At 40.9% G+C, this 506,748-nt stretch overlaps 1 protein-coding gene and 2 long non-coding RNA genes across 11 annotated transcripts; 2 read left to right on the top strand and 1 right to left on the bottom strand.

Annotated features, from left to right (window-relative positions):
* The first annotated feature begins 121,856 nt into the window (after positions 1-121,856).
* LOC129659159 (uncharacterized) lies at positions 121,857-162,821 on the top strand. Of its 2 annotated transcripts, none has more exons than XR_008717820.1 (3): positions 121,857-122,003; positions 161,192-161,362; positions 162,684-162,821. It is a non-coding gene; the product is annotated as an uncharacterized LOC129659159 (long non-coding RNA). The 2 variants fall into 2 exon arrangements; XR_008717818.1 differs by having other exon boundaries at positions 121,860-122,096.
* Positions 157,637-350,448, bottom strand: ARID5B (AT-rich interaction domain 5B). Of its 5 annotated transcripts, XM_055590242.1 has the most exons (10): positions 349,466-349,765; positions 348,779-349,033; positions 316,746-316,971; positions 256,864-257,094; positions 202,349-202,461; positions 195,948-196,152; positions 193,959-194,011; positions 184,600-184,697; positions 166,935-167,133; positions 157,637-163,682 (listed from the first exon to the last, which is right to left on the bottom strand). In XM_055590242.1, exons 1-10 carry the CDS (start codon positions 349,484-349,486, stop codon positions 161,520-161,522), a joined length of 3,564 nt encoding a protein of 1,187 aa, XP_055446217.1. In that variant the 5' UTR covers positions 349,487-349,765; the 3' UTR covers positions 157,637-161,519. The 5 variants fall into 5 exon arrangements, with proteins under 5 accessions (XP_055446217.1, XP_055446230.1, XP_055446223.1 ...); XM_055590255.1 differs by lacking the exon at positions 256,864-257,094 and having other exon boundaries at positions 349,466-350,448; XM_055590248.1 differs by lacking the exons at positions 348,779-349,033; positions 349,466-349,765 and adding an exon at positions 347,726-347,926.
* A 3,076-nt stretch (positions 350,449-353,524) lies between these two features.
* Positions 353,525-421,233, top strand: LOC129641815 (uncharacterized). Of its 4 annotated transcripts, none has more exons than XR_008709464.1 (6): positions 353,525-353,652; positions 356,398-356,519; positions 418,428-418,475; positions 419,385-419,441; positions 420,061-420,363; positions 420,777-421,233. It is a non-coding gene; the product is annotated as an uncharacterized LOC129641815 (long non-coding RNA). The 4 variants fall into 4 exon arrangements; XR_008709465.1 differs by lacking the exon at positions 353,525-353,652 and adding an exon at positions 353,999-354,123; XR_008709466.1 differs by lacking the exons at positions 353,525-353,652; positions 356,398-356,519 and adding an exon at positions 411,017-411,115.
* The last annotated feature ends 85,515 nt before the right edge of the window (positions 421,234-506,748 follow it).

The raw sequence follows: 506,748 nt of genomic DNA, 5'->3' as shown, positions 1-506,748 counted from the left end.
TTTCAATGAGTCGACTCTTCGCATGAGGTGGGCAAAGCACTGGAGTTTCACCTTTAGCATCATTCCTTCCAAAGAATACCCAGGGCTGATCTCCTTCAGAATGGACTGGTTGGATCTCCTTTCAGTCCAAGGGACTCTCAAGAGTCTTCTCCAACAACACAGTTCAAAAGCATCAATTCTTCGGCACTCAGCTTTCTTCACAGCCCAACTCTCACATCCATACATGACCACTGGAAAAACCATAGCCTTGACTAGACGGACCTTTGTTGGCAAAGTAATGTCTCTGCTTTTTAATATGCTATTTTCCTTCCAATATGCTAACTTTGCTTCCAAGGAGTAAGCATCTTTTAATTTCATGGCTGCAGTCACCATCTGCAGTGATTTTGGAGCCCAAAATATAAAGTCTGACACTTTTTCCACTATTTCCCCATCTATTTGCCATAAAGTGATGGGATCAGATGCCATGATCTTAGTTTTCTGAATGTTGAGCTTTAAGCCAACCTTTTCACTCTCCACTTTGACTTTCATCAAGAGGCTTTTTAGTTCCTCTTCACTTTCTGCCATAAGGGTGGTAACATCTGCATATCTGAGGTTATTGATATTTCTCCCGGCAATCTTGATTCCAGCTTCTGCTTCTTCCAGCCAGCGTTTCTCATGATGTACTCTGCGTAGAAGTTAAATAAGCAGGGTGACAATATACAGCCTTGACGTACTCCTTTTCCTATTCGGAACCAGTCTGTCATTCCATGTCCAGTTCTAACTGTTGCTTCCTGACCTGCATATAGGTTTCTCAAGAGGCAGGTCAGGTGGTCTGGTATTCCCATCTCTTTCAGAATTTTCCACAGTTTATTGTGATCCACACAGTCAAAGGCTTTGGCATAGTCAATAAAGCAGAAATAGATGTTTTTCTGGAACTCTCTTGCTTTTTCGATGATCCAGTGGATGTTGGCAATTTGATCTCTGGTTCCTCTGCCTTTTCTAAAAGTGAATAATATTTGTATAATCACAATAGTAAAAGATGTTTATTAGTTTTTACATCAATAGCCAGACAAAAATAAAAGATAATTACAATTACAAGCCATAATGGAAACATGATTAACTTAATATAAAATAATTACATACAATTTAGGTGATTAGATAGAGTGATGTGGTAAATGGAAGTGCATGCATGGATGCATGTTTTCATCTGCCCAGCCTGTCTATAGATCTTTTGGTTGATGCATTGAATCCATTTATACTTAAGGAATTGTTTATATGTATGATTCTCTTATCATTTTCTTAATTGTTTTTGGTTTATTCTGTGTGGGTCTTTCCCTTCTTTTGTGGTTCCTGCCTGAAGAAGTTCCTTTGGCATTTGTTGAAAAGCTGGTTTGGTGGTACTGAATTCTCTTAACTTTTGCTTGTCTGGAAGGCTTTTAATTTGTCCATCAAATCTAAACAAGAGTCTTGCTGGGTAAAGTATTCTTGGTTGTAGGTTCTTCGCTTTCATCACTTTAAATGTATTGTAATTCACCTTTCTTTAAATTAGAAATCTGTATGGGTTTCAATGGGTTCTCTGCTTAGGATACCACAAAACCCATATCAGGGTGTCAGCCAGGCTGGACTGTAATCTAGATGCTCTGGGAAAAATCTGCTTCCAGTCTTTTTCAGATTGTCATCAGAATTCCATTCCTCATGCTTGTTATTTGGCCAGGGGTCACTCTCCAGTCCCTATATGTGGACCCTCAGTCTTCAAAGTCAGCAATAGCTCATTAAACCTGACACATCCAAATTCTCCTTCAGGAGGATTTGAATCTCTCTGTCCAATCAGCTAGAGAAAGTTGCTTTTTAAGGGCTCATGTAATTAGATACAGCACATTAGGATAATCTTTCTTTTGATTAATTCAAGGTCTACTGATTAGTAAGCTTAATCACATTTGGAAAAATCTCTTTTGACTATGATATAGTTATGGGCATGATGTCATATTAATAGGGCAGGAAATCTTGGAGGCCATTTTAAAAGTCTACCTACCCCAAGCTAGATTTTTCAAGGGCAGGGAGCATGTCTTATTTGACTTTTAACCCTGTCATGATAATAATGAGGGAGAATGATTATGTATTTATTATGTGTAAAGTATTATGCTAAGCATGTGACTTAACTCATTTAGTCCTTAAATAGTCCTCGTAGTGACCCCACTAAACAAATGTAATGTAGAAGACTTGCCCTAGGATAATTGTGATTATTAAATAAGATAATGCATGTAACGCATAGCCCAGGGCCTGGCATATGTTTTTCCATTGTTTTTATAACTTGACACATAGCATTAACAAATATAGAAAGAGGAATGAGAAGAAAGAGCTGGTACTTGTGTGTGTGATAAGTGTACATACATACAGATGTATCATTTTAAAAGAAAGGATAACTCCTGCCTCATTTTCACTTTATGCTTGATGAGAGCATACTGGAATTACAATGCATAACAATTTATTTGTCGTGTTGTTTAGTTGCTAAGTCATGTCCAACTCTTTTGACCCCAGGGACTGTAGCCCACCAGGCTCCTCTGTCCATGGGATTTCCCAGGCAAGAATACTAAAATGGGTTGCCAATTGAACCTCTGACTCCTGCATTCCAGGCAGATTCTTTACTGCTGAGCCACCAGGGAAACCCATGAACAAAAATTTAAAAGATACTTAACATATGTCCATATTCTTATTGTCCTTCTAATAAAACTCGGAGTTTATAAGATTAAAAAAATACGTATTCTTGAGAAGTTCACAGTTTAGTTGGTGGGATCAACTATATTAGAGACTATTGGTATGGCTTACTGCTTAAATTTGCCTGCCTCATATATATACATAACCAGTCTTCCCAGGTGGCTCAGTGGTAAAGAATCCACTTACCAATGTAGGACACGCAGATTTGATCCTTGGTTCGGGAAGATCCCCTGGAGAAGGAAATGGCAACCTATTCCTGTATTCTTGCCTTAAAAATTCCATTGACAGGATCCTGGCAGGCTATGGTCCATGGGTTCGCAAAGAGTCAGGCATGACTGAGTGACTGAGCACAAGCATATATAACAAATATATCTGTATACAGACACTTATAACAGTCTCTACCTACCATCAATGAACTTAACAAATCAGTTTAAAAGATTAAAACATAAAACAATGATGGGTACTATAAAAGAACAATCACAATAATAAGATTATGCATCTGATTTTAAGTGCTGAGAGAGATCCACAAGGGGTATGACAACTTATACATAGCAATTTTTCAACAAGTGCAGAAGGCCTTTGTATCTTTTTACTACTAAAATGATGAATTAAGCAGTGTACAGTTACATACTATGAATATCTTTGATATCAGAATATATCACAAAAAGATTTTTCAAATCTAGGAGAAATAAGTAGAAGTCAATTTATTCAACAGGCTATAGGAATTTAATTTTATACCATTCAAATTTAAAGGAGATGAGTTGTCATGGAAGTTTGTAGAAAGGAATTATTGGATAGGGCGGTTAACCTACTGTTAAGGCAAGAATCAATAAGCAGATTGGTATGGCTGAAGGAAAAATGGAAGTAGGGAAAGGTTACCATCTGCTGGACCATGAGCAGGGCTTTAATGCCAGCTCAAGAAAATAAGTCAAACTAAGTAGGACTTTTGGACACTCATGGGCAAGTCTGGGTCAGTCTCTTGTGGGGTCACTGCTCCCTTCTTCTGCGTCCTGGTGCTCACAGGGTTTTGTTTGTACCCTCCATGAGTCTGTTTCCCCAGTCCTGTGTAAGTTCTAGTGGCTCTATGATGGGGTTAATGTCGACTTCCTCCAAGAGGGCTTATGCCATATGCCATACCCAGGCTGCTCCAGAGCACCTGTCCCTTCCGCAAGCCACTGCTGACCCGTACCTCCACAGGAAACAAACACTCAAAGGCAGGTCTGGCTCAGTCTCGAGGTTCTCCTGGTGTGCACCTGGAATGTTAGGTCCATGAATGAAGGCAAATTGGAAGTGGTCAAACAGGAGGTGGCAAGAGTGAACATCGACATTTTAGGAATCTGAACTAAAATGGAAGGGAATGGGTGAATTTCATTCAGATGACCATTATATCTACTACTCTGGGCAAGAATCCCTTAGAAGAAATGGAATAACCATCATAGTCAACAAAAGAGTCCATAATGCAGTACTTTGGTGCAATCTCAAAAATGACAGGATGATCTATGTTCGTTTCCAAGGCAAACCATTCAGTATCACAGTAATAAAAGTCTGTGCCCCAACCAGTAATGCTGAAGAAGCTGAAGTTGAACAGTTCTGTGAAGACCTACAACCTTCTAGAACTAACACCCTCAAAAGACATCCTTTTCATTATAGAGGACTGGAATGCAAAAGTAGGACATCAAGAGATACCTGGAGTAAAATAGGCAAATTTGGCCTTGGAGTACAAAATGAAGCAGGGCAAAGGCTAATGGAGTTTTGCCAAGAGAACACACTGGTCATAGCAAACACCTTCTTCCAACAACACTAGAGAATACTCTACACATGGACATCACCAGATGGTCAATACTGTAATCAGATTGAATATGTACTTTGCAGCCAAAGATGGAGAAGCTCTATACAGTCAGCAAAAACAAGACCAGGAGCTGACTGTGGCTCAGATCATGAATTCCTTGTTGCCAAATTCAGACTTAAATTGAAGGAAGTAGGGAAAACCACTAGACCATTCAGGTATGACCTAAATCAAATCCCTTACGATTATACAGTGGAAGTGACAAATAGGTTCAAGGGATTAGATCTAACAGAGTGCCTGAAGACCTATGGATGGAGGTTCATGACTTTGTACAGGCAGTGAACAAAACCATCGCCAAGAAAAAGAAATGCAAAAAAGGCAAAATGGCTGTCTGAGGAGACCTTACAACTAGCTGTGAAAAGAGAAGTGAAAGGCAAAGGAGAAAAGGAAAGATATACTCATTAGAATGCAGAATTCCAAAGAATAGCAAGGAGAGATAAGAAAGCCTTCCTCAGCGACCAGTACAAAGAAATAGAGGAAAACAATAGAAAGGGAAAGACTAGAGATCTCTTCAAGAAAATTAGAGATACCAAGGGAACATTTCATGCAAAGATAGGTTCAATAAAGGACAGAAATGGTATAGACCTAACAGAAGCAGAAGATATTAAGAAGAGGTGGCAAGAATACACAGAAGAGCTGTACAATAAACATCTTCACTACCCAGATAACCACAATGGTGTAATCACTCACCTGGAGCCAGACATCCTGGAATGTGAAGTCAAGTGGGGCTTAGGAAGCATCACTACAAGCAAAGCTAGTGGAGGTGATGGAATTCCAGTTGAGCTATTTCAAACCCTAAAAGATGATGCTGTGAAAGTGCTGCACTCAATATGCCAGCAAATTTGGAAAACTCAGCAGTGGCCACAGGACTGGAAAAGGTTAGTTTTCATTCCAATCCCAAAGAAAGGCAATGCCAAAGAATGTTTAAACTACCGCACAATTGAACTCATCTCACATGCTAGCAAAGTAATGCTCAAAATCCTTCAAGTTAGGCTTCAACAGTACATGAATTGAGAATTTCCAGATGTTCCAGCTGGATTTAGTAAACGCAGAGGAACCAGAGATCAAATTGCCAACATCCCTTGGGTCATAGAAAAATCAAGAGAGTTCCAGAAAGCCTTTGACTGTGGATTACAGAAAACTGTGGAAAATTCTTAGAAATGGGAATGCCATACCACCTTACCTACCTTCTGAGAAATCTGTATGCAGGTCAGGAAGCAACAGTTAGAACTGGACATGGAACAACAGACTGGTTTCTTATTGGGAAAGGAGTACATCAAGACTGTATATTGTCACCCTGCTTGTTTAACTTACATGCAGAGTACATCATGAGAAATACTGGGCTGGAAGAAGCACAAGCTGGAATCAAGATTGCCAGGAGAAATACCAATAACCTCAGATATGCAGATGACACCACCCTTATGGCAGAAAGCAAAGATGAAGTAAAGAGCCTTTTGATGAAAGTGAAAGGTGAAAGTGAAAAAGTTGGCTTAAAACTCAACATTCAGATAACTAAGATCATGGCATCTGTCCCATCAATTCACAGCAAATAGATGGAGAAACAATGGAAACTCGGAGAGACTTTATTTTGGGGGGCTCCAAAATCACTGCAGATGGTGATTGCAACCATGAAATTAAAAAACTTGCTCCTTGGAAGAAAAGCTATGATCAACCTAGACAGCATATTGAAAAGCAGAGACATTACTTTGCCAACAAAGGTCTGTCTGGTCAAAGCTATGGTTTTTCCAGTAGTCATATATGGATGTGAGAGTTGAACTATAAAGAATTCTGAGCACCGGAGAGCTGATGCTTTTGAACTGTGGTGTTGGAGAAGACTCAAGAGTTGCTTGGACTGCAAGGAGATCCAACTAGTCCATCCTAAAGGAAATCAATCCTGAATATTCACTGGAAGGACTGATGCTGAAGCTGAAACTCCAATGCTTTGGCCACCTGATGGGAAGAACTGACTCATTGGAAAAGACCCCGATGCTGGGAAAGTACCACAGTTGGCAGATTTAGTGGAAAGACCACTTAGTTTGTGAATTGGGGCGCTGGATTCTAGTCCTTGGAAAAAATCACTAGCCATGTTGTCTTGAGCTATTATTTACCTTTTCAATATGTTTATCAGTAGAACTGCTAAAATGGTGTTTGTCTCAAACAAATCTAGAGAGCAGTAGGTTCCTGAGTTCATGCCTTTAGAGACTGCACTCTGTAGGGGTGATGCCAAGTGTTTCTCCTCCTAATTCAGCTGGAACAGCTCTAAGTTAATCTGTTTTGTGATTAAACCCCAAAAGCCATCATTTTACAGATGAGATTTGAGGGACAACAATTCAGTAACTTGCCCACGATCTCATGGTTTATGAGACAGGATTTGAAAGGAATCAGTAATGATCCAAAGTGAGTGATCAACCTCATTGTACTATAGCCTCTAATAAAGGTGAAATAGCAAAAAAAAAAAAAAAAAAAAAAGGCATTGAGAGGAAGTTTTGCCATACTAACCTCTAAACTCTTTTTCCCTAGTGATGTGATCACTTGAAGTATCTGTTCATATTAAAGACCCTAATGAAAATCAATGTCATTCACAGTTAGATCCAGCCTATACTATTTGGGTATCATGTCTGGTCCTGGGGGGCATTTGGGAGGGAACGTCTGGGTTTTCATAAACCTGACTCTACTAGCAGGCTATGGAGAGCACTACAATAGAAATATGAAAGGGAGGAAAAGATTTCCATCTAAGGACTTCTGGGAGAATGAGTATTTGAGCCAGGCTTAAAATACGAGTTGGTTTTCATTAATTGCATTTCTTTTTGGTAAAAAAGCAAGAGACAATAATTGTTTAAAAAAAAAAAAAAACAAGCAGAAGATAAGAAAAATAAGTTGGCTGAATAATCCAGAGGAGTGAAGGGATACTAAGAAAGTTTGGACAGGAAAAGTTGGGGTCCTCAGCAGGATACTGATTGAAAGAATAAAGTTTTGTTTTCCTAGAGTGTTGACTACATCAACATATTTTAATATTGAGGTGAAAAAATGAATACAGAACTTAAGATCTTAAGAACTGTGGTTCTAAGCCAGGAGTAATGTGTGTTCCATGGAAAATTTGGCAATGTCTGGAGGCATTTTCGATTGCTCTGATGTGGATTCAGAATACTGCTTGAATCTGGTGGCAAGAGACCAGGAATGCTGCTAAATGTATATAGAAAGTCTTGTAGGATTGGGCTCTGCAGATAAGGGAGAGAGTTTTCTGAGCAAGGGAACAGAAAGAATAATGGGGCAGGAGCATTGAGGTGGTTTAACATATGTCCACAGATGCTTTTGTGCAGGAAGGGGGCTCTTGTCTAAAAACTGGGCTCTTGTCTAACACTTGGAAATGAATTGTCCGAGGAGACACATGTGCTGACAAAGCAAGAGATTTTATTGGGAAAGGGCACCCGGGTGAGAGCAGTAGGGTAAGGGAACCCAGGAGAACAGCTCTGTCACATGGCTTGCAGTCTTGGGTTTTATGGTGATGGGACTAATTTCCAGGTTGTCCTTAGCCAATCATTCTGACTTGTTCAGCCAAGATGGATGCCAGAGAGAAGGATTCTGGGAGGTGGTTGGACAGGTGGTGTCTCCTTTTGACCTTTCCCAAGCTCTTCTGGTTGGTGGAGGCTTATTAGTTCCCTGTTCCTTACCAGGACCTCCTGTCGTGAAACAGCTCATGCAAATGGTTACTATGGTGCCTAGCCAGGGTGGGCGGATTCAACCAGTGTGCTTCCCCTAACACTTTGAGGGCTTCCCTGATAGCTCAGCTGGTAAAGAATCTGCATGCATTGCAGGAGACCCTGGTTTGATTCCAGGTCGGGACGATCCCCTGGAGAAGGGGATCCATACGCTACCCATTCCAGTATTCTGGACTAGAGAATACCATGGATTGTATAGGGACTTTCATTTTCAGTTTCACAGATGCTTTGACACATCTTCAAAGGTAGAGACTGATTCTCCTCCCCTTGAATTTGGATTCCAGGATTCACTTGTAATAAATAGAGTATGGTGGAAGTGGTGCTATGTGACTTGTGAAGCTAGTTCAGTTCAGTTCAGTCACTCAGTTATGTCTGACTCTTTGTGACCCCATGGACTGCAGCATGCCAGGCCTCCCTGTCCATCACCTACTCCCGGAGTTTACTCAAACTCATGTCCATTGAGTCGGTGATGCCATCCAACCATCTCGTCCTCTGTTGCCCCCTTCTCCCGCCTTCAATCTTTCCCAGCATCAGGGTCTTTTCAAATGAGTCGGTTCTTCACATCAAGTGGCCAAAGTATTGGAGCTTCAGCTTCAGCATCAGTCCTTCCAATAAACACTCGGGACTTATTTCCTTTAGGATGGGCTGGTTGGATCTCCTTGCAGTCCAAGTGACTCTCAAGAGTCTTCTCCAACACACAGTTCAAAAGCATCAGTTCTTCAGTGCTCAGCTTTCTTTATAGTCCCAACCTCACATCCCATACATGACCACTGGAAAAACCATAGCCTTGACTATACAGACCTTTGTTGGCAGAGTAATGTCTCTGCTTTTTAATATGCTGTCTAGGTTGGTCATAACTTTCCTTCCAAGGAGTAAGCGTCTTTTAATTTCATGGCTGCAATCATCATCTGCAGTGATTTTGGAGCCCCCAAAAATAGTCTGTCATTGTTTCCACTGTTTCTCCATCTATTTGCCATGAATTGATGGGACCCAGATGCCATGATCTTAGTTTTCTGAATGTTGAGTTTTAAGCCAAACTTTTCACTTTTCTCTTTCACTTTCATCAAGAGACTCTTTAGTTCTTCTTCGCTTTCTGCCTTAAGGGTGGTGTCATCTGCATATCTGAGGTTATTGATATTTCTCCCGGCAATCTTGATTCCAGCTTGTGCTTCATCCAGCCCAGCGTTTCTCATGATTTACTCTGCATATAAGTTAAATAAGCAGAGTGACAGTATACAGCCTTGACATACTCCTTTCAATTTGGAACCAGTCTATTGTTCCATGACCAGTTCTGTTTCTTCCTGACCTGCATACAGATTTCTCAAGAGGCAGGTCAGGGGGTCTGGTGTTCCCATGTCTTTAAGAATTTTCCACAGTTTGCTGTAATCCACACAGTCAAAGGCTTTGGCATAGTAAATAAAGCAGATGTTTTTCTGGAACTCTCTTGCTTTTTCGATGATCCAACAGATGTTGGCAATTAGCTCTCTGGTTCCTCTGCCGTTTATAAAACCAGCTTCAGCGTCTGGAAGTTCACTGTTCACATACTGTTGAAGCCTGGCTTGGGGAATTTTGAGCATTACTTCACTAGTGTGTGAGATGAGTGCAATTGTGCAGTAGTTTGAACATTCTTTGGCATTGCCTTTCTTAGGGACTGGAATTAAAACTGACCTTTTCCAAATTTGCTGGCATATTGAGTGCAGCACTTTCACAGCATCATCTTTTAGGATTTGAAATAGCTCAACTGGAATCCCATCACCTCCACTAGCTTTGTTTATAGTGATGCTTCCTAAGCCCCACTTGACTTCACATTCCAGGATGTCTGGCTCCAGGTGAGTGATCATACCATCGTAATTATATGGGTCATAAAGTTTTTTGTTTTTTTTTTTTTGTATAGTTCTTCTCTGTATTCTTGCCACCTCTTCTTAATATCTTCTGCTTCTGTTAGTTCCACATTACTTCTGTCCTTTATTGAGCCCATCTTTGCATGAAATATTCCCTTGGTATCTCTAATTTTCTTGAAGAGATCTCTAGTCTTTCCCATTCTATTATTTTCCTCTATTTCTTTGCACTGATCACTGAGGAAGGCTTTCTTATCTCTCCTTGCTATTCTTTGGAACTCTGCATTCAGATGGGTGTATCTTTCCTTTCCTGTTTTGCTTTTCACTTCTCTTCTTTTCGCAGCCAGTTCTAAGGTCTCCTTTTTTGCGTTTTTGCGTTTTTGCATTTTTGCATTTCTTTTTCTTGGGGATGGTCTTGATCCTTGTCTCCTGTACAGTGTCATGAACCTCCATCCATAGTTCATCAAGCACTCTGTCTATCAGATCTAGTCCCTTAAATCTAGAGATCTTGTGAAGCTAGGGAGAAAGGATAACTCATACCTAAGCAGTCTGTCTAGGATCACTCACTTTGAGGGAAGCATCAGTTACACTCCAACAGTCCTGGAAGAGACCCATGTGAGGAGAAACAGACTTCCCCTCAACAACCAACACCAAGTTTTGAATGAGTACTCACATGCAGATCCAGAAGCCTAGGTAATGGCAGCCTCTTGAGAAATTCCAGATCAGAACCCTATTATTTCAATCAGTAGGCTTGGGTGGATTTGTTTCCATGGCAGTGTATATTTTTAAAAAGCAAAACAAGTGTGGGTATGCTAAGGGCTTGAAATGGTTGAATTGTGTATGGTTGGGAATTAGTGAGAAATAAGATTGACTGGACAAGTAGAGTCAGTTCATGGAAGGCGTTGAATGTCAGACCTAAGCATTTGCCTTTTATTTGGTAGCTGAAGAAATCTGCCATATGGGCCTAGTATGTGCAGATCACATCTGGCTTATTCACTGTTAGAGTAGAAAGGGCAGAAGTAGCTACAGTTAGTATTGAGGACCATGCTCATCATTAAATTGTCTTTCAGAGGGATGGTGTGGAGAGGGAGGAGGGAGGAGGGTTCAGGATGGGGAATACATGTATACCTGTGGCAGATTCATTTCAATATTTGGCAAAACCAATACAATATTGTAAAGTTTAAAAATAAAATAAAATTTAAAAAAAAGAAAAAAAATAAAAATAAATTGTCTTTCAGTTCAGTTCAGTCACTCAGTTGTGTCCAACTCTTTGCGACCCCATGAATTGCAGCACGCCAGACCTCCCTTCCATCACCAACTCCCAGAGTTCACCCAAACTCATGTCCATCGAGTCAGTGATGCCATCCAGCCATCTCATCCTCTGGCGTCCCCTTCTCCTCCTGTCCCCAATCTCTCCCAGCATCAGAGTCTTTTCCAAAGAGTCAACTCTTCACATGAGGTGGCCAAAGTATTGGAGTTTCAGCTTTAGCATCAGTCCTTCCAAAGAACACCCAGGACTGATTTCCTTTAGAATGGACTGGTTGGATCTCCTTGCAGTCCAAGGGACTCTGAAGAGTCTCCTCCAACACCACAGTTCAAAAGCATCAATTCTTTGGCTCTCAGCTTTCTTCACAGTCCAACTCTCACATCCATACATGACCACTGGAAAAACCATAGCCTTGACTAGATGGACCTTTGTTGGCAAAGTAATGTCTCTGCTTTTGAATATGCTATCTAGGTTGGTCGTAACTTTCCTTCCAAGGAGTAAGTGTCTTTTAATTTCATGGCTGCTATCACCATCTGCAGTGATTTTGGAGCCCCAAAAAATAAAGTCTTTAGAAGAAGAAAAGTGAATAACCTATAAATGCCACCCCTACATGTTAAGTTCATGAAAGACTAATAAAGGACCACTTTATTAGTCCTGCTTTGTCAATATAAAGGTGCTGAGAAGATCAAGCCTCCCCTGGCTTTATAAACATATTTTTTGAAGAAGAGAAAAACTTCTCACATGTATCCAGGTCACTAATGTGACACCATTGACTGGATTTTTTCTTACCTGCCAGCCTTTTTGCAAGAAGAGTGTGACACATTAAATTGCTTTCACCTGCAACATCTTAGTATGACTAGATTTATCAAATTCTCTTTTCAGTAGGCAAGAGGGAAGGAGAGCCTTAGAGGGCTGTGAAGAGTGACACAGAGCAGTCATCAGATTGAAAGGAGGAAACTATTCAGGGGCTCAGGGCAAACCTCATTTATATGTGTCCACTTGAATGTATTCCATGATTCCTATTACCCTCTGGGGGAAATTCAACTGTGTATTTTGTTTGATTTGGCTGGATTTTTGTTTGCTTGTTTTTATAATTTGTGGTACCAAAAGTGCTTTTTAAATAGTCACTTGTGAGAGCAGGCCTGCTATCATATCATCCCAGAATCACTCAGAGTATCTCAGGAAAATGAGAATAATGTGCCCAGTATATTTCAACACCTTTATGAAGTCATGCAGCAACATCCAAAAAAAAGTAAATTCAATGAAAATTTGGAGATATGATTATGCTTGAGATTGATTTCAGCCAAATCAATTATTAAAATAAAGTACTTAGACTGAAGAACCCAGAAAGGGTTAGACTAAATGTACCATGAGTCTTATCAATTCCAGTGAAAATAGTCTGTTTAATTTTCTGCCATGAACTTCCTGGGAATCAGTTGATAAATTGTACAATTTATATACTATTTTGTGGGGGGGGAAGGGGGGAAGGTATGAATTCAGCCAGCACTTTGCTAGTCCCCATTAAAGGTGGGACTTCGTTAGCTGCCTGGGTGTATGAAGAGGAGGATGAAGCCTTGTCTTTGTCCTCACAGAGTTTATAGATTCGTTGCATTGATTCATGGGGTTTAGTTCGTGTCAGGAAAAAAAGTATTTGTCTGACCAGTAACCAGCATTGAAATAACAATGGTACAGTGGGTTTAGTTTTGATTCAGCCTCAGAGCCCCATTTCCATATAAAATCTTCTGTAGGCTTTTTAATATGTAAAATAGGTCAAAGTGGAGCTACCCTGGGATGGGAAGGAAGTGCAGGGTCCTTGACTTCTATCCTACTTCGTCATCCATCGCACTTCCTAACAGGCCTAGAACCTTCTCGTAGGACCTTCAGTTCAGTTCAGTCGCTCAGTCATGTCCGACTCTTTGCGACCCCATGAATCGCAGCACGCCAGGCCTCCCTGTCCATCACCAACTCCCGGAGTTCACTCAGACTCACGTCCGTGGAGTCAGTGATGCCATCCAGCCATCTCATCCTCTGTCGTCCCCTTCTCCTCCTGCCCCCAATCCCTCCCAGCATCAGAGTCTTTTGCAATGAGTCAACTCTTCGCATGAGGTGGCCAAAGTACTGGAGTTTCAGCTTTAGCATCATTCCCTCCAAAGAAATCCCAGGGCTGATCTCCTTCAGAATGGACTGGTTGGATCTCCTTGCAGTCCAAGGGACTTGATCTCAAGAGTCTTCTCCAACACCACAGTTCAAAAGCATCAATTCTTCGGCGCTCAGCCTTCTTCATAGTCCAACTCTCACATCCATACATGACCACAGGAAAAACCATAGCCTTGACTAGATGGACCTTTGTTGGCAAAGTAATGTCTCTGCTTTTGAATATGCTATCTAGGTTGGTCATAACTTTTCTTCCAAGGAGTAAGCGTCTTTTAATTTCATGGCTGCAGTCACCATCTGCAGTGATTTTGGAGCCCCAAAAAATAAAGTCTGACACTGTTTCCACTGTTTCCCCATCTATTTCCCATGAAGTAATGGGACGGATGCCATGATCTTCATTTTCTGAATGTTGAGCTTTAAGCCAAATTTTTCACTCTCCACTTTCACTTTCATCAAGAGGCTTTTGAGTTCCTCTTCACTTTCTGCCATAAGGGTGGTGTCATCTGCATACCTGAGGTTATTGATATTTCTCCCGGCAGTCTTGATTCCAGCTTGTGTTTCTTCCAGTCCAGCGTTTCTCATGATGTACCCTGCATATAAGTTAAATAAGCAGGGTGACAATATACAGCCTTGATGTACTCCTTTTCCTATTTGGAAGCAGTCTGTTGTTCCATGTCCAGTTCTAACTGTTGCTTCCTGACCTGCATACAAATTTCTCAAGAGGCAGATCAGGTGGTCTGGGATTCCCATCTCTTTCAGAATTTTCCACAGTTTATTGTGATCCACACAGTCAAAGACTTTGGCATAGTCAATAAAGCAGAAATAGATGTTTTTCTGGAACTCTCTTGCTTTTTCCATGATCCAGCAGATGTTGGCAATTTGATCTCCGGGTCCTCTGCCTTTTCTAAAACCAGCTTGAACATGAGGAAGTTCATGGTTCACATAGTGCTGAAGCCTAGCTTGGAGAATTTTGAGCATTACTTTACTAGTGTGTGAGATGAGTGCAATTGTGCAGTAGTTTGAGCATTCTTTGGCATTGCCTTTCTTTGGGATTGGAATGAAAACTGACCTTTTCCAGTCCTGTGGCCACTGCTGAGTTTTCCAAATGTGCTGGCATATTGAGTGCAGCACTTTCACAGCATCATCTTTCAGGATTTGAAATAGCTCAACTGGAATTCCATCACCTCCACTAGCTATGTTTGTAGTGATGTTTTCTAAGGCCCACTTGACTTCACATTCCAGGATGTCTGGCTCTAGGTCAGTGATCACACCATCGTGATTATCTGGGTCATGAAGATCTTTTTTGTACAGTTCTTCTGTGTATTCTTGCCATCTCTTCTTAATATCTTCTGCTTCTGTTAGGTCTATACCATTTCTGTCCTTTATCGAGCCCATCTGCATGAAATGTTCCTTTGGTATTTCTAATTTTCTTGAAGAGATCTCTAGTCTTTCCCATTCTGTTGTTTTCCTCTATTTCTTTGGATTGATCACTGAGGAAGGCTTTCTCATCTCTTCTTGCTATTTGGGACTAGAACCTTGGGGTTCCCCAAAACAGTTTGAGAATGGCTCATCTAGTGTATTGTTTGAGTCCGTGAAGTATTGCTGGATATTCACTTTAGAAGCCAATGAGCTTTAGATTAACTTTTTTTCTTTTTTTAAATTAATTGGCCTTCTAGAACCTTACGTTTTCACTGCTCAGTACTGGATGACTCAGTAGGCAAAAATAAGCAACACTCAATGCAACAAAACCTACCCACACGGAAGAGACAGACCAGATTTTTTAATAAGAAACTATATTAATTCCATCACATGTATAATATTTGTATTTATGAGCTGGTATAAAATTGTTTTTGAATTCTATAGGGTGGAGGGAGGAAGGCAGCAAAATTTTCAGTGCTTCAAGTCTTCCAAGGGCTTCCTTCCCCACTAATTGTTGTTGTTTAGTCACTGAGTTGTATCCGACGCTTTGTGACCCATGGACTGTAGCCCCCCAGGCTCCTCTGTCCATGGCATTTTCCAGGCAAGAATACTGGAGCGGACTACCATTCCCTTCTCCAGGGGATCTTCCTGATCCAGGGGTTGAACCTGCATGTCAGGGATTGAGCCACAAGGAAGCCCTACCCACTAGTTAGCCTTCAACTAATTCTTGAGCCTATGAATCAAGGAGAGAACATATCTCCTTAAACCACACATCTTCTCTGACAGGGCTGGTAGCCACATTCCCTATTGTACCAATACTTATTCCAGTTAGCAAGCAGAAGAATGCAAAGATGTTCAGTGTTTTCTGTCTACCTCCATGGTTGCAAAGTTTCCATATTTGTCCCATTCAAATCAAGAGCAGTTCCCTTCATCAATTCTGTTTCTAATAAGTCACTCACTTAACTTGTCCTTTAGCAAAACTTCATGTGGGTACATAGAAAGGAACATTTAGTGTATCTGTGCATTAAGTAGAAACTTTAACTGGATTATAGAATATTTCCCCAATGTAAAATAAAAGAAGTACAAGATGAATGTTTATATGTTAAGAATGGGCTTCCCTGGTGACTCAGATAGTAAAGAGTCTGCAAAATAGGTGTAAGTGAGATCCCCTAGGCAGAGCAGTCAGGCATGGCGTAGAGAAAAGCAAAGGTTGATGACCCAGCTCCCTCCTATGGTTCATAACACTTTACAGTCTCCTTCCATTGTGCCAAAAGAGCACTACTCGGGGTTCCAGTCCCAAGGGTGCTGCTGTCACTGACTGACTTTAGGCTGGTATCTAAGTCTGCTAAGCCTCAAACCCTGTAAAATGATAACAGTAGAACCTTCCTCAGAGTGTTGTTGCAAGGATTCAATGAGAAACTGTATGTAAAACTATCTCTAAAGTTCCAAGAAAACAGTAAGTATACAATAAATGTTAGCTACTAAGGACTGCAAGGAGATACAGCCAGTCCATTCTGAAGGAGATCAGCCCTGGGATTTCTTTGGAAGGAATGATGCTAAAGCTGAAACTCGAGTACTTTGGCCACCTCATGTGAAGAGTTGACTCATTGGAAAAGACTCTGATGCTGGGAGGGATTGGGGGCAGGAGAAGAAGGGGACAACAGAGGATGAGATGGCTGGATGGCATCACTGACTCGATGGACATGAGTTTGAGTGAACTCCAGGAGTTGGTGATGAACAGGGAGGCCTGGCGTGCTGTGATTCATGGGGTCGCAAAGAGTCAGACACGACTGAGCAACTGAACTGAACTAAGGTTATTATTAGTGTACCAACCACTGGAGTTGTTCTGAGCACAAGAAATATCTGATAGACTAGGAAATAGCCGAGCTTGGGGTGGTTACAACGTAAAGAGCTAGTAGTAATATATAATCATACCATGAACTCTGTTGTTAGGTTAACCTGGACTCTTCCTTAAAAACCAACCAACCCAAGAGCCCCTCCTTTGATGTCTCAACACAGTTTGAAAGTAAGGCAAGTCTTTACCAAAAGAACTTTTTAAAATTGACGTATAGTGATTTCCAAAGTTGTATTAATTTCTCATATAACAGCAAAGTTATTCAGTTACACACATAGGTAAATTCTTTTTATATTCTTCTCCATTATGGTTTATCGCAGGATTCTGAGTATAGTTCCCTGTGCTATACAGTAGGACCTTGTTGTTTATCCAGTCTGTATGTAATAATTTGCATATGCTATTCACAGACTCCCACTCTACCCCTTCCTTTGCCCTCCCCCTTGGCAACCACAAGTCTGCCCTCTGTGCCTCTGAATCTCTTTCTGTTTTGTAGATAAGTTCAGTTGTGTCATATTTTAGATTCCACATATGAGATATGATATGGTGTTTATTCTCTTTCCGACTTCACTTAGTATTATAACCTCCGGTTGCATCCATGTTGCTGCAAATGGCATTATTTCATTCTTTTTATGGCTGAGTAATATTCCTGTGTGTGTGTACCACATCTTCTTTTATCCATTCATCTGTCGATGGATATTTAGTTTGTTTCCATGTTTTGGTTGTTGTGAATAGTTCTACTATGAACATAGGGGTACATGTATCTTATTATAGTTTTAATTGGATATATGTTCAGGAGTGGGATTGCTGGATCGCATGGCAATTGTATTTTTATTTTTTTAGGAACCACCATACTGTCTTCCATAGTGACTGTACCAATTTACATTCTCACCAACAGTGTAAGGGGCTTCCTAGGTGGTGCTAGTGGTAAAGAACCTGCCTGCCAATGCAGGAGACATAAGGGACACCAGTTCAGTCCCTGTGTCATGAAGATCCCCTGGAGGCAGGCATGGCAACCCACTCCAGTTTTCTTGCCTGGAGAATCCCATGGACAGAGGACCCTGGCAGGCTATAGTTCAAAGGGTCGCAAAGAGTTGGACATGACTGAAGTGACTTAGCATGCATGCATGCAACGGTGTGGGAGGGTTCCCTTTTCTCCACATCCTCTCCAGCATTTGTTGTTTGTAGACTTTTAAATATGGCCATTCTGACCAGTGTAAGACAGTACCTCATTGTTGTTCTGATTTCCGTTTCTCTAATAATTAGTGGTTTGAGCATCTTTTGTGGGCTTCCCAAGTGGCTCAGTGGGTAAAGAATCCGCCTGCAACGAGGCAGATGCAAGTTCAATCCCTGGGTCGGGAAGATCCCCTGGAGAAGGAAATGGCAACCCACTCCAGTATTCTTGCCTGGGAAATCCCATGGACAGAGGAGCCTGGTGGGCTACAGTCCATGGGGTCCCAAAGAGTCTGAAGCAAGTTAGCATTGAGCATCTTTTCATGTGCATGTTGGCCATCTGTATGTCTTACTTGGAGAAATGTCTTTTTAGGTCTTCTGCCAACTTTTTGATTGGGTTGTTTATTATTATTATTTGCTATTGAACTGTATGATCTGTTTGTATATTTTGGAAATTAGGCCCTTGGTCGCATCATTTGCAAATATTTTCTCCCAATCTGTAGGTTGTCTTTTCATTTTGTTATATCTCCTTTGCTGTACAAAACCTTGTAAATTTGATTATGTCTTGTTTGTCTATTTTTGCCCCAAGAGCAATTTTTGGATCAGAGGTAGAGGAACTGGTTGAATCAAATGCTTATTAGCTTAGGACTCAATGCCTAAGTGCCAGTCAACTTGGAGAGGTTGCCAATCAAAAATGTGAGTTTTTATTTTTACTCTGGAGGTCATATTTATGATAAATTATAGAAGCAAGAAGTGTCAAGTTAAATTATATAAGACAAAACAAGAGTTGTCTGGAGTTGGTACTTAAATCAGATGTGTCAGTGGCAAATTAATTAGAAGACAGAGGCAAGAGCAATGGGAAGGTTTTTAGCAAGGTTTTTGGGGACTTGGGAGTGGTATGGTAGGAGTCCTGGATTGACTGTTGACCAGAGGTTTACCTTTTAAATTTGACAGCTGTTTGACCAGTGAATGGTAATATTTCTTATGAGGCAAGAGAATTTCTGGTAAAAGCTGTAATTTTATTCTCTCTTCAGTAATTAACAAGGCCTATTTTCTTTACTCAGCTCTGGTTCAAGAACGTTGTTAAATAATTATAAAATATAAATAGAATATTAGCATCTTGGGTGTATTTGGTTGTTGAGAAATCTTTCTCTCGAGAATATGTAACTTCACAATTGCTGTACTTATTTTAAGTTCCTTAGGCTAGAAAGGAGCCTCAGAGGCAATCTATTTCAACCTCCTTCCCAAGGCAGAATCACTCCCCCAACCATCATATCCATCTATTCCAGCCTCTATTATGCGATACTTCTGTTTGTTTTTTAATTTTTAGATTGTTTGTGTTTAGAACATTCAGCCTGATTTCTTATAAGTTCCAGTTCTAAGAAGGGTTGTCTTTTTTTTTTAATTGGATGACATTTTAATTTCAAACTGCCTGAACTATCAGCCTAATTTCAACTTGTCTTACATATTCAGTTGGCTCATCTTTTCTGAAACTTGCAACCTTTTCTTCTGACTACCCTTTGTGATTCTGACTGGCAATGACTTTCTGGTTTCCTCTTCACCTTTGTGAGAGTAAAGGCAATTTTTTTTTCAAAATTATAATAATCATCTGCATAATCTCCAGAAACAAATACTGCCATCAATCTCCAAATTCCTCTTCACATAGCATCTCAAATACAACATTAGAACAGTTGCACAAAATTGAAAATACGATGTAGCATTTCTCTGGCAGAATATAAGCTTCATGAGGGAAAAGACATGTGTTGTCTTGTATTCTTAGCACCTAATACAGTACCCAACACACAATAATGGCTTTAGAAGAATTCTTGAGAGGCACTGAGTGAATGCTTTGTAGAGCTGTTGCTGCTTATTATTTTCCATTCAGAATTTACCAGTAACTTTCTTTTAAAGATGTCTGCTGTTTAGACAGTCACTTCATTGTTCATTAGTACATGTCTTTGGTAAGTATGTCTCCTGTGAAGAGAAATATTGAAACAAATTATTATTATTCAGTAGTGGTATTTCAGTTACTCAACTAATCCACCCACTGATAGAGTGAATTAAATGCTTTGAAGAATAAAGTCAAGTAAATCTTGATAAAAAATCAAAGGCTGAGGAAATCTTGTTTGACAGAAGGCATGAAGAAAAATGCTAAAATGAATACTATTTAGGGAGAAACACTCATTTTAACAGCAGACTAAATGAGGAGTAGTAGTTGAAGAGTATCAAAATGCCTTATGTGATCAAAACGCAGAAACAGCATATTTTTACTATGTCTTTTATGATTCCAGGACTCATAATATTCTCCCTACATGAGCACCTGTCTTTTGTGGTAACTCAAAGTATTTGAACACCTTATCTAATCCAACCTCAAATTTCCTGTGAGGTAGGTAAGCACTGAGAGCTCCTGGTACTGTTTTCAAGATGTGGCAAGTAAATTAGAGAGACTGTTTACACACTCCAAATTTCACAGAAGCCTAAGTGGGGGAAGTGAAGGTAAGAATTACCAGTTGATTCCCAGTCATAGAAATCATTATCAGAGTTCAAAAGGACGTTGTTGGTAACTTGATCCAACATGGGCTTTCCTGGTTGAGACTTGTGGTGACTTGGTTCATTTCACCAACCACACAAATTTTATGTAACTTTTAAATCATATAAGAAATATAGGACACAGCTTTATGTGTGTTTTTATATATATATATATATATATATATGTATAAATACATGACTTGGAAGGGTATTAAAATTTTAAAACAAACATAAGATATGTATTGCTCCCTCCTCTCATATCCCAGCATCACTTTTGAAGATTCTCGTTACCCAGACATAGCCATTAACAGTTATAATATTTATTTATATCCAGAATCCAACAAGTTGCCACATCCCTGTTGCTTCCACCCTAATTCAGACCACCATCATCCGTTGCTTGAATTGTGGCAATTGTCTTCCAACTGTCCTCCCCACTTCTCTTTAGCTTCCTGTTGTCTATACTTAGTATAGCAGACAGGGCTCCTGGGAAGACACCAGTCAGATTATACTTCTTCCATACTCAGAAGTCATCCAAGGCTCCCCATTTGATTCAGAACGAAAGCCAAATGACCAGTAAGCTCTACACATTATCCTGGCCCCTTACCTCTGTAACTCTGTCTCCTGCTCTTGAGATGCCTCACTCTCTTTGCCTTAGACATTCTGGCCTTTTAGCGATCTTGAACATGCCAGGCATGTTTCTGCCTGGGAGCTTTTGCACTTGCTGTTTCTTCTGCCTGAAATGTTCTGGCCCCAGTTAGCTTCCCTTCCTTCCTGTCTTAATTTAAATGTAAGCTTTTTAATGAGTCCTTCCCTAGCCACCCTACTTAAAATTGTTACTCTGTTCCCAAGCTCATACTTTCTATACCCTTCCTTCAGTTTTCTCCTTAGAATTCATTTTTACTTATTTGTCTTACTGGTTACCTATCTCTCTGAGATAGATGGCTTCCAAATATAATCACATTAACTTTTACCCCACATACTCTTTTCTAATGTGACCTTGCTGCTCCCCACCCCTGCCTTCAAGAAATGGAGTCTGTTTCCCCTCCACTTGAATCTGGGCTTCTGTCTTCCATGTTTGGAATACTTCCTCTTGGAGGCCAATAGCCATGTGAGAAAACCAACTACCTTAAGATCACCACACTGTAAGGAGGGCCAGGCTAGCCAAGTGGAGAGGGGCCATATACAGATGAGTACCCCGTGGCTCCAGACATAGTAAAGTCTTATTCCACACGGAGCAGAGGCTTCTTGAACTTTCTATCCCAATAGCCATCAGATGAATGGAGTTCAGTGAATGACCCACTGTCTGATAGAACAGAGTTGTCAAGCCAGGCCCTGGATTCCTAAATCATAGAATTTTGAGGAAATAGAAGATTGTTTGAAGACACTGTGTTCTGGGGTAGTCTATTAAGCAGCAATAGATATGTGAAACTTTCCGACACTAAAATAGTGAGCTCCATGAGGACCCAGATTTTTTATTGGTTTTGTTGACTGCTGTATCCCCAATGTCTCCAGTAGTGTTTGGAACAAGTTAGGTGCTCAGTAGGCATCTGTTGAGTGAACAAATTGAGAGAAAGAGAACATAATGACAGGAACATTACTAGCAGGTCAGAGTTTCTTTCTGATGCCATAAAACAATAGGATATGGCACTGTATTCTTAGGAAAACCAACTTCACAGACATCATCTTCAAACTTTTTAGTGGAGATAGTAAGTGAAACTTTTAATTAACCATATCACCTTTTAAGAGGAAATTTCTCTTTCTAAATATAAAAATGACTCAGATACATGGCAAAATTTTTAAACAGCACAAGAAGCTGTGCCATGAAAAGTGAGCCTCATTTTTATCCCTCTGTTAAGTTCCTTTGGTAATAGTCCAGAAAGTGTTGTAGGCACAATGAGGCCTTAAGATTTTCACTCTACATAGTATTTAAAGAGGGTTCCCTAAATATACCAAAACAGCATTTAGCCCCCATTTACTGAATATCTACTATAGCCACCCATTTAGTTCTTACACAACCCAATAAGGTAGATAATATCATTTTATAGATGAAGAAATTGAGGCTTGAATAGTGATGTAGCTTGACCAAAGGTAAACACTTTGGAAGTGATAGATTCAAGGTCTAACTCCAAAGCTATGCTTAACTTTTTTCCTTCATTGCCTATTACAGAGATTGACCTCTTTATCAAGTGCCATGTTGTTATATTCCACTGAAACAATCTTTTGTGCATTTTAGGCTTGAACAAATGAGTAAATATATTGAAGATATTGGGAGGCAAGTTTCCCACTATTGGGGAAGGGAGTTATAAGTATGGAAAGGGGAAGGGTAGAATATATCCTACTGTGATAGATTAGAATTGGAAGCATTACTGTGAACCCATATCTATTACATATCTATCTGTATCTTAGCTCTATTCACTTAGAATGCCTATATATAAAAACAGACCAGTAGAAATAAATGTGCTCAGATCTTGCTTCTAAATACTGTTCTCCAATAAAAGGAACTGGAGCTCCTTGTAAAAATGACTGAGTCTCTTGCTGGCACAGGGATAGCACAAGATGAGTCTGGAATGTCTTACTGCATCTGGAAAGTAAGAAAGTGCTCCCAGTAGCCAAAGCTGAAACTATTTGAGCAACAAAATAAAGTAGTCTTGGATTGTAACAAAGAGTATAAAATAACTATTCATGAATTCATACTGACAAAAATGAAAGAGTAAATAGCAAGGCTTCCCAGGTGGTGCTAGTGGTAAATGCAGGAGATGCCAATGCAGGCGATGCGGGAATTGTGGGTTTGATCCTTGGGTCGGGAAGATCCCCTGGAGGAGGAAATGGCAACCAACCCCAGTATTCTTGCTGGAAGATCCCACGGACAGTGGAGCCTGCTGGGCTACAGTCTGTCAGGTCGCAAAGAGTTGGACATGACTGAAGTGATTTAGCATGCATGCCCAAATAGCAAAGGAGAATTCCAGTATATCTTTATATGTGTTATACATTTGTAATTTATGTAGATACCCTTCTCTCAAGGAGGTAGAACGTAACTTCCCATTCCATAAACTGGGGCTACACATAGTGACTTCCTTCCAAAGAGTACAATATAGAAAGAAGGAAGGAGAGTGGTGAGACGTGCTAAAACACTACATCATCTAGGTGAGCTGTTTCAGTTGGCCCCTTTTTTCCTATGACATACCTCAGACATTGTATTTTTGTTTGAGCACTTCCTCATTTTCTGGTACTACAAAATTCTCCAGGCTCATCTGTGTATTTCCTGCCCTAATCCTAGAATCATGCATTTCCCCAGGGCGCCCTGGTTCCTTTGACTGGGGACTGGTATTAGAAGCCAAGATCTACCTGATAGCTCATTGTGCTCATTGTTACTGAGGGATCCTTGCTTCTAGCTCTGTCTACTGACAGACTTAGAAAATATATGTGTATATACTAACATATATATTTTCTTTTTTTAAAAAAACATTTATGTATGTTTTTTATTTTATTTTATTTTATTTTTAAACTTTACAATATTGTATTGGTTTTGCCAAATATCGAAATGAATCTGCCACAGGTATACATGTGTTCCCCATCCTGAACCCTCCTCCCTCCTCCCTCCTCCCTCCCCATACCATCCCTCTGGGTCGTCCCAGTGCACCAGCCCCAAGCATCCAGTATCGTGCATCGAACCTGGACTGGTGACTTGTTCCATATGTGATATTATAAGTATTTCAATGCCATTCTCCCAAATCATCCCCCCCTCTCCCTCTCCCACAGAGTCCAAAAGACTGTTCTATCAAAGAATTTATGCACTTCATCCAAGTGGTCAAATTTATTGACATAGCACTGATTTGTTTCTTTTCTTATTTTTCTGATTAGTCTGACTAGAAGTTTATTAATTTTATTGTTCTCAGAAAATCAGTTTTTTTTTTTTTAGAAAATCAGTTTTTATTTTATTGAGTTTTTAATTGCCTCTGCATTTTCAGGGTCATTGATTTTCACTTAATCCTGTATTGTTTTTCTTCTGCTTACTTTGAACTTCATTTGCTCTTTATTTTCCAATTTCTTTTTTTTTTTTTTTTTTTTTTTTTATTTTCCAATTTCTTAAGGTGAAAGCTGAGGTCACTAATTTGTGACTGTTCTTTTTTCTTTTTTTTTTTATTACAGGCACGTAGTGCATGAATTCTCCTCTAATTACACCTTTGTGTGTTAGTTGCTCAGTCGTGTTTGACTGTGGCCCCATGTACTGTAGCCTTCCAGGCTTCTCTGTCCATGGAGTTCTCCAGGCAAGAATACTGGAGTGGGTTGATATTTCCTTCTCCAGGATTACAGCTTTAGCAGAAGACTATTATTTAGTTTCTAAACATTTTATGATTTTCTACAGATCTTTCTGGTATTGATTTAAAATTTAATGCCACTGTCAGAGATCATGCTGTATTAGGACTAAATTCTTTTAAACATGTTGAGACCTGTTTTAGGGTGCCGAATGGGGTGTCTCTTGATAAGTGTTCTATGTACATGCACTTAAAAAGAATGTATATTCTGTCACTGAGTGGAATGTTCTATAAATGTCAATTAAGTTCAGTTGTGCTGTTCAACTCTTCTGTGTACCTGTTATCCACCTTTTGTCTACATTTTTAGTTAATTATTAAGAGAGGGATAGTGAAATCCCTAACTCTAATCATGGATATATTTATTTTTCTTTGCAGTTTTATCAGTTTTTACTCATCTATCTTAAACATCCATTATTGGTTTCATAAAAGTTTAGGATTTTCATGTCTTGCTGATGAACTTATTCCTTTATCTTTGTGAAATGACTTTCTTTCTCCTTGTCACTAACTTTGCTCTGTGCTCTGAAATTTACTTCATCTGATATTAACATAGTCACTCTTCCTTTCTTTTGATTAATGTTATCCTGGTGCTTCTCATTTCAGCCTTTTATGGTTTTTTTTGTTTTGTTTTGTTTTGTTTTACATTTAACTCCATTTGTTCTTTATATTTTAAGCAAGTTTCTTCTAGGATTAAACAGTTAAGGTCTTGCTTTTTCATCCAATCTGACAATTTCTGCCTTTTAATTAGTATATTTATTTAGGTCATTTACATTTAAGGTGATTTTTTTATATGACAAAGTTTAAATCTTTTATTTTGCTATTGTTTTCTACTCAAGCCATTAGTTCATTGCTCCCTCTTCCTCTTTTTTTGCCTTCTTTTAGATGAACAGGGTATTATTATTGCTATTATTACATCTTGTCACCTTTGTTGGCTTATTAACTTTAAGTAACTCTTGTTGTTTTAATGATTCTTTTAGAGTGTATAATAAAGACTAACTTGTTAGACTAGCAATTGAATTTCTCTGCTGTATCACTGCTTTAAAAGGTAGAAAGAGCATTTTTAAGTATCTACTATGTGCCAGGTACTGTTCAGCGTGTGTAACAGCTTGTAATTAGTTCATGTCATACAACAAGACTGTGAAGTATGGACTGTTGCTTTCATTTTGCACGTGTAAAAACAGGCCTGAGAAGTTCACTTGCTCAAGGTTACACAGCTAGTAAACTGCTGAGTCTGGATTAACCGACCCTTTCCTTAGCTCTGTATCTCTGAGTCTAAGTAAAGTAACAGGGATGACTTCAAACGAATCCTGTATGTGGTAACTGCTTCCTTTGAAATTTTTTCTTTATATAATTGTTTTTATTTTTTATTATTTTAACTTTCAAATCTATTTGTGGTAGCTAAGAATTAAGAGTTTTCTTGCATTCTTAATCTTATATGATTTGGGAAATTGCCTTACCACGTGGCTCTGTCCACAACCTTCTCAGTTGCTGCAAAGTAATCCATCAAACAGAAACCAGAACATTTATTGTCTTAAATATTCTTCCACTGGAGGTTATATTGAGCTCTATAATTTCTGAGTTTTTTTTAACCAGTTTTACTAGTCTGAGTTTTAAAATTCTCCCAAAAACAAATTATAAGCTTAAAAGTTAAATTTGTTTGTAATTTTTAAAATTTGATGTCTCCCTTTTAATATGGATGTATACTTTATTATTGTCAAGATGTTACACCAAAAGAATAAGATTCAATTGCTGAATTATGTCAGCTAATATGAATGTACATTTAGCAGGTTGGTATATAATTGGTTTTCTGAGTATGGTCTGCAAAACCTTGGCAATAGTGGTAATGGAAGAGACCCTTTCAGCAATATGAGAAAACAAAACTATTTTCATAATAATGCTGAAAATATAATTTGCATAGTTTACTATGTTGACATTTACACTGATGGTTTGAAAAAGCACTAATGGATAAAAGTACTGGCACGTTAGCAGGAACACCAGCGTGTACTTAATAGTCACAATTCCTTCACTATCATGTGGGGAAAAAAAAAGTAGTTTTGTTAAATATCCCTGATGGATTAGTAAAAAATTAGGGGCTTCTCTGGTGGCTCAGATGGTAAAGAATCCACCTTCCGGGGGAGACCTTGGTTCGATCCCTGGGTTGGGAAGATGCTCTGGAGGAGGGCATGGGAGTCCACTCCAGTATTTTTGCCTGGAGAATCCCCATGGACAGAGGAGCCTGGCAGACTACAGTCCATGGGGTTGCAAAGAGTCAGACACGACCGAGCAACTAGGCACAGCACACCACATTAATTTTATTAAACACTGATGCTTGGTTACATGTGTTTTTAGTATTCTGGTGAAATAGAAAATATGAATATTCCTATATTTCATAATTAGGAATATGAATGAAGTACTCCTCTGTACCAAAGTGTGACAGTTTTCTCAAGGAAAAGCACTTATATGGTTTCTTAGGTTGTGAGCTCAACTATGCTTTTTCTTTTTATATGGAACATTTTTAGTTAAAAGAACAACTGACAGGCAAATTATGGTTATTTGAACTTGTTTCTTTGGCAGACATTTTCTCAAAATGGATGAAGTCAGTCTGTCTCTACAAGGCATGCAATTGAAAATATTTGTTTCCAATGCTGCAATTTAAGATTTCAAATGAACATTAGAATTTTGGAAAACTAGTATCTGTTACCACAAATGTAAACAGTTTTCCAAGACTTAAATCTTTTATGAAAAGATTGGTAGTGATATTAGAAGCTGTGATGTTTACATATTGTTTAATGAAATTCATCAACATTTGGAAAATCTACATAGCTCAGCCAACCAGTATTTTCCAAATGACCTCATGATCTTACAAAATCCTGCATAGGTAAAATTGCAATATAAACTAATATATACTATTGTAACAGAGTACAAAATTTTCATTGATATGATTTCAAATTGCATTTATCTCCTGTTAGATTTCTGCATAGTATCAAAAAAGATTATCTATGAATATATTAAAATGCTACTAAAATACTCCTGTCTTTACCAAATATATATCTATGTGAGGCCAGTTTTCTTTTTTTTCTTTTTTTAAAAAATTAATTTCTTTTTGAATGAAGGATAATTGCTTTAGAGAATTTTGCTGTTTTCTGTCAGACCTCAACATGAATCAGCCACAGGTATATATATATCCCCTCCCTTTTGAAACTGCCTCCCATCTCCCTCCCCATCTCACCCCCTAGTTTGATACAGAGCCCCTGTTTGAGTTTCCTGAGCCATACAGCAAATTACCATTGGCTATCTATTTTACATATGGTAATGTATGTTTCCATGTTTCCGTATATCTCACCCTCACTTCCCTTCTCCCTATGTCCATAACTCTATTCTCTATATCTGTTTCTCCATTGATGCCCTGTAAATAAATTCTTCAGTACCGTTTTTCTAGATTCTGTATGTATGTGTTAGAATATGGTATTTATCTTTCTCTTTCTGACTCACTTCACTCTGTATAATAGGTTCTAGGTTCATCCACCTCATTAGAACTGACTCAAATGCATTCCTTTTTATGGCTGAGTGATATTCCACTGTGTATATGTACCACAGCTTCTTTATCCATTCATTTATCAGTGGACATCTAGGTTGCTTCCACGTTCTAACTATTATAAGTAGTGTTGCAGTGAACAATGAGATACATGTGTCTCTTTCAATTTTGGTTTCCTCAGGGTATATGCCTAGAAGTGGGAGTGCTGGGTCATATGGTGGTTTTATTCCTAGTTTTTTTTAAGGAGTCTCCATAGTGTCTTCCATAGTGGCTGTATCAATTTACATTCCCACCAACAATGCAAGTGTTTCTTCAAGTGTTTCTTCCCTTTTGTCCACACCCTCTCTAGCATTTATTGTCTATAGACTTTGATGAAGGTCATTCTGACCAGTGTGAGATGATATCTCATTGCAGTTTTGATTTGCATTTCTCTAATAATGAGCAATGTTGAGCATCTTTTCATGTGTTTGTTAGCCATCTGTATGTCTTCTTTGGAGAAATGTCTGTTTAGATCTTTTTCCCACTTTTTGATTGGGTTGTTTGTTTTTTTGGTATTGAGTTGTATGAGCTGCTTGTATATCTGGGAATTTAATCCTTTGTCAATTGTTTCATTTGCTATTATTTTCTCCCATTCTGAGAGTTGTCTTTTCATCTTGCTTATGGTTTCCTTTGCTGTGCAAAAGCTTTTAAGTTTAATCAGGCCCCACTTGTTTCCTTTTGTTTTTATTTCCGTTACTCTAGGAGGTGAGTCATAGAGGATCTTGCTTTGATTTATGTCATCAAGTGTTCTGCCTATGTTTTCCTCTAAGAGTTTTATAGTTTCTGGTCTTACATTTAGATCCCTAATCCATTTTGAGTTTATCTTTGTGTATGGTGTTAGGAAGTGTTCTAATTTCATTCTTTTACATGTAAGCTGTCCAGTTTTCCCAGCACCACTTATTGAAGAGGCTGTCTTTGCCCCCATTGTATATTCTTGCTTCCTTTGTCAAAAATAAGGTACCCATAGGTGCATGGGTTTATTTCTGATCTTTCTATATTGTTCCATTGGTCTACATTTCTGTTTTTGTGCAGTACCATACTGTCCTGTTGACTGTAGTTTTGTAGTGTAATCTGAAGTCAGGAAGCTTGATTCCTCCAGCTCCATTCTTCTTTCTCAAGACTGCTTTGGCTATTCAGGATCTTTTTTATTTCCATATGAATTGTGAAATGTTTTGTTCTAGTTCTGTGAAAAATGCCATTGATAATTTGATAGGGATTGCATTAAATCTGTAGATTACATTTGATAGTATAGTCATTTTTACAATATTGATTCTTCCTATCCAGGAACACGGAATATCTCTCCATCTGTTTATGTCATCTTTGATATCTTTCATTAGTGTCTTATAACTTTCTGTACATAGTTCTTTTATCTCCTTATGTCAGTTTATTCCTAGATATTTAATTCTTTTTGTTACAGTGGTAAATGGGATTGATTCCTTAATTGTTCTTTCTGATTTTTCACTGTTAGTATATAGAAATGCGAGTGATTTCTGAGTATTGACTTTGTATCCTGCAGCTTTGCTAAATTCACTGATTAGCTCTAGTAATTTTCTGATACTATCTTTAGGGTTTTCTATGTACAGTATCATGTCATCTGCACACAGCGAGACCTTTACTTCTTCTTTTCTGATCTGGATTTGTTTTATTTCTTGTTCTTCTCTTATTGCTCTAGCTAGGACTTCCAGAACTATGTTGAATGATAGTGGCCAAAGTGGACACCCTTGTCTTGTTCCTGATCTTAGGGGGAATGCTTTCAGTTTTTCACCATTGAAAATAATGTTTGCTGTAGGCTTATCAATATGGCCTTTACTATGTTGAGGTAGGTTCCTTCTATTCCCATTTTTTGAGGAGTTTTAATCATAAATGGGTGCTGAATTTTTCCAAAGGCTTTTTCTGTATCTATTGAGATGATCATATGGTTTTTATCTTTCAATTTGTTAATGGTGTGTCACATTGATTGATTTCCATATATTGGAGAATCCTTGGATCCCTGGAGTAAACCCAACTTGATCATGGTGTATGAGCTTTTTGATGTGTTGCTGAATTCTGTTTGCTAAAATTTTGTTGAGGATTTTTACATCATTGTTCATCAGTGATATTGGCCTGTAGTTTTTTTTTGTGTGTGTGGTCTTTGTCTGGTTTTATTATCAGGGTGATGGTGGCCTCGTAGAATGAGTTTGGAAGTGTTCCTTCCTCTGCAATTTTTTGAAAGAGTTTTAGAATGATAGGCATTAGCTCTTCTCTAAATGTTTGGACTTGTGAAGCCATCTGGTCCTGGGCTTTTGTTTTTTGGGAGATTTTTGATCACAGCTTCAATTTCAGTGCCTGTAATTGGGCCCATAATTTCTATTTTTTCCTGGTTCGGTCTTGGAAGATTGAACTTTTCTAAGAATCTGTTCATTTCTTCCAAATCATCTATTTTATTGCCATATAGTTGTTCATAAGAGTCTCTTATAATCCTTTGTATTTCTGCATTGTCTGTTGTAACTTCTCCTTTTTAATGTCTAATATTGTTGATTTGATTCTTCTCTATTTTTTTCTTGATGAGTCTGGCTAAGGGTTTGTCAATCTTCTCAAAGAACCAGCTTTTAGTTTTATTAATCTTTACTGTTGCTTCTTTCATTCCCTTTTCATTTATTTCTGCTCCGATATTTATGATTTCTTTCCTTCTAATAGTTTTGGGTTTTTTTCCTTCTTCTTTTCCAGTTGCTTTAGGTGTAAAGTTAGGTTGTCTATTTGATGTTTTTCTTGTTTCTTGAGGTAGGATTGTATTGCAATAAACTTCCCTGTTAGAACTGGTTTTGCTGTATCCCACAGGTTTTGAGTTGTCTTGCTCTCATTCTCATTTTTTCTAGAATTCTTTTTCCCTTTTGATTTCTTCAACAATCTTTTGGTTATTTAGAAACATGTTGTTTAAGCTCCATGTGTTTGTGTTTCTTACAGTTTTTTTTTTTCTTGTAATTGATATCTAGTCTCATAGCATTGTGGTCAGAGAAGATGCTTGATACAATTTCAATTTTATTAAATTTACTGAGGTTTTATTTGTGACCCAAGATGTGGTCTATCCTAGAGAATGTTCCATGTGCACTTGAGAAGAAGGTGTTTTCTTCTGCATTTGGATGGAATGTCCTGAATATATCAATGAGATTCATCTCATCTAATGTATCATTTAAGACTTGTGTTTCCTTATTAATTTTCTGTGTTGATGATCTGTCCATTGGTGTGAGTGGGGTGTTGGAGTCTCCTACTATTATTGTGTTACTGTCAATTTCTCCTTTTATGTCTGTTAGTGTTTGTCTTACATATTGAGGTGCTCCTATGTTGGGTGCATAGATATTTATAATTGTTATGTCTTCCTCTTGGATTGATCCCTTGATCATTATGTAGTGTCCTTCCTTATCTTTTGTAATCTTCTTTATTTTAAGGTCTCTTTTGTCTTATATGAGGATTGCTACTCCAGCTTTCTTTTGCTTCCCATTTGCATAGAATATTTTTCCATCCTTTCAGTTTCAGTCAATATGTATCTTGAAGTCTGAAGTGGGTTTCTTGTAGACAGCATATATATGGGTCTTGTTTCTGTATCCATTCAGCCAGTCTATGTCTTTTGGTTGGGGCATTTAATCTATTTACATTTAAAGTAATTATAAATATATATGTTCCTATCGCCATTTTCTAATTGTTTGGGGTTGATTTTATGGATCTTTTTTCTTCTGTTGTATTTCTTGACTATATAAGTCCATTCAACATTTGTTGTAAAGCTGGTTTGGTGGTACTGAAGTCTCTTAACTTTTGCTTGTCAGAAAAGCTTATTTCTCCATCAATTTTGAATGAGATCCTTGCTGGGTACAGTAATCTTGGTTGTAGATTGTTCCTTTTCAGTACTTTAAATATACCCTGCCATTCCCTCCTAGCCTGCAGAGTTTCAGCTGACAGATCAGCTGTTAAGCATATGGGGTTTCCCTTGTATGTTACTTGTTGATTCTCCCTTGCTGCTTTTAATATTCTTTCTTTGTGTTTAGTCTTTGTCAGTTTGATTAGTATGTGTCTTGGTGTGTTTCTCCTTGGGTTTATTCTGTATGGGACTCTGTGCCTCTTGGACTTGATTGGCTATTTGCTTTTCTATGCTGGGGAAATTTTCAACTATAATCTCTTCAAAAATTTTCTCATACCCTTTCTTTTTTCTTCTTCTTCTGGGACCCCTAAAATTTGAATGTTTGTGCATTTGATATGGTCCCAGAGGTCTCTGAGAATGTCTTCAGTTCTTTTCATGCTTTTGACTTTATTCTCTTCAGAAGTTATTTCCACCATTTCATCTTCCAGCTCACTGATTCGTTCTTCTGCTTCTGATATTCTGCTATTGATTTCTTCTAGAGTATTTTTAATTTTAGCAATTGTGTTGTCTGTCTCTGTATGCTTATTCTTTAATTCTTCTAGGTCTTTGTTAATTGATTCTTGAGTTTTCTCCATTTTGTTTTCAAGGATTTTGATCATCTTTACTTTCATTGTTCTGAATTCTTTTTCAGGTAATTTTCCTATTTCTTCTTCATTTATTTGGACTTCTGGGTTTCTAGTTTGTTCCTTCATTTGTGCAGTATTTCTCTGCCTTTTCATTTTTCTTTTTTTAAGTTATTGTGTTTGAGGTCTCCTTTTCCCAGGCTTCAAGGAAAGTTGAATTCTTTCCTTGACGAAGTTTGAATTCTTTCTTCCTTTTGGTTTTTGCCCTCCTAAGGCTGGTCCAGTGGTTTTTGTGAGCTTCATATAGGGTGAGATTTGTGCTGAGTTTTTGTTTGTTTGTTTTTCCTCTGATGGGCAAGGCTGAGTGAGGTGGTACTCCTGTCTGCTGATGATTTGGTTTGTATTATTTTTGTTTGTTTGTTGTTTAGATAAGGTGTCCTGCACAGGGTGCTACTGGTGGTTAAGTGATGCCAGATCTTGTATTCAAGGGGTTTCCTTTGTGTGAGTTCTTTTTGATACTCCGTAGGGTTAGTTCTCTGGTAATCTAGGGTCTTGGAGTCAATGCTCCCACTCCAAAGGCTCAGGGTTTGATCTCTGGTCAGGAACTAAGATTCCACAAGTGGTTTGTTATGGCATTAAGGGAGAGTAAAACAAATATCCAAAAATGAGAAATCAAAGATGAACCTCAGACAAGTGGCAGTTACAAAATCAGTGAAGCCAGTTTTCTACATATACTTAAGCCAAAATAACATAAAAGGTTAAATGCAAAAGCATATATGAGAATCAGGCTGTTTCTTATTAGTTCAGTTCAGTCGCTCAGTCATGTCCGACTCTTTGCGACCCCATAAATTGCAGCACGCCAGGCCTCCCTGTCCATCACCAACTCCCAGAGTTCACCCAAACTCATGTCCATTGAGTCAGTGAGGCCATCCAGCGATCTCATCCCCTGTCATCCCCTTCTTCTCCTGCCCTCAATCCCTCCCAGCATCAGAGTCTTTTCCAATGAGTCAACTCTTTGCATGAGGTGGCCAAAGTACTGGAGTTTCAGCTTTAGCATCAGTCCTTCCAAAGAACACCCAGGACTGTTCTCCTTTAAAATGGACTGGTGGGATCTCGTGGCAGTCCAAGAGACTCTCAAGAGTCTTCTCCAACACCACAGTTCAAAAGCATCAGTTCTTTGGTGCTCAGCTTTCTTCACAGTCCAACTTTCACATCCATACATGACCACAGGAAAAACCATAGCCTTGACTTAGACGGACCTTTGTTGGCAAAGTAATGTCTCTGCTTTTGAAAATGCTATCTAGGTGGGTCATAACTTTCCTTCCAAGGAGTAAGCATCTTTTAATTTCATGGCTGCAGTCACCATCTGCAATGATTTTGGAGCCCAAAAAAATAAAGTCTGACACTGTTTCCCCATCTATTTCCCATGAAGTGATGGGACCAGATGCCATGATCTTAGTTTTCTGAATGTTGAGCTTTAAGCCAACTTTTTCACTCTCCTCTTTCACTTTCAGCAAGAGGCTTTTTAGTTCCTCTTCACTTTCTGCCATAAGGGTGGTGTCATCTGCATATCTGAGGTTATTGATATTTCTCCCGGCAGTCTTGATTCCAGCTTGTGCTTCATCCAGCCCAGTGTTTCTCATGATGTACTCTGCATAGAAGTTAAATAATCAGGGTGACAATATACAGCCTTGACGTACTCCTTTTCCTCTTTGGAACCAGCCTGTTGTTCCATGTTTCTTATTAAGCTAGACATTAATGAGATTTGTAGAACTGCAAAATAATGCTTCCCTGATGGCTCAGCAGGTAAAGAATCTGCCTGCAATGCAGGAGACATAGGAGATGCGGATTTGATCCCTGGGTCAGGAATATCTCCTGGAGGATGGTGTGACAACTCACTCCAGTATTCTTGCTGGGAAAAAACCATGGACATAGGAGCCTGGTGGGCTCTGGTTGCCATGGTCACAGAGTCACACAACTGAAGTGTATGAGCACACATAGCACACAAAATAATGGTACTTTCCTCCCTGATTTTATTTTTAAAAATATAGTTATTTTTTCATAAAAATGTAGCTAACATACTTGACTTAACTTGAACTTATGTGCATGCTTAGTCCTGTCTGGCTCTTTGAGACCGCATGGACTTTAGCCTGCCAGGCTTCTCTGATTTCCTTTACCAGGAGATCTTCCCGACCTAGGGATCAAACCCATGTCTCTTGTGTCTCCTGCATCTCCTTCATTGGCAGGCAGATGCTTTACCAGCTGAGCCACCAGGGAAGCCCCAGTAATACATAATATCAGTTACCCATCTTTCTACCTAGTGGAGGGAATAAGAACAGAAGTTGGTTTGCAGACCAAGAAATGAATGAATCAGGTAGACAAAGAGAAGTAGAGATGAGAGGCAGAGTGAAAACGTAAATTCTTGGGTTTCTCACAGACCTCTAGCTTGGTTCCAGTTTATGCCTGAGCATTGGCTTAGAGTCTATGAAAGAGGCCAGTATCACAGTAATAAATATTGCTTTTTCCTTTAGCCAGATTGAGTGAGTTTCTCTTACTTGAAACCACATGAATGAGTTATAGCTAATAAAGTAGGACACATGTGATCTGTTATCAAACTTTATAAAATTTATCATGTGCTGTACATTTCAGGATATGATTAGGTTAGAAATACAAAGCCAGTTTCCTGGAACTGCAAATATACTATTTTTATATTGAAATTAAAAAAGAATTACCACAGTCTACGTGTGGATTAATTATTATCTTCAAAGAATTAGAACTCTCTCAAACATTCTTACCACAAAATTATACTGAACAAAATTTAATTTTTCTATGATTCAAAAGAATTTAGAATCTTTTAATGCTCCAGGGGCATTACCATTTCATATGTTGCACAAAAAATTCTCATTATTTCAGCTTTCTGGTAGTTTAGATTCAGAATAAATGGGAATTTACTGTAATACTTTGAATTATTAAGTTCCAAGGAGCTCAAAGTACTTCAAATTCACATGAATTATATCACTTATCTTTCTCAAATCTAGAAGGAAATTTACAAATGCAAACTGCAATGGGTGGATTCAGGATACAGTCATGTTTCTCAGTGTCCAGACAAATATTCTATTGGGTTACTCTGAATGGATACTGACTTCTTTTTCTACTTAAAAATGTTATTATTTTTTTTTTTTCCAGCTAGTGATCAAGTAAGACTAAGGCCAGCAGCAAAGAACTGGGGCTGTAATTTTATTTTGAAGTACATATACGTGTGCATGGTCAGTCAGAATGTTATGTCTGACTCTTTGTGACCCCATGGACTATAGCCCACCAGACTCCTCTGTCTATCGGATTTTCCAGGCAAAAATACTGGAGTGGGATGCCATTGCCTTCTCCAAGGGGTCTTCCTGACTCAGGGATCAGACCCATGCCTCCTACATTGCAGACGGATTCTTTACCACTGAGCCATCAGGGAAGCCCTTGATAAGTACATGGTGATTTGATTATAGGTATTGGCTCATAAATTTTCTGATGAGTCTAGATCTTACAGTTTATTTTCATGAAAAAGAAAAACATAATGGTGAAAAATCAAATGCATGTACATACTCCTGGTTTTCACAGGAGCTAAAACTATTCTTTAAGATGTATCTTCTTTAAAAAGATACATGTTTTAATTAAAAAAATGTTGGTTTAGTATGTGGCCTTGGCCTTAGTATAATATAGTTTGATTTTCTATTTTTGGATTATCTATAACCAAATATAATATTTAATGTATAAATGACCCTCTTGCCATCCAACCTCCCTTCTAAACCCCTCTCTCCTTTAAAATGTAATTAGTTTCTTTCTGCTGCTAAAAAATTTAATGCTCTCTGAAGCCAAAGCTTATTTCTATATCACCTGCTGTTTTGTAGTATCTGTACCTTTCCTTCTGCCAGTTAGCCTGGATAATCAAAAGTGAACTGTAAAGAGAAATCTTCCATTTAGGACACATCAATTTGTACTAAGTCTGATCTAAAAGATTAATATGGAGCATGTGGTACATTTAATAGAAAAGTGGCATTTAAATATTAATACTAGATAAATACATTCTTGCTGCTATCTTTGATAATTTATGTCATACACTTCTAGAAGGAAGTAAATCATTTTTTCCTTTTATGCTGTTGCTCAGTAACATTATATAGCAACATGTAAAACAACGCACTCTTTTCCTAGTCAGATCTGACAAAGGAAAATGAAAAATTTGGGTCCAATTTCAACCTCATTTCCTTACAGCCTAGATTTGTGTCACATGCTGGATCCTAACTGGTGCTTTCCAAATTAAATGTATATTTCTCAAACCAATATCTTAAGTGGTAATGTTCCAACAGTCCAAATGTTGATTACCAAAACAAACATTTGTTTCTCTAGCAAGTGTTTTCACACAAAAGCATTTGATTCACGTACTGCAGCAAACAAACATTTGCTTTAGGCAGTCAAGGCAGCCAAAGTTCTTACAGAAACATTTCATGGGCTGGCTGGCACCCCTGCCTGGAGCAGGGCTAGCTGATGTCCGAGAATGCTTGTGAAGCCAGTTGCTGACCAAGAGAATCCTCAGAGAGACATTTAGACCATGGAAGAAGAGACACAGGCATTTTCAAAACAAATCTTATGAGAAAATGTGTTTCTAATTATGATGTTTCTATTAGAAAATGTCTTCATGTCTTCACAAAGCTACATTTGCTAATATAAATTCAGCCTTTGATGTAATCACAAAACCAAATTCTTATGAAAGTTCACAAAGGCAGATTTCACATAAAAACTCATACAGTTTAGGAATCATTATTTATGCAAGAACCCATGAGAGTTTCATTACATAAATAGTCCCATTACTGCATTAAAGTCTATTTTCTCTCTGAACAAGATGTAGATAATATGTGTAAATATGTTTTTCTTAAGTGCGCATCTATTTCACTGTCAAGATGAAGCTTTCACATAAAAAACTCTTATTTTCCATATTATTTAAATGCTTTTGGAATGAATCGATATTTTTGAGGAAGTCGTTTACTTAAATATGTTCTTTAATGCATAGGGAAATTGATTCTTAACTTCTTCACCAAAGAGAGTTTCCTAGCAACTGGGTCAAGATTGATTCTTTGACTAGTTCTAAACTGAATATAGTTACTAGCTGGCTTAAAAGCAAATTAAGAGGGGTTATTCTTAGATGAATAAAAACACAGAGTATCACTTGTTATATTTGATAGAACACATGACAGTTTTAATCACTAAGGTAACCAGCTTGCCAGAAGAGTTTACTGACTACTTTCTATGGATTTTATTCTGTTTTGACATTTATGGGATGGGGCAGATATGGTGCAGAGAGCAGCTGGGCTCGTGCTCAGTCACTTCAGTCGTGTCCGACTCTGCAACCCCATGACTGTGGCCCACGAGGCTCCTCTGTCCATGGAGTTCTCCAGGCAAGAATACTGGAGTGAGTTGCCATTCTCTTCTCCAGGGGATCTTCCTGACCCAGGGATCAAACCCAAGTCTCCTGCATCTCCTGCATTGCAGGCAGATGCTTTAACTCTGAGCCACCAGGGAAACCCTACTACCAACATTCTCTCTGAAAGGCTTGCCAATTACTCTCCCACCAATATACCAACAGGACTTTAGTTTTCCATCTGCCATATTTTCAAATACTTTGAAGTTTGTTATTTTTTTCTTTAGAAATGATATCCCATATTTTTTGTTTTGCAGATCTTTAACTTTTGCAATAGCGAACCTATTTATATATAACATTGCTGCTGCTAAGTCGCTTCAGTCGTGTCCGACTGTGTGCGACCCCATAGACGGAAGCCCACCAGGCTCTCCTGTCCCTGGAATTCTCCAGGCAAGAACACTGGAGTGGGTTGCCATTTCCTTCTCCAATGCATGAAAGTGAAAAGTGAAAGGGAAGTCGCTCAGTCGTATCCGACTCTTAGCGACCCCATGGACTACAGCCCACCAGGCTCCTCCATCCATGGGATCCTCCAGGCAAGAGCACTGGAGTGGGGTGCCATTTACATCTATTTTTCTATAATTCATGTTTGTATTTCTTTCTTATTCCAGTGAGTAGTTTGGGTCTTTTTTTCTTGTTGATTGTAGAAACTCTTTATATATTATGTTGTCTTTGTTTATTATATATGTGCGATACTTCTCTCAGTATTGTTTTTCTGCCAACTTGGATATTAGTGTATTTTTTCCATATATGTTACTATTTATGTAGCTAAATGTGAAACTCTTTTAAATATAGATACTGGACTTCATATATGTAGAAGGAAATGCCAGTATTATAAAAATATTCCAGTATTTTCTCCTAGTATTTAAAATTTTTGATATATTTGCATTGCTATACATTTGATACATTTTATCCATCTGGAATATGATTTGGTTTAGGTGTGAAGCAGAAATTTATTTTCGTTTTTGCTACTGATTTGAAATGTCTAATTATCATATGTTAATTTTCCATACATGGTTCTGTTTTGGATTTCTATTCTATTTCCTTACTCTATGATATAATGGCACCATATTTGTTTAATTACTATCATTTTATAAAATGTCCTGAGATAGCATAGCACAGTGGTTAAAAGCATAGTAGATAAGAGCACAGACTCTGGGACTGAGACAAATTGTTCATTCTCTCTGTTTCTCAGCTCCCTATCTTTAAAACAAAGATAATGAAGTGGTTATGAGGATTTTAAGAGCTTCTATGTATAAAGTACTTAAAACAGTGCCCGGCACATAGTATTTATAAAGGTGTTGGTTGTTATTATTTGTCATACTTTTCCACTAAAATTTTCTTGCTTGTCTTATGCATCTTCTGGATGATTTTTAGAATCAGTATCTAAGGGGGCTTATCAAGAGATCCTCAAAAAACAATTCCCTTCTTATGAGGAATTCTAATGTCAACTGTTAAGGTAATTCATTTTCCCATTGGACCATAATAAGCATGTAATAAGTTATAGTTAGTATTGTGGAAGGCACAGCAGTGGTGCAGAAATTAATGCCTTTTCCTCAGATATCTCATTCTCCTCCACCTGCTTGTAATGGAATCTGTGCAGAAAAGGGAGAGTAGGGGATGGAAGATGGGTGCCAAAGGAGAGCTTCTCTTATATTCCTTTGGGAGAATTTGTAAATAGGTCTCTTTCTTCCCCCTTGGAGCATTCTTCTGTTGCCCTTGCCTTTAAAGAACTTTTGTGGAAATCAGAAATACAGCCCCTTCTCCCCCAGCAAGTATGTTGAATCCTCAGAGATCTGGGGGAGATAATACTCCCAGAAACTGCACTTGGGGATTAACATAGGCTTTAGCAGAGAAAAATTCAGTTGTTAAGCTAAAGCAGGAGTAATACTGAAATGCCTACAGGTGCCAGCAGGCAATGCAAATTGCAGATAGTCAAACTTTTCACTTGCGAACCTCCTAAAATTTTTTTGGAAAATCATGTGCCCTCTATCAGATTTTAGGTTAACATCTAAAAATTTTTAATAGTAAGATTAATAGTTATTATAGCAAAGTGCTGTAAATGGTACATTTTAAAATAAAAGATTTACATCACTCCAGTAGAATTTAAATCCCACTGCAATTTGATAATGACCATCAACCATAAAAAGATACATAAACAAGTTTTTATTTGGCAAATTTTACTTCCTTTTTCTTCTGAAACTTATTTCTTAATTTCTCTTCTCCCACAAAATTTTATTTGAATATAATCTTGATTTAAACTTTTATTTATCATACTTTCAGACTTCTCTGCAACATAAATTAAAATATAAATTGAAAGTTTTATTTTCTGTGACCTTAAGACCATATGTGTTAAATTTCTTCTTCTGGAAAAATGGATTAAAACAATCGAAATATACTTGTAAATTTGTTATGAATAATTATTAAACATAAAATTTTATTTTACATGCATACCTGTATGAGATGGGCTTCCCTGGTGGCTCAGACGGTAAAGAATCCACCTTCAATGTGGGAGACCTGGGTTGGATCCCTGGGTTGGGAAGATCCTCTGGAGAAGAGAAAGGCTACCCACTCCAGTATTCTTGCCTGGAGAATTTCATACAGAGGAGCCTGGCAGACTAAGGTCCATGGGGTCACAAAGAGTCGACTGAGCAACTTTTACTTATGTGAGACAGATGAGGTTTTATTTTTTCCAATTAGTTCATATATGTATGGGTGAATATTACTTAATGCTGGAATGAAATAGGGTTTGGCATCCAATCTGTTGCTGTGTTTGATGTTTATAAAGTCTGAGATACCTGGTTTATAAAAACAAGTAAATGGGAAGAGGAACCTTTTTGTTGCAGCAACATCAAGATCAATATTTTGAATTGTCTTATTGTCACCCAGAAAGTTGTAATAGCCTGAAGTAAGGCACAATAATAGGATCTGAGATGGGTAAAAAGTATGTATTTAATTTGTTTGGCAGGTTGGGTTCTCAGGATGCAGATACTCAGACAGAATGGGGGGACAAGATGTTCATTAGGGATCAACACCTATGAAGAGGAGGAGAGGAAACAAACTTGAACTGGAAAAAACTTGGGGAGGTCTTGGCCAACCCAGGAGGCAGCTCTGAAGAGATTATTGCCCATTATCATTGTGGGGTGGCTCCCTGGTGGCTCAATCAGTAAAGAATCTGCCTGCAATGCAAGAAACCCAAGTTTGATCCCTGGATCGGGAACACCCCTTGGAGAAGGAAATGGCACTCCACTTGAGTAACTCTTGCTTGGGAAATCCTGTGGACAGAGGAGCCTGGAGGGCTACAGTCCATGGGGTCGCAAAAGGGTCGGAGACAACTTAGTAACTAGACCACCACCAAAGTTGTGTTGTTGACAGGTTGAGACGGCATGGCTCCATGGCCCCACACACTCAGTCCCCAGATGTGGGGCTGTCCTGGGAAGCTGTGACCTCAGGCAGGGTGGGCCTCTGTAGATGAGGCCAACCCTGAGGAACTCTCCAAGAGGGCCAGTGTGTTTATTCACTAAGGTTCATAACCAGTTGCCACAAACTTGGTGGCTTAAAAGTAACAAATGTATTCTCTCACAGTTCTGGAAGCCTGAAGTCCAAAATCAAGGTATTGATGGGGTGGTTCCTTCTAGAGGCTCTGAAGGAGGCTGTTCTATGCTTCCCTCCCAGAATCTGCTGACTCCTGGCACTCCTGGACTTCCATGGCTCAGAGGCATCACTCAGACCTCTGCCTCTGTCTTCACATGGCCTTCTGCTCTGTCTCTGTGGTTTTCTACTATAAACACTCCTCATTGGATTTAGGGCCTGCCATAATGAAGGACAATCTTGTCTCAAGCTCCTTACCTTAATGATATCTACAAAGACCTTGATTCCATGTAAGGTAAAATTCTGAGGTTCCAGATGGAAATGTCTTTGGGAGGTCACCATTCAACCCTCCACAGGCAGCTAGCCCTTTGTCGAAGGGGAAGTCAGTAAGCATCTTTCAGTATCTACCACATTTTGCCAACTGGGAAAACGGTGATTATAAGGGGGAGCTAAGAAAAAGAGCACAAGTGAAAAGTTTGGCTTAAAGCTCAACATTCAGAAAACTAAGATCATGGCATCAGGTCCCATCACTTTATGGCAAATAGATGGGGAAACAGTGGAAACAGTCGCTGACTTTATTTTGGGGGGCTCTAAAATCACTGCAGATGGTGATTGCAGCCATGAAATTAGAAGATGCTTACTCCTTGGAAGGAAAGTTATGACCAACCTAGATAGCATATTAAAAAGCAGAGACATTACTTTGTCAACAAAGGTCCGTCTAGTCAAGGCTATGGTTTTTCCAGTAGTCATGTATGGATGTGAGAGCTGGACTGTAAAGAAAGCTGAGCACCGAAGAATTGATGCTTTTGAACTGTGGTGTTGGAGAAGACTCTTGAGAGTCCCTTGGACTGCAAGGAGATCCAACAAGTCCATCCTAAAGGAGATCATTCCTGGGTGTTCATTGGAAGGACTGATGCTAAAGCTGAAACTCCAATACTTTGGCCACCTGATGTGAAGGGCTGACTCATTGGAAAAGACCCTGATGCTGGGAGGGATTAGGGACAGGAGGAGAAGGGGACAACAGAGGATGAGATGGCTGGATGGCATCACCGACTTAACGGACATGAGTTTGGGTGAACTCCGGGAGTTGGTGATGGACAGGGATGCCTGGTGTGCTGTGGTTCATGGAGTCACAAAGAGTCGGACATGACTGGGTGACGGAACTGAACTGAACTGTTGAGACTCAAGACAAACAGGTTCCCAAGCAGATCAGCTTTAGAAATGAGAGCATATGAAAGCTGAGTGTCTGGAAATTGATATTCCTTGAAAAATCTTTGTGTACCCCAGAGTAACAAGTAACCCAGTTTGAGGATTTAGTTCAAGTTGACTATTTCATTTCCTTGCAGGAACATGGGCCTCAGGTCGCTAGATCTCCAGTTATTTAAGAGAATAAGAAATCCATACTTTATGTGGTATATCCTTATTTTTCAATGTTGTCAGCTAATTCAATACAAACAAACAAAGCCTAAGGAAAAAATGTTGTGAGCTGAATATAGCCACTGAGATAACCTGTGCTCTATGTTCTATATCTATTCCTACCATAGCAAGTAGCAGAAACATTAGCTCATCTTCTTTGTCTGTTACTAATATACCATCTCACCTGGAGAGCTGTATCAGTCAGGGTTCTCCAGAGAAACTATATATATATGTGTGTGTGTATATATATATATATATATATATATATATATATAATGCCATCCAGCCATCTCATCCTCTGTTGTCCCCTTCTCTTCCTGCCCCCAATCCCTCCCAGCATCAGGGTCTTTTCCAATGAGTCAGCCCTTCACATCAGGTGGCCAAAGTATTGGAGTTTCAGCTTTAGCATCAGTCCTTCCAATGAACACCCAGGAATGATCTCCTTTAGGATGGACTTGTTGGATCTCCTTGCAGTCCAAGGGACTCTCAAGAGTCTATATATATATATATATATATATATATATATATATATATATATATAAGCCCACTCCAGCATTTTTGACTGGAGAATCCCATGGATAGGGAAAAAAAAAGCCTGATGGGCTACAGTCCATAGGATTGCAAAGAGTCAGACACAACTGAAGCAACTTAGCACACATGCATGCATACATAAACATAAAATGTACCATCTATATTATATGTGTGTGTACAGAGAGAGACTTATTTTAAGAAATTGGCTCATACTGAGGATTGGCAAGTCTGAAATCCATAGCCCAGTTTGGCAACCTGGAAACTCAGGCAGGAAATAATGCTGCGGTCTTGAGACAGAATTTTTCTTCTTCTCCAAGAAAGCTCAGTTTATGCTCTTAAGAACTGCCAGTGGATTGGATAAGGCCCGCTCACATTATTGAGGGTAATCTCATTCACTTAAATTCCACTGACTTCACTTCATTTTATTTATTTAAAAAATTTTTATTTTATATTGGAGTGTAGTTGGTTAACAGTGTTTCAGGTGTCCAGCAAAGCGGTTCAGTTATACATATATATGTATCTATTCTTTCAAATTCTTTTCCCATTTAAGTCATTACAGAGTGTTGAGCAGAGTTCCCTGTGCAATACAGTAGATCCTTGTTGGTTATCTGTTTTAAATATAGCAGTATGTATGTATCATGGTTTTTCTAGTCATGTATGGATATGAAAGTTGGACCATAAGGAAGAGTGCAGAAGAATTGATCCTTTCAAATTGTTGTCCTGGAGAAGACTCCTGAGAGTCCCTTGAACTGGAGGGAGATCAAACCGGTCACTTCTAAAGGAAATCAATCTGAATATTCATTGGAAGGACTGTTTCTGAAGCTGAAGTTCCAATACTTTGGCCACCTGATGCAGAGCTAATTCATTGGAAAAGACCCTGATCCTGGGGGAAAATGAAGGCAAAAAGGGGAAGGGGGCAGCAGAGGATGAGATGGTTAGATAGCATCATTGACTCAACATACATGAATCTGAGCAAATTCCGGGAGAAAGTGGAAAACAGAGGAGCCTGGTGTGCTGAGTCCCTGGGGTCACAAAGAGTCAGACATGACTTAGCAACTGAACAACAACTATAGGTCAATCCCAAACTGTCCCTTCCCAACCCCTCGCCACTCGTAACGATAAGTTCATTTTCCAAGTCTATGATTCTGCTTCTGTTTTGTAAATAAGTTCATTTGTATCATTTTTTTAGATTCTACAAATAAGTGATATATTTGTCTTTCTCTGACTTACTTCATTTGGTGCAATAAACTCCAGGTCCATCCATGTTACTGCAGATGGCATTATTCACTGTTGTATACATATACTACATCTTCTTTAGCCATTCCTGTCAATGGGCATTTAGATTGCTTCCACGTCTTGGCTATTGTGAACAACGCTGCAGTGAAACTTGGGGTGCATGTTTCCTTTAGAACCATGTTTTTCTCTGGATATATGCCCAGGGATGGGGTTACTGGATCAAATGTCAACTCTGTTTTGTTTTATTTTATTTGAGGACTCTCCATTCTGTTCTCCATAGTGGCTGTACCAATTTACATTTTCATTAGCTGTGTAGGAGGGTTCCCTTTTCCCACATCCTCTCCAGCATTTATTATTTGTAGATGCAAAAATCCTCAACAAAATACTAGCAAACTGAATCCAGCAGTACATTTAAAGGAGCATATACCATGATCAAGTGGGATTTATCTTAGGGGATGCAAGGGTTTTTCTGTGTCCACAAATCATTCAGTGTGATACACCACACCAACAAATTGAAGAATAAAAATCATATGATCATCTCAGTAGATACAGAAAAAGGTTTTGACAAAATTCAACACTCATTTATGATAAAAACTTCTAACAGCTCCTTGGTAACAAAGCTCTAACTTTCATTTCCAACAGGGTTTTGATAAGTCTAATATATTTTGCTCATTATTTTAAGAAGATTTGGAATCTGAGATTTTGTATGTTTGAGAGAGGGGCAAAATCTATTTACAAGGCCAAGCTGAAGAAAATGAAAATTTCCTGAAACCACACAATCTCTTCTACCTCGTTGTCTCTTTCTCACCCTTAATTTAAAAAAAAGAAAGATGAAAGAATGAATATAATTTTACAGTAGCATGGATCTCACTGTTTCTCTAGGCAATGAAGGGAAGAATCAAGCCTCTGGATACATGTGTCCTGTGAAGGAAAAATAATTCAACAAACTTATTTATTTTCATGGCCAAAGTCACAGTTCTCTTCCCAGAGAACTGAGGTCTAGAATCCTGTTATCAAATTTAACAGTACCCAAATTTTGTTTTCTAGGATAAACATGCTTGAGAAATGGCCAGTGGAATTTTCCAGTTCAGTTAGCCACAGTGGGGAGTTTATATTGTCATACAATTGCAGTGAAATTTAGTAATGAGCATCACAATGGAAAATTAATAAAAGCTCAGCATAGCCCAGCCCATTCAAGTAATTGTCAATTAAGACTACAATCAATACTGAGGTAATAGCTCATGAACAAGGATAGTTGGGAACTTACTTCATTAACACTGCAAATCAATGTCAACCATTGGGAGTAAGTGCACAGAAATGAGTTCATATATTGGAAGTAATCATAGCTGGGCAATTTGCTGGCTAGAAGGAGACTCAGAGATCAGGGTCTGCAAAAAGACAAATGTCAGAGCGTGGCCCCATCTGGTTAACAGAATGTTCTGGTTACTAAGAGGCAAAACCTTCTTTGTTCCAACCCTCGATGCTGTGGTCCTTTGAAAGGACCTGTGTCTCTTTTCCTATACTTTGGGCCCTGATTCACTTGCATTTATGTCCTTATTCTCCTTGAGTCTCCCACAGATATTTGTGGTGTTCTCCTATTGGAAAATGTCTATAAATCTATTTCTTCCACTGTCCTTTGTGGCACCAGGCAACCTTCTCTGACTTCGGTGTGTTTATTCAGCAGGTGGACCTCCAGTTGATATTTGCTTCGAGAGTAATCTCTTTAGGGTCAGCACTGGTTGGCACTGACTTTGCCCTACCCCATCCTCTGTCCCCTCCTCCCTGTCGCATGCAATAGCACCATAAACAAATCATATAATATGAAGCCAGAATATATTTCTAGGCCTGAAATAATTATTAAATTATACACCTGATGGAAGAAGCCCCATAACATTGCGAGTACCCTAGACAGTGTGAGGCTGTTGACTTTTTATTCTAAACTGTAAACAGTTTGAATCCAGCTCTGTAATTGTATTAAACCACCTCTTATTGTCCTCCAAAGAATTTATTTTCTTGACCTATTGCCTGAAAATTTATGAATATTTTCCTGCCTCATATTCCTCACCAGAATGTGCAGCCAGAGGCTTTGAAATCTTCATGTTCACTTGGTTCAGATGTGAGTACTCAGAAAACTTCGTGGTGTTGGTAATGTGTAGAAAAGAGACAGGACAACAGGTCTGGGATCACAGACAAGCCTGGACCAGAAGGCTAGGACGGGGTTCTAATGCCAACCTTGTGATTTGAGGCTCAGCAAACTTCCACAACCCTTGTTGATGTCTGAGGTATTTATGAAGCACACGTGTTTAGAGTGTTTCCATGTAGGACTCATGGAAAAGCAGGTATCTGGGCAAAATGGCAATAGCAGTTAAGACTGTGGAAGCAGCAGCACTCATAGCCCTCAATCTAAGAGTATCCCGTTAGTAGAAAAGTAGAGAAGGTAAGAGGGGGATGAAGAATTGCTGGGTTCCAGTTGCCACATTGACATCCTCCCATGCAAAGAGCTCTCAACTAAGAATTTTAAAGCTGAGAATTTGGAGGTGGTCCTAAGATGGTGGAGGAATAGGACAGGGAGACCACATTCTCCCCCACAAATTCATCAAAAGAACATTTAAACGCTGAGTAAATTCCACAAAACAACTTCTGAATGCTGGCAGAGGACATCAGTCACCCAGAAAAGCAGCTCGTTGTCTTCGAAAGGAGGTAGGAAAAAATATAAAAGACAAAAAGAGAGGCAAAAGGGGTAGGGACAGAGCTCCATCCCGGGAAGGGAGTCTTAAAAAGAGAGAAATTTCCAAACACCAGGAAACACTCTCACTGCTGAGTCTGTGGTGAGCCTTGGAACCACAGAGGGCAACATAACTGGGAGAAAAAATAAATAAATAATTAAAACCCACAGATTATGTGTCCAACGGTAACTCCCCCAGTGGAGAAGCAGTGCAGACACCTGCATCCGCCACTAGTAAGCGGGGGCTGGGCAGGGAGGCGTGGGCTGCATTGCTTAGAGTAAGGACCAGGCCAGAATGCCCCAAGAGCAATCTGAGGGACCTAACTTGGGCTAGCAAACCAGACTGTGGGATGGCTACCACGCAAAAAGCCCTAACCTAAGACACCACCAGCCTCGCTCACAGAACAAAGGACTGAGCAGAGCTAGCCGGCTGCAGACGATCCCCCTCTGGTGACAGGCAGCCAGAGCCAGAAGGGGGCAATCGTGGCCCCAGAGAGGCATTATCTACCAAACTGCAAGCAGGCTTCCTTGCTAACTAAGACTTCTTGGGATTCTGGATGATCAACATCCGCCTGAGAAGGTGCGCCAGTTGTACACCAAGAAAACTGAGGGGCAGGGATGGCAGGGTCGGGGGGTGATAAGTCGCAGTGACCGCACTCGCCAAACACCTCATCACCTGAGCTGCTTGGACCTGGGAACGGCACAAAACGCAGGCCCAACCGAGTCTGCGCCTCTGAGGACTACCCAAGTTCCTGAACCTGAGCGGTTTAGACCTGGGAAGTGCATACAACCCAGGGCCGGCCTCAGACAGTTCCTGGCAGAGCAACCTAGAGCCTAAGCAGTGTAGACGGGGAAAGCACACACGCTGTAAGTGTGGGTAAACCCAGTGTGGTTGAGACATTGTGAGCACACGCCAGTGTTATTTGTTTGCAGCATCCTTCCCTGGTGGCTCAGAGGTTAAAGCGTCTGCCTGGAATGCGGGAGACCCGGGTTCGATCCCTGGGTCGGGAAGATCCCCTGGAGAAGGGAATGGCAACCCACTCCAGTACTCTTGCCTGGAGAATCCCATGGAGGGAGAAGCCTGGTAGGCTACATCCATGGGGTCACAAAGAGTCGAACACGACTGAGCCACTTCACTTCACTTCACTCCCCTCCCCACAGCACGACTGAACAAGTGAGCCTAGAAAAGTGTCCACCACCGCCCCCTTGTGTCAGGGCGGAAATTAGACACTGAAGAGACCAACAAACAGAAGAAGCTAAAACGGAACCACCTTGGAAGTGACAGGTGTAATAGATTAAAACCCTGTAGTTAGTACCAACTACATAGGAAGGGGCCTATAGATCTTGAGAAATATAAGCTGGATCAAGGAACTATCTGAAAATGAACTTGACCCCACACTGCCCACATCAACACCAGAGAAAGTCCTAGATATATTTTTACTATTTTTACTATCATTCTTTATTTTTTATTTTTTTTTATTTTTAAGTCCTCTATTACTCCTATAATTTTCATTTTTATAACCTACTATTACTTTGCAAAAAAGAGAGAGACCCTATTTTTTAAAGCAAACTTCATATATATATATATTATAATTTTTGTGACTTTTTTTTTCTTTTCTTTAATATTGTATTTTTGAAAATCCAACCTCTACTCTAGATTTTTAATCTTTGCTTTTGGGTATTTGTTATCAATTTTGTACCTTTAAGAACCCAATCTTCAGTACCCATTTTTACTTGGGAGTGAGATTACTGGCTTGACAGCTCTCTCCCCCTTTGGACTCTCCTTTTTCTCCACCAGGTCGCCTCTATCTCCTCCCTCCCCCTTCTCTTCTCTACCCAACTCTGAATCTCTTTGTGTGTTCCGGACAGTGGAGAACACTTAGGGAACTGATTACTGGCTGGATCTGTCTTTCTCCTTTTGATTCCCCCTTTATCCTCCTGGCCACCTCTGTCTCCTTCCTCCCTCTTCTCTTCTCTGTATAACTCCGTGAACATCTCGGAGCGGTCTAGACTGTGGAGTGCACATAAGGAAGTGATTACTGGCTAGCTTGCTGTCTCCTCTTTTGATTCCACCTCATCTCATTTGGGTCACCTATATCTCCCTCCTCCCTCTTCTCTTTTCCATATAACTCTGTGAACCTCTCTGGGTGTCCCTCACTGTGGAGAAACTTTTCATCTTTAACCTAGATGTTTTATCAATGGTGCTCTATAGATGGAGAAGTCTTGAGGCTACTGTAAAAATAAGACTGAAAACCAGAAGCAGGATCTGCTGCTGCTGCTGCTGCTGCTGCTGCTAAGTCGCTTCAGTTGTGTCTGACTCTGTGTGACCCCATAGACGGCAGCCCACTAGGCTCCTCCATCCCTGGGATTCTCCAGGCGAGAATACTGGAGTGGGTTGCCATTTCCTTCTCCAATGCATGAAAGTGAAAAGTCAAAGTGAAGTCGCTCAGTCGTGCCCGACTCTTAGCGACCCCATGGACTGCAGCCCACCAGGCTCCTCCATCCATGGGATTTTCCAGGCAAGAGTACTGGAGTGGGTTGCCATTGCCTTCTCCAAGAAGCAGGAGACTTAAGTCCAAATCCTGAGAAAGCCAGAGAACTCCTGACTCCAGGGAACATTAATCGACAGGAGCTTATCGAACACCTCCATACCTACACTGAAACCAAGCACCACCCAAGGGCCAACAAGTTCCAGAGCAAGACATACCACGCAAATTCTCTAGCAACACAGGAACACAGCCCTGAGCTTCAAAATACAGGCTGCCAAAAGTCACTCCAAATCCATTGACATCTCATAACTCATTACTGGACACCTCATTGCACTCCAGAAAGAAGAAATCCAACTCCACCCACCAGAACACTGACTCAAGCTTCCCTAACCAGGAAACCTTGACAAGCCACCCATATGATCCCACCCACAGCGAGGAAACTCCACAATAAAGAGAACTCCACAAACTGTCAGAATACAGAAAGGCCACCCCAAACACAGCAATATAAACAAGATGAAGAGACAGAGGAATAACCAGCAGGTAAAGGAGCAGGATAAATGCCCACCAAACCAAACAAAAGAGGAAGAGAGAGGGAATCTACCTGATAAAGAATTCAGAATAATGATAGTGAAGATGATCCAAAATCTTGAAAACAAAATGGAATCACAGATAAATAGCCTGGAGACAAGGATTGAGAAGATGCAAGAAAGGTTTAACAAGGACCTAGCAGAAATAAAAAAGAGTCAATATATAATGGCTAATGCAATAAATGAGATAAAAAACACTCTGGAGGGAACCAACAGTAGAATAATGGAAGCAGAAGATAGGATTAGTGAGGTAGAAGATAGAATGGTAGAAATAAATGGATCAGAGAGGAAAAAAGAAAAACAAATTAAAAGAAATGAGGACAATCTCAGAGACCTCTGGGACAATGTTAAATGCCCCAACATTCGAATCATAGGAGTCCCAGAAGAAGAAGACAAGAAGAAAGACCATGAGAAAATACTTGAGGAGATAATAGTTGAAAACTTCCCTAAATGGGGAAGGAAATAATCACCCAAGTCCAAGAAGCCCAGAGAGTCCAAAACAGGATAAATCTAAGGTGAAACACCCCAAGACACATATTAATCAAATTAACAAAGATCAAACACAAAGAACAAATATTAAAAGCAGCAAGGGAAAAACAACAAATAACACACAAGGGGATTCCCATAAGGATAACAGCTGATCTTTCAATAGAAACTCTTCAGGCCAGGAGGGAATGGTAGGACATATTTAAAGTGATGAAAGAAAATAACCTATAGCCCAGATTACTGTACCCAGCAAGGATCTCATTCAAATATGAAGGAGAAATCAAAAGCTTTACAGACAAGCAAAAGCTGAGAGAATTCAGCGCCACCAAACCAGCTCTCCAACAAATGCTAAAGGATCTTCTCTAGACAGGAAACACAAAAAGGGTGTATAAACTCAAACCCAAAACAATAAAGTAAATGGCAATGGGATCATGAAATGAAGTGAAGTCGCTCAGTCATGTCCAACTCTTTGTGACCCTGTGGACTGTAGCCCGCCAGGCTCCTCTGTCCATAGAATTCTCCAGGCAAGAATACCGGAGTGGGTTACCATTTCCTTCTCCAGAGGATCTTCCCGACCCAGGGATCAAACCCGGGTCTCCTGCATTGGAGGCGGACACTTTAACCTCTGAGCCACCAGGGAACACAAAAAGGGTGTATAAACTTGAACCCAAAACAATAAAGTAAATGGCAACAGGATCATACTTATCAATAATTACCTTAAACATAAATGGGTTGAATGCCCCAACCAAAAGACAAAGACTGGCTGAATGGATACAAAAACAAGACCCCTATATATGTTGTCTACAAGAGACCCACCTCAAAACAAGGGACACATACAGACTGAAAGTGAAGGGCTGGAAAAAGATATTCCATGCAAATAGAGACCAAAAGAAAGCAGGGGTAGCAATACTCATATCAGATAAAATAGATTTTAAAACAAAGGCTGTGAAAAGAGACAAAGAAGGACACTACATAATGATCAAAGGATCAATCCAAGAAGAAGGGAAAACAATTATAAATATATATGCACCCAACATAGGAGCACCGCAATATGTAAGACAAATGCTAACAAGTTTGAAAGGGGAAATTAACAATAACACAATAATAGTGGGAGACTTTAATACCCCACTCACACCTATGGATAGATCAACTAAACAGAAAATTAACAAGGAAACACAAACTTTAAATGATACAATAGACCAGTTAGACCTAATTGATACCTATAGGACATTCCACCCCAAAACAATGAATTTCACCTTTTTCTCAAGGGCACACGGAACCTTCTCCAGGATAGATCACATCCTGGGCCATAAATCTAGCCTTGGTAAAGTCAAAAAAATAGAAATCATTCCAAGCATCTTTTCTGACCACAATGCAGTAAGATTAGATCTCAATTACAGAAGAAAAACTATTAAAAATTCCAACATATGGAGGCTGAACAACACGCTGCTGAATAACCAACAAATCACAAAAGAAATCAAAATATGCATAGAAATGAATGAAAATGAAAACACACAACCCAAAACCTATGGGACACTGTAAAAGCAGTGCTAAGGGGAGGGTTCATAGCAATACAGGCATACCTCAAGAAACAAGAAAAAAGTCAAATAAATAACCTAACTCTACACCTAAAGCAACTAGAAAAGGAAGAAATGAAGAACCCCAGGGTTAGTAGAAGGAAAGAAATCTTAAAAATTAAGGCAGAAATAAATGCAAAAGAAACAAAAGAGACCATAGCAAAAATCAACAAAACCAAAAGCTGGTTCTTTGAAAGGATAAATAAAATTGACAAACCATTAGCCAGACTCATCAAGAAACAAAGGGAGAAAAATCAAATCAATAAAATTAGAAATGAAAATGGAGAGATCACAACAGACAACACAGAAATACAAAGGATCATAAGAGACTACTATCAGCAATTATATGCCAATAAAATGGACAACATGGAAGAAATGGACAAATTCTTAGAAAAGTACAACTTTCGAAAACTGGACCAAGAAGAAATAGAAAATCTTAACAGACCCATCACAAGCATGGAAATTGAAACTGTAATCAGAAATCTTCCAGCAAACAAAAGCCCAGGTCCAGACAGCTTCACAGCTGAATTCTACCAAAAATTTAGAGAAGAGCTAACACCTATCCTGCTCAAACTCTTCCAGAAAATTGCAGAGGAAGGTGAACTTCCAAACTCATTCTATGGGGCCACCATCACCCTAATACCAAAACCTGACAAAGATCCCACAAAAAAAGAAAACTACAGGCCAATATCACTGATGAACATAGATGCAAAAATCCTTAACAAAATTCTAGCAATCAGAATCCAACAACACATTAAAAAGATCATACACCATGACCAAGTGGGCTTTATCCCAGGGATGCAAGGATTCTTCAATATCCACAAATCAATCAATGTAATACACCACATTAACAAATTGAAAAATAAAAACCATATGATTATCTCAATAGATGCAGAGAAAGCCTTTGACAAAATTCAACATCCATTTATGATCAAAACTCTCCAGAAAGCAGGAATAGAAGGAACATACCTCAACATAATAAAAGCTATATATGACAAACCCACAGCAAACATTATCCTCAATGGTGAAAAATGGAAAGCATTTCCTCTAAAGTCAGGAACAAGACAAGGGTGCCCACTTTCACCATTACTATTCAAATAGTTTTGGAAGTTTTGGCCACAGCAATCAGAGCAGAAAAAGAAATAAAAGGAATCCAAATTGGAAAAGAAGAAGTAAAACTCTCACTGTTTGCAGATGACATGATCCTCTACATAGAAAACCCTAAAGACTCCACCAGAAAATTACTAGAGCTAATCAATGAATATAGTAAAGTTGCAGGATATAAAGTCAACACACAGAAATCCCTTACATTCCTATACACTAATAATGAGAAAATAGAGAAATTAAGGAAACAATTCCATTCACCATTGCAACAAAAAAATAAAATACTTGGGAATATATCTACCTAAAGAAACTGAAGACCTATATATAGAAAACTATAAAACACTCGTGAAAGAAAACAAAGAGGACACTAATAAATGGAGAAATATACCATGTTCATGGATTGGAAGAATCAATATAGTGAAAATGAGTATACTGCCCAAAGCGATCTATAGATTCAATGCAATCCCTATCAAACTACCAACGGTATTTTTCACAGAGCTAGAACAAATACTTTCACAATTTTCACAATTTGTATGGAAATACAAAAAAACCTTGAATAGCCAAAGCAATCTTGAGAAAGAAGAATGGAACTGGAGGAATCAACCTGCCTGACTTCAGGCTCTACTACAAAGCCACAGTCATCAAGACAGTATTGTACTAGCACAAAGACAGAAATATAGATCAGTGGAACAAAATAGAAAGCCCAGAGATAAATCCACTCACCTATGGACACCTTATCTTTGACAAAGGAGGCAAGAATATACAATGGATTTAAGACAATCTCTTTAACAAGTGGTGCTGGTAAAACTGGTCAACCACTTGTAAAAGAATGAAACTAGAACACTTTCTAACACCATACACAACAATATACTCAAATGGATTAAAGATCTAAACATAAGGCCAGAAACTATAAACCTCGTAAAGGAGAACATATGCAAATCACTCTCAGACGTAAATAACAGCAGGATCCTCTATGACCCACCTCCCAGAATATTGGAAATAAAAGCAAAGATAAACAAATGGGACCTAATTAAAATTAAAATCTTCTGCACAACAAAGGAAACTCTAAGCAAGGTGAAAAGACACCCATCAGAATGGGAGAAAATAATAGCAAATGAAGCAACTGACAAACTACTAATTTCAAAAATATACAAGCAACTCCTGCAGCTCAATTCCAGAAAAATAAACGATCCAATCAAAAAATGGGCCAAAGAACTAAATAGACATTTCTCCAAAGAAGACATACAGATGGCTAACAAACACATGAAAAGATGCTCAACATCACTCATTATCAGAGAAATGCAAATCAAAACCACAATGAGGTACCATTTCATGCCAGTCAGAGTGGCTACTATCCAAAAGTGTACACGCAATAAATGATGGAGGGTGTGGAGAAAAGGGAACCCTCTTACACTGCTGGTGGGAATGCAAACTAGTACAGCCACTACGGAGAACAGTGTGGAGATTCCTTAAAAAACTGGAAATAGAACTACCATATGACCCAGCAATCCCACTGCTGGGTATACACACTGAGGAAACCAGAATTGAAAGAGACATGGGTACCCCAGTGTTCATCACAGCACTGTTTATAATAGCCAGGACATGGAAGCAACCTAGATGTCCATCAGCAGACGAATGGATAAGAAACCAGTGGTATATATACACAATGGAGTATTACTCAGCCATTAAAAAGAATGCATTTGAATCAGTTCTAATGAGGTGGATGAAACTGGAGCCTATTATACAGAGTGAAGTAAGCCAGAAAGAAAAACACCAATACAGTATATTAATGCATATATATGGAATTTAGAAAGATGGTAATGATAACCCTGTGTGCGAGAGAGCAAAAGAGACACAGATGTATAGAACAGTCTTTTGGACTCTGTGGGAGAGGGAGAGGGTGGGATGATTTGGGAGAATGGCATTGAAACATGTATAATATCATATATGAAATGAATCGCCAGTCCAGGCTTGATGCATGATACAGGATGCTCGGGGCTGGTGCACTGGGATGACCCAGAGGAATGGTATCGGGAGGGAGGTGGGAGGGGGGTTCAGGATGGGGAATACGTGTACACCCGTGGCGGATTCATGTTGATATATGGCAAAACCAATACAATATTGTAAAGTAATTAGCCTCCAATTAAAATAAATAAATTTATATTAAAAAAAAAAAAAGAAAGCTGAGAATTTAGGAGCCAGCTGTGTGTCATTGGCAACATCACTTAACCTTTGTCGAGCCTCCACTTTCCCATCCACAAGCATTGACAGTGAACTTTGCAAAAGTGCCTGACGTTATCAGAACACAGTACAGGTACAGGTCATGTCTGCACACACAGATCTGGTGGAAAATGCAATGAACTTAAACTATGGTTACGGTCATTGAATAATAATATTTCTTGAAAGAAATGTTGTTTCTCTGTTTTGAATATGCCATGATTTTCTTTTCCAAATCAAATGGTCTCTTCCTTGAAGAAGCCACTGAGAGTCGTTACTTATGCAATAGCAGTGGAGGCATCTGCCCCTGATAATTCTAGGGGAGCTGTAAAGTGGGGCACACACACAGCCAGAGGAAACCATTGTGACCTCGTATGTTAGCCATCAGTCAGGAGCACATTTTTATGGCCCAGGAAGTGGAGGACTCTGATGGAGCTGTAGGCAAGCTCTGCACGACCCAGCCACTCACTGCACACATTCTATGAGCTTGTCTGCCAGGAGATGCTTTCTTCACAGAGTTGAAATATGAGGTGCTTACTATAGCACTTCATGAAGAGCCCCCCTCCACAAACCCCTCCTCTGTGGGGGCCTCCCTCCCCTTCATTTTGTTCCAGGAGGGCGGCAAGTTGCTCCATGCAGAGAATAAGGGAGACGGTATCTCCTGTATTCTGAGTTGCTCTTTTCCAGAGGTGTGCGAGATGCAAGCATGTGCCCGGCCCCTCCAGGCTCAAGCACCCTCAGGCCCCAACCAGCCCCATCCTCCCTGCTCCCCAGCCTCCATCTCTGTCGCTCAGGTATTCAACCTTGTAGTCACCAGCAAGCCATGGGGCAGGATTACTTGCTATGCCTCCTCCCTGGCCCTGTCACCTTGATCGAATTAGGCTCTGATGTGCCTGAACAGTGCTCCCCGGGGGTGTTTCAAGAAACAGCCATTTGAAACTGAAAACTATATTGTTTTAGGGATGTTGTAATATACTATCTCACAGAAAATCACTTTATGAAGACCCCAAAATTTTTTCTTTAACTCAATACAAGTAAGAACTGGACTTTTCCTGAGCCCCTGGTTTCTCATTGTTCTTAATGTTATTTCTGTGAATCTAGCAACTGACATTTGGTCTCTTTTCACTGGCTGCTAAGAAGACTTTATAATTCACCTCTGTTCAAAACTACTCGCTAAGGGTTTTTAACCATAACTTTAACCATGACTCTTTTTTCCCCTACCTTCACATTTCCTTCCTCTGATTTTTCTCATTTATTTTTTGTATTTTAATAATATATGTAGCTCTGTATACAATTGCATAACTTTGGGGAATTGGATGGAGTATAAGTATCTAAAAAGCAAACCATCTATTCCAACATTTGTTGAGCACCTTTATTGAGGTCCTACTCCATCCCAGGTACTGACTGTGGTCCTGAAGCACACAGCTAAAAACAAGGAGCTGGCTGCTCCTGGGGAGTCCATAGCCTGAGTTTGTAATAGCCTTCCCTGGACCCTAGACTGGAAGTTGCCATCAAGCAAACTGTACTTACATCGAACCTGGGGCTGTGGGAACCAGAACCATGACATGGAAGGGCCACTCTTCTGGTCCTATGGCTTATGAGTCACCATTCCTCCTCATGCTTCCTTTAATGTACAGGAGTTGGTCTTCTGCACCCTGGCTGTTTGTGTCTATCTGTTCTCTAGAAAGCTTAAATCTCCAGTGCAGTTCATGCCCACAGATGCTGGGCAAGAGAAGTGTCTCAGTTAACATTCACTGGCCAGGACAACAGATGAAAGAATGTAGTTTTCCTGCTTAAAATCTTCCAGGTATTTACTTTAAAGTCATACTTAGCATCAAATCAAAACTCCTTCCATTGGCCTGAAATGAGCTACATCATCTGGTATCCATCTACCTTCCACCTCTCTGAACTCCTTTTCTCTACTGTCAACCTTCCTTCTTTTATTATTCCTGGTGCCTGGAAGGTTTTGCCCCAGGATATGACAAGGCCAGATCCTTCCCTTCATTCAGATCTCACCTCAATATTACCACTTTTCAGAGGCTTTCATCTAAATGTTACCACTTTTCAGAGGCTTTCATCTGAATGAAAGTACCACCACTGCCAGCCCCTCTTCCATCACTATGCATTGAATGGCTCTACTTCTTTTACTTCGTACCACTCATGTGGACTGCTGATTTCTACAGACTACTGCAGTGGTCTGCTGACTGCACAGAGCAATAAAGGATCTCATCACTTTGATGGAATTGTAGAAACTTCTTAGAAGGTGGAGGTCAGGGTGGAATATTGAGATTTTAAGGGTCTAGTTTAAACTGGATCTTTCAGCGTGGAGTCCTGACTGGAACTGGGCAGTTTGTGATATCTTAGCGTAGGACTGATGAACATAGCAAGGCGAGGGCTTTGCAGGGCCCTTGAAGAGTAGACAAGTTGGGTTGTCCCGAGACATTAGTTGAAGAGTGTGTTGTTCAGTTAAGTGGATTTTTCAGGAATCCTAAAACAAACAGTAACACCATTTGCAACTCCATATTTTTAACTGGAATTTTCTAGAATGTTGCTGTCACATTAATGAAGTGAAGTGAAAGTCACTCAGTTGTGTCTGTTTGTGACCCCATGGACTATACAGTCCATGGAATTCTCCAGGCCAGAATACTGGAGTTGGTAGCTGTTCCCTTCTCCAGGGGATCTTCCCAACCCAGGGGTCAAACCCAGGTCTCCCTCATTGCAGGTGGATTCTTTACCAGCTGAGCCACAAAGGAAGCGCTTGGAAAGGGAAGCCACAAGGGAAGTAAAAGGGAAGTCACATTAATGCTGAGTGTCAGATAGTTGGATCATGTTAGTGTAAACAAAAAGCTGTATGGCTGCAATGGTTTTGGTTCTTATTTATCACTGTATGAAATTATGTTTGTTTATTTACTTTCTCTCATTTTCTGTCTCCCCACCACCACCACCACCCAAACAAATATGATCTCACTTGAAAGTAAGTGCTCTATCCTGTTCATTTCTGTGTCCATAGTACTTAGCCATGGGACCTGGTACTGATACTCTTCGTGGAATTTAAAGCAAAATCAGGACCTGGCCTATGTTCAGCATCAGGGCCAGAAGGCTGAGCTTTAAATTATCAACTCCTCACTGAAGAGCAAGCAGCACCTCTCCTATTCAGCAGAAGGTGTTCAGTGGAAATGTGGATATTGTGCTTGGGCTAAGGTGCTCACAGATTCTAGAGATTCATTCATTTACTCATTCACTTAATCAACAAGCATTCCTGGAATGCCTCCTGTGGGTCTGCCTGGGTGCAGGGTGTTTACCATCAAGCATCTGGTAGCTAACTGCTGTCTGCCAGAATGGAGAGGTCTGAGATCTGTTGCTTTCACTCCCCTACATGCTGAGCTGGGAATATTTGGATGTTTGATATAATCCAAATTTCAAAAGTATATAACTGACAATAAAGCACACACATAAGTGTGTATGTGTGTGCAGACAAGGAATAAACCAAAATGCTAACAACTCTGGGTGGTAAAATTATGACTGGTTTTAATTTAATTTTTTATATTTTTCTGTACTTTTGACAGTGAATGTATTTTTTTTTTAGGATGGTATTTGAAAATGTCACTTTCTTGTTTGAGGGTGGAGACGGTAGGAGAGTTGCCAGATAAAAAGCATAATGCCTGGTTGGATTTGAATTTCAGATAAACAATAGAGTTTTTTTTTAGAGTAAGTATGTCTTTAACATCACGTGGAGCTCAAGCTCAGTCGCTCAGTCATGTCTAACTCTTTGCGACCCCATAGACTAGCCCACCAGGCTCCTCTGTCTGTGGGATTATCTCAGCAAGAATGCTGGAGTGGGTTGCCATTTCCTTCTCCAGGAGATCTTCATGACCCAGGGATTGAATCTGAGTCTCCTACAGCTCCTGCATTGGCAGGTGGATTCTTTACCACAGAGCCACCTAGGAGGCCCTATTAATATTGCATAGGACATACTTATACTAAAAGGTATTCGCTATTTATCAAAAAGTCTCATTAAACTGGGTGTCCTGTTTTTATTTGTTAAATCTAAACCTGGCAGGTGGGGGCAACTCATCAGAATCATATGGGGAGTCTTCAAATCTGTCCTCTGGCACCCACCTCAAACCAGATTCTAATGTGTCTACCTAACCTTACCTGCCAACATTTAAGAGTTTGAAATCTCCTCCCAAGGTTATCCCAGAAGCAAGGAGAGGGGGTGGGGAGGGGTTATGCTGCAGTGGGGTGCTGTGGTTTGACACAGGATCCAAGGGGGTTTCAGTCACATCTATCCTGTTCACCATGGTGGAACTCACTGAATTCCACACTGTGAGGACAACTCTTTGTAAAGCTTCTAGGCCCTCCTGTGTTCTGGTGGGGCTGTTTTCATAATTTTAGTCCTCAAGGAGGAACCAGTAGACCCTGGATACTGGTGGGGCTTCTTTGCAGAAAAGAGTGAACTGGTTGGCGAGAAAGTTTCCCAAGTTACTTGAGGACTCTGGCCTTGAAGATTCTGCTATGAATCTCTGGGTCACCCACAGACCCTGGGACTGAGACAAAGGGGGACTGCCTCCTGAGAGCACAAGTGTTTGACAAAGTCACCCACTAAAGGCCAGGAAGCCAACAGAGCTGTTCCAGCCTCTGTGAGACTCTTTCCTCCAGCTTCACCACCGTGGCCATGGGAGATTGCTTTTCTTCCAGAGGATGAACATGTCCAGAGAATAGACCTCTCGGGAAGGAAGTGTCTGGCACTGACCACCTATGAACTTGGCACCTCTGGAGAGATGTGAAGAATCTGCAGCATTGTCCTTTGGGAAGACCTGTGCAAAAGACCTGAAATAACCCCATGTGGCCACACCTCACAAAATAATATTGGAGATACAAAGAGCTAAACATTAGTCAGGATTTGTAAACACAGAGTTCAAAAAGCTGATAATTAACAAGGTGTAGGGCAAAGAGCAATAGAGGAGAAACAGTAGGCTTTGAGCAGTGCCCCCAAACCCTCAAGGCCTCAGTTTCATCATCTGCAAAATGGATGGGTTGAACAGGTAATAGAAAAGTAACTTCTAATTTTGATGTTCTGGAAGGTTAATTTGGGGAGTTAATTGGGGTTCACTTTCTGAACCAGGAAAGCAGAATGATAACTCAGATAAATGCAACATCATTTACTGAACCTTGTAGTATGGGAGGTGGGGGGCAGAGGGGATTAATATTCTTCAGGTGTTTATTTGGTACTAGCCATTTTAGTACGTGTTTGATATCATTTCTACACTTTATAACAGTTCTTAGAGATTAGTATCTTTATCTTCGTTTACAGCCAGGGAATTGGAACCTTAGAGAGGTTAAGTGACTTTCTTGAGATCACACAGAGAGGCAAGTGCAAAGCCAGAATTTTTAACCAAGGTTATTTTCTGCTGAACCTGACGTCTTGTCCACCACACCATGTAGACTTCCCCTGGCCACCTCTGCTGCTGAGCTGAAGCTGAAGTCACCTGCTCCTGAGCTCTCACAAGCACCAGTATGGTACTGAGAAGGGGGTGGAGGGAGGTCCATCTAGAGAGAGTTCCTCCCCTTTCCACTATGATTCATCAACTCTGTAAATAAGGAATTGCCTACTGCTGACTTTGACTTACCAGGGACAGATGCCAGGGGTTATCTTCAAGGGCCCCCTATGGTGCAAAATTCTCTTCCTACCAGTTGTCTGATCTCTGAAATGCCTTGAACAACATCCAAAGATTTTTATTATGGAGGGAAAGGGTATATTTTAAATATCCTAGTACTCCCCTCCCCATTCCTCACTGAGAGAAGAAAAGTAGAAACTGCCTTTCCCCCACTGACTGGTTTAATCTTTTCTCAGGAATAGATTTTGACTGGGTTGGAATAGATAGATGGACATTTTTGCCTGAATTAAGACACTGGGAGAGAAAAAGAGATGCTGGGAAAGGAGAAGTCAGAAAGCCTTAACTGAAGTGGTTACTAGTGGAGATAGGAAAGTGGGGAGGGGCAAGTTCAGGGTAGCGGATTAAGAGACACAAGCTGCTATGTATAAAATGGATAAGCAACCAAGATACATTGTACAACACAGGGAAATATAGCCATTGCTTTACAATAACTTCAAATGGAGTATAATCTGTAAAAAGATTGAATTTGCTGCATTGTACACCTGAAACTATTATATATTATAAATCAACTATGCTGCTGCTGCTAAGTCGCTCCAGTCATGTCCGACTCTGTGCGACCCCATAGACGGCAGCCCACCAGGCTCCCCCGTCCCTGGGATTCTCCAGGCAAGAACACTGGCGTGGGTTGCCATTTCCTTCTCCAATGCATGAAAGTGGAAAGTGAAAGTGAAGTAGCTCAGTCATGTCTGACTCTTAGTGACCCCATGGACTGCAGCCCACCAGGCTCCTCCGTCCATGGGATTTTCCAGGCAAGAGTACTAGAGTGGGGTGACATTGCTTTCTCTGAGTAAATCAACTATACTTCAATTTAAAAAATGAAAATTAAAACCATTAAGAAATACTATTACACATCTATTAAATTACAATTAAATTGAAATTATAAAAACTGACCATACCAAGATTTAGTGAAAATTCAGAGGAACTGAAATTTTCATATACTGATGAGAATACATGCAGAGTACATCATGAGAAACGCTGGGCTGGATGAAGCACAAGCTGGAATCAAGATTGCTGGGAGAAATATCAATAACCTCAGATATGCAGATGACACCACCCTTATGGCAGAAAGTGAAGAGGAACTAAAGAGCCTCTTGATGGAAGTGAAAGAGGAGAGTGAAAAGGTTGGCTTAAAGCTCAACATTCAGAAAACTAAGATCATGGCATCCAATCACTTCATGGCAAATAGATGGAGAAACAGTGGAAACAGTGGCAGACTTTATTTTCAGTTCAGTTCAGTTCAGTCGGTCAGTCGTGTACAACTCTTTGCGACCCCATGAATTGCAGCACGCCAGGCCTCCCTGTTCATCACCAGCTCCCAGAGTTCACTCAAACTCACATCCATCGAGTCGGTGATGCCATCCAGCCATCTCATCCTCTGTCATCCCCTTTACCTCCTGCCCCCAATCCCTCCCAGCATCAGAGTCTTTTCCAGTGAGTCAACTCTTAGCATGAGGTGGCCAAAGTACTGGAGTTTCAGCTTTAGCATCATTCCTTCCAAAGAACACCCAGGAATGATCTCCTTTAGAATGGACTGGTTGGATCTCCTTGCAGTCCAAGGGACTCTCAAGAGTCTTCTCCAACACCACAGTTCAAAAGCATCAATTCTTCAGCACTCAGCTTTCTTCACAGTCCAACTCTCACATCCATACATGACCACAGGAAAAACCATAGCCTTGACTAGATGTACTTTTGTTGGCAAAGTAATGTCTCTGCTTTTCAATATGCTATCTAGGTTGGTCATAACTTTCCTTCCAATTGCAGCCATGAAATTAAAAGATGCTTGCTCCTTGGAAGGAAAGTTATGGCCAACCTAGACAGTATTTTAAAAAGCAGAGACATTACTTTGCCCACAAAGATCCATCTAGTCAAGGCTATGGTTTTTCCAGTAGTCATGTATGGATTTGAGAGTTGGACTATAAAGAAAGCTGAGCACCCAAGAATTGATGCTTTTGAACTGTGGTGTTGGGGAAGACTCTTGAGAGTCCCTTGGACTGCAAGGAGATCCAACCAGTCCATCCTAAAGGAGAGCAGTCCTGGGTGTTGATTGGAAGGACGGATGCTGAAGCTGCAACTCTAATACTTTGGCCACCTGATGCGAAGAGCTGACTCATTGGAAAAGACCCTGATGCTGGGAAAGATTGAAGGCAGGAGGAGAAGGGGATGACAGAGGATGAGATGGTTGAATGGCATCACCAACTTGATGGACATGAGTTTGGGTAAACTCTGGGAGTTGGTGATGGACAGGGAGGCCAGGTGTGCTGCAGTCCATGGGGTCACCAAGAGTCAGACACGACTGAGTGACTGAACTGAACTGAGAATATAAAATGACATAACCACTTTGGAAAGCATTTTTGCAGTTTCTTAAGAAATTAAACATATAGCGGCAATGTGACCCAAGTATTTCATGTGTAAGCATTGCCAAGAGAAAAAAGGAAGCACATGTTCATACTAAGGTGTATGAATGAATGTTCATAGCAACTTTATTTGTAATCGCCTCAAACTGGAAACAACCCCAAGTGTCCTGACAGGTGAACCTATCAACATTGTGGTATATCCATACAACAGAATGCTACTCAGCAATTAAATGGAGTGAATTTTGATACAAGTACCAACATGGATGAAATTCAAAATAATCATGCTAAGTGTGAAATTCCACACTGAGTTTCCATGCCGATTTGAAATTCCAACAGCAACAAAAAGAGTCCATAGTCTACAATTCTATTAATATAAATTTTTAGAAAATGCAGACTAATATGTCCTGATAGAAAGCAGATTAATGGCTGCTTGGGAGAGAGGTGAGAAGAGTGGAAGGGAGACATTATAAAGGGGTATGAGAGCCATGGAGATGATGCATATGCTCAGTCCTGACCGCGATAGCGGTTTCATGGGTGTGCAGATGTCAAAACTTATAGAATTATATCCATTAAATATGCGCAGTTATTGTTGTGTGTCAGTTAGGCCTCAATAAAGCCTTTGAACATTTTTTAAAAAAGAAAAGTCTTAACTGATTTTAGGGTAAATATTCAAGCACGCTTCTTTGAATACAGTGGTTGATCAAATGAATTGCTTGCCTACTGTGGGTCCTGAGCTTTTCAGGCCTCTAAAGGCCCAAGAAAACATGATAACTAAAAAGATTGGAAATAACCAATAGTGAAGAATGTGGTTTGGCAGGAATAGAAACTTTATTTATTTGTATGAGCAGCTGCCATTTAAATGTCAGCCACTTCACCTGGAGGAAGCAAGTCACTTTGGAGTAGATTAGGGGAAAATGTGAGACCAAAAAGTGGTCAGCACCTGGAAACTTCTGTTGGTGCCTTGAGCTGCATTCCCCAGGAGCAGACTCTGAGAAAAAGCCATGAGGAAATGGTTGACTAGGGAAGTGTTTCCAGAAAGACAGGTGAGGATGTGGAAGAAGCAGGACAAGGAAAAGGAGGGAAACCAAAGATATGAGGTGGCTTCACCCTGATCCTACAGGGGCCCCTGGGAGTACTCATTACATGTCTCAATTGTCCAGTCTTAGGCAAGAGAACTGGGTTTTCTCTATTGGTAAAGGGCCTCTTTTTGTGGGGGATGCAGGATATAAATTCCCAGATGCTTCTTCTTCTGCTGCTAAGTCACTTCAGTTGTGTCCAACTCTGTGCGACCCCATAGACGGCAGCCCACCAGGCTCCCCCGTCCCTGGGATTCTCCAGGCAAGAACACTGGAGTGGGTTGCCATTTCCTTCTCCAGTGCATGAAAGTGAAAAGTGAAAGTGAAGTCGCTCAGTCGTGTCTGACTCTTCGCGACCCCATGGACTTCAGCCTACCAGGCTCCTCCGTCCATGGGATTTTCCAGGCAAAAGTACTGGAGTGGGTTGCCATTGCCTTCTCCCCAGATGCTTCTAGGTCTGTGCAAATGCAAGCCATTTGGCTGCAGCATCAGGGCAGTCTCCGAAGAGCACAGGTGCCTTAACTATGCTGCCTCTTTGTCTACCTCTTGGAGCACAGAACTAGTCTCTGGATAGCAAGTAAGCAAATCAGTGGATCAGACCCCATCTCTTCCCTTTTGAAGAAAAGATAAACTGAGGTGGTCCTGAGTGAGCTTATTGATAGGAAAGAAAGCTCAAGTGAGAGGGAAATTAGTGTGAAGACAGGGGTTTGTAGATGCCTCTATTAAATGACCTACCCTAGCTTAGCATGACTGCTTCATTTTGGGGCTTTGGCTAAATGTATGAAGAGGGCAGTTATAACCCCAGGAACCCAGAGGTGGAGCACATGTAGATAAACATGCCGCTGAGGTCAGAGGACAATCAGTGGGCATCATGGCAGTAGAAGGCCTCAGAGAACCAGGACTTCTCAATGGTAACACAGTCTAACACAGTCATTGTAGTCTTGCATGAATGCTCAGTCATGTCCGACTCTGCAACCCCGTGGACTGTAGCCCGCCAGGCTCCTCTGTCCATGAGAATATCCTGGCAAGAATCCTGGAATTGGTTGCTATTCCCTTCTCCAGGGGATTTTCCTGACCCAGGGATCAAACCCACATCTCCTGTGGCTTCTGCCTTGGTAAAATAAAAATAAAGAATAAAAAGGGAAATCTGTTAATGGATTGATTAGATTTTGTAGTTCCTCCATGTGGGAGGAAAGCTCAACTAACTAGACTATACACTGAAATTCTAGGATAATACTGCCAGGGGTTCCAAAATAAAGAAATACTACCTCCTAGTACTATGGACATAAGGGCTCAGTATCTTAATTTAAGTTTTAAGAGTAGATCTTGTGGACTTCTGTTTTCTGGTCCAACATGTAATGAACTTGGAAGTTGTCATTCCTGTACTTCTGACAATCAAGCTAAACCAAGTGAAAACCAACAACTCTCCCTAAATACATCAGAGAATTAGAGTCACAGGAGAAATTGCTGCCCTGAAAATTGGAGCAACAGGCAAGTGGATATAGAAAGTCACAGCTCTTAGAACAGAACTCCTTCACTGCAACCACCATTGGTAGGGATATTTTGAATTATACTAACAAATTGCTCCTGACTCAGTATAGACAAGCATGACAGTTAAAAACTCTGAGAAAGCCCACTTTTAGGGAGGCTTCCACCCATTCGTCACTTTTATCTCCAGGAGACCTATAAGTTTGTCACTATGAAGACTAGAGAAACATGCCTTCATGCTTCCAGCAGAGAGAGGGGAAGGGTAGCCATTTTGAAATATATCCAGAGCTCTTGTTCTCCTCAGCAGGGCCTACCCTCAAGGGAAACTAATTTACAAATGTCTAATCTGCTGAGGTTTTACCAAAGCCTAACCACCTTGGGGAAAGGGAAATACCCAACTCATGTTCACTAAAAGACTAAAATCTAATTATAGGACTATAGAAAACTCTCCCCCCTCCCTCCACACACACACTGTACTACCACATCAATCCAGTTTCTGTGTAATAGTAGAACAGAAATTATAGCTAAAAGAATGGCAGGCCTCAGATCCTGTTTAAGAAGTCTGTAGGAAAACCCTCAAACAATGAGGGATACAAAAATAAAGACGCTAGCGAGAATTTTAGTCTCTGACCCCACAGCTACACCAGATTTTGAACACCACTTAACTCCTGGTCAGATAGACATAAAACTTTATACTAAAGGCCTATGTAAATCAGTTCCTTTTATCCAGTATATCATGTCTGCTTTCAATTAAAAAAAAAAAATAGAAGGAAAGCTAAAGGGGAAAAAGTCCTGACAATCTGAAGAGATAAAACAAATATCAGAACCAGAAACAGACACAGCAGAGATTTGAATTAAAATAACTATGATTAATATGTGAAGGGTTTTAGTGGTAAAGTGGACGTTGCACAAGAACAGATGGGTTATATTAGCAGAGATATTGAAGCTGTAAGTACCAAAAGGGAATACTGGTAATCAAAAACTGTGAAATAAATGAAGAATGCCTTTGTTGGGCTTATTAGCAGCCTGGACATGATCATGGAAAATGTCAGTGAGCTTGTGAATAAAACTTCAAAAACTGAAATATTTGAAGGAGAAAAAAGAAAAGATGGAACAGAATCTAAGAACTATGGGACTATTACAAAATGTATAATAATGTACAATTTAATGGGAATACTAGATGGAGAAAAACAAGAGAAGAGGACAGAATAAATATTTGAAATAGTGATGACTGAGAATTTCCCAAATTAATGGCAGACACAAAGCCACAGATCTGGGAAGCTCAGAAAATGCCTAGTATGATAATACCAAAGGGCAAAAAAACAAAACGACTATACCTAAACAAGGCAGAGAGAAAACGTTGAAAGTGAGAGGCAAAAACAACTTACCAACAGAGGAATAAGGATACAAATTACATCAGGCTTCTCTTCAGAAAGCATACAAGCAAGAAGAGAGAGTGAAGTGTTTTAAATGTTAGTGGGGAAGAAGCCTACAAATCTAGAATTCTGTATCCCATGACATCATTCATTAAAAGTAAAGGAGGAATAATAACTTTCTCAGACAAACAAATATTAAGGGAATTGATTGCCAGTAGTTCTGCCATGAAAGAAATATTAGAAGTTCTTCAGAGAGAGGGAAAATGACATAGGTCAGAAATTCAGGTCTACTTTTAAAAAAGGAGCATTAGAGGAGAAATAAAGTAAAATAAAATCTTTAATCTTTCTTATTCTTAATTGATCTAACAGATAACAGTTTGTTCAAAATAATAATAGTGACAATGTATTGAGTGTTACATCTTAAGTATAAGTGAAATGAATGAAAGCAATATTAAATGGAACAGGGGGGAGGAATTGGAAATTTGTTGCTTTAAGACACTTACTCTCCATGCAAGTAATCAATTTAACTGTCAGTGGTCTAAATATACCAATTAAAAGACAGAGATTTCAGAGGGGATTTAACAGAAAAAGAACACCCAACTATATGCTGTCAACAAGAAAGTCAGACGCAGATAGATTAAAAGTAAAGGAATGGAGAAAGACAAAGCATGCTAATACTAATCAAAGGAAATCTGGAGTAGCCATATTGATTCCAGACAAAGCCAACTTCATAACAAGGGAACTTATCAGTGATAGAGGCATTGTGTAATAAAAAAGGGCTCAGTTTTCTAAAAAGACAAAACAATCCTTAACATTGCATGTGGCTGCAATGCAGTTCTGATGACTACCCCAGAGTTAGTGCAGACTTCACACCTTTAGGGCTCAGTTCTCCACAAAACTCCCCTCACTTCAGACACCAGCTGCAAGCTCCAGGGTTTCCAGGCCGCTCACACTTCTTAACAACTGGATACAAATTCAGGGGCTCCCACTATCCTCCTAGGTTTGGTAATTTGATAGAATGACACACATCACTCAGGAAAGTACTTTGCTTTTTATTAGAGTTTTATTTTGAAGGATACAAATAAGGACGAGCCAAATGAAGAGACATACATGGTCTGGGAAGGTCCCAAATATGAAGTTTTCTTATCCTCAAGACACATCACCCAACATACTGAAGTATGACTGCCAACCAGAAGTTCCCCCCGAGCCTCGGCGTCCAGAGTCTTCTCAGGGTTTCATTATGTAGGCATGAATGGTTGAAACATTAGTCACAAGGCAGAATTCAGTCTCTAGCCAACCCCCCCCCCACCGCCTCACTTCCTGGAATATTATATAAAGTTATAGTAATTAAGATAATGTGTTGGTGCCTCAAGGATAGACAAATGAATTGATGGAACTGAATGGGGCCATAAATAGACCTTTGTCTGTATAGTCATTTGATTTATGAAAAAGGCCCTTTTTAATTCAGTGGAGAACAGTTCGCTCACTCAATAAATGATACTGGAATACATATCTTTTTTTTTTTTTAAAGAACCTTAATCATTATTCACACCAGCTACCAAAACTAATGCAAAATATAAACTTAAAGCTGAAATTTTCTAGAGGAAAAAAAAGTTTGCCCATGCTAATGATCTTGGGATAGGTAAAGATTTTTTAAACAGGATACAAAAACCATTAATCATAAGAAGTTAATAAGCTGGAATTGTTTAAGAATTTTTAATTATCAAAAGACTTCATCAAGAAAACAAATATACCAAATATATTTGAACATAGACCTACAAATAAATTTTTAAAAGACAAAAAAGATTACAGTTTAAAACTAGCAAAAGACTTCAGCAAGCAATTCATAAAGGAGGATATCCAAATGACTAATGAGCATGTGGGAAAAGTACTAAGCAGTATTAATCATCAGGGAAATGAAAATGAAAACCACAGTAAAATAGCAGTTGATACTCATTAGAATGACTAAAATTGTAAAAACTGGAAATACCAAGTGTTCTTGAGGATATGGAGCCCCTGGAACTTTTATACATTGCTTGTTTTTGTTTAGTCTCGCAGTCATGTCCAACTCTATTGTGACCTCATGGACTGTAGCCCACCAGGCTCCTCTCTGTCCATGGGATTTTCCAGGCAAGAATACTGGAATGGGTTGCCATTTCCTGTGCCAGGGGATCTTTTCAACTCAGGGATCAAGTGCACATGCCCTGCGTTGCAGGTGGATTCTTTTCCATTGAGCCACCAGGGAAGCCCTTACATTGCTTCAGTTCAGTTCAGTTCAGTCGCTCAGTCGTGTCGACTCTTTGCGACCCCATGAATCACAGCACGTCAGGCCTCCCTGTCCATCGCCAACTCCCAGACTTCACTCAAACTCACGTCCATCGAGTCAGTGATGCCATCCAGCCATCTTATCCTCTATCGTCCCCTTCTCCTCCTGCCTCCAATCCCTCCCAGAATCAGGGTTTATGGGAATGTAAATTAGTTTACATTGCTTGTGTGTGTGTGTGTGCGCGCGCGCGTGTGTGTTAGTCACTCAGTCATATCCAACTCTTTGTGACCCTATGGACTATGGACTATAGCCAGGCTCCTCTGTCCATGCAGTTCTCCAGGCAAGAATACTGGAGTGGGTTGCCATTCCCTTCTCCAGGGGATCTTCCTGACTCAGAGATCAAAACTAGGTCTCCCACATTGCAGGCAGATTCTTTACCGTCTGAGCCACCAGGGAAGTCCTTATATTGCTTATGGGAATGTAAATTAGTTTAAATAGTTTGTAAAACAGCTGAGTGCTGCTAGGTCACTTTAGTCATGTCCGACTCTGTGCGACCCCATAGACGGCAGCCCACCAGGCTCCTCTGTCCCTGGGATTCTCCAGGCAAGGACACTGGAGTGGGTTGCCATTTCCTTCTCCAATGCATGAATGTGAAAAGTGAAAGTGAAAGTGAAGTCGTGTCGGACTCTTTATGACCCCATGGACTGCAGCCTACCAGGCTCCTCCGTCCATGGGATTCTCCAGGCAAGAGTACTGGAGTGGGGTGCCATTGCCTTCTCCGAAAACAGCTGAGTAGTAACCACTAAAGATACATATACAGCTACTCTAAGACCCAGAAATTCCACTTTTACGTGGAATTCAGTTCCAAAAGAATTAATGATATACATTAATATACATATAATATATGTATAATGATATACAAATAATGATATACAAGAATGTAGCCCCTTTATCACATCATAGCTCAAACACAGAAAACACCAAATGTCCATCAGCTGTGCTGATGAATAAATCTATCATGGTATATTCATTCAATGGAATATCTCAGTAATAAAAGAATAAACTATGTACATGCAACAACGTGAGTGAATTTCAAAGACTTCTGTGAATGAAAGAAGACCAAAAATAGTACATATGCTTTCATTTCTTATGAGAAATTCAAGATAGAAGTTAGAATAGTGATTACATCTGGGTGGAGGAAGGTGACTGGGACAGGATTTCAAGGGAAATTCCAGGTGATAAAAATGTTCTATACCTATATTTGTGTGTGTTTCAAGTACATAGACGTGTAAAAATTCATCAATCTGTACACATAAAATTTGTTCCCTGTACTGTATGTAAAATAATTTATAACATTATAATTTACTATAATTAATAATACTTCAACTTTTACAAAGAAGAAAAAAATTAGACCTGAATATTTGTAACTCGGGTTAGTGAAGGTATTCATGTCACTTATAAAGTCAAATGTCACATAAAGAATGGAACATTAAATAAACTATGATACATTCTTGCTGTAGAACGTTGTGTACTCTTTATCTCTGAAGAATTTTTAATGACATGAAGATGTGCTCAGGACACTGGGTTAAAAATGAAAGACTGGGATACAAAATCATACCAAAAATTTTTCTTTCATTTTTATAATATTTGGAGATTTTTAAAGATGGTAACAAGCCAAAATATTAATAGCTGTTATATTTGTGAAATTAAAAATCATGGATATGTTAAAACAGCTGCCAATCTCTGACATTCAGCATATCTAGAGGTGATTAATATCTGTGCCCCTTCTCCTGGTATCTGGGTGGCTTCGGGACTCTTAGGCTAAAGAGCATGATGGATATGACGCTCTGTGACTTCTGCTGGTTCATAACAGGACTTACACCATCTGCCTTGGTCTCTGGAAGAGCCCACGTTGCCAGGTGCAAAATCCAACTATCCTGTGCGAAACCCAGGCTGCATGAAGAGGCCGTGTTCAGGTTGTCCAGTCAGCAGCCCCACCTGAGCCCAACCATTAAGTCATCCCAGCCTGAAACCCAAGCATGTGAAGGAGGAAGCCTCTACCTGGAGATGGTTCCAACTCCCGGCCATTCAGTTTCCCTACCTGAGTTTTCAGACATCTTGGAGCAACAGGAGAAACAGGCCATTCCCACAGTGCCCTGTCTGAATTCCAAAGAGTCTAGAAGAATAATAAAAGGGCTATTCTATGCCACTAACTTGGGGGTAGTTTGTTATTCAACAATATATATACAATATCTATTGTATTGTATCGACAACATTCAACTGGAACAGAGGTGGCATTTATTGTTTTTTTGAACTAATTAATGAGCAAAAAGTAAACAAAGCAAAGCACAGAGTCTCAATTATTTCTCTCAGTTGATCTCTCCCTAGATCAGAAAAGAAGAAATGTCTCACCCCAAATGGACTTCTACACAAAAGGTGTCTGATACCTCCGACCTACCATCACCTTAGAGATGCCCAAGGATGAAGATTCTCAGGTAGGAAATGTTTGATGTGATGGGGACATGATTCCCTGCTCTCTCTCCCTGCTGCTGCTAAGTCGCTTCAGTCATGTCCAACTCTGTGCGACCCCATGGACTGCAGCCTACCAGGTTCCTCCATCCATGGGACTTTCCAGGCAAGAGTACTGGAGTGGGGTGCCATCGCCTTCTCTGGCTCTCTCTCCCTAGGGCTAGCCAAAAGAGATGATGCATTTTCCAGTTGGTGGGCTGCTTTTGAAAGCCTGTTGTTTACAAACTGAATTCATAACACACTGATTACATATGACAGTACCCTATCTGGTTATAAGTCCTTCCAATACAACTATAGTTAATCAGAATGTTTGAAAAATTTGGTTCTGCTTAGTGAAACCTTATTAACCAAGTGTTAATTCAAAACCCCCATGGTGGAAATCTTTCTAATATATTAGGGTAACAGTAGCTGTTTCAACAAATAAACCCCCAAATTTATAGTGGTTTGGCTTCCTAGGTTGCTTAGTGGTAAAGAATCTGCCTGCCAATGAAGGAGATGCAGGTTCGAACCCTAGATCAGGAAGATCCCCTGGAGTAGGAAATGGCAACCCACTCTAATATTCTTGCTTGGGAAATCCCATGGACAGAGGAGACTGGTGGGCTGCAGTCCATGAAGTCGCAAAAGAGTCAGATACAACTGACTAACTAAGCAACGACAACAACAAGAACCTAATACAATTATCAAGCATTCTTGCACATGTCACAGTACAGGAAAGGAGATCAGGTTGGCTATCCAGAAATCCATCCTCTGCCATCTTTAACATGTGGCTTCCAAAGTCACCTTGGCAATTTTCTCCATTTCATCCAATCGGAAGACAGTAAAGAACACAGGACAGGATTATGGCGAGTTTTATGGACCAAGCCTGGTAATGGAGCACATTAGTCACATGGCCTCCCCTAAGAACAAGGGAGCTTTAGGAAAGTAATCTGTGAGCCCAGGAAGAAGAGGAAACACATTTTGATAAACATAAAGCTGTCTTTGCCACACGACTCTGTATGTTCATAGATGGATGAACAAAATTGAATCTTCTTTCAAGAAAATCTGGCAGAGCCCCTGGGTTATGTCCATCATTCAAGAGCTCAGTGAGCAAAGATTAGCAAGACATCATTCCAACTTTACAGGTTATCTTTATTCAGTGTATTATTGTCATCTATATATTTTTAAAATAAAATTTAAAAAATTAAAAGACCTACTGAGATTCATATATGTTGTCTTATACTCACAACACTCCTTGAGAAATATGTTTTTACCCCGTCCCTCCCATATTTTGCATATAAGGAAATGTGTCTCGGAAAACTGGGTAGCTTGTCCCAAGTGCTGAAGTGAAAACTCTAATCCAGCTTCTCATATCTCCTTGGGCCTTTCCACTTCAGTGCAAGCCTGCCCAGCTTACAACTACCAGCATCCAGGTCTCTTTGCTTGAGGGCTTTCTCTTGCTGCTGGAGGAACTAACCCTCACCCAATGACAAGAACTGCAGCTGAATATCCCAACTCGTGTCCCTGGGGGTGAGGGTGACTCTGAAACACAGTTTACACTGGCTCGCAGGGCTCCCCAACAGGATCAAGCTCTCCCCTCCATGGTGATTTGCTTGATAATGCACATTTCATTGGCTGCCTTCCCTTCCCTGACTCACTTTCCTGCTCCCCTGCTGGTATTTCCTTCACTTCCCTAATAGACCATTTGCACATAAATCTTTGTTTTAGGGTATGTTTCTGGGGAAACTCAAACTAAGACAATCACATTTCTCAGAAACAATGTTTTAAAAATTTCCTGGCCTTCATTACCATTTGCTGGTTTAGCCATTGGATATGATCTTAATATTAGTCTCCTGATCAGCTGGATAGAAATGAAAACAAAATCTCTTTCCTTGACAAAAACATAAATTAAAAAAAAAAATAGGCAACTTTTTACTCTTTTAGTTTTTATTAATGTTGAATAGAAATTATTTTTACAACTGACCTTTTTTATTGAGATATGATTCAGATTGCTATAAAATTCACCAATTTAAAATGTATGATTCAGTGACCTTTAGTATATTCAGAGAGTTGTGTAACTATCACCAGTGTGTGATCCCAGAGCATTTTCACACAGTAGAGAAAAACCGTAGCTGTTAGCAGTCACTCCCTGTTTCCCCTGACCCTTAGTCCCTGGCAACCATCGACCTACTTTTTGTCCCAGTGGGTTTTCCTATCCTAGACATTTCATGTGAATGAAGTCATCCAGTCTGTGGCCTTTTGTATCAAGCTTTTTTCACTTAGCATACTGCTTTCAAGGTTCTTGAATATTGTACCACTCCTTTCATGGCTGAATAATATTCCATTATATATTACATACCATATACTTATCTGTGTATCGGTGCACATTTGGGTGGTTTCCATTTTTAGCTATTGTAAAGAGTGCTGCTATGAACATTCATGTACAAGTTTTTGTTTGAAAATCTGTTTTCAATTTTCTTGGGTATATATCTAGTAATGGAATTGCTGGAGTGTGTGGTAAAACTCTGACCTTTTGAGGACTTGTCACACTGTTTTCCAAGCTGGCTGCAGTAGACATTGTCAGCAGTAATGGAGGAGGATTTCAGTTTCTCCACATCCTTGCCAATACTTATTTTCCTTTTTTCTTTGAAATAATATCCCATTGTGCTTTTAATTTACATTCTGCTAATGATTAATGATGTTAAGCACTTTTTTCAACTGCTTATTGTTTATATGTATATTGTCTTTTTAAAATTTTATTTATTTATTTATTTGGCTCCTGGAAAGAGACTTGAACCCTGGGCCCTCAGATTAAAGTGTGGTGCTCTGCCAGTTGAGGTATCAAGCTATTTGTAAATCTTTTTGAAGAAATGTCTATTCATTAAAACTGGGTTATTTGTCTTTTTATTGTTGAGTTATAAGGGTTCTTTATATAGTTTGGATACTAGACTCATCAGATATTTTGACTTGCAAATATTTTCTCTCATCATTTGAGTTGCAGTTTTACTTTTTTTGATAGTTGATAAGTTTTATAGCTTTATTCTTACATTTAGATCTGTGATCCACTTTGAATTAATTTTTGTGTATAGTATGAGATAGTGGTCCAAATTCACTATTTTGCATATGGATATTCAATTGTCCTAGTACTATTTGTTAATAAACCTATTTTTTCCCCAGTGACTAGTTTTGGTACCCTGTCAGAAATCAATTGACATATAAATGTATAGGTTTATTTCTAGACTTTCAGTTCTGTTCCCTTGATCTATGTTTCTGTCTTTATACCATACCTTCTTAATTACTATAGCTTTGTAGGAAGTTTTAAAATCAAAAAGTGTGAGTCCTCCAACTTTGTTCTCTTTTAAGATTGTTTTGACCAAGTCCTTTGTATTTCCATATGAGCTTTGGGATCAATTTTTTCATTTCTGCAAAAAGATAGTTTGGATTTTGACAAAGGTTGCATTGTACCTATTAATCATGTTGGGGAATATTGCCATCTTTACAATATTAAGTCTTCCAGCACATACATAGAAAGTGTCTTTCCACATATTTAGCTCTTTTTAAATTTCTTTCAGTAATGTTTTGTAGTTCTTAATATATATCTTGTACTTTTTTGATTAAATTTATTGCTAAATGTCTTATTTTTATTGCTATTGTAAAAGGAATTTTCTTAATTCCATTTTAAGATTTTTTTCATTGCTGATATACAGCAGACTTTTTAATATTGACCTTATAGTCTACAACCTTGCTGAACTCATTTATTAGCTCTAATAGTTTTTTTTCTAATAGTTTTTTGGCCTGGATTCTTTAAGCTTTTCACTGTTTAATATCATATCATATGCTAATAGAGGTAGTTTTATTTTCTTTTTCCAACTGGATGCCTCTTATTTCCTTCTCTTGCCTGATTTCACTTGCCAGAATTTCTAGTACAGTGTTGGATGGAAGTTGTAAGAGCAGGCATCCTTGTGTTTTTCGTGATCTTAAGATGAAGGGTTTCACTGTTTTACCATTAAATATGATATAAGCTGTGGATTTTTGTAGATAGCCCCTTATCAAGCTGAGGAAGTTCCCTTCTTCTAACAACTGACCTTTTGAGGAAAAAAATCCTCTACTTTTCTAAATAGGGAAAAATGACTATCAAGGTATAAACATTAGGGGGGAAAAAAAAACCAAAACAGATTTCTTATGATTTTCAAGTCCAGAAAGCCCAGGGAAACGTGGTTTCTTGCTCTTCCAGGAGACTTCAGTTGGAAGTGATTGGGTTTTATGTCTGTTTCTAAACTAACCTGGACATCATAGCTTTTTCACTGGCCTGGGCTTCAGTTTTTCACTCTGTAACTAAAAAGTATCTAGTTTATTTAAAGAGTGAGAAAGATTACTAAAGCAATACTGCAGGGATGTATTTAAGTTTTGTTGTGAATCCAATGGAGATATTGATGCATGGTAAGCATTCAGTAAGTGTTTGTGAATGAATGAATGAATGAACAAACTTTGGATGGAATTTAGGATTTTTAGAATGTTGTATTAGAAACCCTCAAAAGCTTCTCCTACTTTTAATACCTTCACATTATTGAGGATATTATGCTTTGTCCTTAGCCACCTCAGTGTGTCCAACTCTTTGCGACCCTTTGGACTGTAGCCCACCAGGCTCCTCTGTCCTCGGGATTCTCCAGGCAAGAATACTGAAGTGGTTTGCGGCCCTCCTCCAGGGGATCTTCCTGACCCAGGGATCGAACCCATGTCTCTTATGTCTCCTGTATTGGTAGGCGAGTTCTTTACTGCTAGTGCCACCTGGGAAGCCCTATTGAGGTATACCCTCATGTTTTTGAGGATATTGAAGTCTGAGTGACTCCGAGGCTTTCCTACCTCTGAGTCAGAGGCAGGGCCAGGATACAACTGGAATGCCCTAATTCCTCCTGTGGGCTCTCCAGCATGTACCGTCCTATCCGAGAAAGGCTGAGTCCGCCGCACTGCCAAAAAACCCATTATTAGAATTTTATTCCTTTAACTCAGAGATTCCTGAAAAACTGCAGGAACACTTCAGGCCAGCACATGGAGGGAAGGGAATCCAGACGAGAATTGTGTTGAATGCTTAGGAGGCATCTTGTTACAGGCATAGGCTTCAGATAAGGACAAAGCTGAGCTGGAGTCCCAGTTCTATTCCCATGCTTGTTGTATGACTTTGGGTTAGATACTTTATGTTAAGAAACTTAACTTTTTGTAAGATTTTTCATTTATAAAATGGGAATAATACTCCACAGAATTATTAAGATGATGAATAGGATTCCATATTTAAAACATTTAGCAGAGTAGGAGAAAGGAGACCTTGGATTTTCTTTTTTAGAACTGCTCCCTGGCTCCAGACTGTCAGGCTCATGGATCAGGGAGTGGGACCCAGGAGTGTACTAGAAGCCACCCAAGCTGAGGTCCACACAGGTCTATTTGCCCTAAGGGACTTCTGCAGTAGGTTATCAGAGCCAGGGAAACTGCAGGCAGAGCCAGAGGCAGAGGTGGGCAAAAAAAAACCAAAAACCAAAAAACAACGCAGAGAACATTTTTCGAAAGAGTCAGGCGGGATGTAGAGAAGGGGAAAGGTGATGTGGCCTTTAGAACCAGAGGGGAGGAAAAAGAGAATCCAGTAGCTCTTCTGAAGATGGAAGTTCCGCCTTCTGAGTTCTTTTAAACCAAGAAAAATATTAGCAAAGAAGGTCCACATCAACACACAGCAGGCTCTCTGGGTTTCTGTTTTTCTTCCTTAATTTCTACATTACATAATTTTATACACACTGCAGGGGGAAATCAAGTTAATGTTGATTTTGACTTATATCATCATTTTTTCACTGGCACTTGCCTGGTGCTGGAGGCTTGCTTAAGAAGCTGGCTCATGGCTAAGCCTGGCTTCGGGTTCTTGGAAGGGCTTATACCACCATTTATTTACTGAACACAGAGTTAGTACTCACCTCTTCTTCTCCAGCAGGCCATGGCTTTTGATACCAAACCCTGCCTTGGGTTTCTTTCTTTCTTTCCTTCTCCCTCTGTCTCTTTCTTTCTTTCCCTACCTTGGGTTTTCATATGCTACAGGTGCCTGTAAATCTGAGGGAGGTCCTCCAAACCTAGTGATAACAAATTACACTGGCCTCATGCTAACACCCAGGTAATAGTATTACAGTTACAGAAACGTGGGGGGGTGGGGTGGGGGCGGATTCTGAATCTGCATCATTTCTTAGTGGGGAAAATTTGTGATTGATTTGCAATATTGATTTTAGGAATAGGCAAGGAATTACAAGTTTAGGTCATGACTGGTCAGTCTTTGACTACAAGAAAAATGCTTACAGAATCAATACATATATATGTCTTTTGTCCCATTTAGAAGAGGAGAGAAACAAAGTTTTAGACTCATTTAATCTTCAGGTTCCAAGGCAACAGGTGATAATGCTCAGGGTAAACCCGATCAATTCCTGGAAGAAGGACTTTGGGGAGAAAGGTCACAGGGCTGTGTTCTCTCTAACCTGGAAGAAAAGTTCTCTCATTTCTATTTCATTTCTAAAAATGTCTAGTGAAAATACAAGCTGTTTCTCTATAATTTCTTGAATTTTGAAAAGCCTATCATGTTTCCTTGTTTTTTTTTTTACTGTGACAAAATATACATAATGTAAAATTAACCACCTTAACCATTTTTTCAGTGTACAATTTGGTGGCATTCAGTACATCACCACCATCCTTCTCCAGAACTTTTTCATCTCACTACTCTGAAACTGCATACCCATCAAATGGTAACTGCCTGTTTCCTCGCCAGCAAGCCACTGGCAACCTCTATTCTACTGTTTTTATGAACTTGACTACTCTAGGTACTTCATAGAAGGTGGAATTTGTCCTTTTGTGACCAGCTTCTATCATTTAGTATAGTCTTTAAGGTTCATCCACATTGTATTATGTGTCAGAATGTCCTTCCTTTTCAAGGCTGAATAATTCCACTGTCCATACATACACACTACATTTTGTTTACCCATTATCTGTCAATGACATTTGAATTGCTCCCACTTTTTAGCTATTATGAATAATATGCTATGAACATGGCACATTAGAACAAATATCTATTAGAATTCTTGCTCTCAATTCTTTTTTATATGTGTTCAGATATGGAATTGCTGGATCATTTGGTAATTCTACTTTAATTTTTTGAGGAACTAACCTACTGTTTTCCCCAGTGGCTATACCATTTTACATTCCCACCAGTACAGCGCAAGGGTTCCAGTTTCTCACCAACACTTGTTTTGTTTTGTTTTTTTCTGTTTTTTAAAACAATAACCATCCTAATGGTTCTTTTTGGATTTTCAAGATTATGCTAGCTGTTCCCAAAGGTTTATGGGAAATTCTATGCAATAGAATCTCTTCATAGAGTATTTTTCTTCCCCTTAATTTTCAAAGTGGGGCTTCCCAGGTGGCACAGTGGTAAAGAATCCACCTGCCAATGCAGGCAATGCAAGAGACACAGGTTCAATTCCTGGATGGGGAATATCCCCTGGTGTAAGGAAATGGCAACCTGCTCCAGTATTCTTGTGTGGAAAATTCCATGGACAAAGGAGCCTAGTGGGCTGTATAGTCTATGGGGTCACAAACAGTCAGACACGACTGAGTGACTGAGCACATAACACAGTTCTCCAAGTATCATTATTCCTTAGGTAAAGCACTAGGTGGAGTACACCACATTTTAAAAATATATACTTAAAAAAAAATTTTTTCCCCAATAGTACTGTGTGATCAGACAATTCTACCAGCTTTTAAGAACAGACATAAATAATGACTTTGACATAATTGCCTGTGTCTCCCAAGTCCCTTCAAAGCCCCTGGAGAAAATGCTGCCTTTGAGGAGGTTTTCTAAAGGCAGAGCTGGGGGTGGTAGTTCAGAGGTAATGGGCATTGACCGCCCTCCCCGCCAGAGCAGGGAACCTTGGTTTGACCATGACCCAAGCATTTATGGGGCAATTTCTTGTCCAAAATACTGGGCTTTTGGACAAAGATGTATAAGACATGCTCTCTGTCTGTTAGATTGGATCACAAGTTGTATCTGAACAGTGTAGTCCAGGTTGCTGGAGAGAATGTAAGTGCTCTGGGATCCTGACGGTGCTCCTTGGGGCTGTGGTCCTCTGGGAAGGCTTCCTGCGGGTGACTAGTCACGTCCGGCCTGGGTAGGTCTGAGGGGGTGTGACATGACGGGTTGTGGTGTGAGGGACATTGCTGGAGGGGGAGGAAGAGCCTGAGGAGAGGGAGAAGGGAATACATCTAAGTTATCCACAGCCTCATTTTAGGGTGCCCTACAGTCACTAAGAGGATCTTTCGCCTTATCTTTTTATTCAAGGGGAAGGTTTTTGAGCAGAAGAGTGATACCATCAAACTGCTGCTTCATGAGGATTGTTCTAGGAACAGGCTGTGGATCAGAAAGTGGAGAGAGAAGATAGGAGGAGCCTTGTATTCTGTGTCAGAAGACTCTAAACTTAAAACTAGGCTGGCAGTAACCCTGAGGGATTCCCAGAAACACACTTTTTAAAAAATATGTTTACTTGCTGTCCCAGCATCCACTGTCCTTAGGCCTCCAGCCTCCAGCTTCCAGCCAGCCCAGGGCTGTCCCCTGATGAGCCCGTGTAGCTGTGTGCAGTCAGCCCTGCCTTCTTCTCTTCACACTGATTGCTCCTCCTTTCTTGCCAGCAAACCCCCTATTGTGCCAGGGTCAGGTCCATGGCCAACCTGGAAGATAAGGAAAATTAGCCTTTCTAATCTAGATGCTCCCGTAATGAGACTCTGGACTGAACACACAAATCCTGCCCATATTTTGGCTTTAGCCAAAGGGGAAAAGTCAGAAATTGTAATAACTAAAGAAGAAAATAAAAACCATAATCTCTCTCATCAGGAGTACGGATTAAGTTTTACTAAGGTAACAGTTACCATTATCAGTGGTTTAAAACCATTGGTCCTTTTTTTCTACAGGCTGCATGGTCGTCATGTCAGAAGGTTGCCTGGCATGCTGCAGTCCACGGGGCTGCAAAGAGTCGGACAAGCCTGAGTGACTGAACAACAACAACAACAACACATTATTGTTGTCCCAGAAACATATCATATTCTTTATAAAGAATACCCCTTCTAAAAAACTGAAAAAGATGAGATTGAAAAATAGATAAAAGTATAATATTTTCTGCCTGCCTTCCTGGATTGGCTTGCACAGCAATCTACTTCCTCATTCTCTCCTTTGGCTATGACTAGGCTTGACTGTACCCACCCTGATGGTTCCAATGGGCCATGAAAACCCAGAGTCTTGGCCCATGAGGATGCCATCATGGACTTGGAGCTTGCCATCTTGGAAGCATACATGCTGTGAGGACCACTCCAGGTATCCAGGCAGAGGCTGGGATGAGACTGGCTCCTCCTTCCAGCTAAGCACAAAGGTGACAGCTCAGAGGGGCTTATCCTGGCTCACCTCTTTTCAAGCAGCTCCCTCACCCCAGGTGTGCTCTCTTCCATTACCTAGTCCTATTTTCTTCTTCAGAGTTCCTGTCACGTTCTGAAGTTATCCAGTTTCTTTATGCTTTTCTTATTTACTGCCTGTCTTCCTCATCAGGATATAAGAGGTTGTCTATTTTATTCACAGTGGTATTTCCACTGGTTAAGCCAGTTCCTGCTACAGAGGAGGTGCTCAGTAGACACGAACGGGAAAATCAAGCGATCAGATGTTTACTCTTATATACTATGGGCTGTAAGGCATCAATAAATAGCAGGAGAATGAAATCCAGAGCTTAACTAAGCGAGTATTCCACCTGCTACTCCTTTCCACACACTTCCATTTTCAAGATGAGGAAACTGAAGAGAGGTTAGGAGAACATCCAAGAACACACCCAAGACAGGACAGAGGGTCCCCCCATTCACCACGTGACACACAGTGGTCACACCCTAGTGCCTTATCCCGCTGGGAAAGAATGAGAGAATCTTCTCTGTGGGTTCAATAGGTTCAGTTCAGTTCAGTCGCTCAGTTGTGTCTGACTCTTTATAACCCCAGTGTCTACAGCACTCCAGGCTTCCCTGTCCATCACCAACTCCCCAAGCTTGCTCAAACTCATGTCCACTGAATCACTGATGCCATCCAACCATCTCATCCTCTGCTGTCCCCTTTTCCTCCTGCCTTCAATCTTTCCCAGCTTCAGGGTCTTTTCCAATGAGTCAGTTCTTTGCATCAGGTAGTCAAAGTATCGGAGCTTCAGCTTCAGCATCAGTCCTTCCAATGAATATTCAGGACTGATTTCTTTTAGGATTGACTGGTTTGATTTCCTTGCAGTCCAAGGGACTCTCAAGAGTTTTCTCCAACACCACAGTTCAAAAGCATCAATTCTTAAGCACTCAGCCTTCTTTATGGTCCAAGTCTCACATACATAGATGACTACTGGAAAAACCATAGCTTTGACTATTACAGACCTTTGTCAGCAAAATAGGTTTGTCATCAACTGAGTAGCTTTATTAGCCCCATTTTATACCTATGGAGACAGAGACCAGAAAAGATAGGCAATAATTTATCCAGATAAATCACAGTACTGCAATTCAAAGTCAAATCTTTCAATTCCAAGCACTTTCCACTGTATCAGACCTATTTCCTCTCATGACCAAGTGTGTCAGTTAGTAATGAATTTGACTGAAAATAACAGAACATCCAATGGGCTTCCATAGAGGCTCAGCAGGAAAGAATCCACCTGCAATGCAGGAGATGCCAGTTTAATCCCTGGGTTAGGAAGAACCCCTGAAGAAGGAAATGGCAACCCACTCTGGTATACTTGCCCGAAGAATTCCATGGACAGAGGAGCCTGGCAAGCTGCAGTCCATGGGGTTGCAAAGAGTCAGATATGATTTAGTAACTAAATAACGTCCAATTAGTAGCAGCTTCCTGGTGGCTCGGATGGTAAAGAATCTGCCTGCAGTGCATGAGACCTGGATTTGATCTCTAGGTCAGGAAGAACCCCTGGAGAAGGAAATGGCTACCCTCTCCAGTATTCTTGCCTGGAGAATTCCATGGACAGAGCAGCCTGGCAGGCTGTAGTCCATGGGGTAGCAAACAGTCAGACATGACTGAGTGACTAACACACAGTACCAGTTTAAACAAATGGGAAGCTTATTTTTCTCACACAGCAAAAAATCTGGATATGGGTAATCAGAGCTGGTGCACTGGCCCACCCATGTCTGTGGAGACTCAGGTTCTTTATTTCCTAAACTCCGCTGTTCGAAACATTTTGGCTTCAGCCTCACGCATGTGCCACTGGTTATAAGATGGTGACTTCTCTTTAAGGCTCAGGGCCCTGTCTCCAAATAAAGAAAAAAGCAGTCATGGGCAAAGGCCAAAGGAACATGGTAACTGGGTATGTCCTTTTTGTAAAATTTTTTTTTTTAACCCAAAGATTTCTGTTCGTACCTCTTTGCCTGAACGGTACCCTTTGCTGTATAGATGAAGTTAGCTGCTTGGGTCAGTCAACCAGCAATTTCTGCTGTATCTCAAGCTATGGGCTGAAATTTTTCCCTTTTTTTTAAGTATTTATTTATTTATTTGGCTGTGCCAGGTCTTATTTGTGGCCAGCTGTGTGGGATCTTTGGTTTTTCATTGCCGCATGTGAACTCTTAGTTGCAGCATGTGGGATCCAGTTCCCTGACTAGGGATCAAATCCAGACCTCCTGCAAAGGGAACATGGAGTCTTAGCCATTGGACCACCAGATAAATCCCATGAAATTCTTTCTGTAGATCTCTATTTTCATGTGGCTACCTAATTGTTTTCTGAGGCACCTAAAAGTATCCTGGAGTTCTTTGAGTTGTTGTTTTTTTTTTTTTAAAGTCACTCAGTCGTGTCCGACTCTTTGCAGCCCCATGGACTATAGAATTCTCCAGGTCAGAGCACTGGAATGGGTGGCCTTTCTCTTCTCCAGGGGATCTTCCCAACCTCGGAATCGAACCCAGGTCTCCCACATTGCAGGCGGATTCTTTACCAGCTGAGCCACAAGGGATGCCCAAGAATACTGGAATGGGTAGCCTATCCCTTCTCCAGGGGATCTTCCTGACCCAGGAATCTGCCTGCATTGGAGGCGGATTCTTTTACCAACTGAGCTATGAGGGAAGCCCCCTTTGAGTATACGGAATGTGTTTTATCATCTCTTGCACCCATGTGATGCTATATACACAGCTGCCCTCAGAGAGTTGCTTCAGTACTGATTAATGGGGCAGAATTGCCTCCCAAGAAGGACATAGGTGAGGAAGAGCCTCAGAAATTGGTGGTGCAGGGAAGAAGACCGACCAGTATCACAGCACATGTTCCTGGGGTATCCAGCTGAAGCTCTGCATGTTTTCACCACTGGGGCATTCAGGGTCCACAGTTAGGCAGTTAGTATGCCCAACTAGGCAGAGGCGAAGAGGAGGCATGAGGTGAGCCTGTATCTGTTTTGTCTTCTTACTGAGGTTTATCTATAGAGAGGAAATGCTTGCACAGATCATAATGACATTCTTTTCGAAGCCTGGTTTCCTTTAACCCTGTGGATGCTGAAGCCAGGTTCCCTGATGGCTGTGTATGGGAGGACCATCATTATGCAAGGCGAGTGGGGAACTCTGTGAAATTCTGGAAAGTCCCCTCTAGAAATACCTCTTCCTGGGGCTCTAACAGTATCAGACAGGTCACCACTGAGATCTGTTCCTTTGGGTCAAGACCTTACCTGTTCCTTTATTACCTCCGCCAAACTGTTTAAAAAAAAAAAAAAAAAAAACTACAGACAAGGAAGAAAAAAGATGTCCATTATCTCACTACCTAGGTAATCTATGTACATAGCTTAATAAATGAAAGTAGATACTCTCTCTCTATATATATATATAGTATATATACTATATATATAGCTTATTTATATAAACTATAAAATGAAATATGTAAGTCTGCATCCCTCAGTCCCATGACTCTGCCCAAAGGTACCCAGAGATGAAATATTTTTGATTGCTTTCAGAAAGTGTTTATGCCTATCCTAGTGTGTGTCACTTCCACTCCTTCCGTCTGTGTCTACCTATTATCATTACTTATCTGTTTCCATTTCTTTCTATAAAAGTGACACAAAAAGGATGATGTTGTACACAGGTCTGCACTTCTTTTTTCCCTATCTCTGTACATACAAATCTACTTCGTTCTTTTTCTACCTGTATAAGAATCATCATATGAGAACCCCGTGCTTTATTTGACCCCTAATTGGTGGGTTTCTTTCTTCTTTTTTGGCAATCAAATAACGCCACAATGTGCACACTTTTCTATACTTCTTGACCAACATCTTTAGGTCCATTTACCTAGATAAATTCCTAGCAAAGTAGTTGTTAAGTTAAATGATATCTGTCTTAGTCCACTGAGGCTGCTATGACAAATTCCATAGACTGGGTGGCTTAGAAATTCATTTCTCACAGTTCTGGAGCCTGGGAGTTCAAAATAAAGATATCAGGAAATAACAGAGTCTGATAAGCAACTTCCCTGCTTCATAGATGGCCATTTTCCTGTGTCCTCACATGGTGGAAGGGGTGAGGGAACTCACTGAAGTGAGGTATCTCTTTAGAGGGTACTAAGTAGTTGGACACAACTGAGCGACTTCATTTTCACTTTTCACTTTCATGCATTGGAGAAGGAAATGGTAACCCACTCCTGTGTTCTTGCCTGGAGAATCCCAGGGACGGGGGAGCCTGGTGGGCTGCCATCTATGGGGTCTCACAGAGTCAGACATGACTGAAGCAACTTAGCAGCAGCAGCAGCAGCAACCCCATTTATGAGGGTTCCACCTGCATGGTCTAATCACCTCCCTCTTAATAACGCCTCAGTTCAGTTCAGTTCATTTCAGTCGGTCAGTCCTGTCTGATTCTTTGCGACCCCATGTATCGCAGGAGGCCAGGCCTCCCTGTCCATCACCAACTCCCGGAGTTCACCCAAACTCATGTGCATCGAGTCGGGGATGCCATCCAGCCATCTCGTCCTCTGTCGTCCCCTTCTCCTCCTGCCCACAATCCCTCCCAGCATCAGGGTCTTTTCCAATGAGTCAACTCTTCACATGAGGTGGCCAAAGTATTGGAGTTTCAGCCCCAGCATCAGTCCTTAACGCCTTATCATCTCCGAATACTATCACACTGGGAGTTTAGGATATAACATATGAATTTTGGCAAGATGCAGACATTCAGTCTATAGCAGTACCTTTAAAATTAGATGAATTTTGCCATTTGGTTTTTTTTTCCCCCCAGAAATAAACCAGTTCACAAGCCCTTGTTTCAGCTTTTACACTGTTTGCCTCTCCATAGCCTTCTCAGACTAGAACCTCATCACTTTAGTTTCCCACGATCTGAGTTGAAACTGGTCTCTTGTTGCTGTTTAATTTGCATGTCTTTACTTATGAGTAATGTTGAGCATATTTTCATATCTACTGACTACTTTTTATTTCACTTTTTAGTAATTGACCGCTGATCTGCATTGTTCATCATTTTTCTATTTTATTTGCATGAGCTTTTTAAGAATGAAAGAAATTAGCCCCTTTCCAGTCACATACAATAAATATTTCCCCAACTTGTCATTTGTCTTTCCTCTTGACTTATGGTACATTTTTATTTTAAAAAATCATAAATTTTAATATAGTAAAACTTCTCAGTCTTTTCCTTTGTGATCTCTGGGTTTTTGTTCCTTCTTACAAAAGCTTTCTCAATTCCTAGTGTATATGCTTTAGCCATTTATTCTTCCAGAACTTTTATAGTTTCTTTTTTACATTTTAATCTTTGATCCATCTTGTATTGATGCTGGTATAATAAGTGAGGTAGAGATTTAGCTTTTTATTTTCTCTAATCAGCTCCAACACCATTTATTCACAAGTCACCTTTTCCTCACTTTTTGAAGGGTTACCATTTCTTATATTAAGTTGCTTTATGAATTTGGTTTTGTTTAAGGAAGGCAATGGCAACCCACTCCAGTACTCTTGCCTGGAAAGTCCCATGGACAGAGGAGCCTGGTAGGCTGCAGTCCATGGGGTCACAAAGAGTCGGACACAACTGAGCGACTTCACTTTCACTTTTCATTTTCATGCATTGGAGGAGGAAATGGCAACCCACTCCAGTGTTCTTGCCTGGAGAATCCCAGGGACGGGGGAGCCTGGTGGGCTGCCGTCTATGGGGTCACACAGAGTCAGACACGACTGAAGCGACTTAGCAGCAGTAGCAGCAGCATGGATTATTTAAAAATGTTTAAAGTTTAATTTACTTAAACTAAAAAAAAAAAAATATATATATATATATATACACATATATACACACATACAGTTTACCTATTTCTTCCACCCCTCCATGCCCTACCTCTTGCAGCCACCTATCTGTTCTCTGTATGTATGAGCTTGTTTTTTTTGTTTGCTTGTTTGTGTTTTAGATTCCACATATAAGAGAGACTGTAAGGTAATTGTCCTTCTTTGACTTACTTCACTTATCATGATGCCCTCAAGGTTCATCTATGTTGTTTGCAGTAAACATAGGGGTGCACAGAGCTTTTCCAATTAGTGTTTCCATTTTCTTCAGATAAATATTCAGAGGTGGAATTGTTGGACTGTATGGTAGTTTTATTTTTAATATTTTTGAGGAAACTTCATATTGTTTTCCATGGTGTCTGTACCAATTCACATTCCGATAAACAGCGAGCAAAGTCCACATCTTTACCATCACTTGCTATTTCTTGCTTTTTAATAATAGCCATTCTAACAGGTGTGAGGTGATATCTCATTATGATTTTTTAATTCTCATTTTCCTAATAATGATGTTGAGCATCTTTTCATGTACCTCTTGGTCATCTGTTTGACTCCTTTTAAAAAAAAAATCTATTCACAGCTTTGCCCATATTTTAACTGAAGTATTTTTGTTTGTTCTGTTTGTTTTTTTTGCTGTTGAGTTGAATGAGCTCTTTATATATTTTGGCTATTATTCTCTTATCGGATATATTTGCACATATTTTCTCACATTTGGAAGGTTGTGTATTGATTTTGTTAATGGTTGCCTTTGAGGGGTAGAAGTGTTTTAATTTGATATTGTCTCACTTGTTTATTTTCACTATTGCATTTGTTTTTGGTGTCAGATGAAAAAAATCATCACCAAGATCTGTGTCAAGGAGCTTACTGCATAGGAGTTTTATGGTTTTAGGTCTTACTTTCAAGTCTTTAATCCATTTTGAGTTAGTTTTTGTGTATAGTGTGAGATAGTGGTCCAGTTTCATTCTTTTGCACATGCCTGTCCAGTTTCCCTGACATTATTTATTGAGGGACCTATGGCTTCCCACGTAGCTCAGTGGTAAAGAATCTACCTTCTGTTGCAGGAGACACAAAAGATGTGGGTTTGATTCCTGGGTCAGAAAGATATCCTGGAGTAGGAAATGGCAACCCACTCCAGTAGTCTTTCCTGGAAAATTCCATGGACAGAGAAGTCTAGTGGGCTACAGTCAACAGGGTTACAAAGAATAAGACACAACTGAATGACCAAGCATACATACATCTTTTCCACATTGTATATTCTTTTTTTTTTTAATTTATTTATTTTAATTGGAGGCTAATAACTTCACAGTATTGTAGTGGTTTTTGCCATACATTGACATGAATCAGCCATGGATGTACATGTGTCCCCCATCCTGAACACCCCTCCCACTTCCCTCCTCATTCCATCCCTCTGGGTTGTCCCAGTGCACCAGCTTTGAGTCCCCTGTTTCATGCATTGAACTTGAACTGGTGTTCTATTTCACATATGGTAATATACATATTTCAATGCTATTCTCTCATCATCCCACCCTCACCTTTTGGACCCAGAGTCCAAAAGTCTGTTCTTTATATCTGTGTCTCTTTTGCTGTCTTGCATATATGGTTATCAGTACCATCTTTCTTTTTTTTTTTTAATTTTTTTTTAAATTTTATTTTATTTTTAAACTTTACATAACTGTATTAGTTTTGCCAAATATCAAAATGAATCCGCCACAGGTATACATGTGTTCCCCATCCCGAACCCCCCTCCCTCCTCCCTCCCCATTCCATCCCTCTGGGTCGTCCCAGTGCACCAGCCCCAAGCATCCAGTATCGTGCATCGAACCTGGACTGGCAACTCGTTTCATACATGATATTTTACATGTTTCAATGCCATTCTCCCAAATCTTCCCACCCTCTCCCTCTCTCACAGAGTCCATAAGACTGTTCTATACATCAGTGTTTCTTTTGCTGTCTCGTACACAGGGTTATTGTTACCATCTTTCTAAATTCCATATATATGTGTTAGTATACTGTATTGGTGTTTTTCTTTCTGGCTTACTTCACTCTGTATAATAGGCTCCAGTTTCATCCACCTCATTAGAACTGATTCAAATGTATTCTTTTTAATGGCTGAATAATACTCCATTGTGTATATGTACCATAGCTTTCTTATCCATTCATCTGCTGATGGACATCTAGGTTGCTTCCATGTCCTGGCTATTATAAACAGTGCTGCGATGAACATTGGGGTACACGTGTCTCTTTCCCTTCTGGTTTCCTCAGTGTGTATGCCCAGCAGTGGGATTGCTGGATCATAAGGCAGGTCTATTTCCAGTTTTTTAAGGAATGTCCACACTGTTCTCCATAGTGGCTGTACTAGTTTGCATTCCCACCAACAGTGTAAGAGGGTTCCCTTTTCTCCACGCCCTCTCCAGCATTTATTACTTGTAGACTTTTGGATCCGTCTTTCTAAATTCCATATATATGTGTTAATATAGTGTATTGGTGTTTTTCTTTCTGACTTACTTCACTCTGTATAATAAGCTCCAGTTTCATCCATCTCATTAGAATGGATTCAAATGTGTTCTTTAAAAAAAAAAAAACAACAACATTCTTTTTAATAGCTGAGTAATATTCAATTGTGTATATGTACCACAGCTTTCTTATCCATTCATCTGCTGATGGACATCTAGGTTGCTTCCATGTCCTAGCTATTGTAAACAGTGCTGCAATGAACACTGGGGTACACATGTCTCTTTCAATTCTGATTTCCTTGGTGTGTTTGGCCAGCAGTAGGATTGCTGGGTCATATGGGAGTTCTAGTTCCACTTTTTTAAGGAATCTCCACACTGTTCTCCATATTGGCTGTACTAGTTTGCATTCCCACCAACGGTTTAATAGGGTTCCCTTTTCTCCACACCCTCTCCAGCATTTATTGCTTGTAGACTTTTTGATAGCAGCCATTCTGACCAGTGTGAGATGGTATCTCATTGTGGTTTTGATTTGCATTTCTCTGATAATGAGTGATGTTGAGCATCTTTTCATGTGCTTGTTAGCCTTCTGTATGTCTTCTTTGGAGAAATGTCTGTTTAGTTCTTTGGCCCTTTTTTTGATTGAGTCATTTATGTTTCTGGTTTTGGGCTGCATGAGTTGCTTGTATATTTTTGAGATTAGTTCTATGTCAGTTGCTTCATTTGCTATTATTTTCTCCCATTCTGAAGGCTGTCTTTTCACCTTGCTTATAGTTTCCTTTGTTGTGCAAAAGTTTTTAAGTTTAATTAGGTCCCATTTGTTTATTTTTACTTTTGTTTTCATTACTCTGGTAGGTGGGTCATAGAGGATCCTGCTGTGATTTATGTCAGAGAGAGTTTTGCCTATGTTTTCCCCTAAGAATTTTATAGTTTCTGGTCTTACATTTAGATCTTTAATCCATGTTAGTTTATTGTTGTGTACGGTGTTAGAAAGTGTTCTAGTTTCATTCTTTTACAGGTGGTTGACCAGTTTTTCCAGCACCACTTGTTAAAGAGATTGTCTTTTCTTCATTGTATATTCTTGCCTCCTTTGTTCAAGAATAGGTGTCCATGCTGCTAAGTCGCTTCAGTTGTGTCTGACTCTGTGCAACCCCAGAGACGACAGCCCACCAGGCTCCCCTGTCCCTGGGATTCTCCAGGCAAGAACACTGGAGTGGGTTGCCATTTCCTCCTCCAATGCATGAAAGTGAAAAGTGAGAGTGAAGTCGCTCAGTCATGTCCAACTCTTAGCAACCCCATGGACTGCAGCCTACCAGGCTCCTCCATCCATGGGATTTTCCAGGCAAGAGTACTGGAGTGGGATGCCATTGCCTTCTCCGATAGGTGTCCATAGGTGTGTGGATTTAGGTGCCCAGATTTAGGTGCCTATAGGTGCCCAGATCTCTGGGCTTTCTATTTTGTTCCATTGATCTATATTTATGTCTTTGTGCCAGTACCATACTCTCTTGATGACTGTAGCTTTGTAGTATAGTCTGAAGTCACGCAGATTGATTCCTCCAGTTCCATTCTTCTTTCTCGATATTGCTTTGGCTATTCAAGGGTTTTTCTTTTTGTATTTCCATACAAATTGTGAAATTATTTGTTCTAGTTCTGTGAAAAATACCATTGGTAGCTTGATAGGGATTGCATTGAATCTATAGATTGCTTTGGGTAGTATACTCATTTTCACTATATTGATTCTTCTGATCCACATTGTATATTCTTGGCTGCTTGTAGTAAATCAATTGACCATATATGTGTGGATTTATTTCTGGTCTCTCAGTTTTGTTCCATTGATCTATGTGTCTATTTTTATGCAAATTCCATATTGTTTTTTTAATCACTATAACTTTGTAATATAGTTTGAAATCAGGGAGCATGCTACCTCCAGCTTTGATTTTCTTTCTCAATATTGCTTTGGCTATTTGGAGTCTTTTATGCTCCCATACAACTTTTAATATTGTCTATTCTATTTCTGAGAAAAATACGATTGAAATTTTGATAGAAATTTCACTGAATCTAAAGATTGCTTTAGCAATATTAATTCTCCCAATCCATGAGCACTGAATATTTTTCCATTTATTTGTGTCTTCAATTTCTTTCATTAATGGCTTGTAGCTTTCAACATATGGGTCTTTTATTGGCTTAAATTTATTCCTAGGAATTTTATTCTTTTGATGTATTTATGAAAGATTATTTTCTTAATTCCTGTTTCTGATATTTGTTATAGAGTAGAGAAATGCAACAAATTTTGGGGTATTGATTTTGTTTCCTACAACTGTACTGAATTCATTTTGGCTTAAATTTATTCCTAGGAATTTTATTCTTTTGATGTATTTATTAAAGATTATTTTCTTAATTCCTGTTTCTGATATTTGTTATAGTGTAGAGAAATGCAACAAATTTTGGGATATTGATTTTGTTTCCTACAACTTTACTGAATTCATTTTTCAGTTTTAACAGTTTTCTGATGGATTCTTTTAGGTTTTCCATATATGATATCAGATTGTCTGCAAATAGTAAGTTTTCCTTTTTCCTATTTCTTTGTCTTGTCTAATTACTCTAAGACTTAAAATATTATGTTGAATAAAAGTGGCAAGAGTGGATGTCCTTTTTTTATTCCTGATCTTAGAAGACAAGCTTTCAGCTTTTCACCATTGAGTATGTTAGCTGTGGACTTGACATATATCATCTTTAATATTAAGGTACTTTCCCTGTATATCTGCTTTGTTGAGAGGTTTTTATCATAAAATATTATTGAATTTTATCAAATGCTTTTTTATGCATCTATTGAGATGATCATATTATTTTCATCTTTAATTTTGTTGATGTGGTGTGTCACATTGATTTGTTGATGTTGACCATCCTTGCATCTCTGGAATAATTCCTACTTGATTATGATATATGATCCTTTGAATGAATTGGCTTTATTCTTATTTACTAATATATTTTTCCTTAATAACAAACTTTTAACTATTATAGCTTTAAAATAGTTTTGGTGTCAGACTTGGCTAGTTTTTCTATTTTTCATTTCAAAGAAGCTTTTTGATTAATCTTGTTTCCAAACAAACCTCAATATTATTTTAAGTTGAAAAATGTAATTTTTTAACTGATATTTCATTACCTGTATAAATTAATTTAGGAAGAACTGATATCTTTCCATCAAATACCACAGTTTGTCTTTGAATTTCTTAAGTCATATTTAGGTCTGTCAATAGCTTATTAAAGTGTTTTTAATAAGGCAAATTATGTGTTGCATTTATCCCTAGGATCCTTTGTGGTTGATATTTTAAATGAGATCTTTTACCATAATTTTTAACAGGTAATGGTTTAGGAAAAGCTATTGATTTTAAATATATATTAACATTGCAACTCATCTCTGAATTCTCTTACTGCTTCATGGTGTTTTCAGTTGGTTCTCTCAAGTTTTATGGGCTGGCATTCTCTTTTAGAATGTAAATTTTCCATATGGGATAATATTTGTTAAACAGTTTATTTGCCTAATATTGGACTATTCCTATTTTATGGGAGGTTGTGCCACAATTATAGTGCAAGAAGTCAGTGCCTTACGTACTTTTTTAGGTACTTCCTCCCAAAATCCTGCTTCCCCACCCCAACCACTGACTCCATTGCCTTCTCAGTTCCTAGGACACCCATGCTGTCTCTTGTTTGTGAAATTTTATGTATCTTATTTCCCCGTTCATCGCTTACCCAATCTCTGCTCTAAAGTCAGTTCCTCCAAAAAGTCCTCCCTAAATTCTAGTTGAAGTTACCATTCCCTTAGATGTATGCTCTTGTACCTCTGTGTTCCCTTTTGAAATACTCAGCACACTTAGAAGTGCTGCTCTCATATCTGTTTTTCTTACTAGACTTCAGGGTCTGGAAGAAACAGAAAGGTGTTGCCCTACTCAGTGCTCTAACTAGAAGCTCGAAACTGTGCCTGGCACATAGGAGACTCCCAATGAGTATTTGTTGGAGTGTAGACTAAAGCAGCCTGCTACAAATTTGACATTTTTTTATGTCTTTGGTTTTATCTTAAAACTCAGAAGAATTTTGCCTTCAGTTACACAATATATCTATGCTATTTTTAATATAGAAATAATTTTTTTTTAAATGATGGAGTAAATTAGTACAACAGGAGGTGGACTTGGTTTTTCCCTGCCTTTGTGAACTACAACAGATTTAAATTCCCCATCTTTAACTTAAAATAGTAATGATGATTTAGCTTTCCACTGAAGTTATTTTCTGAATGAGGATTTTTTCCAAAATATTTGCTTGGGGGATTATCATATGTTCCTTGAGATGAGAGGAGGAACCTTATCATTTACATTTTTCTGTGGGCTCCTCCACTCCACCCACATGAGGCAGGATACAGGGCCTCAGGTTCTGATGAAAGGTGAGACAGAAGAAAGGCACAGCACAAACATGCCACAGATTGTGTGTATAGCAATAGGGAAAGACAATATGATGGATAAGGAAAAAAAAAAAAAAGAATTTTCCCAAAGATGCACTTCCCAAAGTTTGGTTAATAGACCCAGAGCAGCTGAAAAAAAGCAGCTCACAAAAAGGCCTGCTGGAGAAGGCCTAGGATGGCTGTGTGCAAGCCTCACTCCCACTCCCAAGAGCCTGGCAGCAAAGGTGCAGATTCCGAGGGGTGAATTCCTGCTATTCCAGTTCAGGGTAGCGGCTGCGCTCTGGGATGCTGGAGCCAGATGCCATCACGTGTTCACAGTCACAGCCCTGACACTTCCTAGTTGAGTGACTTTGGACAAGTGTGTGTGTGTGCGTGCTCAGTTGCTCAGTCATGCCTGACTCTTTGCAACCCTGTGGATTGTAGCCTGCCAGGTTCCTCTGTCCATGGGATTCTCTAGGCAAGAATACTGGAGCGGGTTGCCATGTCCTACTCCAGGAGATATTCCCGACCAAGGTTACTCACTCTTTATAAGCCTCCATTTCCTCATCTATAAAGTTTTAATGGAAAAAATGAAATGTGCTGTGCTTGTATTACAGTAAAGAATCACCAGACATTACATTATGAGGTCATTAAATGTAAACTTGCAGAAAATTCCATTTTTTCCCACCAACCTATTCCCAGATCTGAGCTGCTTACTAATTTAAGAAGATGCCAACTCCGGTGAAGCCATTGCTCTTTGGTTCCTTTGCAGAATTTCCCAGATTAAAGGAAGCTTGACTTCCTGAATATGACTTGGCCTGCATACATGAATGGAGCACCTTTCAGTAATCATACATTATATTACAAGTGAGAGAACACAGGCAGGACCTCAGTTCTCAAGGATTAAATCAGTCAATGGGATGTTTTTCTAATATACAGGAAAGCACCATCTCTATTGGGCCCTCCATAAAATAGAAGAGGTAATGAATTAAGTCATGTTCTTAGAGCAGGAAGTTCTGGCCTTGAATTATGGCTTTGCCATAAATGATCTAAATGAGTTTTGGCAAGTTGTTTAACCTCTCTGAGCTTTAGTTTCTACATCTTTAAAGAAAGTATAATGACATAACCCCAGAGGATTGTTATAAGGGGATTATACGTGTGGAAGGAAGCATTAAGCACAGTACCTGTGGTGTACACACACACACACTCACAGAGGAGAAATTGTAAATGAATCTTCCTGGCTCATGGGAACTAGTGCCATTATTTTGCACCGTCAGTTTCTCAGGAGAAAGGTTGGAGATCCACAGCTTTCCTATCCTGATCTTGTTCTGGGCAAGCCTGTTTGCCGCTCCCATTCACAGAGATGTACCACCAACCCCAGCCTCCTCCCACATGAATTAGAAGCTTAACCTGGAGATCATTACCATCATGTTTTTGAAATTTGCCAAATTTGCTCCAAAAGAAAAGCAGAAGGGAGGTCCCTGGTGGTCCAGTTGTTAGGGCTGGGTGCTTTCACAGCGGTGGCCCCGGGTTCAGTCCCTGGTCAGGGAACTAAGATCCCACAAGCTGGCAAGCCTCACACGGTGCAGCCAAAACAAAACAAAAAACAAACAAACAAAAAGACCTGTTCAGAAAAGCAGAAAAGTCCTCCTTTAACCCATGGGCACCACTGTGATGACTGCTTCCAGTCCCACCTGGCTTTGAGGCAAAGGGCCACGCTGTTGAGGCTCTGAGTTGGGAAGGAATGAGGAGCAGGGCTAAGAAGCAGAATGATGTGCTTTTGGGGGATATCTGAGCCCTTCTGATGAGATCCCAGGCTCTAGTCTTTCTCTGCATTAGGCAACCTGGAATTAGTCCCACCTGTCCTGGAGGTAGGCTGGGGAAGGCTGGTGTGGGAGGATGGGTAGGAGGCGCACGGGTAGGTGGGAGTTGGTGGGGGCTGGGGGATAAGAAGCCCGGGGGTCAATGGGAGCTGGTGAGGCTCGTAAGGACGCGCAGCGGTAGGTGATAGTCTCGATAACCATGGCTGGAGTGTTGCGGGGCCTCTTTGGGTGAAAGCTGACAAGCTTGTGCTAGGAAGTAGATGCTCGGTTATCAAGAGCAGAGTGTGTAGTACAGTCGTAAACCTCAATATAACGTTAGCTGTGTGGAACTTCACTGCTTATGGAACGTCTTCATATCCTGACGCCAACGCCGAGAGGGGCTCAGGCAGGCGCTGTTCATCTCCAATCTGCAGGTGAGTTCATCGAGGCCTGTAGGCTGCACACCTGCGTCTTTACTCCGTGTGCGATCTTACATATCAGGTTGTAGAATAGAAAGAATTTCAAATATACAGAAATACGTCAGGGTATATCACCACATTCTTGCCACTTGCATTCAATAAGTATTAGCATTTTGCCCTAGATTAAAAAAAATTTTTTTTACAGGCAGTTAAGGGTTTCGTCCTCTGACCTCTGATTCTCCTTTTCTCTCTCCTGTAAATAACTTTATATGGATGCTGTCTGTGTCCTTGTCTATCCCCTAAATATATTCATAAATAGTATTATTTTATGTTTTTAATTATTTTTTGAGCTCTATGCCTTTTAATACTATAAGTTAATTTATTTAGTTTTCTATTGTACAACAAAGATGATTCAGTTATGTGTGTGTCTCATTATAATTTATAGTTCCCTGTGTTACACAGTAGAATCTTATTGTTTATCCATTTTATATATAGTAGTTTGTATCTGCTAACCCCAACCTCCTAATTTATCCCTCCCCCAGCCCCTTTTCCCTTTGATAACAAGACCTTTGTTTTTGAAACCTGTGAGTCTGTTTCTGTTTTTCACAAATAAGTTCATTTATATCATATTTTAGATTCCACATATAAGTGATATTTGTCTTTCTACTCTACTTCACTTAGTATGATAATTGCTAGGTCCATCCGTGTTTTTAATTCTTATCATACTGTCTGAACCTTTTGCAATATGTTTTTCTTTTCCACTCAACATTAAGTATTTGATAGCTTCTTTACCTTGATACATAGAGATTTAAAATATCCATTTTTAACTACTGCTTATTATTCCATTTAGTTACATATCCATTCTTTATTGATGGACTTTTGTGTTGTGTCTCTGTGTTTGTTTCTCAGTGTGTAATGAGAAGCAAGGCTGCAACAAGAATCCCCCTACCTACTCCTCCAAATACAAGTATCAGGGTTCTCAGCATAGATCTAGAAGTGTTCCTTCTGAGTTTATAGTAAGCACACCTACAACTTTACTGGTTTTTGCCAAGTTGCTTTCCAAATTATTCTGTTGGGTTTATTTATTTTTAGGTACGTTTTGGTTTTATTGCTGCTGTGAATGGAAAAAAAATTTTTTTTGAGTATCATTTCAGTTGTTGCTGGTAGATAAAAATATACGGGCTTGGATATTTTCATCTTATATCTGACAAATGTGTTGAGCTCTGTCATTTGTTATAATACTTGTAAATTCTCTTGGATTTTTTGGATGATTGCATTGTTTATGAAAATTTTCAATTTCTTCCTTTCCAAATATTATGCCTTTTATTTCCTTTCCTTGTCATATTACACTGCAAAGGACCTGCGGTGCCATGTTAAATGAAAGCAGTGACATAATGGTAAATGCCTTTGGGCTCCCAATTTTCAGAAGCATACTAAAAAGAAACAAATCTGATGATATAAATAAGGATACAGGTTGCTTACCTGGTCAGAATAAGTCAGTTGAGTAGAAAGTGTCATGAGAAAACATTCTGGCAAAATGGAAGTTTTGTTCTTGGTCATGGTCATATGCACTGTACATGTTTGATGAATTTCATTAAACTGTGCACTTAAGATTAATACACTTTACTGTTATTTGCCCATTTTCTTCCTGATTTTTCTAGGAGCTCTTTATATATTAATATGAATTGCAATATGAGTCATATGAGTTGCAATATTTGTTACCAAAATAAAATTTACATTTTGAGTTTACTTATTTTTTTGCATTGACATTAATTTTTATGTAAGAAAGTACATTTTCACAGTTCCTAAACTTTAAATCACAATTAGAAAGGCTTTCCCTACAATTTTCCAATGTTTTCTTCTTTGAAATTTACCTGTGTTTTGTGTGGATCCAACTTAATGTTTTCCAAATGGCTTTCACATATTGTTATATAAATAGAATTTCTAATGTTTAACCATCTTTATATTTCTAGGATAAATTCTTCTTGGTCACGATATAGTATTTTAAATACATTTAACATGAGTATGTCAGTTTAGTACATTATGTATGCATATATATAAATATTTATATGTTCATGTATGGGTGTGCTAAGTTGTGTCTGACTATTTGTGACCCCTATGGATTGTGCCAAGCTCCACTGTCCATGGAATTTTCCAGGCAAGAAAACTAGAGTGGTTTGTCATTTCCTACTCCCATCAAATGTATATGTGTGTGTGTGTGTGTGTGTGTGTATAAACATAATTTTCTAATATTTCACTGCAGATTTCTGCATCTGCATGGTTTATAAGTAAGATTGGTTTGTTTTTTTTTCTTTCACTCTCCTTTTTGAGTTTTGGTAAATGAAGTTAAGGGCTTCCCTGATAGCTCAGTTGGTAAAGAATCTGCCTGCAGTGCAGGAGACCTGGGTTTGATTCCTGGGTCGGGAAGATCCGCTGGAGAAAGAATAGGCTACCCACTTCAGTATTCTTGGGCTTACCTTGTGGCTCAACTGGTAAAGAATCTGCCTGCAATGTGGGAGACCTGGGTTCGATCCCTGAGTTGGGAAGATCCCCTGGAGAAGGGAAAGGCTATCCATTCCAGTATTCTGGCCTAGAGAATTCCATGGACTATACAGTCCATGGGGTTGCAAAGAGTCGGACACAACTGCATGACTTTCACTGCTGCTGCTAAGTCACTTCAGTTATGTCGGACTCTGTCCGACCCCATAGACAGCAGCCCACCAAGCTCCCGTCCCTGGGATTCTCCAGGCAAGAACACTGGAGTGGGGTGCCATTTCCTTCTCCAATGCATGAAAGTGAAAAGTGAAAGTGAAGTCACTCAGTCGTGTCCGACTCTTAGCGACCCCATGGACTGCAGCCTACCAGGCTCCTCCATCCATGGGATTTTCCAGACAAGAGTACTGGAGTGGGGTGCCATTGCCTAAAGGAGGTCAAAATAAATTCATAAAATGAATTCAGTAGCTTTTCCTCTTTTTCAGTCCTCTGACACAGGACCATCTGGGCTTGGTCCTTTTTTGTGGAGATTTGACGCCTGATCATATTTTTAATTGTTATTTATTTTATATTTCTTCTTGGGAAAATTTTATTAAGTTTTATTGTTGTAAGAAATAGCTTCTTTAAGTTTTCCAATTTATAGGCTTAAAGTTAATGCTGCTCTCTAATAATTTAAAAAGTCTCTGCTGCAACTGTTTTTCTTTCTTAATACTATTTCTTGGCGTCTTTTCTCTTTTCTTCCTCATGGATTTACAAACAACCTTAAGGTGTCCTTTTTAAAAAAAAAAAATTATTTATTTGGCTGTGCTGGGTCTTCTTTGCTTTGTATGGGCTTTCTCTGTAGTTGCAGAGAGCAGGGGTAGCCCTTCATTGCAGGGCTTCTCATTTTGGTGGCTTCTCTTATTGCAGAGCATAGGATCTAGGCACGCAAGATTTTTTTTGGTAGTTGCAGGATGTGGGCTCAGTAGTTGAAGTGCACAGACTTAGTTCCATGGCGTGTGAAATCTTCCCGAACCAGAGATCGAACCCATGTCCCGTGCATTGGCAGGCAGATTCTTATCCACTGTGTCACCAGGGAAATCCAGCCTTAGGGTGTTCTGTTGACCTAATTTCTGGGTTAGGGTGGCAGAATGAAGGAGAGAACAACCCAGTAAAAACAAATTTAAGGAAAGACTCTTCTGTTACTAAATTGCTGGCACTGCTCCTTTTGGTTGGTTATCAAAAGCTCAGTTGTGCCTTTTTCCCTTCTACTCTCAAGTTGAAATAGAGTTGCTACATTATGGGATACTATGAGGATCAATGAATTAATAGCAAGAAATACTCATTTGAAGCAGTGTCTGGCACACACGGAGTTAAAAGTCTGTGTCCTTAGTGGTGTTGTTGTGTAAAGGAGAAAGGAATAAAGTGACATAACAAGGTTTTGTTAGCAGAAGAGTCTGGAGACCATTCCTCCTGTGGGTCTTGGTTCTTGGGTAAGGACACAAAAAGAATTTAAGGTCTTAGCCATTGCAGGAAAGTTTATTAACAATAAGGAAAGAAAAAACAGGTTGCAAAGAGCTGGACACGACGAAGCGACTGAGCACACACAGAGAAAGAACAGAAACAACACCTCAAGAGAGAGGCAGGCCACACCAAGGGAGGCAAATAGCCCCGGAAAGGGGTGCAGAGTTTTTAAGGCAGGGTCATTTACATAATCCAAGGGGGCCGTAGATTGACAGCTGAATGTTATATAAGATACTTTACCACACATGTTCTTCCCATACTTCAGTCTGTTATAATTAGATGTATGTATTCATGGAATATTTATAAGCCGTTAATGAGTCCAGTGGCCACCAAAGGTTACTTTAGTACAGGATAGTGTCACGTGTACATGTATGCTAAAGTAGGGAAAGTCCTGCAAGTCAGCTAGTGTGTTTTTCTGGCCCCCTATTTTTGGAGTAGTAGTGAGGGCATATTAGGGGCTTGGCTGGTAAATAGCTTGATGGGATTAGGCAGCTATTGGGTGATTAGCTAAAGGGGCCACCTCTAGCTGTTCCCAGCTAACCCCCTCCTATCATTCCCCACCTCAAGTGCATCTCCCCAATTCACTGGGGAGATGGGCATTGTTCATCATTCATTCTGACTACTTCCTGCTGTCCGGGGTAAAGAGGGGCTTTGGGTGTCCATCACTTACTAACTGTCAATGAGAGGGGCTGGAAGCAGCTGTCGGTGTCCATCTAAGGGGGGAATGGTATGAGCAGGTTGTTGGAGAGGCTAAAGGCTGGTATCCTGGTTACATCAGGTGTTGGGCTTGTATCTTATTAACCTGGAGTAAACAAACTAGGATAGTAAGTTGAGGAAGCAAGGAACAAACAATAGAATTAAGAAAATACATATAGGTGGGATATTAGCCATCTCAGAAAGGTTTTTTTGACTGGAACCAGGACATCACTGTGATTACCCCACTTAAGATTTGTTTCGTTTTGAATAGACTTGTGGTGATTTTTCCCAATCTGTTAATGTAGAAGCAGCATTCTTCTCCTAAGAAGAAACATATGTCTCTTTCAGCTTTGGTTAAAAGTTCGAGTGCCCACCAGTTTGGGGATACCACACCTGTCAATGAGTTTATTTGGGTGTGAAGTTTTCCTAAGATGGTGGCCATTTGGACCTGGCCATGGTTAATTGGATATATGAATTGAAGTGCCCCCCCAATTGCCATTCCAGTGATGCCTGTTAGGATAAAGATGAATGGGGAGAGGATAGGCCCCATCGCTGCCCTCCATGTTCTAGTTCAGAACTACTCTATAGTGTATTGGGGAGGATCGTTGATCCAGGTAACGTTTGGTATGATGTAACCCAGGGAACTTGTTCCTTTCTGCTTCGAGGGCAGGCACATGTATGCTGAGGTCCCACAGATGAAAAACAGGCCTTGAGGTGGGGGTAAGTTTGTTCTGTAGGAGTGGAGTGTAATTAGGGGATTAGTGTTACTGGCCAGTGAGACTCCCAGCCTCTGTTCCTCCACGGGGGAACAGAGGGTCCAAATTTGCCTGCATGGATGCTGGAAGCAACATAGAATTTTACAAAGTAGGTTCGTTGTCCCCAGACCAGTAATTGTGCAATGAGGGTCTATCGAAAGATAGACTCTATACAAATCTAGTCCTAGGATCAAGTTGGGCATCTGGGTAAGATGAGACATTGAACCAAATTTCTATTGGCAAGGATGATATTGTCTGAAGGCTAGTGCTGAAGGTACATAGCCTGGAGGAGGATAGGTTGTGGGCAGTAGCTACAGTCTGTAAATATCCTCTGGCTCTAAGGGATGCTGAGAGAGTTTAGATTGTATAATGGACCAGGGGAGGGGTAAGGTGAGAGTGAGTTTGGGTAGCATTTGGTCAAGAATGATGCCTAGTGTAGGCCTCAGAAAGACAGGATGACCAAGGTTGGGTGCCATAGGTGTGAGATAGGATTACCCACAGGAGGGCACAATCTCAGAAGAAAGGACAATCAAGATATCAAGACTCTTACAAGGCCATGTATTTAAAGAGTTAGATTGTTATTTATCATTGGTCCTTTTGAAGAGGAATTTAAGGGCTTCATGTGGTTCACAGGAGTAGGATGTTGGAGTGTTTGAGTTATCAGAGGGTGGTTTCTACAGCTTCACCACAGAATGGTGAATCCAGGTGGAGATTCCTGGAAACTTGATGGACTTTGGATAAGGAAAGGAGGACTGAAAGAGGTCCCTTTCAAGTAAGGTCCAACTGGGACTCAGGAGACCCGTCCTTCCAAGTTCTGATAAGGACCTTTTCCCCAGATTAGTATCGTATGGCTGGCTGAAGGCTAGGAGGGTTGGTTTCCAGGTCAGTTTCCCCAAGGGCCTGTTGGAACATTGACAGTTTGGTTACATAAGATTGTAGTCCTAGGGTTTCCCTGTCCATAAGTAGGTCTGATTTTAGGAAAAGATGTCTGTATAAGACTTCATATGGACACAGTCCGAGGGGATCCTTTGGAGTTATTCTACTTCAAAAGAGGGAAACAGATAAAAGAGTTACCCAATTTAGAACTGTGTTAGTTTTCAGAGGATGCTTTTGAGGAACTGATTGACTCTTTCTACCTTTCCTGAGGATTGGGGCCTCCAGAAGCAATGTATTATAGAGCAAACCTTATGTTGAGGGCTTTGGCGATGGACTTTGTTATAGTGGAAATAAATGAGGACCCGTTATTACTTGGAAGGAACCAGGGAAGACCAAATCAGGCAATGCCTTCTTGTAGAAGTTTATTGGTAATTTCTAGGGCTTTTTCTGTCCTAGTTAGGTAGGCTTCTGTCCATTCTATGAAGATGTCTACAAAGACTGGTAAATACCTGTAGCCCTAGGAAGGAGGCATCCAGGTGAAATCCACCTGCCAATCTTCCCCAGGTAAGTCCCATGTCGTTGGATGGCTTGGACCAAGGCAGGACATTTATTTCCCTAGGAGTTATTATAGAAACAGGTCGGACTAGAGCTGGATACCTGCCAGATTAGTTGATTAAGTTCTTTGCCTTTTGGGACTCCAGATACCATGGCAGAGAAGGCATCCCTTCCCAGATGTATGAATTCATGGAGGTCATTAATGAGTTTCCATTGGAGGCTCCTGGGGACAAGAGTCCCATCAGAGGTGTACCATCTGAATGAGTCTAGGTGGAAACCCTTTCGGGCTGCCCACGCCTTTCTTCCTCCGTACAGGTGAAGAGGAAGTGACAGTGGGGCAGGGATGAGAGCTCCCTGTCATGGGGCTGCTTTAGAGGAGGCCTGCTTAGCAGCTTGGACTGCAAATTGATTTCCCTCTGTAGTGTCAGATGGCCTTTTCAATGAACTATGGCTACCTCTGTAGGCAGTTGGAGGCCTGGAGTAGCTGATTAATCTGAGGGCCATATTTAATGGGGCTGATTTTGGAGATTCAGTTCAGTTCAGTCGCTTAGTCGTGTCCGACTCTTTGCGACCCCATGGGTATCCTCTTTCTTTCCAGGTGGCTGCATGGGCATGTAAGATCAAGAAAGCATGTTTACAATCAGTGTAAATTGTGACCCTTTTCCCCTTTAGCCAATTCTAACACTCAGGTGAGTGCAGTGAGTTCAGCAAGTTGTGCAGATAACTCTGAGGCAGAGCTCGGGTGTCAGTGACCTTATGGGGGAACACAGGGGCACATCCAGCCTTGTGTTTTCCCTCTGCTATGTAACTGTTTCCATCCATGATCTGGCCAAAGATTGATCCCAGAGGTCCAGGTGGGCATTTAAGGAAATTGTCAAGACCTTGGAACAATATAGGAAGGACTTTTCCCCCCTGGTACAGGCAACAGGGTTGCTAGATTTAGAGTCCTACAAACACCCAGGGATATCTGTGGGTCTTCAAAAAAAAAAAAAAAAAAGATTTGCTATCTGAGGATCCTATTGTCTGAAAGCCAGGCTGAAGCCTGGTTATTAAGTAAATCTGATACCTGATGGGCAGTGAGAACCTGTATGGGTGCTTCCAGGGCAAACTTAAGGGCCTCCTGTTAGGAGGGATGATGCTCCCCCAGGACAGGGGACCTGCCCTTCACAGTGGGATCCAATTGTTTGGAAAGATGGGCTACTGGCTGTAGAGTTTCTCCTAGACTTTGGGTGAGGACCCCTAAGGCAACATTCTCTTTCTCGTGGGTGTAAAGTTGGAACAGCTTGTACGGGTTGAGTAAATACTAAAGCTGGAGCTCTTCAAAGGAGATTTTTTAAGGTTTCTATGGCCTTCTTTTGCGATGACCCCCTTGTAGAGGGTATTTGATCATCTCTGCCTTTTAGAGATTCATATAGGGGCTGCTCTGTGAGACGGTAGTTGAGTATCCAAATCCTACAATACCCAGTTAGGCCCAGGAATGCTTGCAGCTGTTTACATGGGGTGGGAGTCTGTAGGAGGATATAGCCATTACCATCTGCTGAAAGGCTATGCCTGCCAAGGGTCACTATCCTTCTGAGATAGAAAACTTGTTATACTATTTGAGCCTTAGATTTGGACACCTTACAACCCTGCTCAGCCAGGAAACTAAGGCCCTGAATGGTATGTCGAATGGCCTGGAGTTGAGAGGGGGAACAAATCAAGAGGTCATCTATATACTGTATGAAAGTTCCCCCCTCAAGTGTTGTTGTTGGCCAGTCACTAAGTCTTGTCCAACTCTTTGTGATCCCATGGACTGCAGCATGCCAGGCTCCTCTGTCCTTCCCTGTCTCCCAGAGTTTGCTCAAATTCATATCCATTTAGTCAGTGATGCTATCTACCCATCTTATCCTCTGCCATCCTCTTCTCCTTTTGCCTTCAGTCTTTCCCAGCATCAGTCTTTTCCAATGAGTTGGCTTTTTGCATCAGATGGCCAAAGTATTGGAGCTTCAACCTCAGTCCTTACAATGAATATTGAGGGTTGATTTCCTTTAGAATTGACTGGTTTCATCTCCTTGCATCCAAGGGACTCTCAAGAGTCTTCTCTAGCACTTCAGTTCAAGAGGATCAGTTCTTTGGTACTCAGCCTTTTTTATGGTCCAACTCTCACATCCGCACATGACTATTGGAAAAACCATAGCTTTGACTAAGTGGACCTTTATTAGCAAAGTGATGTCTCTACTTTTTAATATGCTGTCTAGATTTGTCATAGCTTTCCTTACGAGGAGCAAGTGTCTTTTAATTTTGTGGCTGCAGTCACCATCTGCAATGATTTTGGAGCCCAAGATTTAAATCTTCTAAATCTCAGGCTAGTGCCTGTCCATAGAAGAGGGAGCCATCCCTAAAGCTCTGGGACAAAAGAGTACAGGTCAGTTGTTGAGCTTGTGGTGGAGATTCCCATTCGAATGTGAACAAGTATTGTGATTCTGGGGCCAATGGGATGCAGAAGAAAGCAGCTTTTTAATCTGGGGCAGAGAACCAGCAGTTATCTGGGGGTACTTTTCCTAAACGTATGTAAGGATTGAGGACTGTCAAGTGTAGGGCAATTTTTGGCTCATTAATGATTCAGAAATCCTAGACCAGGCAGTTAAATACCATCCTTTTTCTTCAGTGCTAGTATCAGGGTATCGGGGATAAGGAGTCCGTGGGACAGGAATTTTGAAAAAGATGGGTTGAAGTCCCAGGCGGGCTTCAGGCTTAAGGGGAATTGGGTCTTTGGGGAAATTTATGTGGATCATTTAGAGCTGTTGTGACTGGCATTGCATTTTTAGCTTTTCCTGGGATCCCCTGGTCTCAGGCCAGTGGGTTGACTTGTTGTAGCCATCTGACCTGGAGGGATTTTTTTTGATATCTTCGTTAGTTAAGAGAGCTCCTAAAGTTTTCTGAAAGTTGCAGGGTGGGGCGGTCCATGTGACCCTCCTAGGGAGAGAGAGAGTAGCATCCCATTTTTGTAGTAGGTCCCTCTCTAGGTGGGCTAGGACAGTCAGGCATATGTAAAAAACTGTGGAAGAATCCAAATCCCTCCCAGACACAGAAGAGGGGTTAGTAACAGCCCTCCCATGATGGTACAGCTCCAAGAGGAGTAGGATCCAGAGAAGGAAGTCAAGACAGAACAAATGGCCCCAGCATCAAGTAAGAAAATGGTTTACTTACCCACCACATCCATTTGTACCCTTGGCTCCAGTCCAGTGATGTTGATCTCTTGTATTGGGGTCAACTGGAGGGGATCTCCTCAGTCCTGGGTAGCAGTCACTGGTCCTCGGTCCCTTTAGATTGAGGGGCAAAGGGCCACTCAGTGTTCCAACTGATGGCATTGATAGCAAGCAGTCTTAGGAGGTCTATCCCGATTGGGGCACTTCTGTACCCAGTGGCCATTTGGTGACAAATGCAACATTTGTCTTTTTTGGGCTGTAAAGTCAGGGTACTCTTGGGGACAGCTGGACCCTCACTTGGGCAGCTGGCAGCCATCATTTGGGCATGCCTGGATTCCTTTCTTCTTTCTTTCTCCCCGGCCTTGGCCTCAGCCTTTTGGTCTCGGTTATAGAAGACCATGGAGGCTGCATTCACCAGTTCATCTAAGGTGACACTAGGGTCTTGCATTAGTTTTTGTAATTTGTGTTTAATATCAGGTGCTGAGTTGACAACTGATCTTTTATAATCTCTTGTCCCTCTTAAGAGTCCAGATCTAGATTGGTATATTTAATGAATGCTTCCCTCAGCCTATTAAGGAAAGCTGTTGGATTTTCCCCAGGTTGCTGGCTAATTGCTGTTACTTGGGAGTAGTTTATGACTTTATGTTGGGCTGCCTTAAAGCCTGCTTTTGATACAGATGATAAAATGATTTATTTCCCATTGATATTCTTTCTGATTGTAGTCCCATTTGGGATTAATGCTGGGGACTTCCATTTTCCTAATGGGATATTTAGTATCAGAAAGGTAGAGTCCATCAGCAAACTTTTTGCTTCTCTTTTAACTCTTTCTATGTCAGTATCAGAGAAGGTCTGGTTTAGAATTATGGTGGTATCTTTCCAGGTCATTTCTTAAGCCATAGTGATATGTTGAAATCCCTCAATATATTTAGTGGGATTTTCTGAAAAGCTACCCAATTCTTCCTTAATCTGTTTTAGTTCTACCAATAAGAAGAGTTGATGGACTAGTTGTGGGCCAAATTCGCCTCTTTGTGCTTCCACCAAGGGACAGACTTTAGCTGATGGAGGTAACCGAGGTCCCTTAAAAGGTGGTGGGGCAGTGCTGGCTGGTGAAATTGAGGGATTTTCCTTAAGTATCAGGGTGGCAAGGGTAGTAAGTTTACTAGTTGTAAGGAAATCCTGTTTATCCCATAGGATAAAGAAAAGTTGTGCATATGGAATCTCAGACCATTTGTTCTGCATTTTGCAGAATGTCTCCAAAATTTGCCTTTTGGAGAATGGTGTTATAATTAATGGTTCCATTTACAGGCCTGGATACCCTGTCTGAAAGGTAATATTGGGTCCAGATCATATTACAAAGGAAAATGAGTCTCCTCTTCTGTAGCGTGGCAGGGTCAAATTGTAACCAGTTTTGGAGGGTGCATCTCAAGGGTATCCCCTTAGGGGCAGATGGTTGGTTTCCCATCTGGAAAATAGCAGGACAATTAGAGAGCCTGGTGTCCCAGGATCATAATCGACAGTATGGCTTACAGTCCAGCACTACATGGGAGCTGGGGAGGACATTTCCTGCTTGTACCCAACTAAAAGTGTCCCAGATGCCTGGGGGCCAGTCAGGGTCTGGGCCGTTTCTTATTCTGATGGGAAAGTGGAGGCTTACCTGAATCTCTGACATTGTCTGAAGAGGTAGGCTCAAGTTGAACGACGGTTCAATGGGGAGGAGGTTGGGAGCAAGAGTCTGCTCCACTGATAGAGGATTGAGAGAGAATGGAGGAGCAGAGAAATCAGCAGTTCCTTTGTGTCTGCACAGAGGCGAGGAGTGATAGAGATCTGGAGAGACAAGGTTTGTTGCTTAGAGAAAATCTGAGTCTTGGCACCAAAATGTTAGCAGATAGAGTCTGGAGACCCTTCCTCCTATGGGCCTCGGTTCTTGGTAAGGATGCAAGAACCTAAGGTCTTATCCTTGCAAGAAAGTTTATTAACAGTAAGAGAACAGGTCACAAAGAATTGGACACGACTGAGCACACACAAAGAAAGAACACCAAGAGAGAGGTGGGTCTTACCAAGGGAGGCAAATGTCCCTGGAGGGCTGGGGTACAGAGTTTTTAAGCCAGGGTAATTTGCATAATCCAAGGGGGTCATTGATTGACAGCCTTGGTTGACAGCTGAAGGTTATATAACCAGATACTCTACCTACCACACATATCCTTCCCATAATTCAGTCTGTTAAATTAGATGTATATATTCATGGAATATTTATAAGAAGTTAATGAGTCCAGTGGCCACCAAAGGTTGCTTTAGTACAGGATAATAATGTGAAGTGTGCCCCTGTGCTGAAGTAGGGAAAGTCCTGTAAGCTAGGTTGGTGGGGTGTTTTTTCCTGCTCCCTGCTTATTTTGGAGTACTGGTGGGGGCGTATCAGGGGTGAGGCTGGTAGATTGCTTGGTGGGATTAGGCACTATTGGACAGTTAGCTGAAGGGGCTGCCTTGGTTGCTCTCAGCTAACTTCCTGCCTGTCAGGTTTATTTCAGTCCTGTCCAACTCTTTGTGACTCCATGAACTGTAGCCTGCCAGTCTCTTCTGTTCCATGGGCTTCTCCAGGCAAGAATATTGGAGTGGATTGCCATGCCCTCCTCCAGGGTATCTTCCTGACCCGGGGGTCAAACCTGGTTCTCTTACATTGGCAGGTGTTCTTTACCACTGTGCCACCAAGGAAGCCCTGGTTTGGAGAACAAGGACCTCTGAAAATATGTCATGAATTCTTCCACACTTGGTGACTAGGTTCTTTTCCCACCTGGTCATCTCCTTCATGCTAAATACTTTGCTAGTCTCCAGAGATAAATTCTGAAATTACCATTGGGTAAAACAGTGTGGCTTGAACATTGCCACACTAACATTACATAGACTTTCTGGAAGTTAGTTGCATTCAAGCCATACACAATCAGATTTAACATGAAAGGCAGGAATGGATTGCAAAATACTTGTTTGTAGACTCTTTTTCTAAATTTTATTGGAGTATAGTTGATTTACAGTATTGTGGAAGAATCAGATGTACAGCAAAGTGATTCAGTTAACATATGTATACACATTTATTCATTTTCAGATTCTTTTCTTTTAAGGATTATTACAGAATATTGAGTAGAGTTCTCTGCAATCTACAATGGATCCTTGTTGGTTATCTATTTTACATGTAGTAATGTGTATATGGTAACCCCAAACTCCTTCACAGTCTCACATTTCCCCTTTGGTAACTATAAATTTGATTTCAAAATCAGTGTATTTCAGTTTTGTATATAAAATTCATCCATGCCATTTTTTTTACAAGTTGGATTTACTAACATATCAGTGGTATTGTGTGATATTTGTCTTGCATTTAGGTTGCTTCCATTTCTTGGCTCCTGTAAACAGTGCTGTAATGAATATTGTAGTGCATGTATCTCTCTGAATTAAAGTTTTCTCCAGATAATTGCCCAGGAGTGGGATTGATGGAACATATAGTAGTTTTATTTTTAGTGTTGAAAGAATCTCCATACTATTCTCTCTGGTGGTTATACCAATTTTCATTCCCACCAACAATATAGGAGGGTTCCCTTTTCCCTCTCCAGCACTTATTGTTTGTAGACTTTTTAAAAAATTGAAGTATAGTTGATTTGTAGTGTCATGCCGATCTCTGCTGTACAACAGAATGTCTCAGTTATATAGCTATATGAACCTTCTTTTTTTTTTAATATTCTTTCTCTGTTATGGTTTCTACCAAGAGATTATAGTTTTGATTTGCATTTCTCTATTAATTAACAGTTGAGCATCTTTTCACGTGCCTGTTGGCATCTCTATTTCTTCTTTGGAGAAATGTCTATTCAGCTTTGCCCAGTTTTTGATTGGGTTTTGTTTGTTGTTGTTGAGTTGTATAAGCTGTTTGTATGCTTTGAAAATTAATCTCATTGTTTGCAAATATTTTCTCCCATTCTGTGGGTTGTATTTATATGGTTAACTTTGCCTCACAAAAGCTTTTCAGTTTAATTAGGTCTCATTTGTTTGTTTTTATGTCAATTTCCTTTGGGGACTAACCTGAGGAAACATTGGTCAGAGAATGTTTTTCCTATGCTCTCTCCTAGGAGTTTCATGGAGTCATGTCTTATGTTTAAGTCTTTAAGCCATTTTGAGTTTATTTCTGTACATAGTCTGATGGTGTTTTCTAACTCCATCTATTTACATGCAGCTTTCCAACTTCCCAACAACACTTGGTGAAGAGACTTTTTCCCATTTTATATTTTTGCCTTCCTTGTCAATGATTAATTGACCATGGATGTGTGGGTTCATTTATGGGTTCTCTATTCTGTTCCATTGATTCATATTTCTGTTTTTTACCAATCACTTCAGTTCAGTTCAGTCGCTCAGTTGTGTCCGATTCTTTGTGATTCCGTGGACTGCAGCACGTCAGGCCTCCCTGTCCATAACCAACTCCCGGAGTTGACTCAAGCTCATGTCCATTGAGCCAGTGATGCCATCCAACCATCTCATCCTCTGTCGTCCCCTTCTCCTGCCCGCCTTCAATCTTTCCCAGCATCAGGGTCTTTTCAAAAGAGTCAGTTCTTTGCATCAGGTAGCCAAAGTATTGGAGTTTCAGCTTCAACATCAGTCCTTCCAATGAACATTCAGGACTAATTTCCTTTAGGATGGACTGGTTGGATCTCCTTGCAGTCCAAGGGACTCGCAAGAGTCTTCTCCAACACCACAGTTCAAAAGCATCAATTCTTTAGCGCTCAGCTTTCTTTATAGTCCAACTGTCACATCCATACATGACTACTGGAAAAACCATAACCTTGGCTAGATGGACCTTTGTTGGCAAAGTAATGTCTCTGCTTTTGAATATGCTGTCTAGCTTGGTCATAACTTTCCTTCCAAGGAGTAAGCGTCTTTTAATTTCATGACTGCAGTCACCATCTGCAGTGATTTTGGAGCCCAAAAAAATAAAGTCTGACACTGTTTCCCCATCTATTTCCCATGAAGTGATGGGACCAGATGCCATGATCTTCGTTTTCTGAATGTTGAGCTTTAAGCCAACTTTTTCATTCCCTTCTTTCACTATCATCAAGAGGCTCTTTAGTTCTTCGCTTTCTGCCATAAGGGTGGTGTCATCTGCATATCTGAGGTTATTGATATTTCTCCCGGCACTCTTGATTCCAGCTTGTGCTTCATCCAGCCCAGTGTTTCTCATGATGTACTCTGCTTATAAGTTAAATAAGCAGGGTGACAATATACAGCCTTCATGTACTCCTTTTCTTATTTGGAATCAGTCTGTTGTTCCATGTCCAGTTCTAACTGTTGCATCCTGACCTGCATACAGATTTCTCAAGAGGCAGGTCAGGCGGTCTGGTATTCCCATCTCTTACAGAATTTTCCACAGTTCATTGTGATGCACACAGTCAAAGGCTTTGGCATAGTCAATAAGCAGAAATAGATGTTTTTCTGGAACTCCCTTGCTTTTTTGATGATCCAACAGATGTTGGGAACTTGATCTCTGGTTCCTCTGCCTTTTCTAAAACCAGCTTGAACATCTGGAAGTTCATGGTTCATGTATTGCTGAAGCCTGGCTTGGACAATTTTGAGCATTACTTTGCTAGCAGCATGTGAGATGAGTGCAATTGTGCGGTACTTTGAGCACTCTTTGGCATTGCCTTTCTTTGTGATTGGAATGAAAACTGACCTTTTCCAGTCCTGTGGCCACTGTTGAGTTTTCCAAATTTGCTGGCATATTGAGTGCAGCACTTTCACACCGTCATCTTTTAGGATTTGAAATAGCTCAACTGGAATCCCATCACCTCCACTAGCTTTGTTCGTAGAGGTGCTTCCTAAGGCCCACTGGACTTCACGTTCCAGGATGTCTGGCTCTAGGTGAGTGATGACACCATCGTGATTATCTGGGTCATGAAGATCTTTTTTGTATAGTTTCTGTGTATTCTTGCCACTTCTTCTTAATATCTTCTGCTTGTGTTAGGTCCATACCATTTCTGTCCTTTATTGAGCCCATCTTTGCATGAAATGTTCCCTTGGTATCTCTAATTTTCTTGAAGAGATCTCTAGTCTTTCCCATTCTATTGTTTTCCTCTATTTCTTTGTGCTGATCATTGAAGAAGGCTTTCTTATCTCTCCTTGCTATTCTTTGGAACTCTGCATTCAAATCGGTATATCTTCCTTTTCTCCTTTGCTTTTTGCTTCTCTTCTTTTCACAGCTATTTGTAAGGCCTCCTCAGACAGCCATTTTGCTTTTTTGCATTTATTTTTCTTGGGGATGGTCTTGCTCCCTGTCTGCTGTACAATGTCGTGAACCTCCATCCATAGTTCATCAGGCACTCTGTGTCTATCAGATCTAGTTCCTTGTATCTATTTGTCACTTCCACTGTATAATCATATGGGATTTGATTTAGGTCATACCTGAATGGTCTAGTGGTTTTCCCTACTTTCTTCAATTTAAGTCTGAATTTGTCAATAAGGAGTTCATGATGTGAACCACAGTCAGCTCCCGGTCTTGTTTTTGTTGACTGTATAGAGCTTCTCCATCTTTGGTTGTGAAGAATATAATCAATCTGATTTCGGTGTTGACCATCTGGTGATGTCCACGTGTAGAGTCTTCTCTTGTGTTGTTAAAAGAGAGTGCTTGCTATGACCAGTGCATTCTCTTGGCAGAACTCCATTAGCCTTTACCTTCCTTCATTCTGTACTTCAAGGCCAAATTTGCCTGCTACTCCAGGTGTTTCTTGACTTCCTACTTTTACATTCCAGTCCCCTGTAATGAAAAGGATATCTTTTTTAGGTGTTAATTCTATAACATCTTGTAGGTCTTCATAGAACCATTCAACTTCAGCTTCTTCAGCACTACTGGTTGGGGCATAGACTTGGATTACTGTGATATTTAATGGTTTGCCTTGGAAACAAACAGAGATCATTCTGTTGTTTTTGAGACTGCATCCAAGTACTGCATTTCGGACTCTTTTGTTGACTATGATAGCTACTCCATTTCTTCTAAGGGGTTCTTGCCCACAGTAGTAGATATAATAGTCATCTGAGTTAAATTCACCCATTCCAGTCCATTTTAGTTCACTGGTTCCTAAAATGTTGATGTTCACTCTTGCCATCTCCTGTTTGACCACTTCCAATTTGCTTTGATTCATGGACCTACCATTCCAGGTTCCTATGTAATATTGCTCTTTGTACCAGTACCACACTATTTTGATTACTGTAGCCTTATCGTATTGTCTGAAGTCTGAGAGAGTTATACCTCTGGCTTTGTTGTTTTTCCCTGAGGATTGCTTTGGCAATTCTGCATGTTTTATAGTTCCGTATAAATGTTTGGATTATTTGCTCTAGTTCTATGAAAAATGTCATGGGTAATTGATAGGGATCACATTCCTTCTGTAGACTGCTTTGGATAGTACTGCCATTTAAAAAAATTTATGGACTATAGTTGATTTACAATGTTGTGTTCATTTCAGGTCTACAGCAAAGTGAATCAGCAAAATGAATACACATACATTTGCTCTTCTTAGATTCTTTTCCCATATAGGCCTTTACAGAGTATTGAGTGGAGTTCCCAGTGCTATGCAGTAGTCTCATAGTTGTCAATTTTATATACAGTAGTGTGTATATGTCAACCCCAATCTTCCAGTATACCCCTCCCTCCCTCCCTCCCTATAGCCGTAAGTTCCTTCGCTGAGTCTCTGAGTCTGTTTCTGTTTTGTAGATTAGTTCACCTCTGTCTTTTTTTTTAGATTCCACATATAAATGCTATTATGATATTTGTCTTTCTTTGTCTGACTTACTTCACTTAGTATTACAGTCTTTAGGTCCATCCATGTTGCTGCAAATCGCATTATTTTGTTCTTTTTTATGACTAAGTAACAATCCATTGTATGCTTGTACACTGACCCAGGGGTCAGACCCGGGTCTCCTGCATTGCAGGCAGATTCTTTACTGTCTGAGCCACCAGGAAAGCCCTATTAGGTACCACATATCCTTTAACCATTTCACTCTTGACAGATGGTTGGGTTGCTTCCAGCCTGGCTATTGGAAATAGTGATACAGAATATTGGGGTGCGTGTATCTTTTTCGACTATCATTTTCATATGGCTAGAAGTGGGGTTGCTAGGTCATATGGTGGTTCTGTTTTGATTTTAAGGAACCTCCGTACTATTTTCCATAGTGGCTGTATCAGTTTAAATTCCCATCAACAGTGCAAGAGGATTCCCTTTCCTGCACACCCTCTCCAGCAGTTATTATTTATATACTTTGTGATGGTGAACATTCTGACCAGTGTGAGGTGATAACTCATTGAAGATTTGATTTGTATTTCTCTAATAATTAGTGATAGTATCTTTTTGCCACTGATTGGTTGGTGGGTTTAGTTAGTTTCTTTGCAAATATTTTCTCCCGTAGTGAGATTTGTCTTCTTTGTAGTTTCCTTTGGTGTGCCAAAGCTTTTCAGTTTAATTGGGCCCCATTTGTTTATTTTTAATTTTATTTTCATTACTCTAGGAGGTAAGTTTAAAAAGATCTTGCTGCAATTTATGTTAGAGGATGTTCTGCCTGTATATTCTTCTAAGAGTTTTATACTGCTTGGCCTTATATTTAGCTCTTTAATCCATTTAGAGTTTATTTTTCTTCATGGTGTTAGGGAGTGTTCTAATGCCATTCTTTTACATGTAGCTGTCCAGTTTTCACAGCACCACTTATTGAAGAGAAAGTCTTCTCTCAATTGGATATTCTTGCCTCCTTTGGCATAGATTAGGTGACCATAGGTGTGTGGGTTTATCTCTGAGCTTTCCATCCAGTTTGACTGATCTATATTTCTGTTTCTGTGCCAGTACCATACTGTCATGATGACTTTGTAGTGTAGTCTGAAGTAAGGGATCCTGATTCCTCCAGCTCTGACTTTCTTTTTCAAGATTGCTTTGGCTACTTGAGGTCTTTTGTGTTTCCATACAAGTTGTAAATTTTTTTTGTTCTAATTTTGTAAAAAAAAAAAAAAAAATGGCATTGATAATTTGATAAGAATTGCATTGTATCTGTAAGGAGGAAAAGGACTATACAGAGAGGAGAATTTGCCTGATGATGCAAGAGAAACAGGAGATATGGGTTTGATCCCTGGGTCAGGAAGATCTCCTGGAGAAGGAAATGGCAACCCACTCCAATATTCTTGCCCGGAAAGTCCCCTGGATGGAGGAGCCTGGTGGGCTACAGTCTATGGGATCACAGAGAGTTGAATATAACTGAGCACGCATGCACACATTGAAACTGTAGATTGCTTTGGGTAGTATAGTCATTTTCACAATATTGATTCTTCCAGTCCAAGAACATTGTCTATCTCTCCATCTGTTTGTGTCATCTTTAATATCTTTCATCAGTATCTTATACTTTTCTACATACAGGTCTTTTGCCTCCTTACATAGGTTTATTCCTAGGTATTTAATTCTTTTTGTTGCAATCGTAAATAGGATGGTTCCTTAAATTCTCTTTCTGATCTTTCATTGTTAGAGTATAGGAATGCAAGAGATTTCTATGTATTAATTTTGTCCTGTAACTTTACTAAATTCATTGATTAGCTCTGCTAGTTTTTCGGTGGCATCTTTAGGAGTTCCTGTGTATACTATCATGTCATCTACAAACAATGACAGTTTAACTTTTTTCCAGTTTGGATTCCTTTTATTTCTTTTTCTTCTCTGATGGCTATGGCTAGGATTCCCAACACTGTGTTGAACGATAGTGATGAGAGTGGACATCCTTGTCTGGTAACTGATTTTAGAGGAAATTCTTTCAGTTTTTCACTATTGAGAATGATGTTTGCTGTGGGTTTGTCATATATAGTCTATAAAGAAGTGGGTTCTCTCGGTGCCCCTTCTGAAGAGTTTTTATCATAAATGGATATTTAATTTTATCAAATACTTTTTGTCCATGTACTGGGATGGTTATAATGGTTTTTATTCTTCAGTTTGTTAATGTGTATCACATTAACCAATTTCTGTATATTGAAGAATCCTTACTTCCTTAGGATTAAATCCCACTGAATCATGGTATATGATCCCTTTAATGTATTGTTGTATTTGGTTTGCTAGTATTTTGTTGAGGATTTTTGCATCTATGTTCATCAGTGATATTGGCCTGTAATTTTCTTTTTTTGTGATATGTTTGCCTGGTTTTGGTATCAGGGTGATGGTGGCCACATACAATGACTTTGGGAGTATTCCTCCTGCAACTTTTTGGAACAGTTTGAGAAGGACAGATGTTAGGTGTTATCTAAATGTTTGCTAGAACTCACTTGTGGTTCAAGTCCATTTGGCCTTGGACATTTGTTTCTTAAAAGATTTTTAATGACAGTTTCAGATTCATTACTTCTGATTGGTTTATTCACAGTTTCTATTTCTTTGTGGTTCAGTCTTAGAAGATTGTACTTTTCTAAGAATTAGCCCATTTCTACCAGGTTATCCATTTTATTAGCAAATAGTTGCCTGTAGTAGGAGAAGGCAATGGCAACCCACTCCAGTACTCTTGCCTGGCAAATGCCATGGACGGAGGAGCCTGGTAGGCTGCCGTCTGTGGGGTCTCACAGAGTCGGACACGGCTGAAGCGACTTCACTTTCACTTTTCCCTTTCATGCATTGGAGAAGGAAATGGCAACCCACTCCATTGTTCTTGCCTGAAGAATCCCTGGGACGGGGGAGCCTGGTGGGCTGCCATCTAAGGAGTCGCACCGAGTCGGACACAACCAAAGCGACTTAGCAGCAGCAGCAGCAGTAGTCTCTTATGATCCTTTAAATTTTTGTGGTCAGTTGTAACTTCTGGTTTTCAATTCTAATTTTACTGAATTGAGTCCTCTCCCTGTTTCATTGTCAATTCCAGCTAAAGGTTTCTCAATTTTGTTTTTCTTCTCAAAGAACCAACTTTTAGTTTCATTGATATTTGCTGTTCTTCATTTCTATTTGATTTATTTCTGCTCTGACCTTTATGATTTATTTTTCTACAAAGTTTTATGGGGTTTTGCTCCTCTTTAGTAACTGTAGGTATTAAGGTTAGGCTGTATATTTGAGATTTTTCTTGTTTCTTGAGATAGGAATATATTCCTGTAAACTTTCCTTTTAGATACTTTTGCTGAACCCTATATGTTTTGGGTTGTCATATTTCCATTGTCATTTGTTTCTAGGTGTTTATTTCTTTGATTTCTACGGTGATCTCTTGGTTATTTGGTTGATACTGTTTAGCCTCCATGTGTTTGTGCTTTTTACATATTTTTTTCTCTAATTGATTTCTAATCTCGTAGTGCTGTGGTCAAAAAAGATACATGATATGACTTTAGTTTTCTTAAATTTACTGAGGCTTGATTTGTGACTCCAGATGTAATCTATCCAGGAGAATGTTCCATGTGTACTTAAGAAAACAGTATATTCTGCTGCTTTCAGGTGGACTGCCCTATCGTTCAGTTCAGTTTAGTTTCGCAGTCATATCTGACCCATTGTGACCCCATGGACCACAGCACACTGGGCTTCCCCGTCCATCACCAACTCCTGGAGTTGTTCAAACTCATGTCCATTAAGCCAGTGATGCCATCCAACCATCTCATCTTCTAAGGTCCCCTTCTCCTCCAGCCTTCAATCTTTCCCAGCATCAGGGTCTTTACAAATGAGTCAGTTCTTCGCATCAGGTGGCATTTAAGCAGGGTGACAATATACAGCCTTGACGTACTCCTTTCCCAATTTCAAACCAGTCTGTTGTTCCATATCCAGTTCTAACTGTTGCTTCTAGACCTGCATACAGATTTCTCAGGAGGTGGGTCAGGTGGTGTGGCATTCCCATCTCTTTCAGAAATTTCCAGTTTGTTGTGAACCACATAGTCAGAGGCTTTGGTGTAGTCAATAAAGCAGAAGTAGATGCTTTTCTGGAACTCTCTAGCTTATTTTATGATCCAACGCATGAAGGCAATTTGATCTCTGGTTCCTCTGCCTTTTCTAAATGCAGCTTGAACATCTTGAAGTTCTTGGTTCATATACTGTTGAAGCCTAGCTTGGAGAATTTTGAGCATTATTATGCTAGCATGTGACATGAGTGCAATTAACTGTGCAGTAGTTTAAACATTTTTTGGCATCACCTTTCTTTGGGATGGGAGTGAAAACTGACCTTTTCCAGTCCTGTGGCCACTGCTGAGTTTTCCAAATTTGCTGGCATAGTGAGTGCAGCACTTTCACAGCATCATCTTTTAGGATTTGAAATAGCTCAACTGGAATCCCATCACCTCTACTAGCTTTGTTCATAGTGATGCTTCCTAAGGCCTACTTGACTTTGCATTCCAGGATGTCTGGCTCTAGGTGAGTGATGACACCATCGTGGTTATCTGGGTCCTGAAGATCTTTTTTGTATAGTTCTTCAGTGTATTCTTGCCACCTCTTCTTAATATCTTTTGCTTCTGTTAGGTCCATACCATTTCTGTCTTTTATTGTGCCCATCTTTGCATGGAATGTTCCCTTGGTATCTCTAATTTTCTTGAAGAGATCTCTAGTCTTTCCCATTCTACTGTTTTCCTCTATTTCTTTGCATTAATCACTGAGGAAGGTTTTCTTATCTCTCCTTTCTATTCTTTGGAACTCTGCATTCAAATAGGTGTACCTTTCCTTTTCTCCTTTGCCTTTTGCTTCTCTTCTTTTCACAGCTATTTGTAAGGCCTCCTCAGACAACCATTTTGCCTTTTTGCATTTCTTTTTCTTGAGGATGGTTTTGATCACTGCCTTCTGTACAATGTCACAAACCTCTGTCCATAGTTCTTCAGGCACTCTGTCTATCAGATCTAGTCCCTTAAATCTATTTCTCATTTCTACTGTATAATCGTATGGGATTTGATTTAGGTCACACCTGAATGGTCTAGTGGTTTTCCCTACTTTCTTCAATTTAAGTCTGAATTTGGTAATAAGGCATTTATGATCTGAGCCACAGTCAACTCATGGTCTTTTTTTTCTGACTGTATAGAGCTTCTCCATCTTTGCTGCAAAGAATATCATCAATCTGATTTCAGTGTTGTCCATCTGGTGATGTCCATGTGCAGAGTCTTCTCTTGTGTTGTTGGAAGAGGGTGTTTGCTATGAGCATTGCGTTCTCTCTGCAAAACTCTGTTAGTCTTTACCCTGCTTCAATTTGTACTCCAAGGCCAAAGTTACCTGTTACTCTAGGTATCTCTTGATGTCCTACTTTTGCATTCAAGTCCCCTGTGATGAAAAGGACATCTTTTATTGGTGTTGGTTCTAGAAGGTCTTGTAGGTCTTCATAGAACTGTTCAACTTCAGCTTTTTTGGCATTAGTGGTTGGGGCATAGACTTGGATTACTGTGATATTTAATGGTTTGTCTTGGAAACGAACAGAGAGCATTCTGTCATTTTTGAGATTGCACCCAGCTACTGCATTTTAGACTCTTTTTTTGAATATGAGGGCTGCTCCATTTCTTCAAAGAGATTCTTGCCCCCAGTAGTGGATATATAATGGTCATCTGAATTAAATTCGCCCGTTCCTGTCCATTTTAGTTCACTGATTCCTAAAATGTCGATGTTTACTCTTACCATCTCCTATTTGACCACTTGCAATTTTTCTTGATTCATGAACCTAACATTCCAGGTTCCTATGCAATATTGTTCTTTACAGCATCAGACTTTGCTTCCATCACCAGTCACATCCACAATTGGGCATTGTTTTCACTTTGGCTCTGTCTCTTTGTACTTTCTGGAATTGTTTCTCAAGTCTTCTCCAGTAGCATATTGGGCACCTACTGACCTGGGGAGTCCATCTTTCAGCATCAGTGTCCTATCTTTTTGCTTTTTCATACTGTTCGTGGGGTTCTCAAAGCAAGAATACTGAAGTGGTTAGCCATTCCCTTCCCCAGTGGACCAGGTTTTGTCAGAACTCTCCATTATGACCCAGACGTCTTGGGTGTCCCTACACAGCATGGCTCATAGTTTCATTGAGTTAGACAAAGCTGTGATCCAATGGATTAGTTTGATTAGTTTTCTGTGATTTTTGGAGAAGGCAATGGCACCCCACTCCAGTACTCTTGCCTGGAGAATCCCATGGACGGAGAAGCCTGGTAGGCTGCCGTCTATGGGGTCACACAGAGTCAGACACAACTGAAGTGACTTAGCAGCAGCAGCAGCAGCTGTGATTTTTGGTTTTCATTCTTTCTGTCCTCTGATGGATAAGGATAAGAGGCTTATAGAAGCTTCCTGATGGGAGAGACTAACTGTGGGGGAACCTGGGTTTTGTTCTGATGGGCGGGGCCATGTTAGGTAAATTTTTAATCCAATTTTCTGTTGATGGGTGGGGCTGTGTTCCCTCCCTCCCTGTTGTTTGACCTGAGAGGAAACTGTGGTGGGGTAATGAAGACAATGGTGGCCTTCTTCAAAAGGTCTTGTGCATGCACTGTTTTATTCAGTGCCCCTGACCCTGCAGCAGACCAGTCTCGACCCACGCCTCCACTGGAGACTCCCAGACACTCACAGGGAACTCTGGGTTAGTCTCTTGTGGGGTCATTGCTCCTTTCTCCTGGGTCCTGGTGCATACAAGGTTTTGTTTCTGCTCTCCAAGAGTCTTTCTTCAGAATGTGTAAGTTTTGTAATCAAATCCCACTGGCCTCCAAAGTCAAATTCCCTGGGGGTTCTCAGTCCCTTTGCCAGATCTCCAGGTTGGGAAATCTTTTGTGGGTCCTAGAACTTTCTTAACAGTGCGATAAGACTGGGCAAGATGGTGCAGTAGAAGGACGTGCGTGCGTCTTCTCCTGCGAGAACTCCAAAATCGCAACTCCCCTCTGAACAATCAGCAGGAGAATGTTGGGATGCCCTATAGATATCTATTAAATCAATGTGATCTAATGTGTCATTTAAAGGTTTGTTTCCTTACTAACTTTCTATCTTGATCTGTCCATTGGTGTGAGTGGAATGTTAAAGTCACCCACTATATTGTGTTTCTGTGGATTTCCCCTTTTATGACAGTTGACTCACTTTTTCTTTTTTCTGCCTCATGTATTCTGCTACTGATTCCTTATAGTATATTTTTCATTCCAGTTGTTGTTCATCTCTGTTCTTTAAATCTTCTCGTTCTCTGTTAAACATCTCTTGTGTCTTCTCAGTGTGTACCTCCATTCTTTTTCTGATATCTTGAATCATCTTTAGCATCATTGCTGTTCAGTCACTGAGTCGTGTCCAGCTCTTCATGACCTGATGGACTACAGTGTGCCAGGCTCCTCTGTCCTCCACTATCTCCCGGAGTTTGTTCAGATTCATGTCCGTTGAGTCGGTGATGCTATCTAGACATTTCACTAGTGTCATTGCTCTAAATAATTTTTCAGTTAGGTTGCCTGTCTCCACTTCATTTTAGGTGTTCTTATGGGTGTTTATCTTTTTCTTTCATCTGGAACATACTTCTCTTTCATCTAATTTTGTCTAACATTCTGGGTGTGATCTCCTTTCCTGCAGATTAGAGGATCATAACTCCTCTTGCTTCAGTTGTCTGTCCTTTGCTGGGTCTGGTTGGTCCTGAGGCTTGTGCAGAATTCCTGGAAAGTAGCACTGGTGTCTACCCACAGATGGGTAGTTGGATCTTGTCCCTGTGGTGGGCAGGGGCTGTGTCAAGCCTGTGTTTATAGGTGGCTGTGAGCTCAATTTTCTGTTGATGGGTAGAGCTGTGTTCCCTCCCTGCTATTTACCTGGGGCCAAACTATGGTGGAGGTAACAAGATAACGGTGACCTCCCTCAAAAGATCCCATGCATGTACTGCTAGACTCAGTGCCCCCAACCCTGCAGCAGGCCACCGCTGACCCACGCCTCTGCCGGAGACTCCTGGACACCCACAGGCAAGTCTGGGGCAGTCTCCTGTGGGGTCACTGCTCCTTTCTTCTGGGTCCTGGTGCACAAGGATCTGTTGTGCCCTCTGAGAATCTATTTCCCAGTCCTGTGTAAGTTCTTTCAGCTCTATGGTGGGGTTAATGGCAACCTCCTTCAAGAGGGCTTATGCCATACCCAGGTCTGCTGCACCCAGAGCCTCTGTCCCTGTGGCAGATCACTGATGACCTGAACCGCCAGAGGAGATGCTCAAACACAGTTCTGTCCCAGTCTCTGTGGGGTCCCTGGGTCCTGGTGCACACAGTCCTGGTCCAACCAGTCCATCCTAAAGAAGATCAGCCCTGAGTGTTCCTTGGAAGGACTAATGTTGAAGCTGAAACTACAGTACTTTGACCACCTGATGCCAAGAGCTGACTCATTGGAAAAGACCCTGATGCTGGGAAATTGAAGGCAGGAGGAGAAGGGGACGACAGAGGATGAGATGGCTGGATGGCATCACTGGCTCAATGGACATGAGTTTGGGTAAACTCCAGGAGTTGGTGATGGACAGGGAGGCCTGCTGTGCTGCAGTCCATGGGGTGGCAAAGAGTTGGACATGACTGAGCAACTGAACTGAACTGTGAGCTCAAGATTGCTTTTGGTACCCTATTTGCTGATGGGTGTGGCTGTGTTCATATCTTGCTGATTGTTTGACCTCAGGCATTTCAGCACTGGAGGCTGTTTGGTAGGGCCAAGTCTTGATGCTAAAATTGCATCCTTCAGGAGAGGTCAGGCCTATCATTATTCTCTGGGGCCTTTCCCACCAGTGTCCTTACCCCCTCCCCACAGTGAGTCACAGCCAATCCCAGACTCCCTCAGAGACCCTCCCAGATGTTTAGGTAGGTCCAACCCTACCTCCTGTGGAGTTAGTGCTTTGTGCTGCGTTCCAGTGTATTGGAATCGTTGTGTGCATGCCTACGAGTTGAGAGTTTCTGTTTTCCCCAGTCTTGTGGATCTCCTGCACTAAAGCCCTGCTGGCCTTCAGGGCCAAATTCTTAGAGGATTCCTACTCCTAATGCCAGACCCTCAGGCCAGGGAGCCTGAGGTGAACCTGAGGACTCTTACTCTTATGGGAAGACCTCTGCAATGTAATTATTTTTCAGTTGTGCTTCACCCACCTAACGTTATTTGACTGTGTCATGAAAGCATGCCTCTGTTTTCTCGTTGTGGCTTCTTCTTTGTCTTGAATGTAGAATATCTTTTGTCATAATTTCCAGTCTCTTTTATCAGTGGTTTTCAGCAGTTAGCTGTGGTTTTGGTGTTTCCAGGAGAGGTAGTGAGCTCAAGTCCTACTCTGCTCCTTTGTCTTGTTGTTGTTGTTGTTTTGTTTGTTTCATAGCACAAGAGTATAAACATATTTAATACCACTGAACTGTACCCTTAAAATTGTTCAAGGTGATAAATACTCTTGTTTTATTTGTTTTATCACAGCAAAAAATTAGAAAAAATGAACAAGTATCTGCTATACAAAGAAACATGAATAATTTTCACAAACCTATTATACAGTAAATGATGCAAGATATCAGTAGCACATACCTTAATATTCCAATTATGTAATGATCAAATTAGACAATATGTTGTATTTAAGAAATCTTGTTTTGGTAGGAAAACAAGAAAGAGATGTAAGGAAGTGATTACTATAAAATTCTTGTTATCTCTCAGGTGGAAAGAGAGTAGTTAGGAAGGGGCATGAAAGTATCTTCATGGATGCTGTCTGTGTTGCTTTTATTTTTCATCCAGGTGTTTTGCTTGTAGTGGTGATTACTTTATCGGCTTCTAAATTTTGCACCATTTTCTGTATGTGTGTTTGTTCTCAATGGCCTATTGGCAATTCACTATTTACTCTTTTGTAAATTTGTCAGTGTGACGTAATATCACAAAATATGTGTACTAGGAGAAGAGATGGCTACTGAGGCAGTTACAGATGTGAAGTTCACCTAGAATACCACTCATTTTGAGGCCCAAACCAGAAAGATTGTGAATACTGCCTAAGATTCTTATAAATTACAACCACTTTGTGGAGGATTGTAGAGAACCATATGTCTTCAAATTGCTGGCTACTCTGACCTTTCCTATTCTTGAAATGTATAAAAAGGGTTCTGTTTTCTGGAAGAAACTGACTTCTTATCTATATTTCTATCTATAGCTATATCTATTAAATATATCTGAATACCTACATTTATCAGAGTTGCTTATGAGTTATATTTCACATTAAAACATATTGAAATGTTTGGAGCATCTTGTCTTTTTGGAAATCTTGGAAGTCACTGAAAAAATAAAAAAGAAGACCAATTCATAGTCATATGATCTTCTGTACAGGCTTTCTTGTTATATTTTAATTACTTTCCTATATTTATGTAAATGTATATCTTTTTACTTAATAGCTTTATCATTAACTGCATAACCTGAATTTGAAATTAACTGGTAATTATTGCATTTAAACTACCTCTTTATAAAAGACATGAATAATATTGAAACAGTTTGCACATAAAAATGTTAAAGAATGCATTCTTTTTTGTAGCTTCTCATTAGTTTATTATTTTATAGATAGTAGTGTATATCAGTGAATCTCAATCTCCCAATTCATCCTACCTACCCTTCCCCACTGATACCTATATGTCTGTTCTCTACATCTCTGTGCCTCTGTTTCTGCTTTGCAAATAAGATCTTTACCATTTTTTCAGACTCTGCTTATAAGCTTTTTTCTTCTTTCTGGCATACTTCACTGTGTATTACAGCCTTTAGGTCCATGCACATCTCAGCAGGTGACACAATTTCATTCCTTACAGCTAATATTCCATTGTGTATATGTACCAGATCTTTATCCATTCCTCTGTTGAAATATTAAGTAGTTTCCATGTCCTGGCTGTTGAAAATAGTGCTGCAATGAACATTGGGGTACATGTATCCTTTTGAATTATGGTTTTATGTGGGCATATGCCCAGTAATAGGATTGTGGGATCATACAGTAGTTCTATTTTTAGCTTAAGAAACCTCCATACAGTTCTCCATAGTGGCTGTATCAATTTAAATTTCCACCTAGCAGTGCAAGAGGATTCGCTTTTGTCCACACCCTCTCCAGCATTTATTTGTAGACCTTTTTGGTTTGTAGATGTTTTTGATGATGGTCATTCTGATCTGCGTTAGGTGATACCTCGTTGTAGTTTTGATTAGCATTTTTCTAATAATTAGTAATGTTGAGCATCTTTTCATGGGCCTTTTGGAATCTTTATGTCTTCTTTGGAGAAATGTCTGTTTAGGTCTTCTGCCCATTTTGTGATTGGGTTGTTTGCTGTTTTGATATTGAGCTTCATGAGCTGTTTGTATATTTTGGAGATTATTCCCTTGTCGGTTGCTTCATTTGCAAATAAATAGGAAAATGAGTAAGTCAAGGCTGTATATCGTCACCTTGCTTATTTAACTTCTATGCAGAGTACATCATGAGAAATGCTGGGCTGGAAGAGCACAAGCTGGAATCAAGATTGCCGGGAGAAATATCAATAACCTCAGATATGCAGATGACACCACCCTTATGGCAGAAAGTGAAGAGGAACTAAAAGGCCTCTTGATGAAAGTGAAAGTGGAGAGTGAAAAAGTCGGCTTAAAGCTCAACATTCAGAAAACTAAGATTATGGCATCTGGTCCCATCACTTCATGGGAAATAGATGGGGAAACAGTGGAAACAGTGTCAGACTTTATTTTGGGGGGCTCCAAAATCACTGCAGATGGTGACTTCAGCCATGAAATTAAAAGACGCTTACTCCTTGGAAGGAAAGTTATGACCAACCTAGATAGCATATTGAAAAGCAGAGATATTACTTTGCCAACAAAGGTTCGTCTAGTCAAGGCTATGGTTTTTCCTGTGGTCATGTATGGATGTGAGAGTTGGACTGTGAAGAAAGCTGAGCACCAAAGAACTGATGCTTTTGAACTGTGGTGTTGGAGAAGACTCTTGAGAGTCCCTTGGACTGCAAGGGGATCCCACCTGTCCATTCTGAAGGAGATCAGTCCTGGGATTTCTTTGGAAGGAATGATGCTAAAGCTGAAACTCCAGTACTTTGGCCACCTCATGCAAAGAGTTGACTCATTAGAAAAGACTCTGATGCTGGGAGGGATTGGGGGCAGAAGGAGAAGGGGACGACAGAGGATGAGATGGCTGGATGGCATCACTGACTCGATGGACGTAAGTCTGAGTGAACTCCGGGAGTTGGTGATGGACAGGGAGGCCCGGCGTGCTGCGATTCATAGGGTCGCAAAGAGTTGGACACGACTGAGCGACTGAACTGAACTGATCCCTCTTCTGAGGGTTGTCTTTTTGACTCGCTTATAGTTTCCTTTGCTGTGCAAAAACTTTTCAGCTTAATTAGGTCGCATTTGTTTCTTTTTATGTTCATTTTCATTATTCTAGGAAATGGTTCAAAAAAGATCTTGCTGTGATTTATGTCAAAGAGTGTTCTGCATAAGTTTTTCTCTAAGAGATTTAGAGTGTCTGGTCTTACATTTAGGTTTTTAATCCATTTCTAGTTTATTTTTCTTCTTAGTGTGCAATTCAGTTCAGATCACTCAGACATGTTTGATTCTTCACTACCCCATGGACTGCAGCACACCAGGCTTCCCTATCCATCACCAACTCCCAGAGCTTACTCAAACTCAAGTCCATCGAGTCAGTCATTCATGCCATCCAACCATCTCGTCTTCTGTCATCCCCTTCAATTCTGGCCTTCAGTCTTTCCCAGCATCAGGGTCTATTCAAAGGAGTCAGTTCTTCATATCAGGTGGCCAAGTATTGGAGTTTCAGCATCAGTCCTTTCAGTGAATATTCAGGACTGAATTCCTTTAGGATTGACCGGTTGGATCTCCGTGCAATCCAAGTGACTCTCAAGAGTCTTCTCCAAACCACAGTTCAAACGAATCAGTTCTTTGGTGCTCAGCTTTCTTTATACTCCAAATGTCACATCCATACATGACCACTGGAAAAACCATAGCTTTGACTAGATGGACCTTTTTTAGCAAAGTAATGTCTCTGCTTTTTAATATGCTGTCTAGGTTGGTCATAGCTTTTCTTCCAAGGAGCAAGCATCTTTTAATTTCATGGCTGCAGTCACCATCTGCAGTGATTTTGGAGCCCCCCCCTCCCCAAATAAAGTCTGTCACTGTTTCTATTGTTTCCCCATCTATTTGCCATGAAGTGATGGGACCAGATGCCATAATCTTAGTTTTCTGAGTGTTGAGCTTTAAGCCAACTTTTTCACTCTCCTCTTTCACTTTCATCAAGAGACTCTTTAGTTCTTCTTCACTTTCTGCCATAAGGGTGGTGTCATCTGCATATCTGAGGTTATTGACATTTCTCCCAGCAATCTTGATTCCAGTTGTGCTTCATCCAGCCCAGCATTTCTCATGATGTACTCTGTATATAAGTTAAATAAGCATGGTGAGTATATACAGCCTTGCCATATTCCTTTCCCGATTTGGAACCAGTCTGTTTCCAGTTCTAACTGTTGCTTCTTGACCTGCATACAGATTTCTCAGGAGGCAGGTCAGATGGTCTGGTATTCCCATCTCTTTCAGAATTTTCCACAGTTTGTTGTGATCCACGCAGTCAAAGGCTTTGGCGTAGTCAATAAAGCAGAAGTTGATGTTTTCTGGAACTGTCTTGATTATTGTACGATCCAGTGAATGTTGGCAATTTGATGTCTGGTTCCTCTGCTTTTTCTAAATGCAGTTTGAATGTCTGAAAGTTTACGATTCACGTACTGTTGAAGCCTGGCTTGGAGAATTTTGAGCATTACTTTACTAGCTTGTGAGATGAGTGCAATTGTGTGGCAGTTTGAGCATTCTTTGGCATTGCCTTTCTTGGGGATTGGAATGAAAACTGACCTTTTCCAGTCCTGTGGCCACTGCTGAGTTTTCCAAATTTGCTGGCATATTCAGTGCAGCACTTTCACAGCATTATCTGTCAAGATTTGAAAGAACTCAACTGGAATTCTATCACCTCCACTAGCTTTGTTCATAGTGATGCTTCCTAAGGCCCACTTGACTTCACATTCCAGGATGTCTGGCTCTAGGTGAGTGATCACACCATCGTGGTTATCTGGGTTGTAAAGATCATTTTTGTACAGTTCTTCTGTGTATTCTTGCCACCTCTTCTTAATATTTTCTGCTTCTGTTAGGTCCATACCATTTCTGTCCTTTATTGTGCCCATCTTTGCATGGAATGTTCCCTTGGTATCTCTAATTTTCTTGAAGAGATCTCTAGTCTTTCCCATTCTTTTGTTTTCCTCTATTCCTTTGCATTAATCACTAAGGAAGGTTTTCTTATCTTTCCTTTCTGTTCTTTGGAACTCTGCATTCAAATGGGTGTAACTTTCCTTTTCTCCTTTGCCTTTTGCTTCTCTTCTTTTCTCAGCTATTTGTAAGGCCTCCTCAGACAACCATTTTGCCTTTTTGCATTTCTTTTTCTTGGGAATGGTCTTGATCACAGCCTTCTGTACAATGTCACAAACCTCTGTCCATAGTTCTTCAGGCACTCTATCAGATATAATCCCTTGTATCTCTTTGTCACTTCCACTATATAATCATACGGGATTTGATTTAGGTCATACCTGAATGGTCTAGTGGTTTTCCCTACTTTCTTCAATTTAAGTCTGAATTTGTCAATAAGGAGTTCATGATCTGAGCCACAGTCAGCTCCTGGTCTTTTTTTTTTTTTTTCTGACTGTATAGAGCTGCTCCATCTTTGCTGCAAAGAATATAATCTGTCTGATTTTGGTGTTGACCATCTGGTGATGTCCATGTACAGAGTTGTCTCTTATGTTATTGGAATAAGGTGTTTGCTGTGACCAGTGCGTTCTCTTTGCAAAACTCTGTTAGCCTTTGCCCTGCTTTGTTTCGTACTCCAGGGCCAAATTAAGTTAGCAAGTAACACCAAATCATAGTGTTAGGGAGTGTCTTAATGTCATTCTTTTACATGTAGCTGTCCAGTTTTCACAGCACCACTTATTGTACAGACTGTATTTACTCCACTGTATATTCTTCCACCCTTTGTCATAAGTTAGATGACCACAGGTGCATGGGTTTCTCTCTGGACTTTCTGCCCTGTTTCAGTGATTTATATTTCTGATTTTGTACCAGTAGCATACTATGGCAATAACTGTAGCTTTGTAGTATAGTCTGAGGTCAGGGATCCTGATTACTCCAGCTCCATTTTTCTTTCTCAAGGTTGCTCTCTCGATACAAGATCTTTTGTGTTGACTATCAATTGCAATTTTTTAAATCTAATTCTGTGAAAAATGTCCTTGGTAATTTGATAGGGATTGCACTGAGTCTGTAGATTGCCTTGGATAGTATTGTAATTTTCACAATATTGATTCTTGCAATCCAAGAGCATGGTCTATCTGTCCATAATTTTGAGTTATCTCTGAATTCTTTCATCACTATCTTATAGTTTTTGCATACAGATCTTTTGCCTCCTCACATAGGTTTATTCCTAGGTATTTTATTTTTCCACTGCAGTAGTATGTGGGATTGATTCTTAAATTTCTCTTTCTGGTCTCTTATTGTTAGTGTATGTGAATGCAAGAGATTTCCTCATATTAATATTTTTAAATCTATCTTGTAGCATTTTAAAATTTATTTTTAGTTGAAGGATAATTGCTGTACAGTATTGTTGGTTTCTGCCATACATCAACATGAGTCAGCCATAGGTGTACATATGTCCCCTCCCTCATGTGCCTCCCTCCCACCTCCCACACCATTGCAACCCTCTAGGTTGTCACAGAGCTCCAGTTTGAGTAGCCTAAGTCATACAGAAAATTCCCACTGGCTATGTGTTTTACATATGGTAGTGCATAATGCATAGTTGTGAAGCTTCCATGCTACTTTCTCCATTCATCCCACCCTCTCCTTCCCCCTACCTCCATTTCTATAAGTCTGTTATCTATGTCTCTGTCTCCATTGCTGCCCTGCAAATAGGTTTATCTGTACCATCTTTCTAGATTCCATATATATAGGTTAATATATGATACTTGTTTTTCTCTTTCTGACTTACTTTACTCTGTACAATAGACTCCTAGGTTCATCCACCTCATTAGTACTGACTCAAATGTGTTCTTTTTTATGGCTGAGTAATATTCCATTGTATATATGTACCACAACTTCTTTATCCATCTGTCAATAGACATCTAGGTTGCTTCCATGTTCTAGCTATTTTAAATATTGCTGCAATGAACACTGGGATACGTGTGTCTTTATCAGTTTTGGTTTCCTTGGGGTATATGCCTAGGAGTGCAATTGTTGAGTCGTATGTAGTTTTATTCCTACTTTTTAAAGGAATCTCCATACTGTCTTCCATAGTGACTGTATCAATTTACATTCTCACCAACAGTGAAAGAGGGTTCCCTTTTCTCCACACCCTCTCCAGCATTTATTGTTTGTAGATTTTTTGATGATAGCCACTCTAACTGGTGTGAGGTAATATCTCATTGTAGTTTTGCTTTACGTTTCTCTATAATGAGAGATGTTGAGCACCTTTTCATGTGTTTCTTAGCTATCTGCATGTCTTCTTTCTTTCTTCCTAGGTGGCGCAATGGTGAAGCATCAGCCTGCAATGCAGGTGACTTGGGAGATGTGGGTTTGAGCCCTGTGTTGGGAAGATCCCCTGGAGAAGCAAATGGCAACCCACTCCAGTATTCTTGCCTGGAAAATTCCATGGGCAGAGGGGCCTAGCAGGCTATAGTCAATGGGGTCACAAAGAATTGGACACAACTGAGCATGAGCACACACACATCTTCTTTGGGAAAATGTCAGTTTAGGTCTTTTGCCCACTTTTTGGTTGGTTTGTTTGTTTTTCTAGTATTGAGTTACATGAGCTGCTTGTATGTTTTGAAAATTAATCCTCTGTCATTTGTTTCATTTGCTGTTATTTTCTCTCATTCTGAGGTATGTCTTTTCACCTTGTTTATAGTTTCCTTTGCTGTGCAAAAACTTTTAAGTTTAATTAGGTCCCACTTGTTTGTTTGTTTGTTTTTATTTGCATTACTCTGAGAGGTGGGTCATAAAGGATCTTGCTGTGACTTATGTCATAGAGTGGTCTGCCTATGTTTTCTTCTAAGAGTTTTATGGTATCTTTCCTTAGATTTAGTTCTTTTAATCCATTTTGAGTTTATCTTTGTGTGTGGTGTTAGGAAGTATTCTAATTTCATTCTTTTATGCAGAGCTGTCCAGTTTTCCCAGCACCACTTACTAAAAAGACTGTCTTTTCCTCATTGTATATTCTTGCCTCCTTTGTCAAGAACATACCCATATTTCTTGCATGGGTTTATCTCTGGGCTTGCTGTCTTGTTCCACTGATCTATATTTCTGTTTTTGTGTCAGTACCATACTATCTTGATGACTGTAGCTTTGTAGTATAATCTGAAATCAGGAAGGTTGATTCCTCCAGCTCCTTTCTTCTTTTTCAAGACTGCTTTGGGTTTTGGGGGTCTTTTGTGTTTCCATCCAAATTGTGAAAATTTTTGTTCTAGTTCTGTAAAAAATGCCATTGATAATTTGGTAGAGATTGCATTGACTCTGTAGATTGAATTTGGTAGTATAGTCATTTTCACAATATTGATTCTTCCAATCCATGAACATGGAATATCTCTCCACCTGTTATGTTGTCTTGATTTCTTTCATCAGTTTCTTATAGTTTTCTGTATACAGCTCTTTTGTCTCCTTAAGTTTGTTTATTCCTAGGCATTTTATTTTTGTTGCAGTGGTAAATAGGATTGATTCCTTAATTTCTCTTTCTGATTTTTCATTGTTAGTGTATAGGAATACAAGTGATTTCTGTGTATTAATTTTGTATCCTGCACCTTTACTAAATTCACTGTTTAACTCTAGTAATTTTCTGATAGTATATTTATGGTTTTCTATATATAGTATCATGTCGTCTGCAGACAGAGTTTTGCTTCTTCTTTTCCAACCTTTTGGTTGGATTCCTTTTATTTTTTTCTTCTCTGATTTCCATTATTTCTTTTCTTTCTTTTTCTTCTCTGATTGCCATTACTGCTGCTGCTGCTTCTGCGAAGTCGCTTCAGTCGTGTCTGACTCTGTGTGACCTCATAGACAGCAGCCCACTAGGCTCCTCCGTCCACAGGATTCTCCAGGCAAGAATACTGGAGTGGGTTGCCATTTCCTTCTCCATATTGCCATAACTAGGACTTCCAAAACTATGTTGAATAATAGTGGTGAGAGTGGGCACTCTTGTCTTGTTCCTGATCTTAGAAGGAATGCTTTCAGTTTTTTACCATGGAGAATAATGTTTGCTGTGGGTTTTTCATGTATGGCCTTTATTATGTTGAGGTAGGTTCCTCCTAGCCCATATTTTGAAGAGTTTTTTTGTTGTTGTTGTTGTTTTTAATCATAAATGGGTGCTAAATTTTGTCTGAAGCTTTTTCTGCATCTTTTGAGATTATCGTATGGTTTTTATCTTTCAGCTTGTTAATATGGTTTATCACATTGGTTGATTTGTGTATATTGATGAATCATTGTATCCCTGGGATAAATCCCACTTGATCATGGTATATGATCCTTTTAATGTATTGTTGGATTTGGTTTGCTAGTATTCTGTTGAGGATTTTTGCTTCAATGTTCATCAAAGATATTGGCCTATAATTTTGTGTTTTTGTGATATCTTTGTCTGATTTTGTATCAGGATGATGGTGGCCGCATAGACGAGCTTGGGAGGGTTCCTGCCCCTCCCACTTTTTGGAAGAGCTTGAGAAGGATAGGTGTTCGCTCTTCTCTAAATGTTTGATAGAACTTGCCTGTGAAGCCATCTGGTCCTAGAATTTTGTTTGTTGAAAGATTTTTAATGATAATTTTCTTTACTTGTGATTGATCTGTTCATAGTTTCTATTTCTTCCTGGTTCAGTCTTAGAAGATTTTACTTTTCTAAGAATTTGGCCATTTCTTCCAGGTTGTCCATTTTATTGGCATATAGTTGCTTGTAGTGGTCTCTTCTGATCCTTTGTATTTCTGCCATGTCAGGTATAACTTCACCTTTTTCAGTTGTAATTTTGTTGATTTGAGTCCTATCCCTTTTATCTTGATTATGGTTATATCTCAATTTTGTTTATCTTACCGAATAAGTAGATTTTAATTTTACCGATTTTTTTTCTATTATTTTCTTTGTTTCTGTTTTATTTATTTCTGTTCTGTTCTTTATGATTTTGTTCCTCTACTAACATTGGGATATTTTTGTTCTCTTTTCTCAATTTGCTTTATATGTATGGTTAGGCTCTTCCTTTGACATTTTTGTTTCTTGATTGCTGTAAACTTCCCTTTTTAAAATGCTTTTTGGGAAAAAGTTTTTCTTGTTGTTGTTGGCTGGGAGAGAGTCTCAAGAGGGAGGGGATAAATATATGTGTGTGGCTGAGTCACATTATTGTTTGGCAGAAACTAACACAACATTGTAAAGCAATTATCCTCTCATTAAAAATAAACTTAGAAAAATTTTATTGTCTATAATTGCTTTTATTTTTATTGTTTTATTGTTTTTATTGTTTATAATATTGGTTATAATTGCTTTACAATATTGTGTTAGTGTCTGCTGTGTAACAAAGTGAATCACCTATATGTATAGATATATCCCTGCCTCCCCCACCGTTTCACCCCTCTATGTCATGACAGAACACTGAGCTGTGCTGCCTCTGCTCCGCAGCAACTTCATACTAGCTGTTTGACACATGGTGGTGTATATATGTCAGTGCTACTCTCCTAATTAGTGCCACCATCCCTTTTCCCCTCTGTGTCCAGTCTCTCTCTGTCTGTGTCTCTATTCTTGCTGTGTAAATAGGTCCATCTGTATCATTTTCTAGATGCTATATATATGCATTAATATTCAACATTCGTTTTTCTGACTTACTTCACTCTGTATGACAGCTCTAGGTCCATCCACATCACTACAAATGACTCAATTTTGTTCTTTTAAATGATTTAGTAGTATTCTGTTGTATATGTGTGCCACATCTTTATTCATCTGTCGACAGACACTCAGGTTGCTTCCATGTCCTGGCTCTTGTAAAAAGTGCTAAAATGAATACTCAGGTGCATGTATCTTTTCACATTATGGTTTTCTTCAGATATATACCAAAGAGTGGAATTTCTGGGTCATATGGTAGTTCCATTTTTAGTTTTTAAAGGAGCTTCCATGCATTATCCATAGTAACTGTATCAGTTTGCATTTCTGCCAACTGTGCAAGAGGGTTCCCTTTTCTCCACACCCGCTCCAGCATTTATTTTTTGTAGATTTTGTGATGATGGCCATTGTGACTGATGTGAGGTGATACCACACTGTAGTTTTGATTTGTGTTTCTCTAATAGTGATGTTGAGCATTTTTCCATGTGTTTATTGGCTATCTGTATGTCTTCTCTGGAGAAATGTCTGTTTACGTCTTCTCCCCATTTTCTGATTGGCTTGTTTTTTTTATTTGATACTGAGCTGCATATGCTATTTTTATATTTTGCAGATTAATCCTTTTCTCAGTTGCTTCCTTTACAAGTATGTTCTCCCATTCTTAGGGTTGTCTTTTCATCTTACAATTTCCTTTGTTGTGCAAATTTTTTGGTTTAATTGGGTCCCATTTGTTTATTTTTTATTTTCATTACTCTATGAGGTTGTTCAGAGATCTTAGTGTGATTTATGTCAGAATGTTCTGCCTACTTTTTTTCCAAGAGTTTTTTGGTGTGTTTTTTTTTTTTTTTTAATAGTATCTGGCCTTACATTTAGGTTGTTAATCCATTTTTAGTTTATTTTTGTGCATGGTGTTAGCATTCTAATTTCATTCTTTTACATTTAACTGTCTAGTTTTCACAGCACCACTTATTGAAGGGGGTGTGTTTTCTCCATTGTACATTCTCGTCTCCTGTGTCAAAGATTTAGTGACTGTAAGTGTGTGGGTTTATTTCTGGGCTTTGTATCCTGTTCCATTGATCTATATTTTTGTTTTTGTGCAAGTACCATACTATCTTGATGACTCAAGCTTTGTAGTATATTGAAAAGTAGGGGATCCAGATTTCTTCAGCTCTTTCATTCTCAGTATTGCTTTTACTATGTGGGGTCTTTTGTGTTTCCATATAAATTATAAAATTTTTTGTTTTAATTCTGTGAAAAATGGCCTTGGTAATTTGATACAGGTTGCATTGAATCTGTAGATTTATTTGAATAGTATCTTACAATTTTCTGGATACAGGTCTTTTGTCCCTTTAGGTATGTTTATTCCTAGGTATTTTATTCTTTCTGTTACAGTGGTGAATGCAATTATTTCCTTAATTTGTTTTACTAATTTTTCATTGTTAGTGTATAGGAATGCAAGATATTTCTGTGTATTCATTTTGTATCCTGTGACTTTACTAATTTCATTGTTTAGCTGTAGTAGTTTTCTGGTGGTATCTTTAGGATTTTCCATGTATAGTATCATGTCATCTGCAAACAGTAATAGTTTTACTTCTTTTCCAATTTGGATTGCTTTTTTTCCCTTTTCTTCTCTGATTGCCATAACTGAGACTTCCAAAACTATGTTGAATAATAGTGACAAGAGTGAGCATCTGTGTCTTGTTATTGATCTTCAAGGAAATTCTTTCATATTTCAGTGTTGAGAATGATGTTTCCTGTGGGGTTTATTACATATTGCCTTTATTATGTTGAGTAGGTTCCATTTATGCCCAAATTCTGGACAGTTATTTTTTTTTTTTTTTTAATCATAAATGGATGTTGCTGTGCTTAGTTGCTCAGTCGTGTCCAGCACTTTGCAACCCCATAGGCTGTAGTGCACCAGGCTCCTCTGTCCATGGGGTTTCTTCAGGCAAAAATACTGGAATGGGTTGCCATTCCCTCCTCCAGGGGATCTTCTCAACCCAAAGATCAAACCCAGGTCTTCCACATTGCAGGAGGATTTTTTTTTTTTTTTAAACCATCAGAGGCACCAAGGAAGCCTAAGAATACTGGAGTGGGTAGCCTATACCTTCTCCATGGGATCTTCCTGACCCAGGAATCAAACCAAGGTCTCCTGCATTGCCCGCAGATTCTTTACCAGCTGAGCTACCAGAGAAGCCCAAAATGCATTTTGAATTTTGTCAAAAGCTTTTTCTCCATATATTGAAATTATCATGTGGTTTTTATCCTTCTACTTGTTGATATGGTGTATCACATTCATTGATGTACATATATTGAAGAATCTTTGCATTCTTGGTATAAACTGCACTTGATCACGGTGTATGTTCCCTTTAACATGTTGGGTTTGGATTGCTAGTATTTTTTTGAGGATTTTTACGTCTATGTTTATCAGTGATATTGGCCTGTAATTTGTGTGTATGTATGCTATCTTTGTCTGGTTTTGGTATCAGGGTGATGATGGCCCTGTAGGATAAGCTTAGGAATGTTCCTCCCTCTGCAATTTTTTGAGGAGTTTGAGAAGGATAAGTGTTAGCTCTTCTATAAATATTTGATAGAACATGCCTGAGAAACCATTTGATCTTTGACTTTTGTTTTTAGAAAGATTTTTAATCAGTCTCAATTTCATTATTTGTGATTGATCTGTTCATAGTTTTTATTTCTTCCTTATTTAGTCTTGAAAGGTTGTACTTTTTCAAGAATTCGTCCATTTCTTCTAGATTGTCCATATAGTTGTTTGTAGTAATCTCTTATGTTCCCTTGTATTTCTGCAGTTTCCATCACATCTTGTTTTTTACTTCTAATTTTGTTGATTTTAGTCATCTCCCTTTTTTCTTATGATTCTGGCTAAAGATTTATCAATTTTGTTTATCATCTCAAAGAAGCAGCTTTTATTTCATTGTTGTTATTGTTCAGTCACTAAGTTGTGTCAAACTCTTTGAGATTCTGCAGACTTGAGCATGCCAGGGTTCACTGTCCTTCAGTATCTTCCAGAGTTTGCTCAAACTCATATCCATTGAGTCAGTGATGCCATCCAACCTTCTCATACTCTGTTGCCTGCTTCTCCTTTTGACATTCCCAGCATCAGGGTCATTACCAATGAGTTAGCTCTGTGTACCAGGTGGCTAAAGTATTGGAGCTTCAGCTTCAGCATCAGTCTTTCCTATGAATATTCAGGGTTGATTTCCTTTAGGATTAACTGGGTTGATATCCTTGCAATCTAAGATTCTCTCAAGAGCCTTCTCTAGCACCACAATTCGAAAGCATCAATTCTTGGTCACTCAGCCTACTTTCTGGTCCAACTCTCATATCCATACATGACCTACTGGAAAAACCATAGCTTTGATTATATGAACCTTTGTTGGCAAGATGATGTCTCTGCTTTTTAATATGCTGTCTAATTTATCAAAGCTTTCCTTCCAAGGAGCAAGCGTCTTTTTAATTTCATTGCTGTGGTCACCATCCACAATGATTTTGGAGCCCAAGAAAACAAAATCTGTCACTGTTTCAACTTTTTCCCCTTCTATTGTCATGAAGTGACAGAACTAGATGCCAACATCTTAGTTTTTTGAATGTTGAGTTTTAAGCCAGCTTTTTCCCTCTTTTCTTTTACTGTCATCAAAAGGCTGTTAAGTTCCTCTTCACTTTTTGCCATTCTAGTGGTGTCATCTGCATATCTAAAGTTGTTATTTCTCCTGATAACCTTGCTTCCAGCTTGTGATTCATCCAGCCTGGCATTTCGCATGATATACTCTGCATAGAAGTTAAATAAGCAGGGTGACAGTATGCAGCCTGGCTGTAATCCTTTCCCAATTTTGAACCAGTCTGTTTTTTCATGTCAGGTTCTAACTGTTGCTTCTTGACCCATATACAGGTTTCTCAGGAGATAGGTAAGGTGGTTTGGAATTCCTATCTCTTAAATTTTCCACAGTTTGTTGTGATCCACACAGTCAAAAGTTTTAGTGCAGTCAATGAAGCAGAAGTAGGTGTTTTTTTGAAATTCCTTTGCTTTCTCTGTGATCCAACGAATGTTGCCAATTTGATCTCTGGTTCCTCTGCCTTTTCTAAATCCAACTTTTACATGTGGAACTTCTCAGTTCACATACTACTGAATCCTAGCTTGAAGGATTTTGAGCATAACTTTGCTAGCATGTGAAATGAGCTCAATTTTATGGTAGTTTGAACATTCTTTAGCATTGCCCTTCTTTGGGATTGGAATGAAAACACCTTTTGCAGTCCAGTGGTCTACTAAGGAAAACTACTAAGTTTTCCAAATTTGCTGACATACTGAGTGCAGCACCTTAACAGCATCATCTTGTAGGATTTTAAATAGCTCAGCTGGCATTCCACCACCTCCACTCGCTTTGTTCATAGTAATGCTTTCTAAAGCCCACTTGACTTCACACTCCAGGATGTCTGGCTCTAGGTGGGGGACCACACCATCATGATTATCCAGGTCATTAAGACCTTTTTCATATAGTTCTGCATAGTCTTGCCACCTCTTTTTAATCTCTTTTACTTCTGTTAGGTCCTTACCATTTCTGCCCTTTATTGTGCCTACCCTTGTGTGAAATATTCCCTTGATATCTCCGAACTTTCTTAAGGAGCTCTCTACTCTTTCCCATTCTATTGTTTTCCTCTATTTCTTTGCATTGTTCACTTAAGAAGACCTTCTTATGTCTCCTTGCTATTCTCGAGAACTTTGCATTCAGTTGGGTATATCTTTCCCTTTCTTCCTTCCCTTTCGCTTCTTTCTCTCTTCAGCTGTTTCTCAAGCCTCCTCAGACAACCACTTTGCCTTCTTGCCTTTCTTTTTCTTTGGGATTGTTTTGGTCACTGCCTCCTGTATAGTATTGAGAACCTCCATCCATTGTTCTTCAGGTACTCTGTGTACTAGATTTAATCCCTTCAATCTATTTGTCACCTCCACTATGTAATCATAAGGGATATGATTTAGGGTCATATCTGAATGGCCTAGTGGTTTTCCACTTAAATTATTTTCTTCAATTTAAACTGAATTTTGCAACATGGAGCTGATGATCTGAGCTACAGTTATCTCCAGGTCTTGTTTTTGCTTACTATATAGAGTTTCTCCATCTTTGGCTGCAAAGAATGTTATCAGTCTAATTTCAGAATTGACCCATCTGGTGATGTCCATGTGTAGAGTTATGTTTTGTGTTGTTGAAAGAGGGTGTTTGCTACAACCAGTGTGTTGTTATGAGTAAACTCTGTTAGCCTTTGTCCTGCTTCATTTTGTACTCCAAGGCAAAACTTTCCTGTTACTCCACGTTTCTCTTGACTTCCTACTTTTGTATTCCAGTTCCATTTGGTGTTAGTTCCATTTTGGGTGTTAGTTCTAGAGGTCTTGTAGGTCTTCATAGAACAGGTCAACTTCAGTTTCTTCAGCATTGGTGTTTGAGGCATAGACTTGGATTCCTATGATGTCAATTGGTTCGCCTTGGAAACAAACTGAGCTCATTCTGTCATTTTTGAGGTTGCACCCAAGTACTGTGTTTCCAACTCTTTTGTTGACATGAGGGCTACTCCAATTCTTCTAAAAGATTCTTGCCCACAGTAGTAAATAATAATGATTATCTGAATTAAATTTGTCCATTCTTGTCCATTTTAGTTCACTGGCTCCTAAGTTGTCGATGTTCACTCTTGGTCATCTGCTTGACCACATCCAATTTACATTACTTCATGGACCTAACATTCATGTACCTATGTAATATTGTTCTTTACAGCATCACGCTTAGTTTTCACCACCAGACACATCCACAACTGAGTGTCCTTTCTGCTTTGGCCCTGCCTCTTCATTCTTTCTGGAGATATTAGTAATTCCCTTCTGCTCTTCCCCAGTAACATATTGGACACCTTCCAACATGGGGGGCTCATCTTCCAGTGTCATATATTTTTGTCTTTTCATACTGTCCATAGGGTTGTGGTAAGAATACTGGAGTGGTTTGGCATTCCCTTATCCTACGGACCACATTTTGTCAGAACTCTCCACTATGACCTGTCATCTTGGGTGGCCCTGCACAGCATGGCTCATAGCTTCATTGAGTTATGCAGGCCCTTTCATCATGACAAGGGTGAAGGGGTGTGATCCATGAAGAGAATTAGAGAAATAATTTCATTGTTCATTCAGTTCAGTTCAGTCGCTCAGTTATGTCCAACTCTTTGTGACCCCATGAATCACAGCACGCCAGGCCTCCCTGTCCATCACCAACTCCCGGAGTTCACTCAGACTCATGTCCATCGAGTCAGTGATGCCATCCAGCCATCTCATCCTCTGTCATCCCCTTCTCCTCCTGCCCCCAATCCCTCCCAGCATCAGAGTCTTTTCCAATGAGTCAACTCTTAGCATGAGATGGCCAAAGCACTGGAGTTTCAGCTTTAGCATCATTCCTTCCAAAGAAATCCCAGGGCTGATCTCCTTTAGAATGGACTGGTTGGATCTCCTTGCAGTCCAAGGGACTCTCAAGAGTCTTCTCCAACACCACAGTTCAAAAGCATCAATTCTTTGGCACTCAGCTTTCTTCACAGTCCAACTCTCACATCCATACATGACCACTGGAAAAACCGTAGCCTTATCTAGATGGACGTTTGTTGGCAAAGTAATGTCTCTGCTTTTGAATATGCTATCTAGGTTGGTCATAACTTTCTTTCCAAGGAATAAGTGTCTTTTAATTTCATGACTGCAGTCACCATTTGCAGTGATTGTTATTCATTTCTATTTTGTTTATTTCTACTCTGGTCTTTATGATTTCTTTTTTTCTACTAATTTTGGTGGGGTTTTGCTCTTCTTTTTCTAGTTACTTTAGATGTAAGGTTAGGTTGTTCATTTGAGATTTTCTTGTCTCATGAGTTAAGAAGGAATTGATTTAAACATCCCTGTTAGGACTTCTTTTGCTGCACCCCATAGAATTCGAGTCATTATGTTTTCATTGTCATTTGTTTCTAGGTATTTCTTTATATGCACTTTGATTTCTTCAGTGACCCCTTGGTTATTTAATCTTATAATATTTAGTCTCCATATGTTTGTGTTTTTTATATTATTTTTCCTGTAATTGATTTCTAATCTCACAGCATTTTGGTCCAAAAAGGTACTTGATATGATTTCATTTTTCTTAAATTTACCAAGGCTTGATTTGTGACTCAGGATGGGATCTATCTTGGAGAATGTTCTGTGTGCATGTGAGTAGAAAGTTTATTTTGCCCCTTTCAAATGGAGTATACTATAAATATCAAGTAAATCTGTGTGTCATTTAAAGGCTTGTATTTTCCCATTATTTTTCTGTCCGAATGATTTATCCATTGGTGTAAGTGGAGTGTTAGTCACCCACTGTTACTGTGTTTCTATTGATTTCCTCTCTTTTGGCTGTTAGGTTTTGCCTTATGTATTGAGGTGCTCCTAAGTTGGTTGCGTGAACGTGTTAGCCGCTCATCTGTTGGTTGCATATATAATTGTTATATCTTCTTGGATTGATGTCTTGATCATTATGTAGTATCCTTCCTTGTCTCTTTTAATAGTACTTAAAGTGTGTTTTGTCTAATATGAGTATTGCTAACTCTGACTTTCTTTTGATTTCTATTTGCATGGAATATCATATTCCATCCCCTCACTTTCAGTCTGTATGTGTCCCTTGGTCTGAAGTGGGTCTTTTGCAGACAGCATACACATGGATCTTGTTTTTGTATCCATTCATCCTGTCTATATCTTTTGTTTGGAGCATGTACTCCATTTACCTTTAATTATCAATAATGTATGATCCTACAGCCGTTTTGTTCATTGTTTGGGGCTTGTTTTTGTAAGTCTTCTTATTCTTGTTTTCCAGCTAGAGAAGTTCCTTTAGCATTTGTTGTAAAACTGTTTTGGTGCTGCTAAATTCTGTGAGGTTTTGCCTCTCCCTGAAGCTTCTGATTGTGAATGAGATCCTTGCTGGGTAGAGTAATCTTGGTTGTAGGTTTTCCCCCTTTCATCATTTTAAATATATCCTGCCATTCCTTTCTGGCCTGCAGAGTTTCTGCTGAAAATATTGATAAACTTATGGGAATTCCCTTGCATGTTATGCGTTACTCGTTGCCTTTCCTTGGTGCTTTTAATATTTCATCTTTGTATTTAATGTTTGTTAGTTTGATTAATATGTGTCTTGGAGTGTTTCTCCTTGGCACTGTATGTCATTCTCTGCACTTCCTGGATTTGATTGACTATTTCCTTTCCCCCATGTTAGGGAAATTTTTTACTATAATCTCTTCAAATATTTTCTCAGACTCTTGCTCTTTCTCAGTTTCTTCTGCAACCCCTATAATTCAAATGTTGGTGCATTTAATATTCTCCTGGAAGTCTCTTGAGTCTGTTGTCATTTTTTAAAATTCTGTCTTTCAACTCACTTATTCATTATTCTGCCTCAAGTATTCTGCTATTGATTCTTTCTATTGTATTTTTCATTCCAGTATTTTATTCATCTTTTTAAATCTTCTAGCTTTTTGTTAATCATCTCTTGTATCGTCTCTGTCTGTACCTCCATTCCTTTTTTTTAATTTATTGTTATTAGCGTTCAGTATCTGTTTTTAAAAAATGTATATATGTTCAGATCAGATCAGATCAGTCTCTCAGTCGTGTCTGACTCTTTGCGACCCCATGAATCGCAGCATGCCAGGCCTCCCTGTCCATTACCAACTCCCAGAGTTCACTGAGACTCACGTCCATCGAGTCAGTGATGCCATCCAGCCATCTCATCCTCTGTCGTCCCCTTCTCCTCCTGCCCCCAATCCCTCCCAGCATCAGTCTTTTCCAATGAGTCAACTCTTCGCATGAGGTGGCCAAAGTACTGGAGTTTCAGCTTTAGCATCATTCCTTCCAAAGAAATCCCAGGACTGATCTCCTTCAGAATGGACTGGTTGGATCTCCTTGCAGTCCAAGGAACTCTCAAGAGTCTTCTCCAACACCACAGTTCAAAAGCATCAATTCTTTGGCGCTCAGCCTTCTTCACAGTCCAACTCTCACATCCATACATGACCACAGGAAAAACCATAGCCTTGACTAGATGAACCTTTGTTGGCAAAGTAATGTCTCTGCTTTTGAATATGCTATCTAGGTTGGTCATAAGTTTTCTTCCAAGGAGTAAGCATCTTTCATGGCTGCAGTCACCATCTGTAGTGATTTTGGAGCCCAGAAAAATAAAGTCTGACAGTGTTTCCGCTGTTTCCCCATCTATTTCCCATGAAGTGATGGGACCGGATGCCATGATCTTCATTTTCTGAATGTTGAGCTTTAAGCCAATTTTTTCACTCTCCACTTTCACTTTCATCAAGAGGCTTTTGAGTTCCTCTTCACTTTCTGCCATAAGGGTGGTGTCATCTGCATATCTGAGGCTATTGATATTTCTCCCGGCAATCTTGATTCCAGCTTGTGTTTCTTCCAGTCCAGCGTTTCTCATGATGTACTCTGCATATAAGTTAAATAAACAGGGTGACAATATACAGCCTTGACGAACTCCTTTTCCTATTTGGAACCAGTCTGTTGTTCCATGTCCAGTTCTAACTGTTGCTTCCTGACCTGCATACAAATTTCTCAAGAGGCAGATCAGGTGGTCTGGGATTCCCATCTCTTTCAGAATTTTCCACAGTTTATTGTGATCCACACAGTATCGAAGTATAATTGACTTTCAATGTTTCAGGTGCACAGGAAGGTGATTCACTTACACTAATCAGTTCAGTTCAGTCGCTCAGTCTGACTCTTTGTGACCCCATGAGCTGCAGCATGCCAGGCCTCCCTGTCAAACACCAAATCCTGGAGCCTACCCAAACTCGTGTCCATTGAGACGGTGATGCCATCCAACCATTTCATCCTCTGTCACTCCCTTCTCCTCCTGCCCTCAATCTTTCCCAGCATCAGGGTCTTTTCCAATGAGTCAGCTCTTCACATCAGATGGCCAAAGTATTGGAGTTTCACCTTCAACATCAGTCCTTTCAGTGAACACCCAGGACTGACCTCCTTGCAGTTCAAGGGACTCTCAAGAGTCTTTTCCAACACCACAGTTCAAAAGCATCAATTCTTTGGTGCTCAGCATTCTGTATACTCCAACTCACATCCATACATGACTACTGGAAAAACCATAGCCTTGACTAGATGGACCTTTGTTGGCAAAGTAATGTCTCTGCTTTTGAATATGCTGTCTAGGTTGGTCCTAACTTTTCTTCCAAGGAGTAAGCATCTTTTAATTTCATAGCAGCAATCACCATCTGCAGTGATTTTGGAGCCCCCAAAATAAAGTCTCTCTTGGTTTCCACTGTTTCCCCATCTATTTGCCATGAAGTGATGGGACTGGATGCCATGATCTTAGTTTTCTGAATGTTGAGTTTTAAGCCAAGTTTTTCACTCTCTTCTTTCACTTTCATCAAAAGACTCTTTAGTACTTCTTCACTTTCTGCCATAAGGGTGGTGTCATCTGCATATCTGAGGTTATTGATATTTCTCCCAAAAATCTTGATTCCAGCTTGTGCTTCTTCCAGCCCAGCATTGCTCATGATGTACTCTGCATGTAAGTTAAATAAGCAGGGTGACAATATACAGCCTTGACGTACTCCTTTTCCTATTTGGAACCAGTCTGTTGTTCCATGTCCAGTTCTAATTGTTGCTTCTTGATCTGCATACAGGTTTCTCAAGAGGTAGGTCAGGTGGTCTGGTATTCCCATCTCTTTCAGAATTTTCCACGGGCTTGCTGAAGCCTGCTTGGAGAATTTTGAGCATTACTTTACTAGCATGTGAAATGAGCGCAATTTTTGGTAGTTTGAGCATTCTTTGGCATTGCCTTTCTTTGGGATTGGAATGAAAACTGACCTTTTCCAGTCCTGTGGCCACTGCTGAGTTTTCCAAATTTGCTAACATATTGAGTTCAGCACTTTCACAGCATCGTCTTTTAGGATTTGAAATAGCTCAACTGGAATTCCATCACCTCCACTAGCTTTGTTTGTAGTGATGCTTCCTAAGGCCCACTTGACTTCACATTCCAGGATGTCTGGCTCTAGGTCAGTGATCACACCATCATGAATAACTGGGTTGTGAAGATCTTTTTTGTACAATTCTTCTGTGTATTTTCGCCACCTCTTCTTAATATCTTCTGCTTCTGTTAGGTCCATACCATTTCTGTCCTTTATTGAGCCCATCTTTGCATGAAATGTTCCCTTGGTATCTCTAATTTTCTTGAAAAGATCTCTAGTCTTTCCCATTCTTTCGTTTTCCTCTATTTCTTTGCATTGATCACCGAGGAAGGCTTTCTTATCTCTCCTTGATGTTCTTTGGAACTCTGCATTCAAATGGATATATCTTTCTTTTTCTCCTTTGCTTTTCGCTTCTCTTCTTTTCACGGCTATTTGTAAGACCTCCTCAGACAGCCATTTTGCTTTTTGCATTTTTTTTCTGGGGATGGTCTTGATTCCTGTCTCCTGTACAATGTCACAAACCTCTGTCCATAGTTCATCAGGCACTCGGTCTATCAGATCTAGTCCCTTAAATCTATTTCTCACTTCCACTGTATAATCATAAGGGATGTGATTTAGATCATACCTGAATGGTCTAGTGGTTTTCCCCACTTTCCTCAATTTAAGTCTGAATTTGTCAATAAGGAGTTCATGGTCTGAGCCACAGTCAGCTCCCAGTCTTGTTTTTGCTGACTGTATAGAACTTCTCCATCTTTGGCTGCAAAGAATATAATCATTCTGATTTCAGTGTTGGCCATCTGGTGATGTCCATGTGTAGAGTCTTCTCTTGTGTTGTGGGAAGAGGGTGTTTGCTATGACCAGTGCGTTCTCTTGGCAAAACTCTATTAGCCTTTGCCCTGCTTCATTCTGTACTCCAAGGCCAAATGAACAGCATGAAAAGGCAGGAAGATAGGACACGGAAAGATGAACTCCCCAGGTCAGTGGGTGCCCAAAATGATAGGGGAGATCACTGGAGAAATAACTTCAGAAAGAATGAAGGGATGGTGCCAAAGCGAAAACAACACCCAGTTGTGGATATGACTGGTGATTGAAGCAAGGTCCGATGCTGTAAAGAGCAATATTGCATAGGAACCTGGAATGTTAGGTCCATAAATCAAGGCAAACTGGAAGTGGTCAAACAGGAGATGGCAGAAGTGAACGTCGACATTCTAGGAATCAGTGAATTAAAATGGACTGCAATGGGTGAATTTAACTCAGATCACCATTATACTACCACTGTGGACACGATCTACCACTATCCCTTAAAAGAAATGGAGTTGCCATCATAGTTAACAAAAGAGCCCGCAATGCAGTACTTACACTAATACACATACATTATTTTGAAATTATTTTCCATCATAGCTTATTACAGGATATTGACTATAGTTCCCTATGCTATACAGTAAATCTTTGTTGCTTGTTGTATGTCTATTTTTTTAATTAGAAATCTAGCATTCTATTCATACTAAGTCAAACAAGTGGAATCAAAATGTCATTTTTTTTAGTTTGGTAAAAATTTGTAAGTTTTCAAATATATATTATACATATTTATATGTATATATACAAAAGCTTTTCTGCTACACTTGATAAAGACTTGAGAAAGAATATCCAAGAAAGAAAAAGAAGAGATGGAGAAATTGGAGAACATGAACTAAATGATATGGGAACACTGAATATGAAATATAAAAAGTGAAACATGGTACATAAAAGGTCATAATATAGTCCTGCTGCTCCTAAGTCACTTCAGTCGCGTCCGACTCTGTGCGACCCCATAGACGGCAGCCCACCAGGCTCCCCCGTCCCTGGGATTCCCCAGGCAAGAACACTGGAGTGGGTTGCCATTTCCTTCTCCAATGCATGAACGTGAAAAGTGAAAGTGAAGTCGCTCAGTTGTGTCCGACTCTTAGTGACCCCATGGACTGCAGCCCACCAGGCTCCTCTGTCCATGGGATTTTCCAGGCAAGAGTACTGGAGTGGGGTGCCATTGTCTTCTCCAATTACTTTGCTAGCATGTGAGATGAGTGCAATTGTGTGGTAGTTTGAACATTCTTTGGCATTGCCTTTCTTAGGGATTGGAATGCATATGCTATGCTTGATGGAAGTATGTGAAATGCTGCTCTGGCATTGTTTGATTAGCATTTGTCTTTATACTGGTGTCCTTGCTTACTGTAAATGTTGCTTACAGCAGCAGCTTAAAGGGCTCTGCAGGGCTGGAGAAGCCTTGCATTCAGGAGGCCTGTGTGCAGTTGATAACAGACCAGTTACATGTCTTATGAAGATAGTCAGGAGACAGATCTGTAGGTTTGCTTCTCTACATTCTGATATCATAAGCTAATGGAAACAATGTTTAGGGGGTGTTAGTATGCTAATGTGGAGAAGGCAATGGCACCCCACTCCAGAACTCTTGCCTGGAAAATCCCATGGACAGAAGAGCCTGGAAGGCTGCAGTCCATGGGGTCGCTGGGGGTCGCTGAGGGTCGGACATGACTGAGCTACTTCACTTTCACTTTTCACTTTCATGCATTGGAGAAGGAAATGGCAACCCACTCCAGCGTTCTTGTCTGGAGAATCCCAGGGACGGGTGAGCCTGGTAGGCTGCCGTCTATGGGGTCGCACAGAGTCAGACACGACTGAAGCAACTTAGCAGCAGCAGCAGCAGCAGTATGCTAATGGACTTCCCAGGTGGCTCAGTGGGTAAAGAACCTGCCTGCAATGCAGGATGTGCTGGAGATTTGGGTTCAGTTCCTAGGTTGGGAATATCTCCTGGAGGAGGGCTACCCACTCCATTATTCTCACCTGGAGAATCCCATGGTCAGAGGAGCTTGGCAGGCTACAGTCCATAGGTCGCAAAAAGTCAGACATGACTGAAGCCACTGAGCACAGTACATGATCCTATTACCATTTTCTTAGTTGTTTTGGGTTTGTTTTCTGTAGGTCTGTTCCTTCTCTTTTGTTTTCTGCCTAGAGAAGTTCCTTTAGCATTTGTTGTAAAGCTGGTTTAGTGGTGCTGAGTTCTCTTAATTTTTGTTTATCTGGGAAGCTTTTGACTTCTCCATCAGTTCTGAAGGAGAGTCTTGCTGGGTAGAGTATTCTTGGTTGTAGGTTCTTCCCTTTCATCACTTTAAATATATCATGTCATTCTCTTCTGGCTTGTAGAGTTTCTGTTGAGAAATCAGCTGATAACCTGATGGGAGTTCCCTTGTACTATTTGTCATTTTTCCCTTGTTGCTTTTAATATTTTATCTCTGTCTTGAATTTTTGTCAGTTTGATTTGTATGTGTCTTGGTGTGTTCCTCCTTGGGTTTATCATTCCTGGAACTCTCTGTGCTTCCTGGACTTGATTGATTATTTCCTATCCCATATTCAGAAAGTTTTCAGCTAGTATCTCTTCAAATATTTTCTCAGGTCCTTTCTCTCTCTTCTCCTTCTGGGACCCATGTAATTCAAATGTTCATGTGTTTAATGTTGTCCCAGAGGTCTCTTAGACTGTCTTCATTTCTTTTCATTCTTTTTTCTATATACTGTTCTGTGGCAGAGATTTCCACCATTCTCTCCTCCAGGTCATTTATCCATTCTTCTGCCTTAGTTATTCTGCTATTGATTCCTTCTAGTGTATATTTGTTCTTTAATTCTTATAGGTCTTTGGTAAACTTTTCTTGCATATTCTCAATTTTTGCCTCCATTGTTTTCCTGAGATCCTGGATCATCTTCACTATCATTATTTTGAATTATTTATTAGAAGGTTGCCTATTTCCACTCCATTTAGTTTTTTTTCTGAGACTTTCTTGTCCCTTCATCTGGGATGTAACTTTCTGCTTTATCATTTATCATTTATCACAGTTGGACTGTGAAGAAAGCTGATTGCCAAAGAATTGATGCTTTTGAACTGTGGTGTTGGAGAAGACTCTTGAGAGTCCCTTGGACTGCAAGGAGATCCAACCAGTCCATCCTAAAGGAGACCAGTCCTGGGTGTTCATTGGAACGACTGATGCTGAGGCTGAAACTCCAATACTTTGGTCATCTCATGTGAAGAGTTGACTCATTGAAAAAGACCCTGATGCTGGGAGGGATTGGGGGCAGGAAAAGAAGGGGACAACAGAGGATGAGATGGATGGATGGCATCACCGACTCGATGCACATGAGTTTGAGTGAACTCTGGGAGTTGGTGATGGACAGGGAGGCCTGGCGTGTTGCGATTCCTGGGGTCGCAAAGAGTCGGACATGACTGAGTGACTGAACTGAACTGAACTTTCTGTAATATGGTTTTTGTTATAGCTGCTGTGAAACTGTGCTTCTTGCTTCTTCTGTCTGCTCTCTCTGATGGTCTCTATGGTAGGGTTAATGGCAAACTCCCAGAAGATTTATTACAAGGGGGACCTTCCAGTTCTCCTGTCCATCCCTGTGGTGAGTCCCTGCCAACCAACGTCTCCAGAGGAGGCCCTCCAACACTAGCAGGTATTTTTGGTTCAGTCTCCTGTGGGGTCACTGCTCCTCTCCTCTGGGTCTTGGTGTGCACAGAATTTTGTTTGTGCCCTCCAAGACTGGAGTCTCTGTTTCCCCTAGTCCTCTGGGAGTCATATAATCAAATCCTGCTGGCCCTCAAAGCCAGATTCCTGGGGATTCCCAGTCCCTTTGTTGGATCCCTAGGCTGGGAAGCCTGACATGGGGTTCAGAACCTTCACCACAGTGTGAGAACTTCTTTGGTATTATTGTTCTCCCAGTCTGTGGGTTACCCACCTGGCAGGCGTGGGATTTGATTTTATCATGATTGTGCTCCTCCTACCATCTTGCTGTGGCTTCTTTGTCTTTGGACTTGGGATATCTTTTTATGGTGGGTTCCAGCATCCTGCTGTCATTTGTTGTTCAGTAGCTAGTTGTAATTCTGGTGCTTTCACAGGAGGAGGTGAGCACACATACTTCCACTCAACTATCTTGAACTGGAGGATTCAGTTTCTTTCCTCTCTTCTTTTACTCTCATTTATTTAATTTTGGCTCCATTGAGTCTTATCTGCAGCATTCAGGATTTCTTGTTGAGGCCTGTGGGCTCTTGGTTGCGAAGCATGGACTTCTATCTAGTTGTGGTACCCAGGTTTCAGAGTCTGCCGTCCCAGGAGCTGCAGCTGCTGGCTCAGTAGTTGTGGTGCATAGGCTTAGATGCCCTGTGGCATGTGGGATGTTGGTTCTCCAACCAGGAATCAAACTGGCGTCTTCTGTATTGGAAGGGAGATTCTTTACCATTGGACTACCAGGGAAATCCCTGTACCTTCATTCTTTTTCTGATATGTTGGATCATCTTTACCATCATGACTCTAAATTCTTTTTCAGGTAGGTTCCAATTCATTTAGTTGCTCTTGTGGGCTTTTCTCTTATTCCTTCATCTGGAATATATTTCACCACTGTGTAACTTTCTGTGTGTGTCATCTCCTTTCTACAGACTCAGTTCAGTTCAGTTCAGTTCAGTCACTCAGTCGTGTCCGATTCCTTGCAACCCCATGAATTGCAGCACTCCAGGCCTCCCTGTCCATTACCAACTCCCAGAGTTCACTCAAACTCCTGTGCATCAAGTCGGTGATGCCATCCAGCCATCTCATCCTCTGTCGTCCCCTTCTCCTCCTGCCCCCAATCCCTCTCAGCATTAGAGTCTTTTCCAATGAGTCAACTCTTCGCATGAGGTGGCCAAAGTATTGGAGTTTCAGCTTCAGCATCATTCCTTCCAAAGAACACCCCGGACTGATCTTTAGAATGGACTGGTTGGATCTCCTTGCAGACTAGAGGATTGTAATAACTCCTCTTGCTTCTGGTGTATGCCCTGGCTGGATCATGTTGATCCTGAGACCCGTGCAGACCTCTTGGAAAGTGGCACTGGTGCCTGCCCACTGGTGGGTGGAGCTAGGTCTTGTCCCTATGGTGAGCAGGGTGTGTTTATAGGTGGCTGTGAGCTCAGTGTGGCTTTCAGTTCAGTTCAGTCTCTGGTGGTATACCACCATTTGCAGCCCCGTGGACTGCAGCACGCCAGGCCTCACTGTCCACCACCAACTCCTGGAGCTTGCTCAAACTCCTGTCCATTGAGTTGGTGATGCCGTCCAACCATCTCATCCTCTCTTGTCCCCTTTTTCTCCCACCTTCAATCTTTCCCAGCATCAGGGTCTTTTCCAATGAGTCGGTTCTTCACATCAGGTGGCCAAAGTATTGGAGCTTCAGCTTCAGCATCAGTCCTTCCAATGAACACCCAGGACTGGTCTCCTTTAGGATGGACTGGTTGGATCTCCTTGAAGTCCAAGGGACTCTCAAGAGTCTTCTCCAACACCACAGTTCAAAAGCATCAATTCTTCGGCACTCAGCTTTCTTTATAGTCCAACTCACATCCATACGTGACTACTCAAAAAACCATAGCTTTGATTAGACAGACCTTTGTTGGCAAAGTAATGTCGCTGCTTTTTAATATGCTGTCTAAGTTGGTCATAGCTTTTCTCCCAAGGAGCAAGCATCTTTTAATTTCATGGCTGCAATCACTATCTGCAGTGATTTTAGAGCCCCAAAAATAAAGTTTGTCACTGTTTCCACTGTTACCCCATCTATTTGCCATGAAATGATGGGACCCGATGCCATGATCTTAGTTTTCTGAATGTTGAGCTTTAAGCCAACTTTTTCACTCTCCTCTTTCACTTTCATCAAGAGGCTGTTTAGTTCTTCATTTTCTGCCATAAGCATCGTGTCATCTGCATATCTGAGGTTATTGATATTTCTCCCAGAAATCTTGATTCCAGCTTGTGCTTTATCCAGCCCAGTGTTTCTCATTATTCACTCTGCATATGAGTTAAGTAAGCAGGGTGACAGTATACAGCCTTGGCATACTCCTTTCCCAATTTCAAACCAGTCTGTTGTTCCATGTCCAGTTCTAACTCTTGCTTTCTGACCTGCATACAGATTTCTCAAGAGGCAGGTCAGGTGGTCTGGCATTCCCATCTCTTTAAGAATTTTCCACAGTTTGTTGTGATCCACACAGTCAAATGCTTTGGCATAGTCAATTAAGCAGATGTTTTTCTGGAACTCTCTTGCTTTTTTGATGATCCAATGGATGTTGGCAATTTGATCTCTGGTTCCTCTGCCTTTTCTAAATCCAGATTGAACATCTGGAAGTTCACGGTTCACATACCATTGAAGCCTGGCTTGGAGAATTTTGAGCATTACTTTGTTGCTGCTGCTGCCGCTGCTAAGTCGCTTCAGTCGTGTCCGACTCTGTGTGACCCCATAGATGGCAGTCCACCAGGCTCCCCCGTCCCTGGGATTCTCCAGGCAAGAACACTGGAGTGGGTTGCCATTTCCTTCTCCAATGCATGAAAGTGAAAAGTGAAAGTGAAGTCACTCAATTGTGTCCGACCCTTAGCGACACCATGCAGCCTACCAGGCTCTTCCGCCCGTGGGATTTTCCAGGCAAGAGTACTGGAGTGGGGTGCCATTGCCTTCTCCAATTACTTTGCTAGCATGTGAGATGAGTGCAATTGTGTGGTAGTTTGAGCATTCTTTGGCATTGCCTTTCTTAGGGATTGGAATGAAATCTGACCTTTTCCAGTCCTATGGCCACTGCTGAGTTTTCCAAAATTTCTGGCATATTGAGTGCAGCACTTCCACAGCATCATCTTTTAGGATTTGAAATAGCTCAGTTGGAATTCCTTCACTTCCACTAGCTTTCTTCATAGTGATGCTTCCTAAGGCCCACTTGACTTCACATTCCAGGATGTCTGGCTCTAGGTGAGTGATCATACCATCATAATCATCTGGGTCGTGAAGATCTTTTTTGTATAGTTCTGTGTATTCTTGCCACCTTTTCTTAATATCTTCTGTTAGTTCCATACCATTTCTGTCCTTTATTGAGCGCATCATTGCATGAAATGTTCCCTTGGTATCTCTAATTTTCTTGAAGAGATCTCTAGTCTTTCCCATTCTATTGTTTTCCTCTATTTCTTTGCATTGATCACTTAGGAAGGCTTTCTTATCTTTCCTTGCTATTCTTTGGGACTCTGCATTCAAATGGGTATGTCTTTCCTTTTCTCAGTGTGGCTTTAGGCACCCTGTTTGCTGATGGGTGTGGCTGTGTTTCTATCATGTTGGCTGGTTGGCCTAAGGCATTTCAGCACTGGAGCCTATAGGCTGTTTGGTAGGGCCAAAATGGCAACCTCCAGTGGACTGAAGAGTACAGGCTGGGGAGCACAGGGCGGCCGAGCCAGCCTTTTGTGGAGGTTGTCCAGTTTTGCCTTCTGCAGACTGGTTGCTGCACTCTCCTCCTGGGCTCAAAGCTCCTCTCTGTCCAAACTGATCTCCCCACCAAAGAGCAGACTTCCCAGGGACCCTTTCCTCCTTCACAGCTCCCTCCTTGCAGCACAATCCTGTCCTGATTCCTTCTTTCTCTTATTTGTTGCACCAGGTTACGTGGAGGTTTTCTTGTTCTTTCCAAAGTCTGAGATCCTCTGTTGAAGTTCAGTAGATGTTTTGTGTGAATTGTTGCACTGGTAGATGTATTTTAAATGTTTTTGTAGGAGAAGATGGCCTCCACTATCTACTCTGCCATCCTGTCTCCCCTCCATAATCACTGTTCCAATTTCAGTACTTGTGATTGGTCTGTTCACATTTTCTAGTTCTTTCTGGTTTGGTGTTAGAAGGTTGAACCTTCCTAAGAATTTGTCCATTTCTTCTAGGTTGTCTGTTTTATTGGTACATGCTCTCCCAATGATTTGTTTGTTCATTTAGTAAGTACTTACATGCTTGTGATGTGTGTATCCTGAGTGAAAAATAGTGTTAAATCTATAGTCACCCCCCCCCCCATGGATTAACAAAGTTTTGCCCAGAAGAGATAGTGTTGCCTGCTTTAAGTCTATATTAAAATTTATTTGCAGATTTTATCCCATCTCTAATTGTGTCTGTATTAATACGTGCTCACTGGCCAATTGTACCTTCTAGGGCTGTGCTGTTATAGTACCTACTAGCCACATGTGGCTGTTTAAATTTAAGTGAATAAAAAGTAGAATTATAGAATCTGTTCCTCCATCACACTGGGCACATTTCAAGAGTTCAACCACTTTGGCTAGTAGTTATAGTATTGGAAAGCTCTGAATTATAGAATATTTCTGCCATCCTAAGAAGTACCATAGGACAGCTATGTTCTAGAGAAAGTTTCAACAATAATAAAGTAGTAGTTATTCTTGTGTGGATACCTCAGGGAGCGGATTACCTTACAAGGCTGGGAATGTCTATGGTTATAGCTATAATGATTTAAATTGTTTGTTTGTTTAAACAGGTTAAACAAATGCTTTGGAATGTTATATTAGGAATTAGCTGGAGATTCCAAAATTCAGGAATTCTCTATTCGTGGACCCAAGTTGGTGTCATTTACTCTCTAGTTCAACATTGAAAGTGATACTTTTTTTTTTTTGCATTATTTCTGGCCAGAGGTCACCTCTCACCCCACTCCAACCTCCTGCCACTGATGTACTTGTTGATGTAAATAATGACCTATTTCCTGGTCACTATCAGCCCTAAAACAGGTGTCAACTTTGGCCACTTTCCTAGAAAAAATCATTGGACAGTTTTATTATTTTTGCACCATGAATGACATCTTTAACAAAAGCACCCTCCTTCCCAACAGTATTAGCCAGGCCTGGTAAAAATAGGTAACTTATCATGATGTTTCCTGTTGTATATGATTCAAGTATCTGAGCTTTAGTTGCTGAATGGATCATAGATGGAAGAACATTCTTTTGATATACTCCTAACAATTCATATATATAGTATGGTGAAATATAGATGAATTGGAATGAGGGTGAGGAGACCATGGGGCTGAGGCTTCTTTTTATGTTTGGCATGTTTGGGTTAACAAAGGGATAAGGGCCCTAAATCCTGCTGTAAGTCCTGCTGGTTTAAGAGAAGTGGGCAGGGTCCTCCAGGTAGTCAACCATGATAAAAGAAAGGGTCCTAGATCTTTTATCAAAAATGTATTCTTGGCTTTTCTCCTAGACTTGTGATATCATGCTTGTTAGCAGTTTAGTCTATCCTATCTGTTCAAAGTCCACGTTGACTAGATGGTACAGGTTGTAAACTAAGACCGTCACCAAAGTCTGTCCACCCTGTCCCCTGGGACCCATTAAGAAGGGAGCACACAGCATGCAACTTTTTCAGTCTGGTACTTCAACTAATAATAAGCTGAGCAAAACCAGGGGAAAGCTTGGCAGCAGAGGACTCGGGGGGAGGGGGAGGGGGGTGGAGAGAGGAGAGAAGTCTTTGTCCATCATCACTAGACATCAGAAAATGCCATATTCCTGGTTTTCAACCCCAGGTATCCATCAGTTGCTCCATTTAATCCATCATCAAGGCTGTCCATCCCTCTTTCCAAGTACCTCTGAAATGTATCCAACCTTCCCCCATTCTACCAACCCAATTGAAATGACCACCATCTTGGATTAGATTGCTCTGCGTTCACACAGTACCAGAGAGTGGCATTGAAAAAGACAAATCTGAATGTATCACCTCTCCACGTAAACTTATTGTTCAGTATAAAGACCAAATGCTCAACCTGGTCTCTTAGGACCTATCTGGCTGACCCCTGCTATACTTGGTAACCTCACCTCAACTTCATTCCTTACTATTATGCTTCTGTCACACAGGCTTTTTTGATTCCTATAATAAGTTTAACTTGTTCCTGCCTCTGGGCCTTTGTACATGTGGTACCTTGTGCTTGGAGAACTCTTCTCCTAATTCCTTTTCATCTCAACTCATACTCATCCTTCATGTATCAGTTTAGTAATCACACTCCTCTCCCTTGGAACTAGGTCAGCTTGAGGTTTTATATTTATGTGGGTGACTATTTGATTAACTCTCTTTCCCATTAGTCTTATAAGCTCCAGAGATGGTATAGTTTATCTTCTACTCAAAATTGTAATCCCAGCTCCTAACAAATATGTCTGGCAGTTGAGACACGAATCAATCTTTGTTGACCAAGTAAGTCAATTGCCACTTTTGTTACTTGCCAGGAGAGGAGCGTGGTATATAGAAGAAGCTGTCGATTTAAGAGCCCCGAGTTTGTATCCCAGCTCTGCTAATTTGTTAGCTAGATGATCTTGGGCAAATTGATTTATCAGTCTAAGCTTCAGTCTTTGCATCAGTAAAATGGGCAGAACCATATTTACATGAGGGTGTGAAGGGTAAAGATATTGTATGCCAACTGGGCACCCAGTAGGTTCTCAACAAACAGACATCATCGTTATTATTCTATTTGGAGACAGCCTGAAGGAAAGTACTCTGGTGGAGGCCACAGGGCACTCAGGAGGAAGTTGACAGATTACACCCAAAAGGAAACAGATAGTAACATTTTTTATTAAATATTACAGTGGATCAAAAAGTACAAAATATCTCTTGCCTGCTATGTGATTGGGAAACTATTGGCACGTAATACAGTATCAAAAGCAGTAATAAGTACAATTTGGAAAACATACAAAATTGAGTGTTTATAGTTGGCTCAGCATTTTTCTGGTAGTGTTTAAACTAATGCAAAGGTCACTCAATAACCTCTCCATTGGGAACCTATATAATATCACTGGGCCATGTTGCTATATACAAATAATCACCTTACAGAGCATAGAGGTTACATAGCTGGAATCACCAAAAGTATACAATATTTACAACACAGGAAAGTTTAAAAAAGTATAAACAGCCAAGAGATTATGCTGCTATTCTTCAGACATATTTCAACCATGGGGAGACAAGCAGAATATCAAATACATCAACAGCCAACACTGGAATTTAAGTGCTCAAGATAATCATTGCAATGGTGTGGGTCTCACAAGGGCAAACTTGTTCCCATTTTCTCTAAAATTGGGACAAGAATAAAACTAGACCAGATGGGACTTGGCTGACCACCACCAAATGTGACTTTGTGGGACAACAAGTGAAGAGAAATAAAAGTTCTCTTTGAAGGCACACTACATAAAATATTTTTGTGGGATCACCTTGAAATTTCCATCAGACACACCAACACAGTGAAATACAGTACTTGAGAATTCATGCACCAGGTCAGAAAGTTGTAAAGTCAATGTCGAGTTTTAACAAACCCTTCTGTATATGCCCTGATAAACAAGTGAACTTAAGAGCCTCTAGCTAGTAAATAAATAAGTCAGTCCTGTGGCAAATATTACAAGTTCCAATCACTTACTAGGAGAATACTTAATTCTGAAACTTGGTTGGGCTGGGTTTTTTTTCTTTACTGTTGAGTTGCCAAAAGCTAAACCAGAAGTTGCATGGAAAGGTTTTTAAAAAGTATTATTTAGAATCTCCAAATCTCCAGTAAATCACGGTCTTAGTGCATTTTGAATTGCAACATTTCTTGGAAGCCGCACTTAGTAAATAGATTTATGACTCCACTGCCAATTAGATTCCACAGTTTCCTTTACAGAACTACCAATAACAATGGTTTGATTGCACAAAGAAAGGCTTGTGCAACGCCATTCAATAATAAGGCCCCTTGAACTCAAACAATGCAAACAAAGCCCTATTTAAGACTTTTTAAAATGTAGTTCTCGGCCAATGAAGAATTCAATGGTCTTTTTGAAAGATTTCCAAGATCTCTGTTCAGAGTTTTAAAACAAATAACACACTGCTTCTGTTGGGAATGTATACCCTCATCTCTCTCTACTTGTCCTGATGTTTTGCCGAGGGTATGAGCTTCCTCAGACAGAAACAGTGAGTCTCCTCTCGGAAGAGATGAGAAAAACAAAAGCTGGACTATGTTAACATTGTTTGAAAATGGTGTGATCAAATTCCAACATGATGAAACCAGACTGAAATCATTGCAGTGGGGAAAACAAATGCCCCCTCTTCAGAACAGAGAGGTGAGCTCCACCGGGGACACATGCCCCGGTTTTGAGAAACAAACTCACAGACACCATGTAGGATCTAGTCCATGTCAGCCGCAGAAACACTGGCGTTTCCCCTTCTTCCATGTCCTCTGATTCTGTGACCATTCAGTCTAGTGCAACTTTCTTATATATGTTCTAGCCAGCATTTTGCCAGCTGCAATTGAGATTATTTTCCCCCACTCTATCTTGTGCAATAGCAGGATAATCTGCATTCACACATTTATAATCTAAATTCTACTAGTCTATCTATGGTTCTATTAAATATATATATATATGTATATATTATTCCACAGGAAGGTAAATAATTAATTGAAGCAAATGGAACTCTTAACACTAGATCTCTACATTCTTTTGTTTCCACCTTTGGATATTAAGTATGTTACATTGAATATTTGGCTTCGTATCATAGAGACATTTCAATACAAATGCATGGCATGCATGGCTTGGTTTAAGAGCCACAGTTTCATTGTTTACCAGTTTTGATTATTTTTCAGTCGAGTTACCTATTTAGAAGTTGAAAATTATCATCAATTTTCATAGAATTAAATATCTCAGAGGTAAAAGACTTGGATAACTATGATTCTAATGTCTACCAGTCGTTTTGGGGCAGGGGAGGGTTGGCTGGGGAGTTCATCAAAGCAGTTGTAGTGGGGCTTGCGACCTGGAAGGAAAGTCCACTCTCTGTGTCGATAGACTTTTAACACACTTAGAAAAATGCGTCCACCTTGATGTTACATCTTGTCAGCCTATAGGATAAAGTGGCAAGAATGACAATATACATTCTTTACATATTTTGACTGCGTGAACAGCTTAACCATTTCTTTCCAACAGTAAAGAACATCATTCAGTGGACTGTATTGCCAGGTGGTTAAAAAATGGCACAAAAACTGTGTGTGCACACACACGAATCTCACACCCCGTAACCCAAGGAGGATGGCTTGCTTGGGAAATGAGTAATCCAGTATGCCAGTTACCCCCAAAGATGTGGCCTGTGAGGTTCTTCTTGGGAATAGCAAGAAACCCACCTGATGAGGCAACGTGACAACCTATTACTGGAAAGACTGTGGCCCAGGGCAGGTAGCTGGCACCTGGGCCTCCCGCTGCTCACTTTCTTCTGGATAGTCAAGCTCCATCCTCTTCCCAACCCCCTTTCCCAGACTGTTTAAAGGGATCTTTGCCAACACCAATGTAAATCATTTTGGCTTCTGTTCTAATTTCTGAAATTCCTAAAATATCTGTGCAGCCCACAAATATGTCCTCTAGACTCTTGTTATTCAGCAGCTTGCTGCCAGTGAGGTTTTTGTTTTTATGATTCCTCTGGTATGTAGGACAGTTTCACAGCCTAGATAAGGTAAGTACAATGCTCAATGTTTTCACATAACCCAATACTTCAAAGCAGAGCATTTGGCAGGGTAAGTAAGCAGTGTATAAGCTCTTTCAACTATGCCATTTATGAGGAACAAAATCCTTAAATTGCAGATTTGCAAAGGAACGTTCTTTGCACTGTCGTGTGCTCAACGGTTTCTTTTTTCATTTGTTCCACTAGAATCAGTTGCTTCAATTTGTAAACAATAACATTACCACCCAAAGCTGCTCAAAATAAGATGTGGAAAAATTACAAACACACATCAACAACTGGGACAGTCAGTCTTTTAAACAAAATAAACGACCTGCAAATAAAAGCGATACTGTTTAATTAAAAAAAGAAAAAAAAAAAAAAAAGACAAGAAACCGGGAGAAAAATAGGGACTACCTGTATATAAATTAGGTGAGCAAACAGTGATATGGGTAGTTTTAAGAAGCAAATATATACAGTCAGTTTAACAGTGTTTACTTCTCTGGATTGTTTAATAGTGTCAAAATGAAAGATCTATTGAAGTTTTACTATACATTGCATTGATTGAACCTTGGAGAGTTTTATGAAGAGGGGGCATCCCTTGGCATGTTTGCCAGTCTTCCTTGCCCCGTCCTCTGAAATGTCTACCCTTTTTTGCCCAGATTGTTTCCTGACCATCAGAACTCAGATGGAGTCCTCTAAGTTCTTCTGGATACACGTGAATCCCTTCACAAGACCCCTGTGAAAAGTGAACCATCTAGGGTGCGAGGGCCTCTGTGTCGGAAGGGGTCAAGATTGACCAGCCAAGGCCGGAGTCATCCCAGAAATACCAGGTATGTTCACTTCCCCTCCGGGCCCCTTAGGTCAGGACTGATCTCACCCCCAGATTAGAAGAAATACTGACTTCTAATTCTCCAAGCCATCACCCCAGGCGCAGGAGCGAAGCACTGTTAACCATGTCGCCATTTAGGATGCTGGGCAGGGCCGGGCTTACAGTTTCGTACTGGGGTGTACGGATGACAGCTGAGAGGATGGGAAGGCGGCTTGAGGATTTATAGCAGCTAAAGGGTAAATGCTGTTGTGCAAAAGGTCCCCATACGAACTTCCTACGGGTGTGGCTGCAGCCAGGTGTCTGTATAGCTGCTGAGAATTTGTCGGCGATGTAAAAATTCCTCTTTGCATCACAAGCGAGTGGAAAGCAAGGGGCTGCATGAGTGGAGAGAGCACAGCCTGGTTTTTCAAGTACTGCAGAGAATGAGAGTACCCAGCCGGGAGCCTGGAGTTGAGGCCCGAGCTACACAGGCTCCCGGAATACAAACCTGGGAAGATGGGGGAGGAGAGGGGCAGCTTGTGGCTTTCCGAGGTGCCCCCAGAGTGCCCACTGTGTGCGGCCTTGCTGCCTTCGCTCTCCTGCTCCGAGGCCTTCTCCTTCCCAGAGACCTCCTTGGCGGGGTCCAGAGGAGACACAGCCCGGGCCTTTTTCCCAGCGATTACAAGGTCCAAATCCTCCAGGCTGCGCTTGATGGGCCGCGCCGCACCAATGTTCTGAGGACTCATTTTCCGGTGGAGGATGGGGTGGACCATGCTGTCCATCTTCCTGAAATTCTCCAGTCTCACAGGGTGAGGCTTTCCCGACCTGGAAAGCGATTCAGGGTATTTTTTAGGGGCTGACATGGTCATAGGCGATACCCGACAGGCCTTGGGGTGACAGTCTCGACTCTGGCTATTTATGACCTGGAACTGGGAGGTGCCCTTGCTCTCCTGGGGTCCAGGCGCTGAGTGGGCCAGGCCCAGGGCCTTGCCGGTGGGTTTGTGGGGGTTCTTGGGAAGGCTCAGATCCGTTGGCTGATCATCTGTGGGGGCTTCCACTGCAGCCGATTTTTTGTCTTGCAGATGTAGAGACGCCAGATAATTCACGTGGAGCTTCTCTTGGTGTTTGTGGGAAGGAAAAGAACTGTTTTCCGTTTCCCTGTACATGTCCCTGCAGGGGTACTTGGATGTCTGTTCATTGTGCAGATGGTGTTCGGTATGCCTATACAGGCTGTGGAGGTGGGGAGATGAGTAGAAATCGGCCAGGAAGCTAGGCATGTGGGAGTGGGGAAGCGCCCTTTTCTCTAACAGTTTCTCCTTGCCCTCCTGTATTTCTTGCTTTAGGACATAGGAGTCGGCCAGGGGGCTAAGGTGATGCTTGGAGAAGCTGAAGCGGTGGGGCTCCGATCGACTTAGTTTGTCATGCTTAAAAATGTCACTGATGCCCTTCCTCTCCTCTGAGGGCTTGCTTCGGAAACTCTGGACGTGCTGGATCACCGATGGCCGGTTGACTGCCATGTGGTCAGTGCTTTGGCCATGATGGGCCTGGGACAAACTCGAGCACCGGTCATCCCTCGCAATCACTTTCTTTTTGCTGATCAAAGGGGGTGGGGAGCCATAAGGGTAGCTGCTGGAGAGGCTGGCTCCGCTGACCTGGGACAAAAGTTTTTTCTTGGCCAGCGGGGACATGATGCCTGGGTTCCCCCTTGAGTAAAGCAGCGGGGTGTAATTAAGTCCATGGTTCTCATTCATGGGCCCAGTCAAGTCTTTGTCTTTGAACATGTCAAACGACTGGACCACAAGGACCTTCGGGGTCTGCTTGAGTGCATTGTGGATGTCGTCACTGCCCAGCTGGTCCACCTTCACGGTGCAGTTGGCAATGTAATCTGCCATCGCAGGGAGCTTGTCATCCTCCACCTCACTCTGGTTTGCCAGTGGGGGCTGCGTGGTGGAGAAGCCAGGGAAGGATGCTTCTTGGAGCTCATTTTCAGGGCTCTCTGTAAAACAGCAGGGCTTGGGTTCTTTTGAGTCCACGAGAGCACTGGGAGAGGTAAGGGACTGTTTGCCAGTGCCGGGAATTGGGGCCAGATCCCTTTCAGGGGCCAGAGGGGCACTCGCCAGTGGAGGGGCAGGCCCCTTCTCTCCTGCCTCCTCTGCCACCTTCTCAGTGTTGGCACCTTGATCTGTTTCATTGTCCTTTTCTGGGTCTGCTTGGGACACCAAGGGCCTTGCTGCAAAATCCTGGTACCCTTCCAATTTTTTCTTTGTGTCTGCTATTGGGAGAGGCTCAGTGATGCTTTTCTGGTTTACAGTCTCTTGTTCCTTCTCTTGCTCTGACGAAACCTGGTAAGATATTGCAAAAGATGGTCAGAAGGAAGCCAAATGCATTGACACTTTATGCTATGAAATAAAATGTTACACAGCAGATTTCTGAAAACAGCCTTGTCAGTCAGCTCATCGAGTTTCTGTAAAGCTTTATTACTCCCCAATCATGGCTCTAAACAAAGAAATCTAAATTACAGAAAGCATTAGGAGAAATATGCATATTCACTTCAGTCCCTTAAGAGATACCTATCAAAACAGCACAGTGTTACATACTGCTGGTGTAAATCATATCACTCCTTCTTGATTCTAATATACAGTTTAATTCTGAGGTTGTCTTCTTGTCAAATCAGTCAATTATCCAAATGGGTTTTAAATTACATGTTGTGCTTTATGACACTTTGGAGAAAGATTTTTTTTTTTTTTAAGCATCTTTCAAAATCCAACCCCATGTCAACAAGCGACAAACTTACTATAATCGCTTGTTTTTCTTTAGGAGACCAAGTATCGTCCTAATGTGTTCAATTTTATGGTGCATAAAATTAGTGATGCTTAAGTGTTTATTTTATACCCAGAGCCAGATGACATGCAGGTAAGACTAAAATACTGAAAAATTATACAGATGCAAAATCAGCCCGTCTACCCAAGGGATAGAAGGACTCAGTCCTTCTAGGCTGCAGCAAACTCCATGTCCATTAAAGCTGAAAATGAAGTTGTCAGAATTCAAGCAGTGAGTGCCGCCACAAATACAGCTTTTTTGTTCACTGAAATACATTGTAGTCAATGAGATGGATGCTCTTTATGTGTCCCCGTTGACAGAAGTTGTGGGCACAATTCGACCCATTCATTGCATTATGTAGCTCTGCAAACTTTGACCTTAGAAGGTCATCTTAACTTTCCATCTGGGACCCAGCTGACTGGCAAGTTCTTTCAAAACTTCTGTCATTCTGCCCTGACATGTCTGGGGGGAGAACAGTCACAAAACAGTTGTATCAAGCTGGTGTTTTTTCTCTCCCTCCATCTTATTCATGAATGTTTTTCTTCTTTGTTAAGGAAAGAAGTGTCCACCACTTGAGTATTTTGGGGCAAGACTGAGGATGCTGATGGAGGGATGCATAGGAACAAAAGTTTTAAGGAATCATACCCATTTCGTAGAGATTTCTCCTTACATCCACTTCAAGATATCCCTGTTTTCTAAGGATGCTTATCATCTTTTCCTTTTTGCTATTTATACTAATAGCTGCCTTTTCCAGTACAAATATCATTATTTGTTCTACATTAACAATCATCAGTGGTCTCTGGAGCTTATGTATTACATGAAAATACAGAAAAATGAGAACGGTAAGGGGAAGAGGCAAATTGGATTTAAGAGAGATTCTTACGGGGCTGTGGGGGATTCTCAGTCCCACTGATATTTAGGCCTTGAGTTGCATGAAATTCTAGTTTTTGGTATAGAAAGTCTTTGAAAGGTAGGCAGAAAAAAAGTTAAGGACCCTTTTTCTAGGATGGCATTTTATGATTTGTCTTTTGGTATGTTAAATGGTACCTTCCCCCACAAAGCTTGAAATCCGATTACTTGAAGATAGTGGGTTTGACTAGAAGTGCTTTTTATTCCACTGAGTCCACTGCTTCACATTGAAAACATCAAAAATAAAAAAAAATGACAATAAAAACAATAAAATTCAAACTCCAAAACACAGTCAATGAAAAGAAATATACTCGCTCAATAACAGGAGTCTGTAGGAGGTGAGAGGCGCAATTCTTACCTTTGGGTCAACCTTGGAGAGGGTGTGGGATTCCAGGTAGTTTAGGTACCCTGATCATAATGACCTTGGTCACTTAGATACTCATAGTTCCTGAGGGAACCTGTTGGGGCCTATAGGAAACAGGGAGTCTTAAGGCTTTCAGCGTTTCTGTGGCCTACAGGGCATCAGGCTTGACTCTTGACAATGGTCTTTCCCCAGCTGATGGGCTCAGGGCATGGCTGAGGATTCCTCCCTCAACTCACAAATCTTCATGCCCAGAGTGGAGCCATTCAAAGGTCACCTGGCCTCTGGGTCCTCAGTTTGTCCTCTTGTGCTTTGGCAATGCTGTGCATATGGTATCTAATAGAACTCACTGATCCCAAGCCCTGTAATAAATCAGCAGGCCAACAAGATCAAGGAAGAATGGAATGTAAGCCTTAACTTGGAATTTCCTTGCTTTTGGCCATTTATATTGCAAGCTTGCAGATGTTTAGAAACCTCTGCCTCATTTCCTTTCCCCCCTTTTAATTATTAGAGTTTAAAATAATTATGAAAGAAAAAAACAAATTTCTCTTCTTGGTATTAATATCTTCTTACACAGGAGTCAGTTGGGTAAGTTAATTTCTAGTTAGGAGATTGGGGTGTGTGTCGTGTGTTTTAAGCCAATGTTTAATTAGGGAGTCTCTTACGTGTTCATTATAAACCTGATTTTTAGGGGGTGTTTAATATCAGCACCAAAATTCCCTCAGGGGTTGAATCTTAGAACATGCTGTCTCCAAATGTGGCTGCTAAGTTTTTTTGTTGTTTTTTGTTTTTTTTTTTTTTTATTGGGCAGCAGAGTTTTTTATTATTCATGTTGAAACAGAGCCCAGATCAGCCCCCATGACTGGCTGGACACTGACAGTAACGGCTTCTACCAAAGGCCTGCTGGGGGCTGTGGGTAGCTGGGACTTATTTTAAAAGGTTCAGAAACTACCTGTTAACAAGAGAGATAATCATGGTTTCAGAGGAACCACTTCAAAATTCCCCTATAAATAATATGTACTTAAGATGTTTCTAAATTGGTCTCAACCCAAGGCTGTTGCACAGAGGTCAGTTACAAGAGGCAAACAAGCCTCTGAAGTTTCCCAAACAGTTCTGCAGAGACACGGCGGATCCCACGGGTGAGTGTTTTAAAGTCACACCCACTCCTCAGACAGACTGGCTGTGAAAGGGCACATTTTTCACATCAGAGTCCCTTGGCTTTCAGAGCAGAAGCTCTGAGTCCTTCTGTCTCGAAGTCGGCCTCTGCACTCAGCTTTCTACACCGTGTTTTTGCTTCCTTCCAGATCCTATTCTTGGCCTATCCCATTCAACACTCGCACTGCCCCGGAAGGCCCACTCCTGGGGGACCTGTGAAGTTCAGATGGTTAGGGTTCACAGCCTGGTGTTGTCTTGGGCAGGGATGAGGCTCTGAGTGCAAGGTTCCAGGAGACCCCGAGGCAGGCCCCACCTCCCAGAGAGACTTCTGTGGGGGAGCACAACTCACCTCTGATGCATCCTGGGGCTTTGGGGCATTCTCTTTTTCTTTCTTGCTCTTAGAGAGTTCATGTTTGATGCGTTTGGCTCCTGATACTTTTGTCTTATTCTCGTTTTCCTGTGAATTGTTCTCCTGTTTTCGAGGTTTGATTGGAGGCAGGGGCTTATCTTCCTCTCCTTTAATAAATCTTTCATACGGCAGGATTAACCTGAAAGGGCATCAGAAGAGAGGATCAGCCAGGGCTGGCAATGCCAGTAGCAATGTCGATGCTGTGGGGGTGTACGCTTTTTCTCAGTACAAGCAATTTATCAAGTGCCTTCATCTTTCGCGGTCAAAACCAGCACCTGGTAACTTACATACTTCTTTAAAAGACCTCTTTCTCATTTTGCGAATCTGTACACCAAGGATACAAGTGGACACATCCAAAAATCACATCATTATCACTGTCCATGGAACCTGGCCAAATTCCAACAGCAACATCACAATAACAGCAACTGTAACAAAAGCTGCCGTTCATTACCATTGTGCCAACAGCTCTGCACTGAGCACTGACTATGTGTCAGGCAGTGCTCTGGAAACCAAGATAGAGCCCCTGAGGTTTACATTCTGCCAGGTAATGGCCTAGATACGTTATACAGGTTATTTCATGCAATATCCACAAGGTGCACATGTCCCTATGGAGTATTAGTATCACTGTTGTTGTTGTTATTCCTGTTTCAACAGATGAGGCAACTAAGGCCCAAAAAAGATGAAATAATTTGCCTGAGTTACCCTATCCAAAGTTTGTTTTCATTCATGTCAAAATATAGACCAGACACTTAAGATACAGAGGTTACGCGAGGCAAACACGGCATAGTGGAGAGGCGGCTGTCTTAGCCAGAGCCCTGAGGTGGGAAGGGGACTCCAGGACCAGAAGCTCTGTTTGGGGTACCAAGTTAAAGAGGGCCCCAGAGAGAAAGAAGACAGAACATTCAAGCCACAAAAATCAGAGGGCTGAAAAATTCAAGCATTTTAATTATATAACTTTTAAAACAAAGTACATAAAATTGCTCTAAAAAGAGAAACATCAAACCAGCTCTAGTTTTAATCTGTTTTCCCTTTGCGACATAGTGCTTGATCTGAAAGGGAAAAATAGCTGATGTAATTAAAAGGGATGGATTGCATTACAATCTCAGTTTCAACTTCAATGATTAAAGTTTTTATAATGCATTTGGTATGATTAATGACTCACTGTGGGATTAATACAAGACTCAGCCTTAAAAATATGAACTTTAATACAGCAAACATAATTTGTTTTAAATAAGACAAGTTGACTCAATGAAGAAAATGTACTTGGCTTATAAACAACATAAATCTGTTCAAATATGGGGAACCCTAATTATTTTTAAATGAAGACTCCCAGGCAAAACCTTCTTTGGTTTGAATATTTGTTAGCTATTCTGATATTGGTTTCTAACTATGCAATTTGGATCTCAACTACTTAAACATACACAACTGTTCAGGTTTGTGAGTACAAATGTGGGGATATTTGTGATCGTAATATTTCAGTCTTTAATAAAATACCAAGTAAATTATGGGAAAGTCAAATCCCAATTTACAGCACAGTAGACAAAAAATTCATTTACTGAGCATGCTTGGACAAGGTATGTGCAAGAAGGCGTGAATAATAGTTTTGAGCCCTGCATCTGGCAGTGGGCCAGCCATGAAGATCAACACAGCCCATGGGGAATAGTTATCTTCAGATCCCATTACAAACTGAGTTTAAACATGTTACAGCTGCTAAAACTGGAAACTGTTCTCTCTATGTAGACTTACTAAAATAATATGTGGCTGCCAAATACCTGCTTCCCACTGTAATATTACAGTTAATGTTTATATAATAAAAAGCATAACTAAGCAGAAGAAGAGAGAAAAAAGCAATCCTGTTCATACTTGAATGTATTCCGTCTCATCTGTGAAGTCCCCAACATTCCCCTAATTGCTTTTATCTGCATAGTTCTGCCAGCGACTTCATTCCCTTCAATAGCGGCAGGTTGGGGATTTTTGTCCAGGAGCAAAATGCATTGAATATTTTAAATTAGGCAGAATATGTTAAATTGACTTTAATGAAAACATATTTTTATTGTTAGGACAGATAGGTTTGTTTTACTTTTGTTTGGTTGCCATGGGAACCCAAGGAGCACTGAAGCCTGGGTATTTCAATGGTTATTGTTTGTTGGTACCACCCTCTCCCCTCCAGCTCCACTCCCTAATTGAGATGGTGACACCATGAGGGGCTCCCTTCAGCATTACCTGAGGGTGGGGAAGGAGAGGAGAGGAAGCAGAGACCAACAGAATAACACACGTGGCCGCTGCACCAAGAGTCGCCACACTCCCACGGGTCCTGAGAGTCCTGAGCCAACCCAGCTTTCTAGATGGGTGCTAAGGATATTTTAATTTCCTTATACAGTGTTGCAAGTTGAAGAGGCAGGGCAACATTTCTATTTCATTTCTTTTCCCTTTCTTTTTTTTTTTTTCTTCCCTTCACTCAACTCAGCAGCTGGCTGGACGGCAGCAATAAAAAATACATTTCACTTTGCTGGTCAAAGGCCTGAAGCCAGAAGCAGGAAATCTGGAATTAAATGTTTCTTGTATCTGGAAAGAGGCATGACTAAGGTAAAACTGAATCCAAACACAAACGCTGCTTGTTCAAGGCTTCCAGAGGGTGTGTGTGTATGTGTGTGTGTGTGTGTGTGTGTATAAAGGTCAATTGAGTGATTTTTTTTTCCTTTCTAAATCACTGAAAGATAATTATAGTGGCTCAGGGAATAAAAGCTCCCAAAATAAAACAAGAAAGGCAGCAGCTAAAAGGAAACAAGTAGAAATATGACCAGCTAAACCCTGAAGAACAGCTCACGGTCTCTCACCCAGCACATAAACCATCACTGTTCATATAATGATTTCCGTTTGGTGCGATTTTCACTGAATGTTTTTTCAGTTACCCTGTCATGGTACAACACAATTACTCCACAGGATATGATCTTATCATCTGATTATTAGAAGTTTTTACAGCACAAGAGGACGAAAGCTAGTATAGGTTTCTAAACATTTAAATGTCTAACGTACATGTGATACCATTAAAAACAGGGTAGCCAACATAAGGTCAACACTGCCCAACGCAGGAAGCACTGTATTGTATAAAGAATTCAGTAGAATGCAAAATGACTGTGCCTTGCGGAAGATTATTCCTCAAATATTTGTAGTACAACAAAGATTTAATCAGCTTCTAAACTGTACAGATAAAAGCAAAAATGCATTCAGCCCCCGAGAACTCATTACACAGGAGAAATATTTTCAATGGGCTGCAACTCTTAAGAATGTGGTTTGGGTTTTTGATGGGTAGAAGTAATAGGGAAGAGAAGCAATATATTCATTAGGAAATCCAGAGAGATTCCCCGCCCCACCCCACCCCCGATCTAATGTAGTCTGAGGATTGAAAGCTAGGCAGATAAATGGGCCTCTACTATTACCCAGATTTCACATTTCAGATTAGCAAAATGCTTATTTACGATGCCATTAATGGATCTGAAATAGGTAAGCCACTATGTATTAAAAAATAACATTTTTCCATAGGCATAAGATTTGTAGCAGCATGAGATTTTATTTTTCCCTAGGAATAATACAAGAACAACATTTTCCACCCCAAAGCAGAAACAGTAGGGGAGCCTTTTGCTATCATGGAGATTCTTATTAAATTCAGTCGCTGTGAAAAGCAAGATTTTTTTCTTCTTTCTCCTTTTTTTTTCCTTAAATAAAGATGACTTACAATCAACCCAAGTTAAAATTAACAAATCAATGGCATTATAACCTTGATTTATTAGCATCTGAGCCACTAAATTATCATCATACAAGAAATTGCTGGTTTGAAAAGATTTCGGCTTTGTTAAATCTCAAGTTAAATAATGGTGCTCAGTATACTAGGGTTTTAGATCTGCCTCATCTGATATTATGAAAAATTCAATACATTTCTCTACAGCAGAAGTCAAGGGTCAGCAAATCTATTACTGTAATGTAAGTAATCTGGCAACCTGCCAACTCTTTCTCCCTTTTATTATTATTTTTAAACACGAAGGCAGATAATTTTATATTTACAAATTCTGAAATCCTCCAGGGCCTTGCCTCTCTTTCTCAACAAAAAGCAGCAGCCTCACATTCAAGAAATGTATATCGCACATGTCCTCATCATTTGCATTTCATACAAAAGCAGCAAAGACCTTCATCTTTATTAAGCAACATTCCCCTCCCCTCCTCATAGGCAGAGGAAGAATAATGTCAGATCTCATCAGAATGAGTGACCACTAACGTCTCCTGTATTGATTAATGCTTGCATGGGATGACTGAACTTTGGGGCCAAAACATTTAGCAAACAATGCTTAAGAGGAGAAATGAGAATCTATCTATTTATAGAGCTTTGAAAAATGATATTATAATAATGTCTGGGACTGATTCAGTCTGAAGAGTAGGAGAAGCGGCAAGTCTTTAGGGTTGCGTTTGAACCTCAGACTCACCCAAGTTACTTTATAGGCACTTTTCTGCTATCAGATCAGTCAAAAATCCCAGGCCTAGAGATCTACCGGTGCCCTTGGAGCAGAATATTTTAGGGGCAGAGGGAAAAATGTTGGTGTATGTATCAGGACACAAATGCTACTACTGCTATACTAAAAAACCGTAACTAGCACGTTTTTCCATGTCAGTAGAAAAGAAATGATACATTGGTTCCACTGGGCTTCAGACCTGATATGATCCCAAATGGAGTCATTATACCTTCAAGTTGACTCCAGGGCTGATAAATTCTAAGGTTTGGCTGGACATTTCCCTTCTCAGCCAGAAACTGAAAATATACAACTTTGCTGTGAAGTGTGGGAAGCAATCTTTCACCAAATATGGAGCCAAGAGAAGGCATATTTATTCTTTTTTAAAGGTAAAGTACACAAACTTGTTAAGGTTGCAGGAAATATGGTAAGTTCTAATCTCACATACTGTTCACCTCCAGCTCAAGGTGTCAGACCATCACCCTAAAAATGGAGAAAGAGCATTAGCTGGGGCAGGGGGAAGCTAGGTACCAAAACTAAAGTCTAATACACAAATGAGCTATGTCAAGGTGAGGAGAAGTGGGAATGTTTCCTCAGGGGACACAAAACTGGTTGAATATAATGGTAATTGGGCTGCTCTTTCCTGTCCTTTTATAAGCCAAGCTCCATCTAAGACAAATGTGGGCTCTGGATGAATATCTCTACCCTTTTACAGTGTGAGTTTCAGTGGAGCAGAAAAAACTGGTGTGCAGTGTGTGAGGAGCAAAGTATCAGTAACAGACAGAGATGAGAAAGAGGACTTCGGTGTCACCTTCCAACAGATGAAGATGTGAACTCAAAGCTTTTAACAGCAAACCATGGGAGGAGGGGCCGTGCTCACAGGTAGGCCATGGAGAACAAGTCAATGGCAGGACCCACCTGAGCAAAGAAAACGGTGGGAGAACACGACATAGGTTCTGTGTCCAAGACTTAGGTTAAGCCACGAACTACCAAGAGTAGACTGTCCAGAGTTCTTTGCAAAGGAAGGAAGTATAAAGAGCATCATTTATATTCTGCCCTAAGATACCAAAAAGGTATGCAGCCTCTTATTATTAACAACAAAACATGGCCACTTGTCTTCAGAGAAATCACTTCCTTAAGAGAATGATTAGCGTGCCAGGGGCTTCATTTCTTACTCAGGGGGAAGCTAAAGATGAAGACCTTTTGAAAACACTAACAGTCTCCATTTGCCCCTGGAAGCGGCAGGAGGGGTGTTTCTTAGGCCCACTGATGACTCTCATACCTTCCACTAGTCGTGGAGTGACTGTGAACCTAAGCAATGAAAGGAAAGACGTGTTGGGATCCATCAAGTCAGAGGCTTGACTCTCATGAAGGAGGGTCAGTGTGACACAGGAAGGTCCAGGATGACAGGTCCCCAAACGGAAGTTACGTGGGCTCTGGGGGTAGGGGATGAGGTCAGAGGGTGGGGAAAGAAACTTCTGGTTGTCTTACATATTGATTAGGCATTACAGTATTAATAGCAGCTGGGTCGTGTATTAAGTTCCTAATAACACCAGGCACTTTGTATACCTTATCAATTTGTTGAGGAGGAAACGGAGGTTAAATGTGAAATAATTATTAAAGGACTAATGAAAAGCATATAGCTATTGTGTGCCAAAGTTTGAGTTCAAATACAATCTGCCTCTCTGACCTGTCTTCATCTCAGCAAGGTAGCTGTGTATCTTCAGAAATTATCTGAGAAGCACCAACACTGGGAAAATGCCGAAATGATCACTCCTGGGTTAAGGGAAGTCCAAGCTCCTAAGGCAGAATCAGGGTGAGCAGCCTCCTTTTCTCAGAGCCAGCAGACCTACAGAATACACACGTGGCCATCCCACAGGGGCAGCCCTATGGCTGGAGCACTGGCCACACTGCTCCTCGTACCTGTACGCCAGGATAACCACGCCACAACTCTCCAAAAGGTGGTAACCCTGGATGTATCCAGCACAACCTGATGTTGGATGGTAAGAGAAACGTGACAATCACATCTCCCACGAACCCCAGCCTGCAGCACTTAGCTCTTACCCTGTCTGAGGCTCCCATGGCCTCCCCAGCTAGACTCAGTGCTCCTCATGCTTTACTCCTGCAGTGCCTCCTTGCTTCTTCTAAGAGGGTCTAGACTGGCGTTAGTCAGTCCCATAGCTTCCCAGTGAAGACCACACTGAAGAAAGCTGACATGGATTTAAGAAAGGCTGACTTTACATCCCAGGGATTAAAATATGTGCTCACAACAGAGGGCATGGATGGTAAATAGCAACCCAGGCTTCCACAATGCCCCAGCAAAGGTGTTAACAATTCTTAATTCAAAAACAATGACTGACTCAGAATCAAGTTGGATGGATCTGCTTCAAGGGCAGATGAACATTATTTCAAGAATAATAGACAAATATAACTACAGTATTTTCAACATGATGTGCACCACCTCTCCCCATGAAAGCAGGCAGTGTCCATACATAAAAGCAGATAAACAACTATTGCACTGAATTCCTATGTGAGATACCACAGGTTCCAGAGCTTCTGAAATGTTCAACAATCTCCCCAAACATGTATCATTTTGATCCAACTTTGTAATAACTTGTACGAAAACAAAATGTTCCAAGAGGTTTTCAGTGGAAGAGTTAAGGATATATTTTAATGGTAAACAATTACATTCTTCTGTCATCTGATACTTTTTTTTCCCCTTTCTTTTTTGGAAACATGCTTTCTGAATTTTCAATAGTGCCTTTGTGAAGGCATCTGTTACTCACATAATTGAAAAGATGTTTGTGCAGTGGCATGCTTGAGAATACAGTTATTTAATCTTAATGATAAAGCCCCGAGGACAGAAAATCATAAGTAGAAACCTCTTGTTATTTATCAAAAAGAAAAAGGGCTAAGACACCTAATCTATTCTCAAATTTAAATTCATGCTTGATGAAAACTATCAATAAAACCTGGAATCTGCAAAGTTTCTTAAATACTACAGTGAGGTTCAAAGGGGGTTGGGTGGGGGGAGTAGCAAGAAAACAAAAATGAAACAATAAAGGAACTTGACAAAGAAAAAACTGCTGTTTGGCAAGCCTTTTTTGGGTCAAACAAAGAACTTGCTGTAGTTCATAGCATGACATACACACTTGATTAGTTTGTGCCTGAGGGTGTTTTTACACTCAACAGTGTAAACGCCAACTTCTAATAATTACAACTTGCATTTAGAGGCAAATTTAAGAATTTTTAAATAGAGATTTTTCAAAGGCTGTTGTTTATTCATTTTTTTAAAAACAGAAACCAGTTTTTCTACTCCAGGCCCTGGCTACGGTTTTGTTTTCCTTTTTAAAAGTTTCTTGAAAAATCCAGGCATTGGAAAGTTATCAGAGCATTTTAGGCATGTTGAATGATACAGAGAGAGGCTCTAATTATGAAATTACCTGACCATCCTTTGGGGAGAAATTCTTTACTGATGAGAAGCTGCTCCAGGCATAAGGGCTTACATCCAGCCAATTCAGGTCCCTTATAAGAACAAGCCTGAGGGGGTATCATTGGAAAAGCAACAGCAATATCTCAACACTGTGTCTTATAACAATTTGGGGGGATTGCTGGTTGCCGATAAAGGGTCTTCTGTGGGTGTGAGGAAAAGGGAGGTGAGAGTGTCTGAGTGGCAGTGTTACAGAAGTGTTACCAACAGAGTGCCCCTAGGCCAGAGCCCCCATCACCAAGACAGTGTTTACAAAGAAGATGCCAAGTCCGCAGACTGGCTGACCCTACATGGATGAGGATGGCGCATGCTCGCCCCAGTGGACCTCAAGGCAAAAGAGACTGAACAGACGCTGAGAGGATAAACTATAAGACCTGCCTTTGGTGCATCCAGCTTGGAAATTCAGCCTTAGAACTCGACTGACAGCCCCTTCCAGCACCTCATTCCCTACTTCTTTGTACGCATATCCTAGAGGAAACTGTCCTTTTTGTTTGGATTTAATTCATTCAACCCCTAATTCTTGATATGTTCATGATGCTATACTGGGTGCACTGGTAAGTCTCAAGGAAAGCTAATACCACTTGGTCCTTGCCCTCAAATATAGTTTATTGTTTTTGAGTTCTACAACTGAATTATTTTAAGCAGTGTATACAGTGATCTACCTTAGATTCTAACCTAATCACTTTAAGATCCAGCTTATAAATTGCTACAGCCACTATGGAGAACAGTATGGAGGTTCCTAAAAAGACTAAAAATAGAGCTACCATATGATCCAGCAATCCCACTCCTGGGCATACACCCAGAAGAAATCATATTTGAAAAGATACATGCGCCCCAGTGTTCACTGCAGCACTATTTACAGCAGCTAAGACATGGAAGCAGCCTAAATGCCCATCAACTGAGGAGTGCGTAAAGAAGAGGTACATACACACAGTGGAGTATTAGCCATAAAAAAGAATGAACTAATATTTTTTGCAACAACATGCATAAACCTAGAGATTATCATACTGAGTTAAGTCAGAGAACAACAAAAATCTTATGATATTACTTAAATGTGGAACTTATTTTTTTAAATGATGCAAATGTACTTATTTGCAAAAGAGAAACAGACCTATAGGTACCAAAACAACTTATGGTTACCAAAGTGGAAAGTGGTGGGGAGGGATAAATCAAGGGCTGGGGATTAACATATACACACACTATTATATAGAGAATAATCAACAAGAACCTACTGTATAGCACAGGAAACTCAATGTTCTGAGATAACCTATATGAGAAAAAGAATGAATATGTGTATTTTTATAACTGAATCACTCTGCTGTTTACCTGAAACCAACACAACACTGTAAATCCACTATCAAGTACAAGTACTTCGCTCAGTCATGTCTGACTCTTTGCGACCCGGTGGACTGTAGCCCGCCAGGCTCCTCTGTCCATGCGATTCTCCAGGCAAAAATACTGGAGTGGGTTACCCCTTCTCCAGGGGATCTTCCCGACCCAGGAATCGAACCCGGGTCTCCCGCATTGGAGGCAGGTGCTTTAATCTCCGAGCCACCAGGGAAGCCCAAAACTATAAACTATAAATCAACTATACTTCAATACAAAAAAAAATTCAGTTCAAATTCTAGATTCCCATGAAAGACTTTGTTCATTTCTTTTGGAAATTCTCTTCTTTCTTTGATCTCTATTACTTTGTGACTCAGCTGGTAAAGAATCTGCCTGCAATTCGGGAAACCTGGGTTGGGAAGATCCCCTGGAGAAGGGAAAGGCTACCCACTCCAGTATTCTGGCCTGGAGAATTCCATGGACTGTAAAGTCCGTGGGGTTGCAACGAGTCAGACACGACTGAGCGACTTTCACTGAACTTATTTGTATCTATTACAACTTACTTACATAAGGTTTTTATAGCCTTAAGTATTTAACTCTTTTTCATGTATGTATGGACTAGAAGTTCGATCATATGATAAGTAAGCCAAAGGTCACAGCACCTCCCAGTTCTAATGAGATGCCATACTGAGAATTCTGAGGCTGAGCCTGGGTTCTTGGGGAGCATCATCATGTTCCCTTAACAGTCTCTTCCATTAATGTGGTAGCATGGGCACCTCCTCATTGTTTGCACCCCAATCTTGGTAGATGTTCAAAAAAACACCAATTGGCTCTTGAGGGCAGGAGCAAAGGAAAAAGACAGTCAATCAAATGGTAAATCTATCCCACTCAAGAAAAAGAAACTGGCCAATAGGAGAGGCAATTTCAAAAGTCACCTTAGGCACTGTTGATAGACTGACACTGCCCTCATCCCAAGAAATACTATATGCAACATCTGGAACAGCTTTGGATCTTCTGAGTGACACGAATGGGAGGCATTTACATGGGAGCAAGCCAAGCTGGTGAAAGCCCATAAACTGTGCTCTGAAGCTTGGATGAATGGAACAGGAAAACGTGACGTCAGAGGAGCTTTGCCAAGCGTATGAAGACCCATCGCCGAGAAAATGGAGCATGTGGAATAAGTCAGTCCCAGAAGGTAAGGCAGGGTCGATGGGAAGCCACAGGTGTCTTGCTCAGTTTGAGAGACAGTGTACAGATGAAGGGAGCCTTCCTTGCCCTCCCACTGAGGGCGTCTGAGCAGAGACTGGATGAGCTCAGTGCCAGCAGTCATTCAGTCCCCGCAGAACAGGGCAGCCCGCAGGCTACATTGCGCCTACAGGTGTGTTTAGTTTACATAAAATATTTTCAGAAATATTGGAGCCAGTATTTGTAAGTTGGGTGATTTCACATAAAAATTATCTCCAAGACATGGAAGGTCTGGAAGCACTGAGACTGCATCCTCCCAAGGCAGCGAGTGTCAGCTGATCCCACCGGGCCTCCCTGGCCGGGCTGCGTGTGCCCGTTTCCTGCTGCCCAGCCTGGGCTGCCTGTGCTCACCACCATGCTCCCTGCCCCCATCAACACGTGAGCTTGTGACCACGGATGTGGAGCGTTGCTGCTCCAGGGACCCTGGATTTCCTATTTCTGACTGATACATTTGTAAAATACCATAAAAAGGAACTGGATCTTCCTTGTAGCTCAGACAGTGAAGAATCTGCCTGCAATGCAGGAGACCTGGGTTCCATCCCTGGGTTGGGAAGATCTCCTGGAGAAGGGAATGGCAACCCACTCCAGTATTCTTGCCTGGAGAATCGCATGGATAGAGGAGCCTGGCGAGCCACAGTCCATGGGGTCGCAAAGAGTTGGACATGACTGAGCGACTAACACTTTAGAAAAGAATTAGCAGGAAACGAAAATTTTAAGAGACATACAACATGCATAGCCTCATTTTTAAAAAAATTAGACACACACAAAATTATGCTGGTAAATTGCTCTGTAAGTGTCTCAATACTTATTCATTGCTGCCCTGTTCACAGGAGAACCTCACTTGAGTAACACTGTCTAGAGGATTGCTAGAGGCTGCCTCAGATGTGTGCAGCCTGCCTGTGGCCTTCGGAACTGCGTACTGATTAACTTCAAGGGCATCAAAATGAGCAAGAACACCCCACATCTTGTCCTAGACATGAAGAGAACTGTAACTCCCCTTCCCTTTGCTTTTTCCCACAATATTACTAGCTGAGTTCCTTAGAACCTGATGTATTTTTGGCATTTTACCTTAAAGCACATTTCTTAACTCAAAATGTGAACCTCCCACGCCCTGGGTTCCACCTTCTGAGAGAAAAAGGCCGAAGCTGCAAATCACTGTCACTGGGGCTCTGGCCAAATGCACGGGGCTTGGGTGCGGCTCATAATCCCCCACCCCTCCAACAAGTAACTGCAAAGGAAGCCAGCGGCTTGACAGTCTCACCCAAGGAATGCTTATGGGCAATGCAAAAGGGTAGAGTTGGAAATTGGGCATTACGTATGCAAGAAGATGAGGCATAATTGTTCATTTCCCCCACAAATACATTTGTTTATGATTTTGATTTTCTAAGTACTCAGAAAAGCACATCATAAAGTACTTCTGTCTTAATGCTCCTTTTAAAATCCCTAGTAACAGCTTCATGTGCTCCATAGAAACAGACCATGTAATTTATTCAGGAAAATTAAAACCAGTAATCTGGTATTCTGTGTAAAGACTTTTCCCCCCGCGCATGTGCTTAAAAAACATTAAAAGAAAAGAAAACAAATCTGCATGTGAAAACAGCCTTTAGAATGAATTACTACGCCAGAAAATCAAGCTAAGAGAACTCTGTTAAGGTAACCATTTTCCTTTCTTGTTGCCTTACCGATAAAAGAAACTGATTTGGGGCATCTTAAATAAAGAGTTGGACAAGAAAGAAAATGTTCCACCTAGAAGTGTCTTGCACTGGAGGAGGTGGATATTTTTCTTTCCACTGTAATCTGCAGTAACTTTATCTATAAATCCTGAACAAGAAGTGTCTAGAATAACCACACTTCATAAGCTTTGCTGAGTTGAGATATCTACACAGCAAGTCTTTCGATGGGGAAACATTAATGCTTTTTATATTAGTGATCATCTGTAACACGAGCAATTAAGTACAGTACTAATGGACTGTGGCCAGGAACCTGTTACTAATATTAAAAACTGACAGAGATGAATAGGTTTGGAAGCAAAACCAGGCTGACAAAGACATTTTTATGAAGTGCTTGGACCTATTTGATTTAAACCAATCAGAGGCAAGTTTTGGACAAGTCAGGCCTTCAGCGACAATGATGCATTCACAGGCATTGTACCATTTCTGCTATGCCTTAAATAAAAACACTGATTCTTTTCAGCAACCTGTACTTTCATTATTACACTCATTAATAAACCAAAAGTGTCCAACTAATATACACGTAACATTTACTGAGGAACCAGCTACTTTTTTCTTGTTGAAAAAAGAAAACATTTACTGGAAACATGAACCACACTACATGAAAAATAAATCAGTGGATAATGCATAGTAATCACTCACTGCTTCTCCATCTTCTAGGAAAGCAAAGTTGGTGGTAGGGAAATAGGAGGAGGAGCTAGTCTCTGTATTAGAGTGAAAATGAGAGCCCAAGTAAACAGGCAGCAGAGCATGAACTCCAATCAGATGTTAAGGGCATCTCCAGGCTAGATGTTTGCTCACAAAATCCTGGCCCTTTACAACTCCTTGAGCTTTCTTGAATATGATGGCCTTTCGCCAACCTTGTCATTTCTGTCTTAATTGTGTGAGCACAGCCTATAACTAGCAAGAATGAATGAAATCTGCCAGTATCACCCAACACAGTTGTAGCCAAGAGCTTCAGCCTTTTCTTTGACCTAAGCATAAATGGTTCAGGTTCTGGGACAGATCTCGGTATACTCGTCCCTTCTTTGGCAGAAATATCAAAGAGAAGACATGTAAAGCAGCAATTCCCAGACATTTCTCTCCACCACAAAACACAGGAGTATGGATGATTCCTTTGAGAACATAGTTCAAATGAGTGAGAGTGGCATTATGGGAAGCACAGTCTGATTAAAACAAAAAAACACAAACCTACCAAAATTTGCAGATGATTGACTTAAACTATTATAAATGATTAATTATTCATGACATCCCTTATAGTGACCACAACAATGCAAAACTTAGATGGTGAAAGGAAATGCCTACTATAAAACTCTTTGAGGAGAACATAGGCAGAACACACTTTGACATAAATCACAGCAATATCTTTTCAGATCCACCTCCTAGAGTAATGAAAATAAAAACAAAGATAAACAAATGGGACCTAATTAAACTTAAAAGCTTTTGTACAGCAAAAGAAACCATAAACAAAACAGAAAAGACAACCCACTGAATGGGAGAAAATATTTGCAAATGAAGTGACTGACAAAGGATTAATGTCCAAAATATATAAATAGCTCATGCAGCTCTATATGAAAATAATAACCCAATCAAAAAAAAGTGCAGAAGATCTAAGTAGACATTTCTCCAAAGAAGACATAAAGATGGCCAAAAGGCATATGAAAAGATACTCAACACCACTTATTATTAGAGAAATGCAAATCAAAACTACAGTGAGGTATACCAGTCAGAATGCCATCATCAAAAAAGTCTACAAACAACAAATACTGGAGAGAGTTAGGAGAAAGGGGGGCTCTCCCACCTGTTGGTGGAAATGTAAATTGGTCCAGTCACTGAAGACAATGGTATGGAGGTTCCTTTAAAAACTAAGAATTACCATATGATCCAGTAATCCCACTCCTGGGCATGTATCTGGAGAAAAACCATCATTTGAAAAGATACACGCACCCCCAGTGTTCACTGCAGCACTGTTAACAACAGTCAAGACATGGAAGCTACCTAAATGCCTATCCACAGAGGAATGGATAAAGACAATGTGGTACATACATACAATGGAATATTACTCAGCCATGGAGAGACTGAAATAATACCATTTGCAGCAACATGAACGGACCTAGAGATTACCAAACTAAGTGAATCAGAAAAAGACGACATATCACTTATGAATAGAATTTTTTAAAAATTATATGAATGAACTTACAAAACAGACACAACGGTTCCAAAGGGAACTGTGGGAGAAGGGATAAATTAGGAGTTTGGGATTAAATTATACATACTACTATATATAAAATAGATAATCAAAAGGACCTACTGTATGGCATAAGGAACTCTACTCAATATTCTGTAGTAACCTATATGGGAAAAGAATCTGAAAAAGAATGGACATATGTGTATGTTTAACTGAATCACTTAGCTGTACACCAGGAACTAACAACTTTGTAATCAACTATACTCCAATATAAAATAAAAATTAAATACAAGAAAATGCCAGGAACCGGGATGATGACCTTGCTATTCACCCCGCAACAGCTGCTCTAACCTGGGTTTCGGGTTCTGCACAGCGATTTCTATGTTGGGGTGCCGTGTGCCCCCCACATAGATGACTGCTGTCTCTCAGCTCCAAACCCACTCTTCTGCACGCTGTCTGGTGATACTGGGATTGGGACGACACAAATTCCAAGTCTCTTTTGTCAGCCACCTTCCTACTGGGGTTCTGCAAATGGCCCTAGCAGGCCAGGGCAAGGGAGGAGGGACTGCCTCCCATTTTGCTTGCCCTTCCTTTCAGTGCCAAGCCAGCAGGAACTTAGTAGCAGCTGCTGGTTCCAGCCTCTCGCTTCTTTCCACTGTCCCTGAACAGTGTCCTCTGAGATGGTCTGGCACCAGCCACCTGCATCCAGCTCCACAGTGCCCGCCCTTGAGCTCCTGAAGCACCAGCACTCACTGGGTGCCTCTACCTGTGAGAGACCTGAAGCCCAGTCTGCTGAGACCACTGTCCCAACTTCTGGGTGGTGATAACATAAGCTCTTTATTCTCTCAATCCTAGGAAACCTATGATTAGTGCCTCTGTGTGAGTGGACTGCTTCACACCAACACTTGTTTAGGCAATTCCCTCCAGTAAGTTCTCTTTGTTGAATACTTAAGTGTGAATTTTTATTTTCCTCCCTGGATCCTGACTGATATAATGACCAAAGAAAATTCTAGATTTGGAAGAGTAACTGACATAGCTTTGCAAAAACTTTATTCCAGCGGGAGACCAAAACTTTATGAATTTTGCTCCCAAGAATGAGAGAAGAAAAATCTCTAAAAATCTTTAATAATGCTTTTTAGTTGCTGCAGTTGGAGGTACTTCTATTAGAATTTTCCATTTTGACTGACTGCAGGCATGTGGGATTCTGCTACTCCAGGAAGAGGTAAATCATGAAACAAAGTACACAACCTTCAAAAGAACGTATCTTGGTATTTGAGATTGCAGCTATTTTTATACACACAACTGCTTGAGTAAATTAAACACACAACCATACACATCTACCTGCTGCTATTAAACCCAAGCCTTTTTCTACCCCAAAGCTTATCTGTTACTTGACCATGTGACGCTTGGTGATACATTTGATTACTTTTTCACTCCAATGAGGTGAGCTAACTCACAGCTGAGATAACAGCCCTTTTCTCAAATTTTAATCCCTATCTGGTTCTTTAAGTGTGATGGGTCACATGTTGGGGACATTTGCACATGAAGCCAAGGGAGGTTCACTAGCATAATAAAAAATGTTTGAAAGTAGAGAGCGTTTCTAACGAAAACGTTTTCATTAAAGCTTTGACTCATAATCCAGAGGGCTCTGATACCTCAGCTGCCACTTACAGAACACTCACCCCAGATGCCAGTGCCTTTTTGTACTAGAACTTCAGCGTTGCACCCGCTACCAACAGTGAGAGTACGGTCTTTTGTATTAAATACTGAGAGAAATACACTCACTTAAAAAAAAAAAAATCCAATGCAGTATACTGCAACAATGCTATGAAGAATAGTAATTTGAATTTCCATTATCAATTAAAAAAAACTTTCTGGATTATAACACTGTCAAATAAAGCAGTTTCTTGGGAATACTTTGTGAGGCTTTTTCATAGGGTTCTAAACCCAACTTAATTTACTACGATTATACCTATAAAAACATTGTAAATTTCACCGAATGGCCATATGAAAAGGGACTCTGTAAAGTGCGGTGCAGATAAAAATACAATTGGACTAGAAATATGACTAAGAGTTGGTGTGTGATGTGACATTATCTGAAGATGCATTTGCGTGATCCAAAGATGGGTGTTAAGCATGTGGGTTGAAGCTGGGATGGTGACTGATGATGTGAAGAGCAACCATCAACGGGGACTTGTGTTGTACTTTTCAAAGGAGCAAGCGATATGGCCCGTTTGCTTAGCTGTGTCTTGACTTCATCCCATCCATGGCCATTATGAAAAATACAGACACCTCTACTTGGACCTCACAAGCTCTGAATGTGAAACCAAGAAGCTGAGTCTGCCCGGACCTCTGCAGGGATATGCCTGCAGGGATAAGGACGTTGGTATGACCTAAACAAGTATGGACTGAAAATACAGACCAATGATAACACATGATTTATCCTAACTGGTCTTCAATTTTGTGAGGCACACAGTCCTAATGCAAAGGGGAGAATTCCCATGGATACAACCCTCATAGTACGCTAATTTGGCATTATTTCTTCTTTGCATTATCATCACCACCTTTCTGAAAGAAGCTGAAATTATTAGAAAACCAAAATACACAGAGCTTGGCAAGAAAGGACTTCCTGGGTCAAAAGCACAGAAGAAAAACACCAAGATGGGGAAAGAAGACAACAGGTCTTATCTAGGACCGATTTTCTTATCAAAGAAATACTCACTGTTCAATATTAGTACTTTCAACATTAATACATTTCTATGCTAATACAGTTACATGGCAACTCCAGAGTAATACCGAGACCTGTTTTCCAGAAGCTGAAAGTTCTCATAGTGAATGAACCTACGGAGTACACAGAATATACTGAATCATCCATGCTTGTGGTTGGGGGGGGGTATCAGTATTGTCAGACAGGGTTATAGGATAAAACCAAACTCGGAGAACATCTAATTCTATTAGCTCCTGTAACCAGAGAAAGCCAGGTCCCCTAAAAATCACAAGGCGGTATGCAAAGTAAAACGCCAGGGATATTTCCTGTTTCCGCAAAGGTCTTGTGCTTGACCCGTTAACCCTGAATTAACACACTTTTCACTAAGCCGCGACTTTCCCAGCAAGGGTGCCTTACCTTTCATAATGCCTGCGGGTGCAAGTGGCAGCGCTGGTGCTCCCAGGGTTACCACCCAACTCATCATAAATATGCTTCCACTGACGGCGGGCTGTTATCTGAAAAAGCGGCAGTGAGAAATTCAGTCTTGCACCGTACGGGATTCGCAGTGCCAGGATTCAACACATATGCAACAGGCAGAAGAGAACAACAGTCTGTCCTGGCAACCCAGAAACAGAGAAGTCCAAACGGGTCTGTGGGGAGACGCATGGGCTTCCGGGAAGATCTCACTTTTAGCACTTTTCTTTACAGTGAAAATGGAATTCCGCTTTGGGCTCTGTATTTTGTCGCCCTTACAGCATTTTTATCCAAGATATCTCCCTGGGGATTCATGTAGTTATTTGCCCCCGAGGTCCCAAATGCATACTCTGTTCCTTTATGTAATGTGATTAAAGCATCAAAATATAGATTTCAGCTAAAATATGTCTTAGTATATCCATTTAAATGACTCAGAACTAACACTGGTTACTTGAGGGATATGGTAATGGGTGGCTGAGTACACAGGTAAACACAGAATTTCCATAAAACACACTTCTGTATCTTCTGATTTTTGAATTACTGTGATGTGTTACCTAAATTACTATACAAATTAATTAAAATGATCAAGTTGGTTATGAAATTTCTAGTCCTCTCAGGCTGTATTTCTATGCCAGCTGTGCTAACCACCAGAACAAAACCAAAATGTTAAACCGTCTTATGTCACAAGCTGTTTATTTTTCTTCACTCAGGTCAGGAAAATGGGATACTGATGAAACCCTATGAAAATTAACATATTCCAAAGTTAAAATGTAAGGTCCGTATTTCACTGAGTTGGGTGAATAAAAACAAACAGCTTGTAATATACTGAAAGGCATACTATGGTCTTGTTTTTCTTTAATTTTATTTTTATATATAAATTAAGATTTTAACAAAATAACAGATGTACGATCTGGCAAATGATTACTTTGGGGAAACCACGTCATCTAGTACATATGAGCAATCCAGTGTTTCCTTGAAACTGCAGAGACAGAGCAAGTTCTGAGATGCTTGTGAACGTCTCCAAACAGGGCTCCGAGAAAACTCTTGGTATTGGAATGTGTAGGGAGCTGGGCGTGGCATTTAAACAAGCAGAACAGGAGGCATCTTTCGAAAAACACCCGCAGAGCTGACAGCGGAGTTCACTTAGGGCTAGAGGCGTGAAAAAAAAAACTCAGTGTGTAACCAGGGGCTCCATAATTGTGAACGAAGAAGAAAAAGGGTGGTTCAATATTATAGGTTAAGTGGTACCTGTTTCAAGTAAAAAGAACCCCTTCATTTCCATAAGCCCTTAACAGGCCCAAGTAGGACCTCGCGACGATGTGAGTCGTGCATTGTTCACTTTCCCATGAGGCATTCTTAAATCAATTTGTTTCAATAGTTCTCATTAGACCTAACCACCTCTTACATCTACTAGCAGGTATAACTAAAAATCCTCCTGTATTTGTAGCTTCATTTAGATAATAATAATAAATGTTTTCAAGGCCCTTTAAAAATACTCAAAATACATATTTTGGTAATTATTTTATATTTAATTACAGCCTCCCTCCAACCTTTTACATAATACAGTTACAGGTTGGTCTGTTCTAGACCTGTGTACAGAAGAAACAGGATACCCTTCTTCCACATATCTACATTATTCCTCAGAGCTCTTTGAATATGGAGGCCCTTGGAACAAGACTGTGTGAGTTCCTGTAGTCACTTTAGAAGAAATCATCACTCTTGTCATTCTTGTATCTCTGAGTGTGCTGTATTTTCTATTTTGTAAAGAGTTTTCATATCCATGATATCGTTTACTCCTCCCATCAGCCTGTGAGGCAGCCTATAGAGATCTCATTCACAGGCAAAGGAAACAAGTCTCAGAGAGGTTGCATGATTTGCCTAAGGACACACAGCCACAGAGCGGGAATGCCAGGACTCATACCAATGTCTTATGGTCCCAAGAGCAGACTTTTTTCCACTACGTCAAAGCAGCCTCCATATCAGAATGACCTGGTGAATGGTGTGGCAGGGTGATAATACAGAACTCCAGGGACCTTTTGCTTCAAAGGAGGGAGTTAACTGTGGGACCCATTGCTTTTGCTACAAATTCTGAAACTCTCACTAGTGGGAAAATAGCGCAGCTAGGAGGTCAGCAAGAATCGAAGGCAGGGGGTTGGGTTAATAGCTCTCTGAGATGTTACTCTCTTAAAGTATCTGTTAGAACTGTGGTTGCTGCCACCCTGCCCACTTGGTGAACAGAGATTCACCATTAAATCATGAGTAAGTCCCAATTTGATCAGAATCTGTCTATTCACCCATGCATTCACTCACCAAACATTTATTGAACCTCTCCCATTTGTTGGGTACTGTGCCAGCAGCTGGGTGGCCACAGTGCAAACCCAACACCTGAGATGCCTGCATCCTAGTGGCAGATTCCAAAAATCAACACATGACCGAATATATAAACAAAGGAATACTGATTGTGAAAAATATAGTGAGTAAGAGACCACTGCTGACAGGGATATGCGTGCAAACCAGCCATGCTCCCCACCCACAACCTATCATCCATACTGAGGTATGCCCTGTTAAACACTTGCCTATCACAGAAATGACAAAACTTCTTTGAGAATAAATAATGAATTATCAAAAAGAACAAAAACAAAGTCTTCCTCACACTAGGATTGAAACTGTGGCAGCAGGAAGCCAGCATCAGTCACCATTCGGCGCTAATAAGCCCTATGCAGCTGGCTAGAGGTCTGTGTTAGGCCCCTAGTAGCAGATTCTGCTGTTTAAATACGTTTTTTTTTTTAACCAGTGGAGAAAAGACAAGGGCTGGGCCTTCAAGGAACTGGGCTCTCTGTTTACTGAGCTTCCACTGGCCAGCCTAGATGAATCAGGCCATTTTGAGGTATTTTCTTTCCACAGGAAAGTCATAAAATGTGCTCTTTCCAACTGCTAAATGCTTTTAAGTACACAGGTCTCCTGGGTATACATCTCTCCTTTTTTTTTGTGCCCAGATGCGCTTTTAATTCAAACGCTGACCATAGGCTCTACAGCATGAAACGCCTCAATCCTCGCCTTGTCCAAACCTACAGGGGGTCGCAGAGCCCCACGAGGAGAGAGGGGAGGACAGAGCCCTCCTTCCAGGACAGCCCTGGGCACCATGCTCCCACCTGTGTGCGTCTGCCTTCTGTTCATGCCTTTTGTCATGCCTAGGCATGCATTTGCTCAGGTTCTTATTCTTATTCCCATCTAGGGGTAGGAGCAGCGTCTGCCTCCTGGTATCTGGCCCCCAGCCCCACTCAGCTGGAAAGTTTGATCTAGCTGCGGAGTCAGTTTGATCAACTGTTCATGAAGCCTCAGGCTTCCTGGTCATGTTCATGTTTCAACCTGACCCATTATTTTAGGTTTTTAAGGATACAAAGAACTCTGGCTCTCTACTTCCTAAAGAAAAACTCCATCCACGTGGTGACGTCTTTCCATTGTGCTTCCCCTGTCCCCCCTCAAGGGCCTCACTTAGACAGTAGGGATTCTTGACAGCCTGTCTTCTGCTGCTACTGTTCTAGGGCCTGTACTGGGTACAGAGGTCCTCCTTAGTGTGGATAAGACCCAAGAAACTGTGAAAAGCACTCTACACCTGTCATATTCACAAAGTTCTCATTCCTTATAAATAGTTACCCCTCTGTTTCCAAGGACCTCGCTGCCCCTCCCCGTGGATACCAAAATTCATGAATGCTCAAGTTTCATATAAAATTTGCATATAACCTATGTACATCCTTCTGTGTACTCTAAATCATCTCTAGATGAGCTATAACATGAAATACCATGTAAATGCTGTATAAATAGTTGCCAGTGCTTCACAAATTCGAGTTTTGCTTTTTGGAACTTTTCTGGGATTAATTTTTTTTTTTTCTGATCAAAGATTGGTTGAATTTTCAGATGTGGAACCCACAGATACAGAGGGCAGACTGGAAAGTGGTTTTTAGACTCTCTTTAGAATTCAGGTGGTGTTTTAAAAGTGGCCTGAAATTAACTCTCAACAATGCCAGTCCTTGAGAAGAAAATGGACCCAGTGAGTAGGAAAGGAATCTGTCCCTCCTCTAATTTTATCTGATGAAAATGTTCTGTTACTTTAAAAAAAAAAAAAACTGGAAAAATATTTTAACCCCAAACAGTCTTGGAGCCTTGATTTTCCTACCTTTGGAGTCACTAAGATGAAATACTTTTGGTATTTTGTGGCCTGGTGAGGAAAGTCATTGGAAAACTTTTAGGACAACAGCGCGTCCACTATGGCGTGACTTTGTAAGAGTGTGCAGGATGCGGTTAGGAAGTCAAAAGGAGTTCGCCTGTGAGCAGTGTTGCCCGCGCTGTTGTGAGAAACAGCCTTTTTTCTCAGGACACCTTGAGGGCGGACTGAATTCAAGGAAGATGACTTTTTTTTCCTGGTAGTACTCCAGGAACTGGAGCCTTTCAAAGCTACATGACATCATCTTTGGCCTTGAGAATTTTGAATTAAGCAAGAGGCTTTGTCTGTCCAGAGAACTAGGGTTAGATTCAGAGGATGTCTTGAAATGATGTCAAAGCCAGAATCTGATGTCAAGGCCTAATCCTTCCAGCAAGAAGACAAGTGGCTTCTTCCAGTTGTGAGATAGTGGTCCTGTCTCACCCCTGGGGAGAGGCGGGACTGCGAGCTGGCATTCTTAGAAGGCAACACACTTGCTCTTGCGTGGTCCTCTGCCTCTAGGATAAGATTTACTCAACCCATTTCCCAACTCTACCTCTCTCCAAATACTGCCTCTGGCTCGCCAGCAAATGTTTAGCCAAATGGAAATCACTTTAGCAAACCACCATCAACATGCTGCATCCTGGTAATACCCCAAGCTACTCTGCAAGCTTTAACTACTTCACCAGGCACTGAAGTGAAGACCTTCTTAGCTCATCAGCAAAACTTTATTCAGTTCTGTCTCCTCCACTGTAGGTGACCCAGACTCTCAAATGTTTGGAAGGAGAAATCAGATATATGATTGTTAAAGAAGAGGTCTCATTGCCAACCAATCAAAATGCCAAGATGATGTGTTTTAGGAAATCAAATCCATTCAATATGTTTATGATCTCTAAACCTAGGGATTCAGAGACATGATACATATTTCTAGCAAAAGCAGAAGAGGCCAAGAGAACAGAACATAGCTATTAGTTGAATGCTATAAAGGCTTAAAATAGAACTTCTGCTCTTTTTTAAAAAAAAAAATTCAATTTGAGGGCTGTGAAGGACTAAAATGAAATAATCCATAATCCACAATTCAAACCAGAAGGTTTGGAATAGTTTATAACCACAAACAAAAACAAGCCAATTAAAATGGCCTCTTCTTATAACCAGAAGGAATTCCAGAGAGATCTCTTTATCCAATCACAAGTTAACAGCAGAAGAAATACATATACAGAATTTAAACTTGCAAGTTTTTACTATTACTGAGTATTTACATCTTCCAGACTTCTTGACCCATCTTCTAAGGTCACACATTTTTCTCAAGAATCAGAAAATCTCAACTGGTTAGTTGGTATATCAGGTAAGGTTCGTATTAAGGTCAAAGAAATGACTGAAAGATGCTACCAATGAAGGTAGGTTATTAGATCTTTTCTTTCCCCAAAGCATCACCCCCAAAACATAAAAATATACATAAGAGACTGCTGAGGATGCAAAGCACAAAGAATTTATAAATCTCTTTCTCCTAGTGATGATGTTACAGAGGTTGAGATAATTGTGCACAAAATTCTCAGCAGTTCAAAATTTGAAGAATGCCAGGATGACCCCATTCAACTCATTTCATCTCCTTGTGCCTCAGTTTCCATATATGGAGCAGGGCAAGGATCTTTTTCTGCACAAATGCCAATTCATGAAAAATAAAAATGTGAGGGGGTTACACTTTTCCTTATTCAAAATGAAAATAGCTCATCAAGTCCCAATTTAGATTGCCACTTTACCAAATGGAAAAATAATCGTTGGAAACTTTGTGCTGCTTTTGAGCCAAGGAATGTTAATATTCTGGCATGTTTATCGTGTTTATTTAGTAATAGCCTGAAGACAACCTTCTAATCTTTGATACTTAGATGGGGGCCGCATTTTGAAGCTAGGAGTCCTGAAGTTTAATAATAATCATTGTTACCATTAGCTTTGAATTAACAGAATCTGGGCAGTTTTGTTTTTGTTTTTTTTTTAAAGAAAAGGATTCTCAAATTCTAAGGCCCAGGCCCCACTCTAGAGTTAATATATGAGAGACCTAGAAAACTACTTACACTTTAAAATTCCCCATTGAAAATTTGAGCTGCAGTTCTTGAGTAGCCTCTGGGAACCACTGATCTAGAAGATTCCAAGATCTCTTTTGAGCTCTAAATGACAAGTCTACACTTGCTTCTGATAGCAGATGATCTCACAGATAAGTATCCTCCAGTAAGGCCGTGATGACAACTTAAGCCCTCAGACTTTGGATATTATTATTATATCTCCTGGGCTGACTTCAAAACTGAATCCTCACTGAACATCTCACAATTTTATTAGTCAAAATATACTAAAGAGAAATGTTTTCTATACTTCAGAGGTTCAAAAGCTTAAAGGTAAAATCAGAGTGGCAAACTCAAGGGCTTGCAGGGCCAACAGGTAGTATGAGGCAGTTTTTAGAAAGGAAGGAGGGAAAGAAGGAAAGAAAAAAGGATGGGAAAAAAATCCCACCAGTTGGTTTTATTCAGTTTATGGCCTCAAATATAGATTTTATAGTGAGACAGTCACACAGATTCACTGCTTGAGATGAGATGGAAAAATGTGGCATATTGTGAAGAATGCAGGGACCCAACAAAGGATGAAGGAGCTGAAGGGTGAAGTGGAGAGGAAAGGAGGAAAAGGACAGCCCCACAGGTCACCAGTCCCCTTTGTGGCTTGGCTCAAGAGACGTGAAGCACATAACCAGATGGAAAGCAGGTGCCAGTCTGGTCTTTCATGTTTCCCAGCCCAGTCTTTCTCTCCACTCTGTCTAGCACAATACAGGGCAGGCAGTACAGGTGGCAAAACATAACACTTAACTTGCTGTCAATCTTCATGATCCCAACCCCTCACTGCCAGCATCCAAGGACCTCCTTCCCTAGGCTCCATCCTTCCCTCTGAATTCCCCTTCATGGTCATTTATCCCAGCCACCTAGTGACTCTAAGTTACTCAAACTTGCTATACCTAACTTCATTCTACCTACATAGTTTGTTTCCCCGTTTGATTGTCTCATCCTTAGAAGACCATAATCTTTCACATCTAAATTCCATCCGTTCTCCAATATTCTGCTCAAGTGGCATCAGACCTGTCAGTCTTTCTTTCTCATCTCTAAATGAGGAAGTACTTTACCCAAGCAGCGCAACTGATCTTCTCCCACTATGTCTTACAACTGATGCCTTTCCTGGGTGGTAAGCAACTGGAACCCCTAGCCTAAATATTTTTATGTTCCCCAGAGTGTCTAACACTGCATATTATACTTCTAAGATGCTCAATAAATATGTGGTCAGGTGATCTGCTGATTGTGTGATCATTCAGTCATTCATTCAACAAAAGAATAATCACTGTTTGTTCAAAGAGTGCTGCAAATGCCTTGAAAGTCATCAGAAAGTTTCTTTTATATTTTCTACACCAGTCTGCTGTTGCTCGTTAAAAAAAAAAAAAAAATTCTGGTGCAAATACGTAAGATACAAAAGCAGGAAAAACTGATTCAGTGAAATTTTCTGGCTCTCTCCCTATCAGTGAGTAACAAAAAAATTCCTGGGTTTCAAAAGACATTTCATAATGTTATGCAATATCATGTAACTATCTGCAGTCAGAGTTCGTAAGAATGTGTATTCCTATTCTGAACATTAAAGGTTAGACTTAAAAGTCTGGGCTATGGGGTGGACTGCTAAATTTATGAGACTAACACTGAATAAGTTATCATCTTTTTCACATGCACGAAAGCTATAATTAGCTCAAGATTTTACAAAACTATGAGCCACAGTGGGAAGGAGTAAATCTCCCTGCCTTATCAACAGATCCAACCAAGTGAAAAACTACATTATTTATTTTTCAGTGGTGCACTCAGTAAAACAGAAATTTTAAGCAAATTATATCTATGAAATACATGTTTAAATATACTTCATATACGTATCTGACTTCCTTATAAACATGTATTGCCTATATAGTCAACATTTTACATGCATATAGACTCACAAAGAATTCTTAGAATACCAGATTATTAATTATAGATTAATACCAGATTACCTGACTCACGTATTGCTTGCCATCTTTTTCCCATCCCAAGCCCCTGACATCAAACCCTCGTATTAGTTTGTGGAATAAAATGCTATATCTGGCAAGAAACACTAGTTATTATTTTGGGTTAAAATGAGTTTCATTTTCTTGACTTTCTGTCTCTGGCATCTTACTTTGATACAGAGATACACCCCAGGTTACTCTGTAAGGAAAAAAAAAAAGAAATAATGTCTTCCATTGTAGAAGAAACTGCACAAGTCAACCTGATCACTATGTGGAGGAGAAAATCTTTCCAATGACGACATCCTCCTATGTCACGTGATTTTATTACAGATGTCATCTCTGTATGCTACATTAGTGCAGCTCTTTCTTCTTCTTTTCAAGATTCTAATCTGAGTCTGTTGCTCTAACATTTTATCGGTTCAAAATTCATGCTGTAAAAATCCGTGGCCATCAAATTTTCCTGTAAGCTAAAAATAACCCGTTCCTGTCAGTTAGAATTAGCTGATAAAGAGTGTCAGAGCCTGTTCTGAGTAAGTTTGATAACTTCCTGTTTATGCGGCACTGACCCTTGTCTAATAAAGCTTCTCTGCTCTAGAATGAGAGGAGATTCTGCTGCATTCTATTCCTTAATGGCCAATACTGATTACTTTTGAAAGCCTTTAATACATTTCCCATATTAGACATGAACAGATGTCAGGTATGTTGCCAAGGGAAATTTCTTTTATGCAATCTTGGCTTGTTGTACAATAATAGCCCTTTCTCAACATGGGAAAAAATTACAGACCTAACTAATTTCCCTGACAGGGGAGAGTTACATATGTTTTCCACTTGTAGTTTTTACGACAAGTTTACAATTTTGCCAAACCTGGAACTAATTGGGACTGCTTCCAAAAGCGGCCCAATAAACCCCCAAAAGCGTACAGCCATTTGAAAAGGCAGTCAGTGACGGTCATGTTTGCATTTTCTCCATTTTGGTCAAAGCAGGGTGGGGGTAGGGAGAGTTAGATTGCAAAATTATTTCATTTAAGTTGCTTAAACACTTACTGTTTCATATCCTCCCAGTTTTTGAGCAGCTTGAAACATAGTCCAAAGGTTAACTGTTAGAGGGACAATAAGTATTTAGATAAGCATTGCATTAACATATTTCCAAGAAATGTCAATTAAAACATTTTGTTTTGTTTTTTCAATGAGAAAGAGAAATAAAAAGAAATATTAACGTAACCCAGAGAGCTAAGTTCTTGGGAAACAATTTGCCAACGGGTCTTCAACAACAGGGTATATTAGTACCACTTAAAATATTTCTTAAGAAACAGTCACAAATATGGAAACAGTTCTACTTTTAGGATAAAGGACAACACAATGTTTAGTCCTGTTGCCATCAGCAGACCAAGGGAAGCTACGTTACAGCCTCCCTGAGAAAAGCATGGGATTTCAAAACAGGGCTTGTCTTGTAGAACCCTTAGAAAGCGGCCATTGATTAAACAGTAATATGTAATGCCTCCTTCAGAGAAGAGCTCTCCATAATCAATAAATACCAGCCGCTTTAATATATGATTACCTTCACAGAACTTCTGACGGCAGCAGTATATTAAAAGCTCATAGCATATTTCACTATCGCATGGTGCCTTGAGCTGAGCAGGTAAGTAAGTCACCCTTGAGGGTGCGGTGATACAACCCATCAAAGGAAAAGAAGATCGTTCATTCCCAAAGGAACTGAGAAATGTGCCCACCTCGTCCCCTAACTTACTTGCCCGTGTGACGGTGCAAATACGTATTTTTAAAAACAAATCTCTCTTCACAGGGTGTGCGTATGTTTATGCTGTTCATCATCTATGCCAAATTCCTGGTAACCCTGTTCATTTGTACTAAATAGCATGGAATGGGACTGCTGTGGATTTGATTCTTTCATAAGAGGGGAAAATTGAACTTCACGTAATTCTTTGGTAAAGGATATGAAGAATAAAATTAAAAAAAAAAAAAAAAAGGCTCTTTGACACAACACTTTCAAAAAGCCTCACTGAACCTTGCACTATTTCAAAGCTATCAAGAGGCCTGCCTCAGCCTTGATTTAATCTGAACCAATGCATAATGCAACAAAGCTGTTCATAGTACATTAATTTTACTTCTATTTCAAGCAGCCAGTTTTCAGACAAACATTGTAATCATTCGTAGTTATATAAGTTTATAATGGCTGCAAGTGTTCTCTTGCAATCAGTGCCAATTGCTATTAGGTATGTAAATTGTTATGTAAAACATACAGGTTTGACATTCTTCATCAGAATGACACATGGTTTTAATCTAGGAAGATACATTTGGAGAAAATACTATTTCAAACCAGGGGCTCATCGCTTTGTATACCACAAAATCCAGACAGAGGTAAAATATATACTCAGTTGTGAAATCAGGACAGGGTCTGGGTTTCTTCTCTTTTTATATGGAATTCTGCTCAGCCGTGAGTTCCCTGTTCTTCTCTAAAATATATGATGACGCTTACACGTACATGTCAAAGTAATTCAAAATTGGGCCCTCGGTTCAAATTTGTGTATTTCTTGTTTCCTCTGAAGTCATCAGGTCTTTGTTATCTCTTAACAAATTTGGGGCTTAGGAAATATGTTTTCTCTTTGTGGTTGTTTTGTCCATCTTGAAATGTCCTCCTTTTAAAAGCTGTCTTTTCACAGGCAACATCTGTGCCTGATAAAACTACGTCATGTTATTATCTCAGAAGAAAGGCGTTACAGACACTCAAGATTGACAAAACAGAAAATGAGAAACTTTCAACATGTCTATTTCCAGTCATAATCAGTGGATTCAAGCCTATAAATATCTCACTGCAACTGCCCCAGAAGGGAACAATGTAGCAGAAAGAGGCAGGGGGAAGAAATTCCTGGCCTGGATGATTTGTAGATTTAGTATAAACAGAGTATCATCCCCAGTAGAGGATTTCAACATAAGCCTGAGTCAAAAATTTCCAACCCCCAATTCAAAGAATCTGAGTAGCTTTGATATTTCAGAAATGAAAACAAGTATACTTACTCTGTTTAAAACCTAAATAGGGTATTCGTTCTATTGGCGTCTTTCTTTCTTTCATGTATTTATAAAGTGCCACCAGGAAGGCCTGCTCGTCGGCCCTACACTCTTCACCAATGGCAACCTTTGGTTTTTCTTCATTGGAGACTTTTTTACAATTATTATGGTTATTCTTCGGTTTGTTCAAGGCTGACCTAGCCTCACATTTTACCTGGAAAAGGGGGAAAAGAAAAAAAAAAAGGGCATGTCAAATCCAGCACAGCTCTGGGATTCCTACAGGGACATAGTTAGAGACATCGTCCACTGAGTGGGAAGGAGGGGAAACCAGGAAACCATCCTGGCCCTGAAATAGCTCCTGGAGCATCACAGACCATGGATGGTGAATTTCTGAGAAGGGCCGGAATCTGTGGTAGGCTTTGGGGTACTATAACCTTGGTCACAACTACTCAATGCTAGACACGAACCGTCACACACAGTATGTAAACAAACGGATGAGGCTGTGCTCCAGTAACATCTTATTTATAGAAACAGGTGGTCAGTGGGCCATGGTTTGCCAAATTATGCCAGCCTCTTTTAGACTCCTTACCAGCATGTTGATGTGAAACCAGAAAGTGTTTACACCTGCTGGGACCACTCTCCTGTCTCTTTATACACTTTATTTTCCTAAGGGGTACCAGTGGTTACTGTCATCATGGAAGGAACCCTGAGTTCTTAGTAAGAGTCCCAGGTTCTGCACTTTGGATCAAGATGAAAGGCAAGTGCATTTCTTCATAGTAAACTGATCTTGTTGCAACTCTTCCCAGCAACCTGGGAAAACAGGCCAATGCTGGCTGATGTCGGGAGCACCAGCAGAGTGTCCGCCATCCGTCACCAGAGCGTGATGCCCAGACACACCCCCAGTAGGAAACCAGACACCCCCCTCTTTAATGAGGGTGCCTAGCTTTTCAGTCAGCTCTGAAAATCTCGTAGATGTTAAGTGGCCACAAAGGAAAAAGTAGAGGTCAAGTAAAAACCCAGGAGGAGTAAGTGAAAAGCTTCAGAATTAAAAAAATAAATGGTGGTAAATGGGCCACATGGAGCAGCTAACCCCACGCTCCCGCCTCACTGCCATGTTCTACAAGAGGCCTTTGATGGTTGTTAAATAATGCGCTAAGGTGCTGAGCTGTTTTAACTGTCAAAGGGGGAAGTACAAAGGGTCAAGCTTCGAGTTCAAGTGCGCCCACGGGGAACGAGCAGGTTCCAATATTCTTTACATCTCCTGACCTAACATCGGCGAGGAGAGGACGAGTGCCCAGGAAATATGGTGAATTAACATGTCCCACTCAGTTGACAAGGTTTTCCATCTCAGATTCCTGACCCCTCTCTGTCCTTCCATTCAGATTCTCCTTTGCAAGCACTAAGAACATAAAAGGCTATGCTTATTTATTAAAGGGAAACATCTCCTCTACAAGGGTTTTCTTTATTGCTTATTCTCTCACAGGAACACACCAGTTTAATACCTAGGTGGGTCCTGAAAAAAATAAATAAATAAAACTTCCTGCACAACTCATTCAACCAGGCCTCTAGATAAGATTTTCATTTTTAAAGAGCAGTGGAAATGGGATGAAAACATTTTCCCATGTAGGATTTCTACTCACAGTTATTTTCAAACTTTAGTACTTTGTAACATTAGATTAAGGCGAGCATCCTGGGAAACTTTATGTTGTCATCATTTTTCACTGCCAAATTTTAGATTGTTGAGTCTAAAGTTCTGATGAAATCTATAATTTAACAGCTCTTTGAAATCATAAAAATCACTCCAGTTCTAATCTGTATTGCTTCCTGGCTTTTTCTGAGTGCTTACTATTTAGTCCAGCTCTATTCTAAGCCCTTTTTTGGTGTTATCTCCTTTCATGCTCATGACCCTAACAGGGCAGGTTATCACCCTCCTATCAGAGATGGGGAAACTGAGGTACGAGAGGAAGAGTAACACGTCCAAGACCATAGGATCGCGTCCAGCATCCAGGTTAGTAAGTAGTGAGTCAGGGATTTGAACCTTAGCAGTCTCAACCCACTCCAGTATTCTTGCCTGGAGAATCCCATGGACAGAGGAGTCTGGTGGGCTACAGTCCCTGGGGTTGCAAAGAGTCATACACGACTAAAGTCACTCAGCACGGCATGGCATGGCAGTCTCACTCAAGGACTTATGGTTTTAAACACTATCTTTTACTGACACTCATAAAAATATTAAACTGATAGTTAAAATGTTGTTATTGTTCAGTTGCTCAGTCATGTCTGACTCTTTGCAACCCCATGGACTGCAGCACGCCAGTCTTCCCTGTCCTTCACTATCTCCTAGAGTTTGTTCAAACTCATGTCTATTGAGTCGATGATGCCATCCAACCATCTCATCTTCATGCCCTCTTCTCCTCCTGCCCTCAATCTTTCCCAGCATCAGGGTCTTTTCCAATGAGTCAAAACATTCTTCCAATTAAAAAGTGTATCTTATTACTAAGCATTACAAAACCTATAGCTTAGAAATGTGATCTACCAAGTGAGAAGTAGAAGATAAAGCTAGGTGGTTTCTAGAGTGTAAAGAGCTCCATTCCTTCTGTTGTGTGTCGAGCAAAGGGAAAGAAACCAGCGTGAATGGAGTAGCCACAGTGAGCTGGGAACAGCGCCGTGGGCTTCATACACGCATCCCTGAGTCCCATTTTACAGAGGAGGAAACTGAAGCTCAGCGAGGTGATGTATTTTGGCGTGTGGCTAGGGTCAGGTAGAACTCGGAGTCTAGAACTCAGATCTCCTCACTCTAAACCCTTTAAAAACAGCTTTGCATATAAAATCAGGCTGAATCTTAAGTTTGCAGTGAGAATAGGCCAGAAGTTAAGGGAGTATGAGCTTAGCCCCTCAGTGTCTAGGGAGCTGCCTCACCCATGCAGAAACAACCAGAGACAAAAGGCGGCATGGAGAGCTCACGCGAACCCAGCCCAGAGTCACGAGACCCCCAACGACAGGAAAGGCTCCAGGTGCAGCCTGGCTGCCGCCTTCTGGATTGCATCCTGAGCCTCAGGGAGCTCCTTCTTGAGTCTGGGGGATTTGTAAGACACGAACAGCAGTTTCCCTTCACAGACTGACTGCGTGCATTTCTCAACATACATGAGCCCTCTAGAGGATAACCTTGTTTCTGGGTAGGACCAGGTCAAGTTCCTTTGTACAATTTTTCACACTTACCGGAAACTGTCTCAGCAGTATAAGCTACTGAAATATTACACGGGAACTAGTCTTCATGTAGACCTCGAGAAAGCCCAGCCTTTTGATGGTAACAGGTAATTACTATAGTCTGTTTTTCCTGACCTGAGCGCCTTACACTTGTCGAGTTCACTAAGAGCTTTGGGGTTTCCAGAGTGATTGAGGAAGTGCTAATTAAAGGATCCACATTTAATGTTTGCAGTGAACCACCACCTATTTGATATTAACCACATCCTTTCACTGGATTGAGCTGTAACTAATCCAGCCTTCAACCGAGGCAGCAGGATGTGCTGAACCAGCAGGAAAAGAACGAGAGTCTAATTTCTATTTGGTCACTAACTTCCTTGGAAATCCTCATTTTCCTCCCCAAGAAAGCAAGAAGAATAATCCCCGGGGTAAGTTCTTAGGACCAAATGGGATGAAAAATACTGAAAATAATGAAAGCATCACATTTGTAAAATAGTGAAAGTATGTTGGTGATTTCAATGAAAGAACATACTGCAGTTTCCCTTTCCAATGGTCGTTTTAGAATGTAAGCCACCTGTTGTGTACTTCTGGCCATTGCAAAGTGCTTACAGGATGTGAAAAGTCATTTGCCTTCTATCAACGGAGGCCTTTCATTTGAGAGCCAGGCTAAGAAGACTTCTCTTATATAAGTCACCATGTGAATAAGTTTTTTGCCCCAGACCTGGATTTGGGTAGGACATGTTCTTGTCATCTTCAGAGAACTGGTAGCCTCTTCTCCATGACTCTGTCATTGTAAAGCCATGCAGTCTCTGTCCCCTGGAAAACACAGGCTTGCAAAGTTTTCATGTTCTCACTGAAAGAGGGCAAACTCTGGATGGCGACAGGCAAATTAACTTGACCTGCTTTTCCAGTCATGCAGACAACAGACTGAGTGGGTTCTTACTCTGATAGCACTTTGCTGCATGGAGCTGCAGAAAGCTGGTACTTATCCATAGTTAGAAGTGGTCTGTTTGAGGCACGTCTGAAAAAAACAGCCACACAGGTCTTGGTTAAAAAGCCCAACTGCCATCTGCAACGTTGCTTCCAGTTCAGCAACTGATCAGACGGTCACAGGCTTGTAACCTCTCCTGTAGTATTTCCTGAGAAGAGACCACTCCAAGACACACATGCCTTTTGCATGGTTTTCCTGGCCCCAGATGTGGCTTGCTTATTCTGCAGGGACTTTGCCTCCATTCGTCAGTGACAACAGAAGCCCACCATACTTCATAGCTACCAGCCTCTCTCTTCTAGGTGAAGTGGTCTTTCCAGACCCAGTGGAAGCAGCCAAGGCAGGACTGTAATCCAAGACTCCCAAGAATAGCAAGGCATTCAGACTGGTCCCTGGGAGCTGACGACAGAGTGACGCTCATCCACTCACCACTGATATCTGTGATGGAAGGGCAAGCCTCCTCCTTGTAGAGATGCTGAATGGCAGTGCTGATGCAGGGCAGATGGAAAGGGTCACTTAGAAAACCAAGGCTAGACTACCATTCCTCCTAAGAAGCAGGTGAGCAGCAAATACAGTCTCCAGTTTTCTTCAGTTTTGTGGGTCCCAGTATGAGTCCTGAGCTGCCTTCCATGGAAGGAGAGGCACTGTTCTTTCAGGTCAATTGTGTGAGTTCTGTAAAACTCCCAGAGGCATACTGCGGTGGTGGCTGCAGATGACTCGAGAAGGAGCTTCATCCTGCTGGGCTCAGGTGCAGCACGTGCTGGGATAAACACATGACATCACCTTAGAGATATGGGGCAGGGCTCCAACACGAGACCTTGTCAGTACAAGCTCTGCTGAGGGCTATGATCTGTCTTGGCTCCATCCTGCAGTATCTTGCAAGCCACATCATAGGGAATAAACTGTTCCCGCTGACATCCTTCAAGATCACAGAAGCCAAAGTCCTGGATAGGTACTTGTAGGGCCAAGATGTCCCAATTACGGGAAAATGTCACCCTCGGTATCCACAGGGACTCACTCGCAGGAGGTCAAAGGAATAGAACAAAAATAACTTTAGGCAAAAACAGATTGGTTTTTAGCCAGAAAATACACATTTCTACTAGGTGATCTTTTTAACCCTTTGCAATTTTGAAAGTCCTCAGAACTTCCCGATGAAACAGTCATGCTTGAAGATAAGATACAGAATGTGAATGTCTGTGATTTGCTTCTTTACACTGGAAGAGAAGTGGAGGGCATGGCAGACAAACAGGCAACTGCCAACACAGAACTGAAGTCATGGTTTTCCACATCAGGATCTTCTAGATTCACTAAAAATGCTCCCATTTTTCTAAGTTTAGTCCTTGGATCTGGAAATGTGGTGTCAGTTGAGTTCTGGGCTTCAATTCAGGTCTTAAAGGGGCTATTGCTGTCTTTGGCACAGAAACGACACCTAAACGCAAACACCCCGTAAACGGAATCATGGAAATACGATCCAAGCCCACAAAAGTGAAAAAGATAAGCCTAAAAATATGAAGTGACACTTCACCCTTCGCGGTGCTAAATTCTTCAGGCATGCACTTTCAAGATTCCTAAGAATGCTAAGGCAAAACGGCCCCAGGTCCTGAAAGAGAGTCTAGAATTTGGACTTCCATTCCGCATGACGAATGATCTTTAAAAACATACATTTGTATACAAGTGTATGTATACATGTAAGGACTGAGTTACGTGTCTTTAATCCTAAGGTCAATTAGAGGGGACGTGGAAAAAAATAACTTGAAAAAAGAAATTCATTCTAGCCATTTCTAATTCCATCCAGTTTTCATCTCTGAAGCATATTTAGATGAATACATTCAGAAAGAGGACGGCTCATCCAGTCTATTTTTGATACCAGCAGAGTAAACTATGCCATTGTGTCACCTACTATGAAATCTCAGCCTCAGTGACGTGGGCGCTTAATCATCTGTCCTTTACCCAACCCTCCGAGCCGGGAGGTGGGAAGTCTTTCTGTTGACTAATCAAAATGCCTCCACTGCCCCCTCCCCCAGCTCCCCCCTCAACCCCCGCCAGGGGAGGGGGGTGGCAGGAACAGGCACAGCAGAGAGCTGTGAATACCAAAGTCAGATTCTGAACTGAAAACTGCCACCAAGACACAGGCGCAGAGAGATAAAGAGAAAAGGGGAAAAATAAAAAAGATGCAGCAAAAAAGAAGACCAACGAATACTGGGGAGCCAAATGACTGTACCTTGGCAACGGACTTGCCATCGGAATTGTTGTTGGGATCTTTACCACCACTGAAAGAGTCTCTTCTTTGTGGGCATGGCTTCTTTTTGCGTGGTCTGCCTTTAAGATTTGGCGCTGAAAACAAATGGAGAACAATTGAGAGGCATTTTCATTTGCGTGGGTTTCCTTATTAAAAACTGAGACACTCACTCCAGCGGCACCCTCTAATTGTTCTGAGAAATGTACACATCTGCGGTAGCCAAGCCTCCTTTCAGACGTCCCTCTCTGAAGGGCTGCGTCTACATAGCCTCTGCACTTCTGGACACGTTTCCCAAAGCTAACCTGTTACACTGGAACACGTCTAATTAATGTAAATACAATGAAGCCCTCGGCTTTAAAGGATGATGATAAGGAAAGCGCACTTCCCTGTTGTTACACAAGAAACACACACTGGCCTTGAAAGACAGCCCTGAGCCAGGCTCATTCTTTGTGTTTTGCTTTGTATCTTGTTTTCAGAAACCCAAGTGATATGCCAGCCCGTTATGGCATCATAGTAATGTAACATTTGAAAACCTCTCTTTTCAAAAGTGGAAAGGTAAGCATTTTCTCAAAGTATGATACAAATAAGTAAGGGAGAGCTGTAGACAGAGGCATTCACAATAATCTGAAAAATATTACCAAATGTATTTACTAACAGTATTGCAACTAGCATGTTTCAGATCTCAGTGAATCTGGCAGGTACATTTAAGGCAGTATGCTCTTTTTCTTTTCAATATATATATATACTTTATGAAGATCTTGAGGGTTATTTAAAATAACTTCCAAAGATCATACTGGAGTTAGCCTGATTCCGTGGAGATTATACTTTTTAAAAGCCACAGACAAGACACAAATCAAAGTTATATTTCATCTGGGATGCTGAGGTTGAATCCCTTTAAGATCCATAAAAGAAGGAGAAAAGGAAAGAAAAAAAAAAAGGCTGCTGTTTATTGAGTGCTGCTATGACTCTCCGGCATCAGTTTTCACATTTAACTTCACCAGTTACCCAGTCAAGCAAAATTAAAACAAACCAACTAACCGGCTAGCCCTTGAAGAATTTCAAACTAACCAATTACCCCCCAAGCAATTTCTTTAGGCCCTTTCAAGGTACCACACTTTTTTTTTAATTATTATTGCTTTAAGGTATGATTATGGCCATGCGAAATCTGAACAACTCCAACCCTCTTAATTGTTGTTAATCTTACTTATGTCATGCAGTTAGCCAGTGGTTTTAGGACACAGTACATCATACTCATCTTACAAACACAATTAATCCCACTAATTTGATTTTCTACTGTGGATAACAGTCTTGCTGTTGAGAAAGCGCCATAAAGCAGAGCTGCCTTTCAAATCAGGCCAAAGTTTCAAAAGTGGTTTTGGGGCTCAGACTCCCGGCTTCCCAAATCTGCTCTCCTCTCATCTCCCCACAATGTCTGTCTGAAAGCCCATCTCAGAAAGCGATCCTGGCATTACCAAAGGGATACAAACTCACAAACAGAAAATCAAGCAAAGAGAAAGCGGCGATTACCCATTCCAGTCGGCAAACATCTGCTTGATGATGTCTGTGCTCATGAAAGCTACAGCATGTGACTGCTCCCCGGCCCCACGTCCCTGGAAGTCTCCACTCGACTTGGTGTGGATGTCAGCTTCCCTCCGAATGCGAGCTGCGAGGCTCAGCGCTCTGCTTACAACTCCCCTCCCCCGGCAGCTCCATTACTCATGTAAACACAGCAGTGACTAGCACGGGGTGTGTGGGATGAGCTCCGAGGGCTTGGCTGGAGTTGCCAGACTGGCAGGCAGGGCTCGCCTCTCTCCACCTCCCCGAGTGGGGTGGGTGACTTCATCCTGCCTGTTCTGTGACTCCTGACCTCCAGCTCCCCTGTCAGAGCCCGATGCCACCTTCCATGAACTGATGAGGTCCTCTGCCTGGAGCCAGGGTGGGGACTATTTTGATTTGAGGACTCTCCGAGTAGCACAGAAGTGTTTCCACAACTGACCCAAGTGCTAAGACTTTAATGACGGTGAAGGAAGGATGTACTTTCAAGTCCCTTATCAAAATAATAGCCCAGCAGAGAGCTGACAGAAACTGACAGAACTTGAGGTAGGTCTGGGGCATTTCATTAAAAGGGACAAAACAACACTGCCTCTGTTCTAAGACTTGTTACTATGATCTTTCCTTCCTAACAATTTTGGCAAAAAGCATTTAAACCTAAAAGGCATTTATTTCCAGAAAAGCTTTCAAATCCCAAAGGCCTTTTAGACAGAGAGAACTCACATTGAACAGGCTGTTTTAAATAAAGGCAGAGGTTCCGGGAACTGACAATAAGTCATCCCCAAATCGGGTCTATTTTCTCCATTCTTTGAGCTGCTCTTAGAACCCAGAGAGGCACATGCCCTTCCCCAGCAAATTCTGAGAATTACAAATTTAGAACAGACTAGCACCTAATAGTCTGGTCACACAAACTTAAGCTCTAAGTAGAATCTGATCAAGAGAAAAAGCCTTTTGTTCCTCAGAAGGCAAGTACACTGATATTTCAGGTATGGTTAGGTAAATCCCACCAATCCCTTAAGTATCAAATTTGAATACCTCTGTTAGTCTCACCTCTGAGCTCCTTTTCTGACCTTCTCTTATGGAAGGTATCATTGTGTTATTTATACTTTAGCTGGCTTATTCTTACACTGAGTCGGAGAGTCCTCAATGGCAGGACCATGTCCGATTCATCTCTCTCGGCCCCAGCACCCACCCAGGGGCAGTAATGCCTAATACACTGTTGAACAATCAAGTGACTGCTGGAAATAAAGATGCCCACATATATGTCCTTGGTGTGAAGAGCTAGGCCCATCAACTTGACTGTGTGTATACCCATCACATTGGGCACCTGTAAATGGCATTCACGTTTCCTGCTCCCCTGAGAGCTCTGGGAGCAAACACCAGTGACAGGAATTTACTGTGGGAGATGAGATCTCCCACAGTGGGAGATGAGCCTTTGGTTCCTGCTTAGGGTAATTGTGTTGTCTGGCATCTCAGTGGGGCATGATCTTGTCCCACATGCAATGAGCAAATAAACCGAACACCAGATGTTAAAAGTACTGGGGGAAGCATGCACGACTCCATACAGGTTAAGAGCCTCCACAATACAATTAAGAGAGTTTTTAGATCCACAGGACCTAAGGTGAAGCTTTGGGACTGCAGGGCTGGCTTCTGGGGACAGCAAATATTCTTGTCCCCAGATTACTCTTTTTTTTTCCTACAGGGTCACAAAAAAGCAAATTATTTGCTAGGGGGGTGAATGAAAACAAATGCTTTATGGTATGGTGGTGGTCAGGGATGGGCTTGCTCTGGCCTTTGACTCTTTTATTAAAGAAACAGCCCACCTCCTCTCAGCTGCCCTGGACCAACTTACACCTGCCCTCTGCTTGACAGCTAAAGGCCGCAGACTTACTGAGAGAACCCAAATCCTGTAACTCCAGAATCACACCAGCTCCAGCTGCTGTAGAGGAGGCCAGTCTCTACCAAGAAAATGATTCTTGGAAGCTAGCAATACATGTACTGACAGCATAGTTGGTTCTAGTCAGTTCTACTCTAAAAAATACAGAGCATGAAGCAATAAATGCACAGCTACTTTGACATGTGTATAGTATATACCCACAGGCCAACCCTGGCCTGGCGTATTCATAGAGTTCAATCAGTGCTCTTTGCACGAATGTTTTCAATATTATCCACAAATATTATTAATAATAATAATTCCTGATGCTTACAGAGCACTTTTTCTTGCCAATCAGAGCTTTGTATACAACAACTCATTTAAAACTCAAAACAAGCCCACTGTAAGGCACAATTATTATTATCCCCATTTTACAGACCAGGTAACTGAGATAGAAATTATTTTGTCTTAGTTCATACCACTGGTTACAGGTAGTAGAAAGCTTCCCACCCGGGCAACTGACTTTATCCAGAGCCCCTGCTTTCTGGAACTTCCCTTTAACATACACACTTGCTGTGTCTTATAACGAAGTATTTACATTCTTAACTTGGGCTGGCAGACTCCAGGGAGCTATCCCCAAATGAAAACACTCTGAAATACCACATAGATAGCACAAGGGCGCTATAGCCCATCTCAGGTATCAAACAGCATCCTACAGCCCTGCTGGTGAGCAAAGGGTCCCCATCAATCCTGAGTAGTAGGTGATGAGACTTTCACCAAAGTCACAGCGTTCCAATAAAACTTAGAGCACCAAGTATATCCCCCCCCGTGCAGTGTGCCATCGACGGACTTTTCTGCCTGATCAGTGAATGATGTCTACGCTCTTTTAAAAAAGTATCTTCTCTCTCCGACTGCCCATCTGTTCCTCTTACTCAGTGCCATGAAATTAACAAGTATTCACCATTGTGAAGTCACTGCTATTTCTACAGGTGTTAATCCCAGGAGAAATCGGCTACTGCTAGTGGTCCAGGCTACTCTGAGACTTAACCCTTGTGTTTTGTTTATTCCCTTTTTTAAAAAAACTCCTTCAACTATTAATGAATCATAGTCTTCTTTTTTTTTTTTGACAGTAGGGCAAAACATGCTTTTTTTTTTTTCCCTTAGAAGCTCAGAGCTGCAGGCACTCGATTATGTATTTTCTTCACTGTGGGTTCTGACAAGTTATGTGTCAGGCAGTGCAGGTGTGGGAAACTTTCATATTGCAATAATAATAATAAAACAAAGGAAATGTAACCAGTTACTGGCAAAGTAAATTGCTTTTGGCTTAAACGTTTCTGTTTTTTTTCCTACTGTGTTCTTCCTGTCATGACCGTCTCTTTTTTTATAACATTTATGCTCTTGGAAATACCACGAAGATAAACTGCTATAAAAGCTGGATTGACTCATCAGTTAACAACTCTTTCTTCTCCTTTTGCAGAGAGGATTTTGTTGCCAACGCAGCTACACAGTTTCTCGAGAAATTCTCTGTGAGCTCCCACTCAGAGATAGGACTTGCTCGTTGGTAGAGACTGGAATTAGGGGAATGGAAAACCAGGCATCATTTTCCTAAGAGTTTGACCCCCAGGGTCAATGTCTAGAGGAAGCAGGCAGAGCATAAACTCATTTGATTTGCAAGTTGTGTGTGTTTTTTAAACACTAAACACAAGTCAGAAAACCAAACTCCACAGACTGAAGTATTAAAATAGGACTCGCAAACACTGTTCTATGTATAGTGTGCATTACTGATAATACTTTGCATTTCTTTAATGCCTTTCCTCTGAGCATCTCAATTCTTTGGTACAGTTTCTTTATAGACAATAATCTTAAAATACTCTGGCAAGTTTCAGCATGGAGCATTGCTCTTTCTGGGGCGGGGCTCGGGCGGGGGGAACCTACCCTAATTTAGTTATCATTTATTGTGTTCTATTTTCAACGTTTCCCTTTTGACTATTTAGAAACTTCCTCTTTCACTGCAACAAAAATAGGATGCGTGTTTTTAAAGTTATTAACATAAGAGTAAAAGATTTAGAAACCAAGAGTGGCAGAAAGCTTGATCAAAGCCACTCCTGAAATTTATGGGTGTAATAAAAGAAAGGCATTTCACAGATAATCTCTCACAGAATTTCAGTTTTCAAATACTAGGGAAAAAAGAAAAGAAAAACAGAAGCTCTCAGCTCTCATGTTGGCTTTAACTTAAAGCCAACATTTTTGCTTTTAAATTCATAAATGATTCCCTGAAATTCTGTTTCAAATCCGCAGTTACATTCCATATACTCCCAACTCCACACCTCACAGAGCGGGGCCAGAAAACTGCAGCCGCTGGGACTCAGTGTCTGATAATTGCTTGACTCCGTGGATTCACAAAGCATTAATTATTTATATGGACTTAAGGTCATGCAAGTTTACTTTTATTCTGTTGGTCTATAAATAATTTTCCACACTCAACAGAAATGTTTGAGAAGCAACTGTGCTGTCTGAGATGCGAACACATCAGGCCGTTAGCAAGCACACCTCCATCCTGGGGGACTTTCTGGCTTAAATGATGATTTCAGAGCAATAGGCACAATTTAAACAAAATTTAAAAAGAAAAATGCTGCAAGAGTGTTAATCATGTCCTATAATTTTTCTGACAGTTTTCTTTTTAAGAGTAATTTTTTTTTTCTCTCTCAAATAAAGGCATTAATAAGGTAAGTCCAGCGTTGTGAGGAGTTTCCCAGGTGGTACTAGTGGTAAAGAACCTGTTGCCAATGCAGGAGACTTGGGTTCAATCCCTGGGTCGGGAAGATCCCCTGGAGGAGGGCATGGCAACCCATCCAGTATTCTGGCCTGGAGAATCCCATGGAGAGAGGACACTGGCGGACTACAATCCATAGGGTCGCAAAGAGTTGGACATGATTGTAGCAACTTAGCAGCAGCAGAGCTGTGAACTGAGGCCAGCAATGTTGTGTTAGTCACCCAGTCGTGCCCGACTCTTTGTGACCCCATGGACTGAAGCCCACCAGGCTCTTCTGTCCATGAGATTTTCCAGGCAAGGATACTGGAATGGACTGCCATTTAAGCCAGCCTCAAATGCCCTCACTCTCAAATGCCACCCAGACCAGACAGCCCTGAACAGGGACCGAGGGGGTGTGCCCCGGGCAATGGTCACACTCACTACTCTGGATGTCACGCCACTTTGAGTTTCCAAGTTTGCTTCAGCCCAAGCCATACCTTAATGTTGCTTGAGCCACAGTGCCTACTAAATACAATTTAGCATTTCCAATGAACTACACTCTCACCGAATCCAGGTCCTCTCCTCCCACCTGTGGAAGGGTAAGCAGAAGTGTTATTAGAAAGAGGATGGGGAAAAAAAAAAAAATGAAGCAGGCTTTATATGAGGTCCAGGCACTTTGGCTCTTTGTCACTGAGGTCCCTAAGAGTCACTAATGAGAGTGGAATGTATTATTGCATTTGTCATACCTGGACTGCTCAGGCAACTTAAGTCCAAAACAGCTGTGGACTTCATTGACTGCTCAACAAACCATGGAAGCAAACACTTTTGTAATGCCTTCCCAACTGGCCCTGTCTTACTCACTCCTTGTTTCATACTTGTGAATGCTGGAGCAATTGTTAATGCCTCTGATCAAAGTTTTAGTAATTTCATAGGCATGTGATTTGCATAGCTATTTCCTGATCCGCCTTCTCTCTGCCCTGGAGGTCTTCATTTCTCAGAAACACTTAACAACACAGATTATTTTGCTTCTCCCCTTCCCCCAGCCTACAAATGGAACTTGACTTGCTAGCTCATCTGTATTGCTAATTGGTCTGAAACCATGTGACTCCGTGCATTCTTGCCATTAATGCAAGAGCAAACCTCTTTTTCAGTCAGGTTTTACCACCAGTGATGGGCAGATCTCTATCTTTATTTCCCCTCTGTGCCTTGAGGGGGAAGATAGGATTTAAATGGCCAAATGTTATCTATATGTTATTCCAAAATGATGAAGGGAATTCTAAAGGAATGTAGAAATATTCTGGAGGTCTATGATAGGCACTGGGCAAAGAAGAAAGGGATTATAGTTGCTTTTCACCATCACTTTGATGGGGAATATCTAGGAGCTAAACTGAGGTGGAGAGTGAGGAGAGATTTGGGTCTTCAGAGAATTGACTATGGAGAGAATTCTTAAAAAGGGAAGGTGACTGAAATCAGTTGCAGACCTCTCAAACTTTGGTCTGTCTGGCGGCCCACAGATTCCGCCAGGGGGACCATCTCAGATGAAAAAGCCCCTTCAGGACCTGTAAGGGGATGGAGGCAGCGGCTCATAGCTGCCCTGCAAATGGTTATTCATCTTTGGGGTAATGGAGTCTATAGACCATGGTATCAGGAGCCTGGGGAAAGACTGGAATTCCAAATATTTTGTAAAGAGACATCGGGGCAGAGTGGGTACCTGAGGGCCTAGCTTGGTCCTTAAGATCTAAAGGAGGCAGCGCCGTCTAGGTGCTCAGACTGCACACAGAGGGTCCCGTTTCCTCCCCCAGCTGCAAAGTCTTGTCATGAAGTCACGAACCCAGCAAAACTAACAACTGGACTCTCAAATACCACAGTGGCTCAAATGTGACTTTCACATCTACCTTGCAACTCATTTCTCCTGCTATTCATTTCCCCAGATGTCAGGTATCCACCAGCCAATTCCAAACCCCCGGCTCCTCAGTTAAAAGGAAAGCTCATGCTGGATGTTGGGGAAAAAAAGCTGCATCACAACTATTACACTTAGAACAAATGTGTTGTCTCACTGCTCACTGTATCTGCTTTCTTAAGAATCTGAAATAACTCATGTTTGCATTTTTTGATAACTATTCAACATACACAGATTTAAATCTTTCTTAATACGATTATCTGTAATATCAATAGAATATTAACTTAAGATACTAGTGCTTTGTTTTAGGCTATTTAAAGATTCACTCTGGAAATGGTTTTAAAGACATTTTGATGGCTATAATTTATGAAGTTTATAAAGACCTCTTAAGCATAGAGAATTAATCTTTGTCTTTTTTTCTTTTCTTTTTTTACAATCAATAAACCTGCTTATTCTACTCCATGATTGATACGTTCTATGGTGTTACTATTGTATGTGACAGCACAGAGGCTACATTTTTGTATTGAATAATCTTGCAAGGAGCAGTAAATATCAAAAGAATTCTTAAACTCATATATAAACAGAACTTTCTTGTTCAGCCATTTCTCCAGGTTTGGAAATGAGATATTCCGTGCTCAACATTAAGGATAATTGATTTGCTACATCTCTAAAGAAAACATTCCCAACTTGGAAAGAAGTAAGAGAGACTGTGTGTGTGTGTGTGTGGATGTGGATGTGGATTAACATGGAGATATTTAACTTATTATAGACTTGGACTAATATAGTATAGGCTTTTCTCTTTTTCAAACACATACACATAAGGAAAAGTAAAAGATCATCATATAATAGTTTCCCAATTTCTTTTTAAAAATCCCAAAAAGAATTTGTGCTGAAAGAGGATTTTTCACTCTCTTCATGTTTTTCTACCATTCAGAAAGAATAATTTAAGAAGTAGGATGTGTGTGTGCTCAGTCACTAAGTCGTGTCTGAGTCTTTGCGACCCCATGGAATGCAGCATGCCAACCTCTTCCGTCCATGGAATTTCCCAGGCAAGATTACTGGAGTGGGTTGTGATTTCCTTCTCCAGGGGATCTTCCCAACCCAGAGACTGAACCCACATCTCCTACGTCTCCTGCATTGCCACGCAGATCCTTTACCACTGTGCCAGCTGGGAAGCCACAGGAAGTAGGACAGTTTCCGAGGATTCCCTTGAGGACGCCGTGCGTTAACTGCCAAGGGCCCAGGTTCAGTTCCTGGTGGCAGAACTAAGAATCTGCATGCCACATGGCGCAGCCAAAAAGAAAGTGAAAAACAAGTAGGAGAGTCTCTTACTTAGAAGCAAAAAGATGACTATTCCTGTTTGTCGTTTTTCGGAGCCCGCAGGTGGCAGAGAACAGTGTGTGCAGCAGCCAAGTGGCATGAGGAGAAAGGGCCTGGGGTGTGTGTGGAGAAGCGGCAATAAGCTCCACAGTGCCTGGTGGTGGATTAAACAAGGTCAGCTCGTTATAACCCGGTGGGGTCAGCTAGGGAGCCCAGCTCCTGGGAGCGAAAGGATGGCACACTGCAGGGAAAAGCAGAAAGGTACCCAAGGAATCTCACAGTGAACATGGAGAACACACGGAAAATGTTAGAAGTTGTCCCACGTATTTCAGTGAAAGCTAAAATGTTTCTAGGGCTGTTTAGAGTTGCTCTGTCCAATACGGCAACCACTATCCACATAGGGCTCTTGAGCACCTAAGACATCTAGTCCGAATTGAGACGTGCTGCAAGTATAAAATACACACTGTGTTTCCAAGAATATACAAAAAATATAAAATAGGCCCTTACTAACATGTTATACTGATTATATATTAAAATATTTTGGATATACTGCATTACATTAAATGTTATTAAAATTAACTCTACCTGTTTCTTTTTATCCTTTAAAATGTGGTTACTGGGAAATTTTAATTCACATATGACTTGCATTATCTTTCTCTTGGGCAATGTTAGTTTAGTCAACAGTTCAATGTTACTATTACAGATAGGTCCGTACAAATGTGTGTTAAAAAGCAGGCAGAATAAGATTAACATCTGAAGCTAAAATAATAAGCAAAAAATCATGATTCAAAGCTTCAGTACAATCTAGACTTTTATTCACTGTTTTGGAGGGTAGTCATGCATAGATGTTAGTATCCAAACATTTTGCCAAACCTGAAATGTCTCCTTTGTAAAATTCAAATCTGGTAATCATTGACTCAAAGTAACTAAATGGCCCTGATGAAGATGTTATTTCATTAACTTCCTTAACTAAGATGCCAAAGCAAATTTTAACCTTTGACATCAGATTTCAAGAGTGAGAGAGTGGAGGAAGGGGAAGAAACTGAGAAAAAGAGCTCATTTTTTATTTTACTTACTATTCTTTCCTGCTGCCAGCATGAGCTGGGCATAAGGTAAGTCATTTGCAAACTGAATAAGAGAAAATAGATTATGAGTGATTTTGACTCACTGGAAAGTAAAAGCTTCTCCATCACAAATTGTTGAGTAAGTTCATGGTCTGGATGTGTTTTTCTTTTTGGCGTTTTCATCTGCCAGTAAGTAAAGAGGTCAGATACAGTCAGGCCCAAAGGCAAGGGCATGGCCTTCCTCACTCTCCCAAGGTACTTGAAGTCCCACAGCTTCATACGACACAAAGAGAAGTTGTTCATTTAAGATAGGAGCTCCAACAAGCCCAGAAAAGTTGACAGAACAAAAACGTTTGAACTCTAGGGGGCAGGAGAGAAGATGCATTCTTTTCCCAATCTTAGCACCCAAAAGACCAGGGGGCATCACCCCGAGAAGAGGGCTGGCCTAGGTCTCATCCTCCCAAATAACTTGTTACAGTTGCTGAATTTAAAGCCTGTCCCCTTCCCCCTCCTCCTCTTTTGATCCTGTGGCAGCAGCAACATAGAAACCCACCTAGGGGAGGAACAGGGTTCTCCAAATATAACATGCCAATCAAAGGGTTACACACCTGCCTGGGTTCTTTTATAGAACTCCCCCACCCCCTTTTTAGGGTTCTCATTATAAAAATAAAAACAGCAACAGTAGCAGTGGAAATAAAGTTAGGAAATATTTTCTTTTCTTAGAAGGCAAGAGTTGACATAGCATTTAAGGCAATGGCATGCAGAGAGATTCAGACTAAAACCTCCACAACATCAACAAAATGTGTAGTGACAATTATTCATTCCACTGTCTAATACTTGTAACAATAATTTTTATGGAATTATTTGGCAGGTTCAACTTACATCTAGAGAAGCAGTCTGCACACCTCTGGTATGTCTCTGAAATCTAACCGTAGCAGTATTTGTCTTTACCCTCCAAACTCTTTTATAGCACATGGTATACATAGTTCAGCATCCAACATTATTAACTCATGGCCAACTGTCAGTCGATGGTTATCTAACACGTGGGGTCTCCACACAAGGATTCCTTATTTGGGCAAAAGCTCTTGTCTGGACCAGTCTGTCTATATTTTCCCTCAGAAGAACTTTATTTGGATTATTATTCGCTGTTAGTGGAAACTCGGAGGCTGCATGTGTGGCAACTGGAAGGCGGGGAAATAAATCCTTAGCAAGTTAAAACACTTAGCTGATATTAAAACCATTTCTGGCTTTGTTAGCTGAAAGGAAACTCTCGGTTGCCCTCTTGTGGTCAATCTATGTGATGTGGTGGGAAAACCATAAAAACCCAGAAACTAACTAGAGAGTTTAATCAAATTCAGGTAAGAACATTCAGCCTCGACAGAAACAGTCACAAATCACAACCTTATGTTGTTTTGTGTGTTTGAGAATTTACATTTAGCAGCCCTCCTATGTGGAGAGGGAAGGAGGATGAGGGGAGGGGCTAATATGGAAATTAGAAATCAGTCTTTCTAGAATACTGTGACTTCACTCTATTTACAACCATGACTGTTATATATGTGGTAAATTGATTTTTATGAGATTTAGAACCTTAAAAAAAAATCAGGCCTACATTTTAAAAAAGTTTCTTCATAACCAAAAATAGACTGATGTTCCAACTGGCTTGGAATTATAGGAACCAAGGAAAGAAGTCTGAATAAATTCCCTAATATGGAAGAAAACCACTTTTTTTCTTTTTAAATGAGGAACAGTTTATTTGTTTCTGACAATGGGCAACATATGGAAACTTGGAATTTACAGAACAAGTACAGGTATAGAACTTATCGTCTAAAAATAAAATTTTACAAAAATCTGAACTCCAAATTTAATCATCGGTTACTCGATTTGGTATTTAATTTTAATTTTTAAAAACACCATTTAAATAAAAATTCTGCTGTAGGCCTTTCAACAATTTCCTGCCTAACAGGCCCATCCCCAAAAAGCAAACAAACCTAGTATTAAAACAGACTGAGCAGCTTAAGAAAAAGCTGGGGGCAAAGTACACGAGAACATAAACTATTTTTCATCTTATTACCAGTAAACGTACCATTTCCCTCTTTTATGTGTCTTCTCTTCAGATAAAAACCGCTCCTCCAACCAGCATTAACAAAAACGTTCTGTATTTTTAATGTGATTTTAGGGGCAGATTAATCTTAACTTGGCTTTTCCGCTTACACGTGGAAATTCAGTGCTGCAACAACAGTTGTTTGGTTTTGTCTTTGAATTTGCAAAGTTCTTAGTAATTTTACTACAAAATTAAACAGCTGTGAGTTCTTTAGCAAACATGATGATTCTTGTTCTCCTTTGTACTATTGTGCAAGCTGAAATACCCTTTCTTTCATGTCTTTTTATTCCAAAATGAATTCCCTAGTTAGCCTTGTTTAGCTTTAAAAAATATAATGAAGAAAGGGGGTGGTGTTTGCTGACCTCTGAAATTCATCAGCATTTAAGCATGGTAAGTTTACACAAGGTGCATACTCAAAAGGGCTTTTGTTTCAGTCCCATTATGGAATGAAAAATTATATTCTGCCCCAATATAATGCCAATCCTTGTGTACCACAAAGCTGTCTGCAAATATTTCTGTGGAGCAAGGGATCTTAGGCCTATTTTGCAGATGAGAAAACTGAAACATCACTTAATGTTGAGAGTGAGGCACCAAGATGTTCACAGAGGCTAGAATTAAATTTAGAATTTGACTCTTAGCCCAGGACTCTAACCACGTGAGGGCTCTGACTCTTTGGAATCAACAGAAGAGCAATTTTAAAACATTCTTTTGACGTTATTAACCTCAGCCTCAGGGCTCTGGGAAGTGGGGGTTGGCGGGGGGAGGGGGGCGGGGAGGGGTGGGGCCTGGAAACAAATGGAGCTGCTAGGTGACAGCCTCCTGTGGCACCACTAATGAAGTGGATTATTTGATCCATACCACCATATCTTCCAGGAATATTCAGAAGCTTAGCAATGCCCTTTGCATCTTAACTAGTGTAGATAGCCTTCTAAAATATAGAGCCAAAGAAGACGTGAAGTGCAGAAAGTGGCTTGTGGGTTTTCTAGTGGATCTGGAACCAAAGATCACTGCTACGAGCTGTGAAGGTGGCAGGATTCTTCATTTGAGTAATTTAAAGAATGATGAAATTCCAGCGTAAGGTGAACCTCAGACACCACTGAGTCCAAATCCGTATTCTACTTGTCAGGAAAGGGAGGCCCAGAGACTGCAAACTTCCCACAGTCACACAGCTAGCCGCAGAGCATGACAGACACCCATGTCTGTTGGCTGCAAGGGATTAGCAGCGGTGCCTTGGCAGCAGATGGCTTTGCAACGGGCCCTGAATACCTCCTCCTGGGTATCTCTGCGGGGTGAGCTCTGTCATCCCAAGACCACGTAACTAAAACACACTTTCCAAGGAACTGCAATTAATAAAGTCAAATGGGAGCTGACAAGGACATTCCCGCTGTGTTCGAATGCCAAAACACACAACTGAGAAAGCTCACTTGGAGCATACAACCGTAGGTCCTCTGGCGGGACTTCTGCGCACCACACTCCCAGCTGTTTGCTCAGACCCAAATGGGAGGGACTAAAAGGAAAATGTTCATGAAGCCAGCAGGGCAATACTCGGCATTTGGCGTCAGCGCCTGCCACCTGCTTGCTTTTGCTGGGCTGGGCTGAAAGCAAGCCCAGGGGCCTCCTCATGTGAGGAAAGACTTTGGGAATTCAAGACCTGCGGGAGACATGAACCACTGCCCACCTTGCCTCGGAGCATCCTTGCTACCTTCCAGTGGTAACAAATGCCTTAGAGGTTCCAGGCTCTTCACATGGCTCCACACCTGTGTGCCCGAGCTCTGACAACAACACCCTTCCTTCTTCACCTCTGTCCTTCCTGCCCCAACTTGTACTTGTTCCCCTAGACTTGCATTGGGAATTGCATCCCCTAAGACACTTCCTTATTTTCCACATCTCCCGCTGGGGGAGGATTTCTTTGTCTGTAACTTCTAGGTCAAGTATGCTTCTACCCCAGCACCTGTACTGAAATCATCTGTGGGTCTCTCTGCCTCACCAGACTAAAGAGATGACATCAGTCTTAGTCACAGCAGCATCATCATAGTAGGTGCTCAATAAACATTTACAGAACAGTTGATGATCATATTTTGAAAGCAGTGTATGGTACTTAGTGAGGGTCTAGTAAATGTTTATTAAATTGCACTGACTGCTGATTCCATGAGAGAAAAGAAATATTTCTGGAGAGGGGAAAGTGGCTGGGCTGTTCACCTTCCCGTCTGTAGCACGTTCCCTTGGTCACAGTGGCCATTAATAAGGGGGGAAAATATGCATTCACATTTTAATTCCCACGGTGTAACTTTGAGGCCCAGCTATTGTCAACCACTTAAAAGCTTAATGGAGACTTGCCTTGTCTGTGTCTATAAATCTGACTTGTTTTGCCAAGACCCTCCAAGCCCACAGGATGATGCTGGCTCTCCTGGAGACCTAAAGAGGGTGAAAGAGCAACACGGAAGAGAAACAAAGTTCTCTGGGGAAGACGGCACACTGCCTGGTGAGAACTATTTTTTAATAAAACCCCATCCCTGCAAAGCTGCCTTAAAAAAAAAGTGTTCCTGCAGGCCAAAGTCTCGGCAAATCTATAATGTAGAGATCAAATTTAAATTCTAATCAAGATTTTTAACAAAGATCAATAAAATCGGAGATTGATCTGCAGTTAAAAGTTCCCAGTAATGGGATAGCCCAGAAATTTCATAAATAATGCTTTTATCTTGATTGCAAAATAATCCCCTGCCACAAAAACAAGGCAAATCAAGGTAGGAAATTGTTCAGCGGGAATTAAAATGTCACACTTTACAGGGAATAAAGTATTGCAATCACCAGGGAAACACACATTGCAAATGTGTTAACACAAAATTACATACATCACTTAATTATATAAGCGCATAGCTCCTTGAGTAACCCATTAGCTAAACATGTCGGGTTGCGGTTGAATATATACATGCAGTATTTTTAGCACAAAGGGGATGTAACTATGTCAGGCCTGGCACCATAAAGCCTGAGATGGCAAGTGCTATTAAACCGAGATGCAATCATGTTGAAAAGGAAACATTAACAAACAGCAGACAATCGGGAAGAAAATACGGTGAGCTTGTGTTCTACTACATGTGCTTCCAAAACCTTATATAACTACTCATTGTCTGTTTTGTCTGGCTTGGGTCCCGGGTTTGTTCTATGTGATACTAATTTTATAATAATAAACTGCTACACCAGTTTTATGAAATCACACACATGCAGAGAGGTTGCAAGATGACATTACATATGATTATCTTTGCCAGCAAAGGACACTGTTTTGAAATTAAATGCAGTCTCATTCAAAATCATTCATTTTGTTTAAAGCATCCCTTAGAGTTGGCTTTCTAAAAAAAAAAGGTATACCTTTCACAGAAGGCTGGTGAAGTTGGTAAAACTGTTGCTGGATCCCCAAGTTTCATAAGGAAGTTAAGAAAGCAGAGGCTTTGAGAGCAGAGAGTTCTTCATAATATTCACAAACCGAGCAACTGTATGACCCTGGGCAAGTCCATCTCTCTCTGGGGTTGAATTTGCCCATTTATCCAAAAAAAGGATTGAACAATTATGACTGAGAAAGACTATGAATGAGATAAAATGAGACAACGTGATTAGCACATTATCTGGTATTTAGAAAACACCAATAAATGGTGGACTTCATTATTATTACTATTACATGCACAGACACATGAAGTAACACATCACTTCAAGCATTTCAAGAGGCCAGTATTTCTCTAGTGGGTGTATTATTGACACGGTAGAAACACTTGACTCTTGGCATATAGGTAAGCACCATAAAGAACCCAAGAACAAAGAATAAGTGCAATGAAAGCCAGAGGACCACTGGACATCTGGTATACCTCCATGGAGGCTGAATGTTGTCCACTCTGGCTGAGTCTTCCAACACAGAGACAATAACCAGAGGTTGTTAAAAGAGAGGATGTCTTGGTGATAACTGATTCTATATTGGAGCAAGATTAAATCTCAGGACAAAAAGTGAAGAAAGGAAATTGCCACACAGTGAAGTGTTGCCTAAATAGGACCAAAAATTTTTTTTAAAAGAGAGAAATTGGGAGATTGAGATTGACATACATACACTATTGATACTATGTATAAAATAGATAAGTAATGAGAACCTACTATATAGCTCAGGGAACTCTACTCAATTATCTGTGGACCTAAATGGGAAAGAAATTCAAGGAAGAGGGGAATACATGTTTACATGTAACCGATTCACTGTGCTGTATAGCAGAAACTAGCAACATTGTAAAGCAAGTATACTCCAATAAAAAAATGTTTTACAAAATAAATAAAAAGAGAGACTATGCCAAGCATCTTCATTCTCTAAATTATCATTGAACCCTGATCCCTCCCAGGTCCCCTGAATCCCCTATGTCTTGAAATCACCATACAGAGGCCTCTGCACATTGTAGGAGCTCAATAAATAGACAAATATTTGAATGGAATTGAATATGATAGGCCAAGAAAACCTATTGTTTGTAAGAGTCCCAGTATAGACAGATCTATGGGAAGGTTGAACTCCAGATAGAATCCAGGGATTTTCCTCTGACATTTTCACTAGAACATGCCTATTAATCAAATACCACTTTAAACAAGCCACAGTATGGCAAAACAGCAAGTTCTATCTAAACAGAAGTTAATGAATGTCACTTAGAAAGAAAATAAAATCATTTAAGAGCAAGTATTTAAGGTCCTGATTTCTTACTGGCCAAACCAAGTCCTGGTTTAGCTTCTAAGATCTAATATTTGTTGATTCAATAAATACTTGGGGAGTTGCCATCACATGCCTGAAACTGTGCTAGTCCAGCTGGGGATAAAACAGCACAGTTCCTCACTTTAAGGAGTTCACATATTCATTAAATTTGAATAAATGTCCTCACTCACCACACCTCCCTCAGTTCCCTCATCTATATCACATGACAGTTCCATTAAATAAGACTGATTCATAGACCAAATCTGCCTGGTATCATAGTTTACTTAGTGTGTAGATTTTTAAAAAAATTTTTATTTGTCATCAATTGAAAATCATGAGATTCTTCACATGGAAATTGATATGCCTGGCTCTTCTTAAAGAGTTGAGAGATCTGACAACTGTGGGCTCTTATTCCTACAACACAACAAAAGACTGGAGCTGAAAACCAGCTGCTCCTTTAGGCAGAGCATCTACTGCCTCCTGATTTCTCATAAGCCCCACCACCCTTCTCCCCCTAGGTTCTCTGCTGACACCTCTGGGCACTTGCATTTGTGACCTCTGATATAGAAGATACGATAGGTTGTTTTCATTTAGGATAACATATAACTATGAGAGCCAATCACTCATATAAATCAGTAGCCTGAAGAGAAGAGGTTAATTCCTGGATTAACCCATGTTCTTTACCTAGTGGTCTCAATCCAAAGGCTGCAAGATTCCAAAATGGGTTACCCAGAGGAAGTGTTATAATCCTTCTTCTTAAGTGTTTTCCAAAACCCCATTATCTACACATCCACATGGGATTAGGCAGGAGGCAGCCAGCCTGAAGGCAGAGAAGTGGATCAAGCTATACTTAGAGGTTCCTCCTGTATCTTACACATTCCCACTTTGCATGTGATCAATATGAACAGGATATTTCAGAGGGTCTCTAAGTATGCCAAATCATATCTTGTTACTTTTAAGGGATGTCTAGCCTGATTCCTGGGGATCTGCTTTGAACCTGGTATCAGAAACCTGGTCATTTCAGCTGCAACAAACTGTTTTTGCTCTTCATTCATTTTTAGACCCTTTGCGCTCCAAAAATGCTTCTTGATGGTTGCTAGGCAACTTTTGTTGAATACATGCAAGAGGCATTAATCGTGTGAACATTTTTGAAAACGGGGGGAAAAAATTGTTTAAAACTGAGGACACTGCCATACCTAAAATAAAATATTTCCTCCTCAGGCTGCTGTCCAGAATAGGGACATTGCAGGCTGTTGGCTTCTGTATGTCTGGAGGTAAGAAGATCCATCAAAATTGATATATATAGAATGGATAAACAACAAGGTCATAGTGTATAGCACAGGGATCTATATTCAATATCCTGTGATAAACCATAATAGAAAAGAATATTTATATACACACACACACATACAGATATATGTACAACTGAGTCACTTTGCTGTGCAACAGTTAAGACAATATTGTAATTCAATTATGCTTCAATAAAAAATAGACTAAAAAAGGAAGATTCACCAAAAATTACTCATCCATACTTCTCTGTCTCTTCTATCATCCATCATCAACCTCCGACTCACACATATATATAGCTTCATCTCATAACAAAGTCTCACTCATAGGATAATTGGGACCTGTCTTATTAAATATTTTCTGCTTTTCCTGTTGTGTGGTTCCTCACTGATTACATTTTTCCTGACATGGGTATTTCATACTTGCATGTCCTCGGGGCAGGACAACTTGTGACTCTTCAATTATTACATCTAGCTTTAAAACCCACTAAACTTATCACAGAGCCATCATCTCTTTTTCTGACCCAAATGGAAACAGCAAGAACTCTTCTATTTTCCACATCAAAGACTAAGCTTTCTGCTGATGCCAAATGCTTTATGTTTCTTACCAGTAAATGTAGATTTCACTTCATACTGTTTCCCCCTCTCTTTTATTATTTTTGACATTCCAATGTCATGATCAAGCTACAGAGATATAGATGTGTATAAATTGAGTCAAATGTCTCAGCTAAATAAGGGGAGAACTTGTGGTAAGGTGATCTCTTTCTTTTGTTGGATATTAAATGGAGAAAAAAACTTTTCTATCAGGATGCAGTTCTAAGGGCAAACTCAGCTAATTACATACTCTTTCCACTGTACGGTTCACACGGGCAACTAGTTTCGTCCTCTGCCAAATGGAGAAAATGATTCAGGGCTCAGATGAGTGCTTGGCATATAGTAAACAGCATATAAGCATCATCGCCATCCTTATTATTATTATTTTTGGGTTTTATGTCCTACAATTGTCTTCCCACTATTTTTTGGTCAAGTATGCTCCTGTTGGTTGTTGGTTGATTCCAAGGAAAGATTGTCTTCCCTATGAAATCAGTTTAGAAAAATATTGAGGATCATTTCAGTTCAGTCGCTCAGTCGTGTCCGACTCTTTGCGACCCCATGGATTACAGCACTATAACAAACTTAAAAAAACAGAGGCTGTTATAAGAGATAAAAAAAAAAGTGTTGAATAAATAAATCTGATTCTTAACTTTCAAGTTGACTTGGAAAGCCACCAAGATAAGGGAGGGCGTGGCACATCTGGAACTGAGAGTGGTCCATACTGCTTGCTGCATGCAAGCGCTGGGCAGCAGTAGAGGGGGAGAGGACAAAAATGGAGGCAAGAACACGTTAGCTCTGGAACAGTCTAGACAGATGAACCCTAGGTCTCTCTGTGTAATGTCCCACCACCCAGGGAGCAGATGGAGGCTATCAGGTCTGTTTGGACTGAGGCGAGCACTGACAGATACTGCAGGTCACTAACAAATGTATGCCTGGCACTGTGCTGAGAACACTGCATGCAGCTCTTCATCGAATCCTCACGGAGAGCTAGCCCTCTGCATCTGAGTGCTTCTGCATCCTCAGATTCAACAACCATGGATCAAAATATCCATATTAAAAAAAAAACTTCAGAAAGTTCCAAAAAGTGAAACTTGAATTTTCCACCTGCCAGCAACTGTTTACATAACATTTACCTTGTGTTTACAAATATTTACATATCATTAACATTGTATTAGGCATTAAAATAATCTAAAGATGACATTTCTAATCAAAAAAATAGATGTGCAACAAGCAAGAAAGGTTGATTGTAGAGCACAGGGAACTAGAGTCAATATCTTGTAATACCCTATAATGGAAAATAATCTGAAAAATAATATATGTATATATGTATAACTGAATCACCTTGCTGGGCACCTGAAATGCTGAAGTCAACTATGCCTCAATAAAAAAAAATATATATATATATAAATATTTAAAAAGCTATATATATATATGTATAACTGAATTACTTTGCTGTACAGCAGAAACCATCAACATTGTAAATCAACTATGAGTAAAAGTTGCTCAGTTGTGTTCGACTGTGATCCCATGGACTGTAGCCCACCAGGCTCCTCTGTCCATGGAATTTTCTAGGCAAGAGTACTGAAGTGGGTAGCCATTCCCTTTTCCAGAGGATCTTCTCAACCCAGGGATCAAACTCAGGTTCTCCTGCATTGCAGGAGGATTCTTTACCATCTGGGCCACCAGAGAAGCCCAAAGTCAACTATATTTCAATAAAATTAAAAATAAAAAAGTAATCTAGAGATGACTAAAGTGTATGAGAGGTGCTAAGGTTATATGGAAACAATAAATTTATATAAGGAACTCGAGGATCCTCAGATTTTATTATCAGAGGGAACCCTGGAAACAAGCCCCTGAGGGTACCAAGAGATGACTATAATATCCCCTTGAGGTGTGTAGCATCATTACTATCAATTTAAAAATGAGAAAACTGAGCCTTAGAAAGGTTAAATAATTTCCCAGGAGCACAAAAGGTGGTGAGTAACCGTGAGGGGAGACTGAGACCCAGACGCTCATGTGTCTTTGCTGCCATGCTATCTGCTTTATAGAGCAGCCTACTCAAAGACCCTACTGAGGAATAGACTTCTGTTTTCTGAGATGTGGGCCAAAGAGGAGAGAGACTTGTAAAGCAGAATGCAGTGACAACTGGCACACGGTTCGCAGGCGATTGCTCATTCAGTACTATAAACTAGGATACTCTGCTTATGTAAGTCCTTCCAACCAAGAAAGAAACAAGCCTGAGCTCGTTCATCCTCTCCATGTCCCTCACATCATTAACGAAAACTCTTCTCAAGCCTAGTTAAGGTAAATATAAAAACAATTAAGAACTCTTTTCAAAAACATTTCTTGGGCACCAATTAGCCTTACAAGGGTCACCAAAGAATCATGAGACAAGGTTCTTGCTTTCCAAGGAAGCAGAATTGAGTTCATTTACTGCTAGTCAGAACTGAAATATCTTTTCAACATATGTTGGTTTCCTAAGATATGTAGGCTATATACTAGGTACACGGGTTCCCAAGACATTCCTTGGCCCTACTCTCACAAGGCTGAGGTTCTAACATGGAGAATAGTGGGACAGGGTAAAGTGGCTGGGCAGATGTTATCAATAAGCAAGAGGACAAGCTCTGAGAATACCACAGGAGTGCTGAAATCATGGAAACATCAGAGAAGACTGTTCTTAGGCAATGATGTTTAAGCTGAGATCTGCAAGACAAAAGAGGCTGGCCAGTTTGAAGAGTGATAAAATGATGACACGGTTTCTTTTCCAGGAAGGACCTATGCCGAGGTTTAGAATCAAGGGATAGGAAAGCAAGGTCAAGAAACTGAAAACAGTCCCATATTGCCCAGCGGGACAGAGCACAAGGGGAGGGACCAATATCCTCTTCCCTGTCTCCCTGAGACAAATGCATCACCATGGCAAATACCTTCTACACTGTCGATCTTCACAAGCCACAGAGATGGATCCAAAGAGGCTGGTGCAGGGCTTGTGACAGGAAGGGGCTTGATGGACAGGCAGGACAGGAGAGATGGAGGAAGCGAGGAGACACAGACTCTGTCTCCTTCCCCGCTCTTTCAGTTTGTATTATGGACACAGTGGGAGATGAAGCTGGCTTCCCGCCCTGCCAAGAGCCTCCTTACCCTACTCCCTGTATCCAAGTCTACATTTGTATGTGTTGTCCTCGGTGATAAAGGCTCACAATTACTCCTCTCATTCCCAACTAGCCATGTTCAGCTCCTTTTGTAGGCTGATGATGCCTGTTTTAATATGTGGTTCTTCATTTATTCATTTCCAGCTAGCAAACAATTTTTAATTAGCCTGCTCTTTATTAAGGACATGGAGCAGGTTATTAACTAGGTGCATCTTTGGGTCTTTAAAAAGAGTGAAAAAGACATAGTCAATCTATGTGTCATGTTTAGGGGTTTAACTGGTATTAGTCAACATCTTTAGAACAAATCTCATCAAGTTCCATTTTTAAGCCCTGACTCAACTGACAATCCCACAAGGCAGAAGGGAAGAGTGGGATTAATATATTAGTCACTTGTAAAACTTGCCAGTCCCTTCATTATATTAGTTGCAGTAAAATATTCCGAGGAATAAATGAAATTAAAAAATAATACATATTTTCCTCTCTTCTATTCAATCTGAGAAGGATTCACTTAGTTCTATCACAGCACTTACAGCATTGTAATTTAAGTGTCTATTGAGCCCAAGGGAGTCCCCATGAACATGCGTGTACCTCGAAGGTCAGACTATGCTGCGTTCCTTGCTTTTCTAGTCCCATATCCTTACTCAGGGCTACATACCATGACAAAGTTGGTTATCAACACATGTTGGTTGGCCATATGGATAAATGAACAAACCAGCTGCTCTCCCCACAAGTCTCTGCTAGCACATTTTCAGGAAAGAGGAGGAAGAGCCATGTGAGCTCGCCCTGAGATGTATGCGAAGGCCTTTCCGTCACACCACTGGGCAGTCCTGCCTTGGCTAGTTGTTCTGTGTGGTTCTGTTTCTTGCAACAGGGATTGGGTGTAACCACCCAGCATAACTCTGCCTCCACGTATGGAAAAGCCATTTGGAATCTGGTCCCAACCGAAGGAGAGGAAAAGGAAATGAATGGTATCACCACCTTATTAGAAAGCTACCCTTCTTGAAGTTACTCATATTTCTCCATTATCCATTCTGAGGCACAAGTTAAAATTTATAAGACCAGGGTCTTTGGTATATCTTCACCAGACACAAATACCTCTTGAACACCCACAGAATGAAAGGCATTCTGGAATACATTTATCAAAATATCAGAAATTCTTCCAACTTGCCAAAGTTAAAAACACGAGTATATTTTTCCTTTGCTTCAGTCCCACTGTTCCTAAGTCAGCCTACTTTGGAATGACCTGCTTGATTATACATATAAAACTTGAAGGATTTATATAAATATAGGCACCACTATATGGTCCTAAGTTAGTTCTGCCTATACTTCTAAACATGCAGTGGCTTGATCAAGAGTGATTTGTATTTAGCATGTTTTTCTAATTATACCTCTGTTGTAATATCGAGCATCTAGTACGCAAGCAAACACAGGTCATCTAGCTAATTTCAAGGCAACACATGCCAACTGTGGAGACAGTATCAAGACCACAACGTAAGTGCAAACGCCCAAGCTTGTTACAGAGAAATTTATAACGAGTAAAGGCAGACAGACAAATACAGATTACCTTTCCAAAAAGCCTTAGAAATGTGCCCAGATCTTCCCCACTCCAAAATCTTTCAAGATCCCCTAGTCATTCCGCTCAAAATAATGTCTCTGAATTCTATGGCCAAGATGAATAAGTTCCTTTACTGTGAGATTTATTGCGGCAGAAAACATGGCACAAATGAACACAAAGATGTAAGATAAGAACAGTGTGGAAAACACTGTGATACACGACGCATCTCATCAAATATAATTTCATGTGATCGGTTACTGTATTGCCCTGTTTAACTGATTTATATACCATTTAGGAGGCTTTTTACTGTTCAGAATGTAATTATATACTTTATAATTGAGTACATAGTTGATTAATTGCAATGTTTATGGTCATTTCAATTAGAAGCTGGTTATTAGGCCCATGGTCAGAAACCTACGTTCCCCACCTTTCAAACACTGTTTCTACAAATAAATGAATTATACTTAACCTGTGAGACTCTGCTTACAGCACTTTTCCTATATGGCACTTGTATGTAATAACCAAGAAGGTATCTTTTCTTGGGATATCTGTTCCTAGGTATCTTTGGTACAGGGTCGTTCGTAATATTTTTAAAGTTCTTTCCAAACAATTTCAGAACAAAAAAAGAATATCAACATAGATGATAGTTTGGATCAGTGGAAATTCATTCAGTATGTACCCATAATTTTTTTTTGTTGTTGCATTTTTGGCAATTCTGTAGCTTTTGTGCTCTTTAAGAAGAACAATGAGAAGTTAATCTCTCTTTAAAGGAAAAAAAGAAATCAGAAAACATAATTTTGTCAAATCTCCTTCAAAGGAATTTCTTTTCTAGCTTCTTATCTGTTCAAAGCTGCTTAAGATATGGTAGTCAATATCAATCAGGAAACATTTGACCCAAAGAGATAAAGTCCGGAGGTATGATCTTTGATGAATGGTTTGCCCTTATCAGCTTGTAATTGCTATTATAAACTCAACAGAAAGGTTCGCTTCCACTCTCTGTTCTGAAATAAGCCTCAAAGAAAAAGGGGTGGTGGTGTCACCAGGAAACCTGAGGCGCTGAGCATGTGGTAGCCACTGGCTGCCACAGGTGTTTCCTTAGTCAAAATAAAGTCTCTGAAGGTCCACATTTTATAGCCAATGACACGCTTTCACATACATTATTTCTTTTAATCTAGACAGCAATCTTTTGGCGTTTGCAGCTCTTATCATGGCCTGTAATTCTCTTGTGTGGGTGCTTGTGTGTGATTTTGTATATATTTGCTTACCATTCACATCCTTAGATTCTAGTCTTCAGAAGGGCAAGGGACTTACGTCTGTTTAATTCATTAAGTTTGGCTCCAGATCTAATGCAGTAATATATATTAAGTTCTCTGTAAATATATTTGTTGAATTGATGAACGGTAACCTCAACCAAAATAAGAGTGAATGGATGAAGACACTCTGTGTTGAGGGTGGTTATCTCCCTCGTTTTACTTTGGCCCTGCTGCAGAGCTTGTAGGATCTCAGTTCCCCGACCAGGGGTTGAACCCACACCTCCTGCAGTGGAGGTGTGGTATCCTGATCACTAGACCATCAAGGAATTCCCTATCCCGCGCATTTTAAAGCTGAGGAAATTGAGGCTTGAACATGAAGCTGCGTATACGGAGGGGGCAGACACTTAAATCATATCTTTGTGTGGAAGTTGCTGAGGATGCTGAGAAGTCTCTTATCTTTATCCAAGACACAAAAGAGGTGAAACGGGTATACCACCAACTCCATCTCTGTGATCTTGATCATGACTACTATTGCTCTTATTTAAAAACTACCATATCAGAAGCACAGTTCTAAACATTTCCCATTCATTATCTTGTCCAATCCTTATGACAAATATGGGAAACTATCATTGTTGGATACAAGATGAGAAAACTCAGTAAGGTTGACTAAATTAACCAACAACAAAAGGAACAAGAAAACAGGCCAAGAATTAAACCTGGGGGTAAATTTCTTAAACATCTATTATCTCACCTAAAGGTGAGTACACAAAAACAATCTTTTGTGAGTACACAAAACACATCTCATCAAGCACATCTCAAGAAGTGGCGGCTTCGAAGGGCCAAGAAAAACATCCCATCGCTAGAACACAAGAGTAGCAGCAATGGCTGAACCAGGAGCCAGTTTATTCCTGATTCTTGCATTAACACATTTCATTCCACAAGTTCTAATAATGCAGTTTCTGCACTTGTGATAATGGGCTCATATTATTTCCCTTCATCCACTTAGAGGACTCCTGGAGGGACAAACAGAATCACATTTACCAGTTAAATGCTAGTGAGGCAATTCAGACTGGAGAAGAAAATGGCAATCCACTCCAGTATTCTTGCCTAGAGAATCCCATGGACAGAGGAGCCTGGAGGACTACTGTCCACGGTGTCACAAAGAGTTGGACACGGCTGATTGACTAGCATTGTGACAATTCAGAAGGCAAGTGGGGCACTGGTGTGAACAATTACCCATAAAGTTCTCATAATCTCCAACCAAAGGTCTCATCTCGATGAGATTAGTGTCTTTATATTCTGTAGACTATTTCACTCAAAACTCCACCAGCCCCAGTCGATTCTACATACCAGGTGCTCTGACTGCCTTCCTGTATGGGTGAGATATAAAGTCTCATCAGGTTAAAAGCTACCGTAAACACAAATGTGCCAAACGGTGAGAACATACGTAAGTCTTCTCTATCCTCTTTTAGTATTTTCACTCTTCTGGTATAAAAATGTGCCTCAAAATGTGGCAATGACCTGCCCATGTTTTATAAATATGCTATTTGGTCAAGTTGGTATGAAGAGGACTCTGTGCGTGTTTACATGAAACTCTGAAGACAGCAATATTTCTGCTGCTGCTGCTGCTGTTAAGTCGCTTCAGTCGTGTCTGACTCTGTGCGACCCCATAGACAGCAGCCCACCAGGCTCCCCCGTCCCTGGGATTCTCCAGGCAAGAACACTGGAATGGGTTGCCATTTCCTTCTCCAATGCATGAAAGTGAAGAGTGAAAGTGAAGTTGCTCAGTCGTGTCTGACTCTTAGTGACCCCATGGTCTGCACCCTAGCAGGCTCCTGCATCCATGGGATTTTCCAGGCAAGAGTAGTGGAGTGGGGTGCCATTGCCTTCTCCGAAGGCATGCATGTTTACATGAAACTCTGAAGACAGCAATACTTCTTCTAGGGCTGGTCAATTTTACATTCTGAATGATGGCTAAAGGAGCTACTGTGCAGAAGAGATCTGTCATTTAGGAAGCAAAGAAGCCATGGACAATCTAAACTCTTGAGTATTTAATAAGTATTGTTACTTTCAGATATTTGACTGTCTGCTAACCCAAATGACCATGTAAGAGCTGTCCATTATAAGGAGCATGAGCTGGTCAACATCAATGGACGAAAATTCTCAAAACAGTCTTTTCTGAGTCATGCACCAACGTGTGGTTCTACTATACCTACTTGGTACTTGCCCCAGTGTGTTGAAAGTCCAGGCAGGAGAGAGAGTTAAACACAGAGGCATGTCTCTTTGGCTTGTTTACCATTGATCTAGAGACCTCACTGAAATGCTTAAGAAAATGGATGGTAATTTAATGGTTCAATGGGTTTGGCTACCTGTGTCAATGAACAAATTTAACCTTGTACTCCAGTTGTAGGAGATCTCTGTGGATTGTTCACATTGAGGTTTTTTTCTTTGGGTGGGGGCGGGGTGGTGGCAGGTTGTTTTTAACTTAAAATTTGAGTTAATTTCCTTGCCAGAAGGTTTATTCCCAGCTCCTTTCTATCATTTCTGTTCATTATAAGATCCAGGGCATATTTACCCAAAGAAACCACATTGATTTTACTAGTCCTCTTGTTCAGTTCAGTCACTCAGTTGTGTCCAGCTCTTTGCAACCCCATGAATCACAGCACGCCAGGCCTCCCTGTCCATCACCAACTCTTGGAGTTTACTCAAACTCATGTCCATTGAGTTGGTGATGCCATCCAGCCATCTCATCCTCTGTCATCCCCTTCTCTTCCTGCCCCCAATCCCTCCCAATATCAGGGTCTTTTCCAATGAGTCACCTCTTTGCATGAGGTGGCCAAAGTATTGGAGTTTCAGCTTTAGCATCAGTCCTTTAATGTACACCCAGGACTGATCTCCTTTAGGATGGACTGGTTGGATCTCCTTGCAGTCCAAGGGACTCTCAAGAGTCTTCTCCAACACCACAGTTCAAAAGCATCAATTCTTTGGCACTCAGCTTTCTTCACAGTCCAACTCTCACATCCATACATGACCGCTGGAAAAACCATAGCCTTGACTAGATGGACCTTTGTTGGCAAAGTAATATCTCTGCTTTTGAATACGCTATCTAGGTTGGTCATAACTTTCCTTCCAAGGAGTAAGCGTCTTTTAATTTCATGGCTGCAATCACCATCTGCAGTGATTTTGGAGCCCAGAAAAATAAAGTCTGACACTATTTCCACTGTTTCCCCATGTATTTGCCATGAAGTGATGGACCAGATGCCATGATCCTAGTTTTCTGAATGTTGAGCTTTAAGCCAACTTTTTCACTCTCCTCTTTCACTTTCATCAAGAGGCTTTTTAGTTCCTCTTCACTTTCTGCCATAAGGGTGGTGTCAACTGCATATCTGAGTCCTCTTGTAGTAGTCTCCAGTTCTGAGACCATAGAGGCTACACCTTTGCCACCAGGTACTTCAGCCCAATTAGCTGAGCTCATAGCCCTTACTCAAGCTTTAGAGCGGGGAAAAGGAGTAGCCATTTACGCTGACACCAAGTCTGCCTTTCTGGTGCTACATGCACATGCTGCTATTTGGAAAGAAAGAGCCCACTTGACCATCCGAAGGTCCCCAATCAAATATAGTGATCAAATCCTTAGGCTCTTGGAGGCAGTCCATCTGCCCACTGAGGTTTCAGTCTCCCACTGTAAAGGACACCAAAAAGGGAGAATAGAAGTGGCACAAGGGAACCAAGCAGCTGATCAGGCAGCTAAGAGAGCAGCATTGAACAATGACCTAATGGGGTTGCCACCTTAGTTCCACAGACTAACTGCCAGAAACTCCTTCATATACTGAAGGTGAGACTCTTAAAGCTAAGGGTGAGGGCTTTCAAGAAGAACATATGGGGTGGTTCCAAAAGGAGGGACTCCTTTTTCTGCCTGGGAACCTCCAATGGAAGTTGGTTAACTCCTTACATGCCACCACTCATTTAAGGGAAAAGTCCCTACAAAGATTACTAGAAAGGTCCTTCAGAGGAACAGGCCTCCAAATGACTATAAGGCAAGTGGTCTCCTCTTGTCCCACTTGCCAATTAAACAACCCCCAAGGAGCTCAAAGACCCCAGCTGGCCCAGCCTGTCCAATGACGTGGGACCTACCCAGGAGAGGACTGGCAAATGAACTTCACCCAGATGCCAGTTTCTCAAGGGTATAAATACCTATTAATCATGATAGATACATTCACAGAATGGATTGAAGGTTTCCACACCCAGACTAGGAAGGCTGAGGAGGTGGTTAAAAAACTGCTCTATGAAATCATTCCGAGATTTGGTCTGTCCAGGTCATTACAAAGTGACAATGGGACATCATTTACCTCTAAGGTCACCCAAGGGGCCGCTAAAGCACTGGGCATTACTTATTATCTCTATTATACCTGGAGACCTCAGTCTTCAGGAAAAGTAGAAAGAGCCAACCAGTTCTTAAAATCAGTGATAAAAAAGATAATTCAGGAGGCCTCCCTGGAATGGAAGGAAGCTTTACCAATAGCTCTCCTCTGCACCTTTATTACCCCTAAGGAACAGGTTGGTCTTAGTCCTGATGAGATGCTATATGGAAGACCTTTTGTTTATGTCAATGACCTCTTCCTAAATCCAGAGGCTCAGACCCTCCAGTCTTATACCATGGCCATTGGGCAGTTCCAACAGGATATACATTTGTGGGGTGTCAATCAGGACTCAAAAGATTCTAAAGAGTCACCACTATATGTTTCAGGGACTCAAGTCCTAATTAAAGTCTGGAAAGATGGGTCCCCAAACACTCAACTCCAGCCCACGTGGAAGGGCCCCTACCCTGTAATACTTTCTACCCCCACAGCAGTCAAGGTACCAGGACATGACTCCTGGATTCACTACTCATGAGTCAAGCTGTGCAAGAAAATAGAAGAGGACACTCAATACAACTGTGATATGAACACCCCCCAAATTAAGTTTCTGGGGATAAGATTTCTCAGGACAGCTCTAAAGAGCCAACAGAGCTTGGCAGGGGTTGTACTCCAAAAAAAAAAAAGGAGATAGATCTCCTGATCCCTGAACAACGATGGACTTGAGCCATCTTGAATGAGAAGTGTTATTTCTGGGTAAATACCTCCAGCTAAGTTAAAGAAAGTCTCACAGTCTTCAAGAAAAACATTCAGACCATACATGATCTCAAAGAAAGAGCTGGAGAGTTCTTGGGGTGGCTACAGTCTCTCTTTGGGGGATCCTTCTCCTGGAGAGGGGGAATTTGGAGTTGGCTGGGCTGGAAGAAGCACAAGCTGGAATCAAGATTGCTGGGAGAAATATCAATAACCTTATAAATGCAGATGACACACCCATATGGCAGAAAGTGAAGAGGAACTAAAAAGCCTCTTGATGAAAATGAAAGAGGAGAGTGAAAAAGTTGGCTTAAAGCTCAACATTCAGTAAACTAAGATCATGGCATCTGGTCCCATCACTTCATGGCAAATACAAGGGGAAACAGTGGAAATAGTGTCAGACTTTATTTTTTTTGGCTCCAAAATCACTGCAGATGGTGATTGCAGCCATGAAATTAAAAGACGCTTACTCCTTGGAAGGAAAGTTATGACCAACCTAGATAGCATATTCAAAAGCAGAGACATTACTTTGCCAACAAAGGTCCGTCTAATCAAGGCTATGGTTTTTCCAGCGGTCATGTATGGATGTGAGAGTTGGACTGTGAAGAAGGCTGAGCACCGAAGAATTGATGCTTTTGAACTGTGGTGTTGGAGAAGACTCTTGCGAGTCCCTTGGACTTCAAGGAGATCCAACCAGTCCATCCTAAAGGAGATCAGTCCTGGGTGTTCATTGGAAGGACTGATGCTGAAGCTGAAACTCCAATACTTTGGCCACCTCATGCAAAGAGGTGACTCATTGGAAAAGACCCTGATGCTGGGAAGGATTGGGGGCAGGAGGAGAAGGGGACGACAGAGATGAGATGGCTGGATGGCATCACCAACTCGATGGACATGAGTTTGAGTGAACTCGGGGAGTTGGTGATGGACAGGGAGGCCTGGCGTGCTGCGATTCACGGGGTTGCAAAGAGTCGGACACGACTGAGCGACTGAACTGAATACCCCTACTAATCTCTGTTATGACCATATTGATGCTGCGTATGATTGCTCCACGTATTATCAATCATCTAATCCATTTTGTCTCTGGTCAAGTCAACAAGCTACAACATATAGTGCCAGTTCAACAAGGATATTTAAGCTACAGCTGACCATGGAAAATAACACTCACCCTTAGATGGACACTGCTATAAGGACTCTGAAGCTTGAGACTAGCAAGAGGGGGAGGCCCAATGCCCCTTGCCATCCTAGTTCAGCAGGATGTAGCCAGAAAGACCTCGACTCCTCTATTCCCAAAGACCTGGGCCTCTCATCTCTTGAGAGGGGAATGTTAGGTCGTTAAGAATAGGAAAAAGGAGTCCAGAACGGCGGTGGCTAAAAGGAAGGGAAAAGCCCGTGAAAATAGAACAAAGGAAGGTCTGAGGACTGGAGTGAGGACCTCAGGTAAAACCAACAGCACTTCTGACTAGCCCAATTTTCAGAGGGCAGGCCCTGGGGAGAAGAAAAAACATATAAAAAGAGGAGCCAAAATTGGGCTGGGGGCCTCTTTTCTCTTCAGGTCTTTTGGGTTGGCATGCCCTCATGCCTCGAGGATGTATTTTCCTTTACTTTCTAAATAAAACTGAGCTGTAACATGGAGCTGTAACGCTGGTCCATCTGAGGGCTGTAATGGTGGTCTGTTGCTTCACATTTTTGTTGCGATGAGACAAAACAGAGGAAATTACAAACTCCCCTGACACTCTGACGAAGGACCTTGAATCCTCTCAGATGCAGAGACAAAGCCACAAATGAGGGATCACGGGGATTGTGACACACAAGTAAAGTGGTGAGGTTTTCAAAGGACCCCATTCCCTAAAGAGTTAAAATAAAGAGAATGTCCCTTAGCTGGAAACCCATGGGCTTCTAAAGAACCTCCTCCACAGAATGGGTTTTAGAATCTCAAGAAAGTGGTGTTTGGGGGATTATAGAGCTCATCTTACCAGGGCTTTCCTGATGGCTCAAGTGGTAAAGAATCCCTCCACAATGTGGGAGACCTGGGTTCATTCCCTGGGTTGGGAAGATCCCCTGGAGGATGGCATGGCAACCCACTCCAGTATTCTTGCCTGGAGAATTCCATGGATAGAAAAGCCTGGCAAGCTACAATCCATGGGGTTGCCAAGAGTCGGACGCGACTGAGCAACTAAGCACAGCATAGAGATCATCGTCCAGTCCACTGGACTAGACCATATAAAATTAATTATATGAACTCCGTTCATATCACAGAGAATCCTATTTCAGAAAAAGAAGAGAATTAGAGAACATGGGGCAGGAAGAATTGCCCTGAGGCTTCCAAGCTACTACAATGATTACAAAATGTGAAATTTATAAGCACTGAAAAGAGCTATGTAATATTGGGGCTTATTTCTACCTCTCCTTAAAAGGAGAAAATTACAAATCACTGATAACTTCCCCTCCTCTGATTCCTCTCTGTATTGTGTTATTTCCCAATTACTGAGATTGTAGTGATGCTGCCAGTTTCTTAGAGGCTGGCTAGAAAATATACGGACTAACTGTTGAGCAGAACCAGGGAGTTATCGGCCCCTCTGGTTGTACTCTGTTATACCTACACCGTGGGGTTTGCACAGCTCCAACTCAGGACTTAAAATGCTGAAATAAATTAACTTCTTTATTTAGACATAAACATCATATCACACCCCAGAAGGGGCCAGAATGGACATTTCTGGTTCACACATTCACTCCAGGGCAAAGAGGGAGAGATACTACTTCCCTGTAAATATTGCTAACCATAATCTGAATTCTCTAATTTCAGAAACCCACTCCTCCAACAGAGTAATATTTATAGAAAATGAAATTTGGGTTTTCAGTTATGCCAACTCTCTCTTTCATATTCAAATGCTACATATATTCCAGAACATGTTTACAGAATTTTCCCATATTTCTAAATAAATACACAAAAGAAGTCCTGAAATATACACATTTTAAAGATGACTGTGCACACACCAACTTATTCCCAGATGTTTTACATTCTGAATTTCTCAATAAATGAATAACATGCTAGGAAAGCAAACACAGGCTGACAGTATTTAGTCTAAGTTCTTAAAGCGGTATAACATGTGGAGCTAAAAATAATTTTCAATAACTATATTTCACTATCAGCAGGTATTAAAGAATTGAAAACTTGTAGGATTTGCACTGATTCTTGCAAATGTGGTCTCTAGGAAGGTTTTAATTGTTTTGGGTTTCTCACAACCACAGGGCAGCAACAACTCTCCTATCTTTTGACTTTTATACAAACACATATATTCATGTGACAAACCCATGATCCCAGTTCACTGCCACAAGAGCTCATTAACAAGCCTCACAGCCCCAAGTCAGTTCTGCGAGCTCTGAACCAGTTCCAGAACAAGGGCTACAGCAAATGGCAGCCTGGCCTTTTCACTTCTTCCATTTCTTAGATTAAAAAAAAAAAAAGCAAAAGAACTTCCAATAACTGCTCCTTTCATACCTTTTATCTCCTTTATAAATTGGTAATATTCACTCATTAAATCTCAAACTTTGCTACATTCTTATGTAATGCTTAATTCTCTTCTTTCTCTGGGGTTGGCTTGTGAAATGTCTTTAATTAAAAAAGCTAAAAGCACTCTAAATCTGGATGGCAGACTCATTTCCAGGGCATTCAGGCATGTTGTCTAATTTTAAAACTCTGACAGGATACATGTAAATTTATGCAAGTTTCATAAAAGTCACAATTTCCTCCTTGAATTCAAGCTAAAGAAAATGCCCCCAAGCTCTTTTCAAAGCTGTTTGTTTTACTGGAAAGCTCATTTTGCCTATTGTGTTGAAGGTGATTATTCTAAAGAATATCCAATGTCAGAGTCCCATCAGGCCACTGAGAATTAAGGAGTTATATTTCCCTACTAATGATCAAATAGGCCCTTTGATCACTATTTTATGGCTCTTAGACAGAGTGGGGAGGGGAAGGGAAAATATTATCATGCAAATTATTTTGGCTGACAGTAATTAAGAAATTATATGTTAAGAAAATCAGTAATTGTTCACATGAGTCATTAATGTGTTTTCATTCTTTGTAAAACTTTCTGGCACGCCCTTCCTTTCTTGCTTTAAATAAGCAGGGACTGGAAAATATGCATAGTATTTGGAACCCAGGGGAGTGACATACTAATTCAAAGTTTGCTTGGAAGTGTAGCTTTGTGGAAACTCAAACGTGTTCCCCTCCTTTTTATTCTACCACTCTTTACCCAAGACTTCTCTCCAGGATGTTGGGGTAGCCTCTTTGAACAGTGAAGCAGGGTCTTCACTGGGCTGGACTCTCCTCATGTCCAGGAGACCTAGATTTCTTCTAGGAAATCTAGAAGAAAATCCACCAAATGGGGGAACCAAACCCAGCTCAGCCATGGGCAATTAACCAGTCTTTGCTAATTCTGTGGCTCCCTAGAAGCAAATCTTCACTCTGAATTAAACCTTGGCCAAGGTTTGTTTTGGAAAGGTCTTAAATCCACAGGAAAGAGACGAACAGTGAAGGCTGAGACAGGCTCCCTCCCCAATGGTTGGGACACCTTCGAATGAACTCAGGTTAGCTTACAAATTGTCGATCCCTAAAAGAGCACAAACTAAAATTACATTTGTTTTTATTGAAAGGCAGCCTCAAGTGCTGACATGTAGTGTATGACATGTGATACATAATAATACTCTTAAACTAGTTCTGACATAATATCTCCGGCGGCCTAATAACCACAAATGATTGCTTTAGTTAAGAACTAGCCAGAAGCAAAATAGATCCATGTAAAAGTAGCTCGAACCATAAATGCCTCAACAATATTTTATGTCACTTTGTAAAAGTTAAAGGAGTCTTATAATAATTAACAACAAAAACGCCATGCTCTTGACTATTGTGCATTGGTTGTGAAAGGTTATTTCATGGTCCCGAGGCTGCCAGTGCCGTAAATTATGCAGGCACCAAGAAGCATTAAGGAGAAATAATAGCAATTTAAACGAAGGCTGACGTAATTCATGATAAACAGTCATTGGAAAATATTACAATGTTGTCTTTTTTGAGTGGGTTTAATCAGAAGAATGTGACCATATTCTAACATAAACCACTTCTCTTTTCCATTGTGCTCGCACTTGGAATGTTGGCACTCACCCTAGCGCAAGGTTCTTATTCACAATAATTGCTGAATCCAGAGCTCTAACACCTCCAGGGAACCTAACAATGTAAATTTGGTATTCTGATTGATGGAAGGAGCTTCCAAGACAAAGCTCAAAAGCTCTGGGCTGCCTGGTGGTCCAAGAGAGGGGCTGAAATTTGAGATGCATGTAGCCAGGATACCCTAAAGAACACACATCCAAAAGATGGCTAAGTAATGCAAACAGTGAAGAATGACTTTATTGTCACGTCCTATAGAACCTTGAGATGTGGTATAAATCTGGCAGCTGTTCTGATAAAAGCAAACCTTTGTCACAGATTGTTCTGGGCGAACTGTAAGTATAACAACACAGGCAGAAGTAAACACGATGATGGAGGTTAAATCTGCCAGCATTCAGTAACACAAAATATCACCAGGTCAGGATCATAAGACATGAGTTTAAGTTATGGTGGCCAAGCAGATGTTCATATCAGAACCCGTACAAATACTTGTTACCTTTAACATTGGGGGAGGGGAATTTTGTGCATAAAAACTGACCAGGGGAAGGTTTGAAAAAAATAAAAAAGCTCAGGAACATGGCAACATGGAGACTGGGTAATATTTACCTCTTTGGAATTCACCCATCTTTGGGAGTGTAAAGAAAATAATGATATTGCTATTATAACTGCAAAGCCCTCAGATGTAGAGTTCATTTAAAAGTTTTTAAGCCAACTATTGATTATCTGTGTTGATGAAGGAAGGCAAGGATAAAAGAAAACAGAAAATCCAACAGCTTATTTTTCCCACTGGTTTCTGTTTCATTCATGATCCATTCTTTCCAAAGACCATTAAGAGCAGCAGAAGTGACTTCATTTTTTCTTCCTCTCCTTTTCTCTGCCAGCCTTCGGGTGGAGGTGCTAATGAGCTGGAATAAACTCAGAAGAAGGCAGAGGGGACCTTCCCAGGAAGTCAGGGGCTTGGATAATCTACAGAGTGGGGCCCCTGTCCCTGATAATCAAAAATTAATTGCCACCTCCAAAGATCATTTGAAATATCTATTGTATAGCAAAACAGACTATTTTTGACTCTAGATCTCTTTTTCCAACTCAGTCTATTTAAATAGTCCCAGGGGTCAAATATCTGGCCACTCCTTTAAAAATACTCTTTCAAAATATGATAAATGGCTGTCTTTGGCATTTAGACTAATAAAAATGTATTTTATCTCCTCTTACCACACAAACCTTACTTTCTCTAAATAGCCCATTGCGAACATTATCAGTGAATTTTGCTCAGTGTACAAATATTTTATGTATTACAATGAGTAGCAGAACGCAAAACTTGCAAATATTTATTTTTAGACATATGGGAAAAAAAGCAATTAGAGCTAAAAATGTGAAGAATGAAGAGCTCACTTAGAAGCAATTACATTGGACATGCAAACTGTTCTGCCATCAAACTTTGATTCAGATGCTATGGAGCATATCAAGAAATATCACTTGCACACACACAAAAAAGAAAATATTATTTCACAACTGAAAATATCCAATCACTATAAACAACATCTGGGGGTCATTAATAACTTACTCGGCAGCTGAATTAGCCAAATAAGAAGTGGCCTGACTCAGAATGCCTAAATTTCTATTTTTGGAGAAAAAAACAAAACATGACTTAGATGCACAAATACAGATGCTCTCTGGACATTTTATGTGGGTGTGCAAGTGTGTATAAGCGTAACGGTGGATGTGTGTACACACAGCGAGGCAGAAGCTATCTGTGCATTCATCACTACCTCCCCCTTAAGTGGTGTCCTGTTTTTGTTTTGAGGAAGTTTAAAATTGGAATATTGAGTTCCCTCTCCTTGCTCAGAGCCTTGTATGTAATTAGCATATTTTTCAGACTGGTAAGAATCTGACCATAGGCAGCATCTGAGAAGTTTTCCATTCCAAACTATTACAAAGCCTTTTGTACATAGCCTCATAACATGGTTTAAGAACAGGCATGCTCTTCAAATATACCAGCCCTAAGAGAAAAGAACTAACAATTTTACTGCCACATAAGCCACTGTACTGAAACACCCTAAATATTTATACTAACAGTTGAAAATAGTATCGGAGAACAATGCCAAAATATTTCTTTTACTCATTAATAGCAACAGTCTTTGGGAAGACAGATGCCAAAAAGCCAGCACTTTTCTAATTCACTGGGCCCCATGACATGGTCTGTTACTATAGGTTTCACAAGGAGTCAACAGACTGGTTGATTTACGGGCAAACGAAAATAGTCTTTAAGACAATCCATATTTACATTAAAAAAAATCACTATAACATCTCTCTGAAAAGCACCAAATTTTGATTGTAAGATGCACAATTCTTTTCAGATTTCAGTCTCCCCAAGAATTGGTGGTCTCCCAGTAAATGGTGTCTCACAATTATGCTGTTTTAATTCCAAGCGGTACATGTAAAAATAATCTGTATTACAAACATATTGTCTTAGATTTGATGAACTACAGTCCCAAGTTGTTTGGTCTGTATCAAGGGTCAGAGGATTCTTCTCTTAAGGGTCAGAGCGTAAATATTTTCAACTCTGTAGGGCATGCTCAACTCCGCCTCTGCAGCACCAAAACAGCCATAGATAAGACGTAAGTGCGTGAGAATGGTATGGCGGTGTTCCAATAAAATACTATAACGCAGCAACAGGCCCGATGTGGCCATGGGTCTGGGACACCCTATGTAAACTAGACTGTCAACAGCACCCGATGAGAATGGGCCCAGAGGGGCACATGAATAGAACATCAGGCCTGATGCTATTCCTGTTGAAGGCACAAACTCATGCAGTCTTCCTGGTCTAACAGCTCACCTGGAACAGGATATCAGGACAGGCCAGACAAGGCTGAGGCCACTGACCACGTCTATGCTCGCGTGAGTCACCAAGTCGACACTGTCCAGGGTGGGATGTGCAGCTGCATGTGGAGAATGTGGCTGGTTGACCCCCGTAAGAACACTGTTTTTGTCCTTTATGTCAAAAATTGTGCACACGAGTTGGATTCTGTAATTATTATTTAAGTAAATCAGAGGAGTCAGCAGTTTACCAACAAGAGCAACAGGCACTGCAAGAGCACCCACTGTACAGTCCAAGGAGCTGGGTTCAAATCCCATCTCCATCCCTGGAAGAGCTCTGGGGGACGACTTCCTTCAACAGCTCTGAGCCTCACTTTTCTCATCTGCAAAACAGGGATTACAACACCTACCTCCAAACATGGCTGCAAGAATTTAAGGAGAGAATGCTGGGCTTAAGTGTTTAATAAATGGTAAAGTTGGCTTCACCAAACCTTTCACACGACTCATTACGTGGATTATCATTCAGGGACACAAACTATATTTAGGGACCTAACACTGTGCTTGACAACACTCTCTCAATGCAATAAAAGGTTATGAGCTGCTGCTATTATTTATATCTTAACTGGAATTCTCAGGAAATGAGTTGCCCTACTTAACAAAAAAAATGAAGTTTAGAGTATTATTACACATCATTAGTTCACTGATAGAATGCAAGAACGTGAGGACAAAAGGGGATCTTAAAGATCGTGCAGCCTCAGGGTTCTTAACCCAAGGTTTCACATTGTTTGTGAATCCTGAAAAACATATGCAAAATTTTCTATATTTGCTTTATATGTTAATTTTTGCTAATAATATTGTTCAGAGCCATCATCATCATGATATTTTCATGCACATTTTTATCAAAAGAAGACTCATAGCTTTCATCAGATTCTCAAAAGGGGCCAAAATCCCCCAAAGCTCAAAAATCCTGTCCAGTCTTCCATTTCACATATAAGACACGGAAACAAGGAGTCAACTGAGTTGCCAAAGCTCCCTATTTAGTATGAGGATTAGATCCGAACCCAAGTCTCTTGACTTCCAGCCAAACGTCCTCTCCAGTACATTGTGTTTTGCCTTAGTTTCTTGGGAATTAATACACTAGCATGTATCCCTCCCGGAGAAGGCGATGGCACCCACTCCACGACTCTTGCCTGGAAAATCCCATGGACGGAGGAGCCTGGTGGGCCGCAGTCCATGGGGTCGATAAGAGTCGGGCACGACTGAGCGACTTCACTTTCACTTTTCACTTTCATGCATGGGAGAAGGAAATGGCAACCCACTCCAGTGTTCTTGCCTGGAGAATCCCAGGGACGGGGGAGCCTGGTGGGCTGCGGTCTGTGGGGTTGCACAGAGTCAGACACGACTGAAGCGACTTAGCAGCAGCAGCAGCAGCAGCATGTATCCCTCCAAACTCCTGACTCTGTACTTTTACTTAAGGCAAGGTCTTAACTGAGCCACTTGCCTGACAAGGGAGCTTCCTAGGTGTCTCAGTGGTAAAGAATTCACCTGTCAACGCAGAAGATGCAAGAGACACACGTTCGATCCCTGTGTTGGGAAGATCCCCTGGAGGAGGGAATGGCAACTCACTCCAGTATTCTTGCCTGAGAAATCCCATGCACAGAGGAGTCTGGCGGGATGTAGTCCATGGAGTCTCAGAGTCAGACATTACTGAGCAACTGAGCGTATGTACATGCACACCTGCCTAAGGAATAGACCCTACCTTCTACTGCTACTTCTTGCCACACTCTGCCACTCATGTTGGCACCAATTTCAGCCCCAGGTTCCTCCATCAGGCGTGGACAGAAGCTAACAAGGAAGGAAGAGCTGGCAGTAATAGTTAGGTTGTCAACTTCCATTCTCCACTACCATTACCACGGGCTCCAACTTTAGACAGTCCCACGACACTGACCCTCGATCTTACGTGTGGAAGTGTAATTAAAATAATTGGTAACAGTGCATTCCTCATGCAAATTCAGGAGGTCTGAGACTAAAAATCAAAATTTTGTAAGTTCTTCTGGAGACTTGATAATGAGGTAAAAAACCTCTGCTTAAGCTCAGTTTCTTGCCTAAGCACAGTATTCACTGAAGAAATATTTTTTTTTTCCTGTTGTGCTTTAGAGCTATACAGAAACGCTGGGTTTTCATTCTGAGCACTGGTTCTCAGTATCTTCAGCAATAGTTGTGGAAGGTTCTGTAGACAGAGCTGATTATAAACTAAGCGCATAGCAGGCTCTGATTATCTGATCTCTCCACTACTGCTCAGAAGGAAAATAATTTTGGCAATAGGAGATTCCTGGAATTTATCCTAAAGAAACCACCAAAATGCTGATGTTTTTATATATAAAGATGTTCATTACAATGTTAATTATACATTATACATTAAAGCGACAAACAAAACCCTGGAGGAAATGATATAAACTTCTTACAGAAAGGGAGTATGTAAACTCTGATACATTCATTTTATGTACTATTATGCAAACATTAAAATGGTGTCTATAAAAATGTTTATAATAATATGAGAAAAGGTTTATTTTATAATAACTGAAATTTTAAGATATAACAATTGTATATATAAAATATTCTCTCTAAAAAATGCTTTGGAAAGACTGGAAGGAAACAGATAAATACTGATGAGATTATTGGTGCTATTCAGGGAGGCAATATCAAAGTGTGGATAAGCATAGCAGCTTTGAAGCCAGACAGACCTGACCTGAAATCCAGTCTGACCACTTACTAGCTGTGTGGCTTCCTTGCTGTAAACTTTCTGAGTGTCTGTTTCCTCCCCTGGTTAATACGAGCCTCCTTATAGGAGTGCTATAAAGATTAAGAAAATGTATGGAAAGGGCTTAGCATAAGGCCTGACATATGGTTCATGCTCACAGAAGAGTGGCAATTATTATTATTATTATACTTGTGCTTTCCATAATGGAAATAATTTCATAATGAGAAAAATATTTTGAAAAACATATGAGCTGTTTTTTACTATTTACTCTTTTTTTCCTTCTTGAAATATCATAAAAAGGGGATGAGGGATGGGGAGCATCTGGTTAACTGAAGATTCTGGTTAATTAGGGCTTGCTGCATATAATCCTGCAACTGAGATGCCATATGCTCAGCACTGGGTCACATTTTGGGGGGGAGCATTAAGGGCACGGCATGCGAAGCTGAGGCCCACGTCCTATTGAGGGCCCAGCCCTGCTGCACGCCTTGTTTAGCCACTGGCTAAACAGTTCAACCACCCGATGTGGCCAGTGACCCCTGTGCTCCTGGTTTTAGAGTCGTTGCTCTTGGTTTTAGAGAGGTAAAGCATCAAAGACTGGGAGGTCTTTGAAAAGCCTGAGGAAAGCTCTTCCATGAGAAGGACATTGTGAGGTGTGAACGACACGGCTGAGGGTAGGATGAGCAGCTAGCAGGGCTGGCGGTGGTGAGACCACCTCCTCAGCTCAGGCAGATAACCTTAGCATCCAGTGTCAGCAAGTCCATTTGAGGGGGGTGTCCACAATACTCCCTGTTTGTTCAAGTCCTGACACACTTCACTTTCCTTTCTTTCAAGAACTGTGAGACAGAATGTGCTTCCCGGAGCATAAGACCTGCCAGCTGAACTACAATAAAAGCAAACCTCAGAAGAACCATCCATTACTAGTCTCCTTCCTCCATCTGAAAGTGCAGGTGCTGGGGTGGAACAGGAGTCAGTGCCCTGTGAGGGTAGTTTCTGGCACAGTGTATGTATGGTATCTTTGTTAAAATATTTTATCTCTTATTTAAGACCCAATGCTCCCATGTGGAACCGTGAGGAAGACAGTGTGATCTGCGTATTGTGAACTTGCCTCTTGCAGGATCCTCTGTGGAGAACTCTTACGGGAGACAGAGCCAGTCGGTGATCCATAAAGTATACCTCAGGCCTAAGTGCCATCCACCAAGCAATCTTCCTAATCATGAACGTTATACTGGCTGAGCCTCTTCTTTCCCAACACTTTCTGATATGATTCTGGGCTGAACTGTAATCTGTACTATGTTTCTGACCCACAGAATCCACATTTCAATAGAACTTGTCAATGTCCTGCATGCTAATAGCCCCATCACTGCTCCCTGATTTCCACAATGAATTCTGTTATCTACAGGTGAGGTAGGAAGGGCGGATGCACTGACCCTGGAGACAGGCTACCGTTGGCTCTAACTTAAGGATGCTGCTCAGCTTTCTCAGAAAGAGCAACCCGTAGACCATGCAGACTCCAGGGACTGTTAAGCATCGTAACAAATGAGCAATAACCAACCAAAGACGTGGACCAGTTTACGAAGGCTGTTCCTCCGGTTTGGAAAGGTGAGTAAATGTTGAGAGAAACCCAGTTCCTTTGAACTAGACAGTTTCCCTTGAGAATTAAATCAACTGGCAATGAGCTACTATTAAAGGACTGAGGTCAAGAAATACTTGACTCTAAGGAAGGTGGTAAGATGAGGGACACTTGAAGCCCTCTGCAATCTAGCAGTTTTTATATCATCTCAACAAACAGGCGTGCATGTGTGCTCAGTCGCTTTAGGAATGTCTCTTTGGGACCCTATGGACTGTATCGCTCCAGGCTCCTCTGTCCATGGGATTCTCCAGGCAAGAACACTGGAGTGGGTTGCCATGCCCTCCTCCAGGGGGTCTTTCCAACCCAGGGATTGAACCTGCATCTCCTGCATTGCAGGCAGATTCTTTACTGCTGAGCCACCAGGGAAGCCCTTCAACAAACATATATTGATACAAACATGAGAAAGGCATGATTCTTACTTCTTTAGGAGCTTAGAATCTAGTGAAAAGAAATGCAGTTGACACTGTCGACTTCAGTACCAAGCAGAAGGAAAGAATAACTTTGGAAAAGTACTGAGTAACACAGAAGGGACAGGAGCAGAGTGCCCCAGATGATGATTCTCAAGATGCTTGTTCAGCCCAGAAGCAGCCCATAACACAGCCAGGAAATCAGCCGCCTCGCTCCTCACTCCTCTACCCACTGCTGCAAAGTTGGTGCAGCCCTTCCTTTCTTTCTTATTGACCCAAGGGAACATTCCCAATTTAATAAGAGACAACTTGATTTTTCCTCCAAGAGACTTCCTCTGGGTCCTAACCACAACGGGGCCCGTGAGAGTAGGACCCAGAACTACGTGAGCCCTCAGGGGACAGTGACATCTTCTAGGAGGGGGGAAAAAAAGAGTTTTGCTTATGGAGGCTGAATTTTGTCTACGCTGAAAGCTAAAAATGGCAAAGGAAAAAAAAAAAAAAAACAACCCTCATTCTCTGAGCTTCAAAGTCCAGAGTATTTTCCACATCCTCACCTGAAATAACGTTCTCCTTCCTGAATCTGTCACCATCCAGTTGAAGATCCACTTCCTCTAAGAGTCCTCCTCTGACCTCCAGGCCCTCTTCCATTCATCTTTCAATTCCAGTGGCACCTAGACTTTACCTCCTCAGCCCTTTGCAGATGCCTGGCAGCATCCCGAGAGGGCAAGGTTTCCCATTTACCAAGCTTGGCAGATAGCATCTCCTTTGAATGTCAAAAGTAACTCTAGACTCCTTAGCGCCATGTTTGTCTCACTTATTGGAGGAAAAGTGAGTCCATGGGGGTCAACAGCCTGGCTGGGGGTGGCGTGGGGGGGTGGTACTCACTGGTGCATCGGCAGCATGTTAGGATTGTGACCCTGCAGCAAAGATCACTCATGGGTCAAATGTGGGACTGGTAAAAGGATCACAGATAACAGTGGCAGTGACCACTTGTTCTGGGTTTTATCTCAACCAACTTCATTTCTCAGGACCTTGAGAAGATAGGCCAAAATCCCAACAACATCTGGAGTTCTGCTTTCAACAGTCAGCGCTCAATGAATGCATGGATAAGCACCCAAGAAGCATTAGAACACACAATCTTATTTTGCCCACGTCCCAGGTTCTTTCGTCCTCCAGGACGGTGACTGGAGAGCCAGAAAGGAGGTCCAGGGAGCAGAGTAAGGGCGAGAATGTCTAGGTAACTTCCAAAGGGAGCATAAAGCCCAGATGATGGAATCAAGACCCATAGCAGCCAGCAGGGAGAAGATTTCCTGAGCACGCAGCACAGCTGGCTCCTGACCCAACAGCTTGGCTACTCTGCCTCCTTTGAAAACCCATTACCAAGTCATGGCAAGCAAAATTTAATTTTAAAAAGGGAAATGATTTATGTGCTACAGGAATAAAGAAGTGACAGAAGCAGGAAAGCTTGCATACATTTCATTTTTTTGAAATTAGACCTATAATTTTTTCATTTAAAAAAAAAAAAAAAAAGGGATGCCAAGTTGGGAAAGCCAATGCATTCTAAGCAGAAAATGACAGAGAGGTGTGTAATGAAAGCCCTGTCAGCTTCACAGCCCCATGTCTTATAAAGAATGTGGGAGAACACAGCATTAGTTTGCTACTGCCCCTTTCAACTTCTAAAGAGTTTCAGCTCTAAAAGGGCTCGGTATTCATTATCTGCTTCTCTGATGAGGTGGGAAGCCACTGGGAGAGTTGAGCAGAGAAGTGATCAATCTGGCTGGTATGTTGAAAAGAGACCACGAGACAGCAAGGGCCACAACAGGGAGACTGCTGTAAGTCACACAGACAAGAGAAGACACTGGCTGCCTTCAGACTTGATCCCAGTCTAACGGGATTTCGAATCTTTATCATCATTCCTTTCTTAACCACTCCAACACACACCAATCCCTTTAAATCCTACAGATCCTATTTACAGGAGAGACCTGGTGCTCAGTTATCTGTTCCTGTCTGCCTAGTGATCTCAGGAAATCGGAAAGATCTTTCTGAGCAGGGACCAAGGTGAGTAACATGCTAGTATAATGGTTAAGAGCATGGATATTGAGTTACACTGTCTAGGTTCAAGTCCTGGTTTACCACTTGCGGGCAGATTCTTCTAACTGTACCACCAAAGAAGCCCTTACCACTTGCTAGCTGTGTAATATTGCTGTGCTTAAGTGTTCTTATCTGTAAACTGGCAGAGAAGAATGATACTGATGCACAGTATGCATGTATCCATTCTACATACATACATACATACATATATATATATATATATTTTAATGTTTTGGTCATGCTGAATGGCATGCAGGATCTTAGGTCCCTGACCAGGGATCAAACCAGCACCCCCCTTTAGTGAAAGTGTTGAGTCTTAACCATTGGAACCCCAGGGAAGTCCCCACTTAATCAATATTGATTACACACCTACTATATGCCAAGTATTGTGCTAGATCCAGGCATATCATTGTGAAAAGACAGACGAGTTCCTTGTTCTTAAAGGGCTTATATATAGTACGAGTGAAGCGTGGGGAGATGGACCAAAACATGTAAAGAGATGAATACAGGAGTTCATTTCTGAAAGCGATGAATGGATCAGAAGATAATGGCACATTGGGTGATGGGTTAGAGAAGATCTGTGGAAAGCGGATGGTCAGAGAAGACTTCTCTGGGGAGGAGACATTTGAGATGAGGCTGGAATGATGAGAAGAAGCCAGACCCATGATATCTGTGGAAACACATTCCAGGCCGAAGGACAAACAAACAAGTATTTCTGGAATGAACCTATGTCGAATGAATTTGAGTAGCAAATGATACCTCATTTTCACTAGCAGTCTGTGAAGGTATGAAACAATTTTGTGCATGATTTTTGAGGAATCACTGTGGACCCCGTATGTGGTTAAGGTTGTATTGGGTAGAGCAAGGGGTACAAGAAGATTCTGGTAACTTGAGTACTTAAGCAGTACTTGCCATGTTCCATTTAAGTGTTTTCAGTCATTAACTCATCTAATCATCACAACAATCCTGTGAGGTAGGGTCTACGCCTAGGATGTATGGTCCATGGCTAGCTCACATTTCACCAATACCCTTCCCACATTCCACGCTGTAAGCTCCTGAAGAATGGCGAAGTTTCCTGTCTTGGTCACAACTTTGTGCACAAGGACCACATCAGTATTTGCACCAATATTGAGTAGACATTGGTGAAATGAATGAGCAGATAAGTGCATACTGAGCACCAGGCACCATGCTGAGACCTAAGCAGCCTTGGACAGCCTGACCTACAGTCCGAGGATCTTAAATCAATCCAGTTTCCCCAACGGAACAGACTAAAGGAGTTTACAGAGAACATTCATTTATCACGAGGATTTTAGAACTCAAATGAATATAGACTTATTCAGAACCTCATTCTACCCCAAACCAGAACATTTTTGTCTGTGGTTCATTGACCTAGCTCTTTCCCATAGAGTGTGTGTTTGTGTGTTTTAATTTAATTAGTAAAAATATTTGTTTCATCCTAGAAAGCAATCAGAAAAGACCCTGATGCCGGGAAAGACTGAAGGCAGGAGTAGAAGGGGATGACAGAGGATGAGATGGTTGGATGGCATCACTGACTCAATGGACATGAGTTGGAGCAAGCTCCAGGAGATGGTGAAGGACAGTGAAGCCTGGCATGCTGCAGTCCACGGGATCGCAAAGAGTTGGACAGGATTGGGCGACCAAACAACAACAGGGAGCAATATGTTGATCTTGCTAATGTAATGGAATATAACTTTCTTGCTTTTCTCTATGAAATCCTACATGAAATTTTAGCCAATATAGACACAAATCCTTTCTTCTGGGCTGACAAGAGTTTATTGAACCCATGAGTCCAAATAGTTTTTAATAACCTCATTGAGTCCACTCAGCTACAAAAGGGGTCCAGCGTTACTTTAAAATATCCTTTCAGGTTTGAAAAATAGAAGAGAAACCCACTAATCCTACCCATTCCATACATCATAACTTTAAATTAATTTACAATAGCAACATTAAGATTCTTTTTATTAACCACCCCCCTCAAAGGGTTGGCACCCAGCTTCCAATGCCTGTGCCTGAGGAGGCCTGCTCTCCAGCCCTCCTGTGTCTTACTGTCCTGGAAGCCAAAGCTTGACTGTCCAAGGACAGTCTAATAATTCCATGGACTCTAGAGCATATTACACACAACTTGACCAGCAGCTGTCTTGGGGTTTGGTTTACTATCTGGCACAATGAACTTATCATTCTCTCTGTCCCTACTTCAGCAACTACATGTAATAAAGAGCAGGTACCAAGAGTGGCCTTGGTTAGACCATCCTCTAACGATGAACAGAACCTCTAGAAAATTTCCGAGACAAAGCAATCCTTCGAGTGAGAACTCTGAAGGTAAAGGTCTTCTGCAGAAATAGTAATACATAAGAGGCACAACTCCTTTTCCACTTGGCTTCAGTTAAAGAGAAACATCTGCCTTGTTATCATTGGGGAGGTGGGTGGGCACTGTAGGCAGGCAGGCGGGGGAAGCCTGAGTCTGTACGGGAACCAGGAACAAAGCCATTTGATCGTCAAAATCCACTGAGACCATGAAACCTACTTTGGCAAGAAAAAAATGTTTACTCACTTACAAATTTCCATGATCCTTAACAAAACAACTGCCTTTCCTTTCATTTCCAGCAAAACATGTGACGTTAAGAGGGGAAGAGGCAGAGTCCAGCTCATCCTTTAAGCTTCAAAATAATTTTATACGTCCTGAGTTTTCTTTCATAGAAAGTCAAGGTTTTATCCCTTCTTCTGTTTCCCTCCCTCCCTCTGCTTTTTCTTCTTTTGTCTAAAATGTCATTATTTCACCCAACAGGAAAACGGAAAAATTCAGGGCAGAGTCAGAAAAGTATCTTTAAAACATACTGTAAAAAGTAGAAAACTTCTTTTCTATTAAGGTTCCAGTAAGAGCCCTGGAGCCTTAGGAAAATGGTTCCTTTATTATTCAAAGAGCAAGGCGGGTTTAGATGACTATGTACAAGTTATCTAAGGCCTAAGACTCTAATGGAAACAGTAGGGAATCTTCATTTATCAAGAGAATGTCTTTTCAAAAAATGAATGAATACAAACTTTTTCTGAGCCCAGCAAGTGGGCTGTTACTGCAGGATTTTATAGATGGGACAAGTAAGGGGCCCTACGTCACCTGCCCAGAGGCACAGCAAGCCAGACGGTTGGGCCTTGATTAACCTGGGCTACACACCTATCAGCCTAAAACTCTTTTCACTACATCGTGTTGCCCTCCAGGCCCTCAGCAGAGTATACATCTTAATATTGATGCAGACAACTTCTCCCTGAAGTCAGAGCTCATGGTGCTCTATACATGGACCAAACACCAAGATGACAGTCCATCTCATCTCTGTTCTTTTCAGGTGACTTACTACATCCTTCCTTTAACCCCATCCCACTCCTTGGTCAAGACACCCACACACACGGGCACACACTATCTGCCAAAGAATTTAGAAGCATGACTACTTCTGTCTCTCTGACATTGAAAACTCAAACCAAAAACAAACCATATTTTTATTATTTTTTTAACCCACCATGTCTTAGTCCATTTAGCCTCATCCACCTTTAAAAACTGATTTCATCTCATCTATGTTGGGTCTGCCTTACACCTCTGATAGGAGCCAATACCTTAAAGTTATCCATTTATCTGCTGCAGGTGCCTCTGTTTGGGTTTGGCCGTCAACGCCTCGCACATGTGAAGTCAATCTATGTGATAGTAATGTAAACACTATGCATTACAAACTGGTGGACATTTATTGTTCTTACAGGTGAAACAGACAATACGTTTCCGTGTGTGTTTCCTCTACAGTGGAGACAATAACACACTGTAAATGAAAGTATGTGTTTTACCAAAGGATCATCAAATTATAAAAACAGGTAAGAGCAAGGTAAGGGGGCTGTCAGAGAATGCATTATGCTATTAGATTCCAACAGGACAGTGGGGCCAGGAATTGTATGTTAGAGATTTTGATGGGAAAAAAATGCCATGTGTAATGTCGCTTTCCCCTCATCGTTATTATAAGCTCATTTCCTCATCGCATGTACAATACAACCAGTTTTCTTAATGCTTTCATGTGGAGTCCATTGCTTTAGCTTTAAAAATAGCCAATTCTCTTTTGCTAAGAAAACAGCATATTGCCTTTAAGAGCATTGTAACTGACAAGATGGAAGAATGCAGGCAGGATGTCTAGGCTGAAGCTTTTCTATCACCTGCCATTAATATGATTCAATTTATGCTTATGTCATAGGTTTAGACACTGTGCTGCACTGTGAGCAAAGAAGGGACTTGAATAAAATACAGTGAAGAAAGCAGATGGTATGCTATCAAAACCCTTCAAGCCTAAAATAACCTTTCCCAAGTAAGGAGAATAGTTAATTAAAACCAGGATATATTTACTCTATTCTGAATATCTCAATGTAAATAAAAATCAAAATGACACCTGTAACGTGGGACTAAATGATGAAAATTTCATCTATTCTATTTTTCTTTAATAGTTTCTAATCAAACTTTTCATTAAACAGCTTCATAAAATTCCACAGAGAATTTATTTACAGGGACTCATTGTAGATTTAAAAGCCTTACTTTTATTGTTCAATTAAATTTGTTATTCAGTGGACGACATTAAAACAAAAGAGACGGTGGAAGGGGAGGAGAGGTGTCTAGCCAGTTGGGCAAGGCTGTCACATGAGCAAAGTCCATTTTCGGAGATGAACCTGGGGAATGTGAATATGCTGGGAGGCTCACAGAAGCAACGTGGGGGCAACTCTGCTCAAGAAAGCAAGCCCAGTTCCCTTGCAAAGCCACGGATGGGGTTTGTCCCAGCCCAGGTCCTCTGACTCACATTCATGTCCCACTGGCAGAGAGGGCACCGGGCCACTTATAAAAACCACCTGGAGGGCACAGACTCGGGAGAGTGATGACTGTGGGCAAACACATCTAAGAGAGACCAACAGCCGACCTAGGGCGAAGACGGTCATTCCTAACAGTGTTGGAATGTGAATTTTAAATGATCTAGGCATTGCCAAAACTTTTCTAATACCCTCTCTCCCTATTTGTATTTTTTAAAAGTTTTCATTGGAGTATAGTTGGTTTACAATGTTGTGTTAGTTTCAGGTGCACGGCACAGTGAATGACTTACACGTATACATATATCCACTTTTTTTAAAAAGACTTTTCCTACATAAGTCATTACAGAGTGTTGAGGAGAGTTTCCTGGGCTACACAGCAGGTTCTTATTACTTATCAGTGCATATGCCCATCCCAATCTCCCAAGTTATTCCTCCCCAACTAATCTCTATTTTTAGAAACCAGATCCAGCCCTGCTTTTTCCACGAGGTTTTTCCCAACCCCTCACCACGATGACTATCTTCTCCAGCCAGGCCACATCCTCCACACCCCCCGTTCACTGCGAAATGCCTCCTGCACTCGCTTTCTGCAACACTCATCCAATACTTCGTCCCTGACTTCCCTCTAACATTAGTTAACTTTTCAGTTGTGTTAATCCTGTCTTCCCCAATTAGGTTTTAAATCCTCAAAATGAGTGAGGACTGCCTTTTATTTATCTTTTGAAACCCCTCTCTCACCCCCACTCTGTAACCCCATTTAATAGCAGAGAGCAAAAAATATATTAGTTAATAAAATAAACATTATTTAATCATAGGAAAGCAGACACTGTCCTTTTGAGAAGGGCCTTGGAGGTATTTTATGGCAATTTATGAATTTCATGTGTCAAAGGTGTAGCTGCTAAATGCTATAAACTCTTTGCCATCAGCTCCACCATTCATCCACCTGGTGATATGGCTAATAAAATTTGATTTTTACAGCCTAGGCATACTGTTACCTAAATTACATTTGACCAATTACTGAAGTCACCAAACGTGTGGTACAGAATATATACTGTGTAGAAAATTCATCTGTGGGCCCCCTGGCACTCGCGGTAATCTGACAGAAGTGTTTCAGTCATCTGGCAGTGTTTAATATTAGGAACATTTGTTTAATGCCAGTCACTAATTAAATTTATGTTCTTCCACCAACTGTTGGTTGGTTGGAGAAACCCAACCCCACGTTTTAACAAACCCTTTAACCCATGCTGATTTCAAATAGCACCGGTTAGAGGTTTAAAGGAATTTCTCTGGAAATAAAGATGTATGACCAGAAGTGGAAAGTGAAGGAGGGATATTGGTGAAGGTTTTTGAATCAGGTCAGAATAAGTTTTTTGTTTTTTTTTTTTGTTCTCTTACTAAAACTAAAATGAAATCCTATAAGAAGTACCAAATATTTGAAGTACAAACTACAAAAATACTAATATTCTAATTTTTAGACTAGTCATCGAGAAGCTCTTTAACAAAGGTACCTTTATTCCAAAAGAAAGCTTCCACTTTAAGAGACTGGGGAAGAAAAAGCAGCATTACCAGAAGAAAGTTCAGGAAAACATTTAAAAGTCAGATGCTTGTGTTTGTGAGAACACTTAAAACTAATTTAGTAACTCTTAACAACCATTGTGATCACTGTTAAATTGGAACTTCTATTACCAAGTCTAGATGCAACAGCTTTGAAACTCAATGACTAATAACTCTTAATTTAGCCAAAAAGGTTAAAACATTTTTTCATTATATTACATTGTGAAACTCTAATTCTGAATACACTTAAATTAGGGAAAGCACTTTTTCAGTTCTATTTTGTGTCAAGAATTTAGAGACCTCTTGAGTAGCAAGCAGGGTGGAGGGTTTGGGAGTAGGGGCTAGAAAAGGAAAAACTCAAAAAAGTATTGAAAAGGGAAGATTTATAAATGCTGATCTGGAAGGAGTATTTTTTTTTAATGTATTGGATACATCCAACTACTTGAATAAAAAAGGTTATTTCAATATTATGAATGACAAGGAAATCTTCCTGGAAAAAAGGAAAAAAAACTTGCATAATCACTATTACTCTCTTACAGACTGATAAGCCAGAGTTGTAGAAGGCATCTGAAAAAGACAGTTTGTAACCCCCAAAAAGTTATGTCTAATAAACTTAGGTCCCCTTCTGCTCTTTCTTCCTCTCCTTCTTGGATCCAGACAAGCCATCTGGTCACCCTCACCCTCCTCTGTCCACCACTCCTACTTACAACATCCCCCCTGCCCCTGCTCCAGGGCTGCTGGTGTCACAAATAACCAGCCTAGGGAGGTCACCGTGGACTCCCCAGTCCACGGCGAGGCCTGTGACGACTGAGAAGAATAATCTGAATCTGCATAATTCGCAAAATGAGGCATCCTTGGAAAAACATTACTCAGCAGAATCAAGGAATGCTCCTGCTCAAAGGGCCCTCATGCTCTCTAGGCTGCAGGTCTCCACCCCTTCTGCACCCAGGTCCCAATGAAGGAGTCAGCGTGGCTCAGTTATCACCCTGCTTGCTCTATGGTGGTGATTCCCAGGGAAGGGACAGGGTGAGGTGGGGGCTGTTCTTGCCTTGGTAAGTATAGGAACTTCCAGGTGACATGTGTACTATGATGATGCACCCCCAGAATATTCTGATATCCCTGCTCAGCCTGTCGAGAACCTCTGATATGATCCAATATCTTCAAGGAAGATTTGAGAAAATGAAGATTTGAGAGATGTGATTTTATCTTGTCTCAAATCTTTCACGGCATCATGCAAGGTCTCCTCAACTGAGGATGTGCTATCTTCTCCTTCTTTCCTTCTGTCTACAGAGAACTCATGACTAGTCAGCTAAACAGAGATGCAGACACAGATACATGTACACATATCCATCTTTGATGGGTATAGTGTATAAAGATATAATCGTCATTGTTTAGTCATTCTTTGTCGTGTCCGACTCTTTGCGACCCCATGGATTGTAGCCCACCAGGCTCCTCTGTCCATGGGATTCTCCAGGCAAGAATACTGGAGTGGGTTGCCATTTCCTTCTCCGATACTACTTATACATGTAAAAAAATAGATGAAGAGTCAAGCAAAACCTACAAATTTGGTAATTTCTTACTCTCCAGATATTTTGAACACATCCAAGAAATTTAAACAGATAGGACAGCATATGATCTTAAAGAAGGGAACTAAATACAGTATTATGGAATAGTGAAAGGAATTAAAACCAAGGCAATTGTTTTCTTGATGTTTTCAGCCTCTTAACTAAGACCTAAATAGTTTAATTCTATCAGCTAAATTGGAGAAGGAAATGGCAACCCACTCTAGTACTCTTGCCTGGAGAATCTCAGGGACGGGGGAGCCTGGTGGGCTGCTGTCTATGGGGTTGCACAGAGTCGGACACGACTAAAGCGACTTAGCAGCGGCAGCAGCACCCAAGACCTAAATAGTTTAATTCCATCAGCTAAATTGGAGAAGGCAATGGCAACCCACTCTAGTACTCTTGTCTGGAAAATCCCATGGACAGAGGAGCCTGGTAGGCTGCAGTCCATGGGGTCGCTAAGAGTAGGACACAACTCAGCGACTTCACTTTCACTTTTCACTTTCACGTGGAGAAGGAAATGGCAACCCACTCCAGTGTTCTTGCCTGGAGAATCCCAGGGACGGGGGAGCCTGGTGGGCTGCCGTCTATGGGGTCACACAGAGTCGGACACAACTGAAGCAACTTAGCAGCAGTAGCAGCAGCTAAATTTAACCCAAGTTAACTTTTAATTTTTTTTAATTTAGTTTACAATCTTTTATTCATACCAAGTCTTTGAAACTGATGTGATTTTTACATATACAGCTCATAGGAATTCAAAATTCAGGGGCATAGGGATCTATTACATATCTATCTATCTACCTTATAGTAATGAAGTGGTTAAAATGGTGTATTCTTTTTACACTAGTGTATTTTTATAGTTCTTTATGGTGCCACGAGTAGTAAAGAACCCATCTGCCAATGCAGGAGACATAAGAGATGCAGGTTTGATCCCTGGGTCACAAAGATCTCCTGGAGGAAGGCATGGCAACCCACTCCATTATTCTTGCCTGGAGAATCCCATGGACAGAGGAACCTGGAGTACTATGGTCCATAGGGTCACAAACAGTTGGACATGACTGAAATGACTTAGCACGCATGCATACCACGGAAAAGGGAGTGATCAGTTAAATTTAATACAATCAGTATCTGAAGAGCCAGAGCCTTTTAAGAACCAACTAGCATAAAAGCTTCCTGTCCTATAAAGTCCAATTTCAAGGTCGACCAAGCAATTTCAGACTCTGTCTTGAACAACAAATTCTAAATAATAATCCTGTGCCCTGGGAAACAGAGGCTGCCAAGGAGGCAGTGACGTCTTATTGCCGCAATCACTGGGGGAAGACGGGGGTGGGGGCGGCACACCAGGCTTGTGAAAGTCAGCCCCGTTCCCCACCACTGCTCCTAACAAGAACTGAAAACAACCAGCCACACACGCACAAGTTTCATGTAGGATAAAAAAAATATCATGAAAAGACTCACCAAATTCATCGCATATGCTCTCATTTTCTATGAGAGTCGGGTGGTCGAAGGTGTCCCGACAGTACAGGATCTGAGGGTTCTTGCTGACCACTGCGATGCCCCCCAGGGCTAACGCAAACTGGTCCGTGAGAATGGAAGACGGCTTATCCTGGATGCGCTTCAGCATGGAGCGGTAGCGGCAGTACTGGGGGTAGCTGAGAACGATCACGTTCGTTTCTTCCTCGTCCTCCCCTAGACAATCGAGAAAATACTTCCGTTACTTTCCTCCCTCCAACAAAGAACTGTGGCAACCATGGCCTCATTTCAATGCTCACCTCTGGTTTTGTATTAAAAATATAGTCTTCAGCAACATTCTTGTATTGGTTCATCTTTAGCCTCAGTCCCATTACTCATGCAGCTCCATGAAAAAGCCTCAGGTACCAATAAAGAAAGAGTTGGATCCATAACCCCATAGACAGACTGAAGAATGTTTAGGTCTCTGGCAAGCAGCAGAACCAGAAAACTGTTTTGAAAGAATCTGATGTGCATAAATATATTTTATTTATAATTAATATCATTATTTTATCCATAGGAAAATTCAGAATTTTGTTGAGCTTCTTTGTATTTCTTTCCACAGTTTCGTGTTGCTTTTATTTTGGATTATATAATCTTTCAGTGCTTGAAGCCTGTCTAAAGGCCATCTGGCCCAAGAGAGATATCCATGGGTCTCCAGAACATCATCACCTGCTCTGCTGGTTGTTAGTGCTGTTCAATGAATATATCTTGCCCCCTTTATGGTCCTGTGGAAAGACCACCCATTGAGGACAAGTGGCCATGTGACTGGTTATGGCCAGTGAAATATGGCAAGAGTGGGTGGCACCTTTAAGAACCAGATTGCAACTAACCATACTGTCTCCCTCCCTTTGTTCTGGACATCTGTAATGGTTCAGATAGTGGCTACTCAGCCAGTTTTGGTCTTGAGTGAGGATAACATGGAATAAAGCACCTGGTTGGTCCTAAATGGATGTACAAAATAAACACTTGTTGTTTCAAGTGGAGTATGATTTGGAGGTTGTTTTGTAGTGTGATCTATCTCAGTGTGATTGATACATCCACCTTCTCTGCCCTCCCCCGGACCCATACCCCCTATCTTCTAATGTTCCTCAAATCCATCTGGTAACTTGGCACAATTCAGAGAACCACACCGAGAGGACTCCCCAAGCATCCTTGTGAGAGCTCCATCAGAACCAACTTAACTCAGGAGAACATTTCAGCAACTTTAATGAAGCTCCCTCTTATAACAATCTTAATGCTTATTCGCATGCCACCATATTTACAAAAACTAGATTCTGCATGGATTAATCCTTCTTTCAGCTTAAGCTTGAGAAATGGCAACCTCCTCCTCCCCTTTGGTATCCTGCCACCTGCACAATGTCAAGCTGGATTGGGGCTCCATGACCCAGTTTGCCATCACTCTCTGTAACCACACCATCAGGGCGTGTGCAAGCAATTCCCAGATATGTCACTTGCTTATCCAAAGGGAAAACACTCAATATTTTGAGCCTTTACCATGCTGCAGGGAATTGCACAAAACAGTTGTTAAGGATACCAACATTATCATGGCCATCTGGCAACCAGTGGGAGACGAATGAGGAAGGACAGAACATAATGATGGAGCATAACCAGTACCAATGGAAGGTGTGCATGTGACCCTTTCAGATAGGAGGCCAATACCCAGATGTATTTCTAATTATGTTCACTTAGTTCCTCAGGCTGGAGGCTTCTTCCAGAATGGAGATGTTTAGCTGCTTTCAAGATGACATCTTTTAACAGTTTATGTTGCTTAGACTCCTGCCTGGTTTGTGGGTAGCCACTTCATCAGCTGGCACACTTAATTAAATGGAAATACATTTACACTGAAGCCAAGTCCCCAATGAAAAATAGTTCGAAGATGCTGATACATGTCCCAAGGCATGCCCACTTGAGATTTCTACAGTAGCCCAAGACACTAGCTCAAATTTGTGCTTTCTATAAAGTGAAAAAAAGTGTTAGTGAAAATATTTACAAAAACATCATCAGAATTCCAGAGTGTCTGAGTACTATTTGAAGAAGCAGCCTCTAATGTGTCAATTACATTATTGCACTCTATTTGTCCAAGATGACCAAGATTTGTCCAAGATCATCCAAGATGACAGTCAGGGAGTATAACCATGAACCCCCAGGGTTTATTTCAGCATGCTCAGCCCCTGACACCATCTCTGGTATATAGTAAATACCATAACAATGCCTGTTGATCTCACTTCTGCGATGGGAGTGGTGGTGTGTGTGTGTGTGGGGGGGGGGGCGGTGCTGTACTAGTGTCTCTACACGTTCTTGAAATGGAGAAAGTCATACTTCTAAGGTTGAACAATGGGGGAAAAATGGATGTTTCAGAGTTGGTTTTATAGCAGAAGATGTCACCTGGACTCTTGGGACCACTTCACTTCCTTCCTTCATTCTCCATGAGGATGCCATCTCTAGGTTCTTAATTATCTCTTCTGGATGAAATCAGTCCCTGGCTATATTCTGTGCTTAGAAATGACTTTTTTTTTTTTTTTAATTCCCTCATCCTTGAAACATTTGTCTCTATTTCTTCACACAGTCTATAAAACGCTAAACAAACCTTGAGTCCTTTTCTTTCTATTGGAAGAAAAAAAAGCAAATTTCCTCTGATCCCAAGGCATGGAAACACATGCTATGAACGATGTCCATTCATTCTGGAGACAGCATCTCTAAGAATGTTCTGGGACTGCCCATATCAGAATCACACAGGAGAATGCAGGAAGGCAGAGAACCTTAAGAACCTCCGATTCAGAATTTCTAAGGCAGTGGCCCAGGAATTTATTATCTCTGACAAGTTCCCAGATAGTTCATGTACATTAAAATGTGAAAACACCACCTGAGTTTAGCTTTTTTGCATAGACTTACAATGATTTACTCAGTTGGGTTTTGATCTTTCTCTCCATACACACACACACACACACACACATATATATTTTCCTAGTTTCAGGTTATGTTTCTATCCAAAACCCCACTGTTTCTGAAACAATACTGGACCAAATTCCCTTCTCTTTGCCACTTTACTAACATTTTTACACTTCACTAACATTGTTACAGGTATCACAGAAGACAGTGAATGTAAAAAAGCACTCTTAAACAAAAATACGAGGAACTGCTTTCCTGCTTAGAAAGCAGAGCAAAAATATTACTGCGATGGCTGGTGCTAACAGTAAAACATTAAAATTTACAAAGGCCTTTCACACAACATATCTTTGTTGCTGTTTCTCACAACAACACTATTAGTGCCATGACACCTTGTTAATATTCCCTTAGAGATGGGAAAGTCCAGATTCAGACTCTCACGTGACTACTCTAGGATCTCAAGGAACTAGAAAGTGATAGAGATGAGATTATAACTCAACTTTTTAACTTCAAGCTTGATGAGCTTTTCATTATGCCAAAATGTCAATAAAAATAACATTATCCTTAGGGTAATATCTTGATTTCTTTTCCTATATGGGTGTGGCTGAAGTAAATTATCTTTCCTTTTGACATATTGTTGCTGTTGAAGGGATTTAACTAATTTACAACATTAGGAGTGAGGATGGTGGTCTTTGATCAAATGAAATAGGAGACGTCTGTTTCATCCACAACTGTGGAATTCAGCCTGTTCTAAGTTAGAATTCTACTCTGGTTAAGTTAGTGTTATTGTGGAATACCTCAATTCCCATTGTAACAATTTAACAATATTGACACACCTTCATGTTGACCAACTTTTTACTTTCTATCTACGTGATAGGAAATCAAGCCAACTCTTAGGTTGTGCAAGCCTAGAATCCCTACCCATGGCTGAGAGGTTAGCACAGCTGGGACCCGGCCTTATGTGGTAGTGGTTACTGATTAAAAAAAAAAAAAAAAAAAATTATAATTTTGTTGTATATGAACAGAACCATCTATTTGGAGCAGAATTTCAGCATTGTTTGGACAGGGGCAAATTTCCAAGCTTACAATGCGATGTTCCCAGAGGAGCTGCCTTTAATATTTACAAAAAGCAGAGGAAGCCCATGAGACCCTGAGGACTCCTGTGCAGAGGTGAACAAGCATTCTAGGTGAGAGTCAAGATAAGATCCAGTGTAAAGGTGAGATGTGGAAGAACCAACAATTCATCTAGGTCAAAGTTTCATTGAGTGAAGATACCCTGAGTCTCTTCTTTGTGGTTTAGGCAGAGGTTTCATGAACTGAAGAAACTTTTTTTTTTTTTCCAAGGCAAAGTGTGGTCACTTTACTATGAAAGGTGAATATAAAACTATGGGTTTGGAAGTGCTTTCCAAGTCCAAAATTCTATGATCCTATAACTGCCTCCTAAGCCTTCGCATTAAATTAACTTTTTCCTGACACAGCTACAAAAAAGCAAATTGTTCAACAGCTGTCATATTTTATTTTGCCCTAGTACACTAAGAAACAAACAAAGCCAAACAATCCTTTCAAGAATTCCTCTTTAAATTCCTCAGTTACTTCCTACCTCCTATGCATTTCATACCCACATAAACAAACACTCCTATACAAAGTTACGCATGAAACTGACAATCAGGCTGACAATAAGGCTGTGTAGGACATTCCCCCTTTCCAATTCATAATAGGTCTAGCAGATAAATCTAAGAACGAATAAAGAGTGGATAAATTGCACATTTGTTTAGCAAAAGACAAACAAAGTGTTCCTGGAACAAAGATTATCTTTCAGCCACACCCACATAGGGAAAGAAATCAAAGTATTACCCTAAGGAATCTTTCTCTAACACACACTAGTTGGCTGCAGTTGGTTGGATTATATATACATTATTTGATTTCTGTCAACAGAAAATAACCAGCAATAAATTAATGGTACCAAAGACTGAAATTTCAGACCATAATTATGATATTCTATTAAAATGTCATCCCATTCCTCAAGTACCCCCTCCACCAAAAAAAAAAAAAAAAAGTGAGTATGCTTATGAGTATGCCTATTTTAAAATGAAATATTCAAAGGGAATGAGTCCCCAAATGACTCAACCTCATTTCAACTTCAATGAAAAGAACTTTGCCTATTAAAAGTTAATACCTAAAAGTACACTGCTTATAATGCTCAACAAAAATTACTCTAATCCTGCACTTATATCATAATTACACGTTTTGTTAACCTCCCTCAATGTCAATTTTTCACTTATTTATATATTTTCAAAGTCCAAAACAGAATTCCACTGAGAAACTATAATTATAACGTGAGACTCCACCCAAGCTTTTCAAACAGTAACTGTATACCATTGCTTTAATCCTTAGCATTGGACTGGGGGTGGGAAGAGGGTGGGGGGAGAGGGTAAGAGCCCGCATTCATTCTGAATAGCATGTTGCAAGTTCTCTTTGTAAAAAGAGAGATGCATGAAATAGCAAACACAATGAATTAATGGAGCATTGACTTTCAAATATCCATAATGCTATTTTTTAAAATAGATAATGGTGGCCAAATGCACAGAAGGCTGAAAACATAAATTCCGGAGGAGAAATTTGCTTTTATCTCTTACACAACAATTTAGAAATGTAACTTTCTTTTTCATTTTAGGGGGAGGAGAGAAGGCTTGTTTCGGAAACATCACACTGGTATGCTTACTGAAAACCACTATAATCTACTTCTAACATCACAGTAAGCTTAAAAAAAAAAAAAAAAAAAAAGCTTAAAAAACCCTCGCACCAGGATTTTATAGAGCCTGGTGGAAAAAGTATGCATGTTCCTTCCTGCACCTAATTACCTCAAGTGAAAAATCTGCCAAGTATTTTGCCCTTTAGTTCTCTTAATCGTATTAGGGCAAATGCATTTGGATGCCAATAGAAACAAACATTTAAAGATTTTCACTTAAAAGATTCCAAATATGTATGAAGGTTATGTTTGAGACACAATGTCCCTAGTCCTTCAAGGAAAATATACAGTGTTCTTTTTTTTGTTCCCCAAGCAAATATGAATTTGCTCATGTTATAAAGCTTGATGTCTAGTTTTCAGACAATTTAAGTAAAATAAATGTCAATATGAGAGGCTCTTACAAAGATTTATGTTTCTTTCTGTTACTTTATTACATTAGGCATTCCTTTCTCAAAGCTTTATACTTTTCACTGTGCTCCTAGCAACAACCAACGGCAAAGCATCAACTTTATATACCTGGCAGTGTTCCAATTCTTACTGCTATTGACAATTATATTGAAGTTTCCACTTAATTGCTGCTCTGTTGTGACACTGAATATTTGTCATAATTAGGCATTTCCTATTTTCCATCCATTCATTTTTGATTATTACTGAAAATGAAAATTTTTTTTATTCCAGAAAACCTAAGCCTGAAAATTCTACAGATAAGAGTAGCTACAGCTGTTACTATCATTACCAACATTGTAACATGCAGAAAAAAAAAAAAGGCATATAATTTCTCGGAAGGTAATTTTCCTTTCAGTCTAAGTGCTCTTATTCATCTTACAGTTACTCAATGATTTCCTGTTCTAATTACAGGACATTATACAGAAAGGCATTTGTAAAGGGAAAATGCAGCAGTGCCTGTAACTAAATAGCCTGAATTGGTTGAAAGTGTTTAAAATTCAAAGCCGTACGTCAACTTTATCAATTTCTGATTACAACCTGTATAAATGTGTAATGTGTCCCTACATCTCTCATAAGGCAGTCAACTTAGTACCCAAACTTACTGCACATCAAGGGGGAAAATACAGTTACAGTTAAACTGATGTTGAAGAGTTGGGGTGGGGAAAGATCGGGCTTTTTTTTTTTTTTTTCCCTCATCAAAGCTGTTAAATTGGAGGCATGCCAAGACAAGGAGTGGAAAATATTAATGATAAAAATAAATTAAATGCCTGATTAAAAGGGAGAGAGAACAAGATTCCATCCGGAATAGAAATGAAAATGCCACAAACTATTTCATAAAAACAGACTGTGACGTAAATTGCACATCAGTATTGCACTGTTGTGGTTATTTTGAGAAATGGTTTGTACTGTAAGTCAGCTGGTGCTGCCCCACCCTTAATGGTTTTGTAATTCTCTACACAGCAAGCAAGTGGGGCAGTCCTCAGATCGCTAAGACAGAAAACAGACCTAGCCGAACAGAACTGACAATAAAAAGATAATGTCCTTTTAACATAACAGAACAAGAAGATTGGCTTTATTAACTAAAAAAAAAAAAAACAAACTATTTTAAATGGTCCCCAGCTTGCCATTTGTTTTGATAAATGGAAAGATAGATCTTCCCAGGACAGGCAACAAAAACATCACTTTAGAACTTATAAAATGTGGGAAAATATGCCAGTTCAGGGTTGCAAACAGAACAAAGAATATTTCAAATGTAAAAACCCAGGGTTTTAACCAGCTGTTTCCAAAAGCAAACCACTTCAAATGGACGGCCACACAAATATGTGTTAATATGTTAATATCAGCTTTTGTCCTACGATTACTTCATCACCCAAAAAAGAAAACAACAGAAAGCTAAACTAAAACCAAGCATGCCATCATTTCGAGGAACAAATGAACCCACTGGGAGGCAAAGCCAGCCTCCACCACCAAGCATCCACCAAGCAGTCACTGAATTCTAAGCCACATTTAAAAGCCACATTAGATTTCTTCTTGAGAATTATGCATGTGATACCCACATGGTTCATCTCAGACATTTAAAGGTCACACAAGACAGGGATTATGTAGCAGGTGTATCTACTGGTGAGATCACATGCCTAGACAGACCTGTAGGTAAAAGTGGTGACCACATCTGGGGTGTAATTCTAAGGGACCTGACCTGCCTTGACCTGCCTCCCATTCACAGGGTTAACTGTTTAGCTACAAGTCAACTATTCACTGTTAATGAGTTTCAGTGTCTGAACAAGAGAATATAAAAAGCCCAGGAGACCACATAGGACCCAGAGCTTGGACAAAATTTCTCCTACTCTAAAATTGTGCCAAAAGTTTTCTCAGAGATTAATTTATGCATTTATTTATTTACTAGTGACCCAAGTAAGGCTATTGGATTGGATTGGAACTTAGTTTAAATCAACCCTCTCTTGGTTTACAGGAAGCTACTTTTAAGATTCAGTTAGCCCCTCTGGTTACCATGACAAAGTTGCTATAAGAGAGGGAAATCAGACCATCATTAGCACAATTGGTCTTAAAAAATAATAGCTACCCAACTTTTTATTTTTCAGTTTTTAGTTTACGTCTGCTGTCATTGCAAGAACCATAATACCATTACTGCAGCTGCCTTGTAAGCCTTTGACGTTGGAGAGACCCTCCTGAACCCCCAAACTTATGAATAAACCTAACTAAAGTGAGATGCTGGACAGATCAATAGCTAAATGATTTAACTTCCGCACATTAGGCTCTTAGCATATAAGATGTGAATTTGTGCCTTAACAAAATGACTAATCACTATTTGTCATGACTTTCATGGACATGATTATTTCACAAGTAGTCAACACTGATCAGGCTAAATCTCATCATTTCCCACATGGTTTATATCTGGGGGGAAAGCCTGTGTATGCAGCACTAATTCTAAAGGAAATCAGTCCTGAGTATTCATTGGAAGGGCTGATGCTGAAGCTGAAACTCCAATACTTTGGCCACCTGATATGAAGAACTGACTCACTGGAGAAGACCCTGATGCTGGGAAAGACAGAAGGCAGGAGGAGAAGGGGACAACAGAGGATGAGATGGTTGAATGGTGACACTGACTCGATGAACATGAGTTTGAATAAGTTCTGGAAGCTGGTGATGGACAGCAAAGCCTGGTGTGCTGCACTCCATGCGGCTGCAAAGAGTCAGACACGACTGAGCAACTGAACCGAATTGAACTCATGAAGCACTAAACACCAAAAAGTGTAAATTGATTAATGTTGATTACCTAATGCCTAGCATTTTGAAGCCCCATTCTATACATATATACATACATACACATGTGTATGTGTGTGTTTATATATACTTTATAACAGAACATATATCTGGAAAAATAACATCACAGTATGGCTGCTGCTGCTAAGTCACCTCAGTCATGTCCAACTCTGTGCGACCCCATAGACGGCAGCCCACCAGGCTCCCCCATCCCTGGGATTCTCCAGGCAAGAACACTGGAGTGGGTTGCCATTTCCTTCTCCAATGCATGAAAGTGAAAAGTGAAAGTGAAGTCGCTCAGTCGTGTCCAACTCTTCGCAACTCCATGGACTGCGGCCTACCAGGCTCCTCCGTCCATGGGATTTTCCAGGCAAGAGTACTGGAGTGGGATGCCATTGCCTTCTCCACACAGTATGGCTACTTTCATTAAAACTCTGTGGTCATTAAACATAATAAAATCAAATAACATTTAAGATCTGGCAAAGATGCTTCTGTTAGAGTCAGTGAAAATAAGAAAGGTATGAAATAATATGCTCAACCTCTTGTCTTCTGCTTAATAGCATTATTGAGATAGAATTCACATAACAAATAATTCATTCATTTAAAATGTACAAGCTCTCAGTATATTTAATTTTGCATCTATCACTATAATTAAATTTATAACATTTTCATTTTCCCAAAAGAACCCCTATATCCCCTCATTCCACATCTCTTTGCCCTTCATCAATTCTAGGCAACTAATAACCTACTTTCTATCTCTATAAATTTACCTATTCTGGACATTTAATATAAATGGATTCACACAATATGTAGTTCTTTATAACAGCTTCTATCACTTAGCATAATGCTTTCAAGGTTCATACATATTGTAGAGCATATCACTATTTCAAGGCTTTCCAGGTAAAGAATCTGCCTGCAGTGCAGATGTGAGTTCAATTCCTGGGTTGGGAAGATCCCCTGGAGGAAGGAAATGGCAACCTACTCCAATAATTTTGCCTGGGAAATCCCATGGACAGAGGAATCTGGTGGGTTACAGTCCTTGGGTTGCAAAAGAGTGGGACACAACTGAGCGACTAAACAACAATCAGCATTTCATTTCCTTTTATTGTTAATAATATCCCATCGTATGGATATACCACATTTTATTTATCCATTCCATCAAGTGATGAGACATTTGGATTATTTCCACTCTTTGGCTATTAAAGATAATGCTGCTATCAACATTTGTGTATAAGTTTTTGTGTGGGTATATGTTTTCATTTCTCTTGTGTATGTATACCTAGGAATAAAATTGATGGGTTATATGGCAATTCTACGTTTGCCCTTTTAAAGAACTGCCAGACTGTTTTCCAGTGTGGCTATACCATTTTACAATCTCTTCAGCAGTTTATGAGGCTTCTGATATGTCCACATCTTTTCTAGCACTTGCCATTATTTGTCATTATTTGTCTTTTTGACAGCCATCCTATAAGGTGTGAAGAGATATCCCATGTTGTCTTGTCTAATGCCTAAAAATCATTAACAGTGGGTACACCTAGATTGTGACATTATCTGGGATTCTTATTTTCTTTGTCTGCATTTTTACTGTGCAACTTTTTTTTTTAAGAAGTAGACATCTGGCAAAGTGTGTTAGTCGCTCAGTTGTATCTGACTCTTTGCGACCCCATGGACTGTAGCCTGCCAGGCTCCTCTGTCCATGGAATTCTCCAGGCAAGAATACTAGAGTAAAGCCATTCCCTTCTCCAGGGGATCTTCTGAACCCCAGGTCTTCTGCATTTCAGGCAGATTCTTTACCATCTGAGCCACCAGGGAAGCCCAGGAACATCTGGCAAATTTATATGGAATTTCAAGAGATCTCAAGCAGTTAATCTTAAGAAAGAACAAAACTGGAGGACTTACACGGTCCTATTTCAAAACTTACTACAAAGCTACAGTAATCAAAGCAGTGTGGTACTGGCATAAGGCTCAAATGTGATCCAATAGAATAAAGAATCCAGAAATAAACTTTCAAATCTTTGGACGGGTGCCAAGACTATTCAATGGGAAAAGACAGTTTTCTCAACAAATGATGTGGGTGAAAACTAAGTATTGATAGGAAAAGAATGCATTTGACCCTTACCTCACACCATATACAAAAACTAACTCAAAATTTATCAAAGACTCACATTTAAGGGTTAAGACTACAAAACACAGGAGGAAATCTTCATTAACTCGGATTTCACAATGGTTTCTTAAGCATAACACCAAAAGTGTAGGCAACAAGAACAAAAAATAAACTGGACGTCTTCAAAATTTAAAACTTTTGTGTACCAAAGGACACTATCAAGAAAGTGAAAAGACAACCCATAGAACAGGAGAAAATTTTTGCAAATCATATAGTAAATGAAGGATTAACATACAGAAAACAAATAGCTCTTAAAACAGCAAAAAGAGAAACAATTCCATTTAAAAAGACTTGAATAGATATTTCTCCAAAGAAGTCATACAAATGGCACATGAAAAATTACTCAATATCATTAGTCACTAGCAAAATGTAAACCGAAACCGTAGATACTACCTCACGCCTACCAGTAATACTATTATTACTTAAAATATAAATAAAAACAAAAACAATAAACTCCAAATGCTGGTGAGGATGTTGAAAAACTGGAACTCTGATACTTTGCTGGTGAAAATGTAAAATGGTATAGCTACAGTGAAAAACAATCTGGAAGTTCCTTAAAAAGTTATATATTGAATGATCTTATGACCTAGTAATTCCACTCCTAGGTATATATTCCAAAGAACTCAAACAGATACCTGTACATCAACATCAACATTAACAGCAGCATTAATTACGAGCACCAAAAAGTAGAAACTCAAGTGTTCAACAACAGATAAACAAACAGTGTGGTTATGCATGCAATGGAGTATTATTTAGCCATAAAAAGGAATGAAGTTCTGATACACGCAACAATGAATGAATTTTGAAAACATTATGCTAAGTAAAATAAGCCAAAGGCAAGATAATGTATGATTCTATTTTATATGAAGTATCTAGAATAGGCCAATTCTGACAGAGGGTAGAATAGATGTTTCCAGGGGCTGGGGCTAGGGCCAGAGGCAGGGGATGGGGAGTTACTGCTTAGTGGGTACAGAGTTTCTGTTTAGGATGATGAAAAAGCTGGAAATAGATAGTGGTAATGGTTGTCCAACATGAGGAATGCACTTGGTGTCACTGAATTTTACATTTAAAAATGGTTACAGTGGTAAATATGCATACATTTTATGCAACTTTTTAAAAAAGGAGGACTACCTGGCAAGGGTTATATTTCCTTTCTGGATGCACTCTTCACTGCTTCTTGAAAGGAAAAGAGGTGTCTCTCCAACCAGTAACTAAGCTATCAACTCCTGAAAGGCACAGTCAGTGTCCTAATTTCTTGTTATCCCTCCTAGATCTTTGAAGGGCCACTGGAAAATGCCAACCGTCTATAGAGAGCATTGCAGTTAACATCTGAACGTCTTGTCAACAAGTAAGGGCTGTCATATGTCATTAATTCACTCTAAGCTCTGGACCCGCAGCTCTTCCCAAAAGGCTGAAAGAACCTAGAGAGTTATCCTCCCAACAGTGCTGCACCCACTGCCCTTTAGATGATGGGGCCTGAGTTTAGGCGGTCATCTCATTCTTTGACTTTTTAAGAAACAGCTTCACCACTGAGGGGTGTGTGGACCACCCTCAAAGAGCTGAGCCATCTCCACACAGCTGCGCTGACCTCTAGGAGTTCACGTCCTCAGGTGACAAGAAACACCTGGATTGCACTGTTCCCTCGTAAATCATCATCGGCCTTCTGCAGTGGCTTAATGAGGAGGGTAAAATGCCTTTGTCCTACCACGGCTGCTGCTGCTGCTAAGTCACTTCAGTCGTGTCGGACTCTGTGGGACCCCATAGACGGCAGCCCACCAGGCTCCCCGTCCCTGGGATTCTCCAGGCAAGAACAATGCAGTGGGTTGCCATTTCCTTCTCCAATGCATGAAAGTGAAAAGTAAAAGTGAAGTTGCTCAGTCGTGTCTGACTGTTAGTGAGCCCATAGACTGCGGCCCACCAGGCTCCTCCGTCCATGGGATTTTCCAGGCAAGAGTACTGGAGTGGGGTGCCATTGCATTCTCCATCTCCTATCACTGGCTCGTCTTAAATCAGAGGTCTTCAAACTGGTGAACCCCTGGACCCAGAGGGTCCAGGAAGGCTTTCCTAGGAGAATCTACACAGGTATGGGACACATGTTCGGGACACATGTTCAAGACACCTTTCACCCCCTACTCCATTCATTTCCCAACAGTGAGCCTGAGTTCAACACAGCCAACCTCCTTTTCCATCTACTATGCCGTCTTATGACCACTGAAGAGACCAATCAAAATACTGGTTTTGGAGAAGCCTACTTTATTGATATAGTAAAGGACAGTAAACTATAGGCTTTGATCTTTCCCCCCTTTTCATATATTTCCATTAAAGGAGAAGCTTGGCAGTAGAAATAGAGTACTTTGGCCTGCATTAAGATGCTCTGAATTCAGAAAAGCCAGAGCAATAAAGGTTAATGACGCTGATCCCTTTAAAACATAGCTGGAATGTTCTACAAGGCTACCAGATTTTTAAAAATAATCTAGATAAAAACCTAAGGATAAAAATTTACATGATTTATATCAGAACTGTTGTACTTTAATAAATACAGATTTCAATATTTGATTTTATCAAATGATATATAATATTTATTCTAATCATAGTCAATCACCATCTTATTCCATCCCATATCATGTTTAACACTGTCTTTGCCTGTTAACAAAAAATTCATTCAAATTTATGATAAAAAATGTTAAATGCCTACTCAAAATTGAGAAAAGACATATATATGATTTTTGAAAGCTCTTTTAGAGCAGCACTATTCAATAGCAACATTGTGAGCCAAATATGTAATTAAACATTAAAAAGTAATAAAGCAGGTGAAATTAATTTTGATCTATTTTTATCTGTTTTAGCACTAGTCTTTTACTATTAAAAGTAATAATTCAATGAATATTTTGTCTCCCTGTTTTATTGATATAATTGATGTATAACAATTTAGGCTATACAACATAACAAATTTATATATATATATATATATATAGTGAGAACACTTTGTCTTATGTCATAGTGTAAATTCAAGTTTTTTTTAGGGTACATTTTAAAAATTAGTTTATCTAACTCAATACATCAAAACCAGTATTTCAACATGAGCAATGCAAAGAATTACTAATAAGATATTTTACATCATTTTTTCAAACTACGTTTTAAAAATGTGTATTTTACATTTGCAGCATCTCAATTAGGACAAGTCACATTTCGGGGCTTTGGAGCCACATGGAGCTAGCTCGTGGCTATCATATTGGACGGCAGAGCTTTAGAGAGTCCACCAGGAAGGAAACCTGAAGACCGCTATGTCAGACACCTTGGACCTAAAAAGGCAGCTGGGACGACTGGCCTATTCTGGGTACCTGGCACCATCCCCACAGTGCCTTTCAGTCCTGGACTCTAGGATCCCACCATCTTAAGAAAAAAGGATCAGAAACCCAACTGGGAGAAGAGAACAAAACAGGAAGAAAAGCCATTACTGTGACTGTTACTTCATTGTTCTAATAACCAAAACCTCAGTGAAGGCCAGAGATAGCAAGCAACTCTGTGTCATTATTTTAATAGAGATCCTCACTTGCCACCCTACGTTTTCGGTGAATGATAAAAAGCAAATCAAAGTTAAAAAACATTAAAGATTCAACTATAAAACCCAGTGAGAGCCCTCTCCTCTGGGTTCCATCTATTCTGCTGACAAGCTACAAGTTCCCTAGCACCATGTCCACAGACTGTCTGTTCTGCATCTTGTCACAATACCAGGAGAACACTGGTTGTTCAGAATGTGTATATTTTCTATCTTTTTTTCCTCCTAGTGTGCACAATACAAAAATTAGTTTAACATCTGAAAGAATGAAATACTTCTAAAACCTAATGGAAACTGAAGCTACTATTCCATCTCACAGCAATGCAGTCATATAAAAACTCCGGCACCTTCTAATGTGCTCTCAGCAGCACACTGAGGGGGAACATCATTGCAAGGCACTGATGTGGGTATGCTCTGCTTTATTTCCTTTTGTACAGGGTTAGCAGTGAGCATGCCAATGTGACTTCAGGAGGAAGAATCTGGTTTATTCACATTTCCCATAATACTTGTCATCTACTGAAAATCATTTCCACTGCAAACATCTTCCATTCCCTGAGTTCTAATATCCAAACCTACTTCCCTTTTCTCATAAAAGACACAATAAACAGATCACTGGTGACTAATATATTAATTCCAGTAATAATTCTGTGGTTTCATACATGAGTTACTGGTCCTACGGATCCCTGTTCTGGGCACCTGTTAGATGTTTCTGTGATATGGTTTATGATAGAGTTGCTGCTACTGCTAAGTCACTTCAGTCGTGTCCGACTCTGTGTGACCCCATAGATGGCAGCCCACCAGGCTCCCCCGTCCCTGGGATTCTCCAGGCAAGAACACTGGACTGGGTTGCCATTTCCTTCTCCAATGCATGAAAGTGAAAAGGGAAAGTGAAGTCACTCAGTCATGTCCGACCCTCAGCAACCCCATGGACTGCAGCCTACCAGGCTCCTCCATCCATGGGATTTTCCAGGCAGAAGTAATGGAGTGGGGTGCCATTGCCTTCTCCGATGGACTGCCAAATCCAGCCTGAAGCCAGTTTTTATAAATAAAGTTTTATTGAAATACAGTCATGCCTATTCATTGATATGCTGCTCTCATGCTATAGTGGTGGATTTGAATAGCAGAAGAGACCTTACGGCCCATCAGTCTGAAATACTTACTCTTTGTCTCTGTGAACCTCTGCTCTGGATAATGGATGATTGTTTCCAGAAACTTGTTATCTTGGATCACTGACATCACCTTAGTTCCTAAGGTACAGTTACTGACACTACACTGATGTTATTTGTTCATGTTGGGCTCCTCTTTCTAGTCCATGGGATCTTTGGAGGTCAGGAAATGGGTAGAAGTTCTACCCATTCTACCATGTCCTAACGTCACAGATAAGTGAAGCACATGGTAGGCTTCCAATTCATGTTCATTTCAATTAATGTTTCAAACTAATGTTTTCTGGTTATTCACCATTTGGCGTCCCTTGCTGCTGCTGCTGCTAAGTCACTTCAGTTGTGTCTGACTCTGTGTGACCCCATAGACATCAGCCCACCAGGCTCTCCTGCCCCTGGGATTCTCCAGGCAAGAACACTGGAGTGGGTTGTCATTTCCTTCTCCAATGCATGAAAGTGAAAAGTGAAAGTGAAGTCGCTCAGTTGTGTCCGACCCTCAGCGACCCCATGGACTACAGCCTACCAGGCTCCTCCATCCATGGGATTTTCCAGGCAAGAGTACTAGAGTGGGGTGCCATTGCCTTCTCCTTGGTGTCCCCTACTTGATGCTAAAGCTGAAACTCCAGTACTTTGGCCACCTCATGAGAAGAGTTGACTCATTGGAAAAGACTCTGATGTTGGGAGGGATTGGGGGCAGGAGAAGAAGGGGACAACAGAGGATAAGATGGCTGGATGGCATCACTGACTCAATGGACGTGAGTCTGAGTGGACTCCGGGAGCTGGTGATGGACAGGGAGGCCTGGTGTGCTGCGATTCATGGGGTTGCAAAGAGTCAGACACGACTGAGCGATTGAACTGAACTGAACTTATACCCTACTGCCAGATTCATTTCCCAGTCCCTCTGTCTTGCTGTGTGACCTCTGAAGGTTGTATCACAGGTCTCCCTCGCACCCTGGCTTTTGCTTAGTTGAGCAGATGGAAGACACAGCAGGGGATCAGGTGGAGAAAAAGAGAGAAGTTGGGCTATTTCTCCCCTGCTGCCCTCCGCCTCAGCACCAGTTCTGGCTGTGGCTTCAGGCCCACACCATGGCAGGTCCCTCGTGATTCCCACTTCCACCAAAACCCCTCTTGATTCCTCTGTATAGCCCCTGGGTACCTCAATTGTCCCTCTTGGTTCTTTTTGCCCTAACCACACCTCTATAAATCTTCTCAATTAACATCTCTCCAACTGAATCCTCAGAGGAAATCTGTTTTTCCCTTATCCTGGAGAGAGATTCCTCCATGGTTCTCATTTGGCAAGTGGTAGGATGTTCCCACAGAGAAGGCAAAGGCTACCCACTCCAGTATCCTTGCCTGGAGAACCCCATGGACAGAGAAGCCTGGTGGGCTAGAGTCCATAGGGTCACAAAGCAATTTAGCTTTAGGTCAAGATTGAAGCAATTTAGCACACACAGGATGTCCCCATTCTCAGAGGTTAAATGAAACCCAAGAAAGGACATGTGTCCTGTGAGTGACTGCATTAGAATCACTGAGGGGTGCATTAAAATAAAGATTCCTGGGGCCCCCTCCTGCCATGCTGAACAAGGACGCCTGAGCTGTCTCTGTATCTGGGCTTTGAAACAGGTACTCTTGTGGTTGTCACACCCCTATTGAAACAGATGAAGACACTCAGGTGTTGGAGCAGGATGGAAATATGAGACAGAAAATCAATTTGAAGCAACTATAGTGTACCTGAAAAGTCCTGAAGTCAAGTGTATAAATACAGAACTATTAAGCTGAAAAGGAGGTGAGAGTTCACTATCAGAAGGTCACAGGGATTGGTAATGTTTACCATGGGAATTAACCCACTTCTCTTGATAACACAGGTTTCCCAGGCAGCACATTGGTAAAAGAATCCACCTGCCAATGCAGGAGATACAAGAGACACCTGTTTGATCCCTGGGTGTGGAAGATCCCGGAATGGCTACCCAATCCAGTATTCTTGCCTGGAGAATTCCATGGACAGAGAAGCCTGGCAGGCCATAATCCATGGGGTTGCAGAGTCTGACACTACTGAGTAACTGAGTACACGTGTACACACACTTGGTAACACAAGTTAAGCCCTTTAAAGGCTACATATTTCAAAATCACATATTCCATAAGACTGGCTTCAACAGCTTACCTACTCATGGGTACAGGAATGGCAGTGGGCAGAAAGATCAATTGCTTGGAAAGTTTAGAAACTATGAACCCCGTAAGTTCAATCATTTGTAGAATTCAACAAGGTAGAGGGTGTGAAAGACAGAGTAGCAGGGCAAGATGTTTACTAACTACTAAAGATATGATCTAGGAAATGAGAAATGACGACCTCTCAGAGACTTGGTTCCTAATCTGGAAAATGAGCATAAAAATAGTGCTTCCCAGGAGGATAGATTGAGTTGAAAGATTAAAAAGTATTGAAGTTAGGTACTTCCCTAGTGGTCCAGTGGTGAAGACTCAGTGCTCCCAATGCTGGAGGCCCAGGTTTGATCCCTGATCAGTTCAGTTCAGTCGCTCAGTCGTGTCCGACTCTTTGTGACCCCATGAATCGCAGCATGCCAGGCCTCCCTGTCCATCACCAACTCCTGGAGATCACCCAGACTCACGTCCATCGAGTCAGTGATGCCATCCAGCCATCTCATCCTCTGTCATCCCCTTCTCCTGCCCCCAGTCCCTCCCAGCATCAGAGTCTTTTCCAATGAGTCAACTCTTCTCATGAGGTGGCCAAAGTACTGGAGTTTCAGCCTTAGCATCATTCCTTCCAAAGAAATCCCAGGGCTGATCTCCTTCAGAATGGACTGGTTGGATCCAACCCTTGCAGTCCAAGGGACTCTCAAGAGTCTTCTCCAAAAAGAAGGAGTCTTCTCCCTGATCAGGGAACTATTATAGATCCCACATACCACAACTAAAGAGTTTGCATGCCACAACTAAGACCCAATGCAGCCAAATATATAAGTAAATATATATTTTTAAATATTGACTCTAGTGTACACTCTACAGATAATCACTATTACTATTGAAAGTCGCTCAGTTGTGTCCAACTCTTTGTGAGCCCATGGACTATACAGCCCATGGAATTCTCCAGACCAGAATACTAGAGTGGGTAGCCTTTCCCTTCTGCAGGGGATCGTCCCAACCCAGGGATTGAACCCAGGTCTCCCACATTTCAGGCAGATTCTTACCAGCTGAACTACAAGGGAAGCCCAAGAATACTAAAGTGGGTAGACTATCCCTTCTCCAGCAGATCTTCCTGGCCCAGGAAATCGAACCAGGTTCTCCTGTATCGCAGGCCGATTCTTTACCACCTGAACTATCAGGGAAGTTGCAAATCATCCCCTCAAATATTCCAAAGAACACTAGCTTGTGGGGAGAAAAGGGAGCACATTATCAAAAGTTTTATGAAAAAAGGGGTACCATAGTGTGAAAAACATTGAATTTAACACAATTCCATAGACAGTCTCCTCAGGGCATTTGACAAGCTAAGGGGCATTTTAGCCAACAGGAGGAATTAAACTCCCTCTGCTGAATTTATTTTAGCATGAAATCCTCTCTCACCTGCTTTCTTTCCTCCTTACCAACAGCACTCCCCCTCACTCCCTGCCTCCTTTTTTTTTGGTCATTCATGGCTCCTCCCAACAGGCTAGTGTTTCTCTGATCACATTTTGGGGACAGGGTGGGAGTATGCACCCAAATGTTGATCATGGTAATCCCTCAAGCCCTCTTGCACATACAGCCTGCTTAATGCTGTGTAATTACAAACAGTTTATCATGCATAGTGTAGTCACTCATTTGTATAACACTTCAGAATTTATAACACCCCTTCACACGCTTAGATTCGCTTAATCCTCCCAGAACCCCCCTGGAAGTCCATATGGATACCCCTGTTTTATACAAGAGAACAGAAACACAACAAGGCAAATAACTCGCCCAAGGCCACCCACCTAACAGCAGGGATAGGTCATCAAGCATTAAGGGTCACTCCATCCCCATCACACTCCACCTGCCTTCTGCTTGGCCCCCAGCCTCTGAGAGGGGTTACAGCAGATTCATGAGAATCTGAGAGAACCTCTGAGACTGTCCAGTGGGGCTGATAACCTTGAAAATCCTTGTGATTTTCTGAACAAATGAGAAGCACACTTCTCATGTCAGGTTGTACTATTCAAGTAGTCTTTCCAGTCTCATGTCTCCAGGCTCAAAACAATCCCCTAAGGAAGCCTGATTTTGCCTTATTTGGAAGATAATCTTGGAAAGAGACTGCTGTTGTATAAAACACCCTTCACTGGCGCACTTCTCCACTTTTAACCCCTCAGCGAGTAAACTATTTAGGCTCAGTGAATCCAACGGCACTATTTCTCTGTATAATTCTCTCACTATATTCTCCTCTCCTGTTTGGATCCCAAGACCAAGACCCACAAACCATCCAACCCTCATCACACACATGGCTCACAACTGTACCCTCTGCAACCTGGAAAAGAAGCATTCACCACTGAAATGGCCATCCATCCACTGACTGATCAGACTCCACTTCCTGTGGATTAGGAGGAGACAATGGAGGAGGACAGAGATCAACGACCCGATGGCCCTGCCCTCAAGGGTGTGCAGCCTAGTCTACCTGGCGGCAGGCATGTGAGCAAATGCACCAGTACGTGCTCTGACGAGTCACAGCAGAGGAGGCACATGGATGGCCAAAGGAGCATCAAGAAGGGCTTCTGGGGGCTTCCCTGCTGGTCCAGCAGCTAAGAGTCTGCACTCCTGACACAGGGAACCTGAGTTCAACCCCTGGCCAGTGAACTACATCCCATAAGCCAAATAAATAAATAAACATTAATTTTTTTTTTTTTTACTTAGAAATGAAAAGAATAGCTTTCAAAAGAGAAAGCTTGAGCTGAGGTTTGAAGAATAAATGGACACTCTCTAACGCAGATAAAAACACCATCCCTTCCTGGCTCTTTCTATGTGGTGGTCATAAACACATCGTTCTCCTCCTCTAGACAACCCTACAGCAATTGTTACTATCCCCATTTTCCAGATGAGGATACTGATGTGTAAAATCATGAAGTGCCTTGCAGCAGTGCCCTGCTCAGGTGGCTGCAAGAACGGATTTGAGCCCAGGTCTGCCTGCAATTAAGGAGACAGTGGTGGTGGGTCAACTAGTTTCAACAAAAGGAGGCGTTTAAAAAATACAATTTGGATTCTGATCAGGTTTACAAAGAAAAATAACCAGATACATCGGCTAGGTTGCCTACAACTTAAATGCTTCCTTTTTCATTTTTATTTCTGGCGCTTGGCTTGCCACCTTCATCAGGCTAAGCCCAGCACACTCCGTCCACATAAACAGTCAAGATCACTTTTAATCAGGAAGGGTATTATTAGTATATTCTGCCTCAACTGAAATGTAAACTCAATTTGAATTTTTCCTCAGCTGGGACGTGGACAGAGACCATCCAGATAATAGGTGTTATCGTTCATGAGGCCAAGGCAGAACCAATATGTAGCTAAATGCCATTCACAAAGCACAATTTAACAGCTCCGTTTAGCAATTCTTCAAAACCAAGATGATTTCAACAGTCTCTGAACACCAGCCAAGATGCCACCAAAGCATACTTAAATACCAGCAAATATTACATAAGATAAAAATTCCATGTTTGTCTCCTTCTTTGACTTAAAACCACCTCTCTCTCCCCTACTTTAAGACAGTAAAGTAACTCAGTCGTGTCTGACTCTTGTGACCCCCTGGACCGCAGCCTGCCAGGCTCCTCTGTCCATGGGATTCTCCAGGCAAGAATACTGGAATGGGTTGCTATTTCCTTCTCTAGCGGATCTTCCCAACCCAGGAATCGGACCCAAGTCTCCTACAACGCAGGCAGATTCTATACCCACTGAGCTATGAGGGAAGCCCAAGACAAAGCTACTGCAGTTCTTCAATTTTCAATGGGAGGAGGAAAGGAAGGGGGTTGCATGAGGAAAACAGAGCTCGGGTCTTGCCGAAAATTAGCATCCATCTTCCACCAACACTTTTTATTGGCTGTTAAGCTTTCAGGTCCTTGCTTCAAGTCCAGTGGGACACCCCAAACACCCTTTCCTTGCTCCAGTAACAAACCTTGAAGCTTAGAGGACCTCCGACACCAGCTGTTCTAAGGACTGAGTCAAAGGCACACGTGAGCAGCGTCTGAGAAAGCCTCAGTACTTGAAAGCCAAGTAAGAAGCCCTGAGATTCATCAGTCTTTCCCCAGCCTTCAAATCGATTAGATTCTTTAAAGGCATCCCTGTTCTTTCTGTTTAGGTAGCCTATTTCTAGATTAACAATCAACATAATTTACCACCTTGGGGAGTAATATTTTGTATTATAAGTTTGCTCAAGCTTTGAAATCTGGAGACAAAAATCTCATCCTTCCATGCACAAGAAGAACCCAAACAAGGGGCTTCCAAGCCCACCATGTAACCAGGAGGCTGCGTCTTGTCTCATCTTTTTCTAACAGAGCAGGACTTCAGAGCTTGGACAAATGTCTTCACGTACAGGTCAGTGGAAGAGATTCTTCCAGTGTATCTTCCCACCACGTGGTATCTTGGGTTAAGATGCTCTTCTGTAAGCACTCCTCAATGAGTTATTCCTTCACATATAACCATGAAGAGACCAGGTTTCTTCAGTCAGAAGAAATGGGATGATTCTTTTATCTTTGCTCACACGGTCTTTAGAAAAATTTTTTTAATTTCAGAATGAACATATAAATATATGCTTGGTGTAAAAGGTGATGTGAAGACTCCCTTGACCTCAAACTTGACCTCACAAATCCTCAAACTTTAAGGGAACTTTTCACTTCCATTCAATAAAGCCTTCTGGAAAACAGCTGATCTCAAATCACAAGGGGGCCTGCAGGAGGAGGACAGAGAGCTGGCCCAGTGATGCTGCTCCATCGAAGGTGTCCGACTCTTCCAAACATCACGGTGAAATGATGGCTCTCTCAATTCTTGCAGAGTACAATTTACTTAATACAGACCCCAATAGATCACCCTACACAGCACACTGAGACAAGCCTGAGCACACAGCAAAATGTCAGTCTGTGTGAAGGGACCCAGTTCCATCTAACCCCAACTGCCTAGCTGTGGTACTGCTTCTTCCAACACGTGCAGAAGTGAGAATGATTACATTCTGTTCAAAGCGTCTCATTACACTGATTTAAATAAGATTTCTAAACCTGCAAAGAGAGGAAACATTTTGAAATGCCATTTGTTTCAAACAAGCCTCTCTTAAGACAGTTAGTGAGATTTTCCAGAAACTCAGGTTGGTGGGGACCGAAGTCATCTCCTCCGACGTGGACGGCTGACAGAAGATAATGGAGTTTAGTAACACCCAAGTCAGGTGTTTCTTTTCTGCTTAATGCATCCCCTTACGCCCCAGAGAATGTAACAGACAGGTGTTAAAGAGACCTGCATTGAAGAATATTCAGCCTAGGCTTTGAGGAGATGGCAAATTTGGTGGCAAACTTGCTTCATCTCTGACAACATTCAAGTGCCACTGACTTGGAATCATTTTCTGAGAAGATCTCACCCACCTGGACAGGTAAGATATAGTCCGGTTTGCAAAATGCCAAGGACGTTTGCTGATGTTTATTAACACCGCTGTCATCGCAATGCTTGATGCCAAACTAAAGAAAAATACATATATTAAAAAGAATCTTTGGGCTTGCCATCAAGTTCAGTGATCTAACACTGTCCTCCGAGAGTCCAGCTGCTTTGTATTGAACACACACTATTGACAGGCGAGTGCTAAGCCTTTAATGTGTATTTAATCACTTAAGCAACTCTGGGAGGGATACATTTACCGCTTCCATTTTATGGATGAGGAAATTGAGGCTTAGAGAGATTAGGCAGCTTGGTCAAGGTCACTCTGGAACCCAGGTCTGCCTGATTCCATAGCCCCTGGCCATAACCACTGCTTAGGACTTCTGAGAGAAGTCTACCCCCAGATAAGCCTGTGAGACAAAGGGACCTGCCACTGAGCTAGCGCTCAGCATGGAGCCTTGAGCTCATCCTCGGCAGCAGAGATGCCCAGAGGAGCGGCCTATTCACTGAGTGATGACATCTGGGGTCTGGGCATCCTGTAAGACGGAGAGCTGGAGTCCCTTTCCTGGGCAGCCACAATCCTTCCCATCCCTGTTCAGGGTCAGCATAGAACCTGCCATCTCAGAGGAGGAGGAGGCAGGAGGAGGCCATTCTGGTTTTGCAATTATAATTCCTTCACTGCCCACTAAGTGGAGGCAGGTATTTACTGAGCGGGAGACACTTACTATTATTTTAAGAGAGGCCTTTGGAACCAGGAAGCTCGATGAATTTATGAGATCAGCTGCTATTTTTCCAAGATGGTTATAACTCAATTCATTTCATTTGCAGCTGGTTTAACGTGAAACATTGTTTAAGAGAGACAAATAAACAACAATTCATATTTGCTGGGCTTCTCTTCTCCCCTCCCCACCCCTACCAGTTGTTCCACAGGAAATTTTTTATTGATTAAAGTACAATTACATTACAGTTAGGAAAAACCAGCCCTGGAATAAATTGTTTTAAGAAGAAATCTCCCTGATGGCCTAAGAGAAAACAGCCTTCACAGGGAGGGCAGCATATTGCGCACCAGCTCTAGGAATTCGGGACCAATCCCTGCCCTTCTCTGGGCTTCGTTTCTCCTTTGTAAGATGATGGGGGCCCTGCCTTCCAAGGAAGGTGGCACAAGGTCAAGACAGAGGGCCAAAGGAACTTGCCATGGCCCCTTCCTCCATAGGAAAGTACTAAAACTTGCCTTGGTATAAAGGTGAATATTTAAATATTATATATTAAAACATTTTCTTTGACCAAAAAGGTCATTGCATTTTTCCTCTGAACTTGAAAAGAATGTAAACATTCTTGTGGCCCCCCAAAAGTAGCAGGGGCCCTAGGCACTGTGCCAGCCATTGGTCCTGGATGAGCCAGGCCTGGATGAAGACCTAGCCCCTGGTTTGCTGTACAAGAAAAAGGGCTCTGTGTGGGGAAAGGGTGGAGAGGAGAGCTTCTATTATTTGGTGACCAGGTGACGAGACGGGAGGAGAGGAGTCAGGTGTGACAGATGACACTGGACGGTATTTGGAGCGAGGAGTGGAAACAAGCCCCTCTGTCATCCCTCCCGTCGACTCTAAGAAATCCTTAGTCAGATCTCCATTGCTCAACCAGGAACACTGAATTTCAAAATAAAAATAAAATAAGGACATTGGATTCCATGATGTCTAAAGGCTCTGTGTTCCCATTCTAATATTAGACTTCTCACCACAAGTATTTAAATACTGTTCCACAATGCCAAAAGCTGCTTTATCTCCCAGAGGAAACTCACTAATATAGGAACCAAGAATGGACTTTGAGGAAGCCGATCATTTGCAGCAATGCTGCATGGTCTGCAGAGGCTGGGCTGCAGCACACCCCCAGCCCCGAGAGCAGGCCGGGAGCACTGTGGCTGCACACCGCCTTCTCCCCTCGATCTGTGAGTTCAAGTCTCGGACAGCTGCACTTCACACCCAATGCTGTTGGACTTTTCTGCTCCACGGATATGAATGAATTCTGGATGACTCAAAAAGAAAATGTGAAGCACTACATTTTCTCAGTGGGGCAGGGAGCTCTTTACTCTGAAGTTCAATGTTCATAAATCCCGCGCTTATTTTTTAAAGTTTTTAAGTTTTCTGGCTGCACTGCAGGCCATGTGGGGTCCTAGTCCCCAACCAGAGATAGAAGCCACGCTCCCTACAGTGGAAGCATGGAGTCCCAACCCCAGGACTGCCAGGGAGGTCCTCGTAAATCCTGTATTTAAGATGATGGGGCATCGAGGCCCCCTCATCGCCTCTGTCCTCCTGCTGACTTGGCTCGGGCTTCCTCCCGCTACCTCCCCTGTCAACACTGCCACCATGAGCGGCCTCAGCAGAGGTTGGGTCCTGAGTATTTTATTCATTTTCCTCATCAATACGTACCAACTCCCTGCTTCAACAACATATACGCTAAAAAGCGACTCGTCCATTTTGTCCACTGGCATCATCCAAATAACCGGGTTGTTTTTTTTTTTTTTTTGAGCTTTGGCACTGTGCCTCATTCAAGAGGAGAGAGATGTGGGTAACTTAGTCTTCATTCACTTACAAAATATTTAGGTTTACTCCCCAAGCTGGCAGTTAACCGGCAAATCTTTACTCTGGAGCTGGGCTGTCCAATACAGTAGCTGCTAGCCACGTGTGCCTATTTCAAGGTGAATGAATTAAAGTTAAATCAAATTTAAAAAAATTTTTAATCAGTTTCTTAGTCACACTAGCCACAGTCAGGTGGTCAACAGCCACAGATGGCCGTTGAGTCCTGAGTGGAAGGCACAGATGTGGGAAAGGTCCACTATCACAGAAAGTTCTATTGGAAACCGCTGCCTGAGGCTCAGACACTTGCCAAGGCAAAAACTGTACCCCTTTCAGCACTGATGCTCAACACAGGTTCTGCCTGACATGCACTAAAAGCTCTAATAAATGCTTAAGGAACCAAGATTCTTCATCTCCAAACATAGGAATAAAATGTGACCCCCAAGACATGTTGAATTAGAGAAGGAAGAAGTAAAGACAAAAAAAAAAAAAAGAAAAGGCTTTCTTGGGGAAATTGTTTCCACACACAAAAACTAGAATTCCAGCATCACTGCACAAAAAAGCTATTCCTAGACCCCTCCCTTAGGCAAGCAAAAAGTGAAGGAGACTGTTGCTCAAAATTTACATCGATGAGCCGCTCACAATATAAACAGGCAGGAAAAAATGACCAAAGCCAATATATTAATAACAATAGCAAGAGTAGTAGCAATAATCATGATGATGGTGATAACGATCCTGGGTACTTCACCTTTACAGAAAAGTCTTTCATGTCCAGTCTCGTTCAAATGCCATAATTTTGTGTGGTTGGAATTCTTATACCCATTCTATTGGTGGGAAAAAAAAAGAGTTCTGCAGACTCGGTGACTTGTGTAGGATGACTCGGCTGGTGTATCCGATACTTGGAAAGAGACACCTAAGCTTAGGCTTTCTGACTCCAGTTCCTTCTGTTCCATCACAGCTGCTCTCCTTTGCCCAGATAGTACCACTGGGCTATCCCTACTTTTCTACATGCCTTTAAATGAATTGAGATCCCTCAACAAAAGCAGACTTCTACTTTCAATGCCCTAGAAGGCCAACTCATCGACTGTCTTCCTTAATAATCATTTTTGGCTTCTGTAAGATCGAAGAGCTAATCTTTGGTAACCATAGGCTCAAGAAAACATTATTAATTTATCATCCAAGAAACCATTTGTTCTGTGGATTATCAATCTCAAACAGTGGTTCTGAAGCCCGAGCATGATATACTATGCTCTGGGTTGCACAGCTGCTTTGCATTTTGAATTCTTTATTTATAGAACAAGTCAAATTAATAACTCAAAAATGTTGTTTCAGGCAAAGTAATGGACACACAATAAAACTATTCATTTCCTAAAAGGTCACTCCAGGAGATGCATACATTGTTTAAAAGCCTACCAACAATGCTATTATTCCTTCGAAAACTGAAAATGTATAATAAGCAGTTAGAGCACAGATCTGCCCCTGAGACCCCAGGCTAATTTAAAGTACAATCACAAGGCAATCAATCATACTCCAAAATTACTTCATTTTCCAAACTGTTTACACTTTTTAAGTTACAAATCCACTTTCTGCTATTTCAACTCACGATTTACAACTACAGATTTAGACCGCTTGGCAAGCAGCCAAGCACTAGTCATGAGGGAACTAATGATATGAACAGATCAGTGTTTTATAAAGGAGAAAAGCGCATGTAAATTTCCAGTGTGTCTGCAAGTAATCAAGGCACTGCTGACTATAAATGAGACCGTCTCAAATTTATTTTAGGAGAAATATCTTAAAGCTGCACTTTTTATCCTGGCCAAAAAAAGCCTTTAGGAGGAACTCTGAGATTACTCAAATTATTGTAAATAAATGGTTATGTGAACAATATGGAAAGAATAGTGAAATAAGCAACTTATTTCAATAAGCGACTTATTTCAACATTCCTGTCCCACATGCCTTTATCATGATTTCTGGAATGCTACAGTTAATGGAAAGATCGAAAGAGATCTGCCAATCTCTCTCTCTTTTTTTCTCTCTCTCCTCTAAAATTGCTGTTGTTAAACCATAGCAGCAAATCATGTTTGTTTTAGTAGCCAAAAATGCTCTGAATAAAAAAGAAGACCCAGGGGGATACTGTTTTAAATTAAATATGATCTTTATTGTTTCATTACAGCAGCACAGCCAAATCATCACTTTGTGTTATTTGTACAAATAATGTAGGATGCTCATTTTCTTGCGGAAATAATTACTCTAGTCTATCATATCCTGCTCGTCGTCAAAACCCCCCCTTTTGCTGTCACCAAGCATGTGCATTAGACTCAAGAGGCTAAATTTAGCCAAAGTTTCATGTGTTCTTACATGTTAAAGAGTAAAGCCAAGTAAGCATATTCAGATGTGAGGATGCCTTGAAGAGAGTAGCTCAAAATAGCCTCATAGTATACACACTGCACGAGTCCATTCACTGTGATTGATATTTTAGTTGGAGAATCATTACATGACTAAACTCAATTTTATAATTGGATAAGGCCAGATACAATAAACCAGCACTGCCGTGTTAAAGCATATTACATCTTTAAACTATCTATAATCATAAATCAACCTAATTATTTGAAATACTGTCATGAAATGGAAAAGAAAAGAAATTAAAATAAACTAGTTGCTTGAATATCTCATTTTATTTTCTAAGGACCAAAGCTTTTTATTGGCCTTAAAGCTCAGCCCCACAATGGCTGGTAAACCATATTCTTTAGATAAAACTGTACACACAGAAAATCAATAACAAAGATTAAAAGCTTACCCCTCCCCTTTTTTTACATCAGCATCTGTGTGTGTGTGTTAATTTCACTGTACTCAAAATAATGATCTTCAGGAATCTGGAGCAAGACACATAGCCCTATTTTATTAAAACTTCAATTTATCCTTGTTTTTGACACTCTGAAAAAAACACTAAGAGTGGAATGAATGTTTCCAGTTCTGAGTAATTTCAAAATAAACTCCCTGGAGCCTCTGATCTCACCACTGTGACATCATCAGGATAAATGTTCATTGGCTGCAAGTCTCTTGGGTTAACCCTTTCACAGGAGTCCCAGCCTATCACTGGCTACTTCTCCCATGCCAGTCCCCTATATCTTCCTGTGAGATCAGAGACACACACACAGCATAGAACCTAAAACATTCTAGAAGGCAGGGGGTGTGTCTCTTCCACTGGAATTCTTGGTACAAATCAAATGCAGGACCTCAAAGGGGCATTGTGGGACGTTCCAGCAGGTGGAGCCAGTCAGGAGCGCTCTTAGAGTTGACTATATTTCCTAATCACAGTGTGAGAGCTGGAGAGAGAATTCTGGGTATAGAAATGTGCTCTATACACAAAGCACAAGTCTACCCAAATCGGCTATATCTAAATTTGCCCAATTGCTCTTGAAACTTAGTAAACTATTTTTTGCTTTACATTGGCTACAGCTATGCCAAGAACTGAGGGATTTTCAATATATATGATATCCTAATTCTACTTTTCTTTATAGTCTATATTTGTTCTTTACACTCTTTTTTTTTTTTTTTTTTTTTTGCTATTTAACCAATACTTAGCAAAAGCCTTAGAATTCTGCTCTGATCTTTGACTTCACAAGTTCCGCTCCTAGGAATTTATTCTAAGGAAATAATCAAGAATACAGACAATGATATATTTTCAAGACTGTTCCTGAGAAAAATGTTTACAATAGTCAAAAGTGGAAAAAATCTCCAAAGTCCAACAACAGGAGAATAGCCAGATAAATTATGGCACTTCTGTACGATGGAATACAGTGGAGTGCATGACCAAAAATGATATTGCAGGTGAATATGTTTTGTATAAAGGGCATATTAAGTTAAAAAGTATTATAATACTGAAGATACACTACAAATCATTTTAAAGACTTATGTATAATAGGCAGAGAAAAAAGACTGGGATGATAGACAATAAATATCAACACCAGTTGTTTCAGCATGGTGCTATTATGGGCAAGTAAAATATTTTCTATTTCCTTGTATCATCCCAACATGATAAATGTTTGCTTTTATTATAAGAAAATAGGCACCACTAAAAGAGATGAAGAAAAAACGTGGACATAGAAAAAGAAAATGACCCCATATAAATTCTTTAATGTTGGATAGTCTGAGCAGACTTTTTTGAAATAATATACCCAACTTTTACATTTTTGTAACTGACAAATCTCTCCCAACATACCTAGTAAGGGACTGACAATCAGTAAATATATTTAATTGACAGTAGTGATTAAAAATAAAAAGCTGTACAAAACTAAGGGGAAAATGGATTTTGGTACTCATACTCATACTCATCCATGGAAATCAAGAACTTTTTAAAAAGATCTGCAAGTGGTAAATATCTGCTGGTATCTTCATGCAAAACATTTAATATCTTGCATTAGTGTGGTACATTTATATCAACTGGTGAAGCAATATTGATACATTATGACTCATCATATCCATAGTTTACATTAGGGTTCACTCTGTTGTACACCCTTGGGTTTTGCCAAAGGCATAACATCAGGCATCCACCATGAAAGTATTGCACAGACTACTTTCACTATTTTTTTAATGAGATTGAAAATGTCCTTCTAATAACACATACTGACCTTGAGCTATTAGAATGGACGCAAACATATCAACAACCCTCAGCATGGTCCAAGGTACAAAGACAGCCACACAGTCTCAGCAAAATTAATCATTTTTTGCTGCCAGTTCGAAGGGTGGCTGTAAAAGGAGATGAAACTTTGGGATCAGCTAGTCCTTTCCGCTGAAAGAGGGGAGCACGCAGGGGAGGGAGAAGTGGAGGAAGAGACCCACTTAAATTTCTTCCTTCTCCAGCCCTACATTCAGAATTACTATTCAATTATAAGACAGAATGTCAAGATGTAATAAACCGAACTGAAAAAGGGAAAAGAAAACATGCTCCTTTTTTTTCCCCTACAAATGAGGTTCAGAGCTTTTGCCCATTAAAGTAAACCAAATATGTTTCTCTCAAAAATTCCAGCCAAAAGGCAGGATGCCAAACACACTTAACAGATAAATCAGTGTTTCAGGGTCTCTCTTTTACTCTCTCCCCCTTTTTCTTCTTTCTTTTGCTACACACACACACACACACACACACACACACACACACGCATTTTAAAAGCAAACAGAACACCCCTCCCCCTTCTGAATCTACTTACAGAAAAATAACCAAAGGAAACAATTACTTTTGTTGAAGAAGGCATTGTTTAGGGGAAAAGGCACATTAAAATAAGTTCTACTTTCTTCTCAGAGATTAGCATTTCGTATCTTGGGATCAAGCCATTGTCCTGTACACTATGTATAACTTATTGTAGTTCATTTATCACTGAGGTCATTGTAAACTAGGAGGGAGTTTGTAAACAAAAATGAATCACAGGTTTCATTTTTGTATCCTTTTCAAACTGGAAGACCTAACAGTTTCCTGTTCCAACATACAAAATAGTATTGCTTCTATCAACCTCCTCAGCACTCTTGCCAGCAGTTTCCATTTAATTAAACTGACAGCAAAACAGGGCCTTTCGCTAATGGGATCCAGACCATTTTTCCTTCAATGTAAATTCTCAGGCATGAAATTACATCTGAAACAGACACAATAATCCTTCTATATCTTCGACATACATTTAATCTATAATAACAATTCCTTTGTCTATATTACAGTGTGTTTTAGATTTTAGTCAACCTTGTTTTAACTGGAATTCGCCAGCATTATCCAATTTGAATTCACTACAATGTTCTGCCTACATCTAGCCATAGATTATGGTTAAAGACCAGATGCCAAAGGCTAATGTTCACAGCAGGGAGGAAAAATGATAAAATGAATGAATAATGTCTGTTTGTGTCCTTGTTCTCAATTTATTTAAGTAAGAGCTTTTTCATCAGCTGTTGACTCTAAGTAAATAAAAGCTATTGGCATTTATAAGTATTTTGAATTTCACATTACAAGTTAGGGTTTCAAGTACTTCAATATGGGTAATCAAAGCAGAATATATTAAGTGCATCTTGGAGACATGATCCTATTAACATAATTAGTGGACTGGCTAGCTATTTTTCTCTGCTTGGATGTTAGTCCCTTTTCTGGTATTGCAAGCCATGATATATGCTTGAAGTTTGACTTTTTCCAATTCTTTAGGCATAATTATATAAAAAAAATCTCCTTATTGGATGTATCAGTTAAAAAAAGGGACTCAAGAACTTAGCATGGAAATCAAGAACTTCAGAGCAGTGGCGGGGGGAAATCCAAAAGAATCCTGAGACTATTTCTAAACAAAATCAAAGCACCTACTAAATTGAATGGTGAAACGTTAATTTACTCTCATTGTGAGACAAAAGAATATGATGATTCTTGAATGAAAACTGGCTGGGTCAAGTGTCCTTAAAAAACAGAGCCTTTTTCACACTCAAGATAGGTCTAGAGCTCAAACAAAGCAGGGTGTAGCAGAATGTAAATAATTTGAAAATGCTAAGCCCAGGGTCAAGGAAGGCTGACTGATAAACTCAACTTGGTCTCCTTAACACCTTCACCAAATGGCAGTTCCCTTGGTACGGTTTGTCCAACTATCAAGAAAAGGCCCATCTATTTCAACAAAGGAAGGGAGTTCTGTTGCAGATATTCACTGACCTGACTGCCCAACTCCACCCCCAAAACCGATAACAGTTTGCATGCATGCAATATTTTAGGTTCAATTCTTACTCTATTTCCAAAGGGCCCCTGTCCTGTTTGACCTTCCCATAAAACTGGCAATACTTGGGAGTTAGTGAATCAAAGACGTGAATCCTCTGAGCAACTTCATGAAACAAAGAAACTGCTATAAAATAAGCATTTTAGGACTTGCTGAAAATCATATCTTCCAACATAAGAAATAATCCATTGTTCTCTTGGAAAATACAAAGCAAAGCACTTTATTTTGGGGGGTGGGGAGGTGGGTGCAGAGCAGTGAAGGAACTGTCTTCAGAATATCCTGACAGTCTCTTTGAAAATGAAACATTTCATTTATATAGCAGAAGACAGTTGTGGCAAGATTAGAAATCATTTCAAATCTCCCAGGCAATCAAAATACAGTCTTTTCATGTGGATGGACAGTCTCTTGTTTTACAGAAAATGCTAAATAAACAATTCTATGGGCAGAAATGTGAAAGCAATTTATTATTGTTCTATTCACTTCGGTTAAAACTTTAGAACCACATGAAGCCTATAAATAGAACCTTTTCTTTGTCTTTGGGATGCTGAAAGCAGTTTCTCTAAGGTCCAAGGCGAAAAGGCAGGAAATTATTGCTATTTCTCCACCGAGGAGTAACACACCAATTCAGACAATGCTTAAAAGATGGATTCAGTAAAAGCACTGTATATGGGAAGAATGACAACACTGTCCTCATTTTTTGAAAAATCAAGGGCATTGTGTTATAAATGGACTACACGGAGATTTTTTTTTTTCATTTTGGACATGGGCAGCTTAATTACTTATGATAATACTTTACATTAGATTACCAAAATGAGCATAGAACTCTACTAGTAATGGTGCCTTAGAAACAGGATACTTTAGAAAGGTTCACTTTTAGACTTTGGAAAGAAATACACGTTCTGTAGGAACTGTTATAGGGTTGGGAGAACCTAAGTAAGAGTTGGCCACATTCAGATCCAGAAACACTTAGTTAAGTTTGGAAATAGTGTGCTTAACCAGAACGAAGACCTCATGCAAAATGATTACTTCTAGGTCAGTGTTTTTTAAATTGAGGTTTGCAGCCCATTAGTAGGATTACAAAACCTCTTAGGTGGGTTGCAACCAGCATTTTATAAAATGAAACAATATATTAAGAAAGAAAATGCTAGAATTCATCATTCGTGTAGAGTTAAGGCAGGTTTGGTGGAGTCACTGGTTCAAATCTATCTATACATGTGAGTGAGTGGGTGAAGTCGCTCAGTCGTGTCCGACTCTTTGATACCCCATTGACTGTAGCCTACCAGGCTCCTTGGTCCGTGGAATTCTCCAGGCAAGAATACTGAAGTGGGTTGCCATTTCCTTCTCCAGGGGATCTTCCCGACCCAGGGATCGAACCCAGGTCTCCTGCATTGTAGGCAGACACTTTACTATCTGAGCTACCAGGGAAGCCCATACACATACATATATGTAATATAGGTATTTCTGTGTATGTGTATACTGGTTCACCATGTTAAATTTATTTTTATTATTAGACATTAGATTGGGTATATTCATACACCTACAAATATACCTATTGGGTATATTCATACACCTACAAAATTCTTACCTAGGTAATTTTCATGAGATCGTTCATCCCTAATACTTCCATATGATAAGAAAATTAATATTGTCAAAAATCTTTCTAAAAGCTAAAGTCTAATGGAACTTAAGCATAATAGGCTCTTACGTGTTTACTGAATAAACCAATGAAAGAATAAACAAATATAAGAATGTACAAACAGATTATTATCTACATGAATACAACAAGCATATCCAAACCAGAAGGTTACATGAATTACTTCATGGGCCTGGGTAGCTCCCCTTGATTACTTTGAGCTGTATTTTCAACACTTTGTCAAAATAAAAAGCCAGTATCATTTTTCAATTATAAATAGCACACACATTAACAGAGACATTAACATTCACAGGCCAGAAAGGTATCTTTCTGGAGGTTGTGTCTATAGTCGAGCAAAACATTTACTAGAAACGGGAGAAACAGTTAAATAGCTGGGAAGTTTGTCTACACAGTATAAATCATCTAGCTGAAAGATGAGTATTTCTCCATAAACCAGCTGTTTATCATCCTATAAGAAAGCACATGAATGAAAGAAAAGGACTTATTTTGAGTTAGGATATGTGACACTGTCTGCGCCATCTCCACCTAGGTCCACTGTGTGTTTAATTTCTCCTTCGCGCATGTACCAAGAATTGTGGTGGTGGCTGAAATACAAACATGATTCACAAACATACAATGAATCCATCAAAAATTTACTCTGAACTAGGAGCTCTAGACAACACAAATATTGACCATTTAAGACCTGCTTTTTCCTACAAGACCCTTGGAGTCAAGTTAGGAAAATATACCTTAAAAAGAAATGCAAGTAGGAATATGGTCATATTCAAACAGTAATAATGGTTTGTGTTTTATTTGGGGGGTGTTGTTTTAATCACTACTTGAGTAAAGATACAGAATATTTCTCACACTTGCAGATGGGACAGTTGGGAGATATGCTCCAAATGTATGAGAGTCAAGAGTAAAAAGCTCTTAAAAGGCTGAAAATTGGCTGAAAGTAAATAATGCTAAATATAATAAAGAAAAAATGTAGTCTTACACTTAGTTCTAAAAAAGAAAAAACGATTGTACAAGAACAGGATGGTGGTCGTCCATCTTAACATTTCATGTTAAAAAAAGACCCAGTTTTCTTAGCTAACTATAATTTCCATAAGACTCAAAAGAAAGTACTTCTTGGGAGAAACAATAGAACATGCACAGAATTCATGGAAATATAGGTCCAGGATAAAGAACTCAATGCTCTTATTAAACATGCCACATTGCTTAAACAACTTAGATATTCTGTGGACAGTATCTTTAAATGTGCAGTGATTAATGGAAACTCACCAACAGGAGCATAAGAATACTCTAGGTTGAAAGTACCAGGGGTAATTAACCCAGAAGTTATAAGATGTCGGGAGAACCAGGAAGACTTCAGGAGCTCTTGAAAGTAACATGAGAACTGCTTTTAAAGTATCAAAAGGACTTTTATGTGGGAGAAGAGTCTATGCCCCTGTCTTATGGGGTTTCTTAAGGGAACTGGTCCCAATGGGTAAATGTAGCAGAGACAGAGTATTCAGTGCAATATAAACACAAAATCTTCCTAAAATTCAGAGCATTTAAGAAAAAAAAAATATCCAGGGCTATATAAAGTAAGTAAACCCAGTGGGTTTTACTTTATATCAGTGGGGGAACAGTAGAAGGATTACAGTGATGGATGTAAAATGGAATTAAACTGAATAATTGAGGCTCCTTCCTACACTAAGAGTCTTGGACTAGGGCAAGAGTCCCAGTGAGTTGGGAACCCAGGGAGTAATACAGCTTCATGAGGAAGGATGGCCAGAGCTGGGCCTTTAAAAATCAATTCTAAAATGCATTTCCTGGCCCCCTTCACCACTTTGTAATTTTCTGAAATCAGTATGTATCTAAAAATTATGTCTAAATGTGGAATGAAATTGTTTCTTGTTCCCCAAAAGCTGTTGTGAAATCAATGATGCATCTTTACAACCAGTGGCTCTTAGAATCAAGAAAATACAGTAAATTGGAAGTAAACTGTTAACAGAGGTAGCCTCTGGGTGGTGGGACTAAGAAACATTTTTATATTTTCTTTTTGTATATTTTTACTTTCTGCAGTAAAAAAAAAAACATATTACATTTGTAATGGGAAAAAACATTTTAAAAGAATGATTTAGAATTAGATTAGATTTTTATCTAGAAAAGTCCCACTGGTGAAAAATGAAAGTGGTGTTTAAATTATGACATTTCAGTGTTTCCCAGAGAATCTACATAGTTTTCATTCAGCCAAAGCATTTACTTTCGTAGACCGTGAAGAACAACCCATGGCCTCAAATCTAATTTCAACATCAATGACTGAAAAGTTGCCTTTATGTTACTACTCCTCAAACATACCCACATGTTAACATTTTAGTGGGCAATGTTCTACGACATTCTTTTATTTACTAAAGCAGTTAATCTAAGTTGTAAAACTAGAGCCCCAGGGGACTCAAAAAAGCCATTTTTGTTTTAAATAAGGAAAAAAAATGCAACCCGTTAACAATTTTACTTTTCTGAACTGGATTATGCTCACAAAAGCTTTTCACTTTCGAGAAGGATGTATCTTGCCTTTACTGTAGCAATACTATATTAAATGCCAACTCACTGACTTGATAGAACAATGGTACAGCCCGTACTTAATTTTCAGGCTGGGTGGGGTGGGGATAGGGTGGACATTTATTATTATATCCCACTCTGTGGGTTCATAAACTAGATTTTTTTTTAAATAAGCGTGTTCCTCTTCTTTAATATAATGTTAAAACCAGTATACATATAAAATCCTCCTCCCCCTACAGCATATAAATAAGTGTGAAGAATATTTGCTATGATCTTTAAAGTAGGATGTTCAAAGGAGGTGTAAGTTTGAAATATATAACTCTGAATGTACAATGTTCTTTCAATAAAGGCTGGGCATGGGTCATAAAACTATAAAAAAAAAATATCCTGCCCCTTTGGACTATAACAGCTAATCATTAGCCATCCATTCGTAATGTTTACCTTTTAGTGTGTTATTTTCACATTTTTCTTCATGGGGACTAACCATTAGTATCCCCCTAAGACTAACAAAAGTACATTCATTGCCTGCTGGCAAATGATTTCCGGCCCCAAAGCATTTACTGGTAGAAAAAGTTAAAGTATATCTAGGCTTATATTTCTATTATTCTTGGGCATTAGCAGGAACATAAATTTTTCTTCCCAAGAATTTCATTCTAACTGGCTTCACATATGATGTTACGTAAAGATTCACACATACTATTCACATGTTCGTGAATCAAATTTAGGAAAATAGAAAAAGTTAAACTGTAGATGTCTTAGAAATCTTTTACTAAATGGACATATTTTAAACTCATTCTCTATTCAACCTCTCCTCCTCTCGCCTCCCCTCCCCACATACACACACACACAAAGACTATCCCAAAGCCCCATTAACTCCCAAATTAATATTCTACTGCATTTTAAAAATGGAGCTTGTTTGCATTTAAACATGCCTATGTAAACAAGGTGTTTGAAGGAGATTTTCTTCTTCAGAGTATTCAAGAGCTGGAGTGAAGCTATTTAAAGAATGGAGTATTCAATTCCTTAGGCCAGATGCTAGTATAAATATGAAACTATGTTCACACTGCAGATGAAACTATTTTTAGTCGGTGCATTTTGAAGAGCACTATTCAGTTAGGCATTGTAGAGTGGGCTTTCAGTAAGCTACAAACAGAATCTAGAGGTTTTTTTGCCCCCGTGTTAACACCCTGACACTGGGGCTTATGGGGGGGTGGGGGTGGTGGTTGCCCTTCCGCTGGTACACAACAGGGCAGCCTCACCAGATCAAAATACCAAAGACTTTCATGCAAATCAGTAAACAGCCACTGCCCTCAACCCCTCTCTTTCATGCTCCCTGACACCTCTCCTATATCCCTGGATCTTTCCTTAGGAGATCTACCCCTTCCCACTCCCCAGTCACTGCAGAGTTCATTCCTGGCCAGTCCAGGGGTCCTGGTTTCTCCCCCAGCCCTGAGGTGCGTGTCCACTTTGCCTGGTGCCTGCATCAGTCCTGCTGCTACTGCTGCTAAGTCGCTTCAGTCGTGTCCGACTCTGTGCGACCCCATGGACTGCAGCCCACCAGGCTCCCCCGTCCCTAGGATTCTCCAGGCAAGAACACTGGAGTGGGTTGCCATTTCCTTCTCCAATGCGTGAAAGTGAAGTCGCTCAGTCGTGTCCGACTCTTCGCGACCCCATGGACTGCAGCCCACCAGGCTCCTCTGTCCATGGGATTCTCCAGGCAAGAGTACTGGAGTGGGGTGCCATTGCCTTCTCCGTGCATCAGTCCTGCATAGTTGTTAATGTGCTGATTTCCACTGTTCACTCTAAGTATCCTGTAAGTTGCACTGTTATTAAATTCCAGACTTCAAAATCAAGAAAGGTGCAAATCTACAAAGGAAACTGAGGACCACAGAAATGTGCAAACATAAAGATACTCTGGGCAGAGCCTGGCCATGTTTTTCACACCAGGCACATGTGTTCCTGTGTATAAACTCGGTCAACTGACGGTTACTAATGACACCAGTGTAGGTGTGTAGACAGCACAGGTCAGGTCTTTCCCAGTGCCTTGCACATACTAGACACAAATAGTAGACATGCAGAGAAGGAGCTCAAGAAAAGCTGCAGTCAAGGATGATCAGAGTCTCATGAACCTGGGATACGGGTACAGAAACCAAGGGTGCAACTAAGATGCAGCAAGCTCAGCGTCCACCAGTACGGGGCATGCATCATTTCCCTTGTAACTTTCTGGGGGGCTAATGGACTTGACAATGAATTGTCTTGCTTCTTGCTCACATATAAGCTGCTCTGCCAGGCCAGTCCTGCTGAGCGGTGACACTGGTTTGTACCTCAACTGTTGGGCTGGATCTTCAACCAATTCGCTGCCATAATGTCACCAGGCTATGGTTCTGGGCACGGTCCAGCTATCCTGTCCCTGTGACAGGCTGCCGTTCCTGTGGCTGTGAGTGAAGCCAGGAGGCAGGTGTGGCTTGGTACCCCTTTCCACATCTCTGCAGACTGCCAGGTAACAACAAGGCAGGGAAACAAAGTCCAGGGCTAGAATGATGAATGCTTTACATTTTAGAATCTGAAAGAAGAGATAAACCAGTCAAGTAGCTGAGAGGCCTAGGGCCTTTCCGCTGTTGTCTTTTTTCAAGTACACAAACCTTATTCAAAGGAAAGGACCCAGAAATGAGGGAACGTAAGAGAGGGAGGGGCCGAGAGGGAGCATTATATTTTTCTTTAAGTATTGGGTTGGCCAAAAAAGCTTGTTTAGGTTTTTCCATAACCTCTTATGGAAAAGCCTGACCAACCCAAATATATTCTGTTTGTTAAAAGATTAAGCCTTTGTTTTGTATAATGCATTAATCTCCTCTCAATAGTCAGATACTCCCATTGGCCCTAATGAAAAAGAGTTGCACATTTTTTGATAAAATATCAGCTGCTATTCCCCTCACCCCTAATTAAGAAAAAAAAAAAAAAAACAACAACCATGGTGCTGAGAACATGGCTTTAAATATTTCTCAAGGCTCTACTAACACTAGAAACCACTCGAGCTTCCTCCGTGGTTTACTATATCACCAAATCCCTGCTATGTATTTACAGCCTGGTAAGTCCTAATTACCATTTACTTTAAGATCATAAATGTTTTTTTGTGTCTTAAATGGACAACTAATATTACTGGTCAATGGACTGAGGTGCTGCTCATGTGATGGTAAAATTTATTCTCGCCCAAACTCCAGGAGCTCATTTGTGAGATATTTTATGCTACTATTCTTTCAGTGATTCATTTACCTTTAGTAACATTTGTATTCAGAACTGTGCTGTTTACAGCCAACAGCACAGTGCTTGGCTGAATTATCTTTTTCTTTCACAGCATAACAGAGACGAGCACATCAAATTGAGGATGGTCTTCAGGACACTGTTGGAATCAGACTGTCTGGCGAACATATCCAGAGCGGTTTCTCAAACCACATGAAATGTTCTGACTGCAACATGCTTATGGAGTCATTAACAAGCATCCTAGAATGTGCGGTGCATACTTAAATGATTAGGCTCGTGCATGATGAGCCTGTTTCCAATGGTGCTTTAACTTTTATCAATTATGCAACACAACACAGATGCATGTCTTCACCTTTGTTTTTGTGTGTGCCACTGCAGTGCACCTCCTTTTAGAGCAGTGTTTATGTCCTTTTGCTTAGCTTAAACCTAAGGCTAGGGCAGGTTGTTCTAATCTAGACAACCTGAAGGATTTTATCTAAGCCAATCCAACTTCGGCTTGACAAATTTCTAAAGAAGCCAATCCAACTTCGGCTTGACAAATTTCTAAAGAAGCCAGTTTCACCCAGGGCTCAGATGTGCCAGGTTACTCTATCACTGTGTTGGGCCAGTTGGTAGTAATCCCAATTGCCCTTTTCCTTACACGACTGGAATCTGTGTTCAGAAACGGCCGAGCGTTGAGATTCTTGAGTCCTCACCCCCAAAGAGGAGATGAGTATGAAACCAATCATGTGAGTCTAGGCATCTCAAAGGTAAGAGTCAAGTCTTTATTCTATTGTTCTTACAGTATTTAATCTATTTTGCTTAATTAACTCTAACGGACAGACAAAAGGGGCAGGTGCACGGTGGGTTATTTTCAGACTTCACATCTGTGTGGCAGTTATACTTCTGAGCCTATAGGTTAATTCAGTGCAACTGGTTCCAACCCTTCCCAGCCTGCTGTTGACATGAGGCTTGCCACAGTCCGGGCAGGTCTCGCTGCTATCAATAACCTAGGCTGGGCTGTTGCCCAAGAGAAAAGCCTCAAAGGAAATGACTTAAGTGTGGTATACTCCAGGAGTACCCAAGTCAATTTTAAGTTGATACATGGATAAACTTTTTTTTTTTAATTTTGACAATTATGTATTTATCTTCACTGTTATTTATAGCAAGTGATATAAATTTTCCATTTGCATAGTGACATAAAATTTCCTATTATAGTTGTTTAAGTTAAAAAAAAGCAAAGAAGAAAATATTAATACGAAAACAGCGATTTATCGAAATGGCAAAAATGTTGACATTGGTTTACAAATGGCTAAAGTCTAGGATATCCTAAGTTAAGGCCTAAGACTTTAGTAATGCTACCATTTATCAAGTGCTTTATTGCGCCAGACATTGTCTTAAGCACCTGGAATTCAATGCATGATTAAATCCTACAACATCTCTGTGAGGTAGGAATTATTATACAGATTTTTTAAAATTGGCAATCCAGGGTTCAAGTTCAGGTCTGCCAGACTTCTACCATTACATTATGCTGCCTCCAAGTATAAGATTTAAAGCCTCATCATGCATCCATTCATCCAATGTATGTATTGAGCACCTACTACATGCCAGACAATAGCCTAGATTAAAATTTGGGGTGAGGGAGGGACCCTTATTCTCTTTCCTATAAGTAGTAGCAGATGGCATATGGGATTCTTAATCAGGATAAAAAAGAAAATGCTTATCTTGGGCTTCCACTCATGCTCTCTGAAAATAGACCAAATTTAGACCCATAAACAATACGTAGAGCTCCATTAGTAAAACCCCAAATGCTATTATTTTACAAATATTTAGAATACCGAGCATGAGATTGATTCATGTAATAAACAAACTGCTATTAGAAGGGGCCGCTGAGGACTTCCCTGGTGGTCCAGAGATTAAGACTCCGCTTTCCCAATACAGGGGGTACGGTTCGATCCTTGGTCGAGGAACTAATATCCCACATGCCACATGGTCAAAAAACATGACAACTAGGTTGATGTGACAAAAAAGCTTTCAGAGTTGGCAGGCCTCATTTTATGAAAACCTGACATATAAAAATAAAGCATAGGGAATATATTTACATTACAACAGGGGGCTCTACTTCACCAAAAGGAGTTTTCAGAGGGCTTCCTAAAGAGGAAGTAACTTCTAAAGTTATAATGTGTATACAGCCTATCTTGATTAACCAGACAGGACAAAATACGAATTATCCAGTGCCCATTCCTGCTGTCAAAATTAGTAATTTGAAAATAGAAAAAATACACAACATGAGAGAAACATGTTCTTTCTTGTCACACATGCATGAGAACCAGAAATCCTCATTTCTGAAAACAGAATCTCATCAACCTTGTGGATGGACACATAATCATTTTCATTTTTCTTCACAGCACAATGAGTCAATACTCTTTTTTTTGTTTTGTTTTGTGTTTTTGTTTTTTTAAATTTTATTTTATCTCTTTAAAGGGAATCAACCAGCAGTCTTTAACCAAGAGTTCAAAGACCAATTTTAGGAGGGGTCCATTAGCATCTTCAAATGCATATCAATTTTGTGGATGTATTTTCTCAGTGGAGAGTCCATAGTGTTCTCCAAATTCTCAAAGTCATCTATGCCAAACACCCAAAGATTAATAAGCACTATCAGAAACAGGCGAATCCAACTACCTTTCCTCCCTGCCACATACACACAGACTTCAAGGAAAATGCAATAAACGAACCTTGGTGGTAATCCCCAGTGGGTGGTATTTTGGGCAGAGGGATAAGTGATAGGCATTGAAAATGTATTTCCTAAGTTTTTATTTTTTTTTAAATCATCATAGAATCCTTTCAAATTAGATGAATGCTATGAATGGGCTCCCAAGAAATTGTGTTTATATTCAGAAATCTACATGAAGACTTAGGGGTGGAGGTATTCCCACAAAAATTTATCCATCATTTCTTAATAAGTGTTCATGACTCAGATGATTTCCCAGCAGAATATATAAATATCTGACTTACAGCCTAAGCTATGGGTTTTGTGTTGTGGCAGTAGGGCGGTGGCTAGGGGCAGCTGATGACCATCAGTAAACCTCTTGGCAGACCATGAATCTGCTATCTATAGTGCAGAGTCTATCTTCACTCCTAGAACTAATTTGACAGGGAAAGTTTTACTCAGCTAGAAAGCTCTGCCCAGGGTAAATTCTCAGATTTTGTAAGATCCACTTCAACATTGCTTTTGGGAGAAATTGTTTTCTATGAATTGATTTGATTAACCACACTATCACCACTTGCAACCAAGAATAATGCAATCAGGCAGAAAGTTGACATTTTCATACAAAAGTTTTATCATCTGCCATCTAAAATTGCTAACGTTTCCCCTTAGCTTGTATGTAATACAAGCTAAGAATATGATAGGAAAATATTGCTTTGATGAATCAAGGAGACCCAAAGAGAGGATAAAGACTTAATACTGAGTTTCAACCGTCATTTCTTTATCACCAGTGCATGCATTTCATTGGTAGACATGAAAAGTCTCCATAGTTATGAAACAAATGAAACTGTAAATCCAAACAAATCAAAAAAGAGCCTTAAGCTTAATTATCTTCCCTTCAACATCTCAGAACATTTTCTAGGTGAAGTGCTAAAGCTCTGGCAAAATATTAGGAATTTCAATGAGGGATATATAAAACATGTATTTCTTCTGCTAACCAGATAGGCCTGATATGAACCACGAGGTATTTACCAGAGATAATGAAAGGTCAGCATTTAACATCAAGTGTGGAAATTTTATCTAGAAAGCCAACTTTGCACCAAATCCGAGTTCCTAGAGGGATAAGTAGGCACTTCAAAAAGAAAATCTAAGCTGAAGAAGACCACTATAGTCTTCAAGTCTAATAATATCTCAGAAGAACAGAGATCACAAGGGATGGGAATCTCCTCACTTACTCAACACACGAGACTTCAACCAAAGGAATGGGCATCATCATCCCTGCTCTTTAAGCACTCACAAGTGCGCTCACATGCAAGACCCACTCAGGAAGCCTTTCCATGCTCCCAGTCCTCTCTGTTTACGCTTTCATCTATGCAGTGGCTAAATACAATCTTGTAACCTCGTTGTGCCTGTCCACCCCAACTACACCATGAGTTCCTAAGGGCAGAGACAGGATCTCTTTCAACTTCATCTTCCTTCTGCAGCAAATATAGTGCCCTGGCTTTCTTAAGCACTCAGCGGATACAACAGTGATGCTACTATGTAAATTCCCTACATACGAATGAGCTCTATTCTGAGAGCATGTTCGTTAATTCAAAGTTAGCCTAGCTAACCTCGCAGTACCAGCTACGTCACTGCTGCTTTTGCGCTTGCTTCCTGACATCCTGGGCTTGAAATAAAGATACTGTACTCGAAACAGCATTGTTCAGTAAAGTCACAAAAGCACAACCCCCTGTAGAGGATGCACACACACTGCAATGTATGCCCGACATATAATTTAAAATAAAAGATTTGGCAAAATATCACAGCCATCCAAATCTCTCTAGATCAGTTCAGTTCAGTTCAGTTCAGTCACTCAGTCATGTCCGACTCTTTGTGACCCCATGAATCGCAGCATGCCAGGCCTCCCTGTCCATCACCAACTCCCGGAGTTCACCCAGACTCACGTCCATCGAGTCGGTGATGCCATCCAGCCATCTCATCCTCTGTCATCCCCTTCTCCTCCTGCCCCCAATCCTTCCCAGCATCAGAGTCTTTTCCAATGAGTCAACTCTTTGCATGAGGTGGCCAAAGTACTGGAGTTTCAGCTTTAGCATCATTCCTTCCAAAGAAATCCCAGGGCTGATCTCATTCAGAATGGACTGGTTGGATCTCCTTGCAGTCCAAGGGACTCTCAAGAGTCTTCTCCAACACCACAGTTCAAAAGCATCAATTCTTCGGCGCTCAGCCTTCTTCACAGTCCAACTCTCACATCCATACATGACCACAGGAAAAACCAAAGCTTTGACTAGACGAACCTTTGTTGGCAAAGTAATGTCTCTGCTTTTGAATATGCTCTCTAGGTTGGTCATAACTTTCCTTCCAAGGAGTAAGCATCTTTTAATTTCATGGCTGCAGTCACCATCTGCAGTGATTTTGGAGCCCCAAAAAATAAAGTCTGACACTGTTTCCACTGTTTCCCCATCTATTTCCCATGAAGTGATGGGACCAGATGCCATGATCCTAGTTTTTTGAATGTTGAGCTTTAAGCCAACATTAATTTCTAGATCAGCGCTGTCCAATACAAATACAATGCGCACCATTTATATCTAAAAGTTTCCTAAAGTTTTCAGTACCCACATTAAAAATAAAGAAAAATGTAAATTACAATACTATTTTATTTAACCCAACATGTCAAAATATTATTTCAACAGGTGATCAATATACATTTATTAATGAGATATATTTTTTATGCTAAGTTTTTGAAACCTGGTATGTATTTTACACTTATAGCATATCTAACTTGCATGCTAAATATTCAAAGTGATATAGTCCTACCAAAGCAATCAAGTTATGTTTAACAAAGAAAATTTTACACCGCTTTAGTTTTTAATTTCAAACTGAAATTAATTTAAAAACTCAGTTCCTCTGTTATAGTAGTCACATCTCAAGGGCTCAATAGCTATATGTGGTTAGTGCCTACCATGTTGCACAGCACAGTTCTAGGCTACGTAACAGTAGCTGACAAAGCAACCTGCAAAATAATGTACACAGAGTAAGATCTTATATTTAAAGCAAGACAATTTACACACACACACACACACACACACAGGTAACTAGAGGAGTAACTACTGATCATTAGCAGTGTGTTAATTCTGGGAGGAATGGAATAAGAAAGGAGGTAAAGAAGTACTTTTAGGTTTAAATTTTTTGTATAAAAAGTAAAATTAAGAGGGAAAAACAGATTGAAGTGTCTCCTTTTCTTTAAATAGAAGACATAGTTACACACTGAGAGTGAGACAACTTAGATATCTTTAGATAAGGGCTACTAGAAAGGTAGCCAAACCAGCAGGCATGCTGTATAAGGAATGTAGATTGAGGGTGTTTGTGTTTGACCTGGAGAATGGAAAATCGGAGATATGGGCAGTTATTTTCAAATATTTGAAATGCTGTTAAGAAAACAAAAATTTGATTTGTTCTCTGTTGTCTCAGAGAACAGCACCAAAGACAACAGAATATCATTAATATAATCGCTTATTTGATAAACCATACATTTCTAATTTAATTCATCAAAAGAAAGAATTTCTAGCACAGAGACAGATAAAAGATGGAATGGAACTGTAAAGTCATGAGTTTCCTCAATCACTGAAAATATTAAAAAGTCAACTAATTTCTGCAGAGACATTTAAGAAGTATTAAGTGCAGAAAAGAGGTCATAACTAGAATTCTGTAACTAGATTATCAATCCTGATATTTTATTATTGTGTGAGATTTACCATTATCCAAAGGTCATGTGTGAAATATTACAAATGTTCACCCAACATTCAATTTTCTTCTCCTTCCAAGAATGCTGTATGATGACATACCCTCACTTCTCAAGAGTAAAACATGACCAAGGAATTAATCACTTTGTTGATTAATGAAATGTGAGTAGAAGCTGATGCCTGATACTGCATGTTTCTATATTTAGGTTGCAACTGTCCACTCTACTTTCTTGGGGAAGAAAATAGCATTTCTTAAGGTTTACTTTTCTAAAGGAAAGAGGAAAGAACACTGATGTTCTTGAATTGACTAAACACTCCCCCATGTGTAATCTAATCTAATCTTCCCCAGTTCCCTGAGATAGGTATTACCTGTTTTACAGATGAGCGATCAAAGCAGAATTAAAAATGTTAGGGTCATACAGCTTACAGAGCAAGGATTTGAATTCAAGTCTGTCTTATTTCAAAGTTCATGCCACAGAGGTTTAGTACAGTGGTCAGCAAGAAGCCGCCTGGGAATGGTAGTTCCTGTGTTTGCTCATTCTTCTAAATCTTTGATTGAAAACATTAATACAAAACAATGGAAACTAAATGAGTACTCTTAATGTAAAAAAAAAAAAAAAAAAAAAAGGCAAGCAAGCCACACAGAGGCTGCACATGTGAAAGCCTATATTTACACACAGCCATCACGTGATAGGTAATTAGCCAGGTAACTATAGGTTTTTCTCTGCTAGAAAAGTATATGTTTCATCATGCTTTGAAATCTGCCTTATTATCAGCATTGCTGTGAAAACAATGTTTTATTCCTTATTGAGTGAATAGGCCAGGAATGGAACATTATTTTTGTAGAAACTAACAGAATACTTTTCTTTGTGAACCAAAGAAGTGGAATGGATGGTTGGAGGGTGGAAAATATCCTCCACCATGATTGGGGAGTAACCATCGTAATTAAGGGAGGTTAGGATTAAAACAGTACAATTGCCTAGAATAAGAAGTATTAGATATCTTACTAAAACCATTTCCTTAATAACCTGTCACCTAAAAAGAAAAAGACTGTAAACAAGCTGATGATTGGGGGAGGGGGGGGAAGATAAGGCAGAGCAAGTCCAGTCTGGCTTTGTTTATTTCCCTGTATGTTTTTGTCACTGCTATAATCCTGACACATGAAATAGATTCCCTTGAGGAGGAAAGGAATTAATAAATGCCAGTAATAATACATAAAATGTCCACACACAAACTCCTACTACAACACTACCAAAAATCCCTAGGCTAGCAAGCTAGCTTTGAAAATGTTCGGAAGCTCTCAGTAAATTTCCTTGAGTCAGTCTATAGACATAATATGTGAAATCTGTGTGTGCTCAGTCATGGCCAACTCTTTGTGACCCCCATGGTGGACTGCAAATGAAGCCAAAAATAGAAATGAAATACTAAAAGTACAGTCATCTCTTCTTGGTATCTGTGGGGGATTGGGTTCAGACACCCTCCCCCCTCCCCACCTCCCAGATACCAAAACCCAAGGATGCTAGTCTCTTATATAGAATGGTAGAATATTTGCACATAACCTAGACACATCCTCCTTTATACAGTTGACCCTGGAACAATATGGGTTGGAACTGCATGGGTCCACTTACATAGGAATCCAAGGCTGGTTGGATCCATGGATATAAGGAACTAGGAAAATGGAGGAACTGCAGCGGAAGGCCAAGTATAAGTTATACTGAGAGTTTCGACTGCACAGAGGGTTAGCACCCTAACACCGGTGTGGTTCAAAGATCATCCCTAGATTAGCTGTTACACTTAATACAATGTAAATGCTAAGTAAACAGTTGCTGGAATGGGGCAAATTCAAGTTTCACTTTTTGGAAGTCTCTGAAGGTTTTTTCTTCTTCTTTTCTGAGTACTTTCCACCTGAGGTTGGTTGAATCCATGGATGTGGAACCCAAAGATGTGGAGGGCTAACTCTACATTGCTTCTCCTTCTAGGTACCAATAAGAAGCCCCTTCACTAGGGGGTGTCCTAGGAAGTGCCAGAGAAGAACTCAAGTCAACCACCAAATCCACACAGGTGTCCCCATCACGCAGAGAAGAGAACGCCAGAGATTTCAGAGGAGGTTGATCATAAACGTCGCATGTTTACTTAACCTACTAAATATAGCTTTGAAGTTAGAAAACCTACAGGATAGTTAGGACTGTTACTGGGAAGATAAGGCAAACACATAATATACCGCATTATATAGCTAGTTATAGCATAAGGTGCTCAATCAGGTGGTAGAGACACTAAGTGTGATAAGAGCTCCTTAAGCAGGGAAAATCCTTTGAGCTGGATGTTGAACAAAGGCTTCAGGGGCTTAAACTGAATCTTAATGAAAAGAGAGAATTCCTTCAGGTAAGAATTCTGGAAGGGGCATTCCAAGAATGAGTAAAGTATGAAACTTACTGGAGGGCTGGGGAGCAGGGGAGTGGGTGCATGTGGTTAAAAAGAAAGAAAACCAGGCAGTTAGACTAGTTAGGCTAAGGCAAGAGGTTTACATAAGCGATAGGAGATAAGAGAGAGATAGGCTCTCTTAACTTTCTGTGTGCACTTTGAGCTGCCAATTCTACCTCTACAAACGTATGAGGAAATAGTCATGGATGTGGGCAGAGTTACAAGAATTTCAGAGTTTGTGGGAAAACAGAAGCAACTGAAATGTCCAAACAGAAACACATCTACAATGAAACGTTATGCAGCAGAAAGAAACAGTGGAGACAGAGTGGTTTATAATATGGGGGCATGGTCATAATACACCTGTACAAATTTAAATGGGGGAGGGGCAGACATTTTATTTTTATAGGGAAAAGACTATACCTATTAATTCATACCTAAAAACACATTCATATAGATTAGAATATTGATATAAGAAATGCTAACAACAGTTACTTCCAAGCGGGAGGAAAAGCAGCAACGTATTTTTCTACACTTTGTTGTATAGCTTGCATCTTCTAATATGAACACGGATAATCCTGGCAATCAGAAAAACAACAACAACGAACAATACAGTATTTAATACAAAAGAAGGACTTTCCTACTGGTCCAGTATTAAGACTTCCAACTTTCAACGCAGGGAGTATGGGTTCAGACCCTGGTTGGGGAGCTAAGATTCCACATGCCTTGGGGCCAAAAAACCAGACCATAAAGCAGGAACAGTGTTGTAACAAAGTCAATAAAGACTTTAAAAATTGTCCATATCAAAAACATGTGAAAAAAAAGAAAAAAGAAAAAAAAATCTGGGGTTTGGGGCTGAATATTTCACTGGATGCTTGCCTACAACATTCGCATCTTATCCAGTAGGCATGAAGTTACAAAGAAAGGGGGACTAGAGGCTGAATGCCAGTATTTTTAAAGGGTCAGAAGTATAAAAGATGCTAGAAATGCTTTAAACATTATTAGGTTGGTGAAAAAGTAATTACAGTTTTGCAATGTTGAAATTTGCCATTTGATACTGGAATACATTCTTAAATGTGGTTACGTCATACCTCATTTTAATGCACATCTCTTGCTTTATGATTTTTGCTAATGAATTATTACTTGCTGTCTATTTTCTATGTATTGTAGACCATAGAAATGATGTTTGACAAAAAGCAAATTCGAGCAGTTTTCTAAACCAAATTCAAAATGGGCCATAAAGCAGCAGAGACAACTCACAACATCAACAACACATTTGGCCCAGGAACTGCTAATGAACATACAGTGCAGTGGTGGGTCAAGAAGTTTTGCAAAGGAGACGAGAACCTTGACGATGAGGAGCACAGTGGCCAGCCATAAGAAGTTGACAATGGCCAACTGAGAGGATCATCGAGGACTGCCCTCTTACAACTACAAGAGAAGTTGCCAAAGAACTCAATGTCAACCATGCTATGTTGTCTGGCATTTGAAGTAAACCAGAAAGGTAAAAAGGCTCGATAAGTGGGTGTCTCGTGGGCTGACCACAAATCAAAAAAATTGTTGTTCTGAAGTGTCGTCTTATTCTATGCAACAACAACAAACCATTTCTCAATTGGATTGTGACATGCAACAAAAAGCAGATTTTATACAACCGGCAATGACCAACTCAGTGGTATGACTGAGAAGAAGCTCCCAAGCACTTCCCAAAGCCAAATCTCCAACAAAAAAGGGGTCATGGTCACTGTTGCATGATCTGCTGCCACTCTGATCCACTACAGCTTTCTGAATCCCAACAAAACCACGACATCTGAGAAGTATGCTCAGCAAATCGATGAGATGCGCCAAAAACTACGTCTGCAGCCAGCATTGGTCAACAGAAAGGGCCCAATTCTTCTCCACAACAACACCCAAACACACATCACACAACCAACGCTTCCAAAGTTGAACAAATGGGTCTACAAAGTTCTACCTCATCTACATATCCACCTGACCTCTCCCCAGCTGAAGCATCTTGACAGCTTTTTGCAGGGAAAATGCTTCCACAACCAGCAGGAGGACAGACCATGCTTTCCAAGAGTTTGTCGAATCCTGAAGCGTGGATTTTTACGCTACAGGAGTAAACAAACTTATTTCTCATTGGCAAATATGTGTTGATTGTAATGGTTCCTATTTTGATTAATAAAGATGTGTTTGAGTCTAGTTACCATGATTTAACATTCAGACTGAAACCATAATTACTTCGGCACCAGCCTAATAAAAAGCAAGTGGAAAGGTCCAAAGAAAGAGAATTCAAGGCCAGGCACATCTCTGGGATTTTAGGGGGAAAAAGAGAGGCCGCTGAACTCCAGCACACTAGCTGAAAACACACAGGGCCAGGCAACTAGGAAAACCCCAAATCCACAGCACTGTTTTCTTGACCCCATTGTGCGTAAAGCATTTGGTAAAGCCTCTGAAAACCCACTATTACTCCAATCTGTCCTAAATAAACATATTCATTAAAATGGGGGTAAAAGTTCAAACCTCAAATTTCCTCAGAAGTGACCTGTACAAACTACAGACTGAAACACACAATGTTAGAGGAGAGAAGAGGAGTGGGTCTTTGACATTTAAGAAAACTACTGTTTTGCAATAAAATCTCACAGTTAAAGTACTTGAAAAGACAAATGAGCAATTGGGAAGAATCAGCATCAATACTAAAGAGAATTGAGCCTAAATGTCCAAATCAAATACCTGTTCACAAAGCCCTCTGGAATAGCTCCATCAATTCACATGTAGGATGTATATACTACTGGATTCCACAGTGATGCTATCATGGTAACAGCTATAATAATGGCCTATAATCAGTAATCATGTAGTGGCCAAAGAGATGAGAGGTGGAATGCAAACGAAAGTATTTTAGAGTTACAATAAAAGAAAAGCACATTGCACTTCCAGCTCAAGGGGAATGTTGAATCAAACTTCATTTTTAAAGCACATTTGAGGCACAGTGTTGCACTGTTCAAGGGTGTTTGACAGACCACGTGGATCAGTCAGTTTATTCTTCACAGTAGGCTCTTATCACCTGATGCAGATAGAAGTATTGCCCCAAATAGGCCAGTCTGTCTATAATACCAGATATTTATGAGTGTGCAAGAAGCCAAGGCTGCCTAAAAGATTTTCCAAAAGACCCCGGGTATGCAATCAGAAACTAAAGGTGGTATATATATACATATACATAGCAAGGGACTCAGACCACAGCTGAATTTCTTTCATCTTTGGTAATCTTCCCATCAGATGGTGACTACCACAGATATTTCACTGTGAAATTCACATTTCTATTAATGAGACTGAAACAAAAGTATGGGTTGGTCGCCTTTTCCATCATGGTCTTTTTTTATCATAGATATGGCCATACACCAGAAAACAGAAAATGAAAAAAAAAAGAAAAAGGCAGGAACAGCTAGAGTCCAGAAGGATGATAATGAACTAAACTAACACATACGATAATTTAGGGAAGACATGCTGGTCTTTTATCTTATTTGATCAGAACAGCTTAAACAAAGCTGGACTCCAAGCTGGTATTCAACTGTGGCTCTTTATTGAGGCAAATACACTACAAACCTACCCTAAATGCTACAATATTTAACTATAGGAATTACAGAAGCTTGAAAGGCAAGGCAGTGATACAGAGCCAGAAAACCTTCTGCCATATTAGCTGATGATGGTGCTCATTAGATAATAGTCTACATTTAACACTACTGATTTTTTTTTTAAAGATAACTAAACTTCAGGAGGTATAGGGGTTCAATAACATCTTTTCCCTCCTTTTTGCCCTGAGGAGTAAAAAGTCAAGACCATACGGCTTTAGGGAAGATATTCTAACAGTTTTGCCTGAGTCAGTCCTATCCAGAGAGGGTGCCAAGCCTGATGGATGTGCCATGGCTTTCTTCCACTGGAAGCCTAGGGTTCTTAACAGAGATGAGCTTGCAAAACGTAAATGGGTAAGACGGTATAAAAGAACAACCAGAGTATGTCCTGGTGAGTAATTAGGATGGGGAAGGATTCTGAAACCATATCCTGGTGAAAAATTGAAAAAAAAAGGGGGGGGGGATTATTTGGCTAAATAAAGAGAGGATTGAGGATGATATCAAGGAAAGGGGGAGGAAATATCAAGTGTACCAATGGCCAGTCTGACAGTACTATGAAGAGCTCCTAACAAGCATGAGTTTCTTACTTTGTTCAACTATTGTATCCAAGAGGTGAATGCTGGTAACCTGAACACTAAAAATAGCACTGAAGTTGCAATTTCATTTTCTACTTCTGCCCCAACATCTCAAACTCTAAAGTTTAGAACAAAGTGTTAAATTCTATAAACTTCTCTTCAGTTTGACTATTCACCTTAAATCCATTATCAAAAGATATGAATCTTCTAGAAAGCATTCATCACTCTAGGCGACACTAGAAGATCTAAAAGTCAATAAAAATTCCAAATGGAAGGGTCTTAACTTGAAATGAGCCTTCAGGAGGGTGGCAGTATGAATATCTAGACAGCAATATCGAGGACCAGCTGTCGACTGGCTCACACACAGATTTCACAGACTTCCCTTCCAGCAGATCTAGCCAAGGTGGCTGAGTGCAGACAACATACATCATTGTTATTTATTCAAGACACTTTTTATATGTTCATTTTGCCATTGTTTCAGGACAGTGTTCAACTCTTTGATTACATGACGAAGCTGAATTTTAACTTTGAAAGGAATGGAATAAGCTCCCATCAGTGTTCCCAGGCCCTTAGAAAATAGCTTGTCACTATGCTGTTCTAAAGCTCTGAGTATCTTGGGGACAGACTCTTGGAAGTGTGAACTTGCTCCTGTCAGAGGTTCTTTGGGCTGTCACTTGACAATGAAATGAAACAACCTTTTGAAGAAAGAGCCACGTTGGCACGTGGACGGCATGCCTCTCCTGTGTTTGTTGTGCTAGAATTAGATTGTTTAAAGAATGCATGGTTCATACAACAATATTGTTGGAGGAGCCTGTGACAAAATCCTTTGGAAATTATCTTTACAAATTTTTGATAAGCTTCGAGTGTAATTGATTTCTATTTTGAACTCAAGGACACGGTAAAGGCTAATTTGTTTCAGTGAAGAGGCCCTTCTGTAGGGATTCCTCATGATATCCACAAACAGCATAATTCAACACTATATCATCCAAGAAATTTCCCAAGTTTCTATCTTAAGAAAAAAAAAAAAAATTGCCTGGTAGGTCAGCCATGGACGTTAAAATATAAACAACAAATACCTCAGAAGACTGTTTAACATACAAACAAAATTTACATCTAGGAAGGAAGGAAGGATAAAAGAAAAGGGTTGTCTTAGTAAGAATCATGTCTTCAATCCTAAGAAGTTCATTAGATGTCTCTGGTGAAAAATACTTACAAACTCTCAGCACCTTACCATGCTTCTTATTAGAGACATTTATACTGTTTTCTGCAACACAAGGCAAGAATCCTTCCCATAGCCAGCCACATCCTGGGAAGCAGCTTGACATATCAAACTCACAGTTAAGTTGAAACAACCGTTTGAAATAAAAAGCCTCCAGAAATTCCAGGCAAAGACTACAGTCAATTTCTAACTAAAAGTACTAGAGAAGATACCACACATCACTGGCCACTGTGGCCCAGCTTATTTAGACAGAATTTAAGAGGAAAAGTGTTATATAAAATATAAATACATGTTTTTACATAAACATAAAATATATTTGTATCCTTTCTCCACATAGATGTATATATAATATATACAAAGTGTGTGAGTATATATAAAATATATATAAGTAAAAGCAAGAACCTAAACGATTTTAATAACAGTCTTCTATCGAGGCAGATAGTGAGAGCGTAAACCGTGCCCCAAATCACCAGAACATGAGATTAGGGATGTTCTTAGACAAATTAGCTAATATTATACCGCCTAGCTCCCTTTGATATAGAATCTCCTTCTCATAAGAATACAACAATGACAAAACCATCTCAGACTTCAGCTTCACAAATGCTTCCATAGACACTTTTTTCTCAGTCTATCTTCTCAAAAACCAAAGCACACACTATTACCCATTTCACACATGAGGGACCTGAAGGTGTAAACACAGTGACTTGTGCCCTGAGTGACATCTCCAGGGCAGGGAAAGCTAAGATTCTCCTGACCATCAAACCATGGCTCCTTTACCACCACCATGGCTGTCTATTCCCCAAGGTACAGTAAACCTCCCAACAACAGAAGAGACAGGAGAAGGTACTCTTTCTCAATTTGATGGGACTTTAGAAACAGAAATTGAACTGAAGGAACCCCCATCATTAAATTCAGCCATACCCACACCCGCATCTTTTGGTCTCTTTTCCCAATTTCAGCTCAGATTCCCCTATCTTTTCTTTCTTTTTCTAGAGAAACATGTGGAGATGAAACCATTCATAGCTGCCCATTCACAGACAATTTGTGGCAGCATAATTGACAATGAGTCTGCTGCTGCAAAAAAAAAAAGAGAAAATGCTGCTTTAATAACCTTGGCCTAAAATACATTCTGTTGTATGCCTCAAAGGGTTTCAATAAAAAGTCAACCTGTAGAGACATATTTTCTTGGCTTAAACAACAATCCAAAGCATATAAATGTAGTCCAACTATAATGACATATTTATAGGCCAATAAAGCTTACACTGCAGCTTTCATACTTCACTTAAAGGAACTCTGTAAGAAGCAGTGTTATATAAAATAATTTGATTTTTTTTTCAAACTTTAGCCCAAGGAATAAAAAAAAATGCAAGTATGCTATGTTTAACTGATAGTGTTTATATTCCTTAGTTGCTTAAAGTTTCATAAAATGAAATAATTCTTCATTTGACTAGTTCCAACTGCCATACCAAATATGGGTATCAGGTCCACTTTATTACAAACGCTAAGTACTGTAATTCTAAAGACAAAAATAAATAACTAGAGGCTTGTATAGTGAACGATTTAATCAACCCGATTCTTCTGGAAAAACAGGTTCCTGTGTTCATTATGCTTATGAATAATACATTCCTTAACCCTTCGATTTTAACATGGTTATTTTTTTCTTCCTTTTTCTATAAACTTCAGTATGAAACTGTCTGAAAGAAGGTAAAATATTTCACTGAGTAAAGTCACAATTTGAATTGGTTTCATATTGAACTTTCTTTGAAAAGGACAAAGAAGGGGGAAAGGGACGAATGTACTCGCACATCTCAGAAGTGTTTTTTTAAGATTATTACTTTCCACACCATCTAGATCTGCAGTTTAGTCATCATTTATGATCTTAAATAGTTTTTTTTTTTAAGCAAACATGACATCCGCAAATATTGTCCTTGAAGGGCAAGGGGATTAAAAAAATGAAAGAGTTGTGATTTGATGATTTGAGTCAGAGCAGTTATTGGAAGCTGCCATTTGGGGCAGAGTTTCTCTTTGTGGAGTATTAATTTGTTGGCAGAAACACATTTGTGAGAACATTTTTTTTTTTTAAACTATTCAGAGAGACAGGAAGTGACAAACTGGGATTAAAGGGAACTTATTCTAACTAAACACTGAACAAGAAGAGTTCTATAATTAGCTTTTATATGGTAGAATCCCTTCTTTAAGAGTCAACTAAATTATTTTGTTATTATTGATATTTTAACATGGCAAAATAATTCAGTCAGAAAAATAACATATTGGAGTTTTACTTTATCCACGGAAAGGTGAGATCAGTCTATTCTTTCCTTACTTCTGCTAGGAAAAAAAAGAGGGAGGGGGTCTTAAGTAATCTCAGAGTTCATCTTCTTTCTCTGGTAAGAACAATGAGGAGCTGGAAGGGTTCTACAGAAGGAAAAACCTAATAAGTGTGTGAACTTCCATCAACAATGTGGTATTGGAAGTGGTTTCAGTGTGGCCAAGAGAAAGGGAGATAAGAAAACCACTGGGTAGAAAGAAAAGTGCAGACAACAAATATTTTGATGTTACAGACAGAGAAAGGAAGAGGTTGAAGAGAAAGTTGTTGGGACAGGAATGTACACAGCAAAGGACACCCCCAATCTCCCCAATATAAATCCTCACAATGTAAACTCGCAACCCTTAGATCAAGCAGATAATGAAAACTCATTACATTAAGGAAAGTTTTTGTTTCTCTTTCCACATTATTACAACACAGTGTGCATTCCAATTACAAAAGCTATTTGTCTCAAATTCCCCACAGTTCATACCAACTAAGTAGAATTTCAAGGCCCCAAATTCTATCCTTAAAGAGGTATTTTACATTAAAAAAAGAGAGAAAAATACACAGTGTTCCTTATTCTTCAGAGAGCTTTCCCAGTCAAATCTCCTGTTGCTTATTTTCCTTTCCTCTGCACTAATCATAGAGCTGTTTCCCAAATGAGACCACCCCCCACCCACCACCCAAAAAAAAAAATCAGTCATCTAGAGATCCTTTTATCAGGTCACATTCCTTGGCCTTGCCTCAATCTTACTGAATGAAGAATCTGGGAAAACTGGCCTCAGCAATCAGTATTATTTAAAAAATTTCTCTAAGTAAGTCTAACGAACAAGATTTAAAAACCACTAAGTACTTTGAATATGCATTATAAACCAATTTCTTCTGGAATCAATTATTAAAAAGTTACATTATGGACATTTTTAGAGTTCAGGAAGATCAAAACCTCTAAATGTCCTGATGAAATTAAGAAGTTGGGTTTCTTTTCATTCATTAATAAACTATCAATTTTAAATACAAAAACAGCCCTGCTATAAATACTCTTGTTTATATGCGTGACATCAAGCTTAACCATCTACACATCCTTTCGTCCCCCGTGGGTTTCCTGTTTAGTTTTTTATTAGTAACAGTATATTTCATAATTTAAAAAAAAAACACAAACAAACAAAAGAAAGGTTTTAATGTTAAGAAAAACATAAGACAATAGCAATACAGCTTAGATCATATATTAGGCAAGTAACACAACAGCTGTATTATTCAGCATTACCACATGTCAGAAGGCTAGTCACATGTGTTCACAAAATTGTAACAGCCTATATAAGAAAATCAGTAAAAAAAAAAGGGGGGGGGGAATTCTTTGGTTTTAAAATAAAAACCACTAGATTAATAATTTTCCCTAAATGTGCACATGACAACCAGGCCACCATGACCAAAATATTATTGTCTGACATCTAACAAAACATGCCAAGAAACTGTTGATTATTAAACTCAAACTGCAAGAAAATATTAATGCTATTCCCAAAATACAGCATAGCTCATCACAAACCAGAATCACACAAAAGACAAGTCAGTTATAGGTGTTATTCAGTCTCATTATGCCAATTAAAATAGTCTTAAGTTTGTTGTAGTAGTTAAAATCTAGGTTAAAAGAAAAAACAGGAAGTTTTCACATTAACGCATAAAATAGGGCTATGAAAATCAGCACTGTGCTAGAATGAAAGAAAAAGATGCCTTAATATGTTAAAAGTGAAGTTCCTCTTTGCCTAAAGAGGAAATAACTGGTCTAAATCAGAGGTCAACAACATTGGTCTTGAGCAATGCTAGGAAAGTAAGTCAGTGAATGCCACCCGGGAGACACAAAAGAGGAAAAAAAAAAAAATAGGAAAGGACACAAAAAATTCATTGGAGAAGACAGTGTTAAGAAAAAGCAACAGACTTAATTATAGAGCCCCTTCCATACACCAATATACACCTATCACTGGGTGTTACATCTCCCAATGACCCTGAAAAGTGTCCACATTTTCCAGGCGTGGGGGTTAATTTGCCCAAGCCCACACAGCTAAGGAAGCAACAGAGTCAGGATTCAAACACTAAACAGAATAACAACTCTAAATCCCAATTTCTCTTTTAAAGCTGTAGTGGAATAGGGGAAGGAAGGAAAGAAAAAACCATATAGTTAATGGTGACCACTGAACACTAAAAACTCTTGGGGGACCTAGGCCAGGAGTTGCCAACCAGCAAAGGATCCTCTGCTCTGAGGATCAAGGATCCTTGATCCACGTTAAGTAATTCATCTGTCTTCCTCGTTTTGCTTTCCTGACACAGTCCTAATAAATGTCATATTATCTACTCAGAACAAATACTATAACTCTCCACTCATTCAATTTTAGGTCCCTCAATTAAGACTTAACGCCTTGATAGCAACTGAAAGTGAAAGTGAAAGTCGCTCAGTCGTGTCTGACTCTTCAGGACCCCATGGACTGTATAGTCCATGGAATTCTCCAGGCCAGAATACTGGAGTGGGTAGCCTTGCCTTTCTCCAGGGGATCTTCCCAACCCAGGGGTCGAACCCAGGTCTCCTGCATTGCAGGCACGTTCTTTACCAGCTGAGCCACAAGGGAAACCTAAGAATACTGGAGTGGGTAGCCTATCCCTTCTTCAGTGGATCTTCCTGACCCAGGAATCCAATTGTGGTCTCCTGCATTGCAGGAGGATTCTTTACCAACAAGCTATGAGGGAAGCTACTGAAAGTTGCTAAATGCCACGTGTTATATTATCCATTTTCTAGCACAGGGCTCCACACATAGAAGGTCTTGTGACCCAACAGGTAACATCCATTTCTTACACACCCAGTCATCTATCCATAAATATTCCCAGGTCCCTTTGAGATTAAAGAAATTACATATATATATATATATATATATATATATATATATATGTACACGAGAGAAGGAAATGGCAACCCACTCCAGTGTTCTTGCCTGGAGAATCCCAGGGACAGAGGAGCCTGGTGGGCTGCCATCTATGGGGTCGCACAGAGTCGGACACGACTGAAGCGACTTAGCAGCATACATGTACACACACACACACACACACAGATATGAATGACAGTGTTTCCAGCAAAACCTACAATAAAAGAAGTGGTTACTGTACATGCCCAGAGGTTAGATTTAGAAGTACAAACGATAATTACCAAGGTCAGCCTTTTCCTTGAGAACGTCTTTGAAGTTGAGTCCACTGTTTAAGGTTGACTGCCGGTACTTCAGCAGAGCTTCCTTCTGTCCATTCCTTCCCAGGGACTCCGTTTTCACTGACCCAGCTTGGAGACCACATCTCCACTTGGAGAAATCAGAATGTACCCACTTGACCAGGTCTTCAAGCTTCACGATCACCTTTTCGGAAACAGCAATGACTTCATCCTACAAGAGGTAGTTGGGAGAGAACAACGTTATTGGTGGTTCTGAAGTAAAATAATACATTTTTCAATAAAGCCCATCTGAAACACCATTTGAGTGGTTTAATGCGAGAAGACAATGTGTTTTTTTTTTTTTTTGGTGACAGAGGACCTTCAATAACTCCCTTCATTTCAAAGGTTTTTCACGGCTTGTGGTCTAGCTGAGGAGTAATTTATAGGATTTTTTGTTAGGTGCTTAGAATACGTCCAAAAATTGGGCAGTAATTCTAATAGCTATCTTTAATGCTAGTTGCCAAAGCTCAGTCTCCCTTTTTGACCGCTTGGGTGAAAGCTAATTTTTAGGTGCCATTAATTACAAAAGTAAAAAAGCAAGAAATAGATGACTAATGGTTAGCCTGTCTTTATATAAATGGTCTAAGTAAATCTGGGATTCTTGGAACTCTGACTCACCCCCAAATTCCTATGTTTATGGTACATTTTCCCTTGGCTTATACACAAATATTGAATTTAACTTTTGTCCTAAAATTAAATAAAACTGTGATGTAATCCCAGAAGAAATACTTCATAAATGTTATGTGCTTCCCACTGAAAGAAACTTACACATTCTCATGTTTCTTAAAAACTTTGTAAGTTGAGAAATGAACTGATTTTTTCTCTTAATACATATGGGGTAAGAAGCAAGAGGGTGGGTGAGGAGAAAGCCTTTGAATCTAAGAAAAGTAGTTGAAACTTAAGTTTCTCCTATGGATCATAAATTTGAATTTTAAGCATCTTTAATTGTTTCCAGGAAACAACCAACTTTTCTGACTCAGAATTAATCCAACAAGATATTTAATAGATATCCATTCATGGAGCAAAGGAGGGCCTCTCCTTTCCAAAGATACTTTGAAAAGGCTTAAGAAGATCATCTCCCTGGGTTTAAACTTAGATTATTTGAAGCATTTGACATTTCAACTTGAACTGACTTCTTTCATTTCTTTTACTTCACGTTTCTGAAGAAAGCTGAGCTGTGAAAACCCCTAAGCTTACAAAATCTTAGAAATATTTTTGACAAACAACAACAGGAAGATGTCTCTGAGCTATTAAACAAAGGGAATTCACAAGTGATTTTTGGCTAATTTTTCTATAAAACATGACTCTTTCCTTCTTCTCTCCCACCTACACACACACACACACACACACACACACACACACACACACACTGTACACACTACTCCAAAGCAAACAAAAGAGGGTTTATTAAGATAAGCTTCATACAGTTAAAAGCCCTGGATTTGAAAACATTTAGTCTTTTTAAAATGTTTTAAGGTAGGATCTAAAATTTCACTTTTCCTCATCCAGTTCCAAGCTGCCTCTGAGAAGAGTTTGTTAGGTAGCAGCAAAATAACAAATCTCAATCAAAAATGAAAAGTAAAACTTTCGTAATGGAATCCTTTCCCTTATCATGATTAAATATGAACTTCCACTAAATGGGAGACAAAGCGGGAACTGTTTGTATCTTCTGCTCAAGAAAAAAAAAAAGTCAATACTTTATAAACAATGGGGCATATTACAAAGTACCATTTCAATGGATGATTTCACTCAGACTCACTACACCATCCTCTTGAAATAAAAGATCTGTAGTTGTCACGCATTTTATAGCTATTACATGGTGATTATTAAATGCCAGAATAAAAATTCAGGCTGGGTATTGTTTCAAAGCATATGGGAACAGCTTCTGGAAAGGGCAAACCAGAAATCAAGTTTAGAATATACTGGAAAATAATTAAGTATCATGGTATATAAGTCTCAACATTAGCAAAAATGGAATTTGGCAACAATTTTACCAAATATGGTTCCCTAGAAGAGACAAGTCTGGAGATGAGTGTTATTTTCAAATAGCTCTAACTATGATCAAATGATTATCATTTCAATTACCAGTTGCTTCAGATCTTTTCCAAGAAATGGCATGACTAGCTCTGGCTGGCTTCCAACGCCCGCCAAACAAATCGTTTATTAACCAAGAGAAAATACAATCCTTATGATGTCATTGATGAATAAACCCATCTTTCAAGATCCAGTCTATAGATTTAGTCCTCCTTCCTCTTTCTCCCTGAAACAGACTTTGAGTACTATGAATATACACAATACATAAAAATAAATGCAGGAATTCAAATAAACACATATTAGCTGTAAACCCAAGTTTGGATTAATTGTGAAACCACTAGTATGTCTCACTGTGGATTCAGAGAAACTAGCCCTACAACATTTCAAATGCCAGGATTTAGAAGGAAATCTGATAAGCGGAGGAGGGGGAAGAAAACTAAACAACCCGAAAGAGCAAAATAGCCAACATATATATAGAAAATGTCTCAGGAAACATTACTTTGTATACACAATGGCATAAATCACATGTTCGTCTTTACTATTCTGAGCCGGTGCTGACTAAAGTTCCTAATACCATTCTTGGGCAAGTCTCTATATCTAAAAAAAGAATTTCAATAAGCTCATCTAATGATTACATTAGCTCTCTGCAAACCAAAAATTAGCACTAGATAAGTATTGCTGACTTACTCTCAACACAACAGGAACATAAAGAAATACACTATTATTCTATTAACGTGCCTTAGTTCTTTGAACCCAGAGCTGAATCAATATTTATATAGACTGAGTTGGGACGCTTTCTAAGTTCATCATTGTTTTAAGCTGCCTATTTCTGTCATTTGGATTTTGTTTCTCCAACTGTGTAGTAACAGCATACTCAATCACAGATTCCTCTAAGTCAAAGGAGATCATCTGGTCATATATCAGCCAGCTCATGTGTGTGGCTGGCCTCTCCAAGTGTTGTACAAATTGAGAAATTTTACACAAAGTCTCCAGACTTCTAATTCCTCTTATAAAATAAAGTGATATCTGAAAAAAAAAAAAAATAACCCAGAAAACCCCTCTCAAGACGGGAAAGTTGAAACTGAGTAGGGTTGCTTTCTTTAGATGGAAGGCAAGCCCTCTAGTTTGCCACTGACCCCCCACCACTCCCTGTCACCTCACATTCAGCCCACCATTCCCGTACCTGCCCGGCCCCTTGGACAGGCACCCATCATTTAAACTTCCATGCCCTAATTCATCCCACCTCCTTCACGGCAATGGTGAGAACAATAAGACTCAGGGACACGTCCTACTGACAACTTCAGGTGGAAGTTGGACAAGAATCCAAGTTTCCTATCTGCCAACACAGCATTCATCCTGGACTCTGGAGCCAGACTGCCTGGGTTCAAATCCCTGCCCTGTAATTTACTCCCTGTGGAACACTAGGCAACTTTAACTTTCTTGTGCTTCCATTTTTTAAACACACTTTTTTTTTTTTAAGTTTAGTAATACTGTCTATCTCTGATGCTAATGGTGAGGATTAAATCTGTCAACATAAATGAAGTGGTATGTCACCTCATTATCCTTGTTTCTCTAAATTAGTGTTTTCCAAATAGTACCACACAGAGATGAGTTTAGATGGTTCATGGATAAATCTTTTAAAATTCAATATAACTTACTCACTGCATATTTATTCTTGTAGTAACTTTCCACTTATGGGGAAGTGGTACTGGCTTCCCATTTATAGGAGATACAGAAAGTTTCTTTTAAAAAAAAATTTGTTTTTAAAAATGGGTTAGTTTGAACAAAAGCATTAAATAAACATAGGAGATATGGGTATGGCAAAAAAAAGTCTTGATGCTATGAAAATAAAATTTGCGATGGTATATTATATATCAGTGGTTCTCAAAGTATGGTCCAGGAGCCCTGGGGAATCCCCAAGACTATTTCAGGTGGTCCATAGAGTCAAAACAATGATCATAATAATACTAAGAAATTATTTGCTTTTTTCACTCTTATTCTCTTTCAAGTGTCTATTGGGGTTTTCCAGTGACTATATGACAGATGGTATGGCAAAAGAGTGAATACAGAAGGAGATATCAGAATACAGCTGTCTCTGTTAAGCTCAATGGTAAAGAAATTTACAAAAATGTAAAACAATGCCACTGTTTATACTATTTTTTTGTTTTTGAAAATATGGTTAATTTTCATAAAAATGTGTTACATTTACATAATGGGTTTATATTGCCATTTTCATTTTTAAAATTAACTTACAGTAAAACTTCCTTTTTTGGTGTACAGTTCTTTGTACACATGGCAACTACTGATCTTGCCTGGTATGGTTTTCTCTTCTGCAAAATGTCATATAAATTAAATCATACAGTGTGAAATCTTTTAAGACTGCTTATATTTCACTCAGCATAATGCCTTTGAGAGCCACCAGGCTGCTGCCTGTATCAACAGCTTGTTCCTTTTTTTCTGCTGAATAGTACCCCGTGGTATGGATGTGTTCCATTGAGGAACACTGGGTTGTTTCCAACTTTGGTGATTACAAATAGAGTTGCTATAAATATTCATGTACAAGTTTTCGTGTGAACATGCATTTTCAGTTCTCTTGAATAAATACCTAGGAGAGGGACTGTTGAGTCATATAGTAAGTATATATTTCATTTTGCAGAAGCTGCCCCACTGTTTTCCAGAGTGGCTGTACCATTTTGCATTCCCACAAACAATGTATGAGCGTTCCAGTTGTCCCCTGTCCTTACCAGCACTTGATACTATGACTGTTAATTAACTTATTATTGCCATTTTAATATGTATGTAGAGGTTTCTCATCATGTTTTTAATTTTCATTTCCCTAATGGCTCATGATGTTGAACATCTTTTCAGGTGCTAATTTGCCATCCGTATATCCTTTCTGGTGAAGTGTGTATTTAAGTCTTTTGCCCATTTTTAAACATTGGGTTGTTTATTTCCATATTGTTGAGTTTTGAGAGTTCTTGTACCCTCGTGATATGTCTTTTATTAGACCTAGGGTTTGAAAATATTTTCTCCTATTCTGTAGCTAGTCTTTTCATTCTTTATCAGTGTGTTTAACAAAAGTTTTACACTTTGATCAAGTCCAATTGAGCATTTTTTAATTTTATGGATTGTAGTTTTACTTTTATACCTATGAATTCTTTGCCTGAGTTCTGGTCATGAAGAATTTCTCCTTTGTCTTCTTCCCAAAGCTTAATAGTTTTACATTTACAAATATAATCCATGTTGATTTAATTTTTTGTCAAGTCTGAGTCAGCTTGACAATCAGTTTTTGCATATAAATGTCACATTACTTTTATTTTTAAACAAATTGAGCATTTAAAATTATTTTAAGTTTTAATTTCTAATACCAATAGATATAATCCACATAAACCAAAGCACCTCTGTGGTCCTAAATAATCTGAGCATAAAGGGTCTTGAGTTCAAAATCTTTCAAAACCACTATATCATTAACCAAGGCTATTCACAACTTTTATACACAATGGAATATTACTCAACTATTAAAAAGAATGCATTTTAGTCAGTTCTAATGAGGTGGATGAAACTGGAGCCTATTATACAAAGTGAAGTCAGAAAGAAAAACACCAATACAGTATATTAACAAATATATATGGAATTTAGAAGGACGGTAACGACGACCCTGTACGCAAGACAGCAAAAGAGACACAGATGTAAAGAACAGACTTTTGGACTCTGTGGGAGAAGGTGAGGGTGGGATGATTTGAGAGAATAGCATTGAAACATATATACTACCATATGTGAAATAGATGACCAGTACAAGTTTGATGCATGAAACAGGGCAATCAAAGCTGGTGCACTGGGACAACCCTGAGGGATGGGAGGGAGGTGGGAGGGGGGTTCAGGATGGGGGACACATGTACACCCATGGCTGATTCATGTCAATGTATGGCAAAAACCACAATATTGTAAATTATCCTCCAATTAAAATAAATTAATTTTAAAAATAACAATTTAATAACAAGTGTAGCTTTGTCTTAAAATTCTCCCTCGTTAATAACTGTGAAGAATCTGAGATTTTATTCTACTTCAAACTTTATAAATTAATCTGTCAGTTTCATGGATGCTTATAGAAGACAGAGACTGTAAGCAGAGACAAAGGATGATTTACAGTTCACAGCAATAGCTTCCGTCAAAGTATCACCATCTGTGTTGGATGTTTGATACCCAGCTCCCAAAAGGGGATTCAAAGAGGCCTAGATGAGACATATACCTAAGAGTGGGGTGCATTTCAGGAGAGGAACCCCAAGCATAGGGAACCCAAATCTTTTAATACTGAGCAATAAGTATGTCTGCCCTTTGTTTTGGAGGAAGACACAAGCTCCATCTTCCAAGGCTGTTCACGACATAAACTTCCTTGAAAAGACAGTTGGAACAAAGGCAGTCAGTTCTGCTCACATGATGTGCAGATACTCAATGGACCCATGAAGAACACCTACCCAACAACTATTCAATTTCTCTCCTCCCTCATTCTACTTCCCTACGGGGAAAATGTAGGAAAGCACATATCCTTAGGTTCCTTCTGGGTCCAGTCTTCTTTCTTTGCATATCACTCCCTGAAGAAATCATTCTCCATGGAGATTCCAATGTTAATCTCTAAGCCCATGACTACACTCTATAGTTTGGTTCCAACTAGCTGGTTTAAACCTTCATCCAGACTCCAGTCCTTTGTTCAGTCCTCAGCTTAGATGTCTCAAGAGTCAACTCAAGTTCAGCGGAACTGCACCACTTGGCTTATATGTAAGAAAAGAGCTTAGTTGACACAAGAATTTAATATTCCCCACTGTGATTAACTGTTTGCCTGTATCTATTCTTCCTTTCTTCTTTAATAAGAGATTGCTGATTTGCTGGGCACAGAATAAAGACATCATTTCCCTGCTTCCCTTACAGCCAGATGCAGCCACCTGACCAAGTTTTGACCAATCGGATGTGAGTATCAGTAATGTGCACAACTTCTGGATCAGGCCCTCAAAGGGGATGGATATGCCTTTGGATCATACAAATGGAAGCAAATCTCTGGGGAGAAAAAAGATAAAAGCAGTCAAGTCTCAAAGATTTCATGGAACAGAGTCACCACGTTAAGCCTGAACCACTTACCCACAGGCTGTGACATGCGAGATTCTGAACTCCCAGGTTATTTAAACAACTTTAATTCTGGGCCTCTGTTAGCACAGCTAAGCCTATATATATAAAAATATATATATATTTTTTACTAACATATCATTCCTCAGGAGAGAAGATGTGAACAGAACCTTCCCTATGGCACCACGTGGTACCCAATAACAGACCTTTGCTGAGGAAAGCCATATTCAGCTATGTTAATAGAGCCCAAAGGACAATAAACACATTAGTGTATTCTGTGGGGGTTGGCAGGGAGGAGGAGGGTTAAACGAGAATAGGAAAACATGGCTTATTCACCTTAATCATCCTCAAACATCCTGTGTTTTTAAAATGTTCTTTGTAGAGCAGTTGAAATGTGATAGATGTCAGGAACACAAAACACATTAATAGGTGATGTTAGCTAAAAAAAAAATTGTGAAACCAAAACAACAGTCTACTTGGTTCCACAAGAGTGGGTAATTTGAAAAAAAAATTTAATATAGACCAGTTTAAAGTCTTTATTGAATGTTACAGAATTGCTTCTATTTTATGTTTGGGGGTTTTTTTGGCCTCGAGCATGTGGGATCTTAACTCCCCCACGAGGGATCAAACTGGCACCACCCCCCATACTGGAAGCGAAGTCCCACTGAATTGCCAGGGAAGTCCCAAGAGGGGGAGTTTTTCATCAAGACAGAAACTAAAACTGAAGACAAACTTTTCAAAGTTAGCGATGCCCCAAGCACTGGAGCAGGCATGTATGTCCATGGTGCTCACCAGCGGACTCAACCAAGGAAAAGAAAGCGCCCCACTGAGCCTGGTTACACTGGCCACTCACTCCTTTATATCCAAGCCTCCCTCAGATACCTGCCATTCAAGACCCTACACTTCTGCCCCCCCACTGTCCCTGTAACACATCTGTGTGTCCTGCTAATAGGCTATCTATGCAAAGAGTTAAAGGTGTCACTCGGCAGGCACGTGGGTGTCAATCAGAGATCCAAGAATATCCAGCAAAAGAGAATGGTAATGGGGGTCAACAATACGAAGTTTTCACTGATCAATAGTGAAACAGGAACAAGGAAGACAAAGTAGTGTATATTTCAAGAAACTAAATATGCTAGATTTCAAGGACTATCCTTGTATCAGTCAGGATCCCAACAGGAAAAAGATGGAATATTTGAATAACGATAATCACAAAGAGACTAATAAGAAAGATGTTGGTGGGTGTAAAAGCACCCTAGGACAGCGATAGTCCAGGAAAGTGGGCTTATAGCAGCTCACCTGTCACCATTCCTGGGGCAACTGTCAAAGGTGGAGGGAATGGTTACAGGAGCAGCAAACCTTCTACCAGTGGCTTTGACTGTTTCTCAGTGGGACACCGACAGTCCGTGGGAACCTCACAGGAAAGAACAGGACAAACACCTGCCTTCACTCTCCTCCATCCCTCGCTCTTCTATGGGGAACCTTCATAGAAGCGGGGTCCAGGAACTCTGTTAATGGGGCCACACAGGCGGGCCCTCAGGGCAGAAAGAAGGGAGCAGTGCTAATCGAGAGAGGCTCCCTACACACTCTTTTCTATTTAAGACTTCATATCTCTTCCTTTCATCTGGTGGTGTTTTAGAGGGGGAAAAAAGATACTATGAGGATGGCAATGGATGGTAGTAGCTGTTTTTTAATGTCCTTAACTTGACAAAATAAAATGATACCAACACTACCTTGGTCCCTAAAGTGGGAATTACTGAGCTTATTACTTGTGACATGCTAAATCGTTGTTAGGTGTCAGTATTTGATGATGAATTGCATCATTCTCTCTCCTACAATAAACACCTTTTTAATGGCAAAGATGTTTGTTTAACTTTTACTTCTCTTGCGCTAAGGAGCCACGGACTGTGCTGGGCCCAGAGCTTACAATGAGTGCTTCTGTTGATGGCCCCCACGCCTGTCTGGATACTCCACGCTGGAAGAAACTAAGAGAGCTGAGGAAACACTGGCTTCGGAGTCTCTCGGACCCAGGTTCCAATGTAGCTCTACTGTGTTTAATGTTAATGTTGGGGTGTAACATTATCTTGCCCAGGTCTCATCTTAAAAAGGCAGGGTGGGGGGAGGTGAATAGGACAAAAGAATCCACCTCATAGCATATCTAGCCTATGGGATAATTCTAGTACATCTGTCAACACAGGCATCCTAGAAATCATGGCTATTACTATTATTACACATAACATCACTGTAACTGAAAAAGAGGGGGGCTGGTCTTCGCATGTCACCTGCAAGGAACTGTGTACTTCCTAACTCTTAATTCTTTGGGGATGATATCCCTGTAGCTCCTGATGGGTGTCTCCAAGGCAAAGATGAGCCAGAAAGCCATCAAGAATGTTTGGGCTTCTAAATTATATTCCTCAACCCTCAAGGATACAGCAGTGACAAACCCTGAGGTACTTTATTTTACCCACACTAGTCTATGGATTCAACAGATATTATCTTATCTAATCCCCATACGGACTTGCTGAAGTAGGTATTCTCAGGCCCATTTTAGTGATGAGAAAACTGAAGTAGAACCAGAAACCAGCTTTGTAACCCTATGGTCTCTGGGAAACTGGTCTCTTTTTTTCCGGCCGTGCTGCACAGCATGTCCAATCTTAGTTCCCTGACCGGGGATCGAGTGCATTCGCCCTGCAGTGGAAGCTGGATTCCTAACCACTGGACCACCTGGGAAGTCCCAGAAACCGGTGTCTTGAGCCTTTACAGGAGTAACACTCCAACCTACTCCTATCCTGGAATAAGTAAACCTTCCCCACCTCCCACCAATTTCCTAGGGTGGGTGGGATTTAAAGTCATTTTGCAACAGAAAGTATTTTAATTTTTATTTTGTTTTTGTCCCCAAAGTAAGACTATATGCCTTAATTCAAAATGTGAAGAATTTTCTGTTGTCCGAGTGATGAAGACATCCTCTCAAGTATGCTAAGGTTTAATTTGACTCCCTTAACATGATGAAATGGATTTGCCATGGAGGCTCCCTAGTGTATTGGGTTCCAATTTCCCAAGCCAGTCCCTTCTCTTTCAACCACTGCCCCCTCCACCACCAGATGTCTGGGTGACTTCTGTGGCTCAGTGAATTTTGGAAATTCATCCTGGCACAATTAGAGAGAGTAAGCAAACACAAGACTGCTCTGAGGGGCGATTTGTCAAATGTAATGTGACCATCCTTCATGGCTTTGCCAAAGGCATTTGAGTATCAAACAAGTAATTCAAAAACCCTAAATATTTTATGTTCCTAAATACATTTTTAATACACACTAATCTAAAACCTGTTAGGCAGCAGTCTGCTCCCCTACCAGAAGGCCATCTCGAAAGAAAACCTCAGAAATATCCTGTCGTTAATTCCCAGTTCCATTTCTTTTCTTTTGGATTTACCATGCATTCATCTTTTTTCCTCCCTAAGATTAAAAAAAAAAATTATACAGAAACAAGAAAACACATCCTAGCATTCTCTCTAAATAGGGAAGCATTTGATATGTAGAGAAGATGCCTTCAGTCAATGGTTGAACCAGCCTACCCTTCCTTTAGCCAAATTAATAGGGTGTTAACGTCACAGTCTATTTTTTCTTAACCACTTTCAGGCTGCCATAATAAAAACTAGCGTGGCACTCATATACTTAGCTCTGGCCATTAAAACAGAAGCAAAAGAAGATAAAGGAGCACAATTCCAGTGTTAAAGCTCAACCAAGGTACCTATAAAGAACATTCTCTAAAAGCACAAACAAGAACAATAGAACTCAGATTCAACCACCACCCAACCCAGATGTTCCAACATGCGGAGTGACTTCAACTCATTACTTTTGCATCTCCTGATCTTTTTTTCACCTAGTTTTATAGGCACATGGCACCCTGCCCAGGTACGAAGTTCAGTGGGGCCCATATTCCTTTGAGACCCTAAAAGGAAGAAGAAAATTCCTTGTCCCTGTTGGTATATGAAAATCACAATGGGAGTCGTCCAAATTAGTCAAAGTTATTGGTGATCTGGCAACAGCATCTTGATATACAGCTGCCATTAATGAGAAGAGCAGTCTTCACAGACAATCATCGAAAGCCTTACGCCTATTTAGGACACTTTAATGTAGAAACCAAGTAAATCTTCCTATTTTGTGTAGCTTTTATTTAAACATAAACATATGATTTAGACATGCTCCCTCCTGTTAAACTTTTTTGCTCTGTTCGCTTAGCACAGTTCACATTATTATCTTCACATGTACAATGGCAGTGGAATAATTTGAAACCCAGGGCTTTATTTAATAATGTAATTATCCTATATTGGATTACTTAAAAGGGGCTTTGTATTTTAAAGTTCTAGTTTTTCCCATACTGGCGATATGCTCTGACACAGTAAACGATTCAGGCTTTAGTCAAAAGCTCTAAACTCAGTTTGGAAAAATATTGAGTGTTTTTGAATAAGACAGGATTAGCATAAGAGCCAATTTGCAACCACAGTTGGTGACCTTTCTACTCCTGTTCAAAGACTGTGGTGTGGAGGCCAACATGGAGGATGGACCACGAGCAACTACAACCGCCTTATTCCAACTCTCCGCCACCTCAGGGATGGTATATAATCCAGAGAATAAAGCCCAAGTTTTCCTCAAGGTACACTTCCTGAAGGCAGGGCTGTGACTTGTCTTCCACACCTTCTGATATTCTATATACTACCAGGAGGAGCTGAATGAATAAACGAACGAGTGAATGAATGAATGCCATCGGGTGTTCTGGCAAAACAGTTGCAGAAGGGAATCCAGAAGGAGCCGTCACAAGCTGAGCATTCACAAACTGAGCTTCGTCCAATGCTATTGTCCAGAGGAATTTTGTTTGCGTGTTTCCCCAACTCAACTCAATCCGATCCAATTAAGCTGTATTGTGCCCTGTGCCAGGAACTGGGCTGAGGACCAGCCGCGGACAGATAAGGATGAGGACAACACTGCTGCTGCCCAGGGCTCCTGTTTCTTGCCTAGGAAGTGAAGGTTGCTCGCGCTCTCTCTCGTTTCCTTCGCCAGAGAATCAATTCATTCTTTCACGTTCAATGTCCAGGACATATCTTTGAGCCTCCGGTCTAGGCACAGCAGAAGGCCAGGGAAGAGCAACAGTCTAGCGGGGGCAAGGGACAAGGGACACAGAGAGTAAACCATAGTCCTCAGCTAAAAGTGACTTATAGAATGAGAAACTGTCATAAGTGATCTCATTCATTCAACAAATATTTATTGAGTGCTAACTATATGTCGGACTTCCCTGGTGGCTCAGTGGTAGAGAATCTGCCTGCCAATGCAGGAGATGCAGGTTCAATCTTTGGGTCAGGAAGATCCCCTGGAGAAGGAAATGGTAACCCACTCCAGTATTCTTGCCTGAGGAAGCCCATAGACAGAGGAGACTGATGGGCTACAGTCCACGGGGTCGCAGAAGAGTCGGACGTGACTTGGCACCTGAACAACTGTATGTCAGGCTTTGGGATTATCATCAGGGGTTACATAAAAGTCCCTACCTTCCTGGAGCCTACAGTTGTGGAGGAGGGGTACTGTTTGTGTCTGTGTTGGGGGAGAGGGATGTAGGGAGTCAGATAATAAAATATGAGGCAAAAGAACTGGAAGAGGTCATAATGGGAGACAAGGGGTAGGACTGGGTATGATGTCAAAGCAATGGTCAGGGAAGGTCTCTGCTGAGACCCTGAGGAAGAGAAGGAACAAGTGAAGATAAAAGGGGAGAGAGGTGGGAGAGGAACAGTGGATACTGCACACAGAAGGAGAAGAGGATGCAAAGGCACGGGGAGGGACATGGTGTACTGTCAAACTCAAGGTGAAAAAAAAAAAATAAAAAGGAAAAAACACACAACATACACACATCCTCAAGCTGATCCGTGCTTCTAAATTTAAATCCAGACTCCTTTCCTCTAAATTTCCAGCAGATTTAACACGGAAGCTACTCCATAAATCAATTTCCATTATTAAAATACTGACTTAGTGAAGTGAAGTTGCTCAGTCGTGTCTGACTCTTTGCAACCCTATGGACTGTAGCCTACCAGGCTCCTTGGTCCATGGGATTTTCCAGGCAAGAGTACTGGAGTGGGGTGCCATTGCCTTCTCCAATCTGCTTAATGCCACCCTTTTCTCAAATCTTTAATGCCTACATAGGTATGTTTTAAACACTTTATCAAAAAACCAAGTTTCATCTTCCCTGAAACAGATGAGTTTTCCTATGAAAACAGCTAATTTCCACAGAATTTAAAAGATTGAGAGCCAGCTGCTCCCTGACATGTGCATGAAGTTGAAGGGTGGCTAAGAGATGCGTATCTCCTATAGATATACTGGTCAGGAACACAAACCGGAACAACAATCCCTTTCATTTGGATGCTTAGGTCTTCTTTACATGGCTATATGCCAACTGATTTAATGCCTCTCCTTAACTATGGTGCATGGAACATACCTATGTTTTTACACACTTAGGAGCCTGTTTAATTATACCAGTTATAGGTCCTCATGCCCCTTCTCCCTACGGACTCATCATCACACCAGACACAATGCCCTTTCCAGCAAAACTCCCCTAATTCACTGGTCAAGACATCAAGTTTAAGAAAGACTCAATATAACTTGTTGCCATGGTCAAAGACTAACAAACCTTTGACGGATTAAAGCGATCGGCTATCTACTATTAATACATACGTCATCTATAATTAAATGCCCAGAAAAGCGGGTAGGTGTTTGGAAGGAGCCACTCAAGGAAAATACATAACAACAAGAAAAGGAGAAAAAAAAAAAAAGAGCAAGACAGGGTAAGAAGATTATCTTCCAATCCTCACCAGACTAGCCTTATGCTAAAGTGACTGTTTCACTGACTGTAGTGGGCATCCTCTATGAGGGTGCCCAATGATCCCCACCTATCTGTATGCATGCCCTCGTGTGATCCCCTTCCCTTGAATGTGGGTTGGACACAACGTCTCACACCTAACAAACAGACCTATGGAAAAGTGATGGGATTTCAATTCTGATATTAGGTTACAAAAGGTCTGTGGCTCCTGGTTTGCTCACATACTGTGAGGGAAGTCAGTTCCCATGTTGGAGCTGGCCTGTGGAGAAGCCTGTGAGGCATGACAAGGAACCAGGGAGGTCAAGGTCCATGGCTAACAAGGGAGAAGGATCTCAGTTCAACAGCCCAGGAACAGACAACTGAGTGAACTCAAAAGTAGATTCTAGCCCAACAGAGCTTTGAGATGAGTAAGGCCCAGCCGGGCACCCTGAATGAAGCTTTGAGAGACCCTGACTCAGACACACCTAGCTAACCTTTACCCAGACTCCTGACCTACAGAAACTGTAAAGATAATGTTTTAAGATGTGAAATTTGGAGTAAGTTGTTACACAACAATAGAGAGCTAGTATACTAGTCTTTAAACACAAGATACTTTTACACACTTGTGTGACAATGAAAGTCTGTGAAACAAGTTGCTAAATAACAGTTTCAACTACGTGTGGAAATTAATTTCTGCTAAGAAACTGACAAGCCAATGGAAAAATGCTTTATGCAACTGCCTAAATCCTGGAAAAACTGCCTTCACAAGGAAATTTCCCAGAATACCATAGAACAATGTAGGGGCTTCCCTGGTGGCTCAGACAGTAAAGAATCCACCTGCAATCCAGGAGACCGGGTTTGATCCCTGGGGCGAGCTGATCCCCTGCAGAAGCAAATGGCTACCCAATCCAGTATTCATTCTTGCCTGGAGAAGTCCATGGACAGATGGGCCTGGTGGGTGGGCTATATAGTCCATGGGGTCTCAAAGAGGCGGACACAACTGAGGGACTGAGCACACAGAACTATATACATGTACCTGCCAGGATGGAAGAGCCAAAGTAAAATATAAACCTGTCAAGTAAAGCTAACTTTATCTCTTCTAAGCAACTAGAGGAAGAAGAGCCAATCTTGCTCATCTCTTTATCACCCCCAAAGTACCCTGTACTAATAAATATTGGTTGAATTGAACTGAATAAGTTTGCAATCAAAATCCTATATTTAAAAATAGAAATGGTGTGCCTTTAAGAACAATATTATATCCTCAGCTACTGCAGAATAATCCCAGGCGTCATCTCTCTTGTCCTCCTCTCACCTTTTCAAGGGCCTTGGCACAGCTGACCATTTAGACACTGTGCTGCGTACACATACAATCTACAGGTCCTGCAAACACATAATCCTCTAGTCCTCGTGGCCAAGATCAAGGCAAGGCTTCTCTTTGCTTTAGCCAAAGAGAAAAAGGCAGAAAACAGCCTTAAAATTTAAGGTGAAAAAATATTAAGACAACTGAGGTATTTAATATTCTGACATGCTGAAAATGTTTTCACTCCACTGCTTTGAGGGGTCATTTAAGGAATTCTGGGGGTCAGGAGTGATTTGAACACCTGCTCGGCTGTCTATTGAATTACTGATCTAGTAACATCCAAAACATGGAGAAATAGGACCTATAAACTATAAAGAAAAAAGCCAGAGCCCATTGATCATTTTAAAAGACACTACCGTGTGTGTGATTCATATAATTTGCATTAGAAAAAAAACATCTTCAGCCTTTTTACTAGAACCTCCTTGCCTGCCCAGATTGTTGGGGCTGCATATTTTACAACCCGATGCATTGTTGCTGAATTCACATTCAGCCCCCAGGAGCACAGAACACAATTAGACTATTATGAAGAAGGTCCACAAGAAACAGAATGGAACAGATTATTTCACTTAAGACATACAGAATTCAATTATTTTCTGTATTTACAACCCATGTACACTAGATTTTGGAATAATTTGGAGGGGAGCTTGAGTACTATAGCAGTGTTTTCATCTGAATTCTAGTCATCTGATATGCACTGTGGGATTACCCCAAAGCTAAAGGATTTAATGGCCCAGCAGGCAGTCTCTGTTTTGAAGATCCTTCTTCTAAGCTCCCCCAGCCATTTTGGCTGGGACCCTATCCCTTTATATCCATTTGCTGATGCTTTCTGCTTTTTAAAAGAACCTGGCATTACACATCCTAAAGGAATTGGTTTGGAATGCATTCCATACCACCACCACCAAAAGAAGAGGAGGAGGAGATAGATGACAGAGGGTGAAACTAGTTTCCAAATTAGGGGTGTTTTGAAGAATAGGAACTAGGAGAGAGTTTTTTAAATGGTGGGAAAATGAGGATATTTAAAATAAATTCAGTGTTGTGACATTCAGCACATCGACATCAGGTTTCCTGGAGGTTGCATCATGAAAGGGGAGCGACCTGGGAAGCACCAGGTATGAACTTCCTTTGGCACACTGAGATGGGACATCTGGAACGCAGGTTTTGTCTTTTGACTCCCATCTCATTTTATTTTGTTGTGACTGATGGAAGAAATGCCTCCTCAAGGTTCTTTAAGACCCAAATGGGACAGAGCTCAACGGCCTTGAGGGTGCCCCATTCACAGTGACTGGAAAACTCAAACATGCATCAGAAAAACTCTGAACCTAAACACAAGAAAAATCTTTTCGACAACAGAGAACCAGGAAGTTTAACTCTGTTTAAATTGATAATTTTCTTAGTTTTTTTTTTTTTTTTAAACAATAGTTAGAAATCCAATGACTCAACCAATAAATTACTTATTAAGGCGATATCAACAGTCTTAGCAATGTGACAGACTTCATGGAGACAACAAAGTTAGGATTTGGTCCCGAACCAGTAAGGGCAGGGTTGCTAACTCACATCTGCTAAAGGCCTGGGTCTGCTATCAGCCAGATCACGGATTGGGGCTTTATGCCCATATAAATCTCATTTGATAATCACAGCCCAGCAAGACTAGCCTATTTCACAGATAAGGAAACAGGGACCCCAGAAAAATTCAGTAATGGACCAAGATGACATGCAGCTACGAGGCAGAATTTACATGCACGTGTGGTTCTACCAAGCCTCAAGACGAAGGGTTTATATCCTAACTAGCAAGAAACAAGACATGTGAAATTACTAACCAGCCCTGCCTCCAGGTTCAAGTCCAACCTGACCTGCTAGACAACCCCAGGTCCAGCCCCAGTCTACCTCACTGTCCACCAGACCCCTGCTGCTCTGCCAAGGGCAGACCACTTCCAATATTGGAACGTCCTGCCTTTCTATTTTTCTGTGGCTTCTTCTGCCTCCTCTCTCACTCTTGTCGAAATCGCCACCCATGAAAGCTCTAGGTATTTTCAAGGGCCTGATGTACACAAGCTCCATTCTCCAGGCTGCCTTCAGCATGGCTATAGGCCACCTCCCGACTTACTCACTCCTTTCTCTCCACATTTCCCTCCCTGTTCCCTTTCTGACCATGGGCCCTAGTTTGTGCATCCATCCATTCCTTCCATCCCTCCAGACTCTCTGGCTGGAGAGAATGATGAGGGTTTTGTCCACCAGGCTGCCTGAGCTCCTTCCTTTGCTGTCCCTTTAAGACCAAAAGGTTCCTTCTGCTTCACTACACAAAATGGGCCGAATATGAGAAAGTTTTTAAAACTGTAGTACTCCAAAACTTTGCTCTGCAGGATGCAAGGTGGTAGTCCATGGGCCACATCTAGAATGAAGACACATTTTGTTTGGCCCACAGTGTTTTTTAAAAATTGGACGGAACTGCCAACTATAACACAAAAATATGGCTTTTGGGCACTTCTCTTGAAAAATGGAAAGATCTGGCAATATCAAATAACACTGCTGCCCTGCAATGATGGGCAGGACCTGAGGAGCAATGTACAGACAAATCACTTCTCCCTGGTTCTTCCAAGCATCACATGGTGTCCCAGCCTTGGCTCCACCCACTTCGGCTTCCTGACCGGGCCCACACCTGTGCCTCTGCTCTGGGTTCCCCTCTCCCCTCTTCAGGTAAGGTGGATTTTGAACAAGACCTTGAAAGATGGATACAGAGGTTGTGCTATTTTATTACTTCATGGGGAAAAACCTCAGCAGATTTTATACCCCCTTTCTGATACGGCCCCGTTTCTTTGGCTTGTTAGCAGGACAGCACAGAGGGTTTTGCCCTCTGTGTTCTGGAATCAAGACGGCTCGAGCTCCCATTTAGTCTCATTCATCATTTACCTGATGAATGAGTTTACAAACCTGGACGGCCTAGCCTCTCGGGTTGCCCTCTTGCAAAATGAAATGACTACTCATCGCATCATGGTTACACGAAAGGTCCAAGTGGAGTTGTCAGCACTAGTTTTACCACTACCTTTATTAAGACCATTTTAGTACAAATACCTGGAGTCTGTCGTAACAAGTGAAGAAACAGAAAAACAAGTATCGTACATTAACTCATACAAATGGAATCTAGAAAAATGGTACACATGTACCCATTTGCAGGGCAGGAATAGAGACGCAAACAGAGTGAACACGCGACATGGGAGGAGGAGGGCAAGGTGAGACAAACAGAGAATAGTGCTGACATATATGACAACCACGTATAAAAGAGATAGCTAGTGTGAACCTGTAGTTCACAGGGAGCTTAGCTCGGGGCTCTGGGATGACCTAGGGGGGTGGCATGGGTGGTGTGGGATGGAGGTTCAAGAGGGAGGGGATACACACACACACACACACACACACACACACACACACACACACCTGATTCACTGTTGTACAGCAGAAACCAACAGCATTGTAAAGCATTTATAGTTCCATAATAAAAAAAGAAGCCATTTAACACCTGAAACTAACACAACACTATAAATCAATCATACTCCCAATAAAATTAAAAAAAAAAAAGAAGCCAAAAAAAATCATTTTAGACCAGGGGTCAGGCAAATGTTTCCTGTAAAGGGCCAGACAGTAAATATGTTAAGCTCTGTGCATATGTTCCAACTACTCAGCTCCTCCAGGATAGTGTAAAAGCTGCCAGAGACAATTTGTAAACAAGTGGCTGTGGCTGTGTGCCAATAAAACTTTATTGACAAAACAGGCAGCAGGTCAGATTTGGTAGTCCCCATTTTCTACTTGTCTACAGCCATTCTGATGATGTAAATCAGCTCTGAAGATGCTGCTGCTGCTAAGTTGCTTCAGTCATGTCAGACTCTGTGCAACCCCAGAGACAGCAGCCCACTAGGCTACGCCTTCCCTGGGATTCTCCAGACAAGAACACTGGAGTGGGTTGCCATTTCCTTCTCCAATGCACGAAAGTGAAAAGTGAAAGTGAAGTCACTCAGTCGTGTCTGACTCTTAGTGACCCCATGGACTGAAGCCTGCCAAGTTCCTCTGTCCATGGGATTTTCCAGGCAAGAGTACTGGAGTGGGGTGCCATTGCCTTCTCTGAAGATACTACGAGAGGGTTAATGGGATTTAAAACAGTAGCCCTCTTCGATGGGTGTCAGTGGGCAATGTCTAACCTGTTGACTGATTCACCAAGATTAGGTTCAGCTCAGAAATCATGGCAAAAGGAGAATGCTCCCACCTCTACATCCTACCAAGAAATCTCATACCAATCTTCACCAGAATCTCTCTAGCCCTGAGTTCAAAGTGCCTCCACAGATCTTCCAAGTAAGAGCAGGTACCCGTGTCATAGGTCCCTGTATTTTGCCTTCACCAGGCTAACCGGGCCACAAAATCACCTGTTTATTTTGGACTGTTTGATTAGCCCTGCCTGAACTCCCCACCCAACAAGAAGCCCCAGGACGGCAGGAGCTGTCTAATTTCCTACCTGTCTCTCCAGGAACCAGCATGACCTGCACACAGACACCACTCTGGAGGGCCTGAAGCTGGGTCTCCTCGCTTGTGAAACTGCAGAGGTGCCTGGTGCCTCGCATGGGCTTGTGGGAGCCGGGGAACCGCCTTAGTGCACAGGTGTGTGGTATTACCATGAAATTAACCTGTGTCTCAGTCAACAATCTGATCGCTTAGTTCTGAGACAGCAGGATAGAAGCTTTTAAGAACCATATGTTGAATAAATTAATAAAAGATCAAAATAAACTTTTCATAAAGGCTCAAAGTATAAGTCAGTATATATTGAAAATCCCAATTTTGATTCTCAAACTATTCTAAATAGGGGGAACACGAAAATCACCTGGTGGAATTCAGAACCAGGCATTTTTAATTCTGCCTGAGTCTTACCTATATGTGACTTTGGCTAAGTTACTTAAGATCTCTTTCGGACTCAGCTGCCTCATCCATCAAGTATGGAAATATCACAATACTACCAACCTTGGAGAATTTCTTTGATAATTAAATGAGTATTTGATTTATATGTTAATATACATGTAATGCCTGACACGTTATAAATACTCAATAGTCAAAAACGTTGTAACTTCATTGAAAACACTGTGGGTGAAACTTTTGCCAATAGTTTTGGAAAAGAGCAAGTTAGGACACTTTCTTTGGGTCATGCATCTGGAAGAAGGAGGTGTGAATGTGGTTCCAAGATGACAAGCATGGAGATGGGGTTTCTCTGTTCTGGATAAATCAATCAGGCTGCCTTTTCCTTCTTCCTACGGGAGAATGAGTAACATGAAAACAGAAATCTATATCTAGGCATCAGTCACTGTGTTCACTGTTATATCCCAGTGCAGGGAACCTGTACACAGTAGGCTTGCACTAATGATTTCTGAATTAAAGAAATCATCCATGAATATCAGATGGCGGCAGAAATGCCAATTCCGTTTATCACCAAGAGTGCCATCTTGCCAAAGCTTTTCTTGAGACAATATAAATATCCCTATCAGAGGGCCCACCTGGCTCCAGGAAAAAAATTGGAAATGAGGGTAATAAAGGTGAGGCCCAGAGGGGACCTGAATATCAAGCCTGGTTTCCGTGTAATCACTCACTCTTTGGTAAGTATCTCATCATTAGAATAAAGGCCACACCCCTCATCAGTGATTTCACAAAAGTGATATCCCACAGAGCCACTGCTAAAGGCCTACTGGTATAAGCCTGCTGGTGCAGGACCATCCTGCTGGGATGGCCCACCTGAGCATACCCATGGGAAACACTTGCCTGCTTTCCTCAGACCATCACCTCAAGAGAGCAGTCCTTTCCCAAAGCAGTAGACCACTGTACCTGAGGGACTGGGTTCTGGTTCTACTCGTCACTCACTAGCTCTGAGCACATCCCCAAGATTGTTCTGAGCTTCAGTCTTTTCATCTATTACATAGAGGGGCTGGACTTGAATAGCCTGTGAGGCTATTAAAACATCCAAGGCTCATTAGACAGGAGCCTTTTTCTTACACAGCCATGGCAAGTGTTCATGGTCATCTTAAAACCAAAGCCAAGAGCTGTCCGGCCAGTCCTGCCCACCACCACACACATCTGTACAGATGGCAGAGGCAGAGGGGCCAGCTGCACCCATGGACAGGCCAACGTTCCAGCCAGAAAAAGATTGCGGGACATTATCACAACAACTCTGCATCGACTCCTTCACCACAGGTCAAGGGCCCTCATTCCATTTCCAATCAGAATGCTGCCAAAGTTGGGTCATCACAGAAGAAAAACAACTATACCTGGGCCTTCATTAAGGAAAGTCTGCCATGCTGTGCTAAGTCGCTTCAGTCATGTCTGACTCTTTGCGACCCTACGGACTGTAGCCCACCAGCCTACAGGCTCATACAGGTTACCATGCCCTCCTCCAGAAGATTTTCCTGACAAAGGGATCAAACCCACATCTCTTAAGTCTCCTGTGTTGGCCGTGGGTTCATTACCACTAGCGCCATCTGGTAAGCCCCAAGGAAAGTCTGAGGACAAGGTAATAAGTGAGAACGTTTTTATTCTTTGGTACAGTATCTTGCTACTTTGCCTTTTTTCCCCAATGGTACTCAGAGCTGAGCTCAAGCAAAGCTTGGACTAAAGGGAAAACCAAAATGATTTCCATTTCTGATGTTCCACGAGGAATGTGGAGCAGCCTAGTGACAAGTAACTTGGTCTGTTATCTCTATAGTGTGCGTGGCTTCCCTTGTAGGAATAAAACACACACAAACACACAACACCATATATACATATCTGTATATACACACACACACACTTTAACATATATATATATATATATATATATATATATATGCACACACATTTTTGAGCTTCCCACATGGCTCACTGGTAAAGAATCTGCCTGCCAAAAAGGAGACACGAGTTCGATCCCTAGGTGGAGAAGATATCCCGGAGAAGGAAATGGGAACCCACTCCAGTATTCTTGCCTGGAAAATTCTAAGGACAGATGAGCCTGGTGGGCTACAGTCCATGGGGTCATCAAAGATTTGGACACGACTTAGCGACTAAACGACAACAAATACATATTTTTTTAACATATTCCTTATGAAGAACACAAAAAAATAGCAAGATTAAATTATTTGCACTTAGTTCTTTGTCTCTAGTTATAATGTGTTCTTTTGTGCTGGTAAAACAACATGTGCTTTAATTAGCAAATATCTGTAAATAATTTACTTGCTTTTCAAATCCAACAGAACAATGGGGTCGATTTTCACATACATTTACCCAGCACGCATGCTGGGTCTTAAGCCAGACTCTCCCATTGTTCAATAACTACATCAAGCTGTCCAACTCTTGCTGCCTTCTGTGGTGCAGGGGTTGGGGGGTAGGGGGCTGGAAGCCCAAGTCTCAGAAGCCACTTACCATTTTGCAAGACCTCAGAAGGCAAGCACATAGTGCTGTCCAGCCCAAGCTACAGCAAACTCTTATGATCTCCAACCCTGGAGCCTTCTGCAAGGGAAGTGGAAGTGTGCCAGGGCTAAGGGCACTGGAGTAATGGCTGCTAGATACAGGCGTTCGGCTGCCCTCTGCCCCAGACAGCGTGAGCCCCAAAACCTAAGACACGAAGTATGAGGTCCGTGAATCACAAACCTCATCTAGGCTCTGCAGGGTTAAAAGTGGGCGCCGTGTGTGCAGTGCGAAAAAAGATGTTAAATCAAATGGGAATGACTGCTCTAGGACTGGAGGCACTATTATTTTGAATAAGATTGAAAAGGCCAGAAAAAGCAATTCAAAAACATTTCAATTATGTATTTCCCAGAACTACATCTTTGAGCAACTAATGCAAATGTTACCACCACAATAAAACTTCTTCCCACATAAAAGCATATAAAACAGGTTGAACAGCATATACTTTATATATCATGTGCATATTTTTGACTATTAATAAAAAATTCAAAATCTATGTATGCTTTACTCTCCTAAGCAATACAGTAATTATGATTAAGGGACAGGCAGCACAAAAAGAGCCAATTTATCTTACTCGTGCTCAGGAATACTATTGTGTAACTAAGCAACTAAAGACAAAATATGGTCTAATTAATTCACTCCTATGCTTATTTAAAAGACACAATTAGAACATTTTTATTTTCCAGCCTGCACAGTAGCTCAACATGCTTGAGGGTGTAGAAAGCAAAGCCTATTATTCTCAAAGACAAGAGTTTAATGTTTAGTGCCACTGATCAGGCTTGGAACTCAACTCTGGGGAGGAGGGGTGTATATCATAGTCAGGGTGCGCTCAAGGCATGAGAAAGGAAAGGTGGTGGGGGCCAGGGGGACATTTACGGGGCCACTAGATTGACCAGCAACACGTGGTTTCTACTCCCACTTTTTCTCTCTGCACACGGATGGAGATGAGACCCTGAACATGATGGTCATGTGTGCAAGGACGCTCACCACTGTGAGTCCATTTTATACAGCCACCAAGATTCTACAGGAAACTCATGCAATTAAACCACACATCCTGGTCTGTGTGATAAATGTCAAATATCCATCTTTAATGCAGCTAACAGTGCATCTGATTTTAAAAGCAGAATTAATTTACGCAAGTATGTACTAGAGACTGATGCCATTAGCGTGTTCTAAGGCACGCTTTCAATGACTGCACGTTTGAAATGTGTCATCCAAATGGACACTCACAGTCCAGGACGTTAGCCGCACTCTTTGAAGGCCCAAGCCTGGCCCAAGTTCTAACCTCCAGGAAGCCAGCAAGAAGTTCCGCTAGAAAAAGCCAAGCCATCCTCACGCAAGGGCACGGGAGCGGATTTTTCAAGAAATGCAGGAATCCATGACCACATTTCTGAGAGGCCAATGAATCCTTAAGCCAACAATCAATAAATTTATTTTAAATTTATTTAAAAGCCAAGCCAACGGGTAATCACTAGCTACAATATTATTCTAAGTGGAAGATGGCAAATATCCAACCACCCTGGCTATAAAAAAATGACAGGCAAATGCATTTGATTCCAGCGATTATATCCTGGATATTGGTTAAAACTAGACTTTGATAAATGAGCCTGAGTCCTATAAAACTAGATGCCACTATGAACAATGGTATGCTTTATTAATAATTAATAACAAAGTATTTATTTACATGTATGGACGCATGTACTTCATAAAAATAACATTTCCTTAGTATGTGCCTGACAGTCAATGTCAAGAGAGGTTTTAATTGCTTACAATTTTGATTTGTCATTGGACATATGGCCTCATGAAGACCATCGGTCTGAGAAACATGCTGGTTTGCAGGAACTGCCAATCAACACTCAGGTAAGAAGTGACTTCTCTTCCCTCAAGTTTTATCTTTTCACAGTTTGCCACCCAAAGCCTGACTTAAAAAAAAAAAATCTTTACTTATTTTTTAATAAAATTGCTTTTGGCCACCCCACATGGCTTTTGGGACCCTAGTTCCCTAACCATGGATTGAACCAAGCTCTTGGCAGTGAAAACAAGGAATCCAAACCACCGGACCACCAGGGAACTTCCCCAAAGTCCTGACTTTTTATGGAATGATAGCTGAAGACTGAAAAAGTGCTCAAAGAGGTGGGAGATGCTGGCTCTCGCCTGATCATTCAGTCCCAAATAGTCACTAATTTCTTTGGGGAGTTCTCCTAGAAAGAAACCTTTTGCACGTCTTCACACCTTATGGTGCAAAATGATAATAGATTTTAGAAGAGAAAGATGTGTGAGGTGGGCTGCTGGAGCCGGGCCACAGGTGAATGAGAAAGAAAGAAATTGGGCCAAGCTTAAAGAGAGCAGGTTGTGGGGAAGACAGCGTTTTAATTATGTCATTCAGTCCTTCAGTAGATACTTGACAAATGCACTGAATGCTGCACAGAGACCCAGAGGTGAGTAAGGCACAACCTTCCACCCCTAATAACAGCACCGCAGTGGGAGCAGAGGTGATGGGGTGATGAGCACAGAAAAAGAACACAGACAACACAGATGGCACATGAAGCACAATATGCAAACCACAGGGGCGGTTAAAGCTAACCACTGGACTGTAAGCCCCCTGATGGCAGAGGTGCTTGTCTGTCTTGTTCACTGCTGTATCCAGGCACCTAGAACAGGCTCTGGCACAAAGCAGGTGCTCTATAAGTATGCATGGACCGAAGGAACCTCAAAGGTGAAGGCAGTACTTCCTAATTTCCAGAAAGATAATGAAAGACCACAAATAGTGACTTCAGTTCATCTCCACTTAACTAAGGGACACAGACTCCGACAGCTTTTCTATGACCAGTATCTGTCTATGGAAGCAGACTAAGAGATTTTTGAGGTTTGGGCTATTCTCCATTATCTCTCTACCTGGTTGTCTAGCACCTAGTAGGTCTTCAGTCAATGTTTGAGGAGATTAGTACATTCGTTTTCCAAAACCATGTCGACAGTGAGCTTTCTTTTGAAAACATATTGCATTTATTGTGAGCACAATTCACTAGTGTGTTATATAACATATTGCTTTTACGTTTTTTAAAAACGTGTTGATCTCATCTCTCTATCAAGATTGATAAGCTTCTTAAGAAAAAGAGCTACATCATGCATTGTTTCACATCCATCTCTGTACTTAGCAAAGCACTGAGCACATGGTTAGCACTCAACAAGTAGCTTTTATTAATTCAGGATAGATGAATCCAACATTGGCTGGAATTAGGATCTTAACCACACAAAATAAAACTTAGTGTACATTTTACTGATTCTCAAATTTTCACATCCCAGGCTCAAAGCTGAAACAGAATTTTGTATATATGAATGTTTTTGACATATTAAAGTATTCCTTCTATTACTGGATCTTGCACCAAAGCCAAGTAAGAAAGACAAAAAGGTACACAGTCACATTCCTTATTTCAGATCAACTCTATAGGCCAGGGGTCAGCAAGCATTTTCCGTAAAGGGCCAAAGAGTAAATATTTTCCACTGTGTGGGCCATATGGTCACTGTCATAACTATTCAACTCTGACATTATAGCCTGAGAGCAGCTATAAACAATACGTAAACAGTCTGACTATGTTCCAGTAAAACTTTATTTACAAAAGCAGACAGTGGGCCAGGTTAGGCCCTCAGGCCTTAGTTTGCTGATGCCTGTCACAGTCTAGTAATCTCTCTCCATATAATTCACTGGTTTTCACCCTGGTTCTAAAGGGCCTGCTACGCAAAGTATAAAGATATTTCTTCTCTTAGCTTAAGATCATTACTAACAATAAATAATAACTATTATAACAGCATCCATCATTTGTTTCAGGACTTTTAGTATTACCAATTCTCCTGGCAAGGTAGAAACCTTTAAATCCATTTGACAGAAGAAGAAACTGAGGCTTGGAAAAAGTTAAAGAAATTGACCAAGGCTAGGAATTTCTTTGGAAGGACTGATGCTAAAGCTGAAACTCCAGTACTTTGGCCACCTCATGCGAAGAGTTGACTCATTGGAAAAGACTCTGATGCTGGGAAGGATTGAGGCAGGAGGAGAAGGGGACGACAGAGGCTGAGATGGTTGGATGGCATCACTGACTCGATGGACATAAGTCTCAGTGAACTCCGGGAGTTGGTGATGGACAGGGAGGCCTGGCGTGCTGCGATTCATGGGGTCTCAGAGAGTTGGACACGGCTGAGAGACTGCACTGAACTGAACTGAGTGACGACACTGAGGTGATCTTAGAAACTTCTAAAAAATCAGCTCATGCAAGCAAACCAGAGGCTGAGAGCTCCCCCACGGGTGAAGCAAGGACAGTCCGGCACCTGAATTTCAGAATATGTCTGTGATACGATCAGGCAATCTTCTAAAAAATCCTGCTGATCCAGTTAACAGCATATTTCAATAATAAAATGTAAATCCTTAAGGAGCCTTTTATAATGACAACACAGCTAAATCCACCATATGGACGAAAGCCAGCCTGATCTGGGGTGACTTGAATCAGCTATGTGTTCTAGTAAACTATCCTATATGTCACCCTCTCATAGAGAAAAGCTTTCTTTAGGAAGGTCCAAGGCAGTGGTCTCAAACTTTAATGAGAACAATAATATTAATATTAATGACAGTAATAATGAGTAAATTATTTTAGCAACTCTACTATCTCCCACCTTAGTTGTCACTTAGTTAGCACTTTATATATATTAGCTCATTTAATCCTTAAAATAATCCTACAAAGTGGGTACTTTATTCCCATTTTACAGATAAGAAAACTGAGGCACAGAGTTTAAAACTTGCCCAAGATCCACACAGAGACAGCAAGACAATTTAAAATGCAGAATTCTGAATCCCAATTTCAGAGATTCTATATAAATTAATTTCATTAAGGGCTTGGGAATATGCATTAAAAAAATTTTTTTAACTAGATAGTAAAGCTGGTTATAGTCAAACCACTGTTAGAAACCCTGGCTGTATGCTAGAATCTATAATGACCAGATATGCTTGATCCCGACTCTCTGACAACACTGGCTTACTCATCTACACTCTTATTGCAGAGGACCAGCAAGCCTTGTAGAATCCACCCCATGAAATTCAAGCTCATACATCCACCTATTTTAAGAGGGTATATTGCCAATAGATTAAGCACTTGGCAATCTGAAAAGGAATATAATCAGAAGTTACCCAGTAACAGAGCCAATTACCCGCCTACTTTGCCATTTTCGTACCCTGAAGAGCTACTGGCTGAATATGGCAATTGTAGGTAATTACCAGACACTTAACTCCTTGCATATGGCCCTGCTCTTCACTTTCATAATTCAAAACAGTATCATGATGAGGCCCAGAAGACTCCACATAGACCTAAGTTATTATGTTTCTTATTTATAAATTAAGAATATCTAAAGACCCCTATAATCATAACTCTTTTCTATTCATTTAATTTATGGTGATAAAGTAATTTTGCCCATAATAATGTCTCGGTATATATAACAATCTCCAGTCAGCCTTACTATTGTTCCCTCCCATTTTGCAGCTGAAGAAACTGAGGCTCAGAGCATTTAGGACTGTTCAAGGTCAAACAAATAGAATCAACATGTGACTCTCTGCAATGCTTCTCCTTCACACCAGCTGCCAGTACCCTAAGTATGTGCAGGAAGCAGTGATAGAAGCAGTCCAGACATTATAATAATTATCTAAACTAGTAATAAATTGCTAATGATTATTAATAATGGTATTAAATGTAACTGTTACTGTTATATGCCACTGACTAGGTTTATCTGAACTTTATAGAATAAGAATGATTCTGCTACCTAAATATCTGGTGACCTTTAGCAAAGCTGACTAACTAGTCATAGTTCTAAAATGTACAAGGAACTGCCCACATGAGTACACACTTCTAGAATGTAACATGATGTATTCAAGCTCTAGTTTCAAGAGTAGGTTTCAGCGGGAAAAATACACCAAACTTAAAATTTAAGAAGGTCTAGATTCTAGCAAGTGACCTCTGACAAACCACATAATGTCTGCAAGCCTGTCTCTAGCTGTAAAATGGACATACAAAGTCCTGCCTTATCTAGCCTCCTACAATTACTGCAAAGATCAATAAGAAAATTTCCCTCCCACGCCAAAAAAAAAAAAGTGTTCTAAAGATCATAGCACACCACACAGGGACGCTATTTCTAACCTCACACAGAGATAATTTTCCCGTTTTTAGAACTGACGTCTTCATATTTCAAGAAATCATAAAAAGACAGAATGGTTCTCTTAAACCAAAAAACCATACTGAGTCCTGGCTGTCCTTTGGAAATGGATGCTGATGTCAGCTCAATCAAGAAATTATTAACCTCCATTTGGCTACTTTAAATAAACTGCCCTGGCTGATTAAATGTGCTAAACATTTTCTCAAGTAACAGTGCACATCACCAGGAGACCCTCCTCTTCCAGTTATGCACTGCAAATGGCAAATGCATCATTCAAAACTATTTAAAATCAATAATAAAATCATTTCACTGTATATAAACAACTTAATAGAGTTAAGTGAAAACAAAGCAAAGGTCTTAATGAGAGGGCCCTGTTGCCCCCTCTAGGTGCCAGAGGTAAATGCTGGTTTCTATAGGCTCTCCTCCAGAGAAGACTGCTGTTGCTATTCTGCTAATGAATGACTAACTTAGGCCGGGGGGGAAATGACATCACCAGGATGGAAAACCGATCTGCATTGGGAAACTTTCTACCTGCTTTACATTTGTCATAATTATTTTGCACAATGTAGCCTGTATTTGCATAATTTTGAGGCGTGTCATTATCTCAATTGAAAATTGTTTTAATATGGCTGAATAATTCACAATGACATCAGCCAAAGTCCTAATGAAATATACAAGTATAATCATACAGCTAATTACCAGCCGTGTTAGCATTAAAAAACAAATCATGCATAATATTAGGCGATGTATACGCAGCTGAGGATTATAAATAGAGCCATCTCCCTCCCCCAAACCCCTGGAGTTTACTTTTAAATAGCAAGATTAATTTTCTCAGGTATGGCTCATACAGCAATGACGAAATGCAAAGATTAAAATGGTTCGCTTACATTTCCCCATAAAGAATATTTTTGTAAAAAATCGTGTATTTAAAAATATATCTATTCACTATCAACTATCAACAGATGCAATCTTTGCCTAATATTTCTTTCACTCTTAAGTCAGAATCCACTATTTAATTACACAACAGAAATTAAAACTGCACCAAGTGGGGTCAATTCAGGGTCTTTAAAAAATATTCCACTTTCAATTAAAAAAAAGAGCGTGGCCACAAAATATCCCATAAAACACTGAATAATTTCCTTCTGGGTTTAGTCAGAAGTCTATTAGGCACCAGCTCTTTTCTGGATATTTAATCCTTCCCTTTTCCAGATCACAGGCCATGTTGAAGTAATAAATTTGAAAAGCAAATAATAAGAAATCAGGAGGGGGAGGAGGAGGAAGACAGCTGCGCAGGAAAGTTGGGTCGGGGGAGGGGGCCCGAGCTAGACCTTGGCAGGAGGAAAGAGCTCAACCTGTTGGTAGGTTGCAGGATTTTTCACAGTATTTCCAAACAACACCTTTGTAAAATTGCCGGCAGACGTCGGGAAATGTGAACGTTTAAAACCCAGAGCTGGCGGGGAGGGCGGAGGGGCGGAGTGGGGAAGGGGGGGGTGGTGTTCGGGGAGGAGGGAGGGGCTTATTTCCGAAGAGGCAGATCGGAGGGCGAACGTTTTGACGAACTCCAGTAATTAAACCGGCAGAGACCACTGATGGGTAATTCGATTCCCCGGAGAAGGAGTGAACTGGAGATGCCAAAAGTACAATCAACTCCATCAGACTAAGGAATTCTGGAAGGACTGACTGGCAGGCAGCTTCGAGCTCCGCTCCGGGATGAGTTAAACGGGGAACCATTCATTTAACAAAAAGATCCTTACACCTACCTCGAAAGCTCGAGAGCCTGGAACGGACAGAGCTAGCTGCCCTCACAAGTCTGAGTTTGATTACCGTGCTCTCGCTTGGACAACACAAAGCCTTGCCAGGCGGCCGCGCACCCTCCCTCCCCGCCGCGCAGTGGGCACAGCCTCCCCAAAATAGTTCCCCGGGTAGGTACCACGGCGCTGAGGTCGGTCAGCTGACGAGGGGAGCCCGCAGAACTGCGGTCACACATGAAATGACAGAGCCGAATAGAGGCGGCCGCCCCGGCGCCCGGTGACAGCGGGCTCACCTCGGGCGTCCTCCCAGGAACGCGACGAGCGCCCCCGCGGCCGCCCAGAAACGTGCCGGGGAGGCTCGTTCCCTCTCCACCCTCCCCGGGAGCGCCGTCTGGGCACCGAGGACGCCGGACCCGCAGGGCCTGTGGGCGAGCACACACCCCTCTGCCTTTCCCTCCCCGGTCCGCGTCCCCCACATCCCCAAAGATCGCGTTGGAAGACGTCCACTTTGCGTGGAGTAATTGAAAAGTAAAAACATCAAATGGTCTGTCCGGGGAGAGGGGGTGGGGACGAGAGATAGTTGTTAATGCTTAACGTGTTTGTGCCGGTTACACGACCGCTTTGAAATCCGCCCGGGCAGATCTGCAAGTTATTTGAATGTATTATTCCAGTACCTGTCATTTATCACTTTATTCAACACGTCTTTGCCAACTCAATAGCTTTTGATCTCACTCTGCCTCCATTTCGTAATTTCCGCCCTCTTAAACATATCAAATACTTACTAAAAAAACGTGAACAATATCGAAACCCACCGAAAGAAATCCACCCATCCCCGACCGAGCCAGACTCGAAGGTAAATTTTCAAAAAGCAAAAAATATAAAAAGCATGTGATGTTCAAGCGGCAACAGAAAGATCACACACGCGCGCGCACACACACAACACACACACACACACACACACACACACACACATCCTTGAACAAAACCCTTCTCAAACAAGTTATTTGATCTTGACTAAAATCAGCAGTTGGATCCTCTTTGTAAAGCTGACAGCCAAACTCTGACAATGGCAAAATACTCGAGCCCCAGCTAGTGGCGCTACCCCTTTAAAAAAGAAGTCGATCTTGCTCGTCTGCAGAAGTGAATACAGTATTTTCAAGCTTGCCCTGTAATAAGCATTACTACGGGAAAAAATAATAAAGAAAGAAGAGAGGGAGATATAAGTTTACCACCTCGCCATGGTCGCTATTTCTGCCCTGGGGAGTGTCTTCTGGGAGGAAATAAAGTTTAGAGCTGGATAAAAGTTGCCGGCTGGTCCTCTCTTCCCACAACAGCTGGAGCTCCGCTATGCAAATCGGATCCTTTGGCGTACATCTTACAAAGAAAAAGTCGCCAAGGGACAAAATTCTTGGTTTGCCTTCAAGGTGGAATTGAAAAGCCTTGTAGAAAATGTAAGGTCCGTGCAAGCCACACGGTGAGCCGACCCACTGCAGGGGAAAAAAAGCACCAAATAAATAATGTAGCCATCAGAGCACAAACGTCTATTCCCAGACACATTTACACACAGACATCCACTCTTAATACAGAAGAGCCAACAGATATAAAGCTGGGTGGAAAAATAATAGAGCCCACAAATTTTCTGCCTCCCTTAAAAAAAAAAAAAAAAAAACACCTCCGGCCCCCCACCCCCACCCCCCGCCACCTCTCCCTACCTCTCCATCTGAGGCGGTAAAATTACATTATGTATGTATGATCAGGGATTTTTTTAAAACAATAAAAATGATTTGGGGGATGTAGAGGGTAAAAGTTTGGTGAAAAGTTTGTGGGGGGCGTGGGTGGGTGCAGAGGTGTGGGTGAGCCGGGGGGCTGGGGGGTGCCGGGGGGTGCCGGGATCGGAAGAGCGGAGGAGAGCGAAATACCTGGAGTGAGTTGGGCTCCATCTCGACGTTCTGAATTGATTGAACTCAACATTCTCTCCAAACTTGTTGGCTTGAATGGATTGCATCAGGTCCTGGAAGGGAGACACATTCTCTGCCTTCAGCCGGCTTACTGTCTCAATATAAAACTAAGTTTTTGCCTCCCCTTCGGCACTAAAATGATTGAAATTATGTCCTAATATTTCTCTGACGTCTCAATTTTCAGCTCCTGTCAGAACTATGTAGGTTTCCTTCCAAATGTAGGTTGATCAAATTCATAATCGACAGAAAGGCTCCGTCCTATCTCGGCGGGAAGCGGATGGATCAAGGCAAAAAACGTATAGGGAGGTTTGTAAAAATAAATTCTACCCTAAAATTGTGTTAAGATGCGATCTCCCTCTTCCCAATCTCCTTTGTCCAGCAATGTCGTTTGATGGAATTTTTGGAGGAGACGAGACCTAGCGAGCTCCGCTGTGCATCTGACAGGACCTGCTTGTATATGTCTAATATAAAGAACATTTCCTGCAGAGATTCCGGGGCGCTGCTCCTCTTTCTAATGCTCCTTAGCAGATTTGCTGTTATTAGACATGTAGATTTGTTTGATAGTTAAATTACGCTTCCTCACTGCCATGTTTTCGAGAACTAATCTGTTAAATTATCTTTTGATGCCTATTTACGTGGAAGGGAAAAGTGGGTTATCGATTATATAAACATATAAATATTAATGCATTTGTTCGCTTCGCAAAAAAATACTCAGAAAAAAAAAAACAGAACAGAAAGACAAGTGAGCAGCGCACACACATCTCAGGATTTTGCAAACAATATTGAACGGACAGCGACTGCATTTAGGGACTGGAACAATAAACGATGCATGATAAATCAATAAATGCGAGCAGCGAGTCTGCTCGGAATATGAATTCAGGCTCCTGGTTCTGCGTGTGCATTCTTTAATTTTGAAGTATATACACTAGTACGTGTTTACAATGCTGATGGACGCCAAGGGCGCTCTCAAATGATAATGTGTTTATATAACCCAGTGCTACAGGAATAATATACTGACTCCTACCCCACCCCCAACCCCTCCCCCGCCAAAAAGGGAGGGGAGCTTCCTCAATAATAGTTTGAAACTGAAAAAATCCATTTGCAAACTAGTTAAATACAACCAGAAATTAAGCTGTTGAAAACCGGGGGCATGAACCGTAAGACAATAAAGGCTTTAAATGTGTATATTTATTGTTCTGGAGCCCTGGAGCATTGCGAGGTTTGCATGCACGGCTATTATGCAAACACAGAGAAACTTAAGAGCGACAGAACAAGGAACAGGCAGAGACTGCAAAGCCCTCGCTCGCTCCGACCCAGCTGCCGGTCCTCCGCCAGGCTAGATTGCATTTTCGCAGTGTTGATGTAAAATGGTGTACTCGCTTCCCCCACGCTCCCCCACCCCCTTCCCCGCTCTCCTCCCACTCCTTTCAGTATCAACCCCCCTCCCGATTTTATTATATTGGCACCAATCTTTCCAAAGTGGGTCTGGCATGCTAAAAAAGTAAACATGTACTATATGGGGAATAAGGTCTGTATAGTATGACAGTTGAAACTTGATCTGTGATAAAATTACAGGATGTTGAAATTACTAGTAAGCTATTTTTAACGCTTTCGCAACGTTTCACCTCCAGTCACAGCATCTAGTTGAAACAGGATTACTTTAATGAAAATTATATTCACATGGCTGAAGTTAATACACCCGGCAGAGCACAAATGCCTAATATTCAGTGACTTGAGGTGGAAAGACCCTCTGTGTGTATTTTTATGCTTGTTCATAACGTCTGCGTCCGCTGCAGTAAGAATTAGGGCACTTAACATTATCTAAACCACATTTTTGATTCAGAACATGGGGAAGTAATAAAAGGCAAGATCTATCTCGTTTCTATACACACAGAGATAAACGCAAGAAAATGGCAGATCCTCCAATTACAATAAGTAATAAAAGCCCATGCCAAAGAGCCGGTATTCTGAAAGATGTCGAAACTATTTTAATAATTTAAAGTAATATCACAACTCTGCACCATGAAGGACAGTAAAAATTTGCAGCCTCCCATCTTTTGCATTAGCCAAATTATGACTTGCACATCACTCTTTAATTATCTTCCTTGAAATTTCATCTCATCTTTCTATTTTATAAACATGGGTTACAAAGAGAAATTACAGCTCTCTGGCGCTTTCTCTCTCTTTTTAAGTTTATGATGCTTACTGCAGACATTTGATTAGAATAACCCATTTTGTTCATTTTTTTACATATGAATGGATTTGACTGAAGGGCATTTTGCATAATTTTTTAAAAATATATGAGAGACACCTAAGGCTTCAGTTAGTCTCTGTCCTGTTAGTGTAAATATACACATTCAGCTCAAGAAATCCTATGTTAAAAAACTTGAGTTGCAGTATTTTGACAAGATCATATTTGAGATCGACTGTGAGTCAGTTTCCTGTATGACCAACGCAGCAGCATTTATGCAGGAAACCTCAACAGAATGCCTGAGGGTATCCCTCGATTGTATATTAAATCTCTCTCTTTAAAAATACATAGCTCCTCATAGCATCTAAGCAACTTCTGCTGGTTTTGGTGCTATTAAGTCTTTAAGGGTCTGTAAGGAACTTCACTTAATTAGAAACCCTGTTTCTGTATCTCTTCAAGGTAGGTGCTGAACTAGGCTGAATGCTGCCTGACTCTCGACAAGGTTTTTGAGAGGTTAACAATTGCAGTGATCTAGGTCTGAATATTTTTGAATATCTACAATCTTGTAATCAGATGGAAGCGAAATTTCAAAACTGAATCACAGGGACTTCTTCCCTCTCTTATTTTAGCAGCACCACCACCCCCATGAACATAATAAAATCTAATAAATCAAACTTCAGGTCCAATCCTGTGAATGACTTTTAAAATTACAGATCACAATGGTGTGTTTACAAAAACAAAACAAAAAATCCTGTATTTTCTTTCTTTAATATTAGGCTTGATAGGCACCTGTAAATTATCTATGTAGCAAATATCCATACAAAGAAAGTTTCAATTAAGATAAGGAGATTGTATTGAAACAGTTCTTTGAAGTAATGTAGTTAATAGCCTGTTTGATTTCTGCTTGTGAGAGAGTAATAACGTGGATTCAAGGCTCCATCAATCACAGAGCAGATGTAAGACTTGAGACACCGACACCCAGGGGAATAGAGGCAAACTCCCGCAGTGCAGGGTCCTTGGGCTAATGTAAAGTAAATACTCATAAACAGATTGAATGTTGTAAGAAGACAATCCATTCAGGACAGTTATAATCATGAAAGCAACTGCTTTATTTATCTATAAAAAAGCTTGTACACAGCTGGGACTCACTGTGTATAAAAGAAGAGTAGGAAAAAAGCAGTATATGTTTGTACCACACACTATTTCTGGATTCTTTCTTACACCAAAACACAGGAACCTATACCTACATATCTATATCCCTGCTGCTTTGCTAGCCCAAACTCCAACTCTGTTTTAAGTTACTTGGTTTATTTAAAAGGTTAAAAAATTAAAAATCATGCCCGCCCCTCAAGGGAGTGGGCAAGCAGTAGACACATTTTTCAGTGTCTGCGAATCATTTCATAAAGGATCAGGAGGATTAAGTTAGTTGCAAGAACCAGCAGTGACAAAATTAGGCAGCTTGGACTATAATAAACAGGATTATTAAAAGAAAAAAAAAAGTACAATTTGAAAAAAGAAGGCGACCATTTCAAAAATTGAACCCTCTCTCCCCACCTCTGGGACTCCCCCTCCCCCAAATTGTAAAAAACAACTGAAACATTTTTGACCTTGGCTATAATAATACTTCATGTTTTAGCACTTTAGTCAGCATTTTATCTACTAATTGCTACACACTACCGCATGTGGCTCGAATCTGCCACTGCAGCTTTCTTTCATTGGTGAGCGAATTGCTTGATAAAGACTGGGAATTCAACCTGGCTGTTTCCTTCTTTGCTCCCCCTCGGCTCCCCCCCCACCCCCACTTTTTTTTTTTTTGTCTTTCCTTTTCTACCTAGAAGCCTCTATATTTTTCCAGAAAATACCGCATGGGTCAGAACAGGGACGGTGAATGGTCCCCTAATCTCTTTCCACCGGTTAAACTCGGGCCACTTTGGCGATCGAAAAGCAAAAGGAGAAGGTGAAAGGGGGCGGGAGAAACGAGTGGGGCGAAGCTGGGGGAGGGGGAATCCAGGCCTGCTGATGGACCTGATGCTAAGAGATTCTGCACATTGGTCCCCTGGCTAGTCCACAGCTGGTTAGAAGTCCGTGGGACACCGCGCTGCCCAGCTGGGGGCCTCCAGTTAGAGGCTCTCGCCCGTTTTGCTTGGTCAAGAAGTGGGGTTCGAGGCGGGTGGCCCCCGAGTCTGCAAACTGATTCGGGGGTTGAAAAGCTAGGACAGGCTGCGTGTCAGCCAGGACCTAGTCCCCTCCCCTTCCAAGCCTGGCGCCATCGTGAGCGGTGGGGGTGGGTGGCGTTATTAATAAGGCGGCCTCCAGCAGAGCGGGCTCGCCCGAGTCTTCGTTCAACAAGTCTATTGGTTTGAAGAAGGATAAACCGGGTTATATGGGTCATTGCTTTCCAGGAGACCTCTAGTGGTCAAAGGTTGAGGTACATCTTAAATTTGGGCCTCCAGCTTGTCTCCTGCCTCCTGGGCTGTGGTGGGGGTGGGTCTCTAACTCAGGTCTAGACAGTAAAGGCCGGTAGCCTGGAATAGATTTCTCCAGGACTGGAGGCCACAGCCAAGAGAGAAGTGGGGAACTCAGAGAAAAGGGTCCCCTCCCTCTCCCCCACGCCCCTCTCCTCGGTCACGTGATGCACTTTGTGGGCACGGGAGGCCCCAAGTTCCTCTGCCCTTAGTACAGATGGAGGAGACTTCCTATCTTATCTTGATTTTCTTCCCCATTGGGAGACTGATCAAGAATTTTCAGGAAGGTTGGATTAAATTTGCCCAAGCCATTTCCAGTTACAATAGCAATGTTGAGTCAATTTATTTTTTTTCTAATTTATAAAATAAAACCAAGTCCCATTCCCTCACTCTAGTCACACATAGACCCAAACACCCGCTTAATTTTAACAATTCATTGCCTTCAAGTGCCCTTGACATTTCTGGGGTATTTAGTTTAGAAGTAACTGAAGTTCTTTCTTTTTTCTTCTTCTTTATAAAAGTGCATGCCTAGCAGCGGTGGATGTATGACTTTTGACTAAATTGTGACCTTGTTCCTCTATCTGAAATGCCGCACCATTCCATCTCAGGTGGACAGCATCCTAAGGGAGCGGGTGATGGTGACTTACAGGCTTCTTGTTATTCAGACTCATTTATGATCCACATACTAATAAAGAATTTGATCAAATTGACCTCTAGCATGGTATTCAAGGGGTTGTTGGGAACAGCCACCTTAGATCATACCAAAAACAGAGGTCCCCGCCATATGAGGTTATTAAAACATCTTGTCATACCTGATTTTTAAAAAAGAAGACAAGAAAATGTACAGACTTGGAGTATTGCCTCCACTGGGGGACTCATACCACCTACTAAAAATTTCTCTGTGCAGTTTCAAATAGACGTTAATGATGCCTTGCATTTAGTGATTTACAACTTAAAAATACTTGACAAGCATTAAGTAACTCATTACTTAGAAGCAGAGTGGACATGGTAGGTAAATCACTAGACTGAAAGTCAAGGGGCCATTCTTCACTGATTTTCTGTGTCTCCCTGTCCATGGCTATAATTATCCACAGGACTCAAATCCTAATTCCAGCTTTGTCAGAATTTCTCAGATAATTGTGGCAGAATTATCCAGACTGGTCATCTGTGTAGTGGCAGCCCCCTGTGCTCAGCCATCAACCAAACAAATGGAAGTATTAGCAAGTCCCTGGACTGCCTCCACCTACATTTTTCCATGGCCACAGACTGATAATTTTATGAGTTGTTATTTCAGGTTGAAATATGTAAGTGTAGTTATTCACTAAAAGTATAAAGAGATCTGAGAACTTCAGATAAAAAGAAATAACAAGAAGAATAATGAGATTGTTCCTCTTCTCATCTTCAATAAGCTGTGGCCAAAATGGAATTGGGCAGACTTTTCACAAAGAAGGTTAGAGACCACATGAGTCTCAATCAGTTTACACAATGCTGTTCTCAGAGCGTGCTGGAAGCATCTCTTTCGGACTTGCCAGAGCTAATTGTTACATTTTCTGGAATTTTGCAAACTGGCTATTAAACACAACTATTTGGTAACTATTAAATTATATATATTTTATATAAACTATAATTCAATAAAAAATAAATTATATAAATTCACAATACCTTATATTAAAAACAAAGGTAATACATACTGAAAATTCATCAACTTTCTCTCTTACTACATTCTAATATTGTCTATCCTCTTCAGGTTATTTATACCTTTCGTATTTTGATGATTACAATACTATATAATGGTGTGCTACCACATGTCTTCTCAATCCATGACCATTGGCATTATGTTGGTAGCTTGAAATTGGCTGTGATGAGGTATTTAGCCCATGGAACTCAGCAAACATTACAAATCAGGGCTTGATTTATTGTACTGTTGTTGATTGTTTAGGCTTAAGAAGGAGATGGATAAAATGTAAATATTGCGGATTGTGATGATTAATTTTATCTGTCATCTTGACTGGGTCATGGGATATCCAGATAGTTGGTCGAACATTATCTTAGATGTGTCTGTGAGGATGTTTTTGGATGAGATTCACATTTGAATCAGTAGACTGAGTAAAGCAAACTGCATCCAATCTCTTGTGGGTGAGCCTCATTCAATCAGTTGAAGCCCTGACTAGAACAAAAGTCTGAGTAAGAGGAAACTCTTGCCTGACTAATTGAGCTGTCACGTGGGTCTTTTCTAGCCTTTGGACTTGGACTGAAACACTGGCTCTTCCTGAGTCTTAAGCCTGCGGATTTTTGGACTGAAACTCAGACCATTGGCTGTCCTGGTTCTTGAGCCTTTGGAATAATGCTGGAACTAAAGGTCAGTTCTCCTGGGTCTCCATCTTGCTGACTACAGATCTTAGGGTTTTTCAGCCTCCGCAAATTGTGAGATATATATATATCCTATTGGTTCTGTTTCTTTGAAGAGCCCTGACTAATACATGGATTAAACTTAAACATGTGTCAGATCTGTAACCAATAATATTGTGAATAGCACAAAAAAGGAAGGAAATTTTTGAAAGCTATATAATTCATCAAAGAAGTTGCTCATGTCATTGATGAAAGACTGAAATTCTTGGCTACGTCTTTTATCTCCACTTTTATTTTACTCCTCAACTTAAGTGAAAGTTCCAGCATTCAAGTTGGAACTACACTCATTTGTTTTTCCAATTGTAGGTTAGCTATGGATACAAGAGGTCAGCAAAGAGTTAACAAAAGCATCCTCTGAGAAGAGATTGGCTCTGTGGAATTTACAGTGAAGAGCGTGGCATATTTTATTATTATTTGTACATTTGTGCTACACTTCCTGTGTATCAGCAGAATATACAATGAATTTACATGCCAACACACACACACACACACACACACACATATATATGATTTTATTGGATGTATACCATATGTATATATCTGTATCTACATCTAGATATATAAAAACTAACACAGACATACCTCTTTTGGTTTGGGAAGCTAGTTAAATATTTAGAAGTCCATGTCTGTCTAAAGCTGGTCTTCAGCCTGACTCACAACTCAAACTTCTAGAGTGGGGGTTGGCAAACTGTAGCCGACTACCTGTTTTTGTACAACCCATGAACTAAGAATGTGTTTTACACTTACAAACGGTTGGAAAAAACCACTAGAAGAGGATTTTATGACAAATAAAAATTATATGAAATTCAGATCTCAGTGTCCGTAAATAAATTTTGTTGGAACTCAGCCATGCTTATTCATTTATATATTGTCTATGGCATCTATCACGCTAAAATGGCAGAGCTGAGTAGTTACAACAGAGACCGTATGGCCCTCAAATCCTAAAATATTTACTCTCTTGTCTTTTGTAGCAGAAATTGCCTGTTCTAGAATAGGTAGGTACGTGCCTTGACTGGCAGTAGTAAACGTAACCAAATGACCTTTTGAATTCTTTTCGTGTCCTTGGTCCTAGAAATGCTTCCTTAGTAAACAGAGAAAATGGCATACCCAGAGTTGTGAGGGATTCAAACTCAAGGTCAGGGAGAGTCAATACCATCACAAAAGTAGAGAAGGAACATGAGATTTCCCACTCCTTGGTTTGTGTTCTAGCCACTGGATCACAGTGCCTTTCTTCTGGACGGCTTATCCTAAAGCACTGTATAATTGTGTTGGGCGTGGTTAAATATTTATTGTTTTCTTGTTCAATGTGGTTCAGTTACTGTGTGTCTATGTGTGTGATGGGACTCTTCAGGATTAAAGGTGCCATATAAGTTGAGGATTATTTTATGACTTGTTATTGCAGGTTGAAATATGTAAATGTGGTAATTCACTAATGTTGTTATTAGTGCATATATCTGGGAAAGGGAAACAAGAATGCATTATCCTTCCTTTTGAGTCTAACATTATTTGCATCCTTTAAAAAAAAAAAAACACCCAATCAATTTTTTTTTTAAATGAGGAAACGCAGTGGAGGAAAAAAAAATTCCTTTAATGCAATACTTCAGCTGAAAGTTTAATGACACAAAAGGCAGGCAATTCAAAGTTACAGTTCCCACAGCAACTGTAACTCTGCTATATAGCACATTTAGGCATAGATTTCACAGCATGTACTGCAATACAAAATACTCCACACTGGGCATGCAAGGGGGCAGAGTTATGGTTGCTATGGGTACCATGACTTTGAATTTCCAGATTTTTTGAGAGTTTAAATTCTCAACCAGAACATCACATTAATAGTTCATTTTTTTTTGCATTGAAAATAATAAAGATTGTATCACTGTTTCCACTGTCAAACCTATCTCCAGCTCAGTCCACTGCTTAGTATAAATACCTACCCAAACATATTCACCCTACTTGCTAAAATTAAACACATGACCTCAGCCCAGGGAGTATTTTAGTTTGCAAATTTATATGCGATGACTTTCACTGGATTAACTAAATCTGCTCCCTCCTCCTTTCCAAAAATCACCAAGAGATTTGGGTTAACTCTTTCAGCATTTTAGCATAGTTTATCTGTTACTCATGGGCTGAGAGGATATGGTAATCATATTCATTGTGTATGAATGTGTGATGTGCATATTTATAATTTATACTCTACTCCAAAAAGAACTGGAGGCAGCTAACTGCATGTATTCATTTATTCCTTGGATACAACATGCAATTTTATGCCTTTATGCTAGTGGTCTCAGGACCCTTTCACTTTAAAAATTGTGGAGGACCTCAAAGAGCTTTTGTTTATGGTGGTTTTATATAAATATATGTGTGTATGTATTTACCACATTAAAATTATAATTTAGATATTTTAAATAGTAACTCATTTAAAATAACAATAATAAACACATTACGTGTTGACATATGTGTATTTAAAAAATAACTATAACTTAGTCGAAAGAAAGGCATTGTTTTACATTTTTACTAATCTCTTTAACAGAAGACAGCTGGATTCTCATAGCTGCTTCTACATTCAATCTGTTGGATATTACAAATCATGTAGCTTCTGGAAAATGCCACTATACTTTTGTAAGAGTAGGCAAGTGAAAAAAAGCAAACAATGTCTGAGTATTATTATGATTGTTATTTTAACCACCTGAAATGGTCTCAGGGATTTTCATGGATCCCCAGACTGTACTTTGAGAACAAGTGCTCAATGCATTTGCTTATGCTCTTCTTCCAAACATGTACCTCTTCCTCATCCACAGGAAAACTATTCATGCTTCAGGGCACTGGGAAAGATTAATTGCTCCCTTAGCTATATTCTCATAACAATTTGTACATATTATGATATGAGCATCTATTTTTGTATCCTTATGATTGAATGTTTAAATGTCTGGGGGTTTTGTTTGTTTGTTTGCTGTCGTTAGACTATGAGTTGCTGAAAGGGGAACCATGTCTTATACATTTTTCTCTCATTTTCTAGCATGGTACCTGGCATTCCATACATATGGAATATAGAATTCAATTCAACAAACAAGTAATAAAATAGCTCCCGTTTATTGAGTCCATAATATGTGTTAGGAACTATGTATGAATTACCTCAAATGTAATCCTAATAATAATGCTATGAAGGTACTATTATTAATATTTTCAGTGTTTTTTAAGTGAGGAAACTAAGGTTTGCCTAAAGTCGAAGTTATATAGCATGCCAAGAAATAGAGGGGATAGAAAAATCAGCAATCAGAATCTTTGCCTTAAAGGCATTTATAAACTACTGTGGGAGATAGTGGGAGATAAGACAAAATGCACAAATGAAAGGCAAATAACAATATAAAACAACAGACCACAAAGACTATAATTAAGAAATGCCTACTTAGTAGAAATGGCTACTTACCCAATGAGTTATTTCAATTCAAACTTTTGGAGGATGCACTTCTATTAGAAAACCTTTGTTTTAGAATGCACACCAATATGTGTGTATTTGTCAATAAATTTTATATTTACTACTGCACTAATCTGTAATATACAAATATACACTAATATACTCAAAATATAAATTATAAAGAACTTTAAAATAATGAGACAAAAAATATATATAAAGACATTCAAAATTTCTTTTTCAGAATCCTGATGAATTATGGCCCCACTTTGAAGCCAGTTCATCTAAACTGGTGGCCATCAACTTTGGCTGCACACTGGGTTCATCTGGGGAATTTTTAAGATATGGTGCTCAGGTCCCACCTCCTGGTTACTGAGATCAGAATCTCTGAGGGTGGGTAAACAGGTCATATGAATTTTCCTCCCTTTCCCCCAAACAAAAAATTCTAATGTGCAACCTGAGATGAGAATCCCAAGTCCAGCCACTATGGACTGTGGTACCGTGGAGAGAAGGTGGAGAATGTAGCCACTTGGAAGACATCACAGAAAGATGGTATGGAAAACAGTTTTGAAAATTTTACTTGGAAGTATCGAAAAGTTACATTTGTAAAATCACATAAGCTGAGGTTTTACATCCCCCTTGCCTAAGTTAGTATCTATGTTTTTATTTTTGGAAGTGGTACTCATTTTGAATGTACCTGGTTTGTCAAGGTGTGGAAGTGAGAAGCCTTGAGTTGTATCCTGTGCCTGGTTGAATATTTGTGTAGACCCCTTGGGCTGTTTTTCAATAATAGGATTTATAGAGGTGGTGATTTCTATTGTGGTAAAGTATTTTGTTTAGCGAAAGTACATTCTTTGAAACAATATAAAGGCCCTTAAATGGAGTCCTGACATGTTTGTTCTGGAAAACATCTTTTAGGAGAGTACCCTTGTGTTATATATGAGGAAGCTGAGACCCACAGATGGGAAGTGATGTTGGGTGCCTTATGTAAGGCAGAGTTCTGAGAAGAAAATTTTGGGACATTAGTGGGGTAGGGTGGGGGAGAGATATGATTGTCCCTAAACACATGGTTCTCAAGTGCATGCTGTGAAATTCCACCTTAGTGCCTTGAGCGCCCCTGGTAGCTCAGATGGTAAAGAATCTGCCTGCAATGCAGGAGACCTGGGTTCAGTCCCTGGGTCAGGAAGATCCTCTGGAGAAGGGAATGGCAACCCATTTCAGTACTCTTGCTGGAGAATTTCATGGACAAAGGATCTGGGTGGGTCATTCTAGGACAGGGTGTGTGAGCAGCATGGACTAGAGTTAATTGTGGCTCCATCTTTAGCTAATCCTATCAATGCTGGGGTTGGCTTTAAACATTTTAAAACAAATTACATGGAAGACTCCTAAACTTCCCTGAGCTCTCTGGTTTTCCATTCTTGGATCTGTTGTGACTACAGTGATCCAGAACCTTCCCTGTGAATGGGGAGGCTCAACTAGATGAGCTCTGAGGTTCCTTTTGACCCTCTATCAAATCTCTTGGACTGTGTGCATTTTTAGATAGTGTCACTCAAATCTGAGGGCAACAATAGAGCACAAAATTGGGTTCTGAAGATTCCTCTTTGTGCACATGACAGGGAGAGGAGAGGTATGCTTATATATTCTTACATAATTTGCACCTTGAGATCCAGAGGCTGGGAGCCCCAGAATTCTGGGACAAATATAGCCATACTATTTTCACCAGGTCTGTTCAACATGGGTCATAGGTGAAAGACAGCACAGCCTGGGAGTTGCTTGACCTGGGGGACAGAGACATGTATAAACCAAGAAATCTCCATGTTGACGACTTATCAAGGCTTTAGTTCATGTGGGTTAAATGTGTTTTCATGAAGTGGGAAACAAGGTATGAAACCATTCTTGTTCTTCACTCTTTAAAACACGTGAAAGTATTGGAAAGGTTCAAATGTAGGAGTTAGCATAACACTTCATGGATCTTTATGCATTCTGTTTACCTTGTCACTTCTGTATATCCTCCACTTTGTCTTCTTCACCATCTCCACCTAAAGAAGTCCAAAACACTAAGTGAAAAGTGGGCAAACATTAACAGTAGCTCATTGTCCTAAACGGAGAAGGCAATGGCACCCCACTCCAGTACTCTTGCCTGGAAAATCCCATGGACAGAGGACCCTGGTAGGCTGCAGTCTATGGGGTCGCTAAGAGTCGGACACGACTGAGCGACTTCACATTCACTTTTCACTTTCATGCATTGGAGGAGGAAATGGCAACCCACTCCAGTGCTCTTGCCTGGAGAATCCCAGGGACAGGGGAGCATGGTGGGCTGCCATCCATGGGGTCGCACAGAGTCGGACATGACTGAAGTGACTTAGCAGCAGTAGCAGCATTGTCCTAAATGCCTTAACTTTATATGGTAAGTGCTGGTATTAGCCACATTTTAGATGAAGACACTGAAGCACACATAGAGAGGACAAGTAACTTGCCTAAGGTCCCATAGCTAGAAAGAGATTCAATATGGATTCAAACTCAGGTAATCAGTGGAGAGCCTGCTTTTAACCACACATTTTACCATCTCTTTGTTGACACTGTCAAGGACATCACAGAAGAAAAGACTTCAACTGTTTGGTGAATGTATTGTTTTCATCATTACTTTTGATAAAAAATTTTACATTAAAAAAATGAAATTAGGTAATAGCCATCAAATTGGCAAATACTTTAGGTAGTAGCCAGTGTTGGATTGGAAATGAGAACATGAAATTTGCCCCTCTGGGGAGACTGCCAGTTTGTACAATTCTTCTGAAAGAAAATTTGGCAGTATATAATAAATCCTTAAGATACAACATTCCCTCAAACCCAGAAATTTCACTTCTATGAATTTATGCTAAAGAAAATTTTGGGCAGGTTCACAAAAGTAATATAAAATTTACACTAGAGCATTGTTCAAAATAGCAAAAGTTTGGAAGCAATGTAAGTAATTGAAATAGAGGATCAGCTAAATAAATTATGGTGTAACACTAATAAAGACAAATATGCACATATTAAAAGTGTAATAGAAACATGTTTATTGACCTGGAAAGACATTAAAAATATTCTTCTTTTTAAAAGGAAATACTTTTACCTTAAAACATGCGAGTTTATATGGATAGTAGAATTAAGGCAATTATGTTTCTTTGTACTTTTTGGCAGTTTCAAAATTTTCTACAATGTATTACTTATGAGATATTTATAGAAAGAAAAAAGTACTAGAACTTCCTTGCCTTAGCCACTGGAAAACTTTTTGCAGATGTGCAAAACAGTGACTTTAACCAGAGAAGCCTCAAAGTAAAATTAATAGCTAACATTTATTGAGCACTCATTATGTGCTAGGAGTTCTAATAAATGCTTTGAATTATTTCTTTTAATCCTTGCAACTCTTATGATATAAGCACTCCAGTAGTCCTTTTTAGCAGCTGAAGCATGGAGAGAGTATAACTTGCCCCCATTCACTGAGGAGGAAGCTTCTAAGGGGATGTGAATAATTTGTAGGATTCAGAAATAAAGGAATAAAGTTCAGCCTTGGGTGTTAAGGCACCATCTTCCAGGAAAGGAACATTAGCTAGTTGACCCAACAAAGAACATAAATTAACCTGGTTAAAACGAAAACCATCTATTATAGGAGACTGAGCCCTGAGAGAACCCAGAATGGGTAGATAACTATACTATGTAACTTCTTAACTTTTCTGCCAGATAGGAAGTGCTTTACTAGTAGACTTTTTTTTCTTTTTTCTCGGTGTGGGTGGTGCCATGCAAAGGGTATCTGATCTGAGAAGCAGCTTGGGAATAAAACAGTTGAATTCATTTTGATAACTTGGGGATTTTGCTTGGCTTGGCACCCAGTCCCTCACTTCCCAATATCTCTCTCAATAAACATTGATCTGTTCATCTAGGTCCTCAAGAGTCTCCTTTGATCTTCCGCACCCATTGTAGTTAGGAAACAGAGACACAGATGTCCTCAATGCTCTAGCATCTCTAGAACTTAAACAATAGGGCTCTACAGGTGGTAGAATGTTGGAGAGAGGTGTCTGAGGCTTTTCTTCAAATTGTGTTTGCATAGCACTTAGTATCAGAATGAAAAGACATCTGTTGTGTAAATCAAAGAATCAGCCACTGATAAGCGACTCAGTCCCAAGAACAAGTCATGCAATTTCTTTGCAAACTGGTTTGCAAAGAAAACGAACCTGGTGCTCTAATACTCGGGTCTCTGTTGAAGCTCAGGGTGCCTTTAGACACAGGGAAGTTGCTTACTATTGCTTTTGATGATCCTAATATTCTACCTAAATAGTGGGAACCAGATCTTGAAAGGACAAGACACTTTCATGATTGTCATGCTTTTGTCCATGATATTTATGTCCCGGGAATGCCTCTACTTGTCTTTCCATTCCTCATCATTCATTGAAACCCAACTCAAAGGTCCCTCTTCTATAAAGAATTCCCTGGTGCTAGCAACTGAGAATTAGCTCAATATTCCTGGAACTCCATAGACAGTGTGTACTGCTTTCCTGGTCTGTGAATTTTTGAATAAGTTTTATAGTTGTATTGCTCTTCCCCTGAGGGATAGGAACTCCACTAAATAACAGCAATGGTAAACCAACAGCCAGACTAGAGTGGTGCCAGCCTATTTATTTTATTTTATTTTTAGATTTTTTTGATGTGGACCATTTTTTAAAGTCTTTATTGAACCTCTTACATTATTGCTTCTATTTCATTTTTTTGGCTGCAAGGCATGTGGGATCTTAACTCCTCCACCAGGGATTGAACTCTCTGCAATGCAAGGTGAAGTCTTAACTGCTGGACTGCCAGGGAAGTCCCCCAGTCTATTTATTTTAATAGAGAGAAACCTAGTGTTTTAAAGTTAGATATCATCTACCAGACTGAGCCTTTAGTGTACAGGGCTTCAAGTGTTTTAAGAAGTCTAGTGTATTGGGAACCTATTTTGTGCAAGGGTTTAGTTGGTTTCAAGCTCAAGATTGAAATATAGAAGGTTCCAGTTAAAGGCTTGTTTCCATCACCACTGAGACATATTCTCAGTTCCCTCATTTATCAATGGGACAGATGACACAGAGTCACTCATACCTGATAGAACTCTTGTGAGAACAAAATAAAATTGCAGATATGAGAAAGCCTTTATCCAAGGCATTATTGTAAACTACAAACCTAATCCTATGTCATAGAGGAGATTGCGATTATGGGGGTGGGTGGTCAATACCTAGAATTCACAGATAATCAAGAAGACCAACTATCTGGAAATGACATTCACTAAGGAAAATCCTGAGTGGCCAAACACGTTAAAGAGAGATGCTCATATCCAATCAAAGGAGAATATTAATATGGTATAAAATAGTACTCTGGCAAGGTTTCCTACAGTATTGACTAAACTGATCCACGAAACAGCTTTTCTTCAGGAAGAAAAAAGGGTTAAATAAATTTGAGAGAGACAAAATCAGATAGGTTTTTTTTTTTTTTTAACCCACAGCTTTTAGAATACTGATGTGACTCTTTGAGAGGACGATAGGGTGTTCTCTTTTGTCAAGGGCAATTGCCTGGCCAGAATGGAGACTCAATTCCCTGTCTTAGGATCTGATGGAAGGAAGAATGTGTTCATGATCTGCCTGAAGTTTCTGAGATAAGAATCCAAAGAAGACTCTGATGTTTATCCAGCATTACAAAGGAAGAGACGATTTTGGCAGTTATAGGAACATCAGTCCTTGGAAAGCTGGATTCTGTTATGAGGGAAAGGGTTACTCAGGCATGCCTGGGTTGGGGAGAACTCTTTGCTCCAGATGACTGCTCCCTTGGCCTCAATTCCACACTCATGCACCAGCCTTCTGATTTCTCACTCAGCTTCCAGGCACTCTGTTCATGTTGAGAAGTCTGGATAACAGGCAGCAACATCCTGCGGCCAGGAAAAAAAAGACTGTGAATTAAAATCTATTGCATCAGGGTTCAATTTTTCTTCTGAATGATTAATTATAGAGTACATTTAAATTCACTTTAATTGCAAATAGAAGAAATATGGACTAAATGGACCTTCCTACTCACCTATCCCCATGCTACTCACTGCACTGTCGTAGAAATACACCACACAAAGGAACAAAATGACTGCTCCATGATGTCCCATAACTCTTTAACCATTTCTCTATTTCTGAACATTTAGGTAGTTTACAGTTTTCCTTTAGGTGTTGCAATGAACTGAACATATATTTGTGCATTTTTTGTGAGATAGATAACGCAGAAGTGGAATACCATAACAAAGTAAATACTTTTACAATATGGCTATATGCTGTTAAACTGGCCCATAAAAGATGGTACCAATTTACACTTCTGACAGGAGCATAAGAGCAACTTGTGAGTTGCTTGAACAGATTATGTCTGGAGCAATGACAAAACTGGTTCTCTGGATTGCAAAGTCTCTAGAGCTTGGTGATGACAATTGCCTCTCCTGTGTAGAGTCTTGTCTAGAGGTCAGCTTGTTATTATTGTTTAGTCACTGAGTCATGTCTGACTCTTTTGCAACCCCATGGACTGTAGCCTACCAGGCTCTTCTGTCCATGGGATTCTCCAGGCAAGAATACTGGAGTGCATTGTCATTTCCTTCTCCAGGGGATCTTCCTGAGCTAGGGATTGAACCTACGTCTCCTGCATTGCAGGTGGATTCTTTACGTTTGAGCCACTAGGGAATCCCAGGTATATGTATATGTGTAACTAAATCACATTGCTGCATAGCTGAAACTAACACAGCATTGTAAATCAACTATATTTCAATATAAATTTAAAAAGTTTTTTCAGTTGAAATTGGAGAATGCAAGTTATATCTGCTCTGCAAGTGGGTTTCCCCATCCTTACCTCTGGCATCAATGAAACAATACCCATCTTAGGTTGCACTGGGTCACTGCAAATCTCCCCTAAGGCCAAGGCTTTCACTGATACATTCATTAACTGGTCTAGAAAAGTCAGGAATATATTCTGTCTCAGTGTGCTTGGCAATGCATGGCTACTATTTCTTTCAAAGCTCACCCATCAGGTTATGTCTCTTTCCTCCCCTGGGGAAGAAAAAGTGAGGAAATAGTGTGAAGCCAAAAGTGTTACAGGAAAGACGCTCCCTCCATAAGAAAGAAGAATGAGGGATAGGAGAAATTCTTGCTGTTTTTGGCCTTCCTTCTCCAGCCCCATTCTAACAGGAGAGTTACATGATTGATTAGTAATGCCTGCCATAGTCCGGGTGGAGGAAGTCAGGGCATATTTGGCATGTATTTCTAATCCTGCAGTAATTATGCAATGAGTAATATGTGGTTAGTACAAAAGTTAGATGCAATTGTATCTTCTAAATTAAGAAAGATTTCATTACAGACCAACTCCCCATACAGACTTTCTGTCTCTACTCTCTGCATGTTCTGAGTCTCTGTTCCATGGCAGGGTGGAGAGTTAGTCTGCTGTCAGTAATTTGCAACCGTCTAGGTCTTGATACCTCTTGGTGCTATTCCCAACCCAGAGCTGATATTTTTCTTGTAAGGGTTCATAATTCAGAACTCACATATCCAAATGCCCAGCTTCTGCATTGGCTAACAGAGACAGAAAAGAAAAAAAAAAAAATCAGTGTTTGCCAAGTAGCCAAGGATTAAATTGGTAGTGGAAAAAATTAGATTTTCAGGCTATTAAGAATTTATTACAAACAATGGAGCATTTAAATAAAACGAAGCTGATGTTGTGTTTCTAAATGCCTTTTCTACTTTGTACTGTAGTTGATGTTCTTTTTTAGAAAAGGAATTTTAATTTCCCTATTATTTGTATGAAGATACTTTCCATTTGCTTTACTGAGGAAAGGAGAGAATTTATCTTTGAGTTGAGTGATTTTGGGGCTCAAGAAAGAAGCCAGATATCTTGGTGACCCATTAAGCAGGAATTTAAAATGCATGGGCTTTCTAATAGAAAAATAATAGATGCTGGGTGGGCTGAAGTTGGGGAATAGGATGGAGGTATACTAAAGAAATGGAGAAAAACACTGAGACAAAAAGAGAGGATTTCTTTGATGACCATCATTACTTGTTGACACTTTATTGTTTCTGGCCCCTCTCCCTATTCAGCCAACAAGATTGCCACTCCCTGAAGAAGGATTTTAATTGCCATGTAAATGGCTCAGTGGTAAAGAATCTGCCTGCCAAAGCAGGAGACCCCAGAGACACTGGTTCAATCCCTGGGTCAGAAAGATCCCCTGGAGAAGGGAATGTCAGCCCACTCCAGTATTATTGCCTGGAAAATTCCATGGACAGGGGAGCCTGGTGGGCTTACAGTCCATGGGGTCACAAAGAGTCAGACACAACTGAGCAACTGAGCGCACACAAGAGATAGAGCCAGCCCCTCTCAAGAATCCTGACCATGGACCTCCTCCTTCAGACTAGCGTTCCTCCAACTTTAGACATTTGCATGTTTTGCTCTTGATTTTTGTCTTAACTTTCCACCTGAACTGTTTCTCACCAGATTGTAACTTATTTATTTATATTGACTCACTTTCAGAACTTTATGTGAGTAAAAGAAAAATCAGTGTAAACTTGCAGTGAACAGAAAAGTGAAAAGTAAAAGTCACTCAGTCGTGTCTGACTCTTTGCCATCCAATGGACTATACAGTCCATGGAATTCTCCAGGCCAGAAAACTGGAGTGGGTAGCCTTGCCCTTCTCCAGGGAATCTTCCCAACCCAGGGGTCGAACCCAGGTCTTCTGCATTGCAGGCACATTCTTTACCAGCTGAGCCACAAGGGAAACCCAAGAATACTGAAGTGGGTAGCCTATCCCTTCTCTAGTGGATCTTCCTGACCCAGGAATCAAACTGGGGTCTCCTGCATTGCAGGCAAATTCTTTACCAACTGAGCTATCAGGGTGATCATAAAAATAAGTACAAAGTCAACGTCAACGTGTAGTTGCTCAGACGTGTCCGACTCTTTGTGACCCCATGGACTGTAACCCACCAGGCTCCTCTGACCATGGGATTTCCCAGGCAAGAATACTGGGGTGGGTTGTCATTCCCTTCTCCAGAAATAAGTACAAGGGGAACAAAAATGTTGTTAAAAAGTTTTAAAATATAAAACTCAACAATGAAAAATAATTATTGATAAACCTGAGCGAGTTCTAAACCCAAAATAAGTTGCTTGATGAATTTATTTACCAACAGTCAATAAAGAAGGAATATTCAACTCTTTAATGCTGACTTCCACCTAAAATCATGTAACTGTCCATAGTTTGGGAAACACTTTGAGGAGGCCAAGAGGTATGGTGGGAAAAGCTTGGTATTTCTAATTAGACCACACTGAGTTCCAGCTCTTACTGGTCTCTCACAGTAAAGCAGGATTATAATAACTATTTCATAGGGTTCCTGTGATGTCAGAATGTAACCATATTGAAAAGCATTTAGAGTATTTTTAGGCGATTTCAATTTTATTATTTTCTACAAATATGATATTTGTAGAATAGCTCATTTTAGAGTATTTTGTTCTGGGTGGGGAAAGACATAACAAAATACAGAATCACAGAATTTGAGAAATGGAAAGGATTACTCAGAAAAAAATAAACAAAATTTATGGGCTGTATTTATTTTCCATTCAAAATAAAAATAGCTTTATTGAGTCCCACGGGAAAAATGTACTGTCTTAGTTGCACTATCTACTTCATTGACTAGAAGAATGTCAATGAGAAAAGTGTTAGAGTTTACAGACATTCAGAGTTAATATCTGGGTATTTGAGAAGCAGCCACACACAGGTAACATTCTTTCTTTATTCTTTTTTTAATGTTTTTGTAACCAAACATGTGTTGATATTTTTAAAAATTTATTTTTAACTGGAGGATAATTGCTTTACAATAATGTATTGGTTTCTGCCATACAACAATGTGAATTATCCACAAGCAGACATATATCCCCTCCCCCTTGAGCTCCTTTGTCCTCCCACTTCTCTAGGTCATCACAGAGCACCAGGCTAAGCTCACACAGGTAGCGTTCTAATCCTTTAGCTTTACATTCAAATGAGGCTGGTGGGTTGCATGGAACCTCTGGGTCTCATGGCCCCCTGATTAGTAGCTCTTTCCCCTCATTACTGATGTGAAAGCCGAGACTTAGAGCATCAAGCGTCCTGCGCTGGTTTTAAAAAATAAATCATTGTTAGTGACAACATAGCATTTTATCCAATGTCAACCCTCATTAAATGCCTGATAGAGATCTAATATCAACTGACAATATTTTATATAATTCTAGAATAATAGGAAGCTTAATACAGAAGGAATTTCAGAGTTCACCTAGTTCAGGGTTCAGCACTAAGGAGTGAAGTGGGTCTGGGGGCATGGGGAGAACCAGAGAGATCAAACTACCTGGAAGGGGCACAGCCCTCCCCAGCTGTTCCTGTGTGGCTTTGGACCCAGTGTTTCCAGATCTGACTTCTAAAAACAAGACAGAAATCTGGATTTCTTCATGTTCATGTGAAAATTTCTTTATCTTTTGGCAACTCAGTAACTAAACTCCCCTACCACCTCCCCCTACCTTCTACCCTACCCTCCACCACACACACACAAACAGAAAACCAAAAACCTCTATGTAGGTCACATAAGTGTCTATGGTTTCCATTAACTCTGAAGTTGCCATATTGATGCCTCTGGTCTGGTCCAATTGTCTTCTATCCAAGATGAGGAAATGGAGGCCCAGAAAAGAGAAGTGACTTAACCAAGGTCATATCCTTAGACTCCCTTCTACAATCTCCTATGAAAAGCTGACAGATCATTCTTTTTTAAAAAAAGTATGATGAAATAAAACTGGAATTGGATAATCTAGAGAGCAGTATTTCTGAGCACAGCTCTTTGTGTAATTGCCTGTAACCTATATTATCCAAGCTAGTGAACACATGAAGTTAAGAGAGTGAGGCACTGCCATGAAGGGTTGGTGGGGTGGGGGGTTGAAAATTAAGTGGAAGCATTTGTTGGTGCAGGATGTTCCCAGAGATGAGTTCCTATTCCAAAATTATGGACCAGCAGTTAAAGTAATATGGAAATATATTTACCCCAGGTTTCAGAGAAAAAGTTGAGTGAGATTATGAGTATCATTTGCAACTCCATGGAAGGAAAACCCATGCATATTTTGCATTAGTCTTTGAGACAGATAAATGAATTGATGATTCATGTATTAGTGCCATGAATAATGATTGACCTCTTACTGGGGACTACTCATAGTTCAGGCACTAGGGGTACAACATTAACAGGAAAATAATTTCCTGCCCTAATGTGACTTATGTCTTGATGGGTTGAATGAGCTGCTTAGGCAATTCTCTACTGGCTAAATAATGGATCATCTCTTCCATCCTTTTTAGTCATGCTGACAAGAACAAGAAAGTTGATGGTGGCATTGGGAACAAAAAGTTGGCTCCCCTGCTCCTAGGCCAATATTGTATCACCATGGTAATGATATGCTCACTGGTCTGGATTATGGCATAGACTTTCATATTTTGAACCAGAGCTCTAAAAATACCAGGAGGTGAAAGATACTATTAACGGGACAAGGCAGGGGAACTGATATCAATTTACTTCTTTGTTGCCCATGCCTCACTTAAAAAAAAAAAAAAAATCTGAAATCCAGCACAAGCAGGGCGTGCACCTAAATTAAGCCTGTGGTCAGCTTTGCTGGGGAGAGACGACACGTTTCTGTACGTGACTCGTCCTCAGCTCTGTTGACTCTGGCAGATTTATAGGGGTGATATTTTCACACATAAATTGTCCTTGAACAATTTCTCCACTACCTGGAGCACTGCTCCCTCCTCCTTGCCCCCAGTCAGATGTGCCCATCTGCTGTCCCCATGCCAGACTTTTTTCTTTAATAACAAAGTACTTGTTGACAGTGTAAGAAAAATCCAATTCTTGGTTGACGTTTACGTTCCAGAGGGTCTCTCTTTGGGGATAAAATTGGCAGCAGATAGCGTTGCACATTCCTGACACGGGGGCCAGCTTCCTCGAAAGCCTGCATTACTACAAAACAAGTGCATTGCCCTTTCCAGCTGGTTCTCTTTTCTTTCTTGGGAGATATCAAGAAAGACTAATGCTTTTTGCCCTTTATCCTCCCTTTAAGCACCAGGGCTGCTGCATGGAGCAATGTCAGAAGACAATCAAGGGGAAGATGGTTGATGAGCCTAATAGCCCCTGAGTTAAACTTCCATGCTCCCTTCCCATGTGCCCAGAAGTGACCTTGCATAGGTCATTTCTTAAATGAAACAGTTCCCTAATGATAACAGGAACTTGGAAGTCATCATGAGCATCAAACCTCCCCTGGCATCCACAGATGCTGACACCACTCAGCCAGGCTGAGTGGACTTAATAAAGATTTGGTCATGGGTGGCCACTGTCTTCTAGGAATGTGCCAGCTGATGGTGTGAACACTGACCCTTTAGTGAATTTCATTGCAGCATAGTCTCTACTAAATTGTCCTAGCTGGATTAAAGTTAATCTTAATTAATAGACAAAATAGAAAAATGTTTAGGAGAGAGGGCTTTCAAATCAACTAATCCTTGGTTTGTATCCCTGCTATAACACTTTCTAGCTTTAGGACACTGGACAAGTTAATTAAACTCTCTAAGCTTGGCTTTCCTGTTGGTAAAGAAAATAATAATAGTCTCCTCTACAATACATCATGGAGCTGTCATGTAGGCATAAAGTTTAAATGAGATGATATATGTAAAAACTCTTAAAACAGTGGCCCAACATCAATGAGGACTCAACAAAAGGTACTTTTCATTCTGGTATAAATTGTAAGTTAGAGAATATTTTCACCAGTACATTTTTAGTTAAGGAAACTCGGTTAACAAAATCTTCATGAGTAGGCCCTTATGGGACTTGCCATAACAAAGAGGTAAGAATATTTCAGAATTGCAATATTACTTATTTATAGGAAGAGGTTGCTTTGAAATAATTTTTAAAATTCTGAGCAAAATGCTTTGATGACTTACTTGAGAGGAGGGTCTATATGCCCCTTGAAGCCTTGTTTACATGTTAAGTTCTCATTTCATAATTGGCAAAGGTATATTTTAATTTCGTTCCCTCCAAGGGGTGATATATTTCTGAATTTTCGGTATCTAAGATTTCTTAGACTTTACTACCATCCAAATTTTTAATTTCAGATAATTCCTGTATATTTTAAATCTGAAATAATCTAGTCATATGCAGTAAGGTTGACCTAGAATATGCTCTGCTGATGACGGATTTTGAGGCTCAGGTCTTGGTACTGGTTTTTAGGAAGGTAGTGATAAAGAAAATAATGGTAATACCTCCTGCATCTGTGGAAATGATTTCATTTATGCTCACCACAATCCCATGTGGCAGAAAGAAACACATATTATTTCCCATATTTTACAGTTGAGGAAATTGAGGATTGGCGAGTAAATCATTTGCCTCCTGACACTTGCTTCAGTGGTTTACAAACCTTTATGTAGCTATTTAGTTGCAGGATTCTTTCAGAAACTGAAATGTTTTCTGTAAGAGGAAAGAAAATTGAACCAGAGAACAGCCTACCATCCTTGGCCTCCTGTCTTGTCCTGATGTTCACTGGTCCCACATCTGAGGTAGGATGCAGCCTTCTCTGACAGTGACCATGAAGGCCCTGGCAGGTGGTCATCAGAGAGGAAAGCTCTTTGCTTCTAGATTTCTACATGGCCTTGGAATCTAGTGACAATTTCAGAGATGAGATCTGCCTATCTGGGACAGATGGAGCTGCTTTGATGGGCGAAACACTGACCCTGAAGGTGATTTGACACAGCGCAGCAGACTTATGGGCTCTGCCCCCTGCTCACCCCAGCTGCAGTTCTGTTTCTTGCCGATTTGATGTACTGGGGGGCATAGCAGAGTCTGCACAAGAGCCCTAGTGTTGGTGATACTGGCACATAAGGATGGGGAGTGGAAAGAAACCAGCGTTTCTAGGCGAAGAAATCACAAAGTAGCCAGTGGGACATGATGAAGCCATTTTATACAGTCCTTTTTAGCAGTCTCCCAGATTGACTGAATCCTTTGGTCATAATGATACTACATATTTATAACTCTCACCAGTTTCAAACGCAGACAGACTTTAGCAGAAATGCAGCTAGTTAGAGAGATACAGAGACAGCATCATCAGCCATTGGTGAGTGCTTTATGGCTTACAAAGCAACTCCAGATACATGTGTTCATTTCATGTGGCGTCACAACCTGTTCAGTGCTTCAGTGACGTCATTTGAACAAATAAACAAACAAATGACATTGGCCGAAGAATAGGTATCTTTATCATTATTTTTCAGATGAGGAATTTGAGAGATTAGGTAATGTGCCCGAGGTCATGCAGATGAAAAAGGTTATCTGCCTCTGAATCTGGTAACCATTCTGTTACATCAGTGCATGCTCTCATTGACACTTTTGTCAGTGCATCGCAGAAGCAAACTCCTTATGCTATAAGGTGGCCTAGGCCATGTCTGTTCCATGCTCTTCTGGGTCTAGAAAGGAAAAGGGGCCCAAAAGAATTTAGACTAAATGTCTATGGGGAAAGATGATCTCTTCCTTCAAAGACACTTGGATTTTATCTTCTTCTTAATTGTTTTCCGGAGATTGTACAATTTATGGTATTCAAAAGATCAGAGGTGTACAAAAAGTACCCAGGAAGATGTAAAGGTATTCAGGAAATAGAAATGTGAGGTGGCTCTATTCAGAGAAAAGAGATCTGTGTTGGTTAGGGTTGTAACAGCTGCCGTAACAAATTCTAAAATACTCGAAGTTTAACATCATGAAATGTTCTCATTCATGGGATGGTCCTGTATAGATGTTGCTCATTAGCAATGATGGGGGGATGCTCCGTGTTGCCACTCATGTGTCCAGATGAATGGAGTTTTTGCCATCCTCAACATGTGGCTTCTCGGCACAGATCACGTGAGGCAAGCAAAATAGAGAGGAGAATGGGCCAGGTCTAGAATATTGTTACTTTCCACATATCATTGCTAGAACTCAGCCACATGGTTTATCTGAAGCAAAGGAGGCTGAGAAACATAGCTGTGTTTATGATGAGAAGAGGAAACACTGTTGACCAGCCAGCAGTCTCCGCTACAGGATCCAAAGGTAGGATGGTCATTATGGGGAAGTGACAACTTCAAAAGGCTGAAAAAATTCCCACATGTCTGCCCTTTAGGTTGAGTTCTCAGATAATTATGATTCTAAACTATAGCTTTGACAAGGAAGGGTGAGTAGGTGGAGGTGAACTTATATTCACCTTTAGTACCAAAATGTTGAAGACTTTCCTGGTCAGCATAGCCAGAAGTAATTGTTTTCTCCTCTGGATTACCACATTACTCTATATCTTCACCTCCCATGCAGCCTTGACAAGGGCTGTTGTGAGTGTAAATTGAGATGATATGTGTGAAGGACTTAGAACAATGGTTGATACCTAGTGAACATCACATATTAGCATTAGTTATTAGTATATTTATATTGAGGACACGTTTCTGAAATCTCTTCCCGTGCTTTCCATGACATGGCCCTTTCGTGTGTCTTTTTCTTCTTTTCAGTCTCTGGTAGGCTTTCATTCCACCACTGGTAACTAAATTTGGAATTCTAAGAATGTAGTTTTCCAAGTCTTCCTCTCTTCCTCATATTCCCTGGGAGAGCTCATCCACTCCATGTGACTCCAAACACAGTCCGCATGGACGTGACTCTGGACCTATGTCTTGGCACAGTTGGTTGTCTCTCAAGTCCAAGTTAGTGAAACCAGGTGCCAGACATTTCTAACAGAGGTTTCACAGACATCAATAACTCAACATGTTCAAAGTGGAATCCATAATCTTTGTCTTCATCACTTGCTCCTCCGTCTATACTTCTGGACTGGAGGAATGGCTTCGCCATATGCTCTACTCCCCAAACTAGGAATATGGGGCTCCAGTCTTTTCCTCATTTCCAATATTCAGATTGTAACTGAAGAGGACAACATCATTACTTTTTCTTTTCCAAAGTATTTACTACCCTTTTTACTGCTCCCATCTCTATAGAACTTCTTCCTCTCTAGGATCTCCTTCTCTGCGGCAGGAACATATTCCAACTTTATTGGCTACTGGCTTTGCCATGTGAATTGCTTTGGCCAATGGAATGTGAGCAACAGTGTAATATGCATGATGTCTGAGCAGAAGCTTTAAGAACCACTGCTTCTTTTCCTTCTGCAATGAGAATGAAATGTCCCAAATAGGGGCGGATCCCTAAGCCTGGATGCTAGAATAAAGAAGACCTGTGGAGCAGAGCTGCAGCTCTCCTGCTGCTGATACATAATATGAGTGAGAAACAAACCTTTATCATCAAAAGCCATGAGATTTTTACACACATTTCTTACTGACACATAGTCAAACCATGTGGGGCTGGGTAATGAGCAATTAATTATTATTGGAGGACAGAAAAGTGGCAACCCATGTTATACAAAGATAATATAATGTGTGTGTGCATGCTAAGTCACTTCAGTTGAGTCCAACTCTTTGAGACCCTATGACTGTAGTCAGAGAAGCCAGGCTTCTCTGCCCATGGGGATTCTCTAGGCAAGAATACTGGAATGGGTTGCTATGCCCTCCTCCAGGGGATCTTCCTCACCCAGGGATCAAACCCAAGTCTCTTACGTCTCCTGCATTGGCAGGTGGGTTCTTTACCACTAACACCACCTGGGAAGCCCCCAAATAATATAATATACAGGGTAAAAAAAATCTATCTGAAATTACTTGGAAGTATGGATTGAAGGCAAAAGGAGAAGCGGGTGGCAGAGGATGAGATGGTTAAAGAGTATCACACTGACTCAATGGACATGAATTTGAGCAAACTCTGGGAGATAGTGAAGGATGGGGAGCCTGGCATGCTTCAGTCCATGGGGTCATATGTGACTTGGCAACTGAACAGCAACAACCACCATAAGGATTTGGAAAACAGAATAATGTTGCTATGCCTTGGTTCTGTTGGCTACGTGTGACAGAAAAGAGAAGAGCTTGAAAATGAAATAGCAGGTCAACAAGCAAAATCAAAAGGGTATGTTTAAGCCTCCAAATTGCATAACTTATAGAAAATAAAAGCATTTGTCACCTGCACTGAGAAAACACAAAACTAAGAAGGCAAAACTTAGGGACAAAATCAAACTAAAACTTAGTCCCTTGCTGCTGCTAAGTGGCTTCAGTCGTGTCCAACTCTGTGCGACCCCAGAGACAGCAGCCCACCAGGTTCCCCCGTCCCTGGGATTCTCCAGGCAAGAACACTGGAGTGGGTTGCCATTTCCTTCTCCAATGCATGAAAGTGAAAAGTGAAAGTGAAGTCACTCAGTCGTGTTCGACTCCTAGTGACCACATGGACTGCAGCCTACCAGGCTCCTCCGTCCATGGGATTTTCCAGGCAAGAGTACTGGAGTGGGGTGCCATTGCCTTCTTCATTTACTTAGTTCCTTACAGCAACACAAATTGTACGATTACTGGATGATTATTTTGGAGTAGCGCTTACTGGGCAATTGCTTTCTTTTAAATTTTAAAATTAAAAAAATTAAAATATTTTATTGAGATATAATTGCAGTTGCTTTTGACCAACAGTCTCCTTTCTCTTTTAGTTCTCATAAAGTTTCATTTGAAAATAGAACTCTGCCCTTAGAAATTTTTGATAATCTGTTTTATGCATAAATGGTAGGGACTCTAATATGACATTAATTTATTCAGCACATTTGTATTAAGCACTTCCTATGAGTGAAGCATTGTGCTAGGGAATCAGGATGCATTAATGAACAAAACACAATAATTTCTGTTGTAATAAAGTTTGCAATCTATGGTAGCTAAAGACCAACAAAATTTAGCAGAAAAAAGACAAACTCTGGGAAATGGTGGAAGAGCAGAAGGGGTGGTCAGGCTGGTGTTGACTAAAAAGGAGATGGCATTTGTTGACACTTTTCCAGAAACTTAAAATGTGGGAGTGGAAAGGTATTAACATGATGATGTTGGGGTGTTGGGTGACTGAGCCTTTTTGTTTCTTTGTTGTTTGGTTCATTTGTTTTTAAGATGAGAGATAATAAAACATTTATTTTTTTAAGTGCTCAAGGAATAATCGACAGAGAAGGAGAGACAGGAGGTGCAAGGAAAAAAGGGGCAACTCAGGAAGCTTTGCCACTTTCTTCACAATATGTCCTGGGGCAAGTCATTTCAATACTGGGCCTTGGTTCCCCTGTTTTTAAAATAAGGAGGTTGGACCAGCTCAGTTGTTTTCAAATCATAGTCAGGGGTTTTGCAGCCATTTGAGTTTTAAAGTATACTTCTATTCAATTTTAAGAATTGCAATAACAAAAATTATATTCCCCCAATTTCTATAGGTTAAAGTCTATCAGTCCTTATATATATATATATATCCATATATATGTATATATATATCCGGGCCTTCTTTATGTGAAGACCTTGGAACAGATTGTCTTCTGACATTTGAAACTCTAAAATTAAGTTTCCTGATTCCATTTTTTAAAAAATATAAAACTTTTACTATCTTATACTACTTATTTCTGTGAGAAATGATGTTCTCAACAGCAACAGACTAGATGCTAAGGCAGGTTTAGGACTGTTAATAGTCATTCATAATCCCAAATTTCCATATTTTGGCTTTATCAGATCAGTCATATCATTCTAACTTGACTTTACAAAAGATAAATGTTAAAATTAGGACTATTTCTTGCTTGCTTTTAAAATAAATTTATACTAGTGAAATACTGCTGCTGCTAAGTCGCTTCAGTCGTGTCCGACTCTGTGCGACCCCATAGATGGCAGCCCACCAGGCTCCCCCATCCCTGGGATTCTCCAGGCAAGAACACTGGAGTGGGTTGCCATTTCCTTCTCCAATGCAGGAAAGTGAAAAGTGAAAGTGAAGTCTTTGAGTCTTGTCTGACTCTTAGCGACCCCACGGACTGCGGCCCACCAGGCTCCTCGGTCCATGGGATTTTCCAGGCAAGAGTGCTGGAGTGGGGTGCCATTGCCTTCTCCATGTGAAATACTATTAAAACCTAATTTATATGCTAGAGTTCTATGTATGATTTCATTAGCAAAATATTTAAAGTTTGAAAGCTGTGGAATAGGATAATCTCTAAAATTCCTTTAAGCTCCATCACATCTATAATTTTGTTGACCTAACAACATAACCTGGATTTATAGGATAATTGCCAACTTCCCACTTTACTTTGTACTTGGAACCAGTTTTTGAAGCAAGAAGAAAAGGGAAAAAAATGGCTGTGTGGAGGAGGAGAAAATTCAACTGCACTTATTTGAAACCAACTCAGGCTTTCCAGAAAATACACTAAAAAACCAGTGGCCAGCTTTAAATTACTGCTTCCTATAGTGAATTAGGAAATGGATTCCCCTTAGTGGGCCCTATCTGTCTCTTATAAATGACTCTAATTCAGATGGTCACATGAAAATAAAACAGCATCCAGGGGCTGTTTTGAACTGTACCAAACTGAATTCTACTCTTATCCAACCCAACCCCTAATTTTCAAACTGTCAGCGTGTAAAGTATATGCTTTTTGGTTTCTCTGAATTTGCATAAACTCTAGTAATCTTTTTTTTTTTTTTTGGTTGATAACAGTGTTTGTGTTAAAATCACACCTTCTTTTGATTTCTTTCATGCATCTAGGCTTTTCTCCTGTTTGTGGACATAAGTGCTTTTATCTCACTCTGCAATCAGTCACGACCCAGGGTGGAGGGAGGGAATGTTTGGTACAATATTTCCTATATAAACAGTTTTGCTGTAAAAGGAACAATATGGCTCTAATTTTGATGTATGATCAGTTTAGCAACATGCAAACACATTTGAATATACATCCTGTACATGACAATAGCAATGTGAAATTGATACACAAAAGGATTTTTCTTTTTTTTCTTTTGCTACAGTGATTTCCCTAGCTTTCCCCCAACCAGATAATATCAGCTTCATTTGTAAGCTTTTAAGTGAAAATGCCTGCTTTGATAGCTTTCCCAAATGGATAAAAATATATGTAGTCAAATAGAATTTTTTTTAATGGTCAAGTTGTCCCCTGGCACACACTGTCTATCTTAGTCTAAATACAAATAGAGGCAGACCAAATCAAAGAGGATTTAAAATTTTTCAATGTAGCTGTGAAGTAAAATTGGAAACGTCAGTGGTAGACACACAGCTCAGGGATATTCCAGATGCATGTGTTCTGTGTGAGAAAAAAGCACTTGGATCATTAGATCTTATTTGACGGGGCCGGCTGGGAGGAGCAGTTTTTCCCCTCTGGCTGGTTACAAGTGGCCCAGGTGTGGGTTAGCCTTGACCGGAGAGCCCAGTGGTGGCAGGACCTTTGCTTTTCTCTCTCTTTCTCACAGTACAACTTCGGGGTTGTACAACAGAAACTCAGTGAATGTAGTTGTAATTTGGCTATTGGAAGTTTCTATTATTGAACACAGATCCTTTCTTCTCTTTATTTTAAAAATATTTGTTTATTTACTTATTTGACTGTGCTGGGTCTCAGTTGCGGCAGGCAGGATCTTCAGTTGCGACATGTGAACTCTCAGCGGTGGCTGTGGGATCTAGTTCTTGGGCCAGGGATTGACTGTGCATTGGGAGCGTGCAGTCTTAGCCACTGGACCACAAGTGAAGTCCCCAGAGGTCCTTTCTTAAAAGGGACAAGTATTGCCATAATCCTATCACCTAATATCAGTACTATTTACTGTAAATTTACTGAATAACAGAATTTACAGGTACAGTTAAACCAACCTATGAAGTTGATGCTGCAATTAATATCCCTATTTTTCTGAAAAGGAAACTGAAGCTCAGAGACACTATGTAATTTAGTTAAGATAATATATTTAGGCAGTGGCCTAGCTGGGATTAAAGCCTAGTTTCAGAGTTAATGTTCTTAATTTCAAACTGCTTCTCAGGTCTAGTATATGAAAAGTTTTCATTTTCCCATGTTTTTAATCTGTCTTTGTACATAAAGATGCATAACTTTTCTTATGTAAAATTAGAGTTAGTCTACACACACACATACTGGAGTACATTACAATTGGAATATTAGGATATTTGGAACTATTTTAAAATTATCTTGAGAATTTTTTTATATGCTTGTATAGTCTTCATTACTATTATTTTTACCATTTCCAATGGCTGAAAAATTCATATTAAAAATGTATGTACCACGTAATTTCAAATTATGTGCTAGGCATTGTGTTATTATGTCCACTAGACATTTTGTTTTCCCCCCAAAAAGAAATTGTTAGAGGTATGTATCATTATCTCCATTTTACAGATATGGAAGTTGAGAGTCATAGGATTTGTGTAACTTACCCAAGATCACACATCTGGTCAGTGTCTGGGCTGACTCCATACTGTGGCTCTGTTCATGAGCCCATACCTGCCTTCAGAAATGAGCAAATTAAAAATTAGCAAATCAAAATGTGCAACATTTGGGGTATGAATAGGCATCATATGCTTCATGGTCAATACATTTACTATGTTGATGGCAGCTGAATGTACCAATGAGCACTGATTTTCTTCCTAGTGGAAGCATATATTGTGGACTACAATGATGGGATCTGTGCTTGGATGGATGATCCAGTGGACCAGGATGCAGTTAGGGAGATTTACCCAAGCCCAGCAATCTGTCAAACAGTATAGGTTTATAGGATCTGGGCATTAGGTTTCCTGGGGTCTGTTCTGGGGACAAAAGGCCATCAGACAGGGAAGGAGGCATCATTTGGGGGTGTGTGTGTGTGTGTGTGTGTGCTGATAGGAAGTTCTCATCACCTCCAGACTAACATTGGAAATTCTTTTTCTACAAATGTGAAGTCCTAGCTATCTATTCCTCATCCCTTCTACTTCCTGGTTTCTTTACCTTAAGGCAGACGTCTTCATCAGTACAGGCTGTTACAACAAAAATGCTATAGACTTGGCAGTTTAAACAGAAAAAAAATTTACTTCTTACAGTTCTGGAGGCTGAGAAGTTCAAGATCAAGGGGCTTGTGGATCCAGTGTCTGGTGAGAGCCTGCTACATGCTTCATAAACAGCCTGCTGATCCTCACCTGGTAAAGAGCAGAGAGCCAGAGCAAGCTCTCATGTTTCTCCTTATAAGGCCACTAATCTCACTCACGAGGGCTCCACCCTCAAGGACCAATTATCTCCCAAAGGCTTCACCTCCTACTCCATCACATGGGGGATTAGGATTTCAACATGTGAATTTGGGGAATGGGAACACATTTAATCCATAATAGCAGGGTTTTCTAATATGTGCTTTGGCAATGACTGGTGGACGGTGATTGTAGCCATGAAATTAAAAGAACCTTCTCCTTGGAAGTAAAGTTATGATAAACCTAGACAGTGTGTTAAAAAACAGAGACATCACTTTGTCTACAAAAGTTCATACAGTCAAAACTATGATTTTTCCAGCAGTCATGTATGGATGTGAGAGTTGGACCATAAAGAAGACAGAGCACTGAAGAATTGATGCTTTTGAACTGTGGCGCTGAAGAAGACTCTTGAGAGTCCCTTGTACTGCGAGGAGATCAAACCAACCAATCCGAAAGGAAATCAACCCTGAATATTCATTAGAAGGATTGGTGCTGAAGCTCCAGTACTTTGGTCACCTTATGCAAAGAGCCAACTCATTGGAAAAGACCCTGATGCTGGGAAAGATTGAAGGCAAAAGGAGAAGGGAGCGGAAGAGGATGAGATGGTTGGATGGCATCACCAACTCACTGGCCATGAATCTGAGCAAACTCTGAGAGTGGAGATCACAGGAGCCTAGCGTGCTGCAGTTCATGAGGAGGCAAAGAGTCTAGCGACTGAACACCAACAAACAACGAGTGGTGGTATGCGTGCAGTTCTGAGTTAATTTTTAGGCGTACCCAGGTGAAACATTTCAAACATTTTAATAGTTATGTACTTGATTTATAAATATTTGAAAATATATATAGGACCCCATTAAATGGTGACTTCAACCAGTATTATTGCTTGCAGTGCTGTGCTGTGCTTAGTTGCTCAGTTGTGTCCAACTCCTTGAGACTCCATGGACTATAGCCCGCCGGGCTCCGCTGTCCATGGGGATTCTCCAGGCAAGAATACTGGAGGGGGTTGCCATGCCCTCCTCCAGGGGATCTAAAATAAAAAAGTGAGTCATTTAAGGAAAAATGTTAAAAAAAAATATGGGTGCTACTAGGATGTGCAAAAATCCCAAAGGTGGCTGGTGAGGAAGGGAAGTTTGGGCAATTTACTGTTTAAAACAGTGGTCCCTAATCTTTTTGGCAACAGGGGTCAGTTTCAGTTCACGAAAGACAATTTTTCCACGGACTGGGATGTGGTGGGGATGATTCAAGTGCATTATGTTTATTGCGCACTTTATTTCTATTATTATTACATCAGCTCTACCTCAGATCATCAGGCATTAGATCCCAGAGGGTGGGGACCCCTGGTTTAAAAGATGTTACCTTCCTCCTTTACATTCTGCACTGCTGGGGCGTCTGGTACTCCAGGATGATGCTTTCACGATCTTTCTGGCTGGAACCCCTGTCTTTCCTGCTCTTTGAATCCACCACGTCTCTGCCTCAGCACTGGGCGCAGAGCCCAGCACAGAGTAGGAAGTTCATCTGAGAGCCTCCGTTTCTCTGCCTGTATAACAGCAAGGGCAAGCAGCCCAACCTGTGGCCTGCCTCCTGGCAGCAGGTTCTGGGATCCAGGGCTCTCAAAGCCTGATCTTCTGCTGAGAGAAGGAAACAAGGGACAGAAATAGAACAAGAAATCTTGAACACAGATAAAAGGCTTTTTGATATTTGCATGAAATATGCTTCTTAAAAAGGAACTATTTTTATAGTATTATCTATAAGAGATTATAGGCAAAAATTAATTTTCTAAGTCTTTATAGTTAAAACAGTCTGTGCACAGAAGGAATTTAAATTCCTCTTTTAATAAAAAACCATGTATTGTCCTGCAGGCAAAGGGCTAGGGTTTGCTTTTTTTTTTTTAACGTGATTATTTTGTGATTTCTGAGGCCAAGAGAAATTTGTAAAATGCTATAAAGACTGCTGTGCTTACCTCACTGCATTCCAGACTGTGTCTATGCTTCCTCATAAAGGATTATTTGGGGGAGGGGAGAATGGCAGAAATATTACAATATAGCAATTCAATAAGGTATTATAAAGCCATAAAATACAGCAAAGATAGGGACTAAGACTTTTTAGGTGAAGGAATTAAGAAATAGGACAAGCTGCCTGAGCTAAAGGAATAGGAGGCAAATAATTGAGCTTAGAGCTAACTAAAGGTTGAACCAAAGATATTTGAAGTGTTAATTTATTAAATAATCCTTTACTTTCATGGCTTACAATAAAAATATTTGTGGTCAGGAAAGTTAGGAGACAGGAAGTTGAAGTCTTCTAAAACCATTTCTGTGCCTGGAATGAAATCAAAACTTTATCCAATCATAAACCTTATGTGTTTATCTGCAAGGGAATAGAGTAGGGAGAGAGGGGGGTGGTGTTTGATTTCTATTTAAGGCTCCTCTTTTCGCCCTGGGTTTTGGTCCTGGTGGGGTGTCCTCGTGTAGCTTAGAGGAGGCAGCTGTCTCCCCTGCCTTGATCCACAGCACCCACCCCCTGAGCTGATGGGTAGGTACTGGCTCAGTTTCCCCGCTTTGGTGAAAATTGACAGGGAAGTAGGAAACAGTTTAATGATCAAAGCTGAACTTGATCTTTATCAAAAGGATCCTTTCCATCCTGGAAATCTGAGTCACTTGAAAATAGTTTAGATGCAAGAGAGAACCTACCCAACTGTCCACACAGGCCAGCTTGAAAGGAGACTGGGGCAGATGACCATACGTGACCTGTCCTGAACAGGATGCCCTGAGAAGAGAGGCCTTGAGAACAAGCCACTGCCCTTAGGCTCTTTTCACTCATGCCACAGCCTGGTCAAGTCTCAGTGAAGAATTTGATGGGGAAAAACCCTCAAGGACAAAATACGAATTTCTTACATGGCTGGATATTTCTAATATCTTTATTGGGTGGATGAAGAATATGAGACCCTAGGTAGTAGAATCACTTGCTGTGATGTGAATCTATTGAGGAGTGAGACTCTGAGTCCTTCTTGAAAGCAAAGTGATTTTGAGCAAGTGATTTAACCTCTGGAAACCTCAGTTTCCTCATCTTTAACATGGGGTTAATGATAGTTTGTACTTCCATAAATTGTTTATAAATGTCCGAGTGCTCAATTCCCAGTCCAGAGCTAAAGGCAGTATAATTTGGCCTTCTTTTTTTCAAAGCTTGGAGAAGGAGAGTTTGTAGGTTTGGCATCATCTGTTCACTCTTCACCCAGTGACCTGAGGTGAGGTTGACCAGAAGTGATATAGGAATAAAAAGGGGGAGTGAAGGAAATTAAATTTGCAGAGTGTGTATCATATATCAGGCACTTTACGTGCATTATCTCATTTTGAAAAAACAAGAAAATTTAGGATATGAGGCTTATTATTCTCATTCTCACTTGGAGATATTGAGCTTCCAATAGGTCCTATGATAATAACTGAGGTATCACAGCTGGGGCAGACCAGGTCCCAAACCAGGTGGCTCTTGTCTCCAAAGTCTAGGCCTTTCCACCTGTGGTACATCACCTTTGGTGGTAGAATGATGGTGCTGGTGGTGGAGGGAGAGAAGGTGGTGGAAAGTACCCTCTGCTCCAGTGGCCTGAGATTTCCTCTCCATTAGCTACCAAGAAAGGCACATTGTGATTCAGAGCTCCTGAACATTCGGATTCCATGTTCAGTTCCTAGGGCAGATGCCCCAGGGCTTGCAGGGACTGTACGCACATATGGTGGTGATTCACTGAGCATCACTTAGAGGCCTGGTTTAGAGGCTTAATGAATACAGCAACACGGCTCTCTTTAACTCTCACACTGGCACAGTGAGGTGGGCGTTATGGCAAATTGACATATAGACATTAAGTGCCTGGAACTTCCCCAGTGATCCAGTAGCTAAGACTCCACATTCCTGATGCAGGGGGCCCAGGAATGATCAAATTGCCAATAACCACTGGATCATAGAAAAAGCTAGAGAATTTCAGAAAAACATCTACTTCTGTTTCATTGACTATGCTAAAGCCTTTGACTCTGTAGAGCACAAGAAACTGTGGGAAATTCTTAAAGAGTTGGAAATACCAGACCACCTTACGTGCCTCCTGAGAAATCCTTTGCAGGTCAAGAAGAAACATTTAGAACTAGACATGAAACAATGGACTGGTTCCAAATTGGGAAAGGGAGTACGTCAAGGCTGTATATTGTCACCCTGCTTATTTAACTTATATGCAGAGTACATCATGAGAAATGCTGGGCTGGAAGAAGCACAAGCTGGAATCAAGAGGGCCGGGAGAAATATCAATAACCTCAGATATGCAAATAACATCACCTTTATGGAAAAAGTGAAGAGGAATTAAAGAGCCTTTTGATGAAGATGAAAGAGAGTGAAAAAACCAGTTTAAAACTCAGCATTCAAAAATGAAGATCATGGCATCTGGTCCCATCACTTCATGTCCAATAGATGGGGAAACAATGGAAATAGTGACAAAGTTTATTTCCTTGGGCTCCAAAATCACCATGGACAGTGACTGCAGCCATGAAATTAAAAGATGTTTGTTCCTTGGAAGAAAAGTTATGACCAACCTAGACAGCATATTAAAACGCAGAGACATTACTTTGCCCACAAAGGTCCATCTAGTCAAAGCTATGGTTTTTCCAGAAGTCATGTATGGATGTTAGAGTTGGACCATAAACAAAGATGAGCTCCAAACAATTGATGCTTTTGAATTGTGGTGTTGGAGAAGACTCTTGCGAGTCCCTTGGACAGCAAGGAGATCAAACCAGTCCATTTAGGAAATCAACCCTGAATATTCAATGGAAGGACTGATGCTTAAGCTGAGGCTCCATTACTTTGGCCACCTGATGTGATGCGTGGTCTCATTGGAAAAGACCCTGATGCTGGCAAAGATTGAAGGCAGGAGGAGAAGGGGATGACAGAGGATGAAATGGTTAGAGGGCAACACTGACTGAATGAATATGAGTTTGAGCATACTCTGGGAGATGGTGAAGGACAGGGAAGCCTGACATGCTAGAGTCCATGGGGTGTCAAAAAGGTGGACATGACTGAGCGAATGAACAAAACAACAGGTTAGATCCCTGGTCAGGGAACTAGATCCCACATGCACCAACTAAGAGTTCACATGACACAGTGAAGATCAAAGATCCCACGTGCCACAACTAAGATCCTGTTCAAACAAGTACGTAAAGACATTACGTGGCTTGCAGTGCCAAGATTCAAGGTGCTGTCTTCAGTTACTTCATCTCATTACCACCAAAGGGTGTGAGGAAAGAGCTCACGGTGTGAATGAGACAGCACAGCGCTCAGAAAGTCCACATCACAGGTTTGATCTTTTGGGCCAGTAGAATTGGCCTAGAGAGGAACGTCTTTTAAAATTTATTGGCCTCTTTGCCCTTTTCCTGGAACATTGACTCATCAGCCATGGACCAGGGGACATTTGAGAGACTGGGGAGATTTGGGCAGGATTTGGTAAAGAGTTACCACAGCTGTGTAGTGAGTGGGCTTTGGAATCAGTCGTTCCTGTCTGAAGTCCTGGCCTCTGTCTCTATGTACATGCAGGGTGTGATTTACCGAGTGGTTCTAAGCCAGTATCCTTTATGGTACAGGCAATTATAACAATACTTATTTATCTCATGGGGTTGTTTGGAAGATTAAATGAGAGCATGTTTGTTAATAGTGCCAAACTAGGGGCAGGATGCGGAGAAGGCAATGGCAACCTACTCCAGTACTCTTGCCTGGAAAATCCCATGGACGGAGGAGCCTATAGGCTGTGCAGTCCGTGGGGTCGCTAAGAGTCGGACACGACTGAGCGACTTCACTTTCACTTTTCACTTTCATGCATTGGAGAAGGAAATGGCAACCCACTCCAGTGTTCTTGCCTGGAGAATCCCAGGGACGGGGGAGCCTGGTGGGCTGCCGTCTATGGGGTCGCATAGAGTCGGACACGACTGAAGTGACTTAGCAGCAGCAGCAGCAGCAGGGGCAGGATGGAGCCTATGGGTGGCCTGGAAGTTGTTCAAAAATGTTTTAAGTAGCTATCAACTTTGAGAAATTTTGAGATGTCTCCAAAATATCTATGTGTCAGTATATGTATGTATGTATCATCTATTTATCTTCATCTCTTTCTTCACCCAAAAGTGAAATTCATGATCCAAAGATTTCTCTGAAAATTCAGATGGGTCAGCAAAGGACTCTCGTTCCCACTATATAACAGTGAAATCAAGATAAATGGCAGCCACTACTTTAGAAAAAACATGTATTTTCTGGTTTTCTTTTTTGGTTGCCTGCATGCCCTGCAGTCTGCTTTGTTCATCTGGTCCCTGTGGCCTTCACAGTGTAGAGGTGGGCAGATAGTAGCAGTACTGTGCTTAGCATAGAGCAATGTAGAGAAAGTAGGAGAGGCAGGATTTGAAGCCTGGTAGTCTGACCCCAGGACCAGCAGGATTACTCAATCTATTCTCTGGCCACACTATTCAAAGTGTGATCCACAGACCAGACATCCTAGCATCACCTGGAGCTTGTGAGAGAGGCAGAGTCTTGGCCCTACCCTGGACCTACCACATCAGAATCTGCATTTTAATAAGTTCCCTTGGTGATCCATCTATACGTGAAGGTTTGAGAAATGCTGCTCTGTAGTTATTATTATTGACTGAATGTTAAGATAGTCAGCTTTATAGATAAGGCTAGTATAGTAAATGGAAGATGGGCCTGAGAATTGAGAATGGAATTCAAGTATATTTGCCTTGTGAATTTGATCAAATCTACTCTGGGCTTCATCATCTTTCTTTGTAAAATGAAGACAGAGCAAAACTTCTATTCTGCATTCTTAAAAATGCTTATGAACAGTATGGCTTCTGGTGAAGTGTCTCCAGTGCTGGGTGCTGAGGCTACAGAGTACAATGAGGCCTAAGCAGCCCAGGCCTTCCCTCTGGGACCTCTCAGAGACAAACAAATTAACCATTACAGCACTATGACAAACACGAGCCCAGGTCGTACACAATGCTAATACTCTGTGATCCTCAAATAGCATCTAAGATGCTCTAAATGGTCCCGAGTTTTGTGACCCAGGTAAAAGAACCCCCATGTGGGTCAAAGCAACTCCCCTGCATAAGACACACATTTAGTGAAGAAGTCGACTGGCCGTGTTTACAGCCCGGTGGCTGGGTGCAGCCCCAGGGAAAATGTATGTTGAACCAACACACGGTAAAGAATGTAGATCCTACAGACTGTTATTTATTAACGTTTATCCTGAGGGGAGAATGCTTTTTAATTTCATTAAAAAAAAATAAAACAAGACCTCTGAGCTAGCACTGAATTATAGATAGTGCTAATTTGGTTCAATTATTTTGCTCATTATAGGCAGAAACACAAGTGACATTACAGAAACAGGACTGAGAAATCAGGCCCCAGATTACTCTTGTGAAAATACAAGTGGGATTTAAAAATGTATCGAATAACTAGCTGTCACACCTGATTAATACCACCCGATCTAAGAGAAGTGGCCATTCTATCTTCTAAAATGTCATTAAAATATCAAAAATAAAGCGTTCATGTAATTAAAGAAACATTATTTTGTTCACATAGCCTGAAAAAATGTGATTAGGCAGCAGTTCTGAAATGGTGATATTCAATCAGGTAGGCGTGTGTATACCAGCTCAGAGCTGATACTGCTGGTTATGTAAAATGTTGCCTCGTTACGGGCTGAGTTAGGGCAGACGCTGGGGAAAAAGAGAGATGGAGGTGGGGGCGCATGGTTCATTTGCTCTGAAGTCGCAAGGGTGGAGTTTTTTGTTACAAAGCCAAAATAGCCCTGTTTTATCAAATAAGCTATCTGGGTTACATTTCCTGTCAGCAAAGCGACAGGATCCACACTGATGCTTAGGTTCCAAATAAGACTGATTTAGTTATTCTGTCACTAAACACAAGCTGAATTTCCATTCAACAAAAACAAGAATAATTGGTTTGGTTTTGGAAAGACAAGCAATCATTTTTCATTAGCATGTGCGGGAATGAAGCATGCTGTTGGTTGTTAATTCATGCTTGCGATAGTACCAGGGGATGGACATGCAAACAACACTTAGCAATCATTTTCCAGGAAATAATTTTCATAAAGTAGGGGCTCTGTATATAATCAAGTCCCTTAACCCACATATCTATGTTGGCTTAAGTCATCAAGCAAAAATAAATTCCTATTTGTTGTGTCTTGTTCAAGATAGGCACTTAATAAATGTTGGTTGAATTAATTTGCAGGCATATGAGTAGAATCTGGTGTAAGGAAATATTGTTTTCTTGGAGTTCCTGGGCTGTACATTTTAGCCTTAGAAATCAGAGGGTGATAAGAAATACTGACGTTTCATAATTAAAGGCCTGGTTGGAGTGTGCAGCCATGCAGTCAGCCTTGTCTAGGTAATGTATTTTGGGAGAGAAGGCACTGGGGTTTTTCTTAGTCCATGAGTTTTCTGGCACTGGTCAATAACCAGCTATTCTTGGTACATGAGTGAGATATTTTGTGAGGACTATTCACTCAAGCAGTGTGTGTACCCAACGCCAAAGCAAATGGTTGAAAAGGGAAAACTCAGTCAGTCAAATGACTGATTTGACCATGGTTGTTCTGATTTTGAGTGTGGTTTTAGGAGTCTGCAAATCCCAGCCAGGATCCATGATGGTGGACAGGTTTTGACTAGTGGCTTCCTGGATGGGAATAAGAAATATTCAGTCCAGCCTTAGCCCCAGAGGGTAGGTCACTCCTTGACAGTACCTAAAGGCAGATGGAATTGAAATTAGGGCAATGCTTGGACAATGGGAGCCCAGCCCACTGAACCAATGGTCTCCAAAGACGGATGTGGGAAGGAAATATTAGAACTCTGTGTATTGAATTTTGGTCTCATCCTTTTTGCTTTCTGGTTTGTGTGTGTGTTTATTTTATACTATACATATTTGAAAGTGGAGTGAGTGCAAAATTTACAAGCAAGTGAATACATGTATTAGGGATGTGTTGAGTTTTTCTAATAATGGAGTGGAACAACAAAAAAAACGTTTAGAGGTATTGACCTTGTTTAAGCTCTGTGTGGGCCAGGATGGTGCGACGTTTATTTATCTCTGTACACCCAGCTTCCAGCACCACACACAGAAAACACTTTTTATACTATAAGGTCTCTGAGAGCAGGTTCTCTCATCGTTGCTTTACATCACATCCCAAGTACCTAGCAGAGTCTTTGGAATTTAGTAGGTGCTCAAAAAAAGTTTTTTTAAATGAAAGCCTACAAGACAAGTCAATTGTCCTCACAGAAGATTTGATCAAGTTTTTGGTACACAGTTGAGGATCTTTGAAAGCATTTGGATATTTTGAATCATCTATTTCTCCAAACACTTGAAACAGAGGGTAGAAAGTGCTGTTTTTAACATATGCTCAGCATGTTGTAATGATTCCCTTTCTCTTTATTTACTTATTAATTTTTTAAAAAAGATTTTTTTGATGTGGACCATTATTAAAGTCTTTATTTAATTTGTTACAATATTGCTTCTGTTGTTTTTGTTTTGTTTTGGGCCACGAGGTGTGTGAGATCTTAGCTCCCTGACCAGGGATTGAACCCATACCCTCTGCACTAGAAAGTGAAATCTTAATTACTGGACCACCAGGAAAGTTCCCCTTTCTCTTTAAATTGTAAAACAGATTTATTTTTAAGCAACACTGATTGATCAATGCCCAGTTTTAAATTCTGGCACTTGTTTACTTTTGACATTAAGATTCTCTACTTTGCAGAAGGGTCACCATAAAATCCCTTTGAATAAAGAATATCTCTATACAATAAAGTTTGACTAATGAAAAGTAAGTAAGTACTCACATTTTCAGGAATATTCTTCTGTATTGTGTGAGGCAGACCTTCGGAGTTGTCTAGTGTACTAATATTATGTATCTTGATTGGAGAGAGGAGCAGAATGACTGACAGAGGTCATGTAAAATCTCATGGTAAGGTTAGAGATTGTGCATGCATGTGTTTGTGTGGACATTTTCCCTTATCCGTATTGTGCCAGGTTTTAACCTCATGAATGAGAACAGCAAAGCATAGGGTTGCTGCTGCTGCTGCTGCTAGGTCGCTTTAGTCGTGTCTGACTCTGTGCGACCCCATAGACGGCAGCCCACCAGGCTCCCCCGTCCCTGGAATTCTCCAGGCAAGAACACTGGAGTGGGTTGCCATTTCCTTCTCCAATGCATGAAAGTTAAAAGTGAAAGTGAAGTCGCTCAGTCGTGTCTGACTCTGTGTGACCCCATGGACTGCAGCCCACCAGGCTCCTCCGTCCATGGGATTTTCCAGGCAAGAGTACTGGAGTGGGGTGCCATTGCCTTCTCCGAAGCATAGGGTTAGGAAATCCCAAATTCAAATCTTAGCTGTGCTGTTTATTAGCTATCATTTGCCTAAAGTAATGTTCTGAAGTCTTTATTTACAATAATTATTTCCAATAATGCTTCCTTAATAGATGTGTGGATTAAGACTTGGAGTTTGTAAATAAAAGGAGATGATTTGCTCATGTGAATGACAGGTTCAGTTTGGTGGCTCTGGGCCCAGATGAACCTGTAGTTTCTCCAACATCATCAGGACTCATGTCTCCCCTCTTTCGGCTCTGCCTTCCTCCCTGTCATTCTGAGGCTCAGGTGGGAAAGACGGCTGTAGCTGTTCTGGCAGTACATTTCCTGGAGAGGAGAATGTATATCTATCTTAGCACCCAGCTATGTATATATATATATTTGCCTCTCATTGCCTCATTTGATCATGTGCTCATCCCTAAAGCAGATGCTACGGCTCAGGGAATCTGAGATGCTCTTTGGCTTTAGTCTTGGTGAGATACCCATTCATTGCTATGTGCTGTTAGCAATGCTAACATGGCATTGCTATGTACCTCTTACTCCACCCATATCACTTGGTCTTGGTGTAAGGAGTGGTAGTTCAACAGACAAAAATTGGAGTAAGGTTATGAGATGAAAGAAGAATGAATGCTAGAAGGAATAAAATACCAACTGTCTACCACAGCTAGCTTGTGGGAAGATCAAATGAGTTCATTTATGTGAAAATGCACAGCATGTAAACAATCAGTAAATTATTAACAGTAGATGATCAGATGAAGTCAATCTCAAGAAATAAGACTCAGAAACAATGTAGGACACATTTGAGATTAAGCACACAAGGAACCTTATTAACTTGGAATAAATTAGTCCAGTGCAGTAAACAGTGTAGAGATGTGGAAGAGCCTGGCCCCAAGGGGGAAATGACAGACAGCAAGAAGGGAGGTGTTAAGGCAGCAAGTCTAAGGGACTGGTCAGATGCATGGAAGTAGAGATAGGGAGGCGAGTCAAATGCAGGACAAACAGTGGGGGCATGGGAACGTGTTCCTTTATAAGCAAAGGTGAAAGGAGAAGCAAACAACTGAACTCGGACTGTGCCATCGAAACGAAAGTGGCTGACCACACAATGGTGCTTCCATATAGTAGATTAAACTTACTCCAAAGACGAAAAACACAATATTTTTATAAATATTTAATGGTTGGCAATGCTCTATGGTGACCTAAATGAGAAGAAAATCAAAAAAAGAGGGGATATATGTAACCATTTAGTTGATTCACTTTGCTGTACGGCAGAAACGAACCTAACATTGTAAAGCAACTATACTTCAGTTAAAAAAAAAAAGAAAAAAAATTAATGGTTGGGAATGTGTTCATGATATATAAAGTGAAAAAAGAAGGCTATGAAACAGAATAGCATTATGATCCCCATGTATGTAGACTTAGTTACAGAAACATCTGTATTATATAATTCCAAATGACTTATAGCACAGGGTTCTTCACTTCTATCTTTGAATCGAGGGAGTATTTTCCATTTTTAAAATAATAAATTTGTAATACTTTTTAAAATTAGAGGGAAATAAATGGTACATTATAAAAGAAAACCAAAACAGCTGTTTCTGATAAACGTTGAGCTTCCAGGGAAGAGGTTCCCAGTGAAGATGAGCAACTGGGTTGGTGGCTTGGATCGGGGCATGGGGAAGGAGTGTCCATTTTGGTCTAAGATTTTGATGGGTGAGAATGCATTCATACCGTGGCTTTTGAAGAGAGTCACTGGGCAAGACTGATGTCTGCAGTACCTAAGCCTCATGTTTGTCATTTGCTTTTGACTTGCTTTTGGTTGAGCAAGAAGCTCCCACATATGGAAAGGCCCTGAGGTCAGAAGACGTGTAGGTATGTGAAGCTTCACTCTGATTTTAAGCAGTAAGATTGTTGGAAAAATCACCTATCCTCTCTAAACCTCAGTTTCTTCATTTCTAGAATGGGGTGAATACTACCGGCCCTTCCTAACTGCTGCAGGATTCAAGAGATGATGTGAAAGGCCTTCCTTAAGGGTCAAATGTTACCCACCTGTGAGCTACCGTTCCCTTTGTCTTGTGACATTTACATAACTCAATACCACTTCCTTTCCCCAGTGTGGCCTCCCACCCATGGTGGGTACTCATCGGTTCAGACAATGTGAATAAGCTTACAAATGAATCTGTGAATGCATTCACATCCCTCACTCACTCCCCACACCAATAATGGTATAGTGTATCACATATTCTTACTGAGAATCATGGAAAAGTGTGTTTTTCTTTCTTCCCCCAGTGATACCTGCTGGCCTACACCTCACATTTGGTTTAATGCACCAGAGATTATAAAATTCAAAAGGTCGTGTGACGTCAAACAAAAAGAGGCATCTCTAGATGAGCTTTGCTTCTCAAGTTCTCCACATCTCAGTAAAGGTCACCATCACCCACTCGTTTTCTCAGAACCTTGGAGTCCTTCTCGTCTCTTCAGTCTTCCTTCACACGTCATATCTCACCCGTCAGTGCTGACTCTCAGTCCTGAATCTGACCACTTTATCTCATCTCCACTGGTTCTACTCAAGTTCCAACCATTATTGTCTCTTTCCTAGAACACTGGTTTAGCCTTCTTAGAGTTTTCTCAATTCTACTTTTAATCCCTGACAGTCTGCTGTTACACAGTTGCCAGAATGATGTTTAGAAAAACATCCCCCTCGATTCCTGGTGGTCTAGTGGCTAAGTCTCCACACTCCCAATGCAGGGGGCCTGGGTTCAACCCCTGGTCAGGAAGCTAGATCCTGCATTCTGCAACTAAAGATCCCATGTGCTGCAATTAAAAAGATCCTGCATACCACAACAAAGATCTCTCACTCACAACAACTAAGAACTGGCGCTGTTAAATAAATAAATAAATAAATAAGAACATAGGGGACAAAATTAAAAAAAAAAAAAAGATTTAAAATAAAAGGAAACAAAAAAGGAAAAACATTTCCCTCTCAGAACCCTCTATTGACTGTACTTTAGGGTAACCAAATGTAGATGAGTGGAGAAGGAAATGGCACCCCACTCCAGTGTTCTTGCCTGGAGAATTCTGTGGACAGAGGAGCCTGGTGGGCTGCTGTTCATGGGGTCGCACAGAGTCGGACATGACTGAAGCGACTTAGCATGCATGCATGCATTGGAGAAGGAAATGGCAACCCACTCCAGTGTTCTTGCCTGGAGAATCCCAGGGACAGAGGAGCCTGGTGGGCTGCTGTCTATGGGGTCGCACAGAGTTGGACACGACTGAAGCGACTTAGCAGCAGCAGCAGCAGCAGTGTAGATGAGAAAGTTTCTCTTTATAAAAGTATTTCTATGAATAAAATAAAAAAGAAACAATAGGATCAGAAAAGTACCATTTAAAACCTCTCTAGTGAGAAGACATTATCTAGATAATCATCAATGGCTGCTAAGATTAGTTGAAAAAGAGATAGCCTTACATTATATCTGGAGGCACATACTACCACCTGTGAGGTTTTCCTGCCAAATTTTAAACATGAATCCAATTTAGTTTCTAGATCTGCCAACTTATAAGCAATACAAGGGATAGAGATACACATTACATGACACAATGGGAAAGCATTTAGCAGACTGTGGAAAATACTACAGGACAAATAACTTGGCTACTTCAATAAATAAATAGCAAGGAGTGGAGAAAAGAGGGGGACCAAGTGGACCTGTTTGTCTAGGACTTTCCTTGTTTAGTACTGAAAGCCCAGCATCCTGGGAACTCCCTCAGTCCTTGGCAAATTAGATGTTTGCTCACCCTCTGCAGCAGAGGAGGGGGTGGAAGTGGGCTAGGGAGGAGGACCCCATAGATTAAAAGAGGCTTATGAAGCAGACATGTGGACTTCATTTGGCTCTTCTTTAAATAAAAATTGTGGAGGGAAAGACAAGATGAATATTTGATGATATTAAGGAATTGTTTTGATTTCTTTTTAGGTATGGTTATGATATGATCTGGAGAAGGTGATGGCACCCCACTCCAATACTCTTGCCTGGAAAATCCCATGGACGGAGGAGCCTGGTAGGCTCCAGTCCATGGGGTCGCAAAGAGTTGGACACGACTGAGCGACTTCACTTTCACTTTTCACTTTCATGCATTAGAGAAGGAAATGGCAACCCACTCCAGTGTTCTTGCCTGGAGAATCCCAGGGACTGGGGAGCCTGGTGGGTTGCCGTCTATGGAGTCGCACAGAGTCGGACACAACTGAAGTGACTTAGCAGCAGCAGCAGCAGCATGATATGATCATGCTTTTTTAAAAAAAAAAAAAAAAAAAGAGTTATCTTTTAGAGATACATGCTGAAATATTTATATATAAAATGGCATGATGTTTAGGATTTCTTTCTATATAATATTGTGGTTCAGAACAAAGGTTTAGATGGAATTAGGCCACCTGAGTTGACAGTGGTTATAGCTAGGCGATGAGACAATGGGGATTTTTCATGCTATTTTCTCTTGTTTTGTAAATGTTTGAAATTTTCTGACATGTCAACATGCAAACCAACAAATCAAAAGTTCCCTCTGATGGCTTCCCTTTATACTCAGAAGACAGATCACACACTCTTGCATGGCCCTCAGGAGTTCTGAGTGGTCTGCCTCCTACACCCAGGCTCCTGCCCCACACTGGCCTTCCAGACTTCCTCACTGTCTCCTCTGCCCTGGTGTTTGTTTTTCTCTTTGTCTGAGGCTCCACCCCAGACTTCACCTGCTATAGCCCTTTGCTCAACTCCTACTCCTTCCTTAATTGTATTAATCATGCCTTTTATCTCAGTTCAGTTCAGTCACTCAGTCGTGGTTTGCCGTTCCCTTCTCCAGTAGACCACATTTTGTCAGAACTCTCCACCATGACCTGTCTGTCTTGGGTGGCCCTATATGGCATGGCTCATAGTTTCATTGAGTTAGACAAGGCTGTGGTCCATGTGATTAGATTGGTTAGCTTTCTGTGACTGTAATTTTCAGTCTGTTTGCCTCTGATGGAGAAGGATAAGAGGCTTATGGAAGCTTCCTGATGGGAGAGACTGACTGAGGGGGAAACTGGGTCTTGTTCTGATGGGCGGGGCCATGCTCAGTAAGTCTTTAATCCAATTTTCTGTTGATGGGTGGACCTGTGTTCCCTGCTATTTACCTGGAGCCAACTATGGAATTCCAGTTGAGCTATTTCAAATCCTAAAAGATGATGCTGTGAACGTGCTGCACTCAATATGCCAGCAAATTTGGAAAATAGCAGTGGCCACAGGACAGGAAAAGGTCAGTTTTCATTCCAATCCCAAAGAAAGGCAATGCCAAAGAATGCTCAAATTACTGCACAATTTCACTCATCTCACACACTACTAAACTAATGCTCAAAATTCTCCAAGCCAGTCTTCAATAATACATGAACCGTGAACTTCCAGATGTTCAAGCTGGTTTTAGAAAAGGCAGAGGAACCAGAGATCAAATTGCCAACATCCGCTGGATCATCAAAAAGGCAAGAGAGTTCCAGAAAAACATCTATTTCTGTTTTATTGACTATGCCAAAGCCTTTGACTGTGTGGATCACCACAAACTGTGGAAAATTCTGAAAGAGATGGGAATAACAGACCACCAGACCTGCCTCTTGAGAAACCTGTATGCAGGTCAGGAAGCAACAGTTAGAACTGGACATGGAACAACAGACTGGTTCCAAATAGAAAAAGGAGTACGTCAAGGCTGTATATTGTCACCCTGTTTATTTAACTTATATGCAGAGTACATCATGAGAAACGCTGGGCTGGAAGAAACACAAGCTGGAATCAAGATTGCTGGGAGAAATTTCAATAACCTCAGATATGCAGATGACACCACCCTTATGGCAGAAAGTGAAGAAGAACTAAAGAGCCTCTTGATGAAAGTGAAAGTGGAGAGTGAAAAAGGTGGCTTAAAACTCAACATTCAGAAAACTAAGATCATGGCATCTGGTCTCATCTCTTCATGGCACATAGATGGGGAAACAGTGGAAACAGTGTCAGACTTTATTTTTTTGGGCTCCAAAATCACTGCAGATGGTGATGGCAGCCATGAAATTAAAAGACACTTGCTCCTTGGAAGGAAAGTTTTGACCAACCTAGACAGCATATTAAAAAACAGAGACATTAACTTTGCCAACAAAGGTCCATCTAGTCAAAGCTGTGGTTTTCACAGTAGTCATGTATGGATGTGAGAGTTGTACTATAAAGAAAGCTGAGCGCCAAAGAATTGATGCTTTTGAACTGTGGTGTCGGAGAAGACTCTTGAGAGTCCCTTGGACTGCAAGGAGATCCAACCAGTCCATCCTAAAGGAGATCAGTCCTGAGTGTTCATTGGAAGGACTGATGTTGAAGCTGAAACTCCAATACTTTGGCCACCTCATGAAAAGGGTTGACTCATTGGAAAAGACCCTGATGCTGGGAAAGATTGAAGGAGGGAGGAGAAGGGGACAACAGAAGATGAGACGGTTGGATGGCATCACCGACTCAATGGACATGAGTTTGAGGTAGCTCTGGGAGTTGGTGATGGACAGGGAGGCCTGGTGTGCTGCAGTCCAGGGGGTTGCAGAGTCAGACACGACTAAGTGACTGAACTGAACTGAAACTATGGTGGAGGTAATGAAGATAATGGTGACCTCTTTCAAAAGATCCCATGTATGTACTGCTACACTCAGTGCCCCCAGCCCATCAGCAGGCCACCACCAGCCCACGCCTCCACTGCAGACTCCCGGACACTCACAGGCAAGCCTGGCTCAGTCTCTTGTGGGGTCACTGCTCCTTCCTCCTGGGTCCTGGTGCACAAGGTTCTGTTTGTTCCCTCCAAGAGTCTATTTCCCAGTCCTGTGTAAGTTCAGGCAGCTCTATGGTGGGGTTAACTGATATTATAAGTCAACTTAAATAATTTAAAAAATCCATTTAACACATATCAGATCAGATCAGATCAGTTGCTCAGTTGTGTCCGACTCTTTGTGACCCCATGAATCGCAGCACCCCAGGCCTCCCTGTCCATCACCAACTCCCTGAGTTCACTCAGACTCACGTCCATCGAGTCAGTGATGCCATCCAGCCATCTCATCCTCTGTTGTCCCCTTCTCCTCTTGCCCCCAATCCCTCCCAGCATCAGAGTCTTTTCCAATGAGTCAACTCTTTGCATGAGGTGGCCAAAGTACTGGAGTTTCAGCTTTAGCATCATTCCTTCCAAAGAAATCCCAGGGCTGATCTCCTTCAGAATGGACTGGTTGGATCTCCTTGCAGTCCAAGGAACTCTCAAGAGTTTTCTCCGACACCACAGTTCAAAAGCATCAATTCTTCGGCGCTCAGCCTTCTTCACAGTCCAGCTCTCACATCCATACATGACCACAGGAAAAACCATAGCCTTGACTAGACGAACCTTTGTTGGCAAAGTAATGTCTCTGCTTTTCAATATGCTATGTAGGTTGGTCATAACTTTCCTTCTAAGGAGTAAGTGTCTTTTAATTTCATGGCTGCATTCACCATCTGCAGTGATTTTGGAGCCCCCAAATATGAAGTCTGACACTGTTTCCACTGTTTCCCCATCTATTTCCCATGAAGTGATGGTACCAGATGCCATGATCTTCATTTTCTGAATGTTGAGTTTTAAGCCAACTTTTTCACTCTCTACTTTCACTTTCATCATGAGGCTTTTGAGTTCCTCTTCACTTTCTGCCATAAGGGTGGTGTCATCTGCATATCTGAGGTTATTGAAATTTCTCCCAGCAATCTTGATTCCAGCTTGTGTTTCTTCCAGCCCAGCGTTTCTCATGATGTACTCTGCATATAAGTTAAATAAACAGGGTGACAATATACAGCCTTGACGTACTCCTTTTCCTATTTGGAACCAGTCTGTTGTTCCATGTCCAGTTCTAACTGTTGCTTCCTGACCTGCATACAAATTTCTCAAGAGGCAGATCAGGTGGCCTGGTATTCCCATCTCTTTCCGAATTTTCCACAGTTTGTGGTGATCCACACAGTTAAAGGCTTTGGCATAGTCAATAAAGCAGAAATAGATGTTTTTCTGGAACTCTCTTGCTTTTTCGATGATCCAGCGGATGTTGGCAATTTGATCTCTGGTTCCTCTGCCTTTTCTAAAACCAGCTTGAACATCTGGAAGTTCACGGTTCATGTATTGTTGAAGACTGGCTTGGAGAATTTTGAGCATTAGTTTAGTAGTGTGTGAGATGAGTGCAATTGTGCGGTAGTTTGAGCATTCTTTGGCATTGCCTTTCTTTGGGATTGGAATGAACTCTGACCTTTTCCAGTCCTGTGGCCACTGCTGAGTTTTCCAAATTTGCTGGCATATTGAGTGCAGCACTTTCACAGCATCATCTTTCAGGATTTGGAATAGCTCAGCTGGAATCCTATCACCTCCACTAGCTTTGTTCATAGTGATGCTTTCTAAGGCCCACTTGACTTCATATTCCAGGATGTCTGGCTCTAGGTCAGTGATCACACCATCATGATTATCTGGGTTGTGAACATCTTTTTTGTACAGTTCTTCTGTGTATTCTTGCCATCTCTTCTTAATATCTTCTGCTTCTGTTAGGTCCATACCATTTCTGTCCTTTATCAAGCCCATCTTTGCATGAAATGTTCCTTTGGTATCTCTGATTTTCTTGAAGAGAACTCTAGTCTTTCCCATTCTGTTGTTTCCCTCTATTTCTTTGCACTGATCACTGAAGAAGGCTTTTTTATCTCTTCTTGCTATTCTTTGGAACTCTGCATTCAGATGTTTATATCGTTCCTTTTCTCCTTTGCTTTTCGCTTCTCTTCTTTTCAAAGCTATTTTTAAGGCCTCCCCAGACAACCATTTTGCTTTTTTGCATTTCTTTTCCATGGGGATGGTCTTGATCCCTGTCTCCTGTACAATGTCACGAACCTCATTCCATAGTTCATCAGGCACTCTATCAGATCTAGGCCCTTAAATCTATTTCTCACTTCCACTGTATAATCATAAGGGATTTGATTTAGGTCATACCTGAATGGTCTAGTGGTTTTCCCTGCTTTCTTCAATTTAAGTCTGAATTTGGCAATAAGGAGTTCATGGTCTGAGCCACAGTCAGCTCCTGGTCTTGTTTTTGCTGACTGTATAGAGCTTCTCCATCTTTGACTGCAAAGAATATAATCTGTCTGATTTCGGTGTTGACCATCTGGTGATGTCCATGTATAGAGTCTTCTCTTGTGTTGTTGGAAGAGGGTGTTTGTTATGACCAGTGCATTTTCTTGGAAAAACTCTATTAGTCTTTGCCCTGCTTCATTGCATATTCCAAGGCCAAATTTGCCTATTACTCCAGGTGTTTCTTGACTTCCTACTTTTGCATTCCAGTCCCCTATAATGAAAAGGACATCTTTTTTGGATGTTAGTTCTAAAAGGTCTTGTATGTCTTCATAGAACCATTCAACTTCAGCTTCTTCAGCGTTACTGGTTGGGGCATAGACTTGGATTACTGTGATATTGAATGGCTTGCCTTGGAAACAAACAGAGATCATTCTGTCATTTTTGAGATTGCGTCCAAGTACTGCATTTCGGACTCTTTGGTGACCATGATGGCTACTCCATTTCTTCTCAGGGATTCCTGCCCGCAGTAGTAGATATAATGGTCATCTGAGTTAAATTCACCCATTTCAGTTCATTTGAGTTCGCTGATTCCTAGAATGTCGACATTCACTCTTGCCATCTCTTGTTTGACCACTTCCAATTTGCCTTGATTCATGGACCTGACATTCCAGGTTCCTATGCAATATTGCTCTCTATAGCATCGGACCTTGCTTCTATCACCAGTCACATCCACAGCTGGGTATTCTTTTTACTTTAGCTCCATCCCTTCATTCTTTCTGGAATTATTTCTCCACTGATCTCCAGTGGCATATTGGGGCACCTACTGACCTGGGGAGTTTCTCTTTCAGTATCCTATCATTTTGCCTTTTCATACTGTTCATGGGGTTCTCAAGGCAAGAATACTGAAGTGGTTTGCCATTCCCTTCTCCAGTGGACCACATTCTGTCAAATCTCTCCACTATGGCCCGCCCATCTTGGGTTGCCCCACAGGCATGGCTTAGTTTCATTGAGTTAGACAAGGCTGTGGTCCTAGTGTGATTAGATTGGCTAGTTTTCTGTGAGTATGGTTTCAGTGTGTTTGCCCACATAAACAACCAAGAAATCGTATTTCCACTTTAAGTATGAGAAAACTAGTTACATGGCTGGTAAGTACTGAAACTGGGATTCAGAACCTAAAAATGTTTGCTATCTCCCCAAGGTCTTAATCTCTGGATCAAGTCCCATCAATCAGAGATCATCCCTTCTCTCTCCTGACATTTGGAAAAAGAAAAACTTCCATGATGTGCTCCTAAGCTCCCTGCAGAACACTCTCCCTTTTCCTGAACCTCCATTTATTCAAGCAGCAAATGGGGCTTATTCTCACTTACTTCACAAATAGTTACTGCATGAATACTGTACAGCAGTTACCAGGGCTACAGGGATCAAGGGATTAACAGAGTAGCCTGGGTTCCTACTCTCAAGTACAGGCAGAAAGTGAAAGTGAAGTCTCTCAGTCGTGTCCGACTCTTTGGGACCCCATGCACTGTAGCCTACCAGGGTCCTCCATCCATGGAATTTTCCAGGCAAGAGTACTGGAGTGGGTTGCCATTTCTTTCTCCAGGGGATCTTCCTGACCCAGCGATTGAACCCAGGTCTCCTGCACTGCAGGCAGACGCTTTACAGTCTGAGCCACCAGGGAAGTTCCAGGCAGAAATAAACAATAAATAAATACACATGTGGTAATGCTTTAGTGTAGGATTAATGAATGCTCTGAAGTGAAGTTATGGATTATACTGCATATAAAGATATTATAAACTATTGGCCATATTTTCCTGTGCTGTACATTACATCCTTACATCTTATTCATTTTATTTTTTTATTGGTGTGTAATTGCTTTACAAAGTTATGTTAGTTTCTGCTGTACAACAGAGTGAATCGGCTATATGTGTACATATATCCCCTCCCTCTTGGGCCTCCCTGCCACCCCATCCCACCCCTCTAAGTCATCACAGAGTGCCAAGCTAAGCTCCCTTTGCTATACAGCATCTTCTCACTAGCCATCTATTTCACACATGGTAGTGTATACATGTCAAAGCTACCCTGCCTTTCTCCCTCCTGTGTTAAAGTGGAAATATTATTGCAAATGAATGAGTTAATGCCAGGAGCATTCTTAACATAGTTCCTGGCACGTGGTAGGTGCTTAATGGATGGTGGTTTTTATTGCTAAGAATGGTATCTGCTACCCTGTTTGTTTTCTTCTTGGGTTGTTAAAAAAATGTAGGGAAGGCAAGCCTAGCATACCTTTATTGGTCAAAACACAATTGGAATATGGTATCCTAAATCTAAGGCATCCCAGGTGGTGTAGAGATAAAGAATCCACCTGCCAATGCAGGAGATGCAGGTTTGACCCCTGGGTTGGGAAGATCCCCTGGAGAAGGAAATGGCAAACCTCTCCAATATTCTTGCCTGGAGAATCCCATGGACTGAGGAGCCTGGCGGGCTACAGTCCACACGGTCACAAGAGTTGGACACGACTGATCACATGTATGTACCCAGATATTCTAATCTATTTATTAATATGATCCAGGGCAGGGCCTTCTAGATGGCAGGCAGTCTAGAAACCACATTATGTAAGAGATGGTTGGGACACATTGGGAGAGCTTACCCCCCAAAATAAGACCTGTAGGAGAACTATAGATGACTTAGTAGATAATGTATGATCAAGTATAAAAAATAGTAGATATATTTGGGGAAATCCTCAAAGGGGAGGCCAGGGCTCATAACTTACCTGGGCAGATGCTTAGAATCTGCCCTGATACAGAGGGGCTGTCTCCAGCAGAGTACATCTGTCTGAGGCAGCATTATGTCTGTCTGAACCTGTACTGCACTTCTTGGGTCCAACATTCCGTTCAGTTCAGTTCTGCCGCTCAGTCGTGTCTGACTCTCTGCAACCCCATGGACTGCAGCACACCAGGCCTCCCTGTCTATCACCAACTCCCGGAGTTTACCCAAACTCATGTCCACTGAGTCCGTGATGCCATCCAACCATCTCATCCTCTGTTGTCCCCTTCTCCTCCCACCTTCAGTCTTTCACAGCATCAAGGTCTTTTCAAACGAGTCAGCTCTTCGCATCAGGTTATAACAGCATTGAATGAGTATTTGTCTCATAAAGCAGAGAAGCAGACCTGGACAACCACTTAATGATTCCAAGGTCTTTTGCAACCCAACCTAAACTTTCTGTGCTTCTCCCTCAATCCAACCAGCTTTAGAGTATATTCAACTCTCTTTTGCTGTTGTTTAGTCGCTAAGTCTTGTCTGACTCTTTGCGACCCCACAGACTGTAGCCCGCCAGGGTCCTCTGTCCATGGGATTTCCCAGGCAAGAATACTGGAGTGTGCCATTTCCTTTTTGACCCAGGGATTGAACTCACATCTTTTGTGTTTCCTGTATTCACAGGTGGATTCTTCACTGCTGAGCCACCAGAGGACTCAGTTAATTACATGTTTAAGCTCATTAAATTTTTTTCACTGAAAGAATTCAGTAAATATGGGCTACTCTAAGATAAACATCACTAACTGTGTTCTCCTATGCAGTATCTTAAAACTACAAACACAGGAAACCTCTGAAATTGACTAATGATATTTGGGATTCATGAGACATTGTCTCACATAAGTAATTGTCAAGGAACAAATGGAAATATAAGGCTGTCAAAATTGTAAGGGGTTTATATGGTCATTAGTTTAACTTCATATGATACTTGGATCCCTTCTGTACATCCCTGCCAAATGGACATTCAGCCTGTGCTTGAACATCTTTGGTGATGAGAAATGCATCTCCCTTGAAAAGAGATATAGCCCTGAATTTGAGAGCATGGACATTAGGGCAATCGAGACCCTAGATTCAAATCCCAGTACCACTTCTTACGAGCTAGCTCTCTGCCTTTTGGAAGTTATTTGGGTCTTCACTTTCTCATTTGCAAAGTGGGAAAATAATGCGGCTTATGTCATAGAGTGAGTATGAAATATAAAATGGTTATGCCATTGTTTGGCACTTGGCAAACTTCCAAAAATGGTAGTTCTTTTGTTTATTGAGGCAGAACTATTTACTAGATTGACTATTAGAAAAATTTCCTTCTACAGTTGAAGTTTTTCTTCTTTGTTTTGGAAGATCAAATAGGTGTAGAATCTAATGCCATCTTTACCTGACTGGTAGTGGCTTTCTGGAGACCAGTGCTCATAATATTGTAAGGCTTTCTCTAGCAGAAAAGAAAGACAAGATGACTTAGTGATGTCAGGTTTGATGCAAGAATTGGGAAATGAGGGAGGCAGAAATTTTGTGAATGAAAACATCTGGGCAGTTCATTGGATAGTTCTATTTTCCTCCTCAGGATCCTTCAAAATGTTTCTGTTCTCTCATGTCCCCCTAATTCTTCTCATCTCATGAGCCCAGCATCCAAAACTTATATTTTTCCTATTCTTTTGCTAACTGCCTGTGCTCACATCAATGATGCCCCTCCCATTCAGAGAGCAGGAACAAGTGCTGAGAATCTGTCAAAAAGCCCTTGCTTTTTAAACAATTCATCAAATGCAACAGTGACTTATTGAAAGCACAATATGAGTAAGGAGAGGCTGGTCTCAACTTTGACGTAACAGAGTGACAATTAAGCTTCGACTAAGGAAACACAAAGCTCTAAAGCAAGGCTCAAGCTCTGAAAACAGAAAGCTTCAGGTCTTTGGTGTGGGGACAACAGTGTGACTTGCCTTAATAGTCCCCGACGGCTTCATTATATGATATCAGAGAACAATAATTGGCACACATAAGGTTGCCTCATTTACCAGGAAAACAATACATTAAAATCACTGTACTCTGTTAAAGGAAGCAGGGAGGTCTACAGTGCTCTTTACGAAGGTTATCAACAATTAATTAAAATAAGAAAATACTATTGCTAAAAAGATTCTGAAAATTTTATTATGTGAAACACCCCATTCATTGAACATACTGCATAATTAGAAATGCTTTTTAACCTCAATCACATTTAGGTGGCATGTTTAAAAGCAGAGATTATTCAGTGCGGTAGAGAGATTATAAATTAAATAGATAAGAAATAAATATGAGGGCAGGGGATGAAGAGTTCATTAGGCGAAAGAGTAGATATTGATTTTATTTTCTTTCTACAGGCGTTTACCAACTGCTTTTTGTAAGTCAGACACTGTACTGGGGCCCTAGTGATGCTAAAGGAATGAGATGTGGTCACTTGCTCAGAAAGTCCTTGGTCTAGCAGGAGAAACATAACAATAACTATAGCACAACTGAAGGAAAATAATTCTGCCTGGCAAAAGATGAAGAGTATGGCAGGCAAAGCTAAGAGGAGACGTAATACTTGAATAGCATATTGAAGAATAAGTAGGAAATTGCTATTTTCCAGAAATGCAAAGGGAGAAGTATCTTAAGAAGTCATAATATTTTCTGTTGTTTAGCAACCCCTATGCTATATCATCATAGAAGGAATAGAGGGCTCAAAATGAGTTTTGCTGGGAAAAAATGAATTTGGAGAATTCTTATAGGAAGGAAGGAAATATTAGAAGGAAGTCTGAACTCAAAGGAGAGAGAAAACCTAAAATGTTTAAATACAAGGAAAGGCTGGAGAGGAAGTTGAATTTACATGGTGGAGCAAAGTATGTGCTTACACCAAGTCAGGAGAACCACATTTTAGTGGGGCTGTAGCCCTGACCACTATGATCTGATTTGGGTGTGAGCTTTACCATATATTTCAAGTCACAGCCACCTAGTTACTTCTTCAGACTTTTAATAAGGGGCTGAACCAGCTTGCAATCGAATTTCCTTCTAGATCTAAAATGTCCCCATGCCCTGCAAGACTAGGGAGCTAGGAAAGACAGAACCTGGAACACAGTAGGTGCTCCCTAAATTCAAAGGAATGAACTACAGCCTTTCTTTGAGGAACTGGAGGGAACGTGTGCCATCTTGTAAAAAGAATTCAAATGGCATTAGACGAATGTCTGATTTTGCAAGTGGCTGGTATTCTGTAAGTGGACTGGGGCTGGAACTCAAACAGAGGTGACTGGCAATGAGATGATGACACTAGAGATACAGTAAAAGGGAAATACCCGAGGATCTGTTGCCCTAGGAATGGCAAGAGAGAAGAGATCAAATATTGGTAGGAATGTCAACATTTGGGAATGCTGTTGTGGGACTTAAACGGCTTAACCTGTGGTATCGTGTTCAATTCTCTATATTGAAACTGTGAGCCTGATCCATGTCCTTGGGGAGTTGGGCTAGATTGACCTCATATGTGATGATCAAGTGTTCTGTAAATAGTCAAGGAGGATGAGGAGCCACATATCCATCTTGTCCTGAAGAAAACTCATGAGACTCAGACGGGAGGCCGGGGAAGGCTATTACACACCTAATGGAGAGCATTAAACTTAATGCCAGCCACTAGCCCTTCTAATCCTTCTGATTGTATTTTATATTCTCCTTAACAATTTCCACAACACCTTGGTAAAAACCTTATTTGACTGGTCCATGGGGATCAGTGTGTCATGGGGAGAGTCCTAGGAAACCAGTAACGATCTACAGATCTGCAGTTTTGCAACAACACTCGGCATACCACTGTCTGAAGCTTCCGCAGTTTTCAGAGGCAATGGTCTTGTCACGGATGGGTTCCCAGAGATCTGAGCAGGAAGAAGTCATAGTGCAGAAAGGCACCTCAGTGTGAGGAAACGGGTGCCTTGAGGAACTTCTCATCTTACTGTTATCACAGAGGCTTTGAGGGCATAGCAGTTAAGTAAGGGTGCAAATACCAAGGTGGAAGTGAGTAGCAATTATCCCTGAGCATGGCACTTTCCCATAGGTACCTATAACAAGTTTGTGAAGAAGGAATTTGATTCACATCAAGCTCTTTGATAAGTGATATTGTCTCAACAGGTTATTATATAAAAAAACCAAAAAAGTTAGAAGTACTCATATTGTCACTGCTTTCTATTAACGAATAGGATGAGTAAAAATAATGTTTCCATTCTACCTACCAAAAATGACCACTTGATATTTTGCTGTAAATCTTTTATGAGTTCTGTCTCTCTGTCTCTCTATTTTGTGTATATATGTAGGGTCATTCTGTATATATTAGTCTGAAACTATGGATATTGAAGATATGTTTATATATTGATAGATACAAATGTATAATATTTAAAAAATTGCTACATAACATTCTACAGTGTATATCATAATTTCAATCAGTGGTCTACTAGTGGACTTTTGTTTATTTTTTAAAAATTTTGTTGTAAACATGCTGCAACAAAAATCCACTTGTATGCTAGTTATGCTTTCAATTCTGTAGGCTGAGTCCTAAAAAACGAGCTAGAAGCTCAAAGGCTATAGAAATTAAAAATTTTTAATAAACTTTTCAAAAGAAGTTGGGTCATTTAACATTCCCAATATCAGTATTTGAGAGTTCTTATTTTTGTTACCTCTGGCATCACTTGAAATGATGACACTCAAATTTTTACATTTTTACCAAATTGACAGCTGAAAACTAGTAACTCATTAGTGATATAGTTTGTAATTCCCTGACAGCTAGAAGGTTGAACATTTTCTGTGTTTACTGTATATTTGTATTTTCTTTTCTTCTAATTGCCCATTCATATATGTTGCTCATATTTGTGTTATTTTATTTTGAATTAATTTTTAGGAACTCATTATATGTTCCATATTAACCCTTTATTGACTTTTTCTTCTGAAGACAAGTGACCTTCAAAGAAATGTTTAAGAAACAAAACTGTTTATTCAAAGAAACTCTCATGCTAAAGCTCAATACATGCCATGAAGTGGGGCTGCAGAATATGGTCTTTAAATAGTGCTGCTGCTGCTAAGTCGCTTCAGTCGTGTCGGGCTCTGTGCGACCCCATAGACGGCAGCCCGCCAGGCTCCCCTGTCCCTGGGATTCTCCAGGCAAGAACACTGGAGTGGGTTGCCATTTCCTTCTCCAATGCATGAAAGTGAAAAGTGGAAGTGAAGTCGCTCAGTCGTGTCCAACCCTCAGCGACCCCATGGACTACAGCCTTCCAGGCTCCTCCATCCATGGCATTTTCCAGGCAAGAGTACTGGAGTGGGGTGCCATTGCCTTCTCCGCTTTAAATACTATTGCCCACTAAAAATACATCAGAATTCTTTGGAAAATTGGCTAATTCCAGATCTGGGACACAAGAGGTACAAGAAGCACCTAGGACTTCTTGACATACTAGAGAAAATTTATCAAAGACTACAAATGTTCAGGAGCCAATCTGAGTCAGCTCCTGCTGGAAAAAATGTGAAAATGTTAGAATAAAAAGGAAATTAACTGCAATGAATTAAAACACATCAAATGGTTAGAATTTTAAACCATGAGGTTTAAAATATACTTTAGAAACCTTTGATTGGTGCAAAAAAACAACTAGTTGTAAAAACTTAGTTTATTTATCAATAAAGAAATCGGTCCTTCATCCCACCTTTCCTGTACCTCAGGGTAATCACAAAGGTGAGAAGTCCTCAGCTGACAAATACAGTTATTAAAGATTAGAATATTACCAGTTGTACAAGGGATCAAGTGCAATGACTTCTGATGGATTCTCTTGCTGCTGCTGCTGCTGCTAAGTGGCTTCAGTTGTGTCGGACTCTGTGCGACCGCATAGACGGCAGCCCACCAGGCTCCCCCGTCCCTGGGATTCTCCAGGCAAGAACACTGGAGTGGGTTGCCATTTCCTTCTCCAATGCATGAAAATGAAAAGTGAAAGTGAAGTTGCCCAGTCGTGTCCGACTCTTCGCGACCCCATGGACTGCAGTCTACAGGCTCCTCCGTCCGTGGGATTTTCCAGGCAAAAGTACTGGAGTGGGGTGCCATTGCCTTCTCCGGATGAATTCTCATAGTGGTTCATAAGTCTGAACCCCTAATGAAATAAGGATCTGGGCAATGACCAAACATGGCTATAAATACCACAAAGAGCTCAATATTAACCAGATATTAAATGCCTCCTGATAAACCTCTGCAATATTCTTGCCAAGAAAATCAGAACTAACTGAGAAAATCTCTCACTATAGTGACCATATTACAGGAAATACAGGGGCCAGAGATGTAACATGTAAACTGATATCATGGGGATGATATCAGCAAAACTCAGACTGTAGAATAAAAGACATGGTTACTGTAGCGAGGGGGAGAGGAAATGATCTTTAGAGCAAATGAGACTAGAGAGACCTATCAACTAATTTCAATATATGGACCTTATTTTGATCTTGATTTGAATGCATACACTTAAAAATATGAGAGAGTTGGGCGAACACCAACACTGACTGTAAATTTAATGATATTACAAAATTAACATTAGCTTTTTAGGTAGGATCATGATTATTTTTTAAAATGACTATTTATATCTTAGAGATGCCCACTGACAATATATATTTACAGATGAAATGATATGCTGCCTGGGATTTGCTTCAAAGTTATCTGGGTGATGAGGGTGATAGTGAAGATGAAAGAAAACTGCCCGTGTGTTAACAACTGTTGAAACAAGGTGAGAGATATTTGGAGGTTCATTATACTACTCTCTCTACTTTCACATATGCTTTAAAATGTCTATAATGATAGCTGGTTGTCTTGTTAACACAGAGTTGGGGTGTGCAATACTCTGCTGGCTCAGCCCTCATCCTCACATGCACTGAGACACATGGAAAATCTCTGGGGTGCCACCAGGGCAAAGGTTCTTGAGAGCACGGATTTTTGTTCCTTTTCATCCCTGAAGAACCCTCAGTGTTTAGAACAGTGCTTGGCACACAGTAGGTCCTCAGCATTTTGTGGCATGGATGAACACTTCTCACGTGGCCATGACAGATGTTAGGTTAGTGTCATCAGATTCTCTGGGGGCACAGGTTACACCACAGAGGACTGGACACAAGCCTCCAAGATTTTGTCCATCTTGGACCTTCTGGAGGCTATGGGTGTAAACGAATCCACAAGTTCATGGCTTAGTTACAAAACCAGAATGTCAGAGATCTGTCTCACATCACAAGCTAAGCCTTGCCAGCCTCATGGGCCATATGGCAAGGCTGGCCTAACTCACCAGGTCCACAGAGGTCCCCAAACCAGAGGCTTCTATATTAGCAACCACCTGGAGGTGTGTTAAAAAGGAGCACAATTGTGCCATTTGCAGAGACGTGGATGGACCTAGAGTTGGTTCTACAGAGTGAAGTCAGAAAGAGAAAAACAAGTATCATACATTTAATGCATATATGTGGAATCTAGAGAAATGGCACAGATGAACCTATCCACAAAGCAGATATAGAGACACAGATGTAGAGAACAAATGTGTGGACGCCGATGTGGGTAAGAGAGAGTGGGATGAACTGGGAGATTGGGATTGACATATATACAGTACTGTGTAGAAAGTAGATAACTAATGAAAACCTACTATATAGCTCAGCAAATTGTACTCGGTGCTGTGTGGTGACCTAATAGGAAGAAAATCCAAAAAGAGTGGATATATGTATACATATAGCTGATTCACTCTGCTCTACAGTAGAAATTAACACAACATTGTAAAGCAACTATATTCCTATCAAACTTTTTTTTTAAATAAACTATGAGCTCCAAAATCACTGCAGATGGTGACTGCAGCCATGAAATTAAAAGATGCTTACTCCTTGGAAGAAAAGCTACGACCAACCTACATAGCATATTGAAAAGCAGAGACATTACTTTGCCAACAAAGGTCCGTCTAGTCAAGGCTGTGGTTTTTCCAGTGGTCATGTATGGATGTGAGAGTTGGACTGTGAAGAAGGCTGAGTGCCGAAGAATTGATGCTTTTGCACTGTGGTGTTGGAGAAGACTCTTGAGAGTCCCTTGGACTGCAAGGAGATCCAACCAGTCCATTCTGAAGGAGATCAGCCCTGGGATTTCTTTGGAAGGAATGATGCTAAAGCTGAAACTCCAGTACCGTGGCCACCTCATGAGAAGAGTTGACTCATTGGAAAAGACTCTGATGCTGGGAGGGATTGTGGGCAGGAGGAGAAGGGGCCGACAGAGGATGAGATGGCTGGTTGGCATCACCAACTCGATGAACATGAGTTTGAGTGAACTCGGGGAGTTGGTGATGGACAGGGAGGCCTGGTGTGCTCTGATTCCTGGGGTCGCAAAGAGTCGGACATGACTGAGAGACTGAACTGAACTGAACTGAACTCATGGGCTCCTGGGCTCCACCTTCTGAAATTCAGGTTCCCATCTGCCAGCACAGGACCCAGGCAAACGATTATACAACAAAACCCCACAGGTGATTGTGAAGGCTATAAGCGCTGTTACCCAGATTATCTCCTCAGCCCCAACCTGCCCCGTAGCTTTCAGAGCTGTGGTCCAGTAACAGCACTCCTATAGTGTCTCCCTCTTGGCAGGAGGCTGAGTGGCCCTGTCTTCTAGGGTGCTGAGAAGTCTACTGTGGACACACGGGCAGAGTTCCAGGTTCATCACCCTCCTCCTCCTGGCTCTGCAGCTCATCTCAGCTCAGTGTTTGTTTTCTGATGTTGAAACATTTTGCTTTTATGGGCAGTCACTCCTCCTTCTCAGTAGGCAACCCTCTTGCCCTAGAGATGAATTGTCCTGCTTCTTTGTTTTTAACTAGTAATTTACTAGTTTCTGGAGGTGGGGCTTCCTGCGGTTGCCGTTACTCTCTGGGCCAGTGCTTGCAATTTATATTCTCCCCGCAAGTTACCTGGGAGATGAGCCACCTCCCTAGCTTAGAAGAAGTCTGGTTGATTCTTCCCGGCCTTGACCAACTTCTGCTTTCCTAGTCTATAACCTTATTGATTAATCAAAACTATTGCTTACAGCTGCTGCTTAATGGATGATGGCTCTGGAGTTTTTCTGAATACAATTATTTATTGCTTTATTGATGTGCTACTTATTACTCTGTTAAGTACCATAGGGTGTTTAATTATGTGAAAGGGAAGTGCAAAGGCAGTTGCTGAAAGCTGGAGTTAAAGAGGCCCAGTACCTGAGTTCCTGACAATATGTCGTAAAACAGCTTTAAAACACATGCACACACAACGGACAGACCTTGTTCCAAAGTTTAACGAGCTTGGAAACAGAACGGGCTTGGGGAGCTGCCTTGCCACTTTGCCGTCTGTTATTAGCCATAGCACAAGCAATGAAATCTTGATATTTTAAATAAAAAGGAGACTCTTTTTTTTGCAGGGGCTGGTGCTTTCATGCCTTTTCTATTTATTGCTGTTGATTGATGAGTCTGTGCTAAAGGGCACAGCTAGAAGAATAGCCGATGGGACTGAAAAATGACTTCTGTTAGAATGGGGTAGGGGCCCCAAATGCCCACAGGTTCCATGGACTGGAATCTCCTTTTTGGTAGGTAGTCAATTCTTGCCATTCCTGAAGGCAGTCATATTGATCCAGGAGAAACTTTAAAAAGAAATGCAAGGGGTGAACTGTTAAAGCACTTATTGAATTTTGCATCTGTCCTGTCCCTGACAGTGGGGATGAATTCCCTGGCATGGCGTCAACAAGTTTAATGCCTCAGAGACCTTGGTGAAGGTATGCCCTGTTTGAGTAAGCTCCTTACTGCTAAGTCCAAGTCCTGAACTGACAAAGAAAGAGAAAGTTCCATTATTTTAATTCTTTAGATTGGAGGTTTTCAAGTTAAGCTCTGAGGCATCCTAAGATTCTTTATTTCAAAGATGGGCAGTCTCAATCATCATGTGGTAAGCTGAGGCAGCAAGATCTTTGGGCAAAACATTTGGGTTGGGGCCCTGGTGGACAGCCTTACTGACCCCAGCACCTCTTCCCTCCTCTTGCGAGGCGAAGTCTTCCTCACTCTGCCCTAGGAATCTCACCTGTTGTGGGAAGGCTCACAGTTTTGATTTAGGGAAGAGAAACGACCTTTCTTTTTCTATTCCCCTGTAAAATCAGGAATAGATAATAAATTAATATCTCAGGAATCGATGGCATCACAGAGACAAGCCTGTATGTATGCTTCATCACTCAGCTGTGTCCGATCCTTTGTGATCTCATGGACTATCACCTGCCAGGCTCCTCTGTCCATGGGATTTCCCAGGCAAGAATACTGGAGCAGATTGCCATTTTCTACTCCAGGAGATCTTCCCAATCCAGGGAGTGAACCCACAAGTATGGATGCATAATAAATAATTTGTATGATGGGTTACACTGTGTTACAAAGAGCTCCCAGCCTGGAGTAAGAAGGTGTTGAAATTATACTTCTGCCACTTTTCAGTTTCGTGACTGTGGATCAGCCACTTAATTTCTCTGAAACTTGCTTTCTTATTAACAAAATGGTAGCTGTACACAAGCTTGTGGTGGCTATTAGTTAAGACAATAGATTTTAAAAGTCCAGCCTTGTCCCTGATACATGGTGACTGAGCAAATATTAATGTTCACTTTTTCCAGATAATATATGTAATATTTGTTCTTTTAAATAAGAAAAAAATAGAGACCCCTTTTTGACTTTTAATGTAGTCCTTCTTAGAATTTTTGTTCCATGTTGAATATTATAGAGGCTGTATACTCATTAAGTAAGGTTAAGTAAAAGTTCAGGATTATAACATTGTACATAAAACATAATGTTTTTTGAAAGTATATTTTTACAAACATATATTTACTAAAAGTTTTAAAAATATTTGTGAAATTGGGATCAAATATTGTATGCAGTTGCATATCCTACTTTTTAAATACAGTTTTATCATGACAGGCTCATTTAGCAAAGATTTGTTTTGTTTTGGAACTTTAAACTCTGTTCCCAAGAATTCCCGGGAACTAAGTTTGCTCAAGTACATTTTTTTAAAAGTTGTTTACAATACTTAAAAGCCCAGATTTGTCCTATGTAATAGAAAATGTCTGAAAGAAAATGGGTACTTTTCCATCACTAGGATTCAAACCTGCAGAGATAGCAGAGCACCAGGAATGAGTGTTTCATTCCTAGCATTGGGCAGTCCGGATTTGAATTACAGCTCTTCTACGTACTAGCTCTAACTTGACCTTGGAAAAGCTCTTCAACCTCTTTGAGCTCCAGTTTCACATTTGTAAAAGAGGAAGCTAATGGCACATAACCCAGAAGGATGCTGAGGAATGGTGGATGTAACCTCCAGGCACTGTCTGGCACAGAGTAAGTGCTCAGTAAATGAACAGTAGACTAGCAAGTATTATTTGATTCTTAGATTCTCTTCAAGTGAGCTCATTGAGATGCAAGGGACGGAACTAATCACAAAGAGGACTAGCTACTTAAATTCATTCTTGTTGCCTTGGCTGAATTCTTCTGGAAGACTTAGCAATACCATAAAATAAGAGCATTTGGAGAGTGGTGGTCATGACTTTGTCTTCTCTTGTTGAATATGCTCCGTCCAGTGACTCTCAATGCTCTGTTGCAAAACTTTTTTCCCTCAAGATGCTAAACATTAAAAAATACATATTATTAATTAGATTTTCTTTATTTTGTCTCTATTATAGCTACATGTTGATGGTATCAAAATATCATGATGTTACAGAAAATCAGTGTTATAGGGTGGTTACCTTCTCTTTGGCTTCAGGCAGACCTGGGCTACAGTTCTGCATAACATGGGCAAGTATCTAAGCCTCAGTGTTATCAACTGTGAAATAGGGATAATAAAAGGCACTCCTTTTTGTATCTGCTACCATGATTAGCACGTACTCAATGCTCAGACAGGCTGATGGAATCATCCCCAGGCTAAGTTTTAGGCATTATCTCCTGGTGTGTTGTGCATGAGACTCCCCTTGCCTGCCCTTTTCAGACAGGTCCACTGTGATGCCTGGCTACATGACTTCACTGGTTCAATGGTTCCAGTATAAATTCTAATCTTCATTCATCTAGAGTCTTCATAAACACTCCATCCTAAATGTGAGCCACAAGATCCACGTGGGCAAGTGCCTGCTGGACACTCTCATGCCCACCCTGACTGCCTGGCTGAGCACTGATGACTCAAACCAAATTTTCTCTCTGTGTAGCTCCGAGAGGTCTCTACACAATCTACAGCCTAATCCAAACACAAATCAGATTTGGGGGCATTTGGAGAAGTGGAGAGGCACTCTCCTACACTGGAAGGATGATTTATGATTTCAAAGTCCTTTCCTGCTCGGAAGTGAGATGGCATGCATAAAGGACTGTGCAAATGCTCAAGTACTCAATAAGTCTGACTTAGTCCTCTTATGATGTCCTCTTAGGATCTCACTCTCACGGGAACAAAGAGCAAAAAATTTTTGTCTCCACTTCCGAGATGGGGATGTCCTGTAGCAGAGAGGTTAAGTGACTGGCTTGACGTTACTGGGTTGGCTGAAAATTTCATTTGGGTTTTTCCTTCACATCTTATGGAAAAAAAACCTGAACAATGTTTTTGGCTAACCCAATATATGAATAGTTGGTGGCACAAGTGGGATTTGAAGTCAGAGAACTGACTCTTGAATCATTATATTAGCACTGAGTACTTACCATGTGTCAATTACTGTACCTAGTCTTTTATCACTTACTTCTCCAGTTTTATACCATATGATACTATGAAACAGGCAATTTATATATGGAGCCACAGAGACTAAGGGAAGTAATTTGCTCAAGTTTTTACAACTAGAAAGTGATGGAAGTGATATTTAAACTTTTGTCTGTCTGATAGCAAGCCTGAGCCCATATTATATAGCTTCTAAAGCAAAGTGTTAACTGTTCAATATTAAATATTGCATAAACCATATATATGCAGTTTTAAAACAGTTAACTGATGTCTTATTCTGTCCTTCCTTTCTTCATTTAACAAACATCGATTAAGCCCCTATGATGTTTTAGCTACTATACTAGACACAACAAAGAACTGCAGTTAAACGTCTCAGAAGTCATTGCCGATATTTAGACACTTCTGTTAGAATACTTCCAATAGTGCCTCACTCTGATGACACTTGAGCATGCCAGCCTGGTTTCCAATTCCCAGCTCCTGCATTGTGCGGCTTGAGAGCTTCCTTTGGCTACCCAAAACCTGCTTTGTCTGCCTAATTGGTCAGCTGCAGGTAACCCGGAATTAATGCCTCTCAGGAACAACTTCATCCAGAGACTGATGGCAGCTGGTATATAAACACCCCGGCTCCATCTCTCCGGTGGGATAATTCTGAGGTGTGTGTTCTACACTGGCTTCCAGAGTTTTCCATGGAATTAAGCTCCAGGTGCTGACTTGTAGCTGGCTTGGGTTGGCCAAAAAGCTGGTTAGGTTTTCCCATAACATCAAATGGAAGAACCCAAATGACTTTTTTGGCCAACTCAATACATCTCCTATCAGTTGCCCTTCCCATCCTGCCTCGTTTTCCTGCTCCCTATCTGGTGTTTCTTTTGCCTCCCCAAATGTCTTGGGGTCTACTTTTGAGGCAACCCCAAGTGAGACTGGGTTCCTAAGGGTTCTTATATCTTATCATGACTGGATGTTTGGATTCTCATGAAGGCAGGTAGTTAGATTTAAACTGCCTTAGGAGTTCATTCTTGGGCTAGTAGTGGTTTATCAGTGGGCTCCAACCAGTTTGGTACCAGGGACCAGTTTCATGGAAGACAGTTTTCCCACAGACCAGGGGCATCGGGGATGGTTTTGGGGAGATTCAATACATTACAGTTATTGTGCACTTTATTTCTGTTGTTATGTAAAGTCCAGCTCAGATCATCAGGCATTGATCCTGGCGACTGGGAACCCCTGGTTCAATTCATTCTTACCATAACTTATGTGGGGTTGTTGAGAGCTATCACCTACACGATCCTAGACTCTTAGTGGCTATCAAAAAAAGATAATGTACCAAACTTTCTCCTGAGAGGAAATGTTCTTATCTTGCAGGAATTTACTTTGTGAGGCCCCTGGAACAAAGGATACTTAGGGAACAAGGTAATTGAATATGGTATTATTTTCGTTTTCTTGAATCTTTCTGTTTCAAAGGATATGCTTATTGCTCTTGTTGTGAATGGAATACATCCTGAACTCACGAAGGGTTTGGGTGGGCTTTACCGGACAAGTCTGAATGGGAAACCTGGGAGCCATCCTTAATCTCCTTAGAGAGCATTTTCATTTTGCTGTCCAACAAAAGTTTACTGAACCTTTATGGGGCTGACCCCCAGGCTAAGCAATGTGGAATACTGACAAACACACAAAATGGATAAAATGCACAGTTCCATCTAAAAATTCTCAGGTCTGGGACAGCAATGGAAATGCCACCACCACCCTCCCACCCTCACCCTTTCAGAGCTCATTTGGATGGTAATACATTGTGTCCTGGAGAACAATCAGAAAACCAAAATGACTTGGTAAATTTGCTTGATTTTAAAAATATAATCTCAGGGAGGGGAAATAGTCTGTCTACGAGACAAATGGTTACCAATCTTAAAATAGTTCTTGCTTTATTTTTACCCAGCCAACAAACATTCTCTTTTAGAGTCTTAACCTGATTTCCCAGAGTTGCCTGGCCTATCTTTCTCCTCTAATTTTAATGTTCTACTCAAGTCTTTAAGGTCTCAGTTGGTTAATGTTTAATGCGTTCCACAACCAGTGTTTGATGTTTATACTTTATTGGGCTAGCCAAATTTGTAGAGCAAATTAAAAGTGTGCGGGTCTTTGGCAAGCCACATTGAGATGTGTGTTGTGTTGCTCAGAAACCATCTCCTTGTTCTATACTGCATGCCCCAAATAGTTTCAATTAACTGTTCTCTGTTCTTGGCAATATATGCAGTTTTCTGCATGGCTTTTGGGGAGCAATTAACTTCCTAGATTTATAAACATCATACCCTCATACCCTTTCAGAAAGCAAGTCACAGCCGAGAGTACCACTTCTATGTGAAGTGAGAGTGTCAGCAACAGGTAACCTATTAAGCCAGATTGACCAAAGACCATAAAAACGTGCACTTGAGAGGGAGTGGGGGAAGCTGGGAGGGGAAGATGGGGGGCAGGGCGGGGGAGGAGGGAGTAAGAACTGAAGAGCTGATATTTTTGTTCAAGCAGAAACACACGCATAATTTGAAGAAATCATACAAATATAATCACACACAGATTAGGCAGGGCCATTACTACAATCACCTGAAGAAATATATTATTTCTCTTACTCACGGGTTTAATTTCAGTCTCTTATTTTGAACTAACTGAGCAGTGTGGTGTCATACAATGGACAGGGTGGGGGAAACCAAAGCTTGGAATCTCCAGCCTGCTAGCTCAGGTCTCCTGTTGCAGTGTTGCCCTTAACCTCGCTGGGCATTAACTACACCAGAAGAGCATTGGCTATGATCACTGGAGTGGCTCCCACTTCAGGTATTTTTGGGATGTGATCCCATCTTTAGTCTCGTTTTTAGTCATAAAATGCCTGGGGAATGGGACGTGGGGCTTACACTAATCCTTTATTTTTAAGGTTTTTTTTTTTTTTTTTTGATGTGGACCATTTTTTAGACTCTTTATTGAATTTGTTACAATATTGCTTTGGTTTTAGATTTTGGCTTTTTGGTCACCAGGCATGTCCCAGACCAGGGATTGAACCTCCACTCCTGGCATTGGAAAGTGAAGTCTCAACCACTGGACCACCAGGGAAGCCCCTACACCAGTCTTCTTAAAGGACACAAGTTTCACAAATAATTGCCCCAAAGATGACAACTTTAATTTTTTTCAAAGTGTGCCTTGATTGTGGCCAGCTATTAGCAATTCTTCTCTTCATGTTTTTAAGCCAATATTCTCTTTCAGCTTTGCTGAGGGACCTCAGTTTGACCCAGTTTGAGAAGATGTTAAGAAGGTTCTGGTATGTAATCAGCAGATGAAAACAAGGAATCCCCAAACTGCAGGGTCATTGATGGACCGGGGGCGGGGGGGAGGGGGGTGGAGGGGGTGCGGTGGGGGAGGCCTCAGATTTCCCCTGGGGTCAGATTTCCTCTGTCTCCTCAAGGCTGCAAAGAGTCAGGCCAGGTCTGTAGCGATAGCTGCTTTCCTGGCACATCAGCAGTGGCTGAACACTAATGTGTTTAACAGTTGGACTTATTTTTAATCTACTGTATTAGGAGCACAAATTTAATCAAGAACAAAATGTTACCAATGTTGTTTTTTTTGTTCCCGCTTATGCATATATCCTTAACACTGTTTTGTATTCTCTTGTGATAGAAAGCTCTCCATCTGATACGACTTATTTCATAACATTAGTTTTTTTTTTTTTTTAAGTGCAAGTATATGTGGAGGAAAAAAAAGAGAAACAAGGAGCTGAATTTTCACTCAATGCAGCCCCCCTCGCTTAAAGAAATAACTGCAGTACAGATTTTAACAATTAACATTCCTGCAGTGGATGTCGTTATGGATGGAGCTAATAAATGTTTTCAAACACTCCTCTGCTCAAATACACCGTTCAGCTTATTTTCTGTCATTTGATGGCATGGGTGGGTTGAGACATTCCTCTAAGCTTTTTTTTTTCCTTCCAAGTCTAAGAAAGAGATCTTATCTTCCTACCCACCCTCACTCACCCCCTTCCTCTGCCCTTCCCTCTCAGCACCTACTTCACTGAAACCTGACTTGCAGGTCAGCGGGCTGGTAACAGATTAATTTTACTCTGTGAGGAACACCAAGCATTTTGGCCAGGAAACATGAGAACCCTGTTATAATATTACCGTTTTTCTAAATTAAATATTAGGAAAAATTAAACCAAATTGTGGCACAAAGTGCAATGGAAAATATTTCTCTTCCAAACACTCCTCTGTGATAAATGCCTGTGTAAGTGAAAGCACAATAAATATGCCCTACATTAAAAACCTAGATTATTCAGGTTTTAAGACTTATAGCTAAAAGTGGTTTAATGTTTCATGCCTAATAATAGATTACTCCTATCACATTTCTAACCTTTATTTCTCCTAGCTTTGAAGTCCAGCCATATAAAGGTTGTTTGTAGAACCACACGAAAGTTAAAGCAAATATTACTTAGAATGATTCATACCGGCAAGAATTTGCAATGAAGGCAGAGGTGTTTTTTTTTTTTTGGTGTGTATGTGTGTCTGAATCAAAGGAAATGAAATGTTTGTAATATTTTTTGGTTGATAAATTTATTAAAACATTTTAGAGGCTTGTAGTAGAGACACAGCTGACATAAACAAACTGACTGGAAACAGATTATATTCTGCTCTGTGGGGGAGGTGGAATTTAAAGGGGGAAAAATTCCCTGGATTTCAAAAATTGCCACCAGGTCACAGCAATACTTAATTAACTGAATACATTAACGGAAAGCTATAATGTAGATGCTAAAAAAAAGTGAGTGAGGGAGAGCAGTCAAGTTCATTTAATCCTCTGTTTTTTGCTTACAGATTAGCCTTTCAGAATGAGCAACCTAATTTTTTTTTTAAAGGATACATTTACCTTCAAGAGCTTTTCATAGCAAAACATTTTGCATGGTTGCAAAAGAAATTAATTTGTTGCCAGTTGCTCCATACTGGCAGGAATTCTGAATAAAGAATGTAAGCAATCTATCTTTGTTTGCAAGATATAATTAATCTGGCAGTTAAAATTCTTTGGAAACATTCTGATGACTTATGTGGAAAAGTAGCGCAGCATTTTCAAAGAAAACTCAGAACTGTATGCAGGGGAAGATAAAAGATATATGAAGTATTTGTTCTAAGCAATACTATTCATTTAAAGATCATAATGTAACCCCACCCTAGCAATTATTGTGAAAAACAAGACAAATCTCTGTCTATAGCTTTCTGACACAGTCTTGATTTGAGAAACAAAATAAGCACATTACTGTTATAGTCTAATAGACTGCAAGCTGTTTTATTAGAGTCAGCTGAATCCTGTTTTGCATAAAAAAGAACTCTGTTTGCTATCAAGAACACATTTACATTAATATGACTTTGACAAAGTAAAATAAAATCGCATTAAGATGATGTAAGTAGATAAGACAATGAAATCTCTGTGAGAGAGTTTTGGCATACACTAATTACAGTCAAGTCCCTGCAGGAAAAGAACATATTTTTACACCAACTATCCATGTGTTTGAAAATGTAGAGAGCCCAAAATGCAATCCTTGGTTTAGGTATTTCCTGAATACATTGTGCTTCTGAGGTAGATTTTTTTTTTTAAAGGAGCCTGCCTGATAAATAACACTTTCAGTTACTATAATACAAGCAAGTTTCTTTCTGAATACCAGCCTGTAATCATCCTGATTATTTTAAGGGACTTTCCAATATAGGACAGCTGAAAACAAGGTTTTAGATTACATGGTAATTTAGGAATGCATGAAAAGCTAAGCAGTTACCATAATAGGGTTCTGGATAAACTTCATGGTTTTTAGAGCAAAACATAACAACATATGTTTTGTGATTTGTTTCAATGATTTTTCTATATTTTTTTCTGTTCAGGTTCTATCAAAATATTTGGAGACCTCCTCTGTACAGCGTTTTTATAACCTTATTTTGAAAACTTTGATGTCTCTCTTTTTAGTTCGGTCATTAAAAGAAAGGCAATGATGGATGATGATAATGCTGTGGATTTTATGACTAATCAGTTCTTGGCAGCGGCCATATTTCTTCCGTAGTGAAACTTTAATATTCCTTTGGCCTTGCATAGGCTTAAAAAAAATTTCTTTTTTGGAACTGTGCTACACCAGCTACTTATTAAGTGTTACCAAACAGTTATTGCACAAAAGTTAGCACTCTGATTTAAAACCTGACAAAACAAAGCAATCAGGAAAGAGTATTTCTCCTCCTTCCTGGCTCCTCACAAATTTTGGGTGCCTTGCAATTGCATTTTCCTCCGTTTTAAAGGCAAGCCTGTGGAGAACAACTACACAGATGGTAGAAAATTTGAGAAGGAAAAAAGTCTCCTAAGGTTGAGACGGGCTACAATCTGCATTTCCTCTCCCCAGATTGTCTTTGTGACTATGCAGTTTTTATGAGGAGCCTGATTTTCTGCCTGGAATCTTTGATGTATTGTTCTTGAAGTTGCAACAACAAACACCAGGTGTCTCCACTTAGCTGAGCTAAAGGTTCTGAAAAGGAAGGTGGCTTTGCCAGGAAAAGTTGAAGCAGCCTACCCTGCTCCCCGGCTCCCTGGTGCTCTCTGCTGCTGCCTGGACAAGCCCAGGAGGGCGGCAGGGGTGGGGGAGGGGAGTCCATTTTTTGATGCGGATGCAAGCAGAGCTTGTTGACTCAGGTCGCATCTGGAAGGGAGCCTGAATTTTGGAAGTCATGAAGACTGGTGCCCCTGGAAACACTTGGGTGCTGGGCAGGGAGTCTAGTGAACCAGGTGGCAGTGACCCAGATGGCGTTCTTGGTCTACTTTGATAGGGACTTGCCATTGTGAAAGGCAAGAGACCAGTACTCGGTGGATGGGAGCCTTCTTCTTGTGGGAGAGAGACACCATGGGGACCTTTCCTTTGGGTACAACTAGCGTGAAGACCGCTGGTGACTCAGAAGGTAAAGAATCTGCCTGCAATGCAGGAGACCTGGGGTTGATCCCTGGGTCAGGAATATCCCCTGGAGAGGAGAATGGCTACGCACTCCAGTATTCTTGCCTGGAAAATCCCATGGACAGAGTAGCCTGGCGGGCTACAACCCATAGGGTTGTAAAGTGTCAGACAAGACTGACCAATTCACACTTTCACTTTCAGACTGAAGACCCAGTGGCTGATGTGTTAGCTTCTTTACTAACACATCTTTACTTCGAAATTGTGATTTCTGTTGAAATGTATTCATCTCTTCAACAAATGGTTGTTTCATCTCTAGTGTGTGCCAGGTGCTAAGCAGTGAAAAACTGGACAAAACCTGCTCTTTCATACCACATGAATAAAAATATGACCCTTCCATTTGATGCCAAGGGTAACAATTGAGGCCAGTGTTTCTCAAAATGTGTTTCATGACATTCCAAGCATGGTATTGTGCTGAGACAAGATTTCATATTTCATTACATCCTAGAATACAGGGTAAGGAGGCATCTAGATGCAGACCTTCTTAGTAGGCTTTATATACTAATTTGCATTATCTCTTTCCAAGAGATGTCCTCTTTCTCAAATGCATTTGACCAAGGAATCTTTTTTTTTTTTTTTTTTTCCCAGCCTAGAAATTACCCTAGATAGAAGTGAATATTTTGAGGAACATACTTCGGGGGAAATTGTGAGTGGACACTCTGAATCTTTGTCTTTCCTGAGGTAGATAGGAGGTTAGATTGGAATGTGGAAGGAGGGACAAAACCTAGAATGTGAAGGCCGCCTGTCTAAGGAAGGAGAGGTCTGCCTCAGAGAATGTGACTGTGGAAGAAGCAGTGATGTCATTACAGAGAAAGTTCTGTTCCCCATCTAGTTCTGAGTATCCTTTGAATGACATGGGAAGATAGGAACGCCAAGACGTGGGTTCAGGTCTCAGTTCTGCCTCTAAGCATCTGTGTAATCTTGAGTACTTTGCCTACCCTTTTTGATCTTAATTTCTTATTCCTAATAATCGGCACTGAATCTGTATTGTCCTTTAAACACCAAAACAGCTTTATGAGGTAGGTTATGTTATTGCCTCTATTTTATAGGTAAGGAATCTGATTAATCTATTTTATAGGTAAGGAATCTGATACTTTAAGAAACTTGCCCAATGTCACACAGCTAGACAGTGATGGTGCCTAAAATGTTTAAACGATAATCTTGGACCAGCTATTCCACTCTTCAAGATCTAATATTCTGTGATTTTATGAGAGTGACTTTAGATGTGTCTCATATATATTATGATTGGACAGTCAGACTTTTAAGCAGAAATCACTCATCTGTCAACAGATTTATTGAACATGTACTCTGCGCCAGAATTAACCAAGGCCCTGGTGAACCCACAGGGAACAATTCAAAGTCCCTGCCCTCAGGACCTTACAGTCTAGTAAGGATGGATGTGGAGACAAGTAAACAGGCTATAATGTCTATGTAACAAAAATATTAATGATCACTGACATTTCTATACTGAGTCCTATTATTAAAATATTAAGGCAGACTGTTCAAAAAAGCCAAAAGGTAGAAACAACCTAAATGCCCATCAACTGGTGAGTGAAGTAAACAAAATGTGGTATATTCACACAATGGAATATTCAGTTCAGTTCAGTCACTCAGTTGTGTCCGACTCTTTGCAACCCCATGAATCGCAGCACGCCAGGCCTCCCTGTCCATCACCAATTCCTGGAGTTCACCCAGACTCACGTCCATCGAGTCAGTGATGCCATCCAGCCATCTCATCCTCTGTTGTCCCCTTCTCCTCCTGCCCCCAATCCCTCCCAGCATCAGAGTCTTTTCCAGTGAGTCAACTCTTCACATGAGGCGGCCAAGTACTGGAGTTTCAGCTTTAGCATCATTCCTTCCAAGGAAATCCCAGGGCTGATCTCCTTCAGAATGGACTGGTTGGATCTCCTTGCAGTCCAAGGGACTCTCAAGAGTCTTCTCCAACACCACAGTGCAAAAGCATCAATTCTTCGGCGCTCAGCTTTCTTCATAGTCCAACTCTCACTTCCATACATGACCACTGGAAAAACCATAGCCTTGACTAGACGGATCTTTGTTGGCAAAGTAATGTCTCTGCTTTTGAATATGCTATCTAGGTTGGTCATAACATTCCTTCCAAGGAGTAAGCATCTTTTAATTTCATGGCTGCAGTCACCATCTGCAGTGATTTTGGAGCCCGAAAAAAATAAAGTCTGACACTGTTTCCACTGTTTCCCCATCTATTTCCCATGAAGTGATGGGACCAGATGCCATGATCTTCATTTTCTGAATGTTGAGCTTTAAGCCAACCTTTTCACTCTCGTCTTTCACTTTCATCAAGAGGCTTTTTAGTTCCTCTTCACTTTCTGCCATAAGGGTGGTGTCATCTGCATATCTGAGGTTATTGATATTTCTCCCAACAATCTTGATTCCCACTTGTGCTTCTTCCAGCCCAGCATTTCTCATGGAATATTATGCAGTCATAAAAAGAAATGAAGAACTGATATATGCTGAGACATGGATTAACCACAAAACATCATGTTATGTGAAAAAAAGCCAGATACCAAGGCCACATATTATAGAATTTTATTTATATGAAACGTCCAGAATAGGCAAGCCCATAGAAACAGGAAGGAGAAGGCAATGGCAACCCACTCCAGTACTCTTGCCTGGAAAATCCCATGGACGAAGGAGCCTGGTGGGCTGCAGTCCATGGGGTCGCTAAGAGTCAGACACGACTGAGCGACTTCACTCTCACTTTTCACTTTCCTGCATTGGAGAAGGAAATGGCAACCCACTCCAGTGTTCTTGCCTGGAGAATCCCAGGGACGGGGGAGCCTCATGGGTTGACGTCTATGGGGTCACACAGAGTCGGACACGACTGAAACGACTTAGCAGCAGTAGCAGTAGAAACAGGAAATAGATTAGTGCTTGCAGGGTCTAAGGGAGGGGGAGAATGGGGAGTGATGACTTCCTGGGTAAAGGGTTTCTTTTTGGGTTTTATTTGTTTTTGTTTGTTTTTTTGGCTGTACCACTTGGCATGCAGAATCCTAGCCCCACTCAGGTATCAAACCTCATGCCCCCTGAATTGGAAGCATGGAGTCTTAACCACTGGACCACCAGGGAAGTTCCCAGGGTTTCTTTTGGGAGTGATGAAATATCCTGTGAGTGTTGCATTGTAAATGTCATCAGTGTCACTAATGGTAAATTTTATGCTAAGTGAACTTCACCATAATTAAAAAAAAAAATAGTGGTGATAGATAAAGCCAAACTTTTTATTCCCATTTCAAGTTTATAAATTCACATTCATCACCTGCATTAAGAAAAAGTGGGCTCAGCACCATTGTAGATGTAAAGGTGAGTAAGATATAATTCTTGTTCTGACGGATTTTACGATCGACTTATTGGAATGATAGAAGGTCAACAATGAATTATAATAAAGTATAATTAAATCAGCATCACATTGGCAGAATAAGCAATATGATGAGGAATATTTGGGAGAAAGAGACACTTCATCACCAAGGCCCTGAAGACACCATCAAAGGAAGCCCTAGTCACAAAAACAAAAAGATCCTTTTGTGTCACTATGGTGACATAAAGCAGGGGTTGGTACATAGCCACACAGCTGTCATAGGCTCTGGTGGACAAGAAGTAGCAGTCAACGGAACCACAAAAGGTGAAGAGGAAGAACCAAGCAAGACAGTGAGAGTAGGGTAAAACTGCCCTGTGGCCCAGCAACGTGGCCCTCATCTGAGGCACAGTGACAGACAAGTGGCAGGTGTCCATGAAAGAGGGGTGACTTGAGGTGAAAAAGAAACAATTCATTTTCAACCAAGGTTTTTGGAAAAATCCTCATGAAGGAAATAGTCATTCATGTGTCTTGAAGGTTCAATAGCAATTCAGTAGATGGATAAGATGTTATACAGCCGTGATGGAGCAGAAATTGAATCACAGGCTCCTCACCCTAGTTGAATATACTGACTTTCAGTCCTCCTTATTTGTGGATTTGTTATTTGCAAACCTGTCCACTCACCAAAATTTATTTGTAACTCCAAACCAATACTTGGGGCATTTTCACAGGTGTTCAACGGACCTGTGCAGAGTGGCAAAAGATTTGAGTCACTGGACAAGCATGTGCCCAGCTGAGGTCAAACAAAGCAGTGTTCTGCTTTCCTTTTTCCTCTCATTGCTGTAAACAAGCATCCTTTACATGGTGTCTTAAGTGCTGGGTTTTCAAATTTTGGTGCTTTGGGGTGGGTGTTTATGAAGGCCCCCAAGCATCGTGCTGAGGTGCTGACTAGATTAGTGTTCCTAAGTGCAAAATGGCTGTGATGTGCCTTGTGTTAGATAAGTTTCGTTCAGCCTTGACTTACAATGCTGTTGGCTGTGAGTTTGATGTTAATGAACCAACAACATATTTTAAACAAGGCGTCTTTAGACAAACATATAAAAGTAGGTTGTATATTGATAAGTAGATGAAACATGACCAGAGGCTCACAGGAACCTAACCCTGCATTTCCCCTGGGAGCAGTGGTGCAGAATTCACCAATACACTGTTGGCAACAACTTTATTGAACACAATGACCACACAAAATGAGAATCAACAATATTTATTATCCACTCCCAGATTTGAAATTGGACCATTCTTTCTCTACTCATCACTCAGCATCAAGTGCTACGTCATAGCTACACACACACACTCACACAGGTATGCACGTAGGCACTCACATGTGCGCATGCACACGTATACACAGGCTTCTCCCCAGAGCGGCTTACATCATTTTTAGAGTTCAGAACAAAACAAAAGTGCAAGGCCCTTGGTCAGTCGTTATGAAAATCCGAAAGATGGCAGAACAGAGTGTGAAGCCAGCTGCAGTGTCCTGAGCACACATTGCACACTCATGAAGCTGGCCCCGCCTCGCCCTCCGACTACTCGGTCATGTCCTCACTTCAGTGCATGTGCTTCTTTTTTCTCTGGAACAAAGAAAAGCTGATCACTGTTCACCCTACATCATTTGAAATGAGTTTATCAAGCCATTTGGACTTACCAAATGTCTGCAGGGAAGAGGGTAATAGACTCACAGACACACAGTCTGTGATGACTCGGTGGCTGAAGAGCTGGCTTGGCCTCTGGCCTCCTGGAATTGAGGGACTTGGAGGGGATTTCATTTTTCTCACCGACGACCAACCAGAGTCACATGGGCATGCGTGTCAGAGCACAGCAGAGCTGCAGGGCTCCACTCGGTCCCTCACCAGTCCCCTGGGACACATTCTTTGCAAGAAGTCTCCTTAATGAGTTCATCGGTCCTGATTTAGCCTCCTTGAGGTTCCTGGACAATGCTTGGGACTTGGCAGCCTCTCTCAGGCGGCCTCCATTCAAGGACTGTGGACTCTCCAGATAGATGTTCAGACTTCCAGGACAGAAGCAGGCGGAAGGCGGCTGCTAGACTCCTGAAGCCGATCTGCTTGGCTCCGAGTTTACTCTTTATAAAGGCTGTGGCTTAAGTCTCCAGGGAGGAAAGGGAGGGAGGGGGAGAGCAGACATTCTGAAGCAACTGAGCGAGGCAGGTCCCTGGGCTACAAACATTTATCTGGGCTTTCCTCACCCCTGATCTCCCCCAGACATGACAGGAGGGAGATGAAGTCGGGCAGCCTTGTAGGCTCCCGAGGAAGTAGGCTGGGCTTCCTTCTGGAGGGGAGGACCCAGGCAGGTGAGCAAGCTCACTGATGGCACCCTGCCATCTGCAGACCTCTTCACTTCTCTCCACTCTGCAGCAACACATCACAAGACCTTCAGAAGCATCTTCTTCCCCAAAGCTTTCTGAGCCATGGGCAGGGAGCAAGCTGTGCTATTTTACTAGGGCTGCCCTAACAAAATTTGTATTCTATGGTGTGTATGCTTTCTGTGAAAGTTGCTCAGTTGTGTCCCACTCTTTGTGATCCCATGGGCTGTAGCCTGCCAGGCTCCTCTGTCCATGGAATTCTCCAGGCAAGAAGACTGGAGGGGGTAGCCATTCCCTTCTCCTGATGGCTCAATCAGTAAAGAATCCACCTACCAATGCAGGAGATGCAAGAGATGCAGGTTTGATTCCTGGGTTGGGAAGATCCCCTGGAGGAGGGCATGGCAACCCACTCTAGTATTCTTGCCTGGAAAATCCCACGGACAGAGAAGCCTGGTGGTCTATAGTCCATAGGGTCACAAAGAGTTGGACATGACTGAAGTGACTGAGCATGCACATACGCCTTAACAAAGTAGCAGAGACTGGGTGGCTTAAACAATAGAAATGTATTGTCCTGCAATCCTGGAGTCCAGAAGTCCAAGGTCAAGGTGTTGGCAGATTTGGTTCCTGCTGAGAGCTTTGAGGGAGAATTTGTTCCAGGCCTCTCTCCTTTCTTCGCGTAGTTTTCTGGCCACCTTTGGCATCCCTTGGCTCGTAGATGCATCCCCTGATTTATGCCTTTATCTTCACCTGGTGTTTTCCCTGTGTCTCTGGTTCCAAACTTCCCTCCTTGTATAAAATACTTATAAGGCCCACCCTTCTCCAGTATGTCCTCCTCTTAACTAATTACATGCCGTGACCCTGTTTCCAAACAAGGTCACATTCTGAGGTATGGGGGTTCAGACTTCAATGTATGAATCGGAAAACTCAATTCAACCCAGAACAGAGTTGTGGTGGAAGTGTAGAGCAGAGGTGGGATTTAGTAGGGTGATGCTAGCAGAGATGGGCCAGACCAGAGTGCTGGTTGGACAAGGCGAAGAGGTGGGCCATGAAGTTTCACATGGACTGTGGAGCCAGATTGTGGGCTATTTTAAAAGCCAGGCAGAGTAAATTCAGACTTGGTGCGGACGGCAAGTGGGAGCTACTATAGACTCTTGAGCTGGATTATAATAGTGTAAAAAGGGCATTTTTAGAGCAATGGCTCAGCCAGTGGTGTTGAGGATGGATCTAAGGGTATGTTGGTAGTGTCAGGGGGTCTAAGTGGAATCCAGGAAGAATAACAGCAGGAGGGGAGTGGAAAGGATGTGACATTTTTAAAGGAAAAGAATATGGTAGGACTTGATTAATTAACTGGGTTCAGGAGATGGGAGCATTAACAATATGTACTTGAGTTGATGATCAAGCTGAGAAGGGAAAAGTGTGCACACAGACATGCATGAATATACACACCCAGATGAAGATCTTAGTTTGGAATGTATTGTGTTTGAAATGATGTTTAGCGTCTAAGAGGACGTGTGATCTATTCAGAGGTCAGCAAACTTTTCCTGTAAAAGGTCAGAAGTAATTATTTTAGCCTTTGTGGGCCAACTGACTCTGTTGTACTACTCAACTCTTCTGGAAAGCAGCCATAGACTACATGTAAATAAATGGGCGTGGTGTCACACCAATAAACCATTACCAAAAAATGAGCAGCAAGCTGGATTTGGTTTAAAGGCTATAGTTTGCCAACTTCTGCTCTAGATAATTGGATATATGATACAACCATTTGTTAAAAGGAGAGAGAGCGTACGTGTCCTTTAAAGATTTTGTTATGTCTTTTGGATGTTGAATGTTTAGTATCCATTGGAAATTTATGCTATCAACTGAAACCTACCTATTTACGCATGCACACAACATTTTATTGAGAACCAGGTAGGTGCCAAGTATGTTCGTATATTATTCTGACTATCAGTCCCCACCAGCAACTTTGTGAGCTGGGCAACTCTTATTCCCATTTTATAAATGAGGAAACTGAGGAAGCCCTCATCAGGCAATTTGGAACTTTTAAACTTTATTTCTGACTAGGAAGTTTAATTAGTCTCTGGGTAGAGGCCTACTACTCAAGGCAAGGCTAGGCTTGAGAGTCTGCATGAGACAGTGTCAAATTTAACATTTGCTTATATGTTGTCAAAGTTTTAAATTTGCTTTCAGGGACTTCCCTGGTGGTCCAGTGGCTAAGACTCTGTGCTCCCAATACAGAGCTCTCAGGTTCAGTTCCTGGTCAGGGAACTAGATTCCACATGCCATGACTCGCATGCCACAACTAAGATCTGGTCAAATAAGTAAATAAATATTTTTTTAAAATTTGCTTTCAATTAATAGTCTTCAGGATAATTGGACTCTGTGTTCTTGCTATAGAGAAAGGTCTTAAAATTATGTGATACCTACAACCTGTCAAGATCCTGGAAGTGAAAAAAAACTGAGGGAAGATAATTTAAGGCTCATGTAGCTTGCCCTTTTCTCTAGATTACCTACATTTTTTCCTTTGACCCAGTTGACTGCTAAGTCATTCACAGACTCTATCTTGTATAATTTCAAACAACATCATGATCTCTCTGCTAGATTTGCTACAAAAAAGTTCTGTAAATTTTGCTCCTGACTTAGCTGAGAGTTGTTATTGAAACATTCCTCCATGTATTGCTTCCTATGAGAAAATGATCTCAGAATTTGACATAAGAAAAGTCCTTGCCTTCTGAGAAAATATGATTCTGCTCCTCAGTTAAAGTGAATTATGCAACTAATTGTGTTTCCCTTTTGGACTGGGTTTCTAAGAAGCCCAGAGCCATGATTAAAGTACAAAGCTGGCAACTGTTGTCATGTACTACCAAATGTTTTCAAGGCCATAGCCCCTTTTTGGTTACTATTTTATTAATCTTATTTTTCCTCCCATAAGCTGCTTCAAATAGTTCTTGGAGAGATGAATATTTAATATTTTATGTTAAATTGATTCAGAATCAACGTCAAGTCTTTCAGCCAATCAAAATAATAACCTGATATCCATTAGACTCAGGAAAAAATGTTGTCAAGGACTTTATGATTAAGGATAAATATTTGCTTTGGTAACTCTTAGAGGATACATGGTTTTTGTTCTCTGATGACAAATGATTGCATATCTGCTAAGTGACTTGCCTAAAGGGACGTCTATATGTTGGGCTGGCCAAAAAGTTCATTCGGAATTTTCCTTGAGATACTATGGAAAAACACAAACGAACTTTTTGTCTAACCCAATACTTTTGCCATAACACTAAGGGCTGGGCCAGGACCCAGAACAAGCATGAGGTTTGGAGTTAGAAGATCTAAGGACTCTAAATACTCAAGTGACTTCAGACAAGTCTCACAACCTCAGCTGGATTGTTTTGAATGTCCCTTCAAACGTCACCTTCTAGGAAACGGTTGCATACCTGCTGCTGTTTGCCGTTCACTCCCTTGCACTGTTCCTCAAGTAAATCTTCCTCTTCTAGCAACACTCTAATAAGCATCTGGGCATCAGGAGCTATAGCCAGGCTTGGTTCTATGTCTGTGCTAAACATATCAACATATATATATATATATATATATATATATCACACATTTTTATATATATATATTCACTGAGTCATATAAACTACATTTCAAACGGACTTAAGATATAAGATGAATGCAAAATATACAAGATGAGATAAATAAAAAGTAGTTTTATGCAGAGCAAAAAAATAATTAAGACTAGAAACACGAGAAGGTATGTAGATAGGTAGGTAGGTGGATAGGTAGTAGGAAGGCACCTGGTGAATAAAACCCTAGCACCCATCTGCCTGCAGAGAGCACATTTGGTTTCTGCTCAAACACAAATTGCCTTGGAAACTGAAGCAAATGGAATAAAAGTGTGAAGAAATTTCTTTGTCTTAAATTTAACCGACAGAAAATGGAAACAGAGCATGTATTGATCGGGTGTTAAGTCGGTTGCTGAGTCACTGATCTATAAAGGTGCTTACAGGATGCCGCAAATGGAAATTCTTTCAGTCCAAAAGGGCAGTATGGAAGTTCCATAGATTTGCTACAGTAGAATAAAAAGAAGGGATATTTCCTTTCTGAAGGATTATGTTTCACTGAGGGAAATTTTAGCTCCTAACGGCTGCCTGTGGCTCCCACAGAATGAGGAGCTTCTTGGAGAGCAAAGCAAATAGTGAGTAGCAGGGAGAGTGAAAACAAGAAGGGAGCAGGTTGAGGGAATTCAGCAAACAGCCCTTCTTATGAAATTAGTGAGTAATAAGATAATATAAGGCCCATTCCTCTTTACGGGGAATATTCTCTGGTGAACTCTTCAAATGGAAAATTCTCAAATACTGTAATGCACTGATATGAAAGATTTATGTAGCAAGAAGCCAGAACAGATAGCAGAAGAAATTTGAAGCTATGAAGGTTGGCAGTCCTGCCATTAATACTTCATTCATTTAACAAATATTTATAGAGTCATTACCATGTACTAGACACTGTGCCAATCACTTGAGGGAATGGGGGCAAGGGAGATAATGATGAGTAATACATCATATCTGTCTTTAGAAGCATGCATCCTAATGGGGGAGCTGCCATAAAAGAATTCTTATTAATGCATTAAAGGTATTTATTGAGCACCTATTATGTACTAAGGCTAATGCCAGATACTGCAAAAAACTAGAATGAACACAATCTGTATTGAAATGCTAAATTAGAAAACTGTTATCAGAACGTTTTTGTGTTTTTTTCTTTTTTGGTCTCAACAGAGAATTAACACAAAGACCACTGAGAATTGAAGAGATTAAACGGAATTAGACAGGGTCCATGTAGACATGCAACAAAGCAATAGGAAGGCAAACAGGTCAGAACTTAGAGCTGTTTCTTTCTTGAGCTATTTCTTGGTATACTTCTCATGAATAACTATTTAATTTTGTATAAACATAAGATTTTCTTAGTTCTGAAGACTGAGATTGTTGGCTCCCTAAAATAGGGACCTCATACCTTATCTAGTGGCAGAGTCTGAATGAATGATCTGAGTCTCCAGGAGGAGAGAATCCAGAGGTAGCAGTTATTCCATGTATGGTGCAATACCTTCTGCCCCATGGCCAAGGCAGACATTACTAATAGATCACAACAGTTTTTCCTGCTATGCCAGGTGATCAGGAGTGGTCTTGGCACATAAAGATGAAGTTTTTTGCCCTCTGAATGCCCTTTAGCCCTTGGGATTTTCCTGGACACTTAATACTGTGAGAAACGACTAAATACTTGAGTTTCTTCTGGTTTCTCTCTCTCTCTGTCTTTATTGCTTTCTCTCTGTCTGTCTTGCCCACACATTATGCTATGTGCTTACATACATATTTAGGTAATACTCACAGTAATCCAGTCAGGTAGGTGCTATTACTATCTCCTGAAACTAACTTGCCTGAGGTCTCACCAGTAGTAAGTAGTGAAAAGTGACTTCAAATCCATACCATGAGCCTAATCCCGGAGCGGAAGCTTGTCCCTGCCTGCAGAATCAGAAATGGGAGGCCATCTCTCCCAGGAAGTAGGGCTGTTCTTGTCAGTGGAAAATCCACTCCTTGTTTTCTAAACCTGAAGGCATCATCTGTATTTCCAGGAGAAAAGACAGAGTTGGATGACCCCTCAATCTCCAGTTCAGTTCAGTCTCAGTCGTGTCTGACCCTTTGTGACCCCATGGACTGCAGCACGCCAAGTTTTCCTATTCTTCACCAACTCCCGGAGCCTGCTCAAACTCATGTTCATCAAGTCCAAGACGCTTTTAACCACCACACTTTCTCTCCAGGATGTGGTAAACTTCTTAGGAATGATTTAGAATAACTGTGATTTACCCCCACACATAAATGAAACACAGTTATCATTAAAAAAAAAAACAAAAAACCAAAACTCTTCCATCTGAAATCTGTGAATAAAAACATAATATCCAAAATACATATGTAAATGCAAACATATATGTATAAGACAAAAATAAAACACCTTTCCAAAACAAAAAAACAACAACAACAAACCCATCCAACCATCTCATCCTCTGTTGTCCCCATCTCCTCCCGCCTTCAACCTTTCCCAGCATCCGGGTCTTTTCCAATGTGTCCGTTCTTAGCATTAGGTGGCCAAAGTACTGGAGTTTCAGCTTCAGCATCAGTCCCTCCAATGAATATTCAGGACTGATTTCCTTTAGGATGGACTGGTTGGATATCCTTCCTGTCCAAGGAACTCTCAAGAGTCTTCTCCAACACCACAGTTCAAAAGCATCAATTCTTCAGCACTCAGCTTTCTTTATAGTCCAACTCTTACATCCATACATGACTACTGGAAAAACCATAGCTTTGACTAGATGGACCTTTGTTGGTAAAGTAACATCTCTGCTTTTTAATATGCTGTCTAGGTTGGTCATAACTTTTCTTCCAAGGAGCAAGCGACTTTTAATTTCATGGTTGCAGTCACCATCTGCAGTGATTTTGGAGCCCCCCCAAAATATAGTCTCTCAATGTTTCCATTGTTTCCCCATCTATTTCCCATGAAGTGATGGGACTGGATGCCATAATTCTAGTTTTCTGAATGTTGAGTTTTAAGCAACTTTTTCACTTTCCTCTTTCACTTTCATCAAGAGGCTCTTTAGTTCTTTGGTTTCTACCAAAAGGGTGGTATCGTCTGCGTATCTGAGGTTATTGATGTTTCTCCCAGCAATCTTGATTCCATCTTGTGCTTCATCCAGTCAGACATCTCATGTTCCTGTTTCTTAACCAGACAAAGGAGGAAATAAGATGAGAGGCCCAGGTATCTGTGCCTGCACCCACACTTCCCCACTGCCACCCCCCAACCCCTCAGTGTCAGTGACCAGTACATGGAAGCAACAGCTGATATAGGAGAGCTGGCCTGGAGGAAAGGGATTAAGTGCTTGGAACACTAATGTCTTTATCTTTTTTCTGGGGATTTTAATTAGCTGATTTGAATTCCATTTCTCATTCTGCCCCATACTCATTTTTTTGGGGGTTAAACAGATTAGGAGGACCAGGTAGGCATCAGAAAAGAGAAACAAGAGACATGGACTTAGAGAATCATAATTCCTGCCAAATCAAGAGTTGAGTTTTAAGGAGAAAACCTCACTTTCTGAATAAATATTCACAGAACTAAGATGCAGATTGAATAAGAAGTATAGGAAATGAAGCTCTTTCTATATGGTAGATACTTCTTTAAAAACATACATTTTATTTGTGCATGGCTGCACTGAGTCTTCATCGCTGTGGTGGCCCTTCTCTGGTTGTGGTGAGTGGGGGCTGCTCTTGGACGCTGTGCAACAGCTTGTCCTTGCAGTGGCTTCCTTGTTGCAGAGCACGGGCTCTCGAGTGCGTGGGCTCGGTAGTCGTGGCACACAGATTTCTTCGCCCTGCAGCATGTGGAATCTTCCCCTGTTCCCTGCAATGGCAGGCAGATTCTCAACCGTAGGACCACGAGGGAAGTCCATCCTACTTCCTTAAGTGTTTTTCATGGGTTAAAATATTTGCATAACCTATAAAGTTGACTTTATTTTTTTCTCCTTTATAGTTGGGGAAAGTGAGGATCAGAGAATTTAAGTCACTTGCTCAGGATGACACAGCAATAAATGGTCAATCCAGGAGTCAAACCATGGTTCCTTAACCCCTAAAGCTCTTAATCAATTTAGTACATCTATGTGAAAATGGTATAAACTATCAAGCACCAAACCCCAAAGATACTATGAAGTTAGTGAAGCGTAAGCATCAGGGGTCCTTTCTAAGACCCTGGGAAACACCCCAGTAGTTTTGTTATTCATAATTTTATATTCATTTACGTACAGAGGCTGCCTTCAATTATATAAGCTTTGGGCCACATAAAACTTGAATCTGCATGGAAGCACCCTATCATTCTAGACTAGACTATCACATCATCCTTCCCTTCTCATCTCCCACCAACCCACAGAAAATGTAGTACAGCATTCTCTTCTCTTGGGTATTATTCATCATCCAAATTCCCAGTGTTTTCCTCCTCTGGAATCTCATTTTTTGAGACAGCAAGTTGTGTTGGGTGCTGACAGTTTCCAGCCACTCAATAAAGAGTATTAATCTTTTTTCTGGCATCTCACATACGACATTGCCAATGGTGTGTTTGTAACCCCTTGTGAGAATGGCCAGTCTTCTAATTATAGTAAATGTAGTCAAGGAAAAGGGCCCAGATTTTAAACAAACATCCATTAATTCTGCATTTGCATGTCATGCTCTGAAATCATCTTTTTCTGAGTCACGGATTATCTATTTAGATCAAGCCACAAAAAGCATCGTGTTTTGTTAATTTGGGGCCTTAGGGAAGGGTAAAAGAATTCTAGTCAAATATCCTAAGAGATTCTGTACTCTTCAAAGTAAAACATCTTGGTAAATCATTAATCGTTCTTGAGTGACTACACATTTAGGACAAGCATATATTTATGCTAAGTGAACTACATTTCCAGAACCACAACAATGTAGAATATACAATTATTGAAAGAGTCAGTGAGCACTGGAGAACACTGAAATAAGGTAAAACTTGATGTGGAAATTAATTTGGACCATACGATTATTGGGACAAGACTTATGAAACTACTTCTTTTTTTACTTTTTAAAAATTTGTGTATTTTTAGCTGCGCTGGGTCTTTGTTGCTGCCCTCAGGCTATCTCTCGTTGCAGTGAGTGGGTGGTGCTCTCTAGTTGCAGTGCACAGGCTTCCCCTGTAGGGCTTCTCTTGTGGAACACGGGCTCTAGAGTGAGGGCTCAGTAGTTGTAGCACACAGGCTCAGTTGCTCTGTGGCATGTGGGATCCTCCTGAACCAGGGATCAAACCTGTGTTCCCTGCATTGGCAGGCAGATTCTTAACCATGGGGCCACCAGGGAAGTCCCAATAATTATTTCCTATGTATAAAGAAATGTATATGTATAAAAACAAACCCAGGTATGTGTAAGAGAGTATTAATTTAGGCAAGAGCACTATAACTAACAATCTGTGGTGGTAACTAACAATGGTGGTGATGATGAGGCTGATAATGATAAAAGTTAGCATGATTAATTATTCACTGTGTCAGGTACTGTGCTGAGCACTTTAATTCATCATCCCATTTAATCCTCATAAGTCTGCTATCAAGACCATTTTCCAGATGAGGACACTGAGTCCCAGAACGGTCGAGTGGCTTGCCAACATCATTTGAGAAGTCATGGACTTGGGATTTGAACAAGGTCTGTCTCATAGCAGAACCCAAGTTCTTAGACACTTTTTAAGCTATCTTATCTTTTGGGGCTCAGTTTCCTAATCTGCAAAATGAGGGGCTTGACCTCCCTAATCTCTGCTATTTCTTCCAGCTCTACAGCTCTAGGATGCTACGATTTCAAGTTGCCATCCTCTGACAGCAAAAGAATGCTTGTTTTTTCTGTTTTCTTTACTAATATGTTTGTTTATCAAATTGATCTCTACCAGCTCAGGGTAATTAAAACCCCACAGCTCTTACATTCCCCAAATAAACACAGGCATGCACATCCAGCATCCGTCACAGCACCACACATGGCATCTAACATGAGAACCAAGAGTAACTGGAAAGGAGCAAGCTGTGAAAACAGAGGAGTAAGTATCTGTGTACCCCAGCCCAATGTACTGGAAGTTTCTGCTTATTTACTGAGAGCACCAAGTGCTGACCTGGCCAAGGCTCCCATAAACAACTTCAGATGTTCAGTTGGCAAAGCGTAATATTCATGATTCTAATATTGATGATAACCAGGTGGCACTAGTGGTAAAGAATTCGCCTGCCCATGCAGGCGATGCAAGAGCCGTGGGTTCGATCCCTGGGTGGAGGAAGAGTCCATGGAGGAGGAAATGGCAACTCACTTCCCTATTCCTGTCTGGGAAATCCCATGGACAGAGGAACCTGGCGGGCTACAGTCTATGGGGTCACAAAGAGTCAGACATAACTGAGCAACTGAGCACAGCACAGCATGCAATAAAGCAGCGGGTTTCGAAACACAGCATATTGTTCAGCAGCTTGTGATCCAGGTAACCATTTATTAGGTCCAGAATAACAGAATTAGCCATATGAAAAAAATGCTCAGTCCTTCCAGATTAAGAAACTCTCATGGCAGTGTTCGTGGCACACAACCTTAGTTACCATGGGAATCGAGATGTAGAATGTTCCAAGTTCTTGTCATCTCTGCACTTCGAGTATTTGTTTACCTTTTGTCTAAGGTTATATTCCTGAATGGAGGCAGGAGCAGAACAGGATTTCCTACAAGGAGTATGGATGACGGTTCTCTAAGTATAGCCTATTAGGACTGGGGAGAGGACCTTTTGTTTGTTTCACAGGAGCTGATGTGTACTTCCCTTGCTGGCTTAGCTCTTGGACTATTAAGATAAAGTGTGTGAAGCCTTGCCCTCAGGAGCTTGTAGCATGGGTGAGAAGATGTGCATAAAAATCTATTTGTATGCTTACTGGGTACATACTTATTTCTCTATCATATGTTCATGAGACGATGGCATTGGATCTAGGCCTTAAAGAATAAGAATTTAAACAGGGATGACCCAGAGGGATGGTATAGGGAGGGAGGATGGAGGAGGGTTCAGGGTGGGGAACACATGTATACCTGTGGCGGATTCATTTTGATATTTGGCAAAACTAATACAATTATGTAAAATTTAAAGATAAAATAAAATAAAATAAAAAATATATAAACATACAGACATTGGGATGAGAGTGGAGAGGACAAAAAGGTGGGAAGAGAGGTTAGGCGAGGGAAGATAAAGAACAGACTGGACCTATAACAAGCCTGTCTGTATTTTTCTATTACAGCATCATTACATAGTTGTCATTGTGGTATTATTTGTTGACTGCCTCCCTCAACTAGATGGTAAGCTCCTTGAAAGCAGGGGCAAGGAACAAATCTGTTTTATTCACTGACACATCTCCAGGGCCTATGACCCTGTCAGATCATTAGAAGGGGCTCAGTAAATATGTATACCAAATAGAGAGGAAGACAAATGTGTAACAGGACTGACGCAGAATGGAGGCACACACAGAACCCTTAGATCAAAGACATATGGTAATTCAGTTGTCCAGAACACCAGAAAAGATTTTTTATTTAAAAAGCCAAAGCCTTACTTTGGTGTGGTCATAATGCTGGCTAGGCAGAGAATAATAATTAAAGAGGAAAACAATCAGACATTAAGACTAGAAACAGGGACCAGAATGGGGGACAATTTAATTAATTTCATCAAATATGGGTCAACGATGAGCCAAGCATTATGGAGGTCAAGATGAACTTCAACAGTGTTTCAAAGAAGGAAGATTATGTCTTTTAGGTAAATAATAGCTTCATAGTACAGGTAATGTTTCAAGTAGAACTTGAATAATAGATAGGATTTTCTTCTAGAATGGAAATGGAGAAAAGAAGGACATTCAAAAAAAACAAATATTAGAGATGAGAAGAGAAAAAGCATTTATGAAGAACCAAACTGTGTGTCCAGTATTAAGTATTATACTTAAGTATAAAGGAGATCAGCCCTGGGTGTTCTTTGGAAGGAATGATGCTAAAGCTGAAACTCCAGTACTTTGGCCACCTCATGCGAAGAGTTGACTCATTGGAAAAGACTGATGCTGGGAGGGATTGGGGGCAGGAGGAAAAGGGGATGACAGAGGATGAGATGGCTGGATGGCATCACCAACTCAATGGACGTGAGTCTGAGTGAACTCCGGGAGTTGGTGATGGACAGGGAGGCCTGGCGTGCTGTGATTCATGGGGTCACAAAGAGTCAGACACAACTGAGTGACTGAACTGAACTGAACTGAACTGATACTTAAATCTTATCTATTCTTTGCTGTACCAAATAGGGTAAGATTATAACTGAGGAAACTGATGTTCCCAGTAGAGCTGTGACTTGAGTCAATGTCTGTCTGACTTACACCTGGTAAATGATGATAATAATATGTAACATTTAATGTGTCATCTTCCTTATCCTCTTGGGAAACCCCATCTTTCATGAGTCAGGCCAAACATCACTTCCCTGATAATTTTACCTGCAAGCTTCTGCACTGAGTGTTCTGTAGATACCCTAATTACAGTAGCTGTCTCACTGTATTGCAATTGTCTGATTATATCTATTAAAAACACATTAGATGGTGAACTTGATAAGGTGAGGGACTGGATGTATCTGCCACCTTCTATAGATGTGCTTTAAGTGGCACTTCTTTGTGTAATCAAATTTTGAATTCACCATCAGATGAGCAGAGTCTAAAATAAATGGCTGTGTGCTAGCTGCAAGGGAGGCTGGTAAAGTGAGTTTCTATCATCAATTTTGTGGTGAAATGGACTAAGATGGTAGAGAATCTCCCAATATACATGTGGTGTTCGGATGAGCTAAACATTCAAAAAAATAAAAATACAGAAGTCTACCAGAGAAGGCAAAGTTGTTAAATCATTCCCTGATGTACTTTTGAATTAAAAAAAAAAAATCAATCCTGGTTTGGCTATGGGTTATAGATAAAGAAAGAATGGGAGAAAGGTCAAAGGAATGACCATCCTCACAAAGACCCAGGTAGGCCGGCCACATGGGTAGGGGCGGCGGGTTGCAGAGTTGACCACCTGAGTTCAGTGTGCACATCACTGGTGGGATACCAGTGATTTTAAGGGTTCATGAATTTTAAAAGTTTTAAATAGTTTTTTAAATGTGATGTATATTGGACAAAAATAATTAGCACATCAAAACTGTGAGTTCACAGCTGGTATTGTTTAGGAAAAAGGTTAAGTTAGGTTCAGTTTAAAAGGACCAATTCAATATTAGAAGCATTAAATAAATAATACAGCAGGGGGCATGGAGCTGTGGCATGGTTTCTGAAGGTAGCAGAGGAACAGCTATAGTCTGGGAAAGCTCCCACATGGAGGTGGGGACAGGGCTTCACTCACTGCCTACATGTCTTTATCTCAATGGGTCTCAACCTCACACATTAAAGGAGTATGAGAAACCTGAAAACCAGGGCCATCATGAGACCTCTTGTGGGGTCTTCAATTGGTTTGCCATGCTTGCCGAGACTGCTTGTGAATTTTAGAGAATTGAATCTGTTCATCTTCCTCAGTCAGCTACGTCTGGGAAATGTCAGACCCCCAAGTTATCCATCTTTAAATGCGGATCTGTATCTGAGTGGCCTTTGGGGGAGGCATCTTCATGGTCAGGTGTGTTTTTGGATTTGATAAATGATTTACACCCAAATTTTAGAACTTCCCTGGTGGTCCAGTGGTTAAGAATCCGCCTTGCAATGCAGGGGATGCAGGTTTGATCCCCAGTCAAGGAACTAGGACCCCACATACCACAGGGCAACTAAGCCCATGCAGGGCAACTACTGACCCCACACACCACAACTAAGCGAGTTCGTGCACTGGAACAAAAGATCCCACATGGTGCAATGAAGGTCCTGCAACCAAGACCTGACGCAGCCAAAATTAAAAACAAAAAAACCCACAAATTTTGATTTGCTCTAGATATGGATCTGCTCTCTGGCTCATTAGCATCCTCCAGCATTCTCATCTGTAAATCCTTCCCTTGAGTTACTGGCCACTCATCCTCAGATTGTGCATTGACTTGCTTGTGTGCAGGACCAGAGTTCAGCTGCCAGTCTAGCTCACCAGAGGTCCATGGTGGAGGCAGAAACAAAGTTCCTGAGAATGACATTAATCTGCTTATAGAAGTTCAGCTCTAAGGAAGCTGCATTACCTTTTCTAATGTCTTCCCCTACCTATCATTTAATTCCTTTGGGACTTTTACGTTTCAATAAGATCTGCTACTTCAGGAAGCAAGAGAGCAAAGAAGTAAATCCAGATTGGAAGAATAATGTGGATGAATACTGTAGAGCACCTGACATTGGTTAAAATAGGGGAGCAGCTTCAGCACGGGGAGACTCTGGCTGAAAACAAAAGTTGTAGCAGTGAGGATGGGCTTCCCTGGTGGCTCAGATGGTAAAGAATCTGCCAGCAATTCAAGAGACCTGGGTTGGATCCCTGGGTTGGGAAGATCCCCTGGAGAAGAAAACAGCTACCCACTCCACTATTCTTGCCTGGAGAAACCTCAAGGACAGAGGAGCCTGGCAGGGTCCATGGGGTCTAAAAGAGTCGGACACGACTGAGTGACTAAGCACAGCACAGCATAGCTGCAGCAGTGAGGATGGCCTAGAGTCACTGCGCTGTTGTGAGGCAGTAGCTGAAATTGTTTCCTACTTGGATATGTACATAAGAGAGAAACATACAGTTGCCTTAAATGAAGGATCTATTTAGATCTTACATTTGGATTACGCTGGGTTAAGCTGGGTGGACGCTCAAAGATAGTGGGGCTAAAGATTATACCCTTAGTAAGTTAGTAATTAATTGTATGGTTGATGGTATTACTGCTCACCAAATGTTCTAGATTCTTTGTGGTACATTTTCTGTGGGGCTTCCCTGATGGCTCAGCAGTAAAGAATCTGCCTGTAATGTGGGAGACAGGGGTTCAATCCCTGCGTCAGAAAGATCCCCTGGAGAAGGAAATGGCAACCCACTCTAGTATTCTTGCCTGGGAAATCCCAAGGACAGAGGAGCCTGGCGGTCTACAGTCCATGGGGTCTCAAAAGAATAGGACACAACTTAGTGACTTAAATGACAACAAACTTTTTCTGCAGGGCAGTTATACATTTCTACCTTGTTAAACATGCAGGTGGCCAGGATGCTTTAGCTAATGAAATGTGGGTCAGAATGATGGATAATTCCTAGGCAAAGGCTTTAAGAGCCAGCAGTGGTTTTTTTTTTTCTCTCTTTTTCCTCTGTCCCAAAGGCTAGCAATGTTCCAGGTTGTTCAGAGAAAAAGGGACTTGGAGCAAAAGCATAGCAGACCTTCAGTGGATATGCAATGAATTCAAGAAGTCAATCTTTGTTCCTGTAAACCACTAAGATTGTTTGGTGTTGTGCGTTAATGGCAGGACAATCTAGCCCATCCTGGCTTATGAGGTAGTAATGATAATATAACCCCAGCAATAAGAAAATTGCCCTTTTTGAGCATGTGTGTGTATGAATGCTCAGTCACTCAGTTGTGTCCAACTCTTTGCGACTCTATGGACTGTAGCCCACCAGTTTCCTCTGTCTATGGAATTTTCCAGGCAAGACTACTGGAGTGGGTTGCCATTTCCTATTCCATTTCCGATGCCAAACCCTGTGCTAAGCATTTTATGTACTCCATCTCATTTAAGTTGGTAACAACCTTGTAAGGTAGATATATTTCCTCAATTTATAGATGAGGAAGTTGAAACTCAAGAGGGATAAAAAGGTTTCTTGTGGTTGTACCATAAGTGTATGGTCAGAATTTGAACTAGCCCTTGCTATTAACTGCTTTACTTTATTATACATCCAGACTCCAGTAACTGTTGTTAAGTTGTTGTCCCATGTAAGAGCCAAAGATTAAGATACTCAGATCCATTGCATATGGGTCCCTATAGGGAACTTTGACTGTGTGGATAACAACAAACTGAGAAAAATTCTCAAAGAGATGGGCATACCAGACCACCTTACCTGCCTCCTGAGAAACCTATATGCAGGCCAAGAAGCAACAGTTAGAACCAGACATAGAACAATGGACTGTTTCCAAATTGGAAAAGGAGTACACCAAGGCTGTATATTGTCACTGTCTTATGTAATTTATATGCAGAGTACATCATGCAAAATGCTGGGTTGGATGAAGCACAAACTGGAATCAAAATTGCAGGGAGAAATATCAATACTCTCAGATATGCAGATGACATCACCCTTATGGCAGAAAGTGAAGAGGCGCTAAAGAGCCTCTTGATGAAAGTGAAAGAGGAGAGTGAAAAATCTGGCTTAAAACTCCACATTCAAAAAACTAAGATCATGGCATCTGGTCCCATCACTTCATGGCAAATAGACGTGGAAACAATGGAAACAGTGACAGACTTTATTTTCTTGGGCTCCAAAATCACTGCAGATGGTGACTGCAGCCATGAAATTAAAAGACACTTCCTTGAAAGAAAAGCTATGACAATCCTAGACAGCATATTAAAAAGCAGAGACATTACTTTGCCTACAAAGGTCCATAAAGTCATAGCTATGATTTTTCCAGTAGTCATGTATGAATGTGAGAACTGGACTATAAAGAAGGCTGAGCACCAAAGAATTAATGTTTTTGAGCTGTGGTGTTGGAGAAGACTCTTGAGAGTCCCTTGGACTGCAAGGAAATCCAACTGGTCAATCCTAAAGGAAATCAATCCTGAATATTCATTGGAAGGACTTATTCTGAAGCTGAAGCACCATTACTTTGGCCACCTGATGCAAAGAACTGACTTGTTGGGAAAGACCCTGATGCTGGGAAAGGTTGAAGGCAGGAGGAGAAGGGGATGACAGAGGATGAGATGGTTGGATGGCATCATGGACTCGATGGACATGAGTCACAAAGAGTCAGACACAACTGAGCAGCTGAACAACAACAATAGGGAGCAAACTTACAAAACCAAGGCATGGTCTCCCATAATCTGGGGGACAAAATATGAAAATGTAGCTAATCAATTGCTTATAATTTATAAAAACCTATTATTTATCATAGAAGAGTCATACGTAATGATTTCCCATTATAAAACATGCCCTACACCCATAGAAATAACCAAATAATTATACTACCTTGATAGTATGTTGGAATCTATATAAAGTTATATAAAGAGCACAAATATTTACCACCAAAATTCCACTGTACAGGAAATTTGGGGGGAATATTTGGAGAGACTTTTTAATATATAAATATACTATATATGTGTGCTTCCCTGGTGGCTCAGTGGTAAAATTTTCGTCTGTCACTGCAAGAGATGCAGATTTGATCACTGGGTCAGGAAGATCCCCTGGAGGAGGGAATGGCAACCCACTCCAGTATTCTTGCTGGGAGAATATAATGGGCTGAGGAGCCTGGTGGGCTTTAGTCCATGGGATTGCAAAGAGTTGGACACAAATGAGTGACTAAACAACAACAACTACATATGTATGTTTATAAACATTTTAAATTACATCATTTATATGTACATGCTGCTGCTGCTGCTAAGTCACTTCAGTCGTGTCCAACTCTGTGCGACCCCATAGATGGCAGCCTTCGGGGAGCCGGTGTGAGGCCCTCCGCCCATGGCAAAGGCGGGATTGAGCCTCAGGAGTCCCCATGGAAATCTTTGAACATCTACTCCCAAAACCAGAGTCTGCCTACTTTACTACTTTGTGCTCTCACCTACACCTCTGACTTTACGGGGGCCTGTCCCCCACCACCTCTTTCGGAGAAGGAGTTAACTTAGAGTTCCAGTTAATAAAAACTCCTGGGCATGACAAGAGTGTTTTAACCTACAAACTCCTCTGAAGGCTCTCTAGCCTGCCTGACAGGCTTGTCCGGCCACATGTGATTGCTGACAGCCTCCCAACTGTGAGAGGCACGAGATGCTTTAAACCTTCTAAAAACAGGTTCCTTAGAAAAGTTAGAAAACCATTAGTATAAGTATAGTGGGCTGATTAGAAATTGTATTGGTGAAGGGTTTTTCATTTGTTGAGCCAATGTTTACTGCTAAGTCTCCACATCCCCTGCCCTTACACACATTAATGAATACATAGAAGAAATAAGTATTAACCTTTGATATAAATCATGTTAGACCTTAGGCTAAGTAAATTCTTTCCTTAACTAAAACCCACTACACCCTCACCCTATGGGAATGTAACTTTATTTGGGTGACGTCTGTTTTAAGAATAATCACCCCTGGAGAAATAAGTGTCCTGGTTGACTGACCGCTGTCACAAGGAGAGGGTCATAAATTGTCAGCAGGCCCCCTGGCCAGAAGATGATGTAACACCCCTAAGACCTCTGTATACATTTGTATGAAGCACCTGACTTTGATAAAAGTCAGGACTGCTGACCCCGTGTGACTTTTGCATAATATCTCAGTGTGTAAAAGTAGACCATGGAAAATAAAGAATTGGGATCAGTTTCTCGAAATACTGGTCTCCCCATGTCTCTCTCTCTCTCAAACTCTGGCTGAGTCTCCATCTGGAGTGCAGAGCCCGCCATGCTTACTAATTATGCCTGGGCTTCTAAGATCCGACCAGGGAGGCCTCAGTGTCTCCTTTCCTTCGGGAGAACGGAAGGATGCCTGCGGCCTACGTAAGTGGTGCAAGCTTCTTGTCTTGAAGTTTTATTGGTCTCCCGCATAAACCAAGCTACTCAGCCTCTTTTCTCCACTGAATTTTCCTACTGAGCTATCCTCATTCTATTACTCTTTATATCTCTAATTAATATCTAATTAAAGCTATTGTATCCTGATCCTCGCCGATGCCGTCCCTGCTTCAAACTCCCTGGATCAGTCAGGGCTGGACCTTGGCAGCAGCCCACCAGGCTCTGCCATCCCTGGGATTCTCCAGGCAAGAACATTGGAGTGGGTTGCCATTTCCTTCTCCAATGCATGAAAGTGAAAAGTCAAAGTGAAGTCGCTCAGTCGTGTCTGATTCTTAGCAACCCCATGGACTGCAGCCTACCAGGCACCTCTGTCCATGGGATTTTCCAGGCAAGAGTACTGGAGTGGGTTGCCATTGCCTTTTCCATTATATGTACATATATATTTATAAATACACATATATGTGTACATATCTATGTATCTATATATAATATGCTTTAGAAATAATGGTCTGGTTGACTCACATTTGAACCACAATATATTGTGCCTTAAAGCCTAGTTATTAGATAATTATAGCCCTAAAATACTCTTGGTACAGTATGCACCATTACACACAGTAAGGTTTAACAAACTACTGACAACCAACTAAATCAATAAGATATAACAAAACCACAGCCATTTGCAATTAAAAAATAAGAATAGCAGCAATTTAAAAAGCACAATCAACCAACTCAAGACAACATGGATAATACACTGACAACAAAGGATCCTTCTCGACACTTGTGGGAATTCCATCCAAGTGAATGTGAGCTTGTGCTGGAGCTTGCAGTGTTGCCAAGCATTGTGTGGGAGCCAGAATTGTTAGCAGAGTAATGAATTAGCAGCCTCAATAAACTTATAATGTACTAAATTGAATTTATGAAGACTAAAATTTAGTGACCCCTGATGCTCACAAATTAAATCACAATCAGTTTTCATCTATTGAAATAGCAACTGATCAATGAATTTCATTGGTCACAGTTTAATAATCACTGTTCCAAGATGTCTGGTCAACCAGTTGCCTAACTTTTTTCTATTTTGACCTTCTATTTTGATAGATCTTCTGGCAGATACTTCTGTACTTGAGAGCCCAGGCATTAGGCATCTGCTTCCTATGCATTTTCAAAAAAGTCTTTAGGGATCTACTGCTCACCTCTGAGAACACACCTGTTTGCCAGGTGCTTTAGTGCTGAGAGAGAAGTGCCTTGTGTGAGGGCTTGCATGGTTCGTCCTGACCCAGTGGTTAGCATCACATTTCCTAAGGCTGAAAGAATGCCAGCCCCTTCATGGACCACAGAACAGAATGACCAACCTGCTCCATAGGTACAGGACGAAGGAAGGAAAGGGTGCTTCAGACCTTGGTGGAGAAATGCTTTTTGGATTCCTAGATGCAACAGCCAGGCTAAAAGCCTTTGTGTGACTTTTCCCCAGGGCTCTTTCTGGACCACTATCCAGGTAATTTTGCAGGCTTCCCCATTCCCTCTCCCCTACTCTTACACCCCCGCACCCCTTCTTGATCCCAAGCAGAGGTGAAGGGTAATGGCTGACTTGGTTTCTGTTCCAATAAACACTGAACAACTGAAGATGTCATTTTCTAAGATTCCAGTTTGATCATTCTCAGTTTGAATCCTCCTGGTACAGCTGCCTGTGTTTTTTCTCAGCATATATATTACTACTTAGGATACTCTGTGTTACGTGTGGAGTCATGTCCCCCAGAACAAAAATATTGAAGTCCTAACTCCCTGGGACCTCAGGTTGTGATCTTATTTGGAGATAGGGACCTCACACAAGCGATCAGATTAAATGAGGTCACTAGGATAGGATCCAGTCCACTATGATTGATGTAATTTTACAAGGGGAAATTTATACCCAGAGACAGACATGTACAGAGGGAAGACCATCGAAGACACAGGGAGGGCATTATCTGCAAATCTAGGAATGCTCAGGGCCACCAGACACTAGGAGACGAGCAAGGAACAGACTCTCCCTCACACCCGTAGGAAGGAATTGACCCTGACAATACCTTGAGTTGGAACTTTTAGCCTCCAGAACTGTGAGACAACTCACTTCTGTTGGTTAAGCCACCCAGTTACAGCAGCCCCAGGAAACTAATACACCATGTAACTTTGCCAGTGGTATTAATTCATTAAAATTTAATTCAATTTAACAAGTGCCTGTAAATAAATTCAGGAAGAGGTGGTGATATCCGATAATGGCTTAATGTGCTTCTCCCTCCTCCAGCTCTCCGAATCTCCTCTTCCCCACTGGGACCTATGCCCTGTTTATCCTCCCATCCTCTCTCTGTCCCTAAATCCCCTCCATATCCTCAGTTCCCCCTCTGCCAGCTTAGACTCCCTGGCTATCATTAGAAGCATTTTCTTGCATTTTATCAGCTACCTCACCTTCTCTCTCCGTAATTTTCTTTTCTGGAAAACCTTGACCTTGATTAAATCCCATTCTGCCTTGACACAAACAATTAAATGTGGCTGGGAAAACGCACCCATTGAATAATAACACTTTAATGAACAGCCACTAACCTGGATTACCTGTCTAGCCCTTCCCTCTCTCTACAAAGGACGATTTAACTACTTCCCCTCCTCAAAATTCTGGTATCTTCTCCTTTCCCCTTCCACTCTTCACTCTCAACAAGTGACCTTGCTTCTTGTTTGATAGAGAAGCAATGAAAAGAAGATGTCTAATCATTCCAATTTCCACATATCCCCAAACCTATGCTATTACCCTGATTGGCCTCCCTTTACTGTGAGTGGGCCATCCAAGCACCTATCTAAAGCCAGCCCTCCTCCTGGGCACCAGACTTCAGCTCTTCTCCCTGTGGTGGCCTCCTTCTCTCCTGCACCATCAATGTTCCTTGTTTACGCATCTACCAGATATTTCCCATCAGCATACACACACACTGTGAGTTTTCACATTAAAAAAAAAAAGAAACTCTCCTGACATATACCTCTTCCAGCTGCCTCCCCATTTCTCAGATCTTATTTATGGAAAAACCATTGAGCAAATTGTCTTCAGCTTTTCCTCTAATTTCTCTCCCTTTATTGTCTCTTGAAGTCGCTCCAATCAGTCTTTTGTTGCATAGGATTGTCACAAGACTAATCCTGTGATGGTGCAAAGACTCTCAGTCCTCATCTTGCTTGACTTACTGGAAGTAGTGTACATGTCACAATGATTACTTCCTTCTCATTGAAATATTTTATTTCTTTCAGTTCAGTCACTCAGTCATGTCTGACTCTTTGCGACCCCATGAACCACAGCACGCCAGGTCTCCCTGTCCATCACCAACTCCTGGAGTCCACCCGAACCCATGTCCATTGAGTTGGTGATGCCATCCAGCCATCTCATCCTCTGTTGTCCCCTTCTCCTCCTGCCCTCAATCTTTCTTTCTTTGGAAATCATCTATTGCCCCCTCCCCCAATGTCCTTTAATGCTTTCTCCTCATTTCCCAAACTCTACATGTTGGCATATCCCAGGACTCAGTCCATTTTGAATTTCTTATCTTCTGTATTTGCTTCCATTCCCTAGATGGTACCATTCCATCTCATGCTTCAGATATCTAAATGATCATCATCTCAACTTTATTTTTCAATTTTTCTCTCTCCCTGAACTCCAAACTGAGATCCCCACTTGACACTTCCACTTAGATGTCTAATAGATCTCAAGTTTAATATATATCCCTGGGTTGGGAAGATCCCCTGGAGGATATGCCTATCCACTCCAGTATTCTTGCCTGAGAAATCCCATGGACAGAGGAGCCTGATGGGTTACAGTCTATGTGGATGCAAAGAGTTGGACATGACTGAGTGACTGAACACACACAAATATATATTTTGGCCATGCAGTATGCCATGTAGGATTGTAGCTCCCTGATCAGAAATTTAGTGTGGAGTCTTAACCCCTGAATCATCAGGGAAGTTCCTAGATCTCAAGTTTTTTAACATAACCAAAATTAATTTGTAATTTTGTCTTCCAGCAATATCCTTAGTAAAGTTTTTCTTCCAGCAATCAGTTCAGTTCAATCACTCAGTTGTGTCCAACTCTTTGCAACATCATGGACTTCAGCATCCCTGCTGTCCATCACCAACTCCTGGAGCTTACTCAAACTCATGTCCATAGCGTCAGTGATGCCATCCAGCATCTCATCCTCTGTCATCCCCTTCTCCTCCCACCTTCACTCTTTCCCAGCATCAGGGTCTTTTCCAAATGAGTCAGTTCTTCGCATCAGGTGGCCAAAGTATTGGAGTTTCAGCTTTAGCATCAGTCCTTGCAATGAATATTCAGGACTGATTTCCTTTAGGATGGACTGGTTGGATCTCCTTGCAGTCCAAGGGACTCTCAAGAGTCTTCTCCAACACCACAGTTCAAAAGCAATTCTTTGGTGCTCAGCTTTCTTTATAGTCCAACTCTCACATCCATACATGACTACTGGAAAAACAATAGCTTTGACTAGATGGAGCTTTGTTGGTAAAGTAACGTCTCTGCTTTTTAATATGCTGTCTAGGTTGGTCATAACTTTTCTTCCAAGTAGCAAGCATCTTTTAATTTCATGGCAGCAGTTACCATCTGCAGTGATTTTGGAGCCCAAGAAAATAAAGTCTGTCACTGTTTCCCCATCTATTTGCCATGAAGTGATGGGACCTGATGCCATGATCTTAGTTTTCTGAATGTTGAGCTTTAATCCAACTTTTTCATTCTCTTTCACTTTCATCAAGAGGCTTTTTAATTGTTATTCTGCCATAAAAGTGGTGTCATCTTCATATCTGAGATTACTGGTATTTCTCCTGACAATCTTGATTCCAGCTTGTACTTCATTCAGCCCAACATTTCACATTATATACTCTGCATATAAGTTAAATAAGAAGGGAGACAATATACAGCCTTGACATACTCCTTTCCAAATTTGGAACCAGTCTGTTCTTCCATGTTCAGTTCTAACTGTAGTTTCTTGACCTGCATACAGATTTCTCAAGAGGCAGGTCAGGTGGTCTGGTATTCTCATCTCTTTAAGAATTTTCCACAGTTTTTTGTGATCCACAGAGTCAAAACATTTGGCGTAGTCAGTAAAGCAAAAGTAGATGATTTTCTGGAACGCTCTTGCTTTTTCGATGATCCAACAGATGTTGGCTATTTGATCTCTGGTTCCTCTGCCTTTTCTAAATTCAACTTGAACATGTGGAAGTTCACAGTTCACATTACTTTGCTAGCGTGTGAGATGAGTGCAACTGTGTGGTCGTTTGAGCATTCTTTGGCGTTGCCTTTCTTTGGGATTGGAATGAAAACTGACCTCTTCCAGTCCTGTGGCCACTGCTGAGTTTTCCAGATTTGCTGTAATATTGAGTACAGCATGTTCACAGCATCATCTTTTAGGATTTGAAATAGCTCAACTGGAATTCCATCACCTCCACTAGCTTTGTTTGTAGTGATGCTTCCTAAGGCCCACTTGACTTCACATTTCAGAATGGCTCTAGGTGAGTGATCACATCATCATGGTTATCTATCTAGTTCATGAAGATCTTTTTTGTATAGTTTTTATGTGTCTTCTTGCCATCTCTTCTTAATATCTTCTGCTTCCATTAGGTTCATACTATTTCTGTCGTATATTGTGCTCATCTTTGCATGAAATGTTCCCTTGGTATCTCTAATTTCCTTGAAGAGATCTCTAGTCTTTCCCATTCTATTGTTTTCCTCTATTTCTTTGCACTGATCTCTGAGGAAGGATTTCTTCTCTCTCCTTGCTATTCTTTGGAACTCTGCATTCAGATGGGTATATCTTTCCTTTTCTCCTTGCCTTTAGCTTCTCTTCTGCTCTCAGCTATTTTTACAGCCTCCTCAGACAACCATTTTGCCTTTTGCATTTCTTTTTCTTGGGGATCCCCTTTAAAGTTCATAGTAACCCCTCAACAGTTGTTCATTCCTCAAAACTTACATTCACCTAAAACTTGTATTTCATACTTAATCTATCAGAAATAAAGGATACTGTCTCACCCTTTAGAAGCTATATAATACTCAATGCGTCTCCCGGCTTTATAACTCACTGTGGTCCATGCCACCATCACCTTGTACCTGGTTTTTGCAGTAGCCTTCTAATAATGTGCCACTTCTTCCCTGTCACTAGACAGTTTTACCTAAGCAGCCCTGGTGATAGTCTGAATTTATTTTTATGCCAGCTTAATTGAGATATTATTCGCATGCTATATGTTTACCTATTTAAAGTGTCTAATCTAATGGTTTTAAGTATATTTACAGAGCAGTGCAACTATCAGCACAATAAATTTCGGGGTATTTTAACAGCCCCCAAAGAAACCCCATGCCCATTAATAATCACTTCAGATGTCATCCTAACCTTCCCTGCCAACCTCCTCATCCTTAGGCAAGCTGCTAATCTAGTTTCTGATTCTATAGATTTGCCTATTTTGGACATTTCAGATACATAGAATCATATAGTATGTGATCCTTCGTGTCCGGCTTCTTTCACTTAATGTGTTCAAGGTTCATCCATATTATAGCATGATTTTGTATTTCATTGCCTTTTTAGTACCGAATAATATTCTATTAGGGCTTCCCAGGTGGCTCAGTGGGTAAAGAATCTGCCTGCAATGCAGGAGATGCAAAAGATGTGGGTTCGTTCCCTGGGTCAGGAAGATCCCCTGGAGGAGGGCATGGCAACTCACTCTAGTATTTTTGCCTGTAGAATCCCATGGACAGAGGAGCTTGGTGGATACAATCCATGGGGTCGCAAAGAGTCAGACATGACTGAAGTGACCGAGTATGCATGCATGCAATATTCTATTACGTAGCTATATCACACCTTGTTCATTTATTCATCAGTTAATGGACATGTGCCATTGTTTCCACTTTTGATTACTGTGAATAATGCTGCTATGAACATTTGTGTACATGTTCATACACTTTCATTTCTCTTGGGTATATAAGGAAGAGTGGAATTGCTGAGTCATATGGCAACTCTATGCTTAACCTTTTTGAGGAACTGTCAGATTGTTTTCCAAAGCCACTACATCATTTTACATTCCTACCAACAATGGATGAGGTTCCAAGTTTCTACATCTTTACCAATACTTGACATTATCTGACATTTTGTTTATAGCCATCCTAGTGAATGTGAAGTGATTTCTCATTATATAAACCATTCCTTTCAAAATGTAAGTCACATCATGTCGCTCCCTTTTCCTCAGTGCCCTGATGGCACATGACTCATTGCGAACTCTGAGTTTTTACAATGGCTTTTAAGGCCCTGTGTTAAGGCTCTGATTTCCCCCCACCTTTCCCAACCCAACTCTCTCACCTGCTACTTTGCCTCTTTCTCTTTTTGCCCAGTTTGGCCACAGAGCCTTTGTAGTTACTGTTTCTCTGCCTAGAACATGTTTCCTTCACATCCCCACCTGGCTTGCCCCCTTTTCTGCTTTGGGTCTCTGTTCAGTTGCTGCCTTATCAAGGAGGTCCTCCCTGAGCACCCAGTAACTCTGAGCCCTCCTTCACACCTTTCCTTTACCCACCACAGCCAGCAAATGGAAGTACTTGGGGCAGGAGACCTTTCAGTAGGTATCCCAAGCCATGTGAATTCAGCAGTCTATACCTCCTACTGATAAGATCTACACTGCCTATGGTATTGAAAGACTTGACACTTGAAAAGAAAAACAAATTTTTTTGAGTTTAAGTCTCAGATCTTTCTCTCCCCAGCCCCTCTTTAAACATTATTAATTATTTTCCTTTTTGGTTGTGATGTAATTGCTTGTGGGATCTTAGTTCCCTGACCAGGGATTGAACCTGGGCCCTCAGCAGTGAGAACAGACTTCTAAACACTGGGCTATCATGCATTCCCTTTAAATTTTTTTGTGTGTGTGTGGGTGTGTTTTTTTTGTTATGAATTTTTTTAGTTCTTTCAGGATGAGAGAACATGAGGTGAACTGCAAACAGCTATTGGATAGGCCATTAACATATAACCTATAACACTGCCAGAGGAGCATTAATGTCAGAAATTTAGTTCTGTTTATTCCCTGCCTTGTCACTAAACTGCTGTGTGACTCTGGGTAAATCACTTCACCTTCCTGTGTATATTTCCCCTATTTGTAAACAAAAGGGTTGGACTACAAGATCTTTGGTGTCCCCGCTAGCCCTGACACTCTGTATTCTGTCAAACTTTTCGCCTAATGAGATATTAACTCTGGCTTAGTTTTAGGCCCTGGGGTCCTGGGAACTGGCAGCTATCAGCAAAAGATCACCAAATGCAATTTGAACTCAGTGGAGCTTAATGTATTTTTGTATCTGGGCTTCAGGAGATCAAGCTTTGAGTTGGCAATATGGGGAATTCAGTTACTATTTTTGACAAACCGTTGGATTTATTGAATGATACATTGCATCTGGCAGCATTACTGATGAAGCAGGGAACAAGGACAGAGTTAAGAATTTCAGAATAGTTGGAGGACCTTAAAAGATTGACCCTAATGAGGACAGTAGATTTAAGAACCACAGGGTTTGCCTTCCAAAACTCTCATTATGCAGCACGAGCTACTTCAAGATGGGAGGGAGGTGGTATGAGGGGAGAAGGGTTAGGTGGGAAGCTTTAGGAGGGCCAGGACTCAGGTGGGCTAGAGAAGAAGCCTGTTACTCTTGCTCTTAATAGATTAGTTGATTTCTTATTAGTATGTGTCTGTTGGCAGGAGAAGTGACATTTATGAAATTGTGAGGGTAGGAAAGGTTGAGGGTGGTTGGTCTCTATGTTGCTTGTAGAAATAAAAGATTTCATTCCTGTAAACAAAAGGCCTCTTAAGGACAAGTAAATATCAGAGCTAATTTGCACTAATGTGATGACACATTCTAAAATTGGCTTTCTCTGTGATAGCCTCACCCTGTGTGATTGTTCGACATGCCCTAAGGCCACCTCTACAGAGGACTTTCTTAATGGGCCAGGTTGGGGATGCATGGGGCTGGAGCCTAAATGCACGCACGAGACCCCTGGCCCTCGCCTAGTAAGAAGCAGAAAGGCTGAAGATGTTGCAGAAAGTAGGGACACAGTCTGGAATTCCTGCGTCAGTAGCTGGGTGTCCCCAGGGCCCTGGTGATGCCATGTGCTTCTAGGACATCTATATACAAGAGTCACGTTGGCTACATTGGCTTGTGATACATGGCTCTGAGCATGAATCATAGCTGTCTGGATGGAAGAAGGGAGCTTTTAGTACAGAAGGCGCTTGCAGGTTTCATGTTGACTATCAACATTGATTCATTAGCAGTGATTTTCTGGAACACGTTGTTGAGAAGGATTCTGTTTCTTATCTAGGCTCAGGAGACATGGATTAGCAATGTCTCCAATGTGTGAAAAGGGTCACAAGGATGTGCAACCTATGTATTTGCTTAATTTTAGAGAGAAAGTTGAGGCCACAAGAGGGGAAGTGACCTGCCTGAGGTCACAAAGCTCACTAGACAGTTGGGAGGAAACCCAGGTCTCTGTTCTCTGATGCCTAAAGTAATCACATCGTGTCATGCTGGTCTAAAGAAGCCCAAAGTTAACCTGGTTCCTTCCCTTTCTAAGCCCTTTAATGACTATGGTCGTCTTTCTAAGTCCTTATTTGTTTAACCCTCTGGTTAAGTTTATGTGTTTAGGTGCCAGCTGTTTGAAGTAAGGTGCATGATGGCTTAAAGAATTCAGTCCATTCCAGTGGAAAGTGGCCCAGGTTCCTACAAGTTCCTGGAAGTCAACAAGGGACTTCTATACTTCTAGGGTAGGCTAGGGTCTGCAGCCCTTGTCCAGAAGGAAGAAGTTTCAGGATAAGAGACCTTCAGCCCCTTACCCCTTAAGAATAAAGGTGTAGGCCTTCCCTGGTGGTCCAGTGGATAGGAATCCACCTGCCAGTGTAGGGGACACAGGTTCAGTCCCTGGTCTGGGAAGATTTCACATGCTGTGGAGCAACTAAGCTTGTGCTCTAGAGCCTGTGGTCTGCAAAAAGAAAAGCCACAGTAATGAGAAGCCTGTGTGCTGCAACAGAGAGTAGCCCCTGCTAGCCACAACTAGAGAAAGTCCATGAGCGGCAACAAAGATCCAATGCAACCAAACATAAAATAAATTTTAAAAAAATCAAAAATAAAAAAAATAAAAACAATTTAAAAAGAAAACAGTCTCTTGGGTGGGGGCGGGAATGAGACAGGTCTAGGACCTGGGACCCTTTGGGGCAGTGCAGTTTGCACCTGGACATACCTCTCTTTGAGCAACAAAATACAAAGAAACTATATGGGACTAAAAATAACTGCATGCATGCAGCAATTAGGGAAAAATTTTGGACGAAAGATACAAATAGACCAAAAAGCTAAACTGCCACTTCTGAGGAGTCCTCAGCAAAAGCAGGGTACCGCACATGTGAAACTGGCACATGCCCCCTGCACACAGCACCACCTAAGGGGTGGGCAAACCACCTAAGCCACCCCACTGGCCTGACCTGTTGACACCCCTACCCTTACCCCATACAAGGAACCAGCTTGCCCACATGCAGGGAACTGGGCAAGCAAGGGAAACTGTTGTTTGTTCTTGCTGCCTCCTGTTGCAGTGGGGGCCCAATAAAGCCTTGCCTGAAAAAATAAAAAAGCCTCTGTTCCAAAGGATATTCACAAAATGTGTAGGGAAACATGAAGCTGGGACTGACTGGCATGTGATGACACCCTGCTTTGAGCCACATCATAAAGTTTCTTTTGCTCTTGCTTTAGCAGGGATCGGAGTAACACCTAACTGCTTTCATTCTGTGAAAGTGGCACTACGACAGAGGTCGTGGAAACACTATTCTTGGAGCTATGAAACTTTTTAAAGGAAGGTTCATTGTTCTACAGAGACACATCAGGTATCCATATTTCTTTCAACTATTTCCCCTCATAAGTTATGATTTGCGAGCTTTTAGTCTTTGGAATTCTTAGTATCTGCTTTCTTCCTAAATGTGAAGTTGCTAACCTAGACTTGCTGAAGATTTTCCTCTTATTATGAGGGTTCGTGTCTAATGGACTCTCTAGTGGCTGTGGGTCCCTGGTCCTGCCCCCTGATGCTGGCACTATAGATTGTTCTTCAGGAATTGCCTGTGGTAGAAGGGAGCTATCTCACAATGGTATGGCCCCTTCTTGGAAGCTGGTCTGTGTCAGGGGCTATAGGTACAGGGGTTCAAGAGCAACCTTGAAGGGCTATGCCAGTCGATCAGCAGAGGCCTCAGTTGCAAATCCATCTGTTGAGCATCTTTTCTCCCTAAGCTCAGTTCTGCTTTCCCCACCTTTTTAGAGGCATTGTTCCTGGGAGCAAATCCCAATAAACATCCTGTGTGCAAATGTTTGTCTCAGAGACTATGTTACAGAGAATACCACCCAAGACAGACTAGATTTTGAGGGTGTTAAACAACCCTGGTGGCTCAGATGGTAAAAAAAATCAGTCTGTGATGTAGGAGACCCGGGTTCAATCCCTGGGCCCAGAAGATCCCTGGAGAAGGAAATGGCAACCCATTCCAGCATTCTTACCTGGAGAATTCCATGGACAGAGGAATCACCAAGTCCATAGGGTCACAAAGAGTCAGATACAAATGACTGATTAACACTTAAACTTTTAAGGGAGAGCTTACTGAAATGGGAACACTTTACCTGGACACAGATTTAACAGACTTTCAGTGACTTGAGGTAGTTGTGCTAGGATGGCTTTTGCAACCTTGGAGAATGCAATGGTCCACACCAAAGTAGAAATGTCAGGACTGCTCAGGCAGATGGTAGAGGAAGTCATGGGACGGCTCAGAGAAATGAGTCTGCTAGAATGAATATACTACCTAATGCCAGAATATTCATTGAAAGTGTTAGTCGCTCAGTTGTGTCTGACTCTTTGTGATCCCATGAACTGTAGCCCGCCAGGTTCTTCTGTCCATTTGATTTTCCAGGCAAGAATATCTATTAGCTGACTAATTTCCATGGAAGGCTCAAGTGAACACTCTTTTATCCAAGCAGTAAGGAATGTGTTCATGAGGTGAGCATGAGAAGTTCTCACTACCCCTGAGAAGTTCAGGGGTGTTAGTCCTCTGGAACTAAGACTGGCAGCAAGAGATGCTGTTACAGAACTGGGCTCTCTTGTTATAACAAAGATGGTAGGATCCTCAAATAATAGAGGCCACGTGGTGACACTTAACACCAGGAGCAAGGCAGGTACAGTTACTGGCAAGAGTAGCAAGGTCAAAGTAGCCAGAGGGGGATCTAGCTTGCAGAGAATTTTGGAGACATTAAATAGAACATGGTGTTTCTGTAAATCAACTATACTTCAATTAAAAAAAGAATATGGTGTTCTTTAGGTACAAGATGTTTCCCTGGTGGCTCGGTGGTAAAGAATCCACCTGCCAATGCAGGAGACACAAGAGACGTGGGTTTGATCCCTAGGTAGGGAAGGTCTCCTGGAGGAGGAGGAGGAAGTGGCAACCTACTTCAGTAGTCTTGCCTGGGAAGTTCCATGGACAGAGGAATCTGGCCGGCTACAGTCCATGGGGTCACAGACCCCATGGAATCAGACATGACTGAGTGACTGAGCACACACACAAGATAGACAGGAAACCAACAGGTGTTACTTAATGTATACAATAATAAAAAATAAAGGATAGATGGTCAAGAAGCTGAAGGCAGCCACCAGAGAGAGAAGAAAGGTCATGATTCTTTACCTATTTTCTGGACTTGAGCCAGTTCTTGGGCCTGAAGTCTATTGGTTAAAGGAGAGGTCCACACTCCTTGAGGAAGAAGGTTATACCATCATAGCAAAAGTATGTGATATTAATTCTTTCTGTTCTTTGTGGGCACACTGAGGCAAGGGGATTGCCCAAGCATTTTGAGGAATGTTAGAAGGCAATGCACCCCACTCCAGTACTCTTGCCTGGAAAATCCTGTGGATGGGGGAACCTGGTAGGCTGCAGTCCATGGGGTCGCGAAGAGTCGGACACGACTGAACGACTTCACTTTCACTTTTCACTTTCATGCATTGGAGAAGGAAATGGCAACCCATTCCAGTGTTCTTGCCTGAGAATCCCAGGGACGGGGGAGCCTGATGGGCTGCCGTCTATGGGGTCGCACAGAGTCGGACACGACTGAAGCGACTTAGGAGCAGCAGCAGCAGCAGCAGCAGACTTTCCTTATGACTCAGCTGGTAAAGAATCTGCCTGCAAAGCAGGAGACCTGCATTTGATGCCTGGGTTGGGAAGATCCCCTGGAGAAGGGAAAGGCTACCCACTCCAGTATTCTAGTCTGGAGAATTCCATGGACTGTGTAGTCCATAGGGTCCCAAAGAGTTGGACACGACTGAGTGATTTGCACTTCACAGACACAGGGTTGGAACTGACATTGATGCCAGAAGCAGAAAAAGAGTCACCCTGGTCTCCTCATTAGAGAAAGAGGTTTTGGGAGTCAGGTAGTAAATGGAATCCCACCTCTTCCTGGTTCATAGTGGGTCCACATGTTCCACCCAGTGGTCCTTTCCCTGACCCTGGACTGTGTAACTGGAATGGATATGTTTGGTGGTAGCCAGGACCACCATGTTGGTTTCTAGGTCTGTGAGGTAAAAGTTAGCTTAGAGCAAAAGTTCAAGTGGAAGCCTCTGGAACTGTCTTCTACCCCCACCCCCAATGTTAAATCAAAGCCAATATTACATGTTGGAGGAAAAGTAGAGATTGGTGCTACCTTTAAGTATCTAAAGAATGCAAGGCTAATGATCCTCAACATATGTCCACCTCGTCTACCAGTCTGACCCCTACAAAAACTGAATGGATTCCAGAGGTCAACAGTGGACGGACACAGTCCCAAGGAAGCAGTAGTCCTAGTCACAGTTGTGATGCTTGGCTATGACATCATTGCTAGAGCAGGGCTTTATGTGGCTTCCGATGTGTAGACCAGTGTGTGGTCATCAATCTGGCGAATGTCTTTTTTTTTTTCCATCCTCATCTATAAGAAGAATCAGAAACAACTGACATTTATGGGAGTGAAATTCTCACCCCAGGGCTTTGTGATTTCTTCTTCTTGTTGCCATCATATCATCTGAGAAGATTTGGATCATCTGCCCATGATATAGAATATCACATTGGTCCTTTACACTGATAATACTATATTTATTGGATAAGATGAGCAAACAGCAGCAAGTAAGTGAAGGTTTGGGTAAGATATATGTCCTCCAGAGGACAGGAGACACAGTTTACAAAGATAAGTCACTACATTGCTGAAATTTTTAGAGGTCAGGTGGTTTGGGTCATGCCAAGACATCACTTCCAATTAAAAGTCAAATTATTTAATCTCTCCTAACACCAAGAAAGAAGAAAACTGGTAGGTGTTATGGGATTCTGGGACAATATAGTCCACACTTGGGAACACTGCTTCAATCCATTTACCATGTGTGGATGCAGACAGCTCTGAGTGGGCCAAGAGCAGGAAAGGGCTCTGTACAGATCCAGGCTGCAGAGGAAGCACCGCTGCCACTTGGACCATAAGACCTGCAGACTCTATGATGTTAGAAGTCAGTGTGGTGCTTAAAGACTCCGTGTGTGATTGATGGTGAGCCCCAGCAAGAGGGTCACAATGCAGGCCCCGAGGGTTCTGCAGCGAGGCCCTTCCATCCATAGTAGAGAACTATATAGCATTCAAAAAGTGACACCGGCATGCTGCTTGGGGCATGTCCTCCCTTGATGGTATGATAAAACATCTGACTTTGTACCATTAGGTGGTTTTGTGGTCAGAGTTGCCCATCATTAAATCTGGGTTAAATCTGTTGAGACTGAGAGGATCCATCAGCAATTCATCATCATCATCAGCTGGACCAGGCATAAGCAGGGTCAGAGGGCACATGTAAGCTGTGCGAGGGAGTGGCTAGGATCCTGTGCCATTCTCATTTATGCCCTCTCCCTCAGCACACACCTATGGTGATGGAGAGGGTTCCTTATGACCAGCTGTGAGGGGAGGAAAGAGCAGAGCTTGGTTCACAAGTGGATCTACTCAAAATGCAGATGGAAGCCAAGAATGGACATCTGCTGCACTATAGTTCTGCTCAGTGACAGACATCAGGGCGTACACTGGGGCCACCACTTTGTGTGAAAAGATAAGTGGTTCAAGGAAGTAATAATATACACAGACTGGAAATAATATACACAGGCTCAGCAGTGATGGTGTGCAGTCTCTCAGTTCTGTCCAACTCTGTGACCCCATGGACTATAGCCTGCTGGGCTCCTCTGTGTATGGAATTCTCTAGGCAAGAATATTGGAGTGGGTTGCCATTTCCTACTCCAGGGGATCTTCCCAACCCAGAGACTGAACCTATGTCTCTTGTGTCTCCTGTACTGGCAGGCAGATTCTTTACTATGAGCCACCTAGAAAGTCTATACACAGACTCAGAGTCAGTGGCAAATGGTGGGGCTGACCGGACAGCAGCCTGGAGTGAGCATGATTAGAAAACAGAGGATGAGATCTGGGCAAGAAGCATGTGGATGGACAGCATGGAGTGTGAGGATCTTTGTCTAGCATGTTAACCTCCACCTGAGAACACCACCCCCTAAACCAGCATTAGCATCCAAGTATTTTCCTACTGCAGAATTTGGGGCTTTGGCCAGTGGTTGACCAACTCATCATTTCAACTTCAACTTACTTTCTTCAGCGAGAACTTCCTCAACTATCATAACTAAGGGCATTCCCCCTCTACTCTCGTATTAATACACCAGTCAGGGGGGTGTGGGACAGGGGACAAATTCAGAGAGGTAAGGCAAAATGAAGCTGCAGTTAACATCTGAGGAAGCTTCCCCAGATTCCTTGGTGCTGTCCCCAGTGCTCTGGGCCTGTGTCTTGCAGGGCAAGACCTCCTTGAGGACAGAGACCATACTGTAGTTTTGCATCTCCCATGTGGCCCACCGCTGTGCTTCTTCATTTTTCTTACGTTAAGTAATCCTATTTGGTGTAAGTTGTCTGTGCCTTTGATTAGTCTCCAAATCTTTTCTTATTTACCACTTTATCCCCTATGCTGAAAACAATTCTCTCTGAAAACACAGAGTATGTACTCAATAGATATTTGTTGAATGAAGGAAAAGAGCTCAGCAAGGGTAAGTAACTTGCCCAAGGCCACAAAGCTAATGAATGTTACAGCAGGGGTTTGAATCCAGGCTTCAAAGTGCTGATTTGTGACTTTGGCCAAGATGCTGAACATCTTTCTTTGTGTCTTAGTTTCTTCATCTGTATCTACCTTTGGGACAATAATAGTATCTACCTTTGGGTTATTGTGAGGATAAAAGGAGTTAGTGTATACAAGTGTTCAGGGTAGTGCTTGACACATTTTTGTCATGGCAGAAGTGTTCATTATTAAGTAGCAGAATGGGATTTAAATTTGGGTGTGACTGGGTCTTAAACTTTGGTGGAGACTTTTAAGTGGCATTTTTGAGGACACTGGGGACTTAGGAGAAGAATCATGTCTGACAAAAGGAAAGAGTAGATACTTGATGTAGTTAACTTCATAATCTCACCAGTCCTTGTGTATTGAGCATCTAATGTATACGAAGCACAGTTGTGGGCCACATGGGAGATGCAAAACTAGAGTATGGGTCTTTGTCCTCAGTGAGGTCTTGCCCTGCAAGACACAGGCCCAGATCACTGGGGACAGTGCTGAGGCAGGAAGTGTCCTTCTTCAAGGCTGAGGATAGCTGTTGTCCTGTGACACCTGCTACATTTCACACCATTTGCTTACCCCCCCAATCCAGATGCATGGAAACACCTACAGAAATCTGGGAAACCTTCCTCAGATGTTAACTGCAACTTCATTTTGACTTATATTTCTGAATTCGTCCCCTGCCCCGCACCTCCTCCACCCCCGGCAAGTGACCAAAGCAGGCCTCCTTGTGACCTGTACGTGGCCCTCTTTGGGCTTGACCTCTGGCCTTCTGATGCCCCAGACCTTGAGCACTGGCTCAGGTGGAGCTTGCAGGCCAGCACCACTCCGGTTTACACCATGGCTCATGGAAGCATATGGTCACATTTTTATCCCTGATGCTGAAACCTTGGCCCAAACTACTCTGGGGTGAATCGTATTGCACTTAGTTGGGTTGTTGGTGCCAGGGTTGTTTGCTGACTACTCTGGCGAGTGCTGCGTTTCTATTTAGTGCATAATTTAACTAAGTTTTACTGTTTGAGTTGAACTCTAAGAATCAAGGTAAATAACAAGGTCCATGAGGCCTTCTTTTGTAGGTTTCTTCGTTGCTACAGCCACATGCCTCCTGCATTTCTGACGGAGGGGGTTGATCCCATATCAGACGCTAGTGGTGTCACGGCTTGGCTAGTATTTGGGCTTTTCTTAACGTGGACTTATGGACGTGAGTTTGGGTGAACTCTGGGAGTTGGTGATGGACAGGGAGGCCTGGCGTGCTGCAATTCATGGGGTCGCAAAGAGTCAGACACGACTGAGCGACGGAATTGAACTGAATGTGGACTTGTGTGAAATATTCGAATCCAGCAGTTCAATTCACTCTTTGTTGTCCTCCTGACACTGTATTACCAGCTTCTCCTTTGCTCTTGGTCTCAGGAAAGGTTATATGTTGTTTAAATTGTATGTGTACATAATGGCCATTATTAGTAATGAAGTGTATTCTTTCAATGGGACATAATCTCCAAGAGTATGCAAATCAGCACATTTGTTCTTCCTCAGCATTTGCTGAAGGCTCCGTTCTTAGGCAACATATGGTCTCTAGTCACCTCTTCACTCTGCTCGGAAAATTTTCCATTACACATCTTAATCATCAATTTTTTTTGCCCTCTGCTTAAGAAATGAATTAAGGCAGGAAAAATTGAGATGACAACCATTTTTAGATCGAAAAGAACGTCTTCTCCTTACTGCCAAAACCCACTGTTGCATTTTTACATTTTTCTTTCCCCTTTTTTTTTTTTTTACGTCACCAATTAGCGCCTCAAAGTGAGTTTTGCGTCTGGCATGCACGGAGTGTGAACTATAAAAATTCTAGCTTCAAAGCTTCTTTTGCTCTATTCTGTGGGAAAAAAATTCCCTTTATCAAGAAATTGCTCAGGCACAAGGGATAACTATTTAAGATGCTTCCCGAACAGCATTTGTCCAGACGGTCAAAGTAATTTTAGAAACTGTGTCGTTCCGTTAAAGTTGATCTGACGAATACCCAGGAAGGAGAAATTAATCAAAGAGCACCTACTATGCGTCAGGCACCATGTTTGCCTTATATCATTCAGTTTTCTTAGTAGACAAGGGAAATAATGTAATTTGCCCAAGTTCATCTATTCATTTGACCATGTATTCTTTCACCAAAAAATTATGTAATGAACACTGTTTCCCACCCCCCCACCCCCCCGCCCCCTAGGGATTGAGCCAGGCACTGAGGCTAGCATGCTGAATGTGAAACATTTGATCCCTGCCTTCATGGAGCTTGCCATCTAATTAGGAGGACAGAAAAAATAAAACCAAAGAACTAAATTAATGAAAAATAAATGGTGGCAAGTACTCCACAGGCAATAAGTAGGGGGTTAAGAGAGAAAATAATTGGTGCTACAGGGTGGGTGGAATTTCCTTGACCTTGGATGGTGCAATGCAAGGAGGGACCAGAGTCTTGACTCAAACTCAAGTTAGTCTGGCCCCAAAGCTGTTTCTTCCCCTACATCTATATTCAGGCCACTCCATTCTGCATTTTCATCATGACCCTGATGGCTAACATTTCCTGAGTCCTCACTATGTACCAGGCCTATTCAATTTTATGTGTTTCTCAGTAGTTTCTTTATGAAGTAGGAATTATTTTTCCCTTATTTTGCAGATAAGAACCCTGAGACACAAGAGAACTTTCAGACTTGCCCAAGGTGACATTGTTTTTATCCCAAAAAAAGAAGGGGAAAGAGAGGATAAAAGATCCATGACTGGGAGTCAAGAATATCATAGATTTTGAATGGTGCTTTACTTCTTTAAATATATCACATGTCTTTCAGATTAAAAAAGTGATGTGTGGTCATTATAGGCAATTTGGGGAAAAAAAGGATAGAGAAGTGTAAAGACAAGAAAAAAAAAAATCACTCATAGTTCTATCAACCAGAAAGGGCAGTATTTTTTTCGATATATAATAACAAGGATATGTCATTGCCTTCTCCAAATAACAAGGATAACTGACACTTAAATAATACTCAAAATGTGCCAGGTGCACTGTCACGTAATTTATGTTGTATTAACTAACTTAATCATCACAGCAACTCTATAAGGAAGGTACTATTATTATCCCCATACTATGGAGAAGGCAATGGCACTCCACTCCAGTACTCTTGCCTGGAAAATCCCATGGATGGAGGAGCCTGGTAGGCTGCAGTCCGTGGGGTCGCTAGAGTCGGACACGACTGAGCGACTTGACTTTCACTTTTCACTTTCGTGCATTGGAGAAGGAAATGGCAACCCACTCCAGTGTTCTTGCCTGGAGAATCCCAGGGACGGGGGAGCCTGGTGGGCTGCCGTCTATGGGGTCGCACAGAGTCCGACATGACTGAAGCGACTTAGCAGCAGCAGAGTGAGGTAAAAAAAAAAAAAAAAAGTTAACATTCTCAAGACCACAGAATCAAACCTGCTCGGGCAGCCTGGTTCTGGAGTCCACACCACTCATCACCCTAATCCCTCTCTTCTCTATAAAAAGGGGATGTATTCTTTTATAAACCTGGGATCATATTTTACATACAATTTTAGACTCTGCTTTTATAGTGAACATTATTTCATGGCCATTTTTCCACATCCTTATATGTTCTTCAAAATATTTTTGATGGCTATATGAATAACCACCTCTCACTGTTACACACTCTGGTTGTTCCTATTTTTTTTGTACTTATAAAAAACAATTCAAGGAATGTCTCTGGACATAAAACTTTGATCTGCTTTTTGCTTATTTCCTGGAAGAGGATTACTTGGTCAGAATTTTTGGCATTTCTTCAAATCTAAGGTGATTATTAAAAAAGGTGTTCAGATGTGTGGCACATATTTGAATAACAAAAACTCCAGGAAGTTAGAGATCTCTGTGGCTGAGCCAAAAAAAAAAAAAAAAAAGCCATCAGGGAAGACTTCGTTAAGGAGGTAGGTGGAGTATGAGGCAGCCTTTGGACAATGAGACGTCAGAGCCTGATGAGAGAAGAATTTCTTTAAGGTCCTGGGCATCAGTCTTCTATAAGTCTTGGGCAGGGTCAAGGTGAGAGAAGGTGTCACAGAGCAGAGTCTGAAAGGATAAAAGGAATTTCCAAGGAAGACATGGATTCTGAGGAGAGGAGGTAAGTGGGCCTGGGGCAGTGGGAAGACTATAGGTAGGCCCAGAGACTGCAAGGAGATCAAACCAGTCCATCCTAAAGGAAATCAGTCCTAAATATTCATTGGAAGGACTGATGATGAAGCTGAAGCTCCAACACTGTGACCACCTGATGTGAAGAGCTGACTCTTTGGAAAAGTCCCTGATGCTGGGAAAGACTGAGGGCAGGAGAAGAAGGGGGCAACAGAGGACAAGATGACTGGATGGCATCACTGACTCTATGGACATGAGTTTGAGCAAACTTCAGGAGATGGTAAAGGACAGGGAATCCCGGCGTGCTGCAGTCCATGGGGTCACAAACAGTTGGACATGACTTAGTGACTAAACGATAACAACAACAAAGAGATGTGAGAAAACATGCAAGGCTTTTAGTGGATACAGGAAAGATGTGGGAGATAAGCTGAGAAGAGGTAGGCAGGGGCTAGATCGTGTAAGGGGCTCATACATCACATTAAGGAAGACTGCCTTTCTTACATAGGCAACAGAGTTGTTGAAGAGTTTGAGCTTAAAAAAAAATGTTTTTGATAGCACTGTGGTGCCAGGAAGCAGGTGGGGCAGAAGGGAGTGAGGGCAGGGGAAGACCTGCTTCGGAGGATGTTTGGGGACCCCTGGCACAGTTCTGATTCCAGTAGCTTTGTCCACAGCGGGGGCTTGTGGTCCTATCCAGCATTCTTCATGCCTTGCCAAGAGGAGGACAGAGTGAATATTTATAATCACTGACATAGAAATGAAAAAGCTTCGGAAACAAAGAGCACAAACACCTCTTCCATGTTGTTGAGAGTAAGCATCCACAAGAAATATTCACGTATGTCAGAGGAGAAAATAATGAGGCAGCGTTCATCCTTAAACAGATTCAGCCCATCACTGCTGGGGCCCCAGCAGAAGGGGGGCTGGCTGGGGAGCCCCTTCCATTGTCAGCATTGGCTGCTCCCTTCCAAGCAGACAGGTCACTCAGTGCTTTCTTCCAGGCAATTATTTTTGGGATGACTGGAGATTTCGATCAACCAATCAAGCTTTTATAGAAGCCACTTTCCTTGATTACGTCCGCGATCTTTAACTCAGGGAGAGATTTTCCTCAGTATGGCTTGACAGCCTCAAGTTTCAATTAATTTCTTTCTCCACTTTCTGCATTTTGTTTATGCTTTCAGTTGTGGAGCTGTAGTGTTCATAGGCTCACATGAACTTCCTGTGAGATGTGTGTGTGTGTTTGTGTAAGTGTATTTTAAAGGCATTTGAAGCCTCTTTCTGGCCTTCTTTCAATGAATGTCCCAGGAAAGCTGAGTGAACAGGGAGAACTGAGAAGACGTACTGGTGGGTGTAGGAGTTTCTGACTCCTGGATTCAGGACCAGCCCCCAGGGGTTTTAGAATGAGGCAGCATCAGTGTTTTCAAAAGCAGGAGGTGAATTTCTGCTCAAAAAGACATTGATGAATATTTTGAATTTTCATGGACACATATCTATTTCACTGTCATTTATTTCATGGAAATGATTGCTTTCCTTTTAAAATAAAATTATTTGCATAATATATGTGCTATGTGTGTGCTAAATCACTTCAGTTGTGTCTGACTCTTTGCTACCCTATGGACTGATTCTGCCAAGCTTCTCTGTCCATGGATTTCTCCAGGCAAGAATACTGGAGTGGGTTACCCTGCCCTCCTCCAGGGGATCTTCCCAACCCAGGGATCAAAACCACATCTCCTGCCGCTCCTGCATCGCAGGCGGATTCTTTACTGCTGAGCCACCAGGGAAGCCCAAAATAAAAATATTAGGTATATATTGGTTCAGCTGTTATATGGAAGGTGGTACATCTCTTGAAGGTGGCACTTGGATGTCTTATGATTAGGAGATGTTGAGATGAATTTCGGAATCACAGAGGCATGGATAAAATTCAAACTCTGACTCTTTCTAAATGTGTGCCCATGGGAAAATTACTTAGTATCTCTGCACCTTTGTTTTTCATCTGTAAAACCACCTTTAAGCACTGCTGTAGATTTAGAGATTCATTTGTTCATTCCTTATTTATTCAGTCATTAAATGTCTATTGAGCATCGGCTAAGTGCCACTCACTGGGCGCAGGGACCACAGCAGTGGACCAAAGTCCCTATCTTCACGGAGCTCCCCTCCTACTGGGGGCTGGACACAGGCACCAAATGTATAGATAGATTTGGAAGAAACTCAAGTTCTAAGAAAAACACAACCACGTAAGGGAGGGGTTATAGCAAAGCTTCTGGAATGTTGTCAGGTATGTCTGAAGAAAAGCAAGGTGGTCACTGGGTGGTGGAAGTGGATAGAGGGAGAGGGAAAAAGCAGGAAATGATTGTGAGTTCACAGAACAGTTCCTCACAGCGAGGAACTCACACCCTCCACCCTCTGCTGGGGTAGAAGGTGCTATGCAGGTACAGCACTTGGGTTTTAACTGTGGTAGGATGAACACTGATCAATGTATGCAGGCATGCTCACTCACTTCAGTCATGTCCAGCTCTTTGCAACCCTGTGGACTCCAGCCTGCCAGGCACCCCTGTCCATGGGATTCTCCAGGCAAGAATACTGCAGTAGGTTTCCACGCTCTCCTTCAGGGGATCTTCCTGACTCAGAGATCGAACCTGTGTTGCTCACGTCTCCTGCATTAGCAGGCGGGTTCTTTACCACTAGTGCCACCTGGGAACCCCTGGAAAGTGATCAGTACATTGTATATATTCAATATGATCAATTCAATTAATATTTGAATAGTAATGGACCTAGTAAATCTAGTTACATAGTTACTAGTACATGTTACCTAGTAACATGTGCAGAGAAGTCAATGGCACCCCACTCCAGTACTCTTGCTTGGAAAATCCCATGGGCAGAGGAGCCTGGTAGGCTGCAGTCCATGGGGTCGCGAAGAGTCAGACATGACTGAATGACTTGACTTTCACTTTTCACTTTCCTGTGTTGGAGAAGGAAATGGCAACCCACTCCAGTGTTCTTGCTTGGAGAATCCCAGGGATGGGGGAGCCTGGTGGGCTGCCATCTATGGGGTCGCACAGAGTCGGACATGACTGAAGCGACTCAACAGCAGCAGCAGCAGCAGCAGTAACATGTATTGAGCACTACATTAGCCTCCCAGGTTTTGGCAATACCAAGATAAGCTGTATCAGTTCAGTTTAGTTCAGTCACTCAGTCATGTTCAACTCTTTGCAACTCCATGGACTGCAGCACGCCAGGCCTCCCTGTCCATCACCAACTCCCGGAGTTTACTCAAACTCATGTCCATTGAGTCAGTGATGCCATCCAACCATCTCATCTTCTGTTGTCCCCTTCTCCTCCTGTCTTCAGTCTTTCCCAGCATCAGGGTGTTTTCAAATGAGTCAGTTCTTCACATCAGGTGACCAAAGTATTGGAGTTTTAGCTTCAGCATGAGTCCTTGCAATGAATATTCAGGACTGATTTCCTTTAGGATGGACTGGTTGGATCTCCTTGCAGTCCAATGAACTCTCAAGAGTCTTCTCCAACACCACAGCTCAAAAGCATCAATTCTTTGGTGCTCAGCTTTCTTTATAGTCCAACTCTCACATGCATACATGAAAAACCATAGCTTTGACTAGACGGACCTTTGTTGGTAAAGTAACATCTCTGCTTTTTAATACGCTGTCTAGGTTGGTCATAACTTTTATTCCAAGGAATAAGTGTCTTTTAATTTCATGGCTTCAGTCAACATCTGCAGTGATTTTGGATCCCCCCAAATAGTCTGTCACTCTTTCCACTGTTTCCCCATCTATTTGCCATGAAGTAATGGGACCAGATGCCATGATCTTAGTCCTCTGAATGTTGAGTTTAAAGCCAACTTTTTCACTCTCCTCTTTCACTTTCATCAAGCGGCCGCTCCAGCGCCATGCAGCCACGTGCCAGTGCAGCCAGATAAACAGTATCAGTTCAGTTCAGTTCAGTCACTCAGTCGTGTCCAACTCTTTGTGACCCCATGAATTGCAGCATGCCAGGCCTCCCTGTCCATGACCATCTTTCGGAGTTCACTCAGACTCACGTACATCGAGTCAGTGATGCCATCCAGCCATCTCATCCTCTGTCGTCCCCTCTTCCTCCTTCCCTCAATCCCTCCCAGCATCAGTCTTTTCCAATGAGTCAACTCTTCACATGTGGTAGCCATCTCCTTGCTGTCCAAGGAACTCTCAAGAGTCTTCTCCAACACCACAGTTCAAAAGCATCAGTTCTTGGCGCTCAGCTTTCTTCACAGTCCAACTCTCACATCCATACATGACCATTGGAAAAACCATAGCTTTGACTAGATGGACCTTTGTTGGTAAAGTAATGTCCCTGCTTTTCAATATGCTATCTAGGTTGGTCATAACATAGAGGAGCTCAAATTTTTGTTGGAGAAAGAGTCGTTTTATCAAAGAATACCTAATGTTCATTGTATACTTGCTATGTGTCAGACATATTTACAAGTTTTTTTTCCTTAATGCAGTAACTCATGTAGTCCTTACAAAGGTATACAATCAGTTATTATACCCATTTTGCAGATGAGGAAGCTGGGGGCACAGCTTATTACTTCTCACCTTTCAAAAAAATAGGAGAGTGAAATAAATATGTTCCCTTTGAGGTTCAAAGTGCAGTGGGTGTGCAGAGCAAACATTACCCCAAAGAAGGAAAATGCAGCCATAGGACTGGCCCTGGAGGGAGGCTGCCATCTACTATCTGTGATGGTGGTCGGGATGTCTCTCCTCCTGCTGCTTCTGTTTCCTCATCCCTGAAATGGGGTCAGGAGGGTTATCCGTCCCATAGGATAGTCCTGAGAACCATGTATGGGAAATGCTTTGGAACAGAGCCTGGCATGTGACAAGTGTCTCTCAAGTCTTAGGGATACACCCCAGGCATTATGAAAATGCTTCATGAACTGGCTGCCCTGGGCCAGGGCCTTGAGGGCTGAGTAACAGAAAGCAAAGGTGGATATGTTAATTTTAGATTGACAAAGAACCTCTCAGGAAATTTAAGTGTTGAAAGTTCATGGTGTGGCTGGATGGCGGATGAGGGTGTAGTGGACAATTCTTTTAATTCTGTTAATCTGTGACCGTGAGGAGACCTTGACAGCCATCCTAAGCACAGTGAACTTTTTTTTTAAAGGCCCAGGGAAGCTTTGATCCTTTGAGCACTGGGAGCCTGTGATCTGACCTGTGCTTTCACAGATGTGCCCAGCAGCTGCATGAGAAGTGTAATGGTCCTGTGATAAACGCTGAAGGTCTGACCCAGAACAGGGAAGGGTGGAGAGGGGAAGTGAGGGACAGAGACATCATGGAGGTGCAATCTACAGGGCCTGATTCACCTACTCCTTGGAGCTACACACATACACACACACACAGAGCAAGAGAAATTCAGACTCGCTCCACCTCAGCCTCTTTCTGTGTCCTCAAGGGATGAGTCTACTTATAGTTCCTTAGTTTTCCCATCTGCTAAGGGGGAAAAAACAAAGCCAGAATCTCACGGCTCCCAATGGGATATTGTCATATGTTACGTTAGCATCAAGAATCCTGTGAAAACGCAGACTCACTTCACTCCCCGTGCTAATAAAGATCTGTCTTCCTACCAGAAGACAGTACCATCAAACTCACATTTTCTGAGCATTGCAAGCACTGGTTGGGGTTTGAGCTATTCACTCGCTTCTGATCTGAGATTATTCTAAAAAGACTTTGCAGCTTAGGCTAATTGGGTAATTGGGATGTTTCCAGATGAAATTCGACTTGTATTTTTTAAAAAATGCTTTGAAGAACTGGTTGCCATGGTGCTGTTCTGCTGACAAGATCCTTCACTGGCTCCCACTGAGCAGCAGTAATGGGCTTCTGTTTATTCTAAGTTTTAGGTCACCCCACCTGAACGTCTTCTCCAAGGAAGCAAGGTACAAAACCGAAGGAATTAGTGGAGCCCGTCCCTTGTTCTCCTGGGCCAGGGTGCATCTCAGCAGACGTGGGGATTTGCCACTGCAGGGGAGGGGAGGGCTGGGGGGAGGGACTTCCCAGACCCCTCTCCTCTGGGCCGCTGGGAGTCAGTCGGGGAAGGAACCTCTGTACATCTGCCACAATGTAAACGGGATGGCTGCTTTGGGCTAAGAGCACTAATCCTCTCATCTTCTCATATTTGTGGGCAAATCGTTGTTTGGCAGAGAGAATTGTCTTTATTTTAAGAAATAACATGGTCTTAAAAATTAATATTTGTGTTTTCATAGTATTACTGTTCTAAAACGGAGAAAGCCTTTGTTCTAACTCAATTTTCCAACCTACTGGACAATCATTCTTACCCGTCGTCCTTTGGCTTCTCGTACCGAGCGTTTGTTATAAGAATGTGAAACATCTTCCCCAGATGCAGTATTTTTGGCTTCATTAAAAGTTTTTCTAGTTCCTCTTCAGTCATGTCAATATTTACCTTGGACAATGCTTTGTATCCTTTTGTTTATAATTCCAGAATTCTCCAAGACAAACTGATTATTCATGACTCCCTGGCCTGGATTACACTTTAAACATACCTTATGTTGACATTTTCAGAGTTCGAGTCTCCCAAACTACTTCCTCTACTTCTTCTCATAGATTCAGAACTTGTAACCTTCCGTACTCACTTCACACCCTGGATTTTCTTTGCCTTTCAGGGATCTTCCAAGCATGTCCGTCTTGTTGAGTATGCTCTTAGAACATGCGCAGGTGAAGTTTTTCTTCCTTTCAAGGTTCCCGGATCCCTCCATCTTGCCAAGGATGCTTTTAGAATGTGGCAATTGTACCCACCTTCCTTGAATGCACCCATTGTTTCCCCAGAGACCTCACTCTTCAACTTGCTGAATTTCTGGTTACCAAAACAGAGAATGCGTGATCCCTGCCTTTGTTGTCTAAAGACTTCCATTTAAACCCCTCAGTGACTAAAAGGAGGCCTCAGTGGTCAACCAGAAACTATAAAGCTACAGCACGTTTTTTCTTGAGAAGCCCACTTATATGGAGTCAGTCTTTTTTCCTTAATTGCTCAGCATTTTATGATTCTGTGTGCTTCCTTCAGTTTTCTGCACATGCCTTACAGTCATAGAGGATTTAAAATTTACACAGTATTTCACATTCATTATTGCATTTGATCCTCATAACAACTTGGTGAGAAAGACCCAGAAGTGACCTGCTTGAGATCACAAAGTGATTTGAGTAAACCACAGTTTTTGCCCTCGGGGATATTTATATTAATAAGCGATTTGATTTTATGTAAGTCTTTCTGTTCCTGTGAAACACTTTTTCTTGGTTTGGGGACGCTGCATGTGCTGTTTTTTCTGCTTGAACAGCTCAACTTCTCCCTTTGACCAGCTCAACTCCTACCCATTTTTCAAATGTCAGCTTCGATTTTCATTTCCTCTAGAGGCATTCCCTTGTCCCCCAAGTCTGGGCAAGAGTTTCTTCCTTTGTGTGCTCACAGCACCCTTAAAAATAGATAAATAAGCTCACTGTCGTGTCTGTCACCTCGTGAACACTTGACAAGCATCTGCTGTTATGTCATTCCCCATCCTGTCTCTGACCTGTGCACTTTCTGTTTGCCATTGTGTCCCCAGGACCCAGCCCCGAGTTGGTGCTCAATAGACGGCTGTTAAAGAAATGAATGATGCCCAAGGGTTCTCACCGGATCCTTGAATTAAAGAACAGAGAGGGTTCCAAGAGGGTCCAGGGAGTTTGGTGTATTTCCAAATTCATTCTTCATAACACCATCTGTATGTTAATAACGAATGTGGTTATCTGTTGCTTGTCCTGCAAAGTGGCCTTTTCCCCTTACTGTGTCTTCACCTTTTCCTTTGGGGAATTGCCCCACTTCCCAGTTCTGATTAGTGTTTCTCAGGTGGGGTTGCCCACATCTTGGGATCAGGAGTAGGCCTTATAAACAGAGTCTGTGCTGTGACTCAACCCTGGCTGGTAACTGTGACTTTCGCTGAAACTCTTAGTTCAGTGAGGGTCTTGTTTTCCTTTGAAGGTTGAAAGTGACAGAAACAAGCATAGCACGTCTGATTCTTTGGGAACCTGTGGAGGGATCAATGAAGCCACTGCAGAATAACCAGAGCCAAAGAGGTGGTGATAGAGTGAAGGCTGATGAAGACATCACTGAATACCTCGATTCAGCAGGATCCAACTCTGTGGATTTCCAAGTTTATGAACTCTAGACTTTCTTTTTGATTGCAAGTAGTTTGAGTTGTATTCTGATCAGTCATGAACAATGGACACAGTTCTGACTAATTCAATCGAAACCAAAACACTGTGATATGTTAATTATTGACATTAGTGCTTTTTGTTCCTTGTGGCCTTGCCTTTTGCTTTCACTTCACTCTTTAAGAGAAAAACAGCGCTTTTTTTGCCTATCCCCCAGTGTTGGGCTGCTCCCCACAGGCCTGTAAGCCCTATACTTATCCAGCTTCAAGACTGAAGAGTGAACCCACAGTCAGCAGCAGAGACATCAGTGGTTTCCTGATGGGGGGATGGGGGATCTTACCCATGTAAAAGCAAGGTTCTGGAGCAATACTCCATGGTGTGTGACAGACAGTGGGCAGAACATGGTGGCCAGTCTTCTCTCCCCAGAGGGAGGGGGAAGATATCCGTTATAGGAGGAACTGATGTCAGGCTGGCTCATCAGTTATCAGGGAGAGGGGCACACCCCTCACCGCCCCTCTGATAAGTTACGAGGTGGAGATGTTCTGATCTAAAGCTTAGAACAATCACTAGCTATGGCAGAGGTAAGTATGTAGGAAGGTCAGTGATGTGAGTAGATGTAGGTGAAGCAGGCACAGGTTTGGCAGGAGATATACAATCATCTCAGGTAGCCTGATCATACATTCCACCCCTACATACCCTGCACAACACTTAGAACCTTGCTCGTTCCCCCAACTTCTGTGATATCCCTGGGGTCATATATGTAGAGGGACACTGCAACCATATACCACAAATACAATATAAACACCAGCAGATAAAGAGCATCAGGAGTGAGACACCTAGTAAGAACAGTCACTTGCCAGGATGTGGGTAAATTTTGAAGCCAAGCACTTACTGGGTCAATGGAGAGGAAGTCAATGGCTGCTGCATCCCATCCAGTTGTAAGGAAAGTAAAGCTACACCTACTTTTCCCAAACCCAGGTCCACCCCCATGGGGAGGGGAAAGCCCTGGCTCTAAAATTCTGATGATCTAGGCAGGAGTCAGCAGGCATAGTCCAGGTCTGCCACCCCAACATATGTTGAGCGCCATTAGGGGTGGGCCCATTAAGGTCTTTCCAAACAAACAAAACCCAGTTAATCCCACTAGTTGGGCTTGTGTGTCTAAAAGCCAGCCTATTCCGCTCCACACAGCATAACCGGGGAGCTCATGGGCAGTCAGTTGTATGGCAATGTTTAATGACAGGGGTCCTTCTGATGTATTGGCATATAGGACTGGAAGATGGTGAGGGTCTTTTCCCCCATTGTCAGTCATCTCCACCTAGTCACGGTAGCTGTGTCAATTTTTCATTGAAGTCCAGAGAAAGATAGCTATGGCATTTCACTGTAGATCAGCAACTAGACTCATTTCAGAGTGAGGCCTGGTTGCTTCCCAGTCCTCGAGTAGACTTCCTTCACTCAGGTTGGGGGTGAAATGTAAGACATCTAACAGGCACAACACGAGCGAGCTCATGACCATGAAGTGAACTACGAGCAGAGCCTGCATTCCCAGACGGTACCACACCTGCCTGTGTTTTTTGTCCTGGTCCGCAGTGCAGTTCTGAAAACTCAAGTTTCTAGTAATACAGGAACATGTCCAAAATCACAATGGCCACCTAGTTTTACCTTGGATGTCTGAACCACAGATACTCCATTGTGACTTTCAAATGCCTTCTCCTCCACAATGCCCAAAGCAGATGCAATTCAGTGCAAGTTCAATAGGCCACATAAAAGGCCTCTCTGGTGTGGCCTTAACTTAAAGTTAAGTTTGGCTTAACGTTTAAGTTAAACTATGTACAAGTCAACATTCAAAAAACTAAGATCATGGCATCCAGTCCCATCACTTCATGGCACATAGATGGGGAAAAAATGGAAACAGTGACAGACTTTATTTTCTTGGGCTCCAAAATCACTGTGGACAGTGACTGTAGCCATGAAATTCAAAGATGCTTGCTCCTTGGAATAAAAGTTATGACAAACTTAGACAACATATTAAAAAGCAGAGACATCACTTTACCAACAAAGGTCCATCTAGTCAAGGCTATGGTTTTTCCAGTAGTCACGTACGTTGTGAGAGTTGGATCCTAGAGAAGGCTGAGTGCTGAGGAATTGATGCTTTTGAACTGTGGTGTTGGAGAAGACTCTTGAGAGTCCCTTGGACTACAAGGAGATCAAATTAGTCAATTCTAAAGGAAACTAATCTTGAATATTCATTGGAAGGGCTGATGCTGAAGCGGAAGCTCCAATGCTTTGGCTACCTGATACAAAGAGCTGACTCATTGGAAAAGACCTTGATGCTGGGAAAGATTGAAGGCAGGAGGAGAAGGGGATGACAGAGGATGAGATGGTTGGATGGCATTACTGACTCAATGGACATGAGTTTGAGCAAACTCCAGGAGACAGTGAAGCACAGGGAAGCCTGGTGTGCTGTAGTCCATGGGCTCACAAAGAGTTGGACATGACTTAGTGACTGAAGAACAACAAATGTACAAGCAACAAATGTACATGCCAGAATGACTTCCCCACACCTCCACATGTGAAGATACTTTCCCCATCATTTTCCCTTTTGATTGCAAATCTTTCAACAGACCAAAGTATATGTCCCTCAAAGCCAGGGTGGATTCTGCCTGCCTGCCCTGGGTCCAGGTCATGTCTGTGCTTGGCCTCCTTTATATTTGCCCAATTATCCATGTTTAAGGAAAACTGATCAGATCTTATGAACAAGCTCAAAGACATACCAATGGGAAAAGACTTTGAAGGGCATGTATTTTATCAGTTAGGCTGAATTGTTACACAAGAATTGTACATGTGCTTTTTTGCAGCAAAGTTCAAGCAAGCAGTGTTACACACATCATGAGTACTTTCACTCTGAGACAACTTCACTAGATAATTTTCTCTTCTTCTGAACATTCAGGGCAAAAGTGTGGCTAACACAATAACTTTTATAAATTTAGACTTCAATTAATAGGACTAGACTTTAATATCTATTGAAACATGATATTTTCCCATCTAAATTATTCTCATCTCCATCAAGCATGGCCAAAGCAAGACTAACTTATTTGCAAAATAAGCCTGGCTGATTTACCACATGTTCTCCTTCAAACTGTCTATAGTGGAACTCCTCAAAAAGAGTCTCAGACTGAATTCCCAAAAAGCTTCTCAAGGCCAGGAAAGCCATGCCAACAGCCTGCCATCAAATTCTGCCTCAGTGGATTTCTCTCCTCTAGAGATCCCCCAAATATCAAGATTCCTGCACCAGCCAGGAAGTAGTCTTTCCCAATCACCTGACAAAGCTGCTCAGAACTCAAGAGTTTCCAATTTCTGGAGGAACTTGGCAGAAAGAAAAGAAAAATATTTCAATTCTACCACAGGTGTAGTTTACCAAGTTGCGGGACGTCAACTTAAGGGGCAGGGTTTTTCTAAAGTGGAAAACACAAATCAAAAGCAGCAATATTCTAGGGACTTACCTGGTGGTCCAGTGGCTAAGACTCATACTCCCAGTGCAGGGGGCCCATGTTTGATCCCGTGTGCCGCAACTAAGATCCTGTGCAGCCAAATAAATATTTTTTAAAATCAGCAATATTCTACACAAAACCCATAAAAACTACAACCATATTCAACAGTTTACTCAGTAATCAGTCCTTTTGTTAACTTTTTAATGAACCCATCAGGTTTTCCCCTAAGATGCTTTAATTCTGTACCCAGTTCAGTGATATAATCTGAAATTTATCCGAGATCTGTACTGATAAAACGTCCTTCCTATGAAACTTCATGAAGATGAAACACTTTTGCAAAAGCATCAGAGTACAACAACTCTATAAATGACAAAGGAGTTTAAAAGGAACATTTAAACACCTACTTACGTGTAATCAATAAACTAACTTGGTTATAATAACTAGAATTATGGCCAATTAAATCTTGACCCTTAAAAATCTTATATCTCTGGCAAAAACCAAGAAGATAGTAATTGTGAACTATGTGTCACATCAGCATTTCCTGATTAGAAAACTTACCCTTTATTCTTCCTCTTCTAAGGCAAAGGTAGGTAAACAGCCCCACCCAGTAGTTAATTTTCCAGTATTTTATCTTATTTGAAATAACTCAAATTGGCAATGAATTCTCTTCATTTAACTTAGCTTAGTTTCAAGTTGTCAAAATCTGGAGAGACTATTATAGATAGACATTTCCAAAACATTATTATTCCTATAGAGTTTTTAAATGCCTCTTCTTTTTCTCCCTTCATTCTCAGGGATGAGATGATTAAAGTTCCTGAAAGCCCAGGTAGATCATTTACATCTCAAAGGCACAAGAAGAGAAATACCAGTTCCTTCTAGGAAGCTAGCTTCCTCTAACTGCATGTGCAATAGCCAGTTTTAGAATGCTGAAAGATTCCTATTGTGGCCATTTTCAAGGATTTTTTTTCCCTTCAGTTTAAACAACAGTAATATACAATAATACAAATCATTCACTCATATTTACACGCCTCACTTTGAGAGAAATAAGAATCAGCGTTTAGTTAACCTTCACCTTCACTGTGTGTCTGCTTTTTCTTAATTTAAAAGGAATGGCCACAGGACTTTCCTTAGTGGTCCAGTGGCTAAGACTATGCATTCCCAATGCAGGTGACCCAGGTTTGATCCCTGGTTGGGGAACTAGATTCTCCATGCCAGAAGTGAAAAAGTTCACATACCGCAACTAAAGATCTTGGATACCATGCAACCAAGATCCTGCGCAGCCAAATAAGTAAGTAAATATTTTAAAAATTTAAAAAAAAAAAAAAAAAAGCAAGGCCAGCCCAGAGCTGTGGCCACTGCCTTATGGTCTAACCTCTTTTTTCCACTGTAATAGCAGCCGGAATCGCCACCACAGCCTCAGGGCCATGTATGAGTTCTCTGTACTCTCTCGGTGGCCCTCACTCTTCAAAGACAGCCACCATGGGGCCCCACATACTAGTGGGATTTCCCCTGCAACTTTTGGGATGTTCCCCTGGAACTCGTGGGCCCCACAACTTCCCACTCTCCTCCTTACTTTCCAGAGTCTGGGCGTTCACGGGAGTTTCTCAGTCTCCCGGCTGCTCCCTGCAGGTGTGCAAGCCCTGGACTTGCCCAGCCTCGGGACTGAAGAAAGAACCCAATCAGTGACACAGACATCAGTGGCTTAATGCGTGGGGGAAGCTTACCTGTCTGAAGCAAGGTCTTAGAGTTTCACCTCACAGTGTGCGGCAGACACTGGGTAGGGCTCGGCAAGCAGGACATGGTGGCCATCTCTGTTTCCGGTTGGACAGGGTGAATATTGACCTCAGATTGGCTCATTGGTTACCAGGGAAACTGGCAGCAGGGACACGCATGCCCCTCATCACCCCTTTGATAAGTTAGAGGTGGAGATGTTCTGATGTAAAGATTAGAACAATTACTAGCTGGGTCTGGGGCAAGTATGGGGGAAGGTCAGTCATGGGAGCAGGTGTAAGTGAAGCAGGCACTGGTTGAGCAGCAGGTGTACAGAGAGCAAGAGAACAGCCATCCTGGATGGCCTAAGCATATACCCAGTTAACCTGGAAAGTCAATTAAAGGGCCTCCTCCAAACAGTACAGTTCATTGAAGTCTAACTCGTTCTTGGAAAGGCCAGACTATGTGAAATTGACATTATGAGAGCTGCATTTTGCATTGAAATAGAAATTGAAAAATGAATGCATTTGCACTTGGTTGTTTTGATAGGATTTTACTGATAGGAAGTTTGGAGAGAAGGGTTTACAGGGAAAATATCTAGTTTTTGGTTTACTATCAGTGAAAATTTCCCCCAATTCTTAGCCCGTTGCTTTATTTACAAAGGGTAATATATTTTTGCTTTGGAACATCATTGCTGCTTTCTCTCTTGCTTACCTGGAAGCTCTTGGAATGTTTAAGGGTTGCAGCTACTGAGATGAGTACTGACTTCTGCATTGGTTTTTCTTTATCCTAGAATTAATGAGGACAACAAACGGCTGTGCCGATAAACCCATTCTGCTTCGTGACACACTCTGGCAATTGGCAGATGGTCTATCTTGCAGAGGATTGCAGAGGAATGAGAAGAATGCTGGTAGGAGAATGGGTCTTACTTATTTGAAGCCAGTTTCTTCCATTTTTCTCCTGGTATTTAGTGTCTTGTCTCTTAATATTTTTCTTCACTCTTAATTGGATGGGTGGCCTTCATTTGCTATGTGTTTTTCCACTTGGTTCAACTTCTCTTCCAATTCCAGCATTTTCATTCATTGCCACTGAAAACTTTGTTCAAACAACCCTTGGGTGAGTGTTTGGGGGTGTTATTCCATAAGAAGCCTACAGCTTGATTCAATCTCTGGATAAAATTACAACTGGAAAAACAGCAAAGTGAGAAAAAGGAGACAAGAGGCGCTGAGTGACAAAGGCAGGCTTGTCACAGGGGTGTTATCCCAACCACTGTGAGCCTGGACGCAGGGCACGTGCCTGTGTGAGATGCGCCTGGTGCTGTTTTGTCTTTATTACCATGGCTTGAATGCAATTACCTGTTGGATATTTGTGTTTTTCTTTGAACATATTAACCTGTGTTCTAGGCCTCGGAGTGTAAGAAACCTACTTGTGAGTATCTAGAAACCCAGATACTGTTTTTTTGCTTTAAAATGTCCTTTAAAGAAAGGAAAAGAACCCTCCAGTTGCTGCTAAGAAAATAACAACAACAGTCCCTTTTCCCAAATTCTCGTTGGAGAGCTAATAACCCTAGAAACTGGTGTGGGTATCTCTATGGATATTTGGTTATTTTAGCTCAGAATTTTGCCCTTGAGTTTGATATTCTCTATTTCAAGCTCTTTCTTGGACACTGATTATCAAGGATTCTTTTTTAATTTGTATATTGTTCACCTGCTCCTAAGAGATGCTTTCTTTTTTCCCCTCAGCTTTATCGAGATATAACTGACAGATAAAATTGTAAATATCTAAGATACACAACATGATGGTTTGCATGTGTATACATTGCAAAATGATTACCAAAGTCAATGAATTAACATAACCGTCTTTGCACGTTACCTTTTGTGCACACATGCACGTGTGTGTGTGTGTGTGTGTGGTAAGAACACTTAAAATTTACTCTTTTAGCAAATTTCAAGTATCTGATACAGTGTTGTTAACTACAGTCACCACACATGTCTTAGATCCCCAGAATTTACCCCTCTTATAAGTGAAAGTTTGTACCCTTTGACCAACATTTCCCCAGTCTTCAAGTCTTGGCAATCACCATTCTACTCTCAGGTTTCATGAGCTTGACTTTTTTAGATTCCACATATAAGTGAGATCATATTTGTTTTTCTGTGTCTGGTTTATTTCACATAACATAGTATTCTCCAGTTTCATCCATGTTGTCACAAATGGCAGGATTTCCTTCCTTTTCATGGTTGAATAATATTCATTGCCTCTATCTATCTATCTATGTCACATTTTCTCTGATGAACACTCAGGTGGTTCCCATATCTTGGCTATTGTGAATACTGTCACAGTGAACATGGGAGAGAAGGTAGCCCTGAGTTACTGATGTTATTTCTTTTGGATATATACCCAGAATGGGATTGCCTGGTTAAGAGAGACTTTATTCTGTAGGAATTGTTTCTGATGGTCTCAAGATGGAAAACTACTCATATCAAAAGGCTCTGAGATACTTCAGCCACTTTTGCAACTGGCTCCCAGAGATTGTTCTTTTTACTTTTTGGTGTCTTTAAAAAAATTAATTTATTTTTAATTGGAGGATAATTGCTTTACCGTGTTGTGTTGGTTTCTGCCATACATCAACATTAATCAGTCATTGATATTCACATGCCCCTCCCTCTCGAACTTCCCTCCCACCTCCCACCCCATCCCACCCCTCTAGGCTGTCACAGAGCACCAGGCCAAGCTCCCGGTGGCACTATATGCCAACTTCCCACTAGCTAGCTATTTTACATATGGGAATGTATATATTTCAAGGCTACTGTCTCAATTCATCCCACTCTCTCCTTCCCCCACTGTATCCCTAAGTCTGTTCCCAGAGAATGTTCTTGAAATCCTAACCCCACAAGGAAAGACTGTACTTGCTGGTAGGGAAACAAGCCTTAAGGGAGATTGTCAAGGTTTCCTTACACCTTAAAGACTCTTGAACTGTGTGTCACTGAGGGTCACTTCCAGTTCTGATATTATCCAAGAATGTGGCAGTTCCTTTTTCTACTGACGCAACCTCCCTCCCAGCTTTTGGCTGAGTGTCTTCCACGACAAGGAACTCACTCCTTGAGTAAAGCATTCTTCGGCATTTCTGTAATTGTGATTATCTCCCCACTCCCTGGAACCCCCATGGAACCTCTCTTCTAGAGCAAAAGGGACTCATCAAGTCTCTATTCACGCGACAGATCTTCAGTGCTATCACATCTTCTTTAAGTCACTCTTTTGGGGGCTAAACATCTAGGGCATTAACTGCCGCCCAGGCGTGGACCACTCTTGACCACTCTTGTCTGTAGAAACTCCAATTAGTCAGTCTATATTAGAAACCAATGTGAAGAACTCAGGGTGCTCAAGTGATAGAATTGCATATCCACACTGACAGGGCTATGGTATCCTCGGTGTGGTCTAACCAGTGCAGACCGGGCTGGGGCTAAGGGATCCCTTTCTGGAAGCTTTTCATGTTCTTGTTCAGAGAAGAAACATCTGCCTCTAAATACCAAAGTAATCCAGGCTCATAGGCAGTACCTAAGATTTGACATTTCTGCTGGGATATACAGAGAACCATGTAAATTCAAATTTATTCAAAATCCAAACTGTGATTTCTAAACTGACACTACCTTTGGTTCCTCCTCTTGACTTCGCTGAGAGTAGGACCCAAATTCTTCCATGTCTTTCTGACTTCCTTTTCTCCACCATCTTCTTACAAATGGGTACCATTTCTCCTCCATGGGCCCTAGTTCCTTGGCCCTAGATCTCTTGGCCCTAGTTCCTTTCCCAAGTGCAACCTACTTTTCAGCTGATACTGAGAGTGTGCAAAACAGACGGCATTCCTGTACTAGTTTACACAATCAGATCTTCTTCAGAGGTCACATGGAGGAGAGGGCTGAGACAAAAAAACAACAACTCTTAGGCAGTGCTAATCTGCATTTTCTTAAGACATATATGCAAGAGGGCTAAGGTACATGTGACAGGAAGTAGAGAACAAAACGATTCAACTTCTTAAAGAGCCTCATGTAGAAAGAGCCACAAGAGGAACACATTCCCAAACTGAGTAATCATCTACAAATAGTTAAAACATAAGTTCCTCCAGCCTCGGCTGCAGGAGTAGGGCAGAGGTCCTGGTTGAGAACTTTGATTTCCCACAGATTGTTTGAGTCTTAAATGAAGTTTGGAAAGGTTCCCTGACATCAAAGCCTGTTCCTTTTGGCTAATCGATTGAGTCTGCTGTGCCTGTCCTCCCCTGAGCCCCCCACGACTGGCAACATATGTCAGAGTCTCCCTTTTGCCAGCAATTTGGAGGCTTGTGATAATAAAACATCCTTTTTCTAAGTAACGGAAAGGGTGGTCCTGCGGAATGTGAAGGCAGTGGAGAATAGCAATGATTGACTTCTCCCTGAAAAAACAGACAAAGTCTGATCAATCCCTATCTGAATATCATCTGCATAATTTGAAAATAACACACTGAAGGGAACAGGCCCAGCCCTACTATCCTGCTCACATTTACATCTGGAACAGCTGCCAGGGCCTCTTGGAGTCGATTTTGTTCAGTTCTGCAGTGCTGACTTGAAACCCAGGCAGAAAATGAAAGTGAGCAAATTTACCTCTGGCATTCAAAGAAATGCTTTTGGTCAAAGTGAGTATTTCTGACCATGACTCATTTTCAAAAGAAGCATTGAATTCGCTTTGTCATCTTTGCCTGGATCGGGCTCAATCGGCCCTTTTAAGATTTTTAAAATATCCTATACAGCCAGGATGGCATTTATTAGGCTTCAGCTATTCAATATTGCATTTCAATATATAAAAGTCACTGTTCAATTGAATATTGAGTTTTCTAAGGAAGTAAACCTACAGAAAAGAAATTTGCAAGAATCTAAAATAAATGAGCTTAACGAAGATCAAACTGCCCTTTTGGCTGTTTCAAAGATCAAAAGATCTCTCTTTTATAGAAATCAGGAGCGGTTTGAATAGCCTCTTTCCTCTACTGCAAAGCCCCATTTTTTCACTATCATTGATAGCTTGGGACTGCACCATAATGGTACTAGAGGCCCTGGGGAGGAGGGAAGATGGTTTCATTACCCCCAAAGCATCCAGGACTTTTGCGTCTGAAATAGCAGGTTTGTCATTTAATTTAGTCTTGAGCCCAGTAGAGTGACAAAATGAAAATCTGTCCTCAGCTCCTGCAGGAGGGGGTGGGGGTAGTCTTAAAGGACATGAGAGGGTCTTTTGACAATTATTTTCAAAGCCTGTGAGTATCTTTGTCTCTGTCTTCCAGAGAGGCTGGATTATATTGGATTACATGGCAGGAAGTTATCTTTGGGCTCACACTGCCCTCCGTTCTGCAAAACTTTGGGAAGCTGTCTAATCTCCCTAAGTCTCTATTGCTTCATGTGTAAAGTGGGGATAATAATATCCCAGAGGCTTAAGCTCCGTCCTACCTCAGGGCCTTTGCTCATGCTGTTCCTTCAAGCTAACTTGTGCTCAGCCTCTAGGATTCAGCAGGAATGGCTTTTCTTTTGGGAAGTGTTTCATGAACTTGCAGCCCAAGAAATGCCACCCATACTCCCATCAGACAGTGTGCTATGGTTTTCCTTTATAACAGTTACCTCAATTGTAATGGAGAACATTGTGAATACTGGTGTCATCTCTGGCTCCCTCTATAAGGGATTAGGGAACCTAATTTATTCACCTGTGAAAGTGTTAGCCACTTAGTCGTGTCCAACTCTTTGTGACCCCATGGACTGTAACCCACCAGGCTCCTCTGTCCATATGATTTCCCAGGCAAGAATGCTAGAGTGGGTTGCCATTCCCTTCTCCAGGGGATCTTCCTTATTTGGGGATCAAACATGGGTCTCCTGCATCGCAGGCAGATTCTTCACCATCTGAGCCACCAGGGAACCCGTCTATTCACTCATGTCTACAATTGAAACAGAAGCACAAACAAAACGTTTGTTGAGTGAATGAAATGAATGGAGATAGAGCGATCAAAAAACAGCAATTCCTGTTATTCCCCTGTACTGTGGCCTTCTGGGGGCCGGGGGCAGCCTCACCTCTCCACAAGTGTTGAGGTGGAGCCTCAGTGGAGTAGCTCATCCAAGAACGTCTGTGGTTGTGCAGACAGACATCATCAATCATCTCTCCTGCCAAATGCCTTCTTTATCTGCTTGTTTGTCTCCTCTCTGAGAGCATTAGCACCCTTGTTCATCCCTTTATGATGCAGGTTTTCTCCTTCCTGGGATGAGGCTTCTGATTTCACAAAGAGCTCTCGAGGACGGGTCTGCAGTGAGAGGCAAGCAACTGGGTGATGATCCTGGTGCTTCCAGCGCGGGTTAGAGAGTTGAGTGGGGGTTGGGGGGAGTTGGAGACATCAGCCGGGTGGGCCTTATTAGTTAGATCAGTTGACACTTTTAAACAGCACTACCACCATTACCATCTCCATCATCATTAACAGCTAAAAGCTTTTTTACAGTTAAAAAAACTGTTGTGTCCCCATCTAGGCAAAAAAAAAAAAAAAATCCCATCAATACTATCAGCCATATATGGTTGGAAATTCACCATTAGAATATTTTTTTCTTGGGTTAAGCAAATACCCATAAACAGTTACTTTATTGGTTATTAACTACTGATTGTAAAATTAGTTTATCAACTCATTTTATCTGTGAAGATGGTGGTGGGGAGCAAGCATTAAAGGTTTGGGTTGTTTATGCAGGCAGGAAGTGTCTCTGTCAGAGTTTAGTTGTAGATAACAGGATTCAGTCTATTTAATAAAAAAAAAAAAATCAAACATGGATCCCATGCCAGAAATGAGGAGCTTACAGAAATCCCTAGAAGGGTTGGAGGAAGAAGCTTTCAGCAGAATTTCCAGAAGTCACACAGTTCAGAACTGACCCACTAAGACAGCGGCTGCCTCTGCCATATGATCAAGTTGGTGAAGAAGGAAGTCACTCACCTCTGCAACTTCTGGCTCTCATCCCTCACTACACCTACCCCAACATGCACCAACCAAGAGACCCGTGACCTGCCTCTCAGGTGTCACAATGCTAGGGTGTGGATCCACACATCTCTGCCCTGTGCTGGCGAGCAGAAGTGCTAGGTGCAGCCTCCACCTAGACGTCTACTTTCAGCTTCGTAATGTCCTGCAGGCAGTCTCTGCATGGCTGAAGTCAGGTTACATGTCGAACCTAAGCTGCAGAGCACCCTGGGAAATGAGACCATTTGGCTTGTCACCCTCAGCAGAGCCAAACAGTGGCTCTGAAGGGGTTGGGATGGGTGAGTGTGAACCAATCTGTAGGCTCCATGGTGGGGGCCGGGGGTGGGGGTCAAGGCAGAAGAGCATTTTTGTGAAAGAAAGGAAGAAGGGGCTGAAAATAACCTTCACTGACCTTGGCACTGTGCTTAGAGCTGGCATTATTCAGAGGAGGCATCTTAGGAATGCCACATGAGGGAGACATTCGGATTTTCTTTGGGTGATGGTTTTGAGGTCTTCATGTGAATTATCTTGAGTAAATAAATAGGCTCCTTCTCCTGTGCCCCTGACATTTATGGAGGGTGTTCTAGTGCCTTCCTTACCAAAGAAGATAAGGTGTTCAGACTCACCTGCAACTGGGTGGCCTTTCTTCAGGCTGGTGTCCACCAGGCTGAGAAAACACTCTCATGACAGTTGCTTAAAAGCTGCCGGGTGCACCCCAAAAGCTTTAGGTGCACCCCAGGAATGGGTGGCACTTCTGTCTTCCCAATAAATCGCTAGACCCCAAATGTGGGCTCAGAATTGTTCATTTTGGATGATGCGTGGAAATCCCTCTGGGTTTTGGACAGGCAGCCGGTGGTGCTATCCTGCCATCTTCTTTTTAACATTCAATCCAGCAAACACCTTAAGCTTTTATAAACATCTTCTTTTAATAGCATTGACTCCAAGCTAATAAGGCAACCAGCGAATCAAGTGACGGTAAATTTCTCATTAACAATTTATGTAACTTTGTTGAAGAGAGCAATTCCAACTTCTGCTAATTGAGTTTGTAACAAAAAGATGGATCCACTTTACCACCACCCTCAGGACCTTAGTCACACTCTGGGAAAGGTAAAGTAACTCTTATTAGCAGACTAAGAAGTAAAAATCTAGGATGGAATGCAAGATTCCAGAACATGGTTAGAGCCCAAAAATTTCAACAGGATTGTAAAGCAGAGGCACAGTCTGGCATTTCACAGTGTTTTGAATTCTATTGGCCAGAGGAAGGGCCCTTTGACTTGAAGCTAAAACCTTGTGTAAGGCTTTGAAGATGCTAGTTTTAGGATGTGGGTGATGTGTTCAGTTTCTCCCTCTTTATTTAAGATCCTTCTGGGGAATGTAGCAGAATGTGCTGGGTTGACCTGCAAGAGGACTTACCCTTTTCTGATGATCCGAAGCCTTTCCCTCTGGCTCCAGGAGGTGGCTGTAATTCAGGAGTTTCATAACGAAGGCTGAGCGAGACTTCCTAAAGTGACAGCCCTGTGGGCAGAGGGACATGTGGTGTGTTTGAGATCGGCCAGTGATTGAACTTGAAGAGATTTAATAATTCTTCTTGAAATTCTCGGCTTTACCCTCAGACGTTCCTCTGGAAGCCTGATTAAATGCGTATTATTTCTTCTTAAGTGATTTTACAGGTCATTTATTTTGGATTTATGAGCATCAACACATTTTAAAAGGTATTAGTGGGCTCTGCTGCTGGATACTTGTTCTCTAAATCATTAACTTTACTCTCTATCAGCATCAGATAATAAGAAATCTTTCAAATATCACCATGTCTTTTCTTATGTATTCATTCAGGCAATGAATATTTTTTAAACACCTTCTGTTTGCTAAGTTCTAGAAGTACTCCAAAGAATAAGACATGCAAGGTCTTCCTCTCACTACAGTGTAGAAATTTAAATAAAAATTTGGTAAAATCTATATTATTGTGAAATCAAGAGGAATGAATTTGAATTAGTCTTCCTTTCCCATTCAATAAAAATCAAGGTCAAATGGAGAGATGCAAATAGGTTATGGTTCCTTTGTGGCTTCTTGGTGTGCGGTAACATTTAAAGTAGGAAGATTAGGTGAGTGGGGTGAAAAATCACTACTTCTCTCATCACCTTCTCCCAAGGTACCTGTCCCATAGAATTTGAAATTGTCCAGTTGTTCTAAGTCTGTAGCTCCAAAAGATAAAACATGCCCCATGCTGGCAGAAATCTCTATACTACCTGTTTGGGGAGGCACACCTCAGCTCCTACACTGCGTACAATATCTTCTCTTTGTGTCCCATTCTCAGGGCTGGAGTGTAAGGTGCTAGGAGCAAGGTGGAGTGGGTAAAGAGAGTACGATTAAGTAAATCATTTCAATTATGATGGAGAAGAAAACTCAAAAGGCCCAACCAAGCCAGGTAACTGGGATTATCAGGAGAGGTGAAACAAACACAGCAAAAAATGCTAGTCACCAGGTCAGGAACAATTAGAGCAAGGTGAGGGCTTGGAATGGAGGCTGTGAGACACGGATGTTTTTCCGTTTATCTGAAGCCATGTTTTCAAGTGTCACAGGTAAGGCCTTGTCAGCTTAAAAGCCCTTGGGGCTGCAAAGATGGAGCTCCCCCCAGAAGTGATCCACTGTGCAATGGCAGGAAAGCTGGCCTCAGAGAAGCCTGGTCGCTTCGCCCATGGCTTGGGGGAAACCTGGATGATGAAGGATGTGGGAGAAGAGCCGAGGATACCGCTAGCTTCTCAGGAAAATACGGTTGTTAATTAAAAAAACAGGGAGTTCAGCAGCATCCCTAAAGCTGAGACTTTGCCAAGTACTTTCCCACCCATCTCACCTGTTCTTCCGGAGGCCCTGGATATGCATGAGTAGCTGCAGGGAGGATGGCTGTCCTTACTTGGCAGATGATGAACCTGAAACCAGCGGGAACAAGCGAGTTTGAAGTCACATGGGGACAGTGGGAGTTCCCTGGTGGTCCAGTGAATCTGGACCTGCCGGGTTCGATACCTGGTCTGGAAGATTCCACATGCCGTGAGGCAACTAAGCCTGTATGTTGCAGCTACTGACCTGCACGCTCATGCTTCTTAATGAGGGAAGCCGCTGCAATGAGAAGCCCGTGTGCTGCAACTGGAGAAAACCCACATGCAGCAACAAAGATTTGGTGCAGCCAAAAATAAATAAATTTTTAAAAAGTCACATGACCGTGTAGGGTCAGACCTAAGGCTTAAGTCCAGATCTTCTGATTTTAGCCGCAATTCTCTTTCCAGTACAATTTACATAGTATTCAAATGTTATGTAAAAATTAGCAATCATGAAATACGGCATTATAAACGTACTGATCCACTGAAACCTGGGATTGTAGCCAAGTCTCTGTGATTCCTTTGGAGACCTTGGCAGTCCCTTGGCCATCTCCTTTTTCATCTTTTAGGCTTTGATTGACACTGGAGGAAATGTGTGTCTGAGCATTTACTACATAACACAGAGACTGGCATTCTATCTGTGGCCACGGTCCTCTGGATAATGACGATCCTGGAGTACCAGGGAACACTTTATTCAGTAAGATTTCACTCACTTGCTTATTCAGCTGCTGAATTATCTTCCAGGAGTAAATCAGAAGGTTTTACCATTCTATTTGCTTGTTTTAGTTGGGAAATCTGAGGGAAATGAATCCAATTCACTCTTTACGTTTCTAATTAAAATGTTTTACATTTCAAGCTTTTTGACAGAAAAAAAAACAGATAAGAAACATTGTGTAGAAGGCAGCTTTGAGAAGACACAATCCATGTGACTGCTTTGAGCAAGAAGGGTTAAAAAAGGCAACAACAAAAAACCTGCTGGTTTTTGCTTGCTTAAAAAAAAAAAAAAACTCAAACCATTTCCAAATGTAGCTTAATCCATTTTCAGACTCTATACATTATGCATCAAGATTTTGTACAAAAGGAGATTGAGAGAAGTGTTTGCATGAAACCACTTCAGTGGATTAAATTTGTAGTTCAGCATATTAGACTAAAAAAGTAGACAGGACATTTTGAGAACCCTGCCTCCTTCCCGTATATGCAAAGTTCATACTTCAGATAAATACATTTTAAAGAATGGGTGGATTCTGGCAGCTGACTTAAAAAAAAAATAGGAAAGGACTGGGTCTTCCTTCCACTTAGCTTAGCAATGGCTGCAGAATCTTGAAGAACAGAAAGCATAATTGGGAAGGTTGATCTAAGCAGTTCTGCAGTGCCTGAGGTTCTTTCAGGCAAAGCCACCCTGTCCAAGGTGGGAAAACTAGTGTGAAGGACATTCCCAATATAACGAGCTCATACAGGTACCTCTGCAATGACTGCAACACCCCCCGCCCCCAGCTTCATTTCAAAACAGACCTGCCGCTAAGGTTGAACATCAAAGCTCAGAGTCAATCATGCAGATGTCTTCACCTCCTGGAAGCCAAACATCATCGACACCACATCTGGATGTCTGGAGGGCCACTGCCATTATTACTTCATTAACTAATGGATTTGGGGGCTCTTGGAAACTCAGTATCTATTTACTCTCAGCCCAGAGTACACATGCCACCGGAGGAACACACTTCACTGCCCTAAGTCAAAAGTCTGGAGGATCCCCAAAGTAACCCATTGCTGGGCTGTGAATGATGGGCGGTCCTAGGGTTGATAGGTGATGGCTGGTCATGAGGTATCATTACTGCTATAAACCATGGGCTGTCCAAGCAATCTAGAGTCTCTGAGAGTTTCCATAGTAACTTTTATTTTTTTAAGTGTTGAAAAGTTCCTAGCGGCATGGCTGGTTGCCTGGGCTACAGTGTTGTGTTGACAGCTCTGGTCCCTTTCCTGGCAGCTGAAGATTAGGACAGTGACCAATGAGAGGGTGGCGTTCTTCTCTGAACTTTCCATCAGGCTGGTGATTCATTTTGAGACCCACATTTTATGAATGCTGTGAATTCAATGCAACGTAGCTGTTGAGGTGTCTACATTCAAATTGGATTCCATTAACTTTATGGTGTGATTAAATGTCTGAATCATGAGGACTCAGGGTTGGATTTATGTGCCTTCTGAAAGCACTTTAGAAGACTGGCAGCTTCAGTGAGTGTAATTTGATGCATGGGATTAGGAGAACAAAACCTAAAAAGATATCAGCTGAAATATAACTTGGATCTGAGAATCCAAACTTGAGAGTTGAGGTGGATGCTCACTCTCAGATGTGCAGAGTGGAGTACTATTCTACATGCATAATTTTTCCTTCAGAATACTTTATTTTTGACATTAGAAGGGATTTGGTGGTCTGCCATTAGGGTGTTTTTCAACTTAAAGTACCTGGTCATTAATTGCGGTACTTGTTAAAAATGCCAATTTCCAAGTCTGGCCTTCTGACTCTGTAGGGCTGGAGTGGGGTGCAGGAATTACAGACTTCCTTGGGAGAAAGTGATTTAATCCTCCTACATTTGGAGAAGTGATGTGTCTCACCTATGGCCTGAATCACAGCTAGTGGTAAGAGAGCAAGACCCCAAACTACATCTCTTTCCATTTTTCTTCAGGGATGTTTTATTAACTACTTAGTTCACACTCATTCAGATATGTATTTATGACATGGAAATTGTCAGATTTGAAAGCCACATGCACCATGTTAGAAACATCAGAGAAAAACATGGAATGGCAGAGAAAGGGAACTTTGATATCTAAAAATTTAAAGAACTCCTGAGGTGTTAAATGGGAGCTGCACAATGCTTCTTCACGTATTTGAGTCAGTTTCAGGCAGTTCCTGACAGTCAGGTATAAAATACTTTCATTTCTGCCTTTCTCTTTATGGATTTCTTTGGCTTCACATACCCTACAAATATACAGCATCTGGAAATTCTAGAATAGATGAAATTAAAAACTTCATCATTGCTGTTTGTACTTACTAATTTTTTTTTAAATTTATGAATTATATTTTCAGATTCTTTGTAACTTCCTATTGAGTGGTCAGCATTTTTTGTATTGCTTTTAAAGAGCTGTTTATGTATTAAAGTTATTAACTCCAAATTAAAGTTATTAACTCCAAATGTCATACATATTGCTGAAGGTATTTTTTTCAGTTTTTTTTCCTATTTTTATTAATGATAAATTTTCTTTCACATGAAGCAGTTCAGAATTCTCCTGTAGTTAAAATTTTTCTTCTTACCTGTTCTTGTCTTTGTAATGTTACTTCATTTCTTTTATTTGTTAAGCCCTCTCTATCATGAGATCAGGAAGAGTCACTCACACTTTCTTCTAGTTGTTTTGTAGTTTTAATATTTGCATTTAATGCTTTAACTCATTCCTATACTCTGTAACATGTAACATATAAAACACAGATAACATATAAATATTTTTCCTTAATTATCTCAGCATCATTTCTTGTAAATTTCTTTACTTTCTAATTGGTTTTTCAAGCATGTCATAAGAATTCTTTATTGTATACTGAGATACTGTGCTAAATATTTTTAATGAATTTAAAATTTTAATGACTACAGATTTCATTTGATCCTCATAATAAAATTCTAGTATAATTATTTTTATCCCCATTTTACAGGTGAGTGAACTGAGGCCTAGATACCTTATAATACTTACAAAAGGCAGATCTAAGAGGGGATCTCAGGATTAAGTGCCTCCAAATTCTTAGATTCAGTCACCCATGTAAATTTCACCATAAAACAAATTCCTAGCGTTATAGCTATTTTTTGGATTCTTTATTGTTTCACTAACTTGGCAGCTGTGTGCTGTGCTTAGTTGGTCAGTCATGTCTGACTCTTTGCGACCCCATGGACTGTAGTCTGCCAGGCTCCTCTGTCCATGGGGATTCTCCAGGTAATAATTCTGGAGTGGGTTGCCATGCCCTCCTCCAGGGATCTATCTTCCTGACCCAGGGATCAAACCAGATCTCCCACATTGCAGGCAGATTCATTACCGTCTGAGCCACCAGGGAAGCCCAATTTGGCGGCTAGTTTTGCACCACCAGGGAAGCCCAACTAATATCACACTTTTAAGCATTTCAGCTTTCAGGAATACTTAAAAGTATTTCAGAAAGCCATCTTCTGGACTTCCCTGGTGGTCCAGTGTTTAAGAATCTGCCTGACAATGCAGCAGACATGGGTTTGATCCCTGATCTGGGAAGATTTCTCATGCCGTGGGGCAACCAAGCCCATCTACCACAACTACTGAGCCTGTGCTCTAGGGTTTGTAAGGCACAACTGCATTCACTGCAACTACTCAAGATGTGTGCCTAGGGACTGTGCAAAACAAGAGGAGCCCCCACAGTAAGCCCGAACACCCAGATGAAGGGTAGCCCCTGCTGGCCACAACTAGAGAAACCCACGCGCAGCAATGAAGACCAGCGCTGCCATCAATAAATAAATAATAAATAATGTTTTAAAAAAGAAAGCCATTTTCTATTGTTACTTAAGGTGTATTCATGTTGGCCTCAGACTAACATCAGTAAATACAAATCCTGAGATTTTCAGTGGAATTACATGTAAAAATGACATCTTTATAGTATTTAAATTTTGCATCAAGCAAAATATCCTTTAGAACAGTTTATTTTTCTTCTGTAGGTCTTTTACATTTCCTATTTTTACTTTAAATATTTTGAATGCTTTTTAACTGTTGTAAGATATTTTTTTCCCATTATATCTTCTAACCATTATTAATTTGTAGAAAATCTAGTCTTTATATTTTATCTTTCTTTTTAGAATAGAATTCCTCCTGAGTTTTTAATGTAGATCATATTATAATCTACAAATAACGATTTTAGCTTTGTGATAATTATACTTTTAATTTCCTTCTGTTGTCTTATTCCAGGGGTAGGGAAAGTGAGATATCACTGGTGAAAACAGCCAGCCTGTGTACCTGTGTCCTTTTCCTCTTCCTTCTATAAAACACTCATGAAGGACTTCTCTGTGCCAGGCACTGTCCTAGACCTTGCACCGAGCACAGAACAAGATAGAATCGGCACCTGCCCTCCTGCAGCTGTGTCCTGGGCTGGGAGACACACATTTAGCAGGTAATTATTAGTAAGTCATTAATTCCAACCCTTATCTCATTTTTGACTTTAATGGGAATGCACCTAGTGTTTCAGTCCAAGTCAGTGTGAGATCTTTAACATACTATGTCCTTCTAAGGCAAGGTTCTAGTTTTTTAGTCAGGGATGTCCCTGGGGTTTTAAGAAAAGGCTTCTCAACGTTGCCTTAAAAAAAACCAAAAACAAAAAAAAAAAACAAAAAAAAAAACTATTGTCAATTTATCCATTTTATAAACAATAAACTCAAAGCTCAGAGGGCTAATGGAGAATGCCTGACATTCTGCAGGGTTTTTTGTGTGTGTGTGACTGAACCCTCCATGGAATCCAGCTTCTAGAACTCTTCTCGGTACCATCAGGGCAATGCGCCTATTCACCCACAGCTTTGATCCCCAGGTTAGGAAGATCCCCTGGAGAAGGAACCAGCAACCGGCTCCAATATTCTTGCCTAGAGAATTCCATGAACCGAGGAGCCTGGAGGGCTACAGTTTATGGGGTGGCAAAGAGTCGGACATTCCTGAGCTACTGAGCACACAAGCACCTGTCAATATATCCAACTTAGATTGAGAACTTTTTCAGAACAGGAGCCGTTTCTTGGAAGCATTCTGTGCTTCCATGGGTCGGAATAGTACCTGCCGCTTTCTAATGGTCACGTCTGTAAAGACTCCCTACTTGCCCCAGAGAGGGCAGGGAAAAGGGCACCCAAGCTTCTGGAGTTGGTCCAGAAGCTGGCAAAGGTCAAGGACACTGATGGCTAGAGTGTAGCATGAACCTATCAGAAGTGATATTTACTTCTTATTAGTTAAAAAAATTAACATGGATATTTATGGAAAATATAGAAAAAAATTAAAAATCACCTGCAACCTTACCATCAACTGATAACTTCCATTTTATTTGAATGCTTTATCTTTGCATATCATTTTTTCCCTACAAAACACTTATCATATTGAGTGATAGATTTTTCCTCTAATATTTTGAACAATTTCCCAAGTCTATAATTGTGTCATCTTTTTGTTTGTTTTGTCTCATCAGTTGAGGCCTGGCCCTTGAGTTTCCCTTTGCAGTGCTCTGGTGATTCATCTGTCTATTCATTTTGAAAGAGTTCTAACAAATAAAGGAGCCCGTGAGGGCACCTTGAATAAAGACACTTAACTGAATCTAAAATGGCCACACTTGGTTGAATGAATGATGATCTTGTCATCAAAATTTCAGCAGAAAGGATATGGTACTAATAATTCAAACAAGAGTCTAGCACCTTAAGAGTTGAATAGGTTTGGTTTCAAAAATTTCTAGCTATTTTTCATAGACATGTTGGAATGCAATAGCTTCTTCTGTGGCAAACATTTAAAATACCACACCCACACAGACAGATAATAATCAGCACTAGCAGCATAATCTTTGAAAAAGAGGAAAAAAATAAGTGTTTTATCTATCTGTCTACCTACCTACCTATCCATCTAAATTTGGAATTGAAGAATGCTGAGAACGCTAGGACATTCCGAAGTATAAAATATGGGAAAAAAACACCACCACAAAAAACATTATGGAGGAAAGACCATTTGCTGGAGTGGAAATGGCAGGGACCTGTCCAATAGCCAGCCATTGTATGTTTTTTCCCTCTTGAAAGGAAATTCCAATTTTGTTCAATTACTGGCTGACCATGTGTTTCAGGGCCACCCTCCCACCCCTGCTGGCAAATCCTGACTCATCGAAGTTAATTCTTATCATTCTACTTCCCTCACCAGTATCCGGTTTAGAATTGATCATGTGATACAACGCTGGCTGAAGGGACACAGGAGAAACTCTCCCAGGAGGCTTTGGGAAAAGTTTTTCTTCTTCTTAAAATGAAACATAAGTGAAGAAAAAATTTGTGAGCATGTAGTTGTCATCTTGGGATTAGAAGGGGACAACTTAGGACAGTAGCCAAGGTGCTGAAGGGGACGCCACAGGCAGAAATGATCTGGGTCCTCCATGATGTCATTGAGGCTCCCCACCTCCGAGCTTCTTTCTTGTAAGATTATGTAGTATATTTTGATAATTGTTTGAGCCATTTTGAATTTCAGATTTTATTGCTTTGTAGCCAAAAGCATTCTAAGTGGCACAGGTGGTCACCAACAGCAAGTAAACAAGTGGGGGCAGAACGGGTGTGAGGGAGGGAATAACTAAACTCTGTTTCCAACTCTGTCTATAATCTGACTGTGCTGTTTCTTTTTGCCTATGGACGGTCCACTACCCAAATCAGAAAATAATGCTTCTGAAATACATATTAATCTTTAGAATTGGATATAGTTAACATCAAGGGGCAACATACCAATATTTGCTCTGCTGCTGCTAAGTCGCTTCAGTTGTGTCTGACTCTGTGCGACCCCATGGACTGCAGCCTACCAGGCTCCCCTGTCCCTGGGATTCTCCAGGCAAGAACACTGGAGTGGATTGCCATTTCCTTCTCCAGTGCATGAAAGCAGAAAGTGAAAGTGAAGTCGCTCAGTTGTGTCTGACTCCTAGCGACCCCATGGACTGCAGCCTACCAGGCTCCTCCATCCATGGGATTTGCCAGGCAAGGGTACTGGAGTGGGGTGCCATTGCCTTCTCCCTATTTGCTGTAGAAAGGGCTTTAGCTAGGTTCAGGAGTAGGAAACTAGTAAATACTTTTCAGTGAATCAAGGAGTTGAGGAAATAACCTTGGCTTAAGGGAAAAACTATTAGCAAATTAATAATCTAGAGTCTTGTTTATACTTATTATATTAGAGAAATCCCAAGCCATCCATAGACATTTAAAAAATTACTAGCCTCACTTAAAGTAGGAAGTATTGAAGGTGTGGCCTCTCATGAGAGTTTCCTGAGTGTGCAGTTCATCATGCTTGAGAGGCTCAGTCAATTATTTCATAGAAAGTCTGTTCAGGAGGGACTGTGGGCTTATATAAGCTAAGCAGTAATTACTTTATGCAATAAAACTATAAGCAGGTCCCTAGTTAATGAATTTGCTGGTTGTTCTCCCAATTTATAGACATTGACCCATATGAGGTATACTGCATATGCATAAGCACAGAGAGACATATTCATTAGTTAATTAGGGCAGGTCAAATCCCATTAACAGACAGACTCAAGAGTGAAGTCACTCTCAGAAATGGGAGTTTCTTTCTCCCTCATGTGACAGTCTGGATGTGTGATCTGGGTTGGTAAGTGTCACCTGTTATGTGTAGGAACCCAGGCAGACAGCTGCTTGGTCACCTTCCAGTCATCACTGTCTCACTGCCATCCAGCCAGCAGAGAGGGGAGGGAAAGAACACAGACGAGGTGTGGTCTGGTCTTGAGTGGCACTCTTCAAGGAGCACAATGCACTTGTGTTCACATTTGCTGGCTGGAACCTGGTCCCATTGTCATACCTCACTGCAAAGGGATCAGGAAAATGGAGACCAGCCATGCGCTTAGGAAAAATAGGAGAAGGGGTTTGCTGGACAGCTTCTGACACATATGTGGAGTCACAGAAAGAGGACCAGCAACCTCATCCTCCCTAGGCCCTTCTCCCCACTGCAGTTAAGAGTCCTAGCTGCATAGTTCAAATGTGCTTGTCCCTCACCGGCCACCTTCAAGTCTCTGCTGAAAACCCTTCAATAACCTACTATTAATATATTCAGGACAAAGACAAAACTCTTTATCCCAACATAATCTAATGTCCTTTAAGCCAGGGGTCTCCAATACCCAGTGGTGCATGACCTGTTAGGAACCAGGCCACACAGCCGGAGGTGAGCAGCAGGCTAGTGAGCAAAGCTTCATCTGTATTTACAGCTGCTCTGTACACTGGCATTGCCACCTGGGCTCCAGCCTCCTGGCATATCAGCGGTGGCATTAGATTCTCATAGGAGCATGCACTGTGAATTTCACATGCAAAGGATCTAGGTTGTGCGCTCCTCATGAGAATCATCTCAAAACCACCTTCCCTCCTCCTGACTCCTCGACCATGGAAAAATTGTCTTCCACTAAACTGGTTTCTGGTACCAAAAAGGTTGGGGACTGCTACTTTAATCTATTAATTTTCAATTTTGGAAAATGCCCTTTCTCCCTTTCAAGGCTCCAGTCACATTCTCTATTTCCTATATTCTCTTTTCCCAGGGATTTTGCACTTGATATTCCCTTTGCCTAAAAACTCTTTTCTCCCTTCTTTGCCTAATTTGTGCTTACTCATCCTTTCAATGTGATTCTCCCATGGGAACTTGCCTGGATTGTTCAAATTCCTCTAAATCAGCTCTCATTGTAGACTATACTGTTTTCCCCGACAGTACCCATTACAGTTATTCTTTTATAATTGTTTCTGTGATTGATTAAAATCCACCTCTTACACTAGACTATAAACTCCATGAGGTCAGTGATTATGTCGGTTTTTCTACAGAAGATACTCAGTAAATATTTGTTGAATATCAGGGTTATTTGAATAAATGAATGAACAATTGCATGGATGAAGATCTGGATTCTAGTTTGGGCCCTGCCACAAACTAGCCATGTGATCACAGAGTTTTTACTATTTGGGGCCTCAGTTTCTTTGTCTGCAAAGAACTGAACTAACATGATGTTTAAAACTTTCAGCACCATGGTCCTATGGTCCCACTATTTTAAAACTGAATCCTGTGGGTCATTATGTTTGTTCCAATCACTCAGCTATGTTGTCTAAGCAGATGTTACAAGTTCTGGATCTGGCAAATAGAGTAAAAACATATTTTATTCTTTTGTCTTGAATTTTTGATGATTACAAATTCAGTGCAAACTTTATCCTAATCTATGAAGTTCAATCATAGCTGAAAAGGGGATTGGATGACATTAATAAAAAATAATAGCACCAATGATTATACAGAAAAAGATAAAGAAATAAAATCTATAAATATGTTGTTAGTCACTGTAAGGGATTAATTCCGGTTTGGGACTGGAAAATGAGTATCATGTTACTTTTATTCTATTTGAATTTGCGCCTTGGCTTTATGAAGGTCATGTTTTGACAGTGCCTTAATATAAATGTTCATTGGTATAAGAACAAGGGCTTTTATCCTCCTTTTGATTTTGAGATTGATATTCAATAAAAATATTGAGTCTGTATTAATTCTTTTTAGATGATAGGATGACCGGTGACCATTACCAAGCTTGATTTCAAGTTGCTGGATAGCATCAATTCCATGAACTCCATGAAGTCAAGGACCTTATCTGTCTTGCTGCTACTGCTGCTGCTGCTAAGTCGTGTCAGTCGTGTCCGACTCTTAGCGACCCCATGGACTGCAGCCTATCAGGCTCTTCCGTCCATGGGATTTTCCAGGCAAGAGTCCTGGAGTCGGTTGCCATTGCCTTCTCCTTATCTGTCTTATTTCATCCTAATACCTAGAAAGTGCCCTGAGTAAATAAGTTAGATTAAAAACAAGAAACACCAAATGACCGTTGGAGACATCTGTACTCAACATTCCCTGAAGCTAAAAGTTAAATAACACAAAACGCTGGCAGCTCAGACAAAAATGTGATGAATTGGTCTCTGTTGTTGGTAGTTTCATGAACAAGGGAAGGACTGCAAGAACCGAAGACATTTTTTGTATTCTCTCTTAATTTTGAAATGTGAATTCCAACAAGATGGTATTATTTTGATTTAGATTCCTTTTTGTTTAGGAAACCTAAACCAACAGTTATTTTGGCTGCTACAAAGAGGTCCTGACTCCTCTTATTTAACAAACCAATGTTCGGAAAAAAAAAAAAAAAAAGATTTTGATGTCCAGAAGAGAGACATCTTCCTGAGACTCTGAAACTTGAGATATCATAAGTATTTCTCCTCTGCAATTGTTGAGAAAAGTAGCACGTTTCTTCTCTAGGGGAACTGAAGCATAATGAAATGCAATCTAAGAACATGCAAACTTATTATCTACCAGGATGGTTGAATGGTTCCAATCAAATGGAAGAGAGAAATAAGGGCTTTATATTTGGATTTTGGAAAAATGATTCCACAGCTATATTTAGGTGCAACAGTGCCTACAATACCTGAAATAGTGGCAGTCTGTGGCTTGCTTGTATCATCATGAGTATATTTTCTATTTGAAACTTTCTATGCGGGTGAGGAAAAAATCACCACAAATTATTCCTGCAAATGGAGAAAAGCTATCTCACTGTGGATGGTAAGAACAAGGCTGCTAACGTGTCTATGTGAGAGGCTGTGACTGTTATTCAGGTGAATCCTTAGAGGGCTGCCTTTGTGCCAAAGACTGCATAGAGCAGGTGGACCCTGTGACTAAAAATGTAAAAAATGTTATTTATTTTTCCCACTCTTAGAAACTGCTAAGAAGTGGAGCTATAGCTTTTATGAGAATTCGCTCTTTTCCATGCCTCCATGTATAGAAGTCCTGGCACCTGGGAGATAACCTTTTTAAAAATATGAATCTGATGTCACTGACTACTTAAAACTTATCAACAAGTAACCCATTGCTTTTAGAGTAAAACTAAAAATCTGTACTGTGGGGCTATAGGTCCCTTAGAGAGCTCTGGCTGTGACCAGTCGTACAGCCTCCTCTGCACCCCAGGGACTTTGCACATGCTTCTCTCTGTCTGCCTGAAATCCATCTTCCTCCACCTTCTGTGAAGTTAAATCCTACCTCTCCCAATCCTACCTCTTGTGTCTCAAGGGGCAAAATATGTGAGAAGTTTCCCTGATCTTCCAGACTAGATCAAGTTCTTTTTTCAATATGCTCATAATTTCCTGAAACCGGTCTTTATCATAGTCAGCATTGGCTGTCTCCTTCTCCTAGATGGTGATAGGCAGGGAGGCCTGGCATGCTGTAGTCCATGGGGTCGCGAAGACTCAGACAACGACTGAGCGACTGAACTCTCCTAGATATTAGGACAGATGCCCTGTCTGTTTGGCTCACTAGTAAATGCTTGGGCACGTAGTAGGTACTCAATGAATATACACCATGCACATAAATGAACAAATGGAGCTGGGTTAGGCATTCCATCCCTGCATAAATTTTCTAAATACTTAATATGCTTACAAAACAAATAAGTTTGTTCCCTTCTTATAACTAAAACCCCAAATGGTCAGTTTTCCCTCTGTTTCATATGACTATGAGATAGCTAGGTTAAGTATATGGGCTTTGTAATCACACAAGCCTAAGTTCAAAACCTGGTTCAACCGTTACTGGCTGTGTAATCATGGGAAAGTTACTTAAATTTCTCTGCTCCAGTTTCCTCATCTGTAAAACAGGTCATACCTGGATTTCAAGCCCTGATCTGTCAGTTGTTGGTTCAAGTTAGTCATCTCTCTAAGCTTCAGGCTCCTTAACTATACAATTAGGCCAGTAATATATGTCTGTCTATCTCTCAGGGTTATTAGGAGGATTAAAAGTATATATGAAAGTGAAAGTGTTAGTTGCTCAGTCATGTCCGACTCTTTGCCACCCCACGGATTGTAGCCTGCCAGGCTCCTCTGTCCATGGAATTCTCCAGGAAAGAATACTGGAATGGGTTGCCATTTCCTTCTCCAGGGGATCTTCTTGATGCAGGGGTCAATCCCGGGTCTCCTGCATTGCAGGCGGATTCTTTATTGTCTGAACAGGGAAGCCTTTAAATGTACATATATATATATATTTAAATTTGCTTATAAACATATGGAAGGTGCTCAATCTTTGTGGGGTAAAGCAGTAAAAGCAAATTAAAGCAAGAGTTTGACAGCATTTTCTATCAGAATACTAAAGCTAAAAAACTGTTTAATGCATCTGTTAGTAATGATGTAGAGAAAGAGTTATCATACACTGTTGGTAAAATATCCTTGGAAGGCACTTTGGCAATATCTATAAAAACTGGAAATGCAAATAAAATATGACCTAGAAATTTCTCTCCTTAGGAATTCATTCTTGAGGTATAATCATACATGTGCACACAGATGGCAACATGACCTTGTGACAGCAGAAGGGCGTGTTAGCCGCTTAGTTGTGTCCGACTCTTTGCAACCCCATGAACTGCAGCCCACCAGGCTCCTCTGTCCATGGGATTTCCCAGGCAAGAATACTGGAGTGGGTTACCATTTCCTTCTCCAAGCCAAAGTACTGAAAACAATACAAAGTCCATTAATAGAAATAGTTTAAAAGTTATGGAATTTCTAAAATGAAATACTCTATACATAGTCATTAAAAAGTGTGTGCTCAGTCACATCCAACTCTTCGAACCCCATGGGCTGTCACTAAAAAATACTGATAGAGAATTATCTTAAGATATATTATTTCACAAAAAAAGCACTGTAAAGAACAATGCAAACTGTGTGTGTTTTTTTAAAGACCACTCTATACAAGTATCCAGTTGTGTAAATGGGCAAAAAATACTTTCCTATGGACTTACTGAAAGCTGTGGTTGCCTCATGGGAAAAGAAATGAAGGTTCCTAGCCAGGGTGAAATTTATTTTTCATTGTCTACACTGTTTTTTTCCTTTTTTTGGTAACAGACTGCATATATTGCTTTATTGATTCAAAATTAATTTAAAAGAGCAGAGACTGAATTAAAATTTGTAGTTACTGCTACTACAATTGCTCTTTCTCCTATTATTAGATGTTACAGTCAGGCTATTGCAGGGATCCCTGGGCTGCTCCAACACTATAAAGACGTAAGAAAACACGATGACAAGTTAGTTACCACGAGGGGACGTACCGATCCACAAGTTCCAGTGGAAAGACAGAGAAAGCTGGGAATTCTGGCAAGGTGGCTGCCCCAAACAACTGGACAGTGGGTATCAGGGATGGGCAGTGGGTTTTGGGTTATCCTAAGAGGTAAACAGAAACCAAACCTTAGGAAAAAAATTCTTTAATGTGAATTCATTGAGTTATCAGAACAACCACAAAAAACAAGTATTATCTTCACTTAACAGATGACCAATTAGAGGGTGAGCAGCCTGTCCAAAGTCACACAACAGACCCTGGGAGTCTTACTCCAGAGGCAGGCTTTTGGTGTTCATATAGGGTATTGTTTTTGTGTAGTTTTTAGGGCCAACTGCTTATTTTTTATTCAGTTTTGAACTCTTTGTACCTTTGCTCAAAATCAGCACTCTTTATTAGAAATGGAGGTCCACTGTTGTGCCAATGGTTGCATTTGAAGCTGTACTGGGTATTTTAAGAAGCTCCTTTATTTCCTATTTGTGGTTTCTCTAGTTTCACCTCTGTTTTCCCTGGAAAAAAGACAGATTGATGAAATTAAGACTTGTGAGCCCTCCTAGTGATCTCTGAAGGCCATCAGCATTTTCAGTTAGGAAGGACAGCTCAAGGAAGAAACACCTTAGCTCATTCAGGCCTTCCAGACTTCGAGCTGCATGAACAATAAATAAAGACAGTTTCAAAGTAAGGACTTCTCTTACATTGCTGATCAGTGTAGTTAAAAAAACCAAATCCTTCCAGATCTGTGTCTGCCCTAAATGAATACATTTTGGGCAGTCCCCTTGGTACTGATGCAGTAAGCAAGGTTATAGCCCAAGGTCACAGCACGGACCAAACATATTCGACCAAGTGCCACCCAGATGTAAATACATTTGGTTCCAATACAAACTGGAAAATTCTTGGAGAAATGGTCCCCTCCTTGCAATGCTCTACATTCTAGAACACTCTGAAGTCTCAGAAATTGGGAAAGGGCCGAGGTAGTAGTCAATTTAATTTGCCAAACTAGGGATAATCAGTTGGCAAATGGATACTTTCTTTTGAAATTATATTTTTAATAATAGTATTTAAAGGCTTGAGATGTTTTCAATCATTCTACTGCAATATAATGGTTAATTTTAAGAGCTCTGTGAGTTTGATTTGTATTTAAGATTTTTACAATCTATATATAGGTTGGTCTTTAATAACCATTTATACATTGCTTCTTTTTATATAGGTCATGTATTCTCCCGGGAGAGTAACAAGATTAGAAATAACAAATACAGTACAGAATAAATTAAAGTGCTTCAAACTGCATTATATAATTTCAGAAAATTGGTTTCACACTGAAACATTTAAATAAGAAAA

Source organism: Bubalus kerabau, chromosome 1 (assembly GCF_029407905.1).
Source record: "Bubalus kerabau isolate K-KA32 ecotype Philippines breed swamp buffalo chromosome 1, PCC_UOA_SB_1v2, whole genome shotgun sequence".
Lineage (NCBI taxonomy): Eukaryota > Metazoa > Chordata > Mammalia > Artiodactyla > Bovidae > Bubalus > Bubalus kerabau.
The sequence above is the reverse complement of the archived record's forward strand: the minus strand, read 5'-3'. Positions and strand labels throughout refer to the sequence as shown.

What these genes read in the sequence shown, in the direction of transcription:
- ARID5B (XM_055590242.1), bottom strand. Translation starts at nt 349,486, where the DNA reads ATGGAGCCCAACTCACTCCAG. An exon ending in GAAATAGCGACCATGGCGAG is followed by an intron (nt 316,972 to 348,778) that starts GTGGTAAACTTA and finishes TACCTCTTGTAG; the next exon opens with GATGAAGTCATTGCTGTTTC. An exon ending in AACTGGGAGGATATGAAACA is followed by an intron (nt 184,698 to 193,958) that starts GTAAGTGTTTAA and finishes CCGCTTTTTCAG; the next exon opens with ATAACAGCCCGCCGTCAGTG.